The 537,144-nt window shown below is 43.1% G+C and overlaps 8 protein-coding genes and 1 long non-coding RNA gene across 41 annotated transcripts in view; 6 read left to right on the forward strand and 3 right to left on the reverse strand.

Moving 5' to 3' along the window:
• Positions 1-3,629: 3,629 nt before the first annotated feature.
• Positions 3,630-7,715, forward strand: LOC106585529 (frizzled-10). Its single transcript, XM_014171840.2, has one exon. The coding sequence runs from the start codon at positions 4,699-4,701 to the stop codon at positions 6,433-6,435; it is 1,737 nt and encodes a 578-aa protein (XP_014027315.1). The 5' UTR covers positions 3,630-4,698; the 3' UTR covers positions 6,436-7,715.
• A 29,455-nt stretch (positions 7,716-37,170) lies between these two features.
• piwil1 (piwi-like RNA-mediated gene silencing 1) lies at positions 37,171-60,871 on the forward strand. Of its 2 annotated transcripts, none has more exons than XM_014171837.2 (22): positions 37,171-37,377; positions 38,011-38,094; positions 38,273-38,372; positions 38,536-38,664; positions 38,834-39,048; positions 39,472-39,593; positions 39,763-39,843; positions 39,947-40,144; positions 44,525-44,633; positions 44,721-44,847; positions 44,966-45,083; positions 45,158-45,272; positions 45,439-45,626; positions 45,761-45,833; positions 45,948-46,148; positions 46,265-46,368; positions 46,512-46,582; positions 46,785-46,938; positions 47,043-47,168; positions 47,258-47,405; positions 47,572-47,684; positions 60,796-60,871. In XM_014171837.2, exons 2-22 carry the CDS (start codon positions 38,026-38,028, stop codon positions 60,854-60,856), a joined length of 2,622 nt encoding a protein of 873 aa, XP_014027312.2. In that variant the 5' UTR covers positions 37,171-37,377; positions 38,011-38,025; the 3' UTR covers positions 60,857-60,871. The 2 variants fall into 2 exon arrangements, with proteins under 2 accessions (XP_014027312.2, XP_014027311.2); XM_014171836.2 differs by having other exon boundaries at positions 37,171-37,373.
• On the reverse strand, positions 50,082-191,822 carry rimbp2b (RIMS binding protein 2b). Of its 10 annotated transcripts, XR_006761750.1 has the most exons (27): positions 191,161-191,822; positions 175,326-175,475; positions 113,519-113,608; positions 105,747-105,869; positions 102,531-102,635; positions 101,480-101,530; positions 100,859-100,879; positions 97,838-97,879; positions 97,277-97,487; positions 96,313-96,467; positions 95,717-95,796; positions 94,921-95,030; positions 79,194-80,261; positions 68,805-68,956; positions 67,849-68,508; positions 67,499-67,639; positions 65,402-65,554; positions 61,420-61,540; positions 60,816-60,929; positions 59,212-59,411; positions 58,853-59,021; positions 58,578-58,640; positions 58,102-58,205; positions 56,828-56,899; positions 56,463-56,606; positions 54,600-55,597; positions 50,082-52,645 (listed from the first exon to the last, which is right to left on the reverse strand). XR_006761750.1 is itself a non-coding variant. In XM_045706802.1 (26 exons), the coding sequence occupies exons 5-26, from the start codon at positions 102,630-102,632 to the stop codon at positions 55,571-55,573; spliced, it is 3,954 nt and encodes a 1,317-aa protein (XP_045562758.1). In that variant the 5' UTR covers positions 102,633-102,635; positions 105,747-105,869; positions 113,519-113,608; positions 175,326-175,475; positions 191,161-191,822; the 3' UTR covers positions 50,082-55,570. The 10 variants fall into 10 exon arrangements, 9 of the variants coding, with proteins under 9 accessions (XP_045562758.1, XP_045562757.1, XP_045562759.1 ...); XM_045706802.1 differs by having other exon boundaries at positions 50,082-55,597; positions 67,505-67,639; XM_045706801.1 differs by having other exon boundaries at positions 50,082-55,597.
• Positions 191,823-202,477: 10,655 nt separating this feature from the next.
• On the reverse strand, positions 202,478-210,690 carry stx2b (syntaxin 2b). 3 transcript variants are annotated; one of them, XM_014171833.2, is made up of 11 exons: positions 210,310-210,690; positions 210,005-210,079; positions 209,785-209,884; positions 208,720-208,794; positions 208,460-208,533; positions 208,060-208,168; positions 206,920-206,993; positions 205,498-205,635; positions 205,295-205,405; positions 204,832-204,951; positions 202,478-203,986 (listed from the first exon to the last, which is right to left on the reverse strand). In XM_014171833.2, the coding sequence occupies exons 1-10, from the start codon at positions 210,337-210,339 to the stop codon at positions 204,856-204,858; spliced, it is 882 nt and encodes a 293-aa protein (XP_014027308.1). In that variant the 5' UTR covers positions 210,340-210,690; the 3' UTR covers positions 202,478-203,986; positions 204,832-204,855. The 3 variants fall into 3 exon arrangements, with proteins under 3 accessions (XP_014027308.1, XP_014027309.1, XP_014027310.1); XM_014171834.2 differs by lacking the exon at positions 204,832-204,951 and having other exon boundaries at positions 210,310-210,689; XM_014171835.2 differs by lacking the exon at positions 210,310-210,690 and having other exon boundaries at positions 208,951-209,884; positions 210,005-210,085.
• Positions 210,691-213,318: 2,628 nt separating this feature from the next.
• On the forward strand, positions 213,319-283,546 carry LOC106585524 (adhesion G-protein coupled receptor D1). Of its 5 annotated transcripts, none has more exons than XM_014171828.2 (26): positions 213,319-213,958; positions 214,051-214,093; positions 216,101-216,217; positions 217,018-217,116; positions 217,746-217,868; positions 218,100-218,276; positions 220,272-220,529; positions 221,688-221,755; positions 222,298-222,453; positions 222,564-222,620; positions 232,558-232,687; positions 233,208-233,315; positions 235,764-235,839; positions 237,500-237,641; positions 254,219-254,292; positions 256,624-256,747; positions 277,728-277,831; positions 278,007-278,118; positions 278,289-278,442; positions 279,588-279,654; positions 279,862-279,928; positions 280,066-280,157; positions 280,301-280,427; positions 280,541-280,582; positions 281,489-281,593; positions 281,688-283,546. In XM_014171828.2, exons 1-26 carry the CDS (start codon positions 213,905-213,907, stop codon positions 281,781-281,783), a joined length of 2,772 nt encoding a protein of 923 aa, XP_014027303.1. In that variant the 5' UTR covers positions 213,319-213,904; the 3' UTR covers positions 281,784-283,546. The 5 variants fall into 5 exon arrangements, with proteins under 5 accessions (XP_014027303.1, XP_014027305.1, XP_014027302.1 ...); XM_014171830.2 differs by having other exon boundaries at positions 281,489-281,581; XM_014171827.2 differs by having other exon boundaries at positions 213,321-213,958; positions 281,489-281,611.
• A 16,907-nt stretch (positions 283,547-300,453) lies between these two features.
• LOC106585339 (uncharacterized) lies at positions 300,454-305,757 on the forward strand. Its single transcript, XR_001323941.2, has 5 exons — positions 300,454-300,722; positions 300,869-300,984; positions 304,105-304,264; positions 305,038-305,163; positions 305,380-305,757. It is a non-coding gene; the product is annotated as an uncharacterized lncRNA (long non-coding RNA).
• A 515-nt stretch (positions 305,758-306,272) lies between these two features.
• Positions 306,273-340,213, forward strand: ep400 (E1A binding protein p400). 5 transcript variants are annotated; one of them, XM_045707193.1, is made up of 52 exons: positions 306,273-306,459; positions 307,256-308,602; positions 308,714-308,821; positions 308,956-309,037; positions 309,293-309,406; positions 311,101-311,483; positions 311,582-311,881; positions 311,975-312,160; positions 312,270-312,410; positions 312,511-312,589; positions 312,683-312,732; positions 312,831-312,885; positions 312,994-313,083; positions 313,239-313,352; positions 313,511-313,701; positions 313,887-314,064; positions 314,181-314,317; positions 314,578-314,747; positions 314,943-315,117; positions 316,548-316,684; positions 317,207-317,393; positions 317,554-317,723; positions 317,906-318,081; positions 320,145-320,318; positions 321,751-321,900; positions 323,133-323,203; positions 323,345-323,634; positions 323,775-323,977; positions 324,126-324,295; positions 329,499-329,695; positions 329,827-329,938; positions 330,034-330,288; positions 330,401-330,475; positions 330,606-330,740; positions 331,009-331,053; positions 331,179-331,332; positions 331,425-331,660; positions 331,871-332,044; positions 332,142-332,189; positions 332,285-332,421; positions 332,537-332,672; positions 332,809-332,988; positions 333,119-333,164; positions 333,777-333,889; positions 334,072-334,264; positions 334,499-334,632; positions 334,847-335,044; positions 335,273-335,447; positions 335,624-335,814; positions 336,008-336,157; positions 336,278-336,355; positions 338,729-340,213. In XM_045707193.1, the coding sequence occupies exons 2-52, from the start codon at positions 307,289-307,291 to the stop codon at positions 339,026-339,028; spliced, it is 9,057 nt and encodes a 3,018-aa protein (XP_045563149.1). In that variant the 5' UTR covers positions 306,273-306,459; positions 307,256-307,288; the 3' UTR covers positions 339,029-340,213. The 5 variants fall into 5 exon arrangements, with proteins under 5 accessions (XP_045563149.1, XP_014027300.2, XP_014027299.2 ...); XM_014171825.2 differs by having other exon boundaries at positions 335,624-335,754; XM_014171824.2 differs by having other exon boundaries at positions 331,428-331,660.
• A 2,011-nt stretch (positions 340,214-342,224) lies between these two features.
• On the reverse strand, positions 342,225-349,387 carry LOC106585521 (uncharacterized). 2 transcript variants are annotated; one of them, XM_014171819.2, is made up of 9 exons: positions 348,949-349,387; positions 348,050-348,151; positions 347,871-347,928; positions 347,506-347,653; positions 347,355-347,391; positions 346,839-347,119; positions 342,955-346,534; positions 342,668-342,746; positions 342,225-342,426 (listed from the first exon to the last, which is right to left on the reverse strand). In XM_014171819.2, exons 1-9 carry the CDS (start codon positions 348,961-348,963, stop codon positions 342,263-342,265), a joined length of 4,464 nt encoding a protein of 1,487 aa, XP_014027294.1. In that variant the 5' UTR covers positions 348,964-349,387; the 3' UTR covers positions 342,225-342,262. The 2 variants fall into 2 exon arrangements, with proteins under 2 accessions (XP_014027294.1, XP_014027295.1); XM_014171820.2 differs by lacking the exon at positions 348,949-349,387 and adding an exon at positions 348,348-348,938.
• Positions 349,388-385,627: 36,240 nt separating this feature from the next.
• Positions 385,628-537,144, forward strand: part of ncor2 (nuclear receptor corepressor 2) — a 199,820-nt gene continuing 48,303 nt past the window's right edge. For 4 of the 12 annotated variants that reach the window (XM_045707170.1, XM_045707179.1, XM_045707178.1 and 1 more), the window contains exons 1-17: positions 385,628-385,841; positions 444,418-444,613; positions 445,412-445,524; positions 478,379-478,556; positions 502,311-502,499; positions 505,160-505,276; positions 509,227-509,283; positions 510,239-510,291; positions 514,263-514,329; positions 515,693-515,865; positions 516,212-516,308; positions 517,118-517,296; positions 517,975-518,029; positions 518,152-518,250; positions 525,933-526,135; positions 529,755-529,915; positions 531,662-531,724. In XM_045707170.1, coding sequence (XP_045563126.1) covers positions 444,509-444,613; positions 445,412-445,524; positions 478,379-478,556; positions 502,311-502,499; positions 505,160-505,276; positions 509,227-509,283; positions 510,239-510,291; positions 514,263-514,329; positions 515,693-515,865; positions 516,212-516,308; positions 517,118-517,296; positions 517,975-518,029; positions 518,152-518,250; positions 525,933-526,135; positions 529,755-529,915; positions 531,662-531,724 — 1,909 coding nt within the window. In that variant the 5' untranslated portion in view covers positions 385,628-385,841; positions 444,418-444,508. Of the gene's footprint in view, positions 385,842-414,426; positions 414,446-444,417; positions 444,614-445,411; positions 445,525-478,378; positions 478,557-502,310; positions 502,500-505,159; positions 505,277-509,226; positions 509,284-510,238; positions 510,292-514,262; positions 514,330-515,692; positions 515,866-516,211; positions 516,309-517,117; positions 517,297-517,974; positions 518,030-518,151; positions 518,251-525,932; positions 526,136-529,754; positions 529,916-531,661; positions 531,725-537,144 lie in introns of those variants that run through there. The other 8 variants (XM_045707176.1, XM_045707172.1, XM_045707177.1 and 5 more) reach the window with 8 other exon arrangements.

The raw sequence follows: 537,144 nt of genomic DNA on the forward strand, positions 1-537,144 counted from the left end.
TTCAGGACCTTAATGTGCTTCTTCTTGAGCCACTCCTTTGTTGCCTTGGCCGTGTGTTTTGGGTCATTGTCATGCTGGAGTACCCATCCACGACCCATTTTCAATGCCCTGGCTGAGGGAAGGAGGTTCTCACCCAAGATTTGACAGTACATGGCCCCGTCCATCGTCCCTTTGATGCGGTGAAGTTGTCCTGTCCCCTTAGCAGAAAAACACCCCCAAAGCATGTTTCCACCTTCATGTTTGACGGTGGGGATGGTGTTCTTGGGGTCATAGGCAGCATTCCTCCTCCTCCAAACACGGCGAGTTGAGTTGATGCCAAAGAGCTCCATTTTGGTCTCATCTGACCACATCACTTTCACCCAGTTGTCCTCTGAATCATTCAGATGGTCATTGGCAAACTTCAGACGGGCATGTATACGTGCTTTCTTGAGGAGGGGGACCTTGCGGGCGCTGCAGGATTTCAGTCCTTCACAGCGTAGTGTGTTACCAATTGTTTTCTTGGTGACTATGGTCCCAGCTGCCTTGAGATCATTGACAAGATCCTCCCGTGTAGTTCTGGGCTGATTCCTCACCATTCTCATGATCATTGCAACTCCACGAAGTGAGATCTTGCATGGAGCCCCAGGCCGAGGGAGATTGACAGTTATTTTGTGTTTCTTCCATTTGCGAATAATCGCACCAACTGTTGTCCCCTTCTCACCAAGCTGCTTGGCGATGGTCTTGTAGCCCATTCCAGCCTTGTGTAGGTCTACAATCTTGTCCCTGACATCCTTGGAGAGCTCTTTGGTCTTGGCCATGGTGGAAAGTTTGGAATCTGATTGATTGATTGCTTCTGTGGACTGGTGTCTTTTATACAGGTAACAAGCTGAGAGTGCTCCTAATCTCAGCTTGTTACCTGTATAAAAGACACCTGGGAGCCAGAAATCTTTCTGATTGAGAGGGGGTCAAATACTTATTTCCCTCATTAAAATGCAAATCAATTTATAACATTTTTGACGTGCGTTTTTCTGGATTTTTTTGTTGTTGTTATTCTGTCTCTCACTGTTCAAATAAACCTACCATTAAAATTATAGACTGATAATTTCTTTGTCAGTGGGCAAACGTACAAAATCAGCAGGGGATCAAATACTTTTTTCCCTCACTGTATTTAATAAAAGTATTATAGATTCACATGTGTTAAGAAGAGGAGGACGTGTCCAGATCAGACACAGGCAAATGAAGTAACCATAGTTAGACGAGTAGAACCAGCTAACCTGCAGGTGGCACATAAGAAAGAGGGTATTATGTGTCCATAATGAAGTGTATTCAAAACCTGTATTTATGTTCCTGCTCCGTCCAGACATTGCGCACCAACAGCTGAAATGCCACCAGTGAGATATGCAGTGCTAAACCATTTAGGCACGCTGGTGCCATGTTTCTCCTCTTGCCCGAACACATTTTTTTAAAAGCACTGTTTACTTGGGATCTGGATTTCACCCTAGGTGGAAACCATGGGCAGACGAGGGTATAAATCTCCCAACTAAAGACTTTCACAAGGTAATGTGAGTTGAGCTATGAGGGATCTGGTGTCACAGACACTCTGGAGGGGCCCTCCATATCCTTCTCTCCCTGTCATGCCACCCTGCTGCAGAGGCCCTCGCCTCAACCATGGATCCATGCTAGACTACATGTGGTTCACTTTGAGGTCCATATCACCGCAGTAGGACCCAGTCTCCCAAACTAGCAGCACTGTCATAGTAGAATAGTCATAATCAGCGAGAAACATTAAGGAAATCTAAAATGTCTTCAAGGGCATATCCAACGGACATGGTTTCTCTATCATGTACAGTTACATGCCATAGGGGATTGCATGTAGTGATTGTAGTGGGTGTGAGAACAGGTGCTGAGATAATGCTAAGCTAACACTGTTCCATCCAGGCTCATAATAGCCCCCCCCCCCCCCTTTATTACCACAAACAGAGATGAGTAGCCTACATTGACTTCATAATCAGTTAATTAAAAAAGAGACATCGAAACTGAACTGAACCCAACAAAATCTCTTCTGAGATAACTTTAACGGGAGACATCATTAAAGCCTCACCAGACAGACTCTTCCCATCACTGCCTGTCTGAAACTAAAACAGACAAAGAGACAAATAACAGCCACCCTACGCTAATCATTGGCACTATGACACTACCAGAAGATGACTGCTGGGGTTAGGCCTGAACTGTGGTATGCACTGACAGCTCCTAGTGGTAACCCAGGCCTCTCCTCAGTGCCAAGATCAGATGCAGATGATGAATCAACTCCAACAAGACTGAAATGGCTTTGTATCAGTGTTTCTCCTTCAGGCGCTTTCCTTTCGTCATAATCCACCCATTTACAATTGAGAACTAAGATGTTCTCATAGGTCATTATAGAATGGTTATAACCGATTTTCAGACATCCTCTTTTATTGAAAGAATAAACAGTATTATTTTGTGAAATAAATGTGAAAATCAGTTTTGTTATGATAGGATTTTCTTACAGAAAGAAGACTGATTTAAAATCAATCATGATGTAAAAGCTCTAGGCCTATATATGGGGCAGCAGGTAGCTTAGTGGTTAGTGTTGGACTAGTAACCGAAAGGTTGTTAGATCGAATCCCTGAGCTGACAAGGTAAAAATCTGTTGTTCTTCCCCTGAACAAGGCAGTTAACCCACTGTTCCTAGGCTGTCATTGAAAATAAGAATTTGTTCTTAACTGACTTGCCTAGTTAAATAAAGGTTTAAAAAAAAAATTGATTATAAACACGGGAGAAAACCTTGAAACATTCTAGCATTTGTGTAAAGAAAAATAACTATAGGTCCAAGTGTGTGCTAATGGGTTTGAAAGTATCTTATAAAATGTTTTATGGTGGATTGTGTGTCTGGTAAAATGTATGAGGGCTGGAAATTAAATTAAGTGTTGTGAATGATTGAATATTAAATTGTGAAAAGGTTCTTACTTGGTTTGGAGGGAACAGGTCTGTTCAATGGAAGGTTGTGAGCAGCTTTTTGACTAGATTGGTCAAGTGGAAATATTACTGCACTTTGTGTGTCTGTCTCTTTTAAATGGACATACATGTGCAGACATTAAAGGCAGCAAAGATCCCTGAAGACTAATGTGAATATTTACATGTATGCCTGAAGGTGGGTATATGGAGAAATTATAAATAGATGTCTGAGTCACTAAAAGCCTACTTAATGCTAAACATGGAGTTCATTCTAAGTACCTCCTGAGCATAAGTCCCTTGTATACTGAATATGGATTTGACTGTAGTTCAAATTCCACACAAAACAATATAATCTATTCCTGAAACAATAACCAATGGGCTATTCGGTGATGAAATGGGGATCTCCATCGCCTACATCAGGTCATAGCCTATAATTATGTTGGAAATAGAAGGAAAACATTATTCACATTGTATAGGCTAGTGGTTGCTTTAGTGGTTTTTAACTTGTTGCTTTTTGTCAACATGTTAACGCACTACCCGACTCACAAAAGAGTTAAGGGGAATTGAGAGAGAAAAACTCTTCTCAGCCTCATTCTATTTTCCCACAATGCACGGACCGTGAAAATTGTCAGTTGTAGCAAAGAAAAGAACACGTCTATCTCGATTGGAAAGATACAGAAAGCCAGTTGGTTTCTCTTTGGGTATGTTTGGTGTCTGCATATACCTGCGCTGGAACGTGCTAAATTCTGACACTTTTCTATCTAAAGTTTTAGTCGGAAATGGGGCAAATGGCCAATGAGTAGTTTGCTGCGAACAAGCTCTAAAATGCTGTGATGGTTGGTCTACTCTACAGGCTGTTCCGCACCATTTGAAAAAAAATCACCGTGTCAGTTTCATCTTTCTTATGCAAAGTAGCTGTCTTTGAAGGCGGATCTTCTGGCAGGTTAGCCCAGGACAGTGGCAACGACAAGCTCAAACGAGAAATGCCACCAACCAGTCCAAACTGAATAGGTCTGTCTCTGGAGTGGTTAGTTAGGAATAGACCTCAACTCTGTTTTAGTTAATAAGGTTACTACACCGTTTGCGTGGATTTATCGTACGCACTTAGCCTACTCAAACGCCGTGCAAGAGGAAGAACAATTTAGTTGAGTTGGTAAATGACAGACTGGTTCCATTCGTGCTGCAGGACCTGATTTTAATGTCTATGTGCAGGACAGAGACAGGAGGATTCCGTCCTGACGTTGTTGAAACAGAGGAGTACTGTCCCTTAACGCACTTTTAGAAGCGCTGGAACGTTTGTTTGGATCGGAACACTTTTATCCAATCAGAAAAAGAACCAAGACAAACAGAAAAATAAATTGTGCAACGGACTAGGCACAACTACCGCAAATGCATTTAATCTCTTAACATGTTGGGTTTTTCTGGAACAAATTGATACAATTCCAGGCATGGACATTATGGTAAGCGACCATTATTTTAAAAGAAAACGATTTACACTTTTTTGGAATTGTCTCTGGAGTTAAATTGTAATCAAAGGAATTAGACTACACGTAAAAAGGGGAAACAATGGTCTTTTCATAGACAATTGTGAGTTTTCATCCACAGTTTTGCACCTTCATAAAAAAATAAGCTACACAAAGATTTTTAGTAGGCCTTTCCTGTATAGACGCAACTTCTTTTTTATCGTAAGTGACATTTTATATGACATTTTTTTGCCACTGAAAGGTTCAAAGAGGAGAGACTATGCATTCCACTGCTAAACTAAGCCTTATCAATGTGCTACTGGTCTGTCTGAGTAGTGACTGCTCAGCCATTAGCTCCATAGACCCAGACCGGCCAGGTGAAGGGAGATGTCAACAGATTGTCATCCCTCTATGTAAGGACATTGGCTACAACATGACAAGGATGCCCAATCTGATGGGCCATGAGGACCAGAATGAAGCAGCCATCAAGCTACATGAGTTTGCCCCTCTCATAGGGTTTGGATGCCACACTCACCTCAAGTTTTTTCTCTGTTCGCTGTATGCACCTATGTGCACGGAGCAGGTATCCACCCCAATCCCTGCCTGCAGAGTGATGTGTGAGCAGGCCAGGCAAAAGTGCTCCCCTATCATGGAGCAGTTCAATTTCCGCTGGCCTGACTCCCTGGACTGCTCCAGACTACCTACTAAAAATGACCCCAACAATCTCTGCATGGAGGCCCCCAACAACGGCTCAGACGAGCCCCCCAAAAGCTCCCACACCCAGCGTCCTGACTTCAGGCTTCAGCGGCCCATGAAGGAGACGGAGAGCAAGGAGACCTGCAGTAACCCAGGCAAGTTCCACTATGTGCAGAAGAGTGAGTCCTGCGCCCCCAAGTGCTACCCCAAAGTGGATGTGTACTGGAGTCAGGGAGATAAGCAGTTCTCTCTAGTGTGGATGGCTATCTGGTCCATCCTCTGCTTCATCTCCAGCTCATTCACTGTCCTCACCTTCCTCATCGACCCCCAGCGATTTAAATACCCCGAGAGGCCTATCATCTTCCTCTCCATGTCCTACTGTGTCTACTCTGTAGGCTACCTGATCCGTCTGTTTGTGGGGGCAGACAGTATCGCCTGTGACCGGGATAGTGGGGTCCAGTACATCATCCAGGAGGGACTGGAAAGCACGGGCTGCACCATCGTCTTCCTCATCCTCTACTACTTCGGCATGGCCAGCTCCCTCTGGTGGGTCATCCTCACACTCACCTGGTTCCTGGCTGCAGGGAAGAAGTGGGGCCACGAGGCCATCGAGGCCAACAGCAGCTACTTCCACCTGGCAGCCTGGGCCATCCCGGCCGTCAAGACCATCATGATCCTGGTGATGAGGAAGGTGGCAGGGGACGAGCTGACGGGGGTGTGCTACGTGGGCAGCATGGACGTGAAAGCTCTCACAGGCTTCGTGCTCATCCCACTCTCCTGCTACCTCATCATCGGCACCTCCTTCCTGCTGTCGGGCTTCGTGGCCCTGTTCCACATCCGCAAGATCATGAAGACGGAGGGGGAGAACACGGATAAACTGGAGAAGCTGATGGTACGGATTGGAGTGTTCTCGGTCCTCTACACTGTACCTGCCACCTGTGTTATCGCCTGCTACTTCTACGAGAGGCTCAACATGGACTACTGGAGGAGCCTGGCCGTGGAGCAGAAGTGTGTTGACAGCAGCAGGAACAATGCAGAGTCTGAAGAGTGTGGTATGAAGAGCTCCATCCCGGCCGTGGAGATCTTCATGGTTAAGATCTTCATGCTGTTAGTGGTGGGCATCACGAGTGGCATGTGGATCTGGACCTCAAAAACACTGCAGTCGTGGCAGAATGTGTTTAGCAGGAAGCTGAAGAAGAGGACTAGGAGGAAGGCTGCCAGTGTGTTCACAAGCAGTGGGCCTTACATCAAGCCTCACCCAGCACTCAAGGCGCACAACACAAAGTATGAGCCTACCAGGCCCCCTCCTACATGCGTATGAGCTGGCGCTCTCACAGACAGTCTGCGAAACCAAAATCCTTCTAAAGCCCTTACCTAAAACAGACTTTTTAATCAGAGTGCCAACAAGAGACAACAATGTTCATATTTATTTTAAGTATTTTTTTTGTTATCTTGATCCATCTCAAGCGACAAGGACAGCCTTTGTTTAAAATATCTGCTACTCCTGGAACCACTTATCCATTTAAGAACATGATAGAGGGAAAAAAAAACGTTTTGTTTCCAAGACAAAGAAATTGGAATAAACCATTTGGATGTGCAATAGATGTTTTCCTTAGTGGCAAAAAAGACAGTACTGTAGAAACAGATTAAAGACAATGAAAAGACTCTGACAAAGGGAGTGAATGGTCTGGGAGATCGAGACCCTTTAGTGTTGCGTTGTGTGGCTTTTTAATGGAAATCAAGGCAGTGTCACATGTTTGGACTGAAGTGAGAAAGCAGCTGTTGAAAAGGGCTCAGGATTGCATGGATTGCCTAGTGTGACACAAAATCATGCCACAAATAAATCAACAAGCACTGGACATCACAAAAGTTACTATTTGTACAGACAGTTTTCCTGTTGTTGTATCTTTGCTGTTTTATAGCACAAGGGAGCATTTGTATATATTTCTGGAAGTTCATATTTTATAAAAAAAATAATAAAACATTCCAGTTTTAAATGTCCTAAACTGGAACTGTATATTATAACTGTGTGGGTTTTATATGTCATGTGAATGAGTTCACAATGGGTTTTACAAAAAGCACATTTCTCAATTACATTATTACTTTGGACATTTGAAGATAGTCATCACTAACCATTGATGTGAAGGTATGGAATATTTCAATCATCCACTGTAGTCTGAGTGTGTGTGTGTGTGAGAGAGAGAGAGCGCTTGTAGCCGTGCACACACTTGACTTACAGTAGCTCTCTTTTGAGAGGTTTATGCTTTTAATTACATAGACAAATTGGTGTTTGATGTTAGCGTTATGAATACTCAGACTTCTGTTGATACCTGATAGAATGGAGTGCGCTCTCAATGAAGTACATACAGGATGAAGAAACAATGGCATCTGTACACGTCTGTTTTAATTGTTGAAAAGGAAAGCATCATGGGTAATCCAGAGCCCGCTCCCTCCATAGCGCATTTATTAGAGATGACTAATAGAAAAAAGTTTGATGACATCAAAGAGATTATGAACAAAGCACTTTTATATTATTGTAGAGTCAAGCATTTTTGAAAGCAAGGCTTTCATATTCCGCTCCTATTAAAATGTTTCTGTTCACTTCCATGTTTCATACATAAGCTATAAGGAAACAAAGGCTTTTAAGTTTGTTTTGTTTTTGGTTCACAGTTTTTCCGTTTATTTGTAACATATGAAATCAGACAATTTTTATCTAGAGCCTTCGATTTATTTCATTGCAAGAAAAAAGGTGCTAAAATCGAAGACTAGATAAAAAGTGCCTGATTTCATGTTAGAAATAAACGGAAAAACTGTGAACCAAAAACAAAACAAATGTAATATGCAAATAAGGGTCTGATATGATCATCTCACAAATAACCTCTCACTCAAAGAACTCACTTAAGTCAGGCTTTGATTATGTTTCTGAGATAATCAGTCCACTGCTTTTAATGTTTTTTCTCGAATTACAGTTCTGCTCTGACTTCTTTAGGCCTATAGATGAACATCTATGCAGTTAAGTTCAGATAATGATTTTGTTTTTGTGCTATTTTGTCAGGCCACTGATTCAGTCACGTGTGTTTTCATGCGTGTGTGTTTTAGGGATGGGGATTATGCAATAATCCTACAGTCATTCAGGACAGGATTAGGCCGTTTGAAGGGTCTGGCTTTGAGAAGAGGACACTGCAAACAAAATACACAATATCTGTCATCTACCCTCCTCTTATCACCCAGGCATAGTGATATTTCTAAAGACACATCTGGCCTGGATTTCAGGCTATCGTTTTGACTGAGACTAATTTTCAATAGCATGGTAGGCTATTGACAAACTAATATATCTGTTAGCGTACTAATTTGGGTGGGGGTTAAATGCTCTCACACTGTAAACAATTATGTAAGCAGGCCGTCATTGTAAATAGGAATTTGTTCTTAAATGACTTGCCTGGTTAAATAAAGGTTAAATAAAATTCAGGCCACATCCCCTACAAACTACAAGTCCATTTTGGAGCGGAAACCACACTAATATGAGCTCAGCTACCCTCTGGGTTTTGTCTTTAGGATTTAGAGAGGTTACAGCACAAGACCAAGTGTGTAAATTGTCATTCTAATGTGAGGGTACTTTTTAGTCTATTAGACTTGAATACTCAACTACCAACACTGAATTGTCCAATTTCATTAGGTCATACCATAAGAGACAATTTCAGAAAACACCAAAAAACAAGGATCATTGTGCACCTTCATTTTAACTTTAAGGTTTTGTGGCTTTTAATATGCATGAGAAGATCTCCCAGACCCAGGTATAATAATGTTGCAGGTTGAGTGTAAATATGTGCTCTCCCCTGAGGGCATTCAAGTTCCAGCATCAGCCCAACCCGTTTTAACAGTGAAAAGCACATGACTCACTGGCTGAATCAAATTCAAGCAGTGTCTATTGATACTCCGTGTTGTGAAAAAGGTGAGTGTTTTCGAGGGTTTCAACAGAGGCCACCTGGATAACAGCCCCCAAGGTGTCTGGGAAAGCTGTAAATATGACAGTTACCAACCTCTTCCTCAGGAGCGTATGCTTCTAAGTTACTTCGGTGTTTCCCTTTGAAAAGAAAATAGTATGTGAGCAAGGGCACAGTAGTGTCAGCCCAAAATGTTTTGGAATAAACTACACATGCTTCTGAATTTCTCTGAGGTAGAGTTCTTGTTTTCAAGACACTGTATCACAGATGATTAGACCTGCTATTCCTCATTCCTGGCATTGTTTCCCCTAACAGTGCAAAGGCTTTATAGGTCTGGAGCTATGATTGAATCAACCAAGTGGCTCATGAGAGTGTGTGTGTCACATGGCCCCTCTCATAGCCCAGTTGTTGTCCCTAGTGATGGTGTGGTAGACAACATGTTTTGTTTGTCCCAGTGGGGAATCTGGCAGCCGGCATGTGACTGGGGCTAAGGGTCTTCAGATCACCATATCTCAAAGAATGACCATGGCCCCAATCTGAAAGGCCTCACTCACCCCCCACAGCCCCTATCACACTCACTCTCTCATTCTCTCACCCTTCGCTTCCTCGCAACTTTTCCTCTCAACAACTCTCCTGTTAATACGACACTCACATACTGTAGTTCTCTACAGCAGCAGTCTTTTGGGGGAAGTGTACAGTGTTTGACAAAAGTCTTCCCTGTAGCTCAGTTGGTAGAGCATGGTGTTTGCAATGCCAGGGTTGTGGGTTCGATTCCCACGGGGGGCCAGCACAGGAAGAAAAATGTATGAAATGTATGCATTCACTACTGTAAGTCGCTCTGGATAAGAGTGTCTGCTAAATGACTAAAATGTAAAAGAGACTAGAGCTTCTGCTTGTGATCAGCTTACCCACTGGGCACAAACTGTTTGAATCAATGTTGTTTCAACGTAATTTGTCAACGTGTTGTGACTTTAAACCTACGTGGAAAATACATTGGATTTGAAAAAAGTAATCAATGTTGATTTGAGGTTGAATTGAATTTTAAACCACAGGATTATGACATCATTTGTACCTTTAAAACATCATTAGATCTTCAACATTATTAATTTTACATGTACATTTTAGTCATTTAGCGACTTACAATTAGTACATTCATCTTAAGATAGCTAGGTGAGACAACACATCACAATCGCATCAAGTATCTTATGATGCAAAACACAACATCATATGATCCTAAATGCATCATACTGGCTGTAATTCTGCATTTTGCTGACATTCAAAACATTTTGGGACTATGTCAACAATGGGTAGTTTTCCTTTAAAAATACTCTTCAAAGAGCACCTCTGGAAAATTGCTTTATCTACCCTTTGGTCTCCCATCCAGGGTTTTAATCAAGCCAAGCACTGCTTACCTATGATATTTGTCACTGACTATTAACAATGTGCTATCATGAGAATGATTGTTGAGAGATCGCCACTTACAATTGAAGTCAGAAGTTTACAAACACCTTAGCCAAATACATGTAAACTCAGTTTTTCACAATTCCTGACATTTAATCAGAGTAAAAATTCCCCATCTTAGGTCAGTTAGAATCACCACTTTATTTTAAAAATGTGAAATGTCAGAATAATTGTAGAGAGAATAATTTATTTCAGCTTTCATCACATTCCCAGTGGGTCAGAAGTTTACATACACTCAATTAGTATTTGGTAGCGTTGCCTTTCAATTGTTTAACTTGGGTCAAACGTTTCGGGTAGCCTTCCACAAGCTTCCCACAATAAGTTGGGTGAATTTTGGCCCATTCCTCCTGACAGAGCTGGTGTAACTGAGTCAGGTTTGTAGGCCTCCTTGCTCAAACACACTTTTTCAGTTCTGCCCACACATTTTCTATAGGATTGAGTTCAGGGCTGTGATGGCCACTCTAAAACCTTGACTTTGTTGCCCTTCAGCAAATTTTGCCACAACTTTGGAAGTATGCTTGTGGTCATTGTCCATTTGGAAGACCCATTTGCGATCAAGCTTTAACTTCCTGACTGATGTCTTCAGATGTTGCTTCAATATATCCACATAATTTTCTATTCATGATGCCATCTATTTTGTGAAGTGCACCAGTCCCTCCTGCAGCAAAGCACCCCCACAACATGATGCTGCCACCCCCGTGCTTCACGGTTGGGATGGTGTTCTTCGGCTTGCAAGCCTCCCCCTTTTTCCTCCAAACATAACAATGGTCATTATGGCCAAACAGTTCTATTTTTGTTTCATCAGACGAGAGGACATTTCTCCAAAAAGTACGATCTTTGTCCCCATGTGCAGTTGCAAACCGTAGTCTGGCTTTTTTTGTGGTGGTTTTGGAGCAGTGGCTTCTTCTTTGCTGGGCGGTTTTTCAGGTTATGTCGATATAGGACTCGTTTTACTGTGGATATAGATACTTTTGTACCTGCTTCATCCAGCATCTTCACAAGGTCCTTTGCTGTTGTTCTGGAATTGATTTGCACTTTTCACACCAAAGTACGCGGCAGCGTAGCCTAGTGGTTAGAGCATTGGACTAGTAACCGAAAGGTTGCAAGATCAAATCCCCAAGGTACAAATCTGTTGTTCTGCCCCTGAACAAGGCAGTTAACCCTCTGTTCCTAGGCTGTTGTTGCAACTAAGAACAAATCCTTAACTGACTTGCCTAGTTAAATAAAGGTTAAAAAAAAATCTCCTCCCTGAGTGGTGTGAGGGCTGTGTGGTCCTATGGTGTTTGTACAGATGAACGTGGTACCTTCAGGCGTTTGGAAATTGCTCCCAAGGATGAACCAGACTTGTGGAGGTCTATAATTTGTTTTCTGAGGTCTTGGCTGATTTCTTTTGATTTTCCCCATGATGTCAAGGAAAGAGGCACTGAGTTTGAAGGTAGGCCTTGAAATACATCCACAGGTACACCCCCAATTGACTCAACTGATGTCAATTAGCCTATCAGAAGCTTCTAAAGCCATGACATCATTTTCTGGAATTTTCCAAGCTGTTTAAAGGCACAGTCAACTTGGTGTATGTAAACTTCTGACCCACTGGAATTGTGATACAGTGAATTATAAGTGAAATAATCTGTCTGTAAACAATTGTGGGAAAAATCACTTGTGTCATGCACAAAGTAGATGTCCTAACCGACTTGCCAAAACTATAGTTTGTTAACAAGAAATTTGTGGAGTGGTTGAAAAACTAGTTTAAATGACTCTAACCTAAGTGTATGTAAACTTCCGACTTCAACTGTAACTAAATACTGTTGCTATTGCAGTCATTCCAAAGGGTAGGTTTAACAGAGCAAATAAAATATTACCATACTTTAGTCAGTCATCAACAGCAATAGTTTCAATTCAACAAAAATAGACAATACAATAGGCCTAGGGTTTAATTTCAAATGTATGATATTTAGTGATATTGAATTGTGTTCGATTGCCATTGCAAGCAAATATCAACATTTGAAGAACATCTTCTGCTTGGATAGTTCCATCTGTGCCACTGACTTAGTCTGGCTTTAATTCCAATATATCTACAAATTAATAATGTATATGTTTGATTCATGTCTCCATCTCAACAAAGATCAAAGTTAAAGAATAGGACAAAATCAAATCCATGTAAAGTTTGATTTTATTTCATTTAGTCCTGTTCTTTAACTTAGATTTTTAGTTGAGATGGAGATATGAATTCAACATATCAATTATACATTTGTTGACAAAATGGAGTTAAAGCCAGACTAAGTCAGTGGCACAGATGGAACTATACAAGCTGAGGTAAATCTCCTTCAAATGTTGATTTTTGGTTGAATTGAAAACCTATCACAATTCAATATCACTTTTGTAATACAGTATATAACTTGTCCGCAAGTTAATAGGCTAACAAATTACATGTTGGCTACACATATCCAACTCAGCCAAAAATAAAAGTTAAAGAATGGGATTAAACCAGTGGCTCAGATGGAGCTATCCTAGCAGTAGATCCAGATCCTATATTTCTTTATATTTGGTTGCGTTGTCAACCAAACACAATTCAATACTACATTTGTAATACAGTAAATAACCTAAAGTTAAGGCTATCTTACAAACTAATGCAACATTCAACCTTTAAGTGAGTAACAAATCCATGGGCACATTTTGAGGTTATAGTTATATAACTATAAATGTATTCTTATGTAATCATAAAGCATGCATGTTCAAGATAGCCTGCATAGGTCATCGCAGGTATGTGGTGATCTTCACAATTGCTGTTTTAATGGCAGATTGACATTTATTGTCATGAGTCGTGTTCTGGAGGCAGACCTGAGCGTATTCCATTTAGATAGGCTAGCTGCAAAGTCATAATTGACTATATATATATATATATACTGCTCAAAAAAATAAAGGGAACACTTAAACAACACATCCTAGATCTGAATTAAATAAATTATCTTATTAAATACTTTTTTCTTTACATAGTTGAATGTGCTGACAACAAAATCACACAAAAATAATCAATGGAAATCCAATTTATCAACCCATGGAGGTCTGGATTTGGAGTCACACTCAAAATTAAAGTGGAAAACCACACTACAGGCTGATCCAACTTTGATGTAATGTCCTTAAAACAAGTCAAAATGAGGCTCAGTAGTGTGTGTGGTCTCCATGTGTCTGTATGACCTCCCTACAACGCCTGGGCATGCTCCTGATGAGGTGGCGGATGGTCTCCTGAGGGATCTCCTCCCAGACCTGGACTAAAGCATCCGCCAACTCCTGGACAGTCTGTGGTGCAACGTGGCGTTGGTGGATGGAGCGAGACATGATGTCCCAGATGTGCTCAATTGGATTCAGGTCTGGGGAACGGGCGGGCCAGTCCATAGCATCAATGCCTTCCTCTTGCAGGAACTGCTGACACACTCCAGCCACATGAGGTCTAGCATTGTCTTGCATTAGGAGGAACCCAGGGCCAACCGTACCAGCACATGGTCTCACAAGGGGCCTGAGGATCTCATCTCGGTACCTAATGGCAGTCAGGCTACCTCTGGCGAGCACATGGAGGGCTGTGCGGCCCCCCAAAGAAATGCCACCCCACACCATGACTGACCCACCGCCAAACCGGTCATGCTGGAGGATGTTGCAGGCAGCAAAACGTTCTCCACGGCATCTCCAGACTCTGTCACGTCTGTCACGTGCTCAGTGTGAACCTGCTTTCATCTGTGAAGAGCACAGGGCGCCAGTGGCGAATTTGCCAATCTTGGTGTTCTCTGGCAAATGCCAAACGTCCTGCACGGTGTTGGGCTGTAAGCACAACCCCCACCTGTGAACGTCGGGCCCTCATACCACCCTCATGGAGTCTGTTTCTGACCGTTTGAGCAGACACATGCACATTTGTGGCCTGCAGTCTCCAGTATTTATGCTGCAGTAGTTTATGTGTCGGGGGGCTAGGGTCAGTCTGTTACATCTGGAGTATTTCTCTTGTCTTATCCGGTGTCCTGTGTGAATTTAAATATGCTCTCTCTAATTCTCTCTTTCTCTCTTTCTGTCTTTCTCGGAGGACCTGAGCCCTAGGACCATGCCTCAGGACTACCTGGCATGATGACTCCTTGCTGTCCCCAGTCCACCTGGCCGTGCTGCTGCTCCAGTTTCAACTGTTCTGCCTGCGGCTATGGAACCCTGACCTGTTCACCGGACGTGCTTGTTGCACCCTCGACAACTACTATGATTATTATTATTTGACCATGCTGGTCATTTGTGAACATTTTAACATCTTGACCATGTTCTGTTATAATATCCACCCTGCACAGCCAGAAGAGGACTGGCCACCCCTCATAGCCTGGTTCCTCTCTAGGTTTCTTTCTAGGTTTTTGGCCTTTCTAGGGAGTTTTTCCTAGGGAGTTTTTCCTAGCCACCGTGCTTCTTTCACATGCATTGCTTGCTGTTTGGGGTTTTAGGCTGGGTTTCTGTACAGCACTTTGAGATATCAGCTGATGTACGAAGGGCTATATAAATACATTTGATTTGATTTGATTTGCTGGGGGTCATTTTGCAGGGCTCTGGCAGCGCTTCTCCTGCTCTTCCTTGCAGAAAGGCGGAGGTAGCGGTCCTGCTGCTGGGTTGTTGCCCTCCTACGGCCTCCTCCACTTCTCCTGATGAACTGGCCTGTCTCCTGGTAGCGCCTCCATGCTCTGGACACTACGCTAACAGACACAGCAAGCCTTCTTGCCACAGCTCGCATTGATGTGCCATCCTGGATGAGCTGCACTACCTGAGCCACTTGTGTGGGTTGTAGACTCCGTCTCATGCTACCACTAGAGTGAAAGCACCGCCAGCATTCAAAAGTGACCAAAACATCAGCCAGGAAGCATAGTAGCTATTACAGTGAAATAATGTCATGCTATTGTTTGAGGAGAGTGCACAGTTTTGTAAATGAAAAGTTATTAATAAACAAATTAGGCATATTTCGGCAGTCTTGATACAACATTTTGAACAGAAATGCAATGGTTCATTAGATCAGTCTAAAACTTTGCACGTACACTGCTGCCATCTAGTGCCCAAAATATAAATTGCAGCTGGGCTGGAATAATACATTATGGCCTTTCTCTTGCATTTCAAAGATGATGGTACAAAAAATACAAAAGCAAAGTTGTTTTTTTCTTTGTATTATCTTTTACCAGATCTATTGTGTTATATTCTCCTACATTCCTTTCACATTTCCACAAACGTCAAAGTGTTTCCTTTCAAATGGTACCAAGAATATGCATATCCTTGCTTCAGGGCCTGAGCTACAGGCAGTTAGATTTGGGTATGACATTTTAGGCAAACATTTTAAAAAACTTATACACCTATAAAAACGATTGCCAAATTCCTATTCCCTTGCCCCTACGCTTATTGTGTAGCTTTCCTCCCATTGTATATGAAGGTGTGGTGGAACCAGAATTCTGCCTCTCTACTTGTGCATTGGCTGCTGCTGCTGCCAGCAGTCATAAAGTGCTCTGGCATGGTGACATAAATCAGGCTGTTTGGTTGACTGGCGGCTGAGACAGCTTTTATCAGGCTTTCTGAGGACGCCCCATGTCCTCATCATCAGTTGCCCAAGCAGCACCTGTTTACCAGTTCAGGCCTGTCTGTTGGGAGTGCAGTACTCGGCTCTTCTCTCTTTCTGTCTTAGACCCATTACACACACACACAAAGGAATTTGTCTCTAGCTAGGGGGGAGCTCTCCCAACATGAGCTCTCCCAACATGTAAGCTCCTGATGCACTAAAACAAATGTAAAGATTTGTTTTATCTTTGAGGAGTGAACCCTGGCACTTCTTCCACTTACTTAACAACGTCAACAAATATACATAATTTGCCACTTGTAGAGCTGACCTTCCATTGGCTTTGGAGGGAAAGAAAAGGAACAGTGTACAGAATAAAAGGGATCTTGTAAAAAATGTTTTGTCTTAATAAAGGTCCAGACATGGCTAGAAGTAGGATAAGGATATTTTTGCACAATGTCCTATTATCATTTTTCACATCCATAGGAAACACACACACACATACCTCTGTTTGCCTCTCCTACAGCCCAAATGCAATGTTCCCCTGACTATTGAAGGTGAGGGTAATTACATAAGAATATGGCAACAAAGTGAGCCTTCCCTGTAAGGTGGGTGAAGTCACCTTTTTAAAATGCATAATGATGTGCTTTTCAAGCCCTCTCCTGATCAAACAAGTGTTTGATAGTAGCTTTGGTTAGAAAGCGGTCTGAATATGTTTATTTGCATGTTTAGGAGTGAATGAAGTAGAGATCAGGTAGACACCATTATCCCAGAAATCCTAGACCCATTCCAATTTGCATACCGCCCAAACAGATCCACAGATGATGCAATCACTATTGCACTCCACACTGCCCTTTCCCACCTGGACAAAAGGAACACCTACGTGAGAATGCTGTTCATTGACTACAGCTCAGCATTCAACACCATAGTACCTCAAAGCTCATCACTAAGCTAAGGATCCTGGGACTAAACACCTACCTCTGCAACTGGATCCTGGACTTCCTGACGGGGCGCCCCCAGGTGGTGAGGGTAGGTAGCAACACATCTGCCACACATCCTCAACACTGGAGCCCCTCAGGGGTGCGTGCTCAGTCCCCTCCTGTACTCCCTGTTCACCAACGACTGTGTGGCCAGGCACGACTCCAACACCATCATTAAGTTTGCAGACGACACAACAGTGGTAGGCCTGATTACCGACAACGACGAGACAGCCTATAGGGAGGAGGTCAGAGACCTAGCCGGGTGGTGTCAGAATAACAACCTATCCCTCAACGTAACCAAGACTAAGGAGATGATTGTGGACTACAGGAAAAGGAGGACCGAGCACGCCCCCATCCTCATCGACGGGGCTTTAGTGGAGCAGGTTGAGAGCTTGAAGTTCATTGGTCTCGACATTACCAACAAACTAGAATGGTCCAAGCACACCAAGACAGTCGTGAAGAGGGCACGACAAAGCCTATTCCCCCTCAGGAAGCTAAAAAGATTTGGCATGGGTCCTCAGATCCTCAAAAGATTCTACAGCTGCAACATCGAGAGCATCCTGACAGGTTGCATCACTGCCTGGTATGGCAACTGCTCGGCCTCCGACCGCAAGGCACTAAAGAGGGTAGTGCGTACGGCCCAGTTAATCACTGGGGCCAAGCTGCCTGCTATCCAGGATCTCTACACCAGGTGGTGTCAGAGGAAGGCCCTAAAAATTGTCAAAGACCCCAGCCACCCCAGTCATAGACTGTTCTCTGTACTACCACATGGCAAGCAGTACCGGAGTGTCAAGTCTAGGACAAAAAGGCTTCTCAACAGTTTTTACCCCAAGCCATAAGACTCCTGAACAGGTAATCAAATGGCTACCCGGACTATTTGCATTGTGTGCCCCCCCCCCCACCCCTCTTTTACGCTGCTGCTACTCTGTTTATCATATATGCATAGTCACTTTAACTATACATTCATGTACATACCACCTCAATTAGCCCGACCAACCAGTGCCCCCGCACATTGGCTAACCGGGCTATCTGCATTGTGTCCCGCCACTCACCACCCGCCAACCCCTCTTTTACGCTACTGCTACTCTCTGTTTATCATGTATGCATAGTCACTTTTACCATATCTACATGCACATACTACCTCAATCAGCCCGACTAACTGGTGCCTGTATATAGCCTCACTACTGTTATAGCCTCGCTACTGTATATAGCCTCGCTACTGTTATTTTTCACTGTTTTTTTTACTTTTTATTTCTTACCTTACCTCTTGTTCACCTAATACCTTTTTTTTATGTTTAACTTAGAAATTGCACTGTTGGTTAGAGCCTGTAAGTAAGCATTTCACTGTAAGGTCTACACCTGTTGTATTCGGCGCACGTGACAAATAAACTTTGATTTGATTTGATTAGTGTTAACTGAGATGGACCTCTGCTGACAGCCTGGTCTCATAGACTAGACGTAACATAGTAAATGTAAATATGGGACACTCCAATTAAGGGAAAGTCTAAGGGGGATACAAATTAGTATGATATGTTACGTTTGGTATGGTTCCATAAAACAGATGGTTACTTAACCCTAACCTTAACCATTTTAGCTAACTCCTTCCCTAACCCTAACCATTTAACCTTACTCCTAAACTTAACCCCAACCTTAACTCCTAAACCTAGCCTAGCTAAATGCATAACATATTGTACGTTTTGCAAATTCATGACATATAACATGATTTGTAATTCGTAATATATTATACGAAATGGGTACTGGAGATCCACAAAAGAATACGTACTATATCATACTAATTGGAGCATCTCGGATTTACATACAGAATAATATGAAATTCTTTGAGACCAGGTTGCTGTTGAAAGCAGTCCCTGCAAAGTGCAAACAGACAGTCCTTCAGAGGTTTGTTAGCAGTGACCTTCTACAAGGGATGAAAATAACATCATTCGGGGAAAGAGAACCCTTGTTACAGATTGATTTGTTTTCTGTTTCTTTGTTTGGTTTGTTATTAACGGAAGGGGCATGCACCTGAGCAAGAGCAAACAACAGCAGAAAAAGTGACATCACATTTGTGAGCAAGTACAACAGAATATGATCACTCTACTCTAACACACAAATACTGACCTTTTTCATGCCTTAATGTATTTTCCCACTTGTTTTCATAACGTTATTCTGCAACCTCTGCATCATTTTCACATTCCATCATATTTGGATTCCTATCATAACAGACATCAGAACAGGGACTTAACTGTCATATACTGTAATACACAGTTACTGAAGCATATCAACATCCACCAGCCTGAACGGGAAGATCAATCCACATTATTGGGCTAACAGGCCTTGGCAAGGCCTCAGCATAGCACCACACATGTTTTATATGATGACAAAGGCACAGGGATATTAAACATTAAACTGAAATGTAGCGTCAAAAAATAAGGGGAGAAGTATAACTAATACTTGTGGCACCCATAAGCTGAAACGGAGCTGAATTTACAAAGGCGAGTGAGTGGAGATTGTGCATGGGGGAAGGGGGAGGAGGGGTGAATAGTCTGGTGTCAGCTGGAAGCAGCGTTTGCGCCATGGTGATTTAGCAGCGCTAGATTGTGACACTCTAATCTGCCACCTTCCTAATCTTCACAGCAAAGTGCTCAGATAATAAAACCCATCAGACTTCCAGCACCCAGAATCCCATTGTTGCCCGGTGAAGGGGATGGGTTCCCTCTCTCTGAACGCATTCCCTCTCACACACACACATACAGTTGAAGTCAGAAGTTTACATACACTTAGATTGGAGTCATTTAAATTTGTTTCTCAACCACTCCACAAATTTCTTGTTAACAAACTATAGTTTTAGCAAGTCGGTTAGGACATCTACTTTGTGCATGACACAAGTAATTTTTCCAACAATTGTTTATAGACAGATTATTTCACTTATAATTCACTGTATCACAATTCCAGTGGGTCAGAAGTTTACATACACTAAGTTGACTGTGCCTTTAAACAGCTTGGAAAATTCCAGAAAATTATGTAATGGCTTTAGAAGCTTCTGATAGGCTAATTGACATCATTTGAGTCAATTGGAGGTGTACCTGTGGATGTATTTCAAGGCCTACCTTCAAACTCAGTGCCTCTTTGCATGACATCATGGAAAAATCAAAAGAAATCAGCCAAGACCTCAGAAAAAAAATTGTAGACCTCCACAAGTCTGGTTCATCCTTGAGAGCAATTTCCAAATGCCTGAAGGTACCACGTTCATCTGTACACACAATAGTACGCAAGTATAAACACCATAGGACCTCGCAGCTGTCATACCGCTCAGGAAAGGGACGTTCTTTCTCCTAGAGATGAACGTACTTTGGTGCGAAAAGTGCAATTCAATTCCAGAACAACAGCAAAAGACCTTGTGAAGATGCTGGAGGAAACAGGTACAAAGTATCTATATCCACAGTAAAACGAGTCCTATATCGACATAACCTAAAAGGCCGCTCAGCAAGGAAGAAGCCACTGCTCCAAAACCACCATAAAAAAAGCCAGACTACGGTTTGCAACTGCACATGGGGACAAAGATCGTACTTTTTGGAGAAATGTCCTCTGGTCTGATGAAACAAAAATAGAACTGTTTGGCCATAATGACCATCGTTATGTTTGGAGGAAAAAGAGGTAGGCTTGCAACAACAAAGTCAAGGTATTGGGGTGGACATCACAAATCCCTGAACTCAATCCTATAGACAATTTGTGGGCAGAACTGAAAAAACGTGTTTGAGCAAGGAGGCCTACAAACCTGACTCAGTTACACCAGCTCTGTCAGGAGGAATGGGCCAAAATTCACCCAACTTATTGATGGGAAGCTTGTGGAAGGCTACCCGAAACGTTTGACCCAAGTTAAACAATTTAAAGGCAATGCTACCAAATACTAATTGAGTGTATGTAAACTTCTGACCCACTGGGAATGTGATGAATGAAATAAAAGCTGAAATAAATTATTCTCTCTACGATTATTCTGACATTTCACATTTTTTAAATAAAGTGGTGATCCTAACTGACCTACGACAGGGAATGTTTACTAGGATTAATTGTCAGAAATTGTGAAAAACTGAGTTTAAATGTGTTTGGCTAAGGTGTATGTAAACTTCCGACTTTAACTGTACACAAATACACACATATGCACATAGACACATACAGTCATATTGAATGTAATGGGGGTGCTATCTTGAATCTGCATTTTGTCTTTAGTGCATTGGTGCATTGGAATGTAGTCACTGTATGATGCCTATTGTGATTACTGAACAAATCCTTCCCCATGCAAACAATCAAGGAATGTGTGTGTGTGTGTGTGTCTGTGTCTGTGTCTGTGTGTGTGTGTGTGTGTGTGTGTGTGTGTGTGTGTGTGTGTGTGTGTGTGTGTGTGTGTGTGTGTGTGTGCGTGTGTGCGTGTGATGTTGGCAAGGCAGTGAGAGGATTGATGGCAAAAGATGTAGGGCTAGAGAGAGCAAGCACACCAGGAGACTCACTATGTTTGTGTTTGTGTGTGTGTGTACATTTGGGAGTGTTTGTGTGTGTATACATTTAGGAGTGTTTGTGTGTGTGTGTACATTTGGGAGTGTTTGTGTGTGAGAAAGATATAGGGAGAGAAAAGAGCGAGAGGGATGATGGTGGAACTGGCAGGGCTCAGGAACACCGCTGAGAGAGAATGCCTGTGGTTCAAAGACACTCTCAACAAACTTAACAAAGAAAGATGGCTCAGAGGGGGAGCATATGAAAGGAAACTACACAATCAACTGTCACATAAACTTGGGGAAAACATCTCGGCCTCACTACCAGAACATATACAGACATTCTACAACATTTTGAAAAACTGTACCAGTTCCAAAACAACATTATGTACAGCATATAACACATATAGGAATAAACGTGTTCTTGTCATTGTATATAACCATAAGTGTGCCAAATCCTGTTTACCGCCATGTGAAGTATTTATATTTTTACTCCATAACAACAAATGTATAGTCTACTGTAATTGGTCTGTTCTCATTTTCACCTTCCAGGTCTGGTACATGCAACATATGTGTTTCTGTCCACAGGGATTGTATTAAGTGGTGCAATCAGAACCTGCCTGTATCCCTGGGGTGTTCCTTTTTTTCTGGGGAAAGTAGTTAATTCAAACTGGCATGTACAACACATAACATGTGTTTCCCCTCAGAGGTTCCGTAGTTTACTCTAGGCAGTGACAGGACTGGAAGAAATTTAGGCCAAACACAGAACAACGACCAAGGAGTTGATAAATGGCTTTATTGTTTTGTTTCTTACTGTATCTGATACCAGATACATGTGTTCCTTTGAATAATCAAGCTAAAGCCTGGGAAGGGGATCTCAGTTTCCCAAACACTGAGGTTGGCCCAGATTGCATGGTCATGATAGTGGAAATGAGAGTGATGACAAGTGGGTAATCTGCAGAGAGAGGAGGTCAGGACCCACTTATCTGCCCCAAGTGGAAAATCCAGGCCCACTTAAAGTCTGTCTGGACGACAGCTGTCATAAGTAAGAGAGGCCCACAGTCGTACCCACTGCATTCTAGAACCCCAATGTACTGTAAACGCTCCATGAAAGCATGCAGTACACTCAACTTTAATCTCAATGTATACTTGTTTACAATATATACCATTTGCATATTGGTGTTTGTGGGTTCGCAAATACAAGCGACAATGGCCACCATTGAAGTGATGCGCTGAACATAGCTCTCAGCATTTGATCGCTATATCAGGGTATGGGCAACATTTTCAAACAAGGCTAGACACAAAACAACATGACAAACAGCCTCTGATTTAGTTCTTCAAAGGATAGAATAGTGTGCAGAGAAACTAAATCAAACTCTCAGTTGTTCTCCTGAAGGTGGGGATTGAAATGATGGAAGCAGAGATGAATGAGCTCTCATTAAGTGTTGTTTTACTTAAGAATATAGGTCTTGGAGTTGAGTTAACTAAGTGGCTGGAGCAGGTCAGCAAAGGTCAAGGAGGACAGAGAAGGGCTCCCGTGAGAGCCGGACACTTTTGAGGACTTCCACAAGGGGCACTGAGTCAGTTCATTGATATTCAAGGATTTGACCCGGTGACAACAGGGATGTCACTAAGGTTAAGACAGCCTTGCCTCTCCTTATTGTGACTCTGCCAAAAGCAGAGGGGTCTCCAAGTTCCCCCCCCCTCACCCTCCACAAGGTTGCCATGGTGAGCAAAGCAAGCCTGCAGCACTTTGTCACAGTCATGTGGGCACATTCTCCCTTTCTTCCTCTTTTTCTTCCCTTTCCCGCTGTCATTCTTTCCTGCTGCCTCACCAAGGAGGTTTCTGTCCTCTGACAATTCTTACTGAGTCACAGACATCCACGTATGTACACAGACACACAGGCCATAGAGTTCCTAGATTACCCTCTCTACCAAAAGAACCCAGTAACACAAAACCATTTCTCTGAAACACCAACTAACACGTCATATATATTTCAGGAGAGAGGGACAGAATGTGTGTGGGTGAGATATCTAGGTGGTAGTCTCCAACAACAGGGGTTGCATGAGAAGACAAGTGATAGGGTGCCATGAAGTGCACATATACAGTATACCAGCCAATCAAATTCCTCATATTAATTGAGGAGGGGATATTATATCTGTGCTGATTATGTCCTGTGCCAAACAGACCATTGAATGTTCCAAGAGCAAATGTCAGGGAGATTAGGCTGAAGGGAAGATTGGAGCAGTGCTATTTAAGCTGAGGAGGAGCAGGTGGGAGCAGCTCCTCTCTCTCAGGTAATGGGGCATGTCTGTGCCTCAACCTGGCTGAATCTGTAGCTGTACCTGACTGCTGCGGCTGCTGCACTGTAATTATACGATCAGAAAGGGAGCGAGGCATCGTGGCCCAGGGGGCCCAGAAGGCCCCCACTGACAGGAGTCAGTCACCATCAGAGACAGAGACACTGTGCCCTCCTGCACTAACACCAAGCCAGCAGTCTCTTCACTTCACAACCTCCCCTGACCATGGGAGCTGTACAGGTGCCTGGCCCGCACCGGTCCAACAAGTTCAGCTCTCTCTCCCTCACAGCCAGTGCATACCACATGTGCATCCTGCACTCCAACATTCTGAACACTTTAAAGGAGTTATAGCGCCAGCTAACATGAAACAATGGTGGCAATTGCTGATGTGAACCAACACCATTCTTCTCTGTTTGCTCACGGCCCTATGGAGGAAAAGCTCTAAAACACTTGCTATGGCCAACCTGACAGAAGAACCCATGAAATAGAATATAGAGTGGAGCAGCCCCAGCCAAGGACAAATTGGGGGTAAAACACTATATACACTATACACATTATATACTATAATCACACACACTATAGACACTATACACACTATACACATTAGACAGTATTCACACTATTACCTATACACACTATACTATATAAACACTATACACTACACACACTATACACTACACACACTATACACACTATACACACTATACACTCTACACACTGTACAGTGTAGAGTGTATAGTGTATACACTATATACACTGTACACTATATACACTGTACACTATACACACGAAATGTCCCATGTGGCTCAGTTGGTAGAGCATGGTGCTTGCAACGCCAGTTGCAGGATCAATTCCCATGGGGGACCAGTATGAAAATGTATGCACTCACTACCTTAAGTCGTTCTGGTAATAGTGTCTGCTAAATGATGTAAAATATACACACTAAACTCTTGGAAGATTGGTCCAAATGAGGACTAAAAGACATCCTAGTCAAATCAAACTATACACACTATATCTGGTCCTGTGCGGCTCAGTTGATAGAGCATGGTGCTTGCAACACCAGGGTTGTAGGCTCAATTCCCATACAGTATACACACTATACTCTTGGACGATTAGTCTAAAAGAGATCCAAATCATACTATACTTGTTCCTGTGTGGCTCTGTTGGTAGAGCAAGGCACTTGCAACACCAGGGTGATGGGTTTGATTCCCAAGGGGGACAAGTATGAAAAATGTATGCACTAAGTTGCTCTGGATAAGAATGTTTACTAAAATGTACAATATACTACACAGTATGCATGCTATACACACCAACTCCACGGGGGCAGAGTTTTTCTTTATTCCTTGGGCTAATGCATAAAAATTGAGCAAACAGAGGGAAGCTAATGACAGTTCAAACAGGACATATGGAATGAATGAACATAACCGTAGCTGCCATAGCAGTTTCCATTTAAATGTCTTATTAACACTGAAATAAAGTGGCAGTGCTCTCAAGGTCAACATCCCTCACTGTAAAGATGTGTGTGTGTGACTAAGACAATCAGTTCTTACGGTTGCATTTTGTCCGATTTCAATGAGAACTACATAGGCTCCACTGAGCCATAAAATCATTGCAGAAGCTGCCGAGGAGCTTTTAACAGGTTCCAAGGACCATGGCTGACTTTTTAAATAAAACATAAACAAGAGAAAATATCAAACCCATTAATCTTTCATTAAGCTAGCCAGATAAAAAAGAATCGCTTAAAGTATCACTGGTTACCATCACTGCAAGTGCAAAAGCCCCCCGCTAACATCAAAGGCTTCTCAAAGAAACAGAGAGGGAGAGAGCAAGTCAGTAAACTGAATTTGGCTGAGAACCAGATTGTGGTTCAGTTTTAATTTCGTCTGACTTATACTGGCATCAAAGAGGAAATGGGGGCTATGGTGTTTTTTAGGAGTGGCATCAAGGCAGCAGGCCTTTCCAAACAAACACAGACATAAGCAATTCACTGCTGCTCTGATGGTTAAGTGGTTATAGACTGGGAGTACTGGCCGGGGATGAGTTCTAATACAGTAAGCCATAATTTTCAGCAAGCTTATAGGATCCCTGTGGCCAGAGACAGGCTGAACTGCACTCTTCTGTCCTCCCTGGCCCTGCACAGACACACAGGCATTCCTCACATGAAAGGGGAGGAGGGGTCGTGATGTTTGGGAAGGGTATGTAACAGGACATTGTAGGAACAGATGGATTTTGCCCTATATGGGTTGTGATGGAGACATTTCAGTTGTGTGGTACAGCACTATGTTTCAACCACCGTGTGCTACTGGTTAGTTTATCAGAAAAAGAAAATACAGTACCCGTCAAAAGTTTGGACACACCTACTCGTTCAAGGGTTTTTCTTTATTTGAACTATTTTCTACATTGTAGAATAATAGTGAAGACATCAAAGCTATGAAATAACACATATGGAATCATGTAGTAACCAAAAAAGTGTGAAACGAATCAAAATATATTTTATACTTGAGATTCTTCAAAGTAGCCACCCTTTGCCTTGATGACAGCTTTGCACACTCTTGGCATTCTCTCAACCAGCTTCATGAGGTAGTCACCTGGAATGCATTTCAATTAACAGTTGTGCCTTGTTAAAAGTTAATTTGTGGAATTTCTTTCCTTCTTAATGCATTTGAGCCAATCAGTTGTGTTGTGACAAGGTAGGGGTGGTATACAGAATATAGCCCTATTTGGTAAAAGACCAAGTCCATATTATGTCAAGAACAGCTCAAATAAGCAAAGAGAAATGACAGTCCATCATTACTTTAAAACATGAAAGTCAATCAATTCTGAAAATATCAAGAACTTTTAAAGTTTCTTCAAATCAAATCAAAATCAAAATGTATTTGTCGCATGCGCCGAATACAGCAGGTGTAGACCTTACAGTGAAATGCTTACTTACAAGCCCTTAACCAACGATGCAGTTTTAAGAAAATACCTAAAAAATAAGAATTTTTTAAAAGTAATTAAAGTGTAGCAGTGAATAACAATAGTGGGGCTATATACAGGGGGTATCGGTACAGAGTCAATGTGTCAATGAGCAGGGGCACCGATGTTGAGGTAATTGAGATAATTATGTACATACAGGTAGGGTTGTTAAAGTGGCTATGCATAGATAATAACAGAGAGTAGTAGCAGCGTGGTAGTAGCAGCAGCGTCTTCAAGTGCAGTTGCAAAAACCATCAAGCGCTATGATGAAACTGGCTCTCATGAGGACCGCCAGAAGAAAGAAAGACCCAGAGTTACCTCTGCTGCAGAGGATAAGTTCATTAGAGTTACCAGCCTAAATAAATGCTTCACAGAGTTCAAGTAACAGACACATCTCAACATCAGAGGAGACTGCTTGAATCAGGCCTTCATGCGTGAATTGCTGCAAAGAAACCACTATGAAAGGACACCAATAAGAAGAAGAGACTTGCTTGGGCCAAGGAAAAGCAGGCAACAAGTGCTCAGCATATGTGGGAACTCCTTCAAGACTGTTGGAAAAACATTCCAGGTGAAGCTGGTTGAGCGAATGCCAAGAGTGTGCAAAACTGTCATCAAGGCAAAGGGTGGCTACTTTGAAGAATCTCAAATAAAAAATGTATTTTGATTTGTTAAACACTTTTTTGGTTACTACATGATTCCATATGTGTTATTTCATAGCTTTGATGTCTTCACTATTATTCTACAATGTGGAAAATAGTTAAAATAAAGAAAAACCCTTGAATGAGTAGGTGTGTCCAAACTTTTGACTTGTACTGTAAGTCTAATTGACAGAAGATAACAGCTTTAAGTGATACTGTAGGTTAAGAATGGCGAGGACCTCATCTCATCACACCTGAGTAGGGCAGATATGAAACTCTTCAAGTGTTCTTTTTGTTGCTGTGACATGATGCAGATGTAGGTAAATGCAGGCAGGTGGGCAGGCAGGCAAGCAGCCGCGGCTGTGAAACTGTGGTAGTGCCATGATTCTGTAAGTAGTTTTCTTCTGAAGCTTGCTTTGACCTGGATCGATGTAGAGAAGCAACCACAGTGATGTCTTTTGGCTTACTCTCCTCCTTTTCTTGTCTTTTGAAAGAATTAAAACAGCTTGGCAGTGGTGTCAAGTAGGTTAATAACATGCAGTGGATTAAAGTTTCAGTACGGCTCTTCACTCTGCTCAATTGGAGTGGAACTGATTTACTAAGGGGTAAAATAACAACTAAAACCTATCCCAACACACATACCTCTCATATGGTGACCTGCATCTCAACAGTGGGATACAGAAGTCAGGAAAGTGGCTTCTAATATACTTCACAGGTCCAGTGAGCTACATGGGTTAGTCATGCCTCTGACTGAATTAAACACGGCAAGATTAGTTTAGTACTAAATCTAACCACTGCTATTGATACTTACCTGTTTCAAATATTTCCTTTGATACCGTGGACCTATGAGATTAAAATGTATCAGTTCGTCATCCTTTTCTAAAGGCTCGTGTAGCAAACATTCACTGAACCACATATTATGTAACTAATCGTCTATATCTTCTCAGATGGTATAAAATAAGATCCTTTCAACATACTCTCTGATAAAAGAAATCTTGTGGAGTTTTGTGGAGTGAAAATATTTGCATGCAACAGAAAATGCTTATGAAGGCGACTGAGCTCCCTACGCTTTCCCATCAAAATCAACACTATATCACAACGTGATATTATACAGCCCAAACTCTCAGAACAGGGATGATGGGTATTGAAGTAAGACCATTTGTTTGAAATAAGGTTGGTCTAACAGGAATTGCTTGATCATTTGTTTGTTTGTTCACAACAGGAGTGGGAAGGAGCAACTACTAGTTCTGATATTGATGATAGTTTCATTAACTTAGAGATGTTACAACCAATAATGTGTTTTGGTAGTTTGTACTGTACAACTCCCCTTTGTCAATGTGGAGTAGTTGTGATGTTTTGGGACAAACAGGGATGAAAGCCCAGGGTCCTGTGGCTAATGAGATACTGAGGCAGTAAGAATTATGCTTTTAATTACTGCCCAGCCATTGTCTAAAGGGGGGATTGCTGAAGAGCATGCTGTGTGTCTTAGGTTGGGAGTTCAGACCCATGCCAGTCATGCTGTGGCTTCCCGCCTTTGATGCTCACTTCCCTGGGATTTTCTTCCCCCCTCCTGCTTATTAGATTCTTGCAGCACGATGCTTCAGTGCACCTTTGTTCAAGCCCATGCTTTGGACAAAGAGAGGCATAACGACTGAAATCTCAACTTCAAACCCCCAGACAGTTTCAGCAGTGCAGATAACAACTTAATCTTTTGTGGAAATGAAATCAGTGGCACTCCCATTGTGTGACGGCTTTTGGCCGACTCCCGAGGAGGGGAGATGAGATAAATTGTGTCTGTTTGGGTGTAGGAGGAAATTCTCAAATCATTAGTGCTGGGTATTTGAAATGACAAAAAGATGATTGCTTCCTAGTAATGTCAGCATGTAACATGCAATTAACAAAAAACAATATCACTAAAAATAACTCCAAAATCCAACTGGCAAATAAGAACCTAGTGATAAGGTTCTTTATGAACAAAGAACCTAGTGAGAATCTAGTGAGTTGAGACACCCCTGTAAGAGAGGAATATACTGTACATGCAAAGGCAGGCAGGCAGGCAGGGAGGCCATGTGAATCCACCAACCCTCTCCTCTTCCAGAGCCCAGCAGGAGGGTGTTGCTAAGCGTCTGCTCTCTGTTCCCCTGAAGCCCAGCTGTGGCCCAGCACTTTGTTGACTTTTGAAAGATCACATGTCATCCTCTCTGAGGCTCGCTCCAAGGGGCACAACCTCTGTAGGACACTGCTCTGTTCAGCATGGGCTGGTCAGCATGAGCCCCCTCCTCCTACGGCCAAGCTGGCTAATGTTTACACATGTGGAGTTAAGCCAAAAACACAAGATTCCCTACAGCATATAGCTCCTGTTACTATCAGTTGTTTGGTATCTATGAAATGAGTCAGATACTTCCTTGTCTTTGGTGTCTGACTAGTAGCATGACTGGTGGGACAAACTAAATTAAAGAAGTGTGTGATGTTTATGAATTACTTGTCTAGGTTAGCCCATTTCCAAGACCAATGTGTCTCCAATAGTTGTAATCCCTATAATTTGAGCAATTCAAGTATTTTACCTACATGCTTAACACACAATGATGTTCTGGAAGGGGAATATCCATTGAAGTCAAGTAGCAGACTCCTTCTCCCTGACCTGGCTCTCACACCAAGCAAGTGCACAAACCTTAAAGGCTGGAGCTATAGCGTGTGTGCTCGCTGCAACCGGTTAACAACAAAAGACAGAGACACACAATCTCCCAGCCAATTAAACAGTCATGGTCTATTTTCTTCTATTTCCCCATTCCTGAACCATTTCGAAGTTAGGGATAATATGAGGATGGATGTGGGCTACAACCAACCTTTCTACTCAGTGCATGTCACGTCCTGACCAGTAGAGGGTGTAGTTGGGTCAGGACGTGGCAGAAGGGAGTAAGTGTTTTATTGTTTCATTTAATTTTGGCCGTGTGACTTCCAATCAAGCACAGCTGTAGAGGGTTGTGGTTGATTGGGAGTCACACATAAGTTGCCTACGTTTCCGTTGTGTGGTGTGGGTAATTGTGCTTGTCACTGTTGTTGCACCTGACAGGACTGTGTTGGCTGTCAGTTTTGTTGTTTTGTTAATTGCATAGTGTTCGTAACATTAAAAATGACGAACCCTAACTCCGCCGCATTTTGGTCCACTTCTTCCGTAGACAGCCGTTACAGAATTACCCACCAAACCAGGACCAAGCGGCGGAAGAGGAAGGAGCAGCAGGACTACTGCGTTATGGACAAATGGACATGGGAACAGATCCTGGACGGAGAGGGACCATGGACTCAGGCTGGGGATTATCGCCTCCCGCAGTGGGAGATTGAAGCGGCGAGAGCGGAGAGGCGATACTACGAGGAGAGAGAGCGCAACGAGCGCGAGAGGCAGCCCCAATATTTTTTTGGGGGGGGCACACGGGACAGTCGGTGGAGCTGAGGTCGGAACCAGAGCCAGTCGGGATGACATTGGAGGTGAGCGAGGGCTATGAGACAGAGACTGTGACGGGGTTAATGGGAAAATTAGGAGAGAGAGAGATGAGAGAGCTGCTAGTGTGGTGCATAAAGTACGGCATTCGCCCTAATGAGCGTGTCGTGGGTATGATGTCACCTGAGGCAGCTCTCCATACTCGTCCTGAGGTGCGTGCTGGTTGTCTGGTAAAGACTGTGCCTGCGCCCAGAAACAGGCCTCCTCCATGTCTTCCCAGCCCTGCACATCCTGTACCTACGCCCAGAACCAAGCCTCCTGCATGTCTTCCTATCCTGGTCAAGCCCGTGCCTCCTCCACGGACCAGTACTCCAGTGGGTCTCTCTATCCTGGTCAAGCCCGTGTCTCCTCCACGGACCAGTCCTCCAGTGGGTCTCCCTATCCTGGTCAAACCCGTGTCTCCTCCACAGACCAGTCCTCCAGTGGGTCTCTCTATCCTGGTCAAGCCCGTGTCTCCTCCACGGACCAGTCCTCCAGTGGATCTCCCTATCCTGGTCAAGCCCGTGTCTCCTCCACGGACCGGTCCTCCAGTGGGTCTCTCCACCCTGGTCTCTCCTGTGCCACCTCCTCAAGCCAGGCCTCCGTTATGTCTCCCCAGCCTGGTGAATCCTGAGTCGGAGCTGCCCGCCAGTCAACAGTCGTCAGAGCTGCCCGCCAGTCAACAGTCGTCAGAGCTGCCCGCCAGTCAACAGTCGTCAGAGCTGCCCGCCAGTCAACAGTCGTCAGAGCTGCCCGCCAGTCAACAGTCGCCAGAGAGGTCAGACTGCCCTGAACTGCCGGAGTGGCCGGACTGCCCTGTTCTGCCGGAGTGGCCGGACTGCCCTGTTCTGCCGGAGTGGCCGGACTGCCCTGTTCTGCCGGAGTGGCCGGACTGCCCTGTTCTGCCGGAGTGGCCGGACTGCCCTGTTCTGCCGGAGTGGCCGGACTGCCCTGTTCTGCCGGAGTGGCCGGACTGCCCTGTTCTGCCGGAGTGGCCGGACTGCCCTGTTCTGCCGGAGTGGCCGGACTGCCCTGTTCTGCCGGAGTGGCCGGACTGCCCTGTTCTGCCGGAGTGGCCGCCTGCCCTGATCTGCCAGGGTGCCCGGCCTGTCAGGATCAGCCCGAGTGGTCCTCCTGCCCTCCGGTCCAGCCCGAGTGGCCCGCATGCCTTCCGGCCCAGCCCGAGTGGCCCGCATGCCTTCCGGCCCAGCCCGAGTGGCCCGCATGCCTTCCGGCCCAGCCCGAGTGGCCCGCATGCCTTCCGGCCCAGCCCGAGTGGCCCGCATGCCTTCCGGCCCAGCCCGAGTGGTCCGTCTGCCAGGGTCAGCCCGAGTGGCCCGTCTGCCCGGCGCAGCGATCGGCGCCAACAGAGTGGGCGACGCCGAAGGTGGAGCGAGGTCCACGTCCTGCACCTGAGCCACCTCCAGGATAGGTGGGTTGGGGAGGGAGGGTGTAGCACAGTGCCGTCGGTGACGGCAGCCACCCTCCCTTCCCTCCCTTATTGTTTAGGTGTTCCTTTTTGTTGGGGATTTTTTTTGTGTTTTCCTTTTTTTTAGGTGCATCCCGGGGTCTGCACCTTGAGGGGGGGGTACTGTCACGTCCTGACCAGTAGAGGGTGTAGTTGGGTCAGGACGTGGCAGAAGGGAGTAAGTGTTTTATTGTTTCATTTAATTTTGGCCGTGTGACTTCCAATCAAGCACAGCTGTAGAGGGTTGTGGTTGATTGGGAGTCACACATAAGTTGCCTACGTTTCCGTTGTGTGGTGTGGGTAATTGTGCTTGTCACTGTTGTTGCACCTGACAGGACTGTGTTGGCTGTCAGTTTTGTTGTTTTGTTAATTGCATAGTGTTCGTAACATTAAAAATGACGAACCCTAACTCCGCCGCATTTTGGTCCACTTCTTCCGTAGACAGCCGTTACAGTGCATAGCCAATCAGCATGTCATCCTGAGTGTGTGCTGATAGCTGAATTTTGTCATGACAGTTGAGTGTCACCCTAGCCTTCCAACTTGCATGGTAAACACTGGGCTCAATATCAGCCCCTCATAAACTGCCCTGTTATTAGACATGAGTCTTGCCCTTGTGGCTCTTATGCCATGTTAAGTATGATTAACAGCAGCACCATGTCAAAACAGAAAAATTGCCCCTATTTCCACATTCATTCACTCACTTCAAAGCCCCTCTTCATCTAGAAAAAAAGTGAATAGAATTTGACTCTTTGTAAGTGTGTCATACTGTATTTAATGATTAAATGTAACTCTGGGCATCTCCATGGCCCTCAGTCATAATGATCGCATGCGTCAGAAACTGTATTAGAATTAATCTGTGATCCCTTTGAGTATATATTGGTGAGAACAACTCAGAGATGTTTATCATCACAAGATGATGGATATGATAAGATTACAGCAAGTAGTAATAGTGGTGCTGCTTTTACTAATCTCTGACTGCTAGGGAAAAGAGAGTCTGTTCCTTCCCATTTCTCTTTGACGCCCTCATGCTTGTTCTCTTTGTTTTACAGTTGATATATTTGCCTTTGATATTTTGATTTACTGTTCCATTGGTTGCGATGTGTGGCACGGTTGCTGAATGGGACAACTTCAAACTAAATGTGTTGAGGGGGAAATGTAGAAAGAATGTCCATCACAGTTATCATCCTCTAGGGGATCTCTATCTTACTCTCCATTTGTTTCCACTTACTGGAGTTCAAAGAATGTTCCTACTTTTTGGTCAAGGCTGCATTTAATGGAGATAATGGTACAGTTTAGTAAAATTAAAGATTAAAGGCAGAAACATTTCAATCTATCAGAGAGCAAGAACCCTTTCCATGGATTTAACTCTTTTGGGGGAAGAAACCATCTTTCAGCAGTCTTCTACATGATGACTCAGCTTGACTGTGGCTTTGTAGAAGAACAGAGATAAAGAAGGATGGAGGATTCAAGACATATGTAAAGCCTTATATAGAGCTGGTTATAGTACCTTTTGTGGTGCGGTATACATACTATATGGTGCTATTTGATTATTCCATGGGTTTAGAGGACATGGGTGTGTGGGCAAGGGAAGTGAGGTCAAGTCAGGTAAACAATATTGTATTTTGCTCATCCTGCATCTCCATGATGTGAGAAACACACAGTGGTGTGTGTGTGTGTGTGTGTGTGTGTATACCATTTTACCGGGGGATCGCATTGATGCTGAGCAGATTAAGTTCCACAGCAGGCAATAGAGTAATCTAATTTCCTAGCCCGCTTACTGATATCATGCCACTGTATCCTTACTATTCAGAATCCCCTCTTGTTCTACATTTCCAATCAAGTGTAGGAGCTCAATAGGTCCACTGCTATTCCTACTAAGGCTTTGATCCTGCTTTGTTAGCATATTTTTGTCCAAATGGGACAGTAAGTTAGGGAGAAATAGTGCTAGCCATGATGTTTGGACAGACATACACAGCTATTGTACGTTTTGAGTCAGAAATACCCAAAATAACTATCACAATGATGATAATGATCACTATGATCATTTATTTTCAAACAACAAAATCAATTTGGTATGCAGTCCTAAAGTACTGTACATTCCGTGTTTCTCTTGGAGGAAGGCGCCTACTCATTTGCATTGGTCCTGGATAGTCTCTCTTAGTGGTTGATTAGTGTAAGTGTGGGATCCACACTGCTGGACCAGTTTGAAGCCTGAAGCGCATTTATCATCGTCCCTGGCAGGGTGTACCTTTCTCAGCCTCGCACTGCTCATCTTGCAGCTCGCTCTCAGCCTTGCTTTTCATCTTTTACCTTTCATTTTTGTTTCTTTTTTTGGCTTTGGCCTTTGTTGTTGTTGTTTAAGGGAAGGGGTGGTGTTTGAAGGAAACGTTTTCTTCCCGAAGAAGCCCTTAAAAGAATGTGTCTGATGTTTTATCATTGGAGTGAAAGGTGATATGATAGATATAAATATTTTCAGAAGCCACACCACTGTTCATCATTTGGAGCTACTGATAAAAATACATTCCATCTTCAATTTGAAGTCGTTTTTTCTGTCTCATGGTTGGCCAATCTAGCTACCCCAAATACCAAATAGAATTTGAGGGAAATCTGTATTTGCTTGTATAGCCTAATGCTCATTGAGAAGAAGGGCATTACTCCCTTCAGATGTAAGATGGGTGTGATTATGATCTTGTAATAATTTACTTTGTTACTCCATGTGAAGAAGTTCCAAAGACAAAAAAACTGCCGAACTGTCCTCTAAAAGAAAAGGGTCTTGTTGCTCTAAGGAGAAGGGAGTTTTATGACATCTTCCCAGAGGGGCCCACTTTACGTTTCCAGATGTTCAATTAGCACTATATATGGAGCATTTACCTCTCATTTGCATTTAACTGGCCCATCATCAACTTTTTACACATTACACATTGTCTTTTTAAAGACAAACACTATACAGAGTTATGTTTGTGTATTGTTTTTCTCTTGTTTGTTGTCCATTATGTGGTCCAGTGGCTTTTTTATTTATTTATAATAAGGGATTGACAAAAATAAGTTATAATACTTATGTAGGATAAAGCATAAAATTAATGTTGATGACATTGACGCACCCTCTCCCTCTTCTGTCTATCCTCTCTCTCCTTTCTTTCTCATCTAGTGCTAGAGGCGTCACAACAGACCCTGGTTCGATCCCGGGCTGTATCACAACCGGCCGTGATCGGGAGTACCATAGGGCGGCGGACAATTGGCCCAGTGTCGTCTAAGTTAGGGGAGGGTTTGGCCGGGGTAGGCCGTCATTGTAAATAAGAATTAGATTTTAACTGACTTGCCTAGTTAAATAAAAGTTAATTAAAACAAATAAAATCATCTCTCTCTCCCTTTTGTCAGGCAGGTAAACAGTGACTGGAGCGATTCCTCTCAGAATGGTCCCTCAGGTCTGAATCAGTAATCACTCTTAGATCTCAGACATGAAAGACTTGCGTACGTCTTCCTCAAAATGGCAACTTATTTTCTAATGGATAAAGGGTGAGACGGGAAAGGGGAGGAAGGGTCGGAGAAGAAATGTTGACTTATATTTTAGCCCCCTTGAAAGAACATGAAAGCTAAATAAAAGTGACTGTCACAGAATCATTAACATATTTTATCAATGTCAAGAGGAGCTCTGAAAGAAGAAAAGCCATGGTCCATCCCAGTCTTTAGGAAAGTTCTGGCCTCCAGTAACTATGGGTGAGTACTTAGTACATGATGGTCTGTTTGCCCACTAGTGCATGTAAAAACCAATGTAAGAAGGAAGTCATTAAACAAATTATGCACAGTAATGTTTGATAGAAGCAAGAGAGATTGCTCCTATGAAAAGAACAATGGGCATACAGAATTAGGAGGGATGACAGTGGCAAAGTTTAGGTATCACAGCTAGATGATTGGAGAGGCTGGGCTGCAAGGAAAAAAACTTCAGGCTCTGTTAAAAGTTTCACTATCCATGCTTCCTCATTATTCTTTGCTTACGAAAACAGCTCATCAAAAACTGAGATGATGCAAGCACAACACTAACATCAGCAGCAATTTATCAGAAAAATCGCACAACCCCTAGATCACTTTTCCTTTGAACATCCAGAGGAAATTAGATACATGTCCATCCAGAATCCATGTTGAGCAATGTGCTCCCCCCAAAACAGGCATTTCCCATTGATCTAGTCAACATCAAAACAAATCATGGTGATGAAACAGACCAAAGTGGCACAGTAGGGGGACTTCTACCAAGTATAATCTCTGACAGTATCAAAACAAATCTCTGAGTTTAAGGCTAGATTCTGATAAATAAATTAGGTATTTGCTATGGAATAAATTATAATTCCAGATTATTGGACTATGTTGGATACTTAATTTTGAATACCACAGCACATCCAAACACAATATATAATTTTAGATGTGTGTTCCTTGGGCTTTTGAATGACACCACCCTGTCTATTATGATGAAAAAAAATTGTTTTATGATGTCAACAAGATAAGAGTTTATTTTCTAGAAATTATACAATTATGTCTAGATTATAATCAGGTTTTCTACTAGGCCGATGTATAGACATGGGTTTATGTCGGTTTGTGTAGCTGTCAGGCCTGTACTTTATCTCCATCTGGTGGATATTTGTAAGATTGCAGCTGGCAGGTGCAAGAGGTATACTGAAAACTTTCAAGGTCATGAAGATCACTCCGCTTATTATCTTTCCATTCCAAAAATAGATATCCTTCTTTCCTCCGTTTTGCACATATGTATAGTTAGAATTTTTGGATTCATTTTTACTTGAAAACAAACACATTTTATCCAATTAGTGAAATATGTTTTAAAATAAGATGTTTCGCGTTGAACTGCTGTTCATTTCATTCGCATATTTGACGAGCGTAGTAATACTTTGAAGTGAGAAGACCTACACATACTGCGTTCAAGCAAGACAAAAATTTAATCGCTGCTGCTGATTCGTTCTTTGACTAGGTTGAGTTTGTAAGTAGGTAGAAATTTTGATAACATATTTACATAAATCACCAAAGATTCTGATAGAAATTAAGTGTATACATTAACTTCATGTGAAGAATGGAATCTTAATTTACATGAATTGAATTTTGTACGTTAAATGTTGTCAACTAATGTTAGCTGGCTAGCTAAACAACATTCTTGCTGTTTTTTTTTTTAGATATCACGAAAACTTATCGTGTTAGCTTGTTGAAAATAAGTTGTCATGAAACGTGTTTTTTTTCGTCAAGTTAATGGGCAAAGATAGTTAACTGTCACTCCAATGCTAACTAAACTAGCTTTAAGGGGCCATGTGCCTGCCATGCATTTTTTTACTTCATTGTGGAAGTAGCTAGCCAGCCACTTCCCAGCGCGTGCTTTTAACTTTGTCAACCAATTTCTCTTTTCACTATTTCTGGTTGAAATAATTCTAATAGTTGGCTACAGGTCCTGTTTTTGTTGGCCTAGCTAGGCTTTGGCAAGTAAATGTGTTGCAAGTGACTGTATGTGCTCAAACTTGGTTGACACTATTAGCGACCTAAACCAGCTACCAATTAGCTATCTTACAAGGAACATAGTTATCAAAATATTTTAGTAAATTCTTTGCAATAACACTGTCTTCTCCAAGTTTTAGAAGCTGAAAATGACTGGCCGTGCACGAGCACGATCAAGGGGCCGAGCGCGCGGTCAAGAGTCCGCGGCACCTGGCGTGGTTAGTCTACATGAGCAACTAGTTAATATGCTATCTGTTAACTATGGCCTAGAGTAGTCAATTTTAACACTTTCGTTTTGACGAAATAATTAAAGTACTTGAATCTTAAGGTGTTTGTTAATCAAATGTAAAAAAGTTACAGTTGTCTTATCTGATATGAGTCTGATCTTACCTGCAGACACCCTTTCAGGAGACGGCACGAGAAGCTCCCCCCTCTGAGGGTGAGCTTGTGGGTCGAGGAAGACAGAGAACTGCCCCAGGGGCTGTGTCCTCCGAAGGTGCAGTGCGCTTTTCCTCTGGATCATCTAATATGACATTAACTCCCAAAACAACTTTGATTATGGATAGCTGAATTGAATGGAAATGAAAAAATGCTGTGCATACATTTACAATGAACGATAAAAGGCTAACTTAAATCATTCGTGTTTTGTTTTTTCACAGCCGTTATTCAGATATCTGCAGGGTTTCAGCAGGTGAAGATCGGAGAGAGAGGTGGACGGCGTCGTGACTTTCATGATGCAGGAATCAACACCAGGCAGGCCATGGAGCATGTGAGAGAGTCCAAGTCTGGTGTGTAAATGGCTTATGACTACATGGTTTGACAGGAATTGCCATGATACATCTTTTTTTCCTTTTTTTTTTACACAAAGTGTTACTGAGCTAAATCATTTAGTAAAGATTTCAAACTTAAAATTGCCCTGGCTGCAGTCTGCAATGGTAACCTTTGATATTTCCTCAGGTTTCTCTGGCTCTCCCATTGAGCTGAAAGCCAACTTCTTCAAGATCCTGTCCCGCCCTCAGTGGGTGCTGTACCAGTACCATGTGGACTTCAAGCCCGTCATGGAGTCTCGGCGCCTACGTTCTGCCCTCATGTATCAGCATGAGGAGACACTAGGCAAAGCTCGCACCTTTGATGGAGCCCTCCTCTTCCTGCCTCACAAACTGCACAACACGGTACAGTACATTGGAGGGCACTATTCCTCTGGTGGCTTTATGTAGTGATGTAATTTAGTACTAACTTCCAGTGTAACATGGGATTTACATTTAAAGGTGTAATATGCAGAAATCGCTCTGCCATTTCCTGATTGCTAAAATTCTAATAGTTTGCTTAATTTCAGTTTGACAAAACAATAATCATTGTACCGTCTAAACCACTGTGAAATATTTTAAAATACCAAAATATTGTATTGTACAAAACTGAAACGAAAACTTTCTATGTGAATTTGGTTGGGGGCGCCCAAAAAGTTGCATATTGCAGCTTTAAGTTTCTGTTAAACAACATAGAAGGCTGTTTGGCACCTAGGTGCTTTTTAGACTTAAATGAATACATTATTCTAAATCTGCTGGGTCTTTAGATATACTTTTTTTTGTCTATAGGAGACTGTGCTGTACAGTGAGACCAGAATGGGTGAGAAAGTCCAGATCACTGTCACTCTGACCAATGAGCTGCCCCCCACTTCTCCAGTGTGCCTGCAGTTCTACAACATCATCTTCAGAAGGTCAGAACACCCACTGAAGGGTCATTGTCGTGTTCACAGCTTTGAGTTTCAAAACTCTAAAAATAATATTCCATATCTGTAAAATAGGGGACAGTGACATGTTAATACTAAATCCCTAGCCGTGGCTCTACTCCATCATTGCCTAACAGTTGTCTGTTCTTGTTTTCAGAGTGCTGAGGATGCTGAACATGCAGCAGATTGGACGCCATTACTACAACCCAACAGACCCACTCAATATCCCACAGCACAGGTCTGTATTTCACTAGCCTCAACAGTGGAATCTATGGAGACTAGAGAACCAGAATTAAGCAGTTTGATGTCTTTTGTCGTTTTTCGCTATGTGTGTTCTTCAGGCTGACCATCTGGCCCGGCTTTACTTCTACCATCCTCCAGTATGAGTCCAGCATCATGCTGTGCACGGACGTGAGCCACAAGGTGCTGCGCAGTGAGACGGTGCTCAGCTTCATGATGGGCCTCAGGCAGCAGAGTGGAGATCAGCGCTTCCCAGAGGCCTGCACCAAGGAGCTGGTGGGACTCATCGTCCTCACCAAGTAAGACCCATTACTATAGTGCCTTCAATACTGAACTACAGGAGTCTAATCAGATGAAATCCTAAATCTGTGAATCTTGGCATAGGGAACAACTGCTTGAAAAGTGTTATCCCTTTACACTTCTGGGAATTGGCCTATATGGATAGGGCTAAATTGACACTTTTCTTACAGAATAAATATGGATAACATATGCATAGCCATGGTAGCAATTGAAAGGGAACAGTTTAAAGATAATGGGGAAATTATTAGACCGAAGGTGAGTACACAACAGTTCACCTGACACAAGACTAAATCCAAACATTACACTGTTGATTTTACATTTTCTGTACTTTTCGCATTTGTTGATAACAATCTGAAAATACTCTGGATACATTCAGTAATATAAGACTATTCCTGGAAAATGTGGGGTAGGTGCGACATATGACCAACAAATTACAAGGGTTTGAGTGAGAGGACTAACTGGTGTCTCCAAGTAGCCACACACCGTTCCAAAGTGTGTACAGTTCCTAAGCAGCCACACACCGTTCCAAAGTGTGTACAGTTCCTAAGCAGCCACACACCGTTCCAAAGTGTGTACAGTTCCTAAGCAGTTTCAATGCACTTTTAGAACTTTAAAGTCATGGGTGAAGAGGGAGTACAGGAGGGTGCTGCGCATGCACCCGTGTGGAGCCTTTGTGTTAACCTCTTACATCTAGACGTTCCGCTAGTGGAACACCTGCTCCAATATCCAATGATAGGCGTGGCGCGAATTACAAATTCCTCTAAAATACAAAAACTTCCATTTTTCAAACCTATGACTATTTCACAGCATTTTAAAGACAAGACTCTCCTTTATCTAACCACACTGTCCGATTTCAAAAAGGCTTTACAGCGAAAGCAAAACATTAGATTATGTCAGCAGAGTACCAAGCCAGAAATAATCAGACACCCATTTTTCAAGCTAGCATATAATGTCACAAAAACCCAGAAGACAGCTAAATGCAGCACTAACCTTTGATGATCTTCATCAGATGACACACCTAGGACTTTATGTTATACAATACATGCATGTTTTGTTCAATCAAGTTCATATTTATATCAAAAAACGGCTTTTTACATTAGCATGTGACGTTCAGAACTAGCATACCCCCCGCAAACTTCCGGAGGAATTTGCTAATAATTTACTAAATTACTCACGATAAACGTTCACAAAAAGCATAACAATTATTTTAAGAATTATAGATATAGAACTCCTCTATGCACTCGATATGTCCGATTTTAAAATAGCTTTTTGGTGAAAGCACATTTTGCAATATTCTAAGTACATAGCCCAGCCATCACGGGCTAGCTATTTAGACACCCGGCAAGTTTAGCACTCACCGATATCAGATTTACTATTATAAAAGTTTGATTACCTTTTGTTGTCTTAGTCAGAATGCACTCCCAGGACTGCCACTTCAATAACAAATGTTGGTTTGGTCCAAAATAATCCATCGTTATATCCGAATAGCGGCGTTTTGTCCGTGCGTCCCAGACACTATCCGAAATGGTAAATAAGGGTCGTGCGCATGGCGCAATTCGTGACAAAAAAATGCTAAATATTCCATTACCGTACTTCGAAGCATGTCAACCGCTCTGTAAAATCCATTTTTATGCCATTTTTATCGTAGAAAAGCGATAATATTCCGACCGGGAATCTCCTTTTCGGCAAACAGAGGAAAAAATCACAAAGACGGGGGCGGCCAGGTCACGCGCCTAAGCCCACAGTCCCTTGATCGGCCACTTGAGAAAGGCGATAATGTGTTTCAGCCTGGGGCTGGGATGACGACATTCAGGTTTTTCCCGGGCTCTGAGCGCCCATGGACGACGTAGGAAGTGTCACGTTAGAGCAGAGATCCTTTGTAAAAGATAGAGATGGCAAAGAAGTTCCAGAAATGGTCAGACAGGCCACTTCCTGTAAAGGAATCTCTCAGGTTTTGACCTGCCATTTGAGTTCTGTTATACACAGACACCATTCAAACAGTTTTAGAAACTTTAGGGTGTTTTCTATCCATATATAATAAGTATATGCATATTCTAGTTACTGGGTAGGATTAGTAACCAGATTAAATCGGGTACATTTTTTATCCAGCCGTGAAAATACTGCCCCCCTAGCCATAAGAGGTTAAGCGAGGGCAGCAAGAAGCCAAGGTAAGTTGCTAGCTAGCATTAAACTTATCTTATAAAAAACTATCAATCTTAACATAATCACTAGTTAACTACACATGGTTGATGATATTACTAGTTTATCTAACGTGTCCTTCGTTGCATATAATCGATGCGGTGCCTGTTAATTTATCATTGAATCATAGCCTATTTCGCCAAACGGTGTTGATTTAACGAGCGCATTTGCGAAAAAAGCACTGTCGTTGCACCAATGTACCTAACCATAAACATCAATGCCTTTCTTTAAAATCAACAAACAAGTGTATATATTTTTAAACCTACATATTTAGTTAATATTGCCTGCCAACATGAAATTGTGTCACATCTCTAGCGTTCATTGCACGCAGAGTCAGGGTATATGCAACAGTTTGGGCCGCCTGGCTCGTTGCGAACTAATTTGCCAGAATTTTACGTAATTATGAAATAACATTGACATAACATAACTCGTAAGCATTCATTCAGACAGCACTTTCGTGTGTTTTGCCAGCAGCTCTTCGCTGTTTCAAGCTGTTTATGACGTCAAACTGGGTGGGTATAATTTGTGGAACGTTCCAACAGGAATCTATTCCAAAAACTTCGTAAATAACAAGGTTGCCAAAAAACAACGCATACAAAGTTGTATAGCGGAAGAATAAGATACCGGGTAGTGAGTGGTCTATTTCATTGCGTTTTTCACTCATCACGTTTATTCCGAAAAATGTCTATCCTCACTCTAGGTGCCTATAGACAAACATTAAGAATAAGCTACGTGGTGAGTTGGTGCCTATTCGGTAACTAGTTAGCTAGGTTTGTATGCGTTGCTACTTTGTATGCGTTGTTGGTTGGCAACCTTTTACTTTACGTTTTTTGGAACAGATTCCTGTTGGAGCGTTCCACAAATTATACCCACCCCTTCAAGCCTGTCAACTCCCAAGTTTAGGCTGGTGTAACCGATGTGAAATGGCTAGCTAGTTAGCGGGGTGCGCGCTAATAGCGTTTCAAACGTCACTCACTCTGAGACTTGGAGAAGTTGTTTCCCCTCCTCTGCATGGGTAACGCTGCTTCGAGGGTGGCTGTTGTCGATGTGTTCCTGGTTCAAGCCCAGGTAGGAGCAAGGAGAGGGACGGAAGCTATACTGTTACACTGGCAATACTAAAGTGCCTATAAGAACATCCAATAGTCAAAGGTATATGAAATACAAATCGTATAGAGAGAAATAGTCCTATAATTCCTATAATAACTACAACCTAAAACTTATCTGGGAATATTGAAGACTCATGTTAAAAGGAACCACCAGCTTTCATATGTTCCCATGTTCTGAGCAAGGAACTTAAACCTTAGCTTTTTTACATGGCACATATTGCACTTTTACATTCTTCTCCAACACTTTGTTTTGCATTATTTAAACCAAATTGAACATGTTTCATTATTTATTTGAGGCTAAATTGATTTTATTGATGTATTATATTAAGTTAAAATAAGTGTTCATTCAGTATTGTTGTAATTATCATTATTATAAATAAATAAATCGTCCGTTTAATCGGTATCGCCGGTTTTTGGTCATCCAATAATCGGCATCGGCAAAAAAAAAAAAAAATCATAATCGGTCGTCCTCTAGTCATGAGTGCATTCAGGTGCGTGTGTTTCGGGGAGTTTTCTTCACAATAAACAAACGAGCACATTCTGTTCAAAACAACCTAGTGTATGAAGCCATGTCATCTTGTAACTGTACATCAAACACAGTGATGTTAAACGTTAACACTGTATATGCACATTTGGACTCACAGTTGTTTGGCTGGCTTGTATGACATCAAAGCTGTGTTTATTATAATCCTCAATGTCTCATCTTTCAAAATACATAGTCATCAATTTACAGCATTTCCCTCACTCAAACAACAAAAAATGTTGGTCAGTTAACGGGAGGGATGGGGCAATTTCTTGTGTGAGGTGCTCAAGTTCAGAATCTTTGTCAGTCAAAACCCATACAGCGCCATAAAGCGGAGAGACAGAGCTCTGACGTCATGTATAGCATGTTAGTGGCCAACTCTGCCATTTTTCAACCCTGAGTACGAGTGTAAAGGGCTATGGTCTTTGCTTCCATGTATTTCACATAAGCACTATTGATAACATGTTAAGATTCTGCCATGGGTAACAATGACATGAATTAACAATGGAAAATTAGGCTTCATCCTAATGTAAATGCATAATTTCCCTTAGGTACAACAACAAAACCTACAGGATTGATGACATTGCGTGGGACCATACTCCCAACAACACATTCAAGAGGGGAGACTCTGAGATTTCTTTCAAAGACTACTACAAGGCAGTAGGTTTTGTCCCAAACACACGCATTTGAGCTGTTGTCACTTAATGGAACCTTGACTGAACTAACGGTTGTTTAATGTGTCTTCAGCAATATGGTCTGGACATCACCGACGGCAACCAGGTGCTTCTGATCAGCCATATGAAGAAGATGGGTCCTTCTGGAGGACCGCCCCAAGGGCCGGCCATGCTTGTCCCAGAGTTCTGCTACCTCACAGGTACCACTGACTATAACAAAACACTGCAAATGTTTTTTAAGTGTTAAATGTACTGTCGTGCCAAGTATTATGTGATCAAACCACAACTTTTGGCTTCTGTGTGTCTTTTCTTCAAAAGGCCTGACTGACAAGATGCGTGCTGACTTCAACATCATGAAGGACCTGTCCACCCACACCAGACTGACCCCAGAGCAGAGGGAGGGGCGGCTCAACCGCTTCGTTGGGAACATCCACCAGTAAGTTTAATGTCTGTGGTTTCTATTCCCCTGTTTTGATTGATTACAATACTGATCATCTCTTTATTTTGCAGGAACACGGAGGCCCAGACAGAGCTGAATACCTGGGGGCTCAACTTTGACAACAAACTCCTGAGCCTCACAGGCAGAGTCCTCCCTGCGGAAAGGATTGTGCAGGGATCCAGAACGGTATATAAACCAACACAAAATCAAAGTTTTAGTGTTGTTTATATCAGAATATGGGGGTGGGAGGTCTTCCTGCACTTTCCCGATTTAACAGGTTAACATTCAATGTTTGAAGTATGGTATTTTCAGCAGATGTAATGTAACTGCTATTTCTTGTATTTTCTCCTAGTATGAGTACAACCCCTGGCAAGCAGACTGGTCCAAGGAAATGAGAGGCATCCCACTGATCAGTTGCCGACCACTGGAGAACTGGTTAATGTTCTTCACCCGCAGGAACAATGATGTGGCCCAGGCCCTCCTGCAGACCCTCAACAAGGTCTCCACACCCCTGGGCATCCGCATGCAGAGGGCCATCATGTGAGTGCACACACACACAGAGAGTAAGATACAGAGAACTGCACTACCCAGTTGTATGGAATACCAAGTGAAGCCTTTCTCACCAGAGAAATGACTTGATGTCCCAGAGTTGACATAACATTGCAATCTTCCAGGGTGGAGTACGAGGACCGCCAGGAGTCTCTGCTCAGGGCCCTGCAGCAGAATGTTAAGAAAGAAACCCAGATGGTCAGTAGTCACTCAGCTAAAGTCTGGCTAAACATGACTGTCATGGTGTTATTATAAACATGTTGCAGCTATATGTCAGGAATCTATGTCAGTTGTGTTGGGTTCCTTCCTAAGGTGGTGGTGGTCCTGCCCAGCAACAGAAAGGACAAGTACGACAGTGTGAAGAAGTATCTGTGTGTGGACTGCCCCACACCCAGCCAGTGTGTGGTGGCCCGCACCCTCGCCAAACAACAGGCCCTCATGACTGTGGCCACCAAGATCGCCCTGCAGATTAACTGCAAGATGGGAGGAGAGCTGTGGAGCGTGGAGATCCCAGTAAGACACACGCACAAATCAAATGCATCCAATGCAATGTATTTCTATGGAAGAATGTGCCTATGCTAAGCCGTTACACTTGAAAGACATAACCACCTTACCTCCCTGTGTTACAGCTGAAGCAGCTGATGATTGTGGGCATTGACTGCTACCACGACACGGCTGCTGGCAAGAGATCAATTGGAGCTCTGGTGGCCAGTCTTAACCAGGGCATGTCCAGGTATGTGTCCTTATGGCCAGGAGGCATGCATGGACACTTTCCCATCAGGGTTTGTTGCCAAGCTAAGAGTGTGATGGCAGAAGCTGATATTATGATGAATGAGTTAACAATTAAACTAATGGGACATACCTCTGATTTCCCAGGTGGTTCTCAAAGTGTGTGTTGCAGAACCGTGGACAGGAGATCATGGACGGACTCAAGGTGGCGCTGCAAGGCATGTTCAGTCAAATCAAACACTTGTTACATAAAAGGAATTATTAAAAGCTCACTTCCAAGTGTTTTTCTATGATCTATTTGAGCCAATTTAGTGAGTCACCTTGTAACAGCTTTTTCAAAGTCTAGGGCTGAAAGGGTTTTATCCCTATTGAAGTTTGTGACCATGATCCCCAGTATCCTGACAGCAGGCTCTTTTCCAGGTGCCCTGAAGGCGTGGCTGAAGCACAACAACTGCCTGCCGTCACGTATCATTGTCTACAGAGACGGAGTGGGAGACGGGATGCTGCAGAGCGTGGTCAACTACGAGGTGCCACAGATCATGGAGTCCATCAAGACCATGGGACACGACTACGCGTAAGAGACAATCTATTCTAGAAACTCACCACTGTATTGACTCCATTTCAATCACCGGTAATTATTTTACTGATATTGTTCTTTCCTGTGTTACCCCCTCCTAGACCCAAACTCACCTTGGTGGTTGTGAAGAAGCGCATCAGTTCCAGGTTCTTTGCCCGCATCGATGGCAAGCTGACCAACCCTCCCCCTGGAACATGCATCGATACTGAGGTCACCCGCCCAGAATGGTACGATCACTGATAAATCAGTCAATGTCAATCATGGAAATGTAATCATGTGTGACTACGTATCCTTATTGTCTGTCTTTCCTTTTCAGGTACGACTTCTTCATTGTCAGCCAGGCCGTCCGCATGGGCAGTGTCTCCCCAACCCACTACAATGTGGTGTATGACAGCAGCGGACTGAAGCCTGACCACATGCAGCGACTGACCTACAAACTCTGCCACATGTACTACAACTGGCAGGTAGGCTGGATTATCGTGGCTGGTTGTATTGCAAACATTCCTAGCTGAAGACTACTGCTCTATCATATTGATTGCTATATTGTTGAGTATTGTTTATTTCAGACATGATAGTAAGTAGTATATTGTGGGTATGCATGTCATTGGTTTTCTGTGTGCTTATCTCCAGGGAATCATCAGAGTGCCTGCACCCTGTCAATATGCCCACAAATTGGCCTTCCTGGTGGGCCAGAGCATCCACAGAGAGCCCAACATGAACCTGGATGACTTCCTCTACTACCTGTAAGAGAGCACAAGCTACCTAAAGAGTACATTGGAGAACTTGGTTTCCTTGAAACTGTTTGATTTTTGTTCAGGAAATTGACTGAATTTACTTTGGGGTAAAGTGGTTCGGATATTCCCCAATTTACAGGAGAGTGAAACCATTTTTATTTTTTTATACTTCAGCAATTTGATTCTCTTCTGTTTTATGCTACTGTTTTATTTGAAAAAATATTTGTAGATGGTCATTGCAAAGTGTTTTATTTGTGTGACATGGTATGAGACTGTTTTGAGAAGTTTGCTACCTCAGCTTTTATTTTCGCTGTACAGTGCATTTGGAAAGTATTCAGACCCCTTGACTTTCTCCACATTTTGTTACGTTACAGCCATATTCTAAAAACTGATTAATTATTGCTGTTTTTCCTCATCAATTTACACACAATACCCAATAATGACAAAGCAAAAAATATGTAAGTATTCAGACTCTTTACTCAGTACTTTGTGGAAGCACCTTTGGCAGCAAGTACAACCTCGAGACTTCTTGTGTATGACGTTACAAGCTTGGCACACCTGTATTTGGGGAGTTTCTCCCATTCTTCTCTGCAGATCCTCTCAAGCTCTGTCAGGTTGGATGGGGAGCGTCACTGCACAGCTATTTTCAGGTCTCCAGAGATGTTCAACCAGGTTCAAGTCCGGGCTCTGGCTGGGCCACTCAAAGACAATCAGAGACTTGTCCCGAAGTCACACCTGCGTTGTCTTGGTTGTGTGCTTAGGGTCGTTGTCCTGTTGGAAGATGAACCTTCGCCCCAGTCTGAGGTCCTGAGCGCTTTGGAGCAAGTTTTTATTGAGGATCTCTGTTAATCTTTTTCCTCGATCCTGACTAGTCTCCCGGTCTCTGCCTCAGAAAAACATCCCCACAGCATGATGCTGCCACCATCATGCTTCACCATAGGGATGGTGCCAGGTTTCCTCCAGAGGTGAAGCTTGGCATTCAGGCCAAAGAGTTAAATCTTGGTATCATCAGACTAGAGGATGTTATTTCTCATGGTCCCAGAGTCCTTTAGGTGTCTTTTGGCAAACTCCAAGCGTCTGTCTTCTTTTACTGAGGAGTGGCTTCCATCTGGCATACCATAAAGACCTAATTGGTGGAGTGCTGCAGTGATGGTTGTCCTTCTGGAAGGTTCTCCCATCTCCACAGAGGAACTCTGGTCAATCTGACAGAGCTCCATCGGGTTCTTGGTCACCTCCGTGACCAAGGCCCTTCTCCCCTGATTGCTCAGTTTGGCCGGCCAGCTCTAGGAAGTGTCTTGGTGGTTCCAAACTATAAGGTCCCACATTGTCAACTGTGGGACCTTATATAGACAGGTGTGTGCCTTTCTGAATCATGTCCAATCAATTGAATTTACCACAGGTGGACTCCAATCAAGTTGTAGAAACATAATGCACCTGAGCTCAATTTCGAGTCTCATAGCAAAGGGTCTGAAAACGTATGTAAATAAGGTATTTCTGTTTTTTATTTTTAATACATTTGCAAAAATGTCTAAACCTGTTTTTGCTTTGTCATCATGGGGTATTGTGTGTAGATTGAGGGGAAAAAAATATTTTATCAATTTTAGAATAAGGCTGTAACATAACAAAATGTGGAAAAATGTGGTTTGATTACTTTCTGAATGCACTGTACCTCTTTGTTCAATATCACAGTGAACATTAAGGTTATTGTCTGGTTTGAAAAATTATTGTTTCAACTTTGGTGCAAAGTTGAACTTATGACATGTTTAAAAAAAAAAATGCAGTTAAATCAATTGATTAAAATAATTGTGGATCAAGTTTTGTTTAATTTGATAACTTTAACTGAAGGGTAAACTTTGTAGTACTGTTATTGCATTACTGTCTTGCATGCTCAAACTCAACTCTGGACCTCAAAACCAATTCCACTGTGTTTTTTCATTGTTCCTCTCTAATCAGGGACTGATTTAGACCTGTTACACCAGGTGGGTGCAATTAATTATCAGGTATAACAGAAAACCAGCAGGCTCAGAAAGTCGTAGGGCAAGAGTTGAATACCCCTGGTCTAGCAGTTAGTATTTGAAGTTGTGATAATTACACTTCCCTTTCCTTTTTCAGGCCTATGCCCTTTTTGGAGAAATTTGATTAAGTCAATACTCAGGACTTTGATATTAATGTTTATGGCTTGATTTAATCCGTAGTGCTGTAGACCTCCACTACATACAGCGCAATAGAAATTTAAAGACAATGTTCGCTGAGACCGCATTCACGGTAAGACTGTCCGCTCAATCGGAAATTACCTTTATATTTCAAATTGCTCTACATCTCTGAACGATTTGGATTGAGTCCTTAATCCTTTGACTTTGCTGTTGCACCATGGCATTTGGTGAATAAAACACAGCGCAAACAGCATTACAAAATATGAAATTTATTTGATAAATTTTTTTGCACATGCACACCCACACAATATTTTGTAACCACCAATATAGGCTGATATTTTTTGTCATAAAGCTAGCACACAATTGCAGACTTTTAAAACATTATGGTTTTGAAGACACCATGGGGAAAGCTTTGCACTGTTTGATTATAAATTTTAATGTACAAAAAAGGCAGTCTGAAAATCAAGTATAAACATTTAAAAACAATTTACAAATGGACAAAGTACAAAAAGAGCAACAGTCAAAACAATATATATAGAAGCAATGACCGACAATTGTACAAAAAGTTGTACAGAATGCTTTTCGTACATTCTTTTTTGGCAGTCTCAGTTCAAATCTCATGTAAGTAGTGTAGTCCAGAAAAAGCTGTGATATAAAGTGAATGGAAGGATGAAATGATTAACAAAATGGTGTAAGGGTTAACAGATGGAAGGTTTCATTTCACATATGAACTAGACCAGAGAACGCTGGACATCTGCATACTCCTAATGGATAGTTTTGATAAATAAAATGCATTGGCTTTCAATTAATCATACATTCACTACTCTGTGCTAGTTGGGTGCTGACACAAATACAGTACTTCTACCCTTTGCAAATATATGAAATGGAGAGTTGACTTCTGTGAACCTGTAGTCAAATTAGTTGAACTTATAGGGGTCATTATGGAGGTAGACTTGTCTTGTTGAAATCACAATTTCTATGTAACAACACTTGATATAGGGCTTTTATCTGATGGTTATTCAATCAAACCTAGTCTCTGTCATAAGTCAAACATTTTCCTGCTTCCGAGAATTGCAAGTTTGGAGTGTACTCTACAAAACTTAGTTTGAAACAAATAATACCAACTGCTGATTGCAACTTATCCTGGAAACAGTTAATTAAACTGGCCTTCAATTGCATTTCTTTCACATCCATTGTCTTGTACACAAATGTGTCAAAATGGGATTGTGAATGCTGTAAATACATTGCATGTATAACATGAAGAACAAAATAAAGTGCCTTATTTTTTTTGTCTTTTTGTGCCAAAATAGTGTGAAACATTAAAACGTAAATACACATTTACATTCCCCCTTACTTTTTTGTATTGAATTTTGTTTGAATGTCATTTTAATGCGCTGGTCCTCCAAAAATAATTCCTACAAGTAATAAACTGCACATCACTAGTCTTGATCAACATAATTTACAAATACATTTCATTTTTAGAAGTAAATCAATGACTTGAATGCATACAGGACATAACGCTCCACTCACTGGACAAAATACAAACCATTGTGCATTTATAAGGCAAATACATGGAGGTTGGTTTCAACTAGGCATTTCATGACAATTGAACAACAAAAATATACTGAATCTTGAAACCCTGTCCTATCTAATGTCCTTGTCCAGAGTTATTTCAGTGTGCCTGAAGAACTGACACTTGCTGTTAAGAATTGATACTTGCTTATCAAATTCTCTCCAGACCAATCTGACTCAAGTCTTTCTGGAGATTTTGCATATTTTACCACAGCACATATCGTGACTTCAGGTGCTAAGGTGGTGACTAGTCAAATGTGTACCTGGGCTCGAATTGAACTGAGTACGAATGTGACAATTAGGTTTGTATTGAATATTCTGTTTTAAGTAAACATTTTTTTTTTACTATTCATTTAGCAAATATTGCTCATACGGTATCATAAAAATGCACTGACAAAGCATGCAAATTGAGCCTTGAGTTCTGATAGAAAAGGCCATCAGTTAGCATGTGCTTTCAAAGGTTGGGTGGGAATTATTATTCTGGATGTGGTTTAGGTAAAACATGCAAACCTCCTATACAGTTCAAATGACCTCAGCTGCCTGACCCTAAAACTGCTCTTTTCCTTGCATCAATATGGGTACTACAATGTGAAGGTTTGGTTAAGGTGAGCCACCAGCAGTATTATCAAGTATGATGTTGACTGGCCATTCTGAGCCCTATCCTTTGATCTCAGACCAAAAGAGACTCTGGTATAAACTCCTCTTACTCTGAGGAACATTGTGGTCTACAGCATCATCAAACACACCTACGTACCTATTGGCCTTCAAAATAGAGAATATTTCAAATCATCCATCGTGTTGCAGTCTTCTGCTTCAGATAGCAAAACATAAATGACCAGAGGTTGGCTTATGACACTAAATGTCAAACTATGAGGTCCCTGAACCATATTCAAAATACATACTGAAATTTAAATAAGAAAATATGGTTTCTAGAATACAACAGATTTGTACATTTTGACCACTTTTTTTCTTCTCACAGGACTGAATTTACAGTAATGGAAGTGTTGGAGATGAATGTGGTTGGTAATATACTTCAAGTATTTGAAGGGGTTATTTTACAGCGCCAAGTCTTTTCAATAGTTTCTTCCCTTTGGAGAGCAGTCCCTTTTTCTTTTTGGAGGACAAGTCGCAGGGGCCCCTGATGGGACTGCCAGGCCCCACGGTAGCAGGGCCAGAGCCAGGGATGTGTTGGCGCACTGTGGGGGAGGCGGCTCTTCTGGGCGGACCCGATTTTTCCAATGGAACCTAATGGGAGACCCGTAAGGGACAGTTCAGCGGGGTTAAAAAGCCAACCCTCTTGCACCCCAGTCACTACTCCCTTCCACTTAGTCCTTTCTGTCTCAGCAGGGCCACCATACTTTTGGCTTCATCAGTCTATCTCCCTCATAGCGTAGCCCAGTTCAACTTGTAAATGTTAGGATATTGTATCTTTAGTCTACTGAGGTGCTGTATACCCCCCTCCCCCACTGCCATTTAGGTAGTCTTTCATCAAGCAGGTTTAAATGATAGACTTCAATGTCAAAGAATGTCCACATACTCTTTACCAATCACACATTTCTATGCTGAGATTCTCCAGAATGGCTATCAATGGCATAGGCCATGTCTTTCACACACACAAAAACAAGAGATACAATATTGTATTAACATTATGGGACAACATATGACAGCAGATTTTCTTTTTAAATATAAAGGGCATTCATATACAACTGGGTTACAGTAAACAATATTTAAATATTCCTTAATTGTAATCATGAGCTAAAAGGCTTCTTTTCAATTGCACTTAGGAAAGATGTATCCTTAAGATCCCATTAACATGAGACTAGTCTCTAGCACTAGTCTCTACAATAGATATAGTATTGTCTCTGGCACTAGTCTCTAGCACTAGTCTCTACAGTAGGTATAGTATAGTCTCTGGCACTAGTCTCTACAGTAGATATAGTATAGTCTCTGGCACTAGTCTCTACAGTAGATATAGTATTGTCTCTGGCACTAGTCTCTACAATAGATATAGTATTGTCTCTGGCACTAGTCTCTACAGTAGATATAGTATAGTCTCTAGCACTAGTCTCTACAGTAGATATAGTATAGTCTCTGGCACTAGTCTCTACAGTAGATATAGTATAGTCTCTGGCACTAGTCTCTACAATAGATATAGTATTGTCTCTGGCACTAGTCTCTACAGTAGATATAGTATAGTCTCTGGCACTAGTCTCTACAGTAGATATAGTATAGTCTCTGGCACTAGTCTCTACAATAGATATAGTATTGTCTCTGGCACTAGTCTCTACAGTAGATATAGTATAGTCTCTAGCACTAGTCTCTACAGTAGGTATAGTATAGTCTCTGGCACTAGTCTCTACAGTAGATATAGTATAGTCTCTGGCACTAGTCTCTACAGTAGATATAGTATTGTCTCTGGCACTAGTCTCTACAGTAGATATAGTATAGTCTCTGGCACTAGTCTCTACAGTAGATATAGTATAGTCTCTAGCACTAGTCTCTACAGTAGGTATAGTATAGTCTCTAGCACTAGTCTCTACAGTAGATATAGTATAGTCTCTAGCACTAGTCTCTACAGTAGATATAGTATAGTCTCTAGCACTAGTCTCTACAGTAGATATAGTATAGTCTCTAGCACTAGTCTCTACAGTAGATATAGTATAGTCTCTAGCACTAGTCTCTACAGTAGGTATAGTATAGTCTGGCACTAGTCTCTACAGTATATATAGTATAGTCTCTAGCACTAGTCTCTACAGTAGATATAGTATAGTCTCTAGCACTAGTCTCTACAGTAGATATAGTATAGTCTCTGGCACTAGTCTCTACAGTAGATATAGTATTGTCTCTGGCACTAGTCTCTACAGTAGATATAGTATAGTCTCTAGCACTAGTCTCTACAGTAGATATAGTATAGTCTCTGGCACTAGTCTCTACAGTAGGTATAGTATAGTCTCTAGCACTAGTCTCTACAGTAGATATAGTATAGTCTCTGGCACTAGTCTCTACAGTAGATATAGTATAGTCTCTAGCACTAGTCTCTACAGTAGATATAGTATAGTCTCTGGCACTAGTCTCTACAGTAGGTATAGTATATAACTATATATAGACACGTCCAGATAAATAAGAGGGTCATATTATTCTGCACATTGAACGTTCATAATTTATCATACGTCGAGAGGGGATAAGGGTTTCAATTTACCAGTTTTTGAAGCAATTAATCACTTTTCATCAAGGTAACTTCATCAAGGTTGTTGGAACCAATTTAACCTGCTTTAAAAAAAGTTGTATTTACAAATCTGATCACAAGCAACTTAAATATTTATACAAACTAAATAAAAAAGTGATTTTCAATTTCTCATGTTAATTAAAATAACTTTTTGAATTCGAATTGATGACACTTTCTATGAGGAAAAAATGTTAGTAGCTATTTTTGCCATTTTGCATAATTCCTTATGTGAGAGAAAAAGTGCACCCCACTAACAACTTAACAAAGGCATGTGGAGCGGACCACTATCTTGGGTATCTATGGGTAAAGTAATGCCAATTAAATGTTTATCTGATTGATTGGAAACCTCAACAAGGAGTTGCCTGTCTGGCAGACAGTTCATTACCACTGACTTGTTTCTAGCGGAGTTTGATTAGATTAAGCGTGGCAGGGTGCACTACTTCAAGGAGAGGGGAGGTTCTATCAGAATGTTAGCTATAGAGTCTGTTTGAATGTTACCACTAGTACTACAGGGAGGCAACCTAGGCGTGCAACAATGGCCTTTTAGCTTACCATGAGTTACAGCAGGAGACTTATCTTGAGAGAAGGACATTGTAATGTACAACACCCAGAGAAACAACTGAAGATACCATGCTTCTTGTCTAATGCATTGGCTAGGGTGGTCGTCCTTAAGTTAACACAACAACCTGAATGCTTTTACAATAAACTCACGTCAAATAAAAGCATGTACACTGGGATCACCCTGGTGTGTACCACAGTATTCTATAAATATTTACATCCATTGAAAAGGAATTAACTGAAATTTAAGCTGGCAAAATTATAGTCATATAAACGGAGTGTGTGTTGCGTACCGGAAACTAAGGGGAACCCATGTCATCTGCATTAGACGAGGGCTGCGTAACCTTGGTATCCTCAGTTGCTCACTTACGTGATGGAAACAGCCTTTAAGGTGTGAAATGAACACTCTTCTTCTGTTTTGCCAAGCGGTGAGGAAAGAAATCAAATAAAAAATGCAGTGATGGCGTTTCAATAGGCACTATGAGAATGACAAATTATAAAACCAACCAAGAAACTTGAGATGAAATCTGCTCATATTCAAACATTAACTTGCAATTATTTGTTAAATACAGAATTATTGTAACATTATTTTACAGCTAGTTATAATTATAATGACATTTGAAATTATACTCTCAAAGAGCAACATAAGCTTCTTGATGCTATTATACAAGTAAGCAATATACAAAAACAAGGCTTTCAGGAGCAAATACAAAAGTTCTACTGTACTAGACTTATTGTTCACTATAAAAAGGTTCAAAGGGAAATCATGCATCTTAAAGAGAGAACATGCAGTGCTACAGTCTAGATATTTCATCCTCCAGTACATCAAAACTATTTCCTCTATTAGAAACACAGGTAATATTCATAAAGCATTTATTACAATACTAAATATGCATGTGCAAAAAAAACATTGCATGTTGTTGACTGCTATTTTTCAAGACATTACATGACAATAATTCTGCTTTTCTTTTATTATTTCGGTCTATTCTCTTTGAGAACGCTTTATGAATATGTCCACATATTTTACAATGCATGTCCCCCCCACCCCCACGGCAGTCAACATTGAAAATAAAAGTTCCTATGTCAAGTATTAATAGTTTTCTTTATATTTCTGAGACATCAACAACGTTACAGCATAATGCTCCAAAGTCTGAATTCCCATCATATGTTCAGGAATGAAACACAAGCACAGACGGAAAACTAAAGGAGTAAGGAGGTAAAGGGAACGGAAAAGAGTAAATGGATGACAGAGGGCTAGTACTGCGAGAGAGCATGTACCCTTTTGGTCTTTATCCGCGCTGCAGCGTCCTGCGGGTATCGAGAATCTCGAGACTGAGTGTCAGTGAGAAAAACCTCAACATCATCAGGCACTTCTTCTAGAAAGTTGGAGGGAACAAGACCTTTGTGTCCATTGAGCTCGCCCTGAGGGATCACAAACACACAGGGTGACTGGCATAGAATGTACTTTGCACTCAACAATATAGGAAACTAGACTAAAGGGATATTAAATTATAATTTTAAATTGTTTATCATACGGCTACTATTACTATCACTGTAATTTTTACTGTGTTTATTTGCACTAAGCTGGTTGAAGAAATATGAACTACTTTATATCAAGTGTAAGTCACATCTCACATACTTACATAATGAAACCCATCTTCATCAATTTCACCAAATACTGTTATGACGTCACCAGCACAGAATGTCAGTTCAGCCTGTCAAAACAGGTTTGAGTTCAGTTTGACCTGCTTTCTCTACATCAAAGCAGCTTGCATCTGTTGAAGATTCTCTCTATAACCCAACCACGTGGGACACTGTTAGGGTTTAATTTGTGTGAAATACTGTACTTCCTATTCCAATCACTGAGATGCATTGTAAATCTAGAAGTGTCAGTACAGTCTTGGCAGACTGCTGCAACTATCAAATGCATCAAGTGTTGGATATTTGAAGACAGGATTGCAACCAGTGATGTGTATAAACCCTGGATGACTGACAGGGGGCGCTGTAATGAAGCCGCCATACAGCCATCTTGGTACTCATCCTCCATTGTCAAAAAAGATTTTGGAGGCAATAGAAATGCATTTATTGACACATTTATTATATGACAGACACCTTAATACATACTTTTAAATTATATTATGTGAACTGAACATACATATAAAACATGAAAAAATATATAAAAACATTTTCCTTTTTTTATACTAATGTTATTGTCCCTACTACAACAAAAAAATACTTAAATACATGTAATTTTGTCCTTGAAACATTTCATTGAGATACTGTAGAATTCCATTAATTCCTATGGAGGAGTGCTCCTTCTGGGTAGTGCCAATATGGCTGACCGGTGGCTTCAAAGCCTCTCAATGGCCAACACATAGCATCAGCAATCCAAGGTTTGTATACATCATTGATTGCAGCACAGACAATAGGCATACCATACTACTATCTACTATCCACTTTTCCAGGCCTCTCCAAAACACACAAACCAAATGTAGGAGATGGCTCAACACACAGACCAAACTGAGGAAGGATGCCAGTGCAGGCAATGGGTGAGGGGCTGTGTTCATGAGAGGGGTATACTGTAGCCCCCTCCACCATGTGTCCACCTCTGAACACTCCAACAACAGTCAGGGAGAAAAACACACAGAGAGCGGACGCTCCTCTCACTCACCTCATTCAGCCTGTCTCTCCCATACTGTGTCTGGGGCCGTGCCAATAGAAAGGTGAGAGTGAGTGAAACCAGGGGGGAAGGGCCATAAGAACAACAGGAAAAGGTTAAGCTACTAATGGGGACCAGGTAATGGTAAAGATGGGGAGTAAGACTGGCTGGTGTATTGCTGCAATTTTGGCAAGGCAAGCAGGTACATCGTTAGTAGTAACAGGGTAGAACTACCTCTACACCTGACTCTAGCAGTACCTCCACATCCACGTTGGGGGAGCTCTCCCTGGGGTCGTAGTCATACAGGGCCACCATTCTACGTGTGGACGAGGGGTGCTGACGCCCACTCCGCCTGTTCCTCTCTGGACAGAGACACACAGACAGTCATCAATCAATAAGAATGACAAGTAACACACTAAACTAGAGATAATCACCTTACTAATCTCAGTTGTAAAATCACACACTAAAATGACAGTATGCAATGCCTTATGATCTCTCATGAATGACCGTCTATACCAGGCAAAGGCTGAATGAACATGGTGCATGAAGGTGAAAGCCATAATGAACACCCCCATTGATTTACTGAAGATGAGCATGTTAGTGACAATTCTGATAGAAAGTACCCATAATTCCCAACGAAAACACATAAGAAAAGTGAAGAAATGGTGGAAGAAGCAAAGCGTGAAGATGAAAGAAAATAGTGCAGAAAGAGTGCATCTAAAGAGAACACAGACCTCGCTTGGATTTTCGGGACCTGCGGTTTATTGAGCGGCCATCTTTGAAGCGGTTGCAGTTCACTTCACAGGAAAGCAGAGAGAAAAGGAAAGAACGAGGGAAACGATTGTAGAGACAGAGAAATGAGAGTACCATCAGCATTAGACATCAGTGTGTAAAGAAAGCAAGCGAGACAGGAAAAGAGGAAGGGAAGAGAAAATCAGGCCCAAATTAGAGTAAGAAAGAGTAGCGGAGAAAAGACAGAGAGCAAGTGGGAGTCCAGGTGCTGCCCTACCTAATTTCTCTACAGGAGTGTTGAGTGGGAGGAAGCCCTGTTTGAGTAGCTGGTCCATCATCCCATCATCCTCAGTCTGGATCTCTGACACCATGTTACAGGGGATCAGACCCGGGCGGTCACGGATCTCTGCCCTGTAGAACCCATCCGTGTCCTTATCCCCAAACACCTGACCAGCACAGAGAACAATGTTAGCAGGAGGGAGAAAGAGAGACAGCCACCACCACTACAGTTGTTTAATTGCAGCTTCACATGCACAACTACATCTAACCCACGAATGTAAGTCAACACGAGGCCCTTCTGTTGTTAGGATGAGGAAAGCAGACTGGACTACAGCACTGTGTGGATCAGGCTCCCACCTTGATGATCTGGCCCTCTTTGAAGGGCAGCTCCTCGTCAGCAGCATCAGGGTTGGGGGACATTGACAGGGGGTCGTAGTCAAACAGGGCCACAAATATACGCGCCAGGTCCTCTGGCTCCGACTCCTCGTAGTACACTGGCGACCGCCGCCCTCGGCCATGCCCGCGGCCTTGCCCGCGGCCTTGCCCACCATACTCATCTGAAACACAGAAGGCACTGCTGCAACTGCCAGCCTTGCTACTGCCAGCCCCCAGCACAGGATAGGCTGGGGTGCAGAGTGGAGTAGAGGGCAGCGGAACGAGAAGATGTCACTTTGTCAGAGCTGACAGACAGGGGAGAGGGCCATGAAACACACGTGTGTGAAAAAGAGCCCAAGATTTCAAGGGGGATTTAAAGAGGTTTTAAGATAGAATGGTCAGTCTGCACTATTGTGTCCATCATCCTCTCAAAGGGCACACCTCTAAAAACGTTGATAAGACCCTCCTGTAATTATATACTCTAGCAACATTTATGATTCCCAATTTATTAGAACATGTAAGCAGGACACTGTTTTTAGAAAAAAAAGTCTAAGCTATTTATAATTGACAGATAGCACAGATTGGAGGTTTTTTCACACATCTCTGAATGCTGGTAGGACAGACACCAAAACAACAAAGTACCTTTATAACATTCATAGATACAGTTAGACAGAGGTCAAGTAGGACAGACAGCAGCACATGTCAAGCCAGATGATGGGATGCAGGGGGAACTACATGCACATAACAAAGAAAGGAGGGAAACAGACTCAGACTGTTCATTGCTGTTTTACTTCACTGTCTCACGGAGCGTAAACAGGCATTCATGCGTTCCACTCTTCAAAATGAGGAAGTATGCTTCAATATCAATACAAGAGGGGTAAAACCATGCTCACATTAGAAATACAGCATTAAGCTAAAAGGGCAAATGAATATTCCTGCAAGAAATTATAACATCAAATGCCATAGCAGAAACCTGACTCATCGGGGGCTTCAGGGACAGTGAGGGGAAAGGAATCCACCTTATATTCATTCACTAGTGGATTTCCTGGAACTCCATGTCCAACAAACCACATGTTTCAATATCACAATTCAGGGAAAATGTCTGTTAAATTATGTTTTAATGATACAATACTAATGTTCGGTTTAGATGACAGCAGTTTCATCAAGGTGCAATGGAGTGATACCAACAAGACATGAGTGCACTTACTCATCCAATGGTTTTCCTTCTCACTGTACTGAAAACAATCAGTCATGCAAAATCAACAGAGTCAACAGGGGGACTATATGCCCTGGAAGGAGAAGAGGAAGGGTGAAAAGAAGGGATGGGTGAGAGGGAAGGAAGAGGGGTCTCCAAGGGAGGCCTGGGATTAAGGCTGCAGAGAGCTATACAGGGAGGGGAGGGGACACTCATTCTTCAGCTACAGAAAAAGTGGCCATCTTGTCTTTCCCGGCAGCAGAGTGTATAATTCACACTTAAGCTTGAGACTACTATTCCTTTCTAATATCAAGTAAGGTTCTTAACACTGTCTTCTATGTACTTTTCATGGTTTATTCATGTTGTTCTAGAGAGAAGCTGGGCCACATACCATCGTCATGCCATATCCTCCGCCGAGCTACACTGCCATGATAGTAAACATCCTCCTTGCCAGGTGAGAGGTTTCCCTCACTCCCCTCACTGTTACTCTCCATCATGGTGATCTCTACAGAAGACACCAATCAGATCACAGCGTTACTGTCAGGGACCCCCCCCCACACTGCTCTACTTCACGGACCGGCCAATGCCTGGCTGGACATGCTGCTGGAGGGGGAGGGGCTGGGGGGATCAGGGGTCATGGGGAACAGGGGGTGGGATTAGGCAACAGGTCGTACTCTGGAGTTCTTCAATGTAAAACAGCAATGCTTTGCACTGTGTGAGACAAAGGGAAGGGTAAGAGCAGGTGAGCCCTTTATGCACACAGTATATAAAGTCTATAGTAAACAGTAGCAGTCCCTCCCCCTTAACTGCTTATGCACATTTAAAAAGCCAAGTCAGAGACACCGTAAAGAGGTAGGAGGTTGGTCAGAACTACAGTTGTAGGAGCACACCACCACTACAAAGAACTACATGGTTGTTTAAGGTCATGTGTCTATGGGAGAGATGTTCAGCTCAGGGGAGGACGGGGCATCCCATCATGTGGTGACCACACTAACCAATGGAAGGAACCATCATGGGTCGTCGCTGTGGGGGGTTGCCGCCATGGACAGGCCTCCTCCCTGAATGGTCCAGCCGGTCGCCATGGGAGCATCCATGGGAAGGGGAGTTCCCTATAATCTTTAGAGGGCGAGAAAAACACAGCGTAAGTTAAAACAAGCTGCCTTTTACACTGCCTCTCTCACATAACAAACCAGCCATTCAAAAGGATCGCAAAACCATAAGAGCAAATGATATCACTTCCATTTGTCCTTAAGGAGGCAAAATAAGAGTAATAAATAAACCCATAAAATAAAGAGACCAAACAAACCAAAAAAACATCAACAGAACCAAAGTAAATCAACTCCAGACACCACAACAGGATCAGATGTTTAGCTAAAGACCATTTGTTTTTTGTTCTGCTCATGTCAGCTCCTTGATGAGAAGAGGGAGTGAGCGAGTAGAGGAAAGAGAATAGAATGGAAAAAGGCATAGTTAGCTGAGCACAACCATAATGGCTTCAGCCTGGGGCCCAAACCAGAGAAAGAGAGACTGAGGCCCAAAGGCTTCTCATCCAGTTAGTCATACAGGATATATGGGACAGAGATGGGGATCGAGCAATAAGATGACCACTGCTGTGTGTAGTATAGGAGGAGGAGAGGAGATTCTGTTGAAAAGATTATGGAAGAGCATGAAGAGGGGAGAGCATATTGTCTGCAGAGCACTAACATAATGTAGATGGATATACGACTATGAGAGACTACCCTCCATGTAGTCCTACTAGAAAAGGCTTTATCTGTCAAGGACTACAGCCTTTATGCACAATGAGAAGCAGGACATGCTGGAATAGAGGTCCCCCTGTGGAAGGCAGTGCAATCAGGGTAAAGTCAGAGGTGGGATAGGATGGGCAAGACGTCTGTCATAGCTGCATATCAAACCCACTGGCTGGTAGAGAGAGGGGGAAGGCGGAGCAGAATAGGGATAGCGCATCCCCATGCAAACTATAATGGTCGCGCTGCCATTTTGTTTAAAAAAGGAATCTTTCTCCTCAGACACATCAGAAACAAAAACTTTCTGAAATGGCCTTTAGATAATCAAAAAAGCTTCACTTAAAAACTCACTGGACGTTCTAAGAACGAGCAAACTACACACATGAAAAACTACAAATAAGAATCACCATGAACATGTACTAATAACTTGCCAGAATTTTGCACAAAACAAAAATGAATCAATGTAAAGGTGGGAGACCCATAGAGAGAAAAAACACCAAGAAAAAAGGTATGGTTTTACTGCTTGCTGATGGAATGTACAGCAGGTAAGAGTCTGAGTCACACACACCGGCGGCTGGTCCGAGACCCTGTTGAGCCTGTTCACATAGCTGGCCCTAAGGTCCCTTTGATAAGGCCTGTCCAGCTGGTGGAGCCTGCCCTCGCTCAGGGCTCCGTCCCTGGGGTAGCGTCTGGGGCTGTGCCCTGGTTCCCTCTCCCACTCCCGGCCTGGCCCGTAGTGCACCTCCCTGTTCCTCAGGTCAGACAGGTGGCCCGTCTTAGGGCTGTCACAGTGGTCCTCATCCATGCTGCACTGCCGTGTCAGCTGCCTCTTCCTGCCTGCAGCCAGGGCCTGTCGCTCTACCGGCCCCTCACAGTGGATGTAGTGGACAGGACCCCGCATGGGGCTGCCGTGGGGGTAACCCCGGTACCCCAAAGAGCCCTCCTCCTCACTGCCACAGTCCAGGCCGCTGTCAGGGCTCTTGGTGGTCTGGCGGCTGGGCCGGTTCAGGCTGCGCTCCTCGAAATTACAGCCATAGCGGGGAGAGGAATGCTGGCGCTGCAGCAGGCGACGGTGGTTCTTGCTGGGGGAGAGGTGGTTGTGCTGGTGGGGGTCCTGCTGGTAGATACGGGGGCTCCTGCGGTGCATGCAGGGGGTACCAGGCCTGCCTTCGTCGTCAAAGCGCAGGCGCTGATGATGATGACCCATCCCATCCACTCCGTCAGGCTCGTCCTCGGCCACCTCAGGGATGCTGTGGAGGCGTTTACTACGCAGGGACTTCTGTCTCACCACCTCCCTCTGTAGGTCCCAGCAGTCCCTCTCCTCCCCCAGGTCCTGACGCCTGTAATACGCCTGTACGACCAGGACGGGACAGCCACGGTGCGGAGTGCAGGGTGGATTGGTTTGGCATTTCAATTAAGAGTTTTGTTTAAAATTTAGTTTTTGAAGGTGTTAGAACAGGCAGGAAACAACACAGTGTGTGAATAAAAAATTAAATGGGAAAAAAGACAAAATAAGAACAGAATTAGTTATTTGTGGCAGAATGGCCAGATGTAAGGCATGCAGTGTCATTCCGTGAGCTGGGGGAAATAGCATGCTCTGAACGGGAATCTGTGGGACGAAAGCAAAGGGAGTAATAGACAGTCACACTGAGGATGGGTCTGGGACAGGATTTAGATAGCCAGGACAGATTAGAAAAGGGTGCAACAAATCTGCCAAGGGAGAAATACTCACAGATAAATGAAACAGGTGACAAACTCACAAAACATATAAGTGAATTAACTCATAAAGAAAAGACTTAAAACACATTGCACCAAGCATAGCCTGGGCAAGTGAATAAGACCTACAGTATATACATTAACCAAGAGGAATGCGGCAGAAAACTAAGCAAAGCACTTGCATAAGCAAAATAAGACATTTAAAAAGTGTCTCAGTCTGTTCTAACATTTTCAGACATGACCCGAGGGCTGTTCTTATGACAGATTTAGAGTTTCCATCAATAATGACTATAGACTGAATCTCAGCTGTGTTGCTTCTGATATTTGACCCTGATTGCATGCACTACTGCATAGGACACTCCATTTCCAGAGCATAGTAAAAAGACACAAATACATACAGAACATGAATGAGACATACTTATTGGTGACATGATGAGGTACTATGGAAAACATAGGCAAATGCAGCAGATCAATACACCTAAAAAGACAGTTCTGTTGAGTACCGTATAGTGTGAGGAATCACATCTTGCTTACTCTTATCAACTTGATAAGTTAAAAGTTTCACAAGTATTCTCACAGCATTGCATGACTGTAAACATGTTTCTTTGGAAATGACCTGGGGACCTTTCATATCAACACTCCCAATGAATACAGATGACAATTTAACTTCTTGTTTATAATCAACACAGTAAATATAACCTATGTTTCACTGCTAATAATAATGTCACCCAGGAGAACTTGTTACATAATGATTATTGACCACACATCCACATGTGCCCGTTGAACATACTCAATGGAGACAGGTCCACACATCCACAAAAGGTAACCATCATCAACATCCAGAAAATAACTCAAACACAAAAGGTACAACATGAGACGGACACAACCCAAAGTGAATTATTCCATTTAAGTAGCCTAAACTCACTTAAATGAGATTCCCATATGCATTCGATATGCCATGACCCTTCTAGCTGATGGTACAGTACATTTTAAAAGATCAATGTTTGGTCATTGACATATTCCTTTACAACACATTTTTAACAGAGTATTCATGAACAGTAAGTCTACTAATTATCCAGTTTTTACAAAATATAGACATTCTTAAACTGTATATTAAAATGCATATTGAGACAAAACAACATTCCATGTTTCTATCAATACCAAGCTCATTTTAAACATGATTGTTCACCTCTCCTTATACAGTCCATGCTGGGTGTGTATAGTACAGCCATTCAGATGGGTTAGTTAAGACGTGGATGATGAAGCTGATATGCAGTGTGTTGTTCAGCTCAGAACAGGATGGAGCACTCAGCAGGCAAAGCCACAGTGGGCCTGCATGTAGAGCCAGACAGTGAGAGAAGGCAGCCGGGGCCACAGTAGATAGGATGGCCCTCCCTCCCCAACCCCCCTCCCTACCTCCCCAACCCCCTCCCTACCCGCCTCCCCAACCCCCCTCCCTACCCGCCTCCCCAACCTCCCCTGGACCCCCACTAGATGAGGTATATGTGTGCTGTACCTTGAGAGTGTTGTGAGAGTTGATGCTGCGCCGACGGCCCTCCTCCAGCTGCATCTCAGAGTACAGGTCCTCCTCGTCCTCCTCCATGATGTCAGACAGGTCTGACCCGCGGCTGCTCTCCGTCTGGTACTCCTCACTGTGGCTGTAGTGGTGCTGGGAGACAGGGGGGAGGACCGGCTTTAACATGGAACCACAGGAACAACAAGCCTGTGTCTGACTGGCTGAACTAGGAGACGGGGGAGGACCAGCTTTAACATGGAACCACAGGAACAACAAGCCTGTATCTGACTGGCTGAACTAGGAGACAGGGGGGGAGTTTCAAACAGGTCAATATTCACAAGGCCGCAGGGCCAGATGGATTACCAGGACGTGTACTCAGAACATGCGCTGACCAACTGGCAAGTCTCTTCACTGACATTTTCAACCTGTCCCTGACCGAGTCTGTAATACCAACATGTTTCAAGCAGACCACCATAGTCCCTGTGCCCAAGAACACCAAGGTGACCTGCCTAAATGACACCGAATCGTAGCACTCACATCTGTAACCATAAAACGCTTTGAAAGGCTGGTCATGGCTCACATCAACACCATCATCCCAGAAACCCTAGACCCACTCCAATTCGCACACCACCCCAACAGATCCACAGATGATGCTATTTCTATTGCACTCCACACTGCCTTTTCCCACCTGGACAAAAGGAACACCTACGCAAGAATGCTGTTCATTGACTACAGCTTAGCGTTCAACATAATTCCCTCAAAGCTGATCTCCCCTTTCTGCAACTGGATCCTGGACTTCCTGACGGGCCGCCCCCAGGTGGTAAGGGTAGGCAACAACACATCTGCCACGCTGATCCTCAACACGGGGGCCCCTCAGGGGTGTGTACTTAGTCCCCTCCTGTAATCCCTGTACACCCACAACTGCGTGGCCAAGCACGATTCCAACACCATCATTAAGTTTGCCGATGACACAACGGTGGTAGGCCTGATCAGCGACAATAATGAGACAGTCTATAGGGAGGAGATCAGAGACCTGGCAGTGTGGTGCCAGGACAACAACCTCTCCCTCAACATGATCAAGACAAAGGAGCTGATCGTGGACTTCAGGAAAAGAAGGGCCGATCACGCCCCCATTCTCATATACGCGGCTGTAGTGGAGCAGGTTGAGAGCTTAAAGTTCCTTGGTGTCCACATCACCAACAAACTATCATGGTCCAAACACACCAAGACAGTCTTGAAGAGGATATGACAACACCTATTCCCCCTCAGGAGACTGAAAAGATTTGGCATGGGTCTTCAGATACTACCAAAAGTTCTACAGCTGCACCATTGAGAGCATTCTGACTGGTTGCATCACTGTCTGGTATGGCAACTGCTCGGCCTCTGACCGCAGGGCGCAACAGAGGGTAGTGCGTACGGCCCAGTACATCACTGTGGCCAACCTTCCTGCCATCCAGGAACTCTATACTAGTCGGAGTCAGAGAAAGGCCCTTCAAATTGCCAGACTCCAACCACCCTAGTCATAGATTGTTCTCTCTGATACCGCATGGCAAGTGGTAACGGAGCGCCAAGTCTAGGTCCAAAAGGCTTCTCATCAGCTTCTACCCCCAAGCTATAAGACTGCTGAAAAGCTAAGCAAATGACTACCCGGACAATTTGCATTGACCCCCCCCTTTTTTTACGCTGCTGCTACTCGCTGTTTAATATCTATGCATTGTCACTTTACCACTACCTACATGCACATATTACCTCAATTACCTCGACTAACCTGTTACCCTGCACATTGACTCAGTACCGGTACCCCCTGTATATTGCCTCGTTATTGTAATTTTTAAATGTTTTACTTTAGTTTATTTAGTAAATATTTTCTTAAAACTGCATTATTGGTTAAGGGCTTGTAAGTAAGCATTTCACGGTAAGGTCTCCACCTGTTGTATTCAGCACATGTGACAAATAAAATGTGATTTAATTTCATTTAACATGGAGTTACAGGTTACAATCATATATTTTTCTTCATTTTCCCAGAGCGATGATTGGAACAGAAACAAACTGTATTATTCTGTATTTAAGCTGTGACGTGGTGTTGTTATGTATTACCCGTACATGTCTCCCCAGTTCAGAGCCTCTGAGGAATTCATCCACAGAGGCCCCTCTCCTCCTGGTGTGGGGAGAGACATAACCATCCTCCTCCTCATCAGAGTTCACGCTCCGCTCACTGAAGATGTTCCTCTTCTCCATCTGACACAGGAAAACACAGACAAGCAAACCTTGTACATGTATATAGCTGCAGATGCATCACACTATCACAATGATACATGATATTAGTTCTCTATAGTATTGACTCAATAGTACCCTGAGAGTCTGAGGCACTTGGTACACAAATCAAACTCTGTTTGCGTTGTACCGTGTGTCATCATGTCATAAGTAAATCTGAAGTGGCTGCTTACCCGGTTGTTCTCAGCGAACACTCTCTGTGCAGCTTCCCTGGCCATGGCCTTGGCGATGGTGTTGGGGATGGGGGCTCCCTGAGGCTGGGGCAGGATCCTCTGAGGAGAGGGTGAACGACGCCCCTGGAAGTGGGGCGGCTCCAAAGTGTGTCCACGCATGGTAGGAGGGAGGGGCGAAGGGGAGCGCTCCCAGGGCGGGCCAGGCCGCGAGCCCGCCTCATACTCTTTGGTTTCTGACTCTCTGGCACTTACTAAATTGGGCTTAGACCTGGGGTAGGGCTGGTGTTGGGGCTGGGGGTGAGGGGGTGGGTGGTGCAGCGGCTGACCATGAGGCAGGGTGTGGGCCTGGGATCGAGGCAAAGGGTGGACCTGAGGTTGGGGGTGGGATGGGGGGTAGGTCTGGGGGTATGGCGGGTGTGTTTGTGTGTGTGGCTGATGGTGCTGGGGTTGAGGCATAGGATGGGGGTGTGCAGGGGAGCGGTGGTGGGGTGAGTGATGGGGAGGCCTCAGGATATTGTGCGGTATGGTGGCCACGGGGGAGTCCTGAGACTCTCCTTGTGCTGATAACGTCCTGACAATGACCTCCCTGGCCTCCAGACACTGGATCCTATTCAGCTCCACTGTCACATAGTCAGCTGTTGGGTACATCACCTCCGCTATCTGGACACACACAGGGACAGGAACAAGACACTTCAATTCACATGTCTTAAGTAACAAACCCAATATATTATTTCTGAATTTCAGGCAAAATGGGGCCTGGTAAACCTCTGTTTTCAAACCACTGCATTACATAAGGCCTACAGAAACCATGGACTGAACGTCACATCACCACTCTCCAGCAGACGGCGGTAGAGTGTTACACACAAATCACAGCATTGAGGGTTAGCTGTTACACCACACACTCACTGTCACAGCATTAAACATCAGGTTCTGCATAATACATCATTCTAATGCACCTTTTGTCCCTTTGTGCACACGGCATAGCCAATCACGTTGGCTCCGTTGGAGGTTCCAGTGGGGGTGAGGATGGGGGGTTTCCATCGCACCTGCAGAACCCCGGGGTTCTGGCCCAACTGGACCTGCACCTCCTGGGGAGGAAAGGGAGGACCTACGGAGGACAGCAGACACACAGGAGTGTAAGGATATAAACACAATACACTACAACATTTAGAAAACAATACACTATCAGCTGAACAGTTTGTATGTTCCTTCAAAGGAAAATAATGTCTTGACCTGATTCCATACAATACCAGAGAGGCACTCAGATAGTTCATGTTGCATTAGATTGTTTTATGCAATCAAAAATGTGTGTAATGAGGCAATAAGAAAACAGTATGATTTGTACTATATGTATGTCAGTGGAGGCTCCTCAGTGGAGGACGGGGAGGACCATCCTCCTCAGTGAATTTTATAAAAATAAAAATAGTGAAACATTCAAAAGTTATCCTTTTTAGATAAAACTATACTAAATACAGTGCATTCGGAAAGTATTCAGACCCCTTGACTTTTTCCACATTTTGTTACGTTACAGCCTTATTCGAAAATGTATTACATTCTTTTTTTCCCCTCATCAATCAACACACAATACCCCATAAAGATAAAGAGAAAACAGGTTTTTAGAAATGTTTGCAAAAATTACATAACTATTCAGACCCTTTACTATGAGACTCAAAATTGAGCTCAGGTGCATCCTATTTCCATTGATCATCCTTGAGAAGTTTCTACGACTTGATTGGAGTCCATCTGTGGTAAATTCAATTGATTGGACATGATTTGGAAAGGCACACACCTGTCTATATAATGGTCCCACAGTTGACAGTGCATGTCAGAGCAAAAACCGAGGTCGAATGAATTGTCCGTAGAGCTCCGAAACAGGATTGTGTCGAGGCACAGATCTGGTGAAGGGTATCAAAAAAATTCTGCAGCATTGAAGGTCCCCAAGAACACAGTGGCCTCCATCATCACTTGGAGTTTGCCAAAAGGCACCTAAAGGACTCTGAGACTTCTGGTCTGATTAAACCAAGATTGAACTCTTTGGCCTGAATGCCAGGCACCATCCCTACAGTGAAGCATGGTGGTGGCAGCATCATGCTGTGGGGATGTTTTTCAGCAGCAGGGACTGGGAGACTAGTCAGGATCGAGGGAAAGATGAAGAGGAAAGTACATAGAAATTCATGATGAAAACCTGCTCCAGAGCGTTCAGGACTTCAGACTGCAGCGAAGGTTCACCTTCCAAACAGGACAATGACCCAAAGCACACAGCCAAGACAACGCAGGAGGGGCTTCCGGACAAGTCTCTGAATGTCCTTGAGTGGCCCAGTCAGAGCCCGAACCCAATTTCACATCTTTGGAGAGACCTGAAAATAGAGATGCAGCAATGCTCCCCATGGTGTAGCCGGAGGACAGCTAGTTTCCGTCCTCCTCTGGGTACATTGACTTCAATACAAAACCTACGAGGCTTGTGGTTCTCACCCCCTTCTATAGACTTACACAGTAATTATGACCACATCCGGAGGACGTCCTCCAACCTATCAAAGCTCTTGTAGCATGAACTGACATGTTGTCCACTCAATCAAAGGATCAGAGAATGAATCTAGTACTGAAAGCATAAGCTAGCACCGCAGAGCATACAATGTGGTGAGTAGCTGACTCAGATAGAGAAAGACCATAGTTGAATAGTTTTGAACAAATTCATTTCTTCAAAAATGAAGGAGAAGCAAGAGAGAGAAGGAGAGAGAGAGCTATATTTCGTTGTATTTTCTTTTCACTTTCACTTACTTAGCTAGCGAATGCAGCTCGCTAGTTTAGCCTAGTCAAACACCTGGCTCAAACAGAGAGGGATGCTGTGTTAGCTAGCTGGCTATGGCTATCCAACACAAACTCTTCTAAGTCAAGGTAAGCTTTCGGTTTAATTTATTTATTGCCACCGGGGCCCGCCGGTGTAACTGCTAAACTGCTTGCTAACTGTACCCTGTACAACATGATTGTAGCGGGTTTACTAATATGTTAGTTCTAGTAGCTATCTTGACTATGACTTTAGCTAATATGGTGACAATGTAGGCTGTGTGTAGCGGTTAGCAGGTATGATATGAAGGTTTTTGCTTGGAAAGGTTTTTTCGCCTGGCCACAGACAGCTGATGTGTTGTACACTATAGTCCACAAGCGAAGGGAAAAGGTGAGAGGAGGAGAGTGCGTAGATGCAAGGAATTATACAACGATCAAAGGGATCATGCTGTTTGTATGTGGATGCAATGAAAGTTAACCGTGTTTGCGTGGGATCAGGATACATTCTGCCGATTCTGTTGAAAAATGTTTCTTAAATGGAAGTAAATGGAACGAAACGGGGATAAACATACCTGAATTTGTCCAATAGAAAATCTCATTTGCAACTGTTGGACTAACAATTACACCCTAGATCAGCTAGACGCAGGCAAGCGTGTGCAAGGCGGTATTGAATGTGTCAATGTCTGTTACCTTGATTACTCAAATTTCTCTCGACCTGTGCAACTACGCTGTAACCTTTAATTCATAGGCTAGGTTGTAGCAACCTCAACCCATCCTCCCCCACCTTAATTGGGGAGGATGGGCTTGTACAGTATGTATGTATGTATGTATGTATGTATGTATGTATGTATGTATGTATGTATGTATGTATGTATGTATGTATGTATGTATGTATGTATGTATGTATGTATGTATGTATGTATGTATGTATGTATGTATGTATGTATGTATGTATGTATGGCCCGGGTATCCTGGAAGGATATTGACCTCATCCCGTCAGTAGAGGATGCCTGGTCGTTCTTTAAAAGTAATTTCCTCACCATCTTAAATAAGCATGCCCCTTTCAAAAATGTAGAACTAAGAACAGATATAGCCCTTGGTTCACTCCAGACCTGACTGCCCTTGACCAACACGAAAACATCCTGTGGCGGACTGCACTAGCATCGAATAGCAGCGATATGTAACTTTTTAGGGAAGTCAGGAACCAAAACACGCAGTCAGTTAGGAAAGCAAAAGGCTAGCTTTTTCAAACAGAAATTTGCATCCTGTAACTCCAAAAGTTTTTGGGACACTGTAAAGTCCATGGAGAATTGGAGCACCTCCTCCCAGCTGCCCACTGCACTGAGGCTAGGAAACACTGTCACCACCGATACATCCACGAAAATCTAGAATTTCAATGGCTACCCCAACCCCAGCCAACTGCTCTGCATCCCCTGCAGTTACTTGCCCTGCAGCTATTTGCCCAAGCCTCCCCAGCTTCTCCTTCACCCAAATCCAGATAGCAGATGTTCTGAAAGAGCGACGAGTATGAAGCGAGGGCCAGCCAATGAGAGCGTACAGGTCACAGTGGTGGGTTGTATTTGGGGCTTTGGTGATGCACTGTGATAGACTGCATCCAGTTTATTGATTAGGGTATTGGAGGCTATTTTGTAAATGACACCGCCGAAGTCGAGGATCGGTAGGATGGTCAGTTTTACGAGGGTATGTTTGGCAGCATGAGTGAAGGATGCTTTGTTGCGAAATAGGAAGCCAATTCTAGATTTAACTTTGGATTGGAGATGTTTAACGTGAGTCTGGAAGGAGAGCATACAGTCTAACCAGACACCTAGGTATTTGTAGTTGTCCACATATTCTAAGTCAGAACCGTCCAGAGTAGTGATGCTGGACGGGTGGGCAGGTGCAGGCAGCAATCGGTTGAAGAGCATGCATTTAGTTTTACTTGTATTTAAGAGCAGTTGGAGGCCACGGAAGGAGAGTTGTATGGCATTGAAGCTCGTCTGGAGGGTTGTTAACACAGTGTCCAAAGAAGGGCCAGAAGTATACAGAATGGTGTCGTCTGCGTAGAGGTGGATCAGAGACTCACCAGCAGCAAGAGCGACATCATTGATGTATACAGAGAAAAGAGTTGGCCCAAGAATTGAACCCTGTGGCACCTCCATAGAGACTACCAGAGGCCCGGACAACAGGCCATCCGATTTGACACATTGAACTCTATCAGAGAAGTAGTTGGTGAACCAGGCAAGGCAATCATTTGAGAAACCAAGGCTATTGAGTCTGCCGATGAGGATGTGGTGATTGACAGAGTCGAAAGCCTTGGCCAGGTCAATGAATACGGCAGCACAGTATTGTTTCTTATCGATGGCGGTTACGATATCGTTTAGGACCTTGAGTGTGGCTGAGGTGCACCCATGACCAGCTCTGAAACCAGATTGCATAGCGGAGAAGGTGCGGTGGGATTCGAAATGGTCGGTAATCTGTTTGTTGACTTGGCTTTCGAAGACCTTAGAATGGCAGGGAAGGATAGATATAGGTCTGTAGCAGTTTGGGTCAAGAGTGTTCCCTCCTTTGAAGAGGGGGATGACAGCAGCTGCTTTCCAATCTTTGGGAATCTCAGACGACATGAAAGAGAGGCTGAACAGGCTAGTAATAGGGGTTGCAACAATTTCGGCAGATAATTTTAGAAAGAAAGGGTCCAGATTGTCTAGCCCGGCTGATTTGTAGGGGTCCAGATTTTGCAGCTCTTTCAGAACATCAGCTGACTGGATTTGGGAGAAGGAGAAATGGGGAAGGCTTGGGCGAGTAGCTGTGGGGGGTGCAGTGCTGTTGACCGCGGTAGGGGTAGCCAGGTGGAAAGCATGGCCAGCCCTAGAAAAATGCTTATTGAAATTCTCAATTATAGTGGATTTATCAGAGGTGACAGAGTTTCCTATCCTCAGTGCAGTGGGCAGCTGGGAGGAGGTGTTCTTATTCTCCATGGACTTTACAGTGTCCCAGAACTTTTTTCAGTCTGTGAGGCAGGAAGCAAATTTCTGCTTGAAAAAGCTAGCCTTGGCTTTTCTAACTGCCTGTGTATATTGGTTTCTAACTTCCCTGAAAAGTTGCATATCACGTGGGCTGTTCGATGCTAATGCAGAACGCCACAGGATGTTTTTGTTATGTTTAAGGACAGTCAGATCTGGAGAGAACCAAGGGCTATATCTGTTCCTGGTTCAACATTTCTTGAATGGGGCATGCTTATTTAAGATGGTGAGGAAGGCATTTGAAAAAAAGCCTCTACTGACGGGATGAGGTCAATATCCTTCCAGGATACCCGGGCCAGGTCGATTAGAAAGGCTTGCTCGCTGAAATGTTTCAGGGAGCGTTTGACAGTGATGAGTGGAGGTCGTTTGACCGCTGACCCATTACGGATGCAGGCAATGAGGCAGTGATCGCTGAGATCTTGGTTGAAAGCAAGCAGAGGTGTATTTAGAGGGCAAGTTGGTTAGGATGATATCTATGAAGGTGCCCGTGTTTACGGCTTTGGGGTGGTACCTTGTAGGTTCATTGATAATTTGTGTGAGATTGAGGGCATCAAGCTTAGATTGTAGGATGGCTGGGGTGCTAAGCATGTCCCAGTTTAGGTCACCTAGCAGCACGAGCTCTGAAGATAGATGGGGGGCAATCAGTTCACATATGGTGTCCATAGCACAGCTGGGGGCAGAGGGTGGTCTATAGCAGGCGGCAACGTTGAGAGACTTGTTTTTAGAGAGATGGATTTTTAAAAGTCGAAGTTCAAATTGTTTGGGTACAGACCTGGATAGTAGGATAGAACTCTGCAGGCTATCTCTGCAGTAGATTGCAACACGGCCTTTGGCCGTTCTATCTTGTCTAAAAATGTTGAAGTTAGGGATGAAGATTTCAGAGTTTTTGGTGGACTTCCTAAGCCAGGATTGAGACATGGCTAGCACATCCGGGTTGGGAGAGTGAGCTAAAGCAGTGAATAAAACAAACTTAGGGAGGAGGCTTCTAATGTTAACATGCATGAAACCAAGGCTATTAGGGTTACAGAAGTCATCAAAAGAGAGTGCCTGGGGAATAGGAGTGGAGCTAGGCACTGCAGGGCCTGAGTTCACCTCTACATCACCGGAGGAACAGAGGAGGAGTTGGTTAAGGGTACGGCTAAAAGCTATGAGAATTGGTCGTCTATGACGTCCGGAATATTGAGTAATAAGAACAGGTTTCTGGGGGCGATAAAATAGTTTCAAGGTATAATGTACAGACAACGGTATGGTAGGATGTGAATACAGTGGAGGTAAACCTAGGCATTGAGTGATGATGAGAGAGATATTGTCTCTAGAAACATCATTGAAACCAGAAGATGTCATAGCATGTGTGGGTGGTGGAACTGAAAGGTTGGATAAGGTATAATGAGCAGGGCTAGAGGCTCTACAGTGAAATAAACCAATAAACACTAACCAGAACAGCAATGGACAAGGCATATTGACATTAAGGAGAGGCATGCTTAGCCGAGTGATCATAAGGGTCCAGTGAGATTCAGACAGCTAGCCGGGCCAAGGTAGCAAGCTGGCAGAAGATGGAGGGAGGTCTGTTTTTAGCCACCTCGTGCGTTTCCGTCTGTAGATTAGTGGGGTTCCGTGTGGTAGAGGGGACCAGTTCAATTGGTAAAATAGTTATAGTTATAGTGGCCCAAGAAAATAGTCCGATAGACCTATTCAGATAGCAGCCGATAAGACAGCTAACGATTAGCGGGCCGCAGATGGGCGTTCAGGTTTACGTCGCGATGGAGGGGCCAGTTGGATAACTCCCTCGGGCAGATAACGTCGGTAGTCCAGTCGTGAAGGCCCGGTGGGGCTCCACATCAGCAGTAAAATGGGTCCGGATAGATGATTGTAGCCCAGGAGTGGCTGATGGAACTCTTCAGCTGGCTAGCTCCGGAATAATTGATGTTAGCTCCAGGACAGAAGTTAGCCAATAGTCACTCGGGTAGCAGCTAGCTAGCTGCAAGATCCAGGTGTAAATGTCCAGAGCCTGCGGTAGAAATCCGGGGATATGGAGAGAAAATAGGTCCGGTATGCTCTGGTCTGAGTCGCGCTGTACAAAACTGCCGATAGCTTTTCGAGCTAAGGGATAGCTGATGACCGCCAACCGTGGCTAGCTGAACTCCAACGTTAGCCAGTGAACTGGCCAACCTCTGGCTAACCTCTGGCTAGCTTCTGTTGTGGATTTCAGATTTGAGGTAAGTAATTATTTATTTTTTATTGGTGAGGCGGGTTGCAGGAGAGTGTTTTGAGGTTGAGTTTTTAGAAAAAAATATATAAAAAGATACGCTTAGAAAAGATGTAAATATATATATACACGAGACACGACAAGAGGAGGACAAAGGACGTCTGACTGCTATGCCATCTTGGAATGACATCTTGGTATGTATGTATGTATGTATGTATGTATGTATGTATGTATGTATGTATGTATGTATGTATGTATGTATGTATGTATGTATGTATGTATGTATGTATGTATGTAATGCTTCAGGTGTGGGTACCGTATGTACCATAGCCCGTGGTGTGTATGTTTGTGTCCACTACAGCATGTCTACATATGTATGTCTATGGGTGTAACATTATCATGCTGTCAGGATTTCTGTCCAAATATTCCTCAGAACAGCCAGAGACAGTCAGGTTGGTTTTTACAGTCCCTCTACCTCTGCTCTGCTGCGTGCTAAATCAACAGGACCCATCTGTGCTGAGCTGCCAGTGCCCCGCAGAGAGAGAGAGACACACACACACAGTCAGACATATAAACACACACACACACACACACACACACACACACACACACACACACACACACACACACACACACACACACACACACACACAGTCATACAGAGGCAGCAGATGCAGTCAGCTGCCCATTCAGCATTATCTCTGAGCAGAGCAGTAAAGAGCAGAGTAGAGCAGTGAAAATCAGAGCAGAGCAGTGAAAATCAGAGCAGAGCAGTGAAGAGCAGAGCAGAGCAGTGAAGAGCAGAGAAAATCAGAGCAGAGCAGTGAAGAGCAGAGCAGAGCAGTGAAGAGCAGAGCAGAGCAGTGAAGAGCAGAGCAGAGCAGTGAAGAGCAGGAAAAATCAGAGCAGAGCAGTGAAAATCAGAGCAGAGCAGTGAAGATCAGAGCAGAGCAGTGAAGAGCAGAGCAGAGCAGTGAAGAGCAGAGCAGAGCAGTGAAGAGCAGAGCAGAGCAGTGAAGAGCAGAGCAGTGAAGAGCAGAGCAGAGCAGTGAAGGGCAGAGCAGTGAAGAGCAGAGCAGAGCAGAGCAGAGCAGTGAAGAGCAGAGCAGAGCAGAGCAGAGCAGAGCAGTGAAGTGCAGAGCAGAGCAGAGCAGTGAAGAGCAGAGCAGAGCAGAGCAGTGAAGAGCAGAGCAGTGACGTTCAAAGCAGAGCAGTGAAGTTCAAAGCAGAGCAGTGAAGTTCAAAGCAGAGCAGTAAAGATCAGAGCAGAGCAGTGAAGTTCAAAGCAGAGCAGTGAAGCGCAGAGCAGTGAATCTCAGAGTAGAGCAGTAAAGATCAGAGTAGAGCAGTAAAGATCAGAGCAGAGCAGTGAAAATCAGAGCAGAGCAGTGAAGTTCAAAGCAGAGCAGTGAAGCGCAGAGCAGTGAATCTCAGAGTAGAGCAGTAAAGATCAGAGTAGAGCAGTAAAGATCAGAGCAGAGCAGTGAAAATCAGAGCAGAGCAGTGAAGTTCAAAGCAGGGCAGTGAAAATCATAGCAGAAGGCACCCAGAGCAGAGCAGTCTGAGAATGTGCATCAATACATCTTAAATCACATTTCACCACTAGATGAGTGTCAGCAGAGATATAGCTACTCCTTTCTGAAGAGGAGGATTCAGCAGTAGACATTCTGAGCACTCAGCTGTTTTAGTCATTCAACTATGAATATTATAAAGCATGAGTGTCAGTGAGGGCTCAAATGTGCATTTAAACCATCTCAGTGAAACCCTTCCATCTATGTACATTCATGCAGAGAAAAGCCAGTAGGAGTAACCCTTGTATGATGTTTAGGTTGCATGATACATCCAGTTATTTCTAACCATCTTTGTTCTCAACATGAGCAACATATTCCAGTCAACTGGACTGGAATAGCTCATGGCGCGGCGGAGGGCACGAAGTGGGTCATGTAATTGGTGACTTCATCCACAGGAACAAGATCAATTTCCAGTAATTGAAAGCATCTCAAATGCTGTCTTAACCTCACAATGCGATGGTGGTGCTTGATAAGATAAATGCCCAGTGTGTTCCCAGTAATAAGTCCCCTCCCTGTTGCTGCTGCCTAAACACATAAAGCTCCCAGTACAGCTGTCCTTCCTGTCCTGTTCTGTTCTGTCTCCTCCCTCTCACCTCTTCCTGACCTCTGCCCTTCCATTAGACTTGAGCAGTCACTCACACACAGCAGGGCTAGTCAGTACATTCAGGTCAGCTCAATTCATTTCAAGGTTGCGTAAATGTACAGTTGGAGTTCGCAAGCTTGTTCTTAAGTCATTATTAGACCCAAATTGATTTTCTTTTTTTATTAGGACTTATTACTAATGTCCAGACAACAGAGGGAAATCATTGGTAGTGTTCTTTATAAGTGGTTGAAAAGTTTAAGGGTGCTGGCAGACAGAGTCAGCTGTATGTACAGTAATGACTGTGCGGTCTCTTTCTCTTCTCTCCCTTCTCTCTCTCTCTCTTTCTCGTGGCGTGTAGAGCTGTATGGGGTCTCAGGGGAGACCAGTCACACAGAGCTACAGAACATACACTATTTACACACATTAGGCATCTAGAGTTTCTCTCTTTCTCCCCTACCGATTCGGTTTTCACTCTCATCCTCTGATAATATGCAGTCTTCTGCAGCAAACGCTCCCTGGATGTCTATTCATCACACTTCTTTTTTCCCTCCATCTTTAGCATGTGCCTCTCTTATCAAAGCCAGCACACACAAATCCTTGAAGGCAATCAAAAAAGTGACTGAGAAATATGAAAACGAGCCTTTAGATGTCTGTCAGGTACAAGGTTGTAAATATAATGGGCTCAAAGCTTGTCAGAGCTAAAGTAAATAGATTGCTGTGTTTATGCCAAACTGCCAAAAGCTTTTTAGCCAGAAATGGTTTTGAAAGCAGGAGAAGACAGTGTACGGCTGTGCAGACTGGATATACAAGAGGCAGCAGAAGCAGCAGGAACTAACTACAACTGCACTGCATGCTCAATGCACCCTGAAGAGACAAACAACCAGGCCAGTTATGCTGAGTACACCTCTTTGGGAGACCTGAAAGCATTTACAATTATGCAAAATGCCACCTGATGACTAAGTGTGTGTTTTAACCAGTGGAGGCCGCCAAGAGGAGGATGGCTCATAGTAATGGCTGGAACGGCATAAATGGAATGATATCAAACGCATCGAACACGTGGTTTACATGGGTTTGATAACATTCCATTCACTCCATTCCAGCCATTATTTTGAGCTGTCCTCCCCAGCAGCCTCCACTGGTTTTAATGATGTCGGAAAGGGAGAGATAGTTGGTGGGCTGACCTGCAGGCTGGGTGCAGAACTCCACAGAGATCTCCCTCTTGTCCCTGTGCTCCAGGGGCATCTGCCAAGGTATCTGGTGTGTCCGCGCCACGGCCTTCACCTTGTAAACGGTCATGGGCTTCAGTTGGAAGAACTGGTACTTGTAGGCCCCTGCCTTCACCATGTCATACTCAACATCGTTCAGGAAGATGGTGTGGCTGTAGTTGCTGTTGCTAGGCTGCCAGGAGAGCTCAGCAGAGACCTGTGTGATGTTGTCTACCCTCAGATAGTAAGGTGCCACCACCACATCCTTCCCCACCAGTAGAGTGCAGCGCAGCTCGTCAGACGGGCCCCGCTCTGTGATGCTCTGCACCGAGATGCGATAGGTATTGGTGGCCAGGTTAAGTTTCTCGATAAGCGACTTTGTCTTGCCCCCAAAGGGCACGCTCATCCTCACCTCCTTGTCCACCAGGACATTGTAGCCACTGATGGAGCCCCAGCCGGGCGGCACCACCGGAGGGTCCCAGCACACGATCACACTCTTGGCCAGCTGTTTGATCAGATTGATACGGCGAGGGTAAGGCACAATATTTTCACCAATCTCGTCAATGCTGACATCCAGGGTCCCTGTCCCGTTGCTGCAGGAACCCATGGAGCCCAGGAAGTCCATGCCCAGACTACTGCTGCCCAGACTGGTCAGAGTGCTGCTCAGACTGGAACCCAGTCCAGTGGAACCGTGACTGGAACCGTGAGTGGAACCCAGAGTGGAACCCATGTGGCTGCCCAGAGTGGAACCGTGAGTGGAACCCAGAGTGGAACTGAGGTTGCTCCCCAGGTTTCTCTCAAGGTTTCTCTCCAGGTTTCTATCTAGGCTAGGGCCCAGGTCCAGTTTACTGTCAGACAGCAGGCTGCTGATGCTGCTCAGACCCATGCTGCCCAGTCCTGTGGAGCCCAGGCTGCTGTGGTTACTACTGAGGTAGCCTGACTCTTTGGCCCCGTCCCTGTGCTGAGCAGAGGGCATCTTCTCATCCTTAACAAAGTCCACAAAGTTGGAAGGGACAAGTCCCTGCTGTCCATCCAGCAGCTCTCCTGAGAAACAGAGAGAAAGCAGTAAGTATTACTATTAACAACAACACTCATAGTGAAAAGCAGTAAATAGTATTAACAACAACACTCACAGTGAAGAGCAGTAAGTAGTATTAACAACAACACTCACAGTGAAGAGCAGTAAGTAACAACAACACTCACAGTGAAGAGCAGTAAGCAGTATTAACAACAACACTCACAGTGAAAAGCAGTAAGCAGTATTAACAACAACACTCACAGTGAAGAGCAGTAAGCAGTATTAACAACAACACTCACAGTGAGACGCAGTAAGTAGTATTAACAACAACACTCACAGTGAAGAGCAGTAAGCCGTATTAACAACAACACTCACAGTGAAGAGCAGTAAGTAGTATTAACAACACTCACAGTGAAGAGCAGTAAGTAGTATTAACAACACTCACAGTGAAGATCAGTAAGCAGTATTAACACCTCTCACAGTGAAGGGCAGTAAGTAGTATTAATAACAACACTCACAGTGAAGAGCAGTAATTAGTATTAACAACAACAACACTCAAAGTGAAGAGCAATAACTAGTATTAACAACAACTTTCACAGTGAAGAGCAGTAAGCAGTATTAACAACAACACTCACAGTGACGAGCAGTAAATAGTATTAACAACAACACTCACAGTGACGAGCAGTAAGTAGTATAAACAACGACTCTCACAGTGACGAGCATTAAGTAGTATTAACAACTCTCACAGTGACGAGCAGTTAGTATAAACAACTCTCACAGTGAAGAGCAGTAAGTAGTATTAACTACTCTCACAGTGACGAGCAGTAAGTAGTATTAACAACAACACTCACAGTGAAGAGCAAAAACTAGTATTAACAACTTTCACAGTGAAGAGCAGTAAGTAATATTAACAACAACACTCACAGTGACGAGCAGTAAGTAGTAATAACAGCAACTCTCATAGTGAAGGGCAGTAAGTAGTATTAACAACAACACTCACAGTGAAGAGCAGTAAGTAGTATTAACAACAACTCTCACAGTGAAGGGCAGCAAGTAGTATTAACAACAACACTCACAGTGAAGAGCAATAACTAGTATTAACAACAACTTTCACAGTGAAGAGCAGTAAGCAGTATTAACAACAACACTCACAGTGACGAGCAGTAAGTAGTATAAACAACAACTCTCACAGTGACGAGCATTAAGTAGTATAAACAACTCTCACAGTGATGCGCAGTAAGTAGTATAAACAACTCTCACAGTGAAGAGCAGTAAGTAGTAGTATAGACAACAACACTCACAGTGACGAGCAGTAAGTAGTAGTATAAACAACAACACTCACAGTGACGAGCAGTAAGTAGTATAAACAATAACTCTCACAGTGACAAGCAGTAAGCAGTATTAAGAACTCACAGTGACGAGCAGTAAGTAGTAATAACAACAACTCTCACAGTGACGAGCAGTAAGTATTAATAACAACAACTTTCACAGTGAAGAGCAGTAAGTAGTAACAACAACAACTTTCACAGTGAAGAGCAGTAAGTAGTAACAACAACAACTCTCACAGTGAAGAGCAGTAAGTAGTATTAACAACAACTCTCACAGTGACGAGCAGTAAGTAGTATAAACAATAACTCTCACAGTGACAAGCAGTAAGCAATATTAAGAACTCACAGTGACGAGCAGTAAGTAGTAATAACAACAACTCTCACAGTGACGAGCAGTAAGTAGTAATAACAACAACTTTCACAGTGAAGAGCAGTAAGTAGTAACAACAACAACTTTCACAGTGAAGAGCAGTAAGTAGTAACAACAACAACTCTCACAGTGAAGAGCAGTAAGTAGTATTAACAACAACTCTCACAGTGACGAGCAGTAAGTAGTATTAACAGCAACTCTCACAGTGACGAGCAGTAAGTAGTATTAACATCAACTCTCACAGTGAAGAGCAGTAAGTAGTATTAACAACAACTTTCACAGTGCCGAGCAGTAAGTAGTAGTATAAACAACACTCACAGTGAAGATCAGTAAACAGTATTAACACTTCTCACAGTGACAGGCTGTTAGTAGTATTAACAACAACACTGACAGTGAAGAGCAGTAAGTAGTATTAACAACAACACTCACAGTGAAGAGCAGTAAGTAGTATTAAAAACAACAACACTCAAAGTGAAGAGCAATAACTAGTATTAACAACAACTTTCATAATGACGAGCAGTAAGCAGTATTAACAACAACACTCACAGTGAAGAGCAGTAAGTAGTATTAACAACAACTCTCACAGTGACGAGCAATAAATAGCATAAACAACTCTCACAGTGACGATCAGTAAGTAGTATAAACAACTCTCACAGTGAAGAGCAGTAAGTAGTATTAACAACAACAACTCACAGTGACGAGCAGTAAGTAGTAATAACAACAACACTCACAGTAAAGAGCAGTAAGTAGTATAAACAATAACTCTCACAGTGACGAGCAGTAAGTGGTATTAACAACAACAGTCAGTGAAGAGCAGTAAGCAGTATTAAGAACTCACAGTGACGAGCAGTAAGTAGTATTAACAACAACTTTCACAGTGACGAGCAGAAAGTAGTAGTATAAACAACAACACTCACAGTGAAGATCAGTAAACAGTATTAACACTTCTCACAGTGACAGGCTGTTAGTAGTATTAATAACAACACTCACAGTGAAGAGCAGTAAGTAGTATTAACAACAACAACACTCAAAGGGAAGAGCAATAACTAGTATTAACAACAACTTTCACAATGACGAGCAGTAAGCAGTATTAACAACAACACTCACAGTGAAGAGCAGTAAGTAGTATAAACAACAACTCTCACAGTGATGAGCAGTAAGTGGTATTAACAACAACACTCACAGTGAAGAGCAGTAAGTAGTATTAACAACAACAACACTCAAAGGGAAGAGCAATAACTAGTATTAACAACAACTTTCACAATGACGAGCAGTAAGCAGTATTAACAACAACACTCACAGTGAAGAGCAGTAAGTAGTATTAACAACAACAACACTCAAAGTGAAGAGCAAAAACTAGTATTAACAACAACTTTCACAATGACGAGCAGTAAGCAGTATTAACAACAACACTCACAGTGAAGAGCAGTAAGTAGTATTAACAACAACAATACTCACAGTGAAGAGCAGTAAGTAGTATTAACAACAACTCTCACAGTGACGAGCAGTAAGTAGTATAAACATCTCTCACAGTGACGATCAGTAAGTAGTATAAACAACTCTCACAGTGAAGAGCAGTAAGTAGTATTAACAACAACTCACAGTGACGAGCAGTAAGTAGTTTAAACAACAACTCTCACAGTGAAGAGCAGTAAGCATGGTATTAACAACAACACTCACAGTGACGAGCAGTAAGTAGTTTTAACAATAACTCTCACAGTGAAGAGCAGTAAGTAGTATTAACAACAACACTCACAGTGAAGAGCAGTAATTAGTATTAACAACAACAACACTCAAAGTGAAGAGCAATAACTAGTATTAACAACAACTTTCACAGTGAAGAGCAGTAAGCAGTATTAACAACACTCACAGTGACGAGCAGTAAGTAGTATTAACAACACCACTCACAGTGACGAGCAGTAAGTAGTATAAACAACGACTCTCACAGTGACGAGCATTAAGTAGTATTAACAACTCTCACAGTGACGAGCAGTAAGTAGTATTAACAGCAACTCTCACAGTGAAGGGCAGTAAGTAGTATTAACAACAACTCTCACAGTGAAGGGCAGCAAGTAGTATTAACAACAACACTCACAGTGAAGAGCAATAACTAGTATAAACAATAACTCTCACAGTGAAGAGCAGTAAGTAGTATTAAGAACAACTTTCACAGTGAAGAGCAGTAAGTGGTATTAACAACAACACTCACAGTGACGAGCAGTAAGTAGTATAAACAACAACTCTCACAGTGACGAGCATTAAGTAGTATAAACAACTCTCACAGTGACGAGCAGTAAGTAGTATAAACAACTCTCACAGTGAAGAGCAGTAAGTAGTATAAACAACAACTCTCACAGTGACGAGCAGTAAGTAGTATAAACAACAACTCTCACAGTGACGAGCAGTAAGTAGTAGTATAGACAACAACACTCACAGTGACGAGCAGTAAGTAGTAGTATAAACAACAACACTCACAGTGACGAGCAGTAAGTAGTATAAACAATAACTCTCACAGTGACAAGCAGTAAGCAGTATTAAGAACTCACAGTGACGAGCAGTAAGTAGTAATAACAACAACTCTCACAGTGACGAGCAGTAAGTAGTAATAACAACAACTCTCACAGTGAAGAGCAATAACTAGTATTAACAACAACTTTCACAGTGACGAGCTGTAAGTAGTATTAACAACAACTTTCACAGTGAAGAGCAGTAAGTAGTAACAACAACAACTCTCACAGTGAAGAGCAGTAAGTAGTATTAACAACAACTCTCACAGTGACGAGCAGTAAGTAGTATTAACAGCAACTCTCACAGTGACGAGCAGTAAGTAGTATTAACATCAACTCTCACAGTGAAGAGCAGTAAGTAGTATTAACAACAACTTTCACAGTGCCGAGCAGTAAGTAGTAGTATAAACAACACTCACATTGAAGATCAGTAAACAGTATTAACACTTCTCACAGTGACAGGCTGTTAGTAGTATTAAAACCTGTTAGGGCTAGGGGGCAGTATTGACACGGCTGGATAAAAAACATACCCGATTTAATCTGGTTACCACTCCTACCCAGTAACTAGAATATGCATATACCTATTACATATGGATAGAAAACACCCTCAATTTTCTAAAACTGTTTGAATGGTGTCTGTGAGTATAACAGAACTCAAATTGCAGGTCAAAACCTGAGAGATTCCTTTACAGGAAGTGGCCTGTCTGACCATTTCTTGAACTTCTTTTCCATCTCTATCATTTACTAAGGATCTCTGCTCTAACGTGACACTTCCCACGTCGTCCATAGGCGCTCAGAGCCCGGGAAAAAACAGAATGTCGTCATTCCAGCCCCAGGCTGAAACACATTATCGCCTTTCTCAAGTGGCCGATCAAGGGACACTGGGTTTATGCGCGTGACCCCGACCGCCCCCGCCTTTGTGATTTTTTCCTCTGTTTGCCGAAAAGGAGATTCCCTGTCGGAATATTATCGCTTTTCTCACGAGAAAAATGGCGTAAAAATTGATTTTAAACAGCGGTTGACATGCTTCGAAGTACGGTAATGGAATATTTAGAATTTTATTGTCACGAATTGCGCCATGCGCGCGACACTTCTTTACCATTTCGGATAGTGTCTGGAACGCACGAACAAAACGCCGCTATTCGGATATAACGATGGATTATTTTGGACCAAACCAACATTTGTTATTGAAGTAGACGTCCTGGGAGTGCATTCTGACGAAGACAACAAAAGGTAATCAAACTTTTATAATAGTAAATATGATTATGGTGAGTGCTAAACTTGCCGGGTGTCTAAATAGCGAGCCCGTGATGCCTGGGCTATGTACTTAGAATATTGCAAAATGTGCTTTCACCAAAAAGCTATTTTAAAATCGGACATATCGAGTGCATAGAGGAGTAATGTATCTATAATTCTTAAAATAATTGTTATGCTTTTTGTGAACGTTTATCGTGAGTAATTTAGTAAAATGTTAGCGAATTCCCCGGAAGTTTGCGGGGGTATGCTAGTTCTGAACGTCACATGCTAATGTAAAAAGCTGGTTTTTGATATAAATATGAACTTGATTGAACAAAACATGCATGTATTGTATAACATAATGTCCTAGGGTTGTCATCTGATGAAGATCATCAAAGGTGAGTGCTGCATTTAGCTGTCTTCTGGGTTTTGGTGACATTATATGCTGGCTTGAAAAATGGGTGTCTGATTATTTCTGGCTTGGTACTCTGCTGACATAATCTAATGTTTTGCTTTCGTTGTAAAGCCTTTTTGAAATCGGACAGTGTGGTTAGATTAACGAGAGTCTTGTCTTTAAATAGCTGTAAAATAGTCATATGTTTGAGAAATTGAAGTAATAGGATTTTTAAGATTTTGAAAATCGCGCCACAGGCTGCAAGTCGCTGTTACGTAGGTGGGACGCCAGCGTCCCACCTTGCCCATAGAGGTTAACAACAACACTGACAGTGAATAGCAGTAAGTAGTATTAAAAACAACACTCACAGTGAAGAGCAGTAAGTAGTATTAACAACAACAACACTCAAAGTGAAGAGCAATAACTAGTATTAACAACAACTTTCACAATGACGAGCAGTAAGCAGTATTAACAACAACAATACTCACAGTGAAGAGCAGTAAGTAGTATTAACAACAACTCTCACAGTGACGATCAGTAAGTAGTATAAACAACTCTCACAGTGAAGAGCAGTAAGTAGTATTAACAACAACAAATCACAGTGACGAGCAGTAAGTAGTAATAACAACAACACTCACAGTGAAGAGCAGTAAGTAGTATAAACAACAACTGTCACAGTGATGAGCAGTAAGTGGTATTAACAACAACACTCACAGTGAAGAGCAGTAAGTAGTATAAACAATAACTCACAGTGACGAGCAATAAGTGGTATTAACAACAACACTCAGTGAAGAGCAGTAAGCAGTATTAACAACTCACAGTGACGAGCAGTAAGTAGTAATAACAACTCTCACAGTGACGAGCAGTAAGTAGTATTAACAACAACTCTCACAGTGAAGAGCAGTAAGTAGTATTAACAACAACTTTCACAGTGACGAGCAGTAAGTAGTAGTATAAACAACAACACTCATAGTGAAGATCAGTAAACAGTATTAACACTTCTCACAGTGACAGGCTGTTAGTAGTATTAATAACAACACTCACAGTGAAGAGCAGTAAGTAGTATTAACAACAACAACACTCAAAGGGAAGAGCAATAACTAGTATTAACAACAACTTTCACAATGACGAGCAGTAAGCAGTATTAAAAACAACACTCACAGTGAAGAGCAGTAAGTAGTATTAACAACAACAACACTCAAAGTGAAGAGCAATAACTAGTATTAACAACAACTTTCACAATGACGAGCAGTAAGCAGTATTAACAACAACACTCACAGTGAAGAGCAGTAAGTAGTATTAACAACAACAATACTCACAGTGAAGAGCAGTAAGTAGTATTAACAACAACTCTCACAGTGACGAGCAGTAAGTAGTATAAACATCTCTCACAGTGACGATCAGTAAGTAGTATAAACAACTCTCACAGTGAAGAGCAGTAAGTAGTATTAACAACAACTCACAGTGACGAGGAGTAAGTAGTATAAACAACAACTCTCACAGTGACGAGCAGTAAGTAGTTTTAACAATAACTCTCACAGTGAAGAGCAGTAAGCAGTATTAACAACTCACAGTGACGAGCAGTAAGTAGTAATAACAACAACTCTCACAGTGACGAGCAGTAAGTAGTATTAACAACAACTTTCACAGTGACGAGCAGTAAGTAGTATGAACAACAACTCTCACAGTGACGAGCAGTAAGTAGTATTAACAACAACACTCACAGTGACGAGCAGTAAGTAGTATTAACAACAACTTTCACAGTGACGAGCTGTAAGTAGTATTAACAACAACACTCACAGTGACGAGCAGTAAGTAGTTTTAACAACTGTCACAGTGAAGAGCAGTAAGCAGTATTAACAACTCACAGTGACGAGCAGTAAGTAGTAATAACAACAACTCTCACAGTGACGAGCAGTAAGTAGTATTAACAACAACTTTCACAGTGACGAGCAGCAAGTAGTATGAACAACAACTCTCACAGTGACGAGCAGTAAGTAGTATTAACAACAACACTCACAGTGACGAGCAGTAAGTAGTATTAACAACAACTTTCACAGTGACGAGCTGTAAGTAGTATTAACAACAACTTTCACAGTGACGAGCAGTAAGTAGTAATAACAACAACTCTCACAGTGACGAGCAGTAAGTAGTATTAACAACAACTTTCACAGTGACGAGCTGTAAGTAGTATTAACAACAACTTTCACAGTGAAGAGCAGTAAGTAGTATTAACAACAACTCTCACAGTGACGAGCAGTAAGTAGTATAAACATCTCTCACAGTGACGATTAGTAAGTAGTATAAACAACTCTCACAGTGAAGAGCAGTAAGTAGTATTAGCAACAACTCACAGTGACGAGCAGTAAGTAGTATAAACAACAACTCTCACAGTGACGAGCAGTAAGTGGTATTAACAACAACACTCACAGTGACGAGCAGTAAGTAGTTTTAACAATAACTCTCACAGTGAAGAGCAGTAAGCAGTATTAACAACTCACAGTGACGAGCAGTAAGTAGTAATAACAACAACTCTCACAGTGAAGAGCAGTAAGTAGTATTAACAACAACTTTCACAGTGCCGAGCAGTAAGTAGTATAAACAACACTCACAGTGAAGATCAGTAAACAGTATTAACACTTCTCACAGTGACAGGCTGTTAGTAGTATTAACAACAACACTGACAGTGAATAGCAGTAAGTAGTATTAACAACAACACTCACAGTGAAGAGCAGTAAGTAGTATTAACAACAACAACACTCAAAGTGAAGAGCAATAACTAGTATTAACAACAACTTTCACAATGACGAGCAGTAAGCTGTATTAACAACAACAATACTCACAGTGAAGAGCAGTAAGTAGTATAAACAACAACTGTCACAGTGATGAGCAGTAAGTGGTATTAACAACAACACTCACAGTGAAGAGCAGTACGTAGTATAAACAATAACTCTCACAGTGAAGAGCAGTAAGTAGTATTAACAACAACTTTCACAGTGAAGAGCAGTAAGTGGTATTAACAACAACACTCACAGTGACGAGCAGTAAGTAGTATAAACAACAACTCTCACAGTGACGAGCATTAAGTAGTATAAACAACTCTCACAGTGACGAGCAGTAAGTAGTATAAACAACTCTCACAGTGAAGAGCAGTAAGTAGTTTTAACAACAACTCTCACAGTGACGAGCAGAAAGTAGTATAAACAACAACTCTCACAGTGACGAGCAGTAAGTAGTAGTATAGACAACAACACTCACAGTGACGAGCAGTAAGTAGTAGTATAAACAACAACACTCACAGTGACGAGCAGTAAGTAGTATAAACAATAACTCTCACAGTGACAAGCAGTAAGCAGTATTAAGAACTCACAGTGACGAGCAGTAAGTAGTAATAACAACAACTCTCACAGTGACGAGCAGTAAGTAGTAAAAACAACAACTCTCACAGTGTAGAGCAGTAAGTAGTAATAACAACAACTCTCACAGTGAAGAGCAATAACTAGTATTAACAACAACTTTCACAATGACGAGCAGTAAGCAGTATTAACAACAACAATACTCACAGTGAAGAGCAGTAAGTAGTATTAACAACAACTCTCACAGTGACGAGCAATAAATAGCATAAACAACTCTCACAGTGACGATCAGTAAGTAGTATAAACAACTCTCACAGTGAAGAGCAGTAAGTAGTATAAACAACAACTCTCACAGTGACGAGCAGTAAGTGGTATTAACAACAACACTCACAGTGACGAGCAGTAAGTAGTTTTAACAATAACTCTCACAGTGAAGAGCAGTAAGCAGTATTAACAACTCACAGTGACGAGCAGTAAGTAGTAATAACAACAACTCTCACAGTGACGAGCAGTAAGTAGTATTAACAACAACTTTCACAGTGACGAGCAGTAAGTAGTATGAACAACAACTCTCACAGTGACGAGCAGTAAGTAGTATTAACAACAACACTCACAGTGACGAGCAGTAAGTAGTATTAACAACAACTTTCACAGTGACGAGCTGTAAGTAGTATTAACAACAACTTTCACAGTGACGAGCAGTAAGTAGTAATAACAACAACTCTCACAGTGACGAGCAGTAAGTAGTATTAACAACAACTTTCACAGTGACGAGCTGTAAGTAGTATTAACAACAACTTTCACAGTGACGAGCAGTAAGTAGTATGAACAGCAACTCTCACAGTGACGAGCAGTAAGTAGTATAAACAACAACTCCCACAGTTAAGAGCAGTAAGTAGTATTAACAACAACACTCACAGTGAAGAGCAGTAAGTAGTATTAACAACACACAGTGAAGAGCAATAACTAGTAATAACAACTTTCACAGTGACGAGCTGTAAGTAGAATTATCAACAACACGCACAGTGAAGAGCAGTAAGTAGTAATAATAACAACTCTCACAGTGAAGAGCAGTAAGTAGTATTAACAACAACAACACTCAAAGTGAAGAGCAATAACTAGTATTAACAACAACTTTCACAATGACGAGCAGTAAGCAGTATTAACAACAACAATACTCACAGTGAAGAGCAGTAAGTAGTATTAACAACAACTCTCACAGTGACGATCAGTAAGTAGTATAAACAACTCTCACAGTGAAGAGCAGTAAGTAGTATTAACAACAACAAATCACAGTGACGAGCAGTAAGTAGTAATAACAACAACACTCACAGTGAAGAGCAGTAAGTAGTATAAACAACAACTGTCACAGTGATGAGCAGTAAGTGGTATTAACAACAACACTCACAGTGAAGAGCAGTAAGTAGTATAAACAATAACTCACAGTGACGAGCAATAAGTGGTATTAACAACAACACTCAGTGAAGAGCAGTAAGCAGTATTAACAACTCACAGTGACGAGCAGTAAGTAGTAATAACAACTCTCACAGTGACGAGCAGTAAGTAGTATTAACAACAACTCTCACAGTGAAGAGCAGTAAGTAGTATTAACAACAACTTTCACAGTGACGAGCAGTAAGTAGTAGTATAAACAACAACACTCATAGTGAAGATCAGTAAACAGTATTAACACTTCTCACAGTGACAGGCTGTTAGTAGTATTAATAACAACACTCACAGTGAAGAGCAGTAAGTAGTATTAACAACAACAACACTCAAAGGGAAGAGCAATAACTAGTATTAACAACAACTTTCACAATGACGAGCAGTAAGCAGTATTAAAAACAACACTCACAGTGAAGAGCAGTAAGTAGTATTAACAACAACAACACTCAAAGTGAAGAGCAATAACTAGTATTAACAACAACTTTCACAATGACGAGCAGTAAGCAGTATTAACAACAACACTCACAGTGAAGAGCAGTAAGTAGTATTAACAACAACAATACTCACAGTGAAGAGCAGTAAGTAGTATTAACAACAACTCTCACAGTGACGAGCAGTAAGTAGTATAAACATCTCTCACAGTGACGATCAGTAAGTAGTATAAACAACTCTCACAGTGAAGAGCAGTAAGTAGTATTAACAACAACTCACAGTGACGAGCAGTAAGTAGTATAAACAACAACTCTCACAGTGACGAGCAGTAAGTAGTTTTAACAATAACTCTCACAGTGAAGAGCAGTAAGCAGTATTAACAACTCACAGTGACGAGCAGTAAGTAGTAATAACAACAACTCTCACAGTGACGAGCAGTAAGTAGTATTAACAACAACTTTCACAGTGACGAGCAGTAAGTAGTATGAACAACAACTCTCACAGTGACGAGCAGTAAGTAGTATTAACAACAACACTCACAGTGACGAGCAGTAAGTAGTATTAACAACAACTTTCACAGTGACGAGCTGTAAGTAGTATTAACAACAACACTCACAGTGACGAGCAGTAAGTAGTTTTAACAACTGTCACAGTGAAGAGCAGTAAGCAGTATTAACAACTCACAGTGACGAGCAGTAAGTAGTAATAACAACAACTCTCACAGTGACGAGCAGTAAGTAGTATTAACAACAACTTTCACAGTGACGAGCAGCAAGTAGTATGAACAACAACTCTCACAGTGACGAGCAGTAAGTAGTATTAACAACAACACTCACAGTGACGAGCAGTAAGTAGTATTAACAACAACTTTCACAGTGACGAGCTGTAAGTAGTATTAACAACAACTTTCACAGTGACGAGCAGTAAGTAGTAATAACAACAACTCTCACAGTGACGAGCAGTAAGTAGTATTAACAACAACTTTCACAGTGACGAGCTGTAAGTAGTATTAACAACAACTTTCACAATGACGAGCAGTAAGCAGTATTAACAACAACACTCACAGTGAAGAGCACTAAGTAGTATTAACAACAACAATACTCACAGTGAAGAGCAGTAAGTAGTATTAACAACAACTCTCACAGTGACGAGCAGTAAGTAGTATAAACATCTCTCACAGTGACGATTAGTAAGTAGTATAAACAACTCTCACAGTGAAGAGCAGTAAGTAGTATTAGCAACAACTCACAGTGACGAGCAGTAAGTAGTATAAACAACAACTCTCACAGTGACGAGCAGTAAGTGGTATTAACAACAACACTCACAGTGACGAGCAGTAAGTAGTTTTAACAATAACTCTCACAGTGAAGAGCAGTAAGCAGTATTAACAACTCACAGTGACGAGCAGTAAGTAGTAATAACAACAACTCTCACAGTGAAGAGCAGTAAGTAGTATTAACAACAACTTTCACAGTGCCGAGCAGTAAGTAGTATAAACAACACTCACAGTGAAGATCAGTAAACAGTATTAACACTTCTCACAGTGACAGGCTGTTAGTAGTATTAACAACAACACTGACATTGAATAGCAGTAAGTAGTATTAACAACAACACTCACAGTGAAGAGCAGTAAGTAGTATTAACAACAACAACACTCAAAGTGAAGAGCAATAACTAGTATTAACAACAACTTTCACAATGACGAGCAGTAAGCTGTATTAACAACAACAATACTCACAGTGAAGAGCAGTAAGTAGTATAAACAACAACTGTCACAGTGATGAGCAGTAAGTGGTATTAACAACAACACTCACAGTGAAGAGCAGTACGTAGTATAAACAATAACTCTCACAGTGAAGAGCAGTAAGTAGTATTAACAACAACTTTCACAGTGAAGAGCAGTAAGTGGTATTAACAACAACACTCACAGTGACGAGCAGTAAGTAGTATAAACAACAACTCTCACAGTGACGAGCATTAAGTAGTATAAACAACTCTCACAGTGACGAGCAGTAAGTAGTATAAACAACTCTCACAGTGAAGAGCAGTAAGTAGTTTTAACAACAACTCTCACAGTGACGAGCAGAAAGTAGTATAAACAACAACTCTCACAGTGACGAGCAGTAAGTAGTAGTATAGACAACAACACTCACAGTGACGAGCAGTAAGTAGTAGTATAAACAACAACACTCACAGTGACGAGCAGTAAGTAGTATAAACAATAACTCTCACAGTGACAAGCAGTAAGCAGTATTAAGAACTCACAGTGACGAGCAGTAAGTAGTAATAACAACAACTCTCACAGTGACGAGCAGTAAGTAGTAAAAACAACAACTCTCACAGTGACGAGCAGTAAGTAGTAATAACAACAACTCTCACAGTGAAGAGCAATAACTAGTATTAACAACAACTTTCACAATGACGAGCAGTAAGCAGTATTAACAACAACAATACTCACAGTGAAGAGCAGTAAGTAGTATTAACAACAACTCTCACAGTGACGAGCAATAAATAGCATAAACAACTCTCACAGTGACGATCAGTAAGTAGTATAAACAACTCTCACAGTGAAGAGCAGTAAGTAGTATAAACAACAACTCTCACAGTGACGAGCAGTAAGTGGTATTAACAACAACACTCACAGTGACGAGCAGTAAGTAGTTTTAACAATAACTCTCACAGTGAAGAGCAGTAAGCAGTATTAACAACTCACAGTGACGAGCAGTAAGTAGTAATAACAACAACTCTCACAGTGACGAGCAGTAAGTAGTATTAACAACAACTTTCACAGTGACGAGCAGTAAGTAGTATGAACAACAACTCTCACAGTGACGAGCAGTAAGTAGTATTAACAACAACACTCACAGTGACGAGCAGTAAGTAGTATTAACAACAACTTTCACAGTGACGAGCTGTAAGTAGTATTAACAACAACTTTCACAGTGACGAGCAGTAAGTAGTAATAACAACAACTCTCACAGTGACGAGCAGTAAGTAGTATTAACAACAACTTTCACAGTGACGAGCTGTAAGTAGTATTAACAACAACTTTCACAGTGACGAGCAGTAAGTAGTATGAACAGCAACTCTCACAGTGACGAGCAGTAAGTAGTATAAACAACAACTCCCACAGTTAAGAGCAGTAAGTAGTATTAACAACAACACTCACAGTGAAGAGCAGTAAGTAGTATTAACAACACACAGTGAAGAGCAATAACTAGTAATAACAACTTTCACAGTGACGAGCTGTATGTAGAATTATCAACAACACGCACAGTGAAGAGCAGTAAGTAGTATTAACAACATCACTCACAGTGACGAGCAGTAAGTAGTATTAACAACACTCACAGTGACGAGCAGTAAGTAGTATAAACAACAACTCTCCAAGTACAGAACAGTGAAGACTAGAGAGGACAATCGTAAAAGCCACATTAGCACTGATTGATCCACAACTGCCTAATCCTCGTCTCATCTAATGCCCATACAGTAAATACATCCCATAATCCATGCTGTCTCTTAGCAGCAACATTTATTCTGCTCTGAAATAATAATTATTTTTAACTCATGTGAATTGGTTTTTAAGAGAGAGAGGGTAAAATACAGTGAGATATCAGACCTTCATAGAAGCCGTCATCATCCATGGTCCCGTACACGTAGAGGTACTTCCCTGCCACCAGGGGGAGCTCTGCCTCAGGATGCTCATTGGGCCCATTACAGGGGTTATAACTGGGGGAAAGAAAGTGTAGAGTACAATAGAATCAAGCTGATGAACTCGCTGCTTTGCTCCTCTGAACCCAACAGAAGTGGAAATGTGCCCAATTATCTCAGGCTAGATGATGAATTCAGGTTCAAAAAGGTTCAAAACCTAGGATCAAAATGAGACAATTATCAAACACAATATTAGGAACTGTGTATGGACAATTAGCTTCTGTCAAAACTTGATGACATTGTAATGGGAAAGCACAGTAGCCTAGCTAAATAGTATCCGAGCAATTCCAAACAAATCCAAGCAAGGTTACATTTTTGCCACAAACACTGCAGTAGCAGTACCCTTATGTAACTCTGTGATAGGGGAATTGCTGAGTGCTGCAATAAAAAACTAATATAAAATATAAAATTTTCCAACAGGCTAAATTTTCCAACAGGCTAAATGACATAGAAAAAAAACAGTGCGGGTGGACAGCACTGGGTTCCATTCATGTATTTGCCTTTGTTCTAGGGGATTCCAATTATTTCAGCTGACAGTTCATTTTATTTGGTGAGAGCATAGCACTGCATCATTATTAAGAGGTGAGTTCAAACCTCAGTGGGACAATGTGGGTGGAAAACACTTCTGAAAAGTGCTGTGCAGGGATGCATTTTTAATATAACACTGTAGTGTAAGGCATCTCAAAGCTGCTCACTCCTCTCACCTGTACCGGGCGATGCACAGACGGACCTTGCCTGTGAACCTCTTCTTGGTCCTAGTCATTGAGCTTAGTTCTTTGTCCATCTGATGAGAGAGAACAAACCTTGAGAGATGTAACAACCAAATTACATTTATTTTTGTTTTCATGGTGGACATTTCTATGGTGGAAATCAGTGGGATGGTAGCAGAGCCTATAAACTTATCCTATACACACTTGGTAAACCTGCCAAACCTCCCAGCAGAGGAGAGTAAAAGGAAACAGATAGGCCTTTTCACACCCCATCCTTTCTGCCTCACTGTGTTTCCTCAGTCCTACATCTCCACCTGAGTGGGACTTCAGCTTAGACTTACAAAACAGGAAGCAATTTTGCAATCATGTAATAAATGCTGTAATTATGTAACAGTGTAATTAATGCTTTACCATTTTCTGAGGAGTTTTTTGAAAGGGCAATCAAGCTATTTAGGTCCATCTTCATTAGGCTTATACAATCAGGGCTAGAGTGGAGGGAGGCAGGGAGGGAGGGAGGGAGGGAGGGAGGGAGGGAGGGAGGGAGGGAGGGAGGGAGGGAGGGAGGGAGGGAGAAACCTAGTAGGACTCACCTCAGTGAGGAGGGCACGTTGAGAGCTGCCAGCCCGGCTGCTGCTGCGGGTGAGGAATGTTGGCTTTACAGACACGAGCTCCGGCTTGTCCCCACAGATCTGGAGCGGTCGGATGAACTCAGAAATCACAGATCTGCTCAGCGGACTCTCATTGCCTGCGGGCAAAACAAAGGAAGAGCTAAGATCTGAAATATGACTGTGCCTGCTGAAATCATATTTCTATCTGTGCGTAACACTAATGTCCAAAATGAAGTGCAATATATCACATTCTATTATTTATCCATTTCATCATGTGATCGTCATTCATCGTTATTATCACCATTCATCACCATCATCTTCATCATCCTCCATACCTCATTTGATTAGATACCATTAAAAGTAATACATAACATTGTAAGAACCAACAGCACAAACAACAGATGGATACAACCCATTAACAATTAGGAAAATAAGAATCCTAATTGCATTAGTGTTAAAAAACATACATATCCTTATGTAATCAGAAGGAGAGTTAGATTCCAGGCACAGGCCCAATGTAAACGTCAGTATTATTGGCATGTATTTATTTATTTATTTAAGTCAACAACAAGAATGTGCCAAGCAGTGGTAAAGGCTATGTCATACAGTACCCTGATTGATTATTTCATTAGGCTACTTGCTCTATGTTGAGCCACGTACGTCACAAGCGCTGCTTTCCAGATCTCCAATTTCAGGAGCAGCTGCACGTTTGTCTTTCCATCCTCATAATACTGAATTGTTCATTTCAAATGTATTTTGGCATCATTTTGCTCGACTAAAGCTTTCCACCGCTTCCACTGTCTGATTTAACAGTTCAAACGTCCACATACAGCTCACAGGTGACTGAAATAACATTATTATGAATATTCTTGTCTGAGCTATGGTCTACGGCGTACATAATATACACAGACAAGCTAAAACAAAGCTCTTCTGCGATTCCTCTAACCTTTCCCTGTGGGGGCGGCCAGCCCGTTGAAGAGCTGGGAGAGGGATTTGTTTGGCGATCCAGGGGATTCACACACAGTTAAGGGATCGGTGCCACTGCCAAGGGTATCAAACTTTCCAGTCTGTAGCCGGAACTTCTCCAGCTCTTTGGACAGGAGGTTGAACTGCTCACTTTGTGTCCGACATTTTTCCTCCAGCTCTCGGACTTTGGCCTGGCGACAGATAGCGAGTGAGAGAGAACGACAGAGAGAGGGAGAAAGGAAGGAAGAAGTAGAGAGACAAAAGAGAAGAAAGTAACAGAAGGAAATAAAGTGAAAGAAAGAGAAAATCTGAAACCCAAAACTGTATACTTGTATAAATACACACACAAAATTAGTTAGGATGAGATATTGGACTTTAAATTACAGAGAAAAGGGAGTTGACACCTTAAATTTCCTATCAGGTAAAATACAGTCCAGTCATAAACACCTAAACTAGTCACAGTACGCAGATCACATGCAGGACTACAGTTAATGCACATTATTCTATAGAGCAGCCTCTTGTTAAGAGGAAGTATGCATACCAAAAACTGCACTGTGTTCAAAGCGCGGGGAATGCTCCTCAACTTCATTGCACAGAGATAGTAAAATAAAGGCAAGAGTCATCATCATGAGTTACGAAGCCGACAAAAGAGGGGCAACAGCAATTAAAACATCATAGAACCATGCAATCAAATCCTTGGCTTTCTACAGTGAAATACTGTCTGTTCTCCACACTGGCCCGTTGATAGGAGACTACGGTACAGTGGGAGAATAGGCAGGCCTAGCAGAAACCCCAGGGGTGCCCAGCTCAAGATCTTTCCTTGGGCAGGAGTAAGTGTTGAGTGGTAAGCATCAAATGGAGACAGACAACCCCTCTTCACATAAACCCAAATCAGCCCCTTCATCAGACCACCCTGAGAGCATTGCTGAAGCTACCATGTCATTTGCTGCACACTTTCCCCAAAGCACAGTGATGCCTAATGTCTGTGGCGTTTTATTCAGCTGAATGACTTTCATGCAGACAAGTTATTGTTTGTCAGCACGTGAACATGCTGTTAGAGTAGGAGTAGCACTTGCAATCACTGCATATGATTCAATGGGTTGATGCATTAACACAGAGGGTGGTTAGCCTTTCACCATCTTAAAGCGCTCCCCTGGGTGTATGACCAGTCCTGTAGTAGCCTTGTGAAACATGCTGCCCTGCATGCAACTCCAACCAGAATGAACGGTTACAATGTCCTCATAGCATCAATTGTTTCCATTGTGCCAGCATCTAAACACAATTCCTCAGACATTAGAATGATGCCCTAACTAAAATGGAGGCATAACTCAAATTAGAGATGATGAGAGCGATTTTCTGATGGCCTCTCCTATGTCCCAGTCAGGCCTTCTGTCTTGTTGTGTCCTGTCCTGTGACAACCCCTTCCCCAGTGACTGTCCAGTAAGCAGAGCGGGCTCTGAGCCTAGTGGAGTGTGGATGCCTGCACATGCATTGATGACAAGCTGAATGGAGGATGCGAGTGTGAACCATCATTGTATGGACAGGACAGCCTTGCTTTTGGAAAGCACACATTCAACAACTGAAACATGTTTCTGTCTGCACAGATACAACAATACAACTATGCATCTTTTTGTAAATAATAATTTGTTCTTAATTGACTTGCCGGGTTAAATAAACATTAAATAAAAATAAAATGAACAGCAGCTAGCTACAAAAACAAAACCTTAGCAATTAATTAATGAGAGGCCATTGTTTCACCTCAGTATATGACATTGTTCAGCTCTTGAATCTTATGTTTCAAAATGAAAATACAGGGCATTTGGAAAGTAATCAGACCACTTGACAATTTACAAATGTTGTTACGTCACAACCTTATTCTAAAATGGATTAAATAGTTTTCAATCAATCAATCTACACACAATACCACATAACGACGAAGCAAAAACAGGTTTTTAGAAATGTTTGCAAGTTTCTTAAAAAAAATACAAATGAAATATCACATTTACATAAGTATTCACACCTCTTCTTGGGTATGACGCTACAAGCTTGGCACACATGTATTCGGGGAGTTTCTCCCATTCTTCTCTGCAGATCCTCTCAAGCTCTGTCAGGTTGGATGGGGAGCATTACTGCACAGCTATTTTCAGGTCTCTTCAGAGATGTTCGGGCCACTCAAGGACATTCAGAGACTTGTCCCGAAGCCACTCCTGCATTGTCTTGGCTGTGTGCTTAGGGTCGTTGTCCTGTTGGAAGGTGAACCTTTTCCCCAGTCTGAGATCCTGAGCACTCTGGAGCAGGTTTTCATCAAGGATCTCTCTGTACTTTGTTCCGTCCATCTTTCCCTCGATCCTGACTAGTCTCCCAGTCCCTGCCGCTGAAAAACATCCCCATAGCATGATGCTGCCACCACCATGCTTCACCGTAGGGATGGTGCCAGGTTTCCTCCAGACGTGACGCTTGGTATTCAGGCTAAAGAGTTCAATCTGGGTTTCATCAGACCAGAGAATCTTGTTTCTCATGGTCTGAGAGTCCTTTAGGTGCCTTTTGGCAAACTCCAAGCGGGCTGTCATGTGCCTTTTACTGAGGAGTGGCTTCCGTCTGGTCAATCTACCATAAAGGCCTGATTGGTGGAGTGCTGCAGAGATGGTTGTCCTTCGGAAGGTTCTCCCATCTCCACATTGGAACTCTGGAGCTCTATCAGAGTGACCATCGGGTTCTTGGTCACCTCCTGACCATGGCCCTTCTCCCCCGATTGCTCAGTCTGCCCGGGCGGCCAGCTCTAGGAAGAGTCTTGGTGGTTCCAAACTTCTTCCATTTAAGAATGATGGAGGCCACTGTGTTCTTGGGGACCTTCAATGCTGCTGACATTTTTAGGTACCCTTCCCCAGATCTGTGCCTCGACACAATCCTGTCTCAGAGCTCTACGGACAATTCCTTCAACCTCATGGCTTGGTTTTTGCTCTGACATGCACTGTCAACTGTGGAACCTTATACAGACAGGTGTGTGACATTCCAAATCATGTCCAATCAATTGAATTTACCACAGGTGGACTCCAATCAAGTTGTAGAAACATCTCAAGGATGATCAATGGAAACAGGATGCACCTGAGCTCAATTTCGAGTCTCATAGCAAAGGGACTGAATACTTATGTAAATAAGCTATTTATGTTTTTTATTTTTTACAAATTTGCTAAAATTGTGTAGATTCGTGAGGACGTTTTTTATTTAATCCATTTCAGAATAAGGCTGTAATGTAACAAAATGTGGAAAAAGTCAAGGGGTCTGAATACTTTCCGAATGCACCGTAAATCTAACGCAATATCTCCCGTCAAAATCAGATTATGAAAATGACCTCTTGATGGACTGCCACTTTGGTGTGGTGTATGCTTAAAATGTGACTATCAATTGAATCCCCAAAACAGTGCCCTTCCAATTCTGAAATGTAATTCCATCTTGATTTACTTTGAAAGAGCCAAAAACTAGAGGGATATATCCCTGATGTATATTGTATTGTACAGGCAGAGATGGAAATATCAAGTAAATAAAAACTATTCTGAAATACCTGCATGCTGTCCAAGTGGTTCTGTATATGCATAAAACACACACCAATAACACAGTGAAAAAAAGATGTAGGAAAGAAATTAAGCACAATATGAACAGTCATACACATGAACATATGAACAGTCATACACACCTTGAAATCAAAACAGAAGATTTTCTGTGGCACTCATGCTAAATTATTTGTTAATAATAAACAACCACACATTTTAAATAATATAATGATCAATAACGATGTATGTCGATATAATACTGTTTGTATATACTGGATACACATTTACAAAAACACAATAGCTAATGTGTCATATCAAAAGCACTCTTCCATTCTTATTTCTGCACTGCTAGTTACAGTTTAGACTTTAAAAATCATCAAAATAAAGTCATCATGGGCAAGAATCTATTATTTCATTTGGCCTTAGTCTTTATGCATGCCACATTCACAACCTTCAACAGAGTGCACAGGGTCTCACAGGCAGAGCCAGTAGAAAATGACCCTGGGCTCACACATGTCCGACTGGCAGGCTGAGCCGTACACACACACACACTCCAAAAGCAGACACACACGCACACACAACATGGCCAGCCAACCTCCTGTCACCCCCCCCCCCAGTGCTCAGACACTCACCTCTAACAGATGGACGGCTCCCTCATGCTCCTTCTTAGCCTCAACCTGAGCCTGTAAAACATAACATCTGTGTTACATTCAAAACACATACAACCCATTACCTCAACAATTGGACAACTGGACCATTGGGAACAGGCTGGACAGCACGCAAAAAACACTCAACAAAATGCTATGTTTGAGCTGTTATGAAGGCCATCTATGAAAACAATAGTGTGTAAACATTCAAACAATTAATAATGTATCTTCAATATACTTCTCTCTTGAAACTAGATTGCGGGGCTCTTCTAGAAGATTCATCTTTGTTTGATATAAACCCACTGTAGTGTATAATAAACATAAAATAATGCATGCTAGTTTACTTCATATGACTGGGAACATCTGTTGAGAAAACTAACGTTCCACATGAATAGGAGAACATCTGCAGACTTTCCAATTTCATGAATCCACTTCGGAGGCAATTCATTGTAGAGAATGCAGAAAGCAGCCAGTGTCTCTATAGAAAGATAACACTGTAATGAGCTCCTTTTGCTAATGAGAGAAAACAGAGCGTATTTATGGCCAACTCTAAAATAAGTAGCACAGGCAGTGAGTGAGAGAGAGTTAAACGGAGAGAGAGAGTGTGAGAGAGAGAGCAAGAGAGGCTGATGATTCCAGATGAGGTGTTGCTTGACATCAGCTCCTCTCATCAGAGGCGGCAGGGACTACGTCAAATCATCCGGACCAGCCTTTTAGCAAGCCAACAAAAAACGTCAAGTCTGATCCAACTTTAAAGTTTTATTGTGCTAATCTGCCCCCTGTAGCAGGGTAAGAGCTTGTTACTGAGTTACTTGGTTCCAGCACTCTCTCTCTCTCTCTCTCTCTCTCTCTCTCGCCCCACAGCCTGGGGGCTGGCAGACAGACAGACAGACAGACAGCTGAAGGATTTAAGAGGATACGGCGAAGCTGTAGCAGTGCTCAACACAAAGCTCTTTGACCTCTGACCCAGCACTGGTCTGGGCTAACAAGAGTGATGGCCCTCCCTGTGCAGCTAGCGCTGGCATGGTGAACTTACCTGCTGCAGAAGGTCAATCTCCTGCTGCTTTGCATTGAGTACAGCCAAGGCTTGTTCATGCTCCAACTCTAGCTGCTGCCTCCGCTCTGCAGCCTCACGCATATGCTGTCCTCAGAGGGCGGGGGGAGGTGGGAGACAGAAGGAGGGTGGTTTGGGGCATAGAGAGGGCTGCTGTTAGTAGAACTAAAAACTCCTGACCTCAGGCTACCACAAGTCACCACTCATCTGTCCTCAACAAACTGCTGGCTTATATGTTACAAATACTGAGCTTGATAACACTTATTGGACCTCCAAGTCTTACACACTTTTGACAGAGGTTATGTCAAAACACCAATGTGACCAATGTCAATGACCAATGTCAATGACTAATGTCAATTTACAGTTTGTATCAAATTATCTAAATTAGAGAGATCCCCCAAAGCCTGGATCTTAACTTCAAAATCCATACTAGAAGGAATGTTTGAACATGTTTGGATGAGAACTGGAGAAGCTTTGCTGTGCATGATCAACCAATCATCAATCAACTGTTCTCAGTTTGCTGCACCCTTTGGGTAACAATACCTGTGTGTGATGTCTCACTACAGAAGAGCTGTCCTAAGCAATGATGTGTTTGCATGATCAATACAGGGTTTTTAGTTACATCAAAAGGGTGCGCAAACTCCAAGGTGTGCTCACTTGTACGTGGTCATCATTAACAACAAAATAAGTCATACAAAACAAAGGCTAAATGCAAGGCCTTCCTCAACCATTATATCAAAGTGTCATCTAGTCATCTTATTGCTTTCGTTTAAATGGTAAGAATCAGAAAACATTTTCATTACATTTTCATGCCGTCCAATATACATCTATCCCCTGTGTTATTTCATGTCATGAAGCCTGTGGGTGATATTGTCATCATGAACAGTGATACCCAACCCCAGCTCTCCCCTCTCCCACCCCTTCCACATATTCACTGAACTCATAGACGCGCCTCATCATGCACAACCACATTCCACAGCGCGCTGGATTGGTCCAAGCCAGGTGCCCATTCCTCCTGGACTGGTCTTAGCCAGGTGCCCATTCATACTGGACTGGTCCAAGCCAGGTGCCCATTCATACTGGACTGGTCTTAGCCAGGTGCCCATTCATACTGGACTGGTCTTAGCCAGGTGCCCATTCATACTGGACTGGTCCAAGCCAGGTGCCCATTCATACTGGATTGGTCTTAGCCAGGTGCCCATTCATACTGGATTGGTCTTAGCCAGGTGCCCATTCCTCCTGGACTGGTCTTAACCAGGTGCCCATTACTACTGGACTGGTCCAAGCCAGGTGCCCATTCATACTGGACTGGTCTTAGCCAGGTGTCCATTCATACTGGATTGGTCTTAGCCAGGTGCCCATTCATACTGGATTGGTCTTAGCCAGGTGCCCATTCATACTGGACTGGTCTTAGCCAGGTGCCCATTCATACTGGACTGGTCTTAGCCAAGTGCCCACTCCTCCTGGACTGGTCTTAGCCAGGTGCCCATTCATACTGGACTGGTCTTAGCCAAGTGCCCGTTCCTCCTGGACTGGTCTTAGCCAGGTGCCCATTCATACTGGACTGGTCTTAGCCAAGTACCCATTCCTCCTGGACTGGTCGAAGCCAGGTGCCCATTCATACTGGACTGGTCTTAGCCAGGTGCCCATTCGTACTGGACTGGTCTTAGCCAAGTACCCATTCCTCCTGGACTGGTCGAAGCCAGGTGCCCATTCATACTGGACTGGTCTTAGCCAGGTGCCCATTCCTCCTGGACTGGTCTTAGCCAGGTGCCCATTCGTACTGGACTGGTCTTAGCCAAGTACCCATTCCTCCTGGACTGGTCGAAGCCAGGTGCCCATTCATACTGGACTGGTCTTAGCCAGGTGCCCTCGTTCCTCCTGGACTGGTCGAAGCCAGGTGTCCATTCATACTGGACTGGTCTTAGCCAGGTGCCCATTCGTACTGGACTGGTCTTAGCCAAGTACCCATTCCTCCTGGACTGGTCGAAGCCAGGTGTCCATTCATACTGGACTGGTCTTAGCCAGGTGCCCGTTCCTCCTGGACTGGTCGAAGCCAGGTGTCCATTCATACTGGACTGGTCCAAGCCAGGTGCCCATTCATACTGGACTGGTCTTAGCCAAGTACCCATTCCTCCTGGACTGGTCGAAGCCAGGTGTCCATTCATACTGGACTGGTCTTAGCCAGGTGCCCGTTCCTCCTGGACTGGTCGAAGCCAGGTGTCCATTCATACTGGACTGGTCCAAGCCAGGTGCCCATTCATACTGGACTGGTCTTGCCAGGTGCCCATTCCTCCTGGACTGGTCTTAGTCAGGTGCCCATTCGTACTGGACTGGTCTTAGCCAGGTGCCCATTCATACTGGACTGGTCCTAGCCAGGTGCCCATTCCTACTGGACTGGTCCTAGCCAGGTGCCCATTCGTACTGGACTGGTCTTAGCCAGGTGCCCATTCCTACTGGACTGGTCCTAGCCAGGTGCCCATTCCTACTGGACTGGTCCTAGCCAGGTGGCCTTTCGTGTCATAGGAAAGCAGCCCAGACAAATAGGGAGAGCTAGCATGGCCAGTGGGGTAAAGAAAAGCATTCAAAATGGGGCTAGAGTGGGCTGCTCCCCATGCAAATGGACATAGCAGTGATACCTGATCAATCTAGTGGGGGAGAGAGGGGGTGGAGGGGTAGGGGATGGAGGGGTAGGTGGTAGGATGGGGTAGGGGATGGAGGGGTAGGGGATGGAGGGGTAAGCGTGGGGAGGACAGACTGCTCCAAGCTTCCTAGTCTTTCACAGCTTCTGGTCAAGCTTCCTCCCACATCGGCACTGGAAGGCAACAGACAGGTCAGTGATATTAGAGAATGAGAGAGAGAGAGAGAGAGAGAGAGGGAGAGAGATAGATAGAGAGGGGTGAGGGAAGGGTAGAGGCTGGCATAGGGTCAGGCTCTGTAAAACAACCTGAGCTAGGGATATGATTCTTATTAATCACAGACATACAGTAGACATACAGTAGACATACAGTAGAGATGCAGTAGACATACAGTAGACATACAGTTGACATACAGTAGAGATACAGTAGAGATGCAGTAGAGATACAGTAGAGATGCAGTAGAGATGCAGTAGACATACAGTAGAGATACAGTAGACATACAGTAGCGATACAGTAGATATAAAATACGGTTCTCTACAGTGCGTCTCCAGACTCTCACCTTTAGCACCTGCTCTAGGTTCTCCAGTTTGCCTTGGAGCTGGGTCTTCTCCCGCAGGGCTGAATCTCTCTCCTGAGTCACAGCACCGAGGGTCTCTTTGAGCTGCTCATACTCTGACTTCACCTGCACACACAGAGCACAACACAGGTGTTTATCAAAAACGACTGATTTCAGCACTCAAAGAATAGCCCGCAATTACACAGAACATTTTTCTGAATGGCTGACTGGCTGGCTGGCTGGCTGACTGGCTGGCTGGCTGACTGGCTGGCTGACTGGCTGGCTGGCTGACTGGCTGGCTGACTGGCTGGCTGGCTGGCTGGCTGGCTGGCTGACTGGATAATGACAGCTACAGTATAATAATGGTGGACTAACAGAACATGTTTTCACTGTCATAGATGTGTATTGTAGCATGAAACTGGGTCTGGGATCAACTACTGTATACATTTGTAATTCTTCGTTCTTGTTCAAAAAGGAAACCTGAACAGAGTTAAGCGAATGAAGCTGTATTTTGTAATGTACTACTATAGCTACTGCTACTGTAAAATACAATTAGAAATAGGAAGGCTGCCATGTAATCACACCATTTATACTATGACTCACACAGGGAGGAAGGAGGCTGTTACACCAACAACACACAGAACTACTTCAGAGTCAGTGGTCCATCTCCACAGTGGTGGTGGGGTGGGGTGGGGTGGGGGCCGGGGGGGATCTGTCTGTAGTGTGATGTGTCTGTTGTGTCTCAGCTAAGTTGGCCGGATAGGACTGAACAGTATGGTGGGAGTGCAGATGGGAGGTGCCGTTATATTACCTCCGCCCCTTCTCACTAGTCTTCTCGTCACTCTAAGAGACGATGATAAGGAACACAAAGGTGCAGGCGAGGCGATGGAAGGTCTAATATCCGCCCATGCACCCTGTAGAGTGCTTCCCTCATATCCGCCTCAGTGATAACTCTGACGGATGGCTGTCTTGTCTGAGAGCCTAGTGTCCTGATAAGACATTAATAACCAGTATCCCCTCCTCAACTCCCTCCACACGCAACAGCTACCTGACAATCAACTCCTGCAGGAAATTGCCTTAGTGTCGATACAGAGGACTTACGATGATTGATACAGAGGACCCCTGTCTTGGTGTTATCAGCTGGGCAGGAAGGAAGGTCTGAGGTGTGAGGAGCTCACAGGAAGTGCTCTAATACGATCAGAGGCTCAGGGTTCTAGCCATGTTACAGATGAGACTGGAGACACTAGCAGCTTCAACATCAGCACTACGCTTAAGGAAAATAAACACATTCATTTATATAACAGGAGAGAGAGAGGCCAGGGCAGCTCTGGCAGTATGCCACTGTGATGCAAACAGCCCTCTGATAAGACAGGAAGTGTAAAGACAGAGCCCAAGCACGCCGCCTTTTATTATGAAAACCCCTGATCATTTAATCCAGGGATCATCAACTAGATTCAGCCGCGGGCCGATTTTTTTATGGCAGTTTTGGAGCAGTGGCTTCTTCCTTGCTGAGCGGTCTTTAAGGTTAAGTCGACATAGGACTCGTTTTACTGTGGATATAGATACTTTTGTACCGGTTTCCTCCAGCATCTTCACAAGGCCCTTTGCTGTTGTTCTGGGATTGATTTGCACTTTTCGCACCAAAATACGTTAATCTCTAGGAGACAGAAAGCGTCTCCTTCCTGAGCGGTATGACGGCTGCGTGGTCACATGGTGTTTATACTTGCGTACTATTGTTTATACAGATGAACGTGGTACCTTCAGGTGTTTGGAAATTGCTCCCAAGGATGAACCAGACTTGTGGAGATCTACAATTTCTTTTCTGAGGTCATGGCTGATTTATTTTGATTTTCCCATGATGTCAAGCAAAGAGGCACTGAGTTTGAAGGTAGGCCTTGAAATACATCCACAGGTACACCTCCAATTGACTCAAATGATGTCAATTAGCCTATCAGAAGAATCTAAAGCCATGATTTTCTGTAATTTTCCAATCTGTAGTGTATGTAAACTTCTCACCCACTGGAATTGTGATACAGTGAATTATAAGTTAAATAATCTGTCTGTATACAATTGTTGGAAAAATTACTTGTGTCATGCACAACGTAGATGTCCTAACCGACTTGCCAGAACTATAGTTTATTAACAACAAATTTGTGGAGTGGTTGAAAAACTAGTTTTAATGACTCCAACCTAAGTGTATGTAAACCTCCGACTTCAACTGTTTATATGATCACGTCATGTCTCTCTACTTGGGAATAGATTTCTTAAATCTTGGAGCTGATTTCCTGTTGTTTTTTTTTTTACAGTATTTTATGTCTTTTAATTTATGAAAGAAAAGACAAATAAATAAATAAATAAATAAATAAATAAATGGGGGAAAAATGAGGGGGGGGCTACAGAAAACTTGGGGGCCAAATAAAACCACCCGCGGGGCCGCCAGTAGGGGAACCCTGATTTAGTCCCAGTCACATTTAGTCCCAGTCCCAGAGAGTGGAATGGAGTGAACCCCTGAGACGGTGTGTGCGGAGGTTTCATTGTGTAGTCATAAATCATAGCAGCACATTGTAGCCACACGGAGCCCTGCTGATCCGTCCGCTGATGTAACTGCACAAGGAGGCCACAACAGAATTTCCTCCGTCGCGTCGCCCCTCTAAGGCCTTTCTGTTTCTGCCTGAAGCCACGCACTGGACTCTTATGATCACCCGGCTACGCATGCCTCTCCCTAACGTCACTATGCCTTGTCCATTGCTGTTTTGTTTTGGAACTATTGTTTTATTTCACCATAGAGCCTCTAGCACTGCTCAAAACGCGTCGGCTAACAATTTAGTTCCACCTCCCACACACGCAGTGACTTCACCTGGTTTAAATGCTATTTCTAGAGACAATATCTCTTTCATTATCACTATATGCACAGGTTTACCCCCACTGTATTCAAATCCTACTTTACCTTTGTCTGTACATTATGCTTTGAATATATTCTACCGTGCCCAGAGATCTGCTCCTTTTACTCTCTGTTCTGAACATGCTAGATGTCCAGTTCTGTTAGCCTTTAGCCGTACCCTTATCCTACACCTCCTCTGCTCTTCTGGTGATGTAGAAGTTAATCCAGGCCCTGCAGTGTCTAGCCCCACTCCCATCCCCCAGGCTCTCTCATTTGTTGACTTCTGCAACCGTAAAAGTCTTGGTTTCATGCATGTTAACATCAGATGCCTCCTCCCTAAGTTTGTTTTATTCACTGCCCTAGCACACTCCACCAATCCGGATGTCCTAGCCGTGTCTGAATCCTGGCTTAGGAAGACCACCAAAAACCTTGATATTTCCATTCCTAACTATAACATTTTCTGACAAGATAGAACTGCCAAAGGGGGCGGTGTTGCAATCTACTGCAAAGATAACCTGCAGAGTTCTGTCTTACTATCCAGGTCTGTACCCAAACAATTCGAGCTCCTACTTCTAAAAATGTACCTTTCCAGAAATAAGTCTCTCACCGTTGCCGCTTGCTATAGACCACCCTCCGCTCCCAGCTGTGCCCTCGACACGATATGTAATCTGATTGCCCCCCATCTATCTTCTGAGCTCGTGCTGCTAGGTGACCTAAACTAGGACATGCTTAACACCCCAGCCATCCTACAATCTAAGCTTGAGGCCCTCAACCTCACAGAACTTATCAATGAACCTACCAGATATAACCCCAAAACCGTAAACACGGGCACCCTCATAGATATCATCCTAACTAACTCGCCCTCCAAATACACCTCTGCTGTTTTCAACCAGGATCTCAGCGATCACTGCCTCATTGCCTGCATCCGTAATGGGTCTGCGATCAAACGACCACCCCTCATCACTGTCAAACGCTCCCTAAAACACTTCTGCGAGCAGGCCTTTCTAATCGACCTGGCCGGGGTATCCTGGAATGACATTGACCTCATCCCGACAGTAGAGGATGCCTGGTTGTTCTTTAAAAATGCCTTCCTAACGATCTTAAATAAGCATGCCCCATTCAAAAAAATGTAGATCCAGGAATAGATATAGCCCTTGATTCACTCCAGACCTGTCTGCCCTTGACCAGCACAAAAATATCCTGTGGCGTTCTGCATTAGCATCGAATAGCCCCCGTGATATGCAACTTTTTAGGGAAGTTAGGAACCAATATACACAGGCAGTCAGGAAAGCTAAGGCTAGCTTTTTTAAACAGAAATTTGCATCCTGCAGTACAAACTCCAAAAAGTTCTGGGACACTGTAAAGTCCATGGAGAATGAGAGCACCTCCTCCCAGCTACCCACTGCTCTGAGGCTAGGAAACACTGTTACAACCGATAAATCCACGATAATTGAGAATTTCAATGAGAATTTCTCTACGGCTGGCCATGCTTTCCACCTGGCTACCTCCTACCCCGGTCAACTGCCCGGCACCCTCCACAGCAACCCGCCCAAGCCCCCACCATTTCTCCTTCACCCATATCCAGATAGCTGATGCTCTGAAAGAGCTGCAAAATCTGGACACCTACAAATCAGCCGGGCTAGACGATCTGGACCCTCTCTTTCTAAAATTATCTGCCGAAATTGTTGCAACCCCTATTACTAGCCTGTTCAACCTCTCTTTCGTATCGTCTGAGATTCCCAAAGATTGGAAAGCTGCTGCGGTCATCCCCCTCTTCAAAGGGGGAGACACTCTAGACCAAAACTGCTACAGACCTATATCTATCCTACACGGCATCTCTAAGGTCTTCGAAAGCCAAGTTAACAAACAGATTACCGACCATTTTGAATCAAACCGTACCTTCTCCGCTATGCAATCTGGTTTCAGAGCTGGTCATGGGTGCACCTCAGCCACGCTCAAGGTCCTAAACGATATCATAACCGCCATCGATAAGAGACATTACTGTGCAGCTGTATTCATTGACCTGGCCAAGACTTTCGACTCTGTCAATCACCACATTCTTATTGGCAGACTCAACAGCCTTGGTTTCTCAAATGATTGCCTTGCCTGGTTCACCAACTACTTCTCTGATTGAGTTCAGTGTGTCAAATCGGAGGGCCTGTTGTCCAGACCTCTGGCAGTCTCTATGGGGGTGCCACAGGGTTCAATTCTTGGGCCGACTCTCTTCTCTGTATACATCAATGATGTCACTCTTGCTGCTGGTGATTCTCTGATCCACCTCTACGCAGATGACACCATTCTGTATACTTCTGGCCCTTCCTTGGACACTGTGTTAACTAACCTCCAGACGAGCTTCAATGCCATACAACTCTCCTTCCGTGGCCTCCAACTGCTCTTAAACGCAAATAAAACTAAATGCATGCTATTCAACCGATCATTGCCCGCATCTGCCCGCCCATCCAGCATCACTACTCTGGACGGCTCTGACTTAGAATACGTGGATAACTACAAATACCTGGGTGTCTGGCTAGACTGTAAACTCTCCTTCCAGACTCATATTAAGTATCTCCAATCCAAAATGAAATCTAGAATCGGCTTCCTATTTCGCAACAAAGCGTCCTTCACTCATTCTGCCAAACATACCCTCGTAAAACTGACCATCCTACCGATCCTCGACTTCAGCGATGTCATCTATAAAATAGCCTCCAACACTCTACTCAACAAACAGGATGCAGTCTATCACAGTGCCATCCGTTTTGTCACCAAAGCCCCATACACTACCCACCACTGCGACCTATATGCTCTCGTTGGCTGGCCCTCACTTCATACTCGTCGCCAAACCCACTGGCTACAGGTTATCTACAAGTCTCTGCTAGGTAAAGCCCCGCCTTATCTCAGGTCGCTGGTCACGATAGCAGCACCCACTCGTAGCACGCGCTCCAGCAGGTATATCTCACTGGTCACCCTCAAAGCCAATTCCTCCTTTGGTCGCCTTTCCTTCCAGTTCTCTGCTGCCAATGACTGGAATGAACTACAAAAATCTCTGAAGCTGGAGATTCCCATCTCTCTCACTAGCTTTAAGCACCAGCTGTCAGAGCAGCTCACAGATCACTGCACCTGTACATAGCCCATCTGTATACAGCCCATCTATCTACCTCATCCCCATACTGTATTTATTTATTTATTCTGCTCCTTTTGCACCCCAGTATCTCTACTTGCACATTCCATCTTTTGCACATCTACCATTCCAGTGTTTAATTGCCATACTGTAATTACTTTGCCACCATGGCCTATTTATTGCCTTAATTCCCTTATTTTACCTAATTTGCACACACTGTATATAGACTTTTTGTTTTCTTTTTTCTTCTGTATTATTGACTGTATGTTTCGTTCATTCCATATGTAATTCTGTGTTGTATGTGTCTAACTGCTATGCTTTATCTTGGCCAGGTCACAGTTGCAAATGAGACCTTGTTCTCAACTAGCCTACCTGGTTAAATAAAGGTGAAAAAATAGAACAAAGAGCCAGATATTTCACTGGATGTTTAAATCTAAAGCATCCGGTTGGCATTTCCCCTCACCACCAAATATGGTGATGAGAGGAAGACGAGTGGCCGGCAGTGAGAGAAGATTAAACATTTGATCTCAATATAGTTTTCTGTTCCCAAAACTAGAATGTTACGAACAGAGTGGACTAAGTTTTGTAGACTTTACCCTTCGCCAAAGTAAAAAAAATGGTGTTGTTTAAGTTTTAAAAAATGGTGTTGTTTGGAAGGAGTGCAAGGGCGGATTTAGTTATTGCACACACGCAAATCACAGAGTAAGTGTTCCCTAATGGAAATATACAAATATATGCAGAACACGTAAATATGATATCACTAGCTCATGCTGTGCTCTGCCCAAATCCTTCCTTGTTCTGCCCGCTATGATTAATTTGCTCCATTGGAAACGACAGGCTGTGGTTTATATTGGGTTAGTTATTGTCTTTTTATTATTAGTTAGACTGTCTTGTACACATTCACAGCTAAAAGCAGAATTGCAGTATACAGACAAAAAGAAAAAAGGTGAAAAAAGTGGGGATGAAGTCTAGTCTTGACAGGTTCAGATGGTGCCTGCTCTTGGTGATGTCTCTAGTCTTGACAGGTTCAGATGGTGCCTGCTCTTGGTGATGTCTCTAGTCTTGACAGGTTCAGATGGTGCCTGCTCTTGGCGATGTCTCTAGTCTTGACAGGTTCAGATGGTGCCTGCTCTTGGCGATGTCTCTAGTCTTGACAGGTTCAGATGGTGCCTGCTCATGGTTAAGGTGATTCTGCTGGCAGCCCAGTTGGATGGTACAAAGGAAGGACAAGTTTGATGATGATGGTGGTGCTTGAGTTAAGCTAGCTGGTCCTGATGTTGTTTGCAGTCCTCAGCGCTCTGTAGCAACTGTACGACTCCTCCACTAGCAATGTGTAGCACCAACTTGGGTGATGCTTCTTCTTCTGATGCTGATACAGGCACTAAAAGCTCACCAAACATCAGTCCAGTATATAAAGTCACCCTCATACTATGAGGGAGCGCTCTCTGCCATCTCCACACTGCAGTTCTCTCACTTTGGTTGAAAATAGAAGCCGGTGCCGTGCATCTCTTGAATGCAGTGGACAGTTAGCTATAGAGCTGGTTTAGCAAACCAAACAAATCCATCTGCCATAAATTCTGCCACTCTGTTGGTCAAGGCAACTAAATATATTCGATCAAAATTCAATGAGTTATCAAACAAATAATTAAACAAATAATTTAAAAACACTTAAATCCGCTAAATATGTACAATGTTTACAGGATCTCTCAGACTACGCTGCCATTACAGCGCCATGGCAACCATCTTTGGTGTGGCTGTCTCTCCTACAGTACCTACCTGCTCATTTTGGACTGCCTTCTTGCTATTGTTGTACAAGTGGTGACTCAAGTGCTTTTTCTCCTTGAGAACATCTTGAAGCTCATTCTCCTGGAGAGTGAGGGAAGACAGAGAACAGATAGAGAACAGTTTTAGATCTCAGAGGAGAGGAGCTCCTGATTATGCCAGTAGAGTAAGCTGCTGCTGTACTCAACAGAGCAGACGTGTTGCAGCTATAGGTGCTGCATTATTCATCCACTGGTGGTTTGCTCATCTGTCCTAGGAAGCATCCCACTGGGCACGCACTGGTTGAATCAACGTTGCTTCCACATTACTTAAATGAAATGACGTAGAACCAACGTGGAATAGACATTGAACTGACGTTTGTGCCCAGTGGGATGACTAAAGGAACAACATGCCTTCATGAAAAACCAACATTTTCATGGCAGTTTACATAAAAACACAAACGCCAGATCTTACTGCAATGCGTTAAATGTAGTTGGTGGGAAGAGAAACAGCTAGAAAAAATGGCATATTTAACCAAGTAATGCTTCCACTGACACCGAATGCAAATAAGATTTGCATTTTTATACCCACTCTAGACACCCATGGCATCCTCCCCCACCCTTCTTCCCACTAAGTGTGTCAGGGGGAGATTAAAAAACATCCATTCATTGCAGAGGAGGAAAACGTAATTAGATTCAATCAACAGCCATGAGGGTGCCGCAGATGCAATTTGGAGTGTCAACTGGAGAACTTCTCTCTTTTGTGATGTGCAGTTCACTTTAACTACAGCGGCAGGCAAAGCAAAGGCAGTGTTCTTCTGCAAGGATCTAAGAAGCCTTCGCCGCTCATGCACGATAGATTTACCTTAAGTACAGTGTGTCTTTTAATGGCTATTGACAGTGCACTGTGTTGCCCTGGAATCTTCTGGTGTTTTACTTATGAAGGTCAGACATGTTGGTATAGAGGACAAATGTGAACTGTAAAGACACTCACATACCAGCACAGAGGCACAAACGCGTGCACACACACACACACACACACACACACACACACACACACACACACACACACTAACAGGTATCACACCCTAGAGCTCTCAAACTCAACTCTGGACCTCGAAGCCAGTTCCACAATGTTTTTTTCATTCTACCCCTCTAATCAGGGACTGATTTAGACCTGGGACACCAGGTGGGTGCAAATAATTATCAAGTAGAACAGAAAACCAGCAGGCTTCAGACCTCGTAAGGTAAGAGTTGAAAACCCCTGCCCTAGAACATAACACATAAGACAGCAGAAATTGTCATCTCAGTGCAGAGGGGGAACACTTTAATTAAAGAGACGTGTGACACCACTTTGTTCTGCAGAAGTCTGGTTGTACTTCCATTCATTTCAATTCCCTCTCATCAAAAAACATTGGCGTTTCAAACTGCATCAATTCATTCAAGTCAAGTCCAATCTTTCCAGTATAAGCACGTTTGCATTGGCATTTCAATACACGTATATCGACCCCTTCAACTCAGAGCTGGTGTAGGTTGGCTTTCTGAAGGACACAGGTCCAAGTGTACATGTATATGAAGTGAGACCAACAGAGACCAAGTGAAAACAAAACAGAGATGCTGCTGCATCATTAATACTGAGTGAGGAGTCATCATAACAATAAGAGACACTGTATGCTCTGTATGCACAACATGCACTAGCTCCATCTCTGCCAAGCTGAGGCTAGCAACACCAGAGAGATTGGCAGAGTGAGATGTTCTAGCTACACCCAATACTCTGATTATTCATTTCACTGAATGATTTGCAATGCTTGTAGATTGTTTGAAAAATACCGTAGTGAACAGGCAAACCAGACAATAGCTGGAATTCCCAGTCTTGTCACAATGTTTGGATGTAATTTGCAATGGGGAGGCCGACCAGTTATCAATCTTCCATAAACTTTGGCTTGACTAATAACTATATAAAATGACAAAGAGCAAATATAAATGAAGACAATGACGCCGGGTATATCTGTGCCACAAAATAAATAGTGTATTTGAAGCTTTGCCAATGGGGAGGTCATAAAAATGTATTATATTAATTCTTCAGGGTGGATTCAAGGAAGCCTTGTGAATAATGTATTTAGACTAAGGCTCAGAGGGTAATTAGGCACATGTGCGGAATAACTGAATCTGCCCTACTGTTAAAAGACTATCAGAGAGGAGCCAGCCATCCAGCCGACCATGTGTGTAACCAGACAGAGACAGTGGCTGGGTCTGGGCTGAGGCTGGATCTGGGCTGGGTGGACACTGTTTTGGGTGGCTAATTAGACCAGGGCTGAGGAATGGATTCTCTCTCTCTCTGTCTCTCCACCAAGCAGCCAAGCAGGCACCACTGACCTTTCTAAGAGGGGAACTGTCCTCCTCCTGTGTTCTCATTCAGATGACTGTTCATGGGCAATTCCATGGTAACGGAATTAGCTGAGACCAACTTTCCCTCTAAACTGGAGGCGCAGTCAGTGGCGGTTCTAGACCATTTCAACTGGGGGGGCCAAGCTGGGGCCAGTTGTACTATTAGAGGGGCCAGTTACATTAGACGTTATTGTTGTCATATAGTTTTCTTCACTGCATTGCAGGCATTAGCAGGCAAAAGACCATGTTCATAATCATCATCGTTGCCACTGTCTAATAACGGATGTAGAAAAAGAACGATAGCAAAAATTTGTTATGTAAAAACTATTTTATACTCCACATTTAGAGGGGCCACAAGGGGGTTCAAAATTGTTGTCACAGGGGCACTGCCCCCCCCAGAACCGCTAGTGAGCGCAGTAGCGCGAGATTACCGTGCAGCTCCCCAAACAGCCGCACAGAAGACATATCAGCCCACAGAAATAAGCACGAGATTGAACATCACTCAACTTTCTAGAGCTGTGGTCACCAACCAGTCAATCGCGATCAACTGGTCGATCTCCAAGGCATTCCTCGTCGATCGACAAAACATTTCAGTAAAAAAACCATCAATAAAACCTTAGGTGCACCCGATTATGCTGGCGAAGTGTTGCCATTTTGAACTATTTCATGTGTCTGAAGGTAAACTCTACCTTCCCGGCAGGCCCAGAGAGCATATCAAGTGCACTATAGGCCTACCGCTGGCCAATCGGATGGCTCAGATTACCGTGTCGGCAGTAATGTAGCAGGCATAAAAGAAAGATAAGAGCTGCTGTTTTTATGAGTGAGCTCATGTTTAAATTCTTACTCAGCACTGTCAACACTTTGTATTCAACACTTTTATAAGCCATAAAATGCCCGTTCTTCCTATTTTCCCTCAGCGCTGCAACAAGCACTGCAGCAGTTAAAGGCGTTGCCTGGTCACTCTGACGTCTGCCTTTATCCGTGCAGCATATATGGTGATTCGGCCTCTGCAGAAGTCAGGGCATTCATACTTCTAGCGCTTCACGGAGCAGCGCAGAGCTGTTGTCAAGGAAGTGAGTTTATACAGGACTTTCCGGCCTCAACTACCGTCAACCAATCATGCGGAGCTACAGTGGGAAGAAAAAGTATGTGAACCCTTCCGAATTACCTGGATTTCTGCATAAATTGGTCATAAAACGTCATCTGATCTTTATCTAAGTGACAACAATAGACAAACACAGTCTGCTTAAACTAATAACACACAAACAATTATAATGTTCCATGTCTTTAATGAACACACCGTGTAAATATTCACAGTGCTGGTTGGAAAAAGTATGTGAACCCATGGATTTAATAACAGGTTGACCCTCCTTTGGCAGCAATAACCTCAACCAAACGTTTTCTGTAGTTGCGGATCAGACCTGCACAACGGTCAGGAGGAATTTTGGACCATTCCTCTTTACAAAACTGTTTCAGTTACACAATATTCTTGGGATGTCTGGTGTGAACCACTCTCTTGAGGTCCTGCCACAGCATCTCAATCGGGTTGAGTTCAGGACTGACTGGGCCACTCCAGAAGGCGTATTTTCTTCTCTTCAAGCCATTCTGATGATTTGCTTCTGTCTTTTGGGTTGTTGTCCTGTTGCATAACCTAACTTCTGTTGAGCTTCAATTGGCTAACAGATAGCCTTACATTCTCCTGCAAAATGTCTTTATAAACTTGGGAATTCATTTTTCCGTCGATGATAGCAAGCTATCCAGGCCCCGAGGCAGCCCCAAACCATGATGCTCCCTCCACCATACTTTACAGTTGGGATGAGGTTTTGATGTTGGTGTGCTGTGCCTTTTTTTCTCCACCCATAGTGTTGTGTGTTCCTTCCAAACAACACAACTTTAGTTTAATCTGTCCACAGAATATTTTGCCAGTAGCGCTGTGGAACATCCAGGTGCTCTTTTGCAAACTTCAGATGTGCAGCAATGTTTTTTTTGGACAGCAGTGGCTTCTTCCGTGGTGTCCTCCAATGAACACCATTCTTGTTTAGTGTTTTACGTATTGTAGACTCGTCAACAGAGATGTTAGTTTCTTCCAGAGATTTCTGTAAGTCTTTAGCTGACACTCTAGGATTCTTCTTAACCTCATTGAGCATTCTGCACTGTGCTCTTGCAGTCATCTTTGCAGGATGGCCACTCCTAGGGAGAGTAGCAACAGTGCTGAAATTTCACAATTTATAGACCATTTGTCTCACCGTGGACTGACTTTTACAGATATTTTTGTAACCCTTTTTCTAGCTTTATGCAAGGCAACAATTCATCTTAGGTCTTCTGAGATCTCTTTTGTTTGAGGCATGGTTCAGATCAGGCAATGCTTCTTGTGAATGGCAAACTCAAATTTTGTGAGTGTTTTTCATGGGGCAGGGCAGCTCTAACCAACATCTCCAATCTCATCTCATTGATTCAACTCCAGGTTAGTTGACTCCTGACTTGAATTAGCTTTTGAAGAAATAATTAGCCTAGGGGTTCACATACTTTTTCCAACCTACACTGTGAATGTTTAAATGATGCATTCAATATAGACAAGAAAAATACAATAATTTGTGTGTTATTAGTTTAAGCACACTGTGTTTGTCTATTGTTGTGACTTAGATAAAATAAAGATCAGATCAAATTTTATGTCACATTTATGCAGAAATCCAGGTAATTCCAAAGGGTTCACATACTTTTTCTTGCCACTGTATATGGAGCACTCTGCATTGTTACAACATTTGAGAGCCGGACAGCGATGCGGTACAGAGCTCAAATTGGACTCTGCGTGCCTCCGGAGGCTATTGCGTCACACCATCCATATGGCGCCTCCGACCACATTGTCGGATCAAGCATACAGTAAACTGGCTGTTATGAATGAACAGGAAAGTATATCTATTGGCTTGCGTTGTTATTATTGGTGGCTTGGGTCTTTTTAACATCGAGGAATATTTCACTTTCTCTGTTCATAGGAGTAACAAAATTAATGTGTTTATGAGGCAGAAATAATGCAGTGCAACGTGAGTTTTGCCATAAGCTGGAAGACGGTGTCCCTTCTTGGTCAGTGTCAGTGGAGGAAAGGGAGAGCGGAGGGATGTTGAGAGGCAGCCCCTCAGTCTGCTGAGACTGACCATCAGATGCAGGCAACATCAGCCCAGTAAAATAAAAATAAAAAGCAAATTATTTAAATGTATACTCACTCAGCTGTGCCTCACAAGTAAAACAACAACGGATGTATTACCAGTGTGATCATATAGCCTACCTCAAATAGTGAAATGTTTTTTTTAAATGGCCCAAACAACAATGCTTTGACAGGGCAATTCAAGCAAAGCCAATATGCGGTGATAATGTATTGGGCTTATAGCTTACTGCACAAACATTGTTCTTTGCTTTTGTAAACCATTCCTGAAAAGTGGTGTTCAGATGTAATATAGCCTTCATGACCACAGAAACATGCTGCATTTCACACTTCAACATATCAGTTCATCTGTGAGAGAGAAATACACACATCAACATATCAGGTCATCTGTGAAAGAGAAATACACACATCAACATATCAGTTCATCTGTGAGAGAGAAACACACACATCAACATATCAGCTCATCTGTGAGAGAGAAATACGCACAACATATCAGCTCATCTGTGAGAGAGAAATACACACATCAACATATCAGTTCATCTGTGAGAGAGAAATACACACATCAACATATCAGCTCATCTGTGAGAGAGAAATACACACATCAACATATCAGTTCATCTGTGAGAGAGAAATACACACATCAACATATCAGCTCATCTGTGAGAGAGAAATACACACATCAACATATCAGTGAGAGAGAAATACACACATCAACATATCAGCTCATCTGTGAGAGAGAAATACACACAACATATCAGCTCATCTGTGAGAGAGAAATACACACATCAACATATCAGTTCATCTGTGAGAGAGAAATACACACATCAACATATCAGCTCATCTGTGAGAGAGAAATACACACATCAACATATCAGCTCATCTGTGAGAGAGAAATACACACATCAACATATCAGTGAGAGAGAAATACACACACACCCCTAGGAGAAATCATATCAACAACCATGCCGCTAACAAATTCCTCTGTTTCCCATCTGTATGCTGTATGCCAAACCATGGTGACATTACAAACCCTTACCAAGAAGATTACTATGAGGCCAATAGCTGGATTAAGTAAAATGATAAAATTGTATTAGTCACATACACATGGTTAGCAGATGTTATTGCAAGTGTAGCGAAATGCTTGTGCTTCTAGTTCCGACAGTGCAGCAATAATCTAACAATTCCACAACAAATACCTAATACACAGACATCTAAGTAAAGTAATGGAAAATAATATTTACATATAAATATATGGATGAACAATGACTGAGGCTTAGGCAAGATGCAATAGATGGTATAAAATACAGTATATACATATGAGATGAGTAATGCAAGATAGGTAAACATTAAAGTGATATTAATAAAGTGGCATTATCAAATCAAATGTTATAGGTCACATACACATGTTTAGCAGATGTTATTGCGAGTGTAGCGAAATGCTTGTGCTTCTAGCTCCAACAGTGCAGTAATATCTAAAAAGTAGTATCCAACAGTCTCACAACATATACCCAAAAAACACGTAAATCTAAGTAAGGAATGGATTAAGAATATATATATATATATATATATATTCTTAATCCATTCCTTACATACATATATGTCAGAGCGGCATTAGACTAAGTTACAGTGGCATAGTATAGAGTACAGTATATCCATATGAGATGCAATATTTACACACAATTAAAGTGACTAAGACACCGTAGAATAGTATAGAGTACAGTTTACACATATGAGATGAGTAATGCAAGATACAGAGACATTATTAAAGTGGCTAGTGTTTCATTTCCTTAAAGTGGCCAGTGATTCCTAATCTATGTCTATAGGCAGCAGCCTCTAGACATAGGGCCAGCCAATGAGAGCATACAGGTCGCAGTGGTGGGTAGTATATGGGGCTTTGGTGACAAAACAGATGGCACTGTGATAGACTGCATCCAATTTGCTGAGTAGAGTGTTGGAGGCTATTTTGTAAATGACATCGCCGAAGTCAAGGATCGGTAGGATAGTCAGTTTTACGAGGTTATGTTTGGCAGAATGAGTGAAGGATGCTTTGTTGTGAAATAGATTCTAGATTTAATTTTGGATTGGAGATGCTTAATGTGAGTCTGGAAGGAACGTTTACAGTCTAAACAGATACCTAGGTATTTGCAGTTGTCCACATATTCTAAGTCAGAACCGTCCAGAGTAGTGATGCTGGACGGGCGGGCAGGTGCGAGCAGCGATCGTTTGAAGAGAATGTATTTAGTTTTACTTGCATTTAAGAGCAGTTGGAGGCCATGGAAGGAGAGTTGTATGGCATTGAAGCTCGTCTGGAGGTTAGTTAACACAGTGGTCCAAAGAAGGGCCAGAATGGTGTCAGTGAATGGTGTATACAGAATGGTGTCGTCTGCGTAGAGGTGGATCAGAGAATCACCAGCAGCAAGAGCGACATCATTGATGTATACAGAGAAAAGAGTCAGCCAGAGAATTGAACCCTGTGGCACCCCCATAGAGACTGCCAGAGGTCCGGACAACAGGCCCTCTGATTTGACACACTGAACTCTGTCTGAGAAGTAGTTGGTGAACCAGGCAAGGCAATCATTTGAGAAACCAATGCTGTTGAATCTGCCGATAAGATAGTGGTGATTGACAGACTCGAATGTCTTGGCCAGGTCGATGAATACGGCTGCACAGTATTGTCTTTTATGGATGGAGGTTATGATATCGTTTAGGACCTTGAGCGTGGCTGAGGTGCACCCATGACCAGCTCGGAAACCAGATTGCATAGCGGAGAAGGTACGGCGGGATTCGAAATGGTCGGTGATCTGTTTGTTATTAACTTGGCTGTCGAAGATCTTAGAAAGGCAGGGTAGGATAGATATAGGTCTGTAACAGTTTGGGTCTAGAGTGTCTCCCCCTTTGAAGAGGGGGATGACCGCGGCAGCTTTCCAATCTTTGGGGATCTCAGACGATACGAAAGAGAGGTTGAACAGGCTACTAATAGGGGTCGCAACAATTGCGGCAGATCATTTTAGAAAGAGAGGGTCCAAATTGTCTAGCCCAGCTGATTCGTAGGGTCCAGATTTTGCAGCTCTTTCAGAACATCTGCTATCTGGTTTTGGGTGAAGGAGAAATGGGGAAGGCTTGGGCAAGTTGCTGTGGGGAGTGCAGGGCTGTTTACCGGGGTAGGGGTAGCCAGGTGGAAAGCATGGCCAGCCGTAGAAAAATGCTTATTGAAATTCTCAATTATCGTGGATTTATCGGTGGTGACAGTGTTTCCTAGCCTCAGTGCAGTGGGCAGCTGGGAGGAGGTGCTCTTATTTTCCATGGACTTTACAGTGTCCCAGAACTTTTTGGAGTTTGTGCTACAGGATGCAAAATTATGTTTGAAAAAGCTAGCCTTTGTTTTCCTAACTACCTATGTATATTGGTTCCTAAATTCCCTGAAAAGTTGCATATCGCAGGGGCTATTCGATGCTAATGCAGTACGCCACGGGATGTTTTTGTGCTGGTCATGGGCAGTCAGGTCTGGAGTGAACCAAGGGCTATATCTGTTCCTGGTTAAAAAAAATTTAATGGGGCATGCTTATTTAAGATGGTGAGGAAAGCACGTTTAAAGAATAACCAGGCATCCTCTACTGACGGAATGAGGTCAATGTCATTCCAGGATACCCAGGCCAGGTCAATTAGAAAGGCCTGCTCGCTGAAGTGTTTTAGGGAGCGTTTGACAGTGATAAGGGGTGGTCGTTTGACCGCAGACCCATTACGGACGCAGGCAATGAGGCAGTGATCGCTGAGATCCTGGTTGAAGACAGCAGAGGTGTATTTGGAGGGCAGGTTAGTCAGGATGATATCTATGAGGGTGCCCATGTTTACGAATTTGGGGTTGTACCTGGTAGGTTCCTTGATAATTTGTGTGAGATTGAGGGCATCTAGCTCAGATTGTAGGATGGTCAGGGTGCTAAGCATGTCCCAGTTTAGGTCACCTAACAGTACAAGCTCTGAAGATAGATTGGGGGCAATTAATTCACATATGGTGTCCAGAGCACAGCTGGGGGCTGAAGGTGGTCTATAGCAAGCGGCAACGGTGAGAGACTTGTTTCTGGAAAGGTGGATTTTTAGAAGTAGAAGTTCGAATTGTTTGGGCACAAACCTGGATAGTAATGACAGAACTCTGCAGGCTCTCTCTGCAGTAGATTGCAACTCCGCCCCCTTTGGCAGTTCTATCTTGTCAGAAAATGTTATAGTTAGGGATGGACATTTCAGGATTTTTTGTGGCCATCCTAAGCCAGGATTCAGACACGGCTAGGACATCCGGTTTGGCAGAGTGTCCTAAAGCAGTGAATAAAACAAACTTAGGGAGGAGGCTTCTGATGTTAATATGCATGAAACCAAGGCTTTAACGGTTACAGAAGTCAACAAATGAGAGTGCCTCGGGAATGGGAGTGGAGCTAGGTGCTGCAGGGCCTGGATTAACTTCTACATCACCAGAGGAACAGAAGGGGAGTAGGATAAGGGTACGGCTAAAGGCTATACGAACTGGTCGTCTAGTGCGTTCAGAACAGAGAGTAAAAGGAGCAGATTTCTGGGCGCGGAAGAATAGATTCAATGCTTAATGTACAGGGGTATGGTAGGATGTGAATACAGTGGAGATAAACCTAGGCATTGAGTGACAATGAGAGAGGTTTTGTCTCTAGAGACACCATTTAAACTAGGTGAGGTCACCGCATGTGTGGGAGGTGGAACAAATGGGCTAGCTAAGGCATATTGAGCAGTGCTGGAGGCTCTACAGTGAAATAAGACAATAATCACTAACCAAAACCGCAATGGACAAGGCATATTGACATTAGGGAGAGGCATGCGTAGCCGAGTGATCATAGGGTCCAGTGAGTAGCTAGGCGGGCTGGAGACACGGCGTTTCAGACAGCTAGCGGGCCGGGGCTTGCAGAAGGGCCTTAGGGGGACGTCGCGACGGAAGAGTCTGTTGTAGCCCCCTCGGACGGTTACGTTGGCAGACCAGTCGTGAAGGATCGGCAGGGCTCCATGTAGGCAGTAAAAGGGTCCAGGCCAATTGGCAAAATAGGTATTGAAGCCCAAGAAATTGGCAGATGGACCTTTTCAGCTAACAGTCCGTAATACTCTAGACAGCTAGTGTGCCGCGGCTAGCAGATGGACCTTCAGGGGACGTCGCGACGGAGGAGCCTGTTGAAACCCCCTCGGGCGGATTACGTCAGTAGACCAGTCGTGATGGATCGGCGGGGCTCCGAGTCGGCAGTAAAAGGGTTCCAGGCCAATTGGCAAAATCGGTATTGTAGCCGATGGAGTGGCTGATGGACCTCTTCAGCTAGCCGGGAGATGGGCCTAGCACTAGGCTAGCTCCAGGCTAACTGGTGCTTTCTTCGGGACAGAGACGTAGTATAGAATACATTACAGTATATACTGTACATATGAAATGGGTGATGCAATATGTAAACACAATTTAAAAGTGACTAAGATATCGTAGAATACTGTGGAGTGCAGTTTATACATATGAGATGAGTAATGCCAGATACGGAAACATTATTAAAGTGGCTAATGATCAATTTCTAAAAGTGGCCAGTGATCCCTAATCTATGTCTATAGGCAGCAGCCTCTGATGTGCTAGTGATGGCTGTTTAGCAGTCTGATGGCCTTGAGATAGAAGCTGTTTTTCATTCTCTCGGTCCCAGCTTTGATGCACCTGTACTGACCTCGCCTTCTGTATGATAGCGGGGTGAACAGGCCGTGGCTCGGGTGGTTGATGTCCTTGATGATCTTTTTGGCCTTCCTATGGCATCGTGTGCTGTAGGTGTCCAGGAAGGCGGGAAGTTTGCCACCGGTAATGCGTTGGGCAGACCACACCACCCTCTGGAGAGCTTTGCGGTTGTGGGTGGTGTAGTTGCCATACCAGGCGGTGATACAGCACAACAGGATGTTCTCAATTGTGCATCTGTAAAAGTTTGTGAGGGTTTTAGGTGTTAAGCCAAATTTCTTTAGCCTCCTGAGGTTGAAGAGGCGCTGTTGCGCCTTCTTCACCACACTGTCAGCCTGATACCTCACAAATTCCCTTAGTTTACTGAGCAAATGGCTATATTATTGTTTATTTCAGTTGAACTAAATGAAGTCTAGTGTTTTGACTTGATAAGACAAGCTGCCTCATAGATCAGGTTGTTTTAACAGCCTTCTGTACTATGTGTGCAGAGATTAATATTGGGATGGTGTTAGTATGGCTAATGACCATCACCAAGGTGACTGTCCTTATGGGCTGTGACATGCTTTATTCCACATCAGTGAACAGGGTGGCAGTAAAATACTCTGTCCCTGGGTACTACTGGGTAGGATGAGGTGTCAGATCGCCCTGCCACTAAACACTGTCACTCACTATACTACACATTCTACTACACACTCCAACATCGAGTGTTTGGTTTTTACTCAAATGTGTGCTATGTTAATAGCAAAATATAGTTTAGGCAGTCTTTAATTTCATACTGGGATATGCTAACATCCCAGTAAAAAACCACCAGAGAGATACAGTATCTTATCAAACTGATACTCTGCAATACAAAAAAAAACTTTTCTCAGATAAAGAGAAGTGAGGCTGGCATGGTCTGACGAGTGCACTGAAATGACCCTGGCTCTGCATCTACATTCATCTGGAGAGGAACACAGAGAGGCTGGCCAGCATAGACCAAACAGACTGACACTAATGCCTGCCCCCCCATCTCCTCTACTCTCACATGGACTGCTTGCCTCTGGTCGTGTCTCTGTGTCTGCCCAGCTGGGTTTCTGTTACTCTGTAAATTTAGTCTATGAGGATATAAGAGCAGCTCTGAAGTCTCTGTAAAGGCTAGCCTGCCTGCCATTTATGTACGTCATTTGGGGACAGTTTCTCCTCTGGGTAATTCCCAGGGACTGAGGAGGTTGACATTGGGGGCAGACAGGACAGGACAGGAAAGGGAGCAGCGTGGTGGAGTGGAATGCTGCTGTGCTTGTGAGGAGGGAACATACTGTAAGTAGGAGCACGCAGAGCACACAGCCTTAATGGAGTGTTTATTTGGGGCAGAGCACCACACACAAAGTCAGGCCCACTAAAGAGGAGGGCCTTGGGGCAGCGAGCAGTGAATTCTAATGGTCCAGCTGCAAACAGGCAGCACCATTTAGCTTACTGATGGAACCTTACCCTACAGCACTCTGCAGACCTCCACAGGAAAATAATGCACACAAAGTGTTGCTTAAATCAGTCCATCTACATTATTCTGGGCTTACTTTCTAAACAGGTTGGCATGAATAATATACTGCTCAAAAAAATAAAGGGAACACTTAAACAACACATCCTAGATCTGAATGAAAGAAATAATCTTATTAAATACCTTTTTCTTTACATAGTTGAATGTGCTGACAACAAAATCACACAAAAATAATCAATGGAAATCCAATTTATCAACCCATGGAGGTCTGGATTTGGAGTCACACTCAAAATTAAAGTGGAAAACCCCACTACAGGCTGATCCAACTTTGATGTAATGTCCTTAAAACAAGTCAAAATGAGGCTCAGTAGTGTGTGTGGCCTCCACGTGCCTGTATGACCTCCCTACAACGCCTGGGCATGCTCCTGATGAGGTGGCGGATGGTCTCCTGAGGGATCTCCTCCCAGACCTGGACTAAAGCATCCGCCAACTCCTGGACAGTCTGTGGTGCAACGTGGCGTTGGTGGATGGAGCGAGACATGATGTCCCAGATGTGCTCAATTGGATTCAGGTCTGGGGAACGGGCGGGCCAGTCCATAGCATCAATGCCTTCCTCTTGCAGGAACTGCTGACACACTCCAGCCACATGAGGTCTAGCATTGTCTTGCATTAGGAGGAACCCAGGGCCAACCGCACCAGCATATGGTCTCACAAGGGGTCTGAGGATCTCATCTCGGTACCTAATGGCAGTCAGGCTACCTCTGGCGAGCACATGGAGGGCTGTGCGGCCCCCCAAAGAAATGCCACCCCACACCATGACTGACCCACCGCCAAACCGGTCATACTGGAGGATGTTGCAGGCAGCAGAACGTTCTCCACGGCGTCTCCAGACTCTGTCACGTCTGTCACGTGCTCAGTGTGAACCTGCTTTCATCTGTGAAGAGCACAGGGCGCCAGTGGCGAATTTGCCAATCTTGGTGTTCTCTGGCAAATGCCAAACGTCCTGCACGGTGTTAGGCTGTAAGCACAATCCCCACCTGTGGACGTCCGGCCCTCATACCACCCTCATGGAGTCTGTTTCTGACCGTTTGAGCAGACACATGCACATTTGTGGCCTGCTGGAGGTCATTTTGCAGGGCTCTGGCAGTGCTTCTCCTGCTCCTCCTTGCACAAAGGCGGAGGTAGCGGTCCTGCTGCTGGGTTGTTGCCCTCCTACGGCCTCCTCCATGTCTCCTGATGTACTGGCCTGTCTCCTGGTAGCGCCTCCATGCTCTGGACACTACGCTGACAGACACAGCAAACCTTCTTGCCACAGCTCGCATTGATGTGCCATCCTGGATGAGCTGCACTACCTGAGCCACTTGTGTGGGTTGTAGACTCCGTCTCATGCTACCACTAGAGTGAAAGCACCGCCAGCATTCAAAAGTGACCAAAACATCAGCCAGGAAGCATAGGAACTGAGAAGTGGTCTGTGGTCCCCACCTGCCGAACCACTCCTTTATTGGGGGTGTCTTGCTAATTGCCTATAATTTCCACCTGTTGTCTATTCCATTTGCACAACAGCATGTGAAATGTATTGTCAATCAGTGTTGCTTCCTAAGTGGACAGTTTGATTTCACAGAAGTGTGATTGACTTGGAGTTACATTGTGTTGTTTAAGTGTTCCCTTTATTTTTTTGAGCAGTGTATATCCGACAATGACAAAACTATGCATATACAATTACTATAGAATAATATGAATAATAAATACAATGACAGTACAAATGTCATGCTTAAACTAGTCTCTTGTGACAGACTTAACAGAAATGTAAACAAATGTCATCAAATCGAGTAGCTAGCTAGCGCACACAACAGTTGGTTCTGGGTTAAGAAATTATGCTTAAACTGATATGATGAGACATGAGCTGTAGTCAGACATGCACTCAGTTGCACCTGACAACAGCTGAAATAAGTCTTTCTATATACAGTATGTTCTCTATTGAAAGAGAATATTCAACACTCAAGCTTCCCTCCTCATAATAGGCCCTTTAAAACTGGCAGATTTCTCATTTCAATTCCACTGTGTTGGATATTGGGGCTGAAAGGGGACTCAGCTCAGTTGGAGTGATTACCTACTGTAGATCCATCTAGGCCCCCCTGTAGTTCTGATGGGGAAACCCCACCACCACACACATACCAATAGCTGTGCTGTGACGCACTGTTCTCCTGCAGTGAAGGGCAGGATGGGTTGGGGACATACTGAGGGCTCCTCATGGCTTCCTTCATATCTGAGATATGTGTGTTAGACTCACGCAATTTAAAACAATACAACACAATGAGACATAGATACATCTCTAGAAAATGTTAATGCGCTATATCTAGATTTCACAGCTTATTCTAAAGCACAAAAACCTACTATGTTATTACATGTGAAATATGCAGAAGGAACTGTTCTATGAATGATATGAGAGAGCGAGAGAGAAAAAGAGAAAGAGAAAGAAAGAGAGAGAGCGAAAGAGAGAGAGAGAAAGAGAGTGAGTGAGAGCGAGAGAGAAAAGAGAGAGAGAAAGCGTTTTAAATAGCCCCAGCAAAAGCCCCCACTATCCATCCTGATGAAATACTGTATATGTTTGAAAATGTCAAGGTTAGGGAGAAAGGCTCCTCTTTAAATGCCTTCCAGAGTAGTCAGAGTGGATTACTCTCTCAGCACTGGCTGCTTTCTGCCTTGTCCTTTCTTCCCTCCCTGACCCTTTGCATAGAGTCAAGGCCAGCCCAGAAGGCACACTGACATTTCTGCTACTTTCTGAGAAACGTTCCTGGGGGTGCAGAGGCAGCAGAGGAGAAAGGCAGAGAGAGAGGAAGAGGAGAGAGGCAGAGAGAGAGGCATATAGGGAGGAAGAGGAGAGAGGCAGAGAAGAGAGGCAGAGAGAGAGGCAGAGGAGAGAGGCAGGGGAGAGAGGCAGAGAGCAGCACATGGGAGCAGAGGGCTTGTTTCTGTAACACACCACTGACGACCTCCTGTGAACAACCATGACATCTACACAGCATGAACTGTACACATCAGTGCCAACATATCCAGGGCCCATCTTACTAGCTAAGTGTACAGTATATCTCTATAATGTATTATAGCTAGTACAATATAAAAACAGTGTGGAAATTGTCATCTGTGCAAAGAGCAGAATAAACACGAATGCATAGTGTACATCCTCGCATTATCAGAATGCAGCACTGTGTTAATTTGTTTATGCTACACATGCAAATCCCATTAATGTGAGCCTATTTTTTCATTTCTATAATCACCACTAGAATGCCAGCAGTGTGACACACACCACAGTACAGCACAGCTCATCTTCTCTGGGGAGCTCTGTGTGTACGTGATGATATGGGGCAAAGCTGTCTCGCGCTCCCTCTCTCAGGTACAAATCAATTGGACTGAGACTCTTGGCATTTCAGCGAGTGAGATCGAGAGGTATTTTTAGAGCACTTACTAAAGCCTGACATGTTTGATTCTGTTTCTTCACCCCCTCAGAGCTTCACACTCCTCCCTTTTCCTGCTGATCTCAGTCTCCTGAGAAGAATAAAATACTAGCTGTGTGTGGCTTCTCTGTTTTGACAGGGACAATGACTTTAATTTAGTCATGCCACGGTATGACAACAGTGTCCTGAGAGAAAACAGTGAGTAAGACAGTGAGACTAGTCAGTGGACGACAGAGCCTTTCATTTATTCAGTGCTGTCTCAGAGTGTGTAAGCATATGTGTGTGTGTGCATGTGAAAGGGGGCAAGAGAGATAGAGGGAGGGAGGGAGGGAGGGAGGGAGGGAGGGAGGGAGGGAGGGAGGGAGGGAGGGAGGGAGGGAGGGAGGGAGGGAGGGAGGGAGGGAGGGAGGGTCCATTCAACTCCTTTCTTCTTCATCCACATGCCATCATAAAGGTGTCAACCACCTGCCTCTCAAGTCTGTGAGACTCAACCTTTACACCGAATGTCCAACATAAGCAAGGAAAGACATCAAATAGCTTGGCCCTTCAGAGAGGTCTGGGTTATAATACCATGCTCTCTGCAGAGTCCCTCCTTTGAAACACAGTGAGATACAAGCTCAGACAAAGCCTCCATTCCCAGCAGCCCCTCTGCCACCAGGCCAGGCAGCGTCCACCTGATAGCTGCTAATACTCCTTCCCCACATGAGGTGTGTTTCCCAGTCAAGCCCCTGGGGTCTTTCAAAGCTGGTTTTCACACCACCCATCTATCGATCAGCTGTATAATTGAGTTGTCAATTGAACGACAATACGTAGTTTCACCGAACGACAATACGTAGTTACAGAGAACGACAATATGTAGTTACAGAGAACGACAATACGTAGTTACAGAGAACGACAATACGTAGTTACAGAGAACGACAATACGTAGTTACAGAGAACGACAATACGTAGTTACAGAGAACGACAATACGTAGGTACAGAGAACGACAATACGTAGGTACAGAGAACGACAATACGTAGTTACAGAGAACGACAATACGTAGTTACAGAGAACGACAATACGTAGTTACAGAGAACGACAATACGTAGTTACAGAGAACGACAATACGTAGTTACAGAGAACGACAATACGTAGTTACAGAGAACAACAATACGTAGTTACAGAGAACGACAATACGTAGGTACAGAAAACAGGTGGCGTGAAAGCCAGCCTCTCATAAGTGGTCCAGCAGCAGCTGAAAAATGAGCTCCTACAAATATTGAAATTTACATGGTTTTTAGAGTGAAGTACATCGGAAAAAAGCAAAAGAAAACTGCAAGACTGAAGAGGAGAAAAAACAAGCAACAAACAAAGAAGATAGGCTTTTGAAAAATAACTATTTTTCATAAAATTGTAGTTATCTTAGCAAGCTGAATTGTTTACCAGTTGCTAAGCAGTTGCTAGGGACTCTTTTGGAAGAAGCTAGCTAGCTAACGAAGAACAACAAAGAATATCTAGTTAACAGAAGAAAAGAAAGAGAAAATCAGGACAGAAGAAAAAGGATATCAAAGTGAAACAGTTCTCTAAAGACACAAGAGACAATAATACAAGAAACAACACTTCTGTAGCTTGTCAACTATGTGTCTGTCTATCCCTGTTCTCTCCCCTCTGCACAGGCCATACAAACGCTTCACACCGCGTGGCCGCTGCCACTCTAACTTGGTGGTCCCAGCGCGCACGACCCACGTGGAGTTACAGGTCTCCGGCAGCCTCTGGAACTGCCGGTCTGCAGCCAACAAGGCTGAGTTCATCTCAGCCTATGCTACCCTCCAGTCCCTAGACTTTCTGGCGCTGACGGAAACATGGATTACCACAGATAACACTGCTACTCCTACTGCTCTCTCTTCGTCTGCCCACGTGTTCTCGCATACCCCTAGAGCATCGAGTCAGCGGGGTGGTGGCACTGGAATCCTCATCTCTCCCAAGTGGACATTCTCTCTTTCTCCCCTGACCCATCTGTTTATCTCCTCATTTGAATTCCATGCTGTCACAGTTACCAGCCCTTTCAAGCTTAACATCCTTATCATTTATCGCCCTCCAGGTTCCCTTGGAGAGTTCATCAATGAGCTTGACGCCTTGATAAGTTCCTTTCCTGAAGATGGCTCACCTCTCACAGTTCTGGGTGACTTTAACCTCCCCACGTCTACCTTTGACTCATTCCTCTCTGCCTCCTTCTTTCCACTCCTCTCCTCTTTTGACCTCACCCTCTCACCTTCCCCCCTACTCACAAGGCAGGCAATACGCTTGACCTCATCTTTACTAGATGCTGTTCTTCCACTAATCTCATTGCAACTCCCCTCCAAATCTCCGACCACTACCTTGTATCCTTTTCCCTCTTGCTCTCATCCAACACTTCTCACTCTGCCCCTACTCGGATGGTATTGCGCCGTCCCAACCTTCGCTCTCTCTCTCCGCTACTCTCTCCTCTTCCATCCTATCATCTCTTCCCTCTGCTCAAACCTTCTCCAACCTATCTCCTGATTCTGCCTCCTCAACCCTCCTCTCCTCCCTTTCTGCATCCTTTGATTTTCTCTGTCCCCTATCCTCCAGGCCGGCTCGGTCCTCCCCTCCTGCTCCGTGGCTCGACGACTCACTATGAGCTCACAGAACAGGGCTCCGGGCAGCCGAGCGGAAATGGAGGAAAACTCGCCTCCCCTGCGGACCTGGCATCCTTTCACTCCCTCCTCTCTACATTCTCCTCTTCTGTCTCTGCTGCTAAAGCCACTTTCTACCACTCTAAATTCCAAGCATCTGCCTCTAACCCTAGGAAGCTCTTTGCTACCTTCTCCTCCCTCCTGAATCCTCCTCCCCCTCCCCCCTCCTCCCTCTCTGCGGATGACTTCGTCAACCATTTTGAAAAGAAGGTTGACGATATCCGATCCTCGTTTGCTAAGTCAAACGACACCGCTGGTCCTGCTCACACTGCCCTACCCTGTGCTTTGACCTCTTTCTCCCCTCTCTCTCCAGATGAAATCTCGCGTCTTGTGACGGCCGGCCGCCCAACAACCTGCCCACTTGACCCTATCCCCTCCTCTCTTCTCCAGACCATTTCCGGAGACCTTCTCCCCTACCTCACCTCGCTCATCAACTCATCCTTGACCGCTGGCTATGTCCCTTCCGTCTTCAAGAGAGCGAGAGTTGCACCCCTTCTGAAAAAACCTACACTCGATCCCTCCGATGTCAACAACTACAGACCAGTATCCCTTCTTTCTTTTCTCTCCAAAACTCTTGAACGTGCCGTCCTTGGCCAGCTCTCCTGCTATCTCTCTCAGAATTACCTTCTTGATCCTAATCAGTCAGGTTTCAAGACTGGGCATTCAACTGAGACTGCTCTTCTCTGTGTCACGGAGGCTCTCCGCACTGCTAAAGCTAACTCTCTCTCCTCTGCTCTCATCCTTCTAGACCTATCTGCTGCCTTTGATACTGTGAACCATCAGATCCTCCTCTCCACCCTCTCCGAGTTGGGCATCTCCGGCGCGGCCCACGCTTGGATTGCGTCCTACCTGACAGGTCGCTTCTACCAGGTGGCGTGGCGAGAATCTGTCTCCGCACCATGCGCTCTCACCACTGGTGTCCCCCAGGGCTCTGTTCTAGGCCCTCTCCTATTCTCGCTATACACCAAGTCACTTGGCTCTGTCATATCCTCACATGGTCTCTCCTATCATTGCTATGCAGACGACACACAATTAATCTTCTCCTTTCCCCCTTCTGATAACCAGGCAGCGAATCGCATCTCTGCATGTCTGTCAGACATATCAGTGTGGATGACGGATCACTACCTCAAGCTGAACCTCGGCAAGACGGAGCTGCTCTTCCTCCCGGGGAAGGACTGCCCGTTCCATGATCTCGCCATCACGGTTGACAACTCCCTTGTGTCCTCCTCCCAGAGTGCTAAGAACCTTGGCGTGATCCTGGACAACACCCTGTCGTTCTCCACTAACATCAAGGCGGTGACCCGATCCTGTAGGTTCATGCTCTACAACATTCGCAGAGTACGACCCTGCCTCACACAGGAAGCGGCGCAGGTCCTAATCCAGGCACTTGTCATCTCCCGTCTGGATTACTGCAACTCGCTGTTGGCTGGGCTCCCTGCCTGTGCCATTAAACCCCTACAACTCATCCAGAACGCCGCAGCCCGTCTGGTGTTCAACCTTCCCAAGTTCTCTCACATCACCCCGCTCCTCCGCTCTCTCCACTGGCTTCCAGTTGAAGCTCGCATCCGCTACAAGACCATGGTGATTGCCTACGGAGCTGTGAAGGGAACGGCGCCTCCATACCTTCAGGCTCTGATCAGGCCCTACACCCAAACAAGGGCACTGCGTTCATCCACCTCTGGCCTTCTGGCCCCCCTACCTCTGAGGAAGCACAGTTCCCGCTCAGCCCAGTCAAAACTGTTCGCTGCTCTGGCACCCCAATGGTGGAACAAGCTCCCTCACGACGCCAGGACAGCGGAGTCAATCACCACCTTCCGGAGACACCTGAAACCCCACCTCTTTAAGGAATACCTAGGATAGGATAAAGTAATCCTTCTAACCCCCCCCCCTTAAAAGATTTAGATGCACTATTGTAAAGTGGTTGTTCCACTGGATATCATAAGGTGAATGCACCAATTTGTAAATCGCTCTGGATAAGAGCGTCTGCTAAATGACTTAAATGTAATGTAAATGTAAATGGTCCCATGATTCACAGTGGGAAAATATGCTGCAATGTTGCATACAGTGCATTCTGAAAGTATTCAGACCCATTGACTTTTTCCAAATTTTGTTACATTACAGCGTTATTCTAAAATGGATTAAAAAAAAATCCCTCATCAATCTACACACAATACCCCATAATGACAAAGCGAAAATAGGTTTTTAGAAAATAAAAAATAAATACCTTATTTACAGAAGTATTCAGACCCTTTGTTATGACACTCGAAATTGAGCTCAGGTTCATCCTGTTTCCATTTATCATCTTTGAGATGTTTCTACAACTTAATTGGAGTCCACCTGTGGTAAATTCAATTGATTGGACATGATTTGGAAAGGCATACTCCTGTCTATTTAAGGTCCCACAGTTGACAGTGCATGTCAGAGCAAAAACCAAGCCATGAGGTTGAAGGAATTGTCCGTAGAGCTCCGAGGCAGGATTGTTTCGAGGCACAAATCTGGGGAAGGGTAACAAAACATTCTGCAGCATTGAAGGTCCCCAAGAACACAGTGGCCTCCATCATTCTTAAATGGAAGAAGTTTGGAACCACCAAGACTCTTTCTAGAGCTGGCCGGCCAAACTGAGCAATCGGGGGAGAAGGGCCTTGGTCAGGGAGGTGACCAAGAACCTGATGGTCACTCTGACAGAGCTCCAGAGTCCTCTGTGGAGATGGGAGAACCTTCCAGAAGGACAACCATCTCTGCAGTGCTCCACAAATCAGGCCTTTATGGTAGAGTGGCCAGACAGAAGCCTGGCACCATCTTTACGGTGATGCATGGTGATGGTGGCATCATACTGGGGGAATGTTTTTCAGCAGCAGGGACTGGGAGACTGGTCAGGATCGAGGGATGAACAGAGCAAAGTACAGAGAGATCCTTGATGAAAACCTGCTTCAGAGCGCTCAGGACCTCAGACTGGGGCGAAGGTTCACCTTCCAACAGGACAATGACACTAAGTACACAGCCAAGACAATGCAGGAGTGGCTTTGGGACAAGTCTCTGAATGTCATTGAGTTGCCAAGCCAGAGGCCGGACTTGAACCCAATCTAACATCTCTGGAGAGATGTGAAAATAGCTGTGCAGTGGTGCTCCCCATCCAACCTGACAGAGCTTGAGAGGATCTGCAGAGAAAAATGGGAGAAACTCCCCAAATACAGGTTGCCAAGCTTGTAGCGTCATACCCACAAGACTCGAGGCTGTAATCGCTGCAAAAGGTGCTTCAACAAAGTACTGAGTAAAGGGTCTGAATACTTATGTAAATGTGATATTTCAGTTATGAATCTTTTATAAATTTGCAAAAATGTATAAAAACCTATTTTTGCTTTGTCATTATGGGGTATTGTGTGTAGACTGATTGGGGGGGGGACAATTTGTTCCATATTAGAATAAGGCTGTAACGTTACAAAATGTGGTAAAAGTCAAGGGGTCTGAATACTTTACGAATGCACTGTACGTACGTGTGCCATTCAGAGGGTGAATGGGCAAGTCAAAATATTGAAGTGAGAATTAATCCATTGCTTCTGCCTGGCACCTACTAGGGTATGGTAGTAGGTGCCAGGCAGAAGCAATGGATTCATTCTCAGCTGGACTGCCTGGTACAACATAAAAAACGTATATCAGCATTGACCTTTTACTAGGTCCAGGTGTCACCTCCAAATAAGTCCCCATCAAACAAATAAGGACAAATTGAAAGCCCTAGTGTTGTTATTTCTAGCTGCAACGTTAATACAATCCAGAGCTACCATTTCAATGTATCGACACATTTGATAGGCTTGAAGACATCAAAACTCATGCCCTAACTGTGAACAGCTAATGGCCTATGTCAATACTGTTTCCTTCTGGTCTTCAGGAGATTGAGCTCCAGCTAACTGATTGCTGTGAAGTGTTAATGAGGAATGTGCTTGCTACTGTAGGCATGATGGGATTGAAAGGGTGCAGAGGAAGTGCAGCTGGATATTCTAAGATTAGTGTGTAGAACTAAAATGGATTTTAACTGTGTCAATGTGTTCCACTACTGTACACTCCCTGGTGGAATGGAGCTAGATCCCTAGACAGGACTACAATAAACATTAGTAAAGCACCCAGAAGACCACAGCACATAAAGCATATAAAAACACATTCATTTGCACATCATTCATTTCAACCTGAGATTTTCCCTATATTTCAGAAAAATGCATATACTGTCACTTTGTAATAGAAAGTTACTTGTTTAATCTACCTGGTTTGTATGAATGGTTATCTAAAAAAAATGGATTTTTATGGAATAGGATTCTATGTTGGTTGTGCTTTTGAGTTGGCACAGGGCTTCTCTAGCAACATGTCTGAGGCAAAGAGGAAGGGTACCAAAAAGTAGTGACTAAAATACTTGTCTCAAACACCTATTTTTCAGTGGCAATTGATGAGACTATAATTTACTAAATATACCCAGAAAAAATTGAAATAAACCAAATAATTTTTCATTTCATTTGACTTAAATGAGACGAGACAATCTGACTACTAAGTGGACTGGAAAATAGTTTTTGGAGAGATTGAGAGTTTTTCAGCGATAAACCCATTAATATTAGCAGCGCCGTTCTGTGTAGCAGTAGGAAGGTCGCACCACACCCGGCACTCATCAGCTGCGTGGGAGCAAGTGACGAATGTAGGCAGACAGCTGTCCTGCTCCGCCTCTAAACATCGTGCGGGCAACTTTCACGCTTCTCCGTAGGTAACCAGTCATCCCCCAGCCTTCTAGTTAGCTACCCTTTGCCTGGTTAAGAAACACAAGCTGGTCTATGAAATTAAAAACAATAGCTGCATTGAGTTTAATAGTAAAGCAACAGTCTAGCTATGTTTTTCTTTCCCGTGAGTGTAGAAAAGTAGCCCGTCTTTGAATTTGTAGTCTCACTCAACCCTCCCACTTTACCCACTGCAATTCATAGCCAGGTTCTGTAGCTAACGTAGCCAAGTCTCCATCTTTTCCTCTGAGAAAATGGCTTGAGAGACTGCCGTTCAAAAGATATGACCCATCATTTATTTCTATCGTGCATTGCCGGGAGGCATTTTACATTCATCAAGCATATCGCGGGCCGTTCTAAAACTAGGATACTAGCTAACAACCAGCGGCATGTCCGGCAGGACGCAACGTTTTTTTAACTTTCAGATAGAAATATGCTATATAGAACAAAAAGGCCTCTGACATGTTCAGTTAAGCAATAAGGCACGAGGGGGTGTGGTATATGGCCAACATACCATGGCTAAGGGCTGTTCTTATGCACAACGCATCGCGGAGTGCCTGGACACCGCCCTTTAGCCTTGGTATATTGGCCATATACCACAAACCCACGAGCTGCCTTATTGCTATTATAAACTGGTTACCAACGTAATTAAAGCAATAAAAATAAAAGTTTTATCATACCCGTGATATATATACGGTCTGATATACCACGGCTGTCATCCAATCAACATCCAGGGCTCGAACCACCTAGTTTATAATATGGAATAACATTGTCACTATTCATGGAATTTTCTATCTGCAACATTCAAGAACGTTTTGCAACCGAACGTGGCCCTGGTAACATTACCAGTAGCATACAGCCAAAGCAAGGCTGGAATTGCTTCAGAACAAGAATGTGAAAGTCCTTGAGTGGCCCAGACTTGAATCCCATTGAAAATCTGTGGAAAGACTTGAAGATTGCTGTTCACCACCGCTCCCCATTTAACTTAACAGAGCTTGAGAAAATCTGCAAGGAAGAATGGGAGAAAAGCCGACTCAAAGCTGTAATCACCACCAAAGGTGCTTCTACAAACTATTGACTCAGGGGTGTGAATACTTATGTAAATTAGATATTTCTATTGCTCATTTCTAATACATTTGCAAAAATGTGTAAAAACATGCTTTCACTTTGTCATTATGAGGTAATTCATTTTGAATTCACGCTGTAACACAACAAAATGTGGAATAAGGCAAAAGGTATGAATACTTTCTGAAGGCACTATAGCTTAATGAGGCAATACAAATGTGATGTGACTAAAATTAAAGGGCATTTAGTTGACTAAAGTGGCCCACCCTTTTTGTCATTTTGACAATAATTTGACTAAATCATTGTTAAAATAACAAAAATGTGACTAAGAGTTAATGATATTTTAGTCTAGACCAAAACATTTTTTATAGTGCCACTGCTTTGACCCATACATGCTCTTTAACCTTGTGTTGCTTACCCCAGGCAACTGACAGTTGCTATGACTGCATCCTTAACCACCCCTATCCGTCACAACCAGTCTACCAAGTTTAATTATGCATGTGTGCATGCATGCATGAGTGTGTGTGTGTGTGTGTGTGTGTGTGTGTGTACGTACATGTGTGTCTGTGTGTGCGTATGTGTATGTGTGCATACTGTATGTGGTTATGAGTAGAGAGGGTTGCATTCTTTCATTTCTGTCATTTCCATCTACATTATTAACTATGAGTGAATCACACACGCCCACCGCAATCAGCTCTGTCTCTGTGTCCCTGGACTGCCACTATAATGTGTGCAGTGTTTATAACCAGACGGCTTGACATCGGGCTAAGCGCTAGGAATATTTCTCACACACACACACGCACACGCACATTCCCGCAGCTCAGGCCCATTTGTTTGGAACACACCAGCCAATGTTCAATTAAACATCCCTCCAATAAAAGACTCAAATGGCTGCCGTTGAGTAATGAGCTCCAAGATAAAGTGTAGAGGCGTTTACTGCACATTAAATGAAGACAGATGAGGGAGACGAACCCGCTTAAGCTGGATCTATTGTTGAGGCCACAATGACATTAATATAAATACATACACAACAGAGGATAAACAGTATAGTGAAATATTTCCTCTGTGTCCGCCCACATGTACTATGTGTTTTCCAGACTGTGACCGTGTGTGACCGTTTGTTAGTGTGTGACCGTGTGTTAGTGTGCGACTGTGTGTTAGTGTGTGACTGTGTGTTAGTGTGTGACTGTGTGTTAGTGTGTTAGTGTGTGACTGTGTGTTAGTGTGTGACCATGTGTTAATGTGTGACCGTGTGTTAGTGTGTGACCGCTTGTTAGTGTGTGACTGTGTGTTAGTGTGTGACTGTGTGTTAGTGTGTGACTGTGTGTTAGTGTGTGACTGTGTGCCCGTTTGTTAGTGTGTGACTGTGTGTTAGTGTGTGACTGTGTGTTAGTGTGTGACTGTGTGACCGTTTGTTAGTGTGTGACTGTGTGTTAGTGTGTGACTGTGTGTTAGTGTGTGACTGTGTGTTAGTGTGTTAGTGTGTGACTGTGTGTTAGTGTGTGACTGTGTGTTAGTGTGTGACTGTGTGTTAGTGTGTGACTGTGTGTTAGTGTGTGACTGTGTGTTAGTGTGTGACCGTGTGTTAGTGTGTGACCGTGTGTTAGTGTGTGACTGTGTGTTAGTGTGTGACTGTGTGTTAGTGTGTGACCGTGTGTTAGTGTGTGACCGTGTGTTAGTGTGTGACCGTGTGTTAGTGTGTGACCGTGTGTTAGTGTGTGACCGTGTGTTAGTGTGTGACCGTGTGTTAGTGTGTGACTGTGTGTTAGTGTGTGACTGTGTGTTAGTGTGTGACCGTGTGTTAGTGTGTGACTGTGTGTGTAGGTTACTATGTGAGCCAGGGAAAAGATAGACATGGATGGGTTCCCGGTGGTGTGTGAGTCTCCTGTTGCAATCAGGTACCATATGTCTTAACTGTGCAAGATATGGGAGCACTCCAGCACTGAGAGACAAGGGGGAGGAGAGAGAGGCACTGGGATCTCTATAGAAACACAATATAGTACAGGCAAGAAAAATAACAACAGCACTAGTAAACTGGTTTAAGCAGGGGTCATAACTTGAATCATATTGTATACGACATTCCTACACAGTATGAAGAGCATTGTGGCAAGTAGGGTTGTATCAGAGCAGAGCATTCATAACAACAGTGACCTGTTCATAATGATCTGTAGTTCAGCACCATGGAGAGCATTCATGTTGACAGATCAGAGATAGTCACTGAATTAACAAAACATTAAGAACACTTTCCTAATATTGAGTTGCCCATTCACACTCTGAATGGCATACATACACGTGTCTCAATTGTCTCAAGGCTTAAAATTCTTCCTTAGCCTGTCTCTTCCCCTTCATCTACACTGATTGAAGTGGATTTAACAAGTTACATCAATAAGGGATCATAAGGGATCATAGCTTTCACCTGAGGGATCATTCGGGATCAAAGCTTTCACCTGATTATTGCATTGTTGGGTTTTGAGTTTGCAAGAAAGGGATTTCATTGTACTTGTGCATGTGAGATTAAAACTTGAAATTTGACAAACTTGACACTTGATTCACCTGGTCAGTCTATGTCATGGAAAGAGCAGGTGTTCATAACGTTTTGTACACTCAGTGTAGAGATTTGCCATCTATTCTGTGGCGGTTTCCTCAGGCTCTCCTCTGGTTGGGCTGCTGTGGCCTCAAAGCATCTTACAGAGGATGTCCCTCCTGGGTGGCTGGGACCTCTCACCTCTGTCCCCTTGTCCTCTACCAGTCCTCTTAGCATAATCAACGGCACAGTTCAGACACTGATTTAGTGAATCTCTTCCCTTCCATTCTCAGCCCTTTTATCTGCTACTATCTTGCCATGTAAATGAGAAAAGCCTATGTTTATTTTCTGTGTGAGAGTGCAGGGGTACGTTTCCTTTCTATCTCACCCTCACAATCTCTCTATGCATCATGCATAATAATGGCTCCTAATCCTGAGAGGGAGAAGAGAGCGAGAGCGAGAGAGAGCGCAAGAGAGAGAGCGTTATCTGTTTTCTCAGCCTTGTCTCGAGGAGTACTGTGGCACATTTAGGGATGAAAGATGCTTGGATAATATCGGTCTGATCCATTAAACATTATTCATTTTGCCTCCTGTGCTCAATGTGATATGGGCATGGTTAACCTTGTCTCTAATTATGCCATTGAATTTTAATCCCATAAACAAATATGCTGTCAAAATACTGGAACCATTCAGCGGTAGTCATTCAAATGTACTGAGGCAGGTAGTCACACACAGTGCAAGAACATTTGACCTTTACTGAAGGAGTAACACACAGAATCACACAGTACTTCATCTATGACAGGAGAGCACAGCTTTACAGCTAATTTGTTACCTCTCAAAATGCCAATGCTGCAGCCGAAGATAAACTGTACACACACAACAGAAGTGCCTAGGAGACACACTCTCCTTGTTGTTCTTTGTATCGCTGCCTTCACTCTGCAGCTGGTAGAGGAGGGTTCGGGAAGCTCTGTATGTGCTACCTCCACAGCGAAGATGGAAGACAGAGTTGGCTCTGATGGGAGGCAGTAGCATGGCACTGCTTAGCATTAGCATGTGACTGCGCTGCACTGGGCTCTAAACCACTTCAAAGAGGATCCCCCTCTGTTACCTAACACCACAGCCCAGGCAGCTCCACTCAGGATCCACACAGCAGCACTGACTACCCGTTTCATACCCCCAGCCCAAACACACAGTAATCCAGCACAGCCCAGCGAGCAGTAATGATCAGAAATCATTTGAAATGGCAGAGTAAGTTACATAACTGCACAGCTTAAGTCTGCGTGGGCGCAGATGCCTGCTCTGTTAATACTCTACTCGTCTGACTGGTGTGTGTTGTGTATGTGTCCCTCAGCCCCCCCCCCGCCCCTATCTGCTCCCCTGTGAGTCCTGCTAGGAACCTCAGCTGCACAGACACACACACACACACACACTGTGATACTCACACAGCCTGGAGCATCAAGAGAGAGAGAGAGAGAGAGAGAAAAAAATATATACGGTATTATTGAAAAATCAACATCCCAATTAGAATTTGGACCAAAATATTTGACAGCGTAATCCTACCAATAGCTCTTTGCGGAAGTGGACTTTAAAATGTGGGACTAACATCCAATTGAAGACCTACATGCAGAATTATGTTGGAAAATTCTACAAATCCAAAGAAATGCACCACCTAATGCATGTAGGGCAGAATAAGGCCGCGTTGCAGTGGTAATGAAAATACAAAATATATCGTAACAATTTTGGCCACACCTAAATTCAAGTCCAAATTCAAGTCTCCAATTTAAAGAACTTCAAACCCAAGAGCTGAGCCCAGAAACGAGCCCTCTCAGTCAGCTGGTGTTGGACCTAACCAACCAAGCTGACACCAGCACTGCTTCAAAAGAAAGAATTCAAACAAACAAAATCTCAAAGCCGACTAAATTGCTATCTGGCCCTATACAGGGAATATGAATTGGCTGATTACCTCTAGTCTGTCAGAGATACGAAGTAGCAGTGGCGACCAGTCATTCAGGGAAGAGCTCCAACTGTTTTGAGCACCACATTTTTAGGAACAAAAGAAACATAGATATAAAAAATGTTTGTGCTTGCTTGTTTTGCATGTTATTTTGGCATTAATACGAGTCACATATCAGTTTGCCAACAAATGTAAAAAATATATTTGAGTTAATAAAGCCGCATACAAACCATGAGCTGTGTTCGAATACTCATACTTACCGCAATAACCATACTATTTGTGATGTAAATTGAGTATGTAGTATGCTTATTGGTCGTAGTATGGATAGAGTTAGTATGCCAAAATTTGATGGATGTCGTACTACATTCGCCAAAATACAAAGTATACAAGCAGTGGACACAATTTCCGTGCTTTTAGGGCCCATAATGCAATTCTTGCATAATGGGTGTGGTTTCACAACATTTTCAGATTTTTTTTAACTAGGCAAGTCAGTTTAGAACAAATTCTTATTTACAAATATGGCCTAGGAACAGTGGGTTATCTGCCTTGTTCAGGGGCAGAACGACAGATTTTTACCTTGTCAGCTCGGGGATTCGATCTGACAACCTTTCGATTACTGGGCTAACGCTCTAACCACTAGGCTACCTGCCACTCCGATTTGAAGAAAATAGCGGAAAATATGCAGCCGAAGTCCGACGAAAGCGGATACAAATTCATCACTTTAACTAATTATGACAAATGTTAAGAAAATGTTGAGCAATGTAATAAAGTAATGACTTTTCTAATAAGTTACGCTACACGTTATGTTGGCTGACAATTTGTTGGCTACGCTATCCTTACAAACCTCATTGCATATCATTACAGCAGTAGGTACCGGTATTTTAGCTAGTTACCTAACGTTTGGCTACTAATACATCGAACTTGCCAATATATTAACTATATGCTATCTAACTACCCAACGTGCCAGTAAACGTCGGCAAAAAAGCGTAATTAAATTGTTGCCAGCAGCACAGTTACAGTCACCAACGCTCTAGATAACATGAAAACAGTCTAACCAGCTCTGCTAGGGCGAGTAAAATGGTCAGTGTGAGGTGTTCTCTTATTTGTGTCTGGAAGTAGCTAGCCAGTTAGCTTGTGGGCAGAGCGCTCGCATCAACCCCTACTCCTCGGCCAGAGCGTCCAGTGTGCCCACTGAACGCTCCGAGATGGAAACGCTCTAAATTTACAAAACGGACAATCTGGCAACGCTCTGAATTTACAAAAGCGCACTCTGGCACTCCATGTTGAATTTATGAACACACTCGAAGTGTCTAGCAAGAAATGTGTTATGCTAGCAAGTAGAGGTCGACCGATTAATCGGAATGGCCAATTAATTAGGGCCGATTTAAAGTTTTCATAACAATCGGTAATCGGTATTTTTGGCCACCGATTTGCCGATTTACATTTTTTTTTTAATACTTATAATATTTTTTAACTAGGCAAGTCAGTTTTAAGAACACATTCTTATTTTCAATGACGGCCTAGGAATGGTGTGTTAACTGCCTCGTTCAGGGGCAGAAGGACAGATTTTTACCTTGTCAGCTTGGGGATTCAATCTTGCAACCTTACGGTTAACTAGTCCAACGCTCTAACCACCTGCTTTACACTGCACTCCACGAGGAGCCTGCCTGTTACGCGAATGCAGTAAGAAGCCAAGGTAAGTTGCTAGCTAGCATTAAACTTATCTTATAAAAAACAATCAATCAATCAATCAATCAATCATAATCACTAGTTAACTACACATGGTTGATGATATTACTAGTTTATCTAGCCTGTCCTGCGTTGCATATAATCGATGCGGTGCGCATTCGCGAAAAAGGACTGTCGTTGCTCCAACGTGTACCTAACCATAAACATCAATGTCTTTCTTAAAATCAATACACAAGTATATATTTTTAAACCTGCATATTTAGTTATTATTGCCTGCAAACATGAATTTCTTTTAACTAGGGAAAATGTGTCACCTCTGCAACAGAGTCAGGATATATGCAGCCGTTTGGGCCGCCTGGCTCGTTGCGAACTGTGTGAAGACTATTTCTTCCTAACAAAGACAGTCAACTTCGCCAAACGGGGGATGATTTAACAAAAGCGCATTTGCAAAAAAAGCACAATCGTTGCACGACTGTACCTAACCATAAACATCAATGCCTTTCTTAAAATCAATACACAGAAGTATATATTTTTAAACCTGCATATTTAGCTAAAAGAAATCCAGGTTAGCAGGCAATATTAACCAGGTGTAATTGTTTCAGTTCTCTTGCGTTCATTGCACGCAGAGTAAGCGTATATGCAACAGTTTGGGCCGCCTGGCTCGTTGCGGACTAATTTGCCAGAATTTTACGTAATTATGACATAACATTGAAGGTTGTGCAATGTAACAGGAATATTTAGACTTAGGGATGCCACCCGTTAGATAAAATACGGAACGGTTCCGTATTTCACTGAAAAAATAAACGTTTTGTTTTCGAGATGATAGTTTCCGGATTCGACCATATTAATGACCTAAGGCTCGTATTTCTGTGTGTTTATTATATTATAATTAAGTCTATGATTTGATATTTGATAGAGCAGTCTGACTGAGCGGTGGTAGGCACCAGCAGGCTTGTAAGCATTCATTCAAACAGCACTTTCGTGCATTTTGCCAGCAGCCCTTCCCAACTCTTCAAGCATTGGGCTGTTTATGACTTCAAGCCTATCAACTCCCAAGATTAGGCTGGGGTAACCGATGTGAAATGGCTAGCTAGTTAGCCGGGTGCGCGCTAATAGCGTTTCAAAAGTCACTCGCTCTGAGACTTGGAGTAGTTGTTCCCCTTGCTCTGCATGGGTAACGCTGCTTCGAGGGTGGCTGTTGTCGATGTGTTCCTGGTTTGAGCCCAGGTAAGAGCGAGGAGAGGGACGAAAGCTATACTGTTACACTGGCAATACTAAAGTGCCTATAAGAACATCCAATAGTCAAAGGTATATGAAATACAAATCGTATAGAGAGAAATAGTCCTATAATAACTACAACCTAGAACTTCTTACCTGGGAATATTGAAGACTCATGTTAAAAGGAACCACCAGCTTTCATATGTTCTCATGTTCTGAGCAAGGAACTTAAACGTTAGCTTTTTTACATGGCACATATTGCACTTTTACTTTCTTCTCCAACACTTTGTTTTTGCATTATTTAAACCAAATTGAACATGTTTCATTATTTATTTCAGGCTAAATTGATAGTATTTATGTATTATATTAAGTTAAAGTGTTCATTCAGTATTGTTGTAATTGTCATTATTACAAATAAAAATTTTAAAAATAAATTAAAAAACCCGTCCGATTAATCGGTATCGACTTTTTTGGTCCTCCAATAATCGGTAGCGATATCGGCATTGAAAAATCATAATCGGTCGACCTCTACTAGCAAGAGGTTGCTTAGCATCAGCATCAACTTCTTGTAGACAGGCGTACTATGCTGAAAGGATACCGTTTGTTTACAGTATACTAAAATGAACTAATAGTATGTAGTATATACTCATTAAGTATGTGGTATACAGTATGTTAGTATGGGTACTTGAACACAGCTATGGTCTCTTTTTTGTTTTCTTGAGTAAGGCAGCTCCAAAATGCAGGCGTTTCAGCCTAGCTCAGTGCTTCCTGTGGTGGTGGGGCAAGCCAGCAGAAAATAGGAGCGTTGCGCCGCGATTGGCTCAGTGTTCTGTCCTTAGTAAGGGTAGACATCGAAAATTCAAGCCCTTTGGGCCCTAACATAGAGTTACATTAGTAGTGCCCTTCCAAGAAGGCTCAAGGTCACTGGCCACGGATAAAATGACGTCAAATCAATTTAAATGCACATTAGATTTGATTGATGTCAACATCTTACTTTCAAAATCTTAGCTAGCAGTCATCATCATGAATCAAGTCGACAATCTACTGGCAAATCCTTTTTAATCTTTGTCATATGAAGAGAAAAAATTAAGAGAAATTATAGGTAAAACGTATCGGTGGTCATCGGCCATTGGACATAAACATTGCACAAGTTTGAAATTGCAAATTCAACAATGAGTCGTTGGAAGGAATAGGTGACAGTGGCTAACTGCAAGCATTGCAACTGTGAAGTCTGGAAATAATGAGCTCACACTGGGAAAATACATTTAAATTTTTTGATTGATTTTCATCCAATTCGGAATTGTAAATCCGGCCTCTCTCTTTGTTGACAAAATTTTCCCATGAAGGACCGCCGTGCCACCTTCCTGTTCAAGTGGGTGAGTCTAAAAATGTCTTATATGCTCCTGCATAAATGATGTAATATACCAGGGAGATATGTATACTGTAGCTAAGAAAGTAATACTAAGTGTATGTTGTGTAGTAAGCTGTTAGTAGCCCATGTGCCTCACCCTTATAATTTTGTCTATTTTGACTTCTTAATTTTGCATAAAGTTACGGTTCTGACTCAGTGGTGCACATGTAGCCTATAACCTATTTTTGAGAAATCATCGAATATTGTAAGAGCTTTCATTGTCTGCTTATATGCCCCTTTATTTATCCTACAGTTCTGACTTGTTATACAAGTCAGAACACTGTAATAACGGCCCATGTTCTGAATTCTGTCCCTGTACATTTCAAAAGTGCTGAACAAATAGTTATATTGGCTGCGTCCGTCCTGGCTCGCTCATTAATGTCTTAATCAAAATTACGGATTGCCTCTTATCCGCTTGTCGTCCCCTTATGCCATAGTTTGTACATCTCAATTGTCATTAAAAAACACCTTTGTTTAAGCAAGTCCGCCATATCAGCTATGTTTTTTTAAAAGGCAGTAAATGAGGCTGAATGAACTGTTTCGCTTCCAGACTAGGCTCCCCTGATAGCCAGGTGTAGCAGTGGTAAGATGTTGGGACTGCTGTTTGGACTCTGCTGTTGGGACAGCTTTATGTAGGCCCTAACAGTTTGTGGGCACCATTTGTCACCGTTATAGTGCAATTAATGTATTGTTTAGTATTGAGTTGTGTAGTGGCTTTGCTGTCATGCATTATTTGGCCCCACCAATATTTACATGATAAATTGGCCATTGCGAAGCAGAGACAGATGCTTACCAAGTACAGGCTGAGTGACCACCAATTGACAAAATAAACTGGCAGACAAAAAGACATGTAGAGACAGAGATGCACTTTCAGCTTTACTGTGAGAAATATTCCTCACCAAGAGATTCATTATTCGCAGAAATTACTATGATATCTTATTAAACCCAGAGGAAAAACAAAAGAATACTCATGGACGAAGGAACAACGGTTCCTCATGCAACCAAGTACTGTGTGTATTTGTCTGCCATAGCCTGAGGGACACTGAATCATAATAACAATAGTAGCATGCCTATTTTCCATGTTTAGCCTTTTATTGTCCATATTATTTATTATATTTCTACTATTGACTGTTACCATTTTATTGTTGTTATTTCTATTATTTCTATTTTAATTATTATTTACTACCATTTATATTATTATTCTTCATTATTTTTATTACAATATATATTGTATACATTGTTGCTTTGGCAATATTGACGCAATGTTTTTCTTACCATTAAAGTAGCTTGAATTTGAGAGAGAGATGGACAGAGAGAGAGATGGACAGAGATAGTGAAAGAGGGACAGAAAGAGTGTCAGTGTGTGTGTAAGAGAGGACGAGATAGTGAGAGAAATAGCAAACAGGGTAAAGCATAAAAGGGAGAGAAAGAGAGATGGGAGAAATAGACACATGGAAGGAGGTAGGATTTACAGTATGAGCCCCTCAACTCTGCAGCATTTTAGCCTGGGTACCAGTATAGCTTTAGCCATTACCGAGGACGTACAGTATTAAGCGTCATGTAGCAGCAGTAGAAGCAGTAGCAGTAGCAGTAGTAGCAGTAGTAGTAGTAGTAGCAGCAGCAGTAGTAGTAGTAGTAGTAGTAGCAGCAGTAGTAGTAGTAGTAGTAGTAGTAGCAGCAGTAATAGTAGCAGCAGCAGCAGCAGTAGTAGTAGCAGAAGCAGTAGTAGTAACAGTAGTAGTAGCAGAAGCAGTAGTGGTAGTAGTAGCAGCAGCAGTAGTAGTAACAGTAGTAATAGCAGAAGCAGTAGTAGTAACAGTAGTAATAGCAGAAGCAGTAGCAGCAGCAGTAGTAGAGTAACAGTAGTAGTAGCAGAAGCAGTAGTGGTAGTAGTAGCAGCAGCAGTAGTAACCGCAGCAGTAGTAGGAGCAGCAGCAGCAGTAGTAACCGCAGCAGTAGTAGGAGCAGCAGCAGCAGTAGTAACCGCAGCAGTAGTAGGAGCAGCAGCAGCAGTAGTAAGCGCAGCAGTAGTAGCAGCAGCAGCAGTAGAGTACCATTAGCAGAAACAGCAGCAGCATTAGCAGCAGCAGCAGTAGCAGTAGCAGAAGCACCAGTAGAAGCAGCAGTAGCAGCAGTTTTACAGCAACACTAGAAACCAACAGCCCCAGCATACTGCAGTCAGAATCCAAATGAAGCCACTGCTGCCACTGTTACCAGGGCCTGACCTCTCCTCTCCAAGCCACTGAGTGAACACTACCTGCCTGCAGATGGGTTCTCAGACACCACAGCAAGGGAAGAGAGAGAGGGAGGAGAGAGAGGGGGAGAGAGGAAAATAACATACTGTAAGTGAAGGGAGGAGCAATGACGAGCAACTGGGTGGGGAGAAAGGTGAAAAAATGATCTAGAGACAGATATAAACAGACACAGTATTGGAAAAGAGGAGAGAAGGGGAGATGAGTAGGGCATTGGAGGAGAACAGAAAGGAAATAATACAATATAAATTGCTAGGGGGGAGTATAAGACCAATAGCCAAAGCTCAATGGTGTAAAACACTTAATAATACTTTAAATTACTACTTAAGTAGTATTTTGGGGTATGTGTACTTTACTATTTATATAACTTTTACTTCACTATTTTCCTGAAGAAAATCATGTACTTTTTACTCCATACAATTTTCCTGACACCCAAAAGTACTCGTTACATTTTGAATGCTTAGCAGGACAGGAAAATGGTCCAATTCACACACTTCTCAAGAGAACATCCCTGGTCATCTACTGCCTCTGATCTGGCAGACTCACTAAACACACATGCTTCGTTTGTAAATTATGTCTGATTGTTGGAGTGTGCCCCTGACTATCCGGAAAAATTAAAATAGAAAATGATGCCATCTGGTTTGCTTAATATGAGGAAATTGAATTGATTTATACTTTTACTTTTGATACTTAAGTATATTTAAAACCAAAAACTTTTAGACTTTTACTCTAGTAGTATATTACTGGGTGACTTTTACTTAAGGCATTTTCTATGAAGGTATCTTTAGTTTTACTCAAGTATGACAGTTGGGTACTTTTTCCACCACTGCCAAAGCTATAGCAGGGCTGGCCGGCTGGCTGGGAGGAATAGGAGGCCAGTTATGGTGACAGAGGACTGAACGCCATTTACCTGTGGCTGCCTCTGGGGAGAACGCTCAAATTCAGATAATCCCAGGACATGACCACTAAGCATTCAGATGAGGCTTTGACCTTATATTAATGGAAAGCAAACAATGAGTCACAAAGCCACCAGAGACTACTGAAGAGCAGACAGGAAGAGGGAGAATGTACAACTACAACATGTACAGCTAGCTGTTCATCACACCTCAGGTCAAATGACTAGGATATGCTGCTACAAGACAAAACAGCTCTTTGAGAGAGTTAGATGTGATTAGGTTCAGGTTGGTAGCATGGTCAACTGAGAATGTTTGAGTGTTTTTGCATGGGAACATGTTTTGTCGATTAAGGCTCACACAGAGAGCATCCGATGACTAGCTTCATTATAGCCTTGTTCCCATTCCCTCCCAACACTACTACCTACTCAGACACTCAGAGGCTTTCTCACCATCACACCGTGGCAATTCAAACCTCTGTAGACGCACAGTCTGTTCACAAGGTAACACACACATTCAACAACAGCTCATCATTTCTCTGTGCACAGTAAACATCTCCGGTAATCACATAACCAATCCACAGCACTGATCTATCTCCATTCTCCAGTCTTCACAGCTCCCCAGCTGAGGCTGACTCAGTTATTGTGCCAGCGGGGCAGTGCATTAGAGTGGGCAGTAGCCAGCCAGCCAGGTAGATGAGTTAGCTGCTGAGGGGAGGTTGGTAGGTATTGACTCACTGTTCTCTCTCTGAGTAGGAAGGGCACAGTGTTCATCACATCAGCCCAGCCCCAGGAGAGGAGAGGAGAGGAGAGGAGAGGAGAGGAGAGGAGAGGAGAGGAGAGGAGAGGAGAGGAGAGGAGAGGAGAGGAGAGGAGAGGAGAGGAGAGGAGAGGAGAGGAGAGGAGAAAAGAAATAAGAATACATAAAGTAAGTGGCAGTATAATACAATACATTCTTAGCATCAGTATAATACAGGAAGGAACAATTTATAGTCCAACATTTACACGTGTATTGGGGGAAGGGGGGAATGGGGGGGCAAGTGCATAAATTGAGAAGTTGGTAGCAGCAGTTGTGATGTATGCTAAGGTGCGGATAATCAGAGCAGGTGGTCAGTCCAAGTGTTCAGCAGTCTGATGGCTTGTAGATAGAAACTGTTTCTGAGCCTGTTGGTATCAGACTCACTGCTCTGATACTGTCTGCCCGGCGGTAAGGGAGAGAACAGCTCATGGCTGGGGTGTGTGGGGTCCTCGATGATGGTGTGGGCCTTTCTAAAGCACTGTCTTCACAATCCGCTGGAGGGCCTTTTGGTCATGGACGGAGTAATTACTGTACCAGGCCATGATGCCACCGGTCAGGACCCTCTCGATGGCTCAGTGGTAGTATTTGGAGCCGCCTTAGGAAGTAGAGACACTGTTGCGCCCTCTTGACAAGAGTGGTGGTGGTATTGGTCCATGTCAAGTCCTCTGTGATGTGGATGCCGAGGACTTGTAAAACTCCTGACTCTCTCTACTACAGTCCTATTGATGTGGATAGGGTCATATTCTCTCCTTTGCTTCCTGAAATCGACAATCAACTCCTTTTTTTCACTGACGTTGAGGGAGAGGTTGTTGTCATGACACCACAGTGCCAGTTCACTTACCTCCTCCCTATTGGCTGACTTGTCGTTGTTGTTTATCAGGCCGTGGGGTCATCAGCAAACTTGATGATAGAGTTGGTGTCGTGCAAACCCACGCAGTCGTGGGTGAACAGGGAGCACAGCAGAGGAGGACACACCCCTGTGGGGCCCCTGTGTTAAGAGTCAGTGTGGAGGAGGTTTTGTTGCCTGTGGTCTGACTGTCAGGAAGTCCAGGATCCAGTTTCAGAGGGTGGTGTCCAGACACAGGGCTCTGAGCTTGGTGTTGAGCTTGCAGGGAACAATAGTGTTGAATGCTGAACTGTAGTCAATGAACAGCATTCTCACATAGGTGTTCCTCTTGCCCAGATGTGTTTCAGCCGTTTGAATAGCAATTGAAATGGCATCTTCAGTGGATCTGTTGGAGCGGTAGGCAAATTGGAGTGGGTCCAGTGTACCTGCCATGCTGGCCTTGCTGTGTGCCATGACCAGCCTCTCAAAGCACTTCATGATGACCGAGGTATATAATGCACGTGTGGATGATGTGTGAGTGAGGGGACAGAAGGAGCCTAAGGCTACATCTCAACACAGAGGAACGCAAGTGACCTAGACAGTGACATCACTGAATCATTCCCAGGCTGCCACTACATCCAGATAACACACCCTCACATTCTAAATACATTTAATAAGACAGAATGGCACACTATCACTCACATAACAGTGTCCATGTTCTCCATTATTGGCAGCCTCCCTCATTCTGTTCTGCAGACAAGCAATGTGTGTGGTCTGTCTCTACATCTGAGTCCCTCTCTCTCATCACAGGCCCTTGGAGAGACTCAGAGAGAGGAAACATTACAAGCCTTGCCATGAACACATTCATTCACATCCAGGCCTGTTTGTCTGGCTAGACACTTGGGCCCTGCCCAGATAAGCTGATTATGACACAAAATATTACATGCTGTCCTATTTGTTCATTTCCAGTGTTATCACAATGTCTCTGGTAATGTAAAATCATTGACCCATGAAACAAGGAAGATGAGACAGAGTCTTAACTAACCTCAACTTTATTGAGCTAGCTAACACTAATTCACAATTAATGAAAATTGAACTATTACACTTTTCAACCACCTCACTATGTGATTTGACCCGTGATAGAATATGTGTAGTATTGAAATTCCCACCAGGAGAGTGGCAGCTATAGCCTTTGATGTGGAGTCTGCTCTAACTAGCACGACTGCTGCTGCATCCCCTTCCTCTGCGTCAAATGAAGGTCCGCTCCTCAGGATAAAACACTTAACTGCTAGCAAAAGGCTAATTGACTGCGGTCTCTTCCCAGACAGACAGTGAGACAGAGACAGACAGAGAGTGAGAAGGTCCAGGGACTCTTCCAAGCAGAGCGGAGGTACTCTGACTGCATGGCAGAGGTGAAGGAGGCAGGCAGTGTCTCCCTTTGATCCTGAGTCAGTTAGATCTACAGACTGTCTGCTGTTCAACTCTACAGGGAGGAGACAGAGATGTGCGGAAGAATATCTTATTTGAATATACCCAATTATACCCAATTCACTATTTCTTTATGGCTTATTTGAAAGACACTCTGGAAAATGCTGAACAAACATAGGCCTAGAGTACAGTACATTAAGCATTCCGTCTTTAAAAACCCATCACCTGTACAGACGTGCAGTGCCAGCTTTCGGCGTTTTCACATGGGTATTGTCATGAATTAATACAAAAACTACAGTGCCAAAGCTGCAAGTCAAATGGTATATTTTTAGCAGCTTATCAACTTGCAGCTTTGGGCATACTGAATCATAGTTTGTGACTTGAGTCCACTAAAGACTTGAGTGAATAGGCAGAGGGAAGCCCATTCTCATCCCTGTCTCAACCCTCAACCCAATCTGCAGCCTGCCTGGCCCCACATACTGTCCTCAATTAGTGGACCCATCAACAATGACACACCAGAGAGAGAGAGATAAAGAGAGAGAGATAAAGAGAGCGAGAGATAAAGAGAGAGAGAGAGATAGGGGGTGTGGAGAGTAAGAGAGAGAGAGTGTGACCTGGTAAAACACTGGACCCTACCTATAATAAGTATAGTATCAGAGAAGATGGTGCACAGTAAAACTGCAAGAGTTCATTTAGGTCCTATGATGTTAAATGTAATACAATTTTGGGGTTTATATGGTCCCAACCCCATTTTGTGTTAAAACTACTCATGGTATTGATATTTTTGGAGGTAAAATTACACTAAATGGGAGTAAATATCCAACTCTCAGAGAGTTGCTTAAATTGATCTCCAATTGCCATTTTACACTTTTCTGTGTTGTTTTGAATTAACAATCCACTACAGCAGAGTACATGTGTCTTTCAGTTTACTTCCTTTGAGTTATAAGGGTGTAAAGCCTTACTTGATTATTTCTTAATGTTTCATATTATGGTGGTTTGCCATTTGATATCCAATATTTGTTGGATATCAAACGGTTGCAATAAATCCAACCACTTACAGATTGGATTAGTTTAGAAAAATGTATGTTGCTTATCTTTGTGTAGCATAAGATAAAAAATGATAAATGTACATGTGACAGATATTGTCGCATGTACATTTACAGTTAAAGTCGGAAGTTTACATACACTTAGGTTGGAGTCATTAAAACTGTTATTTCAACTACTCCACAAATGTCTTGTTAACAAACTATAGTTTGTTAAGACATCTACTTTGTGCATGACGCAAGTAATTTTTCCAACAATTGTTTACAGACAGATTATTTCACTTATAATTCACTGTGTCACAATTCCAGTGGGTCAGAAGTTTACATACACTAAGTTGACTGTGCCTTTAAACAGCTTGGAAAATTCCAGAAAATTATGTCATGGCTTTAGAAGCTTCTGATAGGCTAATTGACATCATTTGAGTCAATTATTTCAAGGCCGACCTTCAAACTCAGTGCCTCTTTTCTTGACATCATGGGGAAATCAGCCAAGACCTCAGAAAAAAATTGCAGACCTCCACAAGTCTGGTTCATCCTTGGGAGCAATTTCCAAATGCCTGAAGGTACCACGTTCATCTGTACAAACAATAGTACGCAAGTATAAACACCATGGGACCACGTAGCCTTCATACCGCTCAGGAAGGAGACGCGTTCTGTCTCCTAGAGATGAACGTACTTTGGTGCGAAAAGTGCAAATCAATCCCCGAACAACAGCAAAGGACCTTGTGAAGATGCTGGAGGAAACAGGTACAAAAGTATCTATATCCACAGTAAAACGAGTCCTATATCGACATAACCTGAAAGGCCGCTCCGCAAGTAAGAAGCCACTGCTCCAAAACCGCCATAAAAAAGCCAGACTACAGTTTGCAACTGCACATGGTGTCACATCCTGACCATAGAGAGCTCGTATTATTCTATGGTAGAGTAGGTCAGGGCGTGACTGGGGGGTTTTGTCTAGTGTATTTATTTCTATGTTTGGTTCTATTTTATTTTTTTTCTATGTTGGGGTTTTCGTATGATTCCCAATTAGAGGCAGCTGGTCATATCGTTGTCTCTAATTGGGGATCATATTTAAGTAGTTGTTTTTCCCACTTGTGTTTGTGGGAGATTATTTTGAGTTAGTGCATGTTGTACCTCTTCATCACGGTTTGTTGTTTTTTTATAGTTTATTGTATGTATTGCATAGTTTCACATATAAATAAAGATGTGGAGCGATACGCACGCTGCGCCTTGGTCTCGTTCATACGACAACCGTGACACATGGGGACAAAGATCGTACTTTTTGGAGAAATGTCCACTGGTCTGATAAAACAAAAATAGAACTGTTTGGCCATAATGATCATCGTTATGTTTGGAGGAAAAAGGCAGAGGCTTGCAAGCCGAAGAACACCATCCCAACCGTGAAGCACGGGGGTGGCAGCATCATGTTGTGGGGGTGCTTTGCTGCAGGAGGGACTGGTGCACTTCACAAAATAGATGGCATCATGAGGCAGGAAAATGATGTGGATATATTGAAGCAACATCTCAAGACATCAGTCAGGAAGTTAAAGCTTGGTCGCAAATGGGTCTTCCAAATGGATAATGACCCCAAGCATACTTCCAAAGTTGTGGCAAAATGGCTTAAGGACAACAAAGTCAAGATATTGGAGTGGCCATCACAAAGCCCTGACCTCAATCCTATAGAAAATTTGTGGGCAGAACTGAAAAAGCTTGTGTGAGCAAGGAGGCCTACAAACCTGACTCAGTTAAACTAGCTCTGTCAGGAGGAATGGTCCAAAATTCACCCAACTTATTGTGGGAAGCTTGTGGAAGGCTACCCGAAACGTTTGACCCAAGTTAAAAAAATGTAAAGGCAATGCTACCAAATACTAACTCAGTGTATGTAAACTTCTGACCCACTGGGAATGTGATGAAAGAAATAAAAGCTGAAATAAATCCTTCTCTCTACTATTATTCTGACATTTCACATTCTTAAAATAAAGTGGTGATCCTAACTGACCTAAGACAGGGGATTTTTACTATGATTAATTGTCAGGAATTGTGAAAAACTGAGTTTAAATGTATTTGGCTAAGGTGTATGTAAACTTCCGACTTCAACTGTATATTGATATTGAAAAACAATTTTGAAAATCAACCTGCAACAGAGCATGCTGGGAAATATGACAATGGGTCCCTCCCGCATCTGTGGATAACTCCATAGATTGAACTCCCTGTCTCTGGTTAATGGAGTTAAAAGTAATGAACTCCAGTTATCAGCCCTAACTCCAGGGAACGTATCACTCTCTTGAGGTTTAAGATAACTACCAGTACCAGAGTCAGTTTAACTGATTTCAACTATCCTTGATTTACTGTGTCACAGCTAGAAGCAGGCTGTTAATGGGCGCTGGGTGAGTGGTCTGGGAGGAGAACAGTCCCTGTAGTAGTGACCTGTAATGGGAACCAGGTGGTGCCCAGGAGGAGATAAAGAGCCATGCTTTCACCCCTCTGGAGCCTGGCACAGGCTGGCACAGAAGCAGGAAAAACAGACGCCACCCCCCGCCCCCCTCTGCCCGCCCGCCCATCTGGGTCTGGCCAGACTGAGATGCTCCCTAACCCTCCCTCTCTCTCTCCACTCCCTCATTGCCAATTTATCACAGGACACTCCTTTACTGGACAGACATTACACTGCTTCCTCTGAGCCAAACCACATAGACAGACAAACCCAAGAGTTGGCTACTCAGGCAGCAGATACAGACTTAATTACATTTCCAAATACTTCATCTGAGAGAGTCAGTCAGTCTGAGAGGGGCCTGTATGCAATAGAACAACTATCACAATCACAATATACATCATACTGTATGTACATATGGCGTTATTCATCATCACAAACATTAAGTTCATGGAGTGAAACATACCAAAATTTAAGGAGCAACACACACACACTGGAACAACTAGGGAGGCGTCCCCGCTGAGGCGTCCCTGCTGAGGCTCAATTGAAAACAAATGACTTTGTTTTCTACAACACAGAGCCCTGTGACTCCAGGGTGGTTGAGGATTGCAAATCGGAATCTGTTTTTCTCTCGGCCTGTGTGTTTTCTCTGTAAGCCACAGGGAACCAACATTTGCAATCAAAAGACCTCGACTGGCAACTCAATTTAGCAGGTATTGGAACAAGCCTTCATGATCTCACGACATTTAAAAGAGACTATGATTGTCATGAGACATTTTTTTCTGTCCGGCACAGATAAGATCCTGATTTGAGATTTACATAAAGAGGCAATGCTTTGTATGCTAGACCAATAGTAGAGCAAAAGCAGAGTCTGTCACGCAGGCGTGTCACATTCCGGCATTAGCATATAAACTACAGGCCTTAGTGGATGGCTGGATGGCTGCTGCTGAGGACTCAATTGTCATTTTGCTCGCTGGTCCTTATCCAAAGGTCAGAGAGGGGCTGACAGAACTTTGATTTCTGCACACTGGGGAGGGGATAAACAATAGAAAAACATGACCAGAGCCTCGCCTGCCATTCACTCAGCGACTGACTCCATTCACAACCCTATTCACATGTCACATCCAGTTTCAAAAACAGAAGTAGATTTAGAAGAGAGGGCTCAGAGAGAAAATGAGAAGTGAGAAACAGAATGGGAAATAGAGAGAGAGGGGGGGCGGGGGGGGAGAGGGGGGGTGGGAGGGGGAGAGAGAGGGGGAGAGAGAGAGAGAGGGAGAAGGAGAGAAGAGAGCAGGGTGCAGATAACTGTGGGCAGCAGGTGAGCGACAGTGTTAACCTTTACTAGATAAGGCTTTGAGCCCTGCCTCGTTGGCCCTCTTAACTTGATTGGATCCAAACAGGCAGCAAAACTAACAATATTGCCATTATGTCCTTGCGGGTGCTGCAGGATTTCAGTCCTTCACGGCGTAGTGCGTTACCAATTGTTTTCTTGGTGACTATGGTCCCAGCTGCCTTGAGATCATTGACAAGATCCTCCCGTGTAGTTCTGGGCTGATTCCTCACCGTTCTCATGATCATTGCAACCCCACGAGGTGAGATCTTGCATGGAGCCCCAGGCCGAGGGAGATCGACAGTTCTTTTGTGTTTCTTCCATCTGCGAATAATCGCACCAACTGTTGTCACCTTCTCACCAAGCTGCTTGGCGATGGTCTTGTAGCCCATTCCAGCCTTGTGTAGGTCTACAATCTTATCCCTGACATCCTTGGAGAGCTCTTTGGTCTTGGCCATGGTGGAGAGTTTGGAATCTGATTGATTGATTGCTTCTGTGGACACGTGTCTTTTTTACAGGTAACAAGATGCGGTTAGGAGCACTCCCTTTAAGAGTGTGCTCCTAATCTCAGCTCGTTACCTGTATAAAAGACACCTGGGAGCCAGAAATCTTTCTGATTGAGAGGTGGTCAAATACTTATTTCCCTCATTAAAATGCAAATCAATTTATAACATTTTTGACATGCGTTTTTTCTGGATATTTTTGTTGTTATTCTGTCTCTCACTGTTCAAATAAACCTACCATTAAAATGATAGACTGATCCTTTCTTTATCAGTGGGCAAACATACAAAATCAGCAGGGGATCAAATACTTTTTTCCCTCACTGTAGGTGTTCCTTTTGTCCAGGTGAGAAAGGGCGGTGTGGAGTGCGATTGAGATTGCGTCATCTGGGGATCTGTTGGGGCGGTATGCAAATTGGAGTGGGTCTAGGGTGTCCGGGAGGATGCTGTTGATGTGAGCCATGACCAGCCTTTCAAAGCACTTCATGGCTACCGAGGTGAGTGCCACGGGGCGGTAATCATTTAGGCAGGTTACCTTCGCTTCCTTGGGCACAGGGACTATGGTGGTCTGCTTGAAAAATGTAGGTATTACAAACTCGGTCAGGGAGAGGTTGAAAATATCAGTGAAGACACTTGACATGGCTTCTGGTTGAAATATGTACGTACAGTCACTTTGGGGACGACGTCATCGATGCACTTATTGATGAAGCCGATGACTGCGGTGGTGTATTCCTCAATGCCATTGGATGAATCCTGGAACATATTCCAGTCTGTGCTAGCAAAACAGTCCTGTAGTGTAGCATCCGCGTCATCTGACCACTTCCGTATTGAGTGAGTCACTGGTACTTCCTGCTTTAGTTTTTGCTTGTAAGCAGGAATCCCCTTCCATCATGATAATATTTTTAGTTTTTTTACATTTTAGTCATTTAGCAGACACTCTTATCCAGAGTGACTGACAGTTAGTTAGTGCATTCATCTTAAGGTAGCTAGGTGAGAACCACATATCACTGTCATAGTGAATACATGTTTCCTCAGGAAAGTAGCTATCAGAAAAGTCAGTGCTAGTAAGAAAAGACAAGTGCAAAAACACTTGACTGTCATCATCATCTGCTGGCCCCAATGACCCAGGTCTGCACTGGATGTAGTCAGAGTACTGCTGCAGCCACAGAACAGATCCCACAGGAACCCACAGCTAAAAGAATCAACATCATGTGGTAAATGCAGGATCATTCCTTCAGCCCTCTGGTTGAATCACCAATCCCATGTCATTTGTATGGCAGTCAAGTGTGTTTTTCCAATCAACACAATATGGCATTGGAAAAAACGAACACTATGTGATTTATCACCACAATACAATCCAAAAGACTAGCTGCATATTAACAGTACCTAACACCATGCACCCTCAGATGCTGTGAGTCCTCACGTCCCCTACTACCTTGCTGCATTTTTCAAAGGAACACATAAATCAGTGTACCATGCTCTCCCTCTATCTCCTGCTAAATCTACATAACTGAGCAGTGGTTGGGGGAGGGAAGAGGAGAGGGAGAGAGAGGAGATGGGATTGGAATGGGAAGAGGAGCAGGGGAGAGGAGAGAGAGGAGATGGGGATTGGAATGGGAAGAGGAGAGGGAGAGAGAGGAGATGGGGATTGGAAGGTAGAGGGAAGAGAAAGACAAAGAGAATGTGTAAGAGAGAGCTGGAGATATATACACTATATATACAAAAGTATGTGGACACCTCTTCAAATTAGTGGATTCGGCTATTTCAGCCACAGCCGTTGCTGACAGGTGTATACAATCGAGCACACAGCCATGCAATCTCCATAGACAAACATTAGCAGTGGAATGGCCTTACTGAAGAGCTCAGTGACTTTTAACGTAGTACCGTCATAGGATGCCACCTTTCCAACAAGTCAGCATCAAATTTCTGCCCTGCTAGAGCTGCCATGGTCAACTGTAAGTGCTGTTATTGGTTCATCGAATGGTTTATCGAGATCAGTGTGGAAGAACTTGACTGGCCTGCACAGAGCTCTGATCTCAACCCCATCAAACACCTTTGGGATTAATTGGAACGCCGACTGCGAGCCAGGCCTAATCGCCCAACATCAGTGCCCAACCTCACTAATGATCTTGTGGCTGAATGGAAGCAAGGCCTCACAGCAACGTTCCAACTTCTAGTGGAAAGCCTTCCCAGAAGAGTGGAGGCTGTTATAGCAGCAAAGGGAGGACCAACTCCATATTAATGCCCGTGATTTTGGAATGAGATGTTCAACAAGCAGGTGTCCACATATGGGGGAAAGAAATGAAGTGAAGTGGTTCGGAATCGGGATGAGTTAAGGCAGATACTGTATATTATATGTTATGCAATGTAATGTGGAGCCTGTTGGGTCTGACTACGTTGTGTGGTAGGGTAGGGGAATGGCTGCCTGGCCAGACATGGTGGTGTGTTTTCTACTGCACATACATGACCATTAAATCGCTCTCAGACACTTTGCTCTTTTTCTCTTTCTAGAGAGAGAGGCAGTGCAGTGACAGGAGGGCTGACAATCCACACAGCAGCACTACTCTGGGGCAGTAGAGCACTGACAATCCACACAGCAGCACTACTCTTGGGCAGTGGAGCACTGACAATCCACACAGCAGCACTACTCTGGGGCAGTAGAGCACTGACAATCCACACAGCAGCACTACTCTGGGGCAGTGGAGCACTGACAATCCACACAGCAGCACTACTCTGGGGCAGTAGAGCACTGACAATCCACACAGCAGCACTACTCTGGGGCAGTGGAGCACTGACAATCCACACAGCAGCACTACTCTTGGGCAGTGGAGCACTGACAATCCACACAGCAGCACTACTCTTGGGCAGTAGAGCACTGACAATCCACACAGCAGCACTACTCTGGGGCAGTGGAGCACTGACAATCCACACAGCAGCACTACTCTTGGGCAGTGGAGCACTGACAATCCACACAGCAGCACTACTCTTGGGCAGTGGAGCACTGACAATCCACACAGCAGCACTACTCTAGGGAAGTGGAGCACTGACAATCCACACAGCAGCACTACTCTGGGGCAGTAGAGCACTGACAATCCACACAGCAGCACTACTCTGGGGCAGTAGAGCACTGACAATCCACACAGCAGCACTACTCTGGGGCAGTGGAGCACTGACAATCCACACAGCAGCACTACTCTAGGGCAGTAGAGCACTGACAATCCACACAGCAGCACTACTCTTGGGCAGTGGAGCACTGACAATCCACACAGCAGCACTACTCTAGGGCACTAGGACACGTCAGGACCGTGTGGCTGGCTGCGGCAGCTAGCAGTCACTGTGAATGTCACTGTGTTAGGTTAGCTAGCCAGTCCAATGGAAGGTGGGGAGGGGACCCTACGGTCTTTATATATTGCACTGGTCATCCACAAAGCCAACACTTCTTTTGGCCGCCTTTCCTTCCAGTTCTCTGCTGCCATTGACTGGAACGAATTGCAAAAATCTCTGAAGCTGGAGTCTTATATCTCCCTCTCTAACGTTAAGCATCAGCTGTCAGAGCAGCTTACCGATCACTGTACCTGTACACAGTCAATCTGTAAATAGCACACCCAACTACCTCATCCCCATATTATTACTTATCCTCTTGGTCTTTTGCACCCCAGTATCTCTACTTGCACATCATCATCTGCACATCTATCACTCCAGTATTAATGCTAAATTGTAATTATTTTCGCCTCTATGGCCTATTTATTGCCTTACCTCCCTAATTTTCTACATTTGCACACACTGTACATAGATTCTTCTATTTTTTATTTTCTATTGTTTTATTGACTGTGTGTTTGTTTATGTGTAACTCTGTGTTGTTGTTTTTGTCGCACTGCTTAGCTTTATCTTGGCCAGGTCACAGTTGTAAATGAGAACTTGTTCTCAACTGGCCTACCAGGTTAAATAAATTTGAAATAAATCAAATGTGGTTGTGGAATGGGATCAGTGTAATTGCAATCCAGAGGACACTCCACCGTACGGCTGGCATCTTCATATCCCACTCTCTAAATGTATGTGATGCTGATTAATTCTTTCAAATGACACCACATTTTCTAAGGCAGAGAATTAGCCTCATGAGTTAATTGCTGTTCTGTACTTAACTCTTCCTCCTCATCAGCACCAAATGTACCTGATAAATGTTAATGCCCTTGTAAGGTGCTCCACTGCAGATAAGAGCATCTGCTCCAGTGTGTGTGTGTGTGTGTGTGTGTGTGTGTGTGTGTGTGTGTGTGTGTGTGTGTGTGTGTGTGTGTGTTTTGCTATTCTGTTAGACAGACACAGAGAGAGCAGGTAGACCAGAGCATGTATGAGATCCTATGTGGCCTCCCGAGTGGCGCAGCGGTCTAAGGCGTCACTACAGACCCAGGTTCGATCCCAGGCTGTGTCGCAGCCGGCCCGTGACAAGGAGACCCATGAGGCGCCGCACAATTCACCCAGCGTCATCCGGGTTAGGGGTGGGTTTGGCCGGCCAGGATGTCCTTGTCCCATCGCACTCTAGCGACTCCTTGTGGCGGGTCGGACACATGCATGCTGACTTCGGTCGCCAGTTGTACGGTGTTTCCTCCGACACATTGGTGTGGCTAGCTTCCGGGTTAAGCGAGCAGTGTGGCTTGGCAGGGTTGTGTTTCGGAGGACGCATGGAAGTTGCAGCGATGGGACAAGACTGTAAATACCAATTGGATATCACAAAATTGGGGAGAAAAAGGGGTAAAAAGTACAACAACAAATGTGTTAGAAGAGCGGCAGAAAACACGTTTCTCTTTCTCCCCTCTTTCTCTGGCGCGCTGGAAGAGAGATTTCTGCAGGGGTGTGTAGAGTGTGAGTCATCAGCAGTGCAGAGGGAGTAGAGGGAGAAAGAGAGAAAAAGAAAGAAAGAGAAAGAGCGAGAGAGAGAGAGGGAGATGTATTCTTCCAAGAGGGAGCTCAGAGCAGCAATGCAGCAAGGAAACACCCAAAATCCCAATCTTAAAGACAAAAAAAGGAGCGAAGCCTTCCTTATCAAACGACTGTTGCCAGGTACAGTAATAACGGAGCCCTGCCAGATGAGAATATGTGCAAGCTCAGAGTTATGGAACAGCTCAGGGCCGGCACCAGAGCTGCATGGATTGGGTGATCAGAGTATCATTAGACACAGGGCTGAGCTGAATGAGACCGCGATGTGACTTTCCACTGATGCCTGTGCTCAGATGACTGTAATGAAGACAGCCCTGGTAAGAGGTTGCGATCTCAGGCAGTCATCACCACAGCACAGGTTCACTGGGTACACACTGTTTAGGGTACAAGTACTGTAATACTAACTAGCCCTTTGTAAGTGTTAGATGATTTCCCTGTGAGCACAATTAGTTTAAAAAACGAGTATACAAACAATCACAATGCGTTACTTGCAATATTGTGCAGACTGGATTGGCAACCATTTTGTAATCAAAATGGAATGACTCCTCTGAAAGGGATTGTGAAGTTTCAAATTACCTTTAAGTTCATGACTGCTAGACACCCCCATTCTCCTTCTAACTCTCCTCCATTTACATGATATCCATATCCCTCCTACATCTCCTTATCCAGTACATTGCTACAAATCAGCAGGACTAGACAATCTGGGCCCTCTCTTTCTAAAATGATCTGCCGAAATTGTTGCAACCCCTATTACTAGCCTGTTCAACCTCTCTTTCGTATCGTCTGAGATCCCCAAAGATTGGAAAGCTGCCGCGGTCATCCCCCTCTTCAAAGGGGGAGACACTCTAGACTGCTACAGACCTATATCTATCCTACCCTGCCTTTCTAAGGTCATCGAAAGCCAAGTTAACAAACAGATCACCGACCATTTCGAATCCCGCCGTACCTTCTCCGCTATGCAATCTGGTTTCCGAGCTGGTCATGGGTGCACCTCAGCCACGCTCAAGGTCCTAAATGACATCATAACCGCCATCGATAAGAGACAATACTGTGCAGCCGTCTTCATCGACCTGGCCAAGGCTTTCGACTCTGTCAACCACCACGTTCTTATCGGCAGACTCAACAGCATTGGTTTCTCAAATGACTGCCTCGCCTGTTTCACCAACTACTTCTCTGATAGAGTTCAGTGTGTCAAATCGGAGGGTCCGTTGTCCGGACCTCTGGCAGTCTCTATGGGGGTGCCACAGGGTTCAATTCCCGGGCCAACTCTTTTCTCTGTATACATCAATGATGTCGCTCTTGCTGCTGGTGATTCTCTGATCCACCTCTACGCAGACGACACCATTCTGTATACTTCTGGCCCTTCCTTGGACACTGTGTTAACTAACCTCCAGACGAGTTCAATACCATACAACTCTCCTTCCGTGGCCTCCAACTGCTCTTAAATGCAAGTAAAACTAAATGCATGCTCTTCAACCGATCGCTACCAGCACCTACCCGCCCATCCGGCATCACTACTTTGGACGGTTCTGACTTAGAATATGTGGACATCTACAAATACCTAGGTGTCTGGTTAGACTAAACTCTCCTTCCAGACTCACATTAAGCATCTCCAATCCAAAATTAAATCTAGAATCGGCTTCCTATTTCGCAACAAAGCATCCTTCACTCATGCTGCCAAACATACCCTCGTAAAACTGACTATCCTACCGATCCTTGACTTCGGCGATGTCATTTACAAAATAGCCTCCAACACACTACTCAGCAAATTGGATGCAGTCTATCACAGTGCCATCTGTTTTGACACCAAAGCCCCATATACTACCCACCACTGCGACTTGTATGCTCTCGTTGGCTGGCCCTCGCTTCATATTCGTCGCCAAACCCACTGGCTCCAGGTCATCTATAAGTCTTTGCTAGGTAAAGCCCCGCCTTATCTCAGCTCACTGGTCACCATAGCAGCACCCACCCACCCGTAGCACGCGTTCCAGCAGGTATATCTCACTGGCCACCCCCTAAGCCAATTCCTCCTTTGGCCGCCTTTCCTTCCAGTTCTCTGCTGCCAATGACTGGAACGAACTGCAAAAATCACTGAAGCTGGAGAAACATATCTCCCTCACTAACTTTAAGCACCAGCTGTCAGAGCAGCTCACAGATCACTGCACCTGTACATAGCCCATCTGTAAATAGCCCACCCAACTACCTCATTCCCATATTGTTATTTATTTTTTGCTCCTTTGCACCCCAGTATCTCTACTTGCACATTCATCTTCTGCACATCTACCATTCCAGTCTATCACTGCAGTGTTTAATTGCTAAATTGTAATTATTTCGCCACTATGGCCTATTTATTGCCTTACCTCCATTATCTTACCTCATTTGCACACACTGTATATATACTTTTTTTCTACTGTATGTTTTGTTTATTCCATGTGTAACTCTGTGTTGTTGTTAGTGTTGCACTGCTTTGCTTTATATTGGCCAGGTCGCAGTTGTAAATTAGAACTTGTTCTCAACTAGCCTACCTGATTAAATAAAGGTGAAATAAAATAAATAAAAACATTCACACACTGAACCCTCTACCTATGTCTTCTTCCAAACTAACCCTTTCCCCTTCCTCTCACCCTAACATAGACAGTGCAGGACTGGAAGACGAGTTCCCTCATGTCCTACTCAGACAGACACGGCATGCCAGCTAGCTACAGCACAACAGAGCTGTCTCCTAAGGGCAGTCTCTCAGTGGCCAGAGCATAGAGATGAGATGAGTTATAGCTGCTGCTGCACCCCCCTGTTCACGTCAGCTTGAAACCCCCACGGAGGACTGTAACTTAATCCTGAAGTTCAGATGAAGTCTGCCATGCTGCCATCTAAACCCATTGATTAAATTACTGCATGATGCCTGCTGTCCAGACATCCCATAATACGCCAGCGCCCCAACGGTGGACATGCATTACCAGATGAAGACTGTATTTGACACAGCTAAGTCTGAGTGGTGAAGTGCACTCTTTCCAAGGGGATGTATTCAGATCTATAAAGTTACTTTCCTCCTCATCTAATATGAGCATGCCTTCAATGATGAGTGCATACATTTGTCCTATTTCATACATGTACAAGAGTGTATTATGCACATGTGTGAATTGGAAATGTTTTTTTTTTTTTGTTGGTGTAATCAAAGCAAATCACCCCCCCCCCAAAAAAAATGTTTTGTTTCTGGTGAATTCCTAGAACTAAAAGACACGTCAGCACTCAGTCACCACTCGGTCCTCACCCTCTTCCTCAGCCGTTTCCAAATACCAAAATGCCACAAAAGAAAACGTCCAGAACCCACTGGCGTCTAAAGACTACAGAGAGAGCAGCCTCACAGTCACAACTTCAAGAGCTTGGGAAGGAAAACAAATGGGCCAGCTCCCACCTCTGAAACAACAGGGCTATAAACAACTAGAGCAGTGAGATTGGTAACAGTCAGGTGAACGGCTCATCTAAAAGGCGTTGAGTGAATGGCTTGGTGAGTCACACAGTCTGTGAGCAGAGTCTCAGTCAGCACCACAACACCTCTGATACCTGGAGTGACTCTTCTAATAGTCAGCTCCTCTCTCTGCCTTTGAGAAACGCTAGCGGCCATCTTCCTCCTTTCCCTCCACCCAGACAGCAATCTAATTAAGGAACGCTCGATTGAACCCATCCCACCTTCTGATGGCGTTAAATTAGATGTTACAGATTTGGAAATGCAATCTAGCTGTGACGTCGTGCTCTGTCTGCTGGCGATAGAGAATTGTGTAGGGTGTCTGGAGTAGAGGAGGGGTGTGTGTGTGACTTGACATGACAAAGGAGAACTAAGTAAAACATATCAAAGTCATCACTCGCCATCAATCCAGCTTGGGAACCACAATAAAACCCACTGTAACTAGCCGCCACTTGATGTGAATGACCTATTTTTCTGCTACTGCTATTGAAGCACATTTAGGTAACCAACAGGCTTCTCATTTAGTACCAGTAGTTGTTAAGGTGCCTACTGTGGTTACACTATTTTGTGTCTTAAGAAACTGCACACACTGCCTCCCGAGTGGCACAGTGGTCTAAGACACTGCATCGCAGTGCTAGCTGTGCTAGAGATTCTGGGTTCAAGTCCAGGCTCTGTCACAGCTGGCCGCAACTGGAAGACCCATGGGGCGGCACACAATTGGCCCAGTGTCGTCCAGGTTAGGGGAGGGTTTGGCCGGCAGGGATGTGCTTGTCCCATCGCGCACTAGCGACTCCTGTGGCGGGCCGGGCGCAGTGCATGCTGACACGGTCACCAGGTGTACAGTGTTTCCTCCAACACATTGGTGCGGCTGGCTTCTGGGTTAAGTGGGCATTGTGTCAAGAAGCAGTGTGGCTGGGTTGGGTTGTGTTTCGGAGTACGCACGGCTCTCGACCTTCGCCTCTCCCGGGTCCATACGGGAGTTACAGCGATGAGACAAGATTGGATACCAATTGGATACCACGAAATTGGGGTGAAAAAGGGGGGGGGAATGATAAATAAAATAACTGCACACACACATACACAATCAGTTACACATTGTCGGATGTTCTTTGAGAGAGCAAGTATCAATATTTATGTACTGGCTGAGTCCATAGATCTTAGTGACTGGTCCAAAAATCAATGCACGCCTGCTACATATTTTAATCTCATTATGAAGGTCACATTACTCCTGCAGAGGCTGGGACCGAAGCTGGGACAGAGGCTGGGACAGAGCCTGGGACCGAGGCTGGGACCGAGCCTGGGACCGAGGTTGGGACAGAGGCTGGGACCGAGGCTGGGACAGAGGCTGGGACCGAGCCTGGGACCGAGGCTGGGACAGAGCCTGGGACAGAGGCTGGGAGGATGAGGCATGCACTAGGCTAAATCCCCCAGGAGCTTTTCATTCAACCTGCTCCCTTAGTGGCCCAGCACCAGCACCAGCCCCAGCTCCATTCAACCCACACTGATACTGATGCTCTACCACCATTCCAAACATGAGTAAAAACAAGCCACAAATACATTGTTTACCTAACATGACAGGCCCTCTTGCCATGCTAAGACTTTTCAGAGTTGATCCCTGTGCAACACGTGCATTATAGATGAGGCAGAGGAGAGGGGGACTGTTCAGTGGAATGCTATCAATTACCACTAGACTTCTCGCTGCCTCTCTCTCTGCCTCTCTCTCTGCCCTCCTCTCTCTCTGTCTCTCTCTGTCCTTCTCTCTCTGTCCTCTCTCTCTCTGTCCTCTCTCTCTGCCTCTCTCTCTCTCTCTGTACTTCTCTCTCTCTGTCCTTCTCTCTCTCTGCCTCTCTCTTTCTCTCTGCCCTCCTCTCTCTATGTCCTTCTCTCTCTCTGCCTCTCGCTCTTTCTCTCTGCCCTCCTCTCTCTCTCTGTCCTCTCTCTCGCTCTCTCTCTGTCCTACTCTCTGTCCTACTCTCTGCCTCTCTCTCTCTCTCTCTCTCTGTCCTTCTCTCTCTCTGTCCTTCTCTCTCGCTCTCTCTCTCTGTCCTCTCTCTCTCCTCTCTCTCTGCCTCTCTCTCTGCCTCTCTCTCTGCCCTTCTCTCTGCCACTCTCCCTCACTCTCCCTCATTCACTCTCTGCCCTCTTTCTCCCCTTGGTCTCTTTGCCCTTCTCTTTGACTATCTATCTCCCTCTCTCCCTGCCTCTCTCACTGCAGGCTAAACTTACAGTGCAACTTTCCAACCTCCATAGGGGCTTCACACTGTTCATCGTTTCTGTTCTCTGTGGAAGTGTGGTACTGTAGGAGCCCCAGATACCATGGCATGAATTTGTCACTGGGCTAACAGGCTTATGAAAGTTAGATGAACGTTTTACGATCTTGTTAAAACCAGTTACATTATTAAAAGGGCACATTCATTCTGAACGGCGAGAAAGGGAGCCTCCAGCAGATTGGAATTTTAATAACCTCAAATACAGTGATTGAGAAACTTTGCAGACCTTTAATGTACCACCCTGTTATATGTGTACAGTGGTGACTGTCTGATCTCTCTACAACACATACACCTCACTACGGATATAAAACCCACAGATATCTACATGAACCTTACACACATCCACTGGCTGTACCATAGATTGTGGTATGTGTTGGATCAGAAGGCTAATGATTAAGGTGTATGGTCATGACAGGCTAAGTGTTGTAGTGTCAGCAGGCTGGAAGTAACTGACCCTGGGGGAGATGGGAGAGGACTCTCTCTGATAAGTGTTATCTCATCATCCTCACTGTAATTTGGTAAAGGCTCTCCCACTGGCAATGTCCTGTGTGACTGGCTATGTACTGTGTGTGTGTGTGTGTGTGTGTGTGTGTGTGTGTGTGTGTGTGTGTGTGTGTGTGTGTGTGTGTGTGTGTGTGTGTGTGTGTGTGTGTGTGTGTGAGTGTGTGTGTGTGTGTGTGCGCGCGCTCTTTATCTGGGTCGACACCAACCTCTCCATGTATCTCCCTGTATAGTACAAGTATGGCAGACATGTTAACTCCTGCACTGCACTTAACCTGTAAAATAAATGCAAGAATGTGCCTTGTTCCAACCAAAGTCATACTACAATAGCTACACTGCACATAAGAGTGTAAAGAGCATTAAGATCCAGTGCTTTCTGAATACAAAGCAGTCCGGATTCTGAACATTCTAGATTGAGAAGACTCTGGAATGTAAAGATTGTAGAGTCAGAGGGTTGTGGTGTCAGAGCGGTGAGGAGTAGTAAGGAGTGAATGGTGTGTTCATCTTCAGACTCAGAGCACCATGGTCCTGGGTACCGGGCCGGCTGCTCCAGAGTGTTAATAAGAAGGATAATTGAATTATGGCAGTGGTGGAGGCTTGTAGTGTGGGAGCCACACCGCTCTAATTGAATTACTACTCATGTAAACATGGGCATGGGGAGGCAGCCCCCCAGTACAGCAGCCTGCCCTGCTGCATCTTACACACACACGTTTGTTTTACTATCCTTGTGGTGATCAAACTATTGATTCCCATTCAAAATCCTATTTTCTCTAACCCCTAATCGTAAAGCTACCCCTAACCCTTAATCTAACCCTAACCTTAACCCCAAACCTTAACCCTAATTCTAACTCCTAGCCCTAATTCTAACTCCTAGCCCTAATTCTAACTCCTAACCCTAATTCTAACTCCTAGCCCTAATTCTAACTCCTAACCCTAATTCTAACTCCTAGCCCTAATTCTAACTCCTAACCCTAATTCTAACTCCTAACCCTAATTCTAACTCCTAACCCTAATTCTAACTCCTAACCCTAATTCTAACTCCTAATTCTAACTCCTAACCCTAATTCTAACCCTAATTCTAACTCCTAACCCTAATTCTAACCCTAATTGAAACCCCAACCGTAAACCTAACCCCCAAGCATAAAATAACCTTTTTCCTTGTGGGGACCGGTGAAATGGCCCCACTTGTCCGAAATGTCCTTGTTTTATTATCCTTGTGAGGGCTTCTGGTCCCCACAAGGATAGTAAAACAAAAAACTCTCTCTCTCTCTCACACACACACACACACACACACACACACACACACACACACACACACACACACACACACACACACACACACACACACACACACACACACACAGGTAGGTGTCTGTTTTTGTGAGGATTGTGCAGAATCATCATCGCCTCACCCCCATCGGAATATGCCTGTTTTCTGCAGGTTTCCTCCTGTGTGTGTTTGTGTGAGTTCTGATGCAGCAATAAAACAAGATCAGAGGGAATAAATGCAGAGCAGCATGGCACAGGAAGAGCAGAAACACACACACACACACACACACACCTTCAGGCTGTGTCACTGCCTGAGCAGAGCAGTGGTGCCAGCACTTTCACCATCCTCTGTTCCCTTATTCTAAATACAGATTTGCAACTCTACTGTATACAACAGGATTCCCTTTAGACAGGAGTCATACATTTTTGTTGCATTCCTAACTGTTGTTTTATCATGGGGAGTTATTCAGAGGTTGATGATGAACGTGACTGTGAGTAGTAGTGGTGCTATCAGCGTGAGACTGAGAAAGAGACAGTCTTGGGCTATGGGTCAGAATGCTGTGGAATAGATGACCGACCAATCCGAGAGGAGGAAGTAACCACAGGGACATAGATACAGAGCCTAGCAGTCGTATCATACAGCCACAGCAGACTAGGGCAACAGTGGGAAGGGGACTCACCACGACTGTCTTTACTATAAAAAGGAGGAGATCACTGATAGCATGCAGAGTTCAGAAACACCAGTGGTCCAAGAGAAAACGTACTCCTTCCTTATCAAGCTTTCATTTAGCAAGACAGGAATGTTTTGTGGTAAGACAGCCATGTAGAAGAAGAGTGATAGTGGTACCTTGCTTACATGACGTCTGCGGCTTTGCTGATTGTAGGCTATCTCCATCAGGAGATAACAGAGTTGGGGGCTAATGGGGCTTGCTACGGAGGTACCTCAGGCTCTGTCAGTTTTTCATTGCCAATTCACTCAGTCTTCCACGGGAGCATCATATATCAGTAATTACTGATGCCAAGACAATCATTTCAGAACCCATAATCTGCGTTTTTTCCACTTCAGGGGACTAACATCCCTCCCCATCACCTTCCCGTTCCTCCCATCCCATTTCTCTGTTGACTGAGTAATGCAAAACAACAACTTAATGGCATGATAGGACGTAAGTTGACTTTAGAAGCTCACGTTTCCAAGCAACTGCCAGGTACAGGGGGCAGGGGTTTGTGTGACCACATCTCCATGACAGGACATAAGACAACAGCTGGCGGGATAATAGCCTGCTGGTTGTTCTTCCTCAATCTAGCAGTAGCCTATATATTGTGGGTAAAGGTTGTGTTTAGCATCACATATTTTATAATATTGGCCAAAAATCTACATTGTTAGACCCAGCTAGCATTCTGAGAATCATATGTTTCTTAGAGCGTGGTTGTCCTATGGTTATTTTGCATACAACCTTCTCACAACATTCTGAGAATGGCGCAGGACACCCAGCTAGCACATAATGTTCTGAGAACCATATATTTCTTAAGTGGGAATTTCAGTGGTTCAGCATAAGGTTTCCTACAGGTTTCCTCATGGTTCTATTTAAAGTAATGTTCTCAAATTGTTCCGAGAACATTAAGAAACAACGTACTTCTGTGGGAATTTCAGTACTTCATCATAACGGTTTCTGCAGGTTTCCTCATGGTTTTCCTATTTAAAGTCATGTTCTCAGAACATGAAGAAACATTTACATCAAAACCTCAAGAAAACCATAGTAACGTTCAAAGTATGTTCTAAAAACGTTATTTAAAAACATATACATTCCGTTCCAATGGAACCAATGGGAAACCAAAAACTTAAGTTTCCAAAACTTCTGAGGAACCAAATGTGTTAGCTGGGGAGCCTCTAGGATGAAAATAAGTTTTCAAGTGAACATTACATTATTCTTGGGCCAAGAATGAGTTCAAACTAATTCAGGTTAGGCCTAAGTGATTCAGCAGTGGGACTAGATAGCTGACAGCAGAATGGTGGGAAGGCCTGGCAGACTTCATTTGAAAGGCTAAGTATCACATATAACCCAGTGACGAGCTAGCTGAGAGTTACAATTCAATAATACATACAATTCACGCCTTCCTGTCTTTGCAAACAAACACTTACAGAAACCTCAACCTCACACCCTTAGCCCGTAGCTTTCCGACTGCAAGCCATGAGGATATCATTCAATGTGTGATACAAACACTATTACATTCACCATCCATGATTGTGAATAACCTTGAAAGCTGTTCAGACCTTTTATCTATTTCCATTCAGGGCATCCAAGTGGTGGAATATTACAACCAGAGAAATCCGACTGATAGTACTAAGGTTGCAAAGCTACCAGTAATTTACCAAAGTTACCGGAATATTATGTACTTTTATGTAACTGGAATACCATTGCAATATATGGTAACTTTGGTAATTTATACTTTTAAAAAATGATTTACATAGTATTCATTTTTTATATCTGTGTCCATATTGTCCATTATTTTCTTGTGGATAGACCATATGGTTCAAGAGAAAATTGCCTAATTAATGAAAAAAATAATCAAATCAACAATGGCATTATTTTGAATTAACTCTGCAACTCTTCCAACTATTGACCTGTTTCACAACTGCCACCAGTTTGGCACCAAAACATTTAAAACAAAGACATTTTGACGAGTAAAAAAAATTCTAAAGGATATTTTATGCTGAAACCCTCATATTAAACGCTAAAGGTCTTCACTAAGTTGATGGTTTATATTTAGGATGTTTTACAGCTTTGTCATTCTATTTTTTATTTTAAAATCATCTTATTTGATTATTTTATATATTGTACATGTGATAAGGCCACACAGAGGACCAGAGATGATTACAGACACCTGTTGTCACGCTCTGACCTAGGAGAGCTGTGTTTTCTCTGTTTAGTTAGGTCAGGGTGTGATAGGTGGGTGGGCATTCTATGTTTTGTTTTCTATGTTTTGGCCGGGTATGGTTTCCAATCAGAGGCAGCTGTCTATCGTTGTCTCTGATTGGAAGCCATACTTAGGCAGCCTGTTTTTCCCCTGTGTTTTTGTGGGATCTTGTTTTTGTGCAGCTGTGTGTGAGCAGCCCCAGAACATCACGTTTGTTTCAGTTTCACCTGTTTATTGTTTTGTTCAAGTTCACAATTAAAATATGCGCATTGGCTAATTTATGACAGGGAATTCGAAGACAGCACTCGTGACACCTGTGATAATCTGAATTACCCAAAAGGGCCAATAGATTTCTTGTGATACATAACATATATTCCTTGAAAGTTACCAAACTTATGGTAGTTTTCTGGTAAACTTAGAAAGTTGCCAGTAATATACCAAACCCCTTTGCAACCCTAGATAGTACAAACATCCAAACATCCTGCTTTGGGAGTAATCCGGTTGATGTTAATAACTGTTGCTGTACTGTTTCTTTGAAATATTGAACGACAGCTGCATTGGTGTTCAATCCAGCTGCCGTTCAATATTTCAAAGAAACAGTACAGCAACAGTTATTAACATCAACCGGATTACTCCCAAAGCAGGCCACGCAGCTTGTTGGATTCAGTGTGAGGTTACTTTCCATCCTGTCTTCCGCTCAGATTCTAGTACAGATAGCCCCCTACACACACAGCACAGCTCATTCCAAACTCCCTACACACACATGTGCACATACAATTGGCTCATCCCGATCCACTCAACACCAGCAGCGCCCTGAGAGCTAATCGATGAAGCTCATTCATATTGGACCCCAGGAGGACGTCAGGGGAATCCTGGGGAATTACAAGCAGTCTCCACTGTGAAGACACAGCCTAGGATCTGCTTGAGACCTGGCGGAGACCTAACATGCCTGCCCCCCTCCCCTAATAACCGGTTTACTCCCCATGGCTCAGCTGCATACCAGGCCAGTAGCATGGCTAGTGTAGTTGGTTACTGCAGCTTCCACTTGGCAGGGCGGGAAACTGTTGGTTAAATAAGGAGATGGATATACAGTACATCTATACCCTTGACTTTCTTGAAAATAGTTTTTGCAGAGATTATTTTATTTTAGACAAAGGCACAACATCTTAGAGCTTTGTCCATCAGCAGCAGTGACTTCAGGAATGACCATTCAAGCTGTATCTCTGACTGACCCCAATTCATTCCTCAGCCTTCTTCTCCAAACAGACAGACAAGCAGAAAGTCAACTTATTTAAATCTTTAGCAGAATTAGCAGTAGGAAAAATAATTCAGGGTTCACAGTCCAGAGCAGAGAAACGAAGGGGGAAAAAGCAGTGTCTGACTGCTATGGGCGACTTCCTTCCCTTGCCAAGACAGCAGCCTCTTGCCACTCAAAATGATGCTCCACCACTGCAGCCTCAGTCTGGTCAGTGACTCACCAGGAGTTTGTGCTGTAGCCTGTGTTGGCTGAAGGTCCCAGGCTTGAGATTCAGGGCTCGGTTGTTGTCCTCTAGAAGATGTAGTCTGTCCACACACTGACACTGGGGTGGTACATCTGGGAAGTGGAGGGGCACAACTTCATTTCTGAGCTGTGGAGGAAAACAATAAATAAGTTGAAAACGTTGTCATGGTCATCTGAACTATTCCAGCTAGTCATATCACAGTCATCATGTAACTCTTTTCAATGGCCAGAAACGGCTATGACCTGTCTATAAATAGGCATATACTGTATAACCTTGACAAATCCTTACTAATGTTAAAGTTGAGCGTCGCTGACATATAGCTAGACTAGTCTCGAAGTTAGTTTCCCCATGTCAGCCCAATGGGCTATAGAGTAACCCAGGTCAGGACTATATAGCAGCTGGTCAGGGTTGAAAAAACACCTGTCCTGCTGCTGATGCTAGGCTAATGATGAGCCTGACGCTCCAGTAAGGCTCCAGTTACAGCATAAAAAGGATGGCGTATAGACTGGACCACCTGTACATCTGCTGTGGCTACCTTGAGTAAACATACAGCTCTACAGAGATCTGATTAGACATGCAAATACACACACGTGGGGAGAGAGCATAAAGTACAAACACACACGAGCACACACATGAGCACACAGACACACAAGCAAAAGCAAAGGTTCATTAAAGGAGAAATCAAAACAAAAGTGAAACAAGTTGTCAATGAAGGCCTACTGTAGGCTAAGTACAAATACTATTTGTTTATCATGAATAGTACTAGGTCATGACTTTAACATGCTTTCTACGTCATGCAGATATTGTCCGTAAAACATGAACTGCAACATACTGTACAATAGAGTTTAGGGGCAGAGATACAAAATTAGGAAAGCGAACTACAAATACACACAGATGGTCCAAGTAATGTTTACATACAGTTCCCTCCATTCCAACACAAGGCAAAGGAAACGTCCACATACAGTATCTAGGTAACACCGCAACACTCACTCAACCTAATACTTACAAACCCACACAAGTATAAGTTGCCAACGTGGTAAAATAACATCCTCTCTCCATGTTGGACCACTTAGCAGGCGATGCTGTAGCTAAACTGCTTGTTATTGCCAAGCCAGTTGCGCTAGCTCGAAATAATAATGCCCACTTTAATTATTCATGACTTCAGTCAGGTGGAACCAGATGCTGCTACTGTGTCATAGACTAGAGGAAGAGTTGTAACTCGACTCAGCCAGGGCCAATGATGTATACATAAATCCTGGATTGCTGATGCTATGTATTGGTCAATTAGAGGCTTTGAAGCCACTGGTCGGCCATATTGGTACTCCCCAGAATGAGCAGGGAGTACCATAGGAATGAATGGAATTCTAAAGAATTTCAATTAAGATTTTAAGGACAAAATGACATGTATTGTAGTATTTTTTTGTTGAAGTGGGGACAGCGCTACAATACTTCCTTCAGCAGAGAGACTCTACCCTTGCTCCATCCAATGATTGCATCTTACAACTTACTGAACTGGCATTATCCCATAACTACTTTGTCTTTGAGTCAGACTTTTTCCTTCAAATTTGGGGTTTAGCCATGGGCTCCCCTTTTTCCACCAACTGTGCAAACCTGTAGGTGGGACAATTTGAAGAAGCATTCCTTTTTAAAATGGAGACACACCCCTTACTTTCTAAAATACTTCTATGGAAGAGATACATAGATGATGTCTTTGTGCTCTGGGAAGGAAGTCAGCAGGAACTAAATTCATTCCAAACTCTACTAAACGAGAGCTATGAATACCTCAAATTCACCATGCAGACTGATGAGAGAAAAATAAACTACCTGGACTTATGGATTATCAAAGAGAATGATGCATTACACACAGACTTAAACACAAAGCCCACAGATCGCAATACCTTGCTATGTGCGGATAGTATGCATCCCCTTCCCCTCCAGAATGGTCTACACATAGCCAGTTATGCAGGGTTAAACAAATCTGTGGTCACCAGTCAGATTTTGACAGCAATGCTAAAAAAAAAGACAGATAAATTCAAAATGAGAGGCTACAAGGACAAAACTCTTGATGCTGCAATTATGAAAATATCTCAAAAACCAAGAGGGGAATTGCTAAAAACTCAACCAAAGAATAAAAACAACGCAACCGTCTTTTGCACTAAGTACACCAAGGGTTTGGAGAAAATGAAAGCAATCCTGAAAAAGCACTGGCATATTCTGCAATCAGACAAAAAAAATCGCACATCTCTTCAAGGAACCCCCACTGGTGGTCTATAAGCATCGTCGCAATATTGGAGATAGTTTGGTGAGATTTGACATGCCCCCCTGAGCCCATTCAGACACTCTTGACACCTATCCCAAATGGGAACTACAAATGTGGCTTATGGCACAGTGCAATAGCACTATAAAAACATCTTTCTTCAGACACCCACATACAGGTCGAAAGATCCCTGTTAGGGGCATCATCTCATGCAAGACAAGGGTGTAATCTATATCATCACCTGTTCATGTGGAAAAGCTTATGTAGGACAAACGAAAAGACAATTAAAACAACGCATAGCTGAACACCGCAGCTCAATCAGGTGTAAGAACACTGACTATCCAGTAGCAGCTCACTTTGTTGAAGCTAACCATCCCATCTCCTCCCTCAAATCCACAGGCATTGAGCGTGTTGCTCTCCAAGGATAGGAGGTAACATGGAGATCCTACAACTACAAAGGGAGGCTTACTGGATATCCTATCTAAAAACATTGACCCCTAGTGGTCTGAATATTGACTTTGATCTCAGGCCCTTCTTATGAACACATTTTCCTCTATGAACAAGTCTTATAAAAAAAAATATTTTTACAGCTTATTAGCGTACACCTAATATGTTCCCTCTGTTGATGATGCTCATTATATATATTGTTGAACCAAAAGAATACATGTAACAAAAATGATATACGAAATTATTATGTGAAATTGAATGAAACAATAATATATGTTGATGCTATTATGATGTACAATATTCCATTATGTTTCTATATGATAACAATAGCATAATGTATTTAATATGCCATATACTATTTTTTAACAACTTCACTCATTTTAATTAACTTAATCATTATGACACACCCCTCACTATTGTCATTGGTTACACAAATTGCACTGTGTGTCTGCATAACCTGGTTCAAGTATTCATGACATTACCCTGAGGAAGGTACAGTGATGCTGAAACGTTGGTAAATACCTATTAAATTGCTGGGAGATTATACATGGAGTGTGCGACTTTCTTTATTTTGATAGTTTTAGTTTATTCACCGTTAGTCAGCACCTCCACACAAACTATTAATCTGGGTGTGCGCCTGCTCATGTTTTTTACCTGAAGTGGGGACAGTAACATTAGTACTCTCTCAAAAAAAGTACTATAAGGAATCACATAATATAGTTCACATAATATAATTTACAAGTATGCATTAAGGTGTCTGTAATAGAATAATCTTGTCAAAAGCAATGAAATTAAATTCATTTATATAGCTTCCAAAATATTTTTATAATGAAGGAGGAGTACCAAAATGGCTGCCCGGTGGCTTCAATACAGCCCCCCTGTCAGTCATCCAGGGTTTATACATCACTGGCCAGAGCAGGGCAGCGGGGAAAGGCCATCTCTGCATGGGAGAGGATGACTTGCCAACATTATGGGAACACAGCCTGGCTTTAGCTAGCTGGGGACAGAAACACAACACAACCGTGACATGACACCAGCAGCTTTGGTGTTTATATGTGACATTCGCTCCCAGTGTTCAGAGCAGAGGACACGATGCTTCTGTAGGTTTCAAGGGTCAAGTTTTATTCGTCGTATGTACAGGATACAGATGGTATATACCGTACAACGAAATGCTTACTTGCAGGTTCTTTCTCGACAATGCAACAACAATAAGGAATAAGATAAGATAAGAATACGAACATAAAGTAAATGGCTCAGTAGAATAGAATAAACATTTTTGCATACAGTAAGTATAATACAGGAAGGCACAATTTATGGTCCAATATTTACACGTGTTTTGGGGAAGGGGGGATTGGGGGCAAGTGGTTAAATTGTGTAATATTTTGCAATAATAATAAGAGTCTGGTAGCAGCAGTTATGATGTGTGTGTGTATGTATGTGTGTCTGTGTGTAGAACATTTTGAATTAGAATTGGGTTTACTTTCTGAATTGAGTGGAATTAAAATGGAATTGAGCCCAATCCTGCAGTCCATATGTAATCTCTGTAACACAGGACTAAAATCTTTCGTAATTTGGTCAGCTACATGCAGAATCTGCCCACGGGAGATTAGTCCATGTGGAGCAGCTCACCCTAAGGTGCTACTGGCAGTTCACCTTCCCCAGTGTTGGTGTTGCTCCATCCCCCGCCCTGACGTTTGTAAAAATGGCCGGAAGATGTCCATGCCGGTGCCATCCTCTGGCAGTTCATACTAATTCCATGGTGCTGTGTCTGTATGTCTGCCTGCTTGTCTGTCTGCCTGCCTTCTGCTCATGGGAACAGGCAGGGATATTTTTAGCTGCTCGTCCCCAGCTGCACATCTCCAACCCAAAGCCAACGGGCAATTAGTGTTTATTTCTCCTGACAGGAGGCAGCTTGCCTACCTCCGCAACACAAACAGACATCTTCACCCAGGCTTTTCTTACCCTGCCCCATGCCCCCTGTCCGAATGGCCACACAGGCCTTACTCAACCACCATAGGGACTGGTGCTCAACATCACCCCCCACCCTCAGTCTCACGTCTTTACAGTGTGTATCAGTCATGTAGAGTTTTAGCCCACGGCTGCTCATTTTCTGTTTTTACCTCTGCAATAGCTTCGGGAATAAATCTTTCTGCTCTATAAATGCTCCATAAATTTGAGCAACACTGACTTCATGACTGAAAGTCAAAGTTGGTTCTTCATCATCAGATACGTATGCTTGTCAGTGGCCACATTCACTGTAAACATGAAATGTGGTTTAGAACATTATATGTTCATGAATGATTCATGAGTGCAATTTTGTCGCAAGGTAGAATAGCACTGACTCACTGTAAGTAGCAGTACAGGACCGCTCAGGCATGTAGGCAAGGGATGTGAGACTATAGTATTTCTGGGCCATAAGGACAAATGATTCTATCAACTGTGATTGCCAGGACTGAAGGGTAGGTCTCCCTATATACCTTCATTAGAATGAATAAAGTCATCGACACGCTATATCAAGTCCTATATTTATATGAATCTCTGGCTCAGGCAGGCTCCAGTGGAGGACCATTTGTACAGAGCTCATCCTGGACTGTGGCCCATGGTTAGTAAATATTTACTTGTTGAAATAAGAACACGTCATATTTAGCTCGAGTCCAGAAGGTTTAATGACTCAATTTTGGAGTCGATGTCATGTCTGCCTCTTTAATTAATTTTAGCCAGGGAAAAGCTAATTCAATCCATCTTATTGAAGCTTCTTTATGCTATTACCCAGTGCCCCTGCTCATTGTGACTTGTCCATGGACAGTGGAGACTGTAGAGTGGAGAGGAGGCTTATACCTAACCTATAGACTTCACCTTACAGACACTGCAGCCTTGAAGACAGCCTACCAACCAAAGTGTTAGGATGAACCGCTGAGAAATGAGAATGATCGCGCAGTAGCACAGTCGGGGGAAAAAGCTTTCTTCCTTATTATGTTTGAAATTCCACTTGATCAGTGCCTGCAAATCAATGAATCCCTCCACACAAACACAAAGCATTTAACACAACATCACATTAGCAGGCAATTATCATAGTCAGAATTAAAAGTGCTGTGGAAGCGCCCGCGTGTCACGAACAGCAAACTGGCAGTGTGTGTCTGCTCCTCACCCTGCCAATACCACGCTGTAATCAAAGGCCAGTTAGTCCCATTAACCTTACACAGACAGGGCAAAGTGGACAGGGTGCACAGATGAGCTGCAGCTCATCCCCATGGACAGACAGAGGAACAATAACATACACTGGATCCTGTGTCTCTCACGTCACACACGTCCTACTCTAGTCTAGTGTATCATGTCCTTCTGGGTTGCCATTGGAAGCAAGGAGTAGTGTATCAATCAATTACACTAGCCAATATTAAAACTATATCTGTCTCATACCTCACAACAAGAATCTCTAAGAGTCTTTCTGACTCCAGACCCAAATTTGAACAACAACTAAAAATACCCGTGTGGTTGATATGTATGGAAATTCCACCTGGTGCAAATGTAAGTATATGAGAGAAACATCTAACAAGGACATTGTTATAGGCTACATTACACATATCAAAAAGGCCTACCAAAACAGGCCAAGCTACCTTGACAATGAGAGGGATGCGTATGCTTCATTCATAGTTGGAGTAACACAGCACACTCTAGCAGAGAGTGGTCAGATCAGGCAGAAAATAAACAAAACTGAGCCGGCCGGGGACAGGCAGACATAGAGATTGAACCTGCAGAGATAAGCTTTTTCATTACAATGCAAATCCTGTCTCTAATCGCCGCTGCCTCAGCTAGACTCTGGCCAGACCCCAGAGACCACCATAATCATGCACCTCCACTGGCCTGGCGTGACGTTCCACCTCTAGGGGACACTAACAGACTGTTCAAACTAAAGCTATCCCTCTCATCACTCTGTTGTGACTGGAGCCTCAGAATAGACATGCAATACCTTTGGACCAAATCAAGAATCAGATCAAATAAAATGTTATTGGTCACATACACATATTTTGCAGATGTTATCGCAGGTGCAGCGAAAAGCATTGCTTATGTTTCTAGCTCCAACAGTGCAGTAATAACTAACAATACACACAAAATATTTCAAATAATTAACAGAACGAGCAATATCAGAGTCCGGAATATATACAGTACCAGTGAAAAGTTTGGACACACCTACTCATTCAAGGGATTTTCTTTATTTTTACTATTTTCTACATTGTAGAATAATAGTGAATATATCAAAACTATGAAATAACACATATAGAATCATGTAGTAACCAAAAAAGTGTTAAACAAATTAAAATATATTTTAGATTTTAGATTCTTCAAAGTAGCCACCCTTTGCCTTGATGACAGCTTTGCACACTCTTGGCATTCTCTCAACCAGTTTCATGAGGCAGTCACCTGGAATTCATTTAAATCAACAGGTGTGCCTTGTTAAAAGTTAATTTGTGGAATTTCTTTCCTTCTTAATGCATTTGAGCCAATCAGTTGTGTTGTGACAAGGTAGGGGTGGTACACAGAAGATAGCCCTACTTGGTAAAAGACCAATTCCATATTAAGGCAAGATCATCTGAAATAAGCAAAGAGAAACAACAGTCCATCATTACTTTATGACATGAAGGTCAGTCAATCTGGAAATTTCAAGAACATTTAAAGTTTCTTCAAGTGCAGTCGCAAAATCCATCAAGCGCAAAAATGAAAGGAAGACCCAGATTTACCTCTGCTGCAGAGGATAAGTTGATTAGAGTTAACTGACCTCAGATTTCAGCCCAAATAAATGCTTCACAGAGTTCATGATTCCATGTGTTATTTCATAGTTTTGGTGTCTTCACTATTATTCTACAATGTAGAAAATAGTAAAAAAATAAAGAAAAACCACTGAATGAGTAGATGTGTCCAAACTTTTGACTGGTACTGTATATACAGTTGAAGTCAGAAGTTTACATACACTTAGGTTGGAGTCATTAAAACACATTTTTCAACCACTCCACAAATTTCTTGTTAACAAACTATAGTTTTGGCAAGTATGTTAGGACATCAACTTTGTGTATGACACAAGTAATTTTTCCAACAATTGTTTACGGACAGATTATTTTACTCATAATTCACTGTATCAGTGAAACATCTCAAGACATCAGTCAGGAAGTTAAAGCTTGGTCGCAAATGGGTCTTCCAAATGGACAATGACCCCAAGCATACTTCCAAAGTTGTGGCAAAATGGCTTAAGGACAACAAAGTCAAGGTATTGGAGTGGCCATCACAAAGCCCTGACCTCAATCCTATAGAACATTTGTGGGCAGAACTGAAAAAGTGTGTGCGAGCAAGGAGGCCTTACACCAGCTCTGTCAGAAGGAATGGGCCGAAATTCACCCAATTTATTGTGGGAAGCTTGTGGAAGGCTACTCGAAACGTTTGACCCGGGTTAAACAATATAAAGGCAATGCTACTAATTGAGTGCATGTAAACTTCTGACCCACTGGGAATGTGATGAAAGAAATAAAAGCTGAAATAAATAATTCTCTCTACTATTATTCTGACATTTCACATTCTTAAAATAAAGTGGTGATCCTAACTGACCTAAGACAGGGAATTTTTACTAGGATTAAATGTCAGGAATGAGTTTAAATGTATTTGGCTAAGGTGTATGTAAACTTCCGACTTCAACTGTATATATACATACATACAGGGGCACAACCTTCACTGGGGACGGCGGGGACATGTCCCCCCCACATTCTGAATTTGAATTTTTGTCCCCCCCCAGTTTTATCACTGGAATGTGATACAAAACGAGGCAACAGTGTGTTTTAGGACCATATGGATGCTTCTGAGCGGTCAGGCAGACTGTTTGGAGTGTTTATCAAACTGGATTTAAAAAAAAAACATTTTAAATGTCTCCCACACTTCTAAAACCAAAGCTGGTTGTTGATCAAGTCAAATATGTAACTTGGCCACTCAGAAATGTCATCTTGGTAAGCAACTCCAGTGTATATTTGGCCTTGTGTTTTAGGCTATTGTCCTGCTGAAAGGTGAATTTGTCACCCAGTGTCTGATGGAAAGCCCCAAACATAACACTTTGTATTCATGGCACCTCTAGGCTACCTGTTGCCCCTTTGCAAAGCATTGGAAAACCTCCCTGGTCTTTGTGGTTGAATCTATGTTTGAAATTCACTGCTTGAATGAGGGACCTTACAGATAATTGTATGTGTGGGGTACAGAAGTGAGGTAGTCATTAAAACATAATGTTAAACACGTACTGCACACAGAGTGAGTCCATGCATCGTATTATGTTACTTCTTAAGCACATTTTTACTCCTGAATTATTTAGGCTTGCAATAACAAAGAGGTTGAATATTTATTGACCCAAGACATTTCAGCTTTTCATTTTTTATTCATTTGTAAATATTTCTAAAAACATAATTCCACTTTGACATTATGGGGTATTGTGTGTAGGCCAGTGACACAACATCTAAATGTAATCCATTTTAAATTCAGGCTGTAACACAAAATGTGGGAAAAGTCAAGGGGTGTGAATACTTTCTGAAGGCACTGTACATATGAAGTGGATAAAACAGTATGTAAAAATACTTAGTGAACAGTGTTCAATGACAATGTACATAGAGCAGCAGACAGAAGACCCGGACTTCTCCAACCCAGTGACAATCTGCTGACTGAAAAAAAAAGAAGCTCTATGGAACTGAATCCCAACCTTTTTACAAAGCTGTTGCTATTACCAAATTGCTAGTTCGAGTCAGATGTAGTCATGTGCCACCCTATCTTAGGTTTAAATATGATTTTCTCTTTTTCATCCTTTGATCTTACTTTTGCACTTATGAATGTGGGTGCTGCCTGTACTTTCCCTCTCAGAGTGAACCCGTGTTCACCCCACTGGTCCCTTGCAGCTATCACACATACAGCCTTGCCTCAGGAGCCCCCTCTTCCTCCTCCCTAGGCAGTCTCCTCTCCTCTTCTCTCCTCTCTCCTCCCCAGTCAGAGTCTCCTCTTCTCTACCCTCCTCCCGAGGGAGAGTCACCTTTCCTTTCCTCTCCTCCCTAGGCAGACTCCTCTCCTCCCATCCCCTCTCCTCTCCTCCTCAGTCAGTCTTCTCCCCAGCCAGCACTACATTCTCATTAAGACAATCAATGGCCTGACTACGACAGTGACACTGATAGAGCAGTAGCATCAGAAGAAGCCTATGCGTGCAGTCTCACCACACCACACACAAGTCCAAACAATTCAACCAAAAACCTTTGTAGGATGAGTGATATGCATTTGACTGTCTATTTCTATCACACTGTTCTGTTTACCTTTTTTTATATGCATGTGAAACATTCTAGCAACACAAGAATTATCATATTTGACTTATTCAGGACACCAGGTTTGATTGAATAGGACCCCTGATTTCTGGGTAACAATGTTTAGAGAGCATCCATCAGATGTTCTGTCCCAACAGCACAATCAGTCTAGCCCTCTGAGTGGATACCCCCAGATCGACTCCAAATGAATCAATTCTGAATTGGTTCAGGCCCGATCCCTGAGGTGATTTACTAGCGGCTCCCCTCTGCTCTGGCCTGCAGCACACAGACACCGACCAGCTAGCGGATACCACGACCTACTCACAGCTAAACTGCTACACACAGACACCGACCAGCTAGCGCATACCACGACCTACTCACAGCTAAACTGCTACACACAGACACCGACCAGCTAGCGGATACCACGACCTACTCACAGCTAAACTGCTACACACAGACACCGACCAGCTAGCGGATACCACGACCTACTCACAGCTAAACTGCTACACACAGACACCGACCAGCTAGCGGATACCACGACCTACTCACAGCTAAACTGCTACACACAGACACCGACCAGCTAGCGGATACCACGACCTACTCACAGCTAAACTGCTACACACAGACACCGACCAGCTAGCGGATACCACGACCTACTCACAGCTAAACTGCTACGTAACATAACGACAGCTGGAACATTTCCATGTAAAAAGCCCCATGAGTACTAACATGTGAAGTTCATAGACGCACATCAAATTTGGTGTCAAATGAAAGCTAAGAGTCTACATTTTTGAGAGATTAAGGCATATATACATTTTTCAACCATTCTCCATCCCAAAAATGGGGAATACGCAAAGGCGTATTGGGAAAAGGATGTTAGCAGAAAAAGTCTTAAAACGTATTAGAAATACATAAAAAGTTAATAATTTTAAAGTAACAACCCCTGACAACTAATATCAACATTTATATGATGTTTTATTTGATTTATGTGACAGTCTGGACAATCTCTCTCTCTCTCCCTCCCTCTCTCTCCTTCCCTCTGTTTCTCCCTCCCCCTCTCTCTCTCTCCCTCACCGTCTCTGTCTCTCCCTCCTCACTGTCTCTCCCTCCCTCTGTCTCTCCTTCCCTCTGTTTCTCCCTCCCTCTCTCTCTCCCTCCCTCTGTCTCTCTGTCTCTCCCTGTCTTTCCCTTCCTCCCTCTCTCTGTTTTTCCCTCTCTCTGTCAGACACTGTCCCTCAACTTATGGCAGGCAGCAATGTAGTGCGCTGCCAATCCACAGCTCTCTGCGTCCTCCCCTAACAGGACGGGTAGCCTACTCTCATCAGAGAGGTCTTTGAAACCTTGAATAAGGGTTTCAAATTTGGGGAAATGACACTCTCTAATTGTTTTATATTTTTCAAATGTTGTCAGGAAATGCAGCTCCGTCTCAGGTTCTGCTGTTGTGCAGTGGTTGCACAGCCTTTCCTCTACAGGGAGCCAGGTTTTCCTGTGTCTACTCTTCTCAATAGCAAGGCTGTGCTCACTGAGCCTGTACTATGTCAAGGTTTTGATCAGTAACCATGGTTAAATATTTAGCCACGGTGTACTGTCCATTTAGGGCCAGATAGCACTGCATTTTGCTTTGTACTTGTGTTTCCCAATAAGCAATGTAGTTTTGTTTTGACTGTGTTGTAATTTGGTTTATTCTGATTGATTGGATGTGCTGGTCCTGAGGCTTCAGTGTGTTAGTAGAACAAGTCTGTGAACTCAGCCCCAGGACCAGCTGGATCTCTCTATCTCTCTCTCTCTCTCTCTCTCTCTCTGTCTGTCTCCCTGTCTCTCCAGTTAATGTAACATCTCCCGTGACACCTACCCATGAGCCCCCTCTGTTTCCATTTACTGTAACCAGCCCTCTCACCCACTGAGCACCATCCGACACCGGATGTCCATGGACTTTGAAAAGTAGTTGACATTTGGTCAGTCCAAATCTGAACCAGTCATAGACGTCTGTTTCACAAGTTTGGACAGCACAGTACAGTACAGTACAATAAAGAAAAGTAGAGTATAGTTCAGTACAGTACATTAGAGTAGAGTTTAGTACAGAACAGTACAGTAGCGCACACAGTACAGTATAATTTACTGTATTGTACTGTATTTAACTCTACTCTATTGTACTTTACTATACTATATTGAACTTTAATGTAGTACTGTATTCTACTGTACTGTACTTTTATGTCCAAAGTTGTGAAACATAGACGTCTATGATTTGTTCAGATTTGGTCTGGTCCAGACCAACAAAATGTGGTCTTGTTTGGTGGCAGACCTCATTAGAATAATAGCCAGTGTGTAGAATAATACCCAAATATGCAAAAGAGGATATAACATTTTTATACCTTTGTGTACCTATTTAAGATACATCACCATTAACAGAATGAAATTCATAATTATGCATTTCTGTATAATACAGATCAGGGACAGTGATATAATTCTGTTACCGGGTGTTAATCCACTTCACTTACTGTAGTTCTAAAATAAATTTTTACAAAGTCAAGGTATCATAGCTGACACCCCATTCTTTCTGCAGACATCTTTGAATCTTCATTCTGAGTAGATACTTCAGAGACGTTTTGGAAAACGTGGTCACGGGGAGATGTTACCGTCATTCTGTTACCAAACTTTACATCTGCACTGTTCTTCGACTAAATGTGTTTTTGTAACATTTTCAGTGGAAATTGTTAAAAGTAGTACCTGTGCATAGAGTTGTATGGTTTGTTTAACTTCGCAATCAATGGTTTTTGTTTGGCGTACTTTTAAAGTGAAGAATCAACGTCTCGACGTCATTCTGATTCCGTGGAATTGCCCATATCTACTTACATCTCATTTACATTGCATTTACATCTCATTTACATGTTGAGTGCTCAGGGGAGCATAACGCAAACATGTGCACATATGGTTGTGTGTGTGTGTACACTGATGTGCTGCGTAAATGTACACACAAAAACAGACCCACATACACACACTTGTGTATCCAGTAGCTTAGGATCGAGTGTGTAGAGATAGGAATTACAAATCATGGATGAACAGGGTTTGCAAATCTCTGGTACAATTAAATCTGCTCGCATACGTAGGAAAAGCCCTGCCGCTTTTCAGCAGCTGGAAAAAAAAGAGGACAAAAATCACCTTATCATGCACCGGACAGGTTCACAGCAACAATGACGAGGGTGATGATGGTGCACTTTCACTGACTGGGCTGTCTACTGCTGTCATCTTTACAGAGCTGCTTTCCCAGGCAGAGAAGATGCTGTTGCATAATCCTGGACACGGACCCTTCTGTTCATATCACTAATACCTCCCACCATGGCAGCCAGGGCCGGTCACGTGCTGCCGCCAGGCCAGCCCATAACAGCAGCAGTAATACAGGGCTCCAGCTGTTACTACAGCCTATGCTCAGTCATCAGAGAAAGCAGTGAGTGCACAGGGCCACGCTCCTCTCCTCTCACATAACCCATCCTCCCGCCTCCACTGAGGGGCCAGCCTTGACCTATGTCTCTGCATCAGTCTCAGCGTCATTCAGCACTGTTCCAGCTGCTCCCACTGTACGGTCCACCACACCACCACAGCATCCTGGCTAGCACAGGAGGAGCACTGACCCTCGCACGCTTAGCTTACATAACGCTTCTATCGTTAAGATGCAAGCAGGACAAAACCTCGACACGTAGAGTGCTGTACTGCTGCTGTACTGCTGCTGTACTGCTGATGTACTGCTGCTGTACTGCTGCTGTACTGCTGCTGGCTTCACTGGCTGCATTAGGCTCCATGATATACTGTAGGACTGACACAGTCAACCATTTTATTTCACTCAGCTTGGAAGCACCACAGTGCCTCTCGCGATACGGTCGTTTCATCACTGAAAGAGGGGCACATGGAGCATTTTAATAGGATTGTAGCTAGACAAACCCTTCCCCTAAAATTGTCATTGAGTCATGTAATTTTGTTGGCATGAAATGGCATAAAAATGATAATTTCTTACACTGAACAAGAAACTTCTATTTCAGTCATTTGATTTTCAAGCTTGGTGATTACAAGTCCTTTCTGTTAAATGGCTACCAGTGTACTACAGTACATAGTGAAGGGGAAAGCAGCTTGATGTCTGTTCAGGGATAGTAACTGGAATGATAAATTACCATGTTTCCTTGTCAAGGTGGGCAGGTGGAGCTGTGAATGGGGAATGTTTCCTTGTCAATGTGGGCAGGTGGAGCAGTGAATGAGGAATGTTTCCTTGTCAATGTGGGCAGGTGGAGCTATGAATGGGGAATGTTTCCTTGTCAAGGTGGGCAGGTGGAGCTGTGAATGGGGAATGTTTCCTTGTCAAGGTGGGCAGGTGGAGCTGTGAATGGGGAATGTTTCCTTGTCAATGTGGGCAGGTGGAGCAGTGAATGAGGAATGTTTCCTTGTCAAGGTGGGCAGGTGGAGCTGTGAATGGGGAATGTTTCCTTGTCTAGGTGGGCAGGTGGAGCTGTGAATGGGGAATGTTTCCTTGTCAAGGTGGGCAGGTGGAGCTGTGAATGGGGAATGTTTCCTTGTCAATGTGGGCAGGTGGAGCTGTGAATGGGGAATGTTTCCTTGTCAATGTGGGCAGGTGGAGCTGTGAATGGGGAATGTTTCCTTGTCTAGGTGGGCAGGTGGAGCTGTGAATGGGGAATGTTTCCTTGTCTAGGTGGGCAGGTGGAGCTGTGAATGGGGAATGTTTCCTTGTCAAGGTGGGCAGGTGGAGCTGTGAACGGGGATAGGGGGTGGAGGGCTACTCTCTCACGCACCAGGTGATTGGTGGAGGGTGACAGCCCTAATTATGGGACTTCTGAGCAGCGACCTTGGGAGGCAGAGAGAACTCATTCACACACACAAAAGCATACGCACACACACACATTCTCTGTCTCACACACACACACTAAAATATAATTCTTCTTTCCTTCATCTCATCTCTGCTATTACTTAGTGTTGCTCAATGCTGAATGAATCCCTGAGAAGACACACCAATGCCAGCCTCTGGGACATCCCAGTTAAACTATGTCCTCTAACCACCAACTTACCAACCACACTCTGTTGTGCCCTAATTCAGCAAGTCATTGCAAATGAAACACTGACCTCCCTAAATTATTCAACCCCCTTAACACAAACTGTAATACCAAGAATCGTCTAATTTCTCAAGTGACGTACACTAACACGTTGACCACTAATAAAACACTCCCAAATCATCCATTAAAACTGACCAATAGGCTTTCCCCTAATTACCATATCCCATATTAATTCCCCTAACGATAATGATCAACTTCCCCAGCACACCAACACAATGTGTCTTCCCTAGCATACATTATTAGCATGAAACTTTACTAGCACAAATACCATAGTTTGGCTTCTTATTGACATTTCCCCAAACACACTACAGTCCCTAAAGTCTTCACTACCACACTACACAAATACTAATGTCCTCCAATAATTTCAACTCCAGAGCACAGGATTCCTATACAACATACTTCCAGATCCTCTCATTCATGCTAAAGCTATTCTACAGTAGGTCCTCTGGCTGCTGGCATTCTGTCTGGTCCTGCTGGAATATTCTGCATCTTTCTCCTTCTCTGCTCCACGTACAGCAGAGAGAGATCCATGTAGAGAACTGCAGAGCAGCTGAGCCGTGACACAGAGGCATGTTATGATCATCGTTCCCCCAGCAGCCCAGTGCTTCTGCAGCAGCAGCGGCAGTAGAAAAAAGCCAGTACAGTGCAGCCTGTAGAGAAAAACAGAGGGGGTTTGACAGTACCTCACAAGCAGCAGTCCTGTCTCTGTATTCCCCTGTTGTAGGAGCGGTGCAGAGGCAGCAGTGTCCTACTGTGTCAGACCATCAGCTGGCAGTAGAACCAGGACGATGGCCGTTGCAGGGAAGCGGTTGTTCGGGGCTGTGTGTGTCCACTGCAGCTTAAAATGGTTCATCAGCGCGCGGCGGCAGAAAGCGGCACAGCCAGGCAGCGCGGAGAGAGACAGCCAGAGAGCATCATTCAGCTCACACTACCATGGCTGTGTAGCAAGCACACACACACACACACACATCTACACGCCCCCCTCTCCCCCCTCTTTTTTGCTCTCTCTCTCTCACACGCTTACTCACACAGACACACAGGGGTGCAGAGGCCGTGAGTGCAGTACACGGCAGCACTGAAGCAGCGCTCTCTCCAGGATTTCTCTTTCAGTCTCTGCCTTAAATCACTGTTGCTATTTTTCTCTCTTCGTCTTCACTCTCTCCAATTACAGAGAATGGATATGTCCATATGCCCTTCTAGTACCTTCTCCCCCCACACCGCCACCCCACCTCCCCACAGCTGATGAGAAGCCATGATTAAAGCTGACAAGGTCAAATTAGGTTAAGTTTGGCTGTGGCCTCCCCTTCTCCTTCCTCCCTGCTCTGTAGCAGTGTTTCTTGGTCTAATCGGGTGGCTCAGCCTCCTCATGGGTCATTATGCTAAAGAGGATCCCCCTAGGCCCAGCCCAACAAACCCTCTTTCATTGCACAGTGGGCACGACCAATCAGCTACGCCAAACACTGGCAAGAACATTGCTCATCCAATCCTAGATCGGGAAATCAAAAGCAGATGGGTATTAAAGGGGATTATTTGTGTCGTCCTGGGTTTTTCCCTATTGGGAGATCGAGGAAAGGGGGGGAACACACGCAGAGGCTGCTCTCTCTGGACGGCTGTGGTAGTGCACTCTGGCGAGGGAGGGAGAGAATAAACAGAGACCAAAACAGATATATGCTCTCCTCTGCTTGGCTGCCTAGCAACCACAGCAGCTCTTTTTCTCTCTCTCTGTTTTGTGCCCTCCCCCCCTCCCCCTCCAGCAGGACCCTCTTTGCAATCCCAATTGAGAGCCTCCATTGCACAACTGCTGCTTAACACTTTGGCACTAGATCACACACGATTGATGTCAAATGCTCCCTGCCCATGTCCTCTACTCTCAGTGCAGACACGCAAGGAGGAGCTCAGCACTGGCTAGCTGCAGGCAGACACACACCTGATCATTACTATACACATTACAAGCTAGGCCACCTCCAATCCAAAATTCGTCTCTATCTTGGCAAATTAATTTAATGCTTGGCAAAAAAATAAAAAATATCCTTCCTGTTTGATAAATTACAGACACATACACAAGCAATGACTGTGTAATATCTCCTGATTAAAAAAACAGCTCTGATTGAATCCCGACGCCACCATACCATAACACATGAGCACAAATATGAGATAATAGGCAGTTATGAGAGAGAGGACTCTTATAGAATAGAAGTCCCCTGTGTGGCTTAGATTGGAGAGGTAGTGAGGATGTCTGCCTTGATGCTGCAGATCAAAGCCATGTGGGTCAAACTGCTGCTTGATTTTAAAGTTCATGTCAGCCCTGGGAGCGACCTGTGGGCTAAAAGCCCACTTTAGACCTCAACGTCAGAATAAAGGGTCAAAGAGGAGAAACGAAGCTCATTTCTCTGAGAATGTCTCTGAGTGCTCCAAAGTGGGACCTTGGACAAGGCCCTTTCTGTTGATCTGTTATGGAAGACTGCTAAATATGTTTCACCCTGTGGGTTCTGTAATGGAAGCTATAATGTTTTTTTAAGAAAATGCATACACAAATAGATACTTATATAATTATAGTACTACACTTTCAAAGTACATAATATCAAGCTAGTTATTTTAATTTGTTTAACTATAATTTAAATATAATGTATTATACAGTATAGAACGGAGTATTGCTGCTGTAAATGAATACAATTAAACCCATCTTGGTTGATTCATAAAGTGAACGTTTCACATGGTGATATGGATAGTAATGACCCTGCACTGTTAAGCTTTGGGAGTGAATGGTGAGAGCTTTGGGAGTGAATGGTGAGCGCTTTGGGAGAGCTTTGGGAGTGAATGGTGAGAGCTTTGGGAGTGAATGGTGACCGCTTTGGGAGAGCTTTGGGAGTGAATGGTGAGAGCTTTGGGAGTGAATGGTGAGAGCTTTGGGAGAGCTTTGGGAGTGAATGGTGAGAGCTTTGGGAGTGAATGGTGAGCGCTTTGGGAGAGCTTTGGGAGTGAATGGTGAGCGCTTTGGGAGAGCTTTGGGAGTGAATGGTGAGAGCTTTGGGAGTGAATGGTGAGCGCTTTGGGAGAGCTTTGGGAGTGAATGGTGAGAGCTTTGGGAGTGAATGGTGAGAGCTTTGGGAGAGCTTTGGGACTGAATGGTGCAGGGTGAGGTCAAATCCTAATCGTAGCATCATCAACTACTAATCCTTTAAAGACATACTACAACTTCCCACTTGATAAAACCAATGCTTTTTGCAGCATGCTCCATTTTCTAAGCAACCAGACTGCATCAATAACCATAGCGTCTGTGTAATATCCCCACATAAAGATATGGGCAAACCTTACAACCTGGGGAAATACACCCCCTCAGCCAGTGGTTGGTTGCTAGAGAAGGATCCACTCACCTTGTCCTTGTCCCTCATGTGGGTGGAGTTGTTCTTAGCTGTGTCTGACCACTGTCTCTGGCTCCACAGCACTTCCCTCTGGGACTGGGACACTCTCAGTAGTTTCTCCGCTTCACAACAAGCCTTCTGCTCTTTCTGACCACCCATTGTCTCCTGTGTAACACACACACACACACACACACACACACACACACACACACACACACACACACACACACACAGACACAGACACAGACACAGACACACACACACACACACACACACACACACACAATCAAATACAACCACAGGGACACTCAAACCTGCTCTTACAGACCCAATTGTGTGTCCTCTCAGACTGCAGTAAGTCCATATAATCAATGTAACATTGCATATGAATTATGAATCCCCAGTGATCTTCGCAATGACCTACCATGGCAGTGCCGTCCGCATGTTTTCCCAAAAGCTCTGGGCTCTGGCCATGGTCAGAAGCCACTGATGATGTCACTATAGCATGCTGAGATTATTCATAACTGTTTTCCGGGGAGTTACATAATGGTGGATGTTGGATTATTCGTTAGTGCATAGAAAACACTGCAGACACAACACTGCTGCCTCACGGACATAAACCTTTAAAAATATAACAGAAATACACATGTGAGAGGCCATTTCAACAGCTTTAAATATGGATTTCTGGATGGTTGAGGCTGTTAATTGGCAAACCAAACATACTGGTAGGCTTGTTTTAGCTTGAAAAAAATCATGAATGTTTTAGTCAGTGAGAATTGAAATATACTTAAAACTGATACCAGTGCATAAAACACAACCCATGCTAAACATAATAGTCAACAGCTACTGTATCTAACACTAATATGGTACCATCATTACAATGATATCACACAAATCAATTATAGGACTCTCATTGTATGCCAATGACTTTAGAATAATTGAAAAGGATTTGAAGCTAAAGAATAATTTAATATTTGATTTGCATGGGGGAAATATGAAAAAACAATACATTACACATCTGGTATAATAAGGTCATGTGTCAAGTGGTCCAGTGCTCAATTATGAACACTAGATGTCAGCAGGTATGAGGACTCAACAGCTTTGATTTCATTTTGATTTATCGTAGTTATTACTATTAGGATATTACCAGAACGATGAGGACTTTTTTTATTCAATTCAATTCCAGCCAAAGCATTTCTAAAGATTGAATTGAAACTACTGACACAATGAATAGGCCCACCACTGGACAGACTTGTAAAATGTGTATTCTGAAGCCTGATGCTACGACTAGGCTGCGGTTCAGCAGAACATTCATGGTCATGGCACGAAGACAAACATAGCTTGCAGTTAGAGCACTGAATAGCCTCCCAAACCAGGCCGTTCTAGAATAGGTAGCCTACCGCATGTAAGCCTATCGCTTGCCATTCTCTCAGTTCGGGACCCACCGGCACCATATCACTTGGACTGACAGTTCTTTCCTCTTTATAGTCATGCCCAGTGCAGAGAAAGCGGCCCCCAGCCAGAAGGGGCTTTTTACGGGAAGGTGGCAGGAGGCAGGTGCCTCTCAGGTAGGCTTGGTAGCCTGTATAGGCATAGTTCAAATCTTACCGCGGGAACAAGTATCCTAAAGCTAACAACACATATAAAAACGGACATAAAAATGTACTATGTAAATATGATTCTCAAAAAAGTGAGAAAAATACAAATGAGTTTAAAATCAAGGTCACGAACAGCGAACTATAATCAACAGTCAGGCGCAGCCACACAGGTAGGCAGATAGATCCGGACGTGTGAACGAAGATTACTTCAAATCCATCTTTATTGGTCGCGTACATAGATATGCAAATGTTATCACTGGTGCAGCGAAATGCTTGTGTTTCTAGCTCCAACAGTGCAGTAATACCTAGCAATAAATACACACATAATCCAGAATTATTTTTATTTAAAAAATCTGAAATATCAGAACGGGCAATGTCAGAGACCGGAATATAAAATATATATACATAATGTATATATGGAGAGAGTGCATTTGGAATGTATTCAGACACCTTGACCCTCCCCCCTCCATTTTTTTTATGTTACAGCCTTATTCTAAAATGGATTAAATAAATAAAACTTCCTCATCAATTTACACACAATACCCCATAATGAGAAAGTGAAAACAGGTTTTTAGAAATGTTTGCAAATGTATTAAAAATAAAAAACACAAATACCTTATTTACATAAGTGTTCAGAACCTTTTTATGAGAAACTAAATTGAGCTCAGGTGCATCTTGTTTCCATTGATCATCCTTGAGATGTTTCTACAACTTCATTGGAGTCCAACTGTGGTAAATTCAATTGATTGGACATGATTTGGAAAGGCACACACCTGTCTATATAAGGTCCCACAGTTGACAGTATATATCAGAGCAAAAACCAAGCCATGAGGTCGAAGGAATTGTCTGTAAAGCTCAGAGACAGGACTGATCTGGTGAAGGGTACCAAAATATTTATGCAGCACTGAAGGTCCCCAAAAACACAGTTTCTCTCTGGAGATGGGAGAATCTTGCAAAAGGACAACCATCTCTTTAGCACTCCACCAATCAGGCCTTTATGGTTGAGTGGCCAGAAGGAAGCCACTCCTCAGTAAAAGGCACATGACAGCCCACTTGGAGTTTGCCAAAAGGCACCTAAAGGACTCTCAGATCATGAGAAACAACATTTTCTGGTCAGATGAAACCAATATTGAACTCTTTGCGTCACATCTGGAAGAAACCAGGCACCGCTCATCACTTGGCCAATACCATCCCTACGGTGACGCATGGTGGTAGCAGCATCATGCTGTGGGGATGTTTTACAGTGGCATGGACTGGGAGTCAGGATCAAGGGAAAGATGAATGGAGCAAAGTACAGAGAGCTCCTGTATGAAAATCTGCTCCAGAGCATTCAGAACCTCAGACTGGGGCGAAGGTTCACCTTCCAACAGGACAATGACCCTAAGCACACAGCCAAGACAACGCAGGAGTGGCTTCGGGACAAGTCTCTGAATGTCCTTGAGTGGCCCAGCCAGAGCCTGGACTTGAACCCAATCGAACATCTCTGGAGAGACCTGAAAATAGCTGTGCAGCGACGCTCCCCATCCAACCTGACAGAGCTTGAGAGGATCTGCAGAGAAGAATGGGAGAAACTCCCCAAGTACAGATGTGGCAAGTTTGTAGCGTTATATCCAAGAAAGCTGGAATCGCTGCCAAAGGTGCTTCAAAAATGTACTGAAAATAGTGTCTGAATACTTATGTAAAAGTGATATTTCATTTTTTTAATGCTGTTTTTGCTTTGTCATTATGGAATATTGTGTGTAGAGGGGGAAAAAACTATTTCATCCATTTTAAAATAAGGCTGTAATGTAACAATGTGGAAAAAGTGAAGGGGTCTGAATACTTTCTGAATGCACTGTATATACATATATAATAGTGTGTAAAGACAGTATGGACAGTATATAAATAGAAAAAGTGTGTACAGCAGTAGTTACATAGGATGAGCCATGACTAGAATACAGTATATACATATAAAGTGGGTAGACATTATTAAAGTGACCAGTGTTCAATGACTATGTACATAGGGCAGCAGTCTCTAAGGTGCAGGGTATCAGAATATGTGGTATGTTACCTGCAGAAAATATGACATGTTTATGAATCCCTTTCAAACTGTTATTTGCAGGTATATAAATATCAGTTGTTGACTGGCAAATTGGGGGGGGGGGGGTATTCAACATGGAAGTGTTAATGAATTTATCTGCGAAAAAGCAGAGAACAATTCACACAGACCCGATACCTGTATTTTGGTTACAGGTGTCGTGTCTTTGGGGTACCATTAAACTGAAGACATGTTTATCAATTAACTCCCTGTAATTATTATCACGCGATCAAACTGATTCATCGTTTAATTGTAATTAACTAGGAGATCGGGGCACCAAGGAAAATATTCAGATTACAAAGTTATAATTTTCCTAATATAACTTTCCTATATTATAACATTATATATTATATTCTATTATAGTATAGGCCGATTATCTTCTGGTTTAAATGGTGTATTTTACCTCGCGTCCAGTCTCATTCCAAACGTCGTAAATTGTTGTATCTGCACGAACCCAGTCTTTACTAAGAGTCATCCATACATCAATTGTCTTAAAATCATTTATTTACTAAACTAAGTAATTCACAGAAAGTATACAAACAGTAATTATCATCACAAAGAATTGGTAGAGTAATGTGCCCTAGTGGGCTAAAACAGGCATGGCTGGTGTCTTGTAGAACAATGGGTCATAAAATGTTCAGCTGAGGAGGTACACAGAGTTCATTAATATTAACAATTGACATGCTAATCAATTGCACATGAACGCTCACTCATTTGGGAACAATTGCAATCAATATATATTTATGCTCAGTGTGTCGTCGGGATCCTTGTTGGAGCGTCGTTCTGTTGGAGAGTTTTGTCCGCGTTCTCTCTCTCTCTCTCTCTCTCTCTCTCTCTCTCTCTCTCTCTCTCTCTCTCTCTCTCTCTCTCTCGGTTAGAATGGATCTTTCAAAGCGACATTCATTAATGTCGTCATAGAATGGATGTTTCGTTGGTCTTCGCGTTCAATGATATCATTTCTAGCTGCAGACTATTAATTAATATCAAAGACTTGTTCTTATTCTGTCGGTATCAATAGTCTAAAAGTTAACCACGTGGTATAGTTCACTTTCAGTACTTGGATGGTCAAACCTATTGGCCAACTCGCAATGGAGTGGAGGCCGGGTCTGAAGAAAGTAGATCAGGGTATAGTTTTATAGTGAACATGTCACATGACGCCTGGTCCTGTCTGTGTCCCTGGGGGCGTGCCGATGACTGAGTTAAGCTTGGTACAGAAATACAATTCTATCACATTAACATCAGTACATAGCATCTCAATGTATTACAAATAGCTTTATCCTTATTAATACATTTTATACAACCATGTGGATGCAAGTCTCATCGCTGAGGCTATTATATAAACCGTTTTATGGTAATATGGCTATATTGTCTCTTCTGAGTATCACAAAATTGTACCAAGCGGACCAGTTCGTAGCTGGATTCTTCACCAATCTTTCATACCTTCTCCAGAACCTAAATGTCATTCGGTTCCCCAATTCTGTCAGTTGGAAGAATTTCCTGTGTCTCTCTATGGGACATGTGGCAAGAGATTCTCCTCTTAGAGTTTTACAACCCTTTCACACAGGGCCTGGGTGGGGGGAGGTAGGTTGGGGGATGGTGCAAGGGGGAGGGGGTCAACTGTCCTCCCTGTACTCAAAGAGGCCAACGTCATGACACAGGGTCTGTGAAAATTCAGTAATCATGATTAGATCTTTAGGTGGCTTTTATTTTTCCATGTTTTTTTTACCCTCTACCCCTTTCAGATATAGGAAAAACCTGGTATAAAAATGCAGGCATGGAAAATGTGTGGAATTTTGGTCTGTATATGAAAGGTATATATGGTTCAGGGCAGGGTAAAAGCTATTCTAAAACTTTTTTAAACATATAAGATCATAAAATAAACAAATCTGACTACGAGTTATGATATAGTAAGTCATGATTATGAAATATGTTTAGGCGATCTGTATCACATAAATCCAATGTGCACTTTGCATCAGGCCCTCCTCAACTTTCAAGGATAACCTTATGTAATGTATATCATTTTAACATAGTATCTCATAATTATGATATGTTTCTGAATATGCATACTACCGTGCTCCACTCTCATGCTCAGAGTGCATTCTCCGACGACATTCTCTTGAGTACGTTCTTGTGAGGATGAGAGTGTGGAGAACGCATAAAACATTACATTTGAGAAGCACACGCACTCCCCCTGCTGCATTACCTCACTCGTCACCTCCCCTGTTCACTGAACCTTCTTTCAGCCAGGACATGGCAGCAATAGACGAAACAAGATAAACACCAAGCAAACTTTTTACTTCAGAATTATCAGCTATATGTGAATTGTAATAATCTAGCTAGCCAGCTAGTTAAACAGGCAAAAGTGACCTAAAACAAATGTTATGCAAAGTAAATGACATTTTTTTGTGGGTAGCTAGCCAGTAAGCACTATTGACTGAAATTTCTTCCAGCCAGGACAATGGCAATAGAGACGAAACAAGATATGCACAAAGCAAACGTTTTACTTCATTACTATCTGTCACGTCCTGACCCGTAAAAGGGGTTATTTGTTATTGTAGTTTGGTCAGGGCGTGGCAGGGGGTGTTTGTTTTGTGTGTTTCGGTGTTTTTGGTTTATGTTCTATGTTATCTATTTCTATGTGTTTATCTAGTTTGCTATTTCTATGTTGGGTTTTTGGCAATGACCTCCAATTAGAGGCAGCTGGTTGTCGTTGGCTCTAATTGCAGGCCATATTTAGTTGGGTTTGTTTTCACTTGTTTTTTGTGGGTGGTTGTTTCCAGTATAGTCTGTGCACCTTACTGGACTGTTTTCGTCATCAGTTTATTTTGTTTAAGTGTTCACGTGACTTCAAATAAAGAAGATGAGCACTTTACCCGCTGCGCCTTGGTCCTATCCTTACGATGCCCATGACACTATCAGCTAGCTACAGTGCCTTCAGAAAGTATCCTCGACTTTTTCCACCTTTTTTTTTACGTTATTCTAAAATTGATTAAATTGTTTGTTTTTTCCTGTCAATCTAAACACAATACCCTATAAGGACAAAGCAAAAACAGTTTTTTAGAAATGTTTGCTAATTTATTATTTTAAAAAACTGAAATGTCACATTTACATAAGTATTCAGACCCTTTACTCAGTATTTTGTTGAAGCACCTTTGGCAGCGATTACAGCCTCGAGTGTTCTTGGGTATGACGCTACAAGCTTGGCACACCTGCATTTGGGGAGTTTCTCCCATTCTTCTCTGCAGATCCTCTCAAGCTCGGTCAGGTTGGATGGGGAGCATTGCTGCACAGCTATTTTCAGGTCTCTCCAGAGATGTTCAATCGGGTTCAAGTCCAATCTGGTTGGGCCACTCAGGGACGTTCAGAGACTTGTCCCGAAGCCACTCCTGCATTGTCTTGGTTGTGTGCTTAGGGTCGTTGTCCTGTTGGAAGGTATACTCTGGAGCAGGTTTTCATCAAGGATCTCTCTGTACTTTGCTCTAGGAAGAGTCTTGGTGTTTCCAAATATCTTCCATTTAAGAATGATGGAGGCCACTGTGTTCTTGGGGACCTTCAATGCTGCAGACATTTTTTTCCCAGATCTGTGCCTCGACAGAATCCTGTATCGAAGCTCTACGGGCAATTCCTTCGACCTCATGGCTTGGTTTTTGCTCTGACATGCGCTGTCAACTGTGGGACCTTATATAGACAGGTGTGTGCCTTTCCAAATCATGTCCAATCAATTCCAATCAATTTACCACAGGTGGACTCCAATCAAGTTGTAGAAATATCTTAAGGATGATCAATGGAAACAGGATGCACCTGAGCTCAATTTCGAGTCTCATAGCAAAGGGGCTGAATACTTATGTAAATAAGGTATTTCTGTTTTTGTAATATATTTAAAAAATGTCCAAAAACCTGTTTTCACTTTGTCATTATGAGATATTGTGTGGGGATTGCTGAGGATTTTTTATTTTTCTATCCATTTTAGAATAAGTCTGTAACGTAACAATATGTGGAAAAAGTCAAGGGGTCTGAATACCTTCCGAAGGCACTGTACATGTGAATCATAATAATATAACTAACCAGATAGTTTTAAAAAATGACCTAAAACTAAAGGGTAACTTCGTGGGCAGCTAGCTACTTATTATCTCATAATTATGACTTGCTATCTCATTATTATTACTCACTACCTCATAATAAGGACTTGCAGTGACTTACAGTGAAATGCCCATTGCCTCTGTATCATTTTCAATTCCATTTGGTTTCTTCCTGTTTCTGATCTGCTCCTCCTGGAACAATGGATTTCTGCATTATATAACTTTCCCCTTTGGCTCTTGCCATGACATTTTTAATGTTGAGTTTTTCATGCTCGCCCTCTTGAATCCTTGGCAAGAAAGATTTAAAGGTCCAATGCAGCAATCTCCCTCTCTATCTCAAACACACACAGTTAAAAGCTTTGGGCCCGTAACCAAAAGGTTGCTGGTTCTAATCCCCAAGACGGCAAAGTAGAAAAATCTGCAGTTCTGCCCTTGAGCAAGTCAGATAACCCCCAACTACTCCCGGATGCCGATGACGTGGACGTCCATTAAGGCAGCTCCCCCTGCACCTCTCTGATTCAGAGGGGTTGGGTTAAATGCGGAAGACACATTTCGGTTGAATGCATTCAGTTGTGCAGCTGGCTAGGTATCCCCTTTCCCTTTCTAACATGTATTGACTCAGGGGGTGAATACTTACCTAATCAAGTTATATTGTTTCATTTTCATTCATCTTTAAAAAAAGGTTAGATTTTTTCTTCCACTTTGACATTACAGAGTGTTTTGTGTAGATCGTTGACCAAAAAAATACAATTAAATCCATTTTAACCCCACTTTATAACACAATACAATGTGAAGAAATCTAAGGGGGGTGTATCTGATTGCACTGCCTAACCGTGTACTCAAACAGAGCACCCAAAACTGAAATGAAACACTAAGAATCTGGATGATAATTCACATACATATTTATTGTTTATCTACACAATATTCCAGCTGTATCAACTGCAGAAAGATCTGACTCAATGTTGTGCAGAGATGATCTTACAACAAAATGACCTATGTATCAAAAGCGCCACACTCAGGAGACAAAGATCTCAGGAGTGTGTATTACAAACAATCTGTTCATACAAAGGAACAAATCAGGAACAAATTACCATGTAGTGTTAACCAAATCAAGGACAGGCTTTTGCTGATCCACAAGGAAAAATGGGCAGTTGATGATTGGTTTAAACCTAAACATACACTCTCATCAAAGAGAACGACACCCCTGAATCATTTGTCCGCCTAAACCTAACAAAAAGCCAAAGGTCAGTTTGTGCACAACTCAAAACCCTCCCTCTGGATATAGAGTCAGGTAGATTTAACAGAGTGCCTGAAGAGGAGAGCATTTGCTAAGATGATTTCATACTGTGTGATCTCGAGACAAAATCCATTTAGTGTTTTATTGACCTGTATGACGATCTGAGACGTATTCTTTTTTTGTAACATTTTGGTGATAACTCTGAAGTTTTCTGGTTACGGATGAGCAGAGGCTTGAATTCTGTTTCAGACATGGTGTTTGAGATTGCCGTTCGTTCTGCCAGGGCCAGGAAAAGGAGATATCAACTTTTTGTGTAGAGTGGCTAGACGGTACCTGTGAAATGGTTTCCAATCAAAGTTTTCATTGGGAGTGTATTAATTAGTACACTTAAGTATTATGGTGTTCGGTTCTCTTAAGGCACATTTAGTCATGATCATCACAAGGAAAAAACATTACACCTAAGCTGTATGAAATCATCTTGTTCTGATTGTTACACTAAATTGTACAAAATTACTAAAACTGAAGTTGATATTTTAACACAGAGCTAGAAATGAATTGCTTTAAAGCGTCTAAATTATGGTGTAGATAAAAATCATTCTGCTCAGTAAAGTTTGAAAGTGACATCTCTCTACTTACCATGTAACGTGTTATTAGCCTTTATGGCAGCAGTAGAGGTGAGTCTGTGTGTGTCTATGTAGTTTGAAATGGTAGTCATTGTTGACATGTAGCCTATGGCAGTCCTGTAGAGACTTCATTCTAGTTACTTGCACGGACAGTAAAAAAGGCTACCCTGTATTATTGCAGCAAGAGGGAGTGTTTTCCTAGGAGCCCTAGGGCTTCTGTGAAATTGTGTAAGCCAAGGCCACTGACTCAGCCATTATACGCAGTCAAGAGGTGTAATATTGTAATAACATGGTGGATACAGCAGAATCTATTGTCCTCTGAGAAGTGAAATGCCCGTCTTGGTATTGGAGGAGTAGTTGAACATTGAGCAGGGTATGATGACTGGAACTTGGCCCCAAAGGTGTGAGAAACTGCTGTAGACTCATCTGCTGTTCTGAACAGTGGGGCCTCTCAATGGTCAGTCAAATATTGTTGCTATTATGATGACTATGAGGAGAGCCAGTGCCACACAAATGGCAAGCCAGAACAACTTCTGTGAGAGAGGGAGATACATTTGGTTCACTGTTCATTTAGTACATATCAACAGTACCTCAATGTGTTGACCCTATTAGTCCCAAGAGCCCAGGAAAAATCAGCTTTTCATTTATCTGACTTTTATTTATCTGCATGTCCAGCCCGAATATTTAGCCTCACAATTAAGTGTTTTACCATTTACCACTTTTCAGGACAACCAGAGCTACAAGTAAAAAACCAAATAATTTGACATAAACAGTTAAATTCATGGGTTTTATTGACAAATGTCAATAAAAAAAAGTCTGCCAAAGCAAAACCCCCGATAAAAATGAATGTATATGAATGCTGTAAGTACAGAAATTGCTTTTTCAGTGGTAAATGAATATCCAACTAGTCAGTGACAACTGTGTGGAGTTTGGAGATTGTGACAGCAACTATGTGAGCTTATAGTATTATAGACACTATGTCCTTGGATTCCCTGTGATCTTCTATGCAGAAGAACCCCTTACCTTCTAACAACTCTTGTGTAGCTAGTGAGCATCATAGAGCAGCTTTTCATAGTTTGTAACTCAAACAATTCAGAGTCTACAGACGCTTTTGTAAAAACACCCAGCCCCGGGCCCCTTCGTGATCCGCCCATGTCTCACAAACACCGCTCTAGCTCAGCCCCCGCTAATCACGAAGACTAATGGTACCAACAGATGGAGAAGAAATAGACACATGCAATGGTACAACGCAGAAGTCTGTAGCTCAAATACACAATGTTTAAAAAGGGTTAGAAGTCAAAAACTTCTACAGATGTGAATGGAAGGAATTGGTGTTGAATGTTATGTTGATCATGATAAAATGTACAGTAGTAGTTACCCCAGACAGATAGCAGGACAGGGCTCATACAGGGGATTTGGTTAGTCCAACAGACAGGCCAACAATTAGTGCAATGACAGCAAGCAGGATCAATAGAGCAAAGGCAAGGAGGATGAGTTTCTGCCAAGAACAGAAACAAAGTGGTTAGGTTAATAATGCGTGACCCAAAACACACTACAGTGATTTTAGTGAAAACATTAGTCAGCTAACGGACAATGTAAATGACTGCCCATTAGCGATAGTGAGGCATTTTGACATTCAATTTAGACATTAGATATGGCATTTAAACATTCTGTCTGGCATTTAGAATGGTATCAGTATATGATACTGAAATAATATTATTCTTACGACCAAAACATTCAGAGCTGTTGCAGTAGTTAAAAGAGTCGAATTTGAGCAGTATTATCCAGTATTATTAGCAGATGCACCATGTGACCTTTCGTTTGCGGAAGAGGAGACTTACCCTCCGGGATTTTTTCTGGTATCTCACAGCTTTTTTGGTCTCCTCTTTGGCACGGCCTATGTATTCAGCTGCATTGGAGACGTTGTTCTCTATGTTGTTGACCATATCCCCCTTTCAAACAGCACCACATGAGTTCCATACAGTTTGACTAAAAACAGAACTAATAATATTCAAGACAGCATTACAGTACTGCACTACAGTACCTGATTCTCCACCAGCATGGCCATGTCCATAAACATGGCATGGAGCTCCCTGATGCTGGACTCCAGGCGGATGATATCCTGGTGCCGTGACACAATCTCATTCAAGGCCTGCCGCGTGATCTGAGAGTCAGAGATGATCTGAGAGAGGAAGTGGACGACAGGAAGACAGCCAGTAAGACAGTCTATTTAATTCAAATACATACAGTACCAGTCAAACGTTTGGACACACCTACTCATTCAAGGGTTTTTCTTTATTTTTACTATTTTCTACATTGTAGAATAATAATAAAAATTATGAAATAACATATGGAATCATGTAGTAACCAAAAAAGTGTTAAACAAATCAAAATATATTTTATATTTGAGATTCTTCAAAGTAGCCACACTTTGCCTTGATTCGCAGACTGTAAACTCTCCTTCCAGACTCACATTAAGCATCTCCAATCCAAAATTAAATCTAGAATCGGCTTCCTATTTCGCAAAAAAGCCTCCTTCATTCATGCTGCCAAACATACCCTCGTAAAACTCTATCCTACCGATCCTTGACTTCGGTGATGTCATTTACAAAATAGCCCCCAACACTACTCAGCAAACTGGATGTAGTCTATCACAGTGCCATCTGTTTTGACACCAAAGCCCCATATACCACCCACCACTGCAACCTGTATGCTCTCGTTGGCTGGCCCTCGCTTCATATTCGTCGCCAAACCCACTGGCTCCAGGTCATTTATAAGTCTTTGCTAGGTAAAGCCCCACCTTATCTCAGCTCACTGGTCACCATAGCAACACCCACATAGCAACACCCACAACACCCACAATAGCCAACACTTCCTTTGGCTGGCTTTCCTTCCAGTTCTCTGCTGCCATTGACTGGAACGAATTGCAAAAATGTCTGAAGCTAGAGTCTTATATCTCCCTCTCTAACGTTAAGCATCAGCTGTTTGAGCAGCTTACCGATCACTGTACCTGTACACAGCCAATCTGTAAATAGCACACCCAACTACCTCATCCCCATATTATTACTTATCCTCTTGCTCTTTGCACCTCAGTATCTCTACTTGCACATCTTCATCTGCACATCTATCACTCCAGTGTTAATGCTAAATTGTAATTATTTCACCTCTATGACCTATTCATTGCCATACCTCCCTACTCTTTTACATTTGCACACACTGTACATATATTTTTTATATATTTTTTATATTGTGTTATTGACTGTACGTTTGTTTATGTGTAACTCTGTGTTGTTATTTTTGTCACACTGCTTTGCTTTATCTTGGCCAGGTCGCAGTTGTAAATGAGAACTTGTTCTCAACTGGCCTACCTGGTTAAATAAAGGTGAAATAAAATCAAATAAAAATGACAGCTTTGCACACTCCTGGCATTCTGTCAACCAGCTTCACTATTATTATGATAACTTACATCAGATGTGAAAATGGATGGGTTGCCACTCTCCAGCATGTCCTCCAGTTCCTCATTGCTAGTCACTCTCCCAGCTAGAATCAGGAAAGAAAATACTTTTACCAAACAGGTGCAAAACAAATAAATGTGCTCTCTCTCCTCCACTCTGTGGGGAGAATAGTCTCTGTAGACACAGCCACAGTGTTATGATCTAGGCTATTCCTTAGAGAGACTCAACCCTCACTGCCTAACATGTTCAACCCCACTGTAACTTACAAACCTGGGATCATGTACATAAGCCCTTCCACCCCAGTGAATGTATATAACCTATGATAACCCATTATTATCATCGGCAGGTAGCCTAGTGGTTAGAGCGTTGAACTAGTAACCGAAAGGTTGCAAGATCAAATCCCCGAGCTGACAAGGTAAAGATCTGTCGTTCTTCCCCTGAACAAGGCAGTTAATCTACTGTCCCTAGGCCGTCATTGAAAATAAGAATTTGTTCTTAACTGACTTGCCTAGTTAAATAAAGGTAAAATAAAAATTACTACACAGCCATGAGCCTGCAACTGGTCATGTGACCAGCTCTTCTAAAGACAGTTGTAAAGGAGTGTCGCAGGCTTCTGAGCCCTCTGTTTCCTTGGCAACACTAACACAGGTAGGCACAGAGATGTGTCCTGTGTAAGACTCTTCCTTCTGGAGTGTGCTGTAGTAGAGCCTCATTAAGACTATCGTAAGGGACTGGAGGCGCTACGGCTATTTCTGTCATCATCTATTATTCTCATTCTAAACAAATATTCTATATGAACAATATATGGGTGTCTGCCATATGGTTTTGTTATAGCAAGTCTCTTTGGTATCTTAAGCCAAACACTTGACTGTCATCCCGTATTTTCCGTAGCCGTAGTCTAATAGGTCTAATGGCCACATTGTCCATACCATACCATGACAATAGATAATAACAGGTCAAGAAGCCGGAAAGCCGGAAAACAACCTGACTTATCCACAATGAAAATAGGCAATAATGAGGATACATTTTTTAGGTAATTGTGAACAGTGTAGCCTATGTGTTATCATGGTGGGAGAGAAAAGCTCCTAGGTGTGGTCGGACTCCTTTCCATGTTTCTGTCTGCTCTGCTGCTGGCCCAGTTTGTCACTCACTTATCTCCAGCTGTCTCTGGATCCTTCCTTTGCTTCTCTCCCTAAACGACACTTGAGTCTTGTTGTACTGACTCATGACTTCCGCAAATTTCCTGGAGAGCACCGTGTGCTGTGGGGTTAGAGAAAACATAAGCTGAGGAGAGAGGAATGAGAGTTCCAACCACTGGAAAAAGTCAAGTGAATAAAGACTCAGTAAACGTTTGAAAGGTTAAGATGTCAAACAGCTGCATCAAAACATAGCAGCAAACATCACAACAAAACATGGTCAACTTTGTATACAGGCTTCTAAGTTAGACTCCGAGTATCTCTTGTCAAGCTCTGTTCTTAACCACCACCTGTAAGAACATGTCAGCAGTCGCAAACATGTGAGGAATGAGTCCCAGGAAGGCTGTTTCCTGACCTGGGTTTTCTGAATGCGGAAATCAACCGAGGCCCTGTTAGAAACATCATCCTTGGGCAGGCTCTGCTCCATAGCTACAGAGAACAGAAAGAACAGTGATTACAGTAGCTATAACATCACCTCAGACAAATCCCCCACATCTACCACTCTACATCTAGCAGTATTTGGGATGAGGCATTTGATCCAGTCATATCAATGACAAAATGACAACGACAAATATTTTTTTGTTAATGTAATGTGCGTCGTGGTGTTAAACTTACATTTAAGCTTAACTCTCACAGAGTTGGCATCGCTTTTGATCTCATTGGTCAACCGGTCAAGTTCATCTTTCATCTCTTCAGGAAATAACAGTGACAGAAAAGAAATGGATTATTGCAAATTTCCCCAACATTGACCTGGACAAATATTAGCATTAATCATATCACTTGGCAACTCTTCTATAACAATAAACTATTCTTCATATTTATTCAGGTAAGAAACCCTACACCTACCTTTGTCCGTAGTAACCATTAGACACCTTATCACTGGATTTGTGGGCCAACAAATATTTGCCCCAAACTCTTGGGCCATTCCCAGTTAGTATTATTATATAGCAGATGGTTGATACTGTGTTACTCTGCTGGTAATAGTTGATGCTGCTCTGTGGCATTATAGAGTCAACTGAGGGCCTTTTTCCATGCAGGTCTTGATCAGCTCCTTGTGCCTATTCAGTCTCCACAGTGGATCAACTCTGAACAAGCACAGCTGCACAGCAACACAGCGTCAGTGTGAGAAGCATACCCACATGCACTCGCACACACACACACACACACACACACACACACACAAACACACACTCTCATTTCACGTTTCCAAATTCTATTTTGTATAAAACAGGTTGTTCGGCATAGGCGCTGAAGTTAAGGCGGTCACTGTACGCCACATACATACAGGCTACCTACCAATGCATAACCTCCCAGCAGTAGACAACCTATCCCCCAGTAAAATTACCATTCTAGAAGGTTTAGTCAGAGCACACCCACAGGGCCATGACATGGTTTCCTACACAGGTTTCTGGACACCCAGCCATCTATTTGTATTGTGTCGTGTGTTGTTTGTTACGCTGGACAATGATGTTAGAGGAAGTAAGAGCGTTTGTTATATTGTTGTTATTACAACTTCAGAAGTGACAACACAAATACCAAGCCTATATTTAGTCATGCAAAAGTTTTGAATTCAAGACTTGAAATTGCATATTTTTGTAGTGGAGGTATAGTCACCAGTATGGCTAATGTTATTACACTATCTTTATGACAGAGGGTTCTGATTGATGGGCATCAACTTACTCTCATCTGTACTGGGTGCAGACAGGATCATGCTGTGTTTCTTCCTCACCTCCTCCACTTCAGAAGATATCTTATCAATGAGCCCCCTAACCTCTTCCACCTGAGTCACGCACATACAGTAGTTGCAATATTATTTCAATACACAGACACTTACAGTATTTTACAGTAACCATCTAGCTTATCTGAAAACAAACAGTACTGGCTGAACCACTGTTCTTACCCTTCTGAAAAATCCTTCCATAAATCCATCACTGTCAACTGTGACTCTGACATCCTCCTCTGCTTGTGTCCTGCTCTGTCAAGACAAACAGACAGTCATTTATTAGAGAGTAAAATCTGAGGCTCAACTACTGCGTGAATAACAGGCCTACATTTACCATATTATTATCATGACAACAAAATGCTATAGACCAGAGCTGCATTCCTTAGGTCCTAGGAAATAGCTACTAAACAATAGAATAATCTATTCAGCCTGCAGCCATGGATTTATGACTGGTGAGATCAGTAACATAGTAGGCTACTTACTTCGGTTAATTCACCCAACCGGTCCTTCATCACGTTTGATGCGTTTTTGACTGGCTAATAATAAATTAAACAACCACTTCTCAACTCCATTGCAACTAGCTCGAGTAGCTAAATTAGCTCTACAAGTGTCTAGCTAACTTTTTCTAGCTAGTAGCTACGTTAACTAGGTAACTGTTATACTGAGTTTGTTGACAATCAACATCAATTTCTATAGTCATGCAATAGGTGTGAGATGTTTTCTCTTTCAATCATTAATATTAGCTAGGAAAGCGTTGTCCAACTCCTTAAAATTAGGTATCAACCAAAATGCACCGTTAATCTGCTATCTGGTTGTGGTAGACAACATACTTCATATCACCTTCTAACGTTACGTCATACCTACGAGCTTGTTGGGAAATGGGATACGCCTCTCGGCTCTCCTCCGCCGGAGGAAGCTCGTAGCCTCGCACCTAGCACTACTCCTGTGACCGCAGTTGTTGTTCAGGATATTAGCCACACAACGGCGCTGTTGACCATACAGCCTTCCGTGCGCTTGTGAGTGGCTGCATAATCTCCTCTCTCGTGTCCTTTCCCCCCCATGATTCACGTGGAAGCAGGTCATTCCAAAATCTCTAGGCTTCCAGTTTCCACAGAACAGTTTATTTTCAGGCTAGGTGTCTAGGTTTTAGTACTAGTAATCCAATGTATATGGCCAGCCCATTGGTTTACAGTAGCCGGCCTACAGATGAAGAACATGACTGGAACGAACTGCAAAAATCTCTGAAGCTGGAGATTCCCATCTCCCTCACTAGCTTTAAGCACCAGCTGTCAGAGCAGCTCACAGATCACTGCACCTGTACATAGCCCATCTGTAAACAGCCCATCTATCTACCTACCTCATCCCCATACTGTATTTATTTATTTATCTTGCTCCTTTGCACCCCAGTATCTCTACTTGCACATTCATCTTCTGCACATCTACCATTCCAGTGTTTAATTGCTATATTGTAATTACTTCGCCACCATAGCCAATTTATTGCCTTAACTTACCTCATTTGCACTCACTGTATATAGACTTTTTGTTTTCTTTTGTTCTACTGTATTATTGACTATATGTTTTGTTTATTCCATGTGTAACTCTGTGTTGTGTATGTGTCGAATTGCTATGCTTTATCTTGGCCAGGTCGCAGTTGCAAATGAGAACTTATTCTCAACTAGCCTACCTGGTTAAATAAAGGAGAAATAAAATAAATCAATAAAAATGAAATAGGAGTGGAAGTCACGTTGAGAATGAAATGTTGGAAGCAGCCTGCAGCCATGTGTTTTAGTTCAGGTATGTCGGCCTGTGAGTAGGTAGGCGCATTTTCCTGAGTAGCCTGTATCGACTTTCAATTAACTAAATCAAATGTAGGCATATCTAACGAATTCAATCGGGCTTCATATCCGCTTACATCAGTGCACCTTAATATGTGACTTTTATATCCCCTTCATAAAGTTGACTGTCCAAATGACATAGAAATTATATAAATGAAGGGCTAAAACAACCACTCAATGTATTGTGACCACTGTGAAACTGATAACAGGAAGGAGGTCTCCCAACCCAGGGAGGGGAGAAACCGTTAGACTTGCAGTAGATTAGGAAACATGTTTTTTATTTATTTTATTTATTTCTTTCACCTTTATTTAACCAGGTAGGCAAGTTGAGAACAAATTCTCATTTACAACTGCGACCTGGCCAAGATAAAGCAAAGCAGTTCGACACATACAACAACACAGAGTTACACATTGAGTAAAACGTTGCAGTAAAATGTTGCAGAATATGATAAGCAATGACCATTTGGAGAAGACTTGCACATAGTATTAATTTATTGAGTTAATGCCAAATAATAGAAGGAGACATTTAACATGTATGTGTGTGTGTGTGTGTGTGTGTGTGTGTGTGTGTGTGTGTGTGTGTGTGTGTGTGTTTCAAAATAGGTTAGAGAAATATTGACAATTCTAGCATGGAACATGTCTGTGAGGATTTGCAGGAAACAATTTGGTCTATTACTCAGACCTTATAGACTAGACTGTGTTTGAGAAGAGAAGTAAGTCGGGCACTGGGAAACCACAGAGGTTTCCTGTTTTGAGCTCGACCTGTCAGTTGCAGAGATGTAGATAGAGGAACCCGGTTAGACAGAAGGAGCTATCGAAGTTGGACATTGTGACAGTTAGATGAGAGGAGGGGCATTTATAAAGTGTATGTCATAACCAAACGTGTGCGGTATAAAAGGCTATGTGCATTGTATGATATTTAGAGCCCTCGTGAATAAACATTTTGACTATTGTAAACTGGGACTCTGTCTGTTTCATTCAACCAGAATCTTACAAACGGTTTCAGACCGAGTTGTTTAACTGAAGTTCAGTTTAAGCACATTGAGAACAAAATTCTCGTATCACCAAATAAAAAGGCTAAAATGCAAATCTCTCTTTTGACAGAACAGTCAGAAATCAGCATCCACCGGCCTCCATCAGCATCAATGCTCGGTGACGTTCTGACACGTCAAAACTAAAGGACACACCAACTCTGTCATTTTGAAGATTTCATATATTTTTGTTAAAAAAATGTAATTTTTTATTGCAATATACACTGAATGCACGAAACATTATGAACACTTGCTCTTTACATGACCAGGTGAATGCTTTGATCCCTTATTGGTGTCACTTGCTAAATCCACTTCGATCATTGTAGATGAAGGGGAGGAGACAGGCTAAAGAAGGATTTTTAAGCCTTGAGATAATTGCGACATGGATTGTGTATGTGTGCCATTCAGAGAGTGAAGATGTAAGTGCCTTTGAACGGGGTATGGTAGTAAGTGCCAGGCGCACCGGTTTGTGTCAAGAACTGCAACGCTGCTGGGTTTTTCACTCTCAACAGTTTCCCGTGTGTATCAAGAATGGTCCGCCACCCAAAGGACATCCAGCCAATTTGACACAACCGTGGGAAGCATTGGAGTCAACATGGGCCAGCATCCCTGTGGTACGCTTTCGACACCCTTTAGAGTCCATGCCCGACGAATTGAGCCTGTTCTGAGGTCAAAAGGGGGGTGGGGGTCATAATCACCAAATACGCACTTGATATATGTTATTTACGCAGGCCCCACCTTGAGTTCCGATGCTCCAAAAATGACATCACGTTTTGTATTACCACGTCCAATCGAACAGCCCGGAGAATTCCTCCACTCAGTGCAATCCTAGGACAGACAGAGCAGACCACATCAAGCAAGAAAGAGCAAAATCCGTCGCTGGAATCGTCCAATATTTCTTATTCTGTATTGAGAGACGAGGATTACCAATTTTGGGGAAAATTCTGAATGGATACGCACATTGGCATATTATGATGTGCCAATTGCACTGCTAAATTTTAATGCAGTTTTACAAAATGTCAGGGAATTAAGTTTTGGATGACAATCGTTTTTATTGGAGACATGGACTAATACGCAGAGAATAATACATTTTTTCAGCGTCTTGGAATAATGATTTACGCTTTCGAGATTGAACGTGCATTGGGGATTTAAACTAAATTAACCAGTATTTTTGAAGTAATCTATTTGTTGTTTTAATCAAGTGCCAAGTCATGGAACTATTATTCGAAATTCTGTTTGTAACTGCTTTTGTCACTTTGATTCAGGTAATTTCAGCAGTTATTTTTTATATGACTTTCACCATAATGTTTAGGCTACTGCAACGTTGCAATGTTGAGATTATTTGATTTCTTTACAGGTTAATGGCGAAGTAATAAAGCCAAAGCCATCCAAGCATCCAGGTAAATCTAATTATACTTCATTTTGAATATGGATTCCTTTTCCTTGAATTCTTGAGATTTTCTATGTTGTGTCTGAAATTAGCCTACAGTTTATAATGAATATTATTGGTAAATTATGGAGAAAAATATATATACAGTATCAGTCAAAAGTTTGGACACACCTACTCATACCGGGGTTTTTCTTTATTTTGACTATTTTCTACATTGTAGAATAATAGTGAAGACATCAAAACTATGAAATAACACAGATGGAATCATGTAGTAACCCAAAAAGATTTAAACAAATCAAAATATATTTTAGATTTTAGATTCTTCAAAGTAGCCACCCTTTGCCTTGATGACAGCTTTGCACACTCTTGGCATTCTCTCAACCAACTTCACCTGGGATGCTTTTCCAAAAGTCTTGAAGGAGTTCCCACATATTCTGAGCACTTGTTGGCTGCTTTTCCTTCACTCTGTGGTCCAACTCATCCCAAACAATCTCAATTGGGTTGAGGTTGGGTGATTGTGGAGGCCAGGTCTTCTGATGCAGCACTCCATCACTCTCCTTCTTGGTCAAATAGCCCTTACACAGCCTGAAGGTGTGTTGGGTCATTGTCATGTTGAAAAACAAATGATAGTCCCACTAATTGCAAACCAGATGGGATGGTGTATCGCTGCAGAATGCTGTGGTAGCCATGCAGGTTAAGTGTGCCTTGAATTCTAAATAAATCACAATGCACCCCCACACCTCCTCCTCTATGCTTCATCGTGGGAACCACACGTGGAGATCATCCGTTTACCTCCTTTGCGTCTTACAAAGACACGGCGGTTGGAACCAAATGTCTCAAATTTAGACTCATCAGACCAAAGGACAGATTTCCACCAGTTTAATGTCCTTTTCTCCTGTTTCATAGCCCAAGCAAGTCTCTACTTATTATTGGTGTCCTTTAGTAGTGATTTCTTTGCAGCAATTCAACTGTGAAGGCCTGGCTTCACGCAGTCTCCTCTGAACAGTTAATGTTGAGATGTGTCTCTAACTTGAACTCTGTGAGGTGCAGTTAACTCTAATGAACTTATCCTCTGCAGCAGAGGTATCTCTGGGTTTTCCTTTCATGTGGTGGTCCTCATGAGAGCCAATTTTATCATAGTGCTTGATGGCTTTTGCGACTGCACTTGAGGAAACTTTGAAAGTTCTTGAAATGTTCCATATTGACTGAGCTTCATGTCTTAAAATAATGATAGACTGTCATTTCTCTTTCCTTATTTGAGCTGATCTTGCCATAATATGGACTTGGTCTTTTGCCAAATAGGGCTATCTTCTGTATACCACCCCTACCTTAAATGCGAAGACACATTTCAGTTGTACAACTGACTAGGTATCCCCCTTTCCCCTTTCCTTGTCACAACACAACTGATTGGCTCAAACGCAATTTGAAAGAAAGAAATTCCACAAATTAACTTTCAACAAGGAACACCTGTTAATTGAAATTAATTCCAGGTGACTACCTCATGAAGCTGGTTGAGAGAATGTCAAGAGTGTACAAAGCTGGCATTAAGGCAAAGAGTGGCTACTTTGAAGAATCTCAAATATAAAATATATTTTGATTTGTTTAAAACACTCTTTTGGTTAATACACGATTCCATATGTGTTATTTCATAGTTTTGATGTCTTCACTATTATTCTACAATGTAGAAAATAGTAAAAATAAAGAAAAACTCCTGAATGAGTAGGTGTGTCCAAACTTTTGACTGGTACTGTATAATGGGATGATGAATTATAGTTTGTGACTGACCATAAGTGTAATACTCAGTAATAGTGGTTTATTATGCAATGCAAACTGTGTTTATTGAATGAGATACCCAAACATCAACAAATTAGCTGTATTGTTTAGAATTGTCAATAATTGTAATCCTAAAATACACACGGAGGAATGCCAGGAAAATAACCCATTGAAATAGCATGATTGAGTGTGATTAGAGAAAGGTCCCATCTGGAGCTTTGTTTACACATAACTTTCTGTCCAGGCCTCCAGGTGTTAGCCACAGCCTCACACTATTGGCCGCTGGATAAGGTGGATGGGATCCATGGATTGTGGGACCAGATTGGAAACGGACCAGGTCATGTTAATGGAAGTAATATAAGTATGTGCATTGACCTATATTCTTAGGAATAGAATACCCAGTCTTTTCCATTCTCTGTCCGCATGGTCTATAGCTCAATTCACCTTTTGTCTGTCTTACAATCACCAAGACCCTGCTTTTTAAGGTGCAGCTGTGTGCATTGTTCAAATTTGATTACACTAAAATTTGCTATAATAACTTTCAAAGTAGAGAGTCAAAATGAAATGTCTAAAGGCTACTTGGTAATGTGCATCAAAGCACTGTGTTTTAATAAACAAAATGGGATAAGAAGTTATCCTTCATCCCCTGGTACATTTTATGCAGACTTTTCAGATTAATACTAAGACTATTGTTTGCAAAACTGATTTCCAAATACCATACTGTATTATTTCAACTATGGAAGCAGCAAGAACTTTCCAAAGTGCTTCCACAGTTGTATATCTTGATCATTTGAATAAGCTTAAGCTACTTTGAAACATCAAAGTGATTCGGAATGGAATATCTTGGGACTCACAAACGATTATATCAATTGTGAGGGATGAGATCTAGACTTGAGAACGGCATTTCAAATATTTCCTTACAAAATGTACTTTGATCCTAAGGGGTAATGATTGATCTGTTCCTGCTTGAGCACTGTGTACTGAGCCCAGCATCACACTTAATCTCAACCCTGCTCACGCACCACATCCCTCACGATGCCTAGTGTCTGTGTTTGTCTCTCACTGTTCTGTTGTGTTGTCTGGCTGTTTTGTGTTATTTGTGTGTATATATGTAAATCACCTGTTTCTCCTTTGTCTGTTTGTTTTCTATGTTTCACCTAGCTCTTCAAATCCACAAGCACACTGTGCTCCCTTCCTCCCATAACTCTTCCTCTGTGTATACCAATGACTCTGCCTACACTAATGTTTCTGCAACAGTAGGTGAGGAACATCACTGCTCACCGAAATTCATTTGTGTGTATAGTCAGTCACCCTGCTCTGTTGGTGTTACTGTAGTGCTATCTGTCATGTTAAGGCTATTCAGTCTCCATGGTCTTTTGCATGGGGTACCAGCTCAGCCAGTAGCTGACATGAGTGTGTCACACACACTGGTACCTGAGGATGTTGAATTTGTCTGTGTGTGTGAGACGGTGTGTGTAGTCAGGGAGAGACAGTTGTTTTCTTCACTGGAAAAAGAGCCGAGACTGCAGTGTGTAAATCGGGATTACACAAGCTTGGAGACAAGAGGTATAGAGATCTGTATACAGAGTGCTGTAAAGTGGAGCTTTGCTTTTTAACCTCAACATGGTGGGCCTATTTATTTTTGTCTACTTACATGATTTAAAGGGAGAGAACAACAAAGGGAAACACTTTGGTCATAGCTGACTACCATGGTAGGTCATTATGCAGTGGGGAACATTCCATATTTGGTGCAGTACAGAGAATTTGTTCATAAATCTATGACAACTGCTTGCCTATTAGTTTGCCTGTGAAAAACCTAGTTCAGAGGAAAAACTGCCTCCTTTTCTCATCAGGCAAAATAATGTTGTTGGCCTTTCATCCTCCTGTAGACATAGTTGAAGGGATGGTCAACAAGGGGATCTATCTGAATGGAGATAATGGAGGCACATTTCTCCACTTTGGGAACTACCAGAACACCTGCATTAGTGACCCCACTCTGTGTGGCCCTGAGGGTGAGTTCTGCCTGTCTCGATCTCCTCTCACCAACATTCTACAGCTACACAGTACTGACAATGTATAATAATTGAAGTGAATTGAAGTGATTATCTAATGGGGTAACACTACAAAATATTGTTTATGGCGCTGAATGTCGATCTAAATGTATTACAATTAGCATGATTTGTGTTCTGAAACAATTTTCCCTATTTTTGAATCTGTGATAAATATATGTTCATGTTTTTCAGGGATTACATTTTCCTTCTTTTGGAAGAACCAGGAGACAGAGTCCCGTTTTGCAATAGTCTCTGGAGGGAAAGTAATCTCCAATGGCTTCTCTGTCTATGCCAATGCCTACATTGGATATGTGGAGTTCTACACACGAGGAAACTTCAAGAGGTGGAGGGCTAACATCAATATACTAGGTATTTAAAAAAGGATTCGAAATAATTATTTAAAAGAATGTTATAAAGCGGTCTTTGGATGTAGATGGTGGGTTAAAAAATATTCTTATATTAATACATGAGGTATGTATTGTGGTTTTCAATAATTGTTTATTTTTTTGCCTTGAATATGGTTGATTGTAAGCAGATGGAGCTACAATCATCAGCAGACCATACTGTTGGTCCCAGAATTATTTTATGGATTCAATGATGGATTAAATATATTCTTTATCTCAAACTATAAATGTGTCACATTTTACTGGCAAGCCTGTTTCCATATTGTTGCGTGACTACAGTAAATGCTGAACCATATGCTAAAGAGTGCATACGTGTGTAACCTTTCATAGTATGTATGAAAGTCATATGCTTTAAAAATGTCATATATTTCAAACTTGAAGGCCCAAGTGGACTCTAAATGAAGTAATTTAAATAACATAAATATTCTACTATAGCAAAACTATTTCTCCATCCCCTACAATCTCAAACCTGGTCTGCTATTTCTGGGGGAAAACACATCATGTCGCTCTCTGCACTGCAGGTTCTTTGAATAAGAAAGGAACATTTTCCCAGCCATTCTTTATTAGAGGAGAAAAATGAACAAATTCTCAAATGTCTTCCGTCATCTTGTTTATATTACAGGACTTCATGTGTACTTTTGATTTATTTGATTATTAGTTACAGAAGATCAAACATCATCTGGCTCTTATAATGTGCCATGACGATATGTCACCATTTTACCGTGCAGTTGTTTAGCCTTTGATTCATAACAGAGGTAAAGCCTTAGATCCATGACTCAACCAGCTGTTATGAGACCTCTTCCAGTACCAGGAGACATGATTGGTTGGGTAGACCTTGTCAAAATGAGTTCGAGCCTAACCTGTGTTCAACAGAAACATCTCTATCTAAAATATAGGGAGAGACCAAAAGGAAAGAGAGATTGAACAAGTGAATGGGGAACTTCTTGGTGGGACATAGGGTTTGTGTTTAAACCAATCCCAATGGGATAGCTGGGTGTTGGCACTCTGAGCCAGCCTCCACTGGTGGAACTGTTCACAGTGAATATATTTTGGGATTCTCTTTATTGTCCGCTTACCTTTAGAAGAACTGGATATGTGTCACGCCCTGACCTTAGAGAGCGGTGTTTTTTCTCTATTTGGTTAGGTCAGGGTGTGGGGTGGGCATTCTATTTCTTTGTTTTGGCCGAGTATGGTTTCCAATCAGAGGCAGCTGTCTATCGTTGTCTCTGATTGGGAATCATACTTAGGCAGCCTTTTTCCCACCTGTGTTTGTGGGTAGTTGTTTTCTGTTTTGTTTTTGTACCTGATGAAACTGTTGGCTTTTAGTTTTGTTATTTTTGTTCGAGTGTTTCTTTGTTTAATAAATCATGAGCTCTTACCACGCCGCGCTTTGGTCCACTCCTTCCAACGAACGCCGGGCGAAATATGTTATTTCCTCTTTGGAGGAGTCTATTGAAACCATTTGGAGGGATAAAATGGAGGTGCTGACTGAATGGCTGTACTCTTAGAAAAAAGGGTTCCAAATAGGTTCTTCATCTGTCCCCATAGAATAACCATTTTTGGCTACAGGTAGCACCCTTTTGGGATCCATGTAGAACCCTCTGTGTAAATGGTTCTACATGGAACTCAAAAGGGTTCTACCTGGAACTGAAAAGGGGCCTTCAAGGGGTTTTCCTATGGGGACAGCCGAAGAACCCTTTAGGATCTAGATAGCACCTTTTTTTCTAAGTGTGTAGTGGAACATGGGGACATTTTGGGCGGATATTAGTGGAAAAGCACAGTTGTCTGACTTACTGTAGGATATAATACCCACATACAAGAGTAGAACAAATATTAGGTGAACTTTGCTACATTTCATGCAAAACGTAAATTCTCTAAGCCCAATAAAGAAGCCCTTTACTTTCCTGAGATGCAGGGTGGTCATGATTATGATTTCTTCCGCTTCTCTCTTCCCTTTCAGGGCCCTTCTGGACCCACATTCTGTTCACCTGGACCCTGAAGGATGGTCTCAACATCTACATCAATGGGACATTCAACACCAGTGACCCCACTGGCAACGTGTCCATGAACTATGGAGACCCTTACCCTGACCTGGTCATTGGGACAGGAAATGACCAGTCCTATGGACACCATTTGACAGGAGCCTTTGATGAGTTTATCATCTGGGAGAGGGCTCTGTCACCAGAGGAGATCCTTATGTACTACAAAGCTGCCATAGGTAAGATCACATGTCACTGTCAGTCTGAATTTGTTCCACTCTTTTTTTCCGTGATGTGAAATGTTCGCTATGTTCACAATTTCCCCTGGACGGATGTGAGGAGAAAGGGGTTCAAAAGCAATTTCCATCTTGGTCATTTCCATAGACATTCCATCCATAGTACTGATGCATGGAAGACACGACAAGATATTAAACTGTACAAATCCTACCCATCTTAAAATCATCTCACATACGTCTACCATAAAATTGTTTCACAATCTTCCACCTTATATGGGTCTCACATATTTTTACCATATATAAGCATTTCATCTGATAAGGGCCCTGTACTGTTACTAAGTGTCCAGTATAGGCCAAACACGTTGGTTTTAAATTAGGGGACTAAACTGATGTAAAAAATAAATAAATAATACATGACCTTTTTCATTGCTGCTTTGATTCATCTTTGGTGGTTCTAAAAACTCAAAAGAAATGCACAATGACCACTGTATAGTCCTAGAAGTGTTATTCAGATCATGGTGAACTGTGTCTGCTGGTAAAAATTGATGAATCACTAGTCATGCTTATGGAAAATACTAATAATGTGGGTGTGGGCACCAATTCCCTGAGGCTTTGTCTAATAACTAGACCCATTGTGAAGGATTCAGGTGGTTATGTTGAAAGATTCAGGTGGTCTCAGTGCTGTTTTTCCCCCCAGACATAACAGACATAAACAACAAAGTTGTCATGGTAATAGAAGGCATTTTATAATTTTACACCTGTAGAGAATGAATGGGACTAAAGAAGAGCTGACTGTTGGAAGGGATGGTCCTAATGTAAAACCATATATGGTCATTTAGTGTTGCTGAGTGCACCTAGTGATATTTACAGACAGCATGATTTCATGACTTCCTTCCAACATCTCTTTGGCTTGTACAGTACCTATATGATGTATTAGGTGGTTGATTATATAAAGAGCAGGTACAATCACACAGCACTTCTTTTCATCATTCCCTGGCTGGGGGAGGTCCAACCATCATCAGACACGTAGCAAGGAATCATCAATCTTTGGGACCTGAACAAATCCAGCTCTTCTCTAAGCAATCCATTTGGCATGTAGATAGTGTTCCTATAGATGACAGGTGGAAGGGTCGAATGGGTCTCATATATTTCTCCAACTAGGTGATGCTTGGACTTATCCTACCACAGCAAGTGTTCCTAAAGAAGTCTCCTCTACGACACAAACACCGGTGAGTTCTCAACTTTGGAGATTTATACAGATAATACATTTGGTGCCCATCTTGACCTCTCACCATAGGAATGTGCATGTCTTGGATATTTGAAATGGTTTTCAGGGTTTACAACTAGAACAGACACACGACATCCTCACAGGAAATGAGGTTGAAGCCTGGTGATTGAACTGCCACCAACACAAACAAACAATTCATTCCTTATGGAACTATTGTTTTCCTTTAAGACAGGAATTGCATGGAAAAAGGGATATTGAGAGCACGTGAATGAACCTCTTCTGTTTATTAAACGGCAGTTGTGGGCGTAGAGTGGCGAAAGCAGAGACAGCTGTTCAAAACAGCACAAAATGGGTCCCTGTAGGGCATGAAGCTGGAAAATAAGCAGCACACTTTTACAGCAGACATTAGCCAGAAAGAGTTCTAACTGGATAGGGTAATGGTTGAGTAACGTGTCCTGTGTATATTGGTCCCATTCTGGTCTTGGGAGAGTATCTTTAGAGAATAAAATCTGTTTTAATGCATGGTGCTTTTCCCCCCCCCAGCGAGTCGCAGATGTGTCCTATTCTATCACCACCAAGCTGAGTGAGGAGATCCACAGCTCCCAGGACCCTCTGCCCATGCAAGGCTTCCTGGAGTTTCTGCCATTCAGCCTGCCCAACAAGACCATCCCCCAAGACACTGCCAACAACCTCACACAGGTACTTTAACAAGGATAGAAGTATATACAGTCATATACACATACACACACCAAAGTATATTGTAATAGTTTGTATCAGGTCACAGACCCATGATGTTATGTCCCACCCAGGCCTTTCTGAAGAGTGTGGGGGAAGTGCTGTCTTCTGAAGTGGCTCGAGAGGATGAGGTAAATGAGCTCATGATATCTCTGTGAAATCACTGTGTGAAAGTCAATATTTGACAGGATAAAGGCAAATATGGGTTTACAGTAAACCAGCTATATGATACTAAATTGTGAATATGATCACATTCATTCTGGCTCTAAATCTTTCAACACTAACATGTGCGAACACAGGAATGAGCGAGTTTGTGATTTCAATGTTCTGTAGATACTGAACAAACACGCTTGTTTTCATATAAGCAAGCTGAACCAGATGGTCTTAGTGCATGAAAACAATAGACTTGAATGTGGTAGAGCATCATAAAAAGTAAGTCAGATGCCAGTTAATACAGTGTATATCAGAGGTGTACTAGCTGCAACCTGGAGCCAGGGGTAGATGTAACATAGTAAATGTACAATATGTTATGCATTTTTTAATTTTAGCTAGGTGGTTAGGTGGCTCATACTAACAATAGCTAGGTGGCTAGAGTTAGCTAGGCTAGATTACGGTTAGGAGTTAGGTTAAAGTTAGGGTTAGGGGAAGGATTAGCTAACATGCTAAGTAGTTGCAAAGTAGCTAAAAAATAGTAAGTAAACTCAGCAAAGAAAGAAACGTCCCTTTTTCAGGACCCTGTCTTTCAAAGATAATTCGTAAAAATCAAAATAACTTCACAGATCTTCATTGTAAAGGGTTTAAACACTGTTTCCCATGCTTGTTCAGTGAACCATAAACAATTAATGAACATGCACCTGTGGAACGGTCGTTAAGACACTAACATTTTACAGACGGTAGGCTATTCAGGTCACAGTTATGAAAATTTAGGACAATAAAGAGGCCTTTCTAATGACTCTGGAAAAACACCAAAAGAAAGATGCCCAGGGTCCCTGCTCATCTGCGTGAACATGCCTTAGCAATGCTGCAAGAAGGCATGAGGACTGCACATGTGGCCAGGGTAATAAATTGCAATGTCCGTACTGTGAGATGCCTAAGACAACGCTACAGGGAGACAGGGCGGACAGCTGATCGTCCTCGCAGTGGCAGACCACGTGTAACAACACCTGCACAGGATCGGTACAGCTTGTTGTCATTGCAGGCAATCTCAACACTGTGCGTTACCGGGAAGACATCCTCCTCCCTCATGTGGTACCCTTCCTGCAGGCTCATCCTGACATGACCCTCTAGCATGACAATGCCAAGTTTGCTGAAAATAAACGCAGTTGACAGTAAGAGGACGTTTTGTTTTTTGCTGAGTTTAGTAGCAAAATTTCTAATTAGCTAAAATGAGAACGTTGTCCGTGATGAGATTTGAACACGCAACCATTGGGTTGCTAGACGTTTGTGTTATATGCTACCCATCCACCCCGACCAGTCACCCTCCTTTTGTTCTTTGTCTTAAGTAAGTAACTTTCTGTTTTATGTAACCATACCAAACACAGCATAGCATACTAATTTGAGTGTCAGATACATTAACTATGAGACCAAGCTGGAGGTGTGGACTCGAGTCTGACTCCGAGTCACAAAATTGATGAATTGAGACTCGACTTGATAGAAAATAAAATAACTTGAGACTTGACTTTGACTTGCAGCCTCAAGACTTGAGGCTCAACTTTGACTTGAGACTGATGACGTGATATTATCTGCAACATTTTGTCACTAATTTGGTGGCATAGAGTCTCCTTGGCTTAGGCTATTCTCCACGCAGCTAGAGACGATATGGCACTTGCAAGAAAATAGATTGGCTAGTGAAACACACGCTCGGCTCTCTGATTGGATCAGCAAGCGGTCAATCATTGCAGGTCAGGTGAGCAAGCCTTGTGAGAAGGTTTTGGGGGGGGTCGCGAGTGTGAAACTGAATGGGAAAAAATATTATTTTAATAGGCTACATATAGCCTACCATTTGTATTTTATCAGGGGTTGCTGCAGCACCGTTAGCACCCCTACTTCCCGTGGCTATGGAGGCTATATGCCGATGTGTGCTCATGATCTGAGGAGGGGGGAGGAATGGGGGATTTAATAATGTAATATTTTGTAGTTAAAATCCAAAAAGGCATTCTGATTGGGCACCTATATAGCCATACAATGTCATAAGGTACCGCCTTAATTACCTTGTTTAGGAAGCTCATGGATCCCAGGGCAGGGTCAAATTGACAGTTTCTTTTCTCACAGAGGGAAAAAGGTTGTTCACTATTGCAGACAACTACAGCTAGCTTCATTATGTTTTGGTAGTGGCACACTGAATAATTATAGCTAGTTCGCTAAGCTTTATTCAGAATGGATATCTGAAAATGGCTAGGCACTGCCAAGAGCAACAAAAAATGAGGACCCCCATGTCGAGCTCACCGAGCAGCCTGCTAGCCCGACCACTGAGGTTGAGGAGCCTAGAAGCAAATGCAGTACCCACCCATCCCCCACGCTGCCTGCTGACCAACTAGATGGAGAAGAGCCATGGCCTAGCACCAGCGTAACATCACAACAAACACCTGCACCTCCGTTACCCCAGCCACTAGCACCTGACAACCTTAGTGATGAGGAGCCAGCACAGGTTTGTCTTGACACTTACCCGATACACATTTTCAGTGGGAGAAAGCAGGCCTTTCGTAGCGCCTGGTTCAAGGTCTGCGTTTGGTTGTGGTGCACCTTATGTCATCTGAAGATTTGATAGAGGACTTTTTCAATGTGTGTAGCTTCTTTAGGAAACACACAGTAGCTTTTTATTTAATTGTTTTATTTATCTAGGCAAGTCAGTTTAGAACAAATTCTTATTTACAATGACGGCCTACCCGGGCCAAACCCTAACCCGGACGACACTGGGCCAATTGTGCGCTGCCATATGGGACTCCCAATCACGGCCAGTTGTGAAATAGCCCAGGTTCGAACCAGGGTCTGTAGTGATGCCTGTACCACTGAGATGCAGTGCCTTAGACCGCTGTGCCACTCGTGAGCCCATAGTACTGCATAGTACACTGGGGAAAAACTGAAATTACTTGGACTGGCCTCGCCACAGTGTCAGTCATTTTGAAATTGTGCTCGGTAAAATCGAATCTACTTGCACATATGGCACAGATGTGAGACTTGAGGCCACAGGCTTATTGAAAGCAGTGACAGAGCCAAGCTTAAGTTTATTCCTAACATGACTCACAAAATCCTGGGGTTCCTCGACCCTCCTAACAAGTTACTGCAGTTTGAAGCTACTGATCTACACACCAGTGCCAAACTTGTCCACACTGTACGTATGGGTGCATTGAAAACCTGCGATGTGAATTTGAAAAGCTTTGGGAGACATGTCTGGAGGGCACGAGCACACCAGCTCCAAGCAAACGACTGAGACTCATGAGTAAAACTCTGCAAGAGTACAATATGTACAGTAGTTGTAAAGCACTGTGGACCAGCATAATGAGGGAGTGTAAAATACTGTTTTTCAGCTCATTGGATGCCGTGCTGGGAGAAATGTCATCACAATTAAATAGTCAACGGGTGGAAGCTCTGTGTGCCATTGATCTCGAGAGCCCAAACGTTTGGGATGTGAGCAATACCAAGCCATTGTTGGATCTAACCAAAACTGAACCAGTGGAAGCAGAGTTTATTGCGAGTCAGAAATTCTTGCAAAGTGAAATCGCAACTGCAGCCAACAACAACAAATGGAACCCACTCAGTGTTCTTCAAAGATATGGCGGGTCTTTGTCAGCAGTGCTGACTGCTGTTGGCACTGAATCACGGATTAACATTTGGTGGCATCTACGTTTGGGACTTTCTCCACCCTGAAGAACATATTCAGTTAACACAGACGCAGTATGTTACATCAACGAAAAGCCCAGCTTGTCTAGCTGGCATTTGAGAGGGACCTGACAAGTTCATTTCTCCAGGAAGGAGAAGGGAATCAAACTTCTCATAAGGTGCAACACATCATTGAGGAAGCTGCAGCTCTTCTAAATGGTAAGCTACAGCCTTTATGGCCCTGGACGCCATGCCAGAATATGAAATTAATAGTTTTTCCCTCATGCCTGGTTGTTTGGCAGTTTTTTATATTGTAATGTGTAGTTTTTTTGGCCTTTGCTTTTTTCTTCAATGCATGTTAAATTTCCCTTTGATTCTTAATGTGTGCTTGCTTTTGCGGGTCTAATTGCTATTTATAGATATATTCAGCTATGCGTTATTTTATGGTTATAGGGACAATGACCAATGTAGCCTATTGGTTGTGCTCTGAGGTGAGCCCTGGCATGGTGCTCCTATTTGTATGTATTAAGGATCCTGGGGTCCAGCAACATTAAGGCAGTTATATACAATAAAAAATAACACTTTTCACAACACATTGTGTTCTCTCAGGCCACTACTCTACTACCACATATATGCCATACAAAATCCATGTGTACATGTATGTAGAGTGCGTATCTTATCATGTGTATGTCTGTCTATGCCTGTGTGTGTGTCTCTTCACAGTCCCCGCTGTTTCATAAGATGTATTTTTCTATTTTTTTTAAATCTGATTCTTCTGCTTGCATCAGTTACCTGATGGGGAATAGAGTTCCAGGTAGCCATGGCTCTATGTAGTACCCTGCACCTCCCATAGTCTGTTCTTGACTTGGGGATTGTGAAGAGACTTTTGGTGTCTTGTGGGGTATGCATGGGTGTCCGAACTGTGTGCTAGTAGTTTAAACAGACAGCTCGGTACATTCAGCTTGTCAACACTTCTTACAAAAACAAGTAGTGATGAAGTCAATTTCTCCTCCACTTTGAACCTGTAACGAACGTCAAAAGGAGTAGACCAAGGTGCAGCGTGGTATGTGTTCATCTTGATATTTATTTGAACTCTGAACACTTAAACAAAATAATAAACAATGGAACACGACCGTCACGTCTTGCAGGCTTACCGAGCAGTACAAAAATAAGGTCCCACAACTCAAGGAGGGAAAAGGGCTGCCTAAGTATGATTCCCAATCAGAGACAACGATAGGCAGCTGCCTCTGATTGGAAACCATACCTGGCCAAAACATAGAAATATAAACCATAGAATGCCCACCCCACACCCTGACCTAACAACATAGAGAAATAAACCGTCTCTCTCAGGTCAGGGCGTGACAGTACCCCCCCAAAGGTGCGGACTCCCGGCCGCAAACCTGAACCTATAGGGGAGGGTCCGGGTGGGCATCTATACTTGGCTGCGGCTCTGGTTTGGGGTGTAGCCCCCACCCCGCCCGCTGATCCCCCCGCTTCTGTGTCGCCGGAGGAACCAGACCGTGGATCATCGCCGGAGGCTCTGAACTGCCGAAGACTCTGGGCTGCAGGCCGCCGTTGAAGACTCTGGGCTGCAGGCCGCCGCTGAAGACTCTGGGCTGCAGGCCGCCGCTGAAGACTCTGGGCTGCAGGCCGCCGCTGAAGACTCTGGGCTGCAGGCCGCCGCTGAAGACTCTGGGCTGCAGGCCGTCGCTGAAGACTCTGGGCTGCAGGCCGCCGCTGAAGACTCTGGGCTGCAGGCCCAGGCTCCGGACTGGGGAGCGTCGCTGGAGGCTCCGGACTGGGGAGCGTCACTGGAGGCTCCGGACTGAGGAACGTCACTGGAGGCTCCGGACTGGAGAGCGTCACTGTAGGTTCCGGACTGGGGACCGTCGCTGCAGGCTCCGTGCCATGGATCAGCACTACAGGTTCCACGCCATGGATCATCACTGGAGGCTTTGTGCCATGGATTATCACTGGAGGCTCCGGGCCATGGATTATCACTGGAGGCTTCGTGCCATGGATCATCTCTACAGGCTCTGGGCCATGGATCACCCCTACAGGTTTCTTGCCATGGATTATCCCTACAGGCTCCAGGCCATGGATTATCACTGGAGGCTTCGTGCCATGGATCATCCCTACAGGCTCCGGGCCATGGCGACACAGTGCGCATCACCGCATAACACGGTGCTTGCTCGGTCACTCGCTCCCCACGGTAAGCACGGGGAGTTGGCTCAGGTCTCAACCCCGACTTCACCAATCTCCCCGTGTGCCCCCCCAACATTTTTTGGGGGGCGCTGCCTCTCGGGCTTCCGTTGTTGCCTTGCCTGTTCCTCCCAGTATCGCCATTCCGCTTTCGCTGCCTCTATCTCCTCTTGCGGACGGCGATACTCCCCAGGCCTTGTCCAGGTTCCTGCCCCATCCAGGATTTACTCCCAGGTCCAGTCATCCTGCCCACGCTGCTTGGTCCTTTGGTGGTGGGATCTTCTGTAACAATCGTCAAAAGGAGTAGACCAAGGTGCAGCGTGGTATGTGTTCATCTTGATATTTATTTGAACTCTGAACACTTAAACAAAATAATAAACAATGGAACACAACCGTCACATCTTGCAGGCTTTACACAGCAGTACAAAAATAAGATCCCACAACTCAAGGAGGGAAAAGGGCTGCCTAAGTATGGTTCCCAATCGGAGACAACGATAGTCAGCTGCCTCTGATTGGAAACCATACCTGGCCAAAACATAGAAATATAAACCATAGAATGCCCACCCCACACCCTGACCTAACAACATAGAGAAATAAACCGTCTCTCTCAGGTCAGGGTGTGGGGTGGGCATTCTATGGTTTATATTTCTATGTTTTGGCCAGGTATGTCACACCCTGACCTAACAACATAGAGAAATAAACCGTCTCTCTCAGGTCAGGGTGTGACAGAACCATGACAGATTTACATGCATATTATTAATGTTAGCTCTCTGTGTACATTTAAGGGCTGCCCTGTTCTGAGCCAATTGTAATTTTCCGAGGTCACTCTTTGTGGCACCTGACCACACGACTGAAGAACAGTCCAGGTGCGACAAAACTAGGGCCTGTAGGACCTGCCTTGTTGATAGTGTTATTAAAAAGGCAGAGCAACACTTCATTATGAACAGACTTCTCCCCATCTTAACTACTGTTGTATCAATGTGTTTTGCCATGACAGTTTACAATCCAGGGTTACTCCAAGCAGTTTAGTCACCTCAACTTGCTCAATTTCACATTATTTATTACAAGTTTTAGTTGAGGTTTAGGGTTTAGTGAATGATTTGTCCCAAGTACAATGCTTTTAGTTTTTGAAATATTTAGGACTTACTTATTCCTTGCCACCCATTCTGAAACTAACTGCAGCTCTTTAAGTGTTACAGTGATTTCACTCGCTGTAGTAGCTGACGTGTATAGTGTTGAGTCATCCGCTAACATAGACACTCTGGCTTTACTCAAAGCCAGTGGCATGTCATTAGTAAATATTGAAAAATGTAAGGGGCCTAGACAGCTGCCCTGGGGAATTCCTGATTCAACCTGGATTATTTTGGCGAGGCTTCCATTAAAGAACACCCTCTGTGTTCTATTAGACTGGTAACTCTTTATCCACAATATAGCAGGGGGTGTAAAGCCATAACGCATATGTTTTTCTATCAGAACTATGAACGATAATGTCAAAAGACGCACTGAAGTCTAACAAAACAGCTCCCACAATCTTTTTTATCATAATTGTCTCTCATCCAATCATCAGTAATTTGTTTAAGTGCAGTGCTTGTTGAATTTCCTTCCCTATAAGTGTGCTGAATGTCTGTTGTCAATTTGTTTACAGTAAAATACAATTTTTTCCAAACGTTTACTAAGGGTTGGTAACAGGGTGATTGGTCGGATATTTGAAACAGTAAAGGGGTCTTTACTACTGGGTAGTGGAATTTATTTTGCTTCCCTCCAGGCCTGAGTGCACACACTTTCTAGTAGGCTTAGATTGAAAATATGTCAAATAGGAGTGGCAATATCATCCTCTGTTATCCTCAGTAATTTTCCATCCAAGTTGTCAGACCCCTGTGGCTTGTCATTGTTGATAGACAACTATTTTTTCACCTCTCCACACTCACTTTATGGAATTCAAAATTACAATGCTTGTCTTTCATAATTATACTTGGATGTGTAGTGTCAGCGTTTGCTAATCTTGCCAATGAAAAAAATAATTAAAGTAATTGGCAATGTCAGTGGGTTTTGAGATGAATGAGCCATCTGACTCAATGACTGATGGAACTGAGTGTGCCTTTTTGCCCGAAATGTAATTTAAGGCGCTCCAAAGCTTTTTGCTATTGTCCTTGTTGTCTACTTCGGGGATGCTGAAATTGGCATTGCATAATTTCATCTCACTGACTGGCGGTAGCCTTTTGTCCATGGTCCTGAATCGATGGTTAAAGTGTGCTTTTTTAATGAGCTCATCTTGAGCGATAAGTCTTCATGGGGCTTCTCTTCAACATCACTGTAGGCAAACAGTTGTTGTGTATATGGCTGCATTTCAGATAGGCCTACATTTTTGTACATTTTGTATGTCGCAGTAGTATAGGACCAATACCGTGTGTAGCCTACTAAAAGAAGTAGGCAAATGTTCACTCTGTTATCATTCATTTGCATTACAGTCATTGTGTGATAGGCTACTGTAAAAGTGAAAACGACACAGCCTACTTTATCGCTCTGCTCTCTTCCTATAGCGTGTGTGTTATCGCTCTGCTCTCTTCCTATAGCGTGTGTGTTATCGCTCTGCTCTCTTCCTATAGCGTGTGTGTGTGTTGCCCTCTGAATGGCCATTTACTCTTATTCGTGGCAGATTCAAATTGGGTGTTGTCATGTAGAAAATGTCACATCAGCTATGAATATAAAATCTGCACTTTGTTTGATTTAGTTAGCTTTTCTGAAACACGCCCACAGAAAATATTGATTACTGTAGGTTCCGCTCATTGCGTAGTGTCACAAATTCAACAGAAATGTAGCCTATAGTTGTACTGATTGAGGTTTAAGCTATGAATGAAGCCTATAAGAATCTTTGATAGTATTTCATAGTGGGGCACATATTTTTCTTCTGTTATTATATAAAACAATGGTTATTGGTGTGTACAGCTACATTTCAGATACATTTTCATACATTTGAACAGCTGTATGACCAATCTACCTTGTTTTATTAGGGCTCCAAAGCAATACTAGTTGTGCCCCCCCCCCCCATCGAAAATGCTCCCTCAGGCATGTCATCCTCGAGCCGGGTCTGATGATATCCCTAGTTGATATTGACTGTATTGTTCAGGCTTGTGATTGGATTGCAGATAGAACCTTATAGCACCAAGTTCAAATGGGTTTATGCAGATAGAACATTCAAGTTTTTCACTTAAAATGAACTATTTAAAAAATCTAACTTCATAGTGTAACGTCTGCTTACAACTCACACTCTCAGACAACGTTACTAGCCTTTTCCCTGCCTGTACTGTTGCCTTTTGGACCCCCTGTGTATGACCTTCTGCCTGCCCCCGGACCCAGCTACCTGCCTCCTCCTGTGTATGACCTTCTGCTTGCCCCTGGACCCAGCTACCTGCCTCCTCCTGTGGTCCTTTACAATAAACACCTGCTGCTCCCTGCGCTTGAAACCAGCTCTCTGTCTCCCCTCGTGTTCATTACACACAGACATATGAATAACCGTCTAAAGATCTATTATATGTGACCTTATAGTCCCAATGTCTCAGTTTGCATGTCTAAATCGTTTTTTTACTTACAGTATGGAGAAAAAAAATTTATGAAATGAATGCATTCACTACTGTAAGTCGCTCTGGATAAGAGCGTCTGCTAAATGACTAAAATGTAAAAATTTATGTAAAATGTTTTTTTACTTGACTTGAGAATTGATTTGAAAACTTGTGACTCGGCTTGACTTGTCTTGCTCTTAGAATGCTCGACTTGTACTTGACTCGAGACTCAACCCATTCTATTTGGGACTCGACTTGAGACTCGGACCTTGTGACGTGAGACTTGCTTGTGACTTGAATAATAGTGACTTTGTCCCACCTCTGTGTATATATAGTCCCACGCCCAGCTGATAACACTCTTAAAGCATGTACAGTAACTACTTGGTTTTATAGTCTATGTCAATGATAATTGACCAACTCTCAAAAACAAAAAGTTGTCAGTGTATCTCTGTGAGTGTGAATGTTGTTACTGGACCGTTCGGAGCAGGAGTCCACCCCTGTGGTCAGTGGGCTGATTGAGACAGTGGACAAAGTAATGATCCAGATGGTGTCCAGCCTGGAGTCCAGACCCAGCCCTGACTCTCTCATCTCATTGGGAGGAAAGTCCTTTGTAGCAGGTCAGTACCATGGTGACTCAACTCTCTCCAGTCCTGACTGTACTGTACTGACACACTGCAGTGTCTAACTGTAAAAAGAGTGTTAGAGACCCTACAGATGTAGGATCTTAATCTTAATTTAATTTGTGGAGTATAATTAATTACACATTTGTGTATGGGTTGTTACATTTTTCTTTAGGGCAAATCAAGTTTGACATTTTAAAGTGGAAATTACAAACTTTAGAAGCATTTTTAAACCCTTGAATACACTACAAGTTTGCATTTCCTGGGTTCCCCAAAAGCTTAGATAACCATGATCCTTCCACAGACCCCATTTGTGCACAATATTTTTGTTTGCCTGTAGACAAGCTTGCATCGTCTCTCTCCCAGGGGCTAAGTCAAATCTTTGATCTGCACATAAATCCTCATCACCAGCAAATAACACTGTGCCTTTGGCTCCCAGAATCCTCCAGGCCTGGTGTTGGAGTTAGTTAACCACTCGCAGTGGTCCCTCTCTGTTTCTAACCTCTGACCCGAACAGATTACTCTCTAATGAAGATCCCACAGAACTACAATCTTCCACTCTACCGCTTCCCCACGCAAGGAAAGAACTACATCTCAGTGCCTGGCGAGGCATTCACCATGCAGTGTGAGTTCCCTTACATCCCATTTCACTCTTTTTCTACGAACATACAATACATTTACATACTTACTCTCTCAAAGTAATTCCTATTTTGTCTTGCATATTACACTGCTAGAATATAGCATAGGCTCATCTTTCTTTTGTGTCCGGCTCTTACTTCTCAGCACACAGCTTCCTTGGATTGAATTTGAATAAATACTTCTCATTAGATCTGCACACTGTTTCTGCCAAGAGAAAGTTGCCCAACTGGGAAGCCCTTGTTATTGGGCAGTAGTTTTTCATGATGATAGGATTAAAGATCTTTAACACAGAAGAAGATAGTGTGTGAGAGAGCCATCGTGGGACTGCTCGTGATGCTTTAAAGTACAGGAGTACAGCTACAGTGCTGTATGACTTTTATGAATAGATGTATCAGTGACTACTTTAGACACACCAGAGAGAGTCAGAGAGAAGGAGACTTGTCATTCAATTTACTGTCAATTAAAAAGAAACCCCTCAACTCACAGTGAACTCATTTATTTGCTTAGCTCACTCTTATCTGCTCTGTGAGTGCTGTGAGTGCTGGTTAGGCAGTAATTATGGCAGTATTAAAACTGTGTTTGTTTGACTTGTGTTCGGGTCAGATCCACTTGGCTCCACCTGGCCCCCAAACGCACTGTGTTGGCCCCCAAACGCACTGTGTTGCTACACTAACATTTAGAATCAAATCAAATCAAATTTATTTATATAGCCCTTCGTACATCAGCTGATATCTCAAAGTGCTGTACAGAAACCCAGCCTAAAACCCCAAACAGCAAGCAATGCATGTGAAAGAAGCACGGTGGCTAGGAAAAACTCCCTAGGAAAAACTCCCTAGAAAGGCCAAAACCTAGGAAGAAACCTAGAGAGGAACCAGGCTATGAGGGGTGGCCAGTCCTCTTCTGGCTGTGCCGGGTGGATATTATAACAGAACATGGTCAAGATGTTAAAATGTTCATAAATGACCAGCATGGTCAAATAATAATAATCATAGTAGTTGTCGTGGGTGCAACAAGTCAGCAACTCAAGAGTAAGTGTCAGTTGGCTTTTTCATAGCCGATCTTTGAGAGTATCTCTACTGCTCCTGCTGTCTCTAGAGAGTTGAGAACAGCAGGTCGGGGACAGGTAGCACGTCCGGTGAACAGGTCAGGGTTCCATAGCCGCAGGCAGAACAGTTGAAACAATCATTTAAATAATCTATTGAAGTACCATTATCAGAAATGGAATATAAATGTTACTGCTGACAACCTAAGCTCCTAGATTGAGTTAATGTAACATTGTGCATCCTGACACATGGTATACTATATTAAAGGCAGCAAGTGGAGCTTTTATAAGCCAATTAAGTGCAGAAAAAGTACATTTTCTTCACTTGGACTGAGATACTTCCAAGTATTAATAAAAAGTTGCAGATGTATTATGCCTAAAGGCAAACTGGCCACCAGCTGATCTCTCAAAGGGTCTGGTAAGGGGCATTACACTCATTACAAACAAAGAGCATTACATTAAAAACCTTGACTTAATGGTTACCTTCATATACAATGGCGGTGTCCGAAATCTATCTTGCCTACTACTTACTAAATGATATGTGTTCTAATCGAACTACATACTATTTAGAACGTACTGTTTAGTACAAAATATCAACATACTAGGCTCCCCCATCCTGAGAATGCCTCATCTAATGCACAATTGCGTTGATTCCCGCCATTTGTTCATTTGGGTACAGCACCTCCCCTTATCTCATTATCAGCTGATTATCAGCTGTTGTCAAACACACGTCTGGATAGACGATTCTCTTCTTCAAAAGTGTGCAGTGAATTCTACTACATGAAAAGCTGAAATGAGTATACCATCCTGGCATTTAAAGCATACGCAATTTTCTAAATTTGACATACTATTAAACTTTATATTTTCGCATGCCTACTATTTAGAATGCAAGTATGGGCCTATGTATTTTCAATACTTTTTTTTTCTTACTCGGTGAGGGGGATTTGATTTAATGAAAAGGGGGTTCTTTCACCCTCAAGTACTTCAGATCCCTCTTTAGTTGTCATTGTTTACCATGTTGTACAGTAGGTGGGACTGGGTGGTAGGGGTAGTGCATAGGAGCAGACCACAGGCCTCCTGCTGTACTGTTTCAGGCATGGCACTGTGACTTGCATCATTTCCCAGCACACATGTGGTCCGTGGTAACCCTCCGTCTCACCCGTGTGTGAGCATACAGCTCTCCCATTAGTCAGGGAATGCCAACCTGAGGCAGCGAGGCCGTGTTAATTAAGTTCCACTCCCTGTGAGCATTTTAGCAGCGCCTCATCACATTCTCAGCCCTGCTGTGGGTCTGTGTTTCACCTTTGACCCCTCTCTCCTCTCCTTCCCTCCCCCCTCCCTCTATCCCCTCCCCCTCTCTCTCCCCTCCCTCTCTCCCTCTTTCCCTCTTAGCCCAAACCACCATTGTGGGTGTGTTCTACCACAACATGCACAGCTACTACACAGGGATCAGCCCCCTCAGGACCAGGTAAGGGGGATGGGAGGACACATAAAGAGCCATGATCATACCAAACAGGAATGCTCTCTGTGTATGAATTATTAACCATTTACTAGTATCATATAAAGTTATCCTGACGAAACACAGTACAGTAGACAGCAAACTTAGTTCAGGGCCTGCAAAAAGTAATGTCATATTCTCATTTATAAGCATTTAGTTGAAAAGGCTTGAGGTTGTCGAATCATCTGTTTGGAATTAGACTAGTCCGAAAAGTACGGAATAAACAAAATTGTTTACTTTGCACGCCGCGCAATTATGAATTACCGCCATTGAGAAGAAGTGATCTCAGATAATCTAAGGGATGTTACGGCACTAAGCGCTCTGAGCGTCAGCCAGGATCACTTCCTGTGTGTCTCCCCTGGTGGAGTGGCGCCCTTGTTTCCTGTCGTCAAGAACAGATCATGCCTGGGGCCAGTCCTTATCAGTCTCCCACCAGGCTGTCTCTCATCTCACCACTTAACCTCCACTGATTGATACACCCTGCCATTAACTTCATACAGGAACTCGACCCCATACTTCTTTCCCCATCAATAGGGGATGCGTATTTCGATAATGCTGTGACATTTATTCTTTGCATGACTTGGAATTTGATTAAAGTAATTAAGTGGTATACGCCTAAACAATCTTGTTTGCTTTAAAACATGTAGTAACTGGCAGACTTCATCAATGGCATAATTGTGTATTTTATGCTCAGTAAGTTGGACTGACTATATTGTGGCTGTCACGGCTGTTTGAAGGAGTGGACCAAGATGCAGCGTTTTCGTAGTTCCACATATTTATTAAAAGTGAAACTGAATGCAATACACTGAAATACTTGAAAATACAAAACAAACCGTGACGCAGAGAGGACAACACACTACTCAAAAGACAATAACCCACATACAACAATGAGAAAACCCCTACTTAAATATGATCTCTAATCAGAGACAATGAGGATCAGCTGCCTCCAATTAGAGATCAACCCCAAACAATCCCAACATAGAAATAGAAAACTAGAACTTAAACATAGAAATAGAAAACATAGATCAGCCCAAAACACCCCCTGTCACGCCCTGCCCTACTCTACTATAGAAAATTACATCTTACTAGGGTCAGGACGTCACAGTGGCCCTCAATACGGCACGTAACTTTGACTGCCTCTTCAGATATCCAGCTCTAAATATAATATGTATAAGTTATAAGGCACTTGGGATTAATCTGCTTCGGCAACAACATATAACAATATACTTTGTTCTAAACGAGTTTCTCCGTGAAGCGGATGATAATGATAAACACGTTTCTTTTACAATTGATGGTGAGGTTAGTTCATAATGGTTGTGTTTCACTCCCCAGTGGGTGAGAATGTCCGTCTGCACAATGATATGGGGGTGTTGCCTCTACAACCTACCGTCACTTACGTTGACCTAGAAAAGCTCCTGACGAGATGCTGTGTTTTCCCTGTGATTGATGACGTTGACAGATGTATCAGAGTCCCACTCCCATGCTACTGTTCTGAGCCCTCTGTGACACTACTGTGTCGATAGAACACCCCAGCAGAGATCTTATTGGTGTTCGAGTGACATTCTGTATCATCTCTCTCTCTCTCTCTCTCTCTCTCTCTCTCTCTCTCTCTCTCTCTCTCTCTCTTCAGGATCAACGAGGCGGCTGATTTCAAAGACCATAAGATCCAGGTGGCCAGTTTCCTCATCTCACTGAAGGTGGAGCCATCGCCTGCCCTGTCCGTCAACCTGTCTGGGTCTCCGCTCATCAAGATTGTCCTCACACACATCCTGGTAAGAGTACATCACCAACACAAATACATCACCTAGGATTACTCCAGTGTATTGAAATACCAAGCTATGTCAATGGATTACCATTTTACTGGCAATAAGAAACCTTTCATCTCTGTCTTAGTGAAGGACTTGAAATTGTGCTGAAAAACTGCTTAGCAATAGTTTTCCTGAAATAAGCAGCACAGTTGTTGGGGGCAGTATTCTTACCTTATCAGAAGGAATAAGGGTGTGATTTTTAGATTATTCTCAGCTGTTTTCTCTCACAGTATGTGAAGGGAACTGTGTTTCTTGTGGAAAGAGGATTGTAAAAGGAAATATATTTGGGTTTTCATTTGTCCCAAACTCTTTATTGAAACAAAAGTGATTCTAGACATTTGAACTGTAGACTTTGGGTACTTTTAAAGGAACGATAATTTGAGTTCATGAATAACATATTTTTTTGCCTTTCTGCTTTGTGGCAGGGATTTAGTGGAGAAAGTGTTGCCAGCTTTCCATGGGAAATGCATTTGAAACCCATAATGAAAGTTAACTTAGAAGACGTGTATGGCAATTGTTAGCCCTCTAAATGCAGAAATGCAATGGAGAGCTCTAAAGTCCATCCATAGAACACTCTTCTTCAACACACAGAAAGAGTAAGAATGATCGAGTCATCCCATCCATCTTATTCCCAAAAACTTTTTCCATAAACATTCAATTGTTGCATAAGGACCAAATGACCTCACAAGATATCGTCCAACATTTTTTACCAAAAATGAGATGTGATAGTTTTCCATCAACAGCTAACATAAGCAGCCGTCCATTAGATGTGGAGAGAATGTGCTTCTCCTGCCATGTGAGCTGCTCAGTAGAAAATATTCACTTGCAAGTGAATCGCCATCAAAGGTGTTTTTTTCTCTTCCGTCTTTCTTAAGAGCACAAATGAAAACCAAGCGGCTTTGTGAAACCATGGCAATGGGTGTTGTTTGCCTCCATTTTCCCCCTGGAAATAAATGTTTATGCTGCAGTGATCTGGCCACGTTCCTGTGACATGATTACTGTGTTTGTTTTAGCAGACACTACGGGAGAGGGGAGAATGTCTTTCTCTTATGAAGTGCTGGAGATGTGTTCCAGTGCTCTTTCATCTTGATTCAAGGTGTTTCTATTTACAGTCACTGAGACTGCCTTAGTGCTCATTGTTATGGTGCCAAAATAAAGTAGTGATAAATCAATGGTTTTCACAGAAATCCCCCTCCAATTAACATTGGTCTTGTGTCGGGAATAGTTTGGACCTCAATTCCAGTGACAACAAATATGCACCACTGCTGCTTTCATCAGTTTTATGACGAATTACCGTACAGTATGTGATTTGGGTTTTTAACTTGGTGTCAACATCTAACATAAGACAATATACAGTATCTGAGACTTACAGTGCATACGGAAAGTATTCAGACCCTTTGACTTTTTCCACATTTTGTTACGTTACAGCCTTATTCTAAAATGTCTTAAATAAAAGAAATGCCATTATCAATCTACACACAATGCCCATTAATGACAAAGTGAAAACAGGTTTTTAGACATTTTTGCAAAACCTTATTTACATACAGTTGATGTCGGAAGTTTACATACACCTAGGTTGGAGTCATTGAAACTCGTTTTTCAAACACTCCACAAATTTCTTGTTAACAAACTTTAGTTTTGGCAAGTTGGTTAGGACATCTACTTTGTGCATGACACAAGTAATTTTTCCAACAATTGTTTACAGACTTTTATTTTTTATTTTATTTCACCTTTATTTAATCAGGTAGGCTAGTTGAGAACAAGTTCTCATTTACAACTGCGACCTGGCCAATATAAAGCAAAGCAGTGTGACACAAACAACAACACAGAGTTACACATGGAATAAACAAAACATACAGTCAATAACACAATATAAAAAAAAGTATATATACAGTGTGTGCAAATGAGGTTAGATAAGGGAGGTAAGGCAATAAACAGGCCATAGTGGCGAAATAATTACAATTTAGCAATTAAACACTGGTGATAGAGACTGGAGTGATAGATGTGCAGAAGATGAATGTGTAAGTAGAGATACTGAGGTGCAAAGGAGCAAAAAAGAACAGTATGGGGATGAGGTAGTTGGATGGGCTATTTACAGATGGGCTATGTACAGGTGCAGTGATCTGTGAGCTGCTCTGACAACTGTTGCTTAAAGTTAGTGAGGGAGATATGAGTCTCCAGCTTCAGTGATTTTTGCAATTCGTTCCAGTCATTGGCAGCAGAGAACTGGAATGAAAGACGGCCAAAGGAGGAATTGGCTTTGGGGATGACCAGTGAAATATACCTGCCGGAGCATGTGCTACGGGTGGGTGCTGCTATGGTGACCAGCGAACTGAGATAAGGCAGGGCTTTACCTAGCAAAGACTTATATATGACCTTGAGCCAGTGGGTTTGGCGACGAATATGAAGCGAGGGCCAGCCAACGAGAGCATACAGGTCGCAGTGGTGGGTAGTATATGGGGCTTTGGTGTCAAAACGGATGGCACTGTGATAGACTGCATCCAATTTGCTGAGTAGTGTTTTGGAGGCTATTTTGTAAATGACATCGCCGAAGTCATGGATCGGTAGGATAGTCAGTTTTACGAGAGTATGTTTGGCAGCATGAGTGAAGGATGCTTTGTTGCGAAATAGGAAGCCGATTCTAGATTTAATTTTGGATTGGAGATGCTTAATGTGAGTCTGGAAGGAGAGTTTAGTCTAACCAGACACCTAGGTATTTGTAGATGTCCACATATTCTAAGTCAGAACCGTCCAAAGTAGTGATGCTGGACGGGCGGGCAGGTGCTAGTAGCGATTGGTTGAAGAGCATGCATTTAGTTTTACTTGCATTTAAGAGCAGTTGGAGGCCACGGAAGGAGAGTTGTATGGTATTGAACTCGTCTGGAGGTTAGTTACAGTGGGGGGAAAAAGTATTTGATCCCCTGCTGATTTTGTACGTTTGCCCACTGACAAAGAAAGGATCAGTCTATAATTTTAATTGTAGGTTTATTTGAACAGTGAGAGACAGAATAACAACAAAAATATCCAGAAAAACGCATTGATTTGCATTTTAATGAGGGAAATAAGTATTTGATCCCCTCTCAATCAGAAAGATTTCTGGCTCCCAGGTGTCTTTTATACAGGTAGCGAGCTGAGATTAGGAGCACACTCTTAAAGGGAGTGGTCCTAACTGCAGCTTGTTACCTGTATAAAAGACACCTGTCCACAGAAGCAATCAATCAATCAGATTCCAAACTCTCCACAATGGCCAAGACCAAAGAGCTCTCCAAGGATGTCAGGGACAAGATTGTAGACCTACACAAGGCTGGAATGGGCTACAAGACCATCGCCAAACAGCTTGGTGAGAAGGTGACAACATTTAGTGCGATTATTCGCAAATGGAAGAAACACAAAAGAACTGTCAATATCCCTCGGCCTGGGGCTCCATGCAAGATTTCACTTCGTGGAGTTGCAATGATCATGAGAATGGTGAGGAATCAGCCCAGAACAACACGGGAGGATCTTGTCAATGATCTCAAGGCAGCTGGGACCATAGTCACCAAGAAAACAATTGGTAACACACTACGCCGTGAAGGACTGAAATCCTGCAGCACCCGCAAGGTCCGCCTGCTCAAGAATACATATACATGCCCGTCTGAAGTTTGCCAATGAACATCTGAATGACTCAGAGGACAACTGGTGAAAGTGTTGTGGTCAGATGAGACGAAAATGGAGCTCTTTGACATCAACTCAACTCGCCGTGTTTAGAGGTGGAGGAATGCTGCCTATGACCCCAAGAACACCATCTCCACCATCAAACATGGAGGTGGAAACATTATGCTTTGGGGGTGTTTTTCTGCTAAGGGGACAGGACAACTTCACCGCATCAAAGGGACGATGGACGGGGCAATGTACCATCAAATCTTGGGTGAGAACCTCCTTCCCTCAGCCAGGGCATTGAAAATGGGTCGTGGATGGGTATTCTAGTATGACAGTGACCCAAAACACACGGCCAAGGCAACAAAGGAGTGGCTCAAGAAGAAGCACATTAAGGTCTCCAGACCTTAATCCCATAGAAAATCTGTGGAGGGAGCTGAAGGTTCGAGTTGCCAAACGTCAGCCTCGAAACCTTAATGACTTGGAGAAGATCTGCAAAGAGGAGTGGGACAAAATCCCTCCTGAGATGTGTGCAAACCTGGTGGCCAACTACAAGAAGCGTCTGACCTCTGTGATTGCCAACGAGGGTTTTGCCACCAAGTACTAAGTCATGTTTTGCAGAGGGGTCAAATACTTATTTCCCTCATTAAAATGCAAATCATTTTATAACATTTTTGACATGCGTTTTTCAGGATTTTTTTGTTGTTATTCTGTCTCTCACTGTTCAAATAAACCTACTATTAAAATTATAGACTGATCATTTCTTTGTAAATGGGCAAACGTACAAAATCAGCAGGGGATCAAATCGTTTTTTCCCCCACTGAAACACAGTGTCCAAAGAAGGGCCAGAAGTATACAGAATGGTATCGTCTGAGTAGAGGTGGATCAGAGAATCGCCAGCAGCAAGAGCGACATCATTGATGTATACAGAGAAAAGAGTTGGCCCGAGAATTGAACCCTGTGGCATCCCCATAGAGACTGCCAGAGGTCCGGACCACAGGCCCACTGATTTGACACACTGACCTCTGTCTGAGAAGTAGTTGGTGAACCAGGCGAGGCAGTCATTTAAGAAACCAAGGCTGTTGAGTCTGCCGATAAGAATGTGGTGATTGACAGAGTCGGAAGCCTTGCCCAGGTCTATGAATACAGCTGCACAGTATTGTCTCTTATCGATGGAGGTTATGATATCGTTTAGGACCTTGAGCGTGGCTTAGGTGCACCCATGACCAGCTCGGAAACCAGATTGCATAGCGGAGAAGGTGCGGTGGTGTTTGAAATGGTTGGTGATCTGTTTGTTAACTTGGATTTCGAAGACCTTAGAAAGGCAGGGTAGGATAGATATAGGTCTGTAGCAGTTTGGGTCTAGAGTGTCTCCCCTTTGAAGAGGGGTTTGACCGCGGCAGCTTTCCAATCTTTGGGGATCTCAGACGATACGAAAGAGAGGTTGAACAGATTAGTAATAGGGGTTGCAACAATTTCGGCTGATAATTTAAGAAAGAGAGGATTCAGATTGTCTGGTCCAGCTGATTTGTAGGGGTCCAGATTTTGCAGCTCTTTCAAAACATCAGCTATCTGGATTTGGGTGAAGAAGAAATGGGGGAGGCTTGGGCAAGTTGCTGGGGGGGGGGGGGTACAGGGCTGTTGACCGGGGTAGGGGTGGCCAGGTGGAAAGCATGGCCAGCCGTAGAAAAATGCTTATTGAAATTCTCAATTATCGTGGATTTATCGGTGGTGACGGTGTTTCCTAGCCTCAGTGCAGTGGGCAGCTGGGAGGAAGTGCTCTTATTCTCCATGGACTTTACAGTGTCCCAGGACTTTTTGGAGTTTGTGCTGCAGGATGCAAATTTCTGTTTGAAAAAGCTAGCCTTTGCTTTCCTAACTGCCTATGTATATTGGTTCCTAACTTCCCTGAAAAGTTGCATATCGCGGGGGCTATTCGATTCTAATTCAGTACGCCACAGGACGTTTTTGTGCTGGTCAAGGGCAGTCAGGTCTGGAGTGAACCAAGGGCTATATCTGTTCCTGGTTCAACATTTTTTGAATGGGGCATGCTTATTTAAGACAGATTATTTCACTTATAATCCACTGTATCACAATATTTCAGGAGTTTACATACACTAAATTAACTGTGCCTTTAAACAGCTTGGGAAATTCCAGAAAATGATGTCATGGCTTCATAAGCTTCTGATAGGGTAATTGGCATCATTTGAGTCAATTGGAGGTGTACCTGTGGATGTATTTCAAGGCCTACCTTCAAACTCAATGCCTCTTTGCTTGACAGAATGGGAAAATCAAAAGAAATCAGCCAAGACCTCAGAAAAAAGAATTGTAGACCTCCACATGTCTTATTCATCCTTGGGAGGACATTCCAAACGCCTGAAGGTACCACGTTCATCTGTACAAACAATAGTACGCAAGTATAAACACATGGAACCACGCAGCCGTCATACCACTCAGGAAGGAGACGCGTTCTGTCTCCTAGAGATAAACGTACTTTGGTGCGAAAAGTGCAAATCAATCCCAGAACAACAGCAAAGGACCTTGTGAAGATGCTGGAGGAAACAGGTACAAAAGTATCTATATCCACAGTAAAACAAGTCCTATATCGACCTTACCTGAAAGGCCGCTCAGCAAGGAAGAAGCCACTGCTCCAAAACCGCCATTAAAAAAGCCAGACTACGGTTTGCAACTGCACATGGGGACAAAGATTGTACTTTTTAGAGAAAGGTCCTCTGGTCTGATGAAACAAAAATAGAACTGTTTGGCCATAATGACCATCGTTATGTTTGGAGGAGAAAGGGGGAGGCTTGCAAGCCGAAGAACACCATCCCAACCGCGAAGCACGGGGGTGGCAGCATCATGTTGCATTGGTGCTGTGCTGCAGGAGGCATTATTTTATAGTATGAAGATTACAACTGTACAAAGCTGAATTAAATAGAAAGGATATTTTCTCCAAACGATTTAAGGGAGTGCAAACATGCGGCTATTCTGTGTTGGGCGGTTAACAAAGAAATAGGTACTCCTATATCCTTAATTTAGTCACAAAAAAACATACAGCCATTTTCCAGCCAAAGAGAGGAGTCACAAAAAGCAGAAATAGAGATAAAAATTAATCACTAACCTTTGATGATCTTCATCAGATGGCACTCATAGGACTTCATGTTACACAATACATGTATGTTTTGTTCGATAAAGTTCATATTTATATCCAAAAATCTCACTTTACATTGGCGCGTTATGTTCAGTAATGTTTTGCCTCTAAAACATCCAGTGATTTTGCAGGGAACCACATCAATTTACAGAAATACTCATCATAAACTTTGATATAAGATACAAGTGTTTTACATAGAATTAAAGATACACTTCTCCTTAATGCAACCGCTGTGTCAGATTTAAAAAAAGCTTTACAGCAAAAGCACACCATGCGATAATCTGAGTACAGCGCTCAGGCACCAAAACAAGCCATACAGATACCCGCCATGTTGTGGAGTCAACAAAAGTCATAAATAGCATTATAAATATTCACTTACCTTTGATGATCTTCATCGGAATGCACTCCCAGGAATCACAGTTACACAATAAATGTTCGTTTTTTTTTGTTCGCGCGTTTAGTTCACTATGCCAAATGCAGAAGGCGCATGCACTAAGTCTAGGCAAAAAGTCAAAAAAGTTGCATTACAGTTTGTAGAAACATGTCCAACGATGTATAGAATCAATCTTTAGGATGTTTTTATCATAAATCTTCAATAATATTCCAACCGGACAATTCCTTTGTCTTTAGAAATGAAAAGGAACTCGGCTCGCTCTCATGGCCACGTGTGTGACTGAGCTCATGGCATTTTTCCAGACACCTGGTTGAAACAGCTCTTATTCTCTCCCCATTCACAGTAGAAGCATGAAACAACGTTCTAAAGACTGTTGACATCTAGTGGAAGCCTTAGGAAGTGCAATATGACCCCACGGACACTGTATATTGGATAGGCAATCACTTGAAAAACTTCAAACCTCAGATTTCCCACTTCCTGGTTGGATTTTTCTCAGGTTTTTGCCTGTCATATGAGTTCTGTTATACTCACAGACATCCTTCAAACAGTTTTAGAAACTTCAGAGTGTTTTCTATCCAAATCTAATAACATGCATATCCTAGCTTCTGGGCCTGAGTAGCAGGCAGTGTACTCTGGGCACCTTATTCATCGAAGCTACTCAATACTGCCCCCAGAACCCAAAGAAGTTAATGTGCTTAATTTAAAGAAGATATTTGGCCACTTTAGTTGTAATACAAACCTTATAAAAACATATAGGCCTATGGGCTAGGCTGCATGAGGTGTGTGACTACGATTAGAACATGTTGCAAAAAACAAGCATTGTTTCTTGCCTTATGCCGGGCATCATTCACAAGTGATAGGCTAATATTGTCACCCATCAGACTATTCTTGATTTTATCTTGTCTTTACATATGCTAAATAATATATCTGTGAAATTCGTTTTGATTTAGAATGGACCATTATCATGCACCTGTCTCGAAACAAGAGCAGGGGAAAAAAAACATGTCGTCTCTGCCCTTAAATAGTGAATGGAGGACGCTTTTCCCGTGGTTCATTTTCATGCCAGCCAGGTAGGCTATACTCCTGTTGTAAAGATAAGCATTGTGCTTAATAGTTGCTTAATATTAGGAAAGTTGAGAAATAAATATTGTAGGCTTAGCCTATAGAAAGCTGATGCGTTCCTCCTCTTTTTAATAGAGGCCATCACTCGGTTTTCTAGCACAAATGTTGCGCAACATGAGCTCATGGGCTGTCTTGAAGTGTTTGATTCGACTTTCGATCACATTTGCATTGATGTCAGAGTGATTAGAGGGACAATAGAGTGCGGAGTACCAGGCAGTTAGCAAGTTTGGTAGACTACTAATGACCATCAGCAGCATCAGAGCTTGGAGAAGCCTAATTACCGTGACTAAACGGTCACATTGAATTTGATTGACTTCATGACTCGTGACCGCTGGTGTGGCAGTAATACGGTCACTGCAACAGCCCTAGGAGACACCTGAAAATAGCTGTGCAGTTGCCTGGTACTCAGCACTCCCCATCCAACCTGACAGAGCTTGAGAGGATCTGCAGAGAGGAATGGGAGAAAATCCCCAAATGTAGGTGTGCCAAGCTTGTAGCATCATACCGAAGAAGACTCGAGGCTGTAATTACTGCCAAAGGTGCTTCAACAAAGTACTGAGCAAAGGGTCTGAATACTTAAGTAAATGTAATATTTCTTTTTTTTGCTTTGTCATTATGTGGTATTGTGTGTAGATTGGTGAGGGGAAAAAAACCATTTAATCCATTTTAGAATAAGGCTGTAACGTAACAAAATGTGGAAAAAGTCAAGGGATCTGAATACTTTCCGAATGCACTGTATATTTAGAAGTTGCATACCTCACACATCACTTTTTGTCTGTAACCATAACCAGAAAAGAGGTAAATATGCTATTACTGGTCTGTTGTGAGCCTGAGGATAGATTCAGCCCAAAAGTGACTGACTATTTTTGGAATTTTTATGTCTTTGGGAGCTGGTGGATATTTCACCTTCCAAACTAGGAGAGAGGGAAACTGCTCAAACAGTATGTGGAAGACCTTTCCCGTCATTGTTCACTCCGCTCTTTACTGTCTGTCTAACTCCACTCCAAAAATGGCCTCCTGTGGCGTGCTTCCACTGCTCAGGGGTAGCTAAATGATTTGTGATTGAGCCTTCTGCTTTCCCAAAGGTTTTAGCCAGCGAGAGGAGAGAGAGAGAGAGACATCTAGTCTGATTAATGTCTCAGAAGGGGAATTGTGTCAGCAGCACTATAGTACTATCAGCTCCCCCACATTTCACCGTCCTGGTCATGGTGCCATGGTAACAACAGGTCTTGTGTATTAGTAACACTGTAGTAGAACAGCAGTCACTTACTGTCAGGTCTCGAACACAACAGTAGACACCGTTGACCATTTACCTCACATGGAAGACGCCTGTTTTATGAGCAGAAAAATAAAAACAATGTCATGAACTCTATTGCTGTGAATGCCTAAAACTATAGGTAATTCATTGACGCTGTCACCAGTCGTAATGATCCATAAGGACTTTGTCTTATGGCTATTAGCATCGGTCACAGGGGAGGCCAAACAGGTCTGAATGGCCAGTGAATCTGGCCTTGCACCTGTACGCTCAGACCCTCACCAAACATCTACTGAGGTCATTTCCTTCCAGAGCTAACTGGCCGTGCCGTATTAGTCCGGTCCAAGGTGACGCCACGCCAGTCAATAGGGTTCTGGGGAGCGGCTCCGATACGGAGTGAAAGTGTTATCGGGTCTCTCGGAGGCCTGTGAGCTTTCTCACGCCATTCTGCACTAGTGCTGATTGGGCCCTGGCTCCAGCTGTGATTTATTAGTCCTGTCCGACGTGGGTCTGGCGTGGGAGGACCAGAGGAGAGGGGGCACTGGGGTCTGTAGTTAAACATTAATACATACATAAAAAACCTGCCCCCCCCCTCCCCATCCCTCTCCCCATTCTCCTCTTCACTCAAGCATCACACTGACGGTATGAGGTGAAGAAATGGAAAGAGTGATTTCACGAGGAATGCCGGTGTTGTTCAGTGTCAAAATTTAAAGGATAGAAAAAAGGTTTTGACAAGCTGGACTTGAGTTTACGGGCTAATAAAGCTGTGTGTTGGAGAGGCGGCAGCGGCTACATGAGAGGGACTGTGGGCAGCGGAGGAATGGAGAGGGAGTAGTGTAGGAGCGGTGGTGGCCGCTGTCTCTCCCAGAATTGACCCACACATTCATAGTGTACTACAGCAGGCCCTTTTAGCAGGTACTGGAATGAAAGGGCTAGAATGAATGTTCTATTTCATATTGACTTTGTTTTATATATCTTGCTTTTGCCTTATAATTGATCACATTTTTATCCATCTACTGTATGACGTTTTAAAACAAAAGGGGATGAGATAATGAGGGAGTGTTTCTTTGGAGGGGAGAGCAGGCTAGTGATTGCAAGTCTAGTAGACTTTCAGGAGCTTCCAAGTAAGGCTGGAATGCTGAATAACTGTGGATTAATTAATCAAGAACTGGGAAAATATACCCACCAAAACCTTTAGGAACCCTGATACCCAATATTTTTTAAACAAGTAAGCCAAAGCTGCTATCAGTTGTCTCTGCCACTATAATAAGCAGTCTTTATTGCCAGAGTATTTTTATAACTCAGTACACACCCAATCCAAACCCTGTGGGTGAGTATCTATCTATCTATCTATCTATCTATCTATCTATCTATCTATCTATCTATCTATCTATCTATCTATCTATCTATCTATCTATCTATCTATCTATCTATCTATCTATCTATCTATCTATCTATCTATCTATCTATCTATCTATCTATCTATCTATCTATCTATCTATCTATCTATCTATCTATCTATCTATCTATCTATCTATCTATCTATCTATCTATCTATCTATCTATCTATCTATCTATCTATCTATCTATCTATCTATCTATCTATCTATCTATCTGTCTATCTATCTATCTATCTATCTATCTATCTATCTATCTATCTATCTATCTATCTATCTATCTATCTATCTATCTATCTATCTATCTATCTATCTATCTATCTATCTATCTATCTATCTATCTGTCTATCTATCTATCTATCTATCTATCTATCTATCTATCTATCTATCTATCTATCTATCTATCTATCTATCTATCTATCTATCTATCTATCTATCTATCTATCTATCTATCTATCTATCTATCTATCTATCTATCTATCTATCTATCTATCTATCTATCTATCTATCTATCTATCTATCTATCTATCTATCTATCTATCTATCTATCTATCTATCTATCTATCTATCTATCTATCTATCTATCTATCTATCTATCTATCTATCTATCTATCTATCTATCTATCTATCTATCTATCTATCTATCTATCTATCTATCTATCTATCTATCTATCTATCTATCTATCTATCTATCTATCTATCTATCTATCTATCTATCTATCTCACCAACTTACACATTTGGGCCAGCTCGCTGATCAATCGCAGATGGAGGTCTGGCCATTGCTATCCTTCTCTTGCCAGGAGCTTTGCATTAAGGGTCTCTCTCTCTCCCCCGCCTCACTTTCTTTCTCCCTTGCTCTGTTCCCCTTTCCCAGAGTTACTCAGATGGGACTTCCTTTCAATTTCCTGGTGCAAAAGAGAAAGTGATGGTTTGGCACATACTGTTAAGTAACATTACCCCATATTCACACAACTTGTCATTTGTAAAAGTAAAGCTTGTTAGAATCCAATTCCTAGTATCTTGAGACACTTGCTAGAAATTCAACAACGTGCCATAATATTTTGCAACCAAGGATATTTCAATATAACTTGAGTGATCTTGTTAGACTTCCAGATCTCGGCATCCCGCCCTATCAAAATAAAATGGCAACTTCACTTTTCTTCACACCCTTCACACTTATCAACACTTACATAGTTGTTTTGTGTGTCTACCTTAGAGGCTCAGCCCAGACCACAGCTGCAAGCCTTACATTTCCCCTGACATCATGACCTCACTCTGCTCTGTGCCAGTTGTGTTGTCCAGTGCTGCTCAGATGGATTCTCCACATGCTCTAAATTAGTTGGTGTGTCTGTCACCATGGACCTTCATAGCAACATTACCTGTTCATTAAGCCCAAACTGTGCTGGGGTTAGCTTAGACCAATCATTTTAAAGTGGGTCCCAGTCTGAAAGGATCTCATATCAGATCTCAGATCAGTGATGTGTCACTGTGATACTAACCTGCTATGCTGTGGTCCATTTGGCCTGCTGGACTGGATAGTGTTTCACTACACCTCTGTGTGCCTGTCCCAGAGATAAAGTGTTTCCTTTTATGGCTAATTTCAGCTACTAAATGTTTCTGTGGAGATATGCATATGTTTGCATTTTCTACATGTTATTTAGTGGAACCAGACACAGAGTTCTGTCTCCTGATTAATCAAACAATAAGGCAACAAAGGAAATGAATTCATGTTTTTCAGTGGAATGGTGTCACTGATGCAGACAGTCGTGCTGTTAGACTAATTTTCAGTGGTGAAGACTGCATCTGTCCCACACCACACACCTCAGAGTAATCCTACATTATACCCTGTCTTTCCATGTCCTCAGTAAGAATGCTACAGTATGTCGGGAAATCGAAAATATATGTTTTGTGCGGGTGGGCTAGCTGTTAATGATAAGCTTATGCCACTCATCCCCGCGGCACAACACTCCCTCCGAATCTCCCCCAAATGTTGTTATGCAACACGCTGCCACATCATAGGCATGCAGTCATGTCATGATAGGCACTGGTCTCTCATTGATTGAGATGTAGTGGGTTGACAGACACAGTGAAGGCACTGACTGCTTACTTCACGACTGATTCAATGGTCACTTTGTCACTCATTCTCTGCCTCCCTCTGGCAGTCAGTCTCTCATTCTCTTCCTCTTTCCCTCAATCCACCGTTTTTTCCCTCTGACTGTCTCTCTGTCTCTGTCTTTCTCTCTGTTGTCTGCTCTCTGTCTCTTCCTCATATGAGGTTTGAAGTGATTTCCAAGGCTCATTTTGCTGGCCCTCTGTTGTTAATAAAGTGCTGGAGCGGAGCTCTCTTCCCTGGCAGACAGTGAGGCCGCAGGGCACCAGGGAGAGACGGAGAGGCCGCAGGGCACCAGGGAGAGACGGGGAGGGAGCAGGGCACCAGGGAGAGACGGGGAGGGAGCAGGGCACCAGGGAGAGACGGGGAGGGAGCAGGGCACCAGGGAGAGACGGGGAGGGAGCAGGGCACCAGGGAGAGACGGGGAGGGAGCAGGGCACCAGGGAGAGACGGGGAGGGAGCAGGGCACCAGGGAGAGACGGGGAGGGCGCAGGGCACCAGGGAGAGACGGGGAGGGAGCAGGGCACCAGGGAGAGACGGGGAGGGAGCAGGGCACCAGGGAGAGATGGGGAGGGAGCAGGGAGACGGGGAGGGAGCAGGGCACCAGGGAGAGACGGGGAGGGAGCAGGGAGAGACGGGGAGGGAGCAGGGCACCAGGGAGAGACGGGGAGGGAGCAGGGAGAGACGGGGAGGGAGCAGGGCACCAGGGAGAGACGGGGAGGGAGCAGGGAGACGGGGAGGGAGCAGGGCACCGGGAGAGACGGGGAGGGAGCAGGGCACCAGGGAGAGACGGGGAGGGAGCAGGGAGAGACGGGGAGGGAGCAGGGCACCAGGGAGAGACGGGGAGGGAGCAGGGCACCAGGGAGAGACGGGGAGGGAGCAGGGCACCAGGGAGAGACGGGGAGGGAGCAGGGCACCAGGGAGAGACGGGGAGGGAGCAGGGCACCAGGGAGAGACGGGGAGGGAGCAGGGAGAGACGGGGAGGGAACAGGGCGCCAGGGAGAGACGGGGAGGGAGCAGGGCACCAGGGAGAGATGGGGAGGGAGCAGGGAGACGGGGAGGGAGCAGGGCACCAGGAGAGACGGGGAGGGAGCAGGGAGAGACGGGGAGGGAGCAGGGAGAGACGGGGAGGGAACAGGGCGCCAGGGAGAGACGGGGAGGGAGCAGGGAGACGGGGAGGGAGCAGGGCACCAGGGAGAGATGGGGAGGGAGCAGGGAGACGGGGAGGGAGCAGGGCACCAGGAGAGACGGGGAGGGAGCAGGGAGAGACGGGGAGGGAGCAGGGCACCAGGGAGAGACGGGGAGGGAACAGGGCGCCAGGGAGAGACGGGGAGGGAGCAGGGCACCAGGGAGAGACGGGGAGGGAGCAGGGCACCAGGGAGAGACGGGGAGGGAGCAGGGAGACGGGGAGGGAGCAGGGCACCAGGGAGAGATGGGGAGGGAGCAGTGGCAGGCACACAGACCAGATCACATCTCTCTCTCTCTCTGCATTCTAAATACAGGGGAGAGACTCTCAGCTTCACATCACTCGCTCATTCCCCATGGGCTCAGAAATGATATGGGCTCAGAAACGCCCCACTGGATATGTCACAACAACCACTGTGTCACCACGGAGACATTGTGGCTGAATAATACCACTTCTCACATCTGCGACTGTCCATTTTGTCAGTGTGCTCTTCAACATGTGTCTGGTCGGAGTGTGTAACATTTTCCCTCTCTGTATTCACTCAATATGGAAAATGAGTCCTCCGTCCCCTCTGTAACATAATAGCATCATCAAAGTTTCAGCGATAGTAGAGAACAAATGTTCCAGAGTAAAGGGATGCCTGATGGCAGTGTGTAATTGTTCTTTCTCTTCCTGGGCTGTGAATGGATCCTAGTTGTACCTCACTCTCCCATCTGCTTCTATTTACTCCTGACAAGAACCAGTGAGTTATTAAACCCCATATGCCCTGTAAACTCACCCAGAGGGTCTTTAGCACCTTGTCAAAGACAGACGTTGCCCATGCTGATGGGGTGCATGTGTGCTGCTCTATGGAACACACTGTCCTATCTGTACATATCCCTAGCGCAATGTTTAGGTGAGCAACACACTGAATTTGGGCCATATCTAACATAATATTAAGCAGACAGCCTATGGTAGGGCCAGGAAACAGACACATGCACAAGACATCGAGCCTCACTGTCAGCTTCACTCTCCCTCTCACTCACTTTTTCCAGAAGGTCCATCTCAACATACTCTGATATAATTTCTCCATTAAGGCCCAGGGAATAAGGAGAGGTGGGTCTGCTGTAGATGTTACACCACGCCAGCCTATGAAAGTTTTGCTTTGTGTTGAGGAAAGATTGGACAGAGTGTTAAGTTGAACCTGAAACCATGGCCAGGCCCTAATTACCACATTCCTACTCCTTCAACCATTAGCTCACTGTCTCTGGGGACTCCAAATTTGATTTAAGGAATTACATGGAAAAAGTGAGTTATAATAAAATAAAATGCTTTAAGACAGTAAGGAGTCTCACACAATACAATAATCACCTTTGCTGTGCGGCTGAGCCGTTGTTAAGCTCTAGCTAGTTACTCTGATGTCTTCTTTAGATGTTTATTGTGTTCTCAGCACGAGTGGAGAGAGCATTGTTATTTGATTTCACAAAACAAAAAGCAAATAGGTGGTTCATTCTTCCAAATTCAAAAGAGATTGCTATTTTTGGAGCGCATTGAGCCAGCTCTAATGGTCTTGTTAAGCTTATGGATGAAGGGGAAGCCAACTGGAGTCACGGAAAGCCAGCTGGAGAGAGCTGCTCATTTCCAAAGGGTTCCATACCACTGTCATGATGATTACAGTAACATGCATTTTCCTAACAGGTTGCTCTGGGTTATGGGGGTAAACAAACACTAGTGTGGCCATCACACAGACTACTAATACAATCAAGTCAATTATTTTCTATTTAACCTTTATTTTACCCGGTTGTCCCATTGATAAAACAACCATTTATTCAAGGAAGATCTTGAATTGTGTTTCTTCAAGTTAATTTCTGTTTAGAAATATAAGATGAGGTCTTCTTTGGCATTATATTGTGATGAGAAAATTGCCACAGGGATATCAAAATGTCACATGCCTACGCTCTTAGGGGGGGGAAAAAGGTTCTATCTAGAACCAAAAAGTCCACAAAGAACCACTTTTGGTTTCATGTAGAACCCTTTCCACAGAGGGTTTTATATGGAACACAAAAAATTCTACCTGGAACCAACCTTCTGGGCAGAACTTGGTTTCCACGTCATTCCAATGAAATTATGTTGAATCAACATTTGTGGTTAGTGGGAAAAGGGTTCTACCTGGAACCAAAAGGGTAATCCTATGGGGACAGCCACATAACCCTTATAGAACCCTTGTTTCTAAGTGTACCTCACAATAGAGGTTTGGGAAGTAGCCTAGAGCGGTAACCGTGAAATTATGACCTTGCTTTCTTTTTTCAGAACAGGGATCAGCAGGGTCAAGCCTTAAACCAGAGCAACAAAGTGTTCCTCTACTGTGCCTTCCTCGACTACAGGTTGGTTTACATATTCACACTAAGATATGGCTAGAGCTATGTTAATGAAATTGTGACGTAACAGTACGGTATGTGGATATTAGGGAGTTAGGAATCCCAAGGAGAAGATTGTGTTGCCATAGGCTAAATGTATAAGGAGCTTTACTATAATGTGTCCTATAAATAGGAAAACATATAGTCTAGTCTTGAGTATGAATCATAATCATATACATTACATCCATGATGCACAGAATCAATAGATTTGGCACAGTATATCTTGAAAGGGGGTGCAGCAACCTTCTGTAAAAACACTGACATTTGATTTAAAAACTATAAATCATTGTGAATTGTTAGTGTTTTATTTAGACTCATAATGCTTACTCTCCCCTTCCCCTTGTGCTTCATGAAAAACATTGAAATACTTAACAGCCCTCTTAAAAATGAAATTCAGCAAAACATATGTGTTTATGGGCCTCCCACATAACCTTTATACTTAAAATATAATCAGGCTTAGGGAGTGTGGATTGTAGATTTATCTTTACTGTTATGGTGACGTCTATATGTCACTGTGTGTGTCTCTGTCCTCTACCTGACTGGCTGTCTCCTGTGTCTCTGTCCTCTACCTGACTGGCTGTCTCCTGTGTCTCTGTCCTCTACCTGACTGGCTGTCTCCTGTGTTTCTGTCCTCTATCTGACTGGCTGTCTCCTGTGTCTCTGTCCTCTACCTGACTGGCTGTCTCCTGTGTCTCTGTCCTCTACTGGCTGTCTCCTGTGTCTCTGTCCTCTACCTGACTGGCTGTCTCCTGTGTCTCTGTCCTCTATCTGACTGGCTGTCTCCTGTGTCTCTGTCCTCTACCTGACTGGCTGTCTCCTGTGTCTCTGTCCTCTACCTGACTGGCTGTCTCCTGTGTCTCTGTCCTCTATCTGACTGGCTGTCTCCTGTGTCTCTGTCCTCTATCTGACTGGCTGTCTCCTGTGTCTCTGTCCTCTACCTGACTGGCTGTCTCCTGTGTCTCTGTCCTCTACCTGACTGGCTGTCTCCTGTGTCTCTGTCCTCTATCTGACTGGCTGTCTCCTGTGTCTCTGTCCTCTATCTGACTGGCTGTCTCCTGTGTCTCTGTCCTCTACTGGCTGTCTCCTGTGTCTCTGTCCTCTACCTGACTGGCTGTCTCCTGTGTCTCTGTCCTCTACTGGCTGTCTCCTGTGTCTCTGTCCTCTACTGGCTGTCTCCTGTGTCTCTGTCCTCTATCTGACTGGCTGTCTCCTGTGTCTCTGTCCTCTATCTGACTGGCTGTCTCCTGTGTCTCTGTCCTCTACCTGACTGGCTGTCTCCTGTGTCTCTGTCCTCTACCTGACTGGCTGTCTCCTGTGTCTCTGTCCTCTACTGGCTGTCTCCTGTGTCTCTGTCCTCTACTGGCTGTCTCCTGTGTCTCTGTCCTCTACCTGACTGGCTGTCTCCTGTGTCTCTGTCCTCTATCTGACTGGCTGTCTCCTGTGTCTCTGTCCTCTACCTGACTGGCTGTCTCCTGTGTCTCTGTCCTCTACTGGCTGTCTCCTGTGTCTCTGTCCTCTACCTGACTGGCTGTCTCCTGTGTCTCTGTCCTCTATCTGACTGGCTGTCTCCTGTGTCTCTGTCCTCTACTGGCTGTCTCCTGTGTCTCTGTCCTCTACCTGACTGGCTGTCTCCTGTGTCTCTGTCCTCTATCTGACTGGCTGTCTCCTGTGTCTCTGTCCTCTACCTGACTGGCTGTCTCCTGTGTCTCTGTCCTCTACCTGACTGGCTGTCTCCTGTGTCTCTGTCCTCTATCTGACTGGCTGTCTCCTGTGTCTCTGTCCTCTATCTGACTGGCTGTCTCCTGTGTCTCTGTCCTCTACCTGACTGGCTGTCTCCTGTGTCTCTGTCCTCTACCTGACTGGCTGTCTCCTGTGTCTCTGTCCTCTACCTGACTGGCTGTCTCCTGTGTCTCTGTCCTCTACCTGACTGGCTGTCTCCTGTGTCTCTGTCCTCTACCTGACTGGCTGTCTCCTGTGTCTCTGTCCTCTACCTGACTGGCTGTCTCCTGTGTCTCTGTCCTCTACTGGCTGTCTCCTGTGTCGCCGTCCTCTACCTGACTGGCTGTTTCCTGTGTCTCTGTCCTCTACCTGACTGGCTGTCTCCTGTGTCTCTGTCCTCTACCTGACTGGCTGTCTCCTGTGTCTCTGTCCTCTACCTGACTGGCTGTCTCCTGTGTCTCTGTCTGTCTGTCTGTCTGTCTGTCTGTCTGTCTGTCTGTCTGTCTGTCTGTCTGTCTGTCTGTCTGTCTGTCTGTCTGTCTGTCTGTCTGTCTGTCTGTCTGTCTGTCTGTCTGTCAGTTCAAAGGAGGGTGTTTGGTCCAATGAGGGCTGTGTGCGGTCCGAAGGGAACATGTCCTACTCGGTGTGTCTGTGTAATCATCTCACCAACTTCGCCATCCTCATGCAGGTGGTGCCCATGGAGGTAAGATCCCATCTCCTCTCCTCCACAACATGTCCCATGCAGACACTCGCTGTGTGTGTGTCCCTCTTTGTTCTTGTTTATCCATCAGTTCACCACAGTATGGGATTTATGTGTATTTGGACAGGGGTCTGTGGTTCACCACACAGTATCTTCCCCCTCCCCTTCCAGAGGTCCTGGTTCTGTTAGAGTTTTCAGCATTCCTCTCCTGTAGGTCATTTACAGGTCCAGAGTAATAATGTTGGTTTCACTTGTGCTTTAATAGGACATTGGTGCGGACTACCATAATGAGGTGTGGTCCTTTGGGCCTTGACATGAGGCAACGGTCCATGCTTCAAAAACCATCTATTCCCACAGTCTGTCTGGCTCAGGGATTCTCGTTCTATACCCTCTTTGTAATAGATATACAAACTACTGAACGAATTACATGTCAATATTATACCATGAAGGCCACAGTCTCCTTCTTGTTGTAAACCTGTACCCCAAACTTTTAAAGAAGCTCCTTCCAGATCACATCACAGTTTATCACCATTAGTGCATTGTTTTCTGCTAAATGAAAAAAATCTAACATGTTCCAGGCAAGTGAAGCAAGGTCTTTAACCCTCTGTTATCAAAAGGCCAGGAGCCTCATTTATCAATAATGCGTAGGCACAAATCTGTGCGTAAACCATGCGTGGGATCATTTCCACACAAGGTGTGAAATGTATCAATATGAGCGTTTGTTTGAGAGCTTGCATAAATGTATGCACAGCCATGACCATGCATACACAGTGCCACGTGGTGGAATAAGGGTACTGCTTGTCAAGCTTTGAATGGGGAAAATATGTTGAAAATGTGTGACATTGTGAGAGTAATAATTACATAATTCTTTCAATGTCATTGTATTTCCATTGTGAATTCATGCAACATATCTTGACAGGCTATATCATATATAGTCATTCGACCACATCAGTGCATTTGTTACAATAATATCCCATATAAAGTACAGTCATTTGTTAAATTAGAGGCACATGTGTAAGTGAAAGCATTGTTGAAATACTGGAAAAGATTGAGATAATGGGGAGAGATAATGGCACATTTAATGAGAGATGGCTGATCTTGCTCTGTTGGAAGATTTGGCACATGCTGCATTTCGCAGAGAGAAGGTTTTTAGCTATAGGTGGGGACTTTTTTTAAAGAAAGTACAGATTGGCTCGTCAGATATCGTTTCCCAAAAACAATCTTATTGGATTTTTGCGTGGATTTTAAGGCAAGTCGTCCAGGTCCTGAGGCAGCAAAGCATCCTCAAACCATCACACTACCACCACCATGCTTGACCGTTGATTTGAGGTTCTTACTGTGGAATGCAGTGTTTGGTTTTCGCTAAGCATAATCAAATCTTATTTGTCACATACACATGGTTAGCAGATGTTAATGCGAGTGTAGCGAAATGCTTGTGCTTCTAGTTCCGACCTTGCAGTAATATCTAACAAGTAATCTAACAATTCCACAACAACTTCCTTATACACATAAGTGTAATGGAATGAATATGTACATAAAAATATATGAATGAGTGATGGCCGAACGGCATAGGCAAGATGCAATAGATGGTATAGAGTACAGTATATATACTGCTCAAAAAAATAAAGGGAACACTTAAACAACACATCCTAGATCTGAATGAAAGAAATAATCTTATTAAATACTTATTTCTTTACATAGTTGAATGTGCTGACAACAAAAAATCACACAAAAATAATCAATGGAAATCCAATTTATCAACCCATGGAGGTCTGGATTTGGAGTCACACTCAAAATTAAAGTGGAAAACCCCACTACAGGCTGATCCAACTTTGATGTAATGTCCTTAAAACAAGTAAAAATGAGGCTCAGTAGTGTGTGTAGCCTCCACGTGCCTGTATGACCTCCCTACAACGCCTGGGCATGCTCCTGATGAGGTGGCAGATGGTCTCCTGAGGGATCTCCTCCCAGACCTGGACTAAAGCATCCGCCAACTCCTGGACAGTCTGTGGAGCAACGTGGCGTTGGTGGATGGAGCGAGACATGATGTCCCAGATGTGCTCAATTGGATTCAGGTCTGGGGAACGGGCGGGCCAGTCCATAGCATCAATGCCTTCCTCTTGCAGGAACTGCTGACACACTCCAGCCACATGAGGTCTAGCATTGTCTTGCATTAGGACGAACCCAGGGTCAACCGCACCAGCATATGGTCTCACAAGGGGTCTGAGGATCTCATCGCGGTACCTAATGGCAGTCAGGCTACCTCTGGCGAGCACATGGAGGGCTGTGCAGCCCCCCAAAGAAATGCCACCCCACACCATGACTGACCCACCGCCAAACCGGTCATGCTGGTGGATGTTGCAGGCAGCAGAACATTCTCCACGGCGTCTCCAGACTCTGTCACGTCTGTCACGTGCTCAGTGTGAACCTGCTTTCATCTGTGAAGAGCACAGGGCGCCAGTGGCGAATTTGCCAATGTTGGTGTTCTCTGGCAAATGCCAAACGTCCTGCACGGTGTTGGGCTGTAAGCACAACCCCCACCTGTGGACGTCGGGCCCTCATACCACCCTCATGGAGTCTGTTTCTGACCGTTTAAGCAGACACATGCACATTTGTGGCCTGCTGGAGGTCATTTTGCAGGGCTCTGGCAGTGCTCCTCCTGCTCCTGCTTGCACAAAGGCGGAGGTAGCGGTCCTGCTGCTGAGTTGTTGCCCTCCTACGGCCTCCTCCACATCCCCTGATGTACTGGCCTGTCTCCTGGTAGCGCCTCCATGCTCTGGACACTACGCTGACAGACACAGCAAACCTTCTTGCCACAGCTCGCATTGATGTGCCATCCTGGATGAGCTGCACTACCTGAGCCACTTGTGTGGGTTGTAGACTCCGTCTCATGCTACCACTAGAGTGAAAGCACCGCCAGCATTCAAAAGTGACCAAAACATCAGCCAGGGAGCATAGGAACTGAGAAGTGGTCTGTGGTCCCCACCTGCAGAACCACTCCTTTATTGGGGGTGTCTTGCTAATTGCCTATAATTTCCACCTGTTGTCTATTCCATTTGCACAACAGCATGTGAAATTTATTGTCAATCAGTGTTGCTTCCTAAGTGGACAGTTTGATTTCACAGAAGTGTGATTGACTTGGAGTTACATTGTGTTTAAGTGTTCCCTTTATTTTTTTGAGCAGTGTACATATGAGATGAGTAATGTAGGGTATGTAAACATTATATAAAGTGGCATTGCTTGAAGTGGCTAGTGATACATTTAGTTACATCAAATGGCAAGATGCAGTAGATGGTATAGCTGTCACGGCTGTTCGAAGGAGCGGACCAAAATGCAGCGTGGTCGTAGTTCCACATATTTATTAGACGTGAAACTGAATGCAATACATAAATAACAAACCGTGACGCAGAGAGGAAAACACACTACTCAAAAGATAATAACCCACAAACAGGAAGAGAAAAACCCCTACTTAAAAATGATCTCTAATCAGCTGCCTCCAATTAGAGATCAACCCCAAACAATCCCAACATTGAAATAGACAAACTAGAACTTAAACATAGAAATAGAAAACATAAAACAACCCAAAACACCCCCTGTCGCGCCCTGCTATAGAAAATTACATCTTACTAGGGTCAGGACATGACAGTACCCCCCCCCTCCCCAAAGGTGCAGACTCCGAATGCACACAAAAAACAAACAAGAAAACACAAAGGGAGGGTAGGGTGGGTGACTAATGTCTATGGCGGCGGCTCTGGTTCCGGGTGTAGTACCCCCACCGCCAGCTGATCCCCCGCTTCTGTATGTCGGGAGGAACCAGACCATGGATCGTCACCGGAGGCTTCGGACCGCCAACCGCCGCTGAAGACTCTGGGCTAAAGGCCACCGCTGAAGCCACTGGGCTGCAGACCACCGCTGGAGGCTCCGGGTTGAGGAGCGTCGCTGGAGGCTCTGGACTAGGGATGCGCACTGGAGGTCTGATGCGTGGGACTGGCATAGGTGGTGCCAGACTGGTAACACGCACCTCAGGGAGAGTGTGGGGAGCATGCACAGGACGTACTGGGATATGGAGGCGCACTGGAAGGAGAGTGCGGAGAGCAGGCACAGGACGTACTGGGCTATGGAGGTGCACTGGAGGGAGAGTGCGAGGAGCAGGAAATCAGTCTCACCGGACTGGGCAGGCGCACTGGAGGCCTGATGCGTGGAGCTGGTATAGAAGGCGCCAGACTAGTAACACGCACCTCAGGGCGAGTGTGGGGAGCAGGCACAGGACATACTGGGCTATGGAGGCGCACTGGAAGGAGAGTGCGGGGAGCAGGCACAGGACGTACTGGGCTATGGAGGCGCACTGGAGGGAGAGTGCGAGGAGCAGGAATCGGTCTCACTGGACTGGGGAGACGCACTAAGGGCCGAGTGCTCACAGCAGGCACTGGCTGTACCGGGTTATGGATGCGCACTGGAGGAAGAGTGCGAGGTGCAGGAACAGGACACCTCGGACTGGGCAGGCGCACTGGAGGCCTGATGCGTGGGGCTGGCATAGGAGGTGCCAGACTATTAACACGCACCTCAGGGCGAGTGCCGGGGAGCAGGAACAGGACACCCCGGACTGGGCAGGCGCACTGGAGGCCGGGTACGTGGGGCAGGCACAGGATATACTGGGCCATGGAGGCGCACTGGAGATCTCGACCGTAGAGCTGGCATAACCCGTTCTGGCTGGATGCTCAACCTAGCTCGACTAATGCAGGGCACAGATCGCACCGGCCTGTGAATGCGCACTGGCGATACAGTGCACATCACCGCATAGCTCGGTGCTTTCCTCGTCACCCGCTCCCCACGGTAAGCACGGGGAGTTGGCTCAGGTCTCCACCCTGACTCTGCCAAACTTCCCATGTGCCCCCCCAAAATATTTTTGGGGAATGCCTCGTGCTTCCTTCGTTGCTTTGCCTGTTGATCTCGTCGCTGTACTTCCCTCGCTGCTTCCACCTGTTCCCATGGGAGGCGATCCATTCCGGCCTGGGTTTCCTCCCACGTCCAGGATCCTTTTCCCTCCAGTATGTCCTCCCAAATCCATTTCTCCTGCTGCTCCATTCCACGCTGCTTGGTCCTTTTATGGTGGGTTATTCTGTCACAGCTGTTCGAAGGAGCGGACCAAAATGCAGCGTGTTCGTAGTTCCACATATTTATTAGACGTGAAACTGAATGCAATACATAAATAACTTGAAAAAACAACAAACCGTGACGCAGAGAGGAAAACACACTACTCAAAAGATAATAACCCACAAACAGGAAGAGAAAAGCCCCTACTTAAATATGATCTCTAATCAGAGGCAATGAGGATCAGCTGCCTCCAATTAGAGATCAATCCCAACACAGAAATAGACAAACTAGAACCTAAACATAGAAATAGAAAACATAGAACAACCCAAAACACCCCCTGTCACGCCCTGCCCTACTCTACTATAGAAAATGACATCTTACTAGGGTCAGGACGTGACAATAGCGTACAGTATATACATATGAGATGATTAATGTAGGGTATGTAAACATTATATAAAGTGGCATTGTTTAAAGTGGCTAGTGATAAATTGATTACATCAATTTTTCCATTATTAAAGTGGCTAGAGTTGAGTCAGTATGTTGTCAGCAGCCACTCAATGTTAGTGATGGCTGTTTAACAGTCTGATGGCCTTGAGATAGAAGCTGTTTTTCAGTCTCTTGGTCCCCGCTTTGATGCACCTGTACTGACCTTGCCTTCTGGATGATAGCGGGGTGCGGCCTGTCAGGAAGTCCGGGACCCAGTTGCACAGGGCGGGGTCGAGACCCAGGGTCTCAAGCTTAATGACGAGTTTGGAGGGTACTATGGTGTTAAATGCTGAGCTGTAATCGATGAACAGCATTCTTACATAGGTATTCCTCTTGTCCAGATGGGTTAGGGCAGTGTGCAGTGTGATGGCGATTGCGTCGTCTGTGGACCTATTGGGGCGGTAAGCAAATTGGAGTGGGTCTAGGGTGTCAGGTAGGGTGGCGGTGATATGATCCTTGACTAGTCTCTCAAAGCACTTCATGATGACGGAAGTGAGTGCTACAGGGCGGTAGTCATTTAGCTCAGTTACCTTAGCTTTCTTGGGAACAGGAACAATGGTGGCCCTCTTGAAGCATGTGGAAACTCTAGGAACTCTAGGAAGAATGTTCTATGGACAGATGATTCAAAAGTGTGAGTTTTTGGACGACATGGGTCCCATTATGCCTGGCGAAGACCAAACCCTGCATTCCACAGTGAGAACCTCATACCAACGGTCAAGCATGATGGTAACATTAGTAGTGTGATGGTTTGAGGATGCTTTGCTGCCTCAGAACATGGACGACTTTCCTTAATATAAGGAACCATGAATTCTGCTCTGTATCAGATAATTCTACAGGAGAAGGGCAGGCTATCTGACTGTGAGCTGAAGCACAGCTGGGTCATGCAGCAAGACAATAATCCAAAACACACAATCAAGTCTACATGAAAATGGCTAAAAAGCAACACATTTGAAGTTTTGGAGTAGCCTAGTCAAAGTCCATACCTAATCCCAATTGAGATGTTGTGGCAGGACTTGAAATGAGCAGTTAATGCTTGAAAACCCACAAATGTTGCTAAGTTACAGCAGTTCGGCATGGAAGAGTGGGACAACATTCCTCCACAGCGATGTGAGAGACTGATCAACAACTACAGGAAGCATTTGGTTGCAGTCATTGCAGCTAAATGTGGCACAACCAGTAAATTGAGTGTAAGGGGGAATTACTTTTTCACACAGGGGCATTGTGTGTTGCATGACTTTGTTAATGAAAAAAATTAAACAAATACGTAATTGTTGTTATTTGTTCACTCAGGTTCCCAACACCTAATATTAGGTTTTGGTTGAAGATTTGATAACAATCTGTATAAAAAAATATGCAAAAGTAGAGATTCGGTCTTGAACACATTAGTAGGGGGCAAATACTTTTTCACAGCACTGTATGTATGTGTGTGGCGTAAGGCTTGTTGTTGTTTTATTTAGCAGATGTTTTTTACAGACATTGAGATTTGATTCTCCATTAACTTTACCGTGCACCTTGTCATTAGGACAGTGGAGCAGTCACAGCGTTCCAGAATATTGATGAGTGGGATGTTCCCATCCAGCTGAGGGATAAAGCTGCTGCCCACTAATTAGGTAGTGACTGGAGGAAAGTATAGCATCAAGGAGACGACTGCTGCAATAGGCCTACATTACAGAGCAGAAAGGACGGTTTTCCTTTTCTATTTTGGCAATCCATTCAAGATGGATGGTTGGTCACCACACTCACAGGGTGAATATTCCTGGGGCCTCATTTATCAATATCTATAATTGCGAACGGGATTTAGAATGTTCATACGCACAAAAAAAGTGTGCTTTATCAAACAATCCCCTACTAGCATCAATCATATACACACTGGTAGTTGATACCATTACCGATTGTTCTCAGTGCTTGTGCATGACCTAGTTGCATTTCGAAACGCACATAATTGACCACATATGGTCAAACCCATCACTTTAAAGCTGGTGGGGAATATACAACGCCGTACCATGAAATACCACCGCGCAACCACAGAAATAGTAGATTTTTTCCAACACTGAAATAGAAGCAGTGCCAGATTGAGTACAACCAAAATGTTTTATTTGGATTGCTCCGTTGTGGTTTGACCTGTAAGAATAAAAACATAGCAACAAAGAGAGGACCATAAGGACAATTCAAGTTGCTTTAGAAATGGCAAATTTTCTTCAAATGATTAGCTAAAACTCACCAATAAGCCACCCATCCTAAACAGCTCCCTCTTGTAGGTGTATAGGCCAACATTGCTGTTCTGCAGAATGAACGACTCGTGCATTCCACCGAGCCAGTTTGCCACCACACTCAGCAGATTATTTGACCCATAACATAACCTATCACCTTCACATTAAGAGTGGAAGTATTTTTTGTTCACATAATTGGACTCGTTTTGGGATGGTGCTTTTATGGCGTTGTGGGTGCCGTCTCTTCTCCCGTTTGTATTTGGGAATTCATTGATAGCAAAAAAAATGCTCTTGACTTAAACCTATTGTGCGATGGTGTATGGAAATTGCATGATACTGTAAATTTTGCCTATGATTTCATCCAAAACATTGGCTCATCGAGGGCTGTGAGATGCCGATGGCAAGCTCCCGCTGAAAGTGACGATTGTCAAAAACACGAGGGCTGATAGCATGTAGGAATGGCATGCGTTTGCCTTTCTAAAGTAGGTGTTAATAGAAGGAACTATGAATTCTGCTCTATATCAGAGAATTCTGAAGGAGAATGTCAGGCCATCTGTCTGTGAGCTGAAGCTGATCACAGTTTAGTCATGCAGCAAGACAATGATCCAAAATAGGCAAGTCTACATGAAAATGGTTAAAAAGCAACACATAAAGTTTTGGAAGTCCAGACCTAATCCCAATTGAGATGTGGCAGGACTTGAAACCAACATTTCATGCTTGAAAAACCACAAATGTCCCTATTTAAAGCAGTTCTGTATGCAATACTTGGCTAAAATTCCTCCATAGCGATGTGAGAGACTGATCAACAACTACAGGAAGCATATGGTTGCAGTCATTGCAGCTAAAGGTGACACAACCAGTTATTGAGTGTAAGGGGGCAATTACTTTAACACTCTGTCCATTCATCGCCATTTACCCATTGTTGTCTTAGCTCTCCTGATCAACACCTCTGATTGCTTTATGCCTCTCTCTAATGTCAGTATGCCTTGCCTACTGCTGTCTTGGCCAGTTCTTATTGTTTTATTTCACTGCAGAGCCCTCAGTCCTGCTCAAAATGCCTTAAATAGCTCTTTTGTCCCACCCCACACACATGCGGAGACCTCACCTGGCTTAACTGGTGCCTCCAGAGATGAAACCTCTCATCGTCACTCAACACCTAGGTTTTTCTCCACTGTACTCACATCCTACCATACCCTTGTCTGTACATTACCATTGAATCTATTCTACCACGCCCAGAAATCTGCTCCTTTTATTCTCTGTCCCCAATGCACTAGACGACCAGTTCTTATAGTCCCTACCGTACCCTTATCCTACTCCTCCGCTGTTCCTCTGGTGATGTAGAGGTTAATCCAGGCCCTGCAGCCCCCAGCACCACTCCCATTCCCCAGGCGCTATCATTTGTTGACTTCTGTAACCGTAAAAGCCTTGGTTTCATGCATGTTAACATCCGAAGCCTCCTCCCTAAGTTTATTTTATTCACTGCTTTAGCACACTCCACCAATCCGGATGTCCTAGCCGTGTCTGAATCCTGGCTTAGGAAGGCCACCAAATATTCTGAAATGTCCATTCCCAACTACAACATTTTCCGCCAAGATAGAACTGCCAAAGGGGGTGGAGTTGCAATCGACTGCAGAGATAGCCTGCAGAGTTCTGTCATGCTATCCAGGTCTGTGCCCAAACAGTTTGAGCTTCTACTTTTAAAAATCCACCTTTCCAGAAATAAGTCTCTCACTGTTGCCACTTGTTATAGACCCCCCCTGAGCCCCCAGATGTGCCCTGGACACCTTATGTGAATTAATTGCCCCCATTTATCTTTATCTTCCTACAATCTAAGATAGATGGCCTCAATCTCACGCAAATTATCATGGAACCTACCAGGTACAACTCTAAATCTGTAAACACGGGCACCCTCATAGATATCATCCTGACCAACCTGCCCTCTAAATACACCTCTGCTGTCCTCAACCAGGCTCTCAGCAACCACTGCCTCATTACCTGCATCCGTAATGGGTCCCCGGTCAAACGACCACCCCTCATCACTGTCAAACGCTCCCTAAAACGATTCAGCGAGCGGGACTTTCTAATCGACCTGGCCCGGGTGTCCTGGAAGAATATTGACCTCATTCTGTCAGTAGTGGATGCCTGGTTATTCTTTAAAAGTGCTTTCCTCACCATCTAAAATAAGCATGCCCCATTCAAACATGTAGAACTAAGAACAGATATAGCCCTTGGTTCACTCCAGACTTGACTGCCCTTGACCAGCACAAAAACATCCTGTGCCGTACTGCATTAGCATCGAATAGCCCCCGCAATATGCAACTTTTCAGGAAGTTAGGAACCACTATACACAGGCAGTTAGGAAAGCAAAGGCTAGCTTTTTCAAACAGAAATTTGCATCCTGTAGCACAAATTCCAAAAAGTTCTGGGACACTGTAAAGTCCATTGGAGAATGGCTGCCCACTGCACTGAGGCTAGGAATGGAGAATGGCTGCCCACTGCACTGAGGCTAGGAAACACTGTCACCACCGATAAATCTATGATAATCGAGAATTTCAATAAGCATTTTTCTACGGCTGGCCACGCTTTCCACCTGGCTACCCCTACCCCGGTCAACAGCTCTGCACCACCCACAGAAACTTGCCCAATCCTCCCACATTTTTCCTTCACCCAAATCCAAATCAAATCAAATGTATTTATATAGCCCTTCTTACATCAGCTGATATCTCAAAGTGCTGTACAGAAACCCAGCCTAAAACCCCAAACAGCAAGCAATGCAGGTGTAGAAGCACGGTGGCTAGGAAAAACTCCCTAGAAAGGCCAAAACCTAGGAAGAAACCTAGAGAAGAACCAGGCTATGAGGGGTGGCCAGTCCTCTTCTGGCTGTGCCGGGTGGAGATTATAACAGCACATGGCCAAGATGTTCAAATGTTCATAAATGACCAGCATTGTCAAATAATAATAATCATAGTAGTTGTCGAGGGTGCAACAAGTCAGTAACACAAGAGTAAGTGTCAGTTGGCTTTTTCATAGCCGATCTTTGAGAGTATCTCTACCGCTCCTGCTGTCTCTAGAGAGTTGAAAACAGCAGGTCTGGGACAGGTAGTACGTCCGGTGAATAGGTCAGGGTTCCAGCAGGTCTGGGACAACAGGTCTGGGACAGGTAGCACGTCCGGTGAACAGGTCAGGGTTCCATAGATGCAGGCAGAACAGTTGGAACTGGAGCAGCAGCACGGCCAGGTGAACTGGGGACAGCAAGGAGTCATCAAGCCAGGTAGTCCTGAGGCATGGTCCTAGGGCTCAGGTCCTCCGAGAGAGAGAAAGAAAGAAAGAGAAAGAGAGAATTAGAGAGAGCATATTTCAATTCACACAGAACACCGGAAAAGACAAGATAAATACTCCAGATGTGACAGACTGACCCATGCCCCCTGACACATAAACTACTGCAGCATAAATACTGGAGGCTGAGACAGGAGGGGTCAGGAGACACTGTGGCCCCATCCGAAGAAACCCCCGGACAGGGCCAATCAGGTAGGATATAACCCCACCCACTTTGCCAAAGCACAGCCTCTACACCACTGGAGGGATATCTCCAACCACCAACATACCATCCCGGGACAAGGTCGAGTATAGACCACAAAGATCTCCGCCACGGCACAGCCCAAGGGGGGGCACCAACCCAGACAGGAAGACCACGTCAGTGACTCAACCCACTCAAGTGACGTACCCCTCCCAGGGATGGCATGGAAGAACACCAGTAAGCCAGTGACTCAGCCCCCGTAATAGGGGTAGAGGCAGAGAATCCCAGTGGAAAGAGGGGAAACCAGCCAGGCAGAGACAGCAAGGGCGGTTATTTGCTCCAGCCTTTCCGTTCACCTTCACACCCCTGGGCCAGACTACACTTAATCATAGGACCTACTGAAGAGATGTGTCTTCAGTAAAAACTTAAAGGTTGAGACTGAGTCTGCGTCTCTCACATGGGTAGGCAGACTATTCCATAAAAATGGAGCTCTATAGCAGAAAGCCCTGCCTCCAGCTGTTTGCTTAGAAATTCTAGGAACAATTAGGAGGCCCACGTCTTGTGACCGTAGCGTACGTGTAGGTATGTACGGCAGGACCAAATCGGAAAGATAGGTAGGAGCAAGCCCATGTAATGCTTTGTAGGTTAGCAATAAAACCTTGAAATCAGCCCTTGCCTTAACAGGAAGCCAGTGTAGGGAGGCTAGCACTGTAGTAATATGATCACATTTTTTGGTTCTAGTCAGGATAAAGCACTATCCGGATAAAGCACTAACTGAAGTTTATTTAGTGCTTTATCCGGGTAGCCGGAAAGTAGAGCATTGCAGGAGTCCAACCTAGAAGTAACAAAGGCATGGATTAATTTTTCTGTGTCATTTTTGGACAGAAAGTTTCTGATTTTTGCAATGTTACGTAGATGGAAAAAAGCTGTCCTTGAAACAGTCTTGATATGTTCTTCAAAAGAGAGATCAGGGTCCAGAGAAACGCCGAGGTCCTTCACAGTTTTATTTGAGACGACTGTACAACCATCCAGATTAATTGTCAGATTCAACAGAAGATCTCTTTCTTTCTTGGGACCTAGAACAAGCAACTCTGTTTTGTCCGAGTTTAAGAGTAGAAAGTTTGCAGCCATCCACTTCCTTATGTCTGAGACACAGGCTTCTAGCGAGGGCAATTTTGGCTTCACCATGTTTCATTGAAATGTACAGCTGTGTGTCATCCGCATAGCAGTGAAATTTAACATTATGTTTTCGAATGACATCCCCAAGAGGTAAAATATATAGTGAAAACAATAGTGGTCCTAAAACGGAACCTTGAGGAACACCGAAATTTACAGTTGATTTGTCAGAGGACAAACCATTCACAGAGACAAACTGATATCTTTCCGACAGATAAGACCTAAACCAGGCCAGAACTTGTCCATGTAGACCAATTTGGGTTTCCAATCTCTCCAAAAGAATGTGATGATCGATGGTATCAAAAGCAGCACTAAGATCTAGGAGCACGAGGACAGACGCAGAACCTCGGTCTGACATCATTAAAAGGTAATTTACCACCTTCACAAGTGCAGTCTCAGTGGTATGATGGGGTCTAAAACCAGACTGAAGCGTTTCGTGTACATTGTTTGTCTTCAGGAAGGCAGTGAGTTGCTGCGCAACAGCTTTTTCAATTTTTTTTGAGAGGAATGGAAAATTCGATATAGGCCGATAGTTTTTGTAATCATTTCTGGGTCAAGATTTGGCTTTTTCAAGAGAGGCTTTATTACTGCCACTTTTAGTGAGTTTGGTACACATCCGGTGGATAGAGAGCCGTTTATTATGTTCAACATAGCAGGGCCAAGCACAGAAAGCAGCTCTTTCAGTAGTTTAGTTGGAATAGGGTCCAGTATGCAGCTTGAAGGTTTACAGGCCATGATTATTTTCATCATTGTGTCAAGAGATATAGTACTAAAGCACTTTAGTGTCTCCCTTGATCCTAGGTCCTGGCAGGGTTGTGCAGACTCAGGACAACGGAGCTTTGGAGGAATACGCAGATTCAAAGAGGAGTCCGTAATTTGCTTTCTAATGATCATGATCTTTTCCTCAAAGAAGTTCATGAATTCATCACTGCTGAAGTGAGAGCCATCCTCTCTTGGGGAATGCTGCTTTTTAGTTAACTTTGCGACAGTATCAAAAAGAAATTTCAGATTGTTCTTATTTACCTCAATTAAATTGAAAAAATAGGATGATCGAGCAGCAGTGAGGGCTCTTCGATACTGCACGGTACAGTCTTTCCAAGCTAGTCGGAAGACTTCCAGTTTGGTGTGGCGCCATTTCCGTTCCAATTTTCTGGAAGCTTGCTTCAGAGCTCGTGTATTTTCTGTATACCAGGGAGCTAGTTTCTTATGACAAATGTTTTTAGTTTTTAGGGGTGCAACTGCATCTAGGGTATTGCGCAAGGTTAAATTGAGTTCCTCAGTTAGGTGGTTAACTAAATCCAGATAGCTGATGTTCTGAAAGAGCTGCAAAATCTGGACCCCTACAAATCAGCTGGGCTAGACAATCTGGACCCTCTCTTTCTTAAATTATCCTCCACAATTGTTGCAACCCCTATTACTAGCCTGTTCAACCTCTGTTTCGTATCGTCTGAGATCCCTAAAGATTGGAAAGCTGCCGCGGTCAGACACTCTAGACCCAAACTGTTACAGACCTATATCTAACCTACCCTGCCTTTCTGAAGTCATCGAAAGCCAAGTTAACAAACAGATCACCGACCATTTCGAATCCCACAGTACCATCTCCGCTATGCAATCTGGTTTCCGAGCTGGTTATGGGTGCACCTCAGCCACGCTCAAGGTCCTAAACGATATCATAACCGCCACTGATAAAAGACAGTATGGTGCAGCCATCTTCAACGACCTGGCCAAGGCTTTCGACTCTGACAGTCACCGTATTCTTATCGGCAGACTCAACAACCTTGGTTTCTCAAATGACTTCCTCGCCTGGTTCACCAACTACTTCTCAGATAGAGTTCAGTGTGTCAAATTGGAGGGCCTGTTGTCCGGACCTCTGGCAGTCTCTATGGGGGTGCCACAGGGTTCAATTCTCGGGCCGACTCTTTTCTCTGTATACATCAATGATGTCGCTCTTGCTGCTGGCGATTCTCTGATCCACCTCTACGCAGACGACACCACTCTGTATGCTTCTGGCCGTTCTTTGGACACTGTGTTAACACACCTCCAGACGAGCTTCAATGCCATACAACACTCCTTCCGTGGCAGCCAACTGCTCTTAAATGCAAGTAAAAGTAAAACTAAATGCATGCTCTTCAACCGATCGTTGCCCGCACCCGCCCGCCAGCCCATCCAGCATCACTACTCTGGACGGTTCTGACTTAGAATATGTGGACAACTGCAAATACCTAGGTGTCAGGTTAGACTGTAAAATATCCTTCCAGACTCACATTAAGCATCTCCAATCCAAAATTAAATCTAGAATTGGCTTCCTATTTCACAACAAAGCATCGTTCACTCATGCTGCCAAACATACCCTCGTAAAGCTGACCATCCTACCGATCCTTGACTTCGGCGACGTCATTTACAAAATAGCCTCCAACACTACTCAGCAAATTAGATGTAGTCTATCACAATGCCATCTGTTTTGTCACTGAAGCCACATATACTACCCACCACTGCGACCTGTATGCTCTCATTGGCTGGCCCGCTTCATATTTGTCGCCAAACTCACTGGTTCCAGGTCATCTATAAGTCTTTGCTAGGTAAAGCCCCGCCTTATCTCAGCTCACTGGTCACCATAGCAGCACCAACCCTTAGCACGCACTCCAGCAGGTATATTTCACTGGTCATCCCCAAAGCCAACTCTTCCTTTGGCCACCTTTCCTTCCAGTTCTCTGCTGCCAATGACTGGAACAAATTGCAAAAATCACTGAAGCTGGAGTCTTATATGTCCCTCACTAACTTTAAGCATCAGCTGTCAGAGCAGCTTACCCATCATTGCACCTGTACACAGCCAATCTGTAAATAGCACACCCAACTACCTCATCCCCATGTTGTTATTTATTTTTTGCTCTTTTACACCCCAGTATCTCTACTTGCACATTCATCTTCTGCACATCTATCACTCCGGTGTTTAATTGATAAATTGTAATTATTTTGCCAGTATGGCCTATTTATTGCCTTACCTCCCTAATCTTACTACATTTGCACACAATGTGTATAGACTTTTCTATTGTGATATTGACTGTACGTTTCTTTATCCCATGTGTAACTCTGTTTTGGTCGCATTGCTTTGCTTTATCTTGGCCAGGTCGCAGTTATAAATGAGAACTTGTTCTCAACTGGCCTACCTGGTTAAATAAAGGTGAAAAAAATACAAGTTGGGTGTTCTATAACTTTGTTGATTAAGTAAATTAAATAAGTATCCATTTTTTGGTTATTTGTGAACTCAGGTTCTCTTTATCTAATATTAGGTTTTGGTTGAAGATCTGATAACATTCAGTATTGAAAATATGCAAAAATATAACATCTGAAAGGGGGCAAATCCTTTTTCATGGCACTGTACATGAAAAAGACAGACAGACGGACACATATACATACACACACAGACAGACACACAGAAAGAGAAATGGGGAATCATCCTTGACATACAAGGACAGAAAATATGCGCAGCAGCATAGTTTGAGAATGGACCTCATTCAGAAACAAGGTCAGGGGCATGCTCTTTCTTTACTTTGCTGGGAGTTGTCTCATGCCACAGCAGCTTTACAATGGTGACAGAGTGTTAGCCAGTCCAGTCCGGCACAGAGGTCTAGTAATGAGGGTCACTGCTCCCTGTTAAAGCCCAACACATCATACTGTACCACACCACTCTGCTGGCACTGGCATTGGCACTGGCGCTGGCACTGGCCAGGCATGTTGGACAGGACTCAAAGCACTGAGGGGGTCACACATATTGGAGTCACTTCCTGCCATGGAGGCTAACCATGCAATTAAAGCAACACAAAATCTTCTGAGTGTCTGAAATTCTGAAGTTTAACAATGTCACTTACTTTGTCACTTACATCTCAATGTCACTTACATCTCACAGAGGGCAGTGATGGTTCATAGTGAAGCTCCACTCACTGATTCCCTATAAAAACAATACTTTAGTTTACAACAAGCAAGGGGAAGATATCAGAATAGGGGCATTGGGGAATAATAAAATATTGTACGGAATACATTTGTACTGTAGTGAAGCCGTTTCTAGAGTAATGCAAGGTCTCTTTCATGATCATGTGAAACGTCAATTGCTATGGAAATGCTGGGATGTGTTTTTCAATTAAGTTAAAGGTAATTATAATGCAATTACAATTATGAATATTAAGGCTATACGCACTACATGTTACACACATAGGCACTCAAACATGCAAATTGGCAGAGTTATTATTTATTTGGACATCACACATTATAGTCTTACTCTTATACAGACATCATACACACTCTCATTATATCATATCCAATATCATACACATCAACCTACTCAGATTTGTTACACACATAATTTGTCTCAATGTTCTAACATCTGTGGCATTAGCTCACAGGCAAGGGAGAAAAAAATATTGCCTGAACCTATTTCTTGAATTCTAAATATCAGACATTTGAAAGCTCTAGTTTTGACCTTCATAATACCTCTGATGGCAGTAACTTTACAAGCACTAATTATGGTCAATTTAGCCTGAGAATAGTATCTAGTTATGCTAAGGGGTGAAATAAGTATAGCTAGTTATAATTATAATGGTTTGGCAGATTATAAAAAAAGATCAGTCTTTACTTGGCTAAAAGAAAAGGAATAGAACATATACTGTTTACAGGAAACTCACTCTACATCCTTAGATGAAGTTGTGTGGAAAAAGGAATGGGGTGGTGAAATAATTTTCTGTCATGGACAAAGGAACTCAAAGGGTGTGATGATATTAATTAACAAAAATGTTGATTAGAATGTGCAAATAATCAGGAATGATTCGCAAGGAAGGTGGATCCTTTTGAATATGAAAGTGGACGAAAAAGAGATTTGGCTCATTAATCTATATGGTCCAAATCAGGATGATCCACACTTCGAAAACACTTATACCAGTTTATTGAACTTACAGGCAACAAATGATCTAATCAATATGGTAGGAGACTATAACACAGTGTTAGGTACCTCAATGGACCGTAAAGGTAATCACTCTACAAACTATCATCACCGTGCCCTTAAGGAAATCACAAATATTATGGACACATTAGAAATAGTGGATATTTGGAGACTAAAAAACCCAGACCTAGTGAGATATACATGGAGGAGACTTAATCAAGCTAGTCGTCTTGACTACTTTCTTGTCTCTTTCATCAAAGGTTAAAAAAGTTTTAATAGGAGACAGAATGCAATCGGATCATCATCTAATTGGCCTTCACATAACTCATAACTCATAACTCTTATCCCACAATCACAGGTGGGAAAAAGGGCTGCCTAAGTATGATCCCCAATCAGAGACAACGATAAACAGCTGCCTCTGATTGGGAACCATACTAGGCCAACAAAGAAATAGAAACATAGATATGCCCACCCAAGTCACACCCTGACCTAACAAAATAGAGAATAAAAAAGGCTCTCTAAGGTCAGGGCGTGACAACGTAACAAAAATGTAAAAATAATTTGCAGAAACTCATTACTGAAGACGGAGTCATTTATGATTCTCCGAATGATATTTTAAAAGAGGAAGCTAATTATTTTAGGCAGATGTTCTCTTTTCCATCTCATCCTCTCCCACTGAATGAATATTACAGTAAGGAATTCTTTCCAAATAATATCAAAAATGGAAAATTAACAAATGTACAGAAAGATCAGTGTGAAGGCCAAATTATAGAGGAAGAACTTTTTGAGGCTATTAAATCCTTTCAGTCTGGAAAAACCCCAGGGCTTGATGGCATTCCGGTAGAGGTATATCAAGTATTTTTTGATATACTAAAAGCTCCATTGTTAGATTGTTTTAATTACTCCTATAGAAATGGTAGTCTGTCAGGTACTCAGCAGGAAGGTCTGATTTCTCTATTATTAAACAAGACCCATATGGCAAATATAAAGACCCGGTCTATCTAAAAAACTGGAGGCCCCTTACACTTCAATGTTGTGATGCAAAAATACTAGCAAAATGCATAGCACTCAGAATTAAAAGGGTTTTACCAGGTATTGTTCATCCTGATCAGACAGGTTTTTTACATGGACGATACATCGGAGATAATATATGACAACTACTAGAAATAATAGAACATCATGAAACATATAAGAAGCCAGGAATGGTATTTATAGCGGATTTTGAAAAGGCATATGATAAAGTCAGACTGGATTTTATTGATAAATGCCTGGATTTTTTCAATTTCGGTAATTCTCTTATAAAATCAGTAAAAATAATGTATAGCAACCCCAGGTGTAAAATAGTAAATAACGGCTACTTCTCAGAGAGTTTTGAATTGTCAAGAGGAGTTAAACAAGGGTGTCCCCTGTCACCATATCTATTCGTTATGGCCATCGAAATGCTAGCTATTAAAATCAGATCCAATAACAACATTAGAGGATTAGAAATCCAAGGCTTAAAAACAAAGGTGTCCATGTATGCCGATGACTCGTTTTATGTTAAGTACACAAGCTGCAATGTCTCATTAAAGATCTAGATAACTTTTCTGTACTCTGGACTGAAACCTAATTATGACAAGTCTACAATATTACGTATTGGATCCTTAAAAAATACAACTTTTACATTAACCTGCAGCTTACCTATAAAATGGGCTGATGGTGAAGTAGACATACTCGGTATTTATATCATACAATATATAAATAAGCTCTCCACAATGAATTTCAATAGAAAACGTGTAAAAATAGACAAGATCCTGCAACCATGGAGAGGTAAATACCTGTCTATTTATGGAAAAATTGCCCTGATTAACTCCTTAGTCATATCTCAGTTTACTCACTTACTTATGGCGCTGCCTACTCCTGATGATTTGTTTTTCAAATCATATGAGCAAAACATATTTAGCTTTATCTGGGACACTAAACCAGACAAAATAAAACAAGCCTATCGATATAATAAATATGAATTGGGTGGGTTGAGATTATTAAATATAAAAGCACTAAACCTCTCTCTAAAAGCTTCACTCATTCAAAAGTTTTATTTGAACCCTAAATGGTTCTCAAGTAGATTAATAAGAAAAGCTCATCCATTGTTTAAAAATGGCCTTTTTGCCTTTGTGCAGATTGTCATGTCTCATTTTTGGTTATTTGAAAATAATACTTTTTTCAATGTATCTGTCTTTTTCAAACAAGCATTGCAGAGCTGGCTACAATTTCAATTTCATTCCCCTGAAAAGATAGAACAAATATTACAACAAATATTATGGCTGAACTGAAATGTGCTGGTTGATAAAATACCTGTATTTATGGGAAAGATGTTTGAAAGGGTATTTTGTTCTTAAATTATATTGTAAATTGTAATGGTGGAGTTATGTCCTTCATGGAGTTATCAGAATTGTACGGGAAGGTCTGCTCAATCCAAGAGTACAACCAATTAATTACAGCATTGCCCCAGAAATGGAGGAAGTGGGTGGCAGTGGGAGGAGGTAGGGAACAGGTCTGTCTGCCCAATATAAAGGATCAAAACTGGCGGAGGAATAAAAATTGCATAAATAGGAAAGTTTACCAGTTTCATTTGAGGACCGGGATGTTGACAACTGTGACATACAGATTGCAAAATAGTTGGGAAGAGATTTTTGATGTATCGATTCCATGGTACAGGGTGTATGAGTTGATATATAAAACAATGCAAGATTCAGGACTTCGTGCTTTTCAGCTAAAATTATTATATAGAATTCTTGCCACCAACAAAATGTTGAATATTTGGGGCATAAAATCATTGAAGCTCTGCAGATTTTGTTGTGAGGATACAGAATCAATAGACCATTTATTTTGGTATTGCCCTTAGGTAGCCTGTTTCTGGTCCCAGGTTCAGGAATGGCTGAAAATGCATAGCAATGATCTAAAATTCACCCTAGAAATAGTACTGTTAGGAGATCTGGAGAGACCGGGTCAGTCAATTACTAATATACTAATACTCTTAGTAAAAGTATTTATCTTCAACATGCAATCTGTAGATTCTATTCGATTAGATAGATTGAAATTGTACGTTAAACATCATAGCATAGTTGAAAGATATGTGTTGCGTAGAAACACGAAGTGGGTGGCCAGCAGAGATAGATGGGATGGGCTGAGGGAAGCTGAGGGGTGGTATGTGGAATTGGAGACAAGTGGGAGTGGAGTTGCTGTGTGTGAGAGAGAATGATGGTCAAAAGATAAAGGAGAGAAAAAAAGTAAAAATAAAACATAATAAAAGTACATTTGAATGACACTAAGTGGCAGTGTTTTTACAACTAATGTCGGTTTGCCTGAGGCTGATGCCGTGCAGGTGTTTGTACACATGCATATACACACACTCTCATTCAAATAAACACATACAAGAACACACACATACATGTAATAGTGCCAGACATGCACACAAACATATATAGTTGGCATTGCTGTTATGATTTCAGTTGTCCTTGATGTCCTTTGTTTTAAATGAATTTGTATGTTTTACTGAATTGTGATGTGATTCTCACCTTTGCACAGCTTTCCAAGACCCACCAGGTGGCCCTATCAACCATCAGTTACATTGGCTGTGCCATCTCCATCTTTTGTCTGACCATCACTCTGATGACGTTTGCAATCCTGTCGTGAGTATCCCTCCATCTTTATTGTTCACTGACTCAATCAAAGCACCTCACATGTGTTGTGTGCCACACATGCTCTTTATAAGTGGTATTCACCCCATTATGATTAAATGTTATGTCAAACGTATTTGATACATTTCTTGTAATATTACATCTTATCATTTGGGTGGCCTTGCAGGACAGTGAGCACTATCTGTAACCAACGCTACCACATCCATGCCAACCTGTCCTTTGCCATTCTGGTTGCCCAGATCCTGCTGCTCATCAGCTTCCGCTTTGACCCGGGCACGGTAAGCACCTCATAACCACAGCCAGAGTATCTCACTGGCTAGAACCAGGAAGGGATGTTGTACCTACTGTATGATGATGAAGAGGAAACAAAGCATGATGATGATGAGACCGTGCATGATGATGATGACAACTATGATCATTAGTCACACAAACCCATTTCCTCTCCCAGCTGCCCTGTAAGGCGATGGCTGTGCTGCTCCACTTCTTCTTCCTGAGTGTGTTTGCCTGGATGCTGGTGGAGGGCCTGCACCTCTACAGCATGGTCATCAAGGTTTTCGGCTCCGAGGGCAGCAAGCATTTCTACTACTATGGGATTGGCTGGGGTACGTCTTGTAACTGTATTAATTGACCTTTTTAGGCACAAATGTCTTACTGACAATGATGTGATTCCCATTCGGATCAAACTGGCTCAATCTGTGTTTCCACTTACACCTGTAGCTATATGCAACAATCTGCTTTGTAGGGTTGCAACATTCCAGTTACTTTCCCAAAATTCTCAAGTTCTCCAGAAATCCCGGTTGGAGTATTCCAGGGTTACCTGCTCATCCCCTCCTAACTCAAGGAATCTTCCAACTGGGATTTCTGGAATACCAGGGAATTTTGGGAAAGTAAATGGAATTTTGCAACCCTACTGGCACAAATAAAAGGATGACCTTTTGGGATGACCTTTTGGGTCTGGTTTTATCAGACCTCTGGTTCGGCCTTGAGACTGCCCTGGTCTCTGTGGACAGACAGACAGGATAATGTTTGTGTGTGTGTGTGTGTGTGTGTGTGTGTGTGTGTGTGTGTGTGTGTGTGTGTGTGTGTGTGTGTGTGTGTGTGTGTGTGTGTGTGTGTGTGTGTGTGTGTGTGTGTGTGTTTGTGTGTGTGTGTGTGTTTAGCTGTCTGGGAACAGCCTCCACATGCTGGAGTGATTATTGGAAATAAGATCCCATTTTTATCATTTCCTATGTTGTTGGCCGAAGTAATGCTGCGATCTGTGGCCAGCTACAAATTAAGTAGCATAGACGTGTCCAGCAGCTGGAAATATAGCTGTTAGGACATCTGAGTTTTGTCGTTTACAGCTCCTGTTATTAGCAGTGAAAAAAGGCTTCTGATCCTTTATTCTTAATTTCCTCTTTTGGCATAACAGTTTAATTGTTCTGTGCCGGGGAAGTCTGGAAATCTCTGTGGACTCAGTAAGTCATTACAACATTAAACAAAGAAGCTTTACCAATAATATAACCATGTTGGTGGAAATGAGCAATGACAAAATACCACAGAAAACCCTCATAAAAAATATATATCCTGTGTCCTCTACTCTCGGTCTGTCTAACTTTCATCTAATACTCTTTGCCAAACTTGATTTGGACAGCATTAGACTGAAGTCAATATAAGGATGCACATACTGGACAATGTAATGTTACAGATGTCATGATGTGTGTGATATCTCTATATCTGGTGATTAACATTTCCCCTCTTCACCCAGGGTCTCCACTAGTGATCTGTGTGGTTTCTATGACATCAGCCTTGGACAGCTACGGAGAGGTTGGGAAGTAAGACACTGTCAACACACTCTAACCTGGACATTCAAAACCACTTGGCAGCACTTTGTGCCATTGAATAGGGTTAAAATATCGATACTGGTGCCATGAAACAGCCATTTCTGTATAAGTAGTTTACACCAACAGGGGAAACAGAAATGGGAAGTATAATGTGAGGGATGTCAACCAAGCTTGTTTTATCTCTCCTCTCTCCCTCAGCTGTTGGCTGTCTTTGAAGATCGGGGCTATTTGGGCCTTTGTGGCACCAGCACTGTTTGTCATTGTGGTAAGAGAACTGAAGCAATCACCACTATAGTTGACTTCCGTTGTTATTGAACAACTAATTAAGTGCTTTTTATTCATAAAAGTGATTTTTTGATATTTTGATATTAACTGATGTGTGTTGTTTTCTCTCTGACTCAGGTGAATATTGTGATTCTTATATCTGTGACGAGGATCATCTCTCGTATTAGTTCAGAGAATTACAAGGTTCATGGAGATGCCAACGCAGTCAAGTGAGTCATCATCTCTGTCCTAAAACCTTCATGGTGATAATGCTATCCTGACTCACTCAGTCAGAATGATATCAATACAGTACTTATTACATCGTTTGTAGATAGTTGACACTTAGTGTGTTTGTGCCTCTCTGTGTGTATAGGCTGACTGCAAAGGCAGTGGCTGTACTCCTTCCTATTCTGGGCATATCCTGGATCTTTGGGGTACTGGCCATCAACGATCACTCACTGATGTTCCAGTACATGTTTGCTGTGTTCAACTCATTACAGGTCAGTAGCCTACAGTAAATGTACCATTATTCAATCTAATACGGTACATCAAATTGGTCTTTATTAGCCTTTATTTATGGTAATTGACTGCAATCATGTGGATCTTTCTAAAGGGATTCTTTATTTTCCTGTTCCATTGTCTTCTCAACTCTGAGGTAAGACACACCCTTCATGTTGTTAGTGTTGATATATACTGAACAAAAATATAAACGCAACATATAAAGTGTTGGCCCCATGTTTCATGGGCTGAAATAAAATGTTCCATATGCAGAAAAAGCGTATTTCTCTAAAATGTTGTGCACAAATGTGTTTTCATCCCTGTTAATGAACATTTCTACTTTGCCAAGATAATCCATCCACCTGACAGGTGTGCCATAAAGAAGTTGATTAAACAGCATGATCATTACACAGGTGCACCTTGTGCTGGGGACAATAAAAGGCCACTAAAATGTGCAGTTTTGTCACACAAGATAATGCCACAGATGTCTCAACTTTTGAGGGAGTGTGCAATTGGCATGTTGACTGCAGGAATGTCCAGCAGAGCTCTTGCCAGAGAATAATTTAATGTTAATTTCTCTACCATAAGCCACTTCCAACGTTGTTTTAGAGAATTTGGCAGTACATCCAACAGGCCTCACAACCACGTGTATCCACGCCAGCACAGGACCTCCACATCCGGCTTCTTCACCTGCTGGATCATCTGACACCACCCAGACAGCTGATGGAACTGAGGAGTATTTCTGTCTGTAATAAAGCCCTTTTGTGAGGAAAAACTAATTCTGATTGGCTGGGCCTGGCTCCCAAGTGGATGGGTCTATGCCCTCCCAGGCCCACCCATGGCTGCGCCCCTGCCCAGTCATGTGAAATCCATAGATTAGGGCATAATGAATTTATTTCAATTAACTGAATTCCTTATGAGTTTTAACTCAGTAAAATCATTGAAATTGTTGCATGTTGCATTTAGATTTTTGTTCAGTATAGTTTCTGTTTTGTTTCTAATGTCTGGGGAGATTTATGAAATATTGCACCTGTTATTGGGCGTTCTCATGGTTTTGCTCTAGGTCAGAGCTGCCTTCAAGCACAAAACCAAGGTGTGGTCGCTTACCAGCAGCTCCATTCGCAATATCAATGTGAAACCCTTCAACTCTGATGTTGTGAGTGCCAAGGTAGAGGGGTCTAATTGGGTAAGAAGAAAGACGTGAATTCAACTTACAACTTTAAATGTGAGATCAATCATTTACTCTGCTTTTTGTCTCATAGATTAATGGAAACAGAGGAGGCGTGAGCCCCACAAAGATGAACACATGTGACAAAAGCACCTACTCAGCCAATCGGATCGACCTGTCCGCTGTGTAAAACTACAGGACTTCGCTTCCAATAATGGCGGAAGTAGGATGCCATGCCAACCTTGGGTTCACTAGTTCACTAGATTCATTGACAAACACTTGCTTAAGTATTGTGTTGTTGCCCACTGTTATATGTGATGTATGATCCACTCTCATGGACTCAAAAGGAAAAGCCTTAGATAAGGGGGTGTGTTGTGGTGTAGCTACATAGTCAGGATGTCATGCGTCTTCATGTAGAGCTCTATACACAATGACTAACCATTCTTACAGCTTCCATAGCCCACAGCCTCCCACTCCCTTACTCCTCCACTATGCAATGATTTGAGGTAAAGCTGTAACCCCAAAGGGGCATCAGCACACCCTGAAGACAAAACAGACTCAAGGGACTGTGCCTTTCAACTTCTCTAATAAAAGACAGCTGGCCAGATGCATATGCACTCTTAGAAAAAAGGGTTCTTCTGCTGTCCCCACAGGAGCACCCTGTTTGGTTCCCACGTAGAACACTGTGGAAAGGGTTCTACATGGAACCCAAAAGGGTTCTACCTGGTAACAAAAAGGGTTCTACAAAGGGTTCACCTATGGGGAAAGCTGAAGAACCCTTTTAGGTTGTAGATAGCACATTTTGTTCTAAGAGTGTAGGGATGGGAATTCTGAGGGGACTTTGTGAGATTGTAAGAGCCCTTGGCCTTGAGAATTTAAAACATACCATTAACTGTTTCAGATTGTTTGTGTCCAACAGTGTATAATGTCTTGAAATGTTTCTTCCCAAGTATTTGTCATGAATAATTATCAATTTGACCAGAGGCTATCCAATGTTTTGCATTGGTATATTTTGTGATATGTAAACATACTTTAGCTTTAACTTTGAGTTTTATTGTTACTTTCAGAATTAATTATGGTTTTGACAAAGTCACAATGGAGGCTATAACAGCCTGGTAATGGGTTTGTGCAGGATGGTTATTCTATTACAGGGTCCTGGCTGGAAGGTACATGAAGCATTATGTGTTGAACCAACCAATGAAAGAATAAATAACAATGTTCTTCTTTTCTGAAATATTTAATGTCCAGAAAGTGCAAAACATTGAATCTGGCACCAAACAAACGTGCCTTAGCACATACATACATACATGGATGAATACTTTCATGTAAAAAGTGTAATCAAATTAAGACCCCCACAGTTTAATGTATTTATTTATGGATTTTGTCATTTACAGTTTTAAAAATTTGCAAAGCATCAGAGCACACAAGTCACTCAATGCTCACAATGTTTGATACTCTGCCTCTCTTGAAGTTCTTTGTTGTTTCTTCTGACAATGATGAATTGAGATGAGTTGACAATGCTATTTCTGAATGTACCTCATGTAAGCTGCATTATTTCATGCTTTTTTATAAAATAGAGAATTATTGCGTTAGACATAGTTCTGTGAATTTGTATTCGTTTTCCATTTATCTTTTTAAATTACAATAATAAATTTTTTTTATCATGATTTGTCTTTGAGGATACATAGTAATAGCATACACATGTATTTCACAAACACGAGTCCAGCAAAGTGTATTTTTGTTGAGTTTCACTGAGATTGGAGATGTCTTGTTTAAAGTCTTGATTGTTCTGACACTGTACCAACACTTAGCCTCCTACAATAGGATTTACTTTATGAAATAATTTAAAAGCACTTCCTAGTCCTTCAGTATTTCAGAACAGACCATCCTATCATATGGACGGCATTTGTTTTGTTCTATAGTACTTCATGTCTCAAGGTTTCTGTCGTGGAATAAAAATACAAACAAAAAATGGATTGAATGTAATTCCTCTCAACAGTCCTCAGTAGCTAATGTATGTAAAAAAAAAAATGAAATAAATAAGTACTGTTACACCTGCACTATCTACTGTAAGTAGAAATTCCAGTAAGAAGTTACCCAGCTGGCATATAACATTTTGAGAACCATGTGTTTTATAGAGCTTGGTGAGCGCGTGATTTTCCCATGGGTACTTTGCATACTACCTTCCCACAACCTTCTGGGAATGGTGCAGGATAGTTGTTTGGTTTTGGAACATTAGCACATTTAAGGAACTTTACAAAAAACATTTTCTTGGTATTTCATTACTTGAACAGAACGTTTCATAAAAGTTCAAACATGGTTACATTTCATTTCAATTTTGTTAATGTTCTAGTAATGTTCTTCAACTGGTTTGACATTGGGAATGTTCTCTAATTGTTCAGAGAACATTAAGAAACAACATTCTTTTGTGGGAATTTCAGTACCTCAGCATAACGTTTCCTAAAGGTTTCCTCACTGTTCTATTTAAATGAATGTTCTCAAATTGTTACGAGAAAACTTTCCGTAAAAAAACACAAACAAACTTTAATAACGTTCAGAGAAGGTTCTAAGAATGTTATTTAAAAACATATACATTCCGTTCTCAGCATCAACAAAACTCTCTATGCTTGTTAGGTGTGTTGGCCCGCCCACTAATTGGCCACACCTGATCTAAATGAGTGCTTGTATTCTTGAAGCGCAGTGGACTAATTCCATAGATAAAGAACAAAAGATTATATGTTTGAATCTCACTGATGCCATGTCAAAATAATTAGAAATGTGTTTGCATGATTGAGCCCTTTCCTGTAGTCAAATAAACAAATCACCTCTGGTGGCCTCATGGGTGGAATGTTATATGGTTAATAATTAATATTATTTTTAAAAACCCATAAAAAATGTTGTGTTTCTATGTTAAAAGGTTTTGTTATATGTGACCGACTGCCTCGATTCAGTTATATGTAGCAACATTTTTCATAGTGTTTGTAACATTGGAAAAAAGTGTAGAATCAGAGCTACAAAAAGGTATATCATACACTGTAGTTGAGGAACAATGGGAAAGTAATTCTGCCTTAAGTTGATCAACCCCGCTTTTGAGAAAAAGGTGCCCTGAATATTTTTGGTACACCTACTGGAGAGCTCTTCTTTGTCTACACCTATTCAGCATCGTTCACATCCTCTTAAGCCTGGCCCCACCTATCTCTTTAAAGATTTACATGCGAGCCCATATGCTAAACAGAATGAATAAGGTAGTGTAGTAAACAACCAAAGATTTCAACACTAAAAGTGGTTTAAGTGGTAGCCTACAATAAGGAAAAACTCTACACTTTATCTAGTCCTTGGCCTATATGCTAATCTGGCTTTGAAAGTGTCCAGATAAAAATATTGTGTAAATATTTTATAATTATTAAATTATGCTTACCCAGACACTTGTCTAAATTCATTTGAAGGAAATGCTATAACCACGCCCCAACCACATCTAGCTAAGTGGATGGGTCACTATTGTTTAGACATGTACACATGTTCATGAAATACAATAGATGGCTGTAATCACCCCCAGACACACCTGGCTAACTTGATGGGCCATGTAATCATTCTCTTGCGAATTGGAGTCTTGTTTAGACATCTAGCTAGCTAGCTAGCTAAATAATTAACCATAATCCCAACCCATAGCTACAGTACAAATGGATTGTCATAGTTAGCTACCATGCATGAAATGCTGGAGTATGAATCTGCAGGTAGCTAAAGCTAACCAACTAGGTTCAACGTTGGCTAGCTAGCTAACATTAGCCTATAACTAGCAATGCAAATGTGTTTCTGAGATGCTAATAATATTAATACACAGACCATACACTTAACATTAGCTAGTGAGCCAGCAAGCTAACGTTTGCTAGATAACCGTACACTTTAACTTGCAATGAAAATGACGGACAAATTATAAATTAATATTATCTGAAAATGTAGCTAGACTCTTTGTCATTTAGCAGACGCTCTTATCCAGAGCGATTTACAGTAGTGAGTGCATACATTTTAATACTTTCTCGTACTGGTCCCCCATTAGAATCGAACCCACAACCCTGGTGCTTGCTCCATGCTCTACCTAATGAGCTTCACGGCAGCGTGCCTTTTCCATTTGGTTTTTGTTGCTAGCTACATCTTGTTTGGCCCGTTGTTGTGTCAAGTCAATCCGGTTCACACTGACCTTTTGCAGAAAATAGTCCATCGCAACTTTTTCATACTGATCTTTGACGATAGCGCCTGCTAAATTCTGGGCTGCAATGTTGTTAAGAGCAGTTGCAACACTTTTGCAGTTCTCCATGCTAACGTTAAGTCTTTTTTTTTTAAGCGGTAGCCAGGATTATCGACGCATACTGAGCAGCTCTCAGCATGTCCAGCCCATCCATTATCTCAGCTAATTATGGCTAGTGGGAAGATTCCTGTCTTTTCCGTGGCTAAACCAACTAGGCTTGTAACTTAACAATTGTATTCATAATTTAAATGATTGCATACACGTTTGTTATTATGGCACATAAAAGTTCACATGTTCCTGAAGGCATTTCTGCCCCAAAACGAATAAAAAATAAAATGCCTCCCTGGTGAAGTAGTGAAAAGCGACATACGCATACTGTAGCTTCTTGAAACGGGTCACATATTTCAGTCTTCTGTGATGTACATGTCACGGTCGTCGTAAAGATGGGACCAAGGCGCAGCGGGAATGTGAATACTCATCTTCTTTATTAAGATGAAAAACCAAAACAAACATTTAAACAAAACAACAACGAGAAAACAGTCCTGTGAGACATACAGCTATACAATTACCCACAAAAACCCATGAAAAAACACCCCTACTAAATAGGACCTTCAAATAGAGACAATGAGAAACAGCTGCCTCCAATTGAAGGTCAAACCAATAAACTAAGCATAGAAATAGATAAACTAGACACAGACATAGAAATAGACTAACATAGAACATTGCCCAACAAACCCCGAAACACATTAAACAAACACCCCCTGCCACGTCCTGACCTAACTACAACAACAAATAACCTCTTTACTGGTCAGGACGTGACAGTACAGTTGAAGTCGGAAGTTTACATACACCTTAGCCAAATACATTTCAACTCAGTTTTTCACAATTCCTGACATTTAATCCTAGTAAAAATTCCCTGTCTTCGGTCAGTTCAGATCACCACTTTATTTTAAGAATGTAAAATGTAAGAATAATAGTAGAGCGAATGATTTATTTTAGCTTTTATTTCTTTCATCACATTCCCAGTGGGTCAGAAGTTTACATACACTCAATTAGTATTTGGTAGCATTGCCTTTAAATTGTTAAACTTGGGTCAAACGTTTCGGGTAGCCATCCACAAGCTTCCCACAATAAGTTGGGTGAATTTTGGACCATTCCTCCTGACAGAGCTGGTTTAACTGAGTCAGGTTTGTAGGCCTCCTTGCTCGCACACGCTTTTTCAGTTCTGCCCACAAATTTTCTATAGGATTGAGGTCAGGACTTTGTGATGGCCACTCCAATACCTTGACTTTGTTGCCCTTAAGCCATTTTGCCACAACTTTGGAAGTATGCTTGGGGTCATTGTCCATTTGGAAGACCCATTTGCGACCAAGCTTTAAGTTCCTGACTGATGTCTTGAGATATTGCCTCAATATATCCACATAATTTTTCCTGCCTCATGATGCCATCTATTTTGTGAAGTGCACCAGTCCCTCCTGCAGCAAAGCACCCCCACAACACGATGCTGCCACCCTCGTGTTTCACGGTTGGGATGGTGTTCTTCGGCTTGCAAGCCTCCCCCTTTTTCCTCCAAACATAACAATGGTCATTATGGCCAAACAGTTCTATTTTTGTTTCATCAGACCAGAGGACATTTCTCCAAAAAGTACGATCATCGTCCCTATGTGCAGTTGCAAACCGTAGTCTGGAGCAGTGGCTTCTTCCTTGCTGAGCGGCCTTTCAGGTTATGTTGATATAGGACTCATTTTACTGTGGATATAGATACTTTTGTACCTGATTCCTCCAGCATCTTCACAAGGTCCTTTGCTCTTGTTCTGGGATTGAGTTGCACTTTTCGCACCAAAGTACGTTAATCTCTGGGAGACAGAACGCGTCTCCTTCCTGAGCGGTATGACGGCTGCGTGGTCCCATGGTGTTAATTCTTGCGTACTATTGTTTGTACAGATGAATGTGGTACCTTTAGGCATTTGGAAATTGCTCCCAAGGATGAACTAGACTTGTGGAGGTCTACAATTGTTTTTCTGAGGTCTTGGCTGATTTCTTTTGATTTTCCCATGATGTCAAGAAAAGAGGCACTGAGTTTGAAGGTAGGCTTTGAAATACATCCACAGGTACACCTCCAATTGACTCAAATGATGTCAATTAGCCTATCAGAAGCTTCTAAAGCCATGACATCATTTTCCAAGCTGTTTAAAAGCACTGTCAACTAAGTGTATGTAAACTTTTGACCCACTGGAATTGTGATACAGTGAATTATAAGTGAAATAATCTGTCTGCAAGCAATTGTTGGAAAAATTACTTGTGTCTTTGCCAAAGTAGATGTCCTAACCGACTAGCCAAAACTATAGTTTGTTAACAAGAAATTTGTGGAGTGGTTTAAAAATGAGTTTAATGACTCCAACCTAAGTGTATGTAAACTTCCGACTTCAACTGTATATGAAGTGTAATATTGGGATGCAAACTCAAAATGTAATACATTTCAACCCCTTGACTTATTTCACATTTTGTTGTGTTGCAGCCTGAATTCAAAATGGATTACATATATTTTCACCCCCCTCACCCATCTACACACAATATCCCATATTTTTTTCATGAAAACATGTTTAGACATTTTTGTAAATGTATTAAAAATGAAAAACATCTCATTTACATGTGTATTCACACCCCTGAGTCAGTACTTTGTCGAAGCACCTTTTGCAGCAATTAGAGCTGTGAGTCTTTCCGGGTAAGTCTGTAAGAGCTGTCTACACCTGGATTGTGCAACATCTACCCATAATTATTTTCAAAAATGTTCAAGCTCTGTCAAATTGGTTGTTGATCATTGCTAGACGACCATTAAGGTCTTGTTATAGTTTAAGTATATTTAAGTCAAACTGTACCTCAGCCAATCTGGAACAGTGTATATTTGGCCTTGAGTTTTAGGTTATTGTCCTGCTGAAAGGTGAATTCATCTCCCAGTGTCAGTGTGGAAAACATCAGAACCAGCTTTTCCTCCAGGATTTTGCCTGTGCCATTCCATTCCAATTTTTTATCCTAAAAAACTCCCCAGTCCTTAATGATTACAAGCATACCCATACTCAGCAATGTGTTGCATTTGCCCTGAACATAACACTTGTATTCAAGACAAAAAGTAAGAAATGTTGCCTCATTTTTTGCAAACAGGATGCATGTTTTGGAGTATTTGTATTATGTACAGGCTTCCTTCTTTTCACTCCGTCAATTATGCTAGTATTGTGGAGTAACTACAGTGTTGCTGATCCATCCTCAGTTTATTCCTGTCACAGCCATTAAACTCTAACTCTTTTTTTAAGTTACCATTGGCCTGATGGTGAAATCCCTGAGAGGTTTTTCTTCCTCTGAGTTAGGAATGACTCCTGTATCTTTGTAGTGACTGGGTGTATTGATACACCATCCAAAGTGTAATTAATAACTTCACCATGCTCAAAGGGATATACAACGTCTGATTTTTTTATTTTTACCCATCTACTAATAGGTGCCCTTCTTTGCGAGGCATTGGAAAACCTCCCTGGTCTTTATGGTTGAATCGATGTATGAAATTCACTGCTCGACTGAGGGACCTTACAGATAATTGTATGTGTGGGGTAAAGAAATAGTAGTAGTCATTCAAAAATCATGTTCAACACTATTATTGCACACAGTGTTAGTCCCTGCAACTTATGTGTGCACAATTTTTACTCCTGAACTGAATTAAAATAGCCATAAGAAAGGGGTTGAATACTTGACTCAAGACATTTCAGATTTTAATGTAAGTAATATTTTTTTTAAATACGAAAAGCATAATTCCACTTTGACATTATGGAGTATTGTGTGTAGGCCAGTGAATAATTTTGACTGCACTGGGCCTTCAATGCCTAAGGAAATGAACTTCCATGTGTCCTATCTGTGCTTGCATCATCTAGCTTCACTTGCCAGAATCCTGATGAAGCATCTAGAATGAATAAAGCTGTGGTTGTGTTCATGAAAAGAGTGAATTTGGTGGGTAGGCTGATTGCTAGCGGAATATTTTTAAGGAATGTGTTGGTGCCGATTTCTCACCTTTCGAGTCTTTCGACTAGAGTGGTAGTTGCAAATTTGCCTCCGTTTATTATGGATGATCAAATCCAGAAAGAACTGAGTCGGTTTGGTGAATTTGCTAGTGGTTTTCAGGCAGATGCCGTTAAGCATGTTGTTTAGTTCCGGAGGCAAGTGTTCATGTTTCTGAATAACAATGAACAATAGTTAAATGTTGTGAGGGCATTTTCTGTTAAACCTTACTAATGCTTTTGTACTAAAATATCCGTCTTTAAGCCTAGGCATTGGGCTTGAGTTTGTTAAAGAAACGAACTCATATAAGATAGAAAAGTGTGTGTGCGCATTAATAGAGGCCTGTTCTAAGTGTTCTGTGTGTGTAGAATGACCCCATGATGTCTGGGCACTCAGCCAAGACTTGACAGAAATGGACTGGTTCCTCTTAAGTTAACTGGAGACAGAGTAAAGGTTATATCCTGCACACCAATGATAAAGCTATTGTTCTGTTTGGAGCCTGTTTTTGGGTGAAAGATTCATGTTTTGTGTGTGTGTGTGTGTGTGTGTGTGTGTGTGTGTGTGTGTGTGTGTGTGTGTGTGTGTGTGTGTGTGTGTGTGTGTGTGTGTGTGTGTGTGTGTGTGTGTGTGTGTGTGTGTGTGTGTGTGTGACCAGTACGACCATACATCATCTGGGTCCGACAGTCAAAGGCACTTGCTTGCCCAACTTGGGGGAACCGTTGGGCTACTGTTAGAGGAAGTATGTCTAGAGTGACTTCCTGTCATTCTGGCCCCTATTGTGCTCACTCAGTTGCGACAGACTGAGGTAACCTTTTCACCCAGTTGTCTCCCCTCACTCACACACGCACGCACACACACACACACACACACACACACACACACACACACACACACACACACACACACACACACACACACACACACACACACACACACACACACACACACACACGTAAGGTCACGTGTTTTGCAGATGCTTGCATGGGGTAGCATGACTATATAAGGCTTTGTGTACTCTTTGTACAGGAGGCTCTCACTCCATTTCACCTGCGTGGGTGGTGCAACCAGCCTCCCTATTATAATACGTTTTTAATAAAAGTAATACCTTAATTGATTATTGACTTTGACTCTCCTCGTTATTAGTTAAAGGTAGAATTTCCACCACAATGTGCATTTTAAAGTGAGGCAAGGGGAGGGGCTCTACGCAGGTTTACCAGCACAGATAGTCTACGGTGCTTTAAGTGTGGACATTTGGGGCATAAGAGCTTTGCGTGCCCACATAAAGACCGTAGACAAGGCGAGAGTACAAGCGCCAGTGGGGGAAATTGAGGTCAAAGTGCAGGGAGCCATGAGACGCAAGCAGAAGAGGCTTGGCCTAGTCATGCTATGTATGGTGGATGGAGCTGAGGCTGGGTCTAGTCACGTCATGGAACTTATGTTTATTGTGGTATAACGTCATATAAGCAGAATTCAATATAATTCCAATGCAAAAACCCAAATGAAGCCCCTGGGTATAGCTACATATCGGTATGTTTCATCATAGAAATAGATACATTCTATTATGGTTCTTGGTAGCTTATTGGTTTTCGTGGTTGTAAATTGAACTGTACGTATTTGAAACGTGTTTATGGTAGGCTGGCATTGCTTAATTGATTATGCGGGTCTAATTTGATCCACAGAAGTGTATTGTGCCATATTATAATGTGTTGCTTGAACTCATGAGCGGCCTGATTTTCCATGTTTGAAGCTGGCCTATAGGCTTATTTATTTGGCAAGACAGCAGTGCATGGTTGCATCTCACTGTAGTAGGCTGTAGGGTGTTTTGGTTAATTAGCTCTACATTCGCCTTTTGTTTACTGCGTTTGTTTACTGTTACTGTAACTAGCCTAAATATAGATTGTGTCATGCCTTTATCGATTTGATATTTTGTTTGTAGGACTACTACTTGGTACCGCTGTTTTGTTCTGTTGGCATTCATTCGTTTGCATTCGCAGTTGTGTTTGTATTCTAACTAGGCTACTACTTTTAGCATTTAGTTTGCATGATTTTGGTAAGACAGCTATGTGTACGGCTGCATTCACATAGGCTAATTCACCTATTACAAATAGCCTATCTATTCATTACCAAAATGGTCTTGTCACTTAAAGCACTCAATGATCCCGGGGTCTCGGCATTTAAACGTTAGGTTTCTTGTGGTTTAGCCTTATATAAGCAGAATTCAATATAATTCCAATGCAAGAACCCCAAAAAATGTTGCCCCCTTGCCAGTTTCAAATGCCCCCTTAGTCACTTTATCTTGGTGCCAGGTCTGCAGGAACACACACACAGCTAACAGGTGTCTGTTTGACTGCCATTACCAAGCTGAGAACTTTCTGGACTCCTCATTACTCCCCCCACTCTCCATTCTACCCTTCCTGTCAAGTGCGTTGCCATACCTCCAAAATCACATCATTGTCATGCCTCCCTTGGAGGTCTGGAGAATGTTGTATTGCAAAAACAGTTTGCATGGTCTGCTGGCTCCCAGTGGCAAGATTTTGATTGGATGTGACATTTCAAGAGTAGAAGGGGTGCTGTGTGTTATGTGCGTCCCTGTTTTCCGTCCGGGTAGTTGTTGCATATACTAGCTTCAAGTGCTAGTTTTCCAGTCATGAACTGTGGGCGACAGTCTGCAATTTATATTTATTGAAATTGAAAGTGGATTACGCTGGCAAAGTCAAACGTCACAACACGTTCTAAACTGCTCTGGTGACAAACATACTTTTTTTACTTGTCTCCATTTGTCCACATGGCTGCTGGCTGCCAACAAAAATATTGTGAAGATTGCCCATTATTTAGTTTTTTTGTAAGGACCCAAAAAACTGAGGCAGTTGGAAATACCTATTCAAGTAAGTAAATACAAATGTATAAAATATGTAATATACTCAAAGTGAGAGAGCGGTGTGGAGCCTTCCTTTCTTTCCTTCCTCGAACAAATCGGCAGAACCATCTTGGTTTCAGAGACTGTCTTGGTTTTTGCGACAAAACCGCCGCTTACAGTGGCCGCTGAGAAACCAGGGGAGACTGAAGAACTAACACGAATTGCTAATTTCCTAGCAGATGGAGAGCACACCTTCCTGTACAAATTATTGAGTGGTGAAACCACTCCCCCTCCAATACAGCCACTGAATACCAAAACAAGTCACAAATTGCCATGCCCCTGGATCCTGGTTGATATGTCAAATTATGAGCAGTCCGCAGTTAAAGTAGATGTCAGTACTAGACCACAACGAAAATACAAAAAATATATACTTATCACTCCAAGAGATATCAGCAGTCCTCTAGCTATAGAATGAAGAAAATCGAATGAGTTCAGAATCAAGTGTAGTATCGCTGGGCTGGAATATAAATATGTTCACCCAGTAGATCAGGGATCAGTGGAGCAAGGTTAGCCACCGCTGGTATGGAGTTTTCTTTTGTTCACCTGAAATTATGCTTTAGTAATAATATCCTACTTGTTATTACTCAATGAACTATTGTTGTTTAGACTAGTGTTTCCCAGCCCTGGTCCTCCAGTACACCCAACAGTACACATTTGTATTGTAAACCTGAGTCAGGTGTGTTTGTCCAGAGCTACAATGAAAATGTGTACTGTTGGGGTACAGGAGGACCAGGGTTAGGAAACACAGTTTTTGACTAAGATGTCTAATCTTTACACACAAGACAGCTTATTTGTACAATTTGAAGTGATTCATTGTTGATTCTTTAAAGTTAAGTGTTTAATGAACTAGTGTCAAGGTTTATTAATCATAAACTCAGCAAAAAAAGAAACTGTCTTTCAAAGGTAATTCATACAAATCCAAATAATATTCACAGATCTTCATTGTAAAGGGTTTAAACACTGTTTCCCATGCTTGTTCAATGAACCATAAACAATTAATGAACATGCACCTGTGGAACGGTCGTTAAGACACTAACAGCTTACAGACGGTAGGCAATTAAGGTCACAGTTATGAAAACTTAGGACACTAAAGAGAACTTTCTACTGACTCTGAAAAACACCTAAAGAAAGATGCCCAGGATCCTGCTAATCTGCGTGAACGTGCCTTAGGCATGCAATATCCGTACTGTAAGACGCCTAAGACAGCGCTACAGGGAGACAGGACGGACAGCTGATCGTCCTCACAGTGGCAGACCACGTGTAACACCTGCACAGGATCGGTACATCCGAACATCACACCTGTGGGACAGGTACAGGATGGCAGCAACAACAACTGCCCGAGTTACACCAGGAACGCACAATCCCTCCATCAGTGCTCAGACTGTCCGCAATAGGCTGATAGAGGCTGGACTGAGGACTTGTAAGCCTGTTGTAAGGCAGGTCCTCACCGGCAACAATGTCGCCTATGGGCACAAACCCACCGTTGCTGGACCAGACAGGAATGGCAAAAAGTGCTCTACTCTGACGAGTCGCGGTTTTGTCTCACCAGGGGTGATGGTCGGATTTGCGTTTATCGTCGAAGGAATGAGCGTTACACCGAGGCCTGTACCCTGGAGCGGGATCAATTTGGAGGTGGAGGGTCCGTCATGGTCTGGGGCGGTGTGTCACAGCATCACCGGACTGAGCTTGTTGTGATTGCAGGCAATCTCAACGCTGTGCGTTACCGGGAAGACATCCTCCTCCCTCATGTGGTACCCTTCCTGCAGGCTCATCCTGACATGACCCTCCAGCATGACAATGCCACCAGCCATACTGCTCGTTCTGTGCATGATTTCCTGCAAGACAGGAATGTCAGTGTTCTGCCATGGCCAGCGAAGAGCCCGGATCTCAATCCCATTGAGCACGCCTGGGACCTGTTGGATCGGAGGGTGAGGGCTAGGGCCATTCCCCCCAGAAATGTCCGGGAACTTGCAGGTGCCTTGGTGAAAGTGTGGGGTAACATCTCACAGCAAGAACTGGCAAATCTTGTGCAGTGAGGAGATGCACTGCAGTACTTAATGCAGCTGGCGGCCACACCAGATACTGACTGTTACTTTTGATTTTGACCCCCCCCTTTGTTCAGGGACACATTATTCCATTTCTGTTAGTCACATGTGTCACGTCCTGGCCAGTATAAAGGTTAATTAGTATTGTAGTTTGGTCAGGACGTGGCAGAGGGTATTTGTTTTATGTGGTTCAGGGTGGTGTGTTTTGTAAAAAGGGTGTTTGATTTAGTAATTCCGGGTTTTGGTTTATGTTTAGGTATTTCTATGTGGAGTCTAGTGAGTGTATGTCTATGTTTGATTAATTGGGGTTGGGACTCTCAGTTGAAGGCAGGTGTTGTCTATCTGCCTTTGATTGAGAGTCCCATATAGTAGGGTGTGTTTGTGTTTGCTTTTGTGGGTGATTGTTCTGTGTTTAGCCTAGTGCCTTACCAGGCTGTCAGTTTGTCAATCGTTCGTGTTTTTTTTGTTATTTTTGTACGTTCGTTTTTTGGAAGTTAATAAACAAGATGAGCATACACATACCTGCTGCGTTTTGGTCCTCAATTTCCAACGACAAGCGTGACAACATGTCTGTGGAACTTGTTCAGTTTATGTCTCAGTTGTTGAATCTTGTTATGTTCATACAAATATTTACACATGTTAAGTTTGCTGAAAATAAACGCAGTTGACAGTGAGAGGACGTTTCTTTTTTTGCTGAGTTTATATCACAATCCTGCAATAAAGAGGGGAAGGGGTTCTGTCTGTAATGTGTCTGGGTCTCTGTATTGTATTCTCTAACATTTTATTTTCTTCTACAGTAGTTGTAAGATCTCCAATCAGTTTTATTTTATTGTATTAACCAATGCAGCCATAGGCCTACAGTATGATGGCATTACTGGACTTATGGGCATCTGTCATGCCTTTTAAGTGCTGACATAAAACATTGTTTAGTGCAAATCCAACCCTTGTAATTTAGGTACAGTATGAAAATAAAGAGATGACAATTAGGCTACAGGAGATGATTATTACAGATAACATTTTATGAGGTTATTTTTATTTTATGTTATTCATTTTGGCAATGTTGCTTGCAAAATGATTTGCAGTTGTTCCCATAGATAGACAGTACATGGTTGGTCTATGTATCCCAGTCGCTGTGATAGTGACTGGGCTAACACAGCTAACCTTTTAGGTCAATAATATGCTGTTTTTATTAAAATGTTATTGGCTTTATGATTGTGAGAGAAATGTAACTTGATGGCATGTAGCTAGTTAGTTAGTCCTTGGTAGCTTACGAGGTTAGCTGACTTTTCTGAAAACAAACATTGTGCCTTGCTACTTCTTGTCCCTCATGCTAGCCTTTATAGCCAAATATCACTTCAGAAATTTCAAAATTAAAAATATTGATATGGCCAGCATTGTAGACCATTCCTCCCCTATTGCTGCAGCTTTGAATCATCTCAAAATAACAAAGAAATGCTGTGAAAATCAGCGTGCTACAAAAGTTCTAAAATGTTTTGTCACCAGTGCTTGCTTTGTTGACATTTTTAGTCCTCTAGCACTACGGCACTAATCTGGTGAGCACCTTAGGAGCTCCACCCAAGGAATTTGATTGTTTTGACGTGTTGTGAGGCTTCACTGATTCACACCGGGTTTTGAGTTCCGACCCCTCTTTAGCTGATTTCTGCCATGGTCTGCGATGAGGCTATTAGACCGCTCCCTCTGATAGTCTGTGATAAGGATGTGCATGTTTGCGTCGGTTACAAGGTTTGTTATTTGCTTTTCACTATTTACCCACACACATACACATGGCTCAGGGTGTCACAATGCCCTGAGTGGCTCTAATATATACAGATGCACAGGGCCACACTCATACAGTATCATAACTTACAGTGTCTTAATGCTCTTGATGCTAGTAAAACACAACCACATTACCGTTCAGGGTGTCGTAACAACCCAAGATATTGCTTAGTTAATATAAACTCACTCACAAACATCATCGTCTACACAGTCAATACACACAAAACAACCCAATGAGTGACATTCTGTGTCCTTGTTGAACACAGAGCTGGTTTAGTTTTTCCAAAGAGAAATACGTAACCCTGTGTCTTTCCCAGCATCCCACGGGAGACGTCAGTCCCCCTTCAGACACCTGCTCCTGGGCCTGCTACAAAGGAACCAGAAGGAACGCATGGACTTTGCTTAGCCTTACTTACTCTCTCACTCAGTTACATTTACACTGCTATCTGAAGTCTGACATGACCTATTTTTCACTGGAATGGAAATGAAATCAGTGCATTCATTGTCAAAGTCTTATTTCTATTTATTTGTGATCATCTACCCATACAGATTCGTTTTTTCAACTTCATCCACAAAGAAATGTGAGTATACCTATAGGCCATACAGGCAAATGAAGCGTTGGATTAGAGCTGCGTTTTAAGCAGGTGTGAATTATGAATGAGTTATAATGTGCAGCTCAAGTTATCTAGTACTTAAACAGAGTACCAAATCCATGTCATGACCCCCAGTATGTAGTTGGGATTAGCACCACACTGACCGTGTCCTTCATCATTCCAGCCTCTCCAGTGCCCATGCCTTCCTACCCCAGCTCAGGGTCTGCCAGCTCCTCTCGCAGCTCCTCCACCTTCCACCTGGCCTGCTCCCCTCAAGTGAGTCCACCCTCCTCTCTGGGGAATGATAACGATTACAAATAGGATTTAGTTTAGCTTTACATTATGAAGGGGAAATGATCCGCCACCAATACCAGTCACCTAGAGTCTAATATTAGATATTTTCCACTCTTTTCCCCTTCAGCATTCTGATGCAGAGCTGCAGAGACTCCAGGCCAAGGCTCAGCCCTCCCCTTCCTGGGACACAGCCCTCCACAACTGCAGGAACACCTCCTCCGAGACGGACAACTTTGTCATTATGCCTGACCAATTCCCCAGTTAACACCCTATCTCACCCTATCTCTCATTAGATGACTTACTGTGTTCTTGATATGGGTTTGATAGTAATAGTTATGATAGTAATAGACATATGTCCCTGACTCCTGTTTTACTCCCTCCAGTTGAGATCACAAGTGAGATGGCAGACGGGTCACCCGTCCAGGGCAGCCTGGGGTATAGTGGGTGAGTTGAGTACAGGAGAATGATACACTACATGGCCAAAAATATGTGGACACACCTTCAAATTTGTGGATTTGACTATTTCAGCCACACCCGTTGCTAACAGGTGTATAAAATCTAGCACACAGTCATGTAATCTCCATAAACAAACATTGGGAGTAGAAGTGCTCAGTGACCTTCAATGTGGCACCGTCATAGGATGCCACCTTTCCAGCAAGTAAGTTCGTCAAATTTCTACCCTGCTAGAGCATAATCAAATCAAATTTATTGATATAGCCCTTCTTACATCAGCTGATATCTCAAAGTGCTGTACAGAAACCCAGCCTAAAACCCCAAACAGCAAGCAATGCAGGTGTAGAAGCACGGTGGCTAGGAAAAACTCCCTAGAAAGGCCAAAACTTAGGAAGAAACCTAGAGAGGAACCAGGCTATGAGGGGTGGCCAGTCCTCTTCTGGCTGTGCCGGGTGGAGATTATAACAGAACATGGCCAAGATGTTCATAAATGACCAGCATGGTCAGATAATAATAATCATAGTAGTTGTCGAGGGTGCAACAAGTCAGCAACTCAAGAGTAAGTGTCAGTTGGCTTTTTCATAGCCGATCTTTGAGAGTATCTCTACCGCTCCTGATGTCTCTAGAGAGTTGAAAACAGGAGGTCTGGGACAGGTAGCATGTCCGGTGAACAGGTCAGGGTTCCATAGCCGCAGGCAGAACAGTTGAAACTGGAGCAGCAGCATGGCCAGGTGACCTGGGGACAGCAAGGAGTCATCATGCCAGGTAGTCCTGAGGCATGGTCCTAGGGCTCAGGTCCTCCGAGAGAGAGAAAGAAAGAGAGAAAGAGAGAGAGAATTAGAGAGAGCATATTTAAATTCACACAGGACACCCCGGTAAACTGTAAGCTGTAAGTGCTGTTATTGTGAAGTGGAAATGTCTAGGAGCAACAACTGCTCCGCCGCAAAGTGATAGGCCACACAAGGCTAAAAGAAGGGGATCGCCGAGTGCTGAAGCGCGTAGTGCGTAAAAATCGTCTGTCGTTGGTTGCAACACTAACTACTGAGTTCCAAACTGCCTTTGGAAGCAACATCAGCACAAGAACTGTTCGTCGGGAGCTTCTATGGTCGAGAAGCCGCACACAAGCCTAGGATCACCATGCACAATACCAAGCGTCGGCTGGAGTGATATAAAGCTTGTCGCTATTGGACTCTGGAGCAGTGGAAGCGCGTTCTCTGGAGTGATGAATCACGCTTCACCAACTGGCAGACCGACGGACAAATCTGGGTTTGGTGGATGCTGTTTTTCATTGTTCGGGCTAGGCCCCTTAGTTCCAGTGAAGGGAAATCTTAACGCTACAGCTACACTGACATTGTAGACAATTCTGTGCTTCCAGCTTTGTGGTAACAGTTTGGGGAAGGCCCTTTCCTGTTTCAGCATGACAATGCCCCCGTGCACAAAGCGAGGTCCATGCAGAAATGGTCTGTCGAGATCGGTGTGGAAGAACTTAACTGGCCTGCACAGGGCCCTGACCTCAACCCCATCGAACACCTTTGGGATGAATTGGAGTGCTGACTGCGAGCCAGACCTAATCGCCCAACATCAGTGCCCAACTTCACTAATGCTCTTGTGGCTGAATGGAAGCAAATCCCCGCAGCATTGTTCCAACATCTAGTAGAATGCCTTCCCAGAAGAGTGGAGACCGTTATAGCAGCAAAGGGGGGACCGACTCCATATTAATGCCCATGATTTTGGAATGAGATTTTTGACAAGCAGGTGTCCACATACTTTTGGGCATGTACCGTATGATTCTGTTGTATTTAATACAAGGAAATGTACAGTCCTACTGTAGAAACCTGTACAATGGAGATGGTTATAAGAAGCCCTTATGATAGCAGGTAGACAGACAGCGGGTAAGATTCCTTTGTCTTGATGATACAGGAGCTCTCCGCTGGCTGCTGGGGGTCTTGGGAGTCCAGGCAGGACACTACCCTCCTCTCCACCCCTCTGCCCCCTTAATCCTTTTAGGTAAGAGCAGGCCTGTCTGAGGGGGAGTAAACCTGGGTTATTAGAATTTTCACAGCATTTGTCCAGCTCACCCTCCTTTAATCTGACCAGCCTTTAGTATAAAACACCCACTCTGTGTTACTAAGGGGTATCAAATTACAACATCCTTTCATGATTGTCATTTTACAAACATCATGGGAAAAGGAAGAGGGACCAGTCCTGATCTAAAAGAAATAACAATTTATGAGGCAACAAGTGGTGTTTTTAAAGACATTTGCTGTGCTTGTTTCACCTCCAAACCTGTGCTCAGCCAACGCAGGCTGTCAGCTGGAGGGGCCAGACCCTACCAGCCCTCTCCACAAGGTACAGTAGGAATCCCCTCAGACCTCCATTACTGCATTACTACAATACTGACATTCCAACATTATTCTGCCTCTCAACATAACATGTTCTTATTTACTTCTCTTCTCCCAGTGGGCACTATCCCAGAGCAGACTGGTCCTTTCAGCATCCATTCAGGACAACAGAGCCCACAGGTCAGCCGTAAAACAATGTCACATTTAGTGGTCTCTTCTGCCAACTCATGAAGTAGTGACTCTGTAATACAGAATTATCATGTTATCTTTCTGGTTCCTACTGAGGCCACCCGTCCACATGAATTCCCCCAGCCCACCAGCTTTGAGGACTTATCCACCATGCCCACACTCATACGGACAGTATCAGACCTGAGCCACATCAGCAGGGCCACAGGGAAGAGGAAGGGCCCCTTCAGAAGGTGGGAACCAGCTCTACAGATATTGGTCATCTGATATCCATAAATGTTGCAGTACGCTCTATTTTTAGGTATGACTGATTTAATAATTAAACGTGTCTGCTGAGCTCCTCTGAGGAAGGGTGTAAGTGTGTTTGTCCTATCTCCAGGTCTCTGAGTACAGGCCGTCTGTCTGACATGCTGCTGAAGGCTGCTTTTGGAGCTCATCTGCTTGATGGAGGAAGTACCAAGAGCCTTTACACTGAGAGGCCCATGGACACCACAGGTACCAGAGCACTATGAGCAAGCCAAGGGGATTGGATTTTGAGCTTTGGAAAAATGTATTGTTTGTTTCTAATTGTTTAAGCCTGTTATTGGTCATGGGGTTCGACATTATGTAATTGTGCTACTGCCAACTCTTTTCATGGATTAGGTAAGGTCTTAATATATCTTGACAAGTCTTATCTATAACCTGGGTGACGCTTGACAAGAAAAATCAATGTTTTGAAAAGGTTGCTGATTGTAAGTCAGTGGGTGTATAACCATACATTTGTATTGGAGGTTCGTGGTCAACGTCCATGGCCTAGCAGTGAGATCGCCCCGCTATATGAGCCCAGCCTGGTCATTCAGCAGAGGAACCCATAAAGATCTGGGGGAGGGGGGGTAGAAGGATTACTATATCCTATCCCAGGTATTCCTTAAAGAGGTGGGGTTTCAGGTGTCTACGGAAGGTGGTGATTGACTCCGCTGTCCTGGCGTCGTGAGGGAGCTTGTTCCACCATTGGGGTGCCAGAGCAGCGAACAGTTTTGACTGGGCTGAGCGGGAACTGTGCTTCCGCAGAGGTAGGGGGGCCAGCAGGCCAGAGGTGGATGAACGCAGTGCCCTTGTTTGGGTGTAGGGCCTGATCAGAGCCTGAAGGTACGGAGGTGCCGTTCCCCTCACAGCTCCGTAGGCAAGCACCATGGTCTTGTAGCAGATGCGAGCTTCAACTGGAAGCCAGTGGAGTGTGCGGAGGAGCGGGGTGACGTGAGAGAACTTGGGAAGGTTGAACACCAGACGGGCTGCGGCGTTCTGGATGAGTTGTAGGGGTTTAATGGCACAGGCAGGGAGCCCCGCCAACAGGGAGTTGCAGTAATCCAGACGGGAGATGACAAGTGCCTGGATTAGGACCTGCGCCGCTTCCTGTGTAAGGCAGGGTCGTACTCTGCAAATGTTGTATAGCATGAACCTACAGGATCGGGTCACCGCCTTGATGTTAGCGGAGAATGACAGGGTGTTGTCCAGGGTCACGCCGAGGCTCTTAGCACTCTGGGAGGAGGACACAATGGAGTTGTCCACCGTGATGGCGAAATCATGGAAAGGGCGGTCCTTCCCCGGGAGGAAGAGCAGCTCCGTCTTGCCGAGGTTCAGCTTGAGGTGGTGATCCGTCATCCACACTGATAGGTCTGCCAGACATGTAGAGATGCGATTCGCCACCTGGTTATCAGAAGGGGGAAAGGAGAAGAATAATTGTGTGACGTCTGCGTAGCAAATATAGGAGAGACCATGTAAGGATATGACAGAGCCAAGTGACTTGGTGTATAGCGAGAATAGGAGAGGGCCTAGAACTGAGCCCTGGGGGACACCAGTGGTGAGAGCACGTGGTGCGGAGACGGATTCTCGCCACGCCACCTGGTAGGAGCGACCTGTCAGGTAGGACGCAATACAAGAGTGAGCCGCGCCGGAGATACCCAACTCGGAGAGGGTGGAGAGGAGGATCTGATGGTTCACAGTATCAAAGGCAGCAGATAGGTCTAGAAGGATGAGAGTAGAGGAGAGAGAGTTAGCTTTAGCAGTGCGGAGAGCCTCCGTGACACAGAGAAGAGCAGTCTCAGTTGAATGACCAGCCTTGAAGCCTGACTGATTTGGATCGAGAATGTCATTCTGAGAGAGATAGCAGGGGAGCTGGCCAAGGACGGCACGTTCAAGAGTTTTGGAGAGAAAAGAAAGAAGGGATACTGGTCTGTAGTTGTTGACATCGGAGGGATCGAGTGTAGGTTTTTTGAGAAGGGGTGCAACTCTCGCTCTCTTGAAGACGGAAGGGACGTAGCCAGCAGTCAAGGATGAGTTGATGAGCGAGGTGAGGTAAGGGAGAAGGTCTCCGGAAATGGTCTGGAGAAGAGAGGAGGGGATAGGGTCAAGCGGGCAGGTTGTTGGGCGGCTGGCTGTCACAAGACGCAAGATTTCATCTGGAGAGAGAGGGGAGAAAGAGGTCAAAGCATAGGGTAGGGCAATGTGAGCAGGACCAGCGGTGTCGTTTGACTTAACAAACGAGGATCGGATGTCTTCTTTTCAAAATGGTTGACGAAGTCATCCGCAGAGAGGGAGGAGGGGGGGGGAGGATTCAGGAGGGAGGAGAAGGTGGCAAAGAGCTTCCTAGGGTTAGAGGCAGATGCTTGGAAGTTAGAGTGGTAGAAAGTGGCTTTAGCAGCAGAAACACAGGAGGAAAATGTAGAGAGGAGGGAGTGAAAAGATGCCAGATCCGCAGGGAGGCTAGTTTTCCTCCATTTCCGCTCGGCTGTCCGGAGCCCTGTTCCGTGAGCTCGCAATGAGTCGTCAAGCCACGGAGCAGGAGGGGAGGACCGAGCCGGTCGGGAGGATAGGGGACATAGAGAGTCAAAGGATGCAGAAAGGGAGGAGAGGAGGGTTGAGGAGGCAGAATCAGGAGATTTGTTGGAGAAGGATTGAGCAAAGGGAAGAGATGATAGGATGCAAGAGGAGAGAGTAGCAGGAGAGAGAGAGCGAAGGTTGAGACGGCGCAATACCATCTGAGTAGGGGCAGAGTGAGTCGTGTTGGAGGAGAGCGAGAGGGAAAAGGATACAAGGTAGTGATCGGAGACTTGGAGGGGAGTTGTAGTGAGATTAGTAGAAGAACAGCATCTAGTGAAGATGAGGTCAAGCGTATTGCCTGCCTTGTAAGTAGGGGGGGACGGTGAGAGGGTGAGGTCAAAAGAGGAGAGGAGTGGAAAGAAGGAGGCAGAGAGAAATGAGTCAAAGGTAGACGTAGGGAGGTTAAAGTCACCCAGAACTGTGAGGGGTGAGCCATCCTCAGGAAAGGAACTTATCAAGGCGTCAAGCTCGTTGATGAACTCTCCAAGGGAACCTGGAGGGCGATAAATGGTAAGGATGTTAAGCTTGAATGGGCTGGTGATTGTGACAGCATGGAATTCAAAGGAGGAGATAGACAGATGGGTCAGGGGAGAAAGAGGGGAGAAAGAGTGAATGTCCATCATCTCATCTACAGTCAAGCAGCGTGAGACATGGGACCACATGCTCCTCTACTAACTGATATGTGAAAAACAAATAGTCCTGTTAATGGTCATTTTATAAAGTGTATTGAATTAAAGTCATTTCTTCTTTATGTAGTGTTGTAGAAGCTGAAATAAATGTATAAGAGCAGTGTGACGTCCTGTCGGTCCCTCAACGCCCACCTGCAGAGCTTCCTCCTCAACAAGCAGAGGCTGATGGACCACAACATCACAGCAGAGAAACAGTGGTGGAAAAAGTACCCAATTGTCATACTTGAGTAAGATATAGATACCTTAATAGAAAGTAACTCAAGTGAAAGTCAGCCAGTAAAATACTACTTGAGTAAAAGTCTAAAAGTATTTGGTTTTAAATATACTTAAGTATCAAAAGTATAAAACACAGTTCCTTATATTAAGCAAAACAGATTGCACCTTTTTTTTTCTTTTCTTTTTTAATTTACGGATAGCCTGGGGAACACTCCAACACTCAGCGATTATTTACAAAAGATGCGTTTGTGCTTAGTGAGTCCGCCAAGCCAGAGGCAGTAGGGATGACCACGCGTTCTCTTGATAAGTGTGTGAATTTGACTATCAAAATGTAACGAGGACTTTTGGTTGCCAGGGAAAATGTATGGAGTAAAAAGTACAATATTTTCTTTAAGAATGTAGTAAAGTAAAAGTTGTCAAAAATATAAATAGTAAAGTACAGATAATCAAAAAAATTACTTAGGTAGTACTTTAAAGAATTTTTACTTAATTACTTTACACCACTGTAGTGAAACTAATCTACAGTCACACCGTGACAATGGTAATGCCTCCTCTCTCACTGGACAGTATGATAGGTCCCTGTCTTGTCCTTTATGTGCTGTCTTTCTATAGTGGTCTTCAGTTTTATATAGTAGAATCATTGGACGTAGTGTAGGGTATATGATGGATAGTAGATACTGTAAATATAATTTTACTATATTACTTTAACAGCAGTATTTATGATGGGGTTATAATATTGTAAGATCAATGTTAATAGCTGAGTGTTTGTGTTTCTGGTGTCCAGGTGCTGTCAGCAGCGCTAGATGAGATGTTCCACCGTGGCCAGGTGCCCATCAAGAGATACCACAAAGCCCTGCTGCTCATGGAGAGTTCCTTACCATCACAGAGCAGGCTGACATCGACAACATAAGTAAATTTAAGTAGCTTATAGATACACACGCACGCACACACATGTGCACACACATTTCGTTGAAGATATTAAGTATTAATGTCTCTCATTATGTTGGCCTCTGGTGTCCCTCTGTCCTCTGTGAAGATGGCGCTCCTCGCTGATGACACACAAAAGCACTTTGAACAAAACATGCTCAGTGACAAGACCACTGATATAGCTTCTCTCAACCCACAGACTAGCACCCAACATGCTTAGTACCACAAGGGAGAAGAAGAGGATTGTGCGTGGTTCTGTCTGACTCCACTCTGAGAGCAGTGTGTGTTGTGGTTGTGTGTCATGCTACAGTATGTTCTGCCAGGCCGGTAGTATGCTACTGTTAATCTACTGGATTTATCAGGCATCACTGGATAGAGTAATTATTATTAGTACGATTTTGTGTAATTCTGGGCTTTTTTTGTGTTTGGTTTTTATATTACTGCCTGTGGCTATACATTTGAATTGACCTATTTCTGAAAGACAATGGTATCAGCTTTCTGAAATAAAAATTAGGCACCTTTTAAATGTCTTTGTAAATATGTTGAGTAATTGTTTTGACTGTATGTTCTTGTTCACCAAAACCAAGCTACCAAAATCAGTTTCATATGAGATGAGTGATTAAAATAAAATGTCTATAACATTTTGTGGGATGTTTCTGTTGTACTCTACACTTGCCAGCTGCTCAGCAGAACATTTGACCAAATCCAGAACTACAGTACAGAGGAGGCATGTTTTGATGTGAGGCATTAGTAGGTGGAGATGGAAGTTAAAGCCATTACAATATTTTGAATGGTCATAGTTCATGACGATATGTATTGAGTTTGACGCATCTTTATAGTGCAAAGACATGTTTTGCAGTTGGTTTTAGGGAATACAAAATATAAACAATTAATATAATAAAGTAGCATGAGAGAATCAATTGGCTATAGCTAGGTTATTTAAAGTTCCTTAGACTAAGCTATTTGTGGTTAAGGGCAATGCGCCCATAGAGGTACTAGAAATCACATCTACTCTATTGTATGTTGAGGGGTTGGTTTACATTCCTGTCAATCAGCACGAGTCCAGGGTTGTTCACTTCCTTTGAAACGGAACTGCTTCCGGTTTTTCAAGGAATAGATAGAAAAAAATAAGGTGGCCACCGCCATGTTTCAGAATGAAATATGTCCAATGCATTAAGTGTAGTATTGCTGTATAGCAGTATTTACACTACATAGTTATTGTCTTTGTTTTAAAGAATACGTTTTGATTGATGAGACTACCGCGGGAGTTGTATTTGCTGTAAGTAACAAGATCCGGTGATGTCTATTTACCCTGCGGCTAACATATTAGCTAGCACGCTACTATCGGAGGGAAGGAGCGGCATTTCGGCCTTTCGCGTGTTAAGTATATGGACGTTTAGTTGACTTCTCCAAAAATATATTCTAAGCACCGTACATATTTCATCCATACATGGACAACGTTGAGTTGCATTGGCTAATATCATACTAAACCCTAATGTTAGCTAGCGATATCATATCTGAGCTAGCTAGCTAGTAGGACAAGGCCGTTCAACATTAGTATAATTTAGCTAGCTGGCTACAGCTAATTTGAAAAGCTGTAGTTACAGCCGTAACGTTATGGTTTATTAATCAGTGCGGCTGGTTATGACGGTGGTGTTAGCTAGTTAATGACATAACACGAAATAAGCTAGACAGGTAGCTAACTATTAACATTACCTAGTTAACGTTAGCTCAATAGCATTGCTACATTGCCTGTCAAATTCTGCCAACAACAATGGTTAGCTAACTAGCTCTATAGCTGTCACTCAAGATGCTCATCTGCGTCTCTCGCCTAACAGTGAATGTCTAGCTAACTAGCGTGTGTGTGATGAAACTCATCATGACATTTTGCCAAGCCATTCACTAATGGCTTTCAAAATAAAAAAAAATGGTAATGTTTCAGTATCATGAAGTTATGTGCGAAATTGTGACTGATTGTCATTGTTACAAAGAATATGTCAATGTTTGATTGACTAAGATGGACTATAAAATATCACCAATATTGACTACATGATTTGAATGTCTATCCTCTACAGGTATTGTTTCCCATACAGTAACAGTGTTACGCAATGCACCATGGGAGTGGACCACAGAATGTGCAACGGCAACTTCAGAGATCCAAGTCCACCACTGGATCTGAAGCAGAAGACCACCAGAAGCAGCAGACCATGGCAGTTACTCAACAGCAGGCAACAGCCAACCACCCACAATCAACTGTGACCACGTTTGCATCTGCAGCCAGCCCTTCAGGCCCCCAGTCCCCCAACTACCAGATAATAATGAGCCGCAGCCCTGTCACAGGCCAGAACATGAACATCACCTTACAAAATGTCAGTCAAATGGTGACGGGCAACCAACAGATCACCCTCACCCCGCTCCCCCTCCAGAACCCAGGCTCTCCCGGCTTCCAGCACACGGCCCCGCAGTGGAGGTTTGAGCCTGCCCCGTCCTATATCCAGGTCACCTCACCTCTGCCACAATCCATGCAGCCACAAAGTCCCACTCAGCACAGCCCAGTCCCCCTCCAGCGACCAGGGGCACCTGTAACAGGACTGGGTTTGTGTGGACAGAGCCCAACACGCTTTGTTGATGCTGGCATGCTTGTGAGACAAATCAGTCTTGGCAGCCCGCCTGGAAGTGGACATTTTGTTTACCAAGATGGGACAGGGCTGACGCAGCTAACTCCAACCACAGCTGGGCAGGTGCAGCTGGCCTCCCCAGGGGTGCCAGGCTCTGTGCGTGAACGCAGTCTGTCCCAGCCCCACTCACAGACGGGAGGCACCATCCACCACCTCGGACCTCAGAGTCCTGTGGCCAGTGGGACTGTTTTGCCCACGCTGGGGGGCTCAGGCCACATAACCACCTCCAACTTGCCACCTCAAATCAGCAGTATCATCCAGGGGCAGCTGGCGCGTCCCATGATATTTGAGAAGACTTCACAGGGTATGGTAACTGGAGTGGGGACAGCTACCACAGTGTCTTTCAGTATGCCCTCCACCATTCCTCCCTCCAGCCCTTCCCTCATTAACCCTCCCCAAGGCATCCCCAATACCCCTCTCACCCCTACCGGCATGTGCTTGGGGTCCATCAAGAAACAGATACCCAAAAAGCTGGAGGAAATTGCACCCTCAAACCCAGAAGTGGCCCAGCTGAGGAAGCAGTGTCTGGAGCACCACACTAAGAAGATGGAGGGTCTGAAGGAGGTCTTCAAAGACTACCTGATTGAGCTGTTCTTCCTGCAGCACCTCCAGGGGAACATGATGGACTATTTGGCTTTCAAGAAGAAGCCCTGTGTCCCGCTTTTCACTTACCTGAGACAGAATGACCTTGACCTTGAGGAGGAAGAGGAAGAGGAGGAGCAGTCTGAGGTCATCAATGATGAGGTACTGTTACAGAATTGAATGATCTATCATGTCATACATTCAGAATGTCTCTACTTCTTATCCTGTATATAGGCTATATGAATTTAGTTCAAATCTCTGTGCCACTCCCAGGTCAAGGTTGTAACTGGAAAGGATGGACAGGCCGGAACACCAGTTGCCATAGCTACACAGCTTCCACCCAATGTTTCAGCAGCATTCTCTTCCCAGCAGCAGTTCCAGGTAGAGAAGGGTGATGGGGCACCAAATGACTGCAACCCCTACGTAGAGAGGATGGAACTGATTATCTTTGTCTCTCTTAAATGTTTTATTTTAGATTGGCAAGCTTTTACTAACCCTTGGAAATGTCTCCTCAGGTGCACCAGGGAGCAGCTGGCAGCATGACAAACTCAGGGGACATGGATGCCTTTAAGAGGCAACAGGCAATGGCACAAGCAGGTAAGGCAAGGACAGCACACTCCCGTGGCTCTTTTGTTGGTTTGTTTACTCTCCCTTTTCTTTCTTTTTGTTATTTCTTTCTTTTTTTCCCTTAAATTGCTTCTGCTTTTAGATATTTGCCATCTTCTACTAGCGCTGTGTGTAGAAGTCTTAACCCAAGGAAGGAGAGGTGGTCTGTATGGTGTACAGAAGGTCATTGCTGTTTGCCGAGTGTCTTTTTTCCGTTATGAGGGTATTGTGTGTTTTAAATCCCAGATCAGGCTAAGAGGTCCCGGATTGAAGTTGGTCGCCATGGAATGATTTTCCAGCATCCTGGTGCTTTAGGATCACCTGGCGTTCCACTCCAGCAGCTTATGCCGACAGCGCAAGGTAGGAGTGCTACTACCAGGCCGTTCTGTGTTCTGTTCAATGCTGCTGGACGTGTCCTTAATCCAAAGAAACAAACTGAATTCCAACAACGTCCCATCGTCTCCAACGAAAACCTCCAAGCAGCATCAACAAAGCGATCTTCATCCATCCGCTGGACAGACACCCCAGCAGACCTCAGGAAGTTCAGTCTTAGCTCTCCCAGCATGCTCTTTTTCTCTAGACCAAGGGCTAAAATGGGGAAGAAGATTTTTTAAAAACAAGTCTGAAGAAAAGGAGTAGCCTCTCACGGGGAAGATGCCATGTCTTATGATTTGACTTTTGTTTTATTGATCATCCGTCTCCATCCGTTTCTTCTTTTCTGAAGTTTTGTTCTTCTCGATCGTCTGTTTGGACGGACTTTCCTGTGCCGTTGGAGCTTTGGCTATTTCGCAAGCGGATCACGGAAAGTGAGAAAGGAGGAACCCTGGAAAAAATTCATCTCTTTTCAGTGGGGCATGTTTGCTCATTTTAATGATTGCTTTTTCGTTCCTCCTTTTTTATACTCGTCATCATTCTCATCCATCCGTATCCCGCACCCCTGTCCCCCTCCGTTGTCTGTCCTTGCGTTGTCAACATGGATTCACAATGCATCTCAATTGTATGTTCAGTTGTCAGTCATCAAGAGCATCTGTTGTTTACTTGTTCCATCATGCTCATCCTTTTGGTTTCCCCCATCTGTTTCCATGGCATATCGTTCTGACTTGGCCTCTTTCCCTCAGTCGTAGCAGGAAGAAGGGGAGCCGGGTAGATGAGGTTTGGTGCAGTCATGACATGTCACAGGTTGGCGTGGTGTGAGTGTGTCTGTCAGGTCCAGGTGTTGATGTGGTCTAGGTGATGTGAGTGATGGTCAGGGAGGGGTAAGACAAGTGCTGCTTAGTCAGGGTGCACAGCTATGCTCAGCCCAGGCCTGCTGTCTGCAAGATCCCATGTGTGTCCTGCTCACTTCTCTGCTTTGCTATGTTCTATGTTCCACAAAAGAACTACATTGCTTCATGCATGCTAAACATCAGGTGTTTTTGTGATTGCGCATTTATTTATTTTTCTTCTGTATTTTCTATTTAGTTTGATTTGGAAACCTTTCTTCTCAGTCCCTCTGCTGAAGGTGTTTATGCATGATTAGTTTAGCTGTTTCAATCACATTCTCTTAACATTTTACAGAGAATGTTTTTATTTTTGCATTAACAAACGTAGTATTTTATTTGAAGAACATGTAGATGATCACATTGATTTGTTTCTTCTGTAATCATTGTGCTGTATAATTTTAGTTTTCACTCTTCCTCAACAGTAAGAACTACACTACTGTTGACATAACGTACATCCAATTCATACGTTCTGGGTAGCTGTTACAATAGATGGAGCTGTAAACACTTTCCTTTTAGAATCTGATGATCACGTTCAGTCAGTACTGAAAAAGAATGGCTTACGTATGAGGTACAAGTGGCCCTCTGGCCTGACTACTGCTCAGTCCCTCGCTATCTGCACCGTGTATAAGTCTTATCTTTTAACAGGCCTTCATTTCAGAGAGAGCAGGATTGGTATGACATGACAACACTTGGATCGAGGAACCACAGCAACACTAACTCACAGCCACATGTTGTTATCCTTTCTCCACTCCATCCCTTTGTGTTCCCTATGACTTGGTTACTGTGCTCCAGGCGGGATGCCCCCCAACCCGCAGACAGTCCAGATCCCCGGGCAGAAGCAGAACCAGCCACAGTATGACCCGTCCAAAGGGCCTCCAGTGCAGAATGCAGCCAGCCTGCACACTCCTCCCCCCCAGCTGCCAGGCCGCCTGCCCCAGGGCGCCCTCCCCATGGCAGTCCTGCCCATGGCTCTCTCTCAGCAGCCCCTACTTGTGGAGAGCTCAGCCCAGGCCGCCAATCAGCTCCAGGTGAAGGTGCAGGGGGCTGGACCCATCATGGCTCCAGTCAACCCCCACATACAGCTCCAGGCCCAGCTCCAGCAGCAGATGCAGTCTGGTCTTCACCTCCAAATGCAGCCTCAGCAGCCCCAGCTCATGCTGCAGCCAGCACAGGCCGTGAGTCTAGAAGATAGCTTCCAAACATCGCATGGTTTTTGGATGTTTTCATAGGTTTGTAGATCAATGTTTTGTCTTCTCTCTCCTCCCTTGATCAGACTGTGGCCCTCACTCGTCCTGGAGCAGACTCCAACCAACCTGGCCAAAGAATGATGACCAACTCTCTGTCCAACCCCTCAATGTCTCCTGCCCCCCTCAACGCCCCCAACTCACTCCCCTCCCCCCACACAATTGGCCCCCTCCGCCCCTCTGGGTCCAACATCAACCCTGCCACACAGTCCAAACTAGCCGGGCCCAACGGCACCTCCACAGTCAAAATGGGAGGCTTTGGTCAGGGCTCGGGTATGCAGTCATCAGAAGGGAGTTCACATGACAAACAAGCTGAACAGGCCAAACTGGTGAGGTGTTACTTCTGAGGAACCGGTCATTCTGCAAGTGCTTTTGTTTTCCGGCTGCTCATAATGTGACCTCTCTCTGACTCCCCCACCCAGGAGAGCCAGGTGCACCAGCGTATCTCTGAGCTGAGGAAAGAGGGCCAGTGGTCAGCCAGCAGGCTGCCCAAGCTCATGGAGTCCTCTCGGCCCAAATCCCACTGGGACTACCTACTGGAGGAGATGCAGTGGATGGCAGCTGACTTTGCCCAGGAGAGGAGGTGGAAGATGGCTGCTGCCAAGAAGGTATGCTGGCTGAGTTCTCTTATTGTACTTTTACTGAAGTAATGTCTGTGATTCTTATGTACTTGTACATTGTTTCAGTACTACTTGATCATAATTGCATATTCCCCAGCTGGTTCGCACCTGTTCCCGTTACCATGACGAGCAGAAGAAGATGGAAGAGGGATCCAAGAAAGAGAAAGAACTGCGTCTCCGTCACATTGCTAGCACCATCGCCAGAGAGGTGGAGTTCTTCTGGTCCAACATTGAGCAGGTACATTTCTCTTAATGTGGAAACTTTTCCATTGTTGTCCTTAGACCTGTAGTGTCATCGACTCTGTCCTTCTTCATCTGTTCCATTTGGTTTCTCTCAGGTTGTGGAAATTAAACTGCGTTTCCAGATTTATGAGAAAAGACTGAAAACACTCAGCCTGCAGAGAGCAACGAGTAAAGGTGAGACTTTATTCAACAGCTTTTTGAAATTGATGTAAAACAATCAATTTCATAATGTCGTTTTGAATATATTGGTTATTCTTTGCGTCACAGGACAAGATGTTAAACCTGCTCTGGCAACCGCAGTGAAAGCAGAAAAAGAGGTCGGTGGCTGTACAGACTCACTCTGGTTGTCCAGAATGTCCAGACACATAGTCAGGTTTATGCAGGGACGTGTATTCAAAATGAATCTCATTCACAGGAGCCCAATATGTCAACAAGGAAGCGAAAGTCCAGCACTTCATTGGCAGAAGAAGGTATGTGTGCAAAACTGTGTCTCCAGTGATTTTTACTGGTTTATCATTTTGTACTGTTGCATTGAGCAGTTGTTTAGTGTTGTATCTTGTCTTTGTTCTCTCTCACAGTTCAGGATGAGGAGAGCACCATAGAGGAGCAGGAAGCCATGGAGGTGACAGCTGATCAGAAGGCAGAGTTGGGAGACCTGGCTAAAGATGGTCAGCACGATGCACTGTTTTCTCTTACTTTAATTAGTGACCGATTTCTCCCGATTACCTTTGTTGTTTTTTTCATTACTCATGTAGGGTTTAAAAGCGCCCCTTAGTCTTTTGTGTCTATTGAGCCTTTCTTCTGTGTCTTGTATCGTTCTCAGCTGAGATGCCGCTGGATGCTTTGATGAAACAGTATGCTGGTGCCTACGCTGACAACTTTGACTGGCCCCAGCCTTCCCCACAGAGTGATGAGGATGGCAGGGATGAGACTGAAGGTGCACCTAAACTCTACATATATACTTCATCTCTGTGTTCCAGTCTAGCTATGTGCCTCATGCTCATTGCTATGCCAAGATTATTAGTTTCAAAGCAAAGGGATTTGTAGACTGGTGGTGTTCCCTCAGTGGTGCTGATGTAGTCATTGTTCCCTCAGAGATGGAGTCCTCTCTGGACACCCCCCACGAGGCTGTAGTGATAGACTCCCTGCTCAGTGTGGACCAGTATCGAGGTTCTGAAAAGACCAGCCCCCCTGGTGCTGACGGGAAGCCCAAGAAGGACATAGCAGAGGTAGCAGCCGCCACAGAACTCATCCTACCCAAGGGCAGTGCCAGGACCACCACTTCCGTGAGTCATCACATCTCTCACTGAACCGGTCGTTCACTGTCATTTAACCAGTTTGTCAATGATAGGAGTTTGGAAAGATAAATGGGGGAAACAATGTAATATATGAAATATATATTTAAGAGGACAGTTAGTGGGTTAACATGTACAAACAGGGAATCATTATGACACTTTGCTATGCATCTTAGGGCCGCAGCCAGGCTCCTTTCCTGCTGCACGGATCACTGCGTGAGTACCAGCAGATTGGAGTGGACTGGCTAGCCAGTCTCCACAAGAAACACCTCAATGGCATCTTAGCAGACGAGACAGGGCTGGGCAAGACTGTGCAGACTGTGGCCTACCTGGCCCATCTGGCCTGTCAAGAGGGTAATCTACTGCTGAAGACTTCATTCAATGCTTATCTTTTGTTTATTTATGTAAATATGTAGGTCTTTTTATGCACGTAAACATTCATATAGACTTAAATACAAATACATTTTCAGGCATCTGGGGCCCCCATCTGGTTGTGGTGAGGACGTGTAAGATGCTGAGCTGGGAGATGGAGTTTAAACGCTGGTGTCCCGGCCTTAAGATCCTCCTCTACCTTGGCAACAGACAGGAACGCAGAGCAAAGAGAAGGGTAACTAGTAATGATCTGTTTCAACAGGACCTTTTTCAACAGACAGACCCATGATATTGAGTCCATTCAAGCAGAGAGACTTTGAGCAGGACAGCAGCACCAAATGTGACAATATATAATGCACACTTCTCATGAATAGAATGCCATAAAGATTGAAATGTTCTTCTCAACCACTTTTTGGCTTCTGCTGTTATTTAAAATGCCCTTGTTTACCAGTTTGTGTTTCTGTCTGTCCATAACTTGTGTTGTTGTGTCTCCAGTGGTGGGCGGAGACCAACAGCTTCCATGTGTGTGTGACATCCTACAAGCTGCTGCTGAAGGACCAGAGCCATTTCCTGAGGAGGAGGTGGAAGCACCTGGTCCTGGATGAGGTGCAGCTCATTAAGAACATGTCAGAGAAACACTGGGAAACCATCTTTGCGCTCAAGAGGTAACAACTCTTATTTTAGGGTGGCACCATGGTTACACCCCCACACAGACTGGTCTGCTGGAGGCCTTTTGGTCTCAGCTTAGCATGAAATGAAAGTTTGTTTAGAAGGCTAAACTCTTATGTGGTGTGGGCTTTTAAATTGTTAGAGTAAGAGAAGCAAAATGAAATGATGTGTTGGTGTGGTTTGTATTCCAGTCAGCAGAGGATCCTCCTCATCAACACTCCACTCCAGAACACACTGAAGGAGCTGTGGACCATGATCCACTTCCTCCTGCCAGGAATCACCAGACCCTACACAGACTTCCCTGTCAAGCCAGGCACAGACCAGAACCAGGACTACTGCCACAAACTGGTCATCCGCCTACACAGGGTGAGTGTAGGGTTACAACCAAACCCCTCTTCTTCCTAATGCTTGTGTGTTGAGAGTTTGTCGGTCACTAGTCATTGATATCCATCAATGTGATGGCGCTTTCAGTTGTGGTGTGAAGTGATTGTGTATCGGAAGGTTCTTTCATTCCTAATGAGTGTTTCTGGTCATTAAAGAAGATATCTTTGCTTAACCCTTTACTCTCGTGGGGATTGTCCTATATGCATAGGGCTAAATTGAAATGTTTCTTATAGAAGAAATGTGAATAGTATCTGCATAAGCATGGTAGCAATTGAAAGGGAACAGTTTGGTGATTATGGGGAAATGATTAGATCAAAGGTGAGTGCACAACAGTTCACAAGACTAAAATCAACAGTAATGTAAATTTTACATTTACTGTACTTTTCCCCGCGTTTGTTGTTATCAATCTGAAAATACTCTGGATACATTCAGTAACATAAGACTATTCCTGGAAAATGTGGGGTAGGTGTGACACATGACCAACAAATTACAAGGGTTTGAGTGAGAGGACTAACTGGTGTCTCCAAGTAGCCACACACCGTTCCAAAGTGTGTACAGTTCCTAAGCAGCCACACACCGTTCCAAAGTGTGTACAGTTCCTAAGCAGTTTCAATGCACTTTTAGGACTGGAAGAGTCTTCAACTATAAGAACTAGAGCAGGCACGCTTTTTGGAACCTGCGTCCCCGCCATCACACAATTACTGTTTACGCGGTCCAAAAACGCTCCATTATAAATCACAATCTGGGTCAGGTGGGCATCATTTCAGACTGTTATAAAATACCATATAACAGTATTGGGATTTCACACTGCATTTCATGGAAACAGATCATTTTGGTGAGCCATAGAAAGGAGTCATGACTATTCAGGTGCGTGTGCTGCAGCAAATTTTCTTCACAATAGACAAACCGGCTCATTCTGTTCAGGACAACCAAACATAGTGATCATAAACATTGACATGAGTTTTGTGATATGGGTATGTGAAGTGCACCTTTGGACTTACGGGTGTTTTGCTGGCTTGTATGACATCAAAGCGGTATTTATTATAATCCTCAATGTCTCATCTTTAAAAATACATAGTCCTCTTAATTTACAGCATTTCCCTCACCCAGACAAACAAAAAGTCAGCAAAAGTTGCCCAATTAGCGGGAGGGATCGGGCGGGCGACCGAGATGCTTCAATTCAGAACGGCAATCAGTCAAAACCCATAGTGCTGCGAAGCGCAGAGCCAGAGCTCTGACGTCGTGTGTGTGTGTGTGTGTGTGTGTGTGTGTGTGTGTGTGTGTGTGTGTGTATATCACTGCTTTCCAATTTTAAGTGTTTATCAGTGCCACTGGTCATCAGTAGGATTCCCATTTACCAGAGCTGTTCACACCTAGATACCATTCAATCTGACATCCTTTCTCCTCTGCAGATGATCCAACCCTTCATCCTGAGGCGCTGTAAGAGGGACGTGGAGAAGCAGCTTCCTAAGAAGTATGAACACATCCTCAAGTGTCGCCTTTCTAGCAGACAGAAGAGCATGTATGAAGATATCCTCACTCAGCCAGGGTGAGTTGGCCCTCCAGACACCACATAACCTCTGCCTAATGTATGGTAATTAGTATAGTATTTAGTTCTATACTCGGACTGAATATTTGAGCACAGGTTCTATACCTGGAAAGGCATGATTATTTGTTAGATGGGGGGGTCGATAGTTGCATATGGCAATCTTTTTTGGGTAAGATATTATATTGTTTTTTGATGCCTAACTATCAATTAGAAAATATGTATGTATGTATGTATGTATGTTGGAAGTTTACGTACACTTAGGTTAAAGTCATTAAAACTCGTTTTTCAACCACTCCACAAAGTTCTTGTTAAAACTATAGTTTTGGCAAGCCGGTTAGGACATGTATTTTGTGATGACAAAAGTAATTTTTCCAACAATTGTTTACAGACAGATTATTGTTCTGTGAGAACCCTGGCAATTCCCAGCCCTATTATTTTTGTTATCGGAGCATTGTTGCTCAATGTTAAATTCACTTACCCTCTTTATGAATGTCTTGTGCTCTGTCTTCTGTCTGCCCTTAGAGCCCAGGAGGCATTGAAGACTGGTCATTTTGTGAGTGTGCTGCAGGTGCTGATGCAGCTGCAGAGGATCTGTAACCACCCAGACCTAGTAAACATCAGGGAGACCAGCAGCTCCTACGTGTGTTCCTCTCTGCAGTACAACACCCCTTCCCTGGTGCTGGGAGCCCTGCAGGAGGACCAACGCACGGTAGGACTAGGAGGGTACCAGTACCACACACAGCTAAAACACCTGGAGGTTTAATCCAGTTTATTCACTTTCATTAGTAATGCTCACCTGAGTGACGTGGAATAAAATTGATTAGATTGGTTAATCAAAACACACTTGTATTCCCTTTGTCTTTTTCTAGAGCCTGGACCTGTCCCTGTTCGACCTGATCAGTAATGAGAACAGACTGACGCGCTACGAGGCGGAGGAGGTACTACCCAAACTCAAAGTCACCCGTCAGCTGATTGAGGAGATCCACAGTGCCCCGGACCCACCGGCCAGACCCAAGCCCTGCAAGATCAAACCCATGAGGTCTGTGCTCTGCCCTTCACATCCCATGGAAACCTTAAAACACATGACATGGATGATTCCATTCTGTTACTCACAAAAATGGAAGATAAATCACATTTACTAATTCTATTATGTTGCATCAGTAGCGCTCGGCTGTGTTGCATGACCTTTGATCTTTATTGAGTCTATGATTTGATTGACAGGTTGTTCCAACCAGTGCAGTATGGCACTAAGCCAGAGGGCCGTCTGGTGCCCATGACCAATACTGTGGGTCAGCAGCGTCCTCCAGCCACCACTACCACCCCCCCCACCACCGCCACTACTACTTCTACTGCCCCTCAGCCAGCCAGGGCCACCACCACCACTACCACCACACAGGGTAAGACCTCCCTATAGACCCCTTGACAATGCTACACTTTGGTATGCACTGGGGTTTACACGTGTTCCATGGTGTTTTTAAGTTGAATAACTAAATGAAGGAAATCAAACAATAATTACAGTTCATTATTTACAGTATTTGTGTAATGTGTATCACACATAATCTCATGACGTTACCATGTAATGTTTTGTAAAGCATGAGTGTGATTTGAGTTGGTCAAGACACTAAAAACTGCATTTCAGAGAAGTTAATTAAACTAACTATGCATAGCCTGCGTGTGTCATTACCGCCATTACATTTTCAAATTGTGTGGTTTATGCATGTGTAACTAAAAGATAGTCATCAGCATCATTTCAGAGCGAAATGCAAAGCAACATTTCACTACTCCAAATGTATCCTAAACGGAGAAGTCCAAGGTGAAGATTTGATTATATTGACATCCTCTTTTGACTCTAAACCTATCAATCCAAGATGGGTATAAACCAAAAATGACTGCTGGACCACCACCCTCGAGTTGTGCTGTTGAATTAACTGACACGTTAGCCCATCCCAAACCCCCTTGTACTTCACAGTGGCCGGGACGGCTATTCAGAAAGCTCAGACTACCTCTCCTACCACCGGCACCACTGGGTCTGCTGTAGCATCCTCTGGGAGCTCCGCCGCTGGCCAGCATGTGGTGGGGGCTGCCCCCCCTGTGGCCCAGGGCCAGGCTCTTTGTGGCGCAGCCCAGCCCACTCTGCCTGGTATTGCCCAGGTCCCCAGGCCGGCCCTAGGCCCCACCCATGCCATCCAGCCCAGCCTGGTTCCCCAGAGACTGGTTCTAATGTCCCAGGCCCAGGCACGGTTGCCTAGTAAGTGGCCTCCTCCCCTTCCCTCACCTCCCTTCAATGTCTCCCTCCACTTTTGGCACAACAGAACGGGCTGCTCTGACAACAGGCCTCTCTCTCTCTGGGACACTGCTGCTTGGTGTTAGTGTCTTCTCTTTTAAAGAAACTACACTTGTTTGGTCTAAATACAGAGTTAGAAAAAAATGCGAACTATCTGTAAAATCTATATAATTATAGTATTAGAATAATATTATGTTAACAGTGTTGTTTAATATAACAAAAACCTTTTTTACCTTTTGATATATTTTGAGGTAAAAAAAATATCTTCAGGTTTACAGCTATGGCATTTCCATTGTCCTATTTTACTGCAGAGAATCACTGAGTGAAGAAAAATAGCACTTTCTAAATAAGAACTAGAGCCACATCAGCAGCATCCCCAAACAGCCTGAATCTTCCTCAGTCTGAAACCTGCATGTCCACAACCCAATGTCTGCTGCCATGACAGACCACAACACTGGTTTAACCATTTAAAACTATATTTTCCTCCACCTAAATATTGGTTCTCCCGTTTTACTAATCTTTTGCTTCTTGCCAGCCCAGCTGCAGGAAGAGATCCCAAAGCTTTGTTTCCTCTTGTTAGATGTTTTTGTGTTATGGTTTCTTTTGACCCTGAGGGTTTGTGTACTGCTAAGCATGTTGAAATGGTCCCACATACCGCTGACCTCAGGCCACTCTCTACCCCCAGTGTGAAAACACGGAAAACCTTTTCAATAGCAACTCAACACACAACACACACATTATAGCACATAAAACTATTCTAGATAGAATGCTATTTGTTGTCAATAATTTTGAGGATAAAGGTGCGTTATCTGTTTGCATACCTGTAATAGGTGTGTTGTAGTAGTTGAAAAGGCAGTTAAGTGCAAGCCACTGCTTTAACTGAATACATGCAGGTTCTCTGTCCCACCTGAAAATAACTGTTTTTTGTTTATTTTCCCGTATCCGGGTTGGCTAGAGATTAGCTACTGCAATGGTTCACATGCTGTGGAGGGCAGCTACCTACGCTCATCCCACTCATTAACCCACCCTGGTATTGCATGTCTAGTCTCTCACCCTTCAACTAACTGAAATATGTCTTTATTTAGTATTTTTGGTGACGCAGTCATACAGCAGTACTCTTTTGGTCTGTGGTGATATTTGATTAGAGGTGTGTGTTTGTCTTTCCTGCTGCTGAAGGTGGAGATGTGTTGAAGATAGCCCAGCTGGCGTCCATAGCGGGCAGCCAGAACCGAATCTCCCAGCCTGAGACCCCCGTCACGCTGCAGTTCCAGGGTAACAAGTTCACCCTGTCCCCTAGCCAGCTCCGACAGCTCACCACAGGGCAGCCCTTGCAGCTCCAAGGTACACTCGGTAATGTACACCCAACATTTCATACTCTCCCTATTACTCCTCTTTTTCTCCCTGCCCTTTTTGTCAGAATGACCTTCGCTATATTGTAATCACTATTTTAAATGATACTCCTTCTTCTTGACCATGTATTTGGTAGTCCACATCATAGAAATACAGAGTTGGATAACCAATGTTACATGTATAGACATTCTTACTAGAGCAGTGGTCACCAAAGGGCCGATCGACTGGTCGATCTCCAAGGCATTTTATAGTCTATATCACCAAACATTTCTTTAAAAAAAACAGCGTTGTATTCCTACTTTTTTCTGTCTCGCACTGTTGACAATGGGTGCACTTGTTTCAGCTGCCCTGAAACTTTAGCTTTATAGACGTGTTCAATCCAAATGTGTAAAGATGGATAAACATCTGTTTTAAATGTAGGTGGGTAGGTGTTCGCATTTTGAACCGTTTCATGTGTCTGAAGGTACAAACTTCGCCGCCTCGGCGTGCCCGGAGAGCAAATCAAGTGCACCTATAGGCCTACCAAAGCCAATCAAATCGCTCAGATCACCATGTAAAAGTAAATTGATACTGTGATTTCAAAACGTTTAAAACCATGACTAGAAAGACTCTGTTAAGGAATAGAGGAAAGAGCTGCTGTTTGAGTTCATTTTAGTTTTTATTCGGCTGTCTTTTTTTTACACTTTTATAAGCCATGAAATGCGCTTCTCCAGTCGTGCTGCAACCAGCACTGCAGCTTCAATGAATGAGGAGCAAAGTGTATCTATAGGCCAGCGTTGTTCTAATTAGCGGCTGTGTGGGTTTTAATGTTTCACTTTTTCTAGTCATAGGAGTAACAACAGGAATTTGTGCATGGGGCAGAGATTATGTGGTGTGACTCGATTTTGGACATCTGCTTGAAGACGGTGTCCCCTTTTTTGGTCAGTCTTACTCTTAGCGGAGGAAGAGAGCTGAGGGATAGGACGACGGTGAAAGGCGGACCCTCTGATGCTCTTCCTCCACTGAGACTGACCACCTGCACGCACAATCAGATCATTTTTTTTGAAAGCACGTTATTTCAATTTATGCTCACTCAGCTATGCCTCACAAGTAATAAAACATTACCAGTGTGATCATATACCTCAAGTTTTGAAGTATAATTTTAAAATGGTCTGAGAAGAATAACATTGGCAGGGCAATTCAAGCATAGCCAATATGCAGTGATACTGTATTGGGCCTATAGTCTACTACAAACGTCATTGCTACAGAACTGTTTTAATAGGTTTATTTTGCATAGGCTTACATTTAAGTCATGTAAAAAAATATATACAAATCTGAGCTGTAGTTAGCGCAAAAGTTTGGGGACCACAGTACGAGAGTGATTAAAACGAAATGGTTATATCTGTTTAATGGTTTCTGTGTTGTCTGTGTGCCTGGCTGTGTGATGGTACAGGCAACATCCTGCAGATAGTGTCGGCCCCTGGTCAGCAGATCCTCCGGCCCCAGGGCTCCATGGTCATGCAGACGGTACCTCAGGCTGCACCTGTCTCCAACTCCTCCACCAGATCTGGCACCCCACCCCCAGCCGGCCCCGCCCAACAAGGTAAGCCTGCCACCTTCAACTGTGAAGAGCTCAGATAGTGCCTCAAGAAATTACATCACTATGGGTGTTTTTCAATTTGCATGCTACCGTGCTCCACGCTCTTATGCTCCGAGTGCATTCTCCGACGACATTCTCTAGAGTACGTTCTTGTGAGGATGAGAGTGTGGAGAACGCATAAAACATTACATTTGAGAAGCACACGCACTCCCCCTGTGGCATTACCTCACTCGTCACCTCCCCGTTCACTGAACCTTCTTTCAGCCAGGACATGGCAGCAATAGACGAAACAAGATAAACACCAAGCAAACGTTTTACTTCAGAATTATCAGCTAGATATGTAAATCGTAATAAGCTAGCCAGCTAGTTAAACAGGCCAAAAATTACTGAAAACAAATGTTAAGCAAGGTAATGTAAAAACATTTTGGGGGTAGATACCAATTCTTCGTGGCTAGCTAGCTATCCAGTTAGACCTATTGACTTACTATGGACTTACCCATTCACTGAACTGTCTCCCAGCCAGGACAATGGAAATATACACAAAGCAAACGTTTTACTTCATAACTATCAGCCAGCTATATGTGAATCATAATAATGTAGCTAACCAGTTATTTTAACAGGCAAAAATGACTTCAAACTAATATTATGCAAGATAGATCAACATAAAATATTGTATTCAGGCAACATGAGATGTGAATAGGCAACATTTAATCCCGAGGTCAGTGTATTTTCTCTCGCGTCAGCTCAAATAATGGAAGGAAGTCCAACTATTGAGGAAGCAGACTAAACCATTGCAATGTTTCTGCTACTACCTCCCCCTAACAAGCAATGTTTGAAATATGTTCTACCCTCTTGTGGCTTTGAGTCAGTGACTCTTATCACAGAGTGAAATTGTAAGGTTTAAAGTAGAAGTTTTGCGTAAGTTTTTACATGGTCGCGTCATATCTCTGCATACTTTCCGTTGAAGCTTGCATCGATGCATGTTGCGAAATATGTACAAACGGAGAGCGCGTTCAAGAAGTGCTCTCCGTGCTTTGTTTCGCATACTTTGATTTGGACTCATACTTTGACCCTCCCGTGCTACAATTTGCGTGCTCAGAGCACGGTAGTATGCACTCCGTCTCTGCTGTCATGGCTTACACTGTGAACGCAGTCAAATATGACTCTAGTCACCTTTCTAACAAAGTGATTGTGTTGTAATGGTCTTAAAGACTTTCTCCCTTTTTACTTTTAAGCTTCAGGGATGACATCAAATGCCTTGGGGGTGAGCGCCCAGCCTGCTGCTGCTGCTCCTATTGCCCCTCAGGTAGGTAGAACAGACACTGGTAGAACACAGAAGAACATGAAATGAAAACATACTTATATTTCTGTAGTCCCCTAACCCATATATTCTCACCGAAGGGATGAAATGTGAATATGATGCCGTTGTTCTCTGTGTGGTGTACAGGTGTCGTCAGAGGAGAGGGGTCGTCATCTGAAGGAGCGTCTGAGCCGCCTGTTCAGTGCCAACGAGAGGCGTTGTGACCGCAGTGTTCTCTACGGGGCTGACCTGCTCCAGGTCTGCTCTGTGACCCCAGGGGCTCCTCACTCTGCCCTGAGCCACGGTGGCTGGAGATGGGTGGGCAGGGACAGCTGCCTCAGGGCCCAGAGGACTCCTGTGTCTACCACAACACACCTCCAGTCTGCCCTGCTCTCCTCCACAAACCGCCAGGATGCCAGCAGTAGCCTAGTCAGCAGGTACCCAACTACCCATGCTGGTCAATCACCTCACGTCACTGTGGGATTAAACTTTTTAATATCATGACGGACGTAATCACACTTGAGTTCATATAGCCTTTAAGAAATACAAGTCATTGAAAACACTCCTCTCTCTGTAGGTTATCATGTGTTGTCCCTGCCGCAGTAGCTCGTCCCCCTTACCTGTATGCAGCCAATCCCCCAGCTCCCTACAGCCTGGAGCAGAAGTCCATCAGTCGCAGGCTCCAGGAGGCCGCCGCCCCCCACAGCACAGAGATCCACAGCCTGGCCTCTGGACACCTGCTCCAGTTCCCTGACCTGCAGCTCATGCAGATGGACTCGGGTGAGCTCAGCAGACAAGTATATATTTAGCTGTGTGCCAGGGCTTTATGGTCTCCTATAAGCCTTGCTAAACGTAGGTAGTCCATTGTCTGCTTGGGCTGCACACATCTTTCGAACTACACAGAAATTAAAAACAATTTGCTCCGAAGGTAAACTTGAGGCCCTGGCCATTCTGCTCCAGAAGCTGAGGTCGGAGAATCGCCGCGTCCTCATCTTCACACAGATGGTGAAGATGCTGGACATCCTGGAGGCCTTCCTGGACCACCGGCAGCTCACATACATCCGTGTTGATGAGAGCCTGATCACAGAGGAACGCCAGGTAAAACCCCGTTGTACCAAGGAAATAGTCATCAACTGCACCTGTTATAGTACCTGTGTTATAGTGAGTTGACACACTGACTTCTGTCAGTGTTGCATTACTAGGGTTAATTGTGGTTCACTCACTCAGTGACAGCCCTGCCTCTGTTTCGCCCTATCTAACACCGGAACCTCTTGATTCAGTGCAGTGTTCTGGCACTATAAGGGGACAGAGTCCTACGCTCGCTTCCCTCCCCACAGGATGTTGTTCCTCCAAGGGCCTTAAAGAAGCACACAGTGGCAGCTCTAGAGAACCTATGGGGGCTTTGAGGCTTTTTTGGTGCTGTACTTTTTACTCTTCTTCTACACTTGATATTTCATTTTCTGTCTGTCCATTCAGACGTGTCTGTCTATTTTCTAACTGATCTCTTGGTTTAATTCGTCTTCCCTCTCTCTTGTCGGTGAGCTGAGTGAACTATACCGGAAGTGTTTGGTTTAGGGCTGACCCCATTTAGGGGAAAGGGAGATATCTAGTCAGTCGTACAACTGATTGCATTCAACTGAAATGTACTAGGGCAGCAGTCAACTAAATGTGTGTGTATGTATATATATATGCTACTGCTCGACTAAAGAAATCTATATATATATTATTTTCTTTTTTTAAAACATGGTGTACTCGACACCTGTCTGATTCGCGCTTATCTGAATGGACTAATCCATTGTGGAGGCCGTGTGGATGGCACAGTCCGTCACTCTTAAGACGTGCCACTGAAATTGGATCTGGTTATGTAAGGACAATTGTGCTTTCTCCCGTGTTGGATAGTGGTCGCTGTCTGCGGTTCTGAAACACATCAGTGCGCTGTTGAATTGGTGCCTTTACCTAGACCATGTTGTTATGTGCGTAATAGCAACGTTAACCAGCATATTTGTGTTGAGAACAATGCGGTGGAGGCAGCAGCAGAATGAGATGAGAAAACAGCCCTTGCCTTATTGTCTAAGAAAAGAGAGGAGAGAGGAAACCCCAACTTAATTAGGGTTATAATCAACATCCTAACTGTTAAATGAGCCCTGGCTTTATAAATCATCCATATACGCTATATATACGAGAGTTTGTGGACACACCTTCAAATGAGTGGATTCGGCTATTTCAACCACACCTGTTGCTGACAGGTGTGTAAAATTAAGCACACAGCCATGCATTCTCCAAAGCCAAACATTGGCAGTAGAATGGCCTAACTGAAGAGCTCTGTGACTTTAAACGTGGCACCGTCATAGGATGCCACCTTTCCAACAAGTCAGTTTGTCAATTTCTGCCCTGCTATAGCTGCCCTAGTAAACTGTAAGTGCTTTTATTGTGAAGTGGAAATGTCTAGGAGCAACAACGGCTCAGCCGCAAAGTGGTAGGCCACACAAGCTCACAGAACGGGACCGCCCAGTGCTGAAGCGTGTAAAAATTGTCTGTCCTCGGTTGCAACACTCACTACTGAGTTCCAAACTGCCTCTGGAAGCAATGTCAGCACAATAACTGTCTGTCGGGAGCTTCATGAAATGGGTTTCCATGGCTGATCAGCCGCACACAAGCCTAAGATCACTATGCGCAATGCCAAGCATCGGCTGGAGTGGTGTAAAGCTCACTGCCATTGGACTCAGGAGTAGTGGACATGCGTTCTCTGGAGTGATGATTCACCATCTGCCAGTCCAAGGACGAATCTGGGTTTGGCGAATGCCAGGAGAACGCTACCTTTTAATATATATATATATATATATATATATATATAATAATATATATATTACCTTAATTTAACTAGGCAAGTCAGTTAAGAACAAATTCTTATTTTCAATGACAGCCTAGGAACAGTGGGTTAACTGCCTTGTTCAGGGGCAGGACGACAGATTTTTACCTTGTCAGCTCAGGGATTCGATCTTGCAACCTTCTGGTTACTAGTCCAACGCTCTAACCTCTAGGCTACTAGGCTACCTGCCGCTACCTGCTCGAAGGCATAGTGCCAACTAAAGTTTGGTAGAGGAGGAATAATGGTCTGGGGCTGTTTTTCATGTTTCAGGCTAGGCCCTTTAGTTCCAGTGAAGGGAAATCTTAACGCTACATCATACAATGACATTCTAGATAATTCTGTGCTTCCAACTTTGTGGCAACAGTTTGGGGAAGGCCCTTTCCTGTTTCAGCATGACAATGCCCCAGTGCACAAAGCGAGGTCCATACAGAAATGGTTTGTTGAGATTGGTGTAAAAGAACTTGACTGGCCTGCACAGAGCCCTGACCTTAACCCCATCGAACACCTTTGGGATGAATTAGAACGCTGACTAAAGCCAGGCCTAATCGCCAAACATCAGTGCCCGACCTCACTAATGCTCTTGTGGCTAAATGGAAGCATGCTCCAACATCTAGTGGAAAGCCTCCCCAGAAGAGTGGGGACTGTTATAGCAGTGAAGGGGGGACCAACTCCTTATTAATGGCCATGATTTTGGAATGAGATGTTAAATGAGCAGGTGTCCACATACTTTTGTTCATGTAGTGTATATCCAGAGAAATAAGACAGATCCTGCTTGTTGACTGTTTAATAGCCTACTTATTCCGTGGGCACCAAGATTCACGTAACCACGTTGGATAAACAATTTCATAAATTCGGCTGTTTTTAATCTTTGCTATGCTGTATTAAAGGCTTTATACATTTTGTTTCTTGTTAGAACAGCCTCTGGTATTATTTATAATTAATTTAGTGTTTACACTGTTCCAAATTGTCAGAATATAATAACCCACATTTTTCTTGAGCTCCTTATTGTTATAATTACTATTATTATGATCATTATAATAATAAGTAATGTCATTTTCTTTAGTGGGCTGAGTATAGCAGTCTTGTATAACCACCATCGAGCTGTAGGCCAAAGAGCACATCCTGTTTAGTCTTAATACCATAACTTCTATATTTCAATACTTCTATAGGCTACTGTATCAATCATTTGTTCATGTCATCACAGCATACCAGTCATTCATGATTTGAAATGCAATCAAGCATTTTAGTTTTAAAATAACCTTTTGAATAATTATCGGAAACAATAAATCAACCGGTCCATTTCGGAAATTGCATTCATGAGTGAATGTGACGGTTTAGTCTTTTTTTTTAATAAAGGCTTAACAAAAGAACGTTACAACAGATTCTCTGGTACGCTTATAATTTGTTTACGTTGTTACAAAAGGCCGTGTCTTACTGTAATCTAACAGCACCTGTTTGGCACACATGATATGCACGCAGCACCTGCTCCTTACCTTTTTCTTGATCTCCCCCGTTTTGAGTTTGTCACGTCCTCTGCATCCGTTTTGCTGTTATGGTATTTGGAGTTTGTTATAACCAATTTATTGACGTGATTATGATATTGTATAGGTCAGGCCCTATTGGTGACGTGCATGCAATGCATACATATGACACGTAAAGAGAGCAATGGTTGAGGGAATGGGGAATGTTTTTCCTAATCAAATGAGGGATTTCGGTAACATCTTTTCAGTCAGAAATGGCTGTAATTAGGTTGCAGCTTCAGCAACACAGACAGCGTGATAAACACTGTGGAGGTCTCTGCAGCAGGGGGGAGAGGGACACAACGGGTGCTCGTCACAGTTGCTTGCTGTCATATTATTTTTATACAGCCCACCAAATCTGACCTGGACCAGTACAATCAAATCAATTGCAGTTGAACTCCCTCTAGTCATTTATGTCTTAATTAGGCTATTTCATCAAACGGTATGCTTAAACCACCAGACAAGCTCAGTGAATATGGTTGATTTGATTACAGTGCCTTCGGAAAGTATTCAGACCCCTTGACTCTTTCCACATTTTGTTACGTTACAGCCTTATTTTAAAATGGATTAAATAAATAATCCTCATCAATCTACACATGGGTCCTCATAATTTATAAAAATGTATAAAAAATATACTAATACCTTATTTACATAAGTATTCAGACCCTTTGATAGGAGACTCAAGGTCAGGTGCATCCTATTTCCATTGATCATCCTTGAGATGTTTCTACAACTTGATTGGAGTCCACCTGTGGTAAATTCAATTGATTGGACAGAATTTGTAAAGGCACACTCCTGTCTAGAAAAGGTCCCTCAGTTGACAGTGCATGTCAGAGCCAAGCCGGGAGGTCGATGGAATTGTCCGTAGCTCTTCGAGGAAGGATTGTGTCGAGGCACAGATCTGGGGAAGAGTACCAAAACATTTCTGGACCATTGAAGGTCCCCAAGAACACAGTGGTCTCCATCATTCTTAAATGGAAGAAGTCTGGAACCACCGAGACTCTTCCTAGAGCTGGCCGGCTAAACTGAGCAACCGGGGAAGAAGTGCCTTAGTCAAGGAGGTGACCAAGAACCCCATGGTCACTCTGACCGAGCTCTAGCGTTCCTCTGTGGAGATGGGAGAACCTTCCAGAAGGACAACCATCTCTGCAGCACTCCACCAATCAGGCCTTTATTGTAGAGTGGCCAGACGGAAGCAAATCCTCAGTAAAAGGCACATGACAGCCCACTTGTTTGCCAAAAAGGCACCTAAAGGACTCTCAGACCATGAGAAACAAGATTCTCTGGTCTGATGAAACCAACTTTTGGGCAAAATGCCAAGTGTCACATCTGGAGGAAACCTGGCATCATCCCTACGGTGAAGAATGATGGTGGCAGCATCATGCCGGCAGGGACTGGGAGACTAGTCAGGATCAAGGCAAAGATGAACGGCGCAAAGTACAGAGATCCTTCCAATAGGACAACGACCCTAAGCACACTGCTTTTGGACAAGTCCTTGAATGGCCCAGCCAGAGCCTGGACTTGAAACCAATCGAACATCTCTGGAGAGACCTGAAAATAGCTGTGCAGCAACGCTTCCCATCCAACCTAACAGAGCTTGAGAGGATCTGTAGAGAAGAATGGGAATATAGGTGTGCCAAACTTGTAGCGTCATAAAAATCCTGTTTTTGTTTTGTCCTTACGGGATATTGTGTGCAGATTGAAGCAATTAAACATTTATTTTAGAATAAGGTTGTAACAAAATTTGAAAATGTCAAGGGGTCTGAATACTTTCCGAAGGCACTGTGTGGAAAAATACATTCAAAAAATGTTGAACAATTGATTGGGATAAGATAACTCTAAAGCCCTCTCCTTGGGACTAATCTGTCTCTCTCTAATATGTTTGTCACGATATCCCCCTCCCTTCCATTAGGAACATATGAAGACCTTCAACAGGAACAGACAGGTGTTCTGCAGCATCCTGACCAACCGCTGCTGCTCAGCTGTGGGGACTGTGTTCGACGCAGACACCATCATATTCTACGACACAGACCTCAACCCCAGCATGGACGCCCGCACCCAGGAGTGGTGCGACAAGATCGGACGATCCAAGGACATCCACATCTACAGGTAAAACACAGGAAAAATACGTCTTGTGCCATAACTCTACATACCATATTAGGATATGAAGAAACGCATACTGTTGCTGCTGAAATGTAAGTCAGTGTGAGGTTGTTAACTTGGTGTCTTTTATATCCCAGACTGGAGAGCGGGAACTCCATTGAAGAGAAGCTGCTAAAGAACGGCACAAAGGATCTGATCCGAGAGGTGGCTGCCCAGGGGACTGACTACACCCTGGCATTCCTCACACAGGTAAGATCTTTACCCACAAACCAACCAGACCCCAGCCCTCTGACTGAAAACCGTACTATATTTGGTTATTAAATAAGCTGTGTCTGTGTGTCCAGCGGACCATCCAGGACCTCTTTGAGGTGGAGGCCGGCTCAGGGGAGAAGGTTGAGGAGTTCGTGGTTCTGCACCAGGAGCCGTCTCCCTCTGAGGCCATCTCTCCACGCGTGGCTAGGCCCTACATCCAGGCCCTCCACAGCATCAGCCTGGACGCCCCGCCACCAGATCAGCAGCAGGAGGAGGACCTGGAGAAGGAGGTGCAGGTCAAAGAGGAGCCCTCTCAGCTGGCGGAGCTTAATGCTGTAATGGACCAGGTGATAAACGGTCATGAAGTGCCTTCTTACAGTATGTTGTAGACTACATACCAGGGAGATAGCACATCAGTTGGAACTAATACTGGATTGTCTTCATCATTTCCTCCTTTAGTTAACACCAATAGAAAAATATGCCCTGCAATTCCTGGAGTATCTTCATGTCAGTGAAGACGAACTTGTTGCCAAGGTAAGACTCAAACTCTCCTCTCAGATATCCGGAGGTACTACTAGCTTGTTATACGTTGCGTTCTCAAAGTAGCACAAGACCACAATTACAAACGTTTTATAACTTTAATAATACCTAATGTAATTTTCAGGAGCGACTGTTGTGTGCGAAGAGAGGCTGGGAGATGCAGCACCTCCAGAAACTGAAGGCTCAAGACGAGGAGAGGATGATCATTGAGGAAGAGGAGGACCTGTTCACCTACACCAGAGAGGATGCTTACAATATGGTAGGCTTTCACTCACTCGGGTGTATTCATTATGCCGATTCTGTTGCAAAATATTTCTTAAACGGAAGCAAACAAAACTGAGTGACCTAACTGAATTTGTCCAGTACGAACTTGTTTTGCTCTGTTAGGTTCTTAAACAGTAAACTGTTTCCATAAGGAATGCACCCATGGTGGTCACAGTATTCAAATAAGAGAACAGAGCCTGTAGTAGGGTTTCCGTTGTAAATCAGTGGTGATGTGAGCTAACGTCTTGTCTCTGTTTCAACAGGAGTATGTGTTTGATGGAGAAGATGGCCAATCGGAAATCATGCCGGTAAGTCAGTCACATAATATCTACATGACCGTGTCGTATCTACTTGTCCTGAGATATATCATAATGTAGTCCCATATTTTCCATCAGCCTGTCAGCTCTATGTTAACCTATGGCTCTGGTTGCAGCTGTGGACTCCACCTACCCCACCGCAGGATGACAACGACATCTATATCGACTCTGTGATCTGTCTGATGTACGACTCTGCTCCCATGCCTGAGTCCAAACTGCCTCCTGTCTACATCCGCAAGGAGCACAAGAGACTCAAGATGGACCCCTCAGGTACGGCTTTGTATTCTTGTAACAAACATTAAAGTATGGTACATTGTGTGTAGTGATGCACTTGTGAGCTCTGTCCTGTGTTTTCTGCCCAGCAGCGGGCAGGAAGAAGAAGAAGGGTCATGGGGAGACGGTGATTCCTCCTCGCTCCCTCTTCGAGAAGGCCAGCATGCTCAAGGTGCGCCGAGAGGGCAAAGACCAAAAGAAGAACTTCTCCCTGAAGCAGCAGGCGCCCTTCGCTAAGCCTCTGCCCTCGCTGGTCAAACCTGCCATGGAGGCCGGACAGGACAACCCAGAGTGGCTTATCAGTGAAGACTGGGCCCTGCTACAGGTACTAGGCTGGCTACTACTGGGATGGCTTGTTTTACCCAATATTGTGGTTGGTCTAAAGAAATGTCTGTCATACTGTATGTTTGCTAGATACTCTCAGATGAGGTGAACTGAAGAATACTTAGAAGCTAAGCTATTTGTAATCAACATAGTTCAGTAATTTATATTCTGTTAGTGATGCAAGTGTCCCCTCTCTCTCTGTGCGTGGCAGGCTATGAAGCAGCTCCTGGAGCTCCCTCTGAATCTAACCATCGTGTCTCCGGCCCACACCCCCAACTGGGACCTGGTCAGCGACGTGGTCAACTCCTGCAGCCGTATCTACCGCTCGCCCAAGCAGTGTCGCAACCGCTATGAGAACGTCATCATCCCCCGGGAGGAGGGCAAGGTGAGCAGACATGAGTTAGTAAAGCTCTGAGTGGCACCAAGATCTCATGTTTGATCATTCAGATAATTGAACCTACTGGTTTTGTTATTCATTGTAGTTGGTGTATGAGGCGAATCCTAAGAAGAAAACCAAGAGCATATACAAGGTACATTGCCGAACTCTTGCAGTTTACAACGGTCGTAATGTTTGATGCTCCGAGCCCTCTTGATTGACCAGCTTCCCTCCTTTTTCCTCCACCAGTCTAAGAACAGCCGGCCGCTGCGCACCTGTCAGATCTACACCCAGGATGACAACGCTACACACATCCAGCTCTACAACAGCCGCTTTGAGCTCATGAAGATCATCGCCAGCAAGAGGAGTCCCCCCATCAAACCCCTGTAAGCACTCAACATGATCTTTCCTCTGTACCTTGAAATAATGCATGTTGTGTCATCAGCCTTATGATAAACATGCTCAGTGTTTAAACTATTAATTCAATGTTTGCTTCTTCAGTCTGGGGATGAACCCATTCCAGAAGAACCCCAAACATGCTTCTGTCCTGGCAGAAAGTGGGATCAGCTACGACAAGCCCCTCCCTCCCATTCAGGTGGCATCTCAACGTGCTGAGAGGATTGCCAAGGAGAAGAAGGTGTGTACTGTTTACTGTATATTCTCTCTGGATTTTGATTAATGGCTAAGTTTGCAGTGTGACAGTCAGGTCTGTTGTCATGGTGGTACGCACTCTGATCTTCATCATGCTTATCTGTCTGTGTGTGTCCTGTCAGGCCCTAGCCGAGCAGCAGAGGGCTCAGCAGATAGCTCAGCAGGCTGGAGCACCCCAGGCCGTGGCCGGTGCTGCCCAACCCCAGGCGGGGGCTCCCGCTGCAGGCCAAGCCCAGGCCCCGGGGGTCCTCCAGGCCCCTGCAGCGGCTGGAGCTATGGCTGTACCCAACACCGCTGTCCTGGTGAGAATGGGGAAACGTTGGAATTTTCAATGTCAAACCAAGTTGTTCTTTGTGGTAAAAAATAGCTGTCTAATGGGTAAAATTGCATAATTTAGAAATATATATTTTTAAAGATTGTTGTGTTTTTCAGCCTGGAGCCATAAAGAATGCTGCTGTGGGAACAACCATTCAAGCTGGTGGGTTTTCATGGCACGCACATTGATCATTACAAAACATTTAGTCTGTAATCCTATTGTTTGTTGGTTTGGCAATGCCACTGTCAGCCAGATAAATATGCTAAGGATTATCACCGCAGCAAGCAAGGTACTTGGAGTCAAATGGACAGGCCTGGGTGAGATCTTTAAGATCAGGGCCCTCAGCAAGGTACTTGGAGTCAAATGGACAGGCCTGGGTGAGATCTTTAAGATCAGGGCCCTCCGCAAGGCTCACAAATTCATTTTAGTCCTAAACCGCCCCCTGTACCCGGACTCTGAACTACTCCCCTCTGGGCGCAGGTATAGGGCACCCCTCAGCAGGAAAAACACAACTAGACAATCATTTGTGCCAGGTGTGATATCCCTCCTAAATAGCTCGGGCTAATGTTCCTATCGACTCAGCAAGGCCAGCAGGCTAGTCTTTTTAATTTTTTTTTAAATGCTTTTATTGGTATGTAACTTTTATGAAAGTTGTATTGTCAATTTTGTTTTGTATTTAAACACCAGTTTAAATGTGTACATGACACTGCAACAAAATTTCCCCATGGGGACAATAAAGTCAGTAAGTAATAGTCATTTCTTAAATCCTTTCAGCCACCGTAGTGGGGAACCTGATTGTGAACACAGTGGCTGGAGTTCCTCCAAGTCCGTTCCAGGCCAACAAACGGCTGGTATCACCAGGTCAAGTCATACCAGGAACCCTGTCTGTAAGTCACTCTATTTATTACCTCTGCCATTGCGTCAGTCAACTTTTTCCCAGTTTTTGTATTATAACACACAAAGACCATTGTTTGAGGGTACAGTATTCAGTAGTCTTGCTGACAGAGCGAATGGCCCTAGGAGGTGTTGGTCTGGTTTATGAGGCCCTGTGCTCTTGTCCCTCCTTCAGCCTGCCAGTGCAGCAGGTGCCCAGGTGGTCCACTCCCAGCAGAGAGCCGTACCTGCCACTGCCACCCCTGGGGAGGTGGTTGCCATAGCTACGGGTCAGGGTGTCAGGGCCGTTACCCCGGTGACTGCCTCTGCGGTGGTGACTACCACTCTGACCCCAGTGCAGTCCCAGACCCGCTCCCTGGTCACACCAGGTACTGCACACATTGTTCACACTGAACACCCAATCAATCAAATGTATTTATACAGCGCTTTTGACAGCAACATTTATCATTTAAGTGCTTTACAGTAACCCATCAAATAGCAACATGTCGGTTGTTTCTACACTGAACGCATACAACGAAGAGATAACAACATACTACTTAGTTAATGAAGTGCCATGTCCACTGGTTTTGTGATACGGCTCCTCTCTCGCTCTCTGTCCCCAGCCACAGGCATGCAGCTCCCCCAGGGCAAGCCCATCACCCAGGCCCACCTCCACATGCTCCGCCAGCAGCAGCTCCAGCAGCAACAACAGCAGGCTGCCTCGCCACAAGGCATCAAGGCTGTGGGAAAACCCCAGGTACTGTACAGAGAAGCCTTTCATTCACTGTATGGCCTCCTAGAATTAGTTTCTACTGATGCTCACCCACTACTCACACTGTGACTAATACTAACTTAGCCGTTTTGTCTTGTCTTGTAAAAATAAAGAAACCATGCATTTCAGCCAGCCCTCCAACGATAAATCAGTACAGACATTCAGCGAACTGATCCTTTAACTCTCTCCTTGGCTGTAGGAGCTTCTGAAGATACACAAGCAGAAGCTGCAGATGGCCCAGCAGCAGGCAGGAGCCGGCCAGCAGCCCGTCCAGGTGCAGCCAGCCAACCCCCAGGCAGCTCAGGCCAACCCCCAGCTGGCCGCTATAGCTGCCGGTCCCAGAGCCGGAGCCGTGCTGGCTGGCACCACCGTAGCTAACCTGCAGGTGGCCAGACTGGTAAGGACCAACTTTATCACCTTCTCTTGTTTTTTTTCTGTAGTATATAGCCTGGCCTAGGGAATTATGCACCACTGTGTTGTGCTGATCTTTACTACTTCAGACTGGTAAAGGCCTTTGCAGAGATGTGTCCATTTTGAATAATGATCTACTAGAGTTAACCCGGTTTGAGCGTAATTAACGATCCATTGAAAGTGTTTATGACGGTGTGTCTTTTCCTGTGTCCAGACACGGCTGCCCACTCAGGGTCAGATCCAGGCCCAGCCAGGGCAGACGGCCCAGGTGACCCTCACCAAGCCCCCCGTGGTCTCTGTGCCCACCGTGGTCTCCTCCGCTGGCGTCACCACCCTGCCCGTCACTATGGCTGGCATCAGTGTAGCCATTGGACAGGCCCAGAAAACCGGTGGGAAAACCCTCCTATTCTCAGCAACTAATTAGACTGAAACGTTCATAATCCGCTCCTCTTAGCACAAACATGCATTCTTTACCAATGATAACACACACATACCCTCACACTCCCTCTGTTCGGTTAAATGTCCTGAGGTTGTCCTGTCCCTGATCTTGCTTCCTCTCTTGTAGGTGGGCCAGTGTTGACGCCCCCGTTCCCCCAGATGCTCCAGATGAAGAAGCAGCAGGCAGCCGTGCAGGCTGCAGCTGCCCTGCAGAAAGCAGTGCAGCCACAGCCAGGACAAGCCTCTGTGCAGCAGAAGGTGGGGCTCTGGGGGAAAACAGAACCACCACAGTCTACGCAACCACACACATATTTACAAGTAAAGAGCTGGTGTTGTCTTGTTGTTACTGTAAGAGTATGGGCTGGTCAGAGGTGCAGTTCAAATCTCAACCGAAAGTGGTGCTCTTCAAACTACAACCCAGTCTATCCATAGTTGGAAATCTGATTACGGAACAAATGTGCGCCATGAAATCAATCTTCAGTCTAGTTGTGGTCTGTGTCCTCTCCATCAGCTGGGCACCCAGCAGATGACAGTACCGGCTACCCAGCAGCAGAAGGTCACCTATGCTGCCACCACCCAGCTACAGCCTAGCATCAAGAACCAGTTCTTCACTACTTCCATCGCCCAGGCTGGGAAACCCACTGGGGCCCAGCAAATCCAGGTAGACACTCGCATCTTCCTACTCAGATACTCCAACCTACTGGCCTTCAGCCACTGGGTCTTATATAGAGCTATTATCCAGAGGTGTGAGGAATGCTAACTGCTTTCCCTTGTATATTAGGTGGCTAAGCTCCCCCAGATAGTGCAGGGGCAATCCACTGTGGCCAACATCCAGAAGATCGTATCATCTCCACAGCAGGTAAGAGCACTAACCCACACAGAAGGGCAGTATCATGCAGGATTTTTATGAGGCGTATGGAATGAGAGATGACAGGTTCTGCTTCCTGTGTCTATTAACCTTTCATGACTATTCACTTCTTCATGACTTGAATACAAGTCAGCTTGGTTAAATTGCACAAATCATTTGTGTGTTGTGACATTTAGGTAATTTCCCATAAACTGTTGTGAAATGTTATGACAGTGAATAGAGGTACCAAGAGGGCAGCATAGTCTGGTAAAATTGTAGCGGTATTGTTAAAGAGGGGTAAAGATATAGATTTTGTTGGGCCGCCAGGCTGGCATTAACCCGGCTGATAGGAAAAGAGTAGGATAGAGTACCTCTACCAGACACGCACATCAGCAGAAGAGACTGCCTTTTTGCCAAATCTTTATCTTTATCCCCTCTCTGGGCCTCCTGAGTGGCACAGCGGTCAAAGGCACTGCATCGCAGTGCTAGAGGCATCACTACAGATCCAGGTTTGATTCCGGGCTGTGCCGAGACCCATGAGGTGGCCCAGTGTTCGGGTTAGAGGATGGTTTGGCCGCCTGGTATGTCCTTGTCCCATCGCACTCTAGCGACTCTTTGTACGGTGTTTCCTTCAACACATTGGTGCGGCTGGCTTCCGGGTTAAGTGAGCAGTGTGTCAAAAAGCAGTGCGGCAAGTCGTGTTTCGGAGGACACATGACTCTCGATCTTGGCCTCTCTCAAGTCCATACGGGAGTTGCAGCGATGGGACAAGACTAACTGCCAATTTGGATACCACAAAATTGTAAGGAAAAAATAAATAATATATACATGCAAGAAAACAAACAAACTCAGCAAAAAAAGAAACGTACCTTTTTCAGGACCCTGTCTTACAGACAGTAGACAATTCAGGTCACAGTTATGAAAACTTAAGACACTAGAGGCCTTTCTACTGACTCTGAAAATCACCAAAAGAAAGATGCCCAGGGTCCCTGATTATCTGCGTGAACGTGCCTTAGGAATGCTGCAAGAAGGCATGAGGACTGCGGATGTGGCCAGGGAAATACATTACAATGTCCGTACTGTGAGATGCCTAAGACAGCGCTACAGGGAGACAGGACGGACAGCTGATCGTCCTAACAGTGGGAGGCCATGTGTAACAACACCTGCACAGGATCGGTACATCTGAACATCACACCTGCGGGACAGGTACAGGATGGCAACAACAACTGCCCGAGTTACACCAGGAACACACAATCCCTCCATCAGTGCTCAGACTGTCCGCAATAGGCTGAGAGAGGCTGGACTGAGGGCTTGTAGGCCTGTTGTAAGGCAGGTCCTCACCAGATATCACCTGTAACAACGTCGCCTATGGGCACAAACCCACCGTCGCTGGACCAGACAGGACTGGCAAAAAGTGCTCTTCACTGACGAGTCGCGGTTTTGTCTCACCAGGGGTGATGGTCGGATTCACGTTTATCGTTGAAGGAATGAGCGTTACACCGAGGCCTGTACTCTGGAGCAGGATCTATTTGGAGGTGGAGGGTCCGTCATGGTCTGGGGCGGTGTGTCACAGCATCACCGGACTGAGCTTGTTGTCATTGCAGGCAATCTCAACGCTGTGTGTTACAGGGAAGACATCCTCCTCCCTCATGTGGTACCCTTCCTGCAGGCTCATCCTGACATGACCCTCCAGCATGACAATGCCACCAGCCATAATGCTCGTTCTGTGCGTGATTTCCTACAAGACAGGAATGTCAGTGTTCTGCCATAGCCAGGATCTCAATCCCATTGAGCACGTCTGGGACCTGTTGGATCGGAGGGTGAGGGCTTGGGAACTTGCAGGTGCCTCGGTGGAAGAGTGGGGTAACATCTCGCAGGAAGAACTGACAAGTCTGGTGCAGTCCATGAGGAGGAGATGCACTGCAGTACTTAATGCAGCTGGTGGCCACTGTTACTTTTGATTTTGACCCCCCCCCTTTGTTCAGGGACACATTATTACATTATTATATGTATACATACATACTTACATACATGTGGGGTGGCAGGTAGCCTAGTGGTTAGAGTGTTGGGCCAGTAACCGAAAGGTTGCTAGATTGAATCTCCGAGCTGACAAGGTAAAAATCTGTCGTTCTGCCCACTGTTCCTAGGCCGTCGTTGTAAATAAGAATTTGTTCTTAACTGACTTTCCTAGTTAAATAAAGGTAAAATAAATTAAAAAAACATACATGCATACACACACACACACACACACTCTAACAATAATGCTAGAAGTGACACCCGGACAGGGACGGTCCCAAAAGATTACAACCACGAGTTATCAACTTGAACACTTTATAACATGTCTTCTATCTGATTTAATGTGACCCTCTTCCTGTCTCTTAATAGATCCAGCCCCAGACGGTGGCCCTGACTCAGACTACATCCTCAGCCCAGCCCCAGGTCCAGATGATTCCAGCAGGCACAGCCACAGCCCAGGTGGTTCAGCAGAAGCTCCTCCAGCAGCAGGTGGTGACTGCAGCTGCCTCGCCTCAGATACAGACCCCCCCTCCTCACAGCCCGGCCCAACAGGCCCCAGTTTCCACTGCAGCAGAGTCCCCAGTACAGCAGCAGCCAGCCAAGGGCCAGGCTCGCGGAGGGGCCATGAGGGGCAAGACCCAGGCCAAGCCCAGCGGGGGCAGCAGCTAGGTGCCCACAGGACTAGTTAGTGCTCCCCTCTCAGCTAGGCTAAGCAGGACATCTCATCAGTGTAAATGCACTCAGTGACTGAGGAGCAGTGTTATGAAGAGATCCAGCGTTATGAAGGAGTGGTGGAGTCCAGTCTGAGGTGGCTGTGTTGAATCTAACCTGGTTTAAGGAAGTGCTCCATGTAAAGGAATGACATGTCTTTTAAGAGTGTTGTCATCATCTATCTTCAACACAGTTCTGTAACTGTCAGCTGTTTCCTTCGCCACTGTTTCAGAAAGTCTCCCCTGGAGGAAACCTCCCCCCTGGACCAACATCTAATATAAGATCAGAAAAGCAGAAAAATAATATTCATGCCTTTTTTAAATTGATGAATATATTAATGTTACTCCATAGATATTCTGTGGCTATGGGCTGGTGCATAGCTAATTTGGGGAATGTCCATTTGAATAATGTTTTGTGTATTCATACATTGTCCCTGTCCACCTTGATGATATTATTCTCATGCTTACCGTTTATGATGTCTGTAATTTCATAGTTGGTAGATATAGAAAACACCCTTCTCGTAAAAAAAAAAAAAAAGTTATCTTGATAAAGTAATGCATATTAATGAGACTACATCTGAGTAGTACAGGTGCATTGCCTACCAGAAGGATAAAGGTGGGAGGACATCAGTCCTCATGCTAATTGTCATTGTGAAACTTATTCACACACATCAAAGCCCTGAGTCATTAGTGAATGCATTTTTACCTATAGAAACACATTCACATAACCTTTTTCAATGTAACATTGACAGAAGTGTCCCTAAAAGTTAGCTCCTTAACTGTTTGCATAAGAGGGAGCTTGCCAGGTCCAAAACTGCCCCAATCGTATCACAGTTATAACGACCACTGAAAACACAAATGAAATAATCTGAATGTAACATTTTGTTTTTTGTAACCTTCAGATATTTAATGGATAATAATGCATGTTCCTTCAGTCGATTATGTTTATGTAACAAATACACTGTAAACATGTACTTTAGTATCTTGTGTTTTCTCATAAAAATGCCATTTTTTTTATTGATGTTGAAGAAAAAAAACTGTAAATAACAATGAAAAAGGAAAACATTTGTACTTGTAAAGTAGTTGTGTTTTCATTGGATTTTTTCAGCCTAATTGTAATAAAGTGTTTTGTTTTTATACACAATATCTGGTCTGACCTAATGATAATCATATCTTTACGTTGTAAGTTTGAGCTATGTAGTCTGAAGAAAGCTTGTGATTGTGTCTCTGGCACCTGGGTAAGCACGCATCCTACATTATCTCCCAAGGCAGGCAGTATTACCACTGCACTGGATAACCTAGCTATCTATAGTGGCAACCAGCTGATATTTTCATTACATACAGTGCATTCGGAAAGTATTCAGACCCCTTGACTTTTTCCACATTGTTACGTTACAGCCTTATTCTAAAATTGATTAAATCGTTTTTTCCCCCTCTCAATCTACAGATAATAACCCATAATAAGAAAGCAAAAACAGGTTTTTAGATTTAAAAAAATAAAATACTGATATCACATTTACAAATATTCAGACCCTTTACTCAGTACTATGTTGAAGCACCTTTGGCAGCGATTACAGCCTCGAGTCTTCTTGGGTATAACGCTACAAGCTTGGTACACCTGTATTTGGGGAGTTTCTCCCATTTTTCTCTGCAGATCCTCTCAAGTTCTGTCAGATTGAATGGGGAGCGTCGCTGCACAGCTATTTTCAGGTCTCTCCAGAGATGTTCAATCGGGTTCAAGTCCAGACTCTGGCTGGGCCATTCATGGACATTCAGAGACTTGTCCCGAATCCACTCCTGCATTGTCTTGGCTGTGTGCTTAGGGTCGTTGCCTGGTTTTCATCAAGGATCTCTGTACTTTGCTCTGTTCATCTTTCCCGGGATCCTGACTAGTCTCCCAGTAACCGCTACTGAAAATAATTCCCACCGCATGATGCTGCCACCACCATGCTTCACCGTAGGGATGGTGCCAGGTTTCCTCCAGACGTGAAGCTTGGCATTCAGGCCAAAGAGTTAAATCTCGGTATCATCAGATTAGAGAATATTGTTTCTCGTGGTCTGTTTCTCATGTCTTTAGGTGCCTTTTGGCAAACTCCAAGCGGGCTGTAGTGCCTTTTACTGAGTTGCTTCCGTCTGGCCACTACCATAAAGGCCTGATTGGTCGAGTGCTGCAGAGATGGTTGTCCTTCTGGAAGGTTCTCCCATCTCCACGGAGGAACTCAGGAGCTCGGTCAGAGTAACCATTGGGTTATTGGTCACCTCCCTGACCAAGGCCCTTCTCCCTTGATTGCTCAGTTTGGCCGGGCAGCCAGCTATAGGAAGAGTCTCCGTGGTTCCAAACTTGTTCCTTAAGAATGGAGGCCACTGTGTTCTTGGGGACCTTCAATGCTGCAGACATTTTTTGATACCCTTCCCCAGATCTGTGTGCCTTTCCGAATCATGTCCAATCAATTGCATTTACCACAGGTGGACTCCAAACAAGTTGTAGAAACATCTCAAGGATGATCAATGGAAACAGGATGCACCTGAGCTCAATTTCGAGTCTCATAGCAAAGCGTCTGAATACTTTTTTATTCTTAATAAATTTGCTAAAATTTTCTAAACTTCGCTTTGTCATGGGGTGTTTTGTGTAGATTGAGGGGAAAATTTTAGAATAAGGCTGTAACGTAACAATGTGGAAAAAGTCAAGGGGTCTGAATACTTTCCGGATGCACTGTAAGTTTACTTTTTATAACACCTTTCCTGTGATATAACTATTGGGAAATAATGGGTACTACTATTGTATAATAGGTTAAATCAAAAGATGGAATATGCTGCAATAGATAAAAGCCATTCTCAGTGTTTTAGTCATGAGGGAGAAAAGAAAGCTCTCAACAGGGCTGTCTGTTTTCCCCTGCTGGCTGCTGACAGTGGCAGATGTGTCAGAAGAGAAAACATTTATTTGGGCAGGAGGGCAGAGATTCAGGCCTAAAGCCACTCAGAAGATCCTAGATCACTGGATCAGAGGGCATGTCACACAGTGTCAGAAGAATCAGACTTTGTGTAGAAGGGCTATACACACCACTATAGTTAATGTTGCTATCACTGCTAACATTTAAAAGACCAGTATTGTAATCTGGTTTGTTAACGGGAGCACATAAGACGACAAAGGCCAATTTAATGCAATGAATGACGTTTAATAAATTGTCTTAAGTTACTTGGTCTTTAAGGATTGTTTGAAGGGCTTGAACAGGCCTTTGGAGATGGCAGAAAACATCCTGACGAGAAGTGGACGTTTGTGCGGCGTCTCCTGTTGGGAGCTGGCGGGGAGATCCTTTGGTAGTGCAGACATGGCAGCATGTGGCACTATGCTGGGCACTACAGAAGAGAGAGAGAGTTAACATGCATTTTAATTTAGAAATGATGTAATGTATGTTACAACTCAACATAACTGACACTGATAAATGAGAGCCAGCAGCTTGAGGTTCGGAGAATATAATTACTTTTACATAAGAGATGACTACTGATTGCGTATATAACCTTAGTAAGGTTATTCTGAAATGGCATTTCTTTGTACACCAATATCTGAAACAGACAATGTCCTGTTGTGTGAACTTACGCATGCCATCTTCAGCAGTGGTCTGTACTTGTTCTGATTCAGAGCGGTGGGAATCCTTCTTCTTCCCCTTCTTGAATAGCTAAGTATTTAAAGAGAAAAACATGTCCAAAAAAAAAAAGTCACAGCTGAACAACCTCATGATGATAACAATCACACCTACCACACCAGCACAACAACATTTATGATTGGTTTTGGAATGAATGGATGTTTTTATATTTTTTACACTGAAAAGCATTGTTTACTCACATTATCTCCCACAACTGTTCATTTAAATACGTTTGCTGTACCTTTAAGTTGCTTGTCAGCCTGACCAGTCTTTGTAGGAAAGATAATTTCCCGCTGCTAGCCCTCACATCCTCATCCAGCGGAAGTGCCTTAGGCCCGGTGGTTTTGACTGATGTTCTTGAGGCTGCCCTCAATGCCTCATTACATCTGTGGAGAAGCTCTTCACTCAAAGACTTGACAAGAATCCTATCAAATGAAGAGTCCTGAGTCGACACGGCCTGTTGGAGGATTTTCTCTGAGCCAAACTCCTCCAACAGATTTTTGTAGATGGCCCTGTAGACTTTATGAATCCTCAGGTTCTCTGGATAGGCTTGTGTCTCAGAGCAGCCTGACCATGCACAGAAGACATCCATAACTTTGGGGATCAGGTCTTGTGACTTGCGTGTGATGTCAACTGGGTAATCTTCTGTTGGGGTTTGGATTTTTGTTAGAATTCTCACCACTAACATGCTGATGAGGCCGGTGAAGTCATCATCACTGCCCAAGTTATCAGAGGATGGGGTTCGAAGTGGGACATCTTTGACCATGTCTGGGCTGGTTGACATATCGTCCCTGACAATGTTTTGAGCTACACCAGAATGACTGGTGGTATCCACTTCCTCTCCATCAATGTTGGCCTTAAAGATTTGTGCTGCATTGGAGGTCTCGCTTGTTGCCATAATGACGCCAGAAAGAGACAGCCGAGGGGAGGACTTGCCACTCAATAGATTGCCTACATCAGATATAGTGGTTTCAGATGTTCGGAGAGATTCAGTTGGAGAGGATCCTCTACTTTGTGCATCTGAAACCACAGAGTCCATGACCTGGCTTACCATAACTTTGGTAAAGAGACTGACTGTGTCACTAAATACTGATGAAGAAGAAGAGCATGAAATTCTATCTTCAGACACTCTAGCCAACACCTTGGCCCCCTGAGCCAAACTCATTGAAGTTAAATAGGGCACAAAACTAGGAAGCAGGAGGCACTTAACAGACTCCTCTACAAACAGCTGAACCAGCTCATAGGTTGTGGGCTTCCCCACCTTGTCATTCCTCTTCAGCTTCGAAAGGACGGTATCAGATGCACTCTTTCCAGCCGCCACTGTCAGTACCAGAGGGGTCAAGTTGCTATCAGAAATTATGTGGTTGACTTGGTGACTGAGATCACGGGAGAGAGCACCAATCCTACCCTGAGATATGAGCTCCTCCAGTCTAGCTATTGCATCTGTTAGATCAGGGTGAGATGTAACCTGCCCTTCAGCCTCTGGATATACCTTCTTCATGATGCTATCTGCTATGGCAAACATGCTTGTTCTGGCATCACACACCAATGTTTTTGGCTTAGTAGATTCGCTCATGTCGATGACTGAGCATCTTACAATGGGCTGAGCAGTACTTTCGGGTAACTCAGAAGGAATGGGAGTGCCAGGGAGTGCAAATTCCCACTCTGTCTTCTGTGATTTGGCAGTTGAGAATGACAACGAGGAGGAAGACCGCAGTGACTCTTGATCGACCAATTCCTCGCCACATTCGCTGCTTATCTTCTCAATGTTCTCCAGCATAGTTCCAACCACTTTATCTATTTGTGAAAGCTGTCCTGCAGCCACCATTTGGTCAGATTTTGACAGTTCTTTCTGAATGGAAAGCAGAATATGGCTGAGGGTCTTTTTGGCTTGAGCCTTCGTTGCTTTGGCTTGTCTTTGCAATGAGAAATAATTCCTCATCTTTGCCTTCACATTGTGGTAAATAGTCTTTGCAGTTATCCATATTTTCTTCTCAGATACTTCCACACCAGTCTGGGAGCTTACAGCTGCAGCCTTAGTGGCTTCTGAGGTTTTCTCATCACTCAGTTGAAGCATAGAGTCTGCCTGCCATAGATTAGTAGGAGACTCTGTGAGCAGGAAAATGCTCTTCATATCATTTGCAATTGATCCAACAATTTCAAAAGCAACTGAATCTGTATGCTTCGAGGAAATGGTGGATAAGGCTGGCGACATCTGAGAATCTGTCTGACTTGAACCGACTTCGCTGGGGAAGAGATTGACAGATTTGTTCAGTATTTTTCTGACTTTGTTGGTTGCCTTCTTCTGAAACACTTCACTTGAAAGCTGCTCAATGACTGAGGCTGGAGTAACACTTACTCCCTCCAATGATGAGGAACTGGACACAGGCATGTCTTCTAGGTAAGACATGATACCATCCAAAAAGTCACAGACTTCAAAGGAGTTGTAAGAGGAACTCTCTACAACACTGGACGTTGATTCCAAATCTGCCATCTCGGACCTATACACAGTCACAATCTGAGATAAGATCTCTTTGGTGCAGGGCTCCAGATTTGGATCACAGAGAACCAGTAAAGGTTGGGAGTTCGCACTCTGGCATTTGTGGAGAGCACCACGCCCAGTTGAGTTGACCTCTTGCAGTATGGCCTCACTCTTACTGAGTAGAAGAGAGTTCTGACCATGAGTACAATCTGCTCTGGTCTCAAATGGTTTCTCTTCTACAGAGCCAGGAACAGCAGATGAACTGCATTCTGCTATGAGTGATTCACTCCTACTTGCTGAAGAAGAGTTCAGGATTGAACCAGGCAGAACACTGGAGTCAGTGTGCTCCAGAAGCACAGCACGGGAGTCAGCTTTCTCCAGAAGTTCTTCCCTTTGGAATGCAGCTCCACCCGTTCTTTGAAATAATTCTTTTATCTTTGCCTGGAGCCTGTCGCAGAGTCTACGAGACATGTGAAAGGGTTTTCGCTTTGACATACAGTGTCCCACTTGCGGATCTCTCTGGGTGCTTGGTGGCTTATCTAATTCAGCTTGCGTCACAATGCCTTTGACATCTTCAACAAAGCTATCAATTATATTTGGCGCCTCGAAATCCATATTGGTCTGTATGAGACCAGTGGCCACGGAATGATGGATCGTGTCAGGGTCAGACACATTCATCAAGCTGGGAGTGGCAGTAAATGAATGGGAATGTTGAACCAAACCAGAGGTTCCCCTGGGGAACCATCTCACTAGAATCTCGCTCACAGACTTTGAGGCTTTGGTCTTGAACTTGTCACTTGACAGAATGTCAAGGTTTTTCACCAATGCCTTGCAAGATATACACAAGTTCAGCTCCTTTGGGAAAGAAAAGTCTTCATCGTCCAGTTGCTCCACTGCAAGGTCACTGCCAGATGCCAACATTTTAACTTTCACAGCCACTTCTTGAAGCAGCTTAACCGAGTCTGCATCTTCTCCTTCCAATTCATCCACCATGTCTGCAATAACAGTGATCACCTCTTCTGTTGCAGATGGAATGTAGGAATCAACATCTAATTGGTCCTCTGGAGCAGTGTGATCATAGAAAAACTTCTGGACCATGTTAATCATCTGTTCAGCGGCCTGAGTACCAGAGGCAATGGGGGAAGACCGCCCTGAAATGGTTCTACTGATGGTCAAAGAGAGGGCCAAGTTGAGCTGTTCAAGCACCTCCTTGATAAGACCAACGGTCAGCTCAGGTGGGCAAGAGGCCAAAATCTCATGGTCAGAGAGTTGCTCCTGGACACTGCTGATGATACTGTCCTCTGGCATTCCCAGGTGGAATTTCACTGAGGTCTGGGAACTTTAAAATGAACAAGCAAAGCATGTTAATTGCTGTCTGAAGTTGGCAAATCGATCTCTTACTGCTAACAAATCTAACAAGCATTATAATTGAGTATTCTAAATGTAATTTATATGTGTGCATTAGATATTGCAAAACACACCTGCTAGAAAGCTGGGTAATATTTAAATGGAGAAATTATTGTTCATCAGTTTGAGGGTTAGGATTAACTGCGCACACACACACACACACACACACACACACACACACACACACACACACACACACACACACACACACACATATTATGGGGAACATACAGTACCTCTTGGAAGAGGGTGTGCTAGATCTTGGTCGGAGAGCCCTGCTGCCACAGTTACACATCTCCTTCGCCAAATATTTAACTTCCTGGATGAGGTCCAGTCTTTTCTGCTCAAAGGCAGTGAAGGATCTTGCACTGCCGCCCCTCTTGAGTGAGTCAGTGTTGTAATAAAAACCTGTCACCCCTAGAATGCGGGCCAGGGCCGGCAGCAGGATCTGCAGGGTGGTCTGTGCAATGAAGTCGACAATGGTCTTGCACAATTTTGCAAGCTGTTCCTTTGTCATCTGTATTGCACAAACAAAACAGAACACAGCAGGTTTGGCAATGAAACTCTGATGTAAAGTATTCTAGATTGAACAGAATGCATTTTATCAACATCGTTTTTCTTATCTGTGACTGAATTCAAAGTTGGATGAAGTATGACAGATTAATGAACGTAATAGCAGAATAGAACTATGGTTAATTCCTCTCTTGATTCAACAGAACATTCCCAAATCAAAGGCTGATGGAGAAACTTACAGGTTTTTTAAATCCTTTATAGATCACTTGCCACTGCCTAGAAAATAAAAAAGAAATGTGTTTTAGTTTGAGTTACTTTTTATTTCCTTCTGCATAAGAGTTTAGACATGTAAAATATGTGAGGCTAGAGCAAAACATGGGCCTAACATACTCATCAGTAAGATTGCGCATGAATGAGATGAGGATTGGGTAGCAGTCCTCCATCTCATCTTTGTTGCCTGGGCCGAATGCAGCCTTAAGAGCATTCTTCTCCAAGAGCTCAATAACAGATCCTCTGTCCAGGTGTTTATTCCTCAATCCTAAATATGTTATTACCGTATAGGAAAATTCAGGATAAGTCAGACGCTTTTCTCTTAATACAATACTTCAATAAAATTGCTACAATAGGACTATTGAATAAAACTATCCATGCAACATTTCTTACTGACTCCAGTTTGACTCCAGTTTCTAACATGGCCTATATCTATGATATGCAGGTTTTGAGAACAAACATACTACAGAGGGAAAATCTATGACCTGCATCCGTATCGATGCCCTGCTCCCCTGACTTCTTGGCACTACTTTTCCTCTTCGCCTTGGATAGAATATAATAGAATAGATTCCAGATCACAAATAATAGACATGTTACATCAGGTCAATGCAGCTATTGTGACAATTGAGTGTTACTAGTTGCCCTGTCACTCCTGCCATTTTACCTTCCCTGTCTTCTTGGGCTCCTTCTTGCGCTGGGCCACTGGTTCTTCCTCAACAACCTCCCTCCCCTCCCTCTGGGGATCATCATCATCTCTCTGTACTACCTGAAGGACATAGGAATTTAATTCCAATGTCAGATTAGATTCTTGCAAAGGACATCATAGAGCTACAGCCATATCAGAGCTAAACTGCTGATTGACTTAATGAGAGAATTATACATTTGTTTCGCAATAGCCTATGTTATCTCAAATGACATTTTCCTTATTTACAGTGCCAAATATTTTGTGTCATTTAACCTACCTTTTCTTCATCCATAATAGCATACAGTATTTTTTATCTCGAAAAGCTTGTCCTTGCCTGTGTTGATTTCATTTATGTTGAGTTTACTGAGGACAATATTGCAGCTACTGACTAATTAAGAACTACATACCACGTCATGGAATGTTAGACCTTTATGACATCAGGGGCTAATTGCACATTCCCATTCTCTCATTAATATTGGGGGGGAAATATATTAATCAGATCAGATTTCACAATTTCCCCGTCAACCGTTTTCGATACCGCTAGGCCCACAATGAAATCATTTCACTAAGCACTGCGACTCAGCAGGTCAAAACAGAAATAAACCTAGTCTGATTTCGTGTCGCACTCTTGTGGATTTATTTCGGTACCCCATGTAGTGAGCCAGTTGATTGATATATTCCGTATAGTGCATTACTTAAAAGTAGGCCTACGCCTCCACCAATCCAATGATTTTAGATGTGTAGGAAGAAGCGAACCAAGTAGCCTTGAGTACGAACCCAAAAGCTTGGATTGCCAAAGGCCTATCAGAGCTAAATTGGTGATAACAACCTTAAACTTACTGTAAAACATGTTCTACCTCCCCCAATATTTCACTTACCGTTTCTTCCACCATAGCTAATTGTATATCTCAAAAAGCATGTCATTGACTGTTTCGGCTTGGCTACTTTCAAGTCGAGTTACGATAAAAGAGCATTTTTGCAGACGCCGACTTTTAGTTAGTCGGCTACGTCATGGACTGAAGGCGTCTATGACATCACTATAGTTTTTTTGGAGGAGCGCAGTGGAGGTTAAATGGTTTTAAGAAATGTTTATATGTCGCCCTCTTGTGGATTTATTTAGGTACAACAACAATGTGTTGTGTGGGATCCAAATGATTGTTTTCTCCTCATTCCTGTGTTACGTCCTATTATCAGTCATAAACAGATTACTCCCCCACAGAGCAATACACATGAATAGTAAAGGGGTAACACTCTTTGTTCAAAAGGAACCGAATAGTTGTAAGAGCGATGCAATTATTTGATGCACCGTAAGGGGGCATTGTGGTGTCAGCATTGGGTTTATCAGGCACTTTTTTCTTCAGAAAACCGATGGCATCGTCTATCATTGCTTTTCTACCATCTCTCCCATGTCTGCACCTCCCTCTTCCATCAAAAACGAATTACCTGGTTAAAGTTAGTTAGGCTAGGGGTTAGGGTTAGGGGTTAGGGTTAAGGTTAGAGTTAAGTTTAGGAGTTAGGTTAAAGGGTTAAGGTTAGAGTTAGGGGAAGGGTTAGCTAAAAGGGTTAAGGTTAGGGGAAGGGTTAGCTAACATGCTAAGTAGTTGCAAAGTAGCTAAAAAGTAGTAAGTCGTTGAAAGTTTGCTAATTATCTAAAATGCTAAAGTTGTCTGTGATGAGATTCAAACTCATAACCTTTGGATCGTTAGACATTCGTGTTATACTGTATGCCCACCCCTCCACCCTACTTTTGTTTTTGCCTTAAATAACCATTTGTCTTATATAACCATACCAAACATAACATATTATACTCATTTGAGTGTCCCGGATTTACATGTACTAGTCTATGAGATCAGGCTGAGCACAGACATGAACAGAGTAATAGGTCATTGTAGTTATGAGTGTGAGTGTTAGAGAGGGATTGGAGGATTTCACTGTGGGTCAATGCAGAGCGAAGGATGAAGGATTTTTGTGGCATGACATAAAACCAGAAACCACAGCACAGAGGAAACCTCTGAGGGTCATAATGGCTGGTCCCATTAAACCTGGGCGAGGGGGAGTTCAAGCAGACCTCAGAGGACAGGAGCTGTCATGGTGTTAAGGACAGTAGATGAATCACCGCACTTTTTTGCTCTTGTTCCCTGAGTGTGTGTGTGTGTGTGTGTGTGTGTGTGTGTGTGTGTGTGTGTGTGTGTGTGTGTGTGTGTGTGTGTCTGACAGAGGTAGAAAGTGATGAAATACAGAATTGTGCGTTCGTTTGTTGTAGCTTTCTATTATTGTAATAGATCATTTTCATCCCTAGCTTTTTAAGAATGAGGCAAGATGAAGTCAAATTTCTCAAACAACAATTTCTCATTCCCTTGTAAAAGAGCAATGATGCAAGCGCTGTGATCTAGAAGCCAGTGAAAACGAGAGGATTTACAGCTAGTAAGTTCAGCTCAGGAAAGCCCCATGGCAGCACTTTGGAGTGTAGCATTGTGTTTTGATATCCTCGTTTCCTTTGACAGTGTCTCCCGCATTCCGACAGAGTAGATAAAGCAGTACTGGGTAGAGCTGGTGGGGCTTTCAGAGTCAGTTTCATTTTTCTGCTCAGGCATAGGGCGGGCATCCTATGAAGTGTTTGTCTCAGGAGTGCCTGATTTACCTCTGAACGGTGTCAAATGTGAGAGAAAGTAAGATCCGGGTGCTCTTTTACCGTTGTATGGATGTCTCTCTTTTTTCACAGAGCTGTGAAAGAGAGGCCCTGAGCCTGAGGAAGAAAAGCCTTGCCAATGAGAACCTTATTCCAGTCAGAGAGATACTATCAATATTTGTGTTGACACATACCCTACTGCTTCAGTCAGGATAGCAACACGGCTGGGGACTGGTGTCGTCTGTCTGAGACGGAGATTGGTTAAGCAGAATACATTTAGAGGTACATTGGGAAGAAAATCCTGCATGTATGAAAAAGCCCAACCTGTGGGATTGAATAGGTTCAGCTGTCCCTGTGGTGTTCTTGTAATTATTGTAAGGTGATGCAAGGTGATGCAAAGGAACATACAGTATAAAGTGGGGCAAAAAAGTATTTAGTCAGCCACCAATTGTGCAAGTTCTCCCACTTAAAAACATGAGAGAGGCCTGTAATTTTCATCATAGGTACACTTCAACTATGACAGACAAAATGAGAAAAAAAAATCCAGAAAATCACATTGTAGGATTTTTAATGAATATACACAGCTCAAAAAAATAAAGGGAACACTTAAACAACACAATGTAACTCCAAGTCAATCACACTTCTGTGAAATCAAACTGTCCACTTAGGAAGCAACATTGATTGACAATAAATTTCACATGCTGTTGTGCAAATAGAGTAGACAACAGGTGGAAATTATAGGCAATTAGCAAAACACCCCCAATAAAGGAGTGGTTCTGCAGGTGGGGACCACAGACCACTTCTCAGTTCCTATGCTTCCTGGCAGATGTTTTGGTCACTTTTGAATGCTGGCGGTGCTTTCACTCTAGTGGTAGCATGAGACGGAGTCTACAAACCACACAAGTGGCTCAGGTAGTGCAGCTCATCCAGGATGGCACATCAATGCGAGCTGTGGCAAGAAGGTTTGCTGTGTCTGTCAGCGTAGTGTCCAGAGCATGGAGCCGCTACCAGGAGACAGGCCAGTTCATCAGGAGACGTGGAGGAGGCCGTAGGAGGGCAACAACCCAGCAGCAGGACCGCTACCTCCGCCTTTGTGCAAGGAGGAGCAGGAGAAGCACTGCCAGAGTCCTGCAAAATGACCTCCAGCAGGCCACAAATGTGCATGTGTCTGCTCAAACGGTCAGAAACAGACTCCATGAGGGTGGTATGAGGACCCGACGTCCACAGGTGGCGGTTGTACTTACAGCCCAACACCGTGCAGGACGTTTGGCATTTGCCAGAGAACACCAAGATTGGCAAATTCGCCACTGGCGCCCTGTGCTCTTCACAGATGAAAGCAGGTTCACACTGAGCACATGTGACAGACGTGACAGAGTCTGGAGACGCCGTGGAGAACATTCTGCTGCCTGCAACATCCTCCAGCATGACCGGTTTGGCGGTTGGTCAGTCATGGTGTGGGGTAGCATTTCTTTGGGGGGCCGCACAGCCCTCCATGTGCTCGCCAGAGGTAGCCTGACTGCCATTAGGTACCGAGATGAGATCCTCAGACCCCTTGTGAGACAATATGCTGGTGCGGTTGGCCTTGGGTTTCTCCTAATGCAAGACAATGCTAGACCTCATGTGGCTGGAGTGTGTCAGCAGTTCCTGCAAGAGGAAGGCATTGATCCTATGCAGGAGCATGCCCAGGCGTTGTAGGGAGGTCATACAGGCATGTGGAGGCCACACACACTACTGAGCCTCATTTTGACTTGTTTTAAGGACATTACATCAAAGTTGGATCAGCCTGTAGTGTGGTTTTCCACTTTAATTTTGAGTGTGACTCCAAATCCAGACCTCCATGGGTTGATAAATTGGATTTCCATTGATTATTTTTGTGTGATTTTGTTGTCAGCACATTCAGCTATGTAAAGAAAAAAGTATTTAATACGATTATTTCTTTCATTGAGATCTAGGATGTGTTGTTTAAGTGTTCCCTTTATTTTTTTGAGCAGTATATTTGCAAATTATGGTGGAAAATAAGTATTTGGTCAATAATAAAAGTTTTCTCAATACTTTGTTATATACCCTTTGTTGGCAATGACACAGGTCAAACGTTTTCTGTAAGTCTTCACAAGGTTTTCACACACTGTTGCTGGTATTTTGGCCCATTCCTCCATGCAGATCTCCTCTAGAGCAGTGATGTTTTGGGGCTGTCGCTGGGCAACACGGACTTTCAACTCCCTCCAAAGATTTTCTATGTGGTTGAGATCTGGATACTGGCTAGGCCACTCCAGGACCTTGAAATGCTTCTTACGAAGCCACTCCTTCGGTGTATTTGGGATCATTGTCATGCTGAAAGACCCAGCCACGTTTCATCTTCAATGCCCTTGCTGATGGTAGGCTTTGTTACTTTGGTCCCAGCTCTCTGCAGGTCATTCTCTAGGTCCCCCCGTGTGGTTCTGGGATTTTTGCTCACTGTTCTTGTGATCATTTTGACCCCACAGGGTGAGATCTTGCGTGGAGCCCCAGATCGAGGGAGATTATCAGTGGTCTTGTATGTCTTCCATTTCCTAATAATTGCTCCCACAGTTGATTTCAAACAGGTGCCATTAATACAGGTAACGAGTGGAGGACAGAGGAGCCTCTTAAAGAAGAAGTTACAGGTCTGTGAGAGCCAGAAATCTTGCTTGTTTGTAGGTGACCAAATACTTATTTTCCACCATAATTTGCAAATAAATTCATAAACAATCCTACAATGTGATTTTCTGGATTCTTTTTTCTCATTTTGTCTGTCATAGTTGACGTGTACCTATGATGAAAATTACAGGCCTCTCTCATCTTTTTAAGTGGGAGAACTTGCACAATTGGTGGCTGACTAAATACTTTTTTGCCCCACTGTATATCCAAGAATGGACAATATTTTTTATTCTCGTCTACCTTAATCCTAATAGAAACACATGGCCTATCTATTTACCTAGCATGCCACACTAAGGGATGCCCTGGTCGGTCGATTTCTGATCACAGAGCCCCAGGGGGCTACCAACTAATGATGAACCTGCTTTATTCAGATTCTACTGAATAAAGCCTACGTTGGTGTGACGTTCAAAGACCTTCAGCCATACAGACGGGTTGTCATGGAAACCAATTGCTACACCTGTCTTCGCATATTATAGGTTTGACAAAACAGTGCCACGTGTCATTCAGTGTACCAATACCTCTACAGTGAGGGAAAAAAGTATTTGATCCCCTGCTGATTTTGTATGTTTGCCACTGACAAAGAAATGATCAGTCTATAATTTTAATGGTAGGTTTATTTGAACAGTGAGAGACAGAATAACAACAACAAACAATCCAGAAAAACGCATGTCAAAAATGTTATAAATTGATTTGCACTTTAATGAGGGAAATAAGTATTTGACCCCCTCTCAATCAGAAAGATTTCTGGCTCCCAGGTGTCTTTTATACAGGTAACGAGCTGAGATTAGGAGCACACTCTTAAAGGGAGTGCCCCTAACCGCAGCTTGTTACCTGTAAAAAAGACACCTATCCACAGAAGCAATCAATCAATCAGATTCCAAACTCTCCACCATGGCCAAGACCAAAGAGCTCTCCAAGGATATCAGGGACAAAATTGTAGACCTACACAAGGCTGAAATGGGCTACAAGACCATCACCAAGCAGCTTGGTGAGAAGCTGACAACAGTTGGTGTGATTATTTGCAAATGGAAGAAACACAAAAGAACTGTCAATCTCCCTCGGGCTGGGGCTCAATGCAAGATCTCACCTCGTGGAATTGCAATGATCATGAGAACGGTGAGGAATCCGCCCAGAACTACACGGGAGGATCTTGTCAATGATCTCAAGGCAGCTGGAACCATAGTCACCAAGAAAACAATTGGTAACACATTACGCCGTGAAGGACTGAAATCCTGCAGCGCCCGCAAGGTCCCCCTGCTCAAGAAAGCACATATACATGTCCGTCTGAAGTTTGCCATTGAACATCTGAATGATTCAGAGGACAACTGGGTGAAAGTGTTGATGTCAGATGAGACCAAAATGGAGCTCTTTGGCATCAACTCAACTCGCCGTGTCTGGAGCAGGAGGAATGCTGCCTATGACCCCATGAACACCATCCCCACCGTCAAACATGGAGGTGGAAACATTATGCTTTGAGGGTGTTTTTCTGCTAAGGGGACAGGACAACTTCACCGCATCAAAGGGATGATGGACGGAGCCATGTACTGTCAAATCTTGGGTGAGAACCTCCTTCCCTCAGCCAGGGCATTGAAAATGGGTTGTGGATGGGTATTCCAGCATGACAATGACCCAAAACACACTGCCAAGGCAACAAAGGAGTGGCTCAAGAAGAAGCACATTAACCTGTTATGGCTAGGGGGCAGTATTTTCACGGCCGGATAAAAAACGTACCCGATTTAATCTGATTATTACTCCTGCCCAGAAACTAGAATATGCATATAATTATTAGCTTTGGATAGAAAACACTCCAAAGTTTCTAAAACTGTTTGAATGGTGTCTGTGAGTATAACAGAACTCATTTGGCAGGCCAAAACCTGAGAAGATTCTGTACAGGAAGTACCCTGTCTGACCATTTCTTGGCCTTCTTAATTATCTCTATCCAATACAGGGGATCTCTGCTGTTACGTGACACTTCCTACGGCTCCCATGGGCTCTCAGAAGGCGGCAAAAAGCTGAATCGTGGCTTTGCAGGCTCTGGCTGAAAAAAAGTAGCGCGTTTGGATAGTGGCCGGTCACAGTACTATGAAACTCAGGCTCGTGCACGAGGGGATCCCATGCTTTTATTTTCTCTCTCTTTGTACGTATACACGCTTTCCCGGTCGGAATATTATCGCTTTTTTATGAGAAAAATTGCATAAAAATTGATTTTAAACAGCGGTTGACATGCTTCGAAGTACGGTAATGGAATATTTAGAATTTTTTTGTCACGAAATGCGTCGTGCGCGTGACCCTTGTTTACACTTCGGATAGTGTCTTGAACGCACGAACAAAACGCCGTTATTTGGATATAACGATGGATTATTTTGAACCAAACCAACATTTGTTATTGAAGTAGCAGTCCTGGGAGTGCATTCTGACGAAGAACACCAAAGGTAATCAAACTTTTCTTATAGTAAATCTGAGTTTGGTCAGGGCTAAACTTGGTGGTTGTCAAAATAGCTAGCCGTGATGGCTGGGCTATCTACTCAGAATATTGCAAAATGTGCTTTCACCGAAAAGCTATTTTAAAATCATAATCTAATGTTTTGCTTTCGCTGTAAAGCCTTTTTGAAATCGGACAGTGTGGTTAGATAAAGGAGAGTCTTGTCTTTAAAATGCTGTAAAATAGTAATATGTTTGAAAAACTGAACTTTTTGTATTTTTGAGGAATTTGTAATTTGCGCCACGCCTATCATTGGATATTGGAGCAGGTGTTCCGCTAGCGGAACGTCTAGATGTAAGAGGTTTAAGGTCCTGGAGTGGCTTAGCCAGTCTCAAGACCTTAATCCCATAGAAAATCTGTGGAGGGAGCTGAAGGTTCGAGATGCCAAACGTCAGCCTCGAAACCTTAATGACTTGGAGAAGATCTGCAAAGAGGAGTGGGACAAAATCCCTCCTGAGATGTGTGCAAACCTGGTGGCCAACTACAAGAAACGTCTGACCTCTGTTATTGCCAACAAGGGTTTTGCCACCAAGTACTAAGTCATGTTTTGCAGAGGGGTCAAATACTTATTTCCCTCATTAAAATGCAAATCATTTTATAACATTTTTGACATGCGTTTTTCTGGATTTTTTTGTTGTTATTCTGTCTCTCACTGTTCAAATAAACCTACCATTAAAATTATAGACTGATCATTTCTTTGTCAGTGGGCAAACGTACAAAATCAGCAGGGGATCAAATACTTTTTTCCCTCACTGTATATGTGGTGTACGTCATATCGATATACATATGCCATTTCTGAATATCTAAAGTGAGGGCAACAGGATTTTCAAATGATAATATCCTACTGTGCATTGATAATGATAAGACAGCATACACTGCTACTACATCATTGCAATTCCTTCTTCCATTGAGCGTGGAGTGGAACATCCCATATGATAGCTAGACATCTAAAGAATAAAACCCATATGATATGTGTTTCTTGTCTGTTCTCTGTGGTCTGTCTATCCTCTGGGTGCAGCGGCTTATTGCTCTAAGTGATTAATCAGACCCTGCTGCCTGATTCCAGGGACTTGCAGGGGGAAAGATGTGCCAATGGTAATTGCTCTGTATGGGAGATAGGTTGAGGGAGCCCCAGCACCCTAATATACTGATAGAAGTTGTCATCCGCTACTTTGAAAACGTATCATTGAAATATAAAGGTAACTGTGAAAATAAAGGAAACATCAATATAAAGTGTCATAATATGGCGTTGGGCCACCACGAGCTGCCAGAACAGCTTCAATGCACCTTGTCATAGATTCTACAAGTGTCTGGAACTTTATTGTAGAAATGCTACACCATTTGTCCGTGATAAATTCCATAATTTGATGTTTTGTTGATGGTGGCTGGTGTGGCCCAGTCAGATCAGTCCAGAGTTCCCCCCTGCCCCCCTCCTCTAATCTGCAGCATCTCACTAAACCCATCTATGATTTAGTTGGTACTATTTTTAGACTTCATATGATTTATTTACTGAGACCAGGGAAGACAGCCAAGTCACTTGACCTGAATTGCATTTTACAAATACAATGGGGGAATGCCAAATGCTATAAACAACTCTAATTGAATATATCCAATAACTGAGATAGGAACATAAACTGAAATCTATCAATGCCTCAATTTATATCTAGGGATGTTTTGTTGGGAGCAGTGCCTGGAGCACAAGGGGTCACAATCTATTTTTACCATTATAAAAAACCTCTACCGTTAGATGTTGCTTGTATCTATTTGGAACTCCCTGTACAATACATTTTATTGTATCAAATTGTGTCAGAATGTATGATGATAAACACTAGGGACACAGAACAGTGAAAAAGACCCCTCTTTTCTGAGCAGCAAGTGAGTCAGGATTTGGACAGTTGGAGATGTTTGTGTTGCAGGGAAGCAAATCGACAGGTTGACACAATGAGGCACTACATGAAATGGTACATTTACGGGTTGAACACTCCAGTGCACAAGTCCGAAAACGTACCCTTTCTGGAAATTTGCGGGGTCATTTTCCATTTGGAAGACCCATTGTGACCAAGCTTTAACTTCCTGACTGATGTCTTGAGATGTTGCTTCAATATATGCACATAATTTTCCTACCTCATGATACCATCTATTGTGTGAAGTGCACCAGTCCCTCCTTCAGCAAAGCACCCCCACAACATGATGCTGCCACCCCCGTGCTTCACGGTTGGGATGGTGTTGTTCGGCTTGCAAGCCTCCCCCTTTTTCCTCCAAACATAACGATGGTCATTATGACCAAACAGTTCTATTTTTGTTTCATCACACCAGAGGACATTTCTCAACAAAAAAAAACATATTTGTCCCCATGTGTAGTTTTATGGCGGTTTTTGAGCAGTGGCTTCTTCCTTGCTGAGCGGCCTTTCAGGTTATGTCGATATAGGACTCGCTTTACTGTGGATATAGATACTTTCGCACCTGTTTCCTCCAGCATCTTCACAAGGTCCTTTGCAGTTGTTCAGGGATTGATTTGCACCAAAGTACGTTCATCTCTAGGAGACAGAACGCTTCTCCTTCCTGAGTGGTATGACGGCTGCGTGGTCCCATGGTGTTTATACTTGTGTACTATTGTTTGTACAGATGAACGTGGTACCTTCAGGTGTTTGGAAATGGCTCCCAGTAATGAACCAGACTTGTGGAGGTCTACTTTTTGGCTGATTTCTTTTGATTTTCCCATGATGTCAAGCAAAGAGGCACTGAGGTTGAAGGTAGGCCTTGAAATACATCCACAGGTACACTCAAATGATGTCAATTAGCCTATCAGAAGCTTCTGAAGCCATAACATAATTTCCTGGAATTTTACATGCTGTTTAAAGGCACAGTCAACTTAGTGTATGTAAACTTCTGACCCACTGGAATTGTGATACAGTGAATTATAAGTGAAATAATCTGTCTGTAATCAATAGTTGGAAAAATGACTTGTGTCATGCACAACGTAGATGTCCTAACCGACTTGCCAAAACTATAGTTAGTTAACAAGACATTTGTGGAGTGGTTTAAAAATGAGTTTTAATGACTCCAACGTAAGTGTATGTAAACTTCTGACTTCAATTGTAGCTAGTGGTTCAGTAAATCCCCAGAAATTATCACACATGTCCACCTGCTTGCCAGGACACATCTTGAAATTCCAGTGCACACCTTTGACATCAGTTGCAATATATCTCCATCCACGTCCGTCCAAGTCTCTCCCATAAATGTCAGTAAATGGCCGTGGACCTGCTCAAGGTTGCACACACTTATTCGATCCACTGAATGCTAATGCTAGTCTTTGCTAGATTGTGTTTTTAATACAGCAGTGACTAAAGCACTGCTGTAAAGCTAAAATTACTTTTAATTATTGCTATTATTAATATCACACATTAAGGTTCCTACACCTTTTCTGAAATAAAATTCAAGCACCGCTATCAAGGTTTTTACAGGGCATCGCTATACTAATACAACTCTTAGTTCCTTGAGTAAAACACACAAAGACACTTCTTGAAGGATGACAGTTAATTCTAGTAAAGCAGGAGAAAGCAGGTAATAGCATCTGCATTTAGACTAAGCATGTAATTTTCAGTAAAACAGTCAATGCAATTCTGATACAGAGGCAATTAGTGTTCCAACAAAGTGTAGTAATTGGTGATTAATGGAACTACAGGGGCTACAGCAACCACTTTAGACCAGGTGGGTGGAATTCAACGTCTGTTTTCATTCTACTCTTCTAGACTCAAATATATAACTTCAAACTTGTAAGAGGGCCATGAATGCACTTTGTATTCCAGGGACCAGAATTAATACAGGAGTAATAAACCTAGTGTTACACAAAAAAACTACTTTTACAAAAAGGCTTACCCGCTTTCTCCTTTGGCGACCCTTCTTTGCATGGATCTCTAAGATTGTGTCCCCTATGTTCTCAGGTAAACCTGAGAGATACTCCCGCCTCACATTCTCGTAATAGGTGGCACAAGAACCTGCAATAGATATAAGCACAAGGTTAATTTTATGTTGTTTTGGTGGCCAGGCCACCGGTGCAGAGCCTTGCTATCAAATGTATGAAGAGCATTAAGCATACCTTTGATAGTACCACTATTTTTCAGTGTTCGATTGAACATTAATATCCGGTGACATGTTCGTGCTTGTCACGATTGTCATAAGGAGTGGACCAAAACGCAGCGGGAAAATGTATACTCATCTTCTTTTTTATTTGAAGAAGGAAAAACAAAATAAACACGTATACAAAACAAACGACTCCAAACAGTCCCGTCAGGTGCAACAAACACTAAACCAGGAAATAACTACCCACAAACCCCCATAGAACAAACACCCCAATAAATAGGACCTTCAATCAGAGGCAACGAGAAGCAGCTGCCTCCAATTGAAGGTCAACCCAATAAACACCACATAGAAATAGACCAACTAGAAATAACATAGAAATACACTAACATAGAACATAACCCAAACAACCCCGAAACACCCTAAACAAACACCCCCTGCCACGCCCTGACCAAACTACAATAACAAGCAGCCCCTTTACTGGTCAGGACGTGACAGTGCTCTTTGACATCGCACAGACACTGTGTGTCAGAGAGATTGCAAGTCTGCCTAATTGCCTTTGTAAAAATGTATGTCTTACTAGGTGTGAATGAATAATGCATCAGGGTTTGAATCAGGTTAGTTAGCTTGCTAGTTACCTAGCTAGTGTTAGCTAGATTATCACTAAAGATTGTAGTGTGCAAAACCACTAAATATACCCCAATACATTGTATGGGCAATAACAGTTGTACAATAGTACAAAAACATTTATAGAAGAGGCCTGTGGATTAAATGTAACAAAAACCCATGAACAGCTAGCCATCAACAACATAAGCTAAAAGTAACTAGCTAGTAGGGAGAAATAGTAGGCTAGCTAGCGCCTAGTGTTGAGCTAGCTAACATCAGCGGTTAGCAATTAGCATGCAACCATTATATACACATTTCATAAAAAAGTAAACTTCTAAAATACATGTCATTAGTGTTGTTAATTTGTCCAAACGTTTATCACAGAAATAAAATAGAAATGCCATCTTGTTCTCATTAACCAACATACAAAGTTAGCTAACTTAGCTTGGCTACACTCATGAATGAGAAAATCTCACTTGTTTTTCACTTGGTCAAAACACTTACATTTTATATCAAAATGACCATAAAACTCATCACAGTTTAGATAAACATGTTATATCTAGATTTTGAAAGCGAAACCATGCTTAGAAATGTTACAAACATGAAAACAGGATAAATAACTGGGCTTCTCTTCCAAAACATGAGGTAGAGAGGCACACGCCAGTGGCAGTTGAGAATTTATGCAACGTGCACGGTCCGGAAATTTCCAGAAACGTATTAATGCATAATTGTGAATTTAATTGGGAACACACAAGGGTGTAGGGATGGCCGGAAAGTCTACAGGAATCCACACACTCGCATTGGGAAATTCCCACCCACGAAGAACCGTGCACCTCAAATTTCATGAGAATATAGCAGATCCAATTTCACTTAGAAACTCTGCTTTTCATACAGTGATGTGTGGGTGTGTGAAATAAAGCACAATTGGCTCCTAGGCGCCAGTTGTCATGCTAGCAGAATGGAAAAGACTCTCCCTGCATGGCAGCCAAACCTTGGAAAGACAACTCACCACACTCATTCACTGGAACAACAGCAGTGGGCCATGAGGCCAGGGGATAGAATAGTAGAATAGTGGTGAGGGGGTATGGGTATTGTCCTGGTCAGCGCCTCTCCCCTCCCTCCCCAATCCTCTCCCACCCTCCATCCCCTTATCACCCACCCCATAAATAAACTCACACACATGCTGAAAGATGAATGTTCAACAAATGGAAGAGAGAAAGGGGTGAGTGAGGGCCCAGGTTCAGAGGTTTATTGTGCAGACAGGGCCTCCATCCCCCCTCTGAGGGCAATAATCACGGGCCCTGTCTGTAGGCCTGGGGGCCCGTGTCCAGGGGTGGCTGTCTCAATGGGATGTTATTTACTGGCTTGGCTCAAACCTCCTGCTGCCTCCTGCACTCCCATTGATCTTGTCCTGATCCGCCCCCACTGATGACTCGCCCCCCGTCTTCTCTTCTTCTGTCTTCTCCTCTCTTTTTTCCTTTCTATTTGGTCAATCCTGGGTGGCGGAAATGCAGACAGAGAGAGGCCTAGCGTTTCATCATCAGCTTACTGTAATTATACTCCTTAAAGCTACACTTGCATTGGTGGTGAGTCAACATTTGCATATCATGCATGGTAATGGGCTCCATCGTGCAGTAATAGACTATATTTGTGGATGGATAGTAAATACATTCGCACTCATAGACTGAAGTGAAATTGCTCGTTATGGGGGTGATATGATACATAGAGTTATGTTGGACAATCCTATTATTTCTCTCTACCATGCACTGGGCTATAGAGTGGCATGCCTGCCCACGGGCCAGTTATATAGTAGCATGTCTGTGCATGGGTCAGCGAATGATTGATGCCTAGCCACTGCATGGTCAGCACATGCTCAGTGCAGAATGAAGCTTCAATATGTGGTGTACACGTTGACTGCATCCTTGTCATGTGTGTCTGTTCTGTATTCTGGGTGAAAACAGATGTGCCCAATGATGTATATAAACCCTGGATTGTTGATGCTATATATTGGCCAATGAGAGGCTTTGAAAGACTCCTCAGGCGCAATCCTCCATAGTAATGAATGGAATTCAACAGTAGTTCAAATAAATGTTTAAAGGACAAAATTACATGTATTGGGGACAGTAACATTAGATCTGTCTCAAAATGATACTTTAAGGAAAATGTCATTTTTGTATTATTAGCTCACATAATATAATTTTAAAGTATGCAGTAAGGTGTCTGTAATAGAATAAACGTAAACTATAGCTTCCAATGTATTTTTTTACATTTTGGGGAGTGCAAAAATGGAGGCGTGGTGGTTTCAAAACAGCACCCCCTGTCAGTCATTTAGTGTAAATATAAATCATTGGACGAGCCAGGCAGAATTCGTCTCTCTATTGTTTATTTCTATGGCAACTGAATCTATTTGGGCACGCTCTCTCTGATAGACCTTTTAGTGGAATGCTGGGCGATGCCTGGAATGTCCCGTCCATGATGGGAAACAGGTGTGTTGGATTGGCAGGTCGCCGGGAGATAATGGAGGTGGATCACATGATCAGGGCTCTGCACAGACAAACCAGGGAACTCTGCTGCAGTACAGTACAGTACAAGACAGGACAGGACAGGACAGGACTGTATGTGCTCTCAGTACAGTGCACTTAGTACACTCTCCTCAGGCACATCATGTTAATCTTATAGGGTAGGAAATGTCATAGGGTGGGGGGGGGGGGGCCCAGACGTACAAACAAACACAAATATGCAACCTTGCCACAAACACCCATGTGTGACTTACTATGTGCAGTACCTAATAACAGATGAGCCGAACAGAGGTCATTCATCTGATCATTCATCTGTTGTTATTCTGGTCTAACCACATCCAGAAATGACCTTCTGACAGCAGTGTATTCTGGTATCTACCACAGGCTGGGATGACACAGGAGAACAGAGGGTCTCTAAAAATACTTTGAGCATGCAGTCTGGTACATGCTTCTACCTCCTCCATGGAAGTCTATGCTCCGTTAAAGAATACATTTTCAATTGAATCAGGAGGGGCACAAACAATCCTGTCCAATGTGCAGACAGAGGGACGTAAATCACTTGTCTCTGTGTATCTGGGTCTGAAAGACCAAGGCAATATCCAGGACGATCCAGTCAAGATGAGGGGGGGGGGGGCTTTACTGTGAGGGTCGTTGTTATTCTGCTAAAGCTGCTCCCATTTAAGCTCAGAGGCAAACACAGCACACTCTTAGAAAAAAGGTTTCCAAAAGGGTTCTTTGGCTGTCCCCATAAACGGGTTGGTTGTTTAGCAACAAAACCGACGTGCGCGCAACTATGGGGCAAAACAGACGGGGTTGACATAGATTGTTTAAAAACATGGAACTATATTTCGACTCCAATGTTTATTGAAAACATACATTTTCACAATGAGTACTAGTTGTCTCTCAAATACATAGTTACAGTTGTTGGTTGGCTAGAGAGCGAATTTTAGCCATATTAGCATAGATATCTGTCAAAACACCTCAAAACAAGACATGGTATCAAGAACAAGATACAACTAACAAGCCACCTACGATTCCCCACATGGCAGGTTCTTGTCGTTGTTGCTAGCTATCTGACCATCCAGAATCACAACAACACAGACTTCTGCCCCACTTAATCACCTGCATCATTTAGTGATGTTGTCAGCTAACCCATCTATAGGAGAACCCTTTTTGGTTCCAGGTAGAAGTCTTTTGGGTTCTATGTAGAACCCTCAATGGAACAAAAAGGGATTCTACCTGAATATAGCACCGTGTTTACACCATCAGTGAGGAGTTTTCCATAGAAACTGGGACTCGTTGTAGTGTAAGATTCTCTCACACACGCAGGGGAGGTAATGAACATTCATAACAACTTATTTCAGATTCTCATAATGGCTGTAAACTTAAATCACCAAATGTACAGCTAGATTTGCCTGATCATATAGTGTGGCTATGTTAGTGTTGTGGTGTCGCCTATTCTTTATTCTTCTACAGCTATTTCAGTATTACCTTGTAGAGGGATAAGTACAGTCTTGAATATACATTTTTAGCTCTTAAATGCGCTTGTATAGGTATTTTAGTGTATGAAAATATAGCCTTAGCTACATAAATGAAAGGCTGGTCATGGCTCACATCAACACCATTATCCCAGAAACCCTAGATCCACTCCAATTTGCATACCGCCCTAACAGATCCACAGATGATCCACAGATGATCCACAGATGATGCAATCTCTATTGCACTCCACACTGCCCTTTCCCACCTGGACAAAAGGAACACCTATGTGAGAATGATATTCATTGACTACAGCTCAGTGTTCAACACCATAGTGCCCTCAAAGCACATCAATAAGCTAAGGACCCTGGGGACTAAATACCTCCCTCTGCAACTGGATCCTGGACTTCCTGATGGGCCGCCCCCAGGTGGTTAGGGTAGGTAACAACACATCCCCCACACTGATCCTCAACACAGGGGGCCCCTCAGGGGTGCGTGCTCAGTCCTTTCCTGTACTCCCTGTTCACTCATGACTGCATGGCCAGGCACGACTCCAACACCATCATTAAGTTTGCTGATGACAACAGTGGTAGGCCTGATCACCGACAACAACGAGACAGCCTGTAGTTAAGAGGTCAGAGACCTGGCCGTGTGGTGCCAGGACAACAACCTCTCCCTCAACGTGATCAAGACAAAGGAGATGATTGTGGACTACAGGAAAAAGAGGACCGAGCACGCCCCCATTCTCATCAACGGGGCTGCAGTGGAGCAGGTTGAGAGCTTCAAGTTCCTTGGTGTCTACATCACCAACAAACTAACATGGTCCAAGCATACCAAGACAGTCGTGAAGAGGGCACGACAAAACCTATTCCCCGTCAGGAGACTGAAAAGATTTGGCATGGGTCCTCAGATCCTCAAAAGGTTATACAGCTGCACCATCGAGAGCATCCTCACTGGTTGCATCACTGCCTGGTATGGCAACTACTCAGCCTCCGACCGCAAGGCACTACAGAGGGTAGTGCGTATGGCACAGTACATCACTGGGGCCAAGCTTCCTGCCATCCAGGACCTCTATACCAGGCTGTGTCAGAGGAAGGCCCTAAAAATTGTCAAAGACTCCAGCTACCCTAGTCATAGACTGTTCTCTCTGCTACTGCATGGCAAGAGGTACCGGAGAGCCAAGTCTACGTCCAAGAGGCTTCTAAACAGCTTCTTCCCCCAAGCCATAAGACTCCTAATCAATTGGCTACCCAGACTATTTGCATTGCCCCCCCCCGATGCTACACCGATGCTACTCTCTGTTGTTATCATCTATGCATAGTCACTTTAATAACTCTACCTACATATACATATTACCTCAACTAACCGGTGCCCCCACACATTGACTCTGTACTGGTACACCCCTGTGTATAGTCTCGCTATTGTTATTTTACTGCTGCTCTTTAATTACTTGTTACTTTTATTTCTTATTCTTACTCGTATTTCTTTTAAACTGCATTGTTGTTTAGGGGCTCGTAAGTAAGCATTTCACAGTAAGGTCTACACCTGTTGTATTCGGCAAATGTGACTAATACAATTTGATTTAATTTGATAAATGTTTAGCTCTGCCACACATGCTAGGATAGCAGGCGTGTAGGGCTGTGGCGGTCATGAAATTTCGTCAGCAGGTGATTTTCAAGCAAATAACTGCCGGTCTCACGGTAACTGACCGTTAGTTAACATAAACACATTTAGCATCTCCTGGCTTCCACACATAGTTCATTAAGCAGATAAGATTTGCTTAGAATTACGTGGCATTATTTTATATTATTTGATAGTTGTCACGTATACTCTCTCTCCGGCCTCTAGGTCATCAGGCTGCTGATTATCCCGCACACCTGTCACCATCGTCTCGCGCCCCTGCGCCTCATGACACTCACCTGGACTCCATCACCTCCTTGATTATCTTCCCTATACAGTGGGGAGAACAAGTATTTGATACACTGCCGATTTTGCAGGTTTTCCTACTTACAAAGCATGTAGAGGTCTATAATTTATATCATAGGTACACTTCAACTGTGAGAGACGGAATCTAAAACAAAAATCCAGAAAATCGCATTGTATGATTTTTAAGTAATTCATTTGCATTTTATTGCATGACATAAGTATTTGATCACCTACCAACCAGTAAGAAGCCCTCCTGTTCTCCACTCATTACCTGTATTAACTGCACCTGTTTGAACTCGTTACCTGTATAAAAGACACCTGTCCACACACTCAATCAAACAGACTCCAACCTCTCCACAATGGCCAAGACCAGAGAGCTGTCTAAGGACATCAGGGATAAAATTGTAGACCTGCACAAGGCTGGGATGGGCTACAGGACAATAGGCAAGCTGCTTGGTGAGAAGGCAACAACTGTTGGCGCAATTATTAGAAAATGGAAGAAGTTCAACATGACGGTCAATCAACCTCGGTCTGGGGCTCCATGCAAGATTTCACCTCGTGGGGCATCAATGATCATGAGGAAGGTGAGGGATCAGCCCAGAACTACACGGCAGGACCTGGTCAATGACCTGAAGAGAGCCGGGACCACAGTCTCAAAGAAAACCATTAATAACACACTACGCCGTCATGGATTAAAATCCTGCAGCGCACGCAAGGTCCCCCTGCTCAAGCCAGCGCATGTCCAGGCCCGTCTGAAGTTTGCCAATGACCATCTGGATGATCCAGAGGAGGAATGGGAGAAGGTCATGTGGTCTGATGAGACAAAAAATAGAGCTTTTTGCTCTAAACTCCACTTGCCATGTTCGGAGGAAGAAGAAGGATGAGTACAACCCCAAGAACACCATCCCAACCATGAAGCATGGAGGTGGAAACGTCATTCTTTGGGGATGCTTTTCTGCAAAGGGGACAGAACGACTGCATCGTATTGAGGGAAGGATGGATGGGGCCATGTATCGCGAGATCTTGGCCAACAACCTAGTTCCCTCAGTAAGAGCATTGAAGATGGGTCGTGGCTGGGTCTTCCAGCATGACAACGACCCGAAACACACAGCCAGGGCAACTAAAGAGTGGCTCCGTAAAAAGCATCTCAAGGTCCTGGAGTGGCCTAGCCAGTCTCCAGACCTGAACCCAATAGAAAATCTTTGGAGGGAGCTGAAAGTCTGTATTGCCCAGCGACAGCCCTGAAACCTGAAGGATCTGGAGAAGGTCTGTATGGAGGAGTGGGCCAAAATCCCTGCTGCAGTGTGTGCAAACCTGGTCAAGAACTACAGGAAACGTATGATCTCTGTAATTGCAAACCAAGGTTTCTGTACCAAATATTAAGTCCTGCTTTTCTGATGTATCAAATACTCAAGTCATGCAATAAAATGCATATGAATTACTTAAAAATCATACAATGTGATTTTCTGGATTTTTGTTTTAGATTCCGTCTCTCACAGTTGAAGTGTACCTATGATAAAAATTACAGACCTCTACATGCTTTGTAAGTAGGAAAACCTGCAAAATCGGCAGTGTATCAAATACTTGTTCTCCCCACTGTATGTGTCACTCCCCTTGGTTCTTTCCTCAGGTGTTATTGACTCTGTTTTCATGTTGGTGCGTTTGTTTCGTGTTTATTTTATTTATTAAAACACTCACTCCCTGAACTTGCTTCCCGACTCTCAGCGCACTCGTTACAATAGTATAAAGAATATAATTGAACTAAGCTGAATAAAATAGGAAGGATATTTTCTCCAAATGTTTTGAGGGAGTGCACACATGCGGCTATTCTGTGAGCTTTAACAAAGGAACAGGTACTCCTATATGCTTCATTTAGAGTTATGTAACTTTAGTTGTGATACAAACTCTGGGCTATATGTTTAGATTTTTTTTATTGATTCTATGGCTGCATTTTGCAACTGTAATTCTAATTTGAAAAATGTTGCATGAAAGGCATGAGCTCTGCTTTGTTTTTTTGCTCAGGCTCATTCACAATTTGACAAGCACTTGATAATGCCTTGAATTTCCCGGCAGCATCCCCTTTGTGTGGCTGTAATGCCCCCTAAAATAATCCATGATTTTTGCAACCAGTGGCCATTGTGCCCTTGTGCTGGATATAATAATTATAATTCCATTCTCCTGGCTGCATGCTCCGAAGCACCTCTCACTCACATGGCTCTCCGTCATGTGATTGGGTCTTTCTCACAGACTATACAAGTGAAGACAGACACATTGGAGACCCAATTGCCAATTCCAAGGAGCATATTGAAGATATTGGAAGAACTGTCCAAGAACAAGATGAGTAGGCCTGACTACAGCAAAAGCACTAGCCTATGTAAATCTATCACCCATAGTACAAAAGTGGACCTATTCTATTCTGTGCGATAAATAAATATTCCAAACATAGTCTGGGACAGTTGTGGGATGTGGTAGATCCCAAATTAATAAACCACTAGCATAAAAAAAATGTTGTTTTAGCAATGAGGCTGGCGCAACAGATCAGAACATTTAGCTTAAATTGTTGAATAACTATTAGGTTATTTCTTCACATTATAAGCCAGCAGTGCGCACACAGCAGTAGGCTATAAGCACACATGTTCCATGAGCAGGAAAACACCATTCTCAAAAGTGACCACAAATGCGACTAAACATGTAATGCTTTTATTATAAAGGTGCATTTGTATGGTGAAAACTTGAAACTCACCGCTATGTATGTATGCCAGTTAGGCTCTATACCCATTGTAAAGCAGAAGTCATTTGGCCACCTTAGTTGTGATGCAAACCTTATCAAACATATAGGCCTATGGGCTAGGCTATATGAGGTGAGCGACTATGGTTTGAAAAAAATTGGGGGGAAAGGCATGGGCTGTTTCTTGCCTTACTGCACACGCTGGGCATCATTCACAAGTGATATATCATTCACAAGTGATAGGCTAATGTTGTCACCCATCAGACTATTCTTGATTTAATCTTGTCTTTACATGTACTAAATAACATATGTGTGAAATTTGTTTTGATTTAGAATGAACCGTTATCATGCACCTGTCTGGAAACAGGAGCAGGGGAAAAAAACATCATCTATGCACGTAAATAGCGAATGGAGGACGCTTTTCCTGCGGTTCATTTTCATGCCAGCCAGGTAGGCTATACTCCTGTTGTAAAGAGAAGCAATGTGCTTAATATTAGGAAAGTTGAGAAATAAATATAGTAGGCCTAGTATATAGAAAGCTGATGGGAACCCCTTTTTTTCACGCAATTGCATAGCCTATAGAAATGCGCAACATGAGCTCATGGGCTCGCATGAACTGTTTCATTAGATTTTCGATCACATTTGCATTGATGTCAGAGTGATTAGAGGGACAATAGAGTGCTGGGTACCAGGCAGTTAACAAGTTTGGTAGACTACTAATGACCATCAGCAGCATCAGAGCTTGGAGAAGCCTAATTACCGTGACTAAACGGTCACACGGAATTTGACTGTCATCATGACTCGTGACCGCAGGTGTGGTAGTAATAAAGTCACCATTACAGCCCTAGTGGTGTGTTTCTGTGTAGCTAGGTGCTGTTGAGACTACTTCCAGCCTGTGAGCATGTTGATAATGAGCACCAGCCTCACTTACAGAATTATTTACTGCCTGGAGGGCTGTGAGACGGAGGGGAGTGTGCATGCCTGCCTATAACCTACTTAAGCCTCACACTGCACAAATGGAAGTGTTGATATGCAACATGAGCTGCTCAGGTGGATAAATGTGAAAGATTAATGTGACCGAGTAGCGCTCTGTTTGAGAGTGAGTGTGAGTGTGTGTGTGTTTTGTATACGTGCATGCATGTCAGCATATTTTTGCAACTGTACTGTACGCAGACAACAGCATGTGAGAGTAATTGGTCCACACATAAACTGGGTGTACAAAACATTAGGAACAACTTCATAATATTGAGTTGCACCCCTAGTGCCCTCAGAACAGCCTCAATTCATCAAGGCATGGACTACAATGTGTTGAAAGCGTTCTACAGGGATGCTACCCCATTTTGACTCCAATGTTTCCCACAGTTGTGTCAAGTTGGCTGTATGTCCTTTGGGTGGTGGACCATTCTTGACACACATGGGAAACTGTTGAGTGTGAAAAACCCAGGAGCAGTGCAGTTCTTGACACACTCAAACCGATGCGCCTGGCACCTGCTACCATACCCCTTTCAAAGTTACTTCAATCTTTTGTCTTGCCCATTCATTGTCTGAATGGCACATATACACAATCCATGTCTCATGGACTGTCTCCTCCCCTTCATCTACACTGATTAAAGCGGATTTAACAGGTGACATCAATAAGGGTTCATAGCTTTCACCTGGATTCACCTGGTCAGTATAGGTCATGGAAAGAGCAAAGTTCCTAATGTTTTGTACACTCAGCGCATATTTACACTTATCAGCTAATCATTCTGGACACTAAATGACTGGTGGGGGTCCAGTATGAATGGAAGAGAGAACTATATGTGTTCTGAATACATTAGGACCTTTCAGTGTAGCAACTGAACTCTGTAAATGGGGACCTGCCTGTTGAGTTAAATTATGTGACAGAATTTTTTTTTTAAAATACAGCATTTTTAATGGCTGCATCCACTAATGTCCGTTATGTACTCACATTCTATACATTCTTAAAACTGGGAAAGTTGACTGGTTGGATGGACAGTCATGATGTGAGCTATTGAGCTACATAGTTTCAGTGACTCAAGTCACCACCTCTTTCATATATCTACGGAACCTCCCCCAACTACCACACATGGACGCACACACGTACTCACGCAAAAACGTGTGAATGCACACACACACGAAATGCAAGGAGCTTTGTCAGAGATGTGGGAAGAGGGGTTGAGGTTTCGTTTCTGAGCTCCCACTGAGACAGGACAAGACACATAAATCACACACACATCCCTGTGGGGGTCTAGCTGTATATCGAAGTTCTCAGAATCTTTTCAAATGTCCGAAATCAAAGTCTATTTCTAGTGATCAAATCAAATCAAATTGTATTGGTCAAATGCGCCGAATACAACAGGTGTAGACCTTACAGTGAAATGCTTAAATACGAGCCCCTATCTGAGGACCCATGCCAAATCTTTTCAGTCTCCTGAGGGGGAATAGGTTTTGTCGTGCCCCCTTCACAACTGTCTTGGTGTGCTTGAACCATGTTAGCTTGTTGGTGATGTAGACACCAAGGAACTTTAAGCTCTCAACCTGCTCCACTGCAGCCCCGTCGATGAGAATGGGGGGCGTGCTCGGTCCTCTTTTTCCTGCAGTCCACAATCATCTCCTTTGTCTTGATCATGTTGAGGGAGAGGTTGTTGTCCTGGCACCACACGGCCAGGTCTCTGACCTCCTCCCTGTAAGCTGTCTAGTCATTGTCGGTGATCAGGCCTACCACTGTTGTGTCATCAGCAAACTTAATGATGGTGTTGAAGTCGTGCCTGGCCGTGCAGTCATGAGTGAACAGGGATTACAGGAGAGGACTGAGCACGCACCCCTGAGGGGCCCCTGTGTTGAGGATCAGCGTGGTGGATGTGTTGTTACCTACCCTTACCACCTGGGGGCGGCCCGTGTCAGGAAGTCCAGGATCCAGTTGCAGAGGGAGGTGTTTAGTCCCAGGGTCCTTAGCTTATTGATGAGCTTTGAGGGCACTATGGTGTTGAACACTGAGCTGTAGTCAATGAATAGCATTCTCACATAGGTGTTCCTTTTGTCCAGGTGGGAAATGGCAGTGTGGAGTGCAATAGAGATTGCATCATCTGTGGATCTGTTGGGGAGGTGTGCAAATTAGATGCGGGTCAAGGGTTTCTGGGATAATGGTGTTGATGTGAGCCATGACCAGCCTTTCAAAGCACTTCATGGCTACAGACGTGAGTGCTACAGGTCAGTAGTTGTTTAGGCAGGTTAACTTAGTGTTTTTGGGCACATGCACTATGGTGGTCTGCTTAAAACATGTTGGTATTACAGACTCGGACAGGGAGAGGTTGAAAATGTCAGTGAAGACACTTGCCAGTTTGTCAGCGCATGCTCGCAGTACACGTCCTGGTAATCCGTCTGGCCCTGCAACCTTGTGAATGTTGACCTGTTTAAAGGTTTTACTCACATCGGCTGCGGAGAGCATGATCACACAGTGCTCTCATGCATGTTTCAGTGTTATTTGCCTCGAAGCGAGCATAGAAGTAGTTAAGCTCGTCTTGTAGGCTCTTGTCACTGGGGAGCTCTTGGCTGTGCTTCCCTTTGTAGTCTGTAATGGTTTGCAAGCCCTGCCACATCCGACGAGCGTCTGAGCTGGTGTAGTTCAATTCGATCTTAGTCCTGTATTGACGCTTTGCCTGTTTGATGGTTCGTCGGAGGGCATAGCAGGATTTCTTATAAGCTTCCGGGTTAGAGTCCTGCTCCTTGAAAGTGGCAGCTCTAGCCTTTAGCTCAGTGCAGATGTTGCCTGTAATCCTTAGCTTCTGGTTGGGGTATGTACGTACAGTCACTGTGGGGAAGACGTCATCGATGCACCTATTGATGAAGACAATGACTGATGTGGTGTACTCCTCAATGCCATCGGAGGAATCGCGGAACATATTCCAGTCTGTGCTAGCAAAACAGTCCTGTAGCTTATTATCTGCTTCCTCTGACCACTTTTTTATTGATCTAGTCACTGGTGCTTCCTGCTTTAATTTTTGCTTGTAAGCAAGAATCAGGAGGATATAATTATGGTCAGATTTGCCAAATGGAGGGCGAGGGAGAGCTTTGAATGCGTCTCTGTGTGTGGAGTAAAGGTGGTCCAGAGTTTTCTTTCCTCTGGTTGCACATTTAACATGCTGATAGAAATGTGGTAAAACAAATTTAAGTTTCCCTCCATTAAAGTCCTTGGCAACTAGGAGCGCCACCTCTGTGTGAACGTTTTCTTGTTTGCTTATGGCGGAATACAGCTCATTCAATGCTGTCTTAGTGCCAGCCTCTGACTGTGGTGGTATGTAAACAGATACGAAAAATACAGATGAAAACTCTCTAATTAGGTAGTGTGGTCTACAGTTTATCATGAGATACTCTACCTCAGGCGAGCAATAGCTCAAGACTTAGATATCGTGCACCAGCTGTTATTTACAAAAATACATAGTCCGCCGCCCCTTGTCTTTCCAGATGTCGCTGTTCTATCCTGCCTGTGCAGCGTATAACCAGCCAGCTGTATGTTCAGCCACGGAGATGTCTCAAGGAAGCATAAGATATTACAGTTTTTAATGTCCCGTTGGTAGTTTAATCTTCCGCCTAGGTCATCTATTTTATTGTCCAAAGATTGCATGTTTGCTAGCAGAGTGGAAGGATGTGGGGGTTTATTCGATCGCTTACGAATTCTCAGAAGGCTGCCTGCCCTCCGGCCCCTTTTTCTCCTCCTCCTCTTCACGCGAATCACGGGGATCTGGGCCTGTTCCCGAGAAAGCAGTATATCGTTCGTGTCAGCCTCGTCAGACTTGTTAAAGGAAAAAAAGGATTCTGCTAGTCTGTGGTGAGTAATCGCAGTCTTGACGTCCAGAAGTTATTTTCGGTCATAAGAGATGGTAGCGGCAACATTATCTACAAAATAAGTAAAAACCGCAAATAAACAAACAAAAAAACACAATCGGTTGGGGGCATGGAATACGTCTGCCTTCTTCTCCTGCCTTCTTCTCCGGTGCAATCTTAATCGGGCTGTTATATCTGAGCCACCTCAAACTGTTGATGGAGGGGGAAGGGAAGGTGAAAGAGAAGGGGAGGAGGAGGACAAGAAGGAGTAGGGGGTGGATGATTTATTTATTCAATAATGCCACATCCAAACAGGCAGGGCTGTGATCATGGTTACACATGCCACAGCCAGACGCCACTGACAGGGGAAGAAAAAGGAGAGAAGGGGAATGGGCTCTGCCTTCCAGTCCCCCGGGACATATAGACCCATAAATACAGTCAATGATCCCAGGGATGACACCCCTGCCCTTTACTGTGGGGCCTGTTCCCTCACATCGCCATAATGACACCCCCCAATGTACATGATACATTACCCGGCTCTGCCTCAGCATGATGCTTCCCATTTTTATGGCAACATTTAACTAGAGACGAGAGCAGAGATATTTGATGTCATATGTATTAACTGGGACTGTGGGAGTCCTTTGGGTATATCATGTATAGTCTACACATGTATGAATGGGTATATTACAGCGAGACAGAGAAATGGGGATGGAGGGAGAGGGAGAGGGAAAGAGAGAGAGAATGACTGACGTGCAGCTAAAACACTCACACACAGGTTCCAGAGAGCTTATAAATCATCTTCTGTTCCTGTACTCTGACATAAAGTACACATGACATTGTTTCAAGCTCTACTTAGGACACCCAAACAAAGCTTTTTAAAAAACGATGTTAGATACTGATCCTGCCTGTCAGTAAATCACGCAGATCATAAAAGTGAAGTGTGATATTTTTGGGAGGGATATTAAAATGTATTGAATGAATGTAATCATGCAGGTGTTACAGAGTGTCACGTCCTGACCAGTGAAAGAGGTCATTTGCCATAGTAGAGTGGTCAGGGCGTGGCAGGGGGGTTTGTTTTGTAGGTATTTTGGTGTTTCTGTTTCTATGTGGGTTTGTTCTAGTCATCATTTTCTATGTGTTGGTTTTCATGTTCGGCCGGGTATGGTTTCCAATCAGAGGCAGGTGTTTTTCGTTGTCTCTGATTGGAAGCCATACTTAGGCAGCCTGTTTTTCCTTTGGGGTTGTGGGTAGTTGTTTTCCGTTTAGTCTTAGTACCTGACGGGACTGTTGTTGGTCGTTTTCTTGTTTTGTTGGTTAAGTGTATTCATTAAAAGATTAAGAATGAGCACTATCCACGCTGCGTCTTGGTCTCCATTTTACGACCCCTGTGACACAGAGATATTATCTGTACACATGCTTATACTTTACTCAGAGTTATGTGTGTGTGTGTGTGTGTGTGTGTGTGTGTGTGTGTGTGTTTGCCATTCGTGAACTAACACTTGACTCCCCCCCATTACAAGCTTTGACTTAGCTGATAGCTACTTTATTGCGGATAAATGTACTTACTCTGACTGAGATATGTGGTTGTCCCACCTAGCTATCTTAAGATGAATGCACTAACTGTAAGTCACTCTGGATAAGAGCATCTGATAAATTACTAAAATGTGTGAGTGTGGTGAGTGAGTGGTTAACCAGTCAACCATTGTGCCTGGTGGTGTATGGCTGACTCTTCTCAAAAGAGCATCATTAATTAGCATGCCATTATCAGAGCTGAATGCTGGCTGACTCAGATTAATGCTGAAAGAAACTGCTTCTAGGCTAAAGGTCATGTCCTCTGTGTTAATGACCCAGCACCTCTGACCCCTGTGAGGAAATGCCTGAGAATGGGGACATTATTGCCAGCATACTGGGCACACATTATTAACATAATAAAAAAAAACAAGTGTCCAAACAAGTGGAGAGAGCGTGCACTGCTCAAAGCAGATATTACAACTCACACAAGCGCGCACACACAAGTGCGCACACACACACACACACACAGTCTTTCCCACTCACTGCTTCTCAGCCTCAAAGTCCTTAAGGATCTTCCAAGGAGGACACATACATTTCTTGGTATTCAACAGAAATGCGCCATGGCTGAAACACTACTTCTATATCATATTTCTCCTGCCCACACACACACCTCTCCTACATCCAAAGAGAATCTCTCCACTTGAATGTGACTCACTAGAGCTCTGGCAGCAAAGGTCTAAATTCCTACTTTGTTACACTCATACGATGACCACTCAGCTTTTTCCATTACTCTGTTTCCTCTTACTGCAGGGTTTCCCAAGCTCGGTCCCGGGGACCCCAAGGTGTGCACGTTTTAGTTTTTTTCCCTAGCACTAACCAGCTGATTCAAATAATCAAAGCTTAATGATGAGTTGATTATTTCAATCAGCTGTGTAGCGCCAGGACAAAAACCAAAACATGGACCTTGGGGTCCCCAGGACTGAGATTGGGAAACACTGTCTTACTGTAAATAGGATATTCAGGCTGTTCTTTGATTGTCTCATACAGGCTTTCTTACACAATCAATCATAAGTTGTTTTTGATTATGGAAACTGAAATAACATCTTCTGATAGCCATAAGGCAGTAGTGTATTTTGTTCCTGTATCCAGTTCAGTTATATGAGGGTTATGGCATCATAATTGTGATCATAATTGTCATATGATATTCTTTAATAACTACTGTATCTATTGTAATGATACATCACTTTATGTATTAATGCTTATCAGTATGATTTATCTGTAGAAATCTCTACAAACACGTCAATTCAGAGACAATTACAAAATCAATACATTATTGTTTTGTCTGTGATAGAAAGATAGGGGTGAAAAGATTAAACCATGATAGAAAATAGTGAATGTTCAGGCAGTGGATTCTTACAAGGCTGCCGCTACAGTACTCTGTATTCTGGCTCAGTGGCTCTACTCTCAGAGTACCCTGTATTCCTGCATCAACATTTCTACAGGAAGCCGACAGGCGCTTGGTTGAGTCTTGTAAGGTGGAGTACTTTGCCTCTCTCTCTAGCAGGGCTGTGTTAGTTGTGACCTTGATGTCAGCAGACACAGACAGAAGCTGCTGAATAGGATATATTCCTCCTCCTTCCGGGACGCCCCAACACGGATGTGTGTGTGTGTGTCCTGAAATTTTACAAAAACAAAGCTGTGTGTGTGTAATGTGTGTGCCGTGTGTGTGCCATGTGTGCATGCTTCCTTTGATGCCAGACATTTCATTTTGACTGAAAGTGAGAGTAAGACTTCTTTCCTCATGTCATTATATTGCTCTTTCATAGATATTAGTTTGGGGTGATTTATTCATAATCAAAACATAGAAGCATAAAATAAATATCATTTTAATTCAGCACTAGTTCAACTATGATATTGCACTGCAACGCTATTTCTATTAATTGATTTGTTCTGAGGCCAGAGAACTTTTAGAGATCACCTGGACCATTACGGAAGTCATGCAGACATTGTGTTTCTGTAGCCAGAAGACCTGTCTGCTCCAGATGTCACACACACACACAAACTTCCACTCATATGAAAAGAGTTCCCCTTAAGATGACGGAGGACGATAAGTATTTTTATGAGCGTGAACTTATTTCTATTACAGCATACGTATTAGATGACTATCATTCACATTCCGTTCACCCAGCTCAATATAACATCGATAGGTTTAGGCTAATACATGATACTAACATTTTCCCTATTCTCATCATGCGGTTGCAACGTAGGTGCACAGGTCGAGATCATTTTTTGTAATCAAGGTGACAGACAGTGACACATTCAATACCGCCTTGCACACTCTTTCCTGCATCTAGCTGATCTAGGTAATCATTAGTCCGACAGTTGCAAACAAGTTGCAAACAAGAGTTTCGACATTCAGGTATGTTTATCCCCATTTCGTTCCGTTTGAAACGTTTTTCAACAGAATCGGCGGAATGAATACACCCCTGATCACACCCAAACACAGTTCACTTTCATAGCATCCACATTCACACAGCATGATCACTTTGCTTGTTGTAATTCCTTCAAGCATCTACATTCATCTCTCACCTTTTCCCTTCGCTTGTGGACTTCAGCTGTCTGTGACCAAGCAAAAAAAACTTTCCAAACCAAACCTTCATATCATAACCACTACACACAGCCTACATCGTTGTCCCCATATTATCTAACATCATAGTCAACAAAGCTAATAGAACTAACGCGTTAGCAAACCCGCTACAATTACGCAGTACAGTGTACAGTCAGCAAGCAGTTTAGCAGCTACACTGGCAGGCCCCGGTGGCAATAAATTATTAAAACCAAAAGCTTTTTAGTGTGGAGCAAGAGCCAGCCTCAGCTTTGTCTTTGGGAGAGAGAGAGGAAGTCCTCCTGTGTCCTTGTTGTGCTAGCAAAGATGGCTAACAGGCTAATCAAACTCTTATCTTCACTGCAGGGCAAATGTAAATTTACATGCCACTTATACACACAGAGATCAGTGTTTGTGGTCTATAATTGACCATGTGGTTCAATAACTGACAAACATCTTCTATCCTGGGTGTGGTGTCTTAGGCCATAAGATGAGCTTGTACCACCATCAGCCACAAATAAAAATTACTGCAGGGCTCAACAAAATCTTAATTGGAAAAAGAGATGCTGTGCTTAAAGAGCTTCACAGTAAAACAATACTTCTTGGACTGATTTCATCCTATGTACTGTAATATATCTTAATGATGTTACATTGCTGAGAAGTGAATGTTTTGGTTTCATCTGTTTGATAGGACTTTATGTTGTTTTATTGTTTGCATTGGCTTTCCTCTATCTATTGAATTCTCTTTCCAAGTGTTACTGCCAAGACTTCCAATCCATTTGAAAACAATAAGATATACTGTATGTTGTACTGTAGGTCCTCTCTTGAACTCAAAGCACCTTCAATGACATCAAAGACGGTGAATTATAGTTTGCGAACTTGGGGTTTTTTTTTGGAAGAGGGATTGGATATTTCAACAATTCATGTTGGACATTAATAGCACAACTGTGATATTGGAATCGCTCCAGAAAAGCTCCACTCTGTTTTGCTCTGGAGGGATCCATGCAAGCTAACAGATGGTTCACTGATTAGAGCTCCAGCAACGCTGCCAATTTCATTACAGGGGTTCAGTTGGACCTGTAACAAATGTGAATATGTCTGTCACACCAACCACTACAGCCACACTGATAAAGAGATTTCAGTTGTATTGAGCCCTGTACAAAATACATGAGAAATTAATTCATAGTGTTAAATAGATATTTTGTCATATCTGTGAATGTTTGTATTTATTCTATCAATCAAAAAAATACACTTCATTGCACTGTGAGTTAATTACAGCAGCGTGCAACATTTATGGCTTTCTAAGCCCTCACCCTCCGATCCAACAGGACCCAGACGTGCGCAATGGGATTGAGATCAGGGCTCTTCGCTGGCCATGGCAGAACACTGACATTTCTGTCTTGCAGGAAATCACGCACAGAACGAGCAGTATGGCTGGTGGCATTGTCATGCTGGAGGATGTCTTCCCGGTAACGCACAGCATTGAGATGCCTGCAATGACAACAAGCTCAGTCCGATGATGCTGTCACACACCGCCCCAGACCATGACGAACCCTCCACCCCCAAATTGATCCCGCTCCAGAGTACTGGCCTCAGTGTAACGCTCATTCCTTCGACGATAAACGCGAATCCGACCATCACCCCTGGTGTGACAAAACTGCGACTCGTCAGTGAAGAGCACTTTTTGCCAATCCTGTCTGGTCTAGCGACGGTGGGTTTGTGCCCATAGGTGACGTTGTTGCCGGTGATGTCTGCTGAGGACCTGCCTTACAACAGGCCTACAAGCCCTCAGTCCAGCCTCTCTCAGCCTATTGCGGACAGTCTGAGCACTGATGGAGGGATTGTGCATTCCTGGTGTAACTCAGGCAGTTGTTGTTGCCATCCTGTACCTGTCCCGCAGGTGTGATGTTCGGATGTACCAATCCTGGGCAGGTGTTGTTACACGTGGTCTGCCACTGCGAGGATGATCAGCTGTCCATCCTGTCTCACTGTAGCGCTGTCTTAGGCGTCTCACAGTACGGACATTGCAATTAATTGGCCAGGCTACATCTGCAGTCCTCATGCCTCCTTGCAGCATGCCTGAGGCACGTTCACGCAGATAATCAGGGACCCTGGGCATCTTTCTTTTTGTGTTTTTCAGAATCAGTAGAAAGGCCTCATTTAGTGTCCTAAGTTTTCATAACTGTGACCTGAATTGCCTACCGTCTGTAAGCTGTTAGTGTCTTAACGACCGTTCCACAGGTGCATGTTCATGAATTGTTTATGGTTCATTGAACAAGAATGGGAAACAGTGTTTAAACCCTTTACAATTAAGATCTGTGAAGTTATTTGGATTTTTATGAGTTATCTTTGAAAAACAGGGTCCTGAAAAAGGGACTTTTCTTTTTTTGCTGAGTTTAGCAAGAGGTAGTAGGCTTTACAATGTTAACTTCTTAAAGTACAAAAATGCACTCTCTCATTCCCTTTCTGTAAAGATGGCGCTGACAGAGAAGTGCAACGTCTTACGAGTGCAGCCCGACAATTTAGTGATATTTTTTTGTGTTCATCTTAACTTTTTTGTACAGGAATTTCATACTATTATATGATTTCCAAGCACTTCTGGACATCAAACTTCAACTGCAACTCAGATGTTCCCTTGTTCATACCGGGTCCCATTCCTTTGTTTCATGGGCTACCAAAATGCAGCAGGCATAGACGCGGTAGACGAGCCGGTCACCTGGTGAAACTGAGACAAAGAGAAAATCGACTGGCACTCCCCTCCATTCTATTGGCAAATGTCCAGTCACTGGAGAATACGATAGATGAGCTTTGTTCGAGAGTCTCCTATCAGAAAGACTTGAAAAGCGGCAATATTATATTACTTGCAGAGACGTGGCTGGATGACTCTGTGTATGTAGAACTCAGGGGTTTCTCCATGCAGCAGCACAATCGGACAAAGGCGGCCTTGGGCAAGTCCAAAGGGGAGGTGTGTGCCTCTTCATAAACAACTTATACGCTACTTCCAGTGTGAAGGAAATCTCGAGCTTTTGCTCACCTGATATAGAATACCTCCTGGTAAGCTGCAGACCCTTTTGTCTACCAAGAAAGTTTTCATCCGTAATTATCACAGCTGTCTACATCCCTCCACAACCCAAAACCACTTTGGCCCACAAACTGTAAAGGGCCATAAACAAACAATAACCGCTCACACAGAGGCAGTGTTTCTGGTGGGCGGAGGCTTTAACACAGGGAGACTTTAAACCGTTATACCTCACTTTTACCAACACATCTCCTTCGCATCTGGGGGCGCTGAAACTCTACCCCACTTATTCTACCCACAGAAATCCATACAAGGCCCTCCCTCGTCCTCCCTTCGGCAAATCTGACCACGACTTTATTCTCCTGCTTACGAGCGTATTCAAACCCCCCCAAAACAAAACAACAACATGGATTATAGGCAATATCTTGGCTGGGCTAAAGGCTAGAGCCATTGTTTACAATGAACGGGACGAGGACATGGATGCACACGCACACACAAGAAAGCCTGCTACAACCTCAGACGAGACATCAAACATCCAAAAGGACAATATAGGAGGAAGGTGGAATTCTATTAATTTCTTTGCCTGTAATCCATGGCTTCTGGTTGGAGTACGTATTTATGGTCACTGTGGGGACAATGTTGTTGATTCACTTAATAATGAAGCCGGTGACTGATGCTGACATCGGATGAATCCTGGAATATATTCCAGTCTGTGCTAGCGGAACAGTCCTGTAGCTTAGCATCCGCTTCATCAAACCACTTCCATATTGAGCGTGTCACTGGTACTTCCTGTTTGAGTTTTTGATTGTAAGCAAGAATCAGGAGGATAGAGTTATGGTCAAATTTGCCAAATGGAAGGGCGAGGGAGAGCTTTGTGTGTGTGTGTCTCTGTGTGTGGAGTAAAGGTGATCTAGAGGTTTTTTTGCCTCTAATTGCACAGGTGATATGTTAGTTGAAATTACTGTAGGTAAAACAAATTTCAGTTTTCCTGTATTAAAGTCACCGGCCACTAGGAGCTCTTCCTCTGGGTGAGTATTTTCTTGTTTGCTTATGTCCCTATACAGCTTGTTGAGTGCGGTCTTAGTGCCAGCATCAGTTTGTGGTGGTAAATAGACAGCTACGAAAAATACAGATGAAAACTATCTTGGTAAATAGTGTGGTCTACATAATGAGGTATTCTAACTCAGGCGAGCAGAACCTTGCGACTTCCTTAATATTATAGATTGCGCACCAGTTGTTGTTAACAAAGAGACACACACCCCCTCCTCTGAGCTTCCCCGACGCAGCCCTTCTGTCCTGCCAACATAAAGAAAAACCAGCAAAATTTGTATGTACCATGTCCTTGTTCAGCCACGACTCGGAGACACATAGGATAATACAGTTTTCCAGATCACATTGATGGGATAGTCTCGAACGGAGCTCATCCAGTTTATTCTCCAGTGATTGCACGTTCGCCAATGGAACGGAGGGTAGAGGCGATTTATTCACTCTCCGGTGTAGTCTCGTCAGGTATCCTACACGTCGACTTCTATAGCGGCGTCTCCTCCTTCTTCGAGTGCCGGGACTTGGGCCTGGTCTGCAATAATCAATATGTCTTTTGCCTCCAACTCATTGAAGTAGAAGTTCTCGTCCAAATGGAGGTTAGTGACAGCTGTTCTGATGTCCAGAAGCTCTTTTCGGTCATAGGAAATGATGGCAGAAACATTATGTAGTAAAAAAGTTAAGGTCAGGCCCAAGTCCCGGCACTCGAAGAAGGAGGAGACGCCGCTATAGAAGTCGACGTGCAGAATACCTGACGAGACTACACCGGAGAGTGAATAAATCGCCCATAAAAGGGCCACCATTCCCTCCGAACAGCGCAGCGTTCAACCCCATAGTCCTTTCCAAGCTCATCACCAAGCTGGGGACCATGGGACTGAACACCTGCGTCCTGGACTTTCTGACGGGTACGCCCCAGGTGGTAAGGGTAGGCAACAACACACCTGCCACGCTGATCCTCAACACCGGGGCGCCTCAGGGGTGCATGCTTATTCCCCTCCTGTACTCCCTTCCCTGTTCACCCACGACTGAGTGGCCAAGCACGACTCCAACATCATCGTTAAGTTTGCTGACGACAACAGTGGTAGGCCTGATCACCGACAATGATGAGACAGCCTATAGGGAGGAGGTCTTATACCCTTATTATTATCTATCCTGATGCCAAGCCACTTTATCCTGACTTCAAGTACATATCTACTTCAAATACCGCATACCCCTGCACAGTGAACTGGTACTTCCTGTATATAGCTCCATTCTTGTGTATTTTATTCCTCTTGTGTTACTATTTTTCTTTTATTATGATTTTTTACTCTGCATTGTTGGAAAGGACTCATAAGCAAGCATTTCACGGAAAAGTCTACACCTGTTGTTTTTGGCGCCTGTGACTAATCCAATTTTATTTGTCTCTGTATGAGGGGAAAGATAATTCTCCCAGAATGCTTGACCTGAGCTCCGTTGTGACTATAATAAATGCCAGGACTGGCAGAATGAATTATGTCTGGGCCTGAAATGTACATCACAGTCCAAGCAAGAACCTGGCATGTAATTATATTGATGCTATATATAGAAGTAGATGCCACAAAGAATCCATCACCTCCATTTAAACATCACATTTAAGCTGAGTCACATTACTTTTTAAGGGACTTCATAACGATATGAGAATATACTTGACATTGCTTCAAATTTGAATTTGTATTGTAGTACATTGGCTTGGCCTTGACAAGATGAGTACAAATAGCCAACTGCTAGTTTTATAGTATTTTTGGAAAACTGACTTCCCAGCCCAAGGAAACCATTATAATACAATTGACAACATTCTCATACATTATTTACTGTATATCAGTATATTTTGATCAGTATAAGTGAGAATGCAGATTTAAACACGGTGATGGATATGTAGAGGGTGAAAATAAAAAGTAGTGCATCAATCATCAAGGTCTCATTCACAACTGTTATGATGCTGCATTATAACACAATAAAATTGAACATAGAAGAAGTACAATACAATGAAATGGCCATCCATTACAGCGGGTGACAGTTTGACAGGAGGTGGTTTGATATCAAAGCTGATCTTCCACGAAGGGGGGCTCAATTAACCTAGTAAACTCCAGTTGCCAGTTTCTCTACTGAGAGCCTCTCTGCTCAAAGCTTTCATTCATCTGACATTTCAACCTCCCTTTCTTTTCCCAGGTATTTTCAGTTGTTTATCATTTATTTGATTTGCTTAATGACTGTTTTCGGTGCATCTATTAACGGAGAAGCTTTGAAATTCATATTTCTAGTCGGTGGAGCTGGTGGAGTCATATTGAGAGAAGGTGCTTTTATCTTGAAATGTAACCACTACTCACAGTAGTTTTTACTTTACTTTTCTGAAAATAAAACAGTAAAAATAAATTGGCTCCCTCCAAGGCAGGTTGTAAATGATTACTGTAGTCTCTATTATTTGTGCCGCTGCTGTAATAAACAAGTATAACAATAACAATAAACAGGTTTCATTCGATTGTGCCTTTTAATGCACCTCTTTGCTATTTATTATGCAATATGTAGTGTATATTACATTCATCAGAAAGGGTAAAATAAGTATGATACTGAAAACCATTGACAGCCTTTAAGACTTTGTCTAAACACAAGGTTAACACTGCGGGGCGGGGGATTGCTGCTCCTGATGAAGCACAGCTGTGGACATCAAAGCTGGTAACTGAAAACACTTTGTACTTTATCATTGAGCTGACTAATTGGGCATTGCAAAGATGGAGATAGATTAGTGAGACATACTGCCAGTGTCCAGAAAGCCCAGCTGAAGTAAACAGAGCTCTTTCCTGCTCTGTGATGGGTCGATGGAGAGATGTAGGTTATGGTGGTTGTTAGACAGGGTCTCCCAAATCACAGCGCAGAAAGAAAAACACAGGAAAGAACTGTATGTTTAAACTGTATGACATCATTCAAATCTGAGAATGGAAATGGGACAATTTATTAAAGTAGGCTATGCCAAATCTAGGATTAAGAGGTGAATAATATTTTCTGGGATTTGGTTTTTAAGGGTCAAACTCACTCTCTTGCTGAGAGATTCTCTAAAATCTAAAGTTCCTCAATTGTAATTTATGTGTGTATTTTCTGTTAGATGTTTAGAAGGAGACTATGTGGTGATTCAGGGGCAGAGCAGGTCCAGATGATCCAGAGGAGAACGGTTTCTGATCATTAACAGGGCACTGGCCTTCACTACATCATCTGCTTAACAGCATGGGATGCTGTGATCTCCCAAATACTATTTTTCAATGTTAGTCACAGTATTCACAGCTTGTTCCCGGTCTGGGCATCAAACAGCACAGATGTAGAGGTACACTCGAGAAACACTAAATATGGAAAACGCTTACTTGGCTGATTGAATGAGTGGGCTTGAGGGAGAGGAAAGAGCAAGAGAGCGCGAGAACATGCGACCTATCGAAAGAGCTGAATCAAGAGAGGCGTTTCGGCACCATTCTCCGGGAGAGTAGACGCGACATTTGCCGCAAGTAATGTTAGAAAGGAGTGGAGTAAATGAGAACGAAAACTCTTATTTCGTGTGGATTATTTCTGGAAAAACAACGCCCTACCAAAACGGAAACTAGTACAACATTAGAAACAACATACAAAGACTGGAATAATAAGGTAAGATAACACTCATCACGGTATTTGTTAGCTAGCTATCACCCGTACTGGTGCTAAAGTTGACACGCTACAGCTAGCTACCGTCCAGTATCATTTGTTAGGATAGATTCGAGTCAGTTAGCTAACACAGCGCTAAACAGTGCTAGCTAACAGCTAACTAGCTAGCTGACGTTATCATACAAATAATGTTAGCTGGCTAGTTAATTGGCATAAATAATTCGATTTACTGTATTGTATAGCGAGCCTTTTCGCGATAACTTGGTTGATCTAACTTGATGACTTGCTACACCTTGTCATAAGACAGCAAACCATTAACGTTAGCTACCTAGACTAGTTAGTTAGTTAGCAAGCTAACTGGTAAGTGTTAATCACCAACCAGGCATCTCCTAAAACGCACGTGTCTTCGTAATATATTTTATCCATTTGGCTAACTATATAGTGGGCAATGGCCAGACTTAATCAGTTAGCTAGCTAGCAACGCCTAGTATGCTAGACATTCATTGATTTGTGTCATAAGCATGTCAACACTGCGCTCTTGATACACGTTGGTTGTTGTTGACGTGGGGGATCCTCTTAGTCTGATTAGTCAGGCTGTAATGTACAATTAATTGGTATAACTAACGTTACAGCCTGAGAATCGTGTAAATGTTCCTTACAATCCAGAATGTTGAATAGAATGACATGTAAACGTACTCTACCGGTTGTCTGTGCGGTTTGTCCTTATGCACGACATTTGAGACAAAATATCCAAGGGAAAGTATTGTTTACCTGACTTAGAGAGCTGGGGTATGTATATTGTTTGTTTCAGCCCCGATGTAAAATTTGTTTAATGTTGGATATTTGAATTTCAATATATAACAAATTTTATAAAAAGAAAAAGAGGTGTGGTGTTCTCCATCCTCCCCTGATTCCGAATGTAAATTTTTCATAGCCTCTACGAATCCGAGAGTGAAAGGGTATGTTCCTAAATTCACTATGGCTATCTACTCTGATTTCAGAGCTCTCTCGTCTGAGTGTGCCAGAGCACAGAATAACTGATGCTTTTACAAATCCGTAACACCTGTTGAATATGACTGGTGTCAGTAAACGTTGCAATTTTTTTTTATACAATTGTGGCAAGCAGCACAGTTACAGTCACCAACGCTCTGCTAGGGTGGGTAAAATGGTCAGTGTGGTGTTCTCTCATTTGTGTCTGAAAGTAGCTAGCCAGTTAGCATGGGTTTCTTGACTGCCGTTGTGAGGTCAGAACGCTCTACCCTACTCCCCGCAGGAGTGTCCAGTGTAGAGGTCGACCGATTATGATTTTTCAACGCCGATACCGATTATTGGAGGACCAAAAACGCCGATACCGATTATTCACAGATTTGTATTTATTTCTTTATTTAGAATAATGACAATTACAACAATACTGAATGAACACTTATTTTAACTTAATATAATACATAAAGAAAATAAATGTAGCCTCAAATAAATAATGAAACCTGTTCAACTTGGTTTAAACAATGCAAAAACAAAGTGTTGGAGAAGAAAGTAAAAGTGCAGTATGTGCCATGTAAGAAAGCTAACGTTTAAGTGCCTTGCTCAGAACATGGGAACATATGAAAGCTGGTGGCTCCTTTTAACATGTGTCTTCAATATTCCCAGGTAAGAAGTTTTAGGTTGTAGTTATTATAGGAATTATAGTACTATTTATCTCTATACGATTTGTATTTCATATACCTTTGACTATTGGATGTTCTTATAGGCACTTTAGTATTGCCAGTGTAACAGTATAGCTTCCGTCCCTCTCCTCGCTCCTACCTGGGCTCGAACCAGGAACACATCGACAACAGCCACCCTCGAAGCAGCGTTACCCATGCAGAGCAAGGGGAACAACTACTCCAAGTCTCAGAGCGAGTGACGTTTGAAACGCTATTAGCGTGCACCCGGCTAACTAGCTAGGCTGGTGTAACCAATGTGAAATGGCTAATCTTGGGAGTTGACAGGCTTGAAGTCATAAACAGTGCAATGCATTGCGACGAGCTGCACGAAAGTGCTGTTTGAATGAATGCTTACGAGCCTGTTGGTGCCTACCACCGCTCAGTCAGACTGCTCTATCAAATCATAGACTTAATTATAATATAATAAACACACAGAAATACGAGCCTTAGGTGATTAATATGGTCAAATCCGGAAACTATCATCTCGAAAACAAAATATTTATTTTTTCAGTGAAATACGGAACCGTTCCATATTTTATCTAACGGGTGACATCCCCAAGTCTAAATATTCCTGTTACATTGCACAACCTTCAATGGTATGTCATAATTACGTAAAATTATGGCAAATTAGTTCGCAACGAGCCAGGCAATGAACACGAGCAGTGACACAATTTCATGTTAGCAGGCAATATTAACTAAATATGCAGGTTTAAAAATATATACTTGTGTATTGATTTTAAAGAAAGGCATTGATGTTTATGGTTAGGTACATTGGTGCAAAGACTGCTTTTTTCGCAAATGCGCTTGTTAAATCATCACCCGTTTGTCGAAGTAGGCTGTGATTCGATGATAAATTAACAGGCACCGCATCGATTATATGCAACGCAGGACATGTTAGATAAACTAGTAATATCATCAACCATGTGTAGTAAACTAGTGATTATGTTAAGATTGATAGTTTTTATAAGATAAGTTTAATGCTAGCTAGCAACTTACCTTGGCTTCTTGCTGCCCTCGCGTAACAGGTAGTCAGCCTGCCATGCAGCCTCCTCGTGGAGTGCAATGTAAGGCAGGTGGTTAGAGCGTTGGACTAGTAACCAGAAGGTTGCAAAAACGAATCCCCCCTGAACAAGGCAGCCAACAGCCAATGGCATCGCACGGCGCGGCGCGAAATACAAAACCAACTAAAATACCACAATTCAATTTTCTCAAACAATCAACTATTTTACACCATTTTAAAGATAAGATTCTCGTTAATCTAACCACATTGTCCGATTTCAAAAAGGCTTTACAGCGAAAGCAAAACATTAGATTATGTTAGGAGAGTACCCAGCCAGAAATAATCAGACACCCATTTTTCAAGCTAGCATATAATGTCACAAAAACCAAAACCACAGCTAAATGCAGCACTAACCTTTGATCTTCATCGGATGACACTCCTAGGACATTGTTATACAATACATGCATGTTTTGTTCAATCAAGTTCATATTTATATCAAAAACCAGCTTTTTACATTAGCATGTGACGTTCAGAACTAGCATACCCACCGAAAACTTCCGGTGAATTTACTAAATTACTCAAGATAAACGTTCACAAAAAACATAACAATTATTGTAAGAATTATAGATACAGAACTCCTTTATGCAATCGCGGTGTCCGATTTTAAAATAGCTTTTCGGTGAAAGCACATTTTGCAATATTCTGAGTAGATAGCCCGGCCATCACAGGCTAGCTATTTTGACACCCACCAAGTTTGGCACTCACCAAACTCAGATTTACTATAAGAAAAATTGGATTACCTTTGCTGTTCTTCATCAGAATGCACTCCCAGGACTTCTACTTTACACCCAATGTTGTTTTGGTTCCAAATAATCCATAGTTATATCCAAATAGCGGCGTTTTGTTCTTGCGTTCAAGACACTATCCGAAGGGTGACGCGCCGGCGCGTATCGTGACTAAATTTTTCAAAATATTCCGTTACCGTACTTCGAAGCATGTCAAACGCTGTTTAAAATCAATTTTTATGCGATTTTTCTCATAAAATAGCGATAATATTCCGACCGGGAGACGTTGTTTTCGTTCAAAGACTGAAAGAAGAAAATGGTGTCTTCACGTGCACGCGCGGACCCGTGTCATTGTTCTCAGATCGACCACTATCCAAATGCGCTACTGTTTTTCAGCCAGGGACTGCAGAGTCATCATTCCCCGTTCTGGCGCCTTCTGAGAGCCTATGGGAGCCTTAGAAAATGTCACGTTGCAGCAGAGATCCTCTGTTTTCGATAAAGAGGCTATAGAAGGCCAAGAAATGGTCAGAGAGGGCACTTCCTGTATAGAATCTTCTCAGGTTTTGGCCTGCCATATGAGTTCTGTTATATTCACAGACACCATTCAAACAGTTTTAGAAACGTTAGGGTGTTTTCTATCCAAATCAAACAATTATATGCATATTCTAGTTTCTGGGCAGGAATAATAACCAGATTAAATCGGGTACGTTTTTTATCCGGCCGTGAAAATACTGCCCCCTATCCTAAACAGGTTAACAGTGACTTCTTTCAGACTGATATCCATGGAGTAACCACCGTGATGTTTAGACAACACTTTTCATTGTCATAGCTATTGACGAGAGAATCGAATATCCGATATAACATTTACTTTACCTAGGTGCAAAACAAACATTATAAACTGGGTGGTTCGAGCACTGAGTGCTGATTGGCTGACAGCCGTGGTATATCAGACCGTATACCACGGGTATGACAAAACATTTATTTTTCTGCTCTAATTACGTTGGTAACCAGTTTATAATAGCAATAAGGCACCTCGGAGGTTTGTGGTGTATGCCTAAGAACAGCCCTTTGCCGTGGTATATTGGCCATATACCACACCTCCTTGTGCCTTATTGCTTAAATATCCCTACCCGCTCTCTAAAAAGTCAGCTAAACAATACTTTCCTGTGGATATTTTGTCTCATATTTCAAGCAGCAGAAGGACAAACCGCACAGACAACTTGGTAGAGTACATTTTAAGTATTATTTTAGTCAACATTCTGGCTTGTAAGGAACATTTACACAATTTTGCTGATTTGGAGTGCTTTTATAAGAAACAAACAGCTTTGTTGGCATATTATACAAAATGTATAAGCACAGATGAAAGGTTAGCTAACTATAGAACATGTTCTGGTTTGCCTGCAAATTACTTGCTTGCCTACGTTTCTATGACATGTCTGAAAGTTGGGACAGAAGTGAAAGTTGTGCTGGACAGAGAAATTCATGAAGAAATGAACAAAGGCATATCTCATGTCATGATAGTGCAAGGGCAGTTTCTTAACCATAAACATTACTCATCTCAGTCAACCTGCAAATCTCTACTATGGCATACTACTACTAGCTATCATGGTCAGAAAATAACTGACTCTCTGTAAATCTCTCTGTAGGATAATTTATGGAATAGCAATTATTACACAATGTATTCTGAAATCATAATGCAGAGCAAACTCATATTTTAGCATTAAAAGGGTTACTGACATTCATTTATAAGGGCTCTATCAGAGGCCTACATATGAGCCTATTTTACAGTTAGCTCTACATATCTGACCACATCTTGATTGGTTAATATAAACAGAGTGAAATTGCACTGTCAGCATAATTTGAGGGAGCATGAAATTGGGCTAAGATGTTTATTTCTTTATTGGCCCTTTGAGGCTCAGACCATAGTTAATAAGGTCAAGTGCATGCTTTCTGTTGTGGTATTAAATGCCAGAGCCCAGGCCAAGTGTTTAATTACAATAAAAGGCCTGAGGGAAATTAGCTCCAAATGCCATTCAGAGTATATTTGAATAATATGAAATGCTGGTAGTGGTTATTGAACAAGGTCAAGCCACTCTGATGTGCATTTTGAGTAAAATAAATAGTCTAGATAAATAATATTGTTGTGGAATCGTCTTACAATCGAATATCACATTCTGATTACTGCAAGAGTGCCTAGAGCAGGGCTTGCCAACCCTGTTCCTGGAGAGCTACCCTCTTGTAGGTTTTCACTCCAACCCTGTTCCTGGAGGGCGCCGACAAAGATGGCCGCCTCGCTTCGCGTTCCTAGGAAACTATGCAGTATTTAGCTTTTTTATGTGTTATTTCTTACATTGTTACCCCAGGTAATCTTAGGTTTTACTACATACAGTCGGGAGGAACTATTGGATATAAGAGCAACGTCAACTCACCAACATTACGACCAGAAATACGACTTTCCCGAAGCGGATCCTCTGTTTGGCCCACCACCCAGGACAATGGATCGGATCCCAGCCGGCGACCCAAAACAACGGTGCCGCAGAAGAAGGGGCAGACGGAGTGGTCTTCTGGTCAGGCTCCGTAGACGGGCACATCGCGCACCACTCCCGAGCATACTACTCGCTAATGTCCAGTCTCTTGACAAGAAGGTAGACGAAATCCGAGCAAGCGTAGCATTCCAGAGAGACATCCGAAACTGTAACGTTCTTTGTTTCACGGAAACATGGCTCACTCAAGACACGCTATCTGAGTCGGTACAGCCACCTGGTTTCTTCACGCATCGCGCCGACAGAAACAAGCATCTCTCTGGTAAGAAGTAGAGCGGGGGTGTATGCCTTATGATTAACGAGACGTGGTGTGATCATAACAACATACAGGAACTCAAGTAATTTTGTTCACCTGACTTAGAATTCCTCACAATCAAATGCCGACCGCATTATCTACCAAGAGAATTCTCTCCGATTATAATCACAGCCGTGTATATCCCCCCCCAAGCAGACACATCAACGGCCCTGAAAGAACTTCATTGGACTCTATGTAAACTGGAAACCACATATCCTGAGGCTGCATTTATTGTAGCTGGGGATTTTAACAAGGCTAATCTGAAAACAAGGCTCCCCAAATTCTATCAGCATATCGGTTGTGCTACCAAGGCGGGCAAAACCCTAGACCACTGTTATTCTAACTTACGCGACGCATATAAGGCCCTCCCCCGCCCTCCCTTTGGAAAAGCTGACCACGACTCCATTTTGTTCCTCCCAGCCTATAGACAGAAGCTAAAACAGGAAGCTCCCGCCCTCAGGTCTGTTCAACGCTGGTCCGACCAATCGGATTCCACGCTTCAAGATTGCTTCGATCACGTGGACTGGGATATTGTTCTGCATTGCTGCGAACAACAACATTGACGAATACGCTGACTCGGTGTGTGAGTTTATTAGCAAGTGCCTCGGTGATGTCGTACCAACAGCGTCTATTAAAACATTCCCCAACCAGAAACCGTGGATTGATGGCAGCATTCGCACAAAACTGAACGCGCGAACCACTGCTTTTAATCAGGGCAAAGTGACTGGAAACATGACCGAATATAAACAGTGTAGCTATTCCCTCCGCAAGGCAATCAAACAAGCTAAGCGTCAGTACTTCCTGACGGGCCGCCCCCAGGTGGTGAGGGTAGGTAACAACATCTCCAGCCCGCTGATCCTCAACACTGGGTCCCCACAAGGGTGCGTTCTCAGCCCTCTTCTGTACTCCCTGTTCACCCACGACTGCGTGGCCATGCACGCATCCAACTCAATCACCAAGTTTGCAGACGACACTACAGTGGTAGGCTTGATTACCAACAACGACGAGACGGCTTACAGGGAGGAGGTGAGGGCCCTCGGAGAGTGGTGTCAGGAAAATAACCTCACACTCAATGTCAACAAAACAAAAGAGATGATCGTGGACTTCAGGAAACAGCAGAGGGAGCAGCCCCCTATCTACATTAACGGGACAGTAGTGGAGAGGGTGGAGGGTTTTAAGTTCCTCGGCGTACATATCACGGACAAACTGAAATGGTCCACCCACACAGACAGCATGGTGAAGAAGGCGCAGCAGAAGGACAACAAATTGTCAGACAGGGCACTTCCCATATAGAATCTTCTCAGGTTTTGGCGTGCCATATGAGTTCTGTTATACTCAGACACCATTCAAACAGTTTTAGAAACTTTAGGGTGTTTTCTATCCAAATCTACCAATTATATGCATATTCTAGGCAGGAGTAATAACCAGATTAAATCGGATACGTTTTTTATCCGGCCGTGAAAATACTGCCCCCTATCCCAAACAGGTTAATGGGGGGGGACAATTGAATCAATTTTAGAACAAGGTTGCAACAACAAAATGTGGAAAAAGTTAAGTGGTCTGAATACTTTCCAAATGCGCTGTAGGTACTTTTGATACTATTATAAGTAAAACTGTTTTGTACTAGAATGTTCCTTTTGGTACTGAAATGTGTCTCACGACATCTGCTGATCGAGAGAGGATCAAGTTTATTAGCACAGCTGCTGTCCCCTTAGTGCTAGAGCACCGTCCCTGCACCACCTACTCATTGCTAGCTCTAGCCCAGTGGTCACCAACCTTTTCTGTGTCAAGATCACTTTCGTAGACAAAAAGCAAGCTGAGATCTACCACACAGACTTTTATTGTAAACATGAGTTTAAAATGATACGTTAACCTAATAAAAACAGTTCTGTAGGAATGAGGCCTTATTAGTGCTGATCCCATTTAGTCGACTGGTCAATTGTTTGGTCGATAGACTGTTGGTCAACCTGAGATTTCTTTAGCTGAGTAACAAAAAATAAAATACAAAAATATCATGGTGTACAACACAGACACCTGTATGATTCTGGCCTATCTGAGTGCACTGATCCATTGTGGAGGCCGTGGGGATGGCACAGTCCGTCAGTCTAAGATGTGCTACCGAAATTGTATATGGTTATATTACTTAAGAACAATGGTGCAACACTAATAAAAATTATGTTAATTTATAACAAATGCACTTTCTCCCGTGTTGGATAGCGGTCGCTGTCCATGGTTCTGAAACACATCAGTGCGCTGTTGAATTGGCGCCTTGACCTAGACCATGTTGCATAATAGCTAAGTTAACCAGCGTATTGGTGTTGAGAACAATGTGGCGGAGGCAGCAACATGAATGAGGAGATGAGAAAACATCCCTTTCCTTGTTGTCTAAGAAAAATGAGAAAGGAAACCTCAGTTTAATTAGGTCTATAGTCAATCAGAAAACCAGTCAGTATCTGGTGTGACCACCATTTGCCTCATGCAGCGCAACACATCTCCTTCGCATAGAGTTGATCAGGCTGTTGATTGTGGTCCGTGGAATGTTGTCCCCCTGGATATTGGCGGGAACTGGAACACGCTGTCGATCGAGAACAATACTAAACATGCTCAATGGGTGACATGTCTGGTGAGTATGCAGGCCATGGAAGAACTGGGATCTTTGCAGCTTCCAGGAATTGTGTACAGATCCTTGCGACATGGGGATGTGCATTATCATGCTGAAACATGAGATGATGGTGGCGGATGAATAGCACGACAATAGGCTTCCGGATCAAATCATGGTATCTCTGTGCATTCAAATCGCCATTGATAAAATGCAACTGTGTTCCTTGTCCGTATCTTATGCCTGCCCATACCATAGCCCCATCCCCACCATTGGGCACTCTGTTCACGTTGACATCAGCAAACTGCCTGCCCACACAACGCCAAACATGCTGTCTGTCATCTGCCCGGTACATTTAGAACTGGGTTTCATCTGTGAAGAGCACACATCTCCAGTGTGCCAGTGGCCATCGGAGGTAAGCATTTGCCCAGTGAAGTCGGTTACGACACCGAGCTGCAGTCTGGTCAAGACTCTGGTGAGGACGATGAGCATGCAGATTAGTTTCCCTGAGCCGGTTTCTGACAGTTTGTGCGGAAATTCTCCAGTTGTGCAAACCCACAGTTTCATCATGTGGCTGGTCTAAGACCATTCCGCAGGTGAATAAGCTGGATGTGGAGGTTCCAGGCTGGCGTGGTTACACATCATCTGTGGTTGTGTGGCCGGTTGGACATACTGCCAAATTCTCTAAAACTACGTTGGAGGCGGCTTATAGTAGAGAAATGAAGATGACATTTTCTGGCAACAGCTCTGGTGGACATTCCTGCAGTCAGCATGCCAATTGCGGCTTTGTGTTGTGTGACACAACTGCACATTTTATACTGGCCTTTTATTCTCCCCAGCACAAGGTGCACCTGTGTAATGATCATGCTTCTTAATCAGCTTCTTGATATGCCACATCTGTCAGGTGGATGGATAATCTTGGCAAAGGAGAAATGCTCTAACAGGGATGTAAAGAAATTTGTGCACAAAATGACAGAAATAAGGTGTTTGTGCGTGTGGAGAATTTCTAGGATATTTTATCTCAGCTCATGAAACATGGGACCAACACTTTACATGTTGTGTTTATACATTTGCCCAGTGTAGTTAGCTGGCTAGCTAATAAATCTATTGAGTAAGAGCAAACATAGCTAGCTAATACTGATACCAGTGCTGGTGTAGGCCTAAATCAGCATGTTGTTTGTGAAACAGAATCTTCTAAATCAGAGAGGAATAGGCAAAGCATGAATATGTTAGCTACATGAAGTAAGAGAACATTTAATTTAGCCAATATCGTGCAGCCCTACGTGGCAGTCTGGAAATGATCTAAAGCCGGGATCAACTTTTGGTTGAAGTTTGTTTCATACTGTGTAATCAATCAGAATGGAGAATGCCATCCTAAGGTCATGCACAACTCATAAAGGAAATGTAGAACTTTCATTTTTCAAAAACATTAAATACCATCATACCGTCACAAATGTGAAAAATATTGTGTTATGCTACTTTGGCCATATCGGCCAGCCCTACTTGGAACATCTAACCCTGGCAATTTAACTGATAAACTCATGGGTACACTTGCAATGTCAGCCTGGTATTGCAATGCAATAATTTCCATGGTAATGTAGGATGCATTTTTTTATATATATATTTTTTCCCTACTGTTATTACTGAGACCACGGTCATTTGGCTTTCCAATTACTGTCATACAACATTCCATGACCATCCACAGCCCTACATGTGAGGAGATATCTCCTCTCTTGTCTAACAGGGTAATGGGGGCAGAGATTATCCGGTGCTCAGTGTCGGGCCCGAGGGAGACAGTGGCAAACAGTTTTATTACTAGTTCCAGTATTGCTAGCATTATGCAACAGAAGGCCGTTCTGAAACTAGATGAGGGGATAGTTGGCATACAATTCCGTTGTCCACTTTGGAAGGGTAGGAAATCTTCAGATAAATGTGTGATACCTTTTGGGAACAAACTGCAACTCCTCATCAAAAATCACATTATTTATTGCCATAGGAAAAAAAAATCGGACTTTTAGATGTCAATTCACAATTCCTCAGTTTGCATAGGCCTATTTTGAATACCGGCTTGACCATTTCCATAAGTGTCACCACAAGCGATAAACCAGAGCACCACTGGAATGTACAGTACCTTATGACAAGAGCTGTTGTGGCCTGCTTTTGAAATGGGCATATTCCTCAAATAGCAGCAGACATCCTTTAGAGGAAAAGCAGTAGAGAAGGGGGGTGTACAATAATTTGTACATGATGTCACAGCAGTGCAGACTATACACGTCGTTTTCCAAACCACTATCCGTTGTAGCTGTGTGCTGCCTGGGAGGGGACTGACTGCCTCTGGCGTGGGCTGGGACGTTCCGCTCTGCTGTTACTGTGAATGAGGAACACAGCCCAGGGGGCCGGCTCTGGTGTGTAGGCTTTATGTCAGGTGATTCCCATTTTTTCCCCTTACAATTCCATAAACCAAATCCATTCCATTTTTATTTGACTGAGCTGAATTATTAAGTGGGTTTGTTTGCAGAGGCACTTTGAAACTTGGTAGTGAGTGTTGCAACCGAGGACAGATGATTTTTATGCACTTCAGCACTCACCGTTCTGTGAGCTTGTTTGGCCTACCACTAAGCGGCTGAGCCGGTGTTGCTCCTAGATGTTTCCACTTCCACACAGCACTTACAGTTGACCAGGGCAGCTCTAGCAGGTCTGAAATTTGACGAACTGACTTGTTTGAAAGCTGACACCCTATGACGGATCTCTTCAGTAAGGCCATTCTACTGCCAATGTTTGTCTATGGAGATTGCATAGATGTGTGCTTGATTTTTATACACCTTAGTAACGGGTGTGGCTGAATCCTCTAATTTGAATGGGTGTCCACATACTTTTGGGTATGTAGTGTATAAGAAAGCTCAGGAAATACTGTATTTGTTTTTTTTGTATACATTTAACCCCTTATTTTTGTTGGCCCAAAACTACCTCGATACTTCCATTCGTTTGTATAGGTTACCGTCAGACGAGTCCCGTGAAACTTGTGGGGGTCGTAGACCAAAACGTAGAAGAACACCATTGTGTTCGTGAGGGTCTCCCCTTTCTATAGAATGGTCATAATAGTTTGTAGGCCAAACTGTTTGGACGCTACAGATGTTTTTGTGAGATTACAGATTTTTACAAAGATCACTGTAGCTCATGCATGGATTGAGATGCTGCCCATGCAAATAAACCTGATATCTCTAGCTTAAATTGACTGATTTTGATGGATTTTTTTATTATGTTACTTCGATTGATGCAATAGACTCTTATTAAACACTATTATTACAGACAGAGTAAGCCCATGCAATTTATGATGTGACTTGTTAAACACATTTTTACTATGGAATTTATTTAGGCCTGCCGTAACAAGGGGGTTGAATACTTATTGACTCGACATTTCAGCTTTACATTTTTTATTAATTTAACTTTTGAACGGTAGTGTATTTTTAAAAACATTTGGGGTCACTTAGAAATGTCATTGTTTTTTGAAAGAAAAGCAAAAATGTTTTGTCCATTTTTAAAGTAACATCAAATTGATCAGAAATACAGTGTAGACATTGTTAATGTTGTAAATTACTATTGCAGCTGGAAACATAAAAAAAAATTTGTAATGGAATATCTACATACAGTCGAAGTAGGAAGTTTACATACACCTTAGGCAAATAATACATTTAAATTCAGTTTTTCAAAATTCCTGACATTTAATCCGTTTTAGGTCAGTTAGGATCACCACTATATTTTAAGAATGTGAAATGCCAGAATAATAGCAGAGAGAATGATTTATTTCAGCTTTCATTTCTTTCATCACATTCCCAGTGGGTCAGAAGTTTACATACACTCAATTAGTATTTGGTAGCATTGCCTTTAAATTGTTTAACTTGGGTCAAACATTTTAGGTAGCCTTCCACAAGCTTCACACAATAAGTTGGGTGAATTTTGGCCCATTCCTCCTGACAGAGCTGGTGTAACTGAGTCAGGTTTGTTGGCCTCCTTGCTCGCACAAGCCTTTTCAGTTCTGCCCACACATTTTCTATAGGATTTGAGGTCAGGGTTTTGTGATGGCCACTCCAATACCTTGACTTTGTTGTCCTTAACCTCTATGTGCTAGGTGGGACGCTTGCTCACCTACTCAACAGCCAGTGTAATCCCGTGGCGCGTTATTCAAATTCCTCAAAAATGCAAAAACTTCAATTTTTCAAACATATGACTATTTTACACCATTTAAAGACAAGACTCTCGTTAATCTAACCACACTGTCCGATTTCAAAAAGGCTTTACAGCAAAAGCAAAACATTAGATTATGTCAGCAGAGTACCCAGCCAGAAATAATCAGACACCCATTTTTCAAGCTAGCATATAATGTCACAAAAAACAAAACCACAGCTAAATGCAGCACTAACCTTTGATGATCTTCATCAGATGACAACCCTAGGACATTATGTTATACAATACATGCATGTTTTGTTCAATCAAGTTCATATTTATATCAAAAACCAGCTTTTTACATTAGCATGTGACGTTCAGAACTAGCATTCCCACCGAACACTTCCGGTGAATTTACTAAATTACTCACGATAAACGTTCACAAAAAACATAATTATTTTAATAATTATAGATACAGAACTCCTTTGTGCAATCGAGGTGTCCGATTTTAAAATAGCTTTTCGGGGAAAGCACATTTTGCAATATTCTGAGTACATAGCCCGGCATCACGGGCTAGCTATTTAGACACCCAGCAAGTTTAGCCTTCACCAAAGTCAGATTTACTATTAGAAAAGTTTGATTACCTTTGCTGTTCTTCGTCAGAATGCACTCCCGGGACTGCTACTTCAATAACAAATGTTGGTTTGGTTCAAAATAATCCATAGTTATATCCAAATAGCGGCGTTTTGTTCGTGCGTTCAAGACACTATCCGAAGTGTAAATAAGGGTCACGCGCATGACGCATTTCGTGACAAAAAAAATCTAAATATTCCATTACCGTACTTCGAAGCATGTCAACCGCTGTTTAAAATCAATTTTTATGCCATTTTTCTCGTAAAAAAGCGATAACATTCCGACCGGGAGCGGTGGTTTTCGTTCAAAGATAAAACATGGAGTCCCCTCGTGCACGCGCCTGAGTCTCACAGTACTGTGAGCAGCCACTATCCAAACGCGCTACTTTTTTTCAGCCAGAGCCTGCAAAGCCACGATTCAGCTTTTTGCCGCCTTCTGAGAGCCCATGGGAGCCGTAGGAAGTGTCACGTAACAGCAGAGATCCTCTGTAATGGATAGAGATAATCAAGAAGGGCAAGAAATTGTCACAGGCCACTTCCTGCATGGAATCTTCTCAGGTTTTGGTCTGCCAAATGAGTTCTGTTATACTCACAGACACCATTCAAACAGTTTTAGAAACTTTGGAGTGTTTTCTATCCAAAGCTAATAATTATATGCATATTCTAGTTTCTGGGCAGGAGTAATAATCAGATTAAATCGGGTACGTTTTTTATCCGGCCGTGAAAATACAGGTTAAATTATCACCCGTTTGGCAAAGTTGAAGTAGGCTGTGATTCGATGATAAATTAACAGGCACCGCATTGATTATATGCAACGGAGGACAAGCTAGTTAACCTAGTAATATCATCAACCATGTGTAGTTAACCTCTATGGGCTAGGTGGGACGCTAGCGTGCCACCCGTGGTGCACTCCATCAACAGCAGGTGCATTTCAAGAGCGGCAAATTTGAATCCAAATAAATGTCAAAATTCAAATTTTTCAAAAATACAACTATTTTACACCGTTTGAAAGATAAACATCTCCTTAATCTAACCACGTTTTACGATTTCAAAAAGGTTTTACGGCGAAAGCATAAATTTTGAGTATGTTAGGACAGTACATTTACAAGAGTTGTGTGTAATGTTTTGTCAAGTCAAAGACAGGGTCACCAAAACCATAAAACCAGCTAAAATGATGCACTAACCTTTTACAATCTCCATCAGATGACACTCCTAGGACATTATGTTAGACAATGCATGCATTTTTAGTTCTATCAAGTTCATATTTATATTCAAAAACAGCGTTTTACTATGGCATTGATGTTGAGGAAATCGTTTCCCTCCAATAACCGGCAGTCAAGTCAGCGTCACAAATTAAATAATTAAAATTAGAAAACATTGGTAAAATATTATATTGTCATTTAAAGAATTATAGATTTACATCTCTTGAACGCAATCAACTTGCCAGATTTAAAAATAACCTTACTGGGAAATCACACTTTGCAATAATCTGAGCACTGCGCCCATAAAAATACGGCGTTGCGATACAGACTAGACGTCATGTTGGGGAGATCTAAAATCGAAAATACTATGTAAATAATCCATTACCTTTGATTCTCTTCATCAGATGTCACTTCCAGGTATCACAGGTCCATAACGAATGTAGTTTTGTTCAAAAAAGCTCATCATTTATGTCCAAAAATCTCCGTCTTGTTAGCACATGATCTAAGCCAGCCGGACTTCTCGTCATGAACGAGGGGAAAAAATATATTTCCGTTTGTTCAAACATGTCAAACGTTGTATAGCATAAATCATTAGGGCCTTTTTAACCAGAACATGAATAATATTCAAGGTGGACGAATGCATACTCTTTTATAACGTATTGGAACGAGGGTACCCAACATGAACTCGCGCGCCAGGTGTCTAATGGGACATCATCGTTCCATGGCTCTTGTTCGGTCAGATCTCCCTCCAGAAGACTCAAAACACTTTGTAAAGGCTGGTGACATCTAGTGGAAGCAATAGGAAGTGCCAAAATATTCCTCAGCCCCTGTGTTTTTCAATGGGATAGGTTTAAAGTCAATACAACACATCAGGTATCCACTTCCTGTCAGAAAATGTCTCAGGGTTTTGCCTGCCAAATGAGTTCTGTTATACTCACAGACACCATTCAAACAGTTTTAGAAACTTTAGAGTGTTTTCTATCCATATATAATAAGTATATGCATATTCTAGTTACTGGGTAGGATTAGTAACCAGATTAAATCGGGTACATTTTTTTTATCCAGACGTGCTAATGCTGCCCCCTAGCCCTAACAGGTTAACTAGTGATTATGTGAAGATTGATTGATTGTTTTTTATAAGAAAAGTTTAATGCTAGCTAGCAACTTACCTTGGCTCCTTGCTGCACTCGCGTCACAGGTGGTCAGCCTGCCACGCAGTTTCCTCGTGGTTTGCAATGTAATTGGCCATAGTCGGTGTCCAAAAATGCCGATTACCGATTGTTATGAAAACTTGAATTCAGCCCTTATTAATCGGTCGACCTCTACATTTTACTCCAGACAATGCAGGATACTTTGTCTTTTGAAAATGGCATTGCAGCACTCCAATATTAATAAGTTGAAGCCCGTTATAAATTCATTGTTTAAAAAAAAAAATCTTTATCTAGGCAAGGCTGTATGTTTTCGTGCACTAAGGTTGATCTCAGTATTTGTGGAGGTATGTTTATTGGTTAGTGGGAGTGCCGTGTTTATGGTTTGCTAGAAGCTCTTGAGGTTATTGATTCTGAAATCAAATTTTCTTATCTGTCCTTCTTGAAAAGTATCTGGGGCAACAAACAATGCTTAAAGGCCCAGTGAAGTTAATACATTTTTCCAGTGTTTTTTTTATCATACTGTACAACAGCAGATGAAACTATCATTGTTTTTTCAACTTGCAACTATCAGGAAATAACAATCTACACAGGACCTTCTAATAAGCAGGTTTGCATGGGGGCGGGAGTTTCGGCTTTCCATAGTGACATCACCATGCGTTAAATTGGTTTGGCTACATCAACTGAGCAGCAACCAATCCAGGAGCCTGTGGTCACAATGCTTCAATTCTCATCCCTATTACACAGTGAAGGCTATGGTGATCAGTGTGTGTGTGTATATATACATGTACACACACACACACACACACACAACACAGCTGTCTCAAACATATTTTGGACAAAGTTGTGGAACTTGTTACACACAGGGGGTGTCTAGTGTTTATGGTGGGCACTCCTGAGGCTGGCCCAGGGGTTAATGGGGTCTGGCGGCAAGACTGATCCTAAGCCTGTCACTGTGTGTAGCTCTCCAGGTCCAGAGCAGTATTTATGGAGAGAAGTTTTCATTAGACTGAGCAGATGGCCCACTTTGTTCGGTGGGAGAGGTCCTCAACTTGGCCTCAATAGACGAGAATTTAAATGGTGAAATGCTTGTAAAGATAGGCAACAGATATTGGGCAGATGTCGCGACTTGCTTTCCATCCCTAGAATCCAGATCAATGCTGCACTCTGCCAATACATCAATTAGCCTGAACAACTCTACTTTAGTTGCAAAGAAATTGGATTCTCCTCTCACTTCATTCATTACAGTAGAGAAGTAGGCTACACTAACTCACTCACAATTGTCACAAGAGCATGCTATTACATGCTGCCTATTGCCTTTTAATTAGAAATGTTTCTCCAAGTAGTTTCCATTTCAAGGAAGTGGCTTTGCTGAAATAAAAAGCAAAGTAATACAATTAGTGTGCTCTCTTTATGAATGTAGGCTACCTTTTGTGAGTGGTTATACTTAACACGGACACACTTTTAACCCTTTCCCATAGTAGATGTCAGTGGTTGGTTGGTATCTCATTGAAAACAAATGCTTGTGGAAACCATTTCCTCACATAGTCTGGGGCTGTAGTAGTTCGTCTCTTATCATACGCCACACCGTTTCCTGTTGTAATGCCATGCTAGCAAGTCAGTCTACAGCTGGAGCAGTTGATACCTCAGCATCGGAAGGAAGTGAGAGCAGAGTGTGTAGCCTAGAGCCCCTTAGAATCAGTTAGGCCTATTCCCAACCCCCCCCATTTCTTCTTCAGTGTATTACTGTCTGTCACCTGGATAGGCCCATGTAATTGCTCCCCACAATGAAATCGGGGAGGGGACTGTGAATCTGTCTCAGTTTGTTCATTCGTACGTTAGTCACAATCTCATATAGCACTGGCCCGATTTTTATGAAACTTGGGTGAATGGTGTGTCATGACGTTGGCCTGTGGGTAAGGTTTATGACCCCCCCATAAATACCTTTCTCCCTTCCCCTCTTTCTGACCCTACTGAAGGACTGTTGAATAGCCTGTGTTAAATATAGAGAGTCTGGGAACATCAAACAAATGGGGAAAAGGAACCATATTTTGGTAATAAAACCAGTTGGAAATATGCTTGGGAACGTAATGAGTAGGGATGTCAGTTCGGTTGTCATCTGAGACATTATGACTGATGACAGGATGACATAATCTGTACCTGGGAAAGTATACACCCTCTAGTTATCAGTCACAACATGGAATTGTTATGCAATTGAAATGTTTGATATTGAAATTGTTTGTTAGGAGATTAAATGTAATTTTAGCTTCCAAATGAGAGAATTGAGTTTTCATAAGGAAAGTGCCCTGCTTGATCAGTGGCCCGCCCCTGTGAAGAGACAGGGGTTATAAACGATGAAACACATCCTTCCCCCTCTCCACTATATAAGCCTTTGACGAAAAGATAACCACATGTCAAGTACAGAACTAAGCCAACCTCGGCGTGAGCTTTGGTGGCGAATGGTATGAACTTTGAGCTTATTCACTACAGAAGTGATACTTCCTAGCCGTTGAGTTAGCAGCGGCCGCTCTAGACGTGGGCTAGGAAAGGACGGACGACGGATCCAGTCTAACCACAGACGAAGATACCACCACGTATCCACTTTACCACCATTGACATTCTTCCGAGGACAGGAAGATCTGTTGGCCAACCCGGCCAGCATCTACGACCAATCTACCGAAGCGCAGCTCAGAGTAAATATTTATTGCATTTTCCTTTTCCAAATGGGCGGTAATTTAGAATGCATAAGATAATGTATTTACGATAGCATAGCTGCTGTTTCTTTGTTCCTAAGTCTTCCCGCTCTTTCATTCAAGCCCAACCCCCTTTCCTTTGTGTAACCAGCCATCATACAGGTTCCGTCCACCAGGGACGTTTTCTGTATGACATCATTTGTATTCTGTGTATTTGTAATTCTGTGTGATTAGTTTAGGTATTTAGTAAATGAATAATTAAACCCAATTTTGTATTGCTGTCAACTTGTTAGCCAGGGTTCGTGAAGATAACCAAGAACTTACAACTTTCATTATGAGACTGAAAATAAAATGATTAAGATGACGGCTATCGATGTAAAAGATTACTAAGTATTTTAAGAGTTTATTCGGAAGATAACGGCTCTATAAACGTTCTTCCGTGGTGCTCCGACTTTCTAGTTAATTACATTTACATGATTAGCTTAATCAGGTAATATTAATTACAGAGAAAGGATTTTATAGAATAGCATGTCCTATCACTTAATCTGGCATAGCCAAAGACACGACAGGTGTGTCTTGCTATAGAGAGCCGGCATTTCTAAAATGACACTGATTGGCCCAAGGCGTGAGTTATAGTAATTAACTGAAATGTGTGAGTCACCAGAGAGGAAGAGGTGAAGCGAGAGGGATAACTGGGCTAAACATCTGTCATCTCCAATAGGTGGCGTTGTTGTTTGTTTATTTATTTATTTTTGCTCACCAAGCGAGGTGTATTTGTACGGAGGTTAATGAATGGGTCGAATTATTTGGTTAACACAATTGAATGGCTTATTTGCTACTTGTGGCTTATTTGATCGAGTAGAAGTGCTTAGGTTGTTACGAGTGTACTGATAAGTAGGACACGTTACATCCCGGCAACTTTGAGAAAAAGCATCTTATATCGGAGTTGTTCACACACGTATCTGCCCTCTCATTGGCTAAAATGGTCCCACCTGATCTAGCTGCCTCCCGACTGCCTTCTAGTCTGAGTACCAGTCTCATTAGCTAACATTCCACCCCTTGCCAATCCTTGTCATTGCCAAAAGAGTCTTTGGCACATGACCTAGAGCATAGGGATTAGCTGAAGAGACTGGTACTCAAGCTAACTGACTTCCATTTTTTAAGACATTTATTTTCATTGTTAGAGCAGCCTCTTGAGTATTAGGTCAATCTAATCGATAATATGTGGTCACACACGCTAACTGAAATGTGTTAGTCACACGCAATATCTTAATTGGCCCAATGTGGGGGGGCGCAGCATCATTCGTGGGGGACGACATGTTTGTTGCCTTATTTTTGTTGCATTCCACCTGTATCAAAACATCTTGTCATAAAGCAGCTATATCCCCCACACAAACCTTTCAAAGCTATGTTTTAAATTGTTCCGTATTCACTCCTGTGACATCACATATCATGCAAATTAGGACTAGTCTCAGTGATGTGATTTGTTGACATCCTCCCCTGTGAATTCAATCAAATCCAAATGTTAGCAGTTGATGGTGAAAAACAAACTTGTTTTCATGACACAGCCACAGACTTCTAGCCTGTGTACCAATCTATTGAGCTGTCATTCCACGCCTTGCCACTCCTGATTTGCTAAACATGACAAATCCATCAGGAGTTTGCAGGAGTGCAGAAACCCAGGCTAACAGACTTATTCATATTCTTCAAATTTAGGATATAGCCTGTTAAGACCTCAATTTTAATTAATCCAATGCGAATATAAAGCTGTAAATTTGTTTACACAGACATGCCTTACTGACTGTAAATATACCGGTTGTTTTGTCTCATTTATTTTTTGAGGTTTTTTAATTTGTATGACCATCTAGGCTAATTAATTGGGAAACATTTTGCTGTTGTTGAAGAGACACACATACACATGGGTCATTATTGCTCATCTTTATCAAGGGTGTCAATCATTTGGGACCCCACTTTATGTGCACCACGTCATTGTTCTCTCTTGCTCTGTTGTGTGTGCATCTTGGTAGCTGCCACTCAAATGACGAGGGGCTGAAGGTCATTGGCTAGAACTCGAATTGCTAGGGGGCTGGCCCACGTGGGAGGTAAATGGAGGGGAAATGGCGCAGCACATCTTCCAGGAAAAACTGTCTCTTTCAAACTAGGGATTCTGTGGATAATTGAGGTAAAAGTAATTCTGCTCATAGATTATGCATGTATGAACTACACATTGACACATCCAGCCCAAAGCGGGAGTTTAAAAAAAATACTTAGTAGTTGCGAAAGTTCTGGAGCATGTCTTTAAAAAGTTCCTAGCTGTCAAGAAACGACAGTTTAAAAAGTCACATTTTGTTTTTAAAAGTCTGATGGCAGTGGCTATGGTTGAATCGTTCTGTTTATTTGTTCTTGCGTTGATGCTGGACAGTTGGTTCTGGTTTCGGAGGACTCTGCCAGCGCCGTCTCCCCTTCTCTGTTGTAGGAGATCATGTAGGGACTAGTCAGGCTGGTGTATGTCAGTGACCAATCTTATTACTGCTTGCTCTCTCCGTGACTAGTGGGGGAATGGTCAGTGGAATGTCTCTGTTTTTCTGTTATCTTGCTTGCCCTTTTCTATACCTTGTCCAGTGCAGCTTGCTGCTTCTTTGTGCAGCCCACCAGCAACACACTGGCATACTCCAGCCATGGTCGGTTCTGACTCGAGCTGATTTCCACATGGTCATCATCAGTATATGAATATGTGTGAGAGACAATAGGCTATATACAGGGGATTACAGGTCATTGTGTAATGGTGTGGGATGAGTGCTGATGGCGGCCTCATTTATAACCTTTGCATACATTTCTGCGTGCGCCATTTCTGAAAAGTGCATGAATACAAAGATATTTTGATTTAGCATTTTGGCGCATGCCATACAGACATGTTTCCCGTTATAAATCAGACCTGTCGTAAAACTGTGAACTAGCATTAAAATGGAAAACCTGGAAAACTCCCTCCATTCACCTTTTATGGTGATTCTAACGCCCCGTTTCTATAAGGAAGAGTAATGACAATTTTCTGTAGAGGTATGGGCAGAATGTTTAGATATTTTGCAGTGACTTTTCAAACTGAACATGCTGATGAAGTGAGTGCCTGTCCGCGCATTCTGCAAGATTGATTGTATATTCAAAACAATTTAAAAGTAGGCTAAATGCTACAGCCCACAATTCTATGCAAATGACAGATTGTTGACAGTATGGGTCGGAATTGTTGACAGTATTTTATAAACCGCGCTGCCTTTTGGATTGCAAAACATGAAATACATAAAGCTTATCTATTTGCTAGGCTGTCCAAGTACACTAGCGATGTGCATGGTAATTTGTTGTATGGCTACTTCGGGAATACGAACCCATCACAGACACAAAAAGTGAGGAATTTATTCTGCAACGGTTATTTAAAAAGAATAAATATGAAAAAGATTCCTGTCTCATTTTAGATTCTAAAGGCTCTATTCAATCTGGATCACTGAAGCGTTACGCACTATAAATGTAAAGCAGATTTCCGATTGAGCCGACATGCATATGCAGCGTCTACCTTGAACATAGTCTCCCTGACTGCGGAAACATTGCCTTTTTAATTTTCAATCGTGCTATGAAGTGGATCTTCAGCACTACGGATTGGGTAGAGCCCTAAAAATAAAACGCATAGATTTTCGCTCTTCTGGCAAATGGCTGCATTCTTGTTAATGTTTTCCTGTTTTCGTTTTTTTATGAGTAAGGTTTTCATTATATCCCCCATTTGCACAAAATACTTACATGCCAGCTTGCAATACAATATTTTAACTACTAGCAGATGTGCGTAGTCGTTGTCTAAAGTTTGTGGGGAGGTGAGCACATTCTCACAATTCTTTTTAAAATAAATGCAAACTTTTGTGTGAACTAAAATACACACGTTTTTGGGGTATGTTTTGTATGTACGCACAGTTTTATGTGGCCCTGATGTGTGTCTCATCAATGATACCCCTGGCCTGTGATGGATCAGAGGAAGGCTGGGCTACTTTAGCTATGCCTTCTCTCACTGTCAAATCATCACAGGTGGCCTGATATCCTGCCTTGTGTCTGCAAAGGGGATTCAAATGGAATAGCCTGATTTTAGTTCTCAAAGAATAGCCTACATCTATGATGTCTCAAGCAGTAAATCCAAGTAATGCACATCAAATCCAGGCAGTAAAGTGCTGTCATGAGGAGCAAACAGGGACACTCAGGGGTTGCAGAATGTTGCCATACAGAAGCTTTTGAATTATTGATCTGTAGAGAAGAGGAACCAGATCAGTCCAGGAGACCAGAGCTCTACCCCTGTTTTAGTTTCTTCCCCTCTGGATAGAGAGCTGAATTAGGGCTGTGTGATATGGCCTAAAAAAAATAAAAAATAAATCCAAACATATTGTGACTCGCTCATTAATCTCGATTTGAATGTTTTCTCAAATAAGCATTGTTGTACAATTAAAGGTCAAAGACACTGCATTTCAAACAGTCCGCAATAATGTAATGAATTCAGGGCTTGTGAAATTATACCTAGGCTAAATATAAGCCTTCCACAGCCAGAAGACCCACTCAAAATAGCTTAACCTGTTGTTTTTTTGCAATAATCACGCATCTGGCTTTTTACATTTTTTTATATACCTTTATTTGACTAGGCAAGTCAGTTAGAACAAATTCTTATTTACAATGATGGCCTACCAGAAGGCAAAAGGCCTCCTGCGGGGACTGGGCTAGGATTAAATCTAAGAAAATAAATATAGGACAAAACACACATCACAACAGGAGAGATCCCACAACACTTCATAAAGAGAGACCTAAGATGACAACACAGCATGGCAGCAACACATGACAACCACATGGTAGCAACACAACATGGCAGCAGCACAACATGGTAGCAGCACAAAACATTGTACAAACATTATTGGGCACAGACAACCGCACAAAGGTCAAGAAGGTAGAGACAACAATACATCACACGAAGCAGCCACAACTGTCAGTAAGATTGAGTCTTTGAATGAAGAGATGGAGATAAAGGAGGGACCCAGTGATGTGTCTGCTTTGGGAACCTTTAACAGAATGTGGCTTGCAGAATGGGTGTTGTATGTGAAGGAGGAGTATGCATAACTTTTGTACTAGGCATTATAGAAAATGAACACGGGTCTCATAAACAATCTCTCAAGCACAAGCCTACGTGCTAGTGAGTTTTCTTTTAACTAAATATGCAGGTTTAAAAAAAATGTACTTCTGTGTATTTATTTTAAGAAAGGCATTGATGTTTATGGTTAGGTACATTCGTGCAACAATTGTGCTTTTTTTTCCCGCAAATGTGCTTTTGTTAAATCATCCCCCGTTTGGCGAAGTTAGCTGTCTTTGTTAGGAAGAAATAGTATTCACACAGTTCGCAACGAGCCAGGAGGCCCAAACTGCTGCATATACACTGACTCTGTTGCACAGAACGCAAGAGAAGTGACCCAATTTCCCTAGATAAAATAAATGTATGTTAGCAGGCAATATTAACTAAATATGCAGTTTTAAAAAGATATACTTGTGTATTGATTTTAAGAAAGGCGTTGTTTATGATTAGGTACACATTGGTGCAACGACAGTGCTTTTTTCGCGAATGCGCTTGTTAATTCACACATTTGGCGAAGTAGGCTTTGATTCAATGATAAATTAACAGGCACCGCATCGATTATATGCAATGCAGGACAAGCTAGATAAACTAGTAATATCATCAACCGTGTGTAGTTAACTAGTGATTATGTTAAGATTGATTGTTTTTTATAAGATACGTTTAATGCTAGCTAGCAACTTACCTTGGCTCCTTGCTGCACTCGTATAACAGGTAGTTAGCCTGCCACACAGTTTCCTCGGGGAGTGCAATGTAATCGGCCATGATCGGTGTCCAAAAATGCAGATTACCGATTGTTATGAAAACTTGAAATCAGCCCTAATTAATCAGCCATTCCGATTAATCGGTCAACCTCTAGACCAAATCTCAAATGCAAATGGTGAGTTGAAACCGTTTGTCAAAGAAGTGATCTCTCATATTTGTTGTTTGATTGGCAGGGAGAGCTTTCACTCACCAAAATCCTCTGTCCATAGTAAGCCCAATGCGTTTCTATGGGCTTATTTTGGACCTAAGCTTGTCACCTGCCTTCCTGCCTTTGGGACAACCACTCCCATTGTTAGGGCGGAGACATGAGCATCTTGTCATTATATACGGATCTATGGTGTAAATGTATTCTTGCGATACAGAAAAAAAGAAAGAAAGGTGCACCCCTTGGGTTCTGTTACTTATAGATGATTTGGATATGAAGCGCGAAAATGCTTATTTAGGTACAATTGCTAAAAAGTTAGCATTTCAAACAGTGGTTAGGTAAACAAAACCAAAGTGTGGGTTTCTGTCATACCTCGTCCATAGACTGCTTACAGGATAAGAAAACAAAATTGTAATTTTTGTCATTTGGGTGAACTATCTCTTTAACATGGGGTGGGGTTCTTTAAAAAAAAGCACATAATAACAGGAACAGCACCATGTAGTGGTAAGAACCTGCCTGGTAATATGAGGATGTAGAATGGGGCATAAACATAACGTCAATGATTAATTTCTATGAACAGGGGAAGAAAACCATCACCATTACATACATTACATAGGATGAAGAAACAATACTCGGGGCCGCTGCTCCATACTACTTGTCAAACATAGAGAACTGATACTATATACTCATTGTTGGGGTGGGATTGGTGTGGGGTACGTAAGGTCCATGTGTGGGTTTTTGCAATTTCTTTGGGTTCCTCATGTGGTCCCGTGTAGCAGTTGGTAGAGAATGGCGCTTGCAACGCCAGGGTTGTGGGCTCGATTCCCATAGGGAAAAAGGTATGAAAGTGTATGCACTCCATACTGTAAGAGCATCTGCTAAATGACTTAAATGTAAAATGTCTTACTCATTCTTAGAAAAAAAGTTTGGTCCAAATCAGATGTTAGTACTATAATTATTGAATAATATATGAATCCTATATTTTAAAATGGCAAATTTGGGTGCAATCAATTATCTTAATTTCTCAGAGAACAAATTATTTTTCAACAAAGGAATGTTTCCGGAATGCTTATCTTATCTGTTTCTAACTACAGATATTATTTCTGTAGTTTGTGGGTTTCATGGCTTGATGAAATTACATGGAACGACCCTTGGGAGATCTTCGCAAAGTACAAGGAGAGTGTATTTGGTCTGAGTGGATATGCATCACTATAAAATGGGTGGTTCGAGCCCTGAATGCTGATTGGCAGACAGCCGTGGTATATCAGACCATATACCATAAGTATGAAAAAGCATGTATTTTTACTGCTCTAATTATGTTGGTAACTAGTTTATAATAGCAATAAGGCACCTCTGGGTTTGTGGTAGATGGTCAATATACCACGGCAAAGGGCTGTGTTCAGGCATGTTGCGTCGTGCATAAGAACAGCCCTTAGCTGTGGTATATTGGCCATATACTACATCTCCTCGGGCCTTATTGCTTAATTATACAACGGTGGGTCTATTTATGGATGCTAATTGGTTAAAACCGCATTCCAGCCAGTGTCTATTCCACAAATTACCACTGGCTAAAGCTATGATGTTGAAATGCCTATTTACTCTGTTCCATATCACTGCGCAATCCACAGTCTCATCAGCCCAGCCAGGCAATTTATAAACTTGATCTCCACTATAGAAAGCATCTAGACATTTAGACTAGCATTTGGTTTTCAACAGCGGAGATTTGTATAAACCTTGCTGTCTGTCTCTCCGTCATTTGCAACATTGTTTCACCATAGGAAACCAATATTGAAATTCGATCTCCAGATGTCCCATAGTAATGAACGAGTAGGGATGAGACCGACAGGCAGGCAGCTTTTCTCAGCCAGTTGAAATCATGAATCAACTGGCATAATTTTTATGGATATATACACAAAGAAATGTTAATAGAAAACAGGTAAAACGAAATGAAATGCAGCTAGTTTGCAGTCTTTCCAGCTTCAGTTTGAAGTGATTGTGTTAGCTGTGTTGTTGGCTAGCTCCTCTGAACAACCATGTCTTGACGAGAGAGCACATGTTCAATGCCAGGTGAAATCGCACATCATTAGCTCATTGTTATGGATGTATTCAAATGTCTCTAGAAAACAGTTTAACAATTGCAAATGCAGCTACTTTGGCGTTAATCTGGCTGCACTGTTTGATGTGACTAAATTAGCCGTAGTTGGCTAGCTAGCGAGCAAGGGATAAGAATGTTGCCAGCCAGTATGGCAATAGAACATTTAGAACGAACGACTGGGTCGCGTCCTTAGCAGTGGAGGCTGGTGAATTGAACAATTGAGGAGGATGAGAGACCCACGGTATAGGCACGGAACGCACAGAGGCAACAAACTGTATTTCAACCTAAAGCATTTAATAACGACATTTAAAGTACAATATTTTGGGGAATGGGAATGAGAGAGCTACTTACAGTGTTGGAAAGGGATCACAGCAGTGATTGTATGAGGCATAAATTGAGGTGTTCAGAGGCTTGACCAGTGCAGGACAGGATTTGACTGGGAAGACAAACTATAAGACAACACACACCACAGTTAGACAAAAGAGCTAAGAATGAGTTAGTCCAAGCAAGGAGTAAAATCATTGATGTGTAGTAATGTGATTGATTGACTCTACATATAGGAATGAGAGAAAATTGATAGGGGTACTCACAGTGCATGGAGAGGAAACATTTAATGTGCCAGTGGATGAGCGGGCACATGAGACATGGCTTCAGTTCATGTCAGGAGAGAGTTGAGAACGGTACTGGAGTGGAGTGGTCATCACCTCTTAATCAGGGAACAGGAGGGGACTTAGATGTAAATACAAATAGCAGATACATTCCATTTCATAAAGTCAAACAAACTGTGCGTCTCGCCCCCTTGACACATTAAAGTAGCCCAAGAAACGTTCCTGAATAAACCCTGATCATCCACATACCTGACGATAACTGACAACTGCAAGCATTCAGGTGCAGGTCCCAGAGCGGTGGGGCAATTTTTAACAGTTGCTTAAACAGAAAAATCGTCTTGTTTTCATCCGATACGGCATGTCAGATTTCTTATGTTTAGGTGTAGCCTAGGCTGCTGCAACATTTGTCATGAGTTTTTGCTTGTTTGTCCGGAGTGATTGTGTTATCTTTGCTAAATGAATACCGTAGGAATGTGGAAAGCCAACCTGAGCGCATGTGAAAAAGTGCGCTGCGTCAACCTCTCTTTAATATAACTTTTAATGGATGATGCGGTGGAAGCTATCAAATCAATCGGAATTGTTTTCAACATCCCAGAAAAGACAGTCGAAAGTTCCATATGTTCAGCAAGTAAAGCATCATAACGTGCAATTACCTCTGCAAGCTCCGTAGTTGCCCTTGTTGGCGGAACGTTCCCTCTTGTCGTGTCCTTACAGGCCCTGCTTTAGTTTTTTTGTTTAGCTGAACGATCGATGTTCTTCAGGTCACTGCACCCACCTTTCGACCAAGGCTCATACTTTCCAAAAAGCAGGTAAGGCCAGCAATACAGGTGGCCTGATGAAAGGCTCCCTGTTAACCAGCTATACTTTTGGTTCAAGTTAGTATTGAACGCCCTCACCTTTTCATCCGCCTTCATGAAACTGTTCTCAGGCAGAGGTCGACCCTTGCTTTTAATTCACAACTTTTCCGTGTACCACAGAGAATGAAAGGAGTTCCTCAACAGAAAGGCCATTCTACCATTCTCCCGGAGAAAACTGCACACTCGTGCTGGTAGCTAGCTAGCTAGCTACTGAAGTTTGCAAAGAAAATGTAAGTAAATTGCGCTAACTGAACACAAAAATAAAGTTCTAAAACCAAGAAAACAATTTATAATATACCTCCTCCGTCTCCTGTTATTTGAAAAAAGTAATTTGAATTGAATAATATCTAAAAAAATGCTCAACTATCACTCTTCACTCATAATCTCTATCCAACAATGTCACCAAGCCTCTCAACACACAGAACCTCCATAATGCTCTGTGGCACAATCCCAATACAACTCACTAGGTTCGTTCTCTGATCCTAATTCTATGATTGGATGGACAACGTGTCAGTTCATACTGAAAAAGCTTTGATTGGTTAGAGGACGTCCTCCGGAAGTGGTCATAATCACCATGTATGTCTATGGAAGGGGGTGAGGCATACGAGCCTCCTAGGTTTTGTATTGAAGTCAATGTAGCCAGAGGAGGACGGAAGCTAGTGGTCCTCCGGCTACACCATGGTGCTACCCCAGACAGTGCTGTTGAAGTTTCTGTAGACCTTCATTACAAAACAGTGTATTTTTATCAATTATTTGGTGACATATGAATATATTTAGTATAGGAGCCTCCACTGGTCCATAGATGCAGAACAAAAAGACTTAGCGACTGGGTCGCGTCTCTGGCAACCGAAAAGTTAGAACGAATGACCAGCTGGCTTGGGTATTAACCTTAGATTTGTGTCAGGGACTTTATCTCATGGAAGGATGAAATAGTATGAAGAAATTCATCCAAATAATGTTTTGATGAAAATATGTCAGTCATTATTTGAATATTTTGGTAACCCATTGTAAAAAAGTGATAATGCCCTCGAAGCCGGTGTTTGGAGGATATATTGGTACAGTTTGCCGGCCCTTGACTTCATCTCGGGCCTAACCCCCATGCCAATATGTCCTCAAAACACCGGCTTCTCGGGCATTGTCATCTTAAGTATGTGTGTGTGTATTAGGACTATGTGATGGGTCTCAGCTCCTTTACTGTGTATTGGTGGAATGTCTGAGACACCATGGTTACAGGGATTCATAGTTGGCTGTTGACTTGTGGCAGAGTGTGAAGGCACTGGGCCTGGGAGTGAGGGGGGGGTTCTTATGTAATCCACAAAGTGTGGCTGAGACAGGAACAGGGAGGAAATCTAATACCAGCTTTGCTCTGCAGCCTGGATACAGCTGGACAAGCACATCTGGAGGTACATGCTAGCCAATCACTGGCCCAAGAACAGCTCTCCTCTCCACTTATTTGTCTTTCAGAAATGTTCCACATTGTCAATAAGGTTGTGGGACAGTAATTAGTCCAGGTTGTAGTATTAGCATCGGGTTGGAGTCATTTTCCAGTCATAGCTAGTTACTTTTAATATAACAGGACCAAACACAGGAACAGGAATATTGATGTGTGCCACTGCCAGGAGTAAATACAGCCTGTCTGTTTTGTCTGTCAAATGTTGGACTACTCCAGATTTGAATGCACTGCAGTCCTATTTGCTCTAATACAGTTAGAACAGTCATGGATTTCTTAATTATCTTAGCTTATTGTTCAACACACCAGTAAAGAGAAAACGATGAAGCAATATGTCTGCTGAGTTCTGCAATGTGAAAGCAGATTCATGAGATCGAGCCTAGCTGGTGCGACAACTGAAATTCTTGTGTGAACATGAGGGAATATGCGTTTTCTGTCAGATGCAGAATGAGATGTGACAGCCGGTGGCTTAGGGAGGTGTTTCTACCAGTCTCTCACATTATGGCCATTGTTGTTAGTGTGTGTGTGGGTGTTGACACTTCTCTGGCAGCCTCTCATGTTAACGGTTGTATGCTGTGGGGTGACGGCAGATTCATATCCTGTCTGAGAGATGAGCATGGGTTAATTTGGGATGTTGCAGGTGATGGAAGTACTGTTTGAGTACCTCCCACATGTTTCATTTCCCCTGTGTTCGTCAGCTCCTTGATTTATTCTCTGGCCTGTCTGTCTAATTGGTTGGTACTGTAGAACCTCATTTTTTGACCATTCTTACATGCCAGAAGGTCTGTAAATTATTTGGTTTTGGGGATTTTTGAGATTTCTGAAAGATTTTCTGAAAGCGTTTTTGTGTGGGACTAGTCTGGGATCAGTCTGGCAGAGAGCCAGGTAATATTGAGGAAAGCTCTTGGTTATTTTGTCAATTCTGCTCAGAGATACTTTACATTGCTACTGCCTGACCACATCCAATAAATAAAAGTATGCTGCCTGGAATCAAACCATACATTTACAAAATTCAAGTCAAACAATTGTCCATCTCTGTCAAACTTTAGTAGCATATATACGTTTTATAATCATAGTGGTGTGTTTGAAATCACATGCCTAGGCTATACCTGGTGTACATGCAAATATTGTTGAATATGCTAAAATAGTTTACAATGGGTGTAGGCTGTGTACTGTTAGCTAAATTCACACATTGCATTATCTAGCTTAGGCTACCAGCTAATATTGTGCTGTCCTCCCAGACCCAGGCTTCTTTCGGTACTACTTTCACTACAAAACATCTTCTGGCAGAGCATCACACTTTTCTCACAGACCACACGTTTAAGAAGTTTCCATGTAGCAACAGAAGTTTTACTGAATGTTGTGCTCATGCTATTTCCTCTCTCCCTCTCCCTATGGTGTCTCTGATTAGCCTACCATTGGCATCCAATTATCAAGAAGTTGGCCTGGAGAAATGTCTTATTTTAAACAACAATGAAATCTTTATGAATACAGGTAGGCTACTGTAGCACTGGCGAGCCATTTAAATGAAATAGTGTCATTCAGCTCAGTAGGTGTTTTGTTTTCAATATTAGGGTTTGTCCTGAGTTATAGGGTGTGCTGTTAATAGTTAATCTGAAAGTTCTGTACATTTTGGGTGTATGATCTTTGATAAACAACTGGGTCAAAGCGGCTTGGAACTGGGAGGGTTTAGTGTTTCCATGGTGTCTGACCCAGATCCAGTCCTTTACCATAGAGATTGACCTTGTTCTTGCACTCTGACCTCAAAAAACCTCCAGGGACCCTGAGCACTGAAGCTTCAATAGGTTAATTGCATGGCTTTGTTTTCATGTCAGTGGTGAGAAAGGGGGAGAGAGTGAGTCAGATTTTGCACCCAAAACAAGCCTTCAATGCTAGCTGGCCCAGGAGCAAGAATAAGTTATTTGTTGGATTTCAACAAGTCCTCTAACACTGCCGGAAACAGTCTTTGGAAACGTTGAAAGAAAAGTTGTTGGTTTCTTAGGAAGGAGATGAAGGCAATGATATGCTGTTTCATGTGGCCAGCTGTGTGTTCACATTTCCTCTGAGTGTGGGAAAATAGATGCTTGGAAGGTTGCTTCATACCATGATTTTAAGTCTACAACTACAATATGAGCAGATAAACACAATGACATGTCATTGTTCTCTGGTAATCTTGTGCCAATCAAGAGTATAAGTATTACAAATATTGTATGTGCAACGACCACATTGGCTGTAATGTGGTGGATGTTTAGTCATTGGTACATAAGTGACTTGATCTTGACATACTAATTGTGTGTGTGTGTGTGTGTGTGTGCGTGTGTGTGTGTGTGTGTGTGTCAGAGAGTGACGCTTGCCTTGGGCAGGGCCCTTTGGTAATGAGGATCCGGAGAGATAAATCCTTATGAGACCTGACAGGGTGCCACATTCCTGGCCTGAGAGTCCTAGCAGCCCCGTTCCCCTCTCAAGGGTTCTACTTTACACACTTCTGAAGCAGTTACCAAACCAACGGGCCGATGCCCATTACATTTCACTCATTGCCTTCTCGCAATAGTAGTAATTGAAGGTTTTTTTCTTTGTGGCGGAGTGGGAGCTTATTGTGTAATTACGAGTGTAAGATAAAGATAATGTCTAGGAACAGTGCTTGATTGTTTATTAGCTACACTACATGACCAAAAGTACGTGGACACTTGCTCGTCGAACATCTTATTCTAAAATCATGGGCATTAATAGGGAGTTGGTCCCCCTTTGCTGCTACTATAGCCTCCACTCTCCTGGGATTTCCACTAGATGTTAGAACATTACAGCAGGGACTTGCTTCCATTCAGCCACAAGAGCATTAGTGAGGTCGGGCACTGAGGTTGGGCGATTAGGTCTGGCTAGCAGTCGGCGTTCCAATTCATCCCAAAGGTATTTGATGGGGTTGAGGTCAGGGCTCTGAAGGTCAAGTTCTTCCACACTGATCTTGACAAACCATTTCTGTATGGACCTCGCTTTGTGCGCAGGGGCATTGTCATGCTGAAACAGGAAAGGGCCTTCCCCAAACTGTTGCCACAAAGTTGGAATCACAGAATAGTCTAGAATGTCATTGTATGATATAGTGTTAAGATTTCCCTTTACTGGAATTAAGGGGCCTAGCCCGAACCATGTAAACAGCCCAGACCATTATTCCTCCTCCACCAAACTTTACAGTTGGCACTATTAATTGGGGCTGGTAGCGTTCTCCTGGCATCCGCCAAACCCAGATTTGTCCTTCAGGCTGCCAGATGGTGAAGTGTGATCCCTCACTCCAGAGAACGCGTTTCCACTGCTCCAGAGTCCAATGGCGGCGAGCTTTACAGCATCCAGCCGAAGCTTGGCATTGCACATGGTTATTTTAGGCTTGGAATTCGCCTGTGCGGCCATGGAAACCGATTTCATGAATCTCCCGACGAACAGTTATTGTGCTTACGTTGCTTCCAGAGGCAGTTTGGAACTCGGTAGTGAGTGTTGCAACCGAGGACAGGCAATTTTTATGCGCTTCAGCACTCTGTGTTCTACCTCTTCACGGCTGAGCCGTTGTTGCTCCTAGACGTTTCCACTTCATAATAACGGCAATAACAGTTGACCGGGGCAACTCTAGCAGGGCAGAAATTTGACAAACTGACTTGTTGGAAAGGTGTCAACTTATGACGGTGCCACGTTAAGTCACTGAGCTCTTCAGTAAGGCCATTCTACTGCCAATGTTTGTCTATGGAGATTGCATGGCCGTGTGCTCGATTATATACACCTGTCAGCAACGGGTGTAGCTAAAATAGCTGAATTCACTAATTGGAGGGGTGTCCACATACACTGTATAAATATACAAAACGTATTTGTAATCCAGGCTTTCCAAATAGGTTAGGCCTGTTTCCTGTTCATATGTGTAAGAGGACATCAACAAGAGACCTGATCATGCATGAAGTCAAGGAAGTTTTGTGAGAGACTATTAATAAAAGAAAGCAGTTAAATTAAGATGGTTTTAACCAGATGAGCTGGAGTAATGAAAATGATTAATAAACAGGAGTAGGCCTATAGCAAGATGCATTCATGTAAGCAACGTTTTTGCAGATGCAATGACGTAAAGATCAGATAATGAAAAGGCCTCTGGTTCAAACAAATGTGCATCATGTAGCCTTAAAGGTCAACACACTGGTATGGAATAGTACATTTATTTAATCTGTCCTATTGCTATGAATTGACAGTACAAAGCTCTAGTTGGTTCCTGGAAATGTTTTCCACAAGTCTTGAGTTGTCTACCATTAGAGAAAAGATAAATGTAAAATTGACAAATTCCTGAAAGTCTTCGAACGATTGACAGATCTTGTCACTGTCTTTCTCCACAGATATGACTGGCTCATATGCTTCCAGAAGCCATTTTTGGAAGTCATGCTCCTATTTTCCTTCTTGGCAGAACTAGCCTGTATAGGCCTGGTATTTGTGTGTTGGCTTGCATTTACAAAGCCATTCCTAAATTGGATAGGAAGGAAGTCACAGAGATGAAATACAGGCTAGTGTGTAACGCAGGTTCACTGTAGTGCTGTAGGAGTGAAGCCAGATCAAGCAGGGGAGAGCGAGTGAGAAGGGAGGGGAGCTGGAGTGTTACTGGGGTGACTGAGTTCATTCGCAGTGTTGGCAGTGAGCCAGTGGCTTGCCTGTGGGTGTCTGTAGCAATGCCAGTGCATGTATTTAGCCTCCCGTCTGGAAGGCCTTGCTCAGTGTTTGTCAAAGCTTATTCATTGTATCGCTCGCTTATTTTCATTCAATGTTTTTCCCGGACGGTCTTGTGACTGACTTTCAGGGAAGTTAGGAACAAATATACACAAGCAGTTAGAAAAGCTAAGGCTAGCTTTTTCAAACAGAAATTTGCATCCTGTAGTACTAAGTCAAAAAAGTTCTGGGACACTGTAAAGTCCATGGAGAATAAGAGCACCTCCTCCCAGCTGCCCAATGCTCTGAGGCTAGGAAACACTGTTACCACCGATAAATCCACAATAATTGAGAATTTCAATAAGCATTTCTCTACGGCTGGCCATGCTTTCCACCTGGCTACCCCTACCCCGGTCAACTGCCCGGCACCCTCCAAAGCTACCCGCCAAAGCCCCCACCATTTCTCCTTCACCCATATCCAGATAGCTGATGTTCTGAAAGAGCGGCAAAATCTGGACTAGAGGTCGACCGATTAATCGGAATGGCCGATTAATTAGGGCCGATTTCAAGTTATCATAACAATCGGAAATCAGTATTTTTGGACACCGATTTGGCCTTTTGTTTTAGAATTATTATTTTAAATATAAATGTTAAAAATAATTTTACAAAAAATTATCGGCCAAATCAGTGTCCAGAAATACCGATTTCTGATTGTTATGAAATCGGCCCTAATTATTTTTTTAAACTTTTATTTAACTAGGTGTAACGGTCGTCGTATGTAATGGACCAATGCGCAGCGGGTTGAGTGCTCATTATAACGTTTATTAGAACACTTAAATGACAAAACAAGAAAATTAACGAACGCACAGTATTGCAGGCTAAACACAGCAGTGCAAAAACAACTTCCCACAAATGAAAGGTGAAAACAGGGCTACCTAAGTATGACTCCCAATCAGCAACAACGATGTACAGCTGTTCCTGATTGAGAGCCATACCAGGCCAACACAAAGAAATACACAACATAGAGCATAGAAATACAAAACATAGAACATAACCAAAAACCACAGAATACTCTAAACAAACACCCCTCTACATAAACGCATATCCCAACAAACCCCGAACCACATAAAACAAACACCCCCCTGCCACGTCCTGACCAAACTACAATAACAAATAACCCCTTTACTGGTCAGGACGTGACACTAGGCAAGTCAGTTAACCTCCCTGGGCAAGGTGGGACGTTTGCGTCCCACCTAGTCAACAGCCAGTGGAATCGCGTGGCGGCGAAATACAAATTCCTCGAAAATCCGAAAACTTCAATTTCTCAAACATATGACTATTTTACACCATTTTAAAGACAAGACTCTTGTTAATCTAACCACATTGTCTGATTTCAAAAAGGCTTTACAGCGAAAGCAAAACATTAGATTATGTCAGGAGAGTACCCTGCCAAAAATAATCACACAGCCATTTTCAAAGCAAGCATATATGTCACAAAAACCAAAACCACAGCTAAATGCAGCACTAACCTTTGATGATCTTCATCAGATGACACTCCTAGGACATTGTTATACAATACATGCATGTTTTGTTCAATCAAGTTCATATTTATATCAGAAAACAGCTTTTTACATTAGCATGTGATGTTCAGAACTAGCATACCCACCGACAACTTCCGGTGAATTTACTAAATTACTCATGATAAACGTTGACAAAATACATAATTATTTCAAGAATTATAGATACAGAACTCCTTTATGCAATCGCTATGTCCGATTTTAAAATAGCTTTTCGGCGAAAGCACATTTTGCAATATTCTGAGTACATAGCTCGGCCATCACGGCTAGCTATTTTGACATCCGCCAACTTCGGGGTCACCTAAACTCAGAATTACTATTCGAAAAATTGGATTACCTTTGCTGTTCTTCGTCAGAATGCACTCCCAGGACTTCTACTTCAATAACAAATGTTGTTTTGGTTCCAAATAATCCATAGTTATATCCAAATACCTCCGTTTTGTTCGTGCGTTCAGGTCAGTATCCGAAAGGTAACGCGCGAGCGCATTTCGTGACAAAACAATTCTAAATATTCCAATACCGTACTTAGAAGCATGTCAAACAATGTCTAAAATCTATTTATGCTATTTTTCTCGTAAAAGAGCGATAATATTCCAACCGGGCAACGTTGTATTCATTCAAAGAGAGAAAGAAAAACATGGCGAGTTCTCGTGACCGCGCATCTCAGTCTCACCACTTACAAACTCTGCTCCTATACTTTGCCCAGAGACAGCAGACACCCCATTCCACTTTCTGGTGGCTTTAGAGAGCCAATGGAAGCCTTAGAAAGTGTCACGTTACAGCACAGATGCTGTAATTTTGATAGAGATGTAACAGAAGGACAACAAATTGTCAGACAGGGCACTTCCTGCATGGAATCTTCTCAGGTTTTGACCTGCCATTTGAGTTCTGTTATACTCACAGACACCATTCAAACAGTTTTAGAAACTAGTGTTTTCTATCCAAATCTACTAATTATATGCATATTCTAGTTTCTGGGCAGGAGTAGTAACCAGATTAAATTGGGTACGTTTTTTATCCGGCTGTGAAAATACTGCCCCCTATCCCAAAGAAATGAATTGCAAAATTGTAATTACTTCGCCACCATGGCCGATTTATTGCCTTAACTTACCTTATTTGCACTCACTGTATATAGACTTTTTGTTTCCTTTTGTTCTTCTGTATTATTGACTGTATGTTTTGTTTATTCCAAGTGCAACTCTGTGTTGTTGTATGTGTCGAATTGCTACGCGTTGTCTTGGCCAGGTCGCAGTTGCAAATGAGAACTTGTTCTCAACTAGCCTACTTGGTTAAATAAAGGTGAAAAAAAAAAGAACATTCTTATTTTCAATGACGGCCTAGGAGCAGTGGGTTTAACTGCCTTGTTCAGGGGCAGAACAACAGATTTTTTACCTTGTCAGCTCGAGGATTCGATCTTGCAACCTTTCGGTTACTAGTCCAACGCTCTAACCACTAAGCTACCTGCCGCCCTTGTGTAGTGGAGGAGAAAAATAACTGTATGCCTATGGATGTGTAGCTAGATACAGTATGTAGCCGATCTGTGTTTGGACCCTAAAATGTTTGGTATGAATATTAGGTTCTGAACTATCTATGAACCTCAGCTATCATAGTTGTTGTATCAACTTCAAGTCTGAATGGCATTAATGAAGCCTATGGATAGAGTAGAATATAATAACTTTTTATTGTGTCAAGGATGCAAGTCCTATATACTGTAGTTATTACCACGCATGAGATTCCCACATTGTAGCCTGTACATTGAATATATTCACTGATCATGTACTCTTCCTTGGCAAATAATGGTGCGGTTCAGGTATGAATCTCTGAGACATTCTTTTTCAGTCATATCAAACTCCATTATTTGAATGATGCTGCGTCTGCATGTATGTATTACAATTATACACTTCAACAGTGTTTACCACTCCTGCTCCTGGGACATCAACGATTACACATAACTATGCAATAGACTAGAAACATGATTGATTTGTAATTCATATATACAGAAGAAAAAAATATATGCATATCTAACTCCCTTCATCTGCATTAATCTGAGGACACAGGATAGTATTTCAATGAGACACTTAATTTCAACCAGTGGAGAATGTGAAACGCTTTATTGAAAGAAGTTCATTATCCAGGTGTTATAGATACATAACTATGATAATTGTAATATTATAAATACAAGTTCAATCTGTACTTCAATGCACATATGGTGTGCATTATAAAACGAGGAAGAAAGACGAGGTGGGGAGAGAGGTGTAGAAGATTTATGAATTACAGTGCTACCCATATATTCTCGCAGTTCATCGCAATTGCGGTGTCTCCTAACCAGCTTTGGGGCCCCAGTTGGCCCGAAGGTTATCTTAAGAGCGGGTGAGGTGGCGATGACGGGACTGGCTTCCTCTCTCACATTAAAACATACCTGCAGACGATTGACAGAGAGAGAGAGCATGATTAAGCCTTGTTTTTTTTTTATTGTAATTTATTCTTATTTCAATGTAAAGCATCTCTTTAATAATACTTCCTTTTGACCTGACCAAGTGACATCTCACTTATGACCATGCTGTGCCCTCTGTGTCAGCCAGTTCAGATGCGGGAGGGGTTCACCAAAACAGCTGATGTAACCTAGAGGATTTAGGGAGAGGGATGAAATGAAATGAAGATACATACAAGTGTTATACATCGGTTTAAAGATTAACTTCTTGTTAATCCAACCACGGTGTCAGATTTCAAAAAGGCTTTACGGCGAAAGCATACCATGCGATTATCTGAGAACAGCACCCAGCAGACAAATCATTACAAACAGTTACCAGCCAAGTAGAGGAGTTACACAAGCCAGAAATGGCGATAAAATTAATCACTTACCTTTGATCTTCGTATGGTTGCACTCACAAAACTCCCATTTACTCAATAAATGTTTGTTTTGTTAGATAAAGTCTCTCTTTATATCCAAAAACCGTTTTGTTCACTCATTTTGTTCAGTAATCCACAGGCTCAAAGGCAGTCACAACAGACAGACGAAAAATCCGAAAAGTATCAGTAAAGTTCGTAGAAAAATGTCAAACGATGTTTAGAATCAATCCTCAGGTTGTTTTTAGTCATAATAATCAATAACATTTCAACCGGACAAAAGCTTCGTCAATATAAAAGGAAAACAAGAAAGTCGTGCTCTCGGTCGTGCGCATGAAAGCCCTCGGACACTGAATGGTCCACTCATTCAAAGTGGTCATACTCCCTCATTTCTCAGAATACAAGCCTGAAACAATTTCTAAAGACTGTTGACATCTAGTGGAAGCAATAGGAAGTGCAATTTGAGTCCTAAGTCAATGGATACTGTAATGGAATTCAAAAGAAAACTACAAAAATAAAAAAATCCCACTTCCTGGATGGATTTTTCTTAGGTTTTCACCTGCCATATCAGTTCTGTTATACTCACAGACATTATTTTAAAAGTTTTGGAAACTTTACAGTGCATATCCTAGCTTCTGGGCCTGAGTAGCAGGCAGTTTACTTTGGGCATGCTTTTCATCCGGAGGTGAAAATAGTGCCCCCTACCCTAATGAAGTCAAGTTTGTTTTTATTAATGCATGTGAGACAGGTTCCATGTACAACAAGACAGGCAGAGATGGAGAAAAATAACACATTACAGTTTAATTACCTCTGGTTATGGACACTTTTGCCAGCAATAAAGCTTCCACGGCCTGTTCCTCGGACAGTGAACATCTGGCAATATCTTCATTTTCCACCCCTTGGTCAGCTCGCTCTCTGAAAGTAAAGAAAACAGCTTATTTTTTTATAGATATGAAAACAGTAATTGAAATATGACCGTTCAATCTAAAGCAGCAGATGTCATTTTTAGGATATGATAATACATCCCAGTGCTGCTTACCTGAGATGCCATCTTCGTAGGTGTCCACTTTGACTTCCTTTGTGTTGGAAAAAAGTTGCTTTCAGAACAATTTATTTTTGATTGAAAATAAAGGTTTTGCTCTCGACAAAAATACCTAAATGCACCTCCATAGCATATAACAATTTGCCTGTGAATAACCACACCTTAATACAAACATGCTAGTGTATGCAGAATTCTTGACGCACAACCGAAGATGCTGCCATATCCTGCCAGCACGCCCACAAGTGAGCCACTCCGGAGCAGAATGATGACGTGTGGAAAATGGAAAGGAATGAGATGGGAACAGCAATTTGTTGCAAGTTGGGGAGGAGGGCTAATAGCTGAACAATAGACTATTCAACCTTTACTAAATAATAGTCTAATAGCCGAGCTAGGTGTGAACCCCCCCCCCATCACAGACCAGATTCGACCTAACGACCAAGGGGTAGCTTGCTACTCAATGTAATAAAGTAATGACTTTTCAAATAAGTTACCTTACACGTTATGTTGGCTGACAATTTGTTAGCTACACTGTCCTTACGAACCACATACCAGTACATACTGTTGTAATGATATGCTATGTTAGCTAGCTACCTAACATTAGTAGTTATACATCAAACTTGCCAGTATTTTAACTATAGGCTATCTAACTACCCAACGTTTATTGACTTGATTATTCTCGTCATTCTTAGCTTAGCTAAATGGTATCGTCATTGTGCTTTCTCAATGGACATTCGGGTGCTTTCGCCAATTCACTCTGGTTATCTATAGGCTGGACAATAGAACGAGTCAAAATTCACCCAAGGCTGAAAAATGGCTTAAGAACGTTAGCTAAACTGGAACACTAGTGCGAGCCCATAGCAAATTAATGGAATCGAATGTTCGCAGCGCCTGTTTTGACTGGAGTGATGCTTAGAATTTCATAAATGTATCCCTTTTTTAATTTACCACAATCCTTTCGTCGGACGAAACAAAAAAAAAAAAAAACTTGTGTAGAAAGTAAACATCCGCACCTCGATGGTGTCAACTGTGCTTATGTCTGTGTAATGAAAAAGTAGGGAAAAAAGTATAACTTCGGACTATTTCTTGTCTAGCGATCGATGACAAATGAGCTCACTGCCCAGACTTAAATAATTACAAAGAGGAGATTCTCCTGATTTTAAAATGGTGCCCTTGTAACAGTTTTGCTTCCGTCCCTCTCTTCGCCCCTACCTGGGCTCGAACCAGGGACCCTCTGCACACACAGACAACAGCCACCCTTGAAACATCGTTACCCATTGCTCCACAAAAGCCACAGAGCAAGGGGAACAACTACTTCAAGGTCTCAGAGCGAGTGATGTCACCGATTGAAACGCTATTAGCGCGCACCCCGCTAACTAGCTAGCCATTTCACACCGGTTACACCCGACTTGAAAAAAATCGAAATATACACATTGCGAGATATTTGGTGAAATAGACAGACCTGCCTATTTTTCCCCCATAGGAAACAATGGGAAGACCGCAGAGTTCCAATATCATTTTTTTGTTTACATTTTGTTGTTTACATTTTAACTATAAAACAATGTGAGCAGGTCTCATTGCCAACAATAGCGAAGCAGGCATTGTGACGTTGAACAATAAGATGGGAATAGAACGTTCGGAAGGCGAGTTGGTGCCACGGTGCTTAATAGAACTAATGCACTAAAATAAGGCCTCCCCCTCCCCCCACAATTACTTCAAAACGATGGCAAGCAGTTGGGAAATATGGTCATATTATGAAACTGGGCTCCATGGCGGATACAATTAACTAGTTTTTAGCAGAAAAGAACGTTGTTAAAAATGTAGTGTGCCCAGCCTACTATCTACACGGATTTCAGAGCACTCTCGTCTGAGTGTACCAGAGTGCAGAATAATTACTTTACGAGTGCTCAACACCCGTTGAATATGTCTGGTGTCAGTAAACAGCGGAAAAAAAGCTCAATTAAATTGTTTCCAGCAGCACATTTACAGTCACCAACGCTCTGGTTAACATGAAAATTGCCTTACTAGCTCTGCTAGGCCGAGTAAAATGGTCAGAATGGTCTCATTTGTGTCTGGAAGTAGCTAGCCAACGTTAGCTTGGGTGCTTGACTGCCGTTGTAAGGCCAGAACGCTCAAATCAACCCTACTCCTCATCCCGAACGTCCAGTGTGCGCTCCGAGAGCGAAACGGTCGGAATTTACAAACAGACAATTTTTCTTTGAATGGAATCACCATAATATTAATTCAATTAATTAAGCCAAATTTCTTAAAATCTATCCCATATACTATGTTATTACAAAAAAAGTTTTATGTTCTCTGGTAATGCCAATAAGGAATACTATCAAATGCTTGTCAAAGATGCCCTCTGATGGTCAAACTAGCAATAACTTGCAGTAACAGAAGAAATGGCTGAGAATTAAATGACGTGCCACAGAATGCTGCAGCAGCACGCAGGGTGTGCCGCGGTATGACGCAACTTTTAAAGGAGGAACCACTGTAGGCTACCTGGGGCGGCAGGTAGAAAAAAACGAAACGAATTTACATAAGTGTTCAGACCCTTTGCTATGAGACTTGAAATTGAGCTCAGGGGCATCCTGTTTCCATTGATCATCCTTGAAATGTTTCTAAAACTTGTTTAGAGTCCACCTGTGGTAAATGCAATTGATTGGACATGATTTGGAAAGGCACACACCTGTCTATAGAAGGTCCCACAGTTGACCGTGCATGTCAGAGCAAAAACCAAGCCATGAAGTCGAAGCAATTGTCCGTAGAGCTCCGAGACAGGATTGTGTCGAGGCACAGATCTGGGGAAGGGTACCAACAAATCTCTGCAGTATTGAAGGTCCCCTGGAACACAGTGGCCTCCATCATTCTTAAATGGAAGAAGTTTGGAACCACCAAGACTCTACCTAGAGCTGGCCGCCCCCCCGGCCAAACTGAGCAATTGGGAGAAAGGCCATGGTCAGGGAGGTGACCATGAACCCGATGGCCACTGACAGAGCTTCAGAGTTCCTCTGTGGAGATGGTTGTCCTACTGAAATGTTCTCCCATCTCAACAGCACTCCACCAATCAGGCCTTTATGGTAGAGTGGCCAGACTAAAGCCACTCTTCAGTAAAAGGCACCTGGCAGCCCGCTTGGAGTTTGCCAAAAGGCACCTAAAGGACTCTCAGACCATGAGAAACAAGATTCTCTGCAACGGTCTTCCCTGTGGCTCAGTTGGTAGAGCATGGTGTGTGCAACGCCAGGGTTGTGGGTTCGATTCCCACGGGGGGCCAGTACAAAAACAAAAAAAAATGCATGAAATGAAATGTATGCATTCACTACTGTAAGTCGCTCTGGATAAGAGCGTCTGCTAAATGACTATAATGTAAATGTAAGTCTCTGAATGTCCTTGATTGGCCCAGCCAGGGCCTGAACTTGAACACAATCAAACATCTCTGGAGAGACCTGAAATTAGCTGTGCAGCGACGCTCCCCATCCAACCTTACAGAGTTTGAGAGGATCTGCAGAGAAGAATGGGAGAAACTTCCCAAATACAGGGGTGCCAAGCCTGTAGCGTCATACCTAAGATGTATCATGGCGCCGGAGAAGATGGCTTTTTACTTGCTCCTAACCAAATGTGTTTTGGCAACTTATTTTTTTAACTTATTCTGTACATAATGTTGCTGCTACCGTCTCTGATGACCGAAAATAAATAACTTCTGGACATCAGAATAGTGTTTACTCACCACGAACTGGCAGAAGCTATTTTTCCTTTAACGAGTCCGAAGAGCCCGGCGTGAAAGACATACTGCTTTCCTGGGAACAGGCCAAAGTCCTTGTCATTTGCATGACGAGAATGATGCGAAAAAGAGGACAGAGGTCAGGCTGCCTTCTGAGAATTCGCAGGCGATCGAATAAACCCCCACTGCCTTCCGTTCTACTAGCTAACATGCAATCATTGGAAAATAAAATTGACGACCTATGGCTGAATTATCAACATACAGCTGGCTGGTTATACGCTGCACTGGCAGGATAGAACAGCGGCGTCTTGTAAGACAGGGGGGGGGAACTATGTATATATTTAAACAACAGCTGGTGCACGATATCTAAGGTAGTCTCGAGGTTTTGCTTGCCTGAGGTAGTGTGGTCTACAGCTTATCATGATATACTCTATCTACTTAGTTTTCATTTGTATTTTTCGTAGCTGTCTACGTACCACCACAGACCGCTGCTGGCACTAAGCAAACAGGAAAACGCTCATCCAGAGGCGGTGCTCCTAGTGGCCGGGGACTTTAATGCAGGGAAACTTAAATCCATTTTACCACTTTTCTATCAACATGTTAAATGTGCATCCTTTACTCCACACACAAAGACGTGATTTGGCAAATCTGGCCATAATTCTGTCCTCCTGATTCCTGCTTACAAGCAAAAATTCAATCTGATAACGCCAGTGTCAGATGAAGCAGATGCTAAGCTACAGGACTGTTTTGCTAGCACAGACTTGAAAATGTTAAGGGATTCTTCTGATTTCTTCCGGCATTGAGGAGTACACCACATCAGTCACTGGCTTCATCAATGTGTATCGATGACGTCGTCCCCACATTGACCGCACGTACATACCCCAACCAGAGGCCATGGATTTCAGTTAACATCCACACTGAGCTAAAGGCTAGAGCTGCCGCTTTCAAGGAGCGGGACTCTAACCCGGAAGCTTATAAGATATCCCGTTATGCCCTCCGACGAATCATCAAACAGGCAAAGCATCAATACAGGACTAAGATGGAATCGAACCACACCGGCTCTGACGCTCGTCGGATGTGGCAGGGCTTGCAAACCATTACATCCCCAGTGACACGAGCCTACCAGACGCGCTAAACTACTTCTATGCTTGCTTCGAGGCAAATAACACTGAAACATGCATAAGAACACCAGCTGTTACAGACGACTGTGTTATCACGCTCTGCGCAGCTGATGTAAGTAAGACCTTTAAACAGGTCAACATTCACAAGGCCACAGGGCCAGACGGATTACCAGGACGTATACTGCGAGCATGCGCTGACCAACTGGCAAGTGTCTTCACTGACATTTTCAACCTCTCCCTGTCGAAGTCTGTAATACCAACATATTTTAGGCAGACCACCATAGTCCCTGTGCACAAGAACACTAAGGTAACCTGCCTAAATGACTACCGACTCGTAGCACTCACGTCTGTAGCCATGAAAATATTACTATTTGGCAATAATGACCATTGTTTGTTTGGAGGAAAAAAGGGGAGGCTTGCAAGCCGAAGAACACCATCCCAACCGTGAAGCACGGGGGTGGCAGCATCATGTTGTGGGGGTGCTTTGCTGCAGGATGGACTGGTGCACTTCACAAAATAGATGGCGTCATGAGGAGGAAAATTATGTGGATATATTGAAGCAACATCTCAAGACATCAGTCAGGAATTTAATGCTTGGTCGCAAATGGGTCTTCCAAATGGACAATGACCCCAAGCATACTTCCACAGTTGTGGCAAAATGGCTTAAGGACAACAAAGTCAAGGTATTGGAGTGGCCACCACAAAGCCCTGACCTCAGTCCTATAGAACATTTGTGGGCAGAACTGAAAAAGTGTGTGCGAGCAAGGAGGCCTACAAACCTGACTCAGTTACACCAGCTCTGTCAGGAGGAATGGGCCAAAATTCATCCAACTTATTGTGGGGAAGCTTGTGGAAGGCTACCTGAAATGTTTGACCCAAGTTTAACAATTTAAAGGCAATGCTACCAAATACTAATTGAGTGTATGTAAACTTCTGACCCACTGGGAATGTGATGAAAGAAATAAAAGCTGAAATAAATCCTTCACTCTACTATTATTCTGACATTTAATTTTCTTAAAATAAAGTGGTGATCCTAACTGACTTAAGACAGGGAATGTTTACTTTGGATTAAATGTCAGGAATTGTGAAAAACTGAGTTTAAATGTATTTGGCTAAGGTGTACGTAAACTTCTGACTTCAACTATGTATGTATTCATGTATATTTATTTGTGTGTATGTGTGTGTGTGTGTGTGTGTGTGTGTGTGTGTGTGTCTATTTTATTTATTTGTAATAATGACAATTACAACAATACCGATTGAACATTTTTATTTTAACGTATTATAATACACAATCTATTTGGTCTCAAATAAATAATGAAACATGCTCATTTTGTTTTAAATAATGCAAAACACAGTGTTGGAAAATGAAGTAAAAGTGCAATATGTGCCATGTAAAAAAGCTAACGTTTAAGTTTCTTGCTCATAACATTTGAAAGCTGGTGGTTCAATATTCCCAGTTAAGAAATTTTAGGTTTGTTGTTATTATAGGAATTATGACGCGTTGACTATTTGTCTCTTTACCATTTGTATTCCATATACCTTTGACTATTGGATGTTCTAATAGGTACTTTAGTTTTGCCAGCCTAATCTCAGGAGTTGATAGGTTTGAAGTCATAAACAGCGCTGTGTTTCAAGCATTGCTAATTGCTGCTGGCAAACGCATGAAAGTTTGAATGAAGGCTTACGTACCTGCTGCTGCCTGCCACCGCTCAGTCAGACTGCTCTATCAAATCATAGGCTTAATTATAATACAAAAAAACACAGAAATACGAGACCTAGGTCATTAATATGGTCAAATCCGGAAAGTATCATTTTGAAAACAAAACGTTTATTCTTTTAGTGAAATAGGTTTAAAAAATATATACTTCTGTGTATTGATTTTAAGAAATCCATTGATGTTTATGGTTAGGTACATTCGTGCAACGATTGTGCTTTTTTCATGAATGTGCTTTTGTTAAATCATCCCCCGTTTGGCGAAGTAGGCTGTGATTCGATGATAAATTAACAGGCACTGCATTGATTATATGCAACGCTGGACAAGCTAGTTAACCTAGTAATATCATCAACCATGTGTAGTTAACCTCTTACATCTAGACGTTCCGCTAGCGGAACACCTGCTCCATTATCCAATGATGGGCGTGGCGCGAAATACAAACTCCTCTAAAATACAAAAACTTCCATTTTTCAAACATATGACTATTTCACAGCATTTTAAAGATAAGACTCTCCTTTATCTAACCACACTGTCCGATTTCAAAAAGGCTTTACAACGAAAGCAAAACATTAGATTATGTCAGCAGAGTACCAAGCCAGAAATAATCAGACACCCATTTTTCAAGCTAGCATATAATGTCACAAAAACCTAGAAGACAGCTAAATGCAACACTAACCTTTGATGATCTTCATCAGATGACAACCCTAGGACATTATGTTATACAATACATGCATGTTTTGTTCAATCAAGTTCATATTTATATCAAAAACCAGCTTTTTACATTAGCATGTGACGTTCAGAACTAGCATACCCCCGCAAACTTCCGGGAATTCGCTAACATTTTACTAAATTACTCACGATAAACGTTCACAAAAAGCATAACAATTATTTTAAGAATTATAGATACAGACCTCCTCTATGCACTCGATATGTCCGATTTTAAAATAGCTTTTTGGTGAAAGCACATTTTGCAATATTCTAAGTACATAGCCCAGGCATCACGGGCTCGCTATTTAGACACCCGGCAAGTTTAGCACTCACCATAATCATATTTACTATTATAAAAGTTTGATTACCTTTTGTTGTCTTCGTCAGAATGCACACCCAGGACTGCTACTTCAATAACAAATGTTGGTTTGGTCCAAAATAATCCATCGTTATATCCGAATAGCGGCGTTTTGTTCGTGCGTCCCAGACACTATCTGAAATGGTAAATCAGGGTCGCACGCATGGCGCAATTCGTGACAAAAAAAATCGAAATATTCCATTACCGTACTTCGAAGCATGTCAACCGCTGTTTAAAATCCATTTTTATGCCATTTTTCTCGTAAAAAAGCGATAATATTCCGACCAGGAATCTCCTTTTAGCTAAACTGAGGAAAGTAAACAAAGCTTTCGGTCGACGCGGGCACGAGCCTGAGTCTCACAGTACTGTAACCAGCCACTACCCAAACGCGCTACTTTGTTTCAGCCAGAGCCTGCAAAGCCACGATTCAGCTTTTTACCGCCTTCTGAGACCCTATGGCAGCCGTAGGAAGTGTCACGGGACAGCTAAGATCCTCACTCTTCAATAAACAGAGACAAGAAGAACGACACCTTGTCAGACAGGCCACTTCCTGCCTGAAACCTTGTCAGGTTTTTGCCTGCCAAATGAGTTCTGTTATACTCACAGACACCATTCAAACAGTTTTAGAAACTTTGGAGTGTTTTCTATCCATATGTAATAAGTATATGCATATTCTAGTTACTGGGTAGGAGTGGTAACCAGATTAAATTGGGTATGTTTTTTTTATCCAGCCGTGAAAATACTGCCCCCTAGCCATAACAGGTTAACTAGTGATTATGTGAAGATTGATAGTTTTTTATAAGATGTTTAATATTAGCTAGCAACTTACCTTGGCTCCTTGCTGCCCTCGCATAACAGGTAGTTAGCCTGCCACACAGTTTCCTCTTGGAATGCAATGTAATCAGTGTCCAAAAATACAGATTATTATGAAAACTTCAAATCGGCCCTAATTAATCGGCCATGCCGATTAATCAGTTGACCTCTACTGTTAACTGAAGAGGAAAGACGGTTTTGTGCAGATGACATGCAGATCATTATGCATGTATATTTCATCTTCTCATTTCTCCAGCCAAATCACAGGTAGGCCTTTGCAAATATGAGCAAATCAGCCATTCTATGCAGTTTTCTATTGTACAGTGTGAAGTTAAATTGAATGTGTTGTTTTGAGTAGGAGTGTGAATATCACTGACAGGTTGTTTGTGTAGCACATGCGCATAAAGTTTTGAAATTGGGAACAAGTGTCGGGGGGAAGGGGTGAACAGGACGCTAGGCCACTTAACCCCCCCCGTGATTTGATTACTTGATTTCGTGATATGATACTTGGCCTGGTATAAAATCATTAGTAAAATATTGGTATCGTGACACCACTGATATAGCCAGTCTCATAAAAAGACGCTGTTGTTCACATTCATTCTAAAATGTAACAAAAAGATATTGTTGAAATGTTTGTTTCCAGTATTGATATGGATATTAGGATTTTTTATTTTTTTTGTATTATCTAGGTTAACATTACTGCCTATAATCCAATACATTGTCCAAGAGTAATTACGGCCTACAGAGGCAAAAGGCCTCCTGCGGGGAAGGCGGCTGGGAATACATTTTTACATTTTTAAAATAAAAATGTATTCAAGCTTTGCAGGTGTGATCATAAGAGAATTATAAATACTTGGGTCTTTGAGAATGGGACTTTGCAGATGTTGCTTGTAATGCTTCAAGTATCTGTTTGGAGATTGATCTGTGTTATGCCAGTTAGAGTGAGTGAGGCACCAGGAGACTGGTGTGAGACCGCTGTGTGCCTGTCTCGTCTCATGGCATCTCAGTGTGTGCATAAAGCCCCACTGTTCCTCACTAGCAGAACCACGCTCAGGGTTTCGTGCTGCTGCGTGACTGTGAAATCAAATGAAACTGTGTGGCAGATAGTGAGACAGGAAGGAAGGCCAGATATTGCTCCTCATTAGGAGCTCAATTGCATACTCCTCACGTCCTCTCTCCTCGCTTCCGCAAAACCCATTGGAGGAGAAGGTTAAAGGGCAGGGACCTCTGGCTTTCTGTAGGCTTGGACGGAATACCGTATATACTGTATAACGGGATATTTGGAAAAAGCCACGGGGTGGTTTTTCAATAACTTGTATACCGTTGAAACTATTTCTTTAAAGTTTAAAAAAAATACTTTTGAATATTTGTAGTTCTTGTTTAAGTAAATACCTGCAGTCAACTTGTGCCATAAGTTAGTAGATAAAGAACATGATGTTGCTCATGGTAGTTTCCTGTCACGTGGTGTTTGTTTACAAGCACACAACGACAAGAGACCGGAGCATTGTGAGTCACTCACTGTCGTGCAGCATGCACCAAGTTATCTAATTTTTGTATAAAATTCACAACAATGTTTTCCAGCTAGATATCTGATAACAATTAAGTTAACTGTCTAAAATGTGCTAAATGCTCTGCAGTTGTGCATTTGGTTTTCTAATTTAGTAGCTAGTTAGCTAAGTGGTTAGCTTCATCCAAAATCAAGCATTTGCTTGGTAACAGCAGAGAATCCCCTCCTGGATCAAGAGACTTGCTGGCTAATATTTGTTTTGTGTGTGCATCAAACTGTGAGTAGCGTTTTTGAGTTACTTTATATGCTTGTGTAGTTTAGGGCAGAAACTGTACAAAATGTTCAGCGTGCTAGTTAGCATTTAGTTAGCTTTGTCTATGATGATGATGATTCCTTAGTACTTGTAAGTGATGTTTTTAGAGTTTTGAATATTAGTACTTTTTAAATAAATACCTGCTGTCAACTTGTGCACTAGGTAATAGATAAAGCAGATAACCCGCTAGATCATTTTTCATTATGGAGCTTTTACATTATGATGCTTACCGGTACTTGTTTCCCAAAACAGCGGTTTGAGCCGGTCACGTGTGTTTGTTTGCAAAGAAGCACAATGAGCAAAATGGGAGATTCTTGAGGTGCGTCACTCCTGCAGCGTAATTTAAGTGAGGTCATCAAGTTACACGTGTATGCAATTCACTACTAATGTTTGCCAGCTATTTAACTTATAACTATTTAAGTTAACAATCTCAAATACATTTTCACCAGCTGGGTTTTGCTAACTTGCTAATGTTAGCTAGGTGGCGAACATTAGTTTGCAAGATCAAGCTTCTTAGTAACAGCAGGAGACAATCCCCCTCCTGGATTAAGATCCCTGCTGCCAGTGGTGTACTTTAACTACTTGTAGTTTTTGGGGTACTTGTACATTACTTTTTATATTTTTGACAACTTTTAATTTTACTCCACTACATTCCTGAAGAAAATGATGTCCTTTTTACTCCATACATTTTCCCTGACAAACTTGAATGCTTAGCAGAACAGGAAAATGGTCCAATTCACACACTTTAAGTGAACATCTCTAGTCATCCCTGCTGTCTAACTAAACACAAATGCTTTGTTTGTAAATTATGTCTGGGTGTTGGAGTGTGCCCCTGGCTATCTGTACATTTAAAAAAACAATACAATTGTGCAGTCTGGTTTGCTTAATATAAGGAATTTGAATTGATTTATACTTTTGACACTTACGTATATTTTATCAATTACATTTAATTTTGATACTTAAGTATAATTAAAACCAAATACTTTTAGAATTTTACTCAGGTAGTATTTCGCTGGGTGACTTTCACGTTTACTTTAGTCATTTTCTATCAAGGTATCTTAACTTTTACTCAAGTATGACAATTGGGTACTTTTTTCACCACTGCCTAATATTTGTTTTGTGCGTCCTGTTAACTGTGTTTTCAGATACTTGCGTAACTTTATGAGCTGGGTTGTCTGTCCTAGTAGTAAATGTCTGTATGTCTTCCCTGTGGCTCAGTTGGTAGTGCATGGTGTGTGCAACACCAGGGTTGTGGGTTCGATTCCCACGGGGGGCCAGTACAAAAGAAAATGAAAAAAAATGCATGAAATGAAATGTATGCATTCACTACTGTAAGTGGCTCTGGATAAGAGCGTCTGCTAAATTACTAAAATGTAAAAATGTAAAATGTATGTGCTTGTTTTGCATTCACCTTGCATCTACAATGAGAATTCACTAGTATTTGTTAGCATTTTGTTAGCATTCTGGTAAGTGACGTTTTTGGGGCTTTTTTATGCGTGAAAAAAATAAATAATAGCACCCCTTGTGTGCACTACCTGTAATACCGTATATCCCGGGATGGCCCGGTATGGTAATCTGGATACTGCCCAACCCTATCGTTCTCATCCAATGGGTGTTGAAAAGGAGGCGAGGAGAGAGGATGTGCGAGCAGTATCCATTTAAGATTTTCCCAATGTGTCATAAATGGTGAAAGTCAGGGAGATAGCTGCATGGGCATAATGAGAAGTCATATAAACTCAGCAAAAAAACATAAACGTCCCTTTTTCAGGACCCTGTCTTTCAAAGATAATTCGTAAAAATCCAAATAACTTCACAGATCTTCATTGTAAAGGGTTTAAACACTGTTTCCCATGCTTGTTCAATGAACCATAAACAATTAATGAACATGCACCTGTGGAATGGTCATTAAGACACTGATAGCTTACAGACATAGGCAATTCAGGTCACAGTTATGAAAACTTAGGACACTAAAGAGGCCTTTCTACTGACTCTGAAAAACGCCAAAAGAAAGATGCCCAGGGTCCCTGCTCTTCTGTGTGAACGTGCCTTAGGCATGCTGCAAGGAGGCATGAGGACTGCAGATGTGGCCAGGGCAATACATTGCAATGTCCATACTGTGAGACGCCTGAGACAGGACAGACAGCTGATCATCCTCGCAGTGGCAGACCTCGTGTATCAGCACATCCGAACATCACACCTGCGGGATAGGTACAGGATGGCAACAACAACTGCCCGAGTTACACCAGGAATGCACAATCCTTCCATCAGTGCTCAGACTGCCCGCAATGGACTGAGAAAGGCTGGACTGAGGGCTTGTAGGCCTGTTGTAAAGCAGGTCCTCAGCAGACATCACCGGCAACAACGTCGCCTATGGGCACAACCCCAACGTCGCTGGACCAGACAGGACTGATAAAAAGTGCTCTTCACTGACGAGTCGTGTTTTTTTCTCACCCGGGGTGATGGTCAGATTCACGTTTATCGTCGAAGGAATGAGTGTTACACGAGGCCTGTACTCTGGAGCGGTATCGATTTGGAAGTGGAGGGTCCGTCATGGTCTTTGGCTGTGTGTCACAGCATCATCGGACTGAGATTGTTGTCATTGCAGGCAATTTCAACACTGTGCGTTACCGGGAAGACATCCTCCTCCCTGATGTGGTACACTTCCTGCAGGCTCATCCTGACATGACCCTCCAGCATGACAATGCCACCAGCCATACTGCTTGTTCTGTGCGTGCTTTCCTGCAAGACAGGAATGTCAGTGTTTTGCCATGGCCAGCGAAGAGCCCGGATCTCAATCCCATTCAGCACGTCTGGGACCTGTTGGATCGGAGGGTGAGGGCTAGGGCCATTCTCCCCAGAAATGTCCGGGAACTTGTAGGTGCCTTGGTGGAAGAGTGGGGTAACATCTCACAGCAAGAACTGGCAAATCTGGTGCAGTCCATGAGGAGGAGATGCACTGCAGTATTTATTGCAGCTGGTGGCCACACCTGGTACTGACTGTTACTTTTGATTTTGACCCCCCCCCTGTTCAGGGACACATTATTCCATTTCTGTTAGTCACATGTCTGTGGAACTTGTTCAGTTTGTCTCAGTTGTTGAATCTTAAGTTCGTACAAATATTTACACATGTTAAGTTTGCTGAAAATAAACGCAGTTGACAGTGAGATGTTTCTTTTTTTGCTGAGTTAATAATGAGGCTGGTACATTGTTTTTGACCCGTCCCTCATAGATAATCCTGTGCTCTGTGCTATATGGTTTTTAAACTTTTTGGACAGATTTTTTTTTAATCAGCTAACTGAAGATTACCTCTGTTATAGCCTACTGTATGTTATTCAATTGTCTGTGTAGCATTTATTTCATAAAGTAAGATGAAACTGAAATGGAGAACTGATATTGCCTAGGCATAGCAGGTTGGAGCAGGGTTTCCTGATGACTTGACTACTGGGAAGTGATATTGTACTGTTTTCAGATCTACAGCTGCTACTCTTTAGGCCTAGTAGTATCTATGCGAGGGCGAGAGAGATCTGGTTTGGGTGGTTGCTCAAAGCCAATGCACTGTAGCATCACATCATGTTAGGCCATAGTGCTGGCAGCCATACACACTGTCCCTCCATGTGTAGACTGCAGAGCAGTGGTGAAACATGAGCTACCAGGGTCTTCATTCCTCAGAGGCCCAGAGAAATGGCGAGGGTCCTAATGCCTATTTTGGCAAGAGTCACAGGTCACATGTAATGAGTATCCTACTGCCAGTCTCTGCTACTATCAAAATACAGTCTTTTGTGTGTGTGAATGTCTGAATCTAAAAGTGATCTTTCGGTTTCGTTTCACTCCATTCACTCTATTCTGCCATATTTTATAACCACCCAGCCACGTATTTGAGACGTTTAGGTTATTGATAAGGATTGTTTCAAATTAACCACTAGTTCGCTTAAATCCAATGTCCTCTCTGCTTTGTAAAATCAAACAAAATCCTTGACTGCAGGGTAGAGCAGGGACGATACACCAAAAATGATCGACACCGACCATACCGATCACTTTCTGCAGGCATTTTGCTGACATTGTTCATTATGATAAGTAGCCTATACTAGAGAAATATTCAGTTGGAATGGAAATAGGTTTGCTAATAGGGGTAATTGTTAATGGGGCAATTGATGGCTGCAACCATCAAACTAGTTGTGGTTACAGGATCATTTAAAAAACGGTGGTGCACATTAATGGTATAAACTTATCGTTCCATTTATCGTTAGCGCCAGGGATGCCAGGTCTAGCCAATCATGACCACTCAAAACCCACCCAGAAGGCCTGAAAACTAGTGTACATTTTTTTCCCACAGCAAGAGTTGCCACATTTATACAATAAACCCTTTTTCTATAACGCTATTGAGCCAATTAAGGAATATCAACGTAACTAATGACATTAGAAGCAATAATTATTGCGACATCAAGTAATAAACAAATTTGAATGTTGCAAGAGAGAACTCGCCAAATAATTTCCCATCGGTGGATGTTGATTTAACTCATTTGACTGCTATGATTAAGCAATAAGGCATGAGAGGGTACGATATATGACCAATATACCTTGGCATAAGGCTGTTCATTAGCATGACGCAACACAGAGTGTCTGGATACAGCAGTTAGCCGTGGTAGATGGCTATCACAAACAAGATGTTATCACTAGAAACAGTTATAAATGGCCCATTTGCGAGATTGACTTGACATCTCAATAGGCATAGGCTACATACTGAAATCTGGGTTCATGATTGTAATTAAACTTTTCCATGGTTTGCTTAGATAGATGCAGATAGGCTGTAGCCCCTGATTTGCCTACATCTTAATTCAGATAGTCTATAGTAGCCTAGGCAAGATGTGAACTGAACGAGTTAGAATCTTGCTTAGCTCAAATTAACAGAATCATTTATTCAACATGAATAGCTTGGCGATTTCGAGACAAGAAGTGCTTGTTTTTCCCAATAGCCTGCTGGAATAGGCTACTGAGGAACGGGTCATAATTTCAATTAAATATTAATTATATATACAGTACCAGTCAAAGGTTTGGACACCTATTTATTCAAGGGTTTTTCTTAATATGTTTTCAATGTTCTACATTGTAGAATAAATGACGACATCAAAACTATGAAATAACACATATGGAATCATGTAGTAACCAAAAGAAGTGTTAAACAAATCTTAAATATAAAACAAAATATGTTTTATATTTGAGATTCTTCAAAGTAGCCACACTTTGTCTTGATGACAGCTTTGCACACTCTTGGCATTCTCTCAACCAGCTTCACCTGGAATGCTTTTCTAACAGTCTTGAAGGAGTTCCCACATATGCCAAGCACTTGTTGGCTGCTTTTCCTTCACTCTGCGGTCCAACTCATCCCAAACCATCTCAATTGGGTTGAGGTTGGGTGATTGTGGAGGCCAGGTCATTTTATGCAGCACTCCATCACTCTCCTTCTTGGTCAAATAGCCCTTGCACAGCCTGGAGGTGTGTTGGGTCATTGTCCGGCTGAAAAACAAATGATAGTCCCACTAAGCGCAAACTAGATTTTATTTATAATTTTTTAATTTAACCTTTATTTACAGTTAAGAACAAATTCTTATTTACAATGACGGCCAAACCCAGACGACGCTGGGCCAATTGTGCACCGCCCTATGGGACTCCCAATCACTACCGGATGTGATGCAGCCTCAATTTGAACCAGGGACTGCAGTGACGCCTCTTTCACTGAGATGCAGTGCCTTAGACCGCTGCGCCACTCGGGCTTCACTGTGGGAACTACATATGCGGAGATCATCCGTTCACCTACTGTGTCTCACAGACACACGCCGGTTGGAACCAAAAATCTCAAATTTGGATTCATCAGACCAAAGGACAGATTTCCACCGATCTAATTTCCATTGTTCGTGTTTCTTGTCCCAAGCATATTTCTTCTTCTTATGTGTCCTTTTGTAGTGGTTTCTTTGCAGCAATCGATCATGAAGGCCTTTTTCACGCAGTCTCCTCTGAACAGTTGATGTTTATGTATCTATTACTTGAACTCTGTGAAGCATTTATTTGGGCTGCAATTTCTGAGGCTGGTAACTCTAATGAACTTATCCTCTGCAGCAGAGGTAAATCTGGGTCTTCCTTTCCTGTGGCGGTCCTCACGAGAGCCAGTTTCTTCATAGCGCTAGATGTATTTTGTGACTGCACTTGAGGAATTTTCCGGATTGACTGACCATGTCTTAAAGTAATAATGGACTGTCATTTCTCTTTGGTTATTTGAGCTGATCTTGCCATAATATGGACTTGGTCTTTTACCAAATAGGGGTGGTATACAGAAGATAGCCCTTTCTTGTCACAACACAACTGATTGGCTCAAACGCGTTGAGGAAAGAAATTCCACAAAGTAACTTTTAACAAGACGCACCTGTTAATTGAAATGCGTTCCAGGTGACTACCTCATGAAGCTGGTTGAGAGAATGCCAAGAGTGTGCAAAGCTGTCATCAAGGCAAAGGTTGGCTACTTTGAAGAATCTCAAATATATAATATATTTTGATTTGTTTCACAGTTTTTTGGTTATTACATGATTCCATATGTGTTATTTCCTAGTTTTGATGTCTGCAGTATTATTATACAATGTACAAAATAGTAAAAATAAAAACCCTTGAATGAGTAGGTGTGTCAAATGTTTGACTTGTACTGTATATGAACTGAATATGCTTGTCAACAACTTCAAATTTAATTAACTAAACTTGGCCATTAATAATTGCGTAATAACACAAGGCTACAACAACAATACACTGAAGTTATAGCGTATTTTTAAAATGTTTGCCAGCTCCAGGTAGGCTACACAAGTGACCTATTTGATTTGCAAAATCTCAAGTGATATAGTCATTTCAACATGTATTTATTGTATCAAATTGTAGCCTACATTAGCATATACAATTATAGACTACTTGATGGCCAACAGATACAAATGTATCATTCTCCACATTTAATGTCAGCTTCATTGAGGATTTTTCCCCATAATAGAAGCACACGAGGGAGTTACATAACTTCCATTTCAAATGTCCACTTGCGCATAATGTCAAGTTAAATAGCCGACCTACAACTGGTAAAAAGTTGTCATGACGTGCGCACGTGCTGCTCTGTCTTCTCTCACTCATGTGACTCAGTCAATAGTGGACTAAGCTGCATGCTGCAGTGCTCTTTCAACACGAACACCCCCTGCCCTCCCCACCACTCACTCACTCAGCAACAGCCTGCCTCATTGCCTGATAGTCAGCAGCAGGACACAGTGAAATAGATACATGCCATGGCGGCCGCGGTGCAACTTAGAAGTAGCCCAAAAACCCACAACCCGCGACCAATACATTTACACCGTGATATTGTTTTCAAAGTAGCCCAATTGCGGGAAAACCTTAGACGTGGCAACCCAGGTTAGCGCATCAATTCAGGCAATTTACTGCAATATGGATTTTTGTCCATATCGCCCAGCTCAACTCCAGGGGATCTGGTACTGTAAACACTCACCGCTTCAAAAAATCTCTTCTTTATAGGATATATGCTGCTGTGTTTTATAGCAATCTATTTTCTCTCATTAATGTGTATTGTAATAGGCATGAAAACAGTACGAGGATTATGCCTCTCTCTTCCCACTCCTTTTATTTTAATTTCTTCATCACCGTGAAGGATAGGAGATCTTGTCCATGAGCTTTTCCAAAGTGGTTGTGGGGGAGAAGCCTACTCAAACAGCACAGAGCACTCGTCCTATCACTCCATTTTGAATCCATCTCTCAACCACACTAGAAGTGCACTTGCTGCCGTTTGGTGATATGTCCTTGGCGTTAAAACTTAATTGGTGTTGGAACATCCATACTTAGCATAGTGTAATTATTTTCCTGTTAAACCCTGGGCATTAGGTTATCAACTAGTATTTTGACTTTGGCTAGTTTTTCATAGACATAACTCCTCCAGTGCGAGGGACAGAAGGCCATTCAGTGTGTAGGCAGGCAGGTCCAGGGAGCCAAGTATCCGGCCAAGCAGGTGCAAGATCTGAGTCCCCCTCCATCAGGAACAGTGGAAATGCTAGCAGATGCTGGCGAGAGGTGCTGACACTCTTATATCCAGGATGCACTGACACATTCATCTCTAACTGGTCCAAAAGAGCTGGTGGCCAAATAGCATTTAACCCTTCTCAATCTACATACAGCGAGAAGGATTATTATTGTTCTGCAGAAAGCTGATATCCGTGCTTAAGACTACCAAAACCCTGATAGGACGTATGACTTCAAACTGGCTTGATTTGGGTTAGAGAACTGTCCTGACTTGTATGTGACTAGTTTCTCATCATGCCGTTCTCTTCTCTCTACAGGTCGCTGTCTACAGGACCAAACCCATGATGTACTGCGCCTGCTCTGCAGCCCCACCAACATCCTGTCTGTAGAGGAAGCGGCCGCACCAGCATGTCCTCCCACCCCCAGTCCGTGCCCCAGGGCCGGAGGGCTGTGGACATCCGCCACCTGCCAAACCCTGCCAGTCTACCGCTGCAGCTGGCACGGGCACACACGGTAAGAGCCCTGGGAAACCCTGGACCAAACTAGCTGGAGACAGGAACACTGGTACTTAGCGCCTTCACATGAAAACTCAGTGTATAATGATTTACATGTAGATGTTACCCCGGCTCCCTTAGGTTAGCTGTAATTTTGTCAACAGAATTATCCTGCACTGAGTAACTACACTGTTGCGGCTACACTGTTATGCACACAAAGGATATGCCGCCCTAGAACCTGCTCCCGTATTAGATGTTTGAATTGAAAGTTAATGTTTTCATGGTGGAATCATTTTCTAGGTTTCTCCATTATGCCCAAATGTCTTCCCTCATTTCTTAATCGCCATGACTGTTTTTTGAAAGGGTCAGAGGGATATGTCTTCCCAGAAGAGGCCCCTAGCTAGTAAGTTCATCTCGTGGCTTGATGTCCTGTGTCGGTGTGAGTTTCTCTCTCTGTTGTAAGGAGGGAATCCTAGGGTTACCCAGGATCCCCACAGCTGCCCCTGCTTGTTAATCCCTCCACTCCCACTTGTCATCACGTTGAGGAGGAGATGACGGCAGATGGACAGTCCACAACCCACAGTTAGTCCAGTCAGCCTCAGCTCAGTGAGAGAGGCACAGGTGTAGAGGAATGGCCACACTCTCTCATATGTGTGAGGTAAATGGAGAGAGGATGATAGTGTAATGACCAGGAAGGAAGAGCTAGATGAAGAGAGAGAAAACGAGTGAATAAACAGAGACACGCTATCATAGACTTGCCTCAGATCGGAAGATTTCTGGTGTGCTCTCCTCATGCGTTGCTGTGTGTGGGTTTCAGGATATGGGACTGGTGGACTACCACCCTCACTCTCGGGACTACAGCTCACACCTGGCTCAGCCCCACCGCCGCCGGCCCTCTCTGCTGTCCGAGTTCCAGCCAGGGAATGAGAGGTACGTAGCTATCTACTACTGTACTAGGCATAACACACACCATCTGCCCCCGCTCAGGACCCAGGACCCCCTGGTTTCTTTGCTCATCACCTTAAATCACTTTTTAACCCTTTGATGCTTCCGATCACATATTTGTGATCATTGTTGAGTGGTCCCTGCAGCGTACCATCGCAAATATCTGATTGGACCAGTAGCAACAGAACATATGATGCAACAAACGCATCTAAACAGCATTGTTGTTTGAAAAGCATCTAAATAATGCTTTGTACTGATGGGAAATAAAGATCTTCACAAGTTTATTACGCAATTTTATATTTTATTGTGAAAGATAAATGTGAATTTCATCATCCAAGCATCAAAAGGAACACATCCACAGCCAAACTCATTCCATAAACCATTCTAAATAAACGGTTGCGCTTACAAAAAACGAAACATAAGTTAGCGATCTAACATCTATACTTGTTTACAATGTATCTCTGGTGAGCATAAGGGAGACGTAATATTGTTTAGAAAAGAGAGATGTGTCAGCTAAGCAGCAGCTAAATTCTTTGATGGCAGCCATATTTGTTTGACAATCAAAAACTCCCTAATTAGTGAATGGCATTCTGGGATAAGACGCAAAGAAACAAAGTCAAAGTCAAAGATGGCTGCTCCCAATGCCCAAAAATGTGGACTTAGTTTGGCCACTTTTCAGCATATTACAAATCTTCAATGTACTTGTTACAGTATACACAAGATCCGGAGCACATTACTTTTACAAGTTGTTTACAGTTTTTGACAAATCACAAAGCAAATAATGTTATCACCTCACAGATCATCACCCTAAATACAAGTGCGAAAGCTAAACAGGGTTGCCAGATTTAGAATAATCATTTTAGGGGGGTTTATTTCAAGTCCATGGAGAGTAGAAATGGGGGATGGTATCGTGGGGGGATTTGATGCAGGAAATACTGTGCATTCGGAAAGTATCCTTTTTCCACATTTTGTTACGTTACAGCTAGAGGTCGGCCGATTTTATGATTTGTCAACGCCGATACCGATTATTGGAGGACCCAAAAAGGCCCGATACCGATTAATCGGCCGATTTCTTAAAAAATTTATTTGTAATAATGACAATTACAACAATACTGAATGAACACTTATTTTAACTTAATATAATACATCAATAAAATCAATTTAGCCTCAAATAAATAATGAAACATGTTCAATTTGGTTTAAACAATGCAAAAACAAAGTGTTGGAGAAGAAAGTAAAAGTGCAATATGTGCCATGTAAAAAAGCTAACGTTTAAGTTCCTTGCTCAGAACATGAGAACATATGAAAGCTGGTGGTTCCTTTTAACATGAGTCTTCAATATTCCCAGGTAAGAAGTTTTAGGTTGTTGTTATTATAGGAATTATAGGACTATTTCTCTCTATACAATTTGTATTTCATATATCTTTGACTATTGGATGTTCTTATAGGCACTTTAGTATTGCCAGTGTAACAGTATAGCTTCCGTTCCTCTCCTCGCTCCTACCTGGGCTCAAACCAGGAACACATCGACAACAGCCACCCTCGAAGCAGCGTTACCCATGTAGAGCAAGGAAACAACTACTCCAACTCTCAGAGCGAGTGACGTTTGAAACGCTATTAGCACACACCCGGCTAACTAGCTAGCCATTTCACATCGGTTACACCAGCCTAATCTTGGGAGTTGACAGGCTTGAAGTCATAAACAGTGCAATGCATTGCGAAGAGCTGTTTCGAATGAATGCTTACGAGCCTGCTGCTGCCTACCATCGCTCAGTCAGACTGCTATATCAATTCATAGACTTACCGTAATTTCCGGACTATTAAGCGCACCTGAATATAAGCCGCACCCACTGAATTAAATGTTATTTATTTTGAACATAAATAAGCCGCACATGTCTATAAGCCGCAGGTACCTACCGGTACATTGAAACAAATTAACTTGACACAGGCTTTAACGAAACACGGCTTGTTACAAAAATAAATAGGCTTTAACGAAACACGGCTTGTAACAAAAAATAAAAAATTAGCAGTAAGCTTTAGTTGTCTTCTTGCACTGAGTTAATGCCTCACGCTGCTGTTTCCAACGTCTTATCATTGACTCATTAAGACCAAGCTCCCGTGCAGCAGCTCTATTTCCTTTTCCAACAGCCAGATCAATCGCCTTCAACTTGAAAGCTGCATCATATGCATTTCTCCGTGTCTTTGCCATGATGAGGGTGACAAAATGACTACCGTAATCAGAATGATGGGAAGTTTGAGAGCGCTCGATTTAATCTAAACAGTAAACAAAAAAGTTGTTTGACCTTAACCCGTTCGGCATTTCATTGGTCTAATGAAAGCTTCATGCCGGCAAAAAACTGAGCACGTCACAGAATGTTTTTTTGGAAGAAAAAAAATTGAAAGCGGGAAAAATTAATATATTAGACGCCTCATTGTTTAAGCCGCGAGGTTCAAAGCGTGGGAAAAAAGTTGTGCCTCCTACTATCAAAGTTGACTGAAAGAGAGGATGTTTACCTTGGTCACAGGGGATGGGCCATTACCATTGTGACGTCGCGCCCATGGGTACTCTCCCTTTTCGAAACGTTTTGAAAGACAATGCAACCGTCCCAATGGAATATTATTGAAGCCCTGGTTGAAAAAGCCCCTAAAGATTTATGTTATACAACGTTTGACATGTTTGAACGAACTTAAATATATATTTTTTGCTCATTCCTGACGACAAGTCAGACGCACACGGTACATTTTCACTAGCCTTCGGAGCGCGCTAACACTATTGGGACATAAATTATTAACTTTTTTGAACAAAACTACATTTGTTATGGACCTGGGATTCCTAGAAGTGCCTTCTGATAAAGATAATCAAAGGTAAGGGATTATTTACAATAGTATTTTTGATGGTTGATCGTTCCAAGATGGCTCCAACATAGACTTATTTTCTGGGCATACCACGTCGTTTATTGCAAAGTGTGATTTCCCAGTAAAGTTATTTTTAAATCTGGCAAAGAGATGGCATTCAAGACATGTTAATCTATAAGTCTTTGAATGCCAATATTACATTTTAACAATGTTTTCGAATAGTAATTTTGTAAATTGTAGCGCTGATCATCGGAAGCATTTAAGGGAAAAGATTTTCTGAACGTCATGCGCCGATGTAAAATGCTGTTTTTATACATAAATATGAACTTTATCGAACAAAATATGCATGTGTTGTGTAACATGATGTCCTAGGAGTGTCATCTGATGAAGGTTGTCAAAGGTTAGTGCTGCATTTAGCTGTGTTTTGGGTATTTGTGATGCATGCTAGTTGCTTTGAAAATGGCTGTGTGATTATTTCTGGCTGGGTACTCTGCTGACATAATCTAATGTTTTGCTTTTGCTGTAAAGCCTTTTTGAAATCGGACAACGTGGTTCGATTCAGGAGAGGTGTATCTATAAAACGGTGTAAAATAGTCATATGTTTGAGAAATTGAAGTTATAGCATTTATGAGGTTTTGCATTTAGCGCGACGCGATTCCACTGGCTGTTGATTAGGGTGGGACGCAAGCGTCCCACTGGCCCAGACAGGTTAAAAGAAATTAATGTTAGCAGGCAATATTAACTAAATATGCAGGTTTAAAAATATATACTTGTGTATTGATTTTAAGAAAGACATTGATGTTTATGGTTAGGTACAAGTTGGAGCAACCTTTTTCGCGAATGCGCACCGCGTCGATTATATGCAATGCAGGACAGGCTAGATAAACTAGTAATATCATCAACCATGTGTAGTTAAGTAGTGATTATGATTGATTGTTTGATTGTTTTTTAGAAGATAAGTTTAATGCTAGCTAGCAACTTACCTTGGCTTCTTACTGCATTCGCGTAACAGGCAGGCTCCTCGTGGAGTGCAATGTAAAGCAGGTGGTTAGAGCGTTGGGCTAGTTAACCGTAAGGTTGCAAGATTGAATCCCCAAGCTGACAAGGTAAAAATCTGTCGTTCTGCCCCTGAATAAGGCAGTTAACCCACCGTTCCTAGGCCGTCATTGAAAATAAGAATGTGTTCTTAACTGACATTCCTAGTTAAAAAATATTAATAAAAAAATGGCAAATCGGTGGCCAAAAATACAGATTACCGATTGTTATGAAAACTTGAAATCGCCCTAATTAATCGGTCGACCTGTAGTTACAGCCTTATTCTAAACTGGGTTAAATCGTTTTTTCCTCAACAATCTACACACAATACCCCATAATGACAAATCGAAAACAGGTTTGAGACTCGAAATTGAGCTCAGGTGCATCCTGTTTCCATTGATCATCCCGCTTGGAATTTGCCAAAAGGCACCTAAAGGACTCTGACCATGAGAAACAAGATTCTCTAGTCTGATGAAACCAAGATTGAACTATTTGGTCTGAATGCCAAGTGTCACGTCTGGAGGAAGCATGTACCGTTCTTATGGTGAAGCATGGTGGTAGAAAGCCTCATGCTGTGGGGATGTTTTTCAGCGGCAGGGACTGGGAGACTAGTCAGGATCAAGGGAAAGATGAACGGAGCAAAGTACAGAGAGATCCTTGATGAAAACATGCTCCAGAGCGTTCAGGACCTCAGACTCGGGTGAAGGTTCAACTTCCAGCAGGACAACGACCCTAAGCACATAGCCAAGACAACGCAGGAGTGGCTTCGGGACAAGTCTCTGAATGTCCTTGGTTGGCCCAGCCAGAGCCCGGATATGAACCCGATCGAACATCTCTGGAGAGACCTGAAAATAGCTGTGCAGCGACACTCCCCATCCAACCTGACAGATTGTGAGAGGATCTGCAGAGAAGACTGGGAGAAACTCCCCAAATACAGGTGTGCCAAGCTTGTAGCGTCCCAAGAGGACTTGTGGCTGTAATCACTGCCAAAGGTGCTTCAACAAAGTACTGAGTTAAGGATCTTTATTCTTACAGTACCAGTCAAAAGTTTGGACACACCTACTAATTTAAGGGTTTTAATTTATTTTTACTATTTTCTACATTGTAGAATAATAGTGAAGATATGAAAACTATTAAATAACACATGGAATCATGTAGTAACCAAAAAGGTGTTAAACAAATCAAGATATTTTGTATTTGAGATTCTTCAAAGTAGCCACCCTTTGCCTTGATGACAGCTTTGCACACTCTTGGCATTCTCTCAACCAGCTTCATGTGGAATGCTTTTCCAACAGTCTTGAAGGAGTTCCCACATTATATGACCCGTTTCAGGAAACTAGGCATATGCCGCGCGTCACTACTTCACAGGAGAGCTGTTTGAACATAAACTTGAACATAAACCACTCATCTCTGCCATTTGCTTGACTTGTTATAGCCTAATGTTGCCTGGCTAACATTCAACCTGGTTGGTTAGCGATCTGCAGATTCATGCAGGGTAGTGACGTCATGGGTTGGGATTATGGTTCATTGTTTAGCTAGCTAGCTACATGTCTTGACAAAAGACTACACAATGCAAGTATCCATTTCAATAGAATGTCAATGCAACAACTGTTGATAGATGTACTAGCTGGTGAATTCGCTATGGCTATCTACTCTGATTTCAGACCCCGGGTAAGATAGCCTAGCTAGCTACATTTTCTGATATTTCACGTTTCTAATTTTGATTGTCTTTTCATTTCAAGTTAAAATGTATTGCTAACTAGCGTTACGTGTATGATTTTGTTATTCATATCTCAGAGCCATTTACAGATTCATGCAGGGTAGTAACGTCATGAGTTGGGATTGTGGTTCATTGTTTAGCTAGCTAGCTACATGTCTTAAAGACTCTCATCTGAGTGTTCCAGAGCGCAGAATAACTGATGAATTTACGAATGCTCAACCCAGTTGAATATGGCCACTGTCAGTAAATTAAATTGTTGCCAGCAGCACAGTTAGTCACCAACGCTCTGGATGACATGAAAACAGCCTAACCAGCTCTGCTAGGGCGAGTAAAATGGTCACTGAGCTGTTCTCTCATTTCTGTCTGGAAGTGTTTAGCAAGTTAGACTGCTTTTTTAAAATTGATACATTTTGTATCATTATTATGAACCAAACAAATACAAAAACAGAAATATACAAAGAGGAGTACATAAACCTAAGACTGGTATTACATATCAAGATGGTACATTTTCAATTTGTCAAAAAGAAAATGTTGTTTTTACACTTACTGATAATTTCTAAATAATAGATCATTTCTAAATAATATTTAAATTATATCTTAATGTGAAGAGGGGTTTGTTCTCCGCCCACTGAATTTTATGGATAAAGAATCTGCCATGAAAAAGGAACAATGGAAGTTAAATCAGGGTCCATATCATTTGGATCAAAATAAGTCTGTCAGAGTCTGTTAAATTAACATTAATAGTAGTTTCTTTTAAAATAAAATCTTCTAACTCAGTCCAAACTCATCTGACATAAGAACAGTCCCAAAATAAATGGTCAGGAGTCTCTGGGTCACAACCACTAAATACACATTTGTTATCAGTAGCTATTTTGAATCTGTGTATAATAATCTTTACAGGGGTACAGACTATTATACACTTACACTATTATACATTTACAGACTGCTGCTGTTATTACAGAACACTCAGATCAACCCTTAGAGATGGGTGGGGCTAAAGCTTAAGAGGGTGTGAACGATGCTGAATGGCTGTAGAAGAAGGTCTCTCCAGTAGTAGTCCCAAAACATTCAAAGGCCATTTTCTCAAAAGTGAGTCTACAAGTTCATCAACTTTTAAAACAAAATTACTTTCCCCCATTGTTCCTCAACTGTAGTGTATGATATATAATTTTGTAGGTCTGAGTCTCTACTTTTATCCAATGTAAAAAACACAATTTCAAATTTTGCTACATACAGTTGAAGTTGGAAGTTTACATACACTTAGGTTGGCGTCATTAAAACACATTCTCAACCACTCCACAAATGTCTTGTTAACTAACTATAGTTTTGGCAAGTCGGTTAGGACATCTACGTTGTGCATGACACAAGTAATTTCTCCAACAATTGTTTACAGACAGATTATTTCACTTATAATTCACTGTATCACAATTCCAGTGGGTCAGAAGTTTACATATACTAAGTTGACTGTGCCTTTAAACAGCTTGGAAAATTCCAGAAAATGTCATGGCTTTAGAAGCTTCTGATAGGCTAATTTACATCAGTTGAGTCAATTGGAGCTGTACCTGTGGATGTATTTCAAGGCCTACCTTCAAACTCAGTGCCTCTTTGCTTGACATCATGGGAAAATCAAAAGACAGCCAAGACCTCAGAAAAGAATTGTAGACCTCCACAAGTCTGGTTCATCCTTGGGATCAATTTCCAAATGCCTGAAGGTACCACGTTCATCTGTACAAACAATAGTACGCAAGTATAAACACCATGGGACCACGCAGCCGTCATACCGCTCAGGAAGGAGACGCGTTCGGTCTCCTAGAGATGAACGTACTTTGGTGCGTAAAGTGCAAATCAATCCCTGAACAACAGCAAAGGACCTTGTGAAGATGCTGGAGGAAACAGGTACAAAAGTATCTATATCCACAGAAAAACAAGTCCTATATCGACATAACCTGAAAGGCCGCTCAGCAAGGAAGAAGCCACTGCTCCAAAACCGCCATAAAAATGCCAGACTACAGTTTGCAACATCACATGGGGACTAAGATCGTACTTTTTGGAGAAATGTCCTCTGGTCTGATGAAACAAAAATAGAACTGCTTGGCCATAATGACCATCATTATGTTTGGAGGAAAAGGGGGAGGCTTGCAAGCCGAAGAACACCATCCCAACCGTGAAGCACGGGGGTGGCAGTATGTTTTGGGGGTGCTTTGCTGCAGGAGGGACTGGTGCACTTCACAAAATAGATGGCATCGTGAGGCAGGAAAATGATGTGGATATATTGAAGCAACATCTCAAGACATCAGTCAGGAAGTTAAAGCTTAGTCGCAAATGGATCTTCCAAATGGACATTGACCCCAAGCATACTTCCAAAGTTGTGGCAAAATGGCTTAAGGACAACAAAGTCAAGGTATTGGAGTGGCCATCACAAAGCCCTGACCTCAATCCTATAGAACATTTGTGGTCAGAACTGAAAAAGTGTGTGCGAGCAAGGAGGCCTATAAACATGACTCGTTTATACCAGTTCTGTCAGGAGGAATGGGCCAAAATTCACCCTACTTATTGTGGGAAGCTTGTAGAAGGCTTCCTTGAAACATTTGACACAAGTTTAACGATTTAAAGGCAATGCTACCAAATACTAATTGAGTGTATATAAACTTCTGACCCACTGGGAATGTGATGAAAGAAATAAAAGCTGAAATAAATCATTCTCTCTACTATTATTCTGGCCTTTCACATTCTTAAAATAAAGTGGTGATCCTAACTGACCTACAACAGGGAATTTTTACTAGGATTAAATGTCAGGAATTGTGAGAAACTGAGTTTAAATGTAGTTGGCTAAGGTGTATGTAAACTTCCGACTTCAACTGTAAGACCGATTTGAGCTGGTCGGTCACATATGCTGAGCACTTGTTGGCTGCTTTTCCTTCACTCTGTGGTCCAACTCATGACAAACCATCTCAATTGGGTTGAGGTTGGGTGATTGTAGAGGCCAGGTAATCTGATGCAGCACTCATCACTCTCCTTCTTGGTCAAATATCCTTTACACAGCCTGGATTATGGGTTGGATCGTTGTCCTGTTGAAAAACAAATGATAGTCCCAATAAGCGCAAACCAGATGGGATGGCGTATCGCTGGAGAATGCTGTTGTAGCCATGCTGGTTAAGTGTGCCTTGATTTCTAAGTAAATCACTGACCGTGTCACCAGCAAAGCACCCCCACACCATCACACCACCTCCATGCTTCACGGTGGGAACCACACATGCGGAGGTCATCCGTTCACCTGCTCTGTGTCTCACAAAGACACGGTGGTTGGATCTAAAAATCTCAAATTTGGACTCATCAAAGCAAAGGACAGATTTCCACCGGTCTAATGTCCATTGCTCATTTTTCTTGGCCCAAGCAAGTCTTTTCTTTTTATTAGTGTCCTTTTAGTAGTGTTCTTTTGTTGTTGCAGCAATTCGACCATGAAGGCCTTATTCACGCAGTCTCCTCTGAACAGTTGATGTTGAGATGTGTCTGTTACTTGAACTCTGTGAAGCATTTATTTGGGCTGCAATCTGAGGTCAGTTAACTCTAATGAACTTATCCTCTGCAGCAGAGGTAACTCTGGGTCTTCCTGTGGCTATATATATATATATATATATATATATATAGTCATGCTTTTTCTGAGAATGAGTCTTGATGAGTAGTTATGAATTATTTATATCCGTTCCATGAATTTTGCATGGCACGCAGAGGGTAGGCCTTGAGCACAGAGTCATTATTCTTCATCAGTTGATTGAAGTAGCCGATATTCCTGCATATGTTACCTGGGAAAAGTACAAGAGAAAACTAAAGTGTGAAGTATATCTTCAACAAACGCTTTTCTCATGAGGTCAGCTGCAACTGGATTCTATTTGCATGGCTGTCAAAGCAGTGCTGTGCATCAGTGTCTCTCCGGGAGGCCTTCATATTCATTTGAATTAGTTCACTGTCTGTCCTCTCCTCTAGAAATCCCCCTGCACATCTTTCTTTGTAGTTGAAATGGAGGTCCTGTCTCTGGAGGTCATGTGAGTTAGGCAACATTACCCTCAGGAATGTTACGGGCACACATTGGCCGACACCAGATGGTCCGTGTGTGTGTGTAATGTGTAGCAGTGTGTAGCTAACAATTTGTGTGTGGCTGGCTGTGTCTTCCAGTAACAGTCAGACCTGTAACAGTCAGACAGGATTACGGGCTCTCTGGGACTTTGTTTTTGAAGAACCTGCCCAGGGAGCATTGTGTTCTTCCTCAACCACTGCAGTTCTCTGTCCTGTCCCTTTTCTGTGTACAGTAGAGGACTCCACTAGTTCTGTCAACACATGAACACCACACTGTTCTCTCCCTCTTCCCAAGAGAACGTTGATTAGCAGCCAATCCTAAAAAGTAAAACCATGAGGGAATAACAGCCTAGTCTCTGTGAACATGTGCTTCTTTCAGGGGGCGTGGGTGAGATGTGTGATTTTAGCAGGTCTTGTACCTCATGTGTTGTTCAATACATCAAATATGGTAGGACTTCATCATATCAAGCTATTATTAGAGATTACGTTTCTTGTTTTCATCAGAGTGATTAGCTGCAGGTTGTGCTGAGAGGCATCAGCTTGTGTGAGTCCCCAGTCAAGATTTAAACGATCAGCATTCCTTCATCCATACCTTCAGGCTATGCTCAAAACCTTGCTTTTTAATCTCACCTCCACTGTGATGATCCATTTGAAGAAAGAAGTTCAAATGCAGATTGAAACATGGTTGTTGTGGATGTTGCTTCAAAGCCTAACACAATGAAATGGACAGTGCTTTTTAAGGTGATGATTCATTCAAAACATCCATATGCGTATGAGAGCTTCTGCATAGGCCCCATGAGCCCGGAAAAAAACAACCTGAATAAAAATTCTGATTATGCCTTTATATAATACATAGCCTATCGCATATAACGCATGGCAGAAAAACATAAAACAAAACTGATTTTAAGATGTCTTTGAAACATAATTGGTCTAGCCTATACTCCAAAATCGGAGTAATTGCCTTTGAGTGTAGAGTGTATTATGCATACCGGATGTACTGGTTGCCTTATGCTATACTCCAAAATGTCTATCCATGAGTCTGGGGGAGACCGTATAGCCCTAGGCGATGCTGTTGGTTCATTGATTAGGCAGGGCGGCTTACAGTTAGCCTAAAATGAGTGAATTTGAATAGCCTAGTAATAGGTTATTTTTTATATTTTCATAATGAATTATGTGACACATTACCTTCAGCTATACAGAATATCTCACCATCATGCGTTCCCATCTCCTCGCTCTCCTTTATTCCTTTCTGGAGCCCATAGTTTAGTAAATGTTGTTTTGTTGGGAAAACATATCGATGTTCCCAAACAGATTTCACTTGGTTTCCCAAATTAAGCACTGGGTAGCTGCAGGAACAAGGTTGGAGAGCCCATGGTATACAGAGTTTGGGCGGAATATCACCTGTCGGGCAGCGAGGGCATGCTCCTCAAACAGTGGTTGATGCCTGGAGTGAAATAAGTGTTATATTTATTTCTCAGATATTCATGTTAAACACACGCTCTGCTATAAAATCAAATTAGCCTACAAAATGGACCGGCGGGAAAGCGCTTGGCCTCCATTCGCTATTCGGGTGCATACAGATGACACATCTTTTTTCCCCCTGTTCCTGCCCATTTGATAATGTGCCATTCTAAATATAAACTAATTTGACATATTAGTAAAGACAAGATTAAATTGAGAATAGTCTGATGGGTGAAAATATGATCCCTTGACGAGAGAACAGCTGTGCAGCCTGAGGCAAGGAACCGAGTGCAAGCTTTATTTGCTACTTTCTCAAATCATCAGTAGCCTATAGTCGCACCATGCAGCCCATATATGTGACCGACCACCTCGATTCGGTCTTTTGTAGCAACATTTGAAATTGTGTTTTTTTTTATTTTTACAATGGATAAAAGTAGAGACTCAGAGCTAGAAAATGGTATATCATACACTACAGTTGAGGAACAATGGGAAAGTAATTCTGCTTTGAAAGTTGATAAACTTGTAACCCCACTTCTTCATCTACACCCATTCAGCATCGTTCACACCCTCTTAATCCTTAGCCCCACCCTTCTCTTTAAGGATTCACAGGTGAGGCCATGTGCTAAACAGAGAGTAGTTTAGTAAACAACCAAAGATTTCAAGACTAAAAGTGGAAAAAGTTGTAGTCTACAATAAGGAAAACCTCCAGGTAAAAAATACACTTTCTAGTCCTTGGTCTATATTCTAATCTGACTTGGGCGCAGGTCATATTGATCTTCACTTTACGGTCTCTGGTAAACACACACTATATCAAATAAAACATTTGTTTATTTGTTACTTGCACAGGATGCAGAAGGTGTAAATTGTACAGTGAAATGGTTACTTGCATAGTAGCAATATCAAAAACAAAACGTGTCCAAATAAAAAATATTTTATAATTATTAGATGACGCTTACCTGACACACTTGTCTAAATTCGTGGTTCATGTGAAGGAAATGCTATAACCACCCCTCAATCACATCTAGCTAAGTGGATGGGTCACTATGGTCTAGACATGTACACATGTTCATGAAATACAATAGATGGCTGTAATCACCCCCAGATACACCTGGCTAACTTGATGGGTTGTTTAATCATCTGGTGAAGTGGAGTTGGATGGCTGGCTAGCTAAACAATTAACCAGCATAATCCCAACTCATACTACAACCAGTAAAAACATTGTCATAGCTGTAGTATTAATCTGCAGGTAGCTAAAGCTAACAACTAGGTCCAATGTTAGCTAGCTAACATTAGGCTGTAGCTAGCAATGCAAATGGATTTCTGATTCAAATAATATTATTACACAGATCATACACGTAACGTTAGCAGGTTTCCTCCAGATGTGACGCTTGGCATTCAGGCCAAAGAGTTCAATCTTGGTTTCATCAGGCCAGAGAATCTTGTTTCTCATGGTCAGAGTCCTTTAGGTGCCTTTTGGCAAACTCCAAGCGGGCTGTCATGTGCCTTTTACTGAGGAGTGAGTGGCTTCCGTCTGGCCACTCTACCATAAAGGCCTGATTTGATGGAGTGCTGCAAAAATGGTTGTCCTTCTGCAAGGTTTTCCCCATCTCCACAGAGGAACTCTGGAGCTCTGTCAGAGTGACCATCGAGCTCTTGGTCACCTACCTGACCAAGGCCCTTCTCCCCAATTCCTCAGTTTGGCCTGGCGGCCAGCTCTAGGAATAGTCTTGGTGGTTCCAAACATCTTCCATTTAAGAATGTGTGTTCTTGGTATCCTTCCCCAGATATGTGCCTCGACACATTCCTGTTTCGGAGCTCTACGGACATAGTCCTCCGAGTTCTTGTTTTGGTTCTTGCTATGACATGCACTGTCAACTGTGGGACCTTGTGTGTGCCTTTCCAAATCGAATTTACCACAAGTGGACTCCATTCAAGTTGTAGAAACATCTCAAGGATGATCAATGGAAACAGGTTGCACCTGCGCTCAATTTTGAGTCTCATAGCAAAGGGTCTGAATACTTGTGTAAATAAGGTATTTCTAAAAACCTGCTTTCGCTTTGTCGTTATAGGGTATTGTGTGTAGATTGAGAATTTTAAATTTATCCATTTTAGAATAAAGCTGTAACATAACAAAATGTGGAAAAAGTCAAAGGGTCTGAATGTTGTCAGAATGCTATGTTATATGTTTTCTAAGACTTTCTAAGGTTTGTATCATTCACAACTAAAGTTGCCAAATAAGTCTAAATCTAGCATGTAGGACCTGTTTCAAATGAATACTTTTACATTCAACATAGCCACTTCATATGCACACTCGCTCTGTAATGGGAAAAATATCCTTTCTATTTTATTCAGCTAAGTTCAATTCTATTCTTCTTACTGTAAAATAATTGTAAAAATACTGACACGGGACTTATAAGCATATCTTGTCAGCTAATTGAACAAGCCAGCTAACATGTATCTACAGTAGACCAACTCAGTCTGTTCACCTTTTGCATGACAATAACCAGCTGACAACATTTCATGACCGCCACAGCCCTATCTGTAGGCAAGTACCATGGTCTTGTAGTGGATGCAAGGTTTGACTGGAAGCCAGTGGAGTGTTCGGAGGAGCGGGGTGACTTGGGAGAACTTGGGAAGGTTGAACACCTGGCGGACTGCAGCGTTCTGGATAAGTTGCAGGGGTTTGATGATACAAGCGGGGAGCCCAGCCATCAGCAAGTTGCAGGTATCCAGACGGGAGTTGACAGTGCCTGGATTAGGACCTGCACCGCTTCTTCTGTGAGGTAGGGTCGTACTCTACAGATGTTGTAGAGCATGATCCTGCAGGAGCGAGTCACTTCTTTGATGTTTGCAGAGAACAACAAGGTGTTGTCCAGGGTCACGCCAAGGTTCTTTGCACTCTGGGAGAGACACCGTGGAGTTGTCAACCGTGATGGAGAGGTCTTTGAGCGGGCAGGCCTTCCCTGGGAGGAAGAGCAGCTCAGTCTTGTAGAGGTTGAGCTTGAGGTGGTGGGCCGACATCCAAGCTGAGATATCTGCCAGGTGCGCAGAGATGTTGCCACCTGGGTGTCAGAAGGGGGAAGGAGAAAAGTAGTTGAATGTCATCCACATAGCAACGATAAGAGAGACCATGTGAGAATATGATGGAGCCAAGGGACTTGGTGTATAGAGGAAAGGGCCTAGAACCGAGCCCTGGGGGACACCAGTCGTGAGAGTACGTGGTACAGACACAAATCCTATCTCTGACACCTGGTAGGAGCGGCCTACCAGGTAGGGTGCAATTCAACAGTGTGCGGAGCCTGAGATGCCCTGCCTGAGAGAGTGGAGAGGAGGATCTGATGGTTCACGGTGTCAAAAGCAGTGGCTAGATCGAGGAAGATGAGGAGAGAGAGTCTGCTTTGGCAGAGTGGAGAGCAGAGCCTCCTTGACACAGAGAAGAGAGGTCTCGGTTGAGTGACCCAAGACTGCTCTAATAACCTTTTTCTCAGCATTAGCCTTTTATTGAGGTGCTTTTTAAAATAAAAAGGAGACCCTTGTTTTTCAAAAGAATAGACGAGCAAGCATGAGTGATGTGCTAGCATTAGGCAATCTGTTGGTTTGCCCTGTGCGGAAACAAAATCATTTATTTGAACTCAAGATATGTGTTATAGCATATTCTCTGAAGGACACTAGCTCAATATTTTCCCTTTCATTCCTTTCACTGTATGTTTTTCCTGAGGCACAGGGCTCTGTCTAGGCTATTGCATCATGTATAAGTTATCCTCTCCATTTTTGACCAACGATCAAACAATTGTCTCGATGATGTTCAGTTTGTGTGCCATTCAGTGGAAGGGTGAACCCATTTGTGTCTTTTTTACATTAGTTCCCTACTCCTGGCCCCCTCTCTCTCTCCCAGCCTCCCCTGCTCTCTGCACAGCTGCAGAGTTGAGCTGGTCCTTGGAGGGGATGGTAGTAGAGAGATTGGCAGAGGCACAAACGCGTAGTGTTTTCACGATAACACAGCGCTATCAGCACGCATGATCTGTGCTCTGCTCATAGTGGGGCCTGAGCCAGTGAGAGACTAATGGAGCCGTTGTTGTTTCTTGTCACTGCGCTGCGCACCGCTACCCCCTGCCGTCCCTCACCCCTCTACCCTACCCCCCATACCGCTCTCTCCTTTTCACTCCTGACAAATCCTCCCCGGGGAACAGATTATGTTGCACACTCACGCATAAGATTGGAGCGAGAGAGAGAGAGGGGTGGGGGGGAGTATAGAAATATCCACAGATCTTGATGTGATTATGTAAGTGCCAAGCCTCTATGGAAGTGTGTGTGTGTGTGTGTGTGTGTGTGTGTGTGTCAGTAAAGGGAGTAAGCAGGGGGAAGGGCTTTCACACACCATCTGGGTTTTGATATTTATTTTTTTGCAACACTGTTTAAGAAATTATACACAGAAAAGTCCGTAATTTCGCAGTCCAGGCCACCCCATTACACCTTTCAGATTCAGCATTGCATAAGTAATAAATATGTCCTTGCTACATTCCTGCTGTCTAGTCATTGGGGATAATATAGCAGAATGGGTCTAAATGATTATAGTGCCACTGGCGTCCTGCAAGACAAACACTCTGCTCCCTGGCACTAAAATAAACCTCACAGTAGGCCTTTGTGGCTCTGTACTGGCAATTATGGTTGGTTCCCAGTCCCCCCCCCTGCCAAGAAGCCACTTCCATTTCCATTTGACATTAGCAGTCTTGTTACTGATGCTGTTTTCACATAGGATTTACGGTTTATATTTTTTAAGGCCAATGTTTAAATGACAACAAACAGGACCATTTTTACCACATTCTTGTCTGCCTACGCCTTTTGTGCCTACCGTGCGCATGCCAGTGACTAGTGGTGTGCAGATGTGGGTGGGAATCTATTTTAATAAATCCATTGACTATACAGCATCAAAAATAAATTCATTTGAATTATTTTAGGCAGGTCAAGGAGATATTATAAGAGAAATAAAATGTATTTTCTAAATAATAGGATGGCATATTTTGAGTTTATGTCCAAATGAATGAAATCTATAGTTCATTATTTGGTTCATTAAACAGACAAGACACACCTACCCCGATTAGTCAATGCACATACAGTTGGGGAAAAAGGTATTTGATCCCCTGCTGATTTTGTACGTTTGCCCACTGATAAAGAAAGGATCAGTCTATAATTTTAATGGTAGGTTTATTTGAAAAGTGAGAGACAGAATAACAACAAAAATATCCAGAAAAACGCATGTCAAAAATGTTATAAATTCATTAGCATTTTAATGAGGGAAATAAGTATTTGACCCCCTCTCAATCAGAAAGATTTCTGGCTCCCAGGTGTCTTTTATACAGGTAACGAGCTGAGATTAGGAGCACACTCTTAAAGGGAGTGCTTCTAACCGCAGCTTGTTACCTGTAAAAAAGACACCTGTCCACAGAAGCAATCAATCAGATTCCAAACTCTCCACCATGGCCAAGACCAAAGAGCTCTCCAAGGATGTCAGGGACAAGATTGTAGACCTACACAAGGATGGAATGGGCTACAAGACCATCGCCAAGCAGCTTGGTGAGAAGGTGACAACAGTTGGTGCGATTATTCGCAAATGGAAGAAACACTAAAGAACTGTCAATCTCCCTCGGGCTGGGGCTCCATGCAAGATCTCACCTCGTGGGGTTGCAATGATCATGAGAACGATGAGGAATCAGCCCAGAACTACACGGGAGGATCTTGTCAATGATCTCAAGGCAGCTGGGACCATTGTCACCAAGAAAACAATTGGTAAGACACTACGCCGTGAAGGACTGAAATCCTGCAGCGCACGCAAGGTCCCCCTGCTCAAGAATACATATACATGCCCGTCTGAAGTTTACCAATGAACATCTGAATGATTCAGAGGACAACTGGTGAAAGTGTTGTGGTTAGATGAGACCAAAATGGAGCTCTTTGGCATCAACTCAACTCGCCGTGTTTGGAGGAGGAGGAATGCTGCCTATGACCCCAAGCACACCATCTCCACCTTCAAACATGGAGGTGGAAACATTATGCTTTGGGGGTGTTTTTCTGCTAAGGGGACAGGACAACTTCACCGCATCATTTGACAGGGGCATGTACTGTCAAATCTTGGGTGAGAACCTCCTTCCCTCAGCCAGGGCATTGGAAATGGGTCGTGGATGGGTATTCCAGCATGACAATGACCCAAAACACACGGCCAAGGCAACAAAGGAGTAGCTCAAGAAGAAGCACATTAAGGTCCTGGAGTGGCCTAGCCAGTCTCCAGACCTTAATCCCATAGAAAATCTGTGGAGTGAGCTGAAGGTTCGAGTTGCCAAACGTCAGCCTCGAAACCTTAATGACTTGGAGAAGATCTGCAAAGAGGAGTGGGACAAAATCCCTCCTGAGATGTGTGCAAACCTGGTGGCCAACTACAAGAAACGTCTGACCTCTGTGATTGCCAACAAGGGTTTTGCCACCAAGTACTAAGTCATGTTTTGCAGAGGGGTCAAATACTTATTTCCCTCATTAAAATGGAAATCATTTTATAACATTTTTTACATGCGTTTTTCTGGATTTTTTTGTTGTTGTTCTGTCTCTCACTGTTTATATAAACCTACCATTAAAATTATAGACTGATCATTTCTTTGTAAGTGGGCAAACGTACAAAATCAGCAGGGGATCAAATACTTTTCCCCCCCACTGTATAAATCTGCTCTTCCCATGACATACTTACCAGGTGAAAGGTATGATCCCTTATTGATGTCACTTGTTTAATCCACTTCAATCAGTGTAGATGAAAGGGAGGAGACAGGTTAAAGAATGATTAAGACATGGATTGTGTATGTGTGCCATTGAGGGTGAATGGCAAGACAAAATATTTAAGCGCCTTTGAACGTGGTATGGTAGTAGGTGCCAGGCACACCTGTTTGAGTGTCAAGAACTGCAACACTTCTGAGTTTTTATTTTATTTTTTTACTCTCAACAGTTTCCTGTGTGTATCAAGAAATATTACCACCCAAAGGACATCCAGCCAACCTGACACTGTGGGAAGCATTGGAGTCAACATGGGCAATGCCTGTTCCTAATGATCTGTACACTCAGTGTACAGTCGTGGCCAAAAGTTTTGAGAATGACACAAATATTAATTTTCACAAAGTTTGCTGCTTCAGTGTCTTTAGATATTTTTGTCAGATGTTACTATGGAATACTGAAGTATAATTACAAGCATTTCATAAGTGTCAAAGGCTTTTATTGACAATTACATGAAGTTGATGCAAAGAGTCAATATTTACAGTGTTGACCCTTCTTTTTCAAGATCTCTGCAATCCGCCCTGGCATGCTGTCAATTAACTTCTGGGCCACATCCTGACTGATGGCAGCCCATTCTTGCATAATCAATGCTTGGAGTTTGTCAGAATTTGTGGGTTTTTGTTTGTCCACCCGCCTCTTGAGTTCTCAATGGGATTAAGGTCTGGGGAGTTTCCTGGCCATGGACCCAAAATATCGATGTTTGTTAACCGAGCCACTTGGTTATCATTTTTGCCTTATGGCAAGGTGCTCTATCATGCTGGAAAAGGCATTGTTTGTCACCAAACTGTTCCTGGATGGTTGGGAGAAGTTGCTCTCGGAGGATGTGTTGGTACCATTCTTTATTCATGGCTGTGTTCTTAGGCAAAATTGTGAGTGAGCCCACTCCCTTGGCTGAGAAGCAACCCCACACATGAATGGTCTCAGCATGCTTTACTGTTGGCATGACGCAGGACTGATGGTAGTGCTCACCTTGTCTTCTCCGGACAAGCTTTTTTACGGATGCCCCAAACAATTGGAAAGGGGATTCATCAGAGAAAATGACTTTACCCCAGTCCTCAGCAGTCCAATCCCTGTACCTTTTGCCGAATATCAGTCTGTCCCTGACGTTTTCCTGGAGAGAAGTGGCTTCTTTGCTGCCCTTCTTGACACCAGGCCATCCTCCAAAAGTCTTCGCCTCACTGTGCGTGCAGATGCACTCACACCTGCCTGCTGCCATTCCTGAACAAGCTCTGTACTGGTGGTGCCCCAATCCCGCAGCTGAATCAACTTTAGGAGACGGTCCTGGCGCTTGCTGGACTTTCTTGGGCGCCCTGAAGCCTCCTTCACAACAATTGAACCGCTCTCCTTGAAGTTGTTGATGATTCGATAAATGGTTGATTTAGGTGCAATCTTACTGGCAGCAATATCCTTGCTTGTGAAGTCCTTTTTGTGCAAAGCAATGATTACAGCACTTGTTTCCTTGCAGGTAACTGTGGTTTACAGAGGAAGAACAATGATTCCAACCACCACCCTCCTTTTGAAGCTTCCATTCTGTTATTCAAACTCAATAAGCATGACAGAGTGATCTCCAGCCTTGTCCTCGTCAACACTCACACCTGTGTTAACGAGAGAATCACTAACATGTTGTCACTTGGTCCTTTTGTGGCAGGGCTGAAATGCAGTGGAACAGTTTTTTGGGGATTCAGCGCATTTGCATGGCAAAGAGGGACTTTGCAATTAATTCCAATTCATCTGATCACTCTTCATAACATTCTGGAGTATATGCAAATTGCTATCATACAAACGGAGGCACCAGACTTTGAAAATTAATATTTGTGTCATTCTCAAAGTTTTTTGCCACGACTGTATATTTGTGGGTATGAATATAACAGAATAAAATGCAAATAATATTTTTCAACACGACATTATCAAGTTATATTTTGAAACCGAGCCCAAGCCCATGCTTTTTTGATCCAAGTTTAATCTCTTTCCTACCCTTACTCCACTTTGTTAGGGAGCAGGTGTAGGGTCTTACATTGAGAGCATCTTCATCATGATACCGATCGAAAATAATAGCAATCCTATTTTCAAAATCATGATCAGTGATAGAAACGAGAAAACAAATAGATGAGCTATACCGCCTCCACTTATTTGCCCAGCCACAAACCAATTAACCTCTTACATCTAGATGTGCCGCTAGCGGAACGCCTCGCCAATATCCAATGATAGAGCGTGGCGCGAATTACAAACACCTCAAAAATCTCAAAACTTCAATTTTTCAAACATATGACTATTTTACACCATTTTAAAGACAAGACTCTCCTTTATCTAACCATATTGTCCGATTTCAAAAAGGCTTTACAACGAAAGCAAAACATTAGATTGTCAGGAGAGTACCCAGCCAGAAATAATCACACACACATTTTTCAAGCTAGCATATAATGTCACAAAAACCAAAACCACAGCTAAATGCAGCACTAACCTTTGATCTTCATCAGATGACACTCCTAGGACATTATGTTATACAATACATGCATGTTTTGTTCAATCAAGTTCATATTTATATAAAAAAACAGCTTTTTACATTAGCATGTGACGTTCAGAACTAGCATACCCACTGAAAACTTCCGGTGAATTTACTAAATTACTCACGATAAACGTTCACAAAAAACATAACAATTATTTTAAGAATTATAGATACAGAACTCCTTTATGCAATCGCGGTGTCCGATTTTAAAATAGCTTTTCGGTGAAAGCACATTTTGCAATATTCTGAGTAGATAGCCCGGCCATCATGGCTAGCTATTTTGACACCCACCAAGTTTGGCACTCACCAAACTCAGATTTACTATAAGAAAAATTGGATTACCTTTGCTGTTCTTCGTCAGAATGCACTCCCAGGACTTCTACTTTACACCCAATGTTGTTTTGGTTCCAAATAATCCATAGTTATATCCAAATAGCTGCGTTTTGTTCTTGCGTTCAAGACACTATCCGAAGGGTGACGTGCCGGTGCGTATCGTGACAAAAAATGTCAAAATATTCCATTACCGTACTTCGAAGCATGTCAAACGCTGTTTAAAATCAATTTTTATGCGATTTTTCTCGTAAAATAGCGATAATATTCCGACCGGGAGACCCTTGTTTTCGTTCAAACACTGAAAATAGAAAATGGAGTCTTCACATGCACGGGCGAACCCGTGTCATTGTTCTCAGAACGACCACTTTCCAAAACCCCTACTGTTTTTCGCCCAGGGACTGCAGAGATCTCATTCCACGTTCTGGCGCCTTCTGAGAGCCTATGGGAGCCTTAGAAAATGTCACGTTACAGCAGAGATCCTCTATTTTCGATAAAGAGTCTATAGAAGGACAAGAAATGGTCAGACAGGGCACTTCCCATATAGAATCTTCTCAGGTTCTGGCCTGCCATATGAGTTCTGTTATACTCACAGACACCATTCAAACAGTTTTAGAAACGTTAGGGTGTTTTCTATCCAAATCAAACAATTATATGCATATTCTAGTTTCTGGGCAGGAGTAATAACCAGATTAAATCGGGTACGTTTTTTATCCGGCCGTGAAAATACTGCCCCCTATCCTAAACAGGTTAACCAAATAGCCTATACAGATTGAGATTCTGTGAAACAAAATCACATTGATTGAGACAAGTCAGTTAACCTGTTGGGGGTAGGGGGCAGTATTGACACGGCCGGATAAAAACGTACCCGATTTAATCTGGTTACTACTCCTGCCCAGTAACTAGAATATGCATATAATTATTGGCTTTGGATAGAAAACACCCTAAAGTTTCTAAAACTGTTTGAATGGTGTCTGTGAGTATAACAGAACTCATATGGCAGGCAAAAACCTGAGAGGATTCTATATGGGAAGTGGCCTGTCTGACAAGTTGTTGTTCATCTTGGCTCTTTTTATTGAAGACTGAGGATCTTTGCTCTAAGGTGACACTTCCTACGGCTCCCATAGGCTCTCAGAGCCCGGGAAAAAGCTGAACGATATCGAGGCAGCCTCTGGCTGAAACACATTATCGCTTTTGGCAAGTGGCCGATCAGAGTACTATGGGCTTAGGCGCATGCCCGAGTCGACCCCATGCTTTATTTTCTTTCGTCTGTTTACCTAAATGCAGATTCCCGGTCGGAATATTATCGCTTTTTTACGAGAAAAATGGCATAAAAATGGATTTTAAACAGCGGTTGACATGCTTCGAAGTACGGTAATGGAATATTTAGCATTTTTTTGTCACGAATTGCGCCATGCTCGTAACCCTTATTTACCCTTTCGGATAGTGTCTTGAACGCACGAACAAAACGGCGCTATTTGGATATAACTATGGATTATTTGGGACCAAACCAACATTTGTTATTGAAGTAGAAGTCCTGGGAGTGCATTCTGACGAAGACAGCAAAGGTAATAACATTTTTCTTATAGTAAATCTGACTTTGGTGAGTGCTAAACTTGCTGGGTGTCTAAATAGCTAGCCCTGTGATGCCGGGCTATCTACTGAGAATATTGCAAAATGTGCTTTCACCGAAAAGCTATTTTAAAATCGGACATATCGAGTGCATAGAGGAGTTCTGTATCTATAATTCGTTAAAAAATTGTTATGCTTTTTGTGAACGTTTATCGTGAGTAATTTAGTAAATTCACCGGAAGTTTGCGGGGGGTATGCTAGTTCTGAACATCCCATGCTAATGTAAAAAGCTGGTTTTTGATATAAATATGAACTTGATTGAACAAAACATGCATGTATTGTATAACATAATGTCCTAGGGTTGTCATCTGATGAAGATCATCAAAGGTTAGTGCTGCATTTAGCTGTCTTCTGGGTTTTTGTGACATTATATGCTAGCTTGAAAATGAGTGTCTGATTATTTCTGGCTGGGTACTCTGCTGACATAATCTAATGTTTTGCTTTCGTTGTAAAGCCTTTTTGAAATCGGACAGTGTGGTTAGATTAACGAGAGTCTTGTCTTTAAAATGGTGTAAAATAGTCATATGTTTGAGAAATTGAAGTAATAGCATTTCTAAGGTATTTGAAAAACGCGCCACAGGATTCCACTGGCTGTTACGTAGGTGGGACGATTTCGTCCCGCCGGCCCTAGAGAAGTTAAGTCCCAGGCTTTTGGTCGGGAGTAGTCCTAGGCTACTAAGCAACTGTGAGTGAAGAGCAAAAATAAAACACTTGATAAACTAAATAACATGCTGGCTAACTGTTCTAATAAAGGAGACAACTAGACACTATGGTCATGAGCAGCGCTCTCCTCCATTTAGCTAACATTTCTCTAGCCTAATTCTAGTCTAACCAATATCAAAACGGAGATTCATTGAAAACCAAAAATATGACTTTTAATTTATCAAGACATGTACCCGCGCTTAACTCAAAGCGTCCCAATCAAAACTTTGCAGAAATGATCATCTAGTTGACCACACGGGGGTAAGCTATTCCTTAAAATGTATTACAATGATAAGATGACTTGGGGAGTTTAAGTAAGAAACAATTTCATACATGCCTTCAGTTGCCTGCCTTCAGCCTACTTTATTCCAATATTTTCGTCATTCAGTGATATTTATTCCCACAGTAATTATTTATGAATCCATTCAGTTGTGGTTAAGATAACAGTTCATGCTTAGTGGTGGGCTATGCGAAGAGATGGGAGAAGTGACATGCCTCGCAAAGTTTAGAACTGGCAGGAGAATGGTTAAATGGTGCTGCCTAGCATCCATCAAGAGTTTAAGAACATAGTGTGTGCCAATGCTGCCTCGGCATTACAGCTATGTTTCATACAAAGTCGTAGGCAGAGGTTTACAGAAATGATTCTAGGTCGTTAGGTGGAAATAAAAGTTTCTGCTTTAATCCCGGCAATACCTTTCAGATAAGGAAAAGGCAAAATAAAGTTGGTGGAAAAATGTGTTAGTATGAAAGAGATGACATTTCAGCATCTAGGCCTACCTAACAATGCCTCGAAGGCAGGCATTTAGAAAGGCATGGCCTCATATGGAACAGAGCAACATTTACCAGTCATTAACCTTTACTGATGTAAGTAGTTAAGTGATTATTCAAAGCTTTTCATTTCACAAAACATTGACGCAAACAGACGTCTTTTCCAGACCCTTGTTTATAAAGTTTATACTTATTGTTTGAATTCCCTGAGTTTGATGAATAGCATGTTTGAGTTTAAAACCACACATAAAGCAGATCATGACCTATCATATTACAGCCCAGCTCCCCCCTCCTCCCCTATACCCATGACTTTGGTCATGTAATTGTTAGCATTCCAGGCCACCCAGCTCTTTTCTGATTGTGTGGTACAGTACAGGGATGTTTCCAGGGGAGGTCAGACTAGACGCCACACATGGTTTTGGGCATTTGTTTGTGGCCTAGTGAGTACTGACCACTTGACAATGCAAAGCTCAACAAATTGAAGAGCAACTAGGCGTTATGCTTTGTTTTATTGTAGTGTATTTGTCTGAGTCTGAAGGTCTTTTACTGAACTATGTACCTTCTACATTTTGTGGGTCTGTTTGATCTGCCTCAGTATTCCAGTCTACTGAAAAACTATGCTCGCTCTGAGTCATGGGCTTTGCTTAGACATGCCATTAGCTTATCATGTCAGACTGTACAGCAGACACAAGTAATATTTAAGGTCATTATGACTTTCAAGTTTTTAGCCAATCACCCAGGGTTTGTGTGCAGACATGGAAAGCATCCGGTAAGCTAGTATGCGAGGGCAGTATGCTGCTCTGAGTGAGTAAAAGAATGAGTGGGATAGGTCTAATTGTTCTCGTGTAGTTTCCTCGTTTTTTAGACCACTCACCGTGTTGGCCTTACAAATGGATGAGCTAATCATTACAGTCATGTTGTCAAATCCCACATCTCCCCGAGGAACATTATCTGTTTTGAGTGTTTCATGGATTGTCACTTTTTCATGTAGCACAGTTGTGTTCCCAAGTGACGAAGCACTTCTACCACTTTACGTTGGGGGTGGAGGAGCTCTCAGGAATGGATATTGGCAACCACTCGAAGGAGAAATCTGTTATCCTCAAAGAAACCATTCATCACAATGACTGAATAACTCAATATTACTCTGATACATCATATAGTCCTAATACACAATGGAACATTTTGTTCCTAGAGGGCTTTTGTCTACCCACTAACATTGAACTTGATCTGTGTGATTTGATTTAACAAACTTACAATTCTAAATATCCAGTTTTTTTAAATGTATTTATTACATTTTCATTTGCACAGAGCTGTCATGGTGCCAGTTTGCCAATGTGTCCTCCTGCTAGTCTGCTCGAGGGCAATTCCACTGTAATGAAGTTGCGCTGAGACTCAGATTTGTCACTTAAAATGTACAGTGCCTTCCGAAAGTATTCACACTGCTTCAATTTTTCCACATTTTGTTGTGTTACAGCTTAAATAATAAATTGATTGAATTTAGATTTTTTTTGTCACTGGCCTACACGCTATTCCCCATAATGTCAAAATATAATTGTTTTACAAATTAATTAAAAATTAAAAGCTGACATGTCTTGGGTCAACAAGTATTCAACCCCTATGATATGGCAAGCCTAAATATGTTCAGGAGTAAAGATGTGCTTAACAAGTCACATAATAGGTTGCATGGACTCACTCTGTGTGCAATAATAGTGTTTGACATGATTTTTGAATGACTACCTCATCTCTGTACCCCACACATACAAATATCTAGAAGGTCCCTCAGTCGAGCAGTGAATTTCAAACAGACTCAATCACAAAGACCAGGGAGGTTTTCCAATTCCTCACAAAGAAGGGCACCTTTTGGTAGATGGGTAAAAAAAAAGCAGACATTGAATATCCCTTTAAGCATGGTGAAGTTATTAATTACACTCACTACAAAGATACAGGAGTCCTTCCAAGGATTGCACATTTTGGGTAATATTCAGAGGTGGAAACGTTCCATTGGAATTAACAAGTATATATGGGAATTAATATTAATACCATTTAAATGTAGATGTTTTTTGCATTGGAAATATTTACCATATCATATGGAGATAGAAACATAAACCTTTTACCTTATCATAAGTAGACGTAATTGCAAATGATTAACCTCTCTAAGGTAGGTGGCACCAAATCGTCCCACCTACGTAACAGCCAGTGTAATCCCGTGGCGCTTTATTCAAAAACCTCAAAAATGCAAAAACTTCAATTTTTCAAACATATGACTATTTTACACCATTTTAAAGACAACTCTCGTTAATCTAACCACACTGTCCGATTTCAAAAAGGCTTTACAACGAAAGCAACACATTAGATTGTCAGCAGAGTACCCAGCCAGAAATAATCAGACACCCATTTTTCAAGCTAGCATATAATGTCACATAAACCCAAACCACAGCTAAATGCAGCACTATGTTATACAATACATGCATGTTTTGTTCAATCAAGTTCATATTTATATAAAAAAACAGCTTTTTACATTAGCATGTGACTAGCATTCCCACCGAACACTGCCGGTGAATTTACTAAATTACTCACGCTAAACGTTCACAAAAAGCATAATAATTATTTTAAGAATTATAGATACAGAACTCCTCTATGCACTCGATATGTCCGATTTTAAAATAGCTTTTCGGTGAAAGCACATTTTGCAATATTCTCAGTAGATAGCCCGGCATCACAGGGCTAGCTATTTAGACACCCAGCAAGTTTAGCACTCACCAAAGTCAGATTTACTATAAGAAAAATGTTATTACCTTTGCTGTCTTCGTCAGAATGCACTCCCATGACTTCTACTTCAATAACAAATGTTGGTTTGGTTCAAAATAATCCATAGTTATATCCAAACAGCGGCGTTTTGTTCGTGCGTTCAAGACACTATCCGAAAGGGTAAATAAGGGTGACGAGCATGGCGCAATTCGTGACAAAACAATTCTAAATATTCCATTACCGTACTTCGAAGCATGTCAACCGCTGTCTAAAATCAATTTTTATGCCATTTTTCTCATAAAAAAGCGATAATATTCCGACCGGGAATCTGCGTTTAGGTAAACAGACGAAAGAAAATAAAGCATTCGGTCGACTCGGGCACGCGCCTAAGCCCATAGTACTCTGATCGGCCACTTGCCAAAAGCGATAATGTGTTTCAGCCAGAGGCTGCCTCGATATCGTTCAGCTTTTTCCCGGGCTCTGAGAGCCTATGGGAGCCGTAGGAAGTGTCACGTTATTGCAAAGATCCTCAGTCTTCAATAAAAAGAGCCAAGATGAAACACAACTTGTCAGACAGGCCACTTCCTGCATGGAATCTTCTCAGGTTTTGGCCTGCCATTTGAGTTCTGTTATACACAGACACCATTCAAACAGTTTTAGAAACTTTAGGATGTTTTCTATCCAAAGCCAATAATTATATGCATATTCTAGTTACTGGGCAGGAGTAGTAACCAGATTAAATCGGGTACGTTTTTTATCCGGCCGTGTCAATACTGCCCCCTAGCCCTAACAGGTTAAATTCTTCCAATAGAAATAAAAAAAAAAAAATGTTACGAATTGAACTTTAATTAAATGAGTTCACATGGGATGATTTCACTGAACAACAAAAGAAAGGGAATATTGAATGATCTCCAATGATCCATCGCATCTCGCAAAAATCATTTTCAACATACATCTGTAAAGTGATTTAGAAACTAAAGCTTTGGTTGTCTTCCTCTCAGGCTTCCATATCGTCTCCCTGGACCTCCTCAATGTCTGTCCACCTCTTGAACATCAGACTCTGAGGCCCCATTTTCACTGTCACTTTACAACCTTGTTGAGGTTGGCTTGTTATCAGGCTCAAAAAGCCTCAAATATGCCCGGATGGCCACCAATTTTTCAACCCTTGTATTGGTCAGCCTGTTGCGTGCTTTGGTGTGTGTGTGTTCCCAAACAAGGACCAGTTGCGCTCTGAGGCGGCTGATGTTTGTGGGATTTGGAGGATGACTAACCAACAGAGGAAAGAGCCTCAGATCCACAAAGTCCCTTCCACCAGGTGGCTGATGAGATATGTTGGCACGACTGCCATATTGCATCTCTATCCCAAAGCCCTTGCTTGGAAGTGTACTTCGCCAGACTGCCAAGAACCTTGCCCTCATCCAGGCCAAGGTGGCAAAACATGGTAGTGATGACACCATAGGCCTTGTTGATCTCTGCACCAGACAGGATGCTCTTGTCAGCATACTTGGGGTCCAACATGTATGCTGCGGCGTGTATGGGCTTCAGGCAGAAGTCTTCACGCTTTTTGATGTATTTCAGAACTGCAGTTTCCTCAGCTTGGAGCAACAGTGAAGTGGGCAGGGCAGTACGGATTTCTTCTCTTACATCTGCAGGCAGAGTCTGAACATCAGACAGGATGGCATTGTCGCCCTCAATCCGTGCAATGGCTACTGCTATAGGTTTCAGTAGTTTCAGGCTGCTTTCCACTCTCTCCCAAAATACACCATCCAAGAGGATCCTCTTGATGTGGCTGTCCACATCGGCACACTGTGATTTGACCATTTCTTGGAGAGACTCCTTCCCCTCCAGGACACGGTCAAACATGATGACGACACCACCCCAACAGGTGTTGCTGGGCAGCTTCAATGTGGTGCTCTTATTCTTCTCACTTTGCTTGGTGAGGAAGATTGCTGCTATAACTTGATGACCCTTCACATACCTAACCATTTCCTTGGCTCTCTTGTAGAGTGTATTTATTGTTTTCAGTGCCACAACGTCCTTGAGAAGCAGATTCAATGCATCAGCAGCACAGCCAATGGGTGTGATGTGAGGGTAGGACTCTTCCACTTTAGACCAAGCAGCCTTCATGTTCGCAGCATTGTCTGTCACCAGTGAAAATACCTTCTGTGGTCCAAGGCCATTGATGACTGCCTTCAGCTCATCTGCAATGTAGAGACCGGTGTGTCTGTTGTCCCTTCTGTCTGTGCTCTTGTAGAATACTGGTTGAGGGGTGGAGATGATGTAGTTAATTATTCCTTGCCCACGAACATTCGACCACCCATCAGAGGTGATTGCAATACAGTCTGCTTTCTCTATGATTTGCTTGACCTTCACTTGAACTCTGTTGAACTCTGCATCCAGCAAATGAGTAGATAAAGCATGTTTGGTTGGAGGGGTGTATGCTGGGTGAAGAACATTCAGAAATCTCTTCCAATACACTGCCTGTGAGCATCAGAGGTGAACCAGTTGCATTCACAGCTCAAGCAAGACATTCATCAGCATTTCTCTATGTTCCTCCATTGAGTAAAACAACTTCTGATTCCAGGTGGACCATGAGCTGTTGCTATCGATAAGGTGTCTGATTCATCATTTTCACCTCGAATAGAAGTAGAGGGACTTTTGTCAGAGGTTGCTTGTTGTGAGCGCTGAGGGAACTTTATGCACTTGGCCAGGTGATACTGCATCTTTGTTGCATTCTTCACTTATGATTTGGCACAGTATTTGCAAATGTACACAGCTTTTCCTTCTACATTAGCTGCAGTGAAATGTCTCCACACATCAGATGGTGCCCGTGGCATTTTCCTGTAAAGATTAGAATTTGTTTTGCAAAAAAACCAAATACAATTCCATGTACAGATAAATAGTTAAGCAGATTAAGTTAGAAATGGTTAAATAGTTAAGCAGATCAAGTTAGATTAAAACAACTCCTTTGTAAGATAAATGTTTTTAAATGAAACATGTATGGAAACGTGAATTAACACTCGGTTAGCAGGCTCAAGCAAGCTAAAACCCACATGGTAGCAAAAACTAACTAGCAGAAATTGTTAATATGTTAGAAATGATTTAAACACACTTTGCTGTAGGCTACTATTCACTAGTTAACAAAAAACTAATGTATGTCATATAAAATATCTTCACCACACCCAGTATTGAAATCAAAACTTACCAGAAAGCATGTAGCCCTTGGCTCAGACAGTGTAGTAGTGTGGGCTCAATAGCATCTCATTAGTGTGCAAGATCTTGAGAATCAGCTGTACATGTGATGGAAGAATGCACTGTGCATGCAGAGGGTTGCAATTCCATTGAATTGGGGACAGTTTAACCAAAATATGCCACAAGACCAAGAATTGCCTTGTGTATCCCACAAAAAAAGGTTGACTGTTATAAGCTAACTTTTTAAAATGAATTTAACCAAACATCTCCAAATTCCCGGGCATAACTTCCCAATCAAACTTTTCAGAAAATTTCCTGAAATTTACCGGAAGGTTTCCGACCCTTTGCAACCCTAGTCCTTCCTAACTCAGTTACCATAGAGGAACCACGAGGCCAATGGTAACTTTAAAACAGTTACAGAGTTTAATGGCTGTGATGGGGAAAAAACTGAGGATGGATCAACATTGTAGTTACTCCACAATACTAACCTAAATGACAGAGTGAAAAGAAGGAAGCCTATACAGAATCAAAAATATTCCAAAATGTGCATCCTGTTTGCAATAAGGCACTAAAGTAATACTGCAAAAAATGTGACAAAGCAATTCTCTCTGTCTTGAATACAAAGTGTTATGTTTGGGGCAAATCCATTACATCATATTACTGAGTACCACTCTCCATATTTTCAAGCATAGTGGTGGCTGCATCATATTATGGGTATGCTTGTAATCATTAAGGACTGGGGAGTTTTTCAGGATAAAAAAAGAAACGGAATGGAGCTAAGCACAGACAAAATCCTAGAGGAAAACCTGGTTGTCTGGTTTCCACCAGACACTGGGAGATTAATTTACCTTTCAGCTGGACAATAACCTAAAACACAAGGCCAACTCTACACTGGAGTACCAAGAAGACAGTGAATATTACTGAGTGGCCGAGTTAGTTTTCACTTAAATCTGCTTGAAAACCAATGGCAATGCTCGAAAATGGTTGTCTAGCGAATAGCCTTGGGCGGGATACCGTATACCGGGGTATTTGGAAAAAGCCACGGCATGGTTTTCCAATACTGTCAACTATTTATTTGAAGTATTTCAACCCCCCAAAATATTTCTAGCTACTTTGTAAGTTAATAACTGTTGTCACCTTGTGCAATACGTTAGGTCATAAAGCAGATTGCGTTCTTAATTTCACCTGTCAGATTTTTACATTATGCTTACCGTAATTCCCCAGAACATTTGAGCCAGTCACGTGTTTTTGTAAATAGCACAATGGGAGAAAGTGGTTCTATATAAGTGTTCTATATCTATCGGAGAGTCTCTTTTGTGCAGAGCACATGAGGTGAAGAAATTACACTTGTATGCAATTCACTACTAAATGTGTGCCATCAGATATCTTAACGGCTTTCTGCAAGGAGTCAGAGCTCTGGATGAGTTATCGCTTCAGCTGCAATTTCTTCCCTCTGTGCTTCCTACTAGCATTTTTTTCTCCTCCTCTCTTCTCCCCGTACACATGCTGCTCTTCATTCAGAAAAGCATGCATCACAACATTGTTCATTTGCACAGTTTCTCTCGTTCTCTTGTAAATGTCCACAGTCACTGAAAATTGGGGGTAGAAGCTGTTAAGGAGCTGTTAAGGAGCCTTTTGGACCTAGACTTGGCACTCCGGTACTGCTTACCGTGTGGTAGTAGAGAGAACAGTCTATGACTAGGGTGCTGGTTACAGTAAATGGAAAGGGAGGGTGTGAGTAAGAGCCGGAAGAGGTGACATTAATTGGAGAGAGAGGGAGGGGTTGTCCATACTTTTCACACTCTGCTTTGACCACCAGAAGACTGAAAGACAACTGAGAACTTATCAGCTGAAAATAACAGTATGCCAGTGGAAGGGAGGACAATAGCATGTGGCCCAACTGTGGTTGGTGACTACTATGATTTCCCATTGTAGTCAATTCAATTACTGATTTGGTAACATCATTTTGAGTTTTAATCACTTAATAATTCATATCAGAATTGATATCAGTAAAAACTCTAACTAATGGATAGGTCTACCTTTTACTTGTTAGTTCTGTGAACTTTCATTATCCTCCATCACGAGGGAGAGAAATGAGAAAATATCTTAAAGGAATGTTGGTTTTTGTTAACGGAATTTCAAGGTTCAAGGCAATGTTTCTTAAACGTACAGAAGGCAGAACAAATTATCCATCAAAACTATGAAATAACACATGGAAATATGTAGTAACCAAAAAATTGATTAACAAATCAAAATATATTTTATATTTGAGATTCTTCAAAGCAGCCACCTTTTGCCTTGATGATATTTTTTTTATTTAAACTTTATTTAACTAGGCAAGTCAGTTAAGAACAAATTCTTATTTCACGGCCTACCAAAAGGCAAAAGGCCTCCTGCAGGGATGAAGTCTGGATAAAAAAAATGAAATACAAATATAAGACAAAAGATACATTACGACAAGAGAGACACTACGTAAAGAGAGACCTAAGACGACAACAACATGGCAGCAACACATGACAACAACATTGTAGCAACACAACATGACAGCAGCACAACATGGTAGCAGCACAAAACATGGTACAAACATTATTGGAAACAGACAACAGCACAAAGGGCAAGAAGGTAGAGACAACAATACATCATGTGAAGCTGCCATAACTGTCATTAAGTGTGTCCATGATTGAGTCTTTGAATGAAGAGTTGGAGATAAAATGGTCCAGTTAAGACTTTTTCTGCTAGACCCATTTTCAATCTATTTGACAAGAAATCAAAGCCTTTGTGTATTCCTAATATTTAGAATGGAAAGTAATTGAATAATGTATTTATACCTTAATTTTTCCAAAATATAGAATCTTAGCTTTCATTTGACACCCAATTCGACATGCTCTTATGAACTTCACATGTTGGTGCTCATGGGTCATTTTACATGGAAATTACCTATACCATCAGTTAATTGATATAGATGTTAACTTGCCTTCTCTCCCTGTGCTTTCTCCTGACAGAGGTCAGGAGCAACACATCCGCTATGAGCACATCTACTTACCTGAGCCCAACAACCAATCAGAGGTGGAGTATGCTGAGATAAAGCGTCCCCGCCTGGACCTTGGGGCGGAGTCTCTCATGAGGCACTCAGCCCACCGCCCACAACTTCCTCTGGGAGGGGCTGAGGACATGTCAAAGGTCAGTATTGATTACTTGACAGAAGGATCTCAAAGGCCAAAGTCGATGAAATCTCTTGAAGGACTTTCATTTTGAATTTTTTGTTTGAGTTCTGAAATCCAACAGCTGGGTAATGCTGGCATGTCAAAGGTCACTGTTGGATTACGGACTAAAATTACTCCTGCTTTGATGTTTGTTTGGTTCAAAGTAGGGCTGACCCCAATTAGTCGACTGGTCAATTGTTTGGTCGTTAGGCGGTTGGTCGACCAAGATTGTTTTAGTCAAGCAGTAACAAATATATATATACAGTACCAGTCAAAGGTTTGGACACTTACTCATTCAATGGTTTTTCTTTATTATTACTATTTTCTACATTGTAGAATAATAGTGAAGACATCAAAACTATGAAATAACACATGGAAAAATGTAGTAACCAAGAAATTGTTAAACCAATCAAAATATATTTTATATTTGAGATCCTTCGAAGTAGCCACCCTTTGCCTTGATGACAGCTTTGCACACTTTTGGCATTCTCTCAACCAGCTTCACCTGGAATGCTTTTCCAACAGTCTTGAAGAAGTTCCCACATATGCTGCGCACTTGTTGGCTGCTTTTCCTTCATTCTGCTGTCCAACTCATCCCAAACCATCTCATTTGGGTTGAGGTCAGGTGTTTGTGGAGGCCAGGTTATCCGATGACATTAGGTTTATGCAGTTTTACTATACGATACATTTTTTAAAAAGCCGCGTTTGACACGATTACCTAGACATACTGACCAGCTCCAATAGACAGATGCGTGCTATGTGGTAGACCATTCCAAACTCATCTCTCGGCATGTCCAGCCCACTCATTATCTCAGCCAATCATGGCTAGTGGGAAGGTTGCTCACGTTTTTTGTGGCTAAACCAACTAGGCTTGTAATTTACCAATTTTATTTGTATTTACAGATGGCATACAAGTTTGATATTAAGGCACATGAAAGTTCACATGCTTGAGAATGCAATTTGATAAAAAAAAATGTTTTTTACGTTCAAACAGCTCTCCAGTGAAGTCGTGACTTGCGACATATGCCTAGTTTCCTGAATCAGATCACAATTGCTTGACAACAGCTCTGCACGGCAAGAAGTATGAATGCCCTGACTTCTGCTGAGGCCATATCACCGTAAATGCTGCATGACCAATGCAGACATTGGATTGACCCTGCGCCCAGATGCACAATGCACTTCCCTCACCAGAATGCGCTCTCTCCCGTCAATTTGTGCACATTCATTGTTTCATAACTTCATTGTGAATTGTTTGCATTTGATTGTTAGTGTATATCAATTCCCCATTACATATATCATCAGTAGTACATTTACTGTTAATTCCTATACTTTATAATATACAATGTTTGTTACTTTGTTTATGGTAATTTCTTTTAATGCATTCAATATTATTGTTCTAGTCTTCCCATTCTCATTGTCCGAGTGGACACGTTGTTTGCAGAGTGCACAACTTATGCTACACTTGTGAGAAACAGGTTTTTGTTTATTTCATTCCATTTACGAGTTTTGTCAACTTAGTCATTCTTTTGTTTGGAGCGCTCCTATCAATGTTGAGTAAGGACACACACGCATAGAAGTAGTCCTATATGCTACCTGGCCTGCGCGCAGACGTAGGCATATAAATGCGCCCATTTGGGGATCTGTATTTCTGATTGGCTTAATGCACCACCACTAATGACCTGTGGAGCTTCTCAAAGTAATGTTTTCTTCACCTCAAACAGCAAGGAGACAAAATCTGTTTTCACGTTCATTGAGAATTACAATAGTTCTTCAATGTATTTGAAAAATCTTTCCAGCTGTCTCCCTTTCGATACCCACTCAGCGTGAAAGGGAAAAATGTCATGCTCTGATCCAATGCAAATGTCATACAATAGGCCTACCTGATTACTTCATATTAGTGTTTGACTTTGAATGAAATAGTTTCCGGTGCTCATTTTGGGTGTTGGTACTGTTTATATTTAGGTACAGGAGCTCCACAATACTTTTGATCTTATATTCTATTAGAGGAACAGGAGCTCAAGTAGTAGAACATTTGATCTGCCGGTACTCAAGTTAATAGTTGATATAATGTTTCAAGTTCGTTGCAGACAGGCCATGTGTAGCCAATGTGATTTATAGGATATTTTTTTTATCAGCATATTTTCTACCTGCAGGCTGCAATATTTTTAATTGTTGGCTTTATGTAAGCTATTTTTACGTAGTAGCCAATATACAGTGGCAAGAAAAAGTATGTGAACCCTTTGGAAATACCTGGATTTCTGTATGAATTGGACATAACATTTGATCTTCATCTAGGTCACAACAGTAGACAAACACAGTCTTCTTAAACTAATAGCACACCAACAATTATACAGTTGAAGTCGGAAGAAAATACGCCTTCTAGAGTGGTCCAGTCAGTCCTGACCTCAACCCGATTGAGTTGCTGTAGCATGACCTCAAGAGAGTGGTTCACACCAGACATCCCAAGAATATTGTGTAACTGAAACAGTTTTGTAAAGAGGAATGGTCCAAAATTCCTCCTGACCGCTGTGCAGGTCTGATCCGCAACTACAGAAAACGTTTGGTCGAGGTTATTGCTGTCAAAGCAGGATCAACCAGTTATTAAATCCAAGGGTTCACATACTTTTCCCACCCTGCACTGTGAATGTTTACACAGTGTGTTCAATAAAGACATGAAAACATACAGTTGAAGTCGGAAGTTTACAAACACCTTAGCCAAATACATTTAAACTCAGTTTTTCACAATTCCTGACATTTAATCCTTTTAAAAGTTCCCTGTCTTTTGTCAGTTAGGATCACCACTTTATTTTAAGAATGTGAAATGTCAGAATAATAGTAGAGAGAATGATTTATTTCAGCTTTCATTTCTTTCATCACATTCCCAGTGGGTCAGAAGTTTACATACACTCAATTAGTATTTGGTAGCATTGCCTTTCAATTGTTTAACTTGGGTGAAACGTTTCGGGTAGCCTTCCACAAGCTTCCCACAATAAGTTGGGTGAATTTTGGCCCATTCCTACTGACAGAGCTGGTGTAACTGAGTCAGGTTTGTAGGCCTCCTTGCTTGCACACACTTTTTCAGTTCTGCCCACAAATGTTCTATAGGATTGAGGTCAGGGCTTTGTGATGGCCACACCAATACCTTGACTTTGTTGTCCTTAAGCCATTTTGCTACAACTTTGGAAGTATGCTTGGGGTCATTGTCCACTTGGAAGACCCATTTGCGACCAAGCTTTAACTTCCTGACTGATGTCTTGAGATGTTGCTTCAATATATCCACATAATTTTCTTTCCTCATAATGCCATCTATTTTGTGAAGTGCACCAATCCCTCCTGCAGCAAAGCACCCCCACAACATGATGCTGTCCTTCACGGTTGGGATGTTGTTCTTCGGCTTGCAAGCCTCCCCCTTTTTCCTCCAAACATAATGATGGTCATTATGGCCAAAGAGTTCTATTTTTGTTTCATCAGACCAGAGGACATTTCTCCAAAAAGTACGATCTTTGTCCCCATGTGCAGTTGCAAACCGTAGCCTGGCTTTTTTATGGCGGTTTTGGAGCAGTGGCTTCTTCCTTGCTGAGCGGCCTTTCAGGTTATGTCGATATAGGGCTCGTTTTACTGTGGATATAGATACTTTTGTACCGGTTTCCTCCAGCATCTTCACAAGGTCCTTTGCTGTTGTTCAGGGATTGATTTACAATTTTCACACCAAAGTACGTTCATCTCTAGGAGACCGAACGCGTCTCCTTCCTGAGCGGTATGACGGCTGCGTGGTCCCGTAGTGTTTATACTTGCGTACTATTATTTGTACAGATGAACGTACCTTCAGGCATTTGGAAATTGATCCCAAGGATGAATAAGACTTGTGGAGGTCTACAAATTATTTTTCTGATGTCTTGGCTGATTTATTTTGATTTTCCCATGATGTCAAGCAAAGAGGCACTGAGTTTGAAGGTAGGCCTTGAAATACATCCACAGGTACACCTCCAATTGACTCAAATGATGCCAATTAGCCTGTGAGAAGCTTCTAAAGCCATGGCATTATTTTCTGGAATTTTCCAAGCTGTTTAAAGACAGTCTTCTTGGTGTATGTATACTTCTGACACACTGGAATTGTGATACAGTGAATTATAAGTGAAATAATCTGTCTGTAAACAATTGTTGGACACATTACTTGTTTTGCACAACGTAGATGTCCTAACCGACTTGCCAAAACTATAGTTTGCAAACAAGAAATTTGTGGAGTGGTTGAAAAACAAGTTTTAATGATTCCAACCTAAGTGTTTGTAAACGTCCGACTTCAATTGTCAGTATTCCGACCGTTTGCTATGAGACTTGATATTGAGCTCAGGTGCATCCAGTTTCCATTGATCATCCTTGTTTATACGGTCCCACAGTTGACAGTGCATGTCAGATCAAAAACCAAGCCATGAGGTCGAAGGAATTGTCCGTAGAGCTCCGAGGCACAGATCTGGGGAAGGGTACCAACAAATTTCTGCATTATTGAAGGTCCCCAAGAACACAGTGGCCAACGTCATTCTTAAATGGAAAAGTTTGGAACCACCAAGACTCTTCCTAGAGCTGGCTGCCCGGCCAAACAGAGAAATTGGGGGAGAAGCGCCTTGGCAGGAGATGACCAAGAACCTGATGGTCACTCTGACATAGCTCAAGAGTTTCTCTGTGGCAATGGGAGAACCTTTCAGAAGGACAACCATCTCTTCAGCACTCCACCAATCAGGCCTTTATGGTAGAGTGGCCAGACGGAAGCCACTCCTCAGTAAAAGGCACATGACAGCCCTCTTGGAGTTTGCCAAAAGGCACCTAAAGGACTCAGACCATGAGGAACAAGATTCTCTGGTCTAATGAATCCAAGATTGAACTCTTTGACCTGAATGCCAAGCATGACGTCTGGAGGAAACCTGGCACCATTCCTACGTTGAAGCAGGGTGGTGGCAGCATCATATTGTGGGGATGTTTTTCAGCGGCAGGGACTGGGAGACTCGTCAGGATCGAGGGAAAGATGAACAGAGCAAAGTTCAGAGAGATCCTTAATGAAAACCTGCTACAGAGTGTTCAGAACCTCAGACTAGGGCGATGGTTCACCTTCCAACTTGACAACGACCCTAAGCACACAGCCAAGACAATGCAGGAGGGGGTTCAGTAAAAGTCTCAATGTCCTTGAGAGCCCAGCCAGAGCCCGGACTTGAACCCGATTTAACATGTCTGGAGAGACCTGAAAATAGCTGTTCAGCGACACTCCCCATCCAACCTGACAGAACTTGAGAGGATCTGCAGAGAAGAATGTGAGAAACTCCCCAAATACAGCTGTGCCAAGCTTGTGGCATCATACCCAAAAAGACTCGAGGCTGTAATCTCTGCCAAAGGTGCTTCAACAGTGAAGGGTCTGAATACTTATGTATATGTCATATTTCCGTTTGAAAATGTTCAGAAATTAGCTAAACAAATCTGAAAACCTGTTTTTGCTTTCTCATTATGGGTCATGGTGTGTATATTGATGATGGGGGGGACAATTTAATACATTTTTGAATAAGGCTGTACTGTAACAAAATGTGTAAAAAGTAAAAGGGTCTGATTACTTTCTGAATGCAGTATATGCCATTTAGCAGACACTTTCATCCAAAGCGACTTAGTCATGCGTGCATACAATTTACGTATGGGTAGTCCCGGGAATCAAATCCACTACCCAGGTGTTACAAGCACCATGCTCTACCAACTAAGCTACAAAGGCCCCTGGTGGTGGTATACACAGCAGCTAGTGAATATGTCCTCTTCATCAAGGGATGAGTTCAGTCAGGAGTGAGGCAGATTGCATTTCACTTGTAGAGGTCCTACCCTATTCCACCATCAGTCATTAACTGTGCTCTGCTTTAACTGCACTGGGGCTGTGGCATGTAAAGTGGCAATCGCAGATGTGTGGAATGTTGGCTAGCGCTGAGAATGTGTCCCGTGATCGGGGCTGGTGCAGTCAGTGTGTGTTTCTTTCTACAGGGTCTTTTTCTAGGTCAGAGCCTCAGGGGAAGGTTGTTCTGCTCCATTCTCCTCTCACCTGTCATCAACACAGACGATGACACCCTACTAGTACCGTTTCTTTACTCATCAGCAAGTTCTGGCACCTGGAAGGAATGATTGTTCCCACTCACGCTACCATCTGGCGTCAGTGGGAGTTGTTCGTCATTTACATAGCACTCAGGGAACAAGGGTGCTACACCCACACTTGCTGTCTCTGTTTAAGTAGCTACGTCCTGTTTATCTTCTACAGGTCAAATGTTAGCATAAGTATTTTTGCCCATTTTCTTAATCTTTTCCAGATGACTCATAATTTAGTCCATTTTTGAATAAGGGGCAAAAGAGTGGCTGTTCCTCAGTGGTGAATATCACCTTTCTCTGCTATGGCCTGCTTGTGGGGACAGCAGTGTGTTTTTTCTGCTTGAGATCCTGCAGAGTGGCAGCATCTTCCCCTAGGGCAGCCAGGGTATTATTAGACACCGCCATCACAATGTGATCCTTGGACTGGGAGAAGGATGATGAGGGGGATTGACCTGAATGCTGTTGTCCTCAACAAGAGCCCCAGGATCAGTGGAAGCAAAATAGCCCCATAACATCAGAGATCCACCACTGTATTTTTTGTGGTTCTTTTCTGCTTATGTATCCTTATTTCGACGCCAAACCCAGCACTGGTATGCATGGCCAAAGAGCTCTATTTGATCAATATTGCGTAGAAACTATTTTAGAATACTACTGATGAGCGAAATGTAGAATGTTTGTATGCATTGAAGTGTGATTTATGTGTCGTACACACACGGGTAGGAGACGGGTAGAATCATTTAAATACCAGTTCTCAGCCTCAGTGCTTGTGCACGACCTTGGCTATTTACATTTTGAACGTCCCCTGATTAGCCATATATGGTTACCCCATATGTGGGTAATATACAACGCCTTACCATGAAATACAATTGCGCAACCAAAAAAAAGCTATGAAAATATACTATTCCGATGCTGAAATAGAGGTGCTATTGTCAGATTGAATACAACCAGAAGGTTTTATTTGGCTCACTCAGTTGTGCTTTGACCAGTAAAAATAAAAACACAGCCACAAAGAAAGGACCATTAGGACAGTTGAAGTTGCTTTAGCAATGGTAAATATACTTCAAATGAGTAAACAACACTCACCAATAAGCCATCTGTCCTCAACAGCTCCCTCCTGTAGGCGTGTAGGCCAACATTGCTGTTCTGCAGAATGAACGAGTTGTGCGTTCCACCTGGCCACCCTGCCACCACATTCAACAGCGTCTTTTGGGCATCACATAAACTGTCACCTTCACATTCAGAGTGGAAGCCTTTTTTGTTCACATAGTTGAACTTGTTTTGGGATGGGGCTTTGTGGGTGCCGTTTATTGCTTCGTTCGTATTTGGGATTCCATTGATGGCAAAGAATCCCCTCTTGACTTAAACATGTTGTGCGATGGTGTATGGAAATGGTATGTTACAGTTCGTTTGGCTGATGATTGCATCCAAAACATTGTCTCATCGAGGGCTGTGAGATGCTGATTGGCAAGCTCCTGCTGAAATGTGCTTGTTGCCAAACCTGAGGGATTATAGCACTTGGATGTGCACCGGAATGACACGTATTTGCTTTTTTAAAGTAGGTATGAAATCCTCGCAAAATTCCTATAAGATTGGCTCATCAGATATCGTTCCCCAAAAAACTATCTGTACTTTCTGCAAAGAATGCCGCTCTCTGCGAAATGCAGCTGTGCCAACTCTTCCAACAGAACAAGATCAGCCATCTCTTATTCGATTTCCCATTATCTCAGTCTTTTATACTTTTTCAACAATGGTTTTATTTTCACACATGCCTCTAATTAAACAAATCATTGTATGCTATATTAATTATCGTAACAAATGCACTGATGTGGTTAAATTATATGATATCGGCTGTCAAGATATGTTGCATGAATTCACAATTGTAATACAATGAAATTGAAAAATGATTTTTTTTGTCACAATATCACACATTTTCAACATATATTTTCCCAATTCCAAGCTTGACAAGCAGTTCCCTTATTCCACCACGTGATAATGTGTGTACACATGGTCATGGCTATGCGTAAGTTCATGCACACTCTCAAGCAAACGTTCCTATTGTTAAATCTCACACTGTGTGTGGAAATGATCCCACGCATGGTTTACGCACAGATTTGTGCCTACGCATGATTGATAAATGAGGCTCCTGGAGTTTGCTATACAGCATTGCCACTTGGATTGTAGCTGGTGCTGTGGTTGGATGACATGAAAAGAAAGCTCTTTAGCCAAAAACCTGGTTGCCTCTGCCAGGAGGCTGAACCTGGCCACGAGTGGTTCTTACAGCAAGACAATTACCACAAGCACATATCAAAATCCGCAAAGAAATGGTTAATTGACCACAAAATTTAAAATAATTCAATGACCATCAGTCTTTGGACTTAAAATCCATTGAAAACCTGTGGTTTGAATTGAAGATGGCAGTCCGTAAGTGCAGACGAAGGATATTGAGGTTCTGGAAGGATTCTGTATGGAGGAATGGTCTAAGATCCCTCACAATGTGTTCTCCAATCTCATAAAACATTTGAGGAAATTGCTCAGTGCCGTTATCCTCGCAAGGTGAAGTATTAAGGAGCTAGACAGGACTTTGTGCAAACTGGAAGCCACATCCTGAGGCCACATTTATTGTAGCTGGAGATTTTAACAAAGCAAATGTGAGGAAAACGCTACCGAAGTTCTATCAACACATTGACTGTAATATTCGTGCTACTAAAACACTCGATCACTGCTACTCTCCCTTCCGGAATGCCTGTAAGGCCCTCCCCTGTCCTCCCTTCGTCAAATCAGATCACGTCTCGATTTTGCGCCTCCCTTCCTATAGGCAGAAACTCAAACAGGAAGTACCTGTGCTAAGGTCTATTCCAAGCTGGTCTGACCAATCAGATTTTTTTGATCACGTGGACTGGGATATGTTCCGGTTAGCCTCTGAGAATAACATAGACCTATACACAGACACAGTGACTGAGTTCATCAGGAAGTGTATGGGCGAAGTTGTTCCCACTGTGACTATTAAAACCTACTTAAACGATAAACCTTGTATAGATGGCAGCATTTGCGCAAAACTGAAAGCGTGAACCACCGCATTTAACCATAGCAAGGTGAGTGAGAATATGGTTGAATGCAAACAGTGTAGTTATTCCCTCCATAAGGCAATCAAACAGGAAAAACGTCACTACAGAGACAAAGTGGAGTCGCAATTCAACCGCTCAGACATGTGACGTGGCAGGGTCTACAGGAAATCACGGATTACAAAGGGAAAAACATCCACGTCGTGGACACTGACATCTTACTTCCGGACAAGCTAAACACCTTTGCCCGCTTTGAGGATATCACAGTGCCACCGACGCGGCCTGCTCCCAAGGACTGTGGGCTCTCATTCGCAGAAGCCGGCGTGAGTAAGACATTTAAGCGTGTTAACCCTCGCAAGGTTGCCGGGCCAGACAGCATCCTTAGCCACGTCCTCAGAGCATGTGCAGACCAGCGAGCTGGAGTGTTTACGGACATGTTCATTCTCTCCCTATCCCAGTCTGCTGTCCCCACTTGCGTCAAGATGTCCACCATTGTTCCTGTACTCATGAAAGCAAAGGTAACTGAACTCAATGACTATTGCCCTTTAGCACTCACTTCTGTCATCATGAAGTGCTTTGAGAGGCTAATCAAGGATCATATCACCTCTACCTTACCTGACACCCTAGACCCACTTCAATTTGCATACCGCCCCAATATATCCACAGAGAATGCAATCGCCATCACACTGCACACTGCCCTATCCCATCTGGACAAGAGGAATACCTATGTAAGAATGCTGTTCTTTGACTATAGTTCAGTTTTCAACATCATAGTACCCTCAAAGCTCATCATTAAGGTTTGGGTCCTGAGTCTGAACCCCGCCCTGTGCAACTGGGTCCTGGACTTCCTGACGGGCCGCCCCCAGGTGGTGAAGGTAGGAAACAACACCTCCACTTCGCTGATCCTCAACACAGGGGCCCCACAAGGGTGTGTGCTCAGCCCCCTCATGTACTCCCTGTTCACCTATGACTGCGTGGCAACGCAGACCTCCAATTCAATCATTAAGTTTGCAGACGTCGCAGTAGTAGGCCTGATTACCAACAATGACGAGACAGCCTACAGGGAGGAGGTGAGGGCCCTGGCGGAGTGGTGCCAGGAAAATAACCTCACCGTCAACAAAACAAAAGGAGCTGATCGTGGACTTCAGAAGACAGCAGAGAGAGCACGCCCCTATCCACATCGACGGGACCGCAGTGGAGAAGGTGAAAAGTTTCCTGATCCTCTGCGTACACATCACTGACAATCTGAATTGGTCCACCCACACAAACAGCGTGGTGAAGAAAGTGCAACAGCGCCTCTTCAACCTCAGGAGGCTGAAGAAATTTGGCTTGGGCCCTAAGACCCTCACAAACTTTTACAGATGCACAATTGGGAGCATTCTGTCGGGCTGTATTACTGCCTGATATGGCAACTGCACTGCCCGCAACCCCAGGGCTCTCCAGAGGGTGGTGCGGTCTGCCCAACGCATCACTGGGGCCACACTGCCTGCCCTCCAGGACACCTACGGCACCCAATGTCACAGGAAGGCCTAAAAGATCATCAAGGACATCAACCACCCAAGCCACGGTCTGTTTACCCCGCTACCATCCAGAAGGCAAGGTCAGTACAGGTGCATCAAAGTTGGGACAGAGATACTGAAAATGGCTTCTATCTCAAGGCCATCAGACTGTTAAATAGCCATCACTAGCCGGCTACCTCCCGGTTACTCAACCCTGCAGCTTAGAGGCTGCTGCCCTATATATATATATATGAATGACATGGAATCACTGGTCACTTTAATGTGTACATACTGTACTGCTTTACTCATTTCAATGTATATACTATATTCTATTCTACTGTATTTTAGTCAATGTCACTCTGACATTGCTCGTCCTGATATTTATGTATTTCTTAATTCCATTATTTTACTTTAGATTTGTGTATATTGTTGTGAAATGTTAGATACTACTGCTCTGTTTGAGCTAGGAACACAAGCATTTCGCTACACCTGAAATAACATCTGCTAAATATGTGTTTGACTAAGATTGGATTTGAAAAGTTATTGAAAACAGGGCCACCAATAATTTTGACCCCATCGTTTTATATATATATTTTTAGATTACTTGTTAAACAAAATACATTTTCTGAGCAATTGTATTAGAATAAAATAATTACATTTCCCTGTTTTTTTTTCTTCCCACCGACAATATAGCTCAGTATTTGCATTTATTTTATCCAGTCTTTTTTGTGCATCTTTATCAAGGGTGCTAATAATTCTGGACCTGACTAAGTTCTGACAAATGCAATCACTGTATGGAAAGAATTAGTAAAACAGGAGAGACATAGAAGAGGGATGGGGAATGAAAAAAGAAAAATGGCAAATACAGAGAGCGGCACAGATAAAGGGAAGGGGGAAATGGAGGAGGAAGAGACAGAGGGACATGACAAGGGGGAGCAGACTAGACTATATAATACAAGCAGCCTGTCTAGCAGGGAAATAACTACCTCTCAATAGGTCTGTCGTTGTGTAACGTTATCTCACGAGGACCAATGTACTGCATACTCAGCCACGAGGCCCCTTCTAAAGCACTCTGAACACTAACACCTAGCTTTACAATAACACGCTCAACATCAGTATCAGGAATGTGTAAGAGGTAGTAATCTCAGTGAATTAATTTGCCTGTGAAATTAGTTTTGATTGAACAAGGACAAAGTGATACAAGTACCTATATTGCCTCAGGCCAGTTATACATTCAGCAAATGTATAGTACCATCACTGTTCTCACTGTAGTAGAAAAGTAAAAACTGAAAAACTGTGCTGTACAGATGTATTGTACTGAAGCGAGTTCTTACATACACTCGTGCTCCAAATTAAAATGTTTCCTTGGTAGCACTGGTGCTTCCAACTTAAAAACGATAAAAGCACAACAAAATTTTGAAGCACCAGAAAATAAGATTTGTGAATATAAAATTCCAGTTTGGAGTCCTGTACATACACTGAGTATACAAAACTTTAGGAACACCTTCCTAATATTGAGTTGCACCCCACTTTGCCCTCAGGAACAGCCTCAATTCGTCTGCGCATGGACTCTACAGTACAAGGTGTCGGAAGCGTTCCACAGGGATGCTGGCCCACGTTGACTCCCTTGCTTCCCACAGTTGTCAGGTTGGCTGGATGTCCTTTGGGTGGTGGACCATTCTTGATACACACAGGAAACTGTTGACAATAAAAAAACTCAGCAGCATTGCAGTTCTTGACACTCAAACCGGTGCGCCTGGCACCTACTACCATACCACGTTCAAAGGCACTTAAGTATTTTGTCTTGCCATTCACCCTCTGAATGGCACACATACATAATGTCTCAAGGCTTAAAAATCATTCTTTAACCTGTCTCCTCCCCTTCATCTGCACTGACTGAAGTGGATTTAACAGATGACTTCAATAAGGGATCGTAGCTTTCGCCTGGATTCACCTAGTCACTCTCATGAAAAGAGACAATGTTTTGTACACTCAGTGTACACTTATCTTGCTACTGTGGTATCAGACTTTCTCAACGCTTTGTATAGTAAGCGGTGCTAAACCATAGATACCCTCTGCTGTGTGTTGATATGTAATGGAGTAGACTAGAGGCTGATCCACAGGCTTAGTTCCACGGCAGCATGACAGACCACCACCAAACACAATGACAGCCTTGTTTTCTCTCCTCGGTGAGATATGGAGTGAAGGCCATCTTCTGTCTAAGCCTCTGCTTATTGATCGGCCCTGGGAGGACAGAATAGGAATGAGGTGTGTGTGCGGTCTGTGTGGTTGGAGTTTGGAGGGGGAGGCTACTGAGGGCTGGAAGGTCATTCTTCACATCTCTTGAGCTATGACTTAACCAAATGTCCATGCGTGGCACACACTGCCAACACTGCTCTGGCCTGACTTGTCAGTCTGACAGTGATATATATGCTGTTGTGGAAACTAGGGCTGTTGGGGTGATCGTAATACCACCACACTGGCAGTCATGAGTCATGACCGCAGTCAAATTCCACGTGACCATTGAGTGACGTAATTTCCTCTTATGCACTGTGGTGGATAATTTCTGCATTACCAAATGAGGAGTTACAAACACACCAGTCCGAGTTAACTACATCTTTAATACTTAAGATACTTTTGCAAAAGCACTTGACCTTCAATAATGAACTCGAATGAACCAGGAAGGTTCCAACACAATGGCTACTGAGATATTTTATACCCAAATATCCACCCCCATTTGACATGACAAACCACAGATAGTTAGGAATGGTTCACAAAGAGACTGTTTACTTTAGAGAGGAGTATTTACAGCCAGATAGCATTCGCTATAAATTATCGTTCAGTTTGATCCCTAATGATGAGGTTCTAATTTCGTCCCTGGTACTTCATAGAACAAAAACACCATTTCATCCAATGGCATATATCAATTGTCAACTCTAGATACTCCCATCTCAAGCAAACCCCCTCTTGACCCCACTCCTGGACAGGCTCACTGGGGGAGTGAACCTCTATGCCATATACTATCACAAGATAAGTGCGAGATCTAAGAGAGGACATACAATGTTCCCAGACACTGCCATAAACCTCCCCACAATAAAGAAAAGGATTGTGGAGACAAGCCATTGGTTCCCCATTAATCACGCCATCCCTTCGCATGGTTTAAGAATAGGTAAAGACACATTCACATATGAAAGTCAAGTCTGACCTCTCCCCTCTCTGGGCCCCAAGTTACTGAGCCCCAGCTAAGGGAAACGTGTAACTGAAACATACCAGAGTCCAAAGGACACTTTCTAGTGACAAGTATCTCACATAAGCATATTATACTAATAAAACATCTTAATCATCTATGTTACCCAACTAATTCTGATTCATCCACCACAGCACCATGGACATGCGTTCAGTACACAATCGCTAACGACTGTCAGGTTGCTAATGGCCTGGTACTCAGGGCTCTATTGTCCCTCTAACCATTCTGCATGCAAATGAAATCCAAAATCACAACAAACACAAAACAGGACTGTGCTTTTAAAACTCACCTCACTGTGATTGATCAATTTGAATAGAGGTTCAACAACAGGTTGAATGAAACTGGGTCTAAAATATGGTCCTTGTGGATGTTGTTTCAAAGCCAAACATAACGAAATGGACAATGCTTTCGAAGGTGATTCATTCAAAACACCCATAAGCATATGAGCTTATGCATTCGCAAAGGCCTATATACACCAACATTATGTGGACACCTGCTTGTCGACCATCTCATTCCAAAATCATGGGCATTAGTATGGAGTTGGTCCCCCCTTTGCTGCTATAACAGCCTCCACTCTTCTGGGAAGGCTTTCCACTAGATGTTGTAACATTGCTGCGGGGACTTGCTTCTATTCACCACAAGAGCATTAGTGAGGTCGGGCACTGATGTTGGGTGATTAGCACTGGTTCGCAGTCAGCGTTCCAATTCATCCCGAAGGTGTTCGATGGGGTTGAGGTTAGGTCTCTGCGCAGGCCAGTCAAGTTCTTCCACACCAATCTCAACAAACCATTTCTGTTTGGACCTCGCTTTGTTCACAGGTGCATTGTCATGCTGGAACAGGAAAGGGGCTTCCCCAAACTGTTGCCACAAAGTTAAAAGCACAGAATAGTCTAGAATGTCATTGTATGCTGTAGGATTAAAATGTCCCTTCACTAGAACTAAGGGTCCTAGCCGAACTGTGAAAAACAGCCCCAGACCATTTTTCCTCCTCCACCAAATTTTACAGTTGGCACTATGCATTCGGGCAGGTAGCGTTCTCCTGGCATCCGCCAAACCAAGATTCATCCGCCAGACTTCCAGATGGTGAAGCGTGATTCACTACTCCAGCTGACGCTTGGCATTGCGCATGGTGGTCTTAGGCTTGTGTGCGGCTGCTCGGCCATGGAAACCCATTTCATAAAGCTCCCGATGAACAGTTATTGTGCTGACGTTGCTTCCAGAGACTGTTTGGAACTCAGTAGTGAGTGTTGCTCGTACAGTCATTTGCATGACAATAACCGGCTGACAAAATGTTCATGACCACCACAGCCCTAGTGGAAACCCAAATACCTTTCCTGGAAGACTGAGGTGATCTGGAAGCGAACAAGTCCATGCCAGACTTCTTGGATGACATAATTGTTTGAGTGAGTGTGTGAGTGAGTGCTGCCCCCTTCATTTATTTCCCCCCACATTCTCCTGTCTGCTGGACTGTCATTAGGTGGATTGTTCTGTATTGTCAGTTATGATACTGGCAGCTCTCTATCTATTCTGATTAGCTTTTGGAACAGGCTGTTTTCATGGTCAGAGATAGTCAGGGGTGCTTGTTTCTTTGGGTTCAACATTACCACTGACACACAAACAAATCTAACTTTAAAATGTCACCTAGGCTAAGATTAGTTGTGCACCTGCTGTAGTGTTCTGTTCTTGATCTCTCCGTGTGTGTGTGTGTGAGGGAATTGACTGAATCATGTGATATTTAAAAAATATATAATAATTTCACCTTTATTTAACCAGGTAGGCAAGTTGAGAACAAGTTGTCATTTACAATCGCGACCTGGCCAAGATAAAGCAAAGCAGTTCGACAACATACAACAACACAGAGTTACACATGGAGTAAAACAAACAAACAGTCAATAATACAGTAGAAAATACATCTATATACAATGTGAGCAAATGAGGTGAGATAAGGGAGGTAAAGGCCATGGTGGCAAAGTAAATACAATATAGCAAGTAAAACACTGGAATGGTAGATTTGTAGTAGAAGAAAGTGCAAAGTAGAAATGTAAATAATGGGGTGCAAAGGAGCAAAATAAATAAATAAAATAAATAAATACAGTAGGGGAAGAGGTAGTTGTTTGATTGGCTATGTACAGGTGCAGTGATCTGTGAGCTGCTCTGACAGCTGGTGCTTAAAGCTAGTGAGGGAGATAAGTGTTTCCAGTTTCAGAGATTTTTGTAGTTCGTTCCAATCATTGGCAGCAGAGAACTGGAAGGAGAGACGGCCAAAGGAGGAATTGGCTTTGGGGGTGACCAGAGAGATATACCTGCTGGAGCGCGTGCTACAGGTGGGTGCTGCTATGGTGACCAGTGAGTGGAGATAAGGGGGGACTTTACCTAGCAGGGTCTTGTAGATGACCTGGAGCCAGTGGGTTTGGCGACGATTATGAAGCGAAGGCCAGCCAACGAGAGCGTACAGGTCGCAGTGGTGGGTAGTATATGGGGCTTTGGTGACAAAACGGATGGCACTGTGATAGACTGCATCCAATTTATTGAGTAGGGTATTGGAGGCTGTTTTGTAAATGACATCGCCAAAGTCGAGGATCGGTAGGATGGTCCGTTTTACGAGGGTATGTTTAGCAGCATGAGTGAAGGATGCTTTGTTGCGAAATAGGAAGCCAATTCTAGATTTAACTTTGGATTGGAGATGTTTGATGTGAGTCTGGAAGGAGAGTTTACAGTCTAACCAGACACCTAGGTATTTGTAGTTGTCCACATATTCTAAGTCAGAACCGTCCAGAGTAGTGATGCTGGACAGGCGGGCAGGTGCAGGCAGCGATCGGTTGAAGAGCATGCATTTAGTTTTACTTGTATTTAGGAGCAGTTGGAGGCCAAGGAAGTAGAGTTGTATGGCATTGAAGCTCGTCTGGAGGGTTGTTAACACAGTGTCCAAAGAAGGGCCAGAAGTATACAGAATTGTGTCGTCTGCGTAGAGGTGGATCAGAGAATCACCAGCAGCGAGAGCAACATCATTGATGTATACAGAGAAAAGAGTCGACCCGAGAATTGAACCCTGTGGCACCCCCATAGAGACTGCCAGAGGTCCGGACAACAGGCCCTCGGATTTGACACACTGAACTCTATCAGAGAAGTAGTTGGTGAACCAGGCGATGCAATCGTTTGAGAAACCAAGGCTATTGAGTCTGCCGATGAGGATGTGGTGATTGACAGAGTCGAAAGCTTTAACCAGGTCAATGAATACGGCAGCACAGTATTGTTTCTTATCGATGGCGGTTAAGATATCGTTTAGGACCTTGAGCGACCTTGATATCAAGAACACCTACTAACATGAAACCAACAGGATGTTTATCCCTGCTCCTTTCAATTATCTTATGGAGCGCACATGCAGTACTAGTCAAACTTTGGACACCTACTCATTCCAGGGTTTTTCTTTATTTTTACTATTTTCACCATTGTAGAATAATAGCGAAGACATCAAAACTATTAAATCACAGATATGGAATCGAATAGTAACCGAAAAAGTGTTAAACAAATCAAATATATTTTATATTTGAGATTCTTCAAAGTAGCCTCCCTTTGCCTTGATGACAGCGTCGCACACTCTTGGCATTCTCTCAACCAGATCATGAGGTAGTCACCTGGAATGCATTTCAATTAACAGGTGTGCCTTGTTAGAAGTTCATTTGTAGAATTTCTTTCCTTCTTAATGCGTTTGAGCCAATCACTTGTGTTGTGACAAGGTAGGGGTGGTATACAGAATATAGCCCTATTTGGTAAAATACCAAGTCCATATTATGGCAAGAACAGTTAAAATAGTCAAAGAGAAATTGACAGTCCATCATTACTTTAAGACATGAAGGTCATTAGAGTTATAAGTTCATCAGAGGATAAGTTCATTAGAGTTACCAGCCGCAGAAATTGCAGCCCAAATAAATGCTTCACAAGTAAGACACATCTCAACATCAACTGTTCAGAGGAGACTGCGTGAATCAGGCCTTCATGGTCGAATTGCTGCAAAGAAACCACTACTAAAGGACACCAATAAGAAGAGACTTGTTTGGGCCAAGAAACACGAGCAATGGACATTAAACCGGTGGAAATCTGTCCTTTGGTCTGATTTTGGTTTCCAACCGCCTTGTCTTTGTGAGACGCAGAGCAGATAAACGGATGATCTCCGCATGTGTGTTTCCCACCGTGAAGCATGGAGGAGGAGGTGTGATAGTGTGGGGGTGCTTTGCTGGTGACACTGATTTATTTAGGATTGAAGGCACACTTAACCATTATGGCTACCACAGCATTCTGCAGTGATACGCCATCCCGTCTTGTTTGCACTTTGTGGGACTATCATTTGTTTTTCAACAGGACAATGACCCAACACACCTCCAGGCTGTGTAAGGGTATTTGACCAAGAAGGAGAGTGATGGAGTGCTGCATCAGATGACCTGGCCTTTACAATCACCCGACCTCAACCCAATTGAGATGGTTTGGGATGAGGTGGATCGCAGAGTGAGAAGCAGCCAACAAGTGCTCAGCGTATGTGGGAACTTCCTCAAGACTGTTGGAAAAGCATTCCAGGTGAAGCTGGTCGACAGATGCCAAGAGTGTGCAAAGGGTGGCTACTTTGAAGAATATAAAGCATATTTTAATTTGTTTAACACTTTTTTGGTTACTACATGATTCCATGTGTTATTTCCTAGTTTTGATGTCTTCACTATTATTCTACAATGTAAAAAAATAGTAAAAATAAAGAAAAACCCTGGATTGAGTAGGTGTTTCCAAACATTTGACTGGTACAGTGTATGTTCACTGACACATACTGTACAGCATGCACGCTCTATCAACGCTTGTGCTCACTCAGCATGCATTACATATGTTTGTGTACACATACACACAATCACACACAGTCCAAAGTTAGCCTAAAGTTGGTTGAATGAGTGGGAATTTTCATGTGTGGGATTAGACTGGGTATATGATCTGCAGTGGGGACAGGCTTTAACATGGGGGTCACCTATAATGAACAAAATATAAGCGCAACATACAACAATTTCAATGATTTTACTGAGTTCTTGTAAGGAAATCAGTCAATTGAAATGCATTCATAAGGCTCTAATCTATGGATTTCCCGGTCTCAGACGATCCCGCAGGTAAAGAAGCCGGATGTGGAGGTCCTGGGCTGGTGTGGTTACACGTGGTCTGCGGTTTTGAGAACGTTTGTACGTACTGCCAAATTCTCTAAAACGATGTTGGATGTGGCTTATGGCAGAGAAATGAACATTACATTATCTGGCAACAGCTCTGGTGGACATTCCTGCAGTCAGCATGCCAATTGCACTTTCCCTCAAAACTTGAGACATCTGTGGTGTTGTGTGACAAAACTGCACATTTCATAGTGGCCTTTTATTGTCCCCAGCACAAGGTGCACCTGTGTAATGATCATGCTGTTTTTATCAGCTTCTTGATATGCCACACGTGTCAGGTGGATGGATTATCCTGGCAAAGGAGAAATGGTCACTTACAGGGATGTAAACAAATGTATGCACATTTGAGAAAAATACACTTTTGTGCGTATGGAACATTTCTGCAATCTTTTATTTCGGCTTATAAAACATTGGACCAACACTTCACATGTTGCGTTTTATTTTTTTCCAGTATATTTTCGCACTCCATCTGTTAGCAGTGTGTGGAAATGTGTTGTTCTTCACAAGTACAGAAGACAGTCAGGGTGTCGGTCCTAGAGAACTACTTGAAAGCCCAGGAGAACTAATCCTCTTTTTGATAGATAGCCCTCTCACCAGATGAACCCCCCCCCAACCAAACACCTCAATGTTTTACACAAACTCAAAGTCATTGACTTAACTCTGGTATAAGAGGTTGCAGAGCTTAAGTGGTTGCTTGTCAGACAATTGTACTTAAGGTCTTAATACAGAGGGCCATGTAACCTAATCTCTACCTACCTATCCTTTCTACACATTATATCAATGATTTTCCTTCCAAAATCACACAATCTTTTCCTAACCCACAAAGTCTCTTCTTTCATCTTGGCCAGTCTCTGCTTTTACATCATCATTTCTCAGAGAGAAATTATGATATATCCACTTTAAGATATATCCTATAACAAGGGGTTGTTGCAGCATTCCAAGTATATGATTAGAAATGGAGATGTTTAGCAGACAAAGCACTGGTAGGCTTGTGTGTGTGTGTCTGTGTGTGTGTGTGTGTGTGTGTGATGTGATGGACGTGTATGACTAGCAGCCTGGGTGCTCGTCATCTCATCCCAGCCAGTCCATTCCATCCCCCTCCTCCTGACATTTCAGCTGCAGCAGGTCAGAGAGCATCAGGACCCAGCCTCAGCCTGCCTCCCCTAGATTAGGCCAGTTATATAACGCTCATTACAGCAGTTTAAAAATAACACAGAACAAAACCCAAGCTGAATCACACACTCTCATTTACTGTCCGTGTGTCTCTACACACACATACCAAGCACTAGGGCCGGGACGATACCAGTACTGCAATACTCGTTAGTACCGTGGCAAGGAAACAAAACACAAAGCAGGTTTAATTTCTTTAGGAAAACAGCCTCTTACGACGCCAATCCCATTAGCCGGATGGAGTTTGACAATAGCCAGTGAAAAATCAGAGCGCCATATTCAAAACCACAAATCTAATAATTTATATTTCTCAAACATAGGACTATTTTACACCATTTTATAGATACACTTCTCCTGAATCGAACCACGTTGTCCGATTTCAAAAAGGCTTTACAGCGAAAGCAAAACATTAGATTATGTTAGGAGAGTACATCGACACAAATAACCACACAGCCATTTTCCAAGCAACTAGCATGCATCACAAATACCCAAAACACAGCTAAATGCAGCACTAACCTTTGACGATCTTCATCAGATGACACTCCTAGGACATCATGTTACACAATACATGCATTTTTTTGTATTTATATATAAAAACAGCATTTTACATTGGTGCGTGACGTTCAGGAAATATTTTCCCTCATACTGCCGGTGAAGCAGCGCCACAATTTACAAAAATACTTGTCATAAACGTTGATAACATATTAAACTGTCATTCAAAGAATTATAGATGAACATCTCCTTTATGCTAACGCTGTGAAAGATTTCAAAAAAGCTTCACGAGGAAAGCACTCTTTGCAATAATCTGAGTACTGAGCTCAGAAAAATACACTAGGCTATACAGATAGCCGCCATCTTGGAGTCATCTAAAATCATAAATTGCATTAGAAATATTCCCTTACCTTTGATGATCTTCATCAGAAGGCACTTCCAGGAATCCCAGGTCCACAATAAATGTTGTTTTGTTCGATAAAGTTCATAATTTATGTCCAAATAACTCCTTGTTGTTCGCGCGTTCAGTTCAGCTACTCCAAATGTAGGAAGCGCGTGGACAATGTCACGCCGAAAAGTTTAAAAAAGTTGAATTTACGTTTGTTCAAACATGTCAAACGTTGTAAAACATCAATCTTTAGGGCCTTTAGAACGTGAAGATTCAGTAATATTTCAACCGGACGGTTCCTGTGTCTTGAAAAACGTTTTGGAACGGAGGATCCACCCTCGTGAACGCGCACCAAGGAAGTGATGTCATTCCCTGGCTTACCAACTTCCCCACCTTCTCATTCGGTCTCTGTTCATCATAGACGCCTCAAACAACTTTGTAAAGACTGTTGACATCTAGTGGAAGCCTTAGGAAGTGCACAATTATTACTACGTCACTGTGTGTTCAATAGGAAACGACTTGAAGAGAGCCCATGCATCCAGGTTTCCACTTCCTGGTAGGATTTCTCTCAGGTTTTTGCTTGCCATATGAGTTCTGTTATACTCACAGACATCATTCAAACAGTTTTAGGAACTTCAGAGTGTTTTCTATCCAAATCTACTAATAATATGCATATCCTAGCTTCTGAGTTTGAGTAGGAGGCAGTTTAATATGGGCACATATTTTTTCCGAAATTGTCAATACTGGCCCCTATTCTTAAAGAGCTGTAAGACGTTTTAATGTTGGAAACCAACATTATTATGTTGTCATCCAGAGTCACATTTATTTATTTTCCAAGCAATAGCACACAATATTTTACATACAGCAGGTTTTTAATATACCAAGATTAGTCTGGTTCGTGTTTTCATTTTTGCCATGGAATAAATATCACAATACTGGTATCGTCACAGCCATATCATATATATGATGAAACATTCACTCCCACACAGACACTTCTATTTCCTCTCCTTGTTTCTCTCACACACACAGACACATACACACACAGTGGGTTTACTAGGAGGGATTACTGGTTTATTGGGAGTTCTGTTGGAAAAAGATGTTGTAGCTATTTTTCAGCAAATTCATTTGTACACCCTTACACACTTCCCATGCTTGTTGCTTCTGTCGTCCTGGGCTAAGTTTAGGATATACAGTACTTTAACCGTCTTTACAAATACCTAGTCAATGCTTGTAAAATGCTAAGCTACACGGAACAATTATGGACTATAGTCCTCTTTGACTGTCCCTACTGTATACAGAATACATTGAGTACAATATGTTAAAGGTAGTTCAAATGGAGAGGATGCACCTCGCCTGCTGACATTGTTATCTCTCAGAGAAGTAAAGCCTGTAAACTGACCCAGCACAAAGACCTCCTCCTATAGTCAGCAATACCACTGAGACCACTAGACTTTGCTGCTGGGGCTCTCTAGATCCAAGGCACAACATAGCCCATCCTTTCACTACTATGTAAAGAAGGCATTGCAAATTAAGCTATCCATAGTAGGGCTAGGCGATATATCGTGTATACCGGTGTGGATCCACATTCCAGTATAGATTTTTACAACACCTTCTATGAAGGTATTTCAATACAGTGCTAAATAAATGCAAAGTTCTACAAATTGGACTACTTCACTGTTGTTTTTATGTCCTAGTTTGGGTGAGTATAAAACCATCAGAACGAAGAAAGCCAAATATAATCACTTAGAATTAATTTGTTGCCATTCTAGGGTCATTCACAACTCATAAAACATTAACTTAATAGTCAGAAACTTAAAATACTATCAAATACCACCATACTGTCAAAAATTAGAAAAATATTGTGGTATGATATTTGGTCCATATCGCCCAGCCCTAATCCAGAGTTGAGTTTCATAGATGATGCAGTTGTAGAATTTCTTAATAACCCCCACCCCACTCCCACCCTGTATTGTCCTTCTATCTATGTGTTTCATCCTTCAAATGAAACAAACAATACTCAAACAGAGCCTGGTCTGTTCTATGAAGTCTGATTGTATATTCATTAGTGTGGTCTAGTGACTGTGAGACACTGACACAAGCTTTCATTACCCAGAGGACTTCATTACCGTAGCGTGCTGCTGCCTTCCCAAAGGAGACACGGGCAGGGTGTTAAGATCACGTGTTTATCAGAGCCACCCATATCACAGACCGCACACAGATACAGACAGACACACAAAAGGAGAGAGAGAGACCGAGCTGCAGCATGTCATTGTTGCCTCTAAACCACTAACTGAATCAGGCTGGGACAGTTACGAGTTGCATTCTAATCGATGGCTGTCTAATCGATGGCTGTCTAATCGATGGCTGCAGTCTAAACATACAAGCAGATTTATCTCTTCACCTCCATCTCTGTGTCCTTTCTAGAGGTTCCAGTTTTAACTGCATACTCTGTCTTCTGTTTGCTGAGCAACCTGACGATATGCAGAATGTACTATGTAAACAGTGTTGGTATTGTGAAACACCAATAAACTGTTGAGTTAACATCCTCTGTCACCTCTATCTCCCTCCAGGACCGGGGCAGCTCCATGGGGAAGCTGGAGCCCATCTCCCCCGTCAGCCCGGCCCAGATGGACCCCGATCTGGACCTGGTGCCAGCCCGCTTCTCCAAGGAGGAGCTCATCCAGAACATGGACCGTGTTGACCGGGAGATCACCATGGTGGAGCAGCAGATTTGCAAGCTACGCAAGAAACAGGTACAGGTACCGTACAACCATGGGCTATACTGTAGGTCCTGTTCTCTCCGGTTTGTTTGGTGCTTGTCGCTGTTTGTCATTATGAGACTGTGTGCTTAGTTGACTGTGTTTCAATTTGATGCAATCTATATGCTTTATCTTCTAAGGATGACCCAAACGTGTCTATCATTGTCATTACTTCTCATTGAGCCTGAATGTTTCTGTGAAAGTGCGTTGCCTGCACTGTTTTTAACGTCAGCTTGTTCTCTGGCAGTTCCAGCAGTCTTCCTGAAAATGTTTCCATCTGTATTTAAATCTTGTATCCCTCTCATTGCCTGTCTTCAGTGGATCTTCACACAGTAAAGCCTTTAGACCAGACATGGCTGTATTGCTGTAATTATTGTATTGAGTTACTGTAGTTAGGGCTCACACAGCCTGCCACAGTGCTCTGCTTCTAGGCAGCTGCGTTCTCTTCTGCTTTTCCTTCCTCTCTTCTTCTTTTAGGAGAAAAGTAGGTTAAAAATATATAAAGCCATAAATAACAGCTTCCCCCGGGGGAAAGGAGGATTATGATGGAAGTTTTGTGACTGTTAAATCACTCATATTTCTTCCTCACGGCCTTCCTCTTGGCCGCCTGCCACGTCATGTTTTATAGAAGAGCTCTATGGTGCTGCTCTCCCCCTCAAGTCTCTCCTTTGGATGGCACTCAAAATTCTGCTTCGGAAATCTAAGCCACCTGTAACCCATGGCACGGTCCACTGTGGGAGGTGTAGGGAGGTGGGCGGGGGAGGGATGGGGGGGTTAGTGATGAAACCTAGTGAATGATTGAAAGAGTACGCTCTGCTACCTAGAAAAATAAATCAAGCCCCCTCCCTATCCCTTCCCTCAACACACACTATGCTTTTTATGGATTTTTTAATTTTAATTTTTTTTATTTTTTTATACAGCGCAACCACCCCTCCCCCCGCCATAACGCTTTCCCCTCTTCAGCTCTCTCCAAGCATTTAAACATCTGGAGCAATTAAGTGGTGTGGTAAAACTTTATTTAAAGAGTTCTGGCAGGAGTGGGGGCTGGGGCTCTGGTTACAGCCAGCCTGTGTTGTCAGCCAGGCTCAGGAGTGGGGGCTGGGGCTCCGGTTACAGCCAGCCTGTGTTGTCAGCCAGGCTCAGGAGTGGGGGCTGGGGCTCCGGTTACAGCCAGCCTGTGTTGTCAGCCAGGCTCAGGAGTGGGGGCTGGGGCTCCGGTTACAGCCAGCCTGTGTTGTCAGCCAGGCTCAGGAGTGGGGGCTGGGGCTCGGTTACAGCCAGCCTGTGTTGTCAGCCAGGCTCAGGAGTGGGGGCTGGGGCTCCGGTTACAGCCAGCCTGTGTTGTCAGCCAGGCTCAGGAGTGGGGGCTGGGGCTCCGGTTACAGCCAGCCTGTGTTGTCAGCCAGGCTCAGGAGTGGGGGCTGGGGCTCCGGTTACAGCCAGCCTGTGTTGTCAGCCAGGCTCAGGACAGTTGGTTTATTTTATTTTACTCTGCCGTGGGTTTGGAAGGGGGAGGTTCTGGGAATGTGTGCGTTTTCCTCCCCAGCTGCTTATCCATCCCGATTGGGGCCCAGGATGATCCTGAGGGCCCAGAGCCAGCTCTCTCTCTCCCCGTGCTGAGGCCCTGGCCCAGGCCTTTTTCTGGGGTAGGGGAGGGAGGAAGGAGACCGGCTCTACTGTAGATCACCTCCCCACAGAGCATGCCGCAGCACATTGACAAGGAGCCCTAGCCCCCAGAGAAGCAGCTTCACTAAAACCTCTGACTGTACCACTCACATCTGCAGCCCTGCTGCCCCAGACGACCTGCACTGCCCCTAGTCTGTTTATACTGCTGTTCTTATTACTCCTATATACCTATCCTGTTTATTGGTCATACCACTTTTGATATTTTACTTGAAGTTGTAATAAACCCTGATTATGTCAGTTATTGCAGATCTAAGATTCTGGTTGTGCTGTGAGGAGGCCATAATGTCCCCACTAAATACACGTCATGGATGTAATGGATCAGTTCAGTGGATGCTGCTGTGCCATTGCTTTGGCTATAGGCTCTGTCCTGTGGCCTGTTCTCCTGTTTATATCCCTCATAAAAAGCCACCAAGATATTGCCCAGGGAGTTGGAAAAGCAAGGCTTTCCAGTACAGGATGGGTGTTGTGTTGGCCGACAAAGGGAAAAGGGTGTATCCTCTTGACCTAAGAGATACTTTGTCTCCTCAGTCCTACTCTCTCTCTCTCCTCTCTGGCATGCAGCCAGCCCTGGCTGGCTTTGTTACACCATGTTGTGGTAACCCTTGGGTTAACTGGACCCATGGGACTTAATAGCTATTACAGCTAGTAGGACAGTTAGGTTCATCACTGCTGGAGATGATGAGTAGCAGGAGGGGGGGGGGGGATCTGCGCACACACACACACACACACACACTTCCCTAGTAACCTGTCTCCACAGAAACAGAGAAGCACAAAGGTGCTGCAGAATCAGGGATTTCTCTTTTGTTCACGGCTTGTGATAACCTTTATCTGTCATCTTTCTCTTGCATATTCTTCTCTCCCAACCTGAGTCAAAGGGACATCTTGTCTACACACTGTGTTCACCGGTAACCCTGTGTGTGTGTGTGTGTGTGTGTGTGTGTGTGTGTGTGTGTGTGTGTGTGTGTGACCTGCAGCAACAGCTGGAGGAGGAGGCAGCGAAGCCCCAGGAGCCAGAGCGGTCTATGATCTCCCCCCCGCCCAGCGAGGCCAAGCACCGCAGCCTGGTGCAGATCATCTATGACGAGAACAGGGTCAGTACCATCACACACACGCTAGGGATGGGCACGGTTATTTGAATATCCGAGCGGATGCTAGTATTCAATCACTTGGGAGAGTATACAGTCTTTGTCTCAAATGGAATACAATTATCTATGTGACATTGTTACATAGCCTACAAGGATAAACCATTACATTCAAAATTTTTATATAACAACAGTTTAATGACAGTTTGTATGAGTGCGCCCCATATAAAAAGATTCACCGGCAGCCTACACTCGTTTCACACGAGTAGCTTGTTGTTATTGTCAGTCAATCAAAGCGCTGCTGCAGTCAGAGGCTCCATGTGTAGCAAGTGAAGTGGGAGATTTCTAATCAATACAAAAGGGAATTAAAATAACAGAATTCAGTTGGCTAAATGAGAAGGAGTAGGCTAAAATAATCAACCAAGAGGTAGGCTGTTGTTTCATATGAATGGAGTTGTTGTAGACATTGGACGGGGAGCATAGCAAAAAAGCCTCAATTAGCCTTGCTACTTTAGCTAGCTAGCTGGCTAACTTAGCTGGCTACTGTAGCTAGCTGGCTACTTTAGAATTATTTGATGCAGTCAAGACGGGCACTCTCAGGTGGTGTGATAACCTATGGCAGCAACAAGTTTGTCTAAATACTCTCTCTCTCTCTTTCGCTCTTTTTTTTTCTCTCTCTGTGCCACACACAGACTGTCACACACACCGGCCCCTGGCCCTGTCACGCCCCTCCCCCACCGTTCTTCTGAAACAAGCAGAGTCTCTCTCTCGAGCAAGTCTCCATTGAAGTTTCTTAAAAAAATATAATGACATTATTAGAATACTGAAATAATTTCAAATGCCCTAACACACTCACACACTTCTCTCTCTCTGTGTAAATATGAGTGTGTCTCAGTCAGTGCTCAGCCTGTAATGCCTGTAGTCAGTGTTCATTCCTAAATCACCTGACAGGTTGGTCAACGTTAGAATACATGTATTGACCACATTAGCTATACCCCCTGGTTCATCATGATCCTAGTTGTTGGGGTGGTAGTGATGTAAGATAATGAGCAAAACCATTCCAAAAACAGACTTCCTTTGAATGAATGTTTCTGTATGACTGAAATAGTGTTCTTTTTTTGGACTCCATACAGTGTTATTGGGTTCACAGAAATTGCTTGATTGTAAGTGTTGAGAATGAGACTGAAGCTGTGAAGGAAGACTGAGAGCATGTGGCCGTGACAGTGATTGTGAAGAGATTAATGTGTGAGTTCTGTCATTGCTGTTACTTGGCTTGTTATCTTTAACAGCCCAATAGAGAGTGGGAAAGGCTGTATGTCCGAGTGTGTAGTCTACTAAAGGTCAGCATTGGTGACCTTTAGTGTGAGCAGGTCACTCACACCTTCAGACAGAACCCCCCCCCCACACACACACACACACCTTACTCATGTTTCTCTACTACAGTAACATTCGTCTGGCAGCAATCCAAATACATAAAAAAAAAATGTAAGTCAACATTTTACGTTTCCAATTTTAGAACGCAAGGATTTCGTAGAAATCTAGGTCAATCAAAGCAGATTGAGTAGGATATTATCTAGTTGTAGTTAATAATGCATTCATTTCCAATACTCTTAGTCCACCTAGTGGTAAGCACTGCTCCTTGCATACGGATACACAAAACTGTATAAACATGTTTGTGTAGATTGCAATGGTATATAAGGAGTCTTTTCCCACTCATTATGCCGACTACAGATGGTCCCCTGTATGTGTAAGGGGCAGGACCTCTGTACATTTCCTTGCCGAGCCGGGTCAGAACCTTAAGGAAGGTCAACTCTTGAAGTAAAGTAAAATTCTATTATATAATAGAAACAATTGAATGGTTTAAAAGAGACCTGTTGACCGACAATAGTACTGTATACCTTTCACCCCATGTACTTACCAGCTCAGAGCTGAGTAATGATGGCACCACTGAATCCATGCAGAAGGAGTGATGATAATAAATAATATAGCAATATGTACTGTAGCGTGTTTTACCCCCCTATCACTACTAACACTGAGTGCTGCTGAGCACCACCACCACACTGGTCTGTCTTTCGTTTGTTTGTTTGTTTGTTTGCATATCATATAAAGGCTCAGTCATACACACCAATAGCATTTGCCTGCCCAGAGTACTTAGGATCTCTGAACAAAGGTAGAATCGTGCATCAGAGAACAGTTCACTGAACAAATCGGTAGACGAACGGGGAGATCCACATTCGGTGCGGCCTGTGTGATCCTTAAGTATATGTGAAGAAGACAAGGCATGGGTGTTGGTGTTTGTCTTGGGTACGTGTGTGTGTGTGTGTGTGTGTGTGTGTGTGTGTGTGTGTGTGTGTGTGTGTGTGTGTGTGTGTGTGTGTGTGTGTGTGTTTCAGCACCTGGCTGTAATGACTCCAGTCTCAGCAGAAGCGTTCCTCTCAGTCAGGCCTGGTGTCATCTGTCTCTGTGGGCTTAGTGTCACCTCGTCTCTCAGCGACAGGGATACAGCCACAGGCCTTTGTCAACGCCATAGGCGACACCACTCAAGTTCACCATTTCTTATTAGAAAATGGCTGCCTTGGACACAAATACAAGAGAAACAACCGTGACTCACTGGAACTGCACTATCCCAGTCCCACTGTTAAACACTCACACACACACACACACACACACACACACACACACACACACACACACACACACACACACACACACACACACACACACACACAAGGTACAGAGAGATCTCTCAAGTCACTGCACCTTCCCTCTTTGCTTGTGCCAATATTAAACCCTATCATTTTAATTTCGTATTTCTTATGATGTAGCCCATATTTCCTTTTTCTATGGACTGGAAATGCTTCTGTGAGCGAAGAGCAGCTCAGTTAGTTTTCTGCTCCAGTGGTAGTACTCCTGTCTAAGCACTAGGGGGCATCTTTGAGTTGGTCCAGCCTCACTCACAATCACTGGCTGCCAATTTAATCTCAGGTGTGACTGGCTGAGCTGGATTGGAGGAGGAACCGTAGTGTGTCATAGCTCCATGTTGATCAACAGTGTTGTCATTGCCCCGTCTGAATTTAGCGTACACATGTATCCCCTTCTCTTTGTTGCCAATGTCATTGATCGTAGTCTTTGATTTGTCCTTAGTCTTGCAGCTTTATATCAGTACAATATGAGAATGAAGTCACTAAGGAGAATCTATCGGACCAATGAACCAGAGAGAAAGGTACAGAGGAGAGGGAGCGAGTGCGTGTGGCATGGGCATGGCTAAATATACATGTATAGAGCTCAACTGAGTAGAGGTCATCTGTGATAGAGGCACAGCGATGCGGTTGAGCTTCCCTCTCTCTCCTCTCGCTCTACATTTGACATTTTAGTAATTTAGCACCTTATCCAGAGCGACTTACAGATGCAATTGGGGTTAAGTGGGCACAGCGACAGATGTTCCACCTAGTCGGCTCTGTGATTCGAACAAGCAAACTTTTGGTTACTTGCCCAACGCTCTTAACCACAAGGCTACTTGCTGCCTCACTCTCTATCTCACTCACTCACTCGCTCACTCGCTCAGTCTGAAACTACAACCTAAGCACACTAGGTGAGCTCTTTCTCTCTGTTTTGTCAGATGTCCCTTATTGGAGAAGCACTGCAACCATACAGTCTCACTCGCTCTTGCTCTTTCTCACGCTCCCTCTCCTGCGTGCTCTCGCTCTACCCTTCTGTCTCTTCTGGAATCTGTGCTCGGGGAGGTGAGTTATCTTTTATCCAGGAGAGGAGAAACGAGAGGGAGCTGAGGCAAGGTGCTGCCTTGTGTTAAAAGCTCTAATAATAGTTGCTGCAACCAGAGTGCCCATCCAAACATCAGTGATTGAGTGAGCAGGCTGCTGCATTGCCTTGGTGATGGGAGACGTGAGGCTTTGTTGTTGACATGTGATGAATGTGTTGTGTGTGTCGTGTCTCCTCAGAAAAAGGCAGAGGAAGCTCACAGGATTCTGGAAGGACTGGGACCCCGAGTAGAACTGGTGAGTCTCTGCTGTTTTCTCACCTCTTAATGGTCATCTGAATAAAAAAAATTGCAACATCATTTTTTTGCATTATTTGACCTTGGGGAGGAGGGATAAGTAACGGAGGAGGAGTTTGTCTGAAATCAAAGATGTGTAGCAAGCCCTGGAAAGAGAGCATGATGTGGGTTTAGTTTTCTGTTCAGGAATGAGAGTGAGAGATGGTAAAATAGCTGGACCACAGAAACAACAATTTCAGATTCGTTTGACCCATGAAAGCTGTTTGCCATCCATTGTTTTCCTCAACTTTTTAACTCCCTTGTGTCATGAAATAAAAATGTTTTTGTTTGTTTTGAAACCAACTAATTTTACCCAAAGATGGACTTTTTCCACTTATGAGTCTCTTGAGAACAGTCTTGAGAAGGGCTGGATTAGGATGCCATGTCGTCATTGTGCTTACTACTTGTTGTCAGCTTGGCACAGCAGTAACAGTTATATAGTACTATGGAACTCAGGGCGATGCCCAAATGAGCCTCACAACAGCCTTTGTTTCACACTCTCTCGCATACATATTGATTCATTTTGTGCGATTGATTAAATGAATGATAGATTAATTAATACATATAATTTGATGGTTCAGTTGGTTGAGTTATTGATTGATGGTAAAAAATCTGAGCCAATTTTTTTGGCAGACTTTTCTCAGATATTTGTATAAACCAGTATGATATCACACCAACATTTCTCTGTCAGACTCTGTTCAATGTCAGATATTCAACATGTTGTTGGTAGAATGTAATGGGTGAATGTTGTTACTGCATCTGGCATAGGAGCTTTGCAATGACACCAGACAGGGTGCAGAGAAGGGAGTGTATAAACCTCCTAGCCTTCATGTTCCATGCTGCTGTGAAACTGAATTCCCACCTCTGGCAGCATCACTAACACTTTCATCTCTCTCTCTCGCTCCCTCCCCTCTCAGCCTCTGTACAACCAGCCATCTGACACCAAGCAGTACCATGACAACATCAAAATGTAAGTTAGCCCGCCCTCTGGGGTAAAGGCACTGGGTTTATGCTAATGTTTGTGTGTGTGTTTGTCTGAGTGTATATCATCTGTCCCTGTGGGCTCAGTGGGATTGCTATGGTCCTAAATGCCATTACTGCGCTCCTTCTCATCTACTCTAGAGAGTCCCATCCCAACAAACGGCCACAGACCATCAATGTTTCAGTGTCAGCCACGCATGCAGTCTTTATAGCTGTGGTAGTGCACTGAAACAGTTATTTAACCTTGTGATCTCTCTCTGACAACACATTTTGGTCATTTTTTGTGGAAATGAATTTATACTGCACTTTTGTTCACAACTATAGCAATGTAAGTGAAGGAAATGTTACACACATTACATTTGAACTGACATCCTCCCTTCACTGCCCCTCTTTCTCTACTCTGTTTGATCCCAGCACTGTTTGATCAGAAAGGGTGTGTGTTATTAAATAGCGCTGTATAGCTTTGATTCATCACAATTGACTTCTTTGTGGTGCCCCTAACCGGTTTGATAACCTTGGCCCTGTCCCTGTTGAGAAAGATGAGTAGCAGATCCATAGACCCCCTACCCACCTTAACCTCTCTGCTTCCTCTGTCCACTACCCCTCTCATCTCCCACACTGACTCAACGTTGGGGCCAATAGCCAGTGTTCAGTATTTCAGAACTTAGAATATATAAATCCATGGAAATATATCCACAGGTAGCTCCCTAGTGGTACAGCGGTTTAAGGCACTGCATCTCAGTGCAAGAGGCGTCACTACAGTCCCTGGTTCGAATCCAGGCTGTATCATATCTGGCCGTGATTGGGAGTCCCATAGGTTGGCGCACAATTGTCCCAGCATCGTCCGGGTTTGGCCGGAGTAGGCCTTCATTGTAAATAAGAATTTATTCTTAACTGACTTGCCTAGTTAAATAAAGGTTAAAATAAATGTATTGTTTATTTTTCACCGTAATCTTACACACATTACAGAACGGGAACATGGACCGTGCTTGCGTCTTTAGTGTGGCACATATCAACATGAAAACTCTTTTTGCATAACTATAATTTCCACATGTTTTTGGTGCTGTTTACAGTGTACTGTGATTTCTCAGGAATACGGTGCACTCTTAGTGTTGGACAAACGAAACCTATTGAAACGGTCCAGAGCAGCTAATCTCTCCTTCCACCATCTAGTGTCCGGAGCACAATGCCACGTCTGTCTCTATAGGACTTCATCTGTCAGCCCTGGTCTGGCCTTGATATGATTTATTAGGATCCCCATTAGCTGACGCCAATGGCGACAGCTAGTCTTACTGGGGTCTGACACATGATGAAAAAGACATTACAGACAAAATACTTTACAATTTACATACACACGTTAATGTTTTTAAGTGTGTGTGTGTGTGTGTGTGTGTGTGTGTGTGTGTGTGTGTGTGTGTGTGTGTGTGTGTGCGCATCAGTTACAGAAGCTTGCTTTTCCTCTGTGCACTTCTAACATCTATCTATAGAAGCCTGTTTACTATGTGTGTGCATCTGTGTGTTTTTGTCTATCTCCGCCTGTATTGTGTCTATGCACCACAGTGGTATGGTGTACGTGTCCCAGTGTGTGGGAGAGTGAATTAGTGTTTATATGGTTCTCAGTATGTGTTTACATGCTTATGTGAGTTTAGATGTTGGTTTATATAGGAACATGTGTAGATGGGGGTGTCTTTTTGTTTTGATGAGGTCATCGTGTCCACTTTAGACTGCGTTCTGTGATGTCCTTCTGCGTAACGCGCGCGCTCGCACACACCCACGTAGTGCCTTATTTGCTTCCTGCCGTCTGTCTGTCCTTGCCTGTGACACCAGCTGATGTGACTCATGTAGAATATGATTACATTAATCAGGAGGGATGTGACCGTACAACTGCCAGATTAAGATCATTTTACACCAAAGAAAGAGATAATGGAGGGAGAGCGGCTGCCAGAGTGATTACTGCCCTGACCTTTATCTCTGGCTGTTTCCATTCCTGGGCCACACCAGCTTTAAAAGTTGGCCTCCTTGTGTTACCTCCTCTCTCTCTCTCTCTCTCTCTCTCTCTCTCTCTCTCTACTGTTGCATCATTCCTTCCTTGCTCTCGCAACAGTTAAATGTAATGCTTTTGTTGTCCTTATCCTCATCACTCTAATGACATGCTTGAATAATATAGTGCTAGGATAGAATGCAGATGGCTTTCGCTTCTCTCTTCACGAAGATTGAATGCTTATGGGTCTAAATGAATAACTGCAGCATGCTACCTCTCTTCTTTCAATCTCCCCGCTGCTGTATTTAATTCAACAAGAGCAAGCTTGCATCCCTCTTCGAATATTATATTAGTATATGAAACACAAATAAATGCCCAATAAGCTTTTCTCGTCTAGCTTTTCCTGGGACTTTACAAGAGCTAAGGAGAGAAGCCAGCTGAGAGCAGGTGCATATCTCACAGGAGAACAAAGATGGAGGCTATAATTTCAAAGCGTATGCATTCATTAGCTTAATATAAGGCTAATACTGCATTGAATTTATTACCTGAAAGAGGTATGATAGTACATCTATATTTACACTGAGTATACCAAACATTACAAACATCTTCCTAATATTGAGTTTCACCCCCCCTTTTGCCCTCAGAACAGGCTCAATTCGTCTGGGCATGGAATCTAAAAGGTGTCGAAAGAGTTCCACAGGGATGCTGGCCCATGTTGACTTCAGTGCTTCCAAAGTTGTGTCAAGTTGGCTGGATGTCCTTTGGGTGGCGGACCATTCTTGATACACACGGGAAATTGTTGAGTGTGTGAAACCCAGCTGCATTGTAGTTCTTGACACTCAAAACGGTGCGCCTGGCACCTACTACCATACCACGTTCAAAGGCACTTAAATATTTTGTCTTGCCATTCACCCTCTGAATGGCACACATACACAATCCATTTCTCAATTGTCTCAAGGCTTAAAATCCTCCTTTAACCTGTCTCCTCCCCTTCGTCTACACTGATTGAATTGGATTTAATAAGTGACATCAATAAGGGATCATAGCTTTCATCTGGATTTCTTCCTGGTCAGTTTATGTAATGGAAAGAAGTGTTCCTAATGTTTTGTATGTCAGTGTATGTCAATCTTGAACAGGATTATCTATTTTGGATGCAGTTTGAATGGAATTGTTGGAGAGATAATAATATTTGAGTTATAGGCTGTTTTAAAACTCTTCAGATGCAATTTAAACATGTCTTCACAATTAAAAAAATAAGTTAACCTCTGAAAACCAGATGGAGATGTGTAAATAGAGATGCGTATTAAGATATATTAGTCCTAATCTTACTGTAGCATTTTCAGAAGGAGAAAGTTACCATGATGAGATGATACATGCATTGTGAACTGCGCTTCATACTGAGATGCGCCGTCTGTCCCCACCCTCAGCATTGATGATTGATCATGCAGATAGCAGAGCAGAGAAGGCCGTAGAGAAGCCAGGTTAGGACATTGCATATAATTGAACAGTTCCATTTCATGTCATGCTGTTCATAGATATCATTTATTATAATTTACCGTTTTACTCGCAGTTATTTATCCTGGGAAACAGGAGTATATTTGCGCAGGAAATCTCTGTAATTCTCTGTAACCTGGTTCCCGCCATTAAACCCCAATAGGGACAGGCGTTGCATGCCTGTGTTTTGTGTGTGTGTGTGTGTGTGTGTGTGTGTGTGGGGGGGGGATAAGATGGAGTTCATACCTGGAAAGAGGAACATGTAAGCTACACCGTGTGCTCACAGAGGCTTATTGTTGTTGACATAAGAGCACCAATCATTGAATGTGTGAAATCATCAAAATAAATACGTATTTATTTTATCCTTCCCCAAAATAAATTCATTTTCAGCAATATTTGTGTTGATTTTCCAATTCTGTCTCTGTGTTCTCCCATTCCAACTGCCTCTTTTTTATTTATCACTCTTTCTCCTTCACCCTTCACAGAAACCAGGCGATGAGGAAGAAACTCATTCTTTACTTCAAGAGGAGAAATCATGCTCGTAAGCAGTGGGTGAGTACAGAACAGTGTGCTTCTCTGCTGGGACTGCTCTATGACCGATGACCAGATTGAAACTGGGCCAGAAGCTCCTTGGAAGACAGTGTCCATGTTCCAAAGGCAAGAAGAGCTCTGGGCCCTTGTGCCTGTTCTTTAGTAACACTGTAGCAGTAGCTAGTCCTATGCAGTGTTGGAGCACGGCTGTTACTGCTTTTGAAAAATGAAAGGTCTAAAACATTCAGCTCTCCCAGGACTTTTTCCTCTCACATCAAGTCTGCTTCCTGTCTGGTTAGGAGATAGCAGATAGTACAGGAGAATCACCACTGCTCTGTCTGTCTGTCCTGTCCCGTCTGTCTGTCTGTGTTATTGAGCAGGACCGAGGCAGCGGGCAGGGCTATAAATAACTCTGCTATCGATTGTCCAGACTCTGAAGTCCGAGTTAGGCAGACATCCTAGAAACCACCCGCCCCGACAGAAAATCTTTACCACAAATCAAGCCCTGACTGTTCCCGTGTAATATATTCCCACAGGGATACACTATGTTTAAGAACCATGCTTCACATCTGTGCATCAGTAAAAGGACATCTGTAATTGGGAATAATTCTATCGTTGCACAGTTACACTAACCCCTAACTCTAAATGCAGTAACCGTATCTAGACTGTAATGTATAGAGGGGCACACCCACTGCCCCATAGCACTGTTTGATGAGCCTTGCGCTGCAAGGTCATGTATCCACTATCCAGTCATGGTGTTTAGTGTAAGTAGAGGTCCCAGGCCAGCTCCAGACAGGAGAGGGGATAGTTGCAGAGTGCGGCCTGCTGAGACATGTTTTTAAGAGGCTTCAGAAGCCTATGTCTCCTCCAGGGTTAATGGTTTGCTTTACTGCCTGCCCCGCCGAGGAGCTGGGAAAACATGGAGCTCTGTTCTTGTCATGACTCAAGGTTACATTCAGTCTCTGCAGAAGCACAGTGTAGTATGCTGCATGGACAAGCATGCTGAGAAGACCAGGAGGGAGGAAGAGATTAGAGGACTAAAGAAACCGAGAGGAGGGAATAGAGCACATGTAAACAATTATGTACATCACCATAGTCACCTTCCACGGGAATAGGGCTAGAGAAGGCAACGTGGGTACAGTATAATGAGTTGGTAGGAACAACAGCATATTAATAGAGTGTATTACTGGTCTTTTCACTGATTTCACGTTGCTCTAGGCAGAGAAACTAGGCATATTTCCTTTGAATTCTGGTTTGTGGCACATGCTATTTCAGACGTTTTAATTACATCCTGATATGAGGAGAAAAAAGGGACACTTGTTATTTGGTATGAGTTGATTATGTTCTTTGAAATGCTGATTGACCTGGTTGTTCATCCTCTCAGGAACAGAAGTTCTGCCAGCGCTATGACCATCTGATGGAGGCCTGGGAGAAGAAGGTGGAGCGCATTGAGAACAACCCCCGGCGCCGGGCTAAGGAGAGCAAGGTGCGAGAGTACTACGAGAAACAGTTCCCTGAGATCCGCAAGCAGAGAGAGCTGCAGGAGCGCATGCAGAGGTGAGTCAAGGCCCCGGGGCCTCCTGCTCCTCCTCAATATTCTAGGTTGGGGAGAGTCTATTGTGCTGTATTTAAAACATAAGATAAGAGATTCCATTCTGTTAAAACAAAGTCTGATTACATTGCGTTGAGTTGTTGCTTGATTACAGTATGGACAGAAGTGTGTGTGTGTGTGTGTGTGTGTGTGTGTGTGTGTGTGTGTGTGTGTGTGTGTGTGTGTGTGTGTGTGTGTGTGTGTGTGTGTGTGTGTGTGTGTGTGTGTGTGTGTGTGATGTCAAAGAAGGAAGAGCTCAGTTCCAGTACCTGCAGTGTGTTGACATGTCCTCTGTGTTCCCCCTGTGTGGAGCAGCCGGGTGGGGCAGCGTGGAGGAGGACTGGCCTCATCTGCAGCCCGCAGTGAACACGAGGTCTCTGAGATTGTTGACGGCATATCAGAGCAAGAGGTGAGCTCTTACACTTCACCTCCCGCTCTTCACCTCTCCTTCAATCCTCTCTCCCCTCTGGACCAGCCATTTCTCCCATCTCTCAATATACAGTGTTCTTGTCATGCTTGTTGCTTGACACACTCAAGCACTAATGTATTTGTGACGTGTAAGTTACAGGACACAGTTACTGTAGCTGCATAACACTTAGAACTAGTTCAGGAAACATGATTATTTGTGGAGTGTGAACCAGACAGATGCACAAATACACACACAGAGTAAATAGACTATAGTTCTGCCACTTGCACAACCAAAGAGGTTTTACTCTGACCGTGGTTGGGGGGAGTGTTCTGAGTGTTCCACAGGAAAGGCAGAGCTGGCTTGTGAATAACAAGGCTAGTCATCACACTGTGTACAGTAGAGGGCCAGTGTTTCTCTGTGAGGTCAGCCCCACTCAGCTGTGGTTCTTTACATCTGGAAAAGAACTGACTGCTCCCACCAAGCGTGCAGCGTCTCTCTCGTCCCCTCCTCCTTCCCGACCTCAAACTTCCTCTATATCTTATGACCTCTTACACACTTAACACAACACGACTGCTTCGACTGTCTCACCACCACTGCCTCTATACACTGTGTTTATCTCAGCCTGATGTTGGGAAAGCTCTGCCTTGGTGTACACTACAGTGTACTCACTCCAAGACATTTTGTCTGTTTGTCTGTGTTTGTCTGATTGTGTGTGTGTGTGTGTGTGTGTGTGTGTGTGTGTGTGTGTGTGTGTGTGTGTGTGTGTGTGTGTTTGTTTACACATGTGTGCGGGTGCGTGTTTGTGTCAGAACACCGAGAAGCAAATGCGCCAGCTTGCGGTCATCCCTCCCATGCTGTTTGACGCCGAGCAGCAGCGCATCAAGTTCATCAACATGAACGGCCTGATGGACGACCCCATGAAGGTGTACAAGGACCGGCAGGTCATGAACATGTGGAGCGAACAGGAGAAGGACACCTTCCGCGAGAAGTATGTCGTACACACCGTAGAATTACTCTGCATAGAATGGCAGGAGTGTGTGCTGTGCAGTAGTAGACAAAACATTGATTTCTAATAGCAATCAGACTGAGATTGTGAACTATCCAAAGGTCAGGGAGTTGTTGAGGAAGTTAATCTTCTCTCTTTGTGAGAAATGGAGGATACATCAACCAGCCAAACCGAACCCACAGACTGAGATCAGAGACTGTAAATGCTTCCACTGTGCAGAGAGGGAGAGAGAGAAAAGTAGAGGGAGAGAGATGTGGATGTGAATTGTCTTGTCCGCTCAGCCTAAGCCCATATAAAAACACATCAATAAGAGAGAGTTGGAAGAGATGTAAGCAATGCTCAGTACTGGCTGTGTTATCCTATTGGGATATCGAGTAATGTTAGTCAGGATGTGCTGATAGAAGTATGGTGAGGGAACTCTAGGTTGGTGTTGATGAGAGCATGCTTTAGATGAGTAATAGAGTGAGATATCTCTGGAGAGATGGATGTTGGGACTGTTTTGTTATGTCAGCACTGATGAGAGCCTCTTCTCCCATCAACCAAACTACACATGCGTCACTCACTCCTCAATTTACTTGCATATCAAAAGACTGAGTGCTTCCAGATCATTTATTAGATCATTTAAAAAAAACGTATTAGTCTGTGTGCTTTGTGTCACAGGTTCATCCAGCACCCAAAGAACTTTGGCCTGATTGCTTCTTTCCTGGAGAGAAAGGTACAATTTGGAAGATCCTTCACTCCATGCACAATGATCGACCCTGAGTCCTGACACTTGAGTAGTCTTTTTCACATCTTGTTTTGGAGATTAGGTCCTAGTAATGTTGTGTTTTGTTTCAGACGGTGGCAGAATGTGTCCTCTTCTACTACCTGACCAAAAAGAACGAGAACTACAAGAACATTGTGCGCAGGAACTACCGGCGCCGTGGCAGGAGCCAGGTACTGTAGTTACACAACTTAACTTGAACAACTTCAAACCACTCCTAGGGCTGTTGCTGTGACCGTATTACCGCCACACCAGGTCACGAGTCATGAAGGCAGTCAAATTCCATGTGACCGTTTAGCCACGGTAATTAGGCTTCTCCAAGCTCTGATGCTGCTGATGGTCATTAGTAGCCTACCAAACTTGTTAACTGCCTGGTACCCAGCACTCTATTGTCCCTCTAATCACTCTGACATCAATGCAAATGTAATCGAAAATTGAATCAAACACTTCATGAGAGCTCAAGTTGCGCAACATTTCTACAGGTTATACAATTGCGCGAGAAAACAGAGAGATGGCGACTACTAAAAAGAGGAGGATCCCATCAGCTTTCTATAGACTAGGCCTACTATATTTGTTTGTCAACTTTCCTAATATTAAGTACGTTGTTTATCTTTACAACAAGCCTAAAGCTTACCTGGCTGGCATGAAAATGAACCACGGGAAAAGCTTCCTCCATTCGCTGGTTAAGTGCATAGATGACGTGTTTCTTTCACTGCCCCTGTCTCGAGACACGTGCATGATAATGTTCCATTCTAAATCAAAACAAATTTCACCCATATATTATTTAGTGTACAGTACCAGTCAAAAGTTTGGACACACCTACGCATTCAAGGGTTTTTCTTTATTTTTACTATTTTCTATGTTGTAGATTAATAGTGAAGACATCAAACCTATGAAATAACACATATGGAATCATGTAGTAACCAAAAAAGTGTTTAACAAATCAAAATGGATTTGAGATTCTTCAAAGTAGCCACCCTTTGCCTTGATGACAGCTTTGCACACACTTGGCATTCTCTCAACCAGCTTCACCTGGGATGCTTTTCCAACAGTCTTGAAGGAGTTCCCACATATGCTGAGCACTTGTTGACTGCTTTTCCTTCACTCTGCTGTCCAACTCATCCCAAACCATCTCATTTGGGTTGAGGTCAGGTGATTGTGGAGGCCAGGTCATCTGATACAGTACTCATCACTCGCCTTCTTGGTCAAATAGCCCTTACACAGCCTGAAGGTGTGTTGGGTCATTGTCCTGTTGAAAAACAAATGTTAGTCCCACAAAGCGCAAACCAAATGGGATGGCGTATCGCTGCAGAATGCTATGGAAGTAATGCTTGTTAAGTGTACCTTGAGTTCTAATAAATGACACAGGCTGTGTCACCAGCAAAGCACCCCCACACCATCACACCTCTTCTTTCATGCTTCACAGTTGGAACCACATATGCGGAGATCATCCATTCACCTGCGTCTCACAAAGACACGGCAGTTGGAACCAAGAATCTCAAATTTGGACTCATCAGACCAAAGGACAGATTTCCACTGGTCTAATGTCCAATGCTCATGTTTCTTGGCCCAAGCAAATCTCTTCTTATTATTGGTGTCCTTTAGTGGTGGTTTCATTGCAGCAATTTGACCATGAAGGCCTGATTCATGCAGTCTCCTCACATCTCAACAGTTGATGTTGAGATGTGTCTGTTACTTGAACTTTGTGAAACATTTATTTGGGCTGCAATTTCTGAGGCTGGTAACGCTAATGAACTTATCCTCTGCAGCAGAGGTAACGCTGGGTCTTCCTTTCCTGTGGCGGTCCTCATGAGAGCCAGTTTCATCATAGCACTTGATGGGTTTTGCGACTGCACTTGAAGAAATTCAGAAGTTCTTGTAATTTTCCGTATTGACTGACCTTTATGTCTTAAAGTAATGATGGACTGTCGTTTCTATTTGCTTATTTGAGCTGTTCTTGCCATAATATGGACTTGGGTCTTTTACCAAATAGGTCTATCTTCTGTATACCACCCCTACCTTGTCACAACAAAACTGATTGGCTCAAACGCATTAAGAAGGAAAGAAATTCTACAAATTAACTTTTAACAAGGCACACTTGTTAATTGAAATGCATTCCAGGTGACTACCTCATGAAGCTGGTTGAGAGAATGCCAAAGTGTGCAACGCTGTCATCAAGGCAAAGGGTGGCTACTTTGAAAAATCTCAAATATAAAATATATTTTGATATGTTTAACATCTTTTTGGTTACTACATGATTCCATACGTGTTATTTCATAGTTTTGATGTCTTCACTATTATTTTACAGAAAATGGAGAAAATAGTCAAAGTAAAGAAAAACCCTTGAGTAGGTGTCCAAACCTTTGACTGGTACTGTATGTAAAGACAAGATTAAATCAAGAATAGTCTGATGGGTGACAATAGTAGCCTATCACTTGTGAATTATATATTATCACTTGTGAATGATGCCCAGCAATAGAAACTGCCTTTTTTTGTGACTTTTTCTAGTCGTAGTCGCCTCATGTAGCCTAGCCCATAGGCCTATATGTTTTGATAAGGTTTGTATCACAACTAAAGTGGCCAAATAACTTCTTAAAATTAAGCACATGAATCTGCTTTACAAGGGATTTAGAGTCTAACTGGCATACATGTGCAGTTCGTGAGTTTCATGATTTGGGAAGATCATTTTCACCATAAAAATGCACATTTATAATAAAAGCATTACATGCATAATTGCATTTGCGGTCACTTTTGATAATGGGGTTTTCCCACTAATGGAACATTCGCGCTTATAGCCTACTGCCATGCTGCGCTTATAATGTGACAGCCAAATAGTTTATCAACATTTAAAATAAACGTTCTGATATTTACATTTTTGTCATTTAGCAGACGCTCTTATCCAGAGCGACTTACAGTAGTGAATGCATACATTTCATTTCATGCATTTTTTGTTGTTGTGGGAATCGAACCCACAACCCTGGCGTTGCACACACTATGCTGGCGTTGCAAACACCATGCTCTACCAACTGAGCCACAGGGAAGACTGATCTGTTGCGTCAGCCACACTGCGTAAAACATTTTTTGGGGATGCTAGTGGTTGTATTACTTAGGGATCTGTCCCAGACTAGGTTTGGAATATTTATTTGACGCACAGAATAGAATAGGTCCACTTTTGTACTATGGGTGATAGTAGATTGACATAGGCTTGTGCTTTTGCTGTACGTTAGGCCAACTCATCTTGTTGGCTGATGAAAAGTAAATGTGGACAGTTCTTCCAATATCTTCAAAATGTACCTCGGAATTGGATAAGGATGCGTGCAGTTGCATCCCCGATGTGTCTGTCTTCACTTATATCCTGTGAGAAAGACCCGATCACATGACTGAGAGCCATGTGAGTTAGAGGGCGCTTCGGAGCGCGCAGCACTCAGGCACAACGCAGCACTCCGGGCCAAGGGCACAACGGCCGCTAGCCGCAAAAGGCATGGATTTTTTAGGGTGCATTACGGCCACAAAGGGGATGCCGCCGTGAAATTTGAGGCATTATCAAGTGCTTGTCAAATAGTGAATGAGAGACTAATGAAGTGTGTACAGCCTACCCAATAAAACAGAGCAGAGCTCATGCCTTTCAATCGACTTTTTTCAATTCATCATTAGAGTCGCATCATGCAGCAAGCTTGCACTTGCTAGCTAATTTGTCCTATTTAGCTAGCTTGCTGTTGCTAGCTAATTTGTCCTGGGATATAAACATTGAGTTATTTCACCTGAAATGAACAAGGTCCTCTACCCGACAATTAATCCATACATAAAACGGTCAAACGAATCATTTCTAGTCATCTCTCCTCCTTCCAGGCTTTTTCTTCTTTGAACTTATATGGTGATTGGCATCAAAACTTTCATAGTATTACCACGATGACTGACAACACAGTTCGTGCCATGTGGGTATCTTCTTCTATAAACCAATAAGGAGATGGGAGAGGCAGGACTTGCACCGCGATCTGCGTCACAAATAGAACTGACTTCTATTTTAGCCCTTGGCAACGCAGACGGTTGTTTACGCGCTCGAGCAGTGTGGGTGCAATAATTGAATAATATGGATTTCTAAATTTATTTTCCAGCGCACGCGAAGCGAGCGGTGTAGTCAGGGTATTACAATGTATTTAAAAACAAAACATATAGCCCAACATTTGTAGAACAACTAAAGTTACATGAATAACTAAATTAAGTCTATAGTAGTACCAATTTCATTGATAACCGCTCAACACAGAATTGCCGCATGCCGCACTCCCTCAAATCATTAGGAGAAGATATTTATATTTTATTCTTTGTTCAATTGTATTATGCCTACTATAAAATAATGCCACAGAATTCTAAGCAAATCTTGTCTGCTAAATGAGCTAGTGTAGCCCACAGCCATATGGCATAGCCACATCAGGACCTAACATAAGGACAAGTCAGAGTATGCTTATCTGTTCTTCTGAAATATACATTTTCCTCATATCATGCCTCTTTAGACCTGTCTAAAATAAATGTATATATTGTGACGGTGTAGGCTGTATTACATGGATTTATTAGACGTATTAAAATGTAGATGTTCCATAGGTCTGCATCAGTGGTTTGTAGGCTATGTGTGGAAGCCAGGAGAAGCTAAATGTGTTTGTTCATTAACGGTCAATTACTGTTAGACCGACAGTTATATGCTTGACAATCACCAGCTGCCAAAATTTCCTGACCGCCACACCCCTAACCACTCCACACTTGAGAAGGCATTAGGTGAAGGACGTTTGTCAGTAGAACTTACATAGAGAGGTAACATACCCATGGGACTCTGTCTGAGCAGTGGGATCAGTAGAGGATAGGTCATCATGCAAGCAGCACACCGGTTATGTGACACGTGCTGTTGTGCTCCCCCTTCGTCTCAGCACTAATGTGTCCGTATTGTCGTGATTTTTTTTAAACAGGTGGTTTCCATTGCTAATTAGCTCCCAGTTATTACTTAGGCCCAGATCGGGTGTTAGGCATTTAATCCAACGGCGGTGTGGTGGGTGCTAATGAAATGGTGCATTAATTAGCCAGCGACCTTTCTGTGGTCGTGGCTGGGTGTCTCCTCATTTCTCCCAGAGACACCTCAGCTCATTACCTAGCTAGTCAACGTTTAGCTCAGCACACAAACACTACGGGTTCGTTAACAGAGCTGCTTGAGCACTGGGGCTAACGCTAATAACACAGGGAGAGAACGAGGGAGTCGGCGAGAGAGAGAGTTGTAGGAAAAGAGAGAGGGAAATGGGAGAGTAGAGGAAAAGGCTCAACAGGACCACAACAGCTAACGTTAATGACACCTAGAGAGAGAACATGAGGCGGGTGAGTATGTAATAATAACAACAAAAAAGCTAATCAGCGCCCAGCCTTGATTAAAACCTCTAGAGGACCCCTTCCCGCTCTGATCCCGGTACCGGGATTTATTGACAAGATACCTTGGTGGGAAATTCAAAACTTCAAGAATCTAATAATTTCAATTTGTCAAACAATCAACTATTTTTCACCATTTGAAAGATAAACATCTCCTAAATCCAACCACATTGTCCGATTTCAAAGAGGCTTTACGGCGAAAGCATAAAGTTAGGTTATGTTAGGAGAGTACATTGAAAATAACTGTGTGTAATGTTTTGTCAATTCAAAGACAGGCGTCACCAAAAGCAGAAAACCAGCTAAAATTATGCACTAACCTTTGACAATCTTCATCAGATGACACTCCTAGGACATTATGTTAGACAATACATGCATTTTGTGTTCCATCAAGTTCATATTTATATCCAAAAACAGCATTTTACAGTGGCGGTGAAATTCAGAATTTTTTCTCCCTCAAATGCTTCCGGTGAATCAGCGTTACAATTTACAAAAGTACTATTCGAAAACATTGGTAAATTATAATATTGTCATTCAAAGAATTATAGATTAACATCTCGTAAATGCTACCGCATTGCCAGATTTCAAAATAACTTTACTGGGAAATCACACTTTGCAATAAACGGGGTGCTATGCTAAGAACAATAGGCTAGGCTATACAGGTTAGCACCATCTTGGAACCATTTAATATCAATAATACTATTGTAAATATTCCCTTACCTTTGATTATCTTCATCAGAAGGCACTTCCAGGAATCCCAGGTCCACAACAAATGTTGTTTCTTTCGACAAAGTTCATAATTTATGTCCAAATAACTCCAAGTTGTTCCATGTTGTTAGCGCGTTCAGTAGGCTACTCAAAATGTAGGGCGGGGGCGGGGGGGGGGTCACGACGAAAAGTAAAACAAAATCTATTTACGTTCGTTCAAACATGTCAAACGTTGTTTAGCATCAATCTTTAGGGCCTTGAGAACGTGAAACGGGTAAATATTTCAACAGGACCTCTCCTGTGTCTTGATAAACGTTTGAAATACAAAGTCTCATCTCACATGAACGTGCATGTGCGCGCAATAATGAAGTGACGACATCCCAGGGACGTCAACTTCCCTTCCTTGTCATCCGGTCTCTGTTCATCATAGACGCTTCAAACAACTTTATAAAGATCGTTGACATCTAGTGGAAGCCGTAGGAAGTGCAAAATTAATCCTTTGTCACTGTGTGTTCTATTAGCAATGACTCGAAAATAGTACAGCCACAACATTTTCATTTCCTGCTTGTATTTTTCTCTGGTTTTTGCCTGCCATATGAGTTTTGTTATACTTACAGACACCATTCAAACAGTTTTAGAAAATGCAGAGTGTTTTCTATCCAAATCTGTTAATAATATGCATATCCTAGCTTCTGAGTTGGTGTAGGAGGCAGTTAAAAATGGGCACATATTTTTTTCAAAATTCTCAATACTGCCCCCTAGCCCCAACAATTTTAATATTTTCTTATTTTTGTTGTTGTAAAGGAGAGTAGCAGAGCAGAGATACAGTAGCAGGCTTTTAGATATCACCTGCCTGAGCCTGACTCATTTAAGACACCTGTGAATGGCCGTGAGTTTGCTGTTCGGTCTGTTTAGGTGCATCACCATAGAGATAATGGCAGTCTATTGAGATGATTGGGCTGCTGTTGTCTCCAGGTTCCCAGTGGGAGGGAGGAAAGGAGGGAGGGGGAGGGGGAGAGAGAGGGAGACCATGTTTATCCACTGGAGAATCAATCAGTGTTATGGCTTTTATTTGCGTTGGGTTGAGTTAATCTTTCAGAGAGGTGGGACATCAACTCGAGTGACATGGTTCAAATGGAGGAAGGTGTCTCTGTGAGAAAGGTCCATTTTGATTTAGCCTCCCACTCTCGTTCTCTGCCTTTTTGTGTTTCCATGCCCAGAGCTAGATGTAATGACTCTGTTATTAGAGTAGACATTGGATTGGCTTCACCTTTAGCTAGAAAGCCATTTACAGAGCTGTAAGAAAAATACCTTAACACACAGCACAACTCCCATATACTGAGGCAACTGTCCTTTACAATGCTCAAATAAGTGTAGTTTCCACCAGTTATAACAGTGTTAGTGGCAGGTCTTTGGCAGTCTGCAGTATTTCTTTCATGATATGAACCTGAGCCCAGACAGACAGACAGGAAGTGGAAGAGGAAGTGGTTCTAGGTGCCAGATGAAGGAAGACATATGGGCTGTCCTTGTGGTGTACCTACTGGTATTGATGGCAGAATGACCTCAACACTACTACACGGCTCATGTTTTTGTGTGTGTATATAGGTTCTTATATGTTTTACGTGTCTGGAAGTGTGCATGTAGTCTGTGCGTCTGTGTGCGCGTGTTCACACCATGTTTCCTGTTACCAGGGATCATGTTTGTAACGAACTAAATGTTGTCATCTTTTCTTCTACCCCAACAGCATGGCCAACAGCAGCAACAGCAAAAGCAGCAACAACAACAGCAGCAACAACAACAGCAACAACAGCAGCAGCAACAACAACAGCAGCAACAACAACAAGTGAACCGCAGCAGCCAGGAGGACAAAGAGGAGAAGGAGAAAGAGAAGGAGGGAGAGAGAGAGGAGGAGAAGACTGAGGGGGAAGAAAAGGAGGATGTAATGAAGTGAGTTTGCTTGCCTTCCTCTCTCTAAATGGAGTTAGATTTGGCTGCCCTGACTAGATCAGGAAAGGTAATCATCATAACCCTGACTAGATCAGGAAAGGTAATCATCATAACCCTGACTAGATCAGGAAAGGTAATCATCATAACCCTGACTAGATCAGGAAAGGTAATCATCATAACCCTGACTAGATCAGGAAGGGTAATCATCATAACCCTGACTAGATCAGGAAGGGTAATCATCATAACCCTGACTAGATCAGGAAGGGTAATCATCATAACCCTGACTAGATCAGGAAGGGTAATCATCATAACCCTGACTAGATCAGGAAAGGTAATCATCATAACCCTGACTAGATCAGGAAAGGTAATCATCATAACCCTGACTAGATCAGGAAGGGTAATCATCATAACCCTGACTAGATCAGGAAGGGTAATCATCATAACCCTGACTAGATCAGGAAGGGTAATCATCATAACCCTGACTAGATCAGGAAGGGTAATCATCATAACCCTGACTAGATCAGGAAGGGTAATCATCATAACCCTGACTAGATCAGGAAGGGTAATCATCATAACCCTGACTAGATCAGGAAAGGTAATCATCATAACCCTGACCTGATCAGGAAATCTCTTACTTTTAAAAACTGTTTTGCTGTTTTTCTTTTTCTCACTCCCAAAAGTCACATTTGTAAGATTCCTTATTACGTTTTTTCAGAGTATTTAAACCTACAGTGCCTTCAGAAAGTATTCACACACATACCCTTGACTTTTTCCACATTTTGTTGGGATTAAAATGTATTTAATTTGTAATTTTTTGTCAATGATCTACACAAAATACTCTGTCAAATTGTAAGACATTTTTTGCAAATTTATGAAAATAAAACAACCGAAATATTACATTTACATAAGTATTTAGACCCTTTACTCAGTACTTTGTTGAAGCTCCTTTGGCAGCGATTACAGCCTTGAGTCTTCTTGGGTATGACACTACAAGCTTGTATTTGGGGAGTTTCTCCCATTTGTTCTCTGCAGATCCTCTCAAGCTCTGTCAGATTGGATGCGGAGCGTCGCTGCACAGCTATTTTCAGGTCTCTCCAGAGATGTTAGATTGGGTTCAAGTCCAGGCTCTGGCTGGGCCACTCAAGGACTTTCAGAGACTTGTCCCAAAGCCACTCCTGCATTATCTTGGCTGTGTGCTTAGGGTCGTTGTCCTGTTGGAAGGTGAACCTTCGCCCCAGTCTGAGGTCCTGAGCGCTGTGGAGCAGGTTTTCATCAAGCATCTCTCTGTACTTTGCTCTGTTCATATTTCCCTCAATCCTGACTAGTCTCCCAGTCCCTGCTGCTGAAAAACATCCCCACAGCATGATGCTGTCACCACCATGCTTCACCGTAGGGATGGTGCCAGGTTTCTTTCAGATGTGACGCTTGGCATTCAGGCCAAAGAATTCAATCTTGGTTTCATCAGACCAGAGAATCTTGTTTCTCATGGTCTGAGAGTCCTTTAGGTGCCTTTTGAGAAAACTCCAAGCAGGCCGTCATGTGCCTTCTACTGAGGAGTGGCTTCCGTCTGGTCAATCTACCATAAAGCCTGATTGGTGGAGTGCTGCAGAGATGGTTGTCCTTCTGGAAGGTTCTCCCAACTCCACGGGGGGAACTCTAGAGCTCTGTCAGACTGACCATCGGGTTCTTGGTCACCTCCCTGACCAAGGCCCTTCTCCCCCGATTGCTCAGATTGGCTGGGGGAACAGCTCCAGGAAGTCTCTTGGTGGTTCGAAAACTTCTTCCATTTAAGAATGATGGAGACCACTGTGTTCTTTGGGACCTTAAATGCTGCAGAAATGTTTTGGTACCCTTCCCCAGATCTGTGCCTCGATACAATCCGGTCTCGGAGCTCTACGGACAATTCCTTCGACCTCATGGCTTGGTTTTTGCTCTGCCATGCACTGTCAACTGTGGAACCTTATATAGACAGGTGTGTGCCTTTCCAAATCATGTCCAATCAATCAATTGAATTTACCACAGGTGGACTCCAATTAAGTTGTAGAAACATCTCAAGGATGATAAATGGAAACAGGATGCACCTGAGCTCAATTTTGAATCTCATACTTATGTAAGAAAGGTATTTCTGTTTTATATTTTAAATTTCAATAAACCTGTTTTCGCTTTGTCATTATGGGGTATTGTGTGTAGATTGAGGGGGGGAAACTATTTAATCCATTATAGAATAAGGCTGTAACATAACAAAATGTGGAAAAAGTGGTCTGAATACTTTCCGAATGCACTGTATATTGGAGAGATAAGAATGCAGCCAATGCTATGTGTTTCACTAGACATAAATGGTACTCCTCTTGTCTATTTCATGTTTCGGTGTGAAAATGATCGTTTGTAACCTCAGATACTCTTTGCATATCTGACGAAATGCGGTTTCACTGTGAGCCCTTGTTCTTGTGTTGTGGCCATGTTTAGATGACGTGTCATAGATTCTGTATGATTTTCAGTTCTGGGTGTGACTAATACCTTTCTTGTAATTCAGCAGAACTCTAGCCGATCTGTTGCGTAAGCCTTCTCCTACTTTTATAAACAGCTGTTTTCCTGTTTTTCTTCTCTCACTCCCAATAGGCTACCGAAAGTCACATTTTTAAGATGCCATACTTATTTTCTTTTTCGATGGGGGGAAAAGTGATATGATTGACCGCCTAGCAACACCGTTACTGTACTGTCGGTTGCTACAATAATCCAGCAAGTCCAGAGCTGGGAGCTCCAGGGTGTGTGATCTGCTGTGTGTGATGCTGCCTTGCCCTGGCATCTCTGTAGGCACAGTTCCAGCGTGATGGAGAGGAGGATGGTGAAATCAGTCAGTGCTGCTGAGCACTGCAATCTATGTGAGCAGTGGAACAGCACTCACCCAATGCAGTGTTGTCTTCATGAGAATCGCATGTTTCACAGGGAAGAACAGTGAATGATGGAAGTCCATCATCATCATCATGTCCAATCTTCTAGTGACGCTCCCAGCTCTCTGAATAGAGGTTGGACAAGTTGGAGTTGTTTGCTGCTGCTGACAAACAGAACAGTGAACAGGAGTTGTCCTGCCTGTCTGAATGAGTGGTGTTGATCATGATGAAGCATCTTCAGTGCTTCCAGTACTTGGGCTGAGGAGAGCAGGCAGACGAGTACCTGACTCCCACTCCCCCTGTGGTGGCTGCCTGTAACCCCTGGCACAGCTGGCGCTGCTATATCTGGTGTGCAAGGTAGCAGGACAGGCCCGCCTTAGAATAATGATGCCGGACCAGGTGAAAATTAATGGGAGAACACCGGCTACAAAATCACTGTTTATCTGTTAGCCTGCCATGTCACTGACGGGATATATTGCCTTGCTTGCAAAACTCCAAACTACTCTCTCCTGAGCCTTGAGGCCTGTGTGTGTGCGCGTGCCTGTGCACGTCTGTGTGTGCTTTGGCACATACTGTAGTTATTTTCAGTTATTTAACCCAGACAAACCTCTGTACTTTGTCAGGTTTTAGGTTAACAAACTAAACAGTACACATGTGCAGGCCAGGCAGTGAGGAAGAGGAGGGTAATCATGATGATGAAGGTGGTGTGACTGACACTCTCCCTGCAGGGACGACACCTCTGGTGAGGACGGGGAAGACAAAGAGCCCACGGTGGCCTTAAAGGGACGACGCACGGCTAACAGCCAGGGCCAGCGCAAGGGCCGCATCACCCGCTCCATGACCAGCGAGGTGGAGGAGACCGCCACGCCGCCGCTCAGCGGTGAACTCGGTACGTCTCACTCTACTGCTATAGTCTACACTGCCGCATGATGTCTTTCACTGCATCTTCACCCGCTGCTCTTTTCACCTGACTAGATTTTCATCACAACTCATAAACCGAAAGAGCCAGGGTCTCACTGAGCAAAAATATTTAACGTCTGAAATGTCGCTGATTGGCGGTATGTTTGAAGGAAAAATATGGCCATGATATTGCTGAAGCACGTCTGTTTAGTAGGTCCACTTGATTTAATGTGAACTGAGCACATGAACACTCCCATCATTGCTGTGTTTATTTCCCTCCTGATATCCCACACCACAAGGGTGCACTGTAGATCTGTCTCAACAATTTGACACCCGTGCACCAAACACACACACACCTTGGCCTGGAAGGTGCCTTTAAGATAATTTATGCCTAAACAAGAGAGAGCCAATAAATTGATACTTAATGAGAAAATACCAGGGATTCTTTAAGAAATGAGATGGGAATCTCAATGGCCAGTGAATGGAGGAATGTATAATGCCCCTACATAAATGGATGTAGTTCAGTCCTTGAGCTGTTCTTGTCTATTGATGTTCTGTATTATGTCATGTTTTGTGTGGACCCCAGGAAGAGTAGCTGCTACATTTGCAACAGCTAATGGGGATCCTAATAAAATACCAAAATACCAGCAGACTGTCGATCAATCGCGTTCACATTGTTATGCTGCGTCACGCGGTTGCTAAGATCATCGTCACGCAATCCCTTCTAAAAGTCAGGTTATGAGTCAGTGTGCCCATTTTCCTCAAGTATGTAATGTCACGATTTCAAAGCTATACGATATTACAGAGAACAAGTTCATTATCTCACATCTCGGAAAAGATTTGTAATGTTGTGCTTTTTGTTTACGTAATTCATGCTAATGTTGGGTTTTTCAGCTAGCGCCCAATTGACTCCCATTCACTCCTTGGAGTGCACTCCCCTTCCCAGAATGCACCACATGGCTCATTGACAATGTAGGGCAACGTACACAATGGGCGTTAATGCTAGTTTCCCCGTCTAATTTCTTTAAAGTATCCCGAACGTACTCATTAAGGCAGCAATACTCATCTGTCTTAACTTTGTATTCTCTCTGTAGTTTGCAAGGCTGCCTTTATATACGCACGCACACACACACGCACGCACGCACGCACACACACACACACACACGCTGTAGCTGTAGGCGATTAGGGTTTTGATGTTTCAACACTTCAGTGGGTGGTTGGTTGCTCCTGCTGCTGTGGGTTAGTCCCTGGGAATCCCCAGGTGGCCTGATCCAGCCAGAGGGGTTCTGATCAGTATCTCTAGTGTCTCTTCTCACTGTTACTGGGCTTGTTTCTCCTTCCTCGCCTGCTGTTACTGTGCCCGTCACAGCCCTACAGAGACAACACAACAGCACTGAAACCACAGCTCATCTCCTCTTCTCGTTTTCTTTCCTGTCTTCTCTTCTGCCAGGGTCAGGCTGGTCCCTACTGTAGACAGGTGGAACAACCACTTATTATGTCTCTAATCATTAACTGACTTTCTCCTCTTAAACTAACAGCCCCTGTCGACCGGCTCTACCATGCTGCACCAGCAAGCAGCAAAGACAACCCTGCCCCCTAGCTTTTCTTTTCTCTCTCTCTCCCTCTCTCTCTCGGTCAGTCGCTCGCTCTCTCGCTCTCTCTGTCTACTTGAGACTCCCCTCCCCCTCCCTCCTGCCCGCTTTCTAACGTGGTGGTTCTGCTTTTATCCTTTCAGCCAATCTGGAGATGAATGAGAGCTCTCGCTGGACTGAGGAGGAGATGGAAACCGCCAAAAAAGGTAAAGAAAAATCGAACAAAAAATGTTATCTCTGTGTTTGAAATACGACCCAGCAGCGCCATTGTCATTCAAAAGAAAACTTTCCTTGTCAAAGAGAAAACCGCCCATAGAATTAGCTTGGCGAGGTTTTCTCGAAAGTGGTGACAAGTGCATGTGCCTGTGACTTCCTGTCAGATAGGCTAGGCTGCAGCCACGTGCTGTCTGTCTGTCTGTCTGTCTGTCTGTCTGTCTGTCTGTCTGTCTGTCTGTCTGTCTGTCTGTCTGTCTGTCTGTCTGTCTGTCTGTCTGTCTGTCTGTCTGTCTGTCTGTCTGTCTGTCTGTCTGTCTGTCTGTCTGTCTGTCTGTCTGTCTGTTCTGTCTGTCTGTCTGTCTGTCTGTCTGTCTGTCTGTCTGTCTGTCTGTCTGTTCGTCTGTCTGTCTGTCTGTCTGTCTGTCTGTCTGTCTGTCTGTCTGTCTGTCTGTCTGTCTGTCTGTCTGTCTGTCTGTCTGTCTGTCTGTCTGTCTGTCTCGTCTGTCTGTCTGTCTGTCTGTCTCGTCTGTCTGTCTGTCTGTCTGTCTGTCTGTCTGTCTGTCTGTCTGTCTGTCTCGTCTGTCTGTCTGTCTGTCTGTCTGTCTGTCTGTCTGTCTGTCTGTCTGTCTGTCTGTCTGTCTGTCTGTCTGTCTGTCTGTCTGTCTGTCTGTCTGTCTGTCTGTCTCGTCTGTCTGTCTGTCTGTCTGTCTGTCTGTCTGTCTGTCTGTCTGTCTGTCTGTCTGTCTGTCTGTCTGTCTGTCTGTCTGTCTGTCTGTCTGTCTGTCTGTCTGTCTGTCTGTCTGTCTGTCTGTCTGTCTGTCTGTCTGTCTGTCTGTCTGTCTGTCTGTCTGTCTGTCTGTCTGTCTGTCTGTCTGTCTGTCTGTCTGTCTGTCTGTCTGTCTGTCTGTCTGTCTGTCTGTCTGTCTGTCTGTCTGTCTGTCTGTCTGTCTGTCTGTCTGTCTGTCTGTCTGTCTGTCTGTCTGTCTGTCTGTCTGTCTGTCTGTCTGTCTGTCTGTCTGTCTGTCTGTCTGTCTGTCTGTCTGTCTGTCTGTCTGTCTGTCTGTCTGTCTGTCTGTCTGTCTGTCTGTCTGTCTGTCTGTCTGTCTGTCTGTCTGTCTGTCTGTCTGTCTGTCTGTTCTGTCTGTCTGTCTGTCTGTCTGTCTGTCTGTCTGTCTGTCTGTCTGTCTGTCTGTCTGTCTGTCTGTCTGTCTGTCTGTCTGTCTGTCTGTCTGTCTGTCTGTCTGTCTGTCTGTCTGTCTGTCTGTCTGTCTGTCTGTCTGTCTGTCTGTCTGTCTGTCTGTCTGTCTGTCTGTCTGTCTGTCTGTCTGTCTGTCTGTCTGTCTGTCTGTCTGTCTGCCTGCCTGCCTGCCTGCCTGCCTGCCTGCCTGCCTGCCTGCCTGCCTCCTCCCTGCCTGCAGAGCTGTGTGGGGCTCCACTCTGCTGCTCCGCTGCCTGACCCAGGGCTGTGTCCTACACGCCTGCCATGGCAGTTTCTGAAGCCACTGTAAAAGTCCCACCCTCTTATCTTTGGCTAGAACAGCTCCAACTGCAGAAGTCTGTTTACTCTTTACATGGCCTGTTTATTGTCTTTGACTGAAGATTACCCTGGCCTCGCCTGGCCTTTGGGTCCTGCAGAGAGAAGGTGGCTGTGACTCTGCCTGTGTGTTTGCTGTGGTGTAGTTGTGTTGCGTGTGCTGCACACAGCTCAGTCTACAGCGTGGTAGGTAACTAGATTCAGCCGCGGAGTGTATGGTCGATGGGCCACAACGTAATTATAATAACTTGTACTCTGCAAATTGACCACAACTAAGCCCAATAAAAGATTGTATTTGACAATAACAATCATTCCTTAGCTTGATTACTTTGACAAGATCACATACGTCTCTTTTGGGAATACTTGGGAACAGATTTCCTCAAAAACGTTACCGAAAAACTTTGGGGGGGGCCCCCAAAAAATACCTTGCGGGACGGTTTTGGCCGGTTTTGATGTCATGGATTCTCTGTATGATTTTCAGTTCTGGGTATGACTAATACCTGTCTTGTCATTCTGCAGAGCACTAGCCGATCTGTTGTGTAATCCTATTTTTTCGAAAGAAGTTCCTTTATCACCATGAATGTGCTAGTGAAGGGAGAAATCCTATACAGCAGACACCCGGTCATTCTGTCTCGTGGTGTGGTGTTATTTCTCCTGCTGCTGGCAGTCTGCAGACTCTGTCTCGGGGGGCTGTTGTAATGACTGGTGCTGGCCCTTGAACATGGCCCTGAGTAGTAATCCTGCTTAATGTCTTCAACTCCATTCTCCCGCACTGGGATTAGTGGGCCGCTGCATCCCAGGGGATTAGTCCTGCAGCCCTGTGGGAGCTGGGCTTCTATGAAGGGCTTACGTAACCACAACCACAGGACCACTGTCTGTGGGGGAGGGGATCTTTAACCCACTCCACTCCGCCATTGCTCATCAGCCAGTAACCATGCCTGCCAAAAGGGCTTCCCCCTCCACGGCTCCTCATGTGGAGAGTAGCCCACCAGTCCCAGCCCCGCTCCCCTTACCCTGGCCTAAATGTAATGCCAGCCCGACAGTCAAGGTGCACACTCCACTTTCAGGAGCTTGACCTGTATATGTTTTAAAGAGGCTTACATCTCCTCATGCTAATGTGTTTGTCCCCTTGTGCTAAAAAGATCTCAATAATGACATTCATAGCATGGCAGCATTTCAGCGTGGCAGTGCCAGGAATCCCCCATGGGATGGCAAGGCCACAAACTTCGACGTATTGCCCTTGTCTTTCCTGGTCAAAAAGCCTGGCATCTTTAACAAGGGATTGTAGAGCTTTGTTAAGTCTCCCTCCTTTGTCCTTGTATATCCCTTTGAGTGTGTGTATGATGTGTGTAATTAAGGTAGGGCTCTATGCGCGCCTAAGTTGAACAATTTAGGAGCACACAAATACATTTAGGAGCACAATGAATGTATTTGAGGGAGAGTTTTTATTCTAAGAAATGATTTAAAGTTCATGAATAAAAGTTTTTTGGAGTGTGCCATGCTCAATCGAGTACAATGTACCCTCAAATATTTGAGTCACTTAGGTGAGAGAAAAATGTTCAGCTACCTCTTTAAGGGGCGGGCCAGTTATGTGGGACCAATCATTTATATATACACTAGAGGACTGACAAGGGCAATGTTTTGAAGCCACCGCGACCCCGTCTTGACACTCATCCTCCATTGTAAAAAGTATATGTATATTTTGGAAGCAATAGAAATGCATTTATTAATGTCTAGATTAATTTTTGACACATTTTTTGACACATTTATTATATTACAGACACCTAAAGCATCCTTTTCTATTATGTTATTTGAGTTAAACATAAAAATAAAATAATATATAACATTCTAATGTTACTGGCCCCACTACAACTAAATACTTAAATACATGTAATTTTGTCCCTGAAACATTTAATTGCAATACTGTAGAATTCCATTCATTACTATGGAGGACTGCTCCTACTGGGGAGTGCCAATATGGCTGACTGGTGGCTTCAAAGCTTCTCATCGACCAATACGTTACATCACAAATACAGGGTATATATATACATCATTGGGTGGGACGCCCAGGTCTGTCTGTGAGAGAAGATTCTCCGACGTCTCTTCCCTAGCAGTTGAGCAAGCTCAAACTAACATTGAAAAACAACTTGGCGTGTAAACAAAACGATGTAAATAACCAAGAAACAGGAGTCAGTCATGTTTAGTAGACTTTCGGGTAAATTCGACCAACTTCTATGCCTGTGCACTTTTAAAAGTGAATCTTTCAGCACTTCACTCACAGTGTGCATAGTGCCCAAGGCAATGTTGCTGCTCGAGGTGAGATATATGGGACTCTAGTTATTTGTGTGATTAGCTACCAGTAATGAAACAAAACGGCAGAAATACTTTTTTGCTGTATATCACAACTCGCACATATGCTCATACTTTACTTTTTCAGTTCACACATCTATTTTTAATGCGGAAATACGATTAAAATGGTCGCACTGTAGAGCCAGATAAGGTAGGGTGTGTGTACTCGCTCCTTGGCTAGTGTTTATGTAAGTTCTCTAATCTGGCAGGCTTACTTGGGCAGCCAGGCAGCTGGGTAATCGGGTCGTTCCCTCCATGCCTGCTGTAGTACTGTACAGGTCCTTTTAAAGGAGTAGTAGGTAGAACTATCTCTGTTGTATTCTGCTGTGCTCTGGACTGTTGGAGTGGATCAGGCCAGAGCATTCTCCCCCCTTCCTTTCCTCTGGCCTCCCAGTCAGTGTGTCCTGAGATGGCACAGGCCCAGATTGGCAGGAGCTGTGGAAGATTCTTTTATTTATTTTTTTCATTTTCGCTCTCTCCCTTTCTCGGTGTTGTTGTAGACTGGAGAAGGGTCACATTCAGGATGAAAAGCAGGTCAGTCAGGAAAAATGTGAAACCCTTTATGCTTTCTCATGGTATCAACATCAACTCCCCCTTTCTCTTCCTCTCCTCCATTGTCCCTCTAGCTCAACTCCCCTGCTCTCACTCTCTCTCCTCTGTTTACCCTCGGACTAGCTGTGTATGTGTTAGAGAGAGAGTAAGCAAGCGAAAAAGAGAGACTGAGGGTGTGTGTGTGTGTGTGGGTGTGGGTGGGTGTTTATGTGGGTGTGTGTGTGTGTGCAGCTCTGCCTGCTGGCAGTGAGAGTGAAAGAGGGAGGGAGGGGGAGTGAGAGAGGGGAGAAAAAAGGGAAAGATAGAGGAGAGATCAGATGAGGGGAGAGAGAGGCTGAGCACATAGCACCGCCCCACAGTCCCACTTTCCTGTGAAAGTCCTCCCAGACAGCAGCCATTGGGGAAAGACCTGGCGGAGAACAACGGACTAGCCCTGACGGAGAGCGAGCGAGAGAAGTGAAAGGGCGAGGAAAAAGCAAGGGAGAGGCGAGACGCAGAGCATGTGCTGTTTTGAGCATGTCAACCTGACACTGGCTCCAGTATCAGGCCAGCAGGAGGGGTGTGGAGGCTGAGCTGGAGCCTGGCTCTTTTCTTTCTCTGCCCCTCTGGAGTGGAATCACTGCCTGCCCACCTGCCTTCTCCACAGAGATCAGACTGCTGATAGCGTGATACAGACCAGGGGCACGAGGGACTGCTGGACTGACAAGCACATGAGAAGGGGAACACTCACCCCTCGGCCCTGACTAGGTGTTGATTGTGCCGTCGATGGGAGGAGCTTTTATGGAAATGCAGGATCGTAATTGGTTGATTGAGTTTGCCACCTGCTCTAGCTGAGCAGCAGCTGATTGGATGCCTGCTTCCTCTTGTGTGTTGCTCCACTGGCCAGGACCTGAGGCCGATGGAACTGGAGCTGCTTGGGATTGTTTCTGTGCTCTGGTTAAACTGAATGGACTGGATCTGTGAAAGTGAGTCGTA

This window comes from Salmo salar, chromosome ssa24 (assembly GCF_905237065.1).
Source record: "Salmo salar chromosome ssa24, Ssal_v3.1, whole genome shotgun sequence".
NCBI classification, from domain to species: Eukaryota; Metazoa; Chordata; class Actinopteri; order Salmoniformes; family Salmonidae; genus Salmo; species Salmo salar.

Bases quoted from the DNA above. Each gene is read 5' to 3' on its own strand.
- rimbp2b (XM_045706801.1), bottom strand. From the start codon at position 102,632: ATGCGTGAGGCTGCAGAGCGGAGGCAGCAGCTAGAGTTGGAGCATGAA. The intron at 100,880-101,479 runs GTGAGTGTCTGA...ATGCATATACAG, and splicing joins GAGCCGTCCATCTGTTAGAG to AACCACTTGGACAGCATGCA. The intron at 59,412-60,815 runs GTATGTGGCCCA...TCTGTGTTTCAG, and splicing joins GAGGATATGGCATGACGATG to ATGAGTATGGTGGGCAAGGC.
- LOC106585529 (XM_014171840.2), top strand. From the start codon at position 4,699: ATGCATTCCACTGCTAAACTAAGCCTTATCAATGTGCTACTGGTCTGT.
- ep400 (XM_045707193.1), top strand. From the start codon at position 307,289: ATGCACCATGGGAGTGGACCACAGAATGTGCAACGGCAACTTCAGAGA. The intron at 323,978-324,125 runs GTGAGCTCAGCA...TTTGCTCCGAAG, and splicing joins GCTCATGCAGATGGACTCGG to GTAAACTTGAGGCCCTGGCC. The intron at 335,815-336,007 runs GTAAAGAGCTGG...CCTCTCCATCAG, and splicing joins AACCACACACATATTTACAA to CTGGGCACCCAGCAGATGAC.
- stx2b (XM_014171833.2), bottom strand. From the start codon at position 210,339: ATGAAGGACCGGTTGGGTGAATTAACCGAA. The intron at 205,406-205,497 runs GTACTGTAGTGC...GCTGTTTGAAAG, and splicing joins CCATGCTGGTGGAGAATCAG to GGGGATATGGTCAACAACAT. The intron at 204,952-205,294 runs GTAAGTCTCCTC...TGTTCTTGGCAG, and splicing joins ACCAGAAAAAATCCCGGAGG to AAACTCATCCTCCTTGCCTT.
- LOC106585524 (XM_014171827.2), top strand. From the start codon at position 213,905: ATGGAACTATTATTCGAAATTCTGTTTGTAACTGCTTTTGTCACTTTG. The intron at 214,094-216,100 runs GTAAATCTAATT...CTTTCTGTCCAG, and splicing joins AAAGCCATCCAAGCATCCAG to GCCTCCAGGTGTTAGCCACA. The intron at 232,688-233,207 runs GTCAGTACCATG...TGACCCGAACAG, and splicing joins AGGAAAGTCCTTTGTAGCAG to ATTACTCTCTAATGAAGATC.
- LOC106585521 (XM_014171819.2), bottom strand. The intron at 347,392-347,505 runs GTATGTTAGGCC...TTTATTTTCTAG, and splicing joins ATGCGCAATCTTACTGATGA to GCAGTGGCAAGTGATCTATA. The intron at 342,427-342,667 runs GTAAGTTCACAC...TCTCTTCTGTAG, and splicing joins CACTGCTGAAGATGGCATGC to TGCCCAGCATAGTGCCACAT.
- piwil1 (XM_014171837.2), top strand. From the start codon at position 38,026: ATGACTGGCCGTGCACGAGCACGATCAAGGGGCCGAGCGCGCGGTCAA. The intron at 38,373-38,535 runs GTGCAGTGCGCT...GTTTTTTCACAG, and splicing joins AGGGGCTGTGTCCTCCGAAG to CCGTTATTCAGATATCTGCA. The intron at 38,665-38,833 runs GTGTGTAAATGG...ATATTTCCTCAG, and splicing joins TGTGAGAGAGTCCAAGTCTG to GTTTCTCTGGCTCTCCCATT.